A 487,587-nucleotide genomic window follows, 5' to 3' on the forward strand; every position below is an offset into this window, starting at 1 on the left:
CATGTTTTATTTATCAATTATGACATAAGAAAATCAAATTAATGACTGTTTAATAGTCTCACATTTCAGAAGTGCCAACCAAAAAATAAAAAGTGTTGCCATATAATAATAATATCAATGCATGGAAAATTCAGAAAATTAAATATCATTTGCCAGATTTGTAGTTTATTATTTAAAATCTTGTAAATATTAAATTTATACATATATATATATATATATATATATATATATATATATGTTTAACACTTTTTATTTTTTGGTTGGCACTTCTGGGATTCCCCAGCCCTAAATTAGTCTAAATCAAGTTCAATTTCGGTTATTCGAGTGACTCCCATAAACCGAATTTTACCCTTAATTTATATCTTTTGTTACTAAAAAATCATTTTTCCGGTCCTAATATTACAAAAAAAAATTTATCATAAAACTCTTTTTTAAAGCAAGTTAAATGAAGTATATTTTTCAATTTACGACAGCTTTAGAACATGTTCTTCTAAATTCGATTAAATTAATACGTGTTGAAAAACAATAAATAAATGTAATTTTTTATATCTTATTACCTCCATAGCACAGTGGTTTATTACTGCAATGGGCTTGATTTACGTTGAGCTCAAAATTACAGCAAGAAGTATTTTCAAATTTATTTATTAAAAATTAACACTGCCACATCTAGGTACCGTGCTGTTGATGTCGTTGAAGGAATTTGAAAGTTTTTGATCAAATTCACCAATAAAATGGACACACGGACTACATAAGTGTTTTGTGACCACATCTGAATATCCAGATATTTCCCAACCTTCGTCTTCATATCTCCTTCTCTTCCCCAATTGGGGATGTCATAGTCCCACCGGCTCTGGACAGTCGGGGGCAATTGAGACTCTGAGAAAGTTTTTTGAGCGCTGTTAAAATAATGACACATTCTTCTTTGTTTCAGCATCCAAATCATCATCATGTGCGCACTCAAAAGCCAGGGAGTTCTCGAGAAGATCAAGGAGAAGATCGCAGCCGCCGACCCCAACCCTGCCAACAGGAAGGCGCTCATCGTCATCGACATCAAGATCACTCAAGATGGCAAGGTCGTCAAGGAAGTCGGTAAGTTTCTAACCCAATAGCATTCTAATCTTTACAATATCTCTCAGTACCAGACCTTCCAAAGTCCAGCCCTGGCAACTGAAGATTCTGCTCAAGCTTAGACAATAGAAACAATGGGAGATATAGCATATGAATGTCAACGAGCGATGGCCGAAATGCACGGACTATTAGAAAGCGGCGGAGTGAACGATGTTGGCGACACGCGTTGTGCACGCAGTTTCTTACTAATTATGGTTCATGGGCTGTTTCAGATAATTTGAACAATTTGAAGTTCTGTGAAAGTTTGAAGGTTTATGAAATTTGATGAATTGTTCAAATTCTCTGAAACAACCCATCCTTAATAATTATTTTAAAATTTCCTCATCGTAATATTACCAAAAAAATTTCGTGTTTCATGTTCTCACTTCTATTTTTGAAACTAAATTACTAATATATATTTCAGTATTAAAATATTTAAATACATATATGGTTAAGGCCTCCGTGGTCGAGTGTCAGAGATCTCGACTAGCAATCTGAAAGCCGCGGGTTCAAACTATATGATTAAGTTGATTTATTTAACAATTTATGAATTAAAAAATATATTTTATATAAGATACTCCAAGTATAGCCTTGACCATTCAGAATTGAAACGTTATTGAAATGGCTTCAGCCGTGTTTGGTGATCAGATCTGAATAGCCAGGTATTTCCTCACCTTCATCTCTCCCATCTCCTTCCCGTTTCCACTGTCTTCAGCCTCACAACATACCCCAATTGGGCATGCCATAGACTCACTGGCTCCACATGGTTGGTAGCAGTTCAGACTCTTGTACATGTATTCACATAAAAAATGTACCCAATGCCTGAAAATATAAACACCACTGATTCTTAAACTTTACATGGTGTCTAATATGAATAATAACTTGCTGATTAAAAAATAAAAAATACATCTTAATGCTAGTCAAAGAACGAAATTGAAAAAATAATAAAATAAACTCTATTTTATTGAAGACAATATATAGTTTATGTCATCAATAACCGGCATTGCCGAATTCACTCCCAGATTCACTCGCAGATTTGAAGAAAATTTGACAAGAACACAACCACTCTTTTACAAAATTTGCAATGTTTTAGCGCTAGTACACGATGGCCCAATGCATTGGGCCAATATTGGCCCCATATAACCAATGTGTGAACGCCGTCGCCAACGTTGGGGCCAACGCTGGCCGGTTAAAAACGATCATGTCGTTAAGGCGGCAAATCGAAAATGGCACATGAAAATACTGTATTCTGCGTTAGCCATTTAATTTTATTTTTTAATGTGAATACCTCGTTAGAGTCCCAACCATCTGGTGCCAGTGAGCGCATTGCATCCCCAATTGAGGTATGTTGTGAGGCTGAAGGTGGTGGAGAGGGGAAGGAGATAAGGAATGGGAAAGGGAAAGGTTTTGGAGCACCTGCGCCTATTAAGATCTCTATCTTATGTACGCACTGATCTCCAGAATCCTACCCACCCATTTTACGTGTTTCCTTCCCAGAACCTCTCCTTCATTTTCTTAAAAATACCCTCTAATAGCATCCCCAAAGATGACAAAGATCACAAGGCACATCTGCTTCAAGTATTCATAATTCACAACCAAATTGCACAGTGTTTTCGTACTCCTTCTTTCAAACATCATGACTTTAGACTCACTTATATTTATCATTAACTCATCCTTCATACATACTTCGTTAATACAATCCACGAGAGACAATAAATGTAGATCTATGGTCTATCGTGACTTGGACTAACTATTACTTCGTTAATCCAAGACATGAGAGACTATAAATGTAGATCTATGGTCTATCGTGACTTGGACTAACTATTACTTCGTTAATCCAAGACACGAGAGACTACAAATGTAGATCTATGGTCTATCGTAACTTGGACTAACTATTACATCGTTAATCCAAGACACGAGAGACTATAAATGTAGATCTATGGTCTATCGTGACTTGGACTAACTATTACTTCGTTAATCCAAGACACGAGAGACTACAAATGTAGATCTATGTTCTATAGTGACTTGGACTAACTATTACTTCGTTCATCCAAGACACGAGAGACTATAAATGTAGATCTATAGTCTATCGTGTGGATAAATGTAGATCTATAGTTTCTCGTGTCTTAGACTAACTATTACTTCGTTAATCCAAGACACGTGAGACTATAAATATAGATCTATGGTCTATCGTGACTTGGACTAACTATTACTTCGTTCATCCAAGACACGAGAGACTATAAATGTAGATCTATGGTCTATCGTAACTTGGACTAACTATTACTTCGTTAATCCAAGACACGTGAGACTATAAATGTAGATCTATGGTCTATCGTGACTTGGACTAACTATTACTTCGTTAATCCAAGACACGAGAGACTATAAATGTAGATCTACAGTCTATCGTGTCTTGGATTAACGAAGATGGACTATAAGAAATCAGCACCGTAGCATCCGCATACTTCAGTATTAAATTCATAAAGTTACGACTATGACGAACCTATTACGTTGATGATGACACTGTAATGATGTCCGAAACGTTGGCTAAAGAAGGAGGTGTCGCAAAAATGAATCACTTTAATACCTTCAACATCTCAAGTCCTATTAGAATGTTTTCAAGTACTCGAATCTAAATGATTATTTTTATATAACCTGAACTAAAGATAACTGTTATTATCATTTTTATCAATCCACAAGCCACATAAAACTAACCTTACAAAAATAAAAATAAATCGATCAAAAACTTATCTGAAAAGTTATACAATATTGTTTGCTTTACATGCTTGCATCTGATAAGCATTTCAATTTTTTTTTATAGGCTATATTTAGCTTTTTTATTTCACAGTCGAAAAAACGATTGAAGTGTTTGACGCATTTATTTTCAATACTTATTAACTTATAATTATAAGATATTGGTTGGCTTGAAATAAATCCTTTTAGGAGCCAATCTAATGATTAGGTATTTTTTGTTTCCAACGATATTTCTTCAAGAGCTACAGCTAAAAATGTTTATTGAATATTGAATTTGTAAATCTGTGAAATACGGTAATTTTTTAAAACACCAAAATAAATCTTCAAATAGTATAAAATAAATTCGCTATCCGCGTCTGACGCTAAGTCGCCGTGTTTGTGCGCTTAGTGCTTCTAAACTACATAACGGATTTTGATAGGATTTTCACTATCAAGATGTGACCGTATCTTTTTTCCGATATTTCTGTTTCTTTTTTGTTTAAGGCGATGCCATACGTCGTGTGACATTTTGAATCAAGCCGCTAACAATAACACCCCTTATGTAGATGGCGATAAGGTTTAAATTCCCGTTCAACACCATCCGTCTTTTTGAATAAATACAAGAAAAAAACATCGCCAAAAAGTGGCTTTTATTTTATTTTGCGGACGTTCAGGCACAAATATTTAATTGTTTTACGATCATTTTATAAAGAACTTTATTTACCACATAATAAAATAAAACCTTAACCGAGAATGGGTTCGTAAGTAGGATATTTTGAACTTTAAAGCAGTTTTTATAGGACTGATACATTATTTTTTTCTAGGCTTATTAAAAGACTTACCTAAAAAATACTGGATCATTTAGTAGGGCAAGATGTGTTCTACTCGCAGTATTTAATTAAAGCATCTAAAACATTTCTAAGTGATCAAATTTTCAAACCAAAAAACATGAATTTGCATTGCTACGTATGGCATCGCCTTAATTTTATGTTTGGTAATAGCTATTATCTATTGGCTTCTATGATTAAAATAAATAAATAAATATTGACAATATTCTTCTTTTTTAGTCATGGATCTGAAGAAACTCGAGTTCACAGATGGCCCCTTCAAGGGAACCCCCGAGCTTAAGATCGTCGTGGATGACCTTACCCTCGTGCTCCTCGCCAAGAAGGAGGTCACTCTTGAGGATGCTATTAAGGAAGGAAACTTTAAGGTTGAAGGAGACGCCGATAGTATCGAGAAGTTGAAATTCCTGCAATCAAAGCTCGCTTAAGTTGTGTTCATAATGTATTAAGTTAAGGAAATAAAAACTACAAAAACTAAGACTTTTTTATTCTGCTTCTTATTTTGTCAGAGGTCGGGTTTCGTCAGATAGGCATTAAAATCGCTTGACAAACGGAGTCTAGAAACGTTCGATTTCAAGTACAAAACTGTTTTTTATTTATTTTGTAAATAATTTTATAAGACAGCAAAAATTTGTATTCTACTCAAGCCAAACGATAGGAAAACCTTCAATTTATCTAAAGCATATTTTTTTGGTATTCATAATGTACACCAATTCGTAATAAAGATTAATCAAAATAGTGATTTAGCATTAAGGCGATGCCATACGTAGTAATTCAAAATCATGTGTTTTTGGTTTGAAAATTTGGTTGCCTAGTAATTTTTCAGATGCTTTAATTAAATATTGCGAGTAGAATATATCTTGGCCTTTGAAATAATCGAGTATTTTTTATAAAAGTCTTTTTATAAGCCCAGAAAAAAATTATGTAAAGGGCTATAAAGTTCAAAATTTCCTACTTACGAACCCATTTTCGGTTATAATTTTATTATATAATGTGGCAAATTAAATTATTTATAAAATGATCGAAAAAAAAATATTTATGCCTGAACATCTCATGTACAAGCTAGTGAAAGAATTCAAAATAAATTCTTACATTTTCAATGTTTTAAAATTAGTATTACAACAATTTTTTTGAACAAACATTGTTAAATGATTTGAATATTCTTAAATTTTCTGATAGGAGGATTTTTACTGACTTGGTATATCTTCATAAAATCATAAATTATACATTTGAAAGTCTAGAATTATTGCTTGCTTTGATAAACTTTAGGATTCCACTTTGCATTCCTATTTGTTTAGAATACTAATGGAGGCAAATTAATAATTACACCGATTCGGTGGAACATCTTCAATTTATCACAAAATAAATACAAAAGATTGAAATCCCCTTAAAAGTTGGTTAAAAAGGATAAGTCATTGTTTACGACACTTGAAGATGTACAGAAAGTGATGTTTCAAAGTATCCAGAACTGACGTTTCAAGATGGCCGAAATTGAGAATGGAATCTTATAATTTGAACTTGAAGTAATGCCGCCCTTTAGAATTTTCCGCCCTTGGCTGCTGCCTGGTGTGGTCAGGCCTAAATATGGCTCTGGCTGCATTATTTGTACCAGTAAAGAAGACGTGAAGCGTGGAGTCTTCATTTCCAATCTAAAATTCATCCATCATTATTTCCCTGGATTAAAAGCTGTTAATTTTGCCTTTTCCGCCTATTTCCGATGTTAGCGAGATATTGTAGTGTCCTTCTTTCTATACCTTGGACAATTTCACATTTTTGGCGATAGGCGAATAAATAACAATTTATAATCAATAGGCACAGAAATAATAAAAACTGAAAACACATAAAACAGCAGTCAGTTTATGTTCAGCAATAAGAACACTATGCATAAAAAGTACAACAAGGAGGAAACCAAATAATTACTGAAGACTTGAGAATATGGGAGATAAGCTTAATGAACAGTAGGTTTTTAAAGCCCGTTTAAATTCAGCAAAATTCTGGATATTAGTAAGTTTTGTGGGAAGTTGGTTCCAAATGAGCGGGCCAGTTACACGAAATACGAGATCATAGTAGCGATTATAGGCTCGATTTGACCTAGAAATATCGATTAAATTATTAGCAATATACCACAATCTGAAAGAAAGCTGGAACACATAGTATTTCTGTAATACATTAAATCTTGCGACTCAGGACTTCAAAACACATTTGAAAAGTGATATAAAGTCACGAAAAGTGATGAAAAGAAACTAGTTACGTTAGGTTAGGTTTATAGAACTTTTTTATCACTTCTAATGAGTTTGTTGAATTGCTGCTGCCCATAGTTGCCATGGAACCATATCTACGATATTTATGCATGTATTTTTGAAAAATAAATATTGTTTCAAATTTTATCCGGTAGAGGCATCGATCTGTTTATAGTTGCAAGTGATGTTGTTAAATCAGAAAATTCCGACAGATGGTGTCGGAAATCCTGATGACTAGATGATGTTTTTTGAAATAAAATTAAATTATAAATACATGACAATGTATTAAAACGCACAGCCCTCCACGATGAATTAGAATTATTGATTTAGATTTTGTCAACTCATAAAGAAAAAGTGTGTCTCTAAAATATTCATTTATTTATTTTTTCTGAAAACATAATTTTCAAAATAAAAAAAATATATATTTAAGTTTCAATATGCAAACACATAGTTACAAAACGCGAAAGTGAGAAAGCAATAATTGAGAATTATTGTTTGCATAATATATGTCGGTACCTATAATATTCATCTCGAGATTATTTTATTTGACTATTATCCAAATAATAACAAGGCATATTATAACATGAACTGATAAAATTACAGAAGAGAATGGTATCTAGTACCTAACACTTCCTGCACATGAATATAACAATGACAAATTACACAAAAACTACTTCAAGAAGATAATATCTGAAAAAGGTTTTATTTATTAATTTTTGGGAAATCGACAGTTTGCATTTATTTCAGTTTATATATAAGTATTATATAGTCAAAATAAAACCAATTATGGATTTCCTCCTTGTGATTTTAGCTCTACTGAGACAGCATATTAAGGAATAAGTAAATTAAATTTGTAGGAAAGGAATATGAATTCAAAAATTTATACAAACCAAAAGATTATATAAACAAAACATTTATCAATACATTTAAGCCATGGAGAGAAGTTGTAGATTTAAATCAAATCATAATATAAATATAAGCAATAGAGACATAATATTATTCACAAACCTTCACAGAAATATTCTTTTATGGACATCTTGTATTTCGTAAGTTCGCAACTGAAAATATCCACCTTGGATAAGACGCTATTGTAATTATTGCATAGTCTGTTCAGGCAAGAATTCTGCTTAGAGTTCGTTTTGATTGCATTGTAGGCCTGATGATAATAAGGCAACATACAAGAGTAGTAGTAATAAATAATAATATTTGGCTAATTTATATAGCGCTGTTTTCGTGATAAATCACCTCAAGGTATATATTATATATAATATTTTACTTAAATAATTAATACTAGAACTACTGACGTACATCTATGGCTTATATCTAGTGACTTACGAATAAGGCTTATATCTAGAGACTTACGACTAAGGCCTGTAACTACCATCTTAATGACATACATATTTACATATGTAGAAGCTTACAACTAACATTAAAATTAACAATCAATAAGTATACAATATATATAAATTCAATAAAAAGTAAGTTCTATAATGTTATGGTGTTTTTATAATTATTTTTAGAACACGGGTGCAAAATGCGCCCAATTACGTGTTGTGTTCCCGCTGATATTGTCCATTGTCCATTGGTAGGCAAGTCAATAGCTTTTCAACTTTATCATAAGTAGTTGAACAAAATCGCTAGAGAATTTATGTGTGTGAATCAACAATTACGGCAAAACAAAAAGGAAAAAAATGCCATATTTAAAAAGAATGACGGAGTGTCTAAAAAAGTGAGTTTTTAGTTTGGATCTAAATTCTGTTGGGCTGGTTATACACCTCAATTCCATAGGAAGTTTATTCCAAGCTTTAGGGACGGATACTCCGAATGCACGATCACCAAACTTAGTGTTCGGATTTCGCTTAGGCTCTTTTAACCTTCCAATTGCAGATGATGTCGCTGATCTGAGAATTGACAGCCTTAGACCAGTATTTTCCGGAATGCATAGCTTAGTAATATACGGTGGTGCCATTTCGTTGATGGCTTTAAATACCCTTCAGCATAGCTTGTACTGGATCCTTTCAGGACACTTCAGCCAGTGAAGACTTCGGAGGTGTTCCGAAATGTGCAAAAACTTGAGTACTGTAAAGGTTAAACTCCTATTTAATAGTGAGATATTCAGGATCAAGTAAAGGGATTAATACGGCAGAGCAGAGATCTTAAAATCATGATTGTGGGATTAGTTTTCTGTCAAGTAGGTAGAAAATCAAAAATAAAAGAGGATGAACTTTATCAAAACTATAATGTAACCATCAAAAGAACACAACATGGGAGTTCAAAGTATACCAATGTAACATAAAGAATATAAAGTATACACATACCAGATGGACTCCTGAACAAACTATGCTAACTAAACGTGGCCGAGAATCGTAGGAAAAACAACGGATGGCGAACGAAAACTTGATACTGGTAGAGAGGAACAGACCCATGACGGGACCTCGGATCTACCGGGGACGGCGTGGAATCCAGGGAAGCCAGGTCATCCTTCACTTAGGGGAGAAAGGGCGCAACACCTTCAGAGAGCGTCTGTAGCATCTTCATCCGAGTAGCACGAGGAAACCAGGGAAGCAAGGTCAACCTTCACTTAGGGGAGAAAAGGCGCAACACCTTCAAAGAGCGTCTCAAGAATCTTCATCCGAGTAGCACGTGGAATCCAACCAGTCTCCAAGTCTTACGGACTTCGGAAGAACCGACAGCCATCCGTGACTTCGCGATGCGGGGTTAAACAGGCAAAATATTCTAGCCACAGCTAGGACCGATCTCTTTACAATTTCAAGTCCAAAACACAAAATCCACAAAAATGAGCACCGGCCTGATGGCCGAAAAAAGTGGGGTTCCATAACCTCCACTAAAATAAAAACCTATACGAACTATTCGTGTTAGGAAAAACGCCCCGCGCCTTTTTAAAAGACAAAAAACAACTTCTTTTTTTTTTTTTTTTATAGTGAATACCTCACAAGAGTCCCAACTGCTCCCGTCTGGAGCCAGTGAGACTATGGCATCCCCAATTGGGGGATGTTGTGAGGCTGAAGGTAAGTGGGGAAGGGAAAGAGGAAGGTGGGGAAGTACCTGGCTATTCAGATCTAGTCTCTAAACACGGCTAAAGCCATTTGGAGCAACGTTTCAATTCTGAATGGTGGTCTTACACCAGGGCGATACTGGTAGTATCTTCCACTCTGGAACGTGCCGCAAATATACTATATATTATTTTAATTAATTAATTGTGAAATAACACAAATCAATCAAATAAAATTTATTTGCGCACGCCGGGTTCGAACCCGCGACCTTCGGAATGGCAGTCCAATGCGTTACCACTGGACTATGCCGGCCGTCATATGATTAACTTTTTAATTATAATAAATAATTATCACATGATTAACTCACCTTGATCCTGAGTGACCAATTCCGCGTGCAGCTAGCCCAAGCTGACGGGGAGGAAGTGACCATAAACAAAAACTCTCTTTCTTCCTCAAAAAAAATGCCAAACTTAAAAAAAAAACACCATAGACAAAATAACCCAAATAGGCAAGAACTGCACTAGTCACATAATATTTATGTGACAGTACCTCGGCGATTTTATTGTATTAATTAGATTAATTAATACAATATTTATATAACTACTCTTTATAATGTTTATAATTATACACATATTTAACTAAAAGGGCATTATACCTTTTCATAGAAGAGCTCTTGTGCCCTATAAAGCGGCCGCTACACTACTCGCTTCGACGCTTCGACGAAGTCCTCGACGAAGTTAGCCGAAGTTCGAAGTGCGTGCCCACACACTCGTGCAACGTCGCGAGTATCTCAGTCTCTCGCAGGGGCATTTAACTAAGCTTTGGCCTTGAAACTCATTTGAAACCGCCACGCCCACCTCAAAATTCTTATAGAAAACGAATAATATGGCTAAAAGCTCAGATCTCATTGGTGAGAACAGAAGGATTGGTTTGATCTCTCGCTCTCTACCATAATGACTCGTGTAACAGAAAGAGATGACGGAATTTTGGCGTTTGACAGTTTCAAATCATTCAAACAAAATGAGAGTGGTTTATTTATACACGCGGGTTGTCATTTGCTGCCGAAATACTATCATTTCCGTCGAAAATATTGCGTGTTAAAGTTGTTCGTGATAAAAATACAATATAAGCCAGTATAGTGTTAGCGAGTTACAAACATATTATATTCAACCTACCTACGTAAGTTCAAGTTTAAAGTGAATTAACAGTTTTAGGTTATTCGTTCGGTTTTTTGAACAATGCTTCATACTTGACATATGTCTTCCTCCACAACGTATAAATGTTATTTATTATATCGATAAACTTATTCATGTTATTGATTAGTGTTATCCTGTATTATCTTATTGTTTTGGTGAAATTAAAGATTTTTAAACATATGTAACCATGAGTTCATGAGGCTGAAAAATGTCGGAATTTTTCGTCGTACTGTCGGACAATCATGTTTTGGAAATTTTCTTCAGTGTTTTTGCAAATTTCTTGTCATTTTGGGTTTCTTCTTCTCAGATTAACAAGTTTCATCTTAAGGAAATGCACGGTAAAAGTTTATTTTCTTAGTCAGATGAACCTTGCCCTTGGAAAACATTTCGACATTTTTCTGCTTCAAGGACATTTTTATTTTTTTAATAGTTTTTTTGGGCTAGTGAATGAATAGAGTAGGCTGAGAGCAATTATGTTGTCTATGGTCGCATCTTTTTTTAAATGGCCTTGAGTTTCCTCTACCTTGTCTACTGCTCTGCTCCGCACGGTAGGTACTGCTTGTATATCTGTGGTTAAGTACTGTATAATTCTGTTGGATACAAAAAGCCCGAAGATATCGATCTAGAGAGTGGTATATTTATGGTCTCTCGGAGTCCGTGCACTAGGCAACATGGACGTTCAAGTGGCAGCTGCCGTCGCAATGTGCACTCTCGCTTATTATAACTACGTGCAAATTCATCACAAGAAAATAAAAAACAACGAAAAAAAAGAAGATGGTGGATGATTGCAATGCACAGGAACAGAACTAGGTTAGTGGAATAAACAAAGTAAGTACTTACAATGAATTTTTAAATTACTTATTTATTTTAATCATTCAATTATATTTTTGCAGACATACTATGGCGCAACAATTCCTTGAACTCACTCAAGAACGATCTGGGGAATTCGAAAATTTTCACCGAATGTCATTGCGTGATTTTAATCTTCTACTTTCTAAAGTAGAACCTATTATCTCCAAAAAAGATACGCATTTGAAGCCATACCTGCTAAAATTCGTTTAGCAATTACTTTAAGATTTTTAGCAACTGGTGACAGTTATAGAAGCATACACTTTTTATTTAAAATTTCAAGCCAGTTAATTTCAAAAATTGTGGTCGATGTCTGCAAAGCTCTTAACGAGGTTCTCAAGGAGGAAATAAAGGTAACAGTTTAAATTTTAGTATACACATTTATTGAAAATTAAAATAATATTGTAATCCACATGTATTGATTTACAGTAGGCGCCACAGTAAGCTACCCCTCTCTCAACTTTAATCTTTGGTAATAAGAAATATACAACGTACGTGGCGTACATGAAAGTAATGAATGTTTATAACTGTGCTTATTAATAAATAAATTACTTACCGTACTCATTGTTGTTTTACATTTGTACACCCGTCCCAAAAAGCTATCCATATAGTCAAACGCAAACCATACTGGACGATAAACATCGTCCACGCACCAGATTTGATTGAGGCTTCTCTCTTTCTATGGTAGCCCCGGTAAGTCGCGATGAGCGATTCCTTTTTTTTTTCAATTCTCCCACCGAAATTTGTAAAATATCTTGAATGCGCATCCAAGCATCATTAATTTTGTTTTTATCTTTATTTTTTGTTTTTATATTGTTTTTGTTTTTATCTTTATTGAAAGAAGGGTAAATGCAGGTAATTCCGTTAATGAAGGACTGAACGCCGTCGGCGCTAACAAAAAATTGTCCAAAGAAGCGAAGTTAGCAGTCCACAACGGAGTGCTGGTACCTACCTTGATGTATGGAAGTGAGGCATGGAACTGGCAAAGAAAGGATGAAAGTAGATTAAATGCTGTTGAAATGAGATCCCTGAGGCGTATAATAATAATAATAATAATAATAATAATAAAATAATAATAAAAATTATTCACGGATAATTTGTAAAGCGCCGTTTTTGTGAAAAATCACCTCAAGGGCGTATGTGTGGTAAAACCATGTTTGATCGTGTGAGGAATGTGGAGACCCGCAAAGAGTGCAAGGCTGATGTAAGCGTAATGAGTAAGATTAAGAAAGGGACGCTTAGATGGTTTGGGCATGTAGAGCGAATGAGCGAAGATAGGAGTGTAAGGAGGATATATGATGCAAATGTGAATGGTAGCAGAAGTCGGGGACGCCCGAGGAAGACATGGCACGATCAAGTGAATCAGATACTCGAGTCGGGCCATGTCAAGAGTCAGAATAATAGAAGAGTATGTATGAAACGATGTATGAATGTGAATGAGGCAAGGAGTGTGTGCCAAGACCGAGTTGTTTGGCGGTCCGTCCTCTCTGCCTACCCCTGCGGGGAAACGGCGTGATGGTTAGTTAGTTATCTTTATGGTCCCTTTCAATTGGGTCCCAAATAACCGCCTCGGATTGGAGTGTTTCTAGGAACAAAAAAATTAGGTCCTGTGACCACAGTGTAGAAGCCATATTTTATTACGTATAGTCACTATGACTCTGCGCACGCACAACCACCAAACACGACGTCTCGAAGCGAACTGAAGTGAACCGAGTAGTGTGGGCAGACACTTCGTGTTCGAACTTCGAGTCCTTTGACTCGGGCGCATTTACCGACAACAATCGGAAGTCGGGCGACGCGAAGCGAAGATGCCCGAAGCGAAGCGAAGTTCGTGCCCACACTATCGTATTAGGTCAACTTCGATCAACTTCGCGAGTAGTGTAGCTGGGCTATAAGAGAGCCAGGATTCTTAATTGAAATTAATTATTCTAACAAATATTTTGTATGAAATGTTTACATAATTCAGCAAAACAGACAGTGCAGTTTTGAAGGGCCGGTACATCCCTGTGGTGGGGGTAGGAACCTGGGAGGGGTCTTATTGTGTCGGGAGGGTCGTGCCGTTTTCAGTCGTTACCACTCCGGACAACACCGGGGTCCGGACAACACCGGGGTTTCGCCGTCCGCACGTTGTTTGAAAATGGCCGTTCTTTCGTCGCCATCCAGCGGCTCTTCCGGCTGCAATTTGCGACTTCTTCATCAATGTATCGCTACTGGGGGCCATCATGTTTCTGATGTTATCTTCAGGACTTGATGCATAAAATAGAATCATCGAAAAAAAATCTTTTCAGCTACAACAACATCGATAACTCCATTTTATTTTTTTATTTTTTTTTATTTATTTTTTTTATTTATTTAAGGAGAAAACACAGATACAGACAGTAATTAAAAGATAATTTTGTAAAACAATAACTTGAGAATTCGCCTGCATCCTAACTATTTCTCACTGATTGACTGGTAGATAACAATTTTAAATATTTTTTTACATGTAAATAAGGTAAAAATTTTGTTTATAGATAATGCTCAGTATCAAATAAAAGTGTACACATATTTTGTAAACAAGTTTAGAGATAGATCATAAAAAGTACTTAAAGAGTATAGTGAATGAAGTAAGTACACATTTTCTTTTTTTTATAGTAAAACAGACTTCAATTTCCTGCCAAAAGTACTATATGTATCAAAAAATATGTCGGAATCCTTCAGGTTTTGGTTTTTATTATACAATTCGCACATTCTTCTGATTGGATCTCTGACACCAGCATTTGTGCGCGTCCGGCTAATATGGAATAAGTCGTTAAGCCTCGTCGTTCTGAGTGGTATTTTAAAGTTTATTAGATTGAGTAAGCCAGGACAGTCGATAAGTTGTTACAGATTTTGAACAAGGTCATTAGGTCAAGGTAAGTTCGCCGGTTAGTAAGAGTGGAGACGTTATATTTCGAGAGCATATTTGTGTATCCCCGTTTAGGTGCGCTCATTCTGTGGTTGAGGTAACGCAGAAATTTCTTCTGGATACTTTCAATATTTTCTTTATAGATATCGTAAAGTGGAGTCCATATGGAGGTGCAGTATTCAAGTTGAGAACGGACCAGCGTATAGTAAAGCAGAAGGTAGGTTTCAGGCTTTCGAAATACGCGGCTGTTTCTGATAACAAAGCCTAGCATGCAGTAAGCTTTATTCACAATGTTTTTAATGTGCGCATCGAAATGAAGTTTGGAATCAAAAAGTACGCCAAGATCCCTTATACAGTATACACGATCTAGTGAATAGTTGCCTATATAATAATTGTACGGGACGGCACTGTAGTCGCCGGCCGCACAGACGATATAGCGGGAGTGGCCGGCTGGCCGCTTCGACGCCTTGGAAGGGAAGGTCGGGAAAAAGTAGGGAGAATGTTGAAAAAATGGGAAAAAATATGGGGAAAATGAAAAGTGGGGAAAAATGTGGAAAAAATGGGGAAAAATTATGAAAGGGAAAAATGGGGAAAATGTTGGGGGAAAATGGGAAAAAATATAGGGAAGGGAGAAATGGGGAAAATGTGGGAGAAAGGTATAAGGCAGGGGGGAGGAAGGTAGGGGGGAACCTGCGCCCTGACTAGGGACGCTTCGACTATTGTGACAGTTTCTTCTTGATGAACACCAGGGAGCCGGGAGAAAGAAGAAGGCCAGGTTGCAGTGAAGGTCCAGGGCAGAAGAGGCTTGAAGAAGGCAGTCAGGGCAGTCCAGGAGAGATGTTGATCGTTCGATGGTTGCTGGCTCTCTGCCGAATTGCACAAGTTGTCCGCCTTTTAAAGGACCAACGGGCCTAGCTCTCCCTTTGTTAGCGACAAATTCCGAGAATTATTTTTGGGTTCCCGGAATTTGTCACAGGAGAGAGCGCCGTTGTTGCGTAACTTGGAAGGGGATGATTTTGACTAGGTCCCTGACTGTTCTTCAACCCACTTTGCCCGGGTCATTTTTATTTAAATACATTTTTGTGAGTTTGCACAAATTACATATTAAAAGGGGGAATTGACATCCAAAAGGCAGTTTTGCACAATATTCAATTTTGTGCAAACGGCAAGTTTTGTAAAGGAAACTGCGTTTGCACAATTTCAAACCTTGTGCAAATTTACATTATTAAAGGGGGTTGGTATTAAAGGGGAAGATTTGCACAATATTCAATTTTGTGCAAACGGCAAGTTTTGTAAAGGAAACCGCGTCTGCACAATTTCAAATTTCATGCAAATCTTCCATGTTTTGTACAGATTTAATATAAGAAGGTATTTGGGGGGTCAAGCCTTTGTTTTTTGTCTATAATGATGACTGCTTGACCCCGTGGTTTTATTTATTGATCAGTTTTTCATATAAGATTTACAGTTTTACACAAGTGCAGATAAGATTACAGATTTTTATAGAGAGAATTTTGTTGCCTAAATTCGAATATGCGCAGAGGTGAGTTTGTAAAGGAACTGCCTCTGCGTAAATTCAGATTTATTAAAATTAATTTAAGTCGGTGGAGGTACGTCCGGTACAATAATTGTGTATAATAGCGTTATGATTTTTAGTGAAGCTTATTTGTTTACATTTATTGTAACTTAGGTAAATTTTGTTTTCATTGCAAAACGCTTCGAACCTTACTAAGTCTCGTTGGATGAGCAGACAATCATTTAAATTTCTAACAATAGCAAATATTTTTATGTCATCGGCGTACAAGAGAAATAAACAATGCATGAAACATTCAGAAACTGTATTAATAAAAAGTATAAATAAAAGCGGTCCTAGGATTGATCCCTGTGGTACGCCAGAAGTAACTGGTTCCCATACGGAAGTATGTCCTCGTAACGATACAGCTTGCTGTCTTTTTGTTAAATATGAGATGAACCAACGTAATAAGTTTCCCCTAATTCCGTTATACATATTTTTTTGATAAGAATAAGGTGATCAACCTTGTCAAAAGCCTTTTTGAAATCGCAGTAAATTGCATCTACCTGATGGCCTCGATCCATGCTAGTAAACAAAAAATTAGAGTAAATAAGTAGATTACTCACGGTAGATTTGCCTTTGACAAACCCGTGTTGTTGGTCTGTAATTTTGGCAGCAAGCTGAGGATATATATTAGTATGGACAAGTCTTTCCAACAGTTTAGGGATCGCTGAGAGAATGGATATTGGCCTGTAGTTTTCCACTCGTTGACGCGAATCACCCTTGTGAACCGGTATGATGTAGGCCAGCTTCCACCTGCCAGGGAAAACCCCATCACTCAGACATTTATTGAATATTATGGTAAGCGGCACACACAGTGACGACGCAGCAGATCTAAGGAAAAACGCCGGAATTCCATCGTGACCCGCACCTTTGTTTATGTCTAGCGACTTTAAACTTGATTTCACTTCTTGTTTCGTTAGTTTAATCGTGTGAATATGTGCAAGTCCTGAGTCGTGAACCGATTCAAGTTGATCAATGTCTATTGTGTCATTGACGGAGGAGGGTTCAAATGTTGACTTGAAGAATTCAGAGAACATATTACAGATTTCCTGGGCATTATTAGATTCACGTCCGTCAAAGGACATAGCAGCAGGATATCCGTCGGACGACTTTAATGAGGATATGTATGACCAAAAACTTTTGATATTGTTTTGCAATGAACTTTCGACGTTGTCGAAAAATATCTTTCGAGATTCATTAGACAACTTCTTGTATGTTGCACGTAAGAAGGAAAATTCACGATAGTCAGAAAGACCTTTGTATGTCTTCCATTTGAGCCAGACTTTGTCCTTTTTCCGTGATAGCCTAATAAGTTCGGGGGTAAACCATATGGGAAATTTTTCATTTCGTCGTGCCAGTAATGGAATAAACTTCTCAATTACATTGTTTATTATTACATAGAATTGGTCTACTGCTTCTTCTGCTGATAAATTTGCGATTTCAGACTTCCAATCAATACAGTCAATGTCATTATTAATTTGCGTGTAATCAGCTTTCCTGAAATTTCGCCTACGCTCTTTGTTGTTTTTAATTTTTGATTGAATCGCGGAGGATATTTCGAATTTCAGGGCTGGATGGTGTCTATCCTCTGAAAGGAGAGGGTCGTCGCTATGTGTAACTTTTGTTTCGCAACTATAAAATATAAGATCTAAGAATTTATCGTTGTGGTTTGGTATACTATTATATTGGAGTAAGCTCATCAATGCCATTGTTTGAAGCAAGGTATGCGATGTAGCCGTGTTCGAGGAGGCAAGACCATGATTGTAGCCTTCAGAAAATGACCATGTTAGAGTAGGTAGATTCAGATCTCCTAGAACACAAAACATATTATTTGGTTCTGATGAAAAAACGGATTCTAGGTTTTTGGAGAAAATATCATAAAACGTTGTTGGCGAGACAGGAGGTATGTATACAGCACATATGATGAGATTGAGAGACCTTACCGGAATAGATACGAAGATTTGTTCAATTTGATTTTTTTCCCAGTCATCGAGACGAGAAGCTGAGAGCTCCTTGCGCACTGCTACTAGCACACCGCCTCCGTCCATCTTACCAGTAAGTATACGGTCCCTATCTCGTCGGAACACCGTGTACCGTGAATCTATGAATTCGGCCGTATTAACACTTGCTACTAGCCACGTTTCAACTAGAACTATAACATCATAGTTATTCGATGAAATGTTAATATTTTTTGTAATATTAGCCACTGGTTATGAATTCGGTTACATTTCTCTCAAGTTTGTAGTATTCCTGATTTTTATTTTCCATGTTTCTATGCAAATTGAGATTTGAACATACGTTAGGTATGTATCTCCCTATTTTTATTGTTTTGTATCAATGAAATATTCTCTAGTTTCTTTATCTTATACGAATAATTGTTGTTATTTTGCATACTTTTTCAATGTAATTTACTTAAATAATTAATGTGTACGAAACGGGTCGCTTACAGTATGTCCACTGGACCTACATAGTTCAGTGAAACCACGCCACCAGACCACTTCTCTGTATCTTCGTTAATAATTCATCTAAGTTATTGGAGGCAGATTGGATGACTGAATGTGAGTAAACTGTGTGGAAGAGAATTGGATCGGGATGGCAAGCACCGAGGACCAGATTCCTCTAAGAGTCAAAATCCCACCTTGGTCGTGGTGATGATGGCGATGATGAAATGTTAATTAAGGCTCCGCAAAAAGAAGAAGAAGATGGTTTGAAAGGGCGATATGCAAATACGAATTAGCTGGAGTGAGCTAATATTAAAAATATACAATTAATAGGCGTAAGTGAAAATAATTAATAAAGAATAACTTATTTAAAACAGAGCAAAAATCTCTCGACAAATACCAAAAATGTGAATATTCTTTGTTTTTCTTACTTCGTCACGAATAAATAATAATAAATAAACACTAGGTAAAAAAAATCGTTTGGCAAACGGAGTCTACAAACACTTGATTTCAAGCGCAGTGTTTTTTTTATTTATTTTTTAAATAATTTTATAAGAAAGGAAAAAGTTAATCAAATATAATCTTAGCCTTAATACTGTATTTTTTATACTTTGGATGGTTATGAAATGAAAAAAATACATTTTATTAGTTTATTGTAATTCTATTCGGCGGAAACGTTGGGAAAAGCTTCAATTCATCTAAAAAATATTATTTAGTATTCAAAATTGAAACCGATTCATAGTGAAGAATAATCGAAAATAGAGATTTAGCAGTAAGCAGCAAAAACACTGACTTTTTGGCAGCAGAATCTAATATGTTTTTTTCATACTTTACGTTTTTTTCATAAAAAGAGTTTGATGAAGACCGGTCGCTGGCCGAGTTGACATCGCGTTTGGGTACCACCCAGGTGTAGTGTGTTCAATTCCTCGGCTGGCTAAGTCCTCCATCACAACACAAGCAACATTTTCAGCTTGCTGTGGTGGTAGTAGGAGATTTTCAAATATTGTCAGGTTATTCGTAACCCGGGAATGTTTAACTTTCTTTTTAAAAAAATATATATATAAATATTTATAAAACATAAGCTTAAAAACTTCAAGGGAATTGTGCATAATTAATATTTGACTGGAATGGCTGAGTGATTTTGAACTTGTCTCTTATACCGCCAACTAGGGTTCAAGCTCGTGACGTGAATAATCGGTCATACTTTGGTTCTTTATAAAATAAATTAACTGTGGTTTTTTCTGACAAACATCTTTGATGTAGCTAAAACAAAACACAAACAGCACAAATTAAACCATACCGGCTATCACTTGCGACTAATTTTAGGAGATATTATATGTAAATTATTTTGATTATTTAATTAATTATTTTAATTCCGCTTTTTTGTGCCTATCGGAATCACCTATGTTATTACCAACCTTATTATTATTTTTATTACTTATTATGTATATTATTTCAAATATGGAATGTATTGCATTGCACTACCCCTGCATACATTCTGGAATAAATTCTTATTATTATTATTATTATTTATAACAACCTTTAAAAAGTTTGGAGATTTTTTTCAGTCATTTTGGTTGTTCAGCAAAAGATTGTAGGTTGAATTTTTAACCTAAAAAAGTTCCATTAATTTCTGCAGTATTTGCTTTGATATCCTAGAGTTTGCAATGCCATATTACAATAGTTATTCTCAATAAACATGAAGAAAAAAAATAATATCTCTTGATTTTGTTAAACAAATCGTATTTTGCGTACGGCTTGTGAAGGATATTCCTCATAGCTTCTATTTTTTCTGGTAGGTTGAAATTTTTATTGCAACAACAAATACTGTAAAGCTACAAGCCACCCAGTGAGGCCTACATTACTGGAAAACTTAAAATGTAAAAAATATTGTACCAAATAAAATAAAATAAATAAATGATAGATCCCGTTTCGGCTGTTTTGCTTGTACTGGGATATATTATTATTTTTATGTTTTTTGTTATATTTAGCATGTTACGGTGTTCATTTACATTTTTTTAATAAATAATTGTTTGTGTGATAGGTTTTTTTACTTGTTGATAAAAAAATAACCCTTTGAGGCCTAAAAATAATAAAAAAATCAAATTATAAAAAAACCTAAATTAGAAAGAAAAAGGGAAAAAAATGTTCCAAAAATGTTCAAATAATTATTTAAGGTCAATAAGGTATATCAAGCATAAAATCTGGTCTATACGTGTAAACAAAAATGCGATGCTGAAAGGGTTAGCTGAATAACGAAAACAAGCGTTTTAAATTATCCAAAAGATCAAATTCCGATCAATCTTATTGTCTGTAAAGGGTGCAGCAAAACAGACAGTGCATTTTCGAACGAATGTAAACGACTGAAAACAGCACGACCCTCCCGACACAATGAGACTCCTCCCATGTTCTTACCACCACCACACGGGATGTACCGGCCCTTCAAAATTGTACTGTATGTGTTGCTGCACCCTGTATTATATACACTGCACTGTCTGTTTTGCTGCACCCTGTATTTCGCTCAGACCGTCCAAACAACGCAAAACACACATTCTAAACTTGCAAACAAATAATTAAACCGTCAAAAGGGCAAAATAAAGTGTATGAAATCATTTGTGGCCATTAATTATATTTTTGGACATGCGAACATTTATACCATTATGGAATCCTCAATATAATATTTAAATAAAGCGCATTGAAGCAATCCAAAGAAAATTTGTCCATCATTTAAATTTATAAGATAAATATTGGTAACCATGACATAGCTCGATGGACTATTATACACTGAAGCCATTAAAAACGTAAAGAGACTCCGCAGATATAATAATATCTATATAAAATTATCACTGGCTTTATTGATTGTTCGCACCTTTGGTCGGAGATTAATTTTATACAGAAAATAATCACTTTTCATCTTTATCAAGGTTCTACTAATCATAGACAAAATTCTTTCATATTCAGAGCATATAACTTATTTAATAAGAATTTTAATCATATATGGACATATTTTCGTGTAGCTAAGGAACATTTAAAAATATGTCTTAGCTGGCATTTATTCGCGCAATATATATGGGAGTAGATATACATATATGTATTCGTATTTGCAAAGGCATGTTGGATAGAATATCTCAATTTGAAATCCTACAATTGTCTTACCCAATGTACCCATCCTAAAATGTCACCATAACCAGTATAATTGTTGCAAGATGTCAAACCTAACTTTAAAAGTGACAGTATGCATTAAACAGGGCGCGGGTTAAAGTGTAAAATAAAAACCTCAGACAGGGCGGATTGATGTATAATATAACCACAACTGCTGAATACAATATTGTTAAGTTTATATTTTAACTTAACTAACTAATTAACCATCACGCCGTTTCCCCGCAGGGGTAGGCAGAGAGGACGGATCGCCAAACAACTCGGTCTTGGCACACACTTCTTGCCTCATTCACCTTCATACGTACTCTTCTATTATTCTGACTCTTGACGTGGCCCGACTCGAGTATCTGATTCACTTGATCGTGCCATGTCTTCCTCGGGCGTCCCCGACTTCTGCTACCATTCGCATTTGCATCATATATCTTCCTTACACTCATTTGCTCTACATGCCCAAACCATCTAAGCGTCCCTTTCTTAATCTTACTCATGACGCTTACATCAGCCTTGCACTCTTTGCGGATATCCACATTCCTCACACGATCAAACATGGTTTACCACATACACGCCTCAGGGATCTCATTTCAACAGCATTCAATCTACTTTCATCCTTTCTTTGCCAGTTCCATGCCTCACTTCCATACATCAGGGTAGGTATCAGCACTCCATTGTGGACTGCTAACTTCGCTTCTTTGGACAATTTTTTTTAGCTCCAACTACGTTCAGTCCTCCATTAACGGAGTTACCTGCATTTACCCTTCTTTCAATATTTCTGTCAGCCTTCCCATCTCTCGTAAACATCCACCTGCTCCAATAAATATGTTTTTGCCTGAACCTAACAAAATAAAACAGAACACATTTTTTGCGATGTTTTTATCTTGCATAAATCAAAACAGGGGGCAGGTGTTAAGCGGGAATTTAAACCTTATTGCCATCTACACAAGGAGTATTGATGTTTGCGGCCCGATTCCAAATGTTACACTACATAAATGGTAACTTAATTATAAGTTAGTTAGTTACCAAAAGTTAACCAAATGTTACACTAAATGGCCATAAACGACGCATTCCGAATTTTTACCGATTTATAAGATATTTTTCTTTAACACTTGTAATTTTTTAAGATAATATCTATACATTTGTAAAGCCGAAACGGTAATTATATGAAATTCCTTCGATAGAAAAAAATCGCAAAGTAAGCTCATAAAATTATTAAAAACAAGTTTTGTTCTGTTATTTAATGTGTTATAGGTATTAAAAAATGAACAGTGTATCTTTAAATCCCTTTAATAGTATATTAAAGTATAAGTGGATAAACAGGTTTTTAAAACACGCGCGATTTTTCGAGCACGACGGCGTAGCCGAGTGCTCGAAATAAAGCAAGTGTTTTAAAGACCAGTTATCCACGAATACTTTACGCTATTTTTTTATTGGTACACTTTGAAAACATAAATATTGATATTATTATTAAAAATTTGGAAATAAGAACTATTAATGAATTCGTGATGTGACATCACAATATCTTGTTGTCATGGAAATGAAAAACACAAACATTAATTTGCAATCTGTCATGTCAGATTTATAGTTAAAAGTTAATGTCAACCCGTAATGTCTTACGGGTTGTTTCGGAGAATCTGAACAATTCATCATATTTCAACGTTCATTTTCAAGTTCTGTGAAAGATTTTTTCAAGTTCTGTTTTTATTTCAGTTTTGTCAAGCAACAAGCCTACAATGATATAAAAACAAAACTTGAATAAGTCTTTCACAAAACCCGAAAATGAACGTTGAAATTTGATGAATCGTTCAAATTCTCCGAAACAACCCGTCCGACTTCACATTTTGTTGATTTGTTGATGTTGCCATGGTAACTTTAAAAAACGCGCGTTCCATAAAGTGCGATTTAAACACGCTAGAGCGTACTTTAAATGAGTAAAAAAGGGCACCAATAGAAAAAAACATTTGTCGAGAGATTTTTGCTCTGTTTCAAACGAGTCGTGTTTTATTAAATATTTTCGCTTATTCTTTTTTTTATATTAGCGCGCTTCCAAAACCATCAAACCAACCAAACCATCATTGAACGCTTACTACAGGGCCTTAAAAACGAATAGTAAATAATATAACTAGACAATTAATAAATGGGACATAACTAAACAAAAAAAGAATAGGGAAAAACTTAACAAATAGATAATGAATAGTAAATAACTTAATAATTATTAATCAATCAACATATATTATAAAAGTAAGTGTACAATGTGCGTGTCACTAAAACTCAGAAACGAATACCGGTACGATCGAGGGAGTTATATGGTGTGGTAGCCCTCTATCCCCCATCCATAAAGAAGGTTCGCGTTTTTACCTGAAGGGCGTGCTTTTGAAGATATGGGCTGGAAGTTTCGCCCTCTAGATACTAGAACAGTCCAGAACATTCGAGAGCATTCCACAACATTCCAGAACATCACGGAACATTCTGGAATATTGTGGAAATGTTCGGGAATAGTCTAGATTCAGGGGTTCCCAACCCCGTGCCCGCGGGCACCATGGCGCCCGCGGAACGATTCGTATGTGCCCGCCACTATTCGACAGTGAAATATTTTTTTCATAAACATTAATTAAAAATGTGAATTATTTTTATTTATTTGTTAGAGTTTTAATTTTTTGAGTGCCTAGGTTTATTAAATACGTTCGTATGTTTGCGATATTGAATGTATGAGTGGTTCCTTTTATGACAGTACTTGTCGCAACATGTCTAGCGGCGAGCCAGACTGCACTCTTCACGCTAGCCTGGAACGGAGAGTTCTATTTGCACATCACTCCTTGTACACACAGAAAACCCGAAGTGAACGAACGCCACGAACTGAGCTGCCCCGAGTTTGTCGATTAAAAATAGGTGGTGCCCGCCACCCTACCGACATTTTAGAATGTGCTCTAGAGTACAAAAAGGTTGGGAACCCCTGGTCTAGAACATCCCAGATCATAATGAACTAAAAATGGGATTACAGACCGTTTTCAACAATCGTTTTACAATTATTACATAAGCTAATCAATAACTTAAAATGTTACATAAACTCGCATGAGCCAAATTAGTATCGAATCGATGACCACAGATTACGAAAATATATGATTAAAAATATATATCTTTAGGCGTAGATCAAAAGATTGTCAGTTTTCTGACATGGACTGACTGATAACATGTGCGTATCCAATTAAAATCTCACATAAAATCAATAAACTTTTTAAATTATTGACTTATATAAAAACTTATTTCTTTGCAAACGTTATAATTGCGAAATTAGCTCGTGAAATCACAGGAAAAATACTGAACTTTGAAGTTATTATAAATAACCCACTTGAAGAAATCTATATAAATAAAAATATTCGTTTGTTCGAATTTTCTTCACCAATTGCTTAGAAATTTTGACTCAACGTTGCATTCGAATAGGCGTCTGTTTTTTATATGTATCTATCTTATATAGACGTCACTTGTGACAGGTAAAACCATTTTTTTTAAACAGCGCCATCTGTTGGACTTAAAAGCAACAACGCTATTGTTTCTCTATCTGCCTAGAGAGACTGAGCCACAGCAACGCTTGGCGGGATACATCTAGTTATAAAGAATATTCCAGTTGAAATTATTATCGTTTAAGAAGAAGATAATACTGAACATAAACGATAAACGAAACATAAGACACCGAAAAATAAAAAAAGCTAATTGTCTCAACTGGAAAGAGTGCTATATCTTTTTTTCTATGTCTTGTCCTGTTTCATGTTTCATTTAGATTTATTCGTATTATTTTCCTTAATTTCCTTATTTCCTATCACATTGATGGTTATAACCGTCAAAGTTATCAAATGAAAAGTTATCCAAGAAAAATTGAAAATATTATTATTCAGGAATGAAATTAATTTTCGACTTTTCATATATGAATATTAGTAGACCTGCCCTAAGTGATTAAAAGCGTATTATCCCCACTCCCCATACCGGTTCCATTGGAGCCGGCTGTGCTCGCGTATGGCCTCAAGTGAAATTTGAAAACGTGACGTCATCATTCTTGTGCGAACTATGGTCGAGGCATCATCGGTTCATTTTACGAAATAACACGGCAAAATGTTGACTTGTACTATGAAAACTTGTAAAAATAGACGTGAAAAAGAGAATAAACCCAATTGTCGTATTACATTCCATATATAAGCATTATTTTACTTTATTTTAAGCATATTTACATCGTATAATATGAATCAGTTGTTACTATCACATCGAGAAACGTCTGGACGCGAAACACAAAGCTGGTTGGTTGCTGGGAAGTAAATTATGAACATTTATAAAAGTGTCTTAACTAAATACTTAAACGAAATATTCGACTGTGAAAATAGAACCGAATTTTTTTGCCGAATTTGGACTTCGCAAATTTGTTCATAACGTGGCGAGTAATTTGCGCTCCCATGTAAAAATGTCTATTCATTCAAAAGCAGATTTTACTTTTAAGAAGTAAATGGTGATATTATAATGCGAGATGCCTATTTACTGTCAGATTGATTTATTGACGAATCACAGTCAGCTTCACTCCCTTCGTTCTTCAACAGTTGATTTTACCCCTCGCCATTATCTTCTCGTCTATTAATTCCTATGTCTGTGACTTTTCAACTTTTTTTAAGCCCTTATATAAATTTTATAGTGATTTATTTTTGGGGTATTATGCCGTGTTTTGCTACCTCCTTATTTAGCCAACCTTTTGGACAGCATTGCAGTGTCCATCATCAGGGCAGCTGTGTAATTACACGGTGTGTAATAAGATGTATAATATGCGTCAGATTACACATCTGCCCTGGTGATGGACACTGCAATTGCTGTCCGAAACGTCGGCTTAAGAATGAGGTAGCGAAACACGGCATAATACCCCAAAAACAAAACACTATAATACTTTTGTATGAATATATATCACCATCGAAAATATTCATGAATTTCTGCTTAGTGTGAAAAAATAGCTTTTATTTTTACATTATCTCCACACAGGAGGCCATAATTGGCACGTCAACTTTGGCGATGCTGTGTGGATTGCTATTTTTAGTAACGGAATGGGAGGAAGTTCTGGAAAGGAAAAAGGTATGAGGGTTGGGCAGGAATCCGGGGGTCGGTGGGTCCAGGAGTGACGGACGTATTAATCCATCACTCCTACTGCGGTGCAAGACGATGTTCTGAGAGTCCGGCTGGAGAGGTCACAAGGTCTCCCTCGACCAGTATCTCCCGATCCGGCCTGCTACGCAGCAGATGCGCATACATGTCTGTCGCTAAGACACGGACAAATCTCAACTAAACTAGTCACTAAACGTAGCAAACCACTTGGGGTGACCTTTGGCAGAAGTGTTGGTTATGCGTTAAATGGTTCCCGGGGCGACGGTACCTATACCCGCCTCACAAATCAGATATATGTACCTATATAGACATAGACTCGATCATACTATTAATTACTTGTTTTTTTGTTCTAAAAAAAAAAGAAAAAAAAGGTAAATATTATTTAATAAAATAAGTTTTTATTTGTGAATCCTGCGGCGTTGCAATCACGCCGGGCGATGTTGGTGACAGCCGTCTTTCCAGAAAATGACGTTTTCTATGTCATAATTACGCTGTATCCAGTTGTAGCCGTTTCGGAATGTGCGGTTTTAGATCATTTTAAAAACCAATAATTATGATTGAAAAGATTAAAATTACACATTTTAACACAACAATCAGAATCAGAAAAAAAACTTGACTTCCACACATTTTGAACAATAATCATAGTTTGTGATAATACCCTATTGCCTAAGGGCCTCTTGTGTGCGGGTAATAAATATACTAAAAGAGTGTATAATATAATTATTGGCTTAGGTTTTTATTTTGCCCATATAAAATATATACAATACATTGCACATAAGCAATATAACGCATTACCTAGTAATTTAAAACTTCCGGCAACGAACAAAAAAACATTGGCAAAAGTTCTTAAAAGCTATTTCCTCAGCAGTTTTATTAATGACTAACACAATCTTTCTTTGGAACTCCATAATAACATCTGCGTTTATTTATTTTAATGTAATTATGTTGTCTTGTGCATGATCTAATTTTGTCTTTCTCGAAATAAGTTTTGTAAACTCACTGGGAATAATACATTATAACTTTGTTATCATTTTGTAATGTATTGTCTTGTAATTAAAAAAAAAAGGCAAAAAAACGCAAAGCTAATTCAAAAAGTTCTCCATATAAAATCAACAAACCTAATTTTTATTTGCATAATTTCATTCGTGTCCAACTTTTTCTTTGCATTTGTTCCGATACAGGGTGTCTGGGATTTAAGTGCACAAACTTCAGGAGGTGATTCTACATAATGGTAGAAGTACAAAAAATAAATAACAGAATTTTATAAATATTTTTCCATAGAAGAATATTATTTTTATATACAAACAGTTTAACTTTTGTACCTGAAAACTATCTTAAAACGATGAAATTTCGAAAAAAGTGATTCTGCTTTTTTACTTGTACTATGACGTAGAGACACCCTGTTTATTTTAATGATGTAACCAACAATCAACAATACTAATACCTTATTATAGGATGAGCCCATCAATATCTAACTGACAGGTATTGATTCTTCTGTATTTATTTTTTTAATAATCGTGCAGATAATCTGGGATTACTACGATAAGGTACACGATTAAAATAATATTAAACCAACGATTAAAGCGCAGCTTAATCGGTGCAACAATAATTATTATTAATTTAATTTAATTTGACCTTGACAGTCTTTGGTGAACTGATGTTGATTGTCAAGTACATGTGACATGATGACTAACTAAAAGGGATTAAGGGTAAACGTAACGAAAGTGACTTAAGATGAGACAATAGCAATAGGGTTAATTGAGTAACCAATCAACCTTTCACTCCGATAATAGAATAGAATAGAAAATAATTTGAAAAAATGAAAATAAGAGAAAATAACGGAAATACGAAATTCATTGTTTTCCAATAAGAGGTGTTATTTTGAATAGCCCGCTATTTCGGTAGATGTTTCTTTTGAAGCTGTCATTTTTTGACATTTGACAAGTAAAAACTACGTTTTAATAAAAATGGAACGATACACGCTTCGACAACGCATTGAAATTATTAAAATTCACTTGAGTGAATCAAATACAAATCATCTTGAGTGATGAGGCCCATTTCCACCTTGGTGGCTTCGTCAACAAGCAAAATTGTCGCATCTGGGGTTCGGAAAACTCAAGAGTTATTGTTTAAAAGCCTCTTTATCTTCAACGTGTGACTGTTTGGTGCGGTTTATGGTCCGGCGGAGTAATTGGACCTTACTTTTTTGAAAATGAGGCTGGAGCAACAGTTACGGTGAATGGATCGCTATTGAGAGATGATTAATGATTTTTTATGGCCGGAATTGGATGGTATTGATCTGGACAACGTTTACTTTCAACAAGACGGCGCTACGTGCCACACAAGCAACGAAACCATTGATCTTTTACGATTGAATATCAAAATAACACCTTTTATTGGAAGACCCGTTAGAAAGGAAAATAATTGGTGATAATAGGTAATACAAACATTGAGTAATGCACTAATCCTATGTGTAGGTAAGCATTGTATATATGCTTATTATCAGATTACGTTTTTCAACCATCTTTCTAAGTCTGTTATATTATTCCTCAAGGTCCTATCCAAAGGCTCCGTTAAACGGGCAAAATTTTATGCCAATTTCTTGCCGTCGAGATTTCCGTGTTTTCGGACAAGTAAGTGTAGGTATTGCCTATTCTTGTTAACGTATTGCCCTGTCTTGCCTGTGAGTTCGCTCGATTACCGGTACTGCGACAATATTGATGTCAAAAATATACTTCCTTTTTCATTCTGTTACTTATGTGCGTATCTGTTTGCCACCTACCGGCTACCAAAAATTTCATAATTTCGAACGCGATCAATATTAACAAATAATTTCACGATTTTGCAACAAGTTTATACGAGTTTGGTGTAATTATTGCGGGAGATACGTTGTAAGTTTGTCTTATAAGTTATAGCAATCTTGATGGGAAACAGAAAATTGACGGCCAACACCTTTCAAGTCTATTATTAAGGCTGGCCGCATACATACGTTTTTCGTATTCGATTTCCGAATTCGTTTTCCGTATTCGGACATCCGAATGCACGGAATCATTGGAGGGGACCCACCCTTTCCCGACGGCTGTGTGAGGAAACTGATTGTTTAACCTCCTTAGCCGCACACGTCAGGACTCTAATTTTTTTTTTGTAAAAAGAAGCTACATTTATTTTAAAACGAATCTAGACCCTCCAATGTCCCTGCATGCATGATTGTTAGTACGAAATAATGTATGCATACTTACATTAATAGTAACACAAAATAAGAACACATATGAAATGTGTTCGCCTGGTGGTTTGGCATCTAAAATTAAATAATAAATAAGGAGCACAAATTTTATAAGTGGAAGTATGATTGAAACATAAAAATATACAAGCCGCGTATCGAGGGCAGTTTACCCCACTATCACGGGGCGGTCCCGGCAAGAATGAGCGTGGCAAGCGGCCTGGCCACAACGATCCCAAGCACCCGCGTCCCTTAGCCAGTTTTACGAGAGTACCCTAGAAGAAATGTAAATGGGGGGAGGGGGGGGGGAGATACTCCCAAAGACCCTAGGGAATGAAGTGAGCCTCAGGTAACCGGAGGCAGGACGGAAGGGGACCGGGCTCGCGCAAACATTCCCCAGGCCCGCTCATGATGCCGGGGGAGGCACCCGTGGTTCGTGGGACAGCCGCCCCGGATTAATGTCACCTTACTGGATGCAGGAACAGGGTCTATCCGCCCCCGTGGTGGGGAAATGAACAATACAGTACGATAGAGTTCAGTTCGACAACCTATTCATAAACCAATTTGTTAGTAACAAATAAAAAGGCAAATAACAAACGTAGAAAATAAGTTGTGATCAACAACAAATTGACCGTTCATAATAGAAAAAAAAGATTAACATAGTATTAAAGAGCTAAAACACAAAAAGAATCAGTATTATCATTATCAACGCGTTCCTAATAAATAAATAAGGCCCAAATTCAAAAGTAAAAGAAAGAATGTGCATAAAAAAAAAACAGTGTAAAGAATTGGCAAAAACGGTGTAAAAAGCCAGTATACACAATAAATGAATAAGAAATAATAAAACAAACAAATAAAATAATAAATGCATTGCGATCATGCCTTAAGACAAAGAAAGTAAAACCAATGAGTATATAAAAATAAAAATAAAACATAAAGCAATCGCGCATAAACAATATTAAATTTGTTATAAGAGGAGTAACCGTGGAGTGACAGGAACAATACGCTTGGCACCTGAAACAAAGATGATTTTAATCTAAATCAGCAACTCTAAGCACAGGCCATCTCTCTACCCAGGACTTTACAAACTTTTTGAAGCATTCAAAATTTTCTCTGTTCAACACGAGATCGGCATTCCATGCCGGTCTTGTAATCCCTCTCAAGCCATCCAACATTTCCTCTCGGGCATCCTTCATCAACTCGCAGTGCCACAGAATGTGCTCGGCTGTCTGGTTAGTGTCACCACATGAACAGTTCGGATGAGGAGACAAGGCGAGACTATGTAGCCGCCCCCTGAGCTCCCCATGACCGGACACCAATTGCGTCATATAGTGATCCAGTTTTATGTGCGCCCCTTCCATTCTGCTTTTAACTGAAGGGAAGAAAGAGAAAGTCAATCTACCCTTCGTCGACCTATCCCATCGCTCTTGCCATACACTCAGCGTTCTATCTCGCATGGCTTTCAATAAGCCAGGAAGGGACACCGCTCCACCGGGTGTCAGTTCGACTCCCAGGTGGACAGCGGCCTTACCTCTTGTCAATGCCTTTTTTGTCAAAACTTCCCTTATTTCCAAGTCAATCGGCAGTGTACCAGCCAGAACCGGTAATGCATCATTAGCCACAGTCCTATATGCGCCCGAAAGAGCCAACAGGGGAGTCCGTTGGCCCCGCTTGAGGGCCAAGTGGATCAATGCATTATCCAGCCGGTGCTCCCACACAGAAGCTGCATACGAGACATGCGTCACGTAAACACCCCTATATATGAGGCGAAGTGCCGGAGTCCGCAATCCCCACTCAGCCGTTGAGAGCCTTCTCAATTTCAAGAATAGGGCCTGGGCCCTGCTAGAAACGCTCTTGACGTGCGCTAGGAACGAAGAAGATCTATCTAAAGTGACGCCTAAATACCTGGTGCTTTCAACGAAACGAATAGTGGAGCCTCCCATTCTGATGGTAGGGTTTCTGGCACGACTGAGCATACCCTTCATCAAGAGTCCCACGGTCTTATGGGGAGCGAAGTTCAGCCTGTTTCTCTTACCCCATTCAAGAATTTCACGCAGACCCTCTTCTGCTTTACTCTCCACTTCCTTTCTGCTGTCCCCTGAGACCAAAAGAAACTTATCATCTGCGTAGTCCACCGATATGCATCCTTCAGGCAAGGGTAACCTAGAGGAGTCGTCAAAAAGGATGTTCCACAGGTCAGGCCCGAGGACTGACCCTTGTGGACAGCCCATGTTAACGTCACGTATGATGAAAAAATCACCATACATCACAATAACCTTTCTGTTACGTAAATAATCACTAATAATATTGAACAGTAAAGGCGGGCAATTACGACTTTTTTTTTTTTTTTTTTTTATTTTTTTTTATTTTTATTTATGCTTTAATATATTTGTTAAACAATGGTATAGTATATTGTCCTCCACGCTAGGAGTTTACCTGTGTTGTGGAGGACTTTTTCAATTGTAAAGTTATATAATTCTAAAACAATACAGTGGAGTTGGTTACACAGAGAAACATTAAAAATTAAAATATAAAATCGATTTTTCCATAGTTATAACAGTAGTTTTTCCATAGTTATTCCAAAAAAGTGAAATATAAAAAAATAAATATTAACAGGATTGTAGCCAGTTCCATATGTGTTTTTTGTATTCTGTAAGATTAGATGTTTTATATTGTGTTGGAAGTGAATTGAATAGTTTTATAGCCTGGAATCTGTAGTGTTTTTGTCCAAAGGATGTGTTGGTTTTTGGTATTAGTAGTTGGTGTGCATGTCTTGTTCTGGTATTGCGAGAAGTTTGTGAAGTTTTAAATGTGTTTAGGTTCTTGTAAAGGAAAGTAAGTATTTGTTTTGAATATAGTTTTTGAATCTTCAACACTGGGAATTGTTTAAATATGGTTGAAGTGGGTGTTAGTATTGGTACTTTAAGTATTACTTTTATTAAGGTTTTCTGAGCTTTAAATAGTGAGTCTATGTATTTTTTACTGGCATAGCCCCAGGCAATAATGCCGTATTCCATTATAGATTGTGCTATTGCGAGGTATATATTCTTAATATCAAATATGTTCAGTATATTTCTCACGTTTTTGAAAAAGTAAATCAACTTATTTATCTTTCCTTTAACCGATTCAATATGTCTGTCCCATTTTAAATATCGGTCGAAGTATATACCAAGATATTTTATATTTTCGGTTTGTGTGATTGGAGGACAATTGCATGGGATGCTCGCTGAGTGACAGGAATGTATTTTAAGGTAGATGTTTTTGGCGGGTTGGCCTCTCGAGTTTATGCTAAAGGTTATGAATTTAGTCTTATCTATATTTAAAGTTAATAAGTTAGAGTCAAGCCATTTTTTTGTAATATTTAGGCCAACTTCAGCTTTTGTGATTAGTGTGTTCCAGTCAGTGGCCTTAAAAAGTAACACAGTGTCATCAGCAAAGCTTATAATTTCCCCGTCTATTTCGAGGTGACAAAGATCGTTAATATAAATAAGAAATAGGATTGGGCCAAGTACGCTGCCTTGTGGTACTCCGTAGGATACTTGTTCCTTGTCACTACATGTGTTTTCTATTGAGGTATATTGGGTGCGATTTTCCATGTAGCTTTCAATTAATTTGAGTTCTGTTCCCGTGATTCCGAAATATTTAAGTTTATTGAACAGGTTTTGGTGGTGAATTGTGTCAAACGCTTTTGCCAGGTCTAGGAATATTCCAAGGCATTTTTTACCCTGATCTATATTTGTTTTGAGGAAGTCTGTTACTGAGGCTATGGCATGTGAGGTACTCATATTTTCCCTGAATCCAAATTGATTTGGTGATAGTATATTGTTTTTGTTAAGAAAAATTAAAAGGTGGTTTTTGATATGTTTCTCGAGAATTTTTGAGAGCGTGTTTAGAATTGTAATTGGTCTGTAATTATTAATTTCTTCCTTGTTTCCTTTTTTGTGGATTGGAATTACTTTGCCCGTTTTCAAAATAGTTGGGAACACTCCTTCTTTAATGGACCGATTTATAAGTATAGTAAGTGGGATAAGAAGTGCTGACTTTATTATTTTTAGTGTCATCGGTGATATTTTGTCGCTACCCTGAGAGTTTGTGTTTTTTAGTTCGTTTATAAGTTTTAGTGTTTGTATTTGGGTAATGTATGGAATTTTAAAGGAAGAAACACTAGTGTGTGTATAGTGGTTTGAGAATTCTGGGATATCGTCATTTGTAGTGATTCTGTTTGCTAATACCTTGCCGACGTTAGCGAAATAGTTATTCACAAAATTACATACTTTTAGTGGTTGTTCTGATGTCTTAATAATCTCGTTATCTATTTTAATCTCTGTTATGGAATCGCTTTTCTTTGAAGATGTGTGGGATATTTCTTTTAGGATTTGCCAAATTTTTTTGGGGTCCTTGTTGCATTTATCTAATTTATTTTTATAATATATTTCTTTCGATATACGTGCAAGTCGTGTGCATAAGTTTCGATATCGTTTATAGAAATTTATGAGATAGATGTCATATGGGTTAGATTTGCATTGTTTGTGGAGTTTGTCTCTTTTACTGAAACTTGTTATGAGTCCTTTTGATATCCACGGTTTTAGAAGTTTATGTTTAGTTGGAGAACTTTTTTCGGACGTGATGGTATTTTTTTTAAATTCGTCTTGAATACATTCTATAAAAAGTGACCATGCTTCATTAATTTTATTATTTTCTACGAGTTCTTCCCATTTTTTATTAAGTAGTATGTCATTTAATTTTAAAATATCAGTTGTATTGTGGGTTTTTGTGGTTTTGGAGTGTATTTCTTGTGAATTGTTTGTAGTGTTTATTTCCAGGATAAGTGTATAGTGGTCTGTAATTGTCGAGTGATGGATTGTGGATTTGTATGATCTTTTTGTTTTTAACATAATGTGGTCAATACAAGTTTGCGTGGGTAATAGGTTATTTTGTTTAAAGTTGACTCTTGTGGGTTCATTTATGGTGCTAAAGAGTCCATGGAATAACAAAAGGTTTAAGTAATCGTCACTTTGTGGATGTTTTTTATTTTCTAAAATGTTTATATTCATATCTCCTATTAAGCAGATATTTTTTTGTTTTTTCATTTTGATAAGTTGACTGTCTAGGGACCTCAGAAAGGGAAATATGTTTTTTATAGAAGGTGATCGATACATAGCTAAAATACATATGTCATTATTTATGATTATTTCAAAGCCGTTTGCGTCTGTGATATCTACCTCCGTTAAAGTTGAATGTAGATGTTTTTTGCAGTAAATTACAATACCGTCATTTTGATTTTTAATATTTTTGGAGTGAGTGACCGTATAATTAGGTAATTGTATTGGTGTGAAGATTTTATCTAGCCAACATTCTGTGAGAATTATCACGTCAAATTCTGTCTCCAATTGTTGAAGTACGACAGTGAAATTGTCAAAATTTTTTGAGATACTGCGTATGTTTTGGTGTAATATTTTTAATTGTTTAGCCATGGTAAGATTAAAATTATCGGATGGATGTGTACGATTTTGGGATAGTAAATTCAGATCATCTTTATTATATCATCGGAGTGTTTAATATAAATTATTTTATCTTTCTCGGCTTTCCGCGCCATAACCTTTCCATCTTTGGTCCATACAAATGCATAACCCTTTGTGATGGCTTGTTGTTTTGTTTTCCATAGTAGTTCCTTTAGATATGGTGACAGGATTTCACTGATGTAGATTTTTGAGTGTAGCCCTGGGGATGTTTTGTATTTGACTTCTCTTTTCTTAGAGAGCAAAAGCTCACGTAATTTAGGATTATTGAATCTAATTTTGATTTTCGGATGGTCCCTTTGTTTTGTTGACGTTGATGCTGCAGACGGTCCCCCTGGTTGAGCCTTGGCAGTAGTTGGATGTAGTCTGACGGCCTGTAGAATGTCTTCCGGAAGGATCTGAATGTCCGCTGTTTCGGCTATTGACCTTACTATTTCCAATATAGATTCATCCGCTTTAAGAGGTACTCCGGATATTTCTAACGAGTCTGCCAGCATTCTATGGTCGCTTTCGGCAGCCCGTATTTCCAGATTCTTTAGTAGAATACATTTTTCGTTTAATGTTTTTTTTAATGTTTCGATATCTGTCATCATTGTTTTTTCCGAGAGAATGGATTGGTTTATTTTTTCTATTAATTCATCATATTTATTACAAAGAAAGTCTATGGTTTTTTGTCTTTCTGCTGCTTCAAGGTTCATTTTTTTGAAAAGTTCGTTTTTTAGTTCATCTATTTTTGTGTCTATGTGCGACATTAGTCGATGTGTTAGGTCTTCGAGTAATTCGGCTGAATGAGGAGTAGGAGATGCACTGGTGTTTTTACGTGATTTCGACATTTTTAAATTTGTGCTTATGATTTGGTCGATAGATGTCACTTTAATTAAGTTAAATTTAGTTCTATTGCCTTCAGTTCCAATTATTTAAGTAGTCACTGTAATCTATTTTCAAGAAGTTTAGGTTATTTAGCTAATTTATTATTAAAGTAACAGAAAAAAAAACTTTTTGAAACAGTAAGTAGGATTCGAACTCACTTGGTTCAGATATCTCCCCTGTCTAGACTGCCGCTTTCGTGACTGTTCACGCCACTGCACTATTGGCCGCTTATGACGTATCGTGAAATAGGTGCAATATGAAATTTCTTGGTAGAGAAATTTTATGAAATAAGCTGATGGATTTTTTCGACAATAGTCACTGTCACTTTATAGAGATTGTTCACTTGAAATCACTTGAAATCACTTAATGAAATCACTGAGAGTTCACAGTCCGTAGAATTTAACTGTAATTTATCTTCATGTAAACGTTTACTGATATCTTGTTTGCTTTTTTTGAATTATACGCTAAAATTCGGATAATTTTTGTGGAGCAATATTTTTGCGTGCGCTCTATGTGACGGTTGGTAAGTTTTTTTTTTTTTTTTTTTTTTTTTTTTTTTTTTTTTTTTTTTTTTTTTTTCAACTTAGTTAAAATCATCGGCCACCACGCATGATCGAAGGCACCCGAGATGTCCAAAAATATTCCAATTACATACTTCTTGGTACAAACCCTCACCCATTCAAGCGCATACTTAATGGCGTGCTCAGTGGACTTACCGGGGATGAACCCAAATTGGCGGTCGCAGGGTGGAGACAGGGTGAGACGGAGCCTATGTTTGATGATTTTTTCCAGTATTTTACCTAAGATTGGAAGTAAAGTGATGGGTCTGTAGGCTCCGATATCTGTTCTCGGCTTGTTGTTCCCCTTTGGTATAATCCGGAGCACGCCTTTCTTCCATTCTGTAGGGAATACTCCTCTACGCAAGCACGTTTCCAACACTTGATAAAGCTCCTCTTTAGCGTGGATCCAAACATTCTTCGCTATTATGCCGTTCAATCTGTCAAATCCCGGTGCCTTCTTCGGACCCAAACCCTTAATTATGATTTCAACCTCTGCTCGACTTAATGGTGGTACGCCGTCCCCCTGGGCGAGGTCTCTAGGTGGAAGCCGTGACAGGTTTCTTACCTGTTGATTGTGAACACTTTCCCCATTAACTGAGTCTAGAGGAACTAACTTGCCCAGAAGTGTCTCAAGAGTGGAGACTATGTCAACACTCTCTGCGTTCCCTTCGCTATTACCGAGCACAACGCTCGATAAGTATCGTTCTGATCCTTTTCCCGAGTTTTCAAGAGCGCTGTGGATTTCCCACGGGTTGGCGTTACCCACTTCATTTACCCAACTATGCCATGCAGCTCGTTTTGCTGAGAGGACGGCCGAACGATAGGCGCCACGGGAAGCTCTAAAACGGGCCTGAAGTGCAGCCGCTTCTTCAGGCGAGCATATACTCCGCCTAACCACTACCAGGCCCCTATAGGCTCTTTTGTAGGCCCCTTTCAGCAAAGTCAGCTCTTGTGTCCACCACGGCGTCCTAATTAACTTCTTTGGGTTTGATCTGCCCAAAGAAGTTTCAGCGGCTGATACCACCGCCGCGTTGAAGAAATTCCCCAAGTTGTCCGGTTCCCTAGCGGCTACGTCATGAAAACCCCTTAAAGATTGACGCAGCGCATCCCCAAAGCTATCCCAATTCGCCCTAGTGGTTCTGAAGTTCCAAGATGATTGTGGAGCTTCTGTCTTTGTAATTCCCACTGAAAAAGTTATCAATCTATGATCAGAAACTATCGCACACTCATGAACCGTCCACTTTGATATTTTTGACGCAACAGATCCAGAGCAAAGAGTGAGATCAATGTTGCTTTCGCCACCGGTTCCTGAAAATGTTGAAAACGTACCTGGTTCATTGAGGATGAACAGACCTTGCGCTGAGATAAGATCTTCGACGGCATAGGATCTTTCCGTTCGATTTCCGTTAAAGTCAAACCAGAGAGGCGAGCGCGCATTGAAGTCACCTCCAATAATTATGTTTCGGCCTTTTAATTTATGCAAGGCACGCGTGAGGCTCAAAATATGCGGTTCAACTAAATTACCATATTTAAAATATACTGATATCACGATGATCTCAGTATTGCCAAATTTAAAGGAAACACAGGTTTGGTATTCGTTCGACAGTCCCTCGAGAAGGAGGGGGCTAATCAACGAAGTATTGACCAGAACACCCGCCCCGGGAGAGCTGCCTACTTCAAGTACCGCCCCTGGACTAATGATACCAGGTGTTTTCCCTTGCCAAACGTATTGTTCCTGAATGAGCAGAATGTCGATCCCAAGGTCGGTCATGACCCGCTGGGCCTCAAGGGTGGCTATCCGAGACCGCTGCAGGTTGATCTGGCCTATGGAGAGGGGATTAGCGGCGGCCATAATCGGTCATGCGAACTTGAGCCTCGATCGCAGCTCTGTTTGCGGGGCAGGCTCGGTCACCAGTACAATGATCGGCTGGTTTCTGAAACTTGGTACAAGTTGCGCAGATAGCGGCCTGTGCCTTCTTGGGGCACTCCTCGAAATCATGACCGGCTGCGGCGCAGTGGCGGCAAGAAATGAACTCCTGAGTACAAGATTTGCTTACATGGCCGTACATGTGGCATTTGAAGCAACGGGTAGCTCCCAGGTAGTCACGAACCCGACAGGCATTCCACCCAAGGTAGCAAAGACCGCTATCTATTAGTACCTTCCGGCAATCCGGATGACACGTGACAATCATATTCATAGTCCCGCCTTCACGTTTCCCAAAGAGGGATACCCTCCGCATTGTCCTTAAATGGTCTTCCCTGGAGAGAGTTGATTTTTCTGCGACGTTATTATCAAAAATTTCCTTGAAAAGAGCAGTGTCAGCAGCTGCGTCTCCTCTGGGGACGTCATAAATGACTATCTTGGGTAGTCGTCCCTGTGGGTTAACCATTTTCAAACCTTTGAGGGTTAATTTTTCCGCCGCCTTCTGAATGTTTTTGACACCCCCCGGGCTATCAGTTTGCAGAAGAACGCCTCCACCCTTGATCTTACGTGTCCTAACTACTTTAAAACCGTCGGTTTTGGGATCCAGAACCGATGTGCACGGAATCAGTAGAAAATACATTAACTGCCGCACACGTTCGTTTTAGTTCCGAACGGAACAAATTCCTTACGCACGTTCCGAATGCCAGCCGGCGCGTTCGGAGAAAACGAATGGAAAAAACCTAATGACGTCATGTGGAACGCAGCTATTGCATACAGTTTGTTTGTGCCGACGCAAACGTACGGAAATTTCCATTCGTAATTCAGTGTTGCCAACGGATCTTGACCTAATATCGCCGTTTCTCATACATAAGGTAGCGTAAAGTAGCCGAATTTGCTGTTAGGTGGGACATGTTTAAAATTGATGTTTTTACGTGAAAATAAAAAAAAATTCGTGGGGGGGGGTGGCTAGAGAATTTCAAAAAAATAAAATTTGTCCCCAGAAAATAAAAAAAATTCATGGGGAGGGTGGCTAGAGAATTTCAAGAAAATATAAAATTTGTCCCCAGAAAAATAAATTTCATGGGGGGGGGGGTGGCTAGAGAATTTCGGGACATGTTTAAAATTGATGTTTTTGAAGTAGCTTAATTGGCGACCAGTCGCCTTTTGGATTTTTTCGGCACCGATTCTCGCTCTGAGTAGCCTAAATGGCGACATATCGCCCTTGTTGGCAACACTGGTTCTGACGTTTATACATTCCGAATGAAGAAAAACGAACGTTTGCGCTAGTCTCACGGAATTCCGAATACGGAAAACGAATTCGTAAATCGAATACGGAAAACGTATGTATGCGGCCAGCCTAAAGGGCAACACAATAATTGTTCGACAATAGGCAATAATTTATCTAGCTCGTTTACCAACCCTCTTAATAAAAACGAGTATCGAAAAGGACGTTCCTATTTTGAACCTTTTATCTAATTTAGATAATGTGTGGGTTAGGTACCAACGAAATACTCGATAAGTGTATAGTTATTGTGTAGGTACTTTACGGAATTACTGTAAGTGCCAATTACTTTGAGCGATATTATCATTAAGTCTATATTTGCATGGTTAAGTAGGTGTAGGTGCGTATCTCTATTATAATAATGTTTGGTACCTACAGTTAATTGAACATTGTACCCAGATTAGGTAGGTTCATGCAAGCTCACCTTTATTGGGTAGTCCACGAATCTAATAGTACCTATATTATATAAAATCATAATGTAAATGACCGGATTCGACACGTGTCCATAAACGGGAATAATGCCATTCCGAGTGAACTAATTGTTGTTTTAAAGAGGAGTATATATGTTAAGACTCATCCTGGGCTTCAGTGGCGTAGCTAAAGCATTCACATGGGAGGGAGTTTTACGTTGAGTGGGGGGGGGGGGTTTACTCACTGCAACTTATTATTTACATCACATTGATAAAAGAGACAGATGGAAATAGTTAAAAATATTAATTTCGGATGTGGGTCTAACTGTGATTGTAACTCTGGTTCAATGAACTCTGATTTGTTATGATTATATGTAATTTTAAAATTGGAACTGATTGTGTCAAGAATTCAGCCAAGCGATAAAGTACCTAACTGTAGGATAATATTTTAAAAATTATTTTAATACAGCATTTTTTTAAGTTGTTTCTTATACGAGTTCATAGTTAACTCATGAAAAAGAAAAATATTTTGTAGTTTACGCTTATATTTTTTATGACGTAATTAATATTTTTTTTTATTCTGATTATTGGAAACGATAGAACAAGCTTTAATGTATCCATGGTATATATTTTGGTATTTATAAACCATACGGATTCTTAGTAAGGATTAATCTAAATAGTGATTTCACTTATAGCTTCACCTTAAATGTATCAGTGAGTCAGGTAAAGATAAGTTTGGTGGTGAATAAGTTTGACCTTTGAATGATTGGTACCTAGATAATGCATTATATTATATTAATAAAGGCTTGGAAAACAATTCAACTATCAACTAATTTATTTAATGAATAACCGACAGACGCGGATAGTGAGTTTGTTTTATACTATTTTGAGATCTCATTGTTTGTCATTAATAATAAGATATATGTTTTATATTGTGTTACTATGAATGTATCTATGCGAGTAATTAGTCTTAACAGGCTGTTAAGTATTGCTGACCTGTTTCCCACAAAGTTCGCTATGGTGAAATTATTCATTTCGATGTTCTGCACAGCCTTCAATGCTGTTCTGATACCAAAAATCGAATACAAACACTCCTCAAAACTCAAAACCTAACTTAACCTAACCCAACCTTAATGTAAGACTAGCAAGTACATAATTAGTCGTTAAATGACGTTAGTTTAGGGAATGCTTGACTAACTAACTAACTATCACGCCGTTTCTCCGCAGGGTTATGCAGGACCTTGGTCTTGGCACACATTCCTAGCCTCATTCACATTCATACATCGTCTCATACATAATCTTCTATTATTCTGACTCTTTACATGGCCCGACTCAAGTATTTTTATTAATAGAAAGACAAACATTCGCGGGATACGAATAACCTGACAATATTTAAAAATCTCCTACTACGACCGCAGTAAGCAGAAAATGTTGCTTGTGTTGTGATGGAGGACTTAGCCAGCTGAAGAATTGAACACACTCCCCCTGGGTGGGACACAAACGCGATATCAACTAAGCCACCGACCGGTCAATTTGATTCACTTCATCATGCCATGTCTTCCTCGGGCGTACCTGACTTCTACCATTCACATTTGCGTCATTTATTCTCCTTATGCTCCTTTATTCGCTCATTCGCTCTTCATGCCCACACCATCTACGCGTCCCTTTCTTAATCTTACTCATTACGCTTACATCAGCCTTGCACTCTTTGCAGATTTCCACATTTCTCACACGGTCATACATGTTTTTATCATACATATGCCTCAAGGATCTCATTTCTACAGCATTTAGTCTACTTTCATCCTTTCTCTGCAAGTTCCACGCTTCATTTCCAAAAATCAGGGTAGGTACCAGCACTCCATTGTGGACTGCTAGCTTCGCTTCTTTGGACATTTTTTTGCTAGCGCAAACTGCGTTCAGTCCTCCATTAATGGAGTTACCCGTATTTACCCTTCTTTCAATATCTGTTCTTCCCATCTCTCGTAAACATACTTCCTAAATACACAAACTCATCCACCTGCTCCAAGTATTCCTCATTCACAACTATATTGAACACTGTTTTCGTACTCTTCCTTTCAAACACCATTACTTTAGACTTACTTACATTCATCGTTAACTCATTCTTCATACTTCTTTCATTCTAGACACGAGAGACTGTATATCTTCCATCCTGTTAGCAATCAGCACCGCATCATCAGCATACACGGCACAACTATGTGAATCAGATACTTAAACCGGGCCTTGTCAAGAGTCAGAATAATAGAAGAGTATGTATGAGACGATGCACGAATGTGAATGAGGCAAGAAGTGTGTGCCAAGACCGAGTTGTTTGGCGGTCCGTCCTCTCCGCCTACCCCTGCATGATGGTTAGTTAATTAATTAGTTAGTACTAATAAGACAGCTTCAATGATGCTAAAAATTTCGATAATTGAATTGATACTGTTCAACAGCAAGATTCCTCTCCCCACCTGCATGACCATCGGTAAGTTAGTCCTGCAGGCTGGGAGATCGAACAGTCTATGTTGTCGTTGATGTAGATAACCATCGGGAACATAGAGATGAATTCTCTCGAAATGATGAGCGAGTTTTCAAACCATTTACGAATCAGTATGAAGAAATGTGTAGCAATGCGCACATCCCTTCTGACTCGTAGATAGTTCATTCCGAGCATATCCAAGAGAAAGTCAGTGGGATAGAGCCACGGGTAGTAGCCATACTCCCTCATGTAGAGAAATCTCAGATACGAGTAACAATAATCAAATTTTAAATTGAATATTTCATTTTAGCTAACGGAAAAGTATTATTGGTGATTTAACTTAAGGCCCCGTAGTTAGCGTTCGAAGATGGTTTGAAAGGGAGATATGTAAATACGAATGTTAGAGGGAGCGCGCTAATATTAAAAAAATGATAATAATTAAGCGAAAAACACGACTCGTTTGAAATAGAAAACATCCGTCGACAAATTCTTTAGTTGCATTTAAAGATACACTGTGTTTTTTGCATGCCTATAACATATTAAATAATAGAACAAACATGTTTTAAATAATTTTCGGAGCTTACTTTGCGATTTTTTTCTATCGAGGGAATTTCATATAATTAACGTTTCGTCATAACAAATGTATAGATATTATCTTAAAAAATAACTTTTTTTTATTTTGGAACTTAAAAAGTTAGCGAGAAACTTGTTATACATCTGTATAAATTGGGTATACCTAAGTAAGTGGGCTTAAGTAATGTACCAATAAAATTACTATATAGCTGTGATTACTAACAAATTAAAAATGTATTTACACACACACGAAGTCCAGAAAACTCGTAGTACAAACAGGAACCTTGTAAACCTACATCACAGAGAACACAAAAAACGTTTTTTTTTCGATGTGAGCATTTCGAATATTTTTTAAATATTTTTCCATTTATCAGTAACGAAACTTTTATAAGACTTTTTGAGCGGAGTCTAACATCCTGCGACCGAATTTATTCAAAATAAACCTTTAAACTTTCGAATCGATTTATTAGCAAAAAAGTTAAACCACAAAATCGACTCCAAATGTGATTCACTAATTTCCCATTTGATTTTCCGGACATAAATATATAAAGAAGAGTGCCCCAGTGTAGATTTGTTTTTAATTGATATTGATTAAATTTTGGACACTTGCCTTTTAAAACAAGAGGAATTTCAGTGTCTACACGAGATTTCGAAAAACCACCCCATACCTTTGTCCCATCCCTTAAAGCAGATTTTAATACTTTTTGAAGAAAATTTGCACACTTCAAAATAAGAGGAAAATTACGGTCTTCATTGAATTAGAAAAAATCTACATAAAGCCCGGGCGACGCCGGGGATTTCAACTATTAAATTATAAAATACTTTCGACGCTCCTTACCAAAGTAGGCACTTACTTACCTACAACTGAGTTTTTAAATAATGTTCAATTACGTAAAATTTTAGTCATGTATAGTGTTATTTAGACATTATTGTGTTGTTTAGTCATGTATTTTGTTACTATACTGTCATGTATAGTGTTTCATAAGATTATATAACCTCGTTGTCTCAATATTATTATTTTATTATATGCTTTTGTTGTAACATTTAATATTTTTTCTTTTTTCGTTGTATTATGTTTCCTTTATTGTTTTAATTTTGTAGAATCTATAATAACTGTGATACTCTACTATTAAACTTTGTAGTGTGTAAAAGCCCATTAGGGCGTGTAATAATAATCATAAAATAATAATAAAAAATATCAATATCACCTTTAAAAGTAATGCAAAGTCATTAAAAGCCATGAAAAAAAACTAACATATAAACCTAACCTACGTAACCTAGTTTTTGTTTCATCACTTTTCATGACTTATCACTTCTTAAAGCTATGTTGAATTGAAATTTTGATGAGTTAACCGATTACCCATAAATATATTTGAGTGAATCTAGGAAGGAATACCGCACCCAAAAAATTGCATTAAATATTCCATGTTTATCTTATTACGTTTATGTCTGAAGTGGCCCAATACGAATAAATTTACAATCAACATCACCATCTTAACGGTTCCCAATTTTATTAATCTTGATTTTCTCTAAATTGATAACGAAACACCAGACTGATCTGTCTCACGATTAGAACTATTTTTATATTAATTGGTTATCTTCAAAAAAATTCGGAGATAAGGGAGGACTTTAAATTCAATGCGCCCCGAAGGAAAATTATCATTCGAAGTTCAGTGTCCGACCAGTTCACAGGTAAGCGCGCTTTATTCTAGAATTTAGGATTACTAATAATAGGATTAACTCAGTATAATAGTTCTTTCTCTATTTTAAGTAAGAATTTTAACCATTTAACAGACCTAATTTGAACTTCTGAATATCTTACTGATTTAAATTGTTTTGCCCATTCTGTTTTTTTTAATGTTAAACAAGTCATTTTTATTTGGTTTTATTTTTAACTTTGTTGAGATTTATTCAACTTGTAGTTGTATATTATAAAAGTTTTTTTAAAAGTTACTAAAAAATATGAATAATATTTTTCAAATTCTAATTATTTTTGTTCTTGTTTAAATACTTGTATTGAACTAAAATAATTTTAAATATATAAATATGTGTAGTCCCTGATATTTAAAATTAGTTTTCACCTTTATAAGAATATTTATTTTTATTAAAAAAATAATTTGAACTATTTTTTTAAAGATTGTTAAATCGCCAAAAAAATTTGAACCGGATGTTGTATTTCACATATTTGAAAATGTTTTTAATTAAATCAAATATTATCATTTCATAAAAAAATACACGACTATGGCGAAACCGGTTGGCATATTGTTAAAAAAGACAAATAATTACACAAAGTTAATTAAAATTTAATGCATTCAATTTTAATCATCAAAAATATAAAAACATTTTTGCACTTCAAATTTTTTTTATATATCATATGGCAACATTAACATTTGAAATCGGGCCGCTAGCAATAACACTCCTTACGTTAATGGCGATAAGGTTTAAATTCCTGCTTAACACCATCTTCCTACTTTGATAACTTTAATGCAATTTTTATAGGCCTGATACCTTTTTTATGAAAAAAAAAGCTCAATTGTTTCATAGATCAAGAAGGTCCATTTGCAGTATATAATTAAAACATTTAAAAGACATCTAATGTTTCAAATTAAAACACATAATTTTGAATTACTTCTTAGTGCTCCATCCTAAGTAATTTTTCAGAAAAACACTCATTAATGGTAAGAACTAAAGCTAATCCTTCTATCCTTAATCTACAATTTGTTCCTCATCTCATAATGAACATGCTAAGCTAAGTGACTACTTAAGTCCTGTAGAGATAAGATACTTGCACTTTCGCACTAATAAAAGAGTATTTTGATAAGAGTAATCCATACTCTGCTCGATGATAGGCCATTGATCGGGTTAAATACAATTAATCAGTTGATTAATCGATTTGCAGTTTGCACATTGCTACATACATTAAAGGGTAGGTACTCAGGAATATTGAATCGTTCATTAGTTGGATTTGATTCATTTGACATGGGATATAATGGGGACTGTATTATTTTGGACCTAGGGACGAGCTAACAACACACATCTATCGGTATATCTTGTTAGTAGTACTTGTGAAGGAGTTTTGATCAGTGAATAATTTGTTATATTTTTGCAGCAAAAATCAACAATCATGTCCGCCGAAGCTCAAGCCGTTATCGAGAAGATCAAGGCCAAGATCGCCGCAGCAGACCCCAACCCTGCCAACAGGAAGGTGCTCGTCGTGTTCAACGTCAACATCACCTCCGGAGGAAAGACCGTCAAGCAGTACAGTGAGTACCTACCAATCAAGTAGACAACCCCACTAATTCCAGTTCCTGTTCTCACTCCCTCTCAAACCATTTTTATGACTTAATCTGGCGAGTTTTTAGAGACATTTCACTAAACCCAAAACCCAAAACTCTTTGACATTTTGCAATGTACTTCTCATATGTGAAATGCTAGAATGAAGATTGCGTGGAAAATATTTTCACCTTAGATTCAATTCCTGGCAAATTCGCTGTTTTTTTCATTATTTTTCAAAGCAGATGGAAGACTCTTAAAGATTTTAATATTACAAATCGATAGATAAACTTAAACATTTAAACAATTTTAACTAGCTAAATCTAGCTTAAGTTTTAAAATCGCTTATGCCACGTCCGCACAGGCAAGCGGCTTGCTTAGCGCCTAGAGCCTAGTGGCTTGCATTCTGGCTACTTTCTAGGATACACGGTGTCCGCACTGAAGGTGGTTTGCGTGGTGGGTCGCTAGGTATCTTGGTCATTTGCTTGTCGTCTAGTTGACGAGATGTCACTTTCAAAAATAGCTCTAAAACTGCTACTTACAGAAAATTCATCTTTAAAATATACCATTTCACGGCCTTATCCATCATGTTGGGTTCATGACATAAATAAGTCACGGTCAAGTCATGGGCAGTTTAATGTTCTGTATAAACAATTGCGTAATTTAGACGAAACATTTTACCAGTCCAGCCCAGAGAATCATTTGATATACGTCTTAGTATACATAATCCAACGCCATAACCATAATTAACGTCTCATTGTAAAAAAAATTATGACATAATTATTATTTTTTTTTTTAAGACAACTACATTTTTATGTAGTTCATTAGCTGGATCCCACAGAGGTTCTCTTTTAAAAACAGATGCAATTAATATTTCGTCCATTTTTCTCTTTAAAAATGTCTCGCGCCTAGTGACAAAAAACCAACACGTTCGTTCACTTCGATACCCTCAAAGCGACTAGCATAGCGACTAGATAGACGCCAAGCGCGCAGTGCGGCCAGTCGCGAGTGTTCTAGAACGTTTGTTTTACTAAGCTACTCGCTAGGTGACTCGCTAGACTCTAGGCGCTAAGCAAGCCGCCTGCCTGTGCGTACGTGGCCTTACCGATCTTTTTTTATTGTAAACCGTATTTACAACTTTATACAATCATAAATAACACATTTAAATTAAGACAAAAGTTTAAATAAAGTATTTTTTTCACTTCAGTTTTTTCGTTTTATATAAAAATAAAATTACTGTCAAATCTTGACCAGGTGACCTGTTCGACGGTTTTCTGTTTCGCATAGTTATTTCTAAATAAAAAGGACCGTTTATTGTAACGTTTAAATGCAAAGATAAAGCTTGGTGTTCTCTCTTTCTAAATCTGTTAATATTATTTGTCGGATCATAATATGGAAGGAGATATAGCAAGTTTTATGGAGACGAGTCATTATGTGACAGATATGGCACTAAGTGACCCGGGAGCCGGAGAGGTTAAGGGATTATAAAAAAAAACGCTCTTTATAAATAGTACCTAAAATAAATTTTACAAATGATTAATTAAAATGTATATTTTTTACGGCTAGTTCTGGAAATATCTAAGATTATAAATAATAATAAAAATAATCTTAAGCTAAATTATAAAATCGATACGAAATTCATAGATACTTACTGCAATAAAATTTTAATAAAACACTCGAAAATGTCTGATGATTTTCAAAAGTCACCTATTGTAGACATTTTAGGACGGGTTGTTTCAGAGAATTTGAACAATTCTTCAAATTTCAATCAAGTTTTTTTAAATTTCTGTTATTATTTCAGTTATGTCAAGTAACTGGCCTATAATGATATAATACCAGTACTTGAATAAGACATTCAGAGAACTCGCAAATGAACGTTGAAATTTGATGAATTGTTCAAATTCTTTAATTCAACGGTATGTATGTATTTTCTTAACCAACCCATAAATAATTTACATAATCATTTGTAGTATTGCTTTAAATAGAAGAATTGTTCAAAGTGTGGTTTTATTGTTAATTGGGATGAGTACTTAGATATAATTTTGCAAGTAGCAATATTGCTGGCTACAATTAAAATGAATCAAAAAAGAGTTAACATTTACGGTTGCTATAAAATTGTGAAGTGCATTCGATTTAACTGTACTTGGATTTATTTGACATTCGATATGATAAAATCTTTAACCCGTTTAATATGTTAATACAGTCATAATCTTGATTGACAAATTAATCATACTTAAAATGATAAACGTTACAACTTTTAATTAATCAGATTATATAAGTTATTATTACTCGGTTTGGTGTTCAAAACAATACTAATAAGTATTACGCTTTACTGTAAGTTTATAACGTAATTTGTCAAATAGTACGAACATATTTCTATGAATACGTGAAAAAATTGTGGAATAATAATTTTTGTAGATTTCCACTAATAAAATAAGAAAATTTTCAGTTGCACTGTAAGTAGCTTGGCTTTAAGAAAAAGGCGAAGAAATTTCGACGTTGTCATAAAATATATTTCAGAAACAAAACTATATTTGAAATGACTGTAGTCATATTTAGTAGATAGATTTGAACGGCTAGCTGTTAGAAAACTTAGTAATTTCTTCTTCCCATCCCCTTATTTCTTTCCACACTACAACATTTACCATTTATGGAAGTACCAATATTCTACCCTGGCAGTACAAATCAATTTATTATCTAAATAAATATTTGCTAGAAGATCGAACGGTGGTAAATATTATAGTATGATATCTCCATAACCAATCTAATGTAAATATTATCGTCAAAGTTTGTTTCAATGCTCCGTATGTTTACGTATTTTTTAGATAGCAATCTTATCTAAGTATTGATAATCCTTTAGCCCTCTTGGTAAATATAAAAATTCTCTTGAAATTTGATAAATGTTACCACAAAAAACCTGTGATTTTTATATAATTGATGATACATTAACACTATCGTTAGGACCTATCAATCTACGTTCTGCTGATGACCGATAAGCACTTTTTTGATTTATTGATTGTTCTGTATCTCGGACAAGTTTAGATTATTTAAGTATTTTTTTTAAAACATTAATATTACGTAATGTCGGCTAGGCATTAATGTATGACTTTAAGTCTGTCTGACTCCATAATAATTATACAAGTAAAGCCACGCCGCCTTGTACACTCTTCTTTATGCTTATACTGGCTGAAGTCTCCGGCGTTGCACGGGCCGTACACATTTTTTTCAAAATCAGATGCATACATCATTTTTCTTGTTTTGAAAGTCAATTCTGTAAAATTTCATCAATCTTGGAAAAAAAACTCAAATCCACACGGGAAATCTGAGTATTGCTAATTTATTAAGAATTTCTTCAAATGATTGGTAATCCGGTTAAAAAGGCTTCCTGAAAAACTTTTAGTAAATTACAATGTTGGAACCCGTGCTCATAAAAATTCTAATATTTTAGAATTTCATTATTATATATTATCAAGGCAAATGCACGTGCATCAACACGTGTTCCGACATATTAGTTATTTACTAAAAGTTTATGAGGAAACTGTATGCAATCTCGTTTTTAACCGTATTAACACTAATTTTAAGAGATTCTGAATAAATTAGCAATGCTCTTTTTTCCACGTGCACGACGCCAGCCCTGTGTCGCCAAGCTGCCGCCCGCCACAGGCCCTCTTATTGATGTAAATAATTAGATTATACAGATATAGATAGATTATTTGTGGTCATTATTTTAAAATTTATTTTGTTCCTCCAGCCGCTGATCTGAAGAAACTGGAGCTGTACGAGGGTGCATACGCCGGCACCGCTGATGTGACCATTACTGTTGATGATGCCGCCATGGTTGCTATCGCCAAGAAGGAGATGTCTCAGGCCGAGGCCAAGAGCCAAGGCAAGCTGACCATCGAAGGTGATGCTGATGCCATCTCCAAGATCGACCTGCTCGACCTCAAGCTGGGACTTAAGGCATAAGCACTCCATTGATCTTAGAATAACCTTAGGATTATGTACTCTAATACAATAAAAAAAACTTTTTATAACTTTTAATTATGGGATTTTTCTTTTACACACAATCTGCAGTACCCATCTCAACAAAACATTTCTAACTAAGAAGATGCGAGGTTCATCTACACTATGAAAATATGTATATATTTTTTTTATTATTTTAATATACATCATATGGGTTACATTAATACATACATATTTTGCAAGATATAATATTAAGGTTCATAATATTGGTCATGTATACCTTATCAGAAAAGAGGAGCTCTTGTGCCTGATAAGGGAGCCACGATTCTTACTTAGATTCATAATTCATAATGAGATATAATAATAATAATATAATAATATATATTATAATAATAATATATATATATATATTTTTATATTTGTTTAATATAAGTTTTTTTGGAAAAAAAGTTTGATTTTATTTATATTTTATTAATTTATATAGACCAATATTCATTGTACAACTTAATGGAGATCTTGCACGGACCATCGATGACCCAATGTGAATGCGATTTTGACTAAATTCGTCATCTATGGTCAATTAGCGATATTTGCGAGCACGGTCAACGATTGATAAGAAATGATCCAACGCCCCATAAACAAATTTTCGCGCGACCTTCGGTTAACTCTCAATATGCACATTTTATTTAATAATGTCATTCGTTATGCAAAATTAATGGCTTATTAACGAAGAAGCTCTTAGAATTGAAAGAAGTCGCATACGCAGCGAATCGAGCTAGTGACGCTATATTGGTGATGAACTTATGCTCACATAACAAGTTGAGAATAAAGATTTCTTATTTATTGCCATCAATATCGACCTGGTTAGCAACAACATGGCCGTGCTTGAGAAATCAGTATTAAATCATCCTTAGTTACGATTATCGAACCAATATTGTAAAGTTATCGATTTCACTGTGCCAGACCTCCTTTTATTGTATTTTTAAGTACCTAACTACTACCTACTATTAAAAGGGCATGTAAATAATATAAAACATATCTTAAAAGTTGACTAAAAAACCAAGGCGATGTTCTGAATTAGTTGTTCATTAAAATTTTGCTTAGTCAGCGCCATCTAATGACAGCAACAAAGGTTCTAAAAAAACAAACGTAAAAATACGCACGGAACTTTCTTATGAATCTTTGCCTTGGGCTATACTATTATTCTCAGATGTATTTATGTCTGTACCATCAATAATAATTATTATTGTCAACTCACAACATATCTAATATCCGACTCGTGTAATCCTTTGAAGTTTCTATTGTTAATTACAACCAGGTACTATACTCCTTATTTCATTACAAACGTGTAATTAAAGATTCATTTTCAACTTCATAAATTTGAAATCAGAATGATTTTTTTAATGCGGGCAAATATATAGTAGGTACTTATTTAATTAATTACGTTGCTGAGAGAACTAATATTTTTATAAACGCAAATTCACGTTGTGACGTCATTTTAAAATGGAAATAAAAAACTTCGTGTGAAAACCAATATATAGGTAATCGAAATGATCGACATGTTTTGTAATCAATGGTGTCTCCACAGGAGCGATTTTTAGCATATTATGCCATGTGCCATATTTATATACTCCATTTACGCCATAGAAACTAAAAATGTGGGATAAACGGCAAAATCTAGGTGGATTCATTGGTCTTAAACCACAGTAAGCAGTTTCATATATTTCAGTATAAATATTTTGAGGTATGGTAGTAATTGAATAATATGGTTCACTACCAATCGCTCGAGAAGTTCTTTGTCAAGATACTTATATACGTTATCCTGATTATATATAGGTTTTTATGCTTAGTATACGTTTATTCCTTGTATATGCCGCCGAAAACTTTGGATTCGAAACTTGTCGATTATTTCGATTAAATAGTTGTGTATACAAAGTACTTTTTTTCAATCAAAAAAAACATTCGGAACAACGACTTCAGAAATTCAAATGTCGCAAACGGAATATCCAAATCCAAAATAATATGAAAAACTAATTAAAAATCAAATTAGAAGGCATAATATGCCTTTATTATAGCTCAGAGTAAAACACGAGTGAAGCCGGGTACAATAATATCTAGTTTTGTATCAAGGAAGAACAAACTGGGAAGATTGGCAATTTAATGTTAATGGCAAGAATGCAACAATGAAATGAATAGAGGTATTATTTAGAACAAACTGGGAAGATTAGCAATTTAATGTTGATTTCTTGTAACAATGAGATGAACAGAGGTATTATTAAGAAAAAACTGTGAAGATTGGCAATTTAATGTTGATTTCTTGCAACCATGAGATGAACAGAGGTATTATTAAGAACAAAGTGGGAAGATTTGCAATTTAATGTTGATTACCTGCAACAGTGAACTGAACAGGGTATTATTAAGAACAATCTGGGAAGATTGGATATTTAATGTTGATTACCTGCAACAATGAACTGAACAGGGGTATTATTAAGAACGAATTGGGAAGATTGGCAATTTAATGTTGATTTCTTGCAACAATTAACTGAACAGTGGTATTATAAAGAACAAACTGGGAAGATTGGATATTTAATGTTGATTTCTTGTAACAATGAGATGAACAGAGGTATTATTAAGAACAAATTGGGAAGATTGACAATTTAATGTTGATTTCTTGCAACAATAAAATGAACAGGAGTATCATTAAGAACAAACTGGGAAGATTGGCAATTTAATGTTGATTTTTTGCAACAATGAAAGAATAGAGGTATTATTTTCCTGTCGTGTTACCGAACGTACAAAAGAAACAGATATTATCGTACTAATTTACATCAAAATGAGTAGCTCACGCGCTGCTTTTTCCTTGTTAAATATTGTTTGGTACACGGAGAAAAATGATCTTGTGAAAAAAGTGATAGAATGCCAATTTCCTGATAAAATAATGGTTTTCAAAATATATCTAGAATACGTGTTCATTTCCTTATAAATATCACGATGGAATTGTACACTCTTCTTTATGCCTATACTGGCCGAAGTCTCCGGCGTTGCACGGCTTTAAATATTTTTTCAAAATCAGGTGTAGACATCATTTCTCTTAACAAATAATTATAAGCAATAATTAGTCATCCGAAATACTAATACAAATTGAAAACATCTCCCGAGTAAAAATAAATGCCGCCAACGGGAATTGAACCCGTGCCTTCTGATGTCCGGTCAGGTGCTCTGTATCCACTGAGCTATGTCGGCTTATTTCCTATCCGCCAGATGATAATCTCATATAAATGATATTAAAAAAAATTATAATATTTGACATCAAAAGGCACGGGTTCAATTCCCGTGGGCGGCATTTATTTTTACTCGGGAGATGTTTTCAATTTGTATTAGTATTTCGGAAGACTAATTATTGCTTATAATTATTTGTTATCCTTTATGCTATGCATAAAACCTTGTCTTATAAACGTTAGTTTATCATTAAAAAAAATAATCATTTCTCTTCTTTTGAAAGTCAAGTGAGTAAAATTCCATCAATCTTGGAAAAAAAACTCAAATCGACGAAAAATGAGTATTGCTAATTTATCAAGAATTTCTTCAAATGATTGGTAATCTGGTTACAAGCGGGATTGCTGGCAGGCAGGAATGAATTAACAGTTTTCCTGAAAAACTTTTAGTAAATCACAAATATGTCATCACAATGTCGGAACCCGTGTTCATGAAAATTCTAACATTTTCGATATATTAGTTATTTACTAAAAGTTTATCAGAAAACGGTAGGCAATCTTGTTTTTAACCGTATTCCCAACAATTTGAAGAGATTCTGAATAAATTAGCCAAACTCATTTGTCCACGTGCACGACGCCAGCCCGGTGTCGGCGTCGCCAAGCGGCCGCCCGCAATAGACACAGTATGTCAATATCAATCTCAGTATTTGTATGAACACGTGTTCCGCCGTCCTTATAAAACACTAGCTTTTAACTGATAATTTGTTAGGAACTCTGTCAATTCATTCGTTAAAGGCCTTCAGTCCCGTTTTTAACAGAGAAAACGAATAATTTGATTAGATTTTAAATAAATTAACAGTATTTTAAATGAGTAAGTTTTCTTCGTGAATAGCTAAAGTACTTAGGGCCGGTTGTTCAGCAGCCGTTGGAACAGGTCAAGGAATGTTATGAGTCGAGCTTAAGAAGCAACTGAAATACCGGCCCTAACTAAACTCAATGACATATTTATTATTTATTTAATCGAATGGTATGGATACATATAAATATACATAAGTCATACGCTCTACCCTGGAGAGATTTATTTTTGTTTTTAGTTAGTTTTGGTGGCAATCAAGTACACACACACGAATATGTACGCATTTCTCTGAAATCGAACGACATTACAGCAGTTAATTTAGGTAATAGTTATAAAAAAACGAAAAAAAATCAAGATTTAAGTAGTTTCTGAAAAAAAAACTCCATTTGTAAATATATTTATCAAAAATACTAATTACTTCAGTTGTCTGTGGGTGAAATTGTAGTCCTGCTCAAAATTTGGTTAATTTAACTTAAAATTGCTTTGAATTTAAGTGTCGTTTTTAAATTTCCAATGAGTTATATCAAGAATTCAGAAAAGCGATAAAGTAGGTACCTACGTATAATAATAAATTATTCTAATTGGCGTTTTCAAAATTGGAACTGATTTGTCAAGAATTCAGACTATCCTGTGTTTTTTTACGGTTCTGCGCTAGTTTTATATAAAATATAAACGAAAAGATGACAGTTTTATACAGGGGTTTACCGTCATAGTAAAACCACACACAGTTATTCACAGATGCAAAGCTATAATGTCGTTATCGATACAAAGTAATTAAAGACTCGCGTTAAAGTTTTCATATCTCAAAGTCAAAATAGACTTCATTACCATCCTACCAATCCAACCTAATGTTAATTTACCTGAATAACTAGCTTAACTTAATTAACTGAAGCCATTAATCAAAAGTTTTATTATCAGATGAAATCCGTTTTTGATAGTTTAGAACGGGTCTCACTAATGGCTTGTGAATAACTCCGAAACAAGTCAATACAGTACAATTCTAAGAAGTTTTATGAATTTTCAGTGTAGTCTCATTACAAAACTGAACAGCAAATCCCTAGAAGTCAGATGGGGGTCTAGCACAGTGAAATCGATAACTTAGATACCCGATTTTACGAGCACGGTCGCGCTGTTGATAGCCAGACCGAAATTGATAACGCAATAAATAATAGCAATAAGCAGAAATATTAGCCAAATATTATTATTTATTTTTATTATAACTACTCTTGTATGTTGCCTTATTATCATCAGGCCTACAATGCAATCAAAACGAACTCTAAGCAGAATTCTTGCCTGAACAGACTATGCAATAATTACAATAGCGTATTATCCAAGGTGGATATTTTCAGTTGCAAAGTTACCAAATACAAGAGGTCCATAAACTAATATTTCTCTGATGGTTTGTGAATAATGTTATGTCTCTTTTGCTTATATTTCTTTTATGATTCGATTTATATCTACAACCTCTCTTCATGGCTATAAATGTATTGATAAATGTTTTGTTTTGTAAATTTTTCGTTTTATTTAATCTTTTGTTTTGTATAAATTTTTTGAATTCATATTCCTTTCTTACAAATAATTTACAAGGAGCAATTAGTATTAAGTCACAAGGAGGAAATCCACAATTGGTTTTATTTTGGCTACATAATACTTATGTACAAACTGAAATAAATGTAATAAACTATCAGCTAGCAACACTGGAGATATTATCTTTGAATTGACATTCCGAAGCGTCAAACCATTAATTAATTGACAATATTGAATTGAAATACTCACCTAAATATATATTGACAGTCTGCATTTACTTTTTGAAACTAAAAAATTAGCTAATTAAATAATGAGGTCTTTATTCACAACTTTTTATCTGAACAAATTTCATTTCCCAAAGCCCGAACCAACGTAGCGTCATTGGGCAGAACGGATTCAACTCGCCGCGTATACGACTTCTATCAATTCTAAGAGCTTCGTAAGTTCAACTCGGTTCGTTAATAAGCCAGGAATTTTGCATAACCGACGACATTATTAAAAATATGTGTATATTGACAGTTAAGTTAGTTCAACTCGGTTCGTTAATAAGCCAGGAATTTTGCATAACCGACGACATTATTAAAAATATGTGTATATTGACAGTTATCTGAGGCTACGGAGGCCGCGATAAAATTTGTCTATCATCGGTCGGAATATTTCTTGTCACAGAAAGACCAATGAAATTGTAAATCACAGACTTCTCGACTCCCAGACAGACCAATGAAATTATGCATCATCTGTTTAAGAAAGAATTTCGATAATTGAGAATGTTTGATTAATTTCCGCAGAAGTAAGGGAAATTGAGCTTAATTCTGGCACACAGACACGCCCACAGCACTATTCTATCGGTTTTTAACTTCAGTGCATTATAATAGCGCTTATGTATTATTATCATAATTCTCATTCAAAGAAAACGGTAGAAGAATAATAATATATTTTGAAAAATATATTTTTAGATCACCACCGCCATCTTTTACTAATACAGGCCGTGCTGTATAAAAATAACTCACAGTTAATGATACCTGTTTTATACTTTTGCAATGGATAATTAGTTACATAATATAGTAGTATAGTTTTTAATGATAATAATAATGATTTATTGTCTTCTTTTGTTAGTAACATATAGAGATAATGATATCCTCACTGGGATCTCCCGTGCTGAGGATGCCATTTACATATTATAATTTAATTAAAAGAAATTAATATTAGAACAAAGTAACATATGAATTTAATTATAAACATATATCATGTAGTGTATATATATTTTTTTAAATAATTTTAAAATAAGTAAGATAGTGTTTTTTGTATAGTTAAGTTTAGTAGATTCGGTTTTAGTCTGTGTTTTATATCAGTATATTTTCTATTTCAGATCTCCCTATATTAAGTATCCAGCTTTTTATTTGAGATTTAAATGTTATAATGTTGAGGTTTTTGAGTGAGAGTGGTATTTTATTGTAGAGTTTAATACTATGATATAAGAAGCTTTTTTGCCCAAAAGTTGTATTCGTAGTTATTTTTTGGATAAGTTTTTGGCCATGAGATCTAGTATTTCTAGTTAGTAGCAGGGTTTGGTTTAATCCCTGCTAAACCCAGTGTAGTTAGTAGCAGGGATTAGTACCAAACTCTGCTAAACCCAGTATAGTTAGTAGCAGGGATTAGTACCAAACCCTGCTAAACCCAGTATAGTTAGTAGCAGGGATTAGTACTAAACCCTGCTAAACCCAGTATGTTTAGTAGCAAGGATTAGTACCAAACTCTGCTAAACCCAGCGCAAAAGTCTGAAAAGTTCATTAATCCAGCACGGCTTGTATTAACAAAGATATCGGTGCCATCACCCATGCAAGAACACTAAAAACAAGCTAGCCATTTTGATTACCTACTTTCAATTCGATTACAACTTTTTTTTCAATTTCTTATCTAACGGCCCTTCACAGTGTCCACACTAGCGATCAAATTGTTTATGTGTGGAAAATTACGAGACCTAAAATTTACGTTAGCTCAACTTCGAGGAAAAAAATTCCCCCAGGGCCTATGTCATCTTTGGGTACTATGTGGAGGGTCTTTTAAGGGATAGGAAGGTGGATAAGAATCTTGGGTCAATGTGTCCAGGAGTAACGTTTGAATCCATCCCTCCTTAGAATGGGGTACCCCAGTAAGGACACATTATCTTATATGAAAAATTGTTAAATAAATAAAAAATAAAAAAAAAATAATAATTTCATTGTTTTAATCTCTAATCAACATCAGCTATACATTTCCCATTGATTGGATAAATATTCAACTAATGTACCTAATATCAACCAATTTCAAGTTCTAGGCATTCGATAAATTTACACAGAACCATTTTTACTCATTACTTTAAAAACGTAATAAGCATTTTTTACTTAATAAACGGTTTAAAACCAACGAAGTCGTAACAAATACAACATTTGGACAAAGAAATTTAAATTACATTGCGACTAAAGTATACAATAATCTACCTGACAAAATAGGAAAATTTGAAAAATTAAACAAATTTAAAATCTTGGCTAAACGTTGGATCACCAACAAAGGTCGTGCAATAATTAATCAACTTACACAAATCTAAATTAAAAATTATCTTATTAATTTTCTATATTATTGTCACCAAATACCAACACCAAACTGAATTACATAAATCTATCAAACATTTTTTCTTTAATTTAATTTAAAAAATTAACCTTAAAAGCAATATTTGTAAATTAGCCTGTTTCGACCCAGGATATCCCTAGTGAGAGATGTGTAGTAACAAATATGTGTAAACCTTGCTTCTACAGGGTGTTAAGCGACGTACTTGACTTACTTTAAAAGGTGATTCCTGACATTATTGGGAGTAAAAATTTAAATGAAATTTTGATCTCGATAGTGTCATTTTGTTTTTTTTCAGTAGTAATTGGAAAGATATGTCGATGTGAGTGACTTTAAAATAAATGTGTTTTTGAAAAAAAAAAAAAAATATTTTGATAAAGGTAACCAAAACCAAGTGAGACCAAAATTTAATTTGAATTTTTTACTCAAAATGGAATCAGGAATCACCGTCATCAAGTACGTCTCTTAACATCATAATAATAATAATAATATTTGGATAATTTTTATTGCGCCGTTTTTCATGAAAAATCACCTCAAGGGCGCTGTACAAATATATTTCTTAAATAATTAATACAAGAACTTCAAATTAGTGATATATATCTAAGACTTATATCGAGTGACGTACGACTAAGGCCTATAACTACTGTCTTACGATCAAGAATATAGATATGCAATAAACAGAAATCTACCATGAATCTGTAAAAATTGTTATCATGCTTTTTATCAGTATTTTTACCCTGGTGAACTCAACGCATTAAAAATGGTAAAAACCTGAGATAAAAAGATTAAATCTTTAAAAGGTTGTAAATTATTGTAATGCGAACACGATTAAACGCTAAATACGTGAAATGCAATGCGATTAATCATTTCAATCGCATGTTATTAATTGTATGGTTCAGTGGAACACACATCCGCATGGAAAGAATTAATCTACTTCATTGGAATTTTATTCATTTTAATTCAATAATTTTAGTTTCAACATGATAAAGCTGGACACACTCGACTGTGTTAACGAGCCAAATGGAGCCGGGCTGAGCCAAAATCTCAGTGTGTTAAGTAACTTTATGGTTCGGCGTGACTCGACATGTTCCGCTTGATTTTAAGACTCCGTATTCAGAATTTCTACCTATTTATAGCAAATTACTCTTCAACACTTTATTTGAAAGCTCATAAAAAAATATATGTTATTTTTTAAGATAATCTCTACACATTTGAGTCGAAAAATTAATTATGAGAAATTCCCTCGAAAGAAAAAATCGTAAAGTACGATCCGAAAATTATATTTGACACATTTGGTTCTGCTATTTAATATGTTATAGGTATGAAAAATCGGTGTTTCTGATAATGCTTCTTGATTTAATAATATTTGGTCATTTTATATGGGTCATGCTGTATTAAATATTTTCGCTTACGCCTATTAATTATAACCGTTTTTTTGTATTAGCGCGCTCCCTCTAACATTCGTATTTACATATCTCCCTTTCAAACCATTTTCTTCTTCTTTATAAGCACTTACGACGGAGCATTAAGTGAGTCCAAAATCTATTGAGCCGAGCCAAAGAGTAGTCGGCTCGGCTCGGCCGTATGTGACGAATCTCCCCGCCAATGTCTCGCCGGCTCCGCCGTGTGTGTGAGATCCCCGTGTAAAAAACTATTTATTAGTATGAATACAAAGTATTCAGACCTCGAGTAGTAAGTACTGTCAGTTCAAGCGCCCTAAATTTTGTTTAGGATGACAGAAAATATTTACATTTTTTTAATGAATCTACCGATATTATTTCTTACTATTAATTTAAATAAACCTTTGTTGGATATTTGGGAAAGAAATTCTATTTTGTGAACCCGTATACGTTTTTAGTGCATATGTTCGAGTTTTTCACACGATGGAGACGTAGATAAAAATGGCAAGGCTCGTCGTGACTCAGCTCGATCGTGTGTGGCCCCCCTAATTTGGACTGTGTGCAAATGGATTCAGAAAAATGACCGTGTGTATTCAGCTAAATAAGTAATAACTGTATAAGATTTCCTAGTATTCTAATGCGTTCTATTTTCGAATTGTAAAGGTAAGAGGTAAGAGGTATTGAGGGAACACACTTTAGGCGGTAAATGAGTAGGAAAATAATTGAATGTTGGAAATTGGTCGGTCATAATGAGAGGTTTTGGACATTTGTGGACATAATGTGATAAGTTATTAAAGGAAGAATATATTTAAAACAATATTTTAATCATTGTTTTTATGACAGTAGAAGAGGCAGCTAGCTATATGTGTCTACATGGCAATGTCAGAATAATTATTTTAAAATAAAATGTGCACAAATATACGAGTACGTCATTTAGTAAAATATTACGTGTATAGACATCCTGTCGTACTTTTTTTCAAAAATACAACGGACGGATTGTTTCGCAGAATTTGAACAATTCATCAAATTGCACAGTTAAAGTTCAATTTGTATTCAAGTTCTGTTATTATTTCCTCATGGGCCGGTTGTTTCACAGTACTTGGGTAAAAACAGAACAAATTGGACTTTCACAGAACTTGAATATGAACTTCGAAATTTGATCAATTGTTCAAATTCTGTGAGACAACTAGGGTTGCCAGATGTCCGGTTTGGTCCGGTCTAGAAAATTTTGGAAAACCGGACAATAGAATGTCCGGTTTTTTTTTAAATACTCGACATATATACCTCACGAGATAATTTACAGAGCAAAAGCCGTGAGCGATTCTGACGGGTTGTAGCAAGACTTGCTCAAATCTGTTGAAAATGGTACAATATGTGTTCAGTGTTCCCATCTCCAATGCCTTCCTTTTTTAGTGTAAAGGGTAATGTATGGACTGACGAAAAAAATCGACTAGGTGTGAATACCATAAAAAGCGAATTCTGTGTTTTCTTCAATTTAAATATCAATTGCACTGAATTTAAAGATACATTTTCAGGCAATAAACGATTATTTAAAGCAGTAGCATCTCGTGCCAAATATGCCAAAAAGATTTGTTTAATAAATATATGTTTTAAGTGTTTCATTCTGTTCACCCTCAGAAATTTTCGGTAATTTTCTCTGTTTTTTTGGTCAAAATCAAATATCAAAGAACCCTTTGACTTTCGACAAATTGTACCAAAAAAAATCAACGGGGGGACCCTTTGATAAAAAATGTTCGTTTTTTTTATCTGGAGCATCTGGCAACCCTAGAGACAACCAGTCCTATCCTATGTGTATTATAAATAGACATCACGCATAATGTCATGTATCATGTAGTGGGTTTTTTCCACGTGTATAGACGTTCTGTTTTTATTTTCAAAAGTACTATGTGTATTATAAATAGACGTCTTATAGTTAATGGACGACTTTTCTGTTGTACCCACTTCAGGTAGTTCTGTAAAAAAAGAAGTATTTAACTCTGCGAAGAGCAGCAGTTACAGTAAAGTTAATAGATAGTAAGATGAAGTAACCGGTTACATTCTCTGCTAGATTCATTTATTGAAAAAAACGACACACAATAGTTTCTTGCAGCGTCCAACTTCCAACAGATCCAACTCATTTATTATTTTTATTATTACTGGGTTTGGGGTACCGTTATTGAGATCAATCGCCGGTGAAATATATTCCGTTCTCTAACTCGTTTCAACGAATCGAAAAATACTCTCAAATTAATACTTTTTATTTTTTTATTCATACCCCAAACTAGGCAAATGTCCGTATTATGGTGGTAACATAAATAAAAACATATATAAGAAAATGTAAAAACAATAATACAATATTGTATATTTTTGTTATTTGTTTTTGTGGTGTTATGCCGTGTTGTGCTAACTCATTATTTAGCCAATGTTTCTGACAACGTTGGCTAAAGAAGAAGTTAGCGCAACACGGCATAACACCCCAAAAACAAATAACAAAAATACTTTTGGCCGTGAAAATCTTAAATCATATTTAACATTGTAAATATATCGTAATACAAATGAATTCACTTGGTCTTTCTTCAGCCAGACAATAATTTCATTTAGGAAGCTTTTCGATTTCGTTCTGCCACTTTCTATGAGCCACACGGTAATTTGCTTTTGAAGAGGGCCTGTTTTAACCTTACTGCATTGCTGCTTGAACCCATTATATTCATATTAATGAACACACTATTTTCACAGCAGTAGGTATATTATGAAGACATTTTTAGCAACAAATTTACGAAAATATTACATTTTTAAATAAGGGTTTCTGGAAACCCGCTGGGAGATTTCCAGCTATCATTGAATAAGTTGTTAACCCAGTAAATTGTAAAAAAATGCATTATTTTTATTTTAGCAGTTTTGTCGATTGCTATCATATTGACTGCCCTGTGTTGATATTTAGAGGAAATTCTCAAAAAAATCAGAATATAAAAACATAAAACTTTTCTAGCTAATTTTCGAAAAACGAAAGCTTAGATCGAAAAAAAAGTTTTTTGTTTTCTCCATGTTTTTTTAAATGCATAAGAGTCCCAACTGCTCCCAACCGTCTGGACCCAGTGAGACTATGGTATCTCCAATTGGCGTATGTTGTGAGGTTGAAGGTTGTGGGAAGAGTAAGGAGGTGGGGAAGTTCCTGGTTATTCAAATGGCCAAACCCATTTCAAGCAACAATTCAATTCTGAATGGTGGTCTAAATTCTTGGTAAACCAGGGCGATATACTGAGAGTATCTTCCATACTAGAACGGGCCGCAAATATATTACATATTATTATTTTTCGGAATAACTTATTGAGTAAAACCTCAAATTATAATATTTAAATATTGTCTTCAATATTTAAATATTACATATTATTTTAAATGAGTATTTTGTGAAATAACACAAATTAATCTAATAATATTTACTTGCCCACGTCGGGATTTGAACCCGCGACCTTCAGCAGTCGAGAGCCTTACCCCTCGACCACGGATTCCGTTGTGTGATGTAGGATGTAGTTTCAGTAATTTTACCGCTTATACCAATAGTTACTTCAAAAAACATAGTAATTGGAAGATTTTCATTGGAATCTCATTTTACGTGGTTTAGAATGTACAACACCACTGTACCTAGCTAGTCCACTTTTTATTGTGAACACAACATCGTGATATTTACCACAATACATAGTGATTATTATCGCAATACACCGTAATATTTACCACAATACATCACAATTTTTACCAAAATACATAGTGATTTTTACCACAATACAGAGTTTTCCAATAAGAGGTGTTATTTTTAATAGCCCGCTATTTCGGTAGATGATACTTTTGAAGCTGTCATTTTTTGACATTTGACAAGTAAAAAAACTACGTATTAATAAAAATGGAACGATAAACGCTTTAACAACGCATTGAAATTATTAAAATTCACTTGAGTGAATCAAATGCAAATCATCTTGAGTGATGAGGCCCATTTCCACCTCGGTGGCTTCGTCAACAAGCAAAATTGTCGCACCTGGGGCTCGGAAAACCCAAGAGTTATTATTGAAAAGCCTCTCTATCCTCAACGTCTGACTGTTTGTTGCGGTTTATGGTCCGGCGGAGTCATTGGACGTTACTTTTTCGAAAACGAGACTGGAGCGACAGTTACGGTGAATGGATTGCGCTATCGAGAGATGATAAATGATTTTTATGGCCGGAATTGGATGGTATTGATCTGGACAACTTTTACTTTCAACAAGATGGCGCTACGTGCCACACAAGCAACGAAACCATTGATCTTTTTCGATTGAATATCAAAATAACACCTCTTATTGGAAAACCCTGTACATCGTGATTTTTTACCACAATACATCATGACTTCTACCACAAAACATAGTGATTGTTTTCAGTACTGATTGTTTCTTATATGTTGGTAGGTGAACATATATAAATATTTCAGCTTATAAGAACCTTATCGAGGTAGCTAACGCAATCAAGTGTATAGATTTGCACAAAACCAGTCTAACAAACTCTTTGACCCGCAGTTTAACGCTATCATTCCTCTCATCTTCCGCCCAACTCCTCGCAAGAAACCAGTTAAATCTCCCTCCATATACAAAAATATTCACAATTCAACTTAAAGCACCAAAATAACGTTTGAACGAAATACACAAGCGAATCAAGTCATTAGTTTCATTGGTATAATTATATTCGTCAAAATATCGCAATTACAATGTTTTTGCCTATCGGGAGATCACTATGGTATTGTTTTGTGGCGGTCTTCTTCCTTAAAACAGGTGAGATATTAATTTATTATTAAATTAATTTGTTAAATATATGTACCTACACTATTTAATGAACCTCGTATTATTAGAAATAAATATATTGTAAAAGTATTACGCAATCTTAGATTCATTCGAAGATCTTTGTCTTTTTCAGACCAATAAATTAATCAACTTAAAATGAGTTTTTTCACAGAATTTGAACAATCCATCAAAATGTGAAAGTACTATTCAATTTCTGTTATTTTATTATTATAGGCTAGTTGCTGTACAGAACTGAAATAATAACAGATCATGAAAAAATCTTTTAACAGAACTTAAAAATTAACTTTTGAAATTGGAAATATTGTCAAATTCTCTGAAACATTCCGTCATTAGATGCAAATGTTTCAATTTCTACTTTAAATTTGCCGAATTCCTTATAGTAAACAGTCGACTATCCAAGGTACGTTTCGGAAATGTTAAAATGTTAGATAGTTAGCGACTTTAAAGTAAAAAAACTATAATCCATAAATAAAACCCTACTATAATCTGACATTTTTTCATGTCTCAATGCAAAGACTATCTCATCAAAACCGTGGTTTCAACAATTCCCTAATTTTTTCAAAAAAGATATTTGCTCACTTATTCGAATGAGAATTGGACATTTTTCCGTTCCTTCTCACCTTTTTTAAATTCACATGCTTGACTCCCCAGATTGTACATTCTGTGGTGTAGAAGTGGGAACTTTACATCACATATATTTTTGTTGTCCCTCTCCAAACAAATATCATTTCTTCTATCAAGCCTTGTCTAAAATGGCCTGCCCCTCTTTCAACGTCTCATCTCTTCTAAGTCTGAACTCGACTCCAATCTTCCACATAATTTTGAAAATTTCCCATTAACAATGTCATTAAGGCGATGCACTACGTCGTGTAATATTTTGAATCGAGCCGCTATCAATAACAGACCTTACGTAGATGGCGATAAGGATTAAATTCCCGCTTCACACCATCCACCTGTTTTGATTTATGCAAGAAAAAAACATGGCCAAAAAGGGCCTTTTATTTTATTTGGTGGATGTTCAGGCACAAATATTTAAACGTTTTTCGATCATTTTATAAATAACTTAATTTGCCACATTATACAATAAAACCATAACCGAAAATGGGTTCGTAAGTAGGAGATTTTGAACTGTAAAGCAGTTTTCATAGGCTTTATACATTATTTTTTTTTTCTGAGCTTACAAAAAGACTAATCTAAAAAATACTCGATTATTTTAAAGGCCAAGATGTATTCTACTCGCAGTATTTAATTGAAGCATCTGAAACATTTCTAGGCGACCAAATTTTCAAACCAAAAACACATGATTTTGCATTACTATGTATGGCATCGCCTTAATAAATATTTTACATAAAGTTGGGCCAAGATGTGATCCTTGTGGGATACCAGCAGAGATGTGCTTTATTTCAAATAAATCCATTTCAAATGGAAATGCAAAATGCAAAATGGGTATTTTCCATTTTGCATTTTAAATGCTTTTCTAAAAACCATTTTGCATTTTGCATTTTAAATGCTTTTCTCAATGCATTTTCCATTTTAAATGCTTTTTTGCAACATTCTTCCTACTATCTCCACTCATTTATAAGCCCCAAATATCAGTCGGTCCTCAACCTCGCTATGAGAGATAATTTACATTTGTCACGTTGCTCCCTGGTAGGAGCCCTGGCAATTGAGTGATACCATTACAAAAAATACTGATTCAAATACTGAACATGGGGCCATGACGCTGTAATATTAAATGTTGGATAGCAGTTTCTATGTTTTTACGTTGGCAACATTAGTCCCGCGCAAATTTTTTGTGGTTTCATAATCTGTAGTCGTGGTGTTTTTGGATTTACCATCATGTAATATGTTTTTTCTACATTGATGTCCATTATTAAATGACAAAATTGTTTAAAAATATAATTATATAAATAAGTAATCCTATTTTTTTCAATATTCATTAAATGATGAAAATTTAATTTGTGTTAATAAAATTATTGATCTAGGCATTATGTTCGACAGTAAACTCACCTTTGTATGTCATATTAATAATATTATCAACAAGGCCCTAAAGACTCTTGACTTTGTTTTGAGAGCTGCAAAAGATTTCAATAATTTAGGAACATTTATTATGTTATATAGAACCCTTGTCAGATGCCAACTTGAGTATAACTCTACGTTATGGTCTCCATTTTTTAATATTCATTCAGATAACATTGAAAAGATTCAACGGAAGTTTCTAAAGTTTATAAATTATAAATTGCATATTCCTTTACAAAACATAAATTACAATTACCTCTTGGATAAAATGTCTCTATTGAAACTTTCGGAAAGAAGAATAAGCACAGATTTAATACTGTTACAAAGAATACTTAATTTTTAAATTGACTGTCCCGAATTACTTCAATGTATTAATATCCATGTTCCCAAAAAATCATGCCGACATTTCTTACCTTTTTACTTCAATAACACCAGGACACTAGCTTACCAAAATTCTCCGATTCCGAGACTTCACAATCTCGGAAACAAATATTCTGATCTGGGTGATATATTTCATTTGAAAACTAATCAGTATAAATGTTGTATATTCTATCACTTTTATTCTTCTAGACACAAATAGACCTATGTACCCATATAACTTCTCCGCTTCTACTATTTTGTTTTGTTGAATCTTTTAAATTCAATTATATGCGCGAGGATTTATTTTTGCCATTATGTTTACATTCTTCTTTATTGTATTAATTTTTAAGTGTTTACTCTGATACAAAATGCTTATATTTTTTTTAAAGAAAAGCCCACTAGGGCGTGTAATAAATAAATAAATAATTATTTTAATTGTTGACCTGAGAAACCATTTTGCATTTTCAATGCATTTTGAAAATAGGTATTTTGCATTTTGCATTTGAAATGCTTTTCTAAAAACCATTTTGCATTTTGCATTTTCAAATGGAAAATTTTTGACTCATTTCCATTTTGCATTTCAAATGGTTTTTGATACACATTTTGCACATCTCTGGATACCAGTGATAGAACGATTTTTTCAACAAGTTTCCGATGCCGGGGTTATACAAATATTGAAGTTATTAACAAAATTAATATATAAATTCACCTTGTCTCTCTCCGTAATTTGTAATGATGGCCTAGAACACCCTTGAAGAGTGAAAGCCAGAATCATTTGAAAAATAGTAAGTAAAAATAAGAAAAAGCAAAAATCAATAGAAATTTTTGGGCTGCATGGATTCATTTGAGTTTTTTTGCTTAGATCTTCAGTAGAATCTTCTACAATAATTCGATTGCTAGTTTGGAGGGCCGCTAAACAAATGTGCCTATACTGCGTATGGCCTAATGATATTTTTATGAACAATTATCAGAAGGGTTTCGTGCAAACTTCGGCATAGCCTTTCAACTTATTTAACCATCCCAACATCTGCATGAGAAATTGGCATGAGAAATTAAATTATCACCGCGACCGGGGTTTTCCTATCTACATTTTTAAACAATGAAGAGGGATATACAAAAAATGCAATTATCCTTGCGTCAATTTACGACTATTTTATTAAGTGTCGTCAATTGTAAATCGTAATTGACATTTACAACTTACCGTAGGAAATAACAATTAAAAAAATAATTTATTTTTTTTAGTTTTTAATGTTTATTTTGTACAGGGTGTCCGGGAGTGCACAAGTGCACAAATTTCGGGAGGTGATTCTGCATGTATCAAGTAATAAAAGATAAATGAAATTTTTTTAGTGGAACCTAAAGTGTATTAGCCCAAACGATTCTGATTTTGTTTTTCATACATTTTTCGAAGCATTGAGGTCAAAACCGTATCGAAAATTATTCTAAAAAGGATCATTTTAGAATGCTCGCATGTTAAGGCGATGCTATACGTAGTAATGCATAATCGTGTGTTTTTGGTTTGAAAATTTGATCGCCTAGAAATGTTTCAGATGCTTTAATTAAATACTGCGAGTAGAATACATCTTGGCCTTTGAAATAATCGAGTATTTTTTAGATAAGTCTTTTTATAAGCCCAGAAAAAAATAATGTATAGGCCAATGAAAACTGCTTTAAAGTTCAAAATCTCCTACTTGCGAACCCATTTTCGGTTATGATTTTATTGTATTATGTGGCAAATTAAGTTATTCATAAAATAATCGGAAAAAAATGAAATATTTATGCCTGAACATACACAAAATAAAATAAAAGGCATTTTTTGGCCATGTTTTTTTCTTGCATAAATCAAAACAGGCGGATGGTGTTAAGCGGGAATTTAAACAAAATCGCCATCTACGTAAGGGTTATTATTGATAGCGGCTTAATTTAAAATATTACACGACGTAGTGCATCGCCTTTAAGGTACTTTTCAGGTACGAAAGTTGAATTGTTTTCATGGAAAAAATAATATTCAAATAGAAATGGAAAAATATTTTTGTATAGGAAAAGAACGAAGGAATTTCGAAAAGAGTAATTTATCTTTTTTTACTTCTACCATCTTGTAGAATCACCTCTCGAAGTTTAATGATTTCAATAACACTTGAGTGACAATATTTCAATTTCTCCTACTACCATCATAAGCGGAAAATGTTGCTTGTGCCATTAAATAATTTATAAAAATACATTGAATGCATTCTATTCATGTTCTCTATTTTATACTTTTGCATTGCAGCCCATTCCCTGACCATCGGCCCAGCAGTCCGGTACGTGCAGTACGGGGGTAACTACCCCAATGGGGCGCCGCACTACACCGGGGGGGGGCACCGCTACCCCAACGGGGGGAACTTCTACCCCATTCCCGGGGGGCTGGGGGGGTGCCCCGTCTGCGACTCCTCAGTCTACAGCTACTGCTCGCACAGGCTGGTGCACGACTCCTGCTGCTGCGGAGACGGATATTGTAAGATTTAACACATTTTTTAGTTTTGAAAATAACAGTTATACATACCATGACTATTGTTCAGGTGAAACACTACCTATTGAATTAAAATTATACTTGACTTATTATAGTGGTTTATTTTTGGGTTATTATGCTGTGGTAAGTAGCACTATACCCCAAAAATAAACCACTATAATGACTTTAACCATGCTTAATGACCAGATTTGAATAGCCAGGTACCTCCCAACTCCCAACCCTCCTCGACCCCATCTTCTTCACTTCCCACTCCCATATTGTCTGTGAATTTGGAACACCAAGACTTGTGCAAGACACCACATGGCAGAACATATGTTCTAGCACAGCATAGTATGACAAGAGGAATAGTGCTATTAAATAAAATTTCTAAAAATAGATGTATTTAATTACTCATTACTCAGTAAACCTTTTTTGCAGACCTATTTTCAAAAATTTTAAGAATATGAAATAGGATTTGATAATTTTAAAGGGATAAATTAATCTGTTGTATTATAATTTAAATAAAAAATCTAGGAATTTTCCACAAGCATCTTGCGCCCCTTGTTAAAGTACACAGGGTTAAACCATAAAATATAGAAGAACAAAAGAAACGCGATGTGGGCATGTTTCTGGATCTAAAAGTCTGACCATTCTTTGCTCAAATTTAAAATTCAGAAATTCTCTCTCCATAGATTGATAGACTTACCTTAACATGACATTTAGGTATCATTTAGACTAGCTGGAGGTAAACCACGGGACCATACTTTTTGCACCAGGAGGGTTTCAGAAGGCTTTGAATAAATTATAACATCAGTATATGTTAACCACCGAAGAGCGGATATTGAAATAACCAGTCAGAAAAGTAAAGTTCGCTTTATATATATATTTTTTAAAGGGCGGCGACGGCTTACACATAGTTCCCGTGAGCACTTAGGCCATAGGCCCATTGTGCTATCTCCCATTTTACCTCAATCCTTTAACAACAACCCAGTCCCTTTAATAAAGTTCACCAGGGTTGTTATTGGGTATGTGGCCATGTCTTCTGGTTCTACTGTATGTCTCCCCAGGTATCCGAGCCTAGTTCCCACCAGGGCAGGACATTGGCACCAAAGGTGAATTGGAGTCTCTTCATCCTCTTCACATTACCTGCATCTATTGGTGTTTTCCACTCCCAATATCTGCATGTGTCTCCTGAGATGGTAGTGTCCCGTTAGTAGTCCAACAAAGTTCGCTAAAGTAAGGCAAAGGTTTGTAGCGCAGTCGGTTGGTTGTGGAACTTTTCTGTTCTGTTTCTTTTTTAACCGAAGTGCCTAGCGTAGCGACGCTAAAAATGAGTGAGATGGATAAATTACAACACATTTGTAAAAGAGACTAACTAAATAGTATTCAGAAACAAGCCTGAAATTTTGTTTACCCGATTTTATAGTTAAGTTTTTTCTCGCAGTAAACAATTTTCACGCTATTGTAAAAAGAACTAGTAATTCGTAATGGTGACATTAAAAAATCTACATTGAACAGACTATTATAATAAAAAAACATTCATGAACCAATGCTGATATTTTTGCTTAATTTCTTATCTTACCTATAAAACAGAAATATGTTTTCTGAATCGGTAATTTAAAAATATTACAGAGTAAATTATTATCACAGACTTACCCTATTTTACCGTACAACAATCTACAATCTGTTGGCAAAAATATGCATTTTGAATCTATTAAAAATCTGAAAGCGTAATTCCTGTTTTTAGATGGCGGAAATTCATTTGAATGCGAGTTTGCCGACTGCAACTTTATTCATGCCAACTCTTGCCGTGAGTCGAGACTGATCTCCGAGTGCTGCTGCGATGACCTGTCGTACCGTTCCCTCAATACACCCTTCTCCAATAGCTTCTACAAGAAATAGAAGTTCAGACAATGTGTAATAAATTTTATATTTTATCATGGAAGATTTTTACATTATTTTTAAGATAATTTATTGAGCATGAATTGAAATCTGATATTCCTTTATTTGGTTTGTGTGTGTACTGTTAGCATAATTAATTTATAATAAAGAAAAGATATTTATAATTCTGTTTCATTGTAGGAAAACAAAAGTGTTGGTAGTTGGAAGTAAATACCCAAAATATTAATAACATGCCCAACTCCAATAAAATATTGGTTGTATTTACCTGTATTGGCTTGCAACTCTGGCCGCTAGAGGTATGCTAGTGTAGCATGTTGCATTCCTTCAAGACAATGGCATAAATAATTGAATTTAAATAGTACTTGCTGGTGGTGGTACACTTATAACTGTTAATACAAACCTAATAGAAGCTATAATTTTTTTTGTGTATTAGTAAAAAAAACAGTAGATCGTATTTAGGTAACCTAATATATAGTTTATTTATATGTATAAATATATGTTTGGGGATAAAAGAACGAATGACAACGGGAACAGAATACTTGAAGTATGTTTAGAGTGGAACCTGTTTGTATCCAATACTTTTTTCGATCATAAAGGTATCCACCAATATACGTGGGAAAGAGGAAATGAGAGGTCAATTATCGATTTTGTAGTAATTGACTCTAGGTTGAGAGCCGTTACCGAGGACACGAGAGTTTTCAGGGGGGCAGAGGTTGAAACTGACCACTTTTTGGTGGTGTCGAGAGTAAACCTCTTTCGCGGTTGGCGCTCTAAAGTGAAAACGGTACTAACTCCAACAAGAATCAAAATAGAAAAACTACAAAATGATAATGAGAGAAGTAAGTATGTGAATTGTGCAGAGATGAGATTGAATGAGAAGAAAATGGACGGTCTAAGCATAGACGAAACATGGAACCACATAAAAGTGAGTCTTTGTGAATCTGCTAGAGAGGTTTGTGGAATAAGTACGCAAGGTAGGAAGAAAGGTGATGCATGGTGGGATGATGAGATTAAAGCACTGGTCTCAGAGAAGAAGAAAGCATGGTTATGTCTGATTGCGGCTGGCAGTGCTTCCAGCGAAGAGAAGGATCGAGCGAAAGAAGTATATAAGGAATGTAAGAAAAAAGTAAGAGTTGGAGTGAAAGAACGAAAGAAACGCCTGGAAGAGGAAGAAGGAATGAAAATGACAAACCATTTCCAAGAAAATATTAAGTTGTTTTGGAAGGAAGTCAAAAGGTCCCGGTGTGGCCCTGAAACCGGAAGCATGAAAGTGATAAAATCGAAAGATGGAAAAATGTTGACGAATGAGGAAAAAATAAAAGAGAGATGGATGAAGTATTTCGAGGAAATCTTTGAAAGCGAAGTGAGTGACAGTGATTCTAGTGGCGAATCAGATATGAATGATGATGGACTGAATGTTACCGAAATTAGCACGGATGAGATAGAAAGATCAATTAAGTGTATGAAGAATGGTAAGGCTGTCGGTTTCGACAATATTGCTGCTGAATATTTTAAAGGAGGTAGCCGTATAATTCTCACATGGTTGTGCAATCTTTTTAACCAATGTTTAAAGGAAGGTTACACGCCTTTAGATTGGAGAAGGGCAGTGATTATGCCATTATACAAAGGTAAAGGGTCACGTATGGAATGTGGGAATCATAGGGCTATTAGCCTGCTAAGTTCAGTTGGCAAGCTGTATGGTAGAATTTTGATTGAAAGGGTAAGAAAGGAAACAAAGGATAAAATATGGGATGTGCAAGGTGCTTTTATGAGTGGAAGGGGGTGCATGGACCAGATCTTCTCATTGCGTATGCTCACCGAGAAGTTTCTGGCAAAAAACCAGAAACTTTTCTGTGCCTTTGTAGATTTACAAAAAACATACGACCGAGTCGACAGGAAAAAGCTATGGAAGGTGTTGTCCAAGTATGGAGTGAATGCGAATCTGACTCAGGCAATTGCGTCTCTATATGAGGGAAGCGTTGCATGTGTTAGGGTGAACGGTGGTTTTACGGGGTGGTTTGATATCACGAAAGGTGTTAAACAAGGCTGCGTAATGTCACCGTGGTTATTCAATCTATACATGGATAATTGTATGCAAGAATTGAAAGAGGTGGGATTGGGCGCGAATTTGAGTAATCTGAAAGTATGTTGCCTGTTGTATGATGATGATGCGGTGCTGATTGCTAATAGTATGGATGATCTGCAGTCTCTCGTGTCTAGGATGAACGAAGTATGCGTGAAGAATGAGTTAATGATGAATGTAAGTAAGTCTAAAGTAATTGTGTTTGAAAGAAAAAGTACGAAAACAGTGTGCAATCTATATTATTCACAGCTATCTGTGAATGAGGAATACTTGGAGCAGGTGGATGAATTTGTGTATTTAGGAAGCATGTTTACGAGAGATGGGAAGGCTGACAGAGATATTGAAAGAAGAGTAAATGCAGGTAACTCCATTAATGGAGGACTGAACGCAGTTGGCGCTAACAAAAAATTGTCCAAAGAAGCGAAGTTAGCAGTCCACAATGGAGTGCTGGTACCTACCCTGATGTATGGAAGTGAGGCATGGAACTGGCAAAGAAAGGATGAAAGTAGATTGAATGCTGTTGAAATGAGATCCCTGAGGCGTATGTGTGGTAAAACCATGTATGATCGTGTGAGGAATGTGGATATCCGCAAAGAGTGCAAGGCTGATGTAAGCGTAATGAGTAAGATCAAGAAAGAGACGCTTAGATGGTTTGGGCATGTAGAGCGAATGAGCGAAGAAAGGAGTGTAAGGAGAATATACGATGCAAATGTGAATGGTAGCAGAAGTCGGGGACGCCCGAGGAAGACATGGCACGACCAAGTGAATCAGATACTTGAGTCGGGCCATGTCAAGAGTCAGAACAATAGAAGAGTATGTATGAGACGATGTATGAATGTGAATGAGGCAAGGAGTGTGTGCCAAGACCGAGTTGTTTGGCGGTCTGTCCTCTCTGCCTACCCCTGCGGAGAAACGGCGTGATGGTTAGTTAGTTAGTTAGTTAACCTCTCAGAAAAGGACTTTTATTTACTTTGTGTTCCTTTGCGAACTGTCAAAACGCGAAAATTTTTGTGTTATTCACGAGTTTTGTTAAAAGCTTCATAACTCACGTTTTGGGAAACGTAGCCTCATTCTAAAAAATGTTTTGGAAAGATTATGAAATTCACTATCGTATTGTTTTGTTTTACGTAAATATTTGCGTTTCTAAATATACATTTTCTGAAAACGTCAAAAATATGTAAAAATCGCTGACCATTATTTCAAAGCTGTGAAAAATGTACTTTTTTCTGAGTATCATAAAGAAATAACACTTTATTTATTGAAGAAATATAATTAAAAACTATTAGTCACCTCAAAATATTAACCGTCCAAGCTAAAATATTTTTAATAAATTATTTAAAAACGCAATAAATTATGAACGAACAAGATGACAGATTCAATCGACTCAGATAATGCACCTCTACATTCCATAGATATTCTTGAATACAGACGCGTAGCGTTATTCATTATCGATACTATGTTTTTTAAATCATGGAAATCCGTATACTAGTGATGGAAATAAATCGATTTTTGTAAAATCTCGCGCGTTTACGTGAAAAGACGTACTAATGTCTTGACCGCTATTATCATATTTACGTCTTTTGACGTTCTAATGTTCCGAGTGGTTAACTAATGTTTATAAGACAAGGTTTTATGCATAGCATAAAGGATAACAAATAATTATAAGCAATAATTAACAAGACAAGTCAAAAATATTTCACCAATAAATGAAAACATAATATGATTAGACGCCATCTAGTGAGAAATTTAGCACTAACAAAGCCTTTCGTACAAAAATAAAGTTGGTGGTTAACAGGTGGAAAAAATATAATAAGCAGTAATTGTTGATTGAGGTACTAGTACATATTGAATTATTTGGCAGGTTGGAAATAAGCAGACATGGCTCAGTGGTTTCAGAGCACCTGACCGGACATCAGAAGGTACGGGTTCAATTCCTGTTGGCGGCATTTATTTTTACTCGGGAGATATTTTCAGTTTGTATTGATATTTCAGGCGACTAATTAATGCTTATAATGAATCTTTTTCTGTTTCCCATATTTACTATACTGTCTTCAGTGATCAAAAGAGAAAATATAAAATCCATTAAAATGTGTGAGAAAACCATCCAGCAGAACTCATGCAGCTAGGAGACGGTAGTGTAGCATACTGCCAACAGAACAGAACTATCAGAAGTTGAAGTTATAACTATTCTACAGTATTTGGTAGAAGTGACAAAGACGTTTTGAGTATGGTACAGTTGTAAGATTGAGAACTGGCAACACTAAACGTAATTGATAATTATTGCTAGTACTTAGATTATTCTGAACTTATAAACAGATTTTATTGGTCCTCAAATACTTCTGTTAGGATATGACAGCATATTTATACAAGACAAAAACAAATACAACATCAGTGGTAGTTAAGTATTTTTAAATTTAAAAATAAGTTCAAAGCTCAACAAGCTAATAATAGAGGAAGCACAAATAAAATCCATAGCTTATTTTTTAATTTAAAAATATATAACTATTATTTTTTTTTAATGAAGGATAAAATTTCTATGTTTATAATCTGTAATCATTTAGCCTTGCCCTAACGTGATATGGGTATCATTTCGACGAGCTGAAGGCAAACCACGTGACAATATTTTTACCACCAGGAGAGTTCAAGAATACTTTGAATAAAGTACAACATCAGTCTTATATTAAATGCCGAAAAGCACACATAACCAGACCCTGCGCAGAAAAGTAAAGTTCGCTATAAATAATAATAATAATATTTGGATGATTAGTATAGCGCAGTTTTTGTGCAAAATCACGTCAAGGGCGCTAATGTAAGGTAACAGTTTGCAGCGCAGTCCACTGTGGGACTTTTCAGAGCAGAATTTGAATGTCGGTTTTTAACAGAAGACCTTACGTAGCGATGCTAAAAACAAGTGAGGTGGATAAATTATAAAACATTTGTAAAAGTGTCGTAACAAAATATTAATTTTGGGAACAAGCCCATGTTTTTGTTTACCCGATTTGGGATATGTAGTTAAGTTTTTTACGAAGCCAAAAATGTACGCCCTTTGGTAAAAAGGACTAGTAATCCATAAGCAAATTTTATTTTAGAGGACTGAATAGTGATATTACAATGCGAGTTGCCTGTAGACTGTCAGATTCATTTATTGACAAATCACCGAAATCATTGATAGGTCAGGCAGCCTCCTGCGCAAGTTGGTTTGTTCCCCTTTCCCTGATTACCTCGTATATTAATTTGAATGTCTACTATATCTGTAATCAACTTTGAGGTTTTCACAGGTATTATTGATTAATTTTTGGGTGTATAATGCCGTGCTGCACTTTCTCCTTATTTAGCCAACATTTTGGACATTGTTACAGTGTCCATCATCAGGGCAGACTTGATGGATTTCTGCCCTGAAGACACTGTAAAGCTGTCCGAAGTGTAACACGACATAATACCCCAATAATAAATGACAATAATAATATACCATACCAACTTAGAAGAGAAGGAGTCACTACCGAATGTGAGTAATGAACTTGATCCATCTGACTGCTAGCCAAGTGCTTTACCCACCGGACAATCGATGACCTAATTTCTTAAGATTATATATTATAATATTCTACTAGAGCTGGCACTGTGCAGGAGCAATCAGAGCAGTTCGCTCCAGATGCCGACTTGCCGAGGCGCCAGAGCCAAGAAGCTGATAATACCTAACACCTAATACAGAACCCTTGAGGTTTTACAAGCGCCAGGCACCGTTTGGCTCAGGGCCGGCCCTGATTCTAGCGAGATACTTTTAGTACCTATCCGGGTGAAAGGCCACCAAATTGAAATAGCAGTAAACATTTATTTAATCGCAGCACGTTTAAAAGGCACAGGTTATAGAAATTATACTTTGTTTTAACTTAATTACCATAAGAAACATCAATTTTAGTCAGGGGAGATGGAAAAAATGCACTGAGGTTTCATAAGCATGTTTATAATGAAATAAAACAATAGCCGTCAAGCTTCATTAGCTTGTTTCAAGCAACCAGTGGATTCGCACAAATTTCGTTATAACTCCAGATTTCTGCATCTGACAACTCTAAAATAAAAATGTATTATAAAGAACAGACAAAACTGTACATCCCTATCTTAAGTTGTTCATAGAAACAGATAATTACATGCGCATTTAATTGCAAAGTGGAAATAAAACAAAATTTTTTTCAAAATGACTAATTCCTAAAGCACATAAACTACGGAAACAGCAAAAAGACCGAGTGGTTAAGTTCTTCGTTAGTTATATACACATAGCCATGTGATGTGTCAATTTGTTAAAGATATGTATTTAAATTTAGTTATCTAAACTTTAAAAAACTCCCGTGTCTCTTGAATCATGCAGTATATCATGTTAAGTACACATACATACATATACGTAAAACCCCAACAGGGCGTTTATAATAAATAAATATTAAATAAAAACTTTAATTTTATAAGCAATAATTATTAGCCTGAAACACTCATCCACATTGAAAAATCTCCTGATAAAAGATACATGACGCCAACGGGACTTGAACCCGTGTCCCTTCGATTTCCGGTCGACAGCTCTGACCACTGAGCTATGGCGGCTTATCTCTTATCCGCGAAATAATTCAATATATACTAGTGTTTCATTCAACAATTACTGCTTGTTACATTTTTTTCACCTGAAAACAACCAACTTTATTTTATATGAGAAAGGCATTGTAAGTGACACTCTCACTAGATGGCGTCGAGACAAATTGTCTACATTTTTGGTGAAGATACTAGAACTTGTCAAATATTAATTTTTTTTTTTTTTGGTAAACTAATGTTTAAGAAAAGATTTTTTAAGAAAGGACACGGGTTCAAGTCCCGTTGGCGTCATGTATCTTTTATCAGGAAATTTTTCAATGTGGATGAGTGTTTCAGGCTAATAATTATTGCTTATAAAATAATTGTTACCCTTTGTGCTATGCATAACAAAATCTTGTCTTAAACATTAGTTTACCAAAAAAAATAATTATTAAGAACTTTCATATTTATAAAATAGGTTTAAGTAAATATTTATCTGAATGAACCAGGTACTTCCTTACATTTCTTTTCCCCTCCCCGCTACCTTCAGCTTCACAACTTACTCCCAATTGGGAAAAGTCCCACTACCTACGGACAGATAGGATTCTTAAGCGTTATTCACATAAAATAAAATAAAAATAGACAACTATAAAAAGACAAGTAAGTTTGTGTAGTAAATTTATTATAATATAAATGTCAGTTACAAGTCGAGCTGACCAATACAGGTCAAACCTCATCCATTCATACTTCAGATCCACGCATTCATCGCCCTTTTCAGCTATGCGACAAATTAACTAGAAAAAATCTATTCCAAACATCACCTTCACATGTCTACATTTCTTGTACAATATTTTCCACTTAGCTTATGCAAACAATGCTTTGAATATACACCGCTACGTGAACAGAATTTCAACTAACATCATCCACTTGCACTCCCAACATTTGGATGGCTACCCCTTAAAACTCAATGTAGTTATTTTGGATCCGTCCAAAAATTCAACTTGACACATCTTGTTTTGAAAAGCACCACAAAATGTCTTAACTATTTCCAAAGTCTATAGAGAAGTACAAAAATAAAAGAAATTATAGATCGACCTTGACATTATCTTTTTCCTTGAATTCAATTCTCCAGGTATAATACAAAATTAAATCAGGAATTAAAATAATTAATCTCTAATTTTTCATCTTAAGTACCCCACTAGCGGTTAAGAATTATAATTATTTAGAACTGGATATTTTTTCTAGCGCTACTCAAGTATTAAAAACATGCAGTCTTTTATGAATTTTGGAAACGATTTTAATTAGTTTTCCAACGTTAATTATTGGAATGCAGACAAAGCTAAAAAAAGTATCTTACGAAGTAAACATCCTTTACCAACCGGTTGAAATGTAAGTACCGCATTGAAACGGGAAACACGTTACATGTTCAACGAGCTAAGGCTTTATACGTTGAAAATATCAGAAGCTTTGAACACTCTGGCCACTTTAAAACCGTGAATTTACATAAGACACATCAACAAATAATAATGACATTTAGAAGATTTGCATTCACGCCACTTCTAACTCGACTATTACAACATTCCACAGATCTATATTGCAACAATCACATCATTTTATATTTGATAATACTTATTATAGGCTAGAGAAAGACTCATTCCAAACAGATTATTATTAAGAGCTCATTAACATTGCTCATTTAAAACACGCTTGTTGTAAAGGCTATAAACCCAAGCCACGCAGAAAAATTCCTTGTGTGATTTCGGCTTAAATCCGGCTGATTCGAAACGATACAAATATTATGTACGTTGGCTGTTTTTCTTTTGTCTAACTGGTGTCAGTAAGAAGTTAGTATAGGAACGCATTATATTTGTAAATGCCCAAATATAATCGGCAGAATTAATGAACACTATAGTTAAAGCGCTAGAATCGAACCGCGGGTCTCAACGGCACAATGTAAAATTAAAAGAATGTTGTGTACAGAATGAAACTTATGCCAAAAATTAAAAGTTAATATTCTAGAGGTTTTATTATAACTGCCACGCTTATATTATAATTATCACGTCCAAAAACAAAATGTTTGTGTCGTAGATGCAACTAAATAAACTAAAATTATAATAATCATTAATTTTTGTCTTCAAAAAACTGGTATTTTGGCAGGTAGTTCACAGGTCGTGTCTCACACGAAATGGAGTAGGCGAATACTGGAAATGCTACATTAGTATTAAAAAGTTGCTATTATCACTATGAGTTTCGACAGTTTGAAGAGAATTTTGGATTCTCAGACACGAGTGACTAATCGATTGATAATAATACAATGTCGACCCTCAAAGATGTAGACAGTACAGTATTTAATTCAGCCCGCAAATAATTGGCGCTCATAAACGAGCTTTCACGGCGATATATTTGTCGGGCTGTTTTGATTTTTTTTTTTTAAAGGTAATAATACCATTATCAAAGACTATTCGCATAAGATGAGATTACGCAAGTGTTGTATAAAATTAGTCTTCATGCACGTTGCGGCACTCATAAAAGACAAGACGATGTAGATTAATACGCTTAAAGTAGTTATAAGGTAATTCGGTAGCCGGCTGCGTGGGGCGGGTTGGTCGGACGCATTGCGGGCAACGGGGGGCGCGCTCAACGCATCCGGTAGTGGTTGTTCTCCAGCACGGTGCACAACTCTCCCTTGAAGTCTATTTCAATGTTGAAGTCCAAATCGCGGTTGTTTCGCTGGTTTGGCTTCATTGAGAAGCACCCTGTGATTTCTTCTCCCTTCTTTACCTGGAAAGGGAAAGAGAAAAACTTAATACACATATTGTAAGCGTAATGAGTAAGATCAAGAAAGGGACGCTTAGATGGTTTGGGCATGTAGAGCGAATGAGCAAAGAAAGGAGTGTAAGGAGAACATTTGATGTAAATCAAAGATATTAGAAGAACGAGATATGCTATGTTGGCCGCCGGACCGTAGCCGGAGTACTACCTAATTAGGGTACTTTGAACGGTATCGGGACGTGTACGCACAGAAATCTGTTCTATGTATTAGTGCGGATACCTTAGCGCAAGCGAAGGTGTGCAGTAGTATTGGTGAACAAAACCGGCGACACTCGGCAAAACAATTCCACTCAGTACGAACTGCGCATAGCACATCTCGTTCTTCTAATATCTTTGATGTAAATGGTAGCAGAAGTGGGGGATGCCTGAGGAAGACATGGCACGATCAAGTGAATCAGATACTTGAGTCAGGCCATGTCAAGAGTCAGAATAATTGAAGAGAATGTATGAGACGATGTATGATTGTGAATGAGGCAAGTGTGTGCCAAGGCCGAGTTTTTTGCCGGGGAAATGGTATGATGGTTAGTTTACATTAATTTACTTTACACAGGAATAAGTCGTAATATTAGTCAAGCATTTCCTTAAACCAACGTCATTTTAGGTTAGACTTTGCAAAAAAAAAAAAGACTTTAATTATGTACTTGCTAGTCTTACATTAAGGTTGGGTTAGGTTAGGTTAGGTTTTGAGGAGTGTTTGTATTCGATTTTTGGTATCAGAACAGCATTGAAGGCTGTGCAGAACATCGAAATGAATAGTTTCACTATAGCGAGCTTTGTGGGGAACAGGTCAGCAATACTTAACAGCCTGTTAAGACTAATTACTCGCATAAATACATTCAAAGTAAGGGGGCGGTCAAGTATTATGTAAGCACTGTAGGGGGGCAGGGGGGTCTTTGCTTTGCTTATTTTTGATGACATGGGGGGTCGAGATAGTGATTACGTCAGCACTGCTCAGCAGTAGGTACTCACTTAGTTTGTTTAAATGAATATTAAATGCATTAAAGTCCTCTATCCTAAGTCTATTTTATAAGTGCTGCTTATGAATCAATAAAAAAAAAACATAATGCATTAACAGAAAAATGCATATAGGTACCAATTTTTACGTAAGCATGGGAGGGGGGGGTAAGAGCTTTGCTTACTTTTGGTGACAAGGGGGAAGAGGGGGTAAATAATTGTAATAAATCTGCTTACGTAATACTTGAACGACCCCTAACACAATATAAAACATAAAACAAAGTCACTATTCGCGTCTGTCTGTTTGTGCGCTTAGTTCTTCTAAACTATGCAACGGAGTTTGATAGGGTTTTCATTATCATTTACAGAATTTCTTCCGGAAGGTTTATACAGTAGAACCCCGTTAATTCGAACCCCGATAATTCGAAAAAACGCGTAATTCGAAATTTTCGCAAAAAAAATTTCCGCTGAAAAATTTTTTCATACAAAATTTTTTTTAATTCGTAATTCGTTAATTCGTAATTCGAAATTTATTTTTGTCCGCGCACGAAAATTTGTTCGTGTAATTCGAAAAAAATTGATTTTTGCGAAAATAAATCATAATATTTCGTAAATCTGAATCTAAAAGTCAGCCGTGGCGGTAAAACGCCGAAAAATGTATTTTTACGTGGTTATACATCGTCCTAATTAGTATTATTATTTTGTAAATCTGAATCGATTTACACTGGAATGTCGTATTTTTTCAAATTTATTTCGAATATCCGAGTTTAAAGGGCCGAGAAAATACATTTTACGCGGATATATGTCGTAGTTTTACGAGTTTACGCCAAATATCTGAATTTAAAGGGTCGGCCGCGACGAAACTTGGCCGCGTAATTTCGATTTACGCGTAAATATATAGTATTTTTACTAACTTTACTTCGAATATCCGCGTTGAAAAAATACGGCGTGACGGAAATCGGCCGAAAAATTTCGATCCATGCCGAAATATGACATATTTTTACGAATTTACTTCAAATATCTGAACTTAAAAGGCCGGCCGCGACGAAAAACTGCCGACAAAATTCGATTTACGCGGAAATATATCATATTTTTACGAATTTATTTCGAATATCTGAATTTGAAGAGCCGGCCACGACGGAATACGGCCGCGAATTCTCGTTTTACGCGGAAATATATCGTATTTTTACGAATTCAATTTCAGATATTTGAAATAAAGGGCCGGCCGCGACAGAAAATTACCGCGAAATCTCGATTTACGCGGAAATATATGGTATTTTTACGAATATCTCAATTTAAAGGGTAGGCCGCGACCGAAATCGGCAGCGAAATCTCGATTTACGCGTAAATATATAGCATTTTTATGAATTTTTTTCGAATATCTGAATTTGAAGACCGCGAATCCTCGTTTACGCGGAAATATATCGTATTTTTACGAATTCAAATTCAGATATTTGAAATAAAGGGCCGGCCGCGACGGAAAATTACCGCGAAATCTCGATTTACGCGGAAACATATTGTATTTTTACGAATATCTCAATTTAAAGGGTAGGGCGCGACCGAAATCGGCAGCAAAATCTCGATTTACGCGTAAATATATAGCATTTTTACGAATTTATTGCGAATATCTGAATTTACAGGGCCGGCCGCTACGGTAATCGACCGCGGAAATAAAGAAATAATTGGTATTAATACGAATTTACAACTAAAATACCACCCGGATTTGAAGAGGCGGCCGAGAAAATCGATTTTCGGCGTATTTTTTTTTTTTTTTTTTTCATAAAATTTCGAATTACGTGGGAATTCGTTAATTCGAAATTTGATTTTTGATGTCCGCTGGATTTCGAATTAACGAGGTTCTACTGTATATATAATAAATAGATATTATATTTATTGAAAGTAGAGAAAGGTCGAGCACCGCCGGGTACTTATCAGCTAGTTGGAACTAAATCTGTCTTAATTACAGATATAAAATACTTGTAGTTGATTGTGTGGAAAAAAATAACTTTCCATAAAGTTTTAGAACTTTTGTGTTCATAATACTTAGCGAGGAAAAGAGTTTTGTGTTCATAATACTTAGTGAGGAAAAGAGTTTTGTGTTCATAATATTTAGCGAGGAAAAGAGTTTTGTGTTCATAATACTTAGTGAGGAAAAGAGTTTTGTGTTCATAATACTTAGTGAGGAAAAGAGTTTTGTGTTTGTAATACTTAGCGAGGAAAAGAGTTTTGTGTTCGTAATACTTAGCGAGGAAAAGAGTTTTGTGTTCGTAATACTTAGCGAGGAAAGGAGTTTTGTGTTCGTAATACTTAGCGAGGAAAAGAGTTTTGCCTTACCGTCATGAACTCATCGAAGTAGAAGACAGTCTGCTTCCAGTGAGTGTAGGGCGCCTCAGGAGCCGTGCTGAAGCCGAGACGCTTGTGGGATTTGGTGAACTCCACGTTGAAGAAGGTCACCAGGGCTTGGACAAAATCGTTGCGACGGACCTGACAAAGTATAAACATGTTAAAATAGTTAGGGCAAGCAAAAAGGTGCAGACGTATTTCTCTTGCCGTGAACAGAAAGGACGTGGAAATAGAACAGTGGAAAAAAAGAATATGGTGGGGGTTTTGTATTCGATTTTTGGTATCGGAACAGCAATGAAGGCTGTGCAGAACATCGAAATGAATAATTTCACTATAGCGAGCTTTGTGGGGAACAGGTCAGCAATACTTAACAGCCTGTTAAAACTAATTACTCGCATAAATATTATAAGAATTAATGAATAAGCAAAACATACCAATAGGCTGAATCTTGAGGAGAAGTCCAGATCAGCTTTCTGTACTGTATACAGATCAATTTCTTTCAATAGGGAGGAGTTAGTCACAACCTGGAAAACACATTAAAAATATATAAATATATCTTAATAGCTAGCGAGCCAATGGGATTATGCCATACCTTATTGGGGTATGTTATGAGACTGGAGAGAGTTGGAGGGGGGAAGGAGATGGGAGGTGGAAGGTCGAGAAGTAGATGGCTATTCAGATCTGGTCATTAAACTAGGCAAAAGCCGTTTCAAGCGTATCTACCACTCTGTTGTTTACAACCAAAAGTAGTCTTCACATGAAAACACAGATAAATAATATTCAGGATCAAATGGTCGAACTGCTATAAAAAGGGAGGTCTAAAATATACATTATATTTTATACTGTCTGCAAAACTGTAACTAAAATGGCATTGGTATTCAAATGAAATTAGTTTCTGTGGTGGTTTAGTCCAGTGTGATTTTATCCGACTATATATCGTGGACACATGAAACGAAAGATGTATAACTACTTATAAGTATGAGGTAATCACCTGTTTGGGATCCACGACATCCACCAGAGGTTCAGAGATAGCCACCTTGCGGATGGAGCTCATGTCGAAACCGTACACATCATCCCACCAGTTGATCTTCTCGTCCTTGTACTGCCTGTCCTCAATGCCGCATATGAACAGGGTGCATCTAAAAGAAAAAACATCCAAATAATGATATTTATCAGAAAAAAATCAGACAACACTGCGTTTCATAGAATATGTAGTAAAATTATTAATTGTATTCGATTTTTGGTATCGGAACAGCATTGAAGGCTGTGCAGAACATCGAAATGAATAGTTTCACTATAGCGAGCTTTGTGGGGAACAGGTCAGCAATACTTAACAGCCTGTTAAGACTAATTACTCGCATAAATATATTCATGGTAACACAATATAAAACATATATCTTATTATTAATGACAAATAATTACATTGGAACTAAATTGGCCGAAGGTGGCCAGGAGGAGAAGAGGAAGAAGGTGGGGGGAAGCACCTGGATATTCAGATCTAGTCACCAAAGACGGCTAAAGCATTTTCAAGCAACACACGGGGTGATTTTATGGCAACAAAACAAATTATATGTTATAGACTGGGATTTCAGTACAATGAACCCAACGTCGTCGGATGCACAGATGAAACTACTTTGTAGCTAGAATGGACGTTTAGTAAGCCTTAAAAATGCAGGTCTGCCGGTGCGCCTTTTGGAGTTGGAACAACACTCCCAACAGTTGGACGATTGCAAAGACGGGCAATTCGTGCACGCTGGCTCGGGTTTGGCCGAGTTTGCGGTAAACACTACCAGAGTCAAAGGATTTTCGTATGAACAGGCTCACATTAGTGGGCGTTCACGCTTGTCAAGCAATCGAGACAGACACGTCGTACAATTATTTAATTTTTTTCACGCCAACCCGTTGATATTACTATGGGAGTGTGGAATAACGACTCGATACTACTATTTTTGTAGCTTTAAGAAGCGGAACCAATATAATGATACCCGTAGCATCACCTGCACAAAAACAAAGTGTTATTACCCGATGCTTGGTTATGAATTGCCGCCTTCATGAATATGCCAGTGGATAAGTGGAGAGGCACTGATAAGATACAGCATGGCCGCAGCTTTTACTTCGATGTCTGCCACAATAATGTACATTTGGAGTTCGGAGTTGGACGATCGTGTAGTGCCAGCATTAGGGCTAGCCGTCACTGCTAATCACTAAACATAGCTGACGTCACTTGAAGGGATGTGTACAGTGAGTTGGTTGTCAGAGGAAACGTACCTGTCGGGGAACAGCATGCCATCAGGTTTGAGCCACTTGTCTCGTGCGTACAGAACAGTGTCCAGCATGCTCTCGTAGAACAGGCAGTAGCCCATCCACTCCGAGATGATGATGTCCACTCCCTCGATACCGTCGGGAAGGCTCACCTCTTCAACCTGAAAATATCCCCCAATTATTCATAAAATGAAAGTTTCAAACTAGATGATAGATTTCAACCAAGATGAAAGAAACAGTGACAACAAAATAATGTAAGGTAAATATACGAAAAGCGGGACACAGTTAATACCAGTGGTGGCTCGTAACTTTTGGGTGTGATAGAGTGCTAAGTTTGAAAAATTCAACATTATTGATGTTGTTTAGTCCAAAATGATTCAATATATTTTTTTGAAAATTAAGTTTTTTGTGTGAAGGTTTTCAAGAAATTTTAGTTTGGCGGTGCGCTGTATCATTTCCTGAATATTTTTGTACAAAAAACTGAAATTTAAGCATTACTAAATTTTCCCGGACACCCTGTATTAATTCATTTACCATTTTTAATATAGGGTGTCCGGGGGTAAACTGCACTAACTTCGGGAGGCGATTCTACATGATGGCAGAAGTAAAATAGATAATTAATTTTTTCCAAATTCCAACTATCTTTTTTCCATACAAAAATATTTTTCCACGAATATATTTATGTTCCCATCCAAACAATTCAACTTTTTAACCTTAAAACGTTGGAAAAAGTTATATATCTTTTCTACTAATTAAATCATGTAGAATCACCCCCTGAAGCTGGTGCACTTTACGCCCGGACACCCTGTATTAGCACTCTAGTTCACCCAAAAGTCATGAGTCACTAGCCACCATTAGTTAATACTAGAATAGGTTTTTGTTTTTAAAACTCAAACTGAGAACCTATTTTAGGTTCTTGGGTTCATAGTTTAGGTTAAATAATAGAATAAAAATCAAACTTAAAACATTAACGGAATAATTGGCTGCCAAGTGAAAAATCAATTTTACTTTCAAAATGCAATTTTTTCATAGACATATGAATATTAGTAGACCTGCCCTAAGTGATTAAAAGCGTATTATCCCCACTCCCCATACCGGTTCCATTGGAACTGGCTGGGCTGGCGTATGGCCTTAAGTGAAATTTGAAAACGTGACGTCATCATTCTTGTGCGAACTATGGTCGAGGCATCATCGGTTCATTTTACGAAATAACACGGCAAAATGTTGACTTGTACTATGAAAACTTGTAAAAATAGATGTGAAAAAGAGAATAAACCCAATTGTCGTATTACATTCCATATATAAGCATTATTTTACTTTATTTTAAGCATATTCACATCGTATAATATAGATCAGTTTTAGAAACATATTATACTATCATATCGAGAAACGTCTGGACGCGAAACACAAAGCTGGTTGGTTGCTGGGAAGTAAATTATGAACATTTATAAAAGTGTCTTAACTAAATACTTAAACGAAATATTCGACTCTGAAAATACAACCGAATTTTTTTGCCGAATTTGGACTTCGCAAATTTGTTCATAACGTGGCGAGTAATTTGCGCTCCCATGTAAAAATGTCTATTCATTCCAAAGCAGATTTTACTTTTAAGAAGTAAATGGTGATATTATAATGCGAGATGCCTATTTACTGTCAGATTGATTTATTGACGAATCACAGTCAGCCTTACGCCCTTCGTTCTTCAACAGTTGATTTTACCCCTCGCCATTATCTTCTCGTCTATTAATTCCTATGTCTGTGAATTTTTTCCATTTCCGTTTAATGAAATACTCGTTTCTCATTATTATCTAAATGATATAAAGTGGTTTTAAATTTAAATGTGCGTATTAACAGTGTTGCACTTTTCTATATACATATTTACCTAATATAAATTCCCATGTATTTAAGCCAATAAATTAGGCTTTTGAGATTAGTGCAATACCTGTGTGAAAAGCGACTACATCCCTGTGAAAAGTTCTTTACTAAACAATTATAATTATTACTTTTAAAAGTGGTAAATACTCCTTTTCCATAAAATTTGTATCTAAAAGGTTTTGATAACATAATGCGAAATAAAAAACATTTGCGTGTTGTTTATTCTTAAAACACAAAATTATTTTAAGACAAAAAAGACTAGTTCCGTTAGTAGAGTGTGAAATTTCAAATAAGGATAATAGTTATCAACAATAAATATTATCCTTATCTTTAACAAGCATTAAACTGTTATAATTCTGTAATAAGTACCTTTCAAACAGTTCTTATCATAAAGCCATGAATTGCTGAAAAAAACTTAATAAATTTTGAAAGAAAAATAAACATGCAAGTATGTGCCACTTCTTCTTTAGGTGTCCTCTCCTATCGGTGTATTCGAAGTCATGAAGAGCATGTGAAGTATCACGAGGAAAATGATTGTGTCAGCTTTCAGTTATTTAGTTCACCAACATTAGATTACGTAGAAGATTTAGGATTCCATTATTGAAGGTTTTGTTTTATCGAACTCACCTTTCCCTTGACGATGGTGACCACATCATCGAGGTGGTTGGCCTCAACTATCTTCCTGGCGTAGTCTACAATATTGGAGCACTCGATGGCGATGACTTTGGAGGCTCCGGCCTTGGCCGCAAACATGGACAGAATGCCCGTACCACACCCAATATCAAGCACTACCTGGAATTATAAAAATCACATTAATAATACAACTCAAACAATGAAATTTTTTTAGTCTAAAGATTTTATCTAATACTCGCAATGATAATTTTACGGAGGTGGCTTGGATGTATTGTCAGAATGCTAGAGGAAGAACTTCTGCATAAAATACTGGCGGTAATTCCAGAGGGAAGACGTTCAGTTGGCTGTGCCAGACAGAGTCGTGGAAAGCAACTTCAGCTGCTGAGCGAGGAGAGGCTGGACCTGCAATGGATGGAGGCTGATGGAACAGTTAGGCCAGGACAGGGACGTCAGGAGGCACCTTGTGAAAGTGATGGAACTCGACAAATAGGACAAGGAGAAGATGATGAGAATTTTGCATGGCAAATTACATACGTACAAGACAAAATGTATGCAAACTATTTTTCAGACTAAATATCATCAATGTGAATCCATCTCCACGTAGGATAAATTTTGGCAACTTTTAAGGAGACAAAAACCCTCCCATTAAAATTTGACATTATTAGATTATTATTTATTAGAAGAGGGTTAATTGAGGGCACATTAAATTATAAGTAAAGCTATACAATGAGTTTAAGGGGGCATCAGCGCGGGTTAAACACAAAATGAGCACAATAATGTTTTAAAATACCTAAGTAAGCCCGTTGTCCCATGGGCCGGAAAGCAATCGACATAAACGAGTGCTGTAAGACCCCGTGCAGAAAATTAAGTTCGCCATAGTAAGGTAACGGCCTGCAGAACTTTTCTGCACAGGTTCTTACAGCATTTGGTTTATGTCAATTGCTAACCGATCCGTGGGACGACAGGCTGAAGTTATTATAAAAATAAAATAAAAAAGAGCATTAGCGATGTAATGTTCTTGAATTCCACAGCACGCTTCATATGCAAAAAAATTATAAATGGCACTTGGTTTCAACTTAATTACTATGAGAAATAACTATATATTTATATATCGGCGGAGATGATAATGAAAGATGCATAGTTCCATTTTTTCTCAAAGTTAAGCTTGAAGGTTGGGAAATACTCATAAATTATTAAAAATAACCCAAACTAACACCCCAAAATCCTATTTTGAGAATTTTTACTGAACCTCTCAGAAAAGGACTTTTATTTACTTTGTGTTCCTTTGCGAACTGTCAAAACGCGAAAATTTTTGTGTTATTCACGAGTTTTGTTAAAAGCTTCATAACTCACGTTTTGGGAAACGTAGCCTCATTCTAAAAAATGTTTTGGAAAGATTATGAAATTCACTATCGTATTGTTTTGTTATACGTAAATATTTGCGTTTCTAAATATACATTTTCTGAAAACGTCAAAAATATGTAAAAATCGCTGACCATTATTTCAAAGCTGTGAAAAATGTACTTTTTTCTGAGTATCATAAAGAAATAACACTTTATATATTGAAGAAATATAATTAAAAACTATTAGTCACCTCAAAATATTAACCGTCCAAACTAAAATATTTTTAATAAATTATTTAAAAATGCAATAAATTACGAACGAACAAGATGACAGATTCAATCGACTCAGATAATGCTTATCGATACTCTGTTTTTTAAATCATGGTAATCCGTATACTAGTGATGGAAATATAAATCGATTTTTGTAAAATCTCGCGCGTTTACGTGAAAAGACGTACTAATGTCTTGACCGCTATTATCATATTTACGTCTTTTGACGTTCTAATGTTCCGAGTGGTTAAACCCCCGAATTAAATAGTTGTCTCCATTAGATATTTAAGTTGAAATCAAGTGTTGATTATTTAAAAAGCTTTTTACATGACAAGTTTACCAGTGATAAGATGAAGCTATTGCTACTGTAAAATGTTCCAATATATTGTAAATATCTGGTTTTACTAATATGTTAGTTTTTCTAAAAATAATTTCATAAAAGCAAAGGTGGCTTATAAACAGTTAATGTCAATATGGTAAAAATCACTAACATTATTCACTTTTCAACAAAAGTGAATAATGTCAACGACCTTCAGAAAAAGAAGCAAACTCCAGATTCTATACTATATGAATCTCTAAAAAACTAAACAACCATTTTTTTAAAACAATTAAATAATAGACAACTTTAAAATATTTTTGGTTAGGATTGCACAGAACCTTGAAAAGCACATTGCTCATAACCTTGATAGCAATAAGGAAATGCCAGTCAGGCATTGAAACAAACAAAAAAGCGAAATGAGAAAAAAAAATTAAAGTTGTAAGTACAAGTGCAGAAAACATTTAGAACCCATGCTATGCACGGTTTTTGAGGTAGGAAAAGCAATTTATTTCCTGCAAGTGTTCGATATAACAATATTTCGGAAAAGTTTTAATTGATGTTTGGTATTTACCTTTCCCTTGAAAAGATGCTTGTTATGGTACATGGCATTTCTGTATGTGAGGGTTCTGACTTCATCTTTTAGCATCTCTTCGTGGATGCCGAAGTGGGCATAGGAATCAAAATAATAATCCCGCGAAGTCATCTCCTCAGCGGTCACATTCTTATCCGGTCCTAAAAATATAACTCACGATGTTTAGATACCGACATTGCACAAAAACATAAAGCGCAATAATTATTAATAGGTATGTGCATTATAAACGCTAAGAAATTTACCATTTGATTCCGGGACCGGTGTGGACGCCGAAGATCCGGTGATGTTAACATCCATGTTTTCCATTATTTTGATCTAAAATTCAACAAAAAACACGGGTTTAAACAGTGAACTACGTAGCACAACCGAGACCTTAACGAGACTTAAATCAAAGGGGGAAAATGCCGAAAATAAATTAACCCCTAACACAAAGACATTTTGAAAAAGCGGCAAAATTATCACGTGTTGGTAATTTGGTTCCATCACTTTCAAACTTGGACAAATGTCGTGATATATTATTATTAAACATTTAATTACATAAACCATTTGTACTTAAAACGTGTTCTCACCGATAAATTCACAAAATATAGAAATGAAAAACGCACACCAGTCAATCAAACTCCCGGAAAAAAAGAATGATTCAAGGTTGGGGTTAACAGCAACGAAGAACTGAATTTGCTTTATTTAATTCGAAGTAAGAAATCATTACGGGGTAAGTTGGTATAAACTTTAAAAATATATTTATGAAGTTGGCTATCTTCGTAGACGGGTTTCCAACTTTAGTTGTTCAACAAAAAACTTTATCAACTTTGTTGAAAGGAGGTTTACACTTGCCGATAAGTTTTCAAGAGTCCATCAAGAGTCATTCAACAGAGCGTTGATCAACTAAAATCGAAACATCTGAACCGTTACAAATGTTATCAAGGTAATCTTCACCCTGCAGCACCCATCAGGCTGCAGTGAAATAAAACTCAGTGGATTTACATTTGTAAACTCGTACTTGACGGCCTTGACGCATGCATTTTAAAAACCATGAAGAACGGCGGGATCTTTTTTTGTCACATCTTTCATCAATTTTCCGCATTTTTTGACATTTCGACAAAGATTTATCGATTATCGTTACATAAAATATATAATGTATATATATATATATATATATATACAAATGAATATATTTTTAATTTTCTGTAGTTTGGTGAAGTGCATTCCACAGCATTTTCAGTTATTTAGGGGAATATTTATAAGACAATTTATGAGCAGTTATATTAATATAGAAGGAGAAACTATAAAAGAAAGATGATAACCGGATAAAAAGGCTTCATGAAAAGAAATACTGTCAAAAAATGTTATGTTTTACAAATCGTAAAAAAAAGATTTCTTTATTTATTTTGAAGAAGTAAAATGTAAATGCCAATAGGCTATCACGCGCCGCCGGTATACCAGGCCGCCGAGCAGGACTTACTTTCAGACTTTTCTGCGCGGCGGCCTGAAGAGTGGTATATTTATGCCTGGAGTGGTGCGTAGTACCACCGCTCCAAAGTGTACATGCGGCAGAGTCTAACGTTAATGAGGATTAATAAAGAAAATCATTCAACAGATGAAGTGGAAAGTGTTTATTTTATTATAATTTAATCTTCACTGTAAAACAGAAAATCTGTTTCTAAAGGCTCTGGTAAACGAGTAATTTTTGACGAAAATTTCTTGCTGCCAAGATATTTCCGCATTGTAGATCAAGATTGTTGATTGATTATCGTGTATTGCCTATTCTTGTTGAAGTATTGCCCCTTTAGTGGTGAGTTAGATCGGCTACTGCTACCGTTCAAGTTTGGTGGAGTTATAAAGAAGATTGTGTTTGGTGAATTTGTATTTTAAATTACGGCAATCTCGAAGAGATTAAATAATATTGACTGCAAAGACAATTTTTCGGCAACAGGCAATAATACGCAATTTATCTTTTTCCTAAATTTGCATAGATTTGTAACTGGAATTTTTAGGTCGTTGCGACTCTTTTAAGTTCGTTTCGTCATTTCTATCAGGAACTGTGATACTTTGAACTATGAATTTAGCTGCCAAAAATAAGATCACCGTGTTATGCCGTTTTTATCATTTTATATTATAGTAAATTCAATTCTTCGATAAAAAATGTTGATGAAGATTACCCCGCATTTCTTGTGATATTATATTAAATAAATGTGCGGAAACAAAGTTTGACGGTACTGGCAGCATTCAAGTGACATTTCCGCAACCGCCATCTTTAACTAGACTTCCTTTCACGCCGTGCGTTTGCGAAAAACGGTCGCATCATGGGCCACGAAAATATCTGGTTTTCTCACCCCCGCAAGTTTGGTCCAGGATCACGGTCTTGGTAAGTCAATTATTAATTTAGTCCTAAAAAATACCGCAAATCCACACTGCTACCTCATTTGGGACTTCTTTGACAGGCGAACCCCGTGGTAAATTTCTTCAACGTGGTCTTCCATTAGTGATCCTCTGCTGAATATTTACATGTCTAGTGCATCTTGAGTAAACTAAATAGAAACCTACCTACTCGGAAGTTGATTTTTCTTAATTTTTTACATAAAATTTCTGTCTCTAAACTTAATCTTTGTACGGAAATGTTTACAAGAAAACATAACCTCAATTTCGCCTGTCAGTGTGTACTTGCGCATGGCCGGTGTTTAGCTCTTTGACGTCACAATGTCTATAATATTTTTCTATGAAGTAAACTTAACTCGACTCGCTTATAACATTGGCCTTATTGTAGAAACTGCAATTTTTTGTTGGGTAGTTAATAAGAATTATTGAATTGTATTCAGTTGTCGAATACTTTTTTTAATATGCGAGTAATTAGTCTTAACAGGCTGTTAAGTATTGCCGACCTGTTTCCCACAAAGCTCGCTATAGTGAAACTATTCGTTTCGATGTTCTGCACAGTCTTTAATGCTGTTCTGATACCAAAAATTGAATACAAACCTATTATTTTAGCTAAGGATATCTTTATTATTTTTAATATTGTGCTTTTAATCATTTGTTTATTTTTTTGTTCTGTGCTGTAGCCGTGCCTGCTCCAACAAGCATGGACTCATCCGCAAATATGGACTGAACCTTTGCAGACAGTGCTTCAGAGAATACTCCAACAAGATTGGATTTAAGAAAGTAAGTCACCATTTTATTTCAACTGAAGGTCACCCATTTTGTTAACTGCCTTTTCTCCAATGTTATGTTGCTCTCTTTGTCATATGTCTGATAAAATTGGTGATTATTTTTCTAATCGCCACACTTTTATTTACATGCTCATTATAGCGTATTAGTTTGGGTTAAGTAAGTAATTGATGCGTATTTAGATTGAAACAAAGCTTTGGCAAAAATTAAAACCATACAAAAATCGTGGAAAATGTATAGTTTTATAAAGGATATTTTGAACTTTGTTTGAAAAAAAAAAATCTTTTACCATCTCTTCCGACGAAATAATTGTTTCTTGTAGTGATTAAGTTTAAATGAAGTGTAATTTCCTAATAATCTGTACCTATTAAAAGTGCGTTGGTTAGATAAAATTTTACCTAAATAGTGTTTACTTGTTTGTGGTTGAAAATCGAAAAATGATCCGACATGTTTTCAATATCACTGTCATTTTATACCTAAAGCCCCCATTACACACTGGCCGTTGCACGTGTTGGCTGGCTAACCTGATTATTGTCAGTTTTCATGCACACAACAATTTGGCGTCAACACCATTCACACGTTGGGCCAACAAGAATTTTTAGGCAATTGAATTATGAATTGAGATAATATTGTATTTTAAATGTTTTAGATGCCAAGAAGTTAAGTTTTTTTGCATTATGGTACAATACCAATCAGATGCTCTTAGTTTAAAATTTAATTTGTTAAAGTGCGAGTAATTAGTCTTAACAGGCTGTTAAGTATTGCTGACCTGTTTCCCACAAAGCTCGCTATAGTGAATCTATTCATTTCGATGTTCTGCACAGCCTTCAATGCTGTTCCGATACCAAAAATCGAATACAAAAGTTTTTATTTACGTGGAATATTTAAAACTTATCCCTCAACTTATTTCAGTCATATAATGGGCACAAGGTTAGACTATTTATATATAAATGAGTGAGCAGTCCCTTTTCGCATTTGTTTTTTTACTGTAATTTTGTGTACAATATTTGTTTTGTTATTATTAACCTTACTCGATGCCAATCATATAGCAATAATTTAAATTCCAAATATTTATGATATTGCTAATATTGATAAGTTGTTCATGAATAAATTATTACATTAATGTTGTTTTATAATTTTTATTTATCAAATAATGCCATTTTATACAGTGAGCACTCAGTAATACAAAAAGATAAATAGACTAGACTAACAAAATATATTTTAATGGAATGAAAAAATAATAAAAATTTATTTAGGAAAAAGCAAACTTATTTACAATTCAGTCATTCTTGCTTACTCTTACACGTAATAAAGATCTTGCAGAAAAATATTCAGCAAACTTCAAAGTATTTTTTTTTAACGTTATTAACCATTTGTTTCTTTCTTTACAGCTGGATTAAATTTTCTACCTGGGGCTGGTAGCCGCCTTAACATAAATGGGCCATTATCATCTGTACACTTTATGCTTATATTGAAATGTACATTTCCAAAAATGATTGCATATTTATATTAAAGTAGTTGTCAGCTGAATCTGTCTTTCATTCCTCACGTCTCCCTCTTCAGCAGGTTCCGTTGGAATGTGTTGAGACCGGATCCAACTCTCTGAAATCATAAGTAAACAGTGCAGGAGTCATATCAACGGAATATGTAATTACTTTGTTGCATTGATAAGGATTACGAATTTGATAAGCTTTTTATTGTATTTGTTCAAATAGGTTATTGTGGGGTAGATTCTATCGGTATAAATAAAAAATTTCATTTGTTAAAAATCTTAAATCTCCGAAAGTTCATCTTTGAAATTTTTATACAATGTTGCATTCGAATACATGCTTTTCAGAAAAACAGCGCCATCTGTTGGACAATCATGCTTTTGTTGAAAAACAGCTCCATTTGTTGGACGTAAAAGTAACATGCTATTGTTTCTCTATCTGCGCAGATAGACTGCCACAGCGATCCGTGGCTGGGTACAGCTAGTGTTTCGAATAACAATGCTATTCTTTCTTATTTCGTTGTAGACAATCAACTAGCAGCCTTTGTAATGCAATAAATATTCTATATACACAATGGTTCTATCAGGCTCACAAATTTATTTGCACATGTCTGGTTTAGAACCCGACACCTCTGGATTTAAGAATAGTAATAAGAAAGCTATGCTCGAGGATCTACAATTAGATGGAAGGCTGGAGTTACGCCGGAGTGTTTTGATATCTACTAGGAACACATTGCTAAATTGCATCAGTGCTTGGGTGCAAAATCAGTTCACATTAGGGAATGGTCATGTCAGAAGAACGATGTCACCCTCAAAACTAACTAGAAAGCTACTTCCTGAAGAGAATTTAATTTTAAAGTCTCGAACTTGTTTGCTGGATAATGTTGATAATCCATCTATAAGTACTCTTGAAGAGTTTCAACTACTCCGCAAAGAATTTTGGAATAATGAAGAAAAGTTTTTTATTTATGGTTATTTGAGGACGAAGCAGGAAACAACAACTTAAGAAGAACGGTCATGCGGCCCTTTTCATAGAAAACTTAAATTTGGATTTAAGGCAAAAATGTTTGTAAATTAATATTTTAATCAAAAGGTACAGCAAACGTCTAGTACAGATATGTGCTACTTTATTTATTTATGTTCTAAATTATAAGATAGAGACCGTTAGAGAATCTAATTTTTCACGATTTCAGAGTCCGTTATTTGTGAGTTGGTTAAACGTGATACTCGTTATATTCTACGTTACATAAATGACGTTAATTAATTTATTTTATTAAAATATTTTTTGGTCAAGGTATTGCTTCACAATATTACGACAAATTATTTTTTTGCACCTGTACATTTTATGATCTATATTTCATCAAATTTGTTAAAATGGAATACCTCCAAGCTGAACTGCACAATAATTTCATCAGTTGTTTACCCCGGCAATGAATGCGACGATGGACTTCTTGGCTGGTCGGCAAAACTTGTTCCCTCCCTCCTGGCAACATAAGTTGGGGAAGCAGTCCAGGGTGCTGGAACAGGGCCGGGGGAACAGGTCCAGCCCCTTGGGTGGAGGGGGTGAGCACTGGACGTAGCTGGCCATGTTAGTTAAGGCTGCAAATAACAATAAATAGCTAGACGTAATTCATTTATATGAATAATAGGAACAAGGGAGATCGATCATGAACCATTGTTATGAAACCGTGTGCACAAAAGTGTCACCAACATCATTCACCCATACTACTGCAAATCGCACCTATGCACAGTGGTGCCTCGCATTTATTTCTACCAAGACCCAAGCGCATAACTTTCATTGGTTCTGTCGCTTTGACAGGTGTGGTTTAGTTGTAGCTCGGCGACAGTCTGCGCGTTTTCATGCCAAATCTCCATTTAATTCTATTATGTTTGGCTAAATATAACAAATCACTGATGCCACCTCCGGAGGCATACGCACCTGTCGGGAGTGGAAAGCCCCAATAGCTGCTATAGGATATAATATGAACAGGATGAATTGACGCCAATACTCATCTACGGTGCCAATTTCGCACTTTTATGGGAATAAGGCTCAGAAACCTGGGAATCGATGTTGTGCAACAAGGAAACATCAAACACACAATGATAACGATAACTGTGGTTTATACAGATACTTATTATTAACTTAAACAGACTGGGCTGCTGTTAAAGGAATATAGTGAAACATAGGAGACCATAGATATACCACTCACATAGGAGACTATACAATGAGCTGATGGCCTGAGTGCTTAGGGGAACTAAACTGCTGAATTCACAAACGGAATTGCTCGGCGCATCGGCTCGACACACTTGGACATTCGAGGGCAAGCATCTGGTAGAGCGATGTTGTGTCTAGGGAAATTTCCCCAGATCTAGGGGGAAAAGAAATTTCTTAGATTAAGGCGATCCAATACCAAGTAATGCAAAATCAGATGTTTTTGGTTTGAAAATTTGATTGCTTAGAAATACTACAGATGCTTTAATTAAATACTGCAAGTAGAACACATCTTGGGCTTGTCAGCAATCGATCATTTTTTTGATAAGACCTTTTATAAGCCTAGAAAAAAATAAAGTATCAGGCCTAAAAAAAACTGTCCAGTGCAAAATATCCCATTTACAAACCCATTTTCGGATATTTTTTTTATTGTATAATGTGGGAAATTCATTTTTTTATTTGATAATCGAAGGAAATTTTCATATATGTACCAGAACTTCACAAAATAAACAAAATATGCATTTTCGCGTTGTTCATTTTTACACGAATATTGATCGATTTTCGGGGAGGTAAACATTGAATTTGCCATTGTGAAATAAACTCTATGCCGTCTACGTAAGGGTTAGGCGCTTTTGTATTCAGTTAACGCCCAGCGCTGGCGCTATAAGGACGTTCTTTATCTTAGTGCCGCTCTGTTCTCTGAAAATTTTCAACTAAAATCAGTTTACGTGTAATCGTTTTTTTTTTAAATTCCTAGTTTTATACAATGGGGAGGAAAGACATTAAAAAACAGGGTACGCTCAGTGGCCTAAAAAGAAATAAAAAACATGCTGGAATGTTTGGGTAAGTTAAAATATTTTTTTTCATAGCTATACCTAGAAACAATAATATAATATGAAATATTTGTTTATTTTACGTTATGTTTACAAATCAAACAGATATACATAAAGAATAATAACAAATATACATTGCAAATGAACGCACGATAAAATAAGTTACAATCGTTATTTAAATATACAAAAAAATTATTATAAATCGGTCATCATCGATTATCGAACACGATTAGACTATTAGGTAAGATATACTCATGGAATTGGAATTATTTTTTTATTTTTTCAATGTATGCAGGGTCTTTTGTAATGTAATGTATCTAAATTTTTTTACAGGCCTCTACGTAATCTTTCCGTAAAAAAACAATTAAAAAATACTGCTGTTTCCGAGGGTTCTTTATCTGTCAATGAAAATGTACAAGTAAGTATTTTTTTTACACCTTATTCCTAACTATAATTAGGTATTGTAATTTATTAATTTAGTCGATTTATATGATAATACTATTTGGAAAACAACCATGCAATAATGTCTTTGCCAAAAATTTGTAAATAACGCAGCTGAACAAAACAACGAGTGTTTACCAATTTTAAATCTCGCGGGCTTTTGCGTACCAAAGCGACGCACAGTGGTGAAATTTAACGAAATTGTAAATTATTTAGTAATTATTTATTCGTTTCATTTTCCGTATAAATTAAATGAAAACGATTTTCACGTTTTGGAGAAGATTTATGTTTTTAAATAACTTTTATTGCCAAATTCCTACTTTCCGAGGAAATGATCAAATATAAATTCTTATTTAAACCAAAACTACAGCCCAAAGAGTAGGTTTTTACTGCTAAGCTATTGATGAATACTAAATGAAAGTTAAATTTGGTTATTTTCATTTATTTATATATTATATAAATATCGATGTTTGCCTATGTTGTCCCAACGAATTTCAAGCAATCGAAGTTATTATTAGTAAATTTAATTGGGGCACCGTAAATACAATATTATGTATAGAGATGTGAAATATATGCACAAGTATTGAAATTTCTTTCTAATTGCAGATCAAGACACAGAATCTGAATCAAAAGCGAAGCTCGTTATTCGAGGACACAGAATACTTGGATCTCGAAAATCATTCTCTTGTGGTGAGTGAACTATATTAATTATAATACAGAAATAAACGGAATAATGATAAAAAAATTAAAAAAAATCTAGCTTTCGTGTTATTGACTCTATATTTATTTAAGCTTTTATAATTGCCGATTTTCCATATATCATCAATGTTTACTTAAAAAATTACTGGAATAACCTAGAACCATTTAGCAAAGATGCATGCTTACGGTTAAGTGGTTTATTACCTGGGATTTTAATTGCCTTAGCCTATTGTCGGCTTATCGCTCGAGAGGAAAGTACAGAGTGATAAGACTTCTACCATTATTATGAATTAACAGTTAGACTAAATGACCGGTCAGCCATCCCGTGTACAATTCCTCGGCCGGATCAACAAGTCCTCACTCACGACTCGTTTTGGCTCACTGTGGTGGTAGTAGGAGATTTTCAAATATTGTCAGGATATTCGTAACCCGTGAATATTGTATTTCTTTAAAAAAAATCAATTGGTTAAATTAACAGCGTGAGTATAATTTAACAGTTATATCAATAGATTCGTAGAGTTATGTATCGTAACGTTATTTTTTATTAAAGTTTATTTAGGAATTATTTTGAATGTTCATTGATAGTTAATTTAATAGGAACAACATAGTTTAGGGTTCTTTTATATTGATATTATTTAAGTTTTTTTAAAGTGTTTACTATTTAAAGTAGTATGTACATAACTTGTAATATTTTTTTAAATAAAAATATGAAATGCATGCAAAAGTCATAAAATATATTTTTAATTGCAGAACGATTGTGCCAGAGGGAATATGCCACCGCAACGAAAACTCAATCAAAAACGAAGCTCTTGTTTCGAGGAGACAGATGACACGGATTTCGAAAATCATTCGTTTGTGGTGAGATACTAATTGTTTAGATATTTAGCAGCATGTAGAGTAACCAAACCATACATTCAACAGAGAGTTTCCACATTATTGTATAATGTGGTAAATTAAGTTATTTATAAAATGATCAAAAAAAATTTTGATATTTATGCCTGAACATCCACAAAATAAAATAAAGGGCACTTTTTGGCCATGTTTTTTTCTTGCATAAATCAAAACCGGCGGGTGGTGTTAAGCGGGAATTTTAACCTTATCGCCATCTAAGTAAGGGTTGTTATTGATAGCGGCTCAATTTAAAATATTACACGACGTAGTGCATCTCCTTAAAACACGGTTTCGCTACATTCCGTCCATTATTTAACTGTCAACAAAATGTTTGCATTAATGAACACTTCTCTTCCAACCAAAGCGAATGATTCTAATTCTGTATTGTAAAACATTACTGTGATGTTATTGGAATGTTATTTCTATTATGTTGGTATAGATAACCTACCTTATATATTAGGACCCACCTAAAAATTTACTTAATAAAAAAATATTTAAAAATTGTTGCATAATTTTATTACAAAAAACTGTACAAATTTTAAGTACATTTCTTTCTTCAAGACCCGCATTAATAAAACCCTTCCTTGAACCTCTTCCTTAATCCGCCCCGCAACCCTGCCCAACCAGTGGCGATATAAATATATATATACTATACAACATATATATACCATACAACACATATAAATATATCTGTACAGACAGAGGCGCTTTTGTGAGATGTCGCATAAAAAAACGAAGAGTTTAAAAAACAGTTTTTTGTGCCTCCTGTAAAATTTGATAAATGGAAGAGTTATATGCATTACGCCGATATTATATTATACCGAATTTTTGACAAATTTTACCAGTGTGCGTTTATGGGCGTAATTGGGCAAATAAGGGGCAAATATAAGTCTGGGGTTCGGCTTTCTCTTATTGGTTCTTAAGTTTTATATTACCCATGCCAATAGGCCGCGCCCCTTCCGAATTCGAAGGACATCTGGAATATCACATCGCCTTAAAGTGAAAAAGAAAAAAATCTAGGATAATATTAAAATTTTTGTTATGTAGTCAAAATTCTCAAGCCAATCTGGGGAAATTTATGGAAACTTTCCAATTATCTATAACCTAAAACTAAACCGCTCCCCTCCCTCCAAGGATATAATAATATTCAGAGGGAATTTAATACGTGATACAAACTTATTCTGAAATTTGGGGAAAAATATTTTTGGGCGTATCATCACTGAATGAGGTCTCTTGCTCATGGACATACTCGGCGAGCCGATCCGCTGCGTACATTTATACACAGATCGACTTGTGACGGACAGACGGAGCGAGCCGATCTGTCTTTCGCATAATACACGGGCGGATCTGTGTGAATTCTGCACATAAGTGTGTATATTATTCTACATGTTGCAAAATGCCCATGGAGACATGTACCTGTTGGAAGTGGAAATCACCAATAGTAGGAAATATGAAGAGGGTGAAGTAATGCCAATTCTCGTCTACGATGCCTTTGATGGGAACCCACAACATTACTGCCAACAAGAAAAGGTTTGCGCTAGATTTTAACATAAAATAAACTGAGTGATGAATTACTCACGGCCATTAAATCGCTTTGTAGCAGGCACCAGGTCAAGTCTCGCCATGGCCGTCTTGCAGTACCTCTTTTTGCCATCAGGGCAGCATATCCTCGGCCAGCATTCCGCATCAGTCTCGCAGGTCTGGGTCTCAAACAAGAGCTCACCAAACGGCTCCACAGGACAGTCACGAGGAATCACACCGAGAATTGCTGGAATTCAAAAAAATATAGATTAATTATAACTTAATGGAAATTTGGTTTAGCTTTATAAAATTGTTGTTAAGGCCCCGTAGTAAGCGTTCAAAGATGTTTGAAAGGGAGAAATGTAAATACGAAATCCAGCCATTAATTCAATATGGAATTATTGGATGGGGGGTCATACAACAATATTCTAACCCCGATCAAAGCTAATCATAATCGCAATTCTAAAGAAACCCTTCACATTTCCAACAGAAACGCTATTCGCAGATTTCGGGGTGCCTCGAGTAGAGGATATCTTCAAGAAAAAAGCAATTATCCAATTTTACAAATATAATATCATCAAAAACTTTGAAACCCGCCTATCAAAAAGATATCAATATAACATCAAAATACCAAAATTTAATACCAAACTAATGCCAAACAATTATATCATTTTAGGAATAAAGTATTTCAACCAGTCTTTGAAATAAAGAAATTAAAAGAACGATTAAATTTACGATTGAAATAAAGAAATTAAAAGAACATTTAAATTTCCCATTGAAATAAAGAAATTAAATCAACAAACTGAAACTCAAACTGAAGTTATACTTGTCAGGAATAATTTACTAAATAATTGCCTGTTTTTCCCTTTCTTTATATTTATTATCAGTCTATATTCATCTCTACTTTATTTAGATGTTTCTAATTAGTCTCTCAATTGCTCAATATTTAATATGTAACAGAATCCTATATATGTACACCTACACGTATAGATGATCCAGAAGATTCAATTGTTCCTATTATATATGAGGTGTCCGGGGGTAAAGTGCACTAACTTCGGGAGGTGATTCTACATGATGTTAGAAGTAAATAAGATAAATAACTTTTTCGAAATTCCAACTTTTTTTTCAAATACTAAAATATTTTTCCATAGAAGAATATTTATTTTCTCATGCAAACAATTCAACTTTTTTACCTAAAAACTACCTTAAAACGTTTGAATTTCGAAAAAAGTTACTTTTCTTTTCTACTTCTAAAATCATATAGAATCACCCCCTGAAGTTAATGCACTATACCCCCCGGACACCCGTACACTTACCTATTGCATAATGTTATTCTATTTTCCTTATAATTAGTGTAACTTGCTCACCAAGCACAAGAACCAGTTTCTTCTTTGGTGCGTTTGCAATTATAAATATATTTTGTACTATTAATTTATATAACACCACGAATGTTAGAGGGAGCGTGCTAATATTAAAAAAATGATAATAATTAAGCGAAAATGGTGAAAATATTTAATAAATCATAAAACATTTTAAAATAAAGCAAAAATCTGTCGACGAATTCTTTAGTTGCATTTAAAGATTCACTGTGAATTTTTTCATGCCTATAACATATTAAATAACAGAACAAAACGTGTTTTTAGTAATTTTTGGAGTTTACTTTCAGATTTTTTTTCTATCGAGGGAATTTCATATAATTAACGTTTCGGCATATTATCTTCAAAAATAACTTTTTTTTTGGAACTTAAAAACTTAAAGAGTTGACGAGAAACTTGTTATAAATTGGTAGTAAATTGGGTGTGCTGGGGCTTAAGTAACTGGAAGGAGAAAGTGCACTTCCTATAAAAGCAATTTATTACAAAGTTTTAGTAGATGTAATAAAATTTTATTGGTTCATTAAATTCCTATAATATGTTACTTTACATTCAATTTATATTTTTATTCAAAAAAGTAATGTTACGTCATTTACAATAAAAAAATGATTATGTGATATAAAATATAAGATGTACCCCCATGTAAATATATATATTATTACACATAATTTCTTACTTTGACTTAATACTATACTACAGATTGCTACTTATATTTTATTTATATCTCTTTTTTTCATACTTTTAATCTTAGGTACTACTATTTACTGATTATACCGTTATACTTACATTTATATTGTTGCATTCCTTATGTTGCTGTACTATTCTCTGTAATTTAGTATGTGAATGGCACATGTTGTGCCATATATGTGAAAATAAATAAATAAATAACTAAGCTGAGCTTTCGTATGTGACCATGTTATCGTTATTTGTTTATTTATAAAGAGTATTGTTAACATTATTAGTGTTTTTTAAAGCCACGATTATGCTACCATTTTTGTACACTCTTATTTAGAATATTCTAGTCGTTAGTTTAGTTTAGGTTAGGTGTGTTCATCAGCTCAGTGTTTCAGTTCCAGATTAATATATACATACACTAGTTGGCAGGGCCGAATTTAGGTCTAGACAACCTTAGCAGTTGCCCAGGGCGGCTATTTTACTGAAAGTAGTGTAAGATTGTTTTAGCTAGGTACATTATTTTTAATTAATACCTACCTACAACTTTTTTTGATTACCAATATACCTTAACATCCCATTGTGACCTCCACCAACTCTTTTACACCGCACATGAAAGTAAACGAAACATAAAACAGAACAGAACAGACATAAAAATAAAAAGATAAAGGTCACAAACTAGGAATCAAACCCAGAATCTCTTGTCTTACCGGGACAGGCGTCTTAAACCACTCGACCATTGGGACCTATTTATTAAACGTCATATTTGGTTACGGTCTCAACTGGAAATCGAACCCAGGATCTCTGTTTTACCGGAATCACGTCTTTAACCTCCCGACTTTAAAAGAATTTATTTTTTTACAGACAAAACTGTTTATACATACCTATTCATATTGCGTTTGTACGGACGCAAATCATTTGTCTTAATATGTATTTATTCAAATGCCATATAATGGCTTTTACAATACAGTGATAATCGAATTACAAGCGTACAGTGATAAACAGGATAATAATAGCAATAAATTAAAGAACAATTAATGTGTAAACAAAAATACTATTGCAAGTGATGCAGTTATTTATAAGTGCTTTAAGACAATGCATAATTCAAAAGAAATAGGTATATACCAGTGTAACAATAGTTGAATCAGTAGTAAGTCTATTGTTACCCACAAAATTAATTGTACTTGGAATAGCTGAGTAGGCATCGCAACTTGGCATTAACAATTAAGAAATATAAGAAATAATTTTTTTTGTTTTTAATGAGTTTTTATTATTCACAATGTACATTTGTTACGTATAAATTTTTTAATTTTTTTATAAAATTAGCGACCGGTTTCGACACGTCCGTGTCATTAACTAGCTATTTTAAAACTAAATTCTTAAGTGCAGAAATATGGGGTTTTATTTAGTTTGATTCTTTGGTGGGTGGAATTTGAGGGAGGGGGAGGGGGTTGAGAGGGAAACGGAGGGAGGAGTCAACATAACGGGGAACATTGTCAATAGAGGTGATTTGCAAGGTGCTATTATTTTATTTACTATATTAATGCTTGAATTAATTTTTTTGTTGATTTCTAATGTTTCTAATGCGCACAAATTAAAATATTTATTAATGTTAGAATGTTTAAACTTAGTTTTATCCCGGTTGAAGCTATGGCCTGTCTCTATCAAATGATTAACGAACTCGGAGAAATTATTATTTTTTAAACATAGTTCATAGTTTATAGTGGAGATAATAACACTCAATCTAGTAAAAATCTAATATATAAAAAACTTCTTTATACAGGCGACTTATCCTTACAAATATCCCACATGTTACCAGTTAATATTTCGACAGCTTTTTACACTAATTCTAAAATAAAAAACTTAATTAATAACAAGGATGTTTCAAATAAATTAGATAAAAATGGGATATACACTTTAGAGTGTAATGATTGTAACTCGCAGTATGTAGGTATGACTACAAGAAATTTCAAAACCAGAATTAGGGAACACGAACTATGTTTAAAAAATAATAATTTATCCGAGTTCGCTAATCATTTGATAGATACAGGCCATAGCTTCAACCGGGATAAAACTAAGTTTAAACATTCTAACATTAATAAATATTTTAATTTGTGCGCATTTGCGACTCAAAACACCTTTCCACTGTGACAATACTATGACGAACGCAGAACAAAACTCAACCATAAATCGCTTGCATATTTTAGGCAATGAATATGCTAATATTGATCACGCTGCCGGTAATCTGTCTTCATACAAAAGATGCGTTAAACTAAATTTGTTTGCTAGTACCACGTAAATACATCATGTAAACATAATATGCCTACCAGTACTTCTAAAACTATTAATGCACTTGAAATCATAAGTACTTGTAAAATTTATCATATCGGTTAACATAATCCAGGATTTATTACTTTTTATATTTAAATCATTGTCGGTACCTTGAGATAGGTATCTTATTGGTACATTTTATTGTTTTATTTCAATCTTTAAATTTTTATTTTTATTTTTACTTTTTCCTAATAAATTATGGTTTGTACTTTAATACTTTATATTTTAAACTATTCACTTTACAATTTACTTTTATACATTATAGTTTTTATACACTACTTATTACCTTACTTTTTACCTATTTTCTTAAATTTTACTAACATTTATACTGTTATTCTTCATGTTGTTGTACTATTATATGTATGTCAATTATGTTAATGGCACGTGTTGTGCCGTATATGTGTAAATAAATAAATAAATAAATTAGAAACATTAGAAATCAACAAAAAAATTAATTCAAGCATTAATATAGTAAATAAAATAATAGCACCTTGCAAATCACCTCTATTGACAATGTTCCCCGTTATGTTGACTCCTCCCTCCGTTTCCCTCTCAACCCCCTCCCCCTCCCTCAAATCCCACCCACCAAAGAACCAAACTAAATAAAACCCCATATTTCTGCACTTAAAAATTTAGTTTTAAAATAGCTAGTTAATGACACGGACGTGTCGAAACCGGTCGCTAATTTTATAAAAAAAATTATACGTAACAAATGTACATTGTGAATAATAAAAACTCATTAAAAACAAAAAATGTCTAGAAATTGTTATATAGTGAATGCCAAAGAAATATAAACAAAAAAAAAAAATTTAATAAAGTAATACATAATTGTCGCATTAATTCGTAGACTGCGTAACTCCAAACTTTTCGAAAATACGCTTTTAATGCCATCTGGTGTTAAAATTAGACCCGCATCGACTAGTAAAACTCGAAAATTTAAAAAAAATTAACCTTTTAGATAAACACAAATTAGAAAACTGCGTAAAATTATGGTGCCATTTTTACTCGCGAATACTTCGTAACTCCTTAATTCAGTATTGGCCGGTGAGCCGTGCACGCTTGTTGTGTTTTTGACTGAGGAAATTTATTTACGGTGTAATAGTTTTACCGTGAAATTAACTGAGATAAGTTGATTAATCAATTTTGAACATTTTGTAACCTTAATTCTAATTGTGAAGTCACGAATAGTGTTTTGTATCTGTAGTCTAAACTGACGTCTTCTGCACCGTGTGACGCTCTGCCGTAGCTCTCTTGTTTTATGTGCGTCTGCGGTTTCGTAAATACCTAATAGGTCCTTGTTCTGTGATTATCTCTTCTTCAAGGTCACCATCTCTTTGCAAGTGGATCTCCTCCTGATGGATATCCGGATCCGGTTCTTCACTGTCCTCTTCAAACAAACCCAAAATATTTACGGTGGAACGTGCGGCAATTCCATCTCGTCTCTCCTCAGACACAGTCCGTTCTCTGTCAGGCATCTTCCGCGGGTCAAGCACATGTCTTGGTATGTCATCTACTTCGATGTTGTTGACTGAAGTAAGTCCTGTCACCCTTCCATGCACGATGTGCATCTCCCATCTACTGGTTTAACCGCAAGAAGATCGCCCACTTAGAGCTCAGTCAATACTTCCTCTTCTATATTCACTTGCGCAGAAGGGTGTCTCCACGAGTGTGGAAGTGTGAACTATACTAGACAGCGCAATACCTCGATCATCCTGACTTTTTGCAGCCAAAGATTGTACCGAAACACTGCCTGCAGGGGATCGCTTCCACTTCTGGCTTTAGTTCTCTTTATTGTTTGATGATGTCGTTCAACTATACCGTTTCCAGCTGGTCGGTATGCCGCGCAAAATCTTTGACGAACATTCCATCTCTTACACTTATCTGTAACACTGTAGGAACAAAATGAAGTACCATTGTCCATGAGAACTACTTTGGGCGGGCCTCTTTTCCGAAACACTTCTTCCAAATGTCTGATAATCGAAGCTGCATTATCTGACTCGATTTCCCGCCACACGGCAAACCTACTTGGACCGTAATCGATAAATGTGAGTAAACATTTCCTACCGAAATGAGTAACATCAACTGCCAAGCGACTCCAGGTTGTCACAACATTAAGATTACCCGCTTCATGGGATGATGGTGGAGGGTCAATTGTCCTGCATTGTACGCAGGACCGCACGCATCTATCGACGTCCTTTCTTCTCGCCTCGGGATCGACCAGCCGGGCAAGATGAAGCGTTCACTTTACTCCAAAGTGATGCTGAGCATGGAGAGTTTCTACGCTTAAAGCACATGTTTGCTCACAAGTTCCACTTTCAAGTCTCTCCCACCTATCTTCACACTCTGAGGAGTCTCTTTCACAACGTTTCCTGTCATGGCTACTTTTTGCCCGGGTCTTGCAAACCCTAGTAAGTACATCAGTTTTATTTCTACAGGATAACAAGGGTGATCGACAATGTAAGATCAAATTTTTCTACAATCTCCTTCATCAACTCCAAGCGTCACTTAACGATCATCTCTGACACGACTACTCCCGGTCAGTGTAGATCTCACCCAGCACAAAACCGTCGCCGAATCTGTAATGATCTCCAGAGTTTGAAGATTTCACTTGAGAGTCAGATTTAATCAAAGTACCAGCATTTACAAGACTTAAAACAGACATTAGAAAAGGATTACCACTCCTTTAACGATAACCTTCCGCATCATTAAAATCATTAAAATGCATCTAAATAGACTGCCTCGACATACACATACATTGTTGTGTTTTATTTTGTAAATGTAAAATTCATATCTCCCAAATTTTCCGCTAGGTTGTTCATAAAACTGTTCGCAGAAAAGTATGTATCTTTTGTAAAATGCGTATCTCCTTTCTCGGTTTTTACGTAAACTTCCTAACTCCGATTTGAAATAGAAAGCCTTAACTTACAAAAGTTTAATGATTGAAAATAAATTTCCAAATATATTATATGTTCGAAACATAAATAAAAAGAATAAGCCGTCTTTCATTTTTTTTCACTACGAGGTTTTTTGTGCCTCCTGTAAAATTTTACATTTGGGAGTTACGCATTCTACGAATTAATGCGACGTAAAAAAATGTTAGCTAACACTATAAGATATCAAGGAGCCATACAGAAGAATATTATCATTCCTGACATTGATTATTGTGTTTGAGGTATGTTATTATAGTCTTCTTATAACTGTATTCCGTGTTATTGTAAAGCAATACCGTGCAAAAGCGTATTTTAATAAAATAAATTAGTAAACGCCATCTATGAACGCGTAGAATATAACGAGCGTCACGTTTAAACAAAACAATATTATCTTGCAACAATTTTTCTTATATTTTGGCAGCTATCTTTTCGAATGATGATTAAGTTCTAAAGAATTCGTTTTTAACCTAGATAGTGTCTAGGACAAATAAATCCGATTTTTATTTAGTTGATACAACATTTGATTTTTCTGTGTCGTGTTCATGTTTCGTTAATATTTATTAGTAATATTTTCTTCTTCAATGATGTATTGAATTTATGGGTATATCCTTCAAAAGTTGTTCCAATAAAAATTGAATAATTATCAATTACATCAAATAAACAGAGCCGAATCTTACGTTGATGGGTCTGTTCAGTGAGGGGAGCCTCGGTGCCTCTGACGCAGACCTGGTTGCAGCACAAGAAGTCCTGTCCCAGGCTTTTCTTACACTCACTGTGCTTTTTCACGCAGCGGACGGCGAAGAACTGGAAGGGTAGCTGCTTTGGACACACAATGTCGTCAGAGTTGGCTGCTTTCTTTGCTGAAAACAGATAAAAACCAACTAAAATTATCGTATTTTAAAATAGACCAATAAAAAAGTTTCATTTCATAATTGAAGATCTACGATAAAACCGTTTCATATCATCACTGAAGATCCACAGTAAAACAGTTTCATTTCATCATTGAAGATCTACAATAAAACAGCTATGCACAGCAAAAGAAATTTTCATTGAAGATCTACAAATAAACTTAAGCTACAAATCGCAACAAAATCAAAATTGTAGATCTGCTAACTTACTGACCTAACCTAACGCAAAACGAAAATACATCTTTTGATTTGCATGTTTTAACCCCTAGAGCAATTTTGGTAACATTTCCCAGATGTCAAACGCGGGTCGAGTTTTGGGGAGATATTTCTACCAGTCTGACATGGACTCATTTTGTATTACAGTGATATATATTGTTTAAACAGTTTTAGAAAGAGAGAACACCATGCTTTGCTAAATACCTGATCTATCTTAATCCAGTCGGCTCTTCGAGGAAGCTGGGAAAAAATGAGGTGTTCATTATAAAACATTTAGTGAATTTACTTCTAATTATTTATGTTGTGCCTCGTTCTGAGGTTTCAGTTTTAGTTGATCAACTTTTACTGAACGACAAAAATTGAACAAGAAAGATGTTGTTGATTTGTTGAAAGAAGGTTCACACTTTTCAATATGCTTTCAAGTGACGGGATAATCAATTAAAATTGTAAAAATTGAAACGTCTGATCCAGCTATTATGGTAGCAGAGATGCGTTTTCAATTTGCTTGCGATTTAAAGCTAAAATCTGTGTTTCGCTTATATTTCGTAAATTTAAAATGATTTGGTTGCTAGTTGCTAGTAGAGTCGTTAAAGATTAGTTAAATTTACAATTTCGTAACAACGATTGATTATCTTTCTTAAATTTAAGTTTAATTTTTAAATTACGTCTACAGTTGGCTATAATTGGCGATGTGTGAATGCAGCGCGGTGCAGACCACTGAACATGTGGTCCACTGTTCCACTCATTCCCCGGCGGGATTGATGAGGTCCACAGGGCGATTCCTGAGGCGCTTGACTGGCTCGCAGACATAGATGTCCCTCACCACACGATAGATTAAGAAGTTTACCTTTTACCGCTGTAGTAGTTTTGGGACTTTGCTTGGCAGTAGTCGGCCTCTGCGTGGTGGTGGTTGGTTTGGGTGTGGTGGTTGTGGTTGTAGTAGTGGTGGTAGCTTTGGTGGTGGTGGAAGTGCTGGTGGGCGCTGCGGCAGTGGTGACGATGGGCAGCAACTGCAGGAAAGTCTGGCCGGTGTTTTCAAGGTCCTTTTGTTTCTTTCTGGAATATAATATACATTTACGTATACACAACCGTACCACATAATATATGGCCAAATTTCATTACCAAAGGATTATTTATTCGTTATTTTATTTTACTTCGTTTTAATTTAATTTATTTTGTTTTATTTAATTTCATTTATTTATCGTATTTTATATGTAAAATGGGAGCCTGATGCCCGGCTCCCTCACTCAACGCGGGAACATGGAGAAGCCCCTTCAAGTACCTACTTTTGCTTACATAATTCACACCTACAGACGTTTCGCATCTTAATTCCGACAGATGCCAATAAATGTCGTCGTTATGGATAATTATAAAAAAATATTCATAATGCTGTACTGATTAATGAGAGCGAGTTTGAACATGATGAGGTCGCTGTATTTGCCGCCCCACTGAACGTGCCGCCCTAGTGCAATGCACGCCCAGCACAGTCTCTTACGGCGGGCCTGACGGCGCCGTGTCTGATAAGAATGATCTGAAAAAGAACTACAAACTATTGGGTGATTTTTTTTTGTCTATGGCCAAGTGAGGTTATGAAGTACCTAATCTATTTTTATTTATTTTTTTTAGAAGAATTTTTTATCACTTTTTTATTTATTTATTTATTTATTTATCTATATAAAGTTTTTTACAAGTGGTTTTTCGATGCCTGTCTCACTAGGGTAAACCTGTGTCGAGACACAGACTTTGCGATGGCATTACTTGGTTTGCTAAGACAAATAACTTAGTTTACATCACTTTATTTTTATATAATCAATCTACATGTGTCGCGAAAAATGTTCACTTAGTCAGGAGTAAATGTACCAAAGTTAAAGATTACGCTGTTACTAAAAAACGTGGTGAAAATTTTGTTCAAATGATAAACAACAGTGTAGGTATGTATCAACGTTACTAATACATAAACTGAGATAAAAGAGTAAATGGAAAGATATACACATTCTTTACACAGCCAAAGGGGGTTGTCTGTTGTATAAGCTTGAATTTCTCATCGAATTTTGGAGTATTTTCAAATTATTTTAAATGTTGTTGATATTTCTTCTTTTTGAAGATGTCGTAAAAATAAATTCAATTTTAAGAAACTAGATAAAATTACCTTTCAGATTTTTGTATTTGAAATAGACTTTTATTTGAAAAAAATTGGAATATTTTAATTTCAAACGTGAAAAAAGTGGAAAAAACACACTTATTTAATGGTTTTATGTAAAGATGCCGTACTTCGTGGCTTCATGGTCTTCATTACTGGTTTGAGTGCAGTTCCACAGAATTATTCCAGGCTGCAGCATGTATGATATGGGTGATGATCAGAGGCGGATTTGCCCTTAGGCCTATGTAGGCCCGGGCCTAGGGCGGCCAGATATTAGGGGCGGCCAATCGTGACAAAAAAGTCACAGATGATAACAAGAAATTACTTCCTAAGTACCTAAATATTCTACGTACGAAATAGCGATATGCAAGAGCGTGTTCACACACAGCACACAGCGCGCCCCCACGCCCCGCAGCCGCCCTCGCCACACCTATGATGGGTACTGAGAAAGGGGCGGCTACATGCTCTGGGGCCTAGGGCGGCCAAGACTGCAAATCCGCCTCTGGTGATGATTCCCTGTTGATAGCCAATCTCCGATAAGAGAAGGCACAAGAAAAGAGTAGGTAGTATTTTGATAGCGTTTAGCATTAGCCATAAATATACCATGTCTTTGCTAACAATTTTCGAGAATTTTCCTGAATATACGGTTTTCATTTGGTATTTTTATTGCTGAATTTTAATTAACACTTGTCGCAGTAAAAACGCCAAACGAAAACGATTTGTTCTGGAAAATCATAATTTTCGATCTGAAAACGAACGGAAGTCGATTTCAGGTTTTGCGCTTGTCCTATCATCGACATATTATCGCTGCAATAATAATGTTATTTTTATTGTCGAAACAACAGCAATTATTATTATTATTACAGTCAAACATTGACGCGGAAAAAGAATCTTCAAAGAAAATGTACGACTTAGATGTAATCTATCTAAGTGATATGTGATTAAGATTTTTTTTTTTAATTTTCACGACTTAATATTTTAATGTAGTTAATTAACCATCACGACATTTTTCCGTACCGTTAGGCAGAGCGGATAGAACGCCACAAAACTCTATTTTGATACATACTCCTGATTAAATTCCTGAGCGCGCGTCCATCAGCCATTCAAAATGTACAAGCAGTGTTTCTTTCAGGTATCTACCTATATAATATACTAGCAACTAACATGTCATATGACACTCCGTGTTCCCGAAGCTCCCGATTTATCGGGAGATCTCCCAATTTTCCACTATGTTTTCCGATCTCCCGCAAAAGCACCAATATCTCTTTTAGTCGCTACGCCGCTGTCAGCTGTCAAGGTCCCGTGTCAATCCCGTACAATTAAATGATATTCCGCGGCAGCTCTCCAATTGATCTGACCCCCCTACTGCTGTAGAGATAGCTTCGTGTGACACTACAAATATATTATCTGTAAAGAAACACTATTTACAAGGAGATATTATTATTAAGTAGTATTAACTATGCATGTAATAGTGTCTGCACAATTCGTCTTACACGTTCTGTTTCTTGTCTCGCCTGACCCCCTTGGTGCACCGCTTGCCCTGGCTCTCGCTCTTGCAGCAGACGAAGGTGGGCCCCATGAGTCCGCAGTCCTGCGGGGTGGAGCAGGGCAAGGGGAAGAACTCGAAGGGTATGCTGGCGGCGGGAGGGCACCGCAGCTCCGACTTGGCAGCTTTCACGGGGGAATTTACTGGAAAAATAAATGTTTAATATAACTATTAAAAATATATTTATAATATAGGTACCGTGGTTTGCGGCATGGATTTGATTTGCATGCCAATCTATTGTTTTATTTCGAGATTGATGAATTTTTGCACACTTGACATTCAAAACACGAGGAAAGTCTACATGAGATTTAGAAAAACCACCCCAGTAGAATTTTTGATACTTTTTGATAAAATTTTGCACACTTGACTGACGTTCCAAGTAAACTCGGCAAACGCCCGAACCTTCAGCTAGTCTCTAAATACTATGAAATAAAGTCGCTATCCGCGTCTATCTGTCTGTACGCTTAGTTCTTCAAAACTACGCAACGGATTTTGATAAGATTTTCATAATAATTTAGAGAATTTCTTCTGGAAGGCTTACATATATAATACATTCACATTATATTTATAGAAAGTAGAGAAAAGTCGATGTTGTATAATTGTTATATCTCTGCTTTACTTGCAGATTTAGTATTGGGAACTCTTGCGAAAAGTAAAAGGTTCTTTTACTATAATTACGTTTATTTACTTTACAATAAATAAGTCTGGATTTAGCTACACTGTTCATTACCCGAGGGTTGGTAATTCTCTGTTTCTAAAAGTTTGTTGTCTGGCAATAATATCCCACAGGCAATTGCTACACTCTAGCGACATCTGTCGGACTCTGGAGTAAGCTTTGACTGGTGCCATCTATCGCTTGAAAACCCAACTTATTACCAAACATCACAATTAAACTCGTAAAAATATGTTTTCGGGCACTACATTGTTAACGCTGGCTAAACCTTATGAGATACATCAAAAAAATGTATCTACTACGGTATTGTATATCTTAAAAAGGCCTACAGAACAGTTGACGATGGTATATGTACATAAATATATCTTTAAATAAATAAATATATATATATATATATATAAATATAAAAATATATATATAAAAATATAAAAATATAAAAAAAAATATATATATAAAATATAAAAAATATAAAAAAATATATATAAATATATATATATAAAAATATATAAATATATATATATATATATATCATAAATATATCCTTTATCTCCAAAGAATAACTCACAGCAACGCCGGGTACCTACACGTCAGCTAGTTCTCTATAAATTTAACATTTCGTCTGTGCCTATTAATACAGGTGTGCAGGAAGTACCCGACAGACTTTAAGCCCCGCATACCCAATAATTTTTACCGACTTATAACAAGTTTCACGTTAACTCTTTAAGTTTTTAATTTCCAAAAAAAAAGTAATTTTTGAATATCTAAAAATTTGTTAAACCGAAACGTTAATTATATGAAATTCCCTCGATATAAAAAAAATCTGAAACTCCTAAAATTATTAAAAACACGATTTGTTCTGTTAATTAATATGTTATAGGCATGAAAAATTTACAGTGTATCTTTAAATGCAACTAAAGCATTTGTCGAGACATTTTTGCTCTATTTCAAAGGATTCGGGTTTTATTAAATATTTTCACGTTTTAAATAAATTATTATCGTTTTTTTAATATTCGCGCGCTCCCTCTAACAATCGTATTTCAGATCTCTCTTTAAAATCATAATTAAGATCTTTAGAATATAATTGTGCTTGAACTTCGCAAAATAAAATATAACACACTTATTTGGCGATGTTTTTTCTAACGCAAATCAAAACCGGCGGCTGGTGGTAAGGGGAAACTTAAACCTTATCGCCAGCTACATAAGGAGTATTATTGTTAGCGGATCGTTTCCAAATATGGCATAACGTGGTGCATTTGATTGCGAAACACGCGCACATCGCATTTAATATTGTTTATAGTAAAAGCATTCCTTACAAACAAAAACAAACAGAAAATGGTGCATGCGGTCTTCCACGAAATATATACACAAAATGGCGCATGCGGTCTTCTAGGTGAAATAAACATAAAATGGCGAATGCGGTCTTCCACGAGATATAAACACAAAATGGCGCACGCGGTCTTCCACGTGATATAAACACAAAACGGCGCATGCGGTCTTCCGCGTGATTTAACACAAAAGAAAAAGCTTAAATAACATACCAGTTGTAACATAAATAATGGTTTGTTTTTGTGCCAAATCAAGGTAAAAGTTGATAGATTTTATTCGTGATAACTTCAATAATACGAACACTTGACAAGCCGGCATTGTGTTAAATCTATTATTCTCGGTAGCGACTTCAACATTTTAAATTAACCATTTATTCACACCACAAAAAGTAACCTATTTACAAGATAGCAAAAAAGCGACAGTTGACTTGTATACCGAATCATAGGATTTATTTTAAAATTATCTTAATCGCATCAAAACATCTATGTAAAGAAACGCTTATTGATGCAATTTGTTTCCGTTAAATTACTCGATTTAAGACTTTTTTAAATCTACTATTAAATTTATTGATAAAATAAGTGCCTGGCGAATCGATCTGTGTTGCCTCTGAAATAAATTTTCTTATTTCTGAATTAATTTTTAGTGTTGATTTAGTGGTGTCAAATGACTACAAAAAAATTGTAAAATGACAAGCGATTTGAATAGACTTGAATTGAATATTTGATAATCGAAACCATTCGATAACATAATCGGAAACAGTGTCTGAAAATTATTTGACGAAAGTAAGTTTAAGTTTGTAATAATTGCAAAGAGACATATCTAACAATGAATGTGAAATGATGAATGGCAGATGTGGTCTTGGATACTTGGGGCACATTATTAACCAAGACCTATCAGACGATGGCGATATCGAACGACAAAGGAGAAGCCTAAGCATAGTGTCTAATATGATTGCCCGCAGATTTTGCAAATGTAGCAATACTATTCAACGCATTCTGTACCGGCCTGTATACGTGTGAGACATGGTGTCACTACAGAACTTGCTCAATAAAACGACTCCAAATCTAATATAATTACGCATGTAGAATCATATTTGGATACCGAAGATACAGCAGCGCATCGACAATGTTCACGGAACTAGGACTGAATAGATTTTCCGGCCTGATGAGACACCGGGTCACTGGAGCCAGGATGCGGCTAATGGCCTCCGCCAACACGGCGGTGACCGCAGCCTACCAGCACCAAGCGCCACTCCTGAGTGAGCGCTGGGCCCAAGCTCACTCAAGACCACGCCCTACATACTTGTCCTTAATTGCTAATTTATTTTTCTTTATCTTTTTTTCATTTGGGACGTGTTAAAATTTATTATTATAATTTTTATTTACACAAAAAATTGGTAATTTCATTGAAATTTCAATTTCGCTGTAAAAAAGGAAAAGACGACGTTTTTCTGAACGAAGTGTTGTAACTGGGGCTCATCAATAAAGTTGAGGTATGTTATTATAGCCTTCTTTAACTATCTTCCGTACAGTTAATCTAGGTACAAGCGAGTATGTAAATGTCTCAGTCAAGATATTATTATTGCAGTAATTACATATTATCTACGTAATTGTTATAAAAACAAAGGTTAAGCTATTTCGCCGGCTCATTGCAAATTATTATTTTATTATATCACGATGATAACTTGATGATAATCTTGCATAACTTTAAAAAAAGTATTCCTACTTGTAAAATATATACGCCAGTGACGTGCAGTCCATAAGGCTGAAAAGCTGCGCCTAACCTAACAAAAACGAACTGTGTTGTATGCGTTCAAAAAGAAGAAGAAGTTTTCTGAAACTGGTTTGAAAGGGAGATATATAAATGCGAATGATAGAGGGGGCTAGCTAATATGATGAAAAACGATTATAATTATTGGGCGTAAGTGACTGTTGTGAAAATATTTAAAAAAAACACGAATTATTTAAAATAGAGAATCTCAAACATTTGAGTTAAGTACCATTTAATGAAATACTGTGATTTTTTCACACCTATAGCATTTTAAATAACAGGACCAGATGTGCATGGAGAGAAATTGATTTTTACTCTCACGATAAATTAACAGGCTTATTAATAAAACAAAAATTTTAAAATGTTTTATCGATTTGCCTTGATCATCATCATGAAGATACAAAGTATTTTAAAATGTTTTATCGATTTACCTTAATAATCATCATGAAGAAACAAAGAATTTCAAAATGTTTTATCGATTTGCCTTGATCATCATCATCATGAAGAAACAAAGAATTTTAAAATGTTTTATCGATTTACCTTAATAATCATCACGAAGAAACAAAGTATTTAAAAATGTTTTATCGATTTACCTTAATAATCACCATGAAGATACAAAGAATTTTAAAATGTTTTATTGATTTGCCTTGATGTGTTCCGAGCATACTTCACTTTTTTTCCATCGAAGAAATTTCATATAATTACTTTCCAAATCGACAACTGAAAAGAGATTATCTTTTAAAAATAGCATATGTTATTTTAAGAGCCTAAAAACGTGTTCAAGTGAAGTATTTTATATATCGGTGGAAATTAGGATGCGGGGCTGAAAGTAAACAAAACTATTTTTCTTTAAAATGTACTGTTTTCAAAATTTGTGTCTCAAAAGTTCTTCGTTGATAAATTATTTCTATTTTCAAAATTATAATTTTTATTAATATACACACTTGACCATTTACAAATTTCCGATGCCCTTCACACTGCATACTCAAACTTGAAACATACTCTTTGGTCTTAGAGCAATGCACGCCACTGATATAGGTACATGGGTATGTATGCTTTCAATGTTACGTAAGTACACAAATGCACGCCACTGACATACGTAGGTATGTATGTTTTCAATCTTACGTAAGTACACAAATGCACGCTACTGACATACGTAGGTATGTATGTTTTCAATCTTACGTAAGTACACAAATGCACGCCACTGACATACGTAGGTATGTATTTTTTTAATCTTACGTAAGTACACAAATGCACGCCACTGACATACGTAGATATGTATATTTTCAATCTTACGTAGGTACACAAATGCACGCCACTGACATACGTAGGTATGTATATTTTCAATCTTACGCAAGTAAACAAATTTTTGTTCAATTAGCAAATATTTCTAAAATGTTCAATTGAATTTTCACACAATATTAATTTCCCACGCAAAAATGACATCAATGGGCATTGCGTTACCTTCCGTTTATATCTGACACGCTTCAAAGATAAATATAATAATATACTTTTATGTACGATTACAATTTAAAATATTATTTTAAATTTTTACACGAATAAGATAATGCCAGTGTTTTAGCTAAACGGTAAACTTTTGATTTGCAGGTATTTTTTGTGATGTTATGTAATATGAATGCAGAAATGCCAACAAACTTAGCGCTTTATTACAGGTTTGCATTAGGCACAGGTGATTTACTAGCATTATTTATCATTTATGTCTCTTGAATGAGAGATATTGCATATTATGTTATCCCGCATAACCGAATATTACATAATGATTTCGACATAGTTTGCCAAAGTATTATTAACGGTATTATCGGATGGGGCGGTGCAAATGACAACATACTTACTTCACTAATTAAAACCCAAAAAAGCATCAACTTATTTAATATTTTTTTATCATAAATCATTGATATTCCGAGTATTTAAATAATAACAAAATTGATTACGAAAAGCTGCCACAAGGCGGACTGACTGCAGGTTCTACCATTCTTCTCTAATTTAACCCCTCTAGCATTTTAGGGTCAGATTTAACCGGGTGTCCATATTTTATAAAAGTATTTTTCTATATTTTTTCTATCACGCGGAAAACTTTTTTTTTTGACGTTAGAAAGAAAAATAATAATTCTTTCCAGTTTGCATCAAACTTTTATACTGGTCGCCATTAATAAAATCCTAAAAATAGCAAAAATTAATAATTCATATTTCGTTGCTATCGCAACAATTGGTTTAACTTTAAAAAGTATTTCTTATTTTTTATTACATGAACGAGATAAAAGTGAAGAAACAGTTTTCTAAAAAATTCCCCAAAAACCGAATGTGTTTTCGAAATATCAAATTATCTCATTTTTTCTACGTTTGGCGTAAAAAATAAATATAAATGTGGTTGGAATTTCTGACAACATTTTTCACTTTTGATACAATTTTTTTATTATTTAGAAATAGTAATGTTTATTTTAAATGCGTACACCGGAAAGATAATTTTATCTAGTTTCTAAAATAGTATGTGTATGTTTTTACGGAAAATTAAAAAATAAGATGTATATAGCGCATTTGAAATACACATAAAATATCGCACACTGAACAAAGTGTTGAAATTACTGAAGGGTTAATAAACACAACACAATCATTTATTTAGTAAATTTAGTTACATTCAATTTGACGACAATGTCTACGTGTCACTGTTTTTTTTCTTCTGATTGTAGCTGCTTCCTTTATCATATTTCCACTATTCCTCCCTGGATTATTATTAGGGCAAATTTTGAAGATATCTCAAATTTAAACACACTTGGGCGAGTACATTTTTACGAATTTTTAAATTCCTCCGCGTATCAGTTTGGTAAATTTTGTATCTCGAATTCAAATAAAACAATTGGGCGACTCCTTTTTTCAATGGTCAATGACAATGTCATTCAATCTTACGTAAGTACACAAATGCACGCCACTGACATACGTAGGTATGTATGTTTTCAATCTTACGTAAGTACAAAAATGCACGCCACTGACATACATAGGTATGTATGTTTTCAATCTTACATAAGTACACAAAAGCAACTTGATAATTTAGTGAAAAAAAAATTACATGATTTTAAAACTTTTAAAGCACTTCCCGGCAAGATCGAAAAAAAGATGAAAGGGCGTTTGTCCATACAAAAATTATACGTATTTACACAAAAAAAATAAAAACATACACTTTTTGCACATTTATAAATAATTCAATTGAATTAACTATTTAAACACTGTGAAAATTATTATGAATGTTCCTGTCACTGACGAAATGATCAACAATCTTCCCATCATAGCAAATAAATAACTCTGTTCTAATACAATACTCCTTTTCGTAAACACAAAACACAAGAAATAACAACTAACGTATTACAACTAACGTACAACTAACCTACGGAAACTTGAGATCTCAGGGTCAAAAACATATCCAACAAGTAACTACAAATAAAAAAATGTGCAAAAAACTACCTATACGTTGGTACTACACAAAAATTCCACCCTCATTAAAAAATCCAACAATATTTTAACATTTAAATCTCTAATAAAAAGTTGGATACAAAACAAAGGAAGATCAGAAATAGAAAATATACTGACACTAAATATAGACTAAAACCGAAACCACTCAATTGCATTAAAAATACTATTTATTAATAATTATTTCAGAAACAACACTTTATAATATATTTATAATTACTTCATATCATCCATACTACTAAATTTTAATAAAATGTAAATGAAATCCCCAGTATACGGGAGGTCGCAGCGAGGATATAATTATCTCTATTTGTTACAAAAAGGAACATAAAAAACATTTATTATTAAACAACTAACGTGCATAACAACTAGGTAACAAACGAACTAACCATCGCGCCGTTTCCACATAGAGAACGAACCGTCACAGAACTCTTTCTTGGCATAAAACTATTTACTTAATACATCTGGAGGATGTCACTAAACCAGTATCAGTACACGCGCCCTACATGAGGTGCTGTACCTATCATGACATATAATAGAATTCACTGGGTTGACGGATGACGGGTGCATGTCACCCCGGATTGAGGAATTTCCTTAAATCGCTGTTGAGTCGAGTTCAACAGATGGCGACGAAATATGGAATTATTTCTATTTTAGCTGACACAATCTTGGAGTTCATTTGAGGCCATCCCCACCAGCTGTAGTAATAGTTGGACGATGTATTTTTACTCCAATATTGTCTCAGCTAATATGTTCCATATCTTCTCTCTGTTCAGAGCCGGTTCTGTGCAGCCACAATTATAGCAGTCCACTCCGGGCGTGAACTTGCTAAGGCGCCAAGGAGCCGAGAAGCGCTGATAATAACCTAACACAGCATCATTTAGGTTTATACAAGCAACTTGTCAGCTCTCGACATAAACCAAATCAAGTTATAAGTATGGGCAAAGTAGAACTGAATAACTGCTGACCCAGTGCAAATTAAAAGTGTGACACGTTACGTTTGACAGCCACCACTGGTGTGGACACGGTCTGGAGTACGAGTTAAATATCTATGGATTTGTTGCCTGCTAAACTCAGGATACAGAAGCATTCCGATAGACCCTGGCTGTCTTACCAATGGCCGGATTAAAAATATAAACCTAATTGACAAATCCCTCTGATTAACTAATCACTATGGGTTCATTGTAACCGAAACAAATATAAAGCAGATTCTTGCAATGGACACGGGTCATTATAGTATGGGGAAATTACGGTTTAACTAATTAGATGTATTACTAAATGTTTTAAACGATTGTATCAAAAGCGAAAACACGAATGCAAGGCCCTTATACAGGAGCGGGCTTAACAGTACGCTGAATGTTCACAGGAATAGGCCCATCTCTAAATAGTATAAAATAAAGTCGCTATCCGCGTCTGTCTGTTTGTGCGCTTACTTATTCTAAAATACGCAACGGATTTTGATAGGGTTTTCACTATCATTTGGAGAATTTCTTCCTAAAGGTTTATGTATATAATACATGAATATTAAATTCATAGAAAGTAGAGACAAGTCGATGTTTTGTAATCAAGTCGTAAATAAAATATTTTCGGGTGCTTACATATTGCCAACGCTGGCTAAAACCTTACATCGAAATAATGTACTACGGAATTGTATATCTTAAAAAGGCCTTCAGAAAAAAGATGCGTATTGTAGAAATAATCCCCAGCAACGCCGGGTAAACGTCAGCTAGTATTTAAATAATTAACTTAAGAATTTCTAAAAAAAACACGGTTTGTTCTCTTATATAAAACGTTACAGTTATGAAACGTTACAGGTCTTGATAACTAGATTCTTGTACCCGCCTTCAAAGTTGGCGTGGTAAAGCCGGCCTTAAGCCTTGTTTAAGGCCGTTATAATAGTTGTATCTCCGGATTTTCTTTTTTTAACTCGGTATGTTAATATGGATTATTTATTGTAATCATGTTTAATTTGTAGAAATTAATTTTAATTTTTAGTTTTTCTCTTATATTTCTAAATTTTTTTTATAATTAACAACAAAAAAAACAGTTTATTTATAAACAAGTTCTGTTGTTTAGTTTTTATTATTATTATTATTACTATTACGCGTGACAGCTGTTTCGCCTTCACAGTTTGATAATTTTTGTAAATTGAATAATAATATTATTGAAATAAAATTTAAAAAAATAATAATAAAGATTATCTTAATAAATAAATGTCTGTATTTTTTTCGTATGAGGTCTCCTCAAAAGATATAATCAAGTATTTTGGTTAAATCCGTCCCTGCCCCTTTAAAATCATGATCAATCAATCCATCTGTAAATCATTTATAAACCTGATTGAGTCTGTTGAATAGTTGAACTGGAGCAACGTTCACTTCTCCTTTCGTTGCGACATGTTTCATGGGTTTTCTAGCAAGAATTATTATTGCGTTCGTTGACCATGTGCCCCAAATAAACTGCGGCAGGTACTATATCACTTTGGTAAACCAGTTGGTTATATAGTATTATGCATCTTGCATCTGCAGCCCACACAGATACTGCTCTGGTAACACCCAAAACAGGATCCTGTTTATATTTCAAAATCCAATAAACTTATTGTAAAAGTTTGGTCTGTATAAACAGTTGCAAAATTACTCTGTGGCGTCATTTTAAATTAAATGAAAATAACCAAATTTGTTTACACCTCTTAACTCACATATAATTGCCTTAGTTGACTTTAAAATCATGCAAATTTGAATTCTTTAATGGCCTGTATTTTATAATTTAAATCACAAATAAATAAAGTAGCACAGATATTTGATATATCTTTGTATTAAAAACATATTTTTTCAGTTTAGTTGGGTATTTTGGCCTCAACCAAATTAAAGTTATTTTGAAAAGGGCCAAGCAGCCGATCCCTAGGGAACACCTTTGAGTAAAAATAATTATTTTGTATTTGCCAACCAAATTTTGGAAACAAATCATTATTTTGACATAAATAAAGGGTAAACGTTTTTACATACAAATACAATGGGATTAAAATTAGACAACTTGGCAATTTCAGAAAAAAGTGTTAAATATTATTATATATATAAAAATATTTAATTTAAATTAATTAGCCATCTCTTAAATTTATTTGTACATTAATACCCGTATTCATAGATACTTGTACATTAATACCTTTATTCATAGTTATTTGTACATTAATACCTATATTCATAGTTGTTTGAACATTAATACCTATATTCATAGTTATTTCTACATTAATACATATATTCATAATTATTTGTACATTAATACCTATATTCATAGTTATTTGTACATTCATTTATATTTTTTGTTTTGTTATTTAGGTATCTTGGTTGCTCTGAAAATCTGTTATTATTTTTTTTAATTTTCCAAAGTTGTTTTATAAATTATTGTTTTATATTATGATTTTATTTTTTTATATTAGCTGCAAGCAGGAGGCCCTGAGGAAAATAATTCCCCTCAGGGCCTGTGTCATCTTCGTTGATGCTGGGTGGAGGGTCTTTTTAGGAGAGGAAGGGGAGGAAGTTCTGTGAAGGAAAATGATATGAGGGATGGGTAAGAATCTGTAGGTTAGTGTGTCCAGGAGTGACGGATGTATGAATCCATCCCTCCAGGTCCCTCCATCAACCAGTCTCTCCCGATCAGACCTGCCACGCAGTTGGTGGGCAGAGGCATCCGTCGCCAAAACCTGGACAAACCTCAACCCATTAATCCGGGCACCCCTGCTAAGTCACCGAACGTAGCGAAACACTAGGGGTGTCCTATGGCAGAGGTATTGGTTATCCAATAAATGGTTCCCGGAGCAATTTGATAATCGAATAATTTTTATAAAAAATATTTAAGATATTTTTAAGAAATTATTTTTAAAATAACAACCAATTAAACTACCTTTTCTCTGCCCCCCCCCCCATTCATCTTCCACTACATATTTAAGTCTATATTTGTAATTTAGTTTTCAGTAAGCCCTGAAGAAGTGAGCATTGCTTACGAAACATTTTTGTTCACATTAATTATCTCTGAAGAAAGTAATTTCCCTCTGGGGTTTTTTTACGTAGAGGAAGAAGCGAACAAAGGTATTGAAGAGACCCATTTTGTAGGACGGAGGAAACAAATATGCCGAGAAATCGTTCCACAGCCGAGCTGTTGAACTCAAGAACGGGTCGTAACCGTTCTCATGTGGAACTACCGATAGAACAGACAGTAGTCCTACCTGACGCCTATGCTATAAAGATTACAAACCATTTATAAAGATAGATTTCTGCACAGAGTAAAGGATTTTTTAAAAAATAATATTTAGGGGCTTCATCAAAGTTTAGTATTTTTGTTTTACTACGAGTGCCCCCTTCTATCGAAAGCTTGCCACCATCACGGAAATACCACTAGATGACTGATATATGTGTAGTTAGGTATATCGTACAGGGCGACAGCATTATTAATGTATAAATGATTCGTCAAAGTTTTTTTGTAAACTTCGAATGTTCTAGTGTATGGTTCGAATGTTCAACCCATGGGCTGTACGATAACATGATTGGAACGCAAGATGCCGTATTCCTCTACAGAATCGTCCATCAAACTTCCTCTGATTTGGCAACCTTGAATATGCTGCCCCTGATACTAATGCTGATGATGTGGCCGTGATACCAATGTACAAACTATTTGTTATTTCTTTTACAACTTTATTTCAGCTAAGTTTCTTTGCTTTTGTTTTTGTACGTTATGCACTTCTTATGTAAATTTAATTTGTAAACGTTCATTTAGGACATTTTAGCGGTGATAATCCTTTTATAATTTTGCAATTTTCTTCTTTAAAACAATCTCGAAATCTTTGGCCTTCGTCGGAGAACCTCCACATTAGTCACTCTATCTCTTAAATCTATGAAAAAATTGGTAACTAAAAAATGACCTAAAAAAATGGCAATCCGTTTGATTGAGTCCCCAAAATTAAAGCATATTTGAAACGTAGACGGCAGATTGGAATGCTGTGTTTGTTTTACCTGTATTTCATTGAAAGGCGCTCACTGATCGTTGTTGTCTTTGGGACCGACGCGCTGGCATTGGACCTAATTTGAGTATTTTATGTGGCTGAAGGAAGTGGGGAGAAGAAGGAGATGGGAATGGGCAGGATTTGGAAATAGTCAAACATTCCCCATACTTTTTGTTTGTTACTACGGTTCACTTCACTGGCGATCAATTTCTTGGAAATACTGTATCATCGATTGAATCTTAGATTTCGTATAACTTTTTCGCAAAAATTTTGTCGCTAATGAGAAGGACGGTAGAGTAGGCGGTACCTACGTATAAATAAATCCTATTGCTTTGAGAACAAAAATGATTCTGGTCTCTATGGAAATTGTTTATGCCTTGACCGCTTTCAAAGGTGAAAACATTAATTATTGTAATTAATGCGTTGTATTTTTCTTCATCCGCTCTTGCTTACCTTACTGCGATTTAAAATTAGCAGTAAAACAAATATTGATTGCATTGCGTGTTTGTTTTTTAATTACAACGATTAGTATTAGATAATACTGTTCATCACGCTATTATCGACGTCGGATCAAACACCGCGAAACGTGAAAACAGGGCGATAATTGTAAAAAGGCGTAATGAATCGTTTATGATTTTCCCGATTACGAATTGACGCTGAAATGCATTAACTTTCTGTACTTTTTATTGAAAAAATAAACTTGATTTATAATATTATATTTTATCTAATGACTAATATCATAGCGCACCGAGAACATCGACATTATAACATGTCATGTTAACAATCTCCTAAAGGATTTCGGAACACTTTCGAGTGTGTAAACTCGGCCATCCTGACAAATCGGCAATTGCGAAGAATTTTATTGAAAGCGGCCATTATCTTTGATTTGTTCCTGAAGTCCTGGGTAGATCCAAAACGCATCGAGCAGGCCTAATTACGGAGGCAATCGAAATCAACGAAATCGCTCAAAGACGACGGGGCTGAGTTTAATAGTTCTTGGTATCCGATACTTGACGACTAGACCAAAACTAAACGACGAAAACTATTTTACATTAACCAATTAGAGGATTGGAGCACGCAACACGGTATTGCATCTGCATACTTCACGATTTAAAAAAAGACGTTTTTTTGTTCCAAATTGATTTTTTTTTTAAATGTCTTTAAATCGGTAGAAGGGCGTTTTAAGCGTGTCCGTGTGCCAAAACTATGCTAATTTACTCAATACGATCTAACATATTCAAATGTATAATTTATTTCTTGAACATATAATCAACTTCATCCATTCATTGGTATAGAAATCCAGGTATAGAAATATCTTGTGTAAATTGACGACACATTTTTTTTTTCTCATCGGTATAGATCTTACTTCTAGGGATTCTGTACTCAGTGAGTGTATGGGGTTAATATATGATAACTAATTTGAATACCTGGTTTACCGACCGATTTCTAATCGATTCAGATTTTTCAAACCGGTTCGAACCGGCAGAACTGAATTTAGCAGCTTTATTTAAATAGCAACAGCTCTTTACTTTCATGCAATTATAGTGTTTATCTTATATTGCCTTTGCAATGTACTTTCATACTAATTAGTGTAACGTATTATACTAGTATATTAAGTGTCATATTGTATAATTGTATTTATGTATGCAACAATAATAACATGTTATATAATTATTTAAAAACCTATGTTTCGACGAATGTAATATGTAATTATATTATTATTATTATATAGTTTCCCGGCCTTGTGATCTAGGAGGTTTTGGTTTAACTCAGGTCTCAGCCACATTCTGTCAGACGGTCGGAGTAAAAATAAAGTACGTATCCGTATCCGAAAACTAAAAACTGTTTTAAAAAGGGACGAATTACGCTCTCTTATTTTATGACTAAAATTATTAAAATTTTGAATGCCAACAAAAAAAATTTAAATGTCTGATCATACGTTTTTTGTTACTAAAATTACCTGTAACCAAAAAAATATAAAAACACATTTAGTTTATTAGACAAGTATAAAAAACGTTAATTTCACTTCACTTTTTAGTAGTTTCATATTAAATTTTTTTAATATTAAATTCAATTCTCATAAGTTTTTTTCAAACTGTGGTCGTTACTTTTGATTTTAAAATGGTGCACATTTCAATTGTTCTGTGGTTAATTTCTAGATTTGAATATAAAGCGTAGTGCTTATTCTTTCTGTCGCCGTTTAGATCAAATTTCTAACTATAACACTAAGGAAGATACAAAGATTTCTGTGAGACCATTCGAGTTTTTGCCAAAAGCGAACAAATTAACCTGGTGGGTTGATTCCCATTCGTTTCGGACATAATCGTGCCTTCTTCAGTGCAGCGCAACAACTTCATAAATTTCAATATAGAAAAAATATAGCATCGTAAAAGTAAAATTAAAAGTGTTTAAAAATGTCTTATTATTATTATTATTTACGGAAATAATAATAAAATAAAGAGATTAAAAATCCGAAACAACACAAAAAAAAACATAATAATTTAAAAAAATCCAGGTCACAGTTACCAATTTCGTTTACCACAAATTACTTGGATTTGATATTTGATATGTTTAAAATGGATAAAATGATATGTAATACATTATTTAAAAATAATAAATGCAAGTGTGATATTATAAAATACCATTTTTGAATTTTATACAATATGTAAACATAAATGATGACAGAGTATCAATTCAAATGTGCAATATATTTCATTTTCATAATTTCTATGGATCCATATTTTGTTATTTATTTCCTACTTATATTGAAAAGCAGGTAGATACTAATGATTTAAAAAAACCTGACGTTTAATTGTCTTCATTAAATATAACTACGAAAATAATAAAATACATTATGAACTGTTTTTGTATCTGCCCAACTCATTGTTCACAAATATTTCCGAATTATATAGAAACCTCTATTTTGTCAACATTAAACACAAAAACATAATAAAGTACCTATTTTATGATCATTATCAGATAATTCTGTGCCCATTATTATGAAAATTAAATCGATTGCACAGATAAAATAATACGTACCGGTATTGGAGTCGACATTTCCGCCAGCCGAGAAAAGTTGAGCGGGAAACTCGGGCACAAAAAGCGCGAAAACAACTGTCAAACAAATGGCTGAATGCATCATGAAAATGCTTAAAACTTATGTAATAATCTTTAATTGACACTTTATCATTTATTTTCAACGTGTAGAAAAAGAATATCTGCTTTCTTAATACGATAATCACTTTATTTAATTCAATTTAGTTTAGGTTTTAGTTACTTAACCTCAAAATATTATTGGTATAAAAAATGGCACTATTTTTTATTTTTATTAATTATAATTAAGTGCCGTATTAACATGTGCTGTGCTGTTTAAAGTGACTTAAACCATTATTGGATTATTTATCATTACATTTTTTGCGACTTTTCACGATAATTGTTTACGTTTTTTGCTTTATCTTCACGGTGTCAGTTTCGTTTATGTTTTATGTTCCTCGACAATGGACAGTACCACTCTTGACGCGATGTGCACTCGACTGTGGTCTCAAAATGCAAGAGCCCCTTACCACAACTATTACCATGATGGGTTCTACCAGACCCGGGCAAGCCGCTGCTACGATTATTCGTACATTTCATAACATTCTGGTTGAGTTTAAACTTTCCCTTTTAATTTAATCATGAAAAGGCTAAGCAAGATGTAAGATGCATCAGATCACGTAGCACTTCTGGAGATCCTGTTTGGTCCCTGTTGTGAGATGTTGGCCATGTGATGCAAAACAATTTATTGTAATAAGCCATAATGTTTAAGCTTTGGCAAATTGTTATGTTTCGGATCTCTTCTAGAACAAATTTTATAATATTTACTATTTACTTATTAAAGAGTATTTGACTTAGGATCAATTCATTTCAAAAAAGAATGTTAGTAAGCTTATCACATCTACATCTGTAAAACATTTAAACAAAATATATACACATTTAAAATAAAGCGTTTTATATTAATAAAATAATTTTTGTACCTACTTTAGCGCTTGTCTGATGTGATTTATACTTTTCGGTTCCAAATTTGAAAATTAAAAGTTTGTTGAACATGAATAATTTTACGAATTACGCAGGAATACAATTTGAAATCACGCACCCATGCACCGACAGCCAAAATTGGTATATTTAATTAAATAATGCGTTATGGAATCGTGTTCAGTGACTCAATTCAGGCTGGTTTTAACTGAGAGACTTTAACTGAGAGACTTTAACTGTGCATGAAACGGACTTGGAAATCAAATTTTAATCATCAAAATAATTGACAAAACTTAATCATATTAAATAAGATTCATCACAGTCTATTTCTATAGAATTAAATAATATGGAAAGTAACGGTGAACTGAATAACATAATCCAAGTACCTACCGTTAAAAGCTTATTAATGTGTTGCCTAGAATCAAAGTTCATTAAAATTTATAATACGAGAAAATATATTACGTTCTAAGTTTTCACTTTCAATAATGTTTTTGTGTAAGATTCCATAGATAAAGAAAAATTATACTAAACACACGGCATAAGATTTAGTCAAAATGAAGATACGTATGTCCATTCCAAAAATTACTAATAAATACGGACAACGACCATTCACACCATCTCTAATATAAAGTCGCTATCCAAGTCTGTCTGATTGTGCGCTTAGTTCTTCTTGACTACTGAACGGATTTTGATAGAGTTTTCACTATCATTTAGAAAATTTCCTACTTTTATCATTTTAGCAGTCGTAACGTCCATTATGCAGGTTTGCAATGTTCATTTATCTAGAAAGACAGGCGTTTTCAAGTTGAATTCTGTACAAATGATTCCAAAATACTACCTAGTACCTACCAAGGTTACAATTATGTGAAAGGTCACAGATAATCCACGCTCATCATGTGGTGTTTATTGCAGTTTATTATTGTGCTGACCTAAATATGAGCATCGGTACGTAGTTCAATTCACTGTGAACTCTTCTTCGAGTTCACCTGTGTATTTGTAACTTATTATTACTTATTATTGTTGAGGAATGATGAAATTCTTATTAATATAATTTCTAGCTTCAAAAAAATTAATTGAATTCTGGCGTAACTATATAATAATATCCGAATTCATCGTGTGAATTTATTTTTTCTCGAATTTCGTTGCTATGTTTTCTTAATACGTATAATGTGCAAATACACAAAATAATTACTCTTTCCACACGGAGATCTCACTTTTGGCTCGGAGATCTCTTGATTAGCGACTCCCCTTGTGCTGCTTTTTTTCCTAGGTAAATGATTTATCCCGTCCCCTTTCTTAGTGAGTGCAGAAAAAATATACAAAATGCATGACACAATTTAGAAAACGACATAAATAAACCACTCATTAGATCGACATCTTCGGGTTTTTTGTATGAAACAAATTGGTCCTATAAAACCATAGACAATCCAATATACAGGGTGTATCGGCACGTACCCGACAAACTTTAACCAGCTATTCCTTAGCACATTTGGAGTAAAAAATGTTATGGGCACTTTGCTGTCCGGTAACATTTTTTTTAATAAAATTTTTTTCATTCATATTTTCACCACATGTCACCACTGTTTTAACATTTGTCACAGTTTGAAAACCCATCTGGCAATATTTTATTCAAGTTTCGTTGAATAATATACGTACGTACCTACATTGGCGCGCTTTTACAATCACAACGAAATGGCATGGCACCATTCGTCTCATTTTTAACTATTATTATTTAGTGTATATTAAAGAGCGAAGACGCTTTTTGACACACTTGCTAATAACAGCTGTTTAACACGAGAAACAATGCCAATGACAGTAACGGAGTGTGGATTTTTTTATAATTTTTTGTTTTTAATTGAAAAAAAATGTTACCGGACAGCAAAGTGCCCATAACATTTTTTACTCCAAATGTGCTAAGGAAAAGCTGGTTAAAGTTTGTCGGGTACGTGCCGATACACCCTGTATAGACAATAAATTTCTCATTCGGTGCCTACTTATTATACTGTACACCAATGAAAAACTCTGAAAATTTATTCCATAGACTTGAAATTAGTTTTGAAATCATAAGACGTCACAATATGTTGGTTCCAATTTTCGATCGGAGGATAATATCCCCCTTAATATTCAGCATTCAGGACCTCTAGCACATCATTTTACCGAAAATGTCGGTTAGCGAATTTAAAGTCTGGTCCACCGTTAAATTTGGCAGTCACCTCTAGTCTGGAGCCCTAAAATACCAGAAAACCACCAGGTATTAAGAGATCAAGTCCAATGAAGAGAAAGGTTGGGAAGTACTTGGCAATTAACAAGCGCATATACAAGGGGGGGGGGCTTAGGAAGTTCCCCCCACTGGCCTCATTCCTAGCAAATACAACAGTAATATTTGCGCCATCTCTTTAATCAATATGAAGTTAACAATATTTGTACCATACCACCCTTTGGATTAAACCCTCCATGTAAATGCTATAGCTACGCTCTTAACTATTCAGATCTGTTAGCTAAACACAGCTGATTTATTCCAACCGACGCTTCGTTTTTGTATGGTTGTCTTTCCACTAGGGCGATACTAAGAGTATGTTGAAGGCATCATAAGTTATCAATAATTCCAACTTATAATCAATAGGTTTTTTATACAGGTTTGAGTTCTCCATGTATGCGTACTTTCCATTTAGCACTTGGCTACATTGCATAAAATATTCAATTAAAATGTAGAAATAATTACATTTACGAGCAAAGTATTAAAAATGCAATATATTGCCAAATCACATAGCAGCGATACAAAAAAACATTTTATTCTTTTATGACTGATTTATTTCCTAATTAGCTACCTGCCTCGACAAAAGTAAGAATATTTTTTTTTAATTTAGAATGTGCCAAAAAGTTATGAAAAAGCGTGAAAATGAAAACGGACACTGGCTTTCGTTTATGTCCTTGACCAATATTGGTAAATTAACCTACTGCCCGTGAAATTCACCGATTAATTCATTATACATAGACTGGATTGTAATCATTCGAGTATTGGTATGTTGATGATGATGATAAGTGAAATTAATCGAAGTAAAATAAAGTCAAATTAAAATGCAATATCACATCATTATACAGGGTGTTAAAGACGTACCTCGTACCTGACTTAGGCAGTCGTACCACGGGTCGGTAAAGATTCGACAAAAGCCCACCGATCCATCTGTAAATAGTATAAAATAAAGTCGATATCCGCGTATGTCTGTTTGTGCGCTTAGATCTTCTCAACTACGTTACTACGGATTTTGATAGAGTTTTCACTATAATTTAGAGAATTTTTTCTGGAAAATATATTTATAATACTTGCATATTGTATTATTTATCCTAGAATTCACAATGTGTCAGCAGCATATTGGTGCCTGCAAACAGTGCAAACGGGTCAGGCGGCGAAGGGAGCGATTCGATGTACATCGCGTATACAGCTAGCGGTACATGTACGATGCATGTACATGTACATCGCGTATACAGCTAGCGGTACAAGTACGATGCATGTACATCGCGTATACAGCTAGCGGTACAAGTAGGATGCATGTACATCGCGTATACATCTAGCGGTACATATACTGTGCACGTACATCGCGTATACAGCTAGCAGTACATGTACCGTGCGGTACATATACAGCTAGCGGTACATGTACTTCCCGTATATAGCTTGCGGTACCTGGGTATAGCATGGTCGATCGATATAGGTTTTATCGACAATGTCTGTCACTTGTAATCATTCCCAAGCATGACTGCAGATCTCCTATGAAAAAACAACATTTCACAACGACTAAGTATTCTTAATTTGTTCGTCGTAAACTGTCGATTGTTCTTTAACGATCTGCAGTCGTGCTCGGGAACGATAACAATTTATCGGCATTATCGATAAATCCTTTTCCGATCGACCGTGCTAGATACCCAGGTTTCTCATAAAGGGGTGTCATAATTAGGGGGGGGAGGATATCGGAAAAAGTAAAGCTGGTTATTCAGATCTTGTCACTAAACATCTAATGGTCTCTCCGACTGCAGACCATCGATCTATAAATGATGTTTTTTTTAAATTTAAGTGATAATATATTACTAAATAATAATAATTGTTATTTCAGCTACTTGCATTATACCTAGCTCTCTCATTCAAAATTTAGGCGTATTAGATCTGTCAAAGAATTTATACATAAAAATGCAAAAATCAGTCATTTTAAATACATGTAGGATTACGAAATATTTTTTTAAATATTTACATTGAGGGATCAGTAGGACTTATAGGTCAAATTAGAAGTTCTACCGAGCCGAACCCTCTGATATGAAAATATCTGGAGTCGGTGAATTATTTTCCCATTTGATCTCTGGTGAGTTGACGTGTTGTTCCTGTATTTATTATGCTTATATAATGCACTTGCATAATGTGGATTGACTAGATGATCATTTGTGGAAAAGTGTGTGGAAGGGTTTAGTTTTTCCTGAGGGGAAGATTTAACCCGGACATAAAGTCGAAAAAAACATTATTCCCAATGAGTGTAATAAAACCATTTTCGGGAAAGACAACATTATACAGTCATAAGGATATTAGTTTTATATAAAAATACGAATTTAAATGAAGTACAACGAAGAATGAATCAAACAGACCACAGTTAATTGAAAAATATTCCATAAATATATGAAGAAAGATACACAGAAGTTAGAGACTTCGAAAGAAAGATTATGTCACTTGTTAATAAAGCCTCTGACAAAAATCCACAGGAGTGTTTAAAGATGTTTAAATGATAGAAAAAGTAGGGGTGCCTCAGCAATACTTAACTCAATAGATGTAATGTAGTTTTTTTAACAGTAACATTGTGGTATACAGTAATGAATGGTGGAAGAGGCGTTCGATAAAGACATTAGTGATAGCGAAGCATTGTTGGGATCCACTAGTATATTATACATTTTGACAACTTCTTTCTTATAGCTAATTAATTGCATCGTATTAAATAATGTATGTCTATCACCATACACAGAGGCGGAATTGCCCTTAGGCCTATGTAGGCCCGGGCCTAGGGCGGCCAGATATTAGGGGCGGCCAATCGTGACAAAAAAGTCACAGATGATAACAAGAAATTACTTCCTAAGTACCTAAATATTCTACGTACGAAATAGCGATATGCAAGAGCGTGTTCACACACAGCACACAGCGCGCCCCCACGCCCCGCAGCTGCCCTCGCCACACCTATCATGCTCCGTCGCTCGCCCGCTCGCGTATTTCCAATCCCTACCGTGATTCAGTTGCGCTAGTGACTGAACCGCGTTAGGTATTGTTATGCATAATAGCTAAAAGTTGTCAATAAAGTAAATTCATTATGTAGTCTATAGTCTATATCAGGGGTCTCCAAACAACGGCCCGCCAATGTCATCAATCCGGCCTGCGACAATTATACAGTAATTGAACTAGCGAATTTAACAAGCGTATTTTTTTACATTAATTCCACACAGGAGGCTTTGAGGAAAATATTTTCCCTCACGACCTATGTCATCTTAGGTGATGCTGTGTGGAGGGTCTTTTTAAGGAAGGGAAGGATAGGAGGTTCTGAAAAGGAAAATGTATGAGGGGTGGGTAGGAATCTGGGGATTGGTGTGTCCAGGAGTGACATACGTATGAATACATCCCTCCAACTGCGGTGCAAGGCGATAGGTCAAGATAGTCCGGCTGGAAAGGTCAAAAGGCCTCCCTCACCCAGTCTCTCTCGATCCGGCCCGCCACGCAGCAAGCAGGTGGGCAGACGTATCCGCCGCCAAGACCTGGACAAATCTCACCCCATGAACCATGAATGATAATGGCAGGAAAATTAAAACGGTTTTGACCCTAGGAACTTACTGAAAAGTTTGGACACTCCTGGTCAATATGATGGGTACTGAGAAAGGGGCGGCTACATGGTCTGGGGCCTAGGGCGGCCAAGACTGCAAATCCGCCTCTGACCATACAGTTGTCAACCTGTGAAAGAAAAAAAAAATAGATATTTTTTTCTATTGTTTCGGTCATTTACACCCGACAAGAACAATTAAGTATCACCAAAATCATTGTGATAATGAAACAATTATGTGTTTCTCATAAAACTGACAGTAAGCACTTAAAAATGTATAATTGCGAGTACATTTTTGTGAAGTTTTGTTGAATACAGTGAACAAAATAGGTAATCTTGTATAAAATCTGCCAATTACACGCTTACATTAGGAGCGCAATATTTATAAATGATGTGATGAACTTGCACAGCAATTAAATTGAAAATGTATCTAGTTTGTTTGTATTTTCTTTTGAGATTGAGATAAAATGGTGGGAAGCACAGCAATGCACAAACAAATACGATGATAACTATCTTACATTATCAGATAAATATTTTGCAATTTTACGATTGACCTACTCGCGTGAAAGGCATTTTCAAAATGAAGAAATCCATTGTTTTCCTTTTACAGAGACGAGTAGAAACATTTTGTAATGTACTCAGATCTGTTAGAAGATTTTTTTTAAATTTCGTACTGTTGTAGAAAAACAGTACCTACTTAGTAGCCAGTATTTACTTCACAACCATTGAAGATATAAACCGATAGAATGTGCCCGAAGTAAGATCAAATTTTTTTCACTTCTGGTGAAATTGATTAAAAAAACTGAAATCGGGAGGTTTTAATGTCAACTGGCAACATCAGTTTTCTTTCAAACTGCTATGACAGGTTATTATATGTTATGATATGATTATCCGTTTATGAATATATATTTTTAAATGTCTTTTTGAATATCACTTTTGTTTTTGGTAATGAATGAAGGCGAATCCTAAAGCGACAATTTAGCCACTTCCCGACATCCGATCGAGCTAGAACTCGGCAGATGGACTCTATGCAGATGACAATGCAGATGACAATGCAGATGACAATGCAGATGACAATGCAGATGACAATGCAGATGACAATGCAGATGACAATGCAGATGACAATGCAGATGACAATGCAGATGACAATGCATTATATCAAATTTGGTGTAAATCGCATTGACATTCATTTCTCTAAAATTGGAAGATTCTACACCATCGGCATCTGACTCAGATTGACTCCGGTCCTTGGGAAGGAAGGTTCAATGCTGAAAAAACTATTTTTTTTAAGTTTTAAAAGACATTTTAAAATACAGGGTTTTCCAATAAGAGGTGTTATTTTGATATTCAATCGTAAAAGATCAATGGTTTCGTTGCTTGTGTGGCACGTAGCGCCGTATTGTTGAAAGTAAACTACGATACGTATACTATTACAGAGTTTTGCGCGTATTTGGATTTACAATGTGCTATTCTAAATAAATCGTTCGATCTGGTATTTTGCTTGGGGCAACGAAATGCAATCCTTTCTAACCGATATGATGAATCAACAAGGCAGTTCACGATTTTGTGTAAGAATAATGCATCAGAGATTTCTCTGCGTTTATATAAAGTGACAGGGACAAATCGATGGTCACTAAAACGATACGATAGGTTTTTCATAAATTTGTTCTGAATATTTTCCAGATGCGACAATTTTGCTTGTTGACGAAGCCACCGAGGTGGAAATGGGCCTCATCATTCAAGATGATTTGCATTTGATTCACTCAAGTGAATTTTAATAATTTCAATGCATTGCTGAAGCGTGTACCGTTCCATTTTTATTAATGGCGTAGTTTCTACTTTTCAAATGTCATAAAATGACAGCTTCAAAAGTAACATCTACTATTCAAAATAACACCTCTTATTAGAAAACCCTGTACATGTATTATGAAGAAAAAAAAGTTGTTTATTACGGGTTGATTTGTTTAGCGGTGATTCTTATGGCGCTAATACATTTGCGAGTTATGGGAAAGGAACAAAGCAACAGAAAATAGCGCGAAACGCCGCTTGCGGTTGCTTCGTTCCTTTCCCACAATTCGACGCTCGGTTTGCGTTTCGGTTCGCAAATGTATACGCAGCATTAGGTACTTACCCACCGATATTAATTATTCGGACTCGATGATTTTGAAATACCTTTAAATTTTGGATTCGTGGAAAGCATTGCCTTACTATATTTGCCTTGAGATGCTTTCATTATTTCGTAAAAAACAATCTCACGATAAAAGTTTGGGTGTCCAATATGCAATACGCAATTTCCGACCATTGATACAAAATACAAACTAAAGTCCTTTGGCATAAACCATACTAGCTAACTTTTTCCGTTGCTCAAACGATTTTCATAATATATGTAGGATGGTATTTCGTTATCTATGTAGAGTTAGTTTAGTCAAACTGCTCTCCATGCAACTGCAAACGTCGCTAAGTGAGCAACCTTTAATTAGGAATATTATACTTTATTATTAGGAGGTTACAGTAAAATCACCTTAACCAATATATTAATATGAATATTATACTTTGTTATTAAGAGGTTATGGTAAAATCATTTTAACCAATATATTAAAAGGAATATTAGACTTTATTATTAGGTGGTTACAGTAAAATCATCTTAACAAATATAATAAATAGGAATATTATACTTTATTAAAGGCGATGCACTACGTCGTGTAATATTTTGAATCGAGCCGCCATCAATAACACTCCTTACGTAGATGGCGATAAGGCTTAAATTCCCGCTTAACACCATCCAGCCTTTTTGATTTATGCATGAAAAAAACATGGCCAAAAAGTGCCTTTTATTTTATTTTGTGGATGTTCAGGCATAAATATTTAAATATTTTCCGATCATTTTATAAATAACTTAATTTGCCACATTATGCAATAAAAACATAACCGAAAATGGGTTCGTAAGTAGGAAATTTTTAACTTTAAAGCAGTTTTCATAGGCCTTATAAATAATTTTTTTTTGGGCTTATAAAAAGACTTATGTAAAAAATACTCGATTATGTCAAAGGCCAAGATGTATTCTACTCGCAGTATTTAATTAGAGCATCTGAAACATTTCTAGGCGACCAAATTTTCAAACCAAAAACACATGATTTTGCATTACTACGTATGGCATCGCCGAGGTTACTGTAAAATGATCTTAACCAATATATTATACCTTTTTATTTGTAAATTCACTAATTCATTACTTACTCATAAAATGGAAACATACTAACACTGCTCATTGCCTAGTTTAAGTCGCTACGAGAAACTCGTTATAAATCTGTAGAAATTGGCGAAACATGCCCTAGCAATACCGGGTACACTTCAGCTATTCTTCAAATAGTATAAAACTAAGTCGCTATCCGCGTCTGTCTCTTTGTGCGATTAGTTCTTCTAAACTAAGCAACGGATTTTGATAAGGTTTTCACTATCATTTAGAGAATTCCTTCCGGAAGGTAGAAATACATGCGTATTATTTATTTACTTATTCATTTTCGGGAAATCGACAGTTTACATTTAATCAGTTTGTACATAAATATTATATAGTAAAATAAAACCAATTATGGATTTCCTCCTTGTGACTTTAACTGACACAGCATAATATGGAATAAGTTATTTAAATAAATTATACAAAACAAAGATTATATAAAATTTACAAATCAATACATTTATAGCCATGGAGAGAGGTTGTAGGTATAAATCAAATCATAATAGAGATATAAATAGTAGAGACATAAACTTTATTCACAAAACATCAGAGAAATATTATTTTATGGAGCTCTTGTATTTGGCAAGTTCGGAACTGAAAATATCAACCTTGGATAATACGCTATTGTAATTATTGCATACTGTTCAGGCAAGAATTCTGCTTAGAGTTCGTTTTGCTTTGATCAACCCTGAACAGGACACAAGAGCGTGTTGAACGCGCAGGTAAATTGAATTACTACCATTATATTTATAGAAAGTAGAGAAAAGTCGATGTTTTGTAATCGAGTCGTAAAAAAAAATTTCGGACGCTTACATTGCTAACGCTGGCTAAACCTTATGAGATACATCAAAATAATGTACAACCATAGACATATGAATATTAGTAGACCTGCCCTAAGTGATTAAAAGCGTATTATTCCCCACTCCCCATACCGGTTCCATTGGAGCCGGCTGTGCTCGCGTTTGGTTCAAGTGAAATTTGAAAACGTGACGTCATCATTCTTGTGCGAACTATGGTCGAGGCATCATCGGTTCATTTTACGAAATAACACGGCAAAATGTTGACTTGTACTATGAAAACTTGTAAAAATAGATGTGAAAAAGAGAATAAACCCAATTGTCGTATTACATTCCATATATAAGCATTATTTTACTTTATTTTAAGCATATTCACATCGTATAATATGAATCAGTTGTTACTATCACATCGAGAAACGTCTGGACGCGAAACACAAAGCTGGTTGGTTGCTGGGAAGTAAATTATGAACATTTATAAAAGTGTCTTAACTAAATACTTAAACGAAATATTCGACTCTGAAAATAAAACCGAATTTTTTTGCCGAATTTGGACTTCGCAAATTTGTTCATAACGTGGCGAGTAATTTGCGCTCCCATGTAAAAATGTCTATTCATTCAAAAGCAGATTTTACTTTTAAGAAGTAAATGGTGATATTATAATGCGAGATGCCTATTTACTGTCAGATTGATTTATTGACGAATCACAGTCAGCTTCACTCCCTTCGTTCTTCAACAGTTGATTTTACCCCTCGCCATTATCTTCTCGTCTATTAATTCCTATGTCTGTGTGTACAACGGAATTACATATCTTTAAAAGGCCTACAGAAAAGTCTATCATGCTATATGTCTATCTTCTGTGGATAACCCCATTAACGCCGGGTACATATCAGCTTGTATAGTATAAAAGATGTCATTATTTTACCGCACGGACCAATCTCGTGATTTGTGAATGGCTCACACATAATATCATTTTATTGAGCTTGCCGAAATAAAGTTGAATGACCCAATATTCGGTTCGGCCGGTCACTCTTGCGTAAGAATCGGTAACGACTTAAATGACTATTCGAGACATGTTAAACGTTCAGTTTTGGTTTAAAAATAAAGTTACTTTTAGGATAACTGGAGCGAGTAAAATAACTGGATTTATTATTAATTATTATTACGTATCGGCAGCTAAGCGGGCGCGTGAAAGGTACAAGTGTTCTTGCGTATTGAATCAATTATTACTCAACGCTACCAATTATTATTAATGTAACCAATGTGCGGGTAATGTACATATTAAAATACCGATTAGAGTAATCCCTTACATGTCATGTCATTCGAGAGGAATATTCTGTACAATAAATGGAAATACGTCGAGGGCTGATATTTGTTTTATATACAGTATGTCAAGGGGTAAAGTGATTCTAAATGACAATGAAATTCTAACGTTTTATGGTAGTTTTTAGTTTAAAAATGTTTAATTGTTTATATGAGAAAATAAATATTCGTCCATGGAAAAATATTTTTGCAAGGGAAAATAAACATTGGAATTTCGAAAAAAGTTAATAATCTTTTTTACTTCTAGTATCACGTAGAATCACCTCCCGAGGTTAGCGCACTTTACCCCCGGACACCCTTTATGTATTTTATTTGAAACCGCACAAGAGTTCCAACAGCTTCCAACCGTCTGTAGTCAGTGATACAATGATATCCCCAATATTGGGGTATCTTGTGATGCTGAAGGTAACGAGGAGACGAAGGAGAAGGGGAAGATGAAGGTGGGGAAGTATCTGGCTATTCAGATCTGGTCACCAAAAACGGCCAAAGCCAAATCAAGCAAAGTTTCAATTCAGAATGGTGCCATTAAATATTAGATATTGTTTTTAATGAGTAATTTGTTAAATAACAAAAATAAAATTTACTTGCGCACGCCCGGTTTTGAAACCGCGATCTACAGCTTGCTAGTCGAGAACCTTACCCCTTGACCACATAGTGGATTTTTTAAATGTGAATACCGTAGAAAACTCCCATCTGCTCCCCCAATTGGGTATGTTGTGAGGGCAAGGAAATGGAGAAGAGGAAAGTTGGAAAGAATCTGGCTATTCAGATTTAGTCATCAAACATGGCTAAAGCCATTTCAAGCATCAAATTCTGAATAGCGGTCTTACACAAGTGCGAAAGTAATTAATGTATGTGATGATCGTTCAAAGTTGGGAATAGAAAATCTGGGGAACGCTGTTGGTATCGGATATGTTAGGTTGGGTTAGGTTAGGTTAGGTTAGGTATGTAGACAGAGCACGCGCGAACACTATTTTTCTATTGGATATCTTTTTGTATTATTTTGTATATTTTATATTGTATATCATTAACTCCACACAGGAGGCCCAGATGAAAACAATTTCCCTGACGGTTTATGCCTACTTTGGGTATGCTGTGTGGTGGGTGTTTTTGGGGGGATAAAAGAGTGAACTTATTGTAGGATGGAGGAAGCACAGAGCCGTAGAAACCACCAATTCTCATGTTTCCGAATGTTGGGCGTGTGATTCCCGACTATGCACCGGTGCCGAAGGGATCAATGACTATAGTTCCTAGGAGCACCTTCCATTGAAATGCTGGGAAAACAAGGATAGCGTTCTCACGTCCTGGTGCCCAGATAAAGATTGCAATCCAAAGATTGAGGGGAATTTTTCACATAAATATATTTTGTCTCTTGTCAACATTATGTAGGTATATGAAATAGGAATGCGTTCGGAACTCTTAAAATGCCACCGCGCGAGAGAAACTACTAATTATTATATAAGTAACAGTACCTACCTAAGTTTACTATGAGTTCATTAAACAGGTACGACTGGTAAGAGTAGTGACTAAGTTAGGATACTTGGTTAACTGGCTTCATCATCAATACAGTTAGTTATCTGTTTCCGTGTTCTGATTACGGTTATTGGTTGTTTGTGACAACTTCCTTTGTGTTTGTGTTTGAAACGCCAACAGCATCTCTGATCTGAAGTATGGTAAATGATTTAACAACTATATCTTTCTGGGGTCAGTTAGAAACTACATATTTTATGTAAATTTACCGAAATCCGCTGAACGCACATTTCTTAAATAACTGGTTTCAACATAATTACAACAAGAAACAACTATTTTTGTCGGGGATATGATAAAAATGAATTGAAGTTCCATTTTTCTCTTGAAGTTCACAAATTTGTATTTGGTTTTGACAGTTCGACGGCCATTTTTCTTGTTTCTATGATCTAAGTTAAGGCGAAGCTTAATGCTAAATCACTATTTTGATTAATCTTCATAATGAATTGGTGTACATTATGAATACCAAAAAATATGCTTTAGATAAATTGAAGGTTTTCCTATCGTTTTGCTTCAGTAGAATACAAATCAAATAATAAATTACTTCATAAAAAATATAAATGTAAACTACAAAAAATAATATTTTTTCAATAGAAATGTACGAACGCGTAAATGAAACAACTTAAAAAAATACAGTATTATAGCTAAGATTAACTGTGACAGTTTCACACGATCAACTTTTTGCTTTCTTATAAAATTATTTACAAAATAAATATAAACCAGTTTTGTGCTTGAAATCGAACGTTTCTAGACTCCGTCTGTCAAGCAATTGTAATGCCTATTACCTACAATATAAGGCATACCAAGAATATACACATTTTTGGCTTCAAGCTTCCTCAAAAGTTAAAGGTCAAGAAATACGCATAAATTAGTTAAATAACTCAAACTAAGTACCTAATAACCTATTTTGTGCATGATTGTACATCTCCCCCGACTTAAATAGTTGTTACTGTTGAAATAAAGTGTTAATTTTTTTTTAATTACGTAGTAAGCGTGTAGCGGAATTTAGCAACTTTACACAATATTTTTGCTATAGTGATTAATTTTTGGCGTGTTACGCCGTGTTGCGCTACATCCTGAAGAAGGAGGTAGCGAATATTTTTGGCCGCGAAAATCTCAAATCAAAATATGTTTGTCGCCGTTCTAAATTTCTTTTAAACATAATATTAGGTGGGAATTATTTATTTTTCTGTTTGTCAGTTCTGTTGTACCTTTAAGTGTACTTGTAACTGTACCTGTAACTGTACTTGTAACTGTGCCTGTAACTGTACCTACTCGCTTATTTTTAATAATTTAAGTTGTTTCGCCTTCCGAATGCATTTATATAATACAGGGTTTTCCAATAAGAGGTGTTATTTTGAATAGCCCGCTATTTCTGTAGATGTTACTTTTGAACTTACTTTTTGACATTTGAGAAGTAGAAACTACGCCATTAATAAAAATGGAACGATACACGCTTCAACAACGCATTGAAATTATTTAAATTCACTATTATTAATTATTAGAATTCCATTGAAAAATCATCTTGAGTGATGAGGCCCATTTCCACCTCGGTGGCTTCGTCAACAAGCAAAATTGTCGCATCTAGGGCTCAGAAAACCCAAGAGTTATTGTTGAAAAGCCTCTCTATCCTCAACGTGTGACTGTTTGGTGCGGTTTATGGTCCGGCGGAGTCATTGGACCTTACTTTTTCGAAAATGAGGCTAGAGCAACAGTTACGGTGAATGGATTGCGCTATCGAGAGATGATTAATGATTTTTTATGGCCGGAATTGGATGGTGATCTGGACAACGTTTTCTTTCAACAAGACGGCGCTACGTGCCACACAAGCAACGAAACCATTGATCTTTTACGGGAAAAGTTTCTTTGATTATCAAAATAACACCTCTTATTGGAAAACCCTTTAAAATATTCCAATGATTAACTTTGTACCGCGCTGTTTTGTGATAAAAATCATCCCAAGTGCGCTTACAGCGATGTTGCGTATAATTGTTAAACTGAGGTGATTATCGATGGAGCATTATGAGGAGTGGTTTATTTATGATTATGATTATAACTCCGCTTTAGGTAATTAAAATCAACTGAAAATGGTAATAAATCGCAAATTACCTGGGCTAATAGCAGGTAGGTAATAGTTCCAATTCACTTATCAATCCACTCGCAAGAGATAAAATCAATGATTTATAGTAACTCCCTTTACCTCTCGCTGGTGACATAACCAATTAAAAATTATAACTACAGTAAATATATTGATAGTAAATTTCTAATACGCGTTTGAGATCTACACTAATGTCAGTGATGTAGCTATAGTATTCACATGGAAGGGGTTCCACTCTGACGTGGTGTAGGGGAAAGTTGTATAATGGGGGTTAGAACACTTTAAATCACACAAAAAAATTGGCATGTGCAAATAATTGAAAAATCTAATTTCGGCTGTGGGTCTGTCTGTGATTGTAACGCTGGTTCAAAGAACTCGAATAAGTTTTGAATTTATGTTTCATTTTCAAAATTGGAACAGATGTGTCAAAAATTCAGAATCCCGTGTTTTTTCACGGGTCTGCGGTAGTTTTATTACACTTTCCTGTAATGTTATCTACTTGTGGGTAGGTACTATATTGTCTTGTTTCCTACCAAATACTGAGGCGGGGGGGGGGGGTTGAACCTCCTAAACCCCCCTTATATACGACCGTGACTTAATACGAAGCTTAATACTAAATCACTATTTTGATTAATCTTTATAACGAATTGGTGTACATTATGAATACCAAAAATTATGCTTTAGATAAGTTGAAGGTTTTCCTATCGTTTCGCTTGAATAGAATACAAATAAAAATAATATACCTCAATAAAAAAATATAAATGAAAACAACTAAAAAATATTTTTTTCAATAGAAATGTATGAACGCGTAAAGCAAACAACTTTTAAAAATAAATACAGTATTATAGCTAAGATTATCTGTGACAGTTTCACCTGACTAACTTTTTTGCTTTCTTATAAAATTATTTACAAAATAAATAAAAACCAGTTTTGTGCTTGAAATCGAACGTTTCTAGACTCCGTTTGTCAAGCGATTTTAATGCCTATTACCTACAATATTAGAGCCCTTGAGGTGATTTTGCACAAAAGCGGCGCTATACAAGTAATCCAAGTATTATTTATTATTATTAAGGTATACCAAGAATATACACATTTTTGGCTTCTAGCTTCCTCTTAATGTATATGTGATTTTTTATATTCCTGTAAGTGCCTAGTACATTTCCACCTCGTTGCTTTTGCGGTGTTTCCGTGACCAGATCTGAATAGCCAGCTACCTAATCCCATCATCTTTCACTCCTCACTCCCTTCAGTCTCACAACGTACTCCAATTATTGGAGATGGCATTGTCTCACTGGACCGGACGTTCTAGGGAATTTGGGACTCTTGTGCGATACAATATTTGGCTGATTTATATAGTGCCATTTTCGAGAAAAATCACCTCTGGGGCGGTGTACAAAGGGCGCTGTACAAATATATGTATTGAATAATAAAAATATACTTAAAACAGGTTTAGGAGATTGTCTTTATGATAGCCAACCTCTGATAAGAGAGAAGATAAACCTAGTAAAATATTTAATAATTCCACATTCGGGTAAATAACTGTTTTTTTTTCCATCAACTTTCATTCTTCACAGCCATCGCTAAATAATGATAATAATTATATTCCAAATCATATGAAATAATTATATTGTAATCATTATGAAATAATTATTTAGCAAAAATATGAAATAATTTTAATGCAATCATGTGAAATAATTATATTGCATTCATGTGAACTAATTATATTTCAAAAGTATGAAATAATTATATTGCAATTATGTGAAATATAATACATGGTGTCCGGAAACTCGTAGTACAAGCGGGAAACTGGAGAATCTACACCACATGAGGAACCCAAATAAACATAAAGTTTTTTGATTTGAGAATTTTTTTCCAAAAAAAAAAATAAAAAAAAAACAAAAAATATATATTTTCGGCTATTTCAGGGTTAAAATGCTAATAATAATTTCAATCCATTGCATCGCGTCAGCGTCTCAGATCGAATGACGAAAAAATTTTAACCCTGAAATAGCCGAAAATATTTTTTTTTTGTTTTTTTTTTTTTGATAAAAATGCTCAAATCAAAAAACTTTATGTTTATTTGGGTTCCCCATGTGGTGTAGATTCTCCAGTTTCCCGCTTGTACTACGAGTTTCCGGACACCATGTATATTTCAATCATATGAAAGAATTATATTCCAATCATATGAAATAATTATATTGCAAAAGTATGAAATAATTATAATGCAATCATGTGAAATAATTATATTGCAATCATATGAAATAATTATATTGCAATCATATGAAATAATTATATTCCAATCATATGAAATAATTATATTGCAATCCTGTGAAATAATGATATTGGATTCATTGGAAATAATTATATTGCAATCATGTGAAATATGATATATTGCAATCATCTGAAAGAATTATATTCCAATCATATGAAATAAATATATTGCAAACTATATGAAATAATTATAATGCAATCATTTGAAATAATTATATTGCAATCATGTGAAATATAATTTATTTACTTTGTTTTTTTATTCACTTTTATTATTATTGATATATGTAATGGTAGAACAGATATTGTCTAGTGAGTCGGGTAGCGCACATAATTTGTAAACAAATATTGATGTCAATAAACGCCCGGGTTACCGGCATTAAAAAAAAATAATATATTGCAATCATATGGAAGAATTATATTCCAATCATATGAAATAATTATATTGCAAATCACATGAAATAATTATAATGCGATCATATGAAATAATTTAATATTTGAAAGGAGAATATTTCATGGAAATGCTTATTATTCTACTTCAGAATTAAGTTAACTGCTGTAAATAGTATCAAAGGTCTTGTAGATTATTACAGTCTGGTAATAAAATTTTGTCGATGGAAAGTTGGTGGCATAATATGTTATTTAAACAATATGTAGCATAGACATATGAATATTAGTAGACCTGCCCTAAGTGATTAAAAGCGTATTATTCCCCACTCCCCATACCGGTTCCATTGGAGCCGGCTGGGCTCGCGTATGGCCTCAAGTGAATTTAGAAAACGTGACGTCATCATTCTTGTGCGAACTATGGTCGAGGCATCATCGGTTCATTTTACGAAATAACACGGCAAAATGGTGGTTTGTGGTATGAAAACTTGTAAAAATATATGTGAAAAAGAGAATAAACCCAATTGTCGTATTACATTCCATATATAAGCATTATTTTACTTTATTTTAAGCATATTCACATCGTATAATATGGATCAGTTGTAGAAACATATACTATCACATCGAGATAAGTCTGGACGCGAAACACAAAGCTGGTTGGTTGCTGGGAAGTAAATTATGAACATTTATAAAAGTGTCTTAACTAAATACGTAAACGAAATATTCGACTCTGAAAATAGAAGAAGTTTATTTTGCCGAATTTAAACTTCGCAAATTTGTTCATAACGTGGCGAGTAATTTGCTCTCCCATGTAAAAATGTCTATTCATTCAAAAGCAGATTTTACTTTTAAGAACTAAATGGTGATATTATAATGCGAGATGCCTATATACTGTCAGATTGATTTATTGACGAATCGCAGTCAGCTTTACCCCCTTCGTTCTTCAACAGTTGATTTTACCCCTCACCTTTAATTTCTAGTCTATATATTCATATTGTATTCATATGTCTGTGATATGTAGGTAGATATGTGTTGCTTACAAATCATAGGCCATATTATAAAAATGCACTAGGTAGGGATGTTCTAGTAGCGAATGGATTGCCGCGATTTTTTTTAATATTTTTGCCAGGCCACTTAAATATATAATATTTGACTACTACTACCACCACAGTAAGCGGAAAATATTGCTTGTGTTGTGACGGAGGACTTTGCCAGCCGAGGAATTGAACGTGCTACGCTTGGGTTCGACACAAACGCGATGCCAACTCGGCTACTGACCATGACTATGATATGGTATTTCCTTTTGCGGATATTATGAGTTGCGAGGCTCTAGGGAGAAGGGATAGATGAAGGTTTGGAAGCATCCAGCTATACAGATCTGGTCACTGGAGACAGTTAAGGTCATTTCAAGCAACGATTCGTTTCTATACATGGTCTTCTTTCACTAAGGTGATATTTAAAGTAGAAGTAATGTTCCAAAAAGGAAACGAGGTGAAGATATACCTACTTCAAAGTCTATATTATTTTTCTATAAACCTAGTGATGTTAATTCTAAAAAATATTGATTTTCCTACTGGGCCACTTTATTTTCTGTATTTTGATTTTAAAATATGATTTGTTTGTTTCAATGCATGAAAAACATCCTTTCAGATGTAAAAAAACTAAAGTTGTTAAATTTAAATAACAACTGTAGTTTTTAAAAGCAATGGTAAAATAAATCGTCAAAAAGATCCAATCCGAAATTTGAATTTATATTAATACTAGATGTATCCCGCCGCGTTGCAACAGCGAACAACAGCGCATTTTACTTCCAACAGATAGCGCTGTTTTTCAATACAAACAAGTTTTCACCTGTCACAGGTGACATCTATATAATACAGGTATATAAAAACACACGCTTTTTCGAATGCGACGTTTTGTCAAAATTTCAAAGCAATCAGTGTAGAACTTTCAGAGATTTAAGTTTTTGGACAAACGAACAGATAGATAGATACATAGATTGTAATTCAAAGAACTGTCATAGAGAATTATTATAGAAAACAGAAACATTGTTTTCGTTGCATAATTTTATTAGTAGGTATTATTTTCTATTATCACGCTTCGCAGAATTTTAATCCATAATAATTTTCTCCAGCTTTCAAATGTAAATGAGCAAAACACGGAAATGCAGCATATTATACACTATACAAAATTCAAGACAGCCTCCGACAACTTTATTATAATAGCCATCGATCAAACAATCATCATTTACATAATGTCTTTCAATAACAACAAGCACAAACTTTGCAATCGGTGGCTTCGCTAGCATAGAATTTGTAGATACGACAAAATACAGGATTTTCCAAGAAGAGGTGTTATTTTGAATAGCCCGCTATTTCGGTAGGTGTTACTTTCGAAGATGTCATTTTTTGACATTTGACAAGTAGAAACTACGCTATTGATAAAAATGGAACGATACACGCTTCAACAACGCATTGAAATTATTAAAATTCACTTGAGTGAATCAAATGCAAATCATCTTGAGTGATGAGGACCATTTCCACCTCGGTGGCTTCGTCAACAAGCAAAATTGTCGCATCTGGGGCTCGGAAAACCCAAGAGTTATTGTTGAAAAGCCTCTCTATCCTCAACGTGTGACTGTTTGGTGCGGTTTATGGTCCGGCGGAGTCATTGGACCTTACTTTTTCGAAAATGAGGCTGGAGCAACAGTTACGGTGAATGGATTGCGCTATCGAGAGATGACTAATGATTTTTTATGGCCGGAATTGGATGGTATTGATCTGGACAGCGTTTACTTTCAACAAGACGGCGCTACGTGCCACACAAGCAACGAAACCATTGATCTTTTACGATTGAATATCAAAATAACACCTCTTATTGGAAAACCCGTATATGGATTTGCATAGTAAATTGTTAGTTTATAATACATCTATTTGAAATTCATTTTTGTTTTTGGTAATCAATGAACGCAAGCAGAATGGAAGCGGAAATTAACCCACTTATCCGGTCGAGCTGAAACTCGTCACATAGACTCGTTGCCGATGACAATGCATTCAATCAACGTTTTGTGCCAATCACGCATACATACGCACACATACATCACGCATAAATAAAAATACGCATTTATCTGAAATTTTATTACATTACAGCAGTTATACGAAATAAATTTCGGTCCGACCCAATCGGGGTTTGGCGCAGTTGTTAGCGCGGATGACTCTAGTTCCTGGGGAGGAAGGTTCAATCCTCAGTTAAGCAAAAAAGTTACTAACCGGCTCAAGAGATAGCGCAACTATTCAGGTCAAAATTCGGGACAAAATACCCAACCGAACTGAAATTTTTATTTTTTAAGGCGATGCCATACGTAGTAATGCAAAATCATGTGTTTTTGGTTTGAAAATTTGGTCGCCTAGAAATGTTTCAGATGCTTTAATTAAATACCTACTGCGAGTAGAATACATCTTGACCTTTGAAATGATCGAGTATTTTTTATATAAGTCTTTTTATAAGCCCAGAAAAAAATAATGTATAGGCCTATGAAAACTGCTTTAAAGTTCAAAATCTCCTACATACGAACCCATTTTCGGTTATTATTTTATTGTATAATGTGGAAAATTAAGTTATTTATAAAATGATCGAAAAAATTTTTATATTTATGCCTGAACATCCACAAAATAAAATAAAAGTTACTTTTTGGCCATGTTTTTTTCATACATAAATCAAAACAGGCGGTTGGTGTTAAGCGGGAATTTAAACCTTATCGCTTTCTACGTAAGGGTTGTTATTGATAGCGGCTCAATTTAAAATATCACACGACGTAGTGTATCGCCTTAATAAAAATTTAGAACAAATATCTACGGATATGAGTACAGGCCTGGCCCTGAGCTAAACGACTCCTGAAAATTGATGAAAACTGAAATTCTGATGATGTTTGTGTAATGCAGTGTTTTTAAGAATAATTTAGAGTTTAATGTGTCAATACTGTTAGGTGTTAGGTATTATCAGCCAATTTGGCGCTCGGAGCAGACTGCTCCAATTGCACCCGAATAGGGCCGGCCCTTTAAATTTTTTTATTTCTTCCGATTTTATGTCCGGGTTAAATCTTCCCCATAGGAAAAACTAAACCCTTCCACACACTTTTCCACAAATGATCATCTAGTCAATCAACATTATGCAAGTGCATTATATAAGCAAAATAAATACAAAACAATACAAGAACAACACGTCAACTCACCACAGATCAAATGGGAAAATAATTCACCGACTCCAGATATTTTCATATCAGAGGGTTCGGCTCGGTAGAACTTCTAATAGGGCCTATAAATCCTACTGATCCCTCAACATAAACATTTTAAAAATCTGAATATAGAATATACTGTATTTGTGTTTTATTATTAATATAGGCCATTAAATAAAAAGATATGTCACGATTTTAGATTGAACTTTGGCAAATTTTTGTGAGTTAATAGTATTTTTTTTTTTAATCTTGCTAAATCTACTGTCATAATATAATGAAATGTCTTCCTCTTAATAATAATAACCTTTTGTTTGACTGATCTACTAATTATTGTTCTGACATACAGATACATTTATTTATATGAATGCTTTTCAATATGTACATTTTTTTCTTACTATTTTTCATTTGTGTTTTTTTTTACATATTGTGTATTATTGGGGTATTTTATTTCTTATTGTTTTCTTTACTTATTGCTATTTATTTCTACTTAAGTTTTTATTATTATTTGTTTATATTACATTACGTGCTCATGTTAAATTTATAAAATTATATTACATACTTCTCACTTATGTATTGTAAATTCTTCCTTTCCCGGAATGAGTTTTTTTCTCGGGATTGGTATGTAGTAAAAAATAAACAAATAAATAACACAACATTTGTATAGTAATATAAAGTACAAAGTGATGAATGCCGAAAATACAACCTGTTTGTAGTATTTTATACACTAAAGAAAATATATTATACACTATATAAAAAAAAAATACATTTTCAGATCGAGTTTCAAAACCCTTCATTAGAAAATATGTCTTTGTGTTCTTTCAAATTGAACAGACAGACGTTTTTAACTTTTCTCTGTTTTTTTTTAAATAATTTACTATTCGCCATCTAGTCACGCGAAAATCTCTCCTGCGTGAGCTTAGCAAAACAGCTTTGTAAAGATTTAAATGTCAACAAAGAACATAACAGATTTGATTAAACGTTTATATTAGGAAACCAAATTATTATGATGTTTGGGACCTAATTTGGTTTCCTAATAAACTGATAAAACACGCAAACATGATTTGTAATGGTGAAAATATTCATTGCGTGTAAATAAGTACTTATCTAATTTAAAAACTGGCAACTTCTTATTCAGATTCCAGTTCTGCCAACTGCAAAAAAATAACATGTGCTCGTTTGACGTTTGACATTGCTTTGAATGTAAATATTGAAAGTATTTTCAATAATTTATCATATCTAACGTAATGGATCCCAAACCAAGGATTTTCTTAGAAGAATTTCGTCTGAAGGTAACTATATTTTTACTTCTTTCAATGAGTTACAAACTTGATTGTCGCAACTCAAACGTTTTAAAAATAACCTCTAAATACTTTCAGCCGGGTCCTGATGACTTTGGCATGGCAGACGATCCCTGGAGCCGCAAGAAATTCAAGAAGGCATTTAATATAGTGATCGTCCGAAAAGATGAGACTGAAATAGAGTTTGATTTGATTGGAATTCAGCCTGCATTTGCCAATGCCTTCCGTCGACTGATGTTAAGTGAAGTCCCTAGTATGGCCATTGAGAAGGTGTTAATAATTAACAATACATCCCTGCTTCAAGACGAAGTATTAGCACACAGATTGGGCCTTATTCCACTGAAGGCAGATGCTCGTCTCTTTGAATATAAACAAGAAGGTATGTTTGTTATCTGAGTTATAAATTTGTGCAGAAGTTTGTATAAATTTAACGATTATAGTTTTGTAAAACATTACTTTTGTACAGTTTAGTCTGTCATCCCGTTCGGTAAGCAAAGAAAAGTAAAGTTCGCTATGGTTTGCGGCTCAGTCATTATGGGAATTTTCTTTTTTTTTTTTTTTTTTTTTTTTATAGTGAATACCTCACAAGAGTCCCAACTGCTCCCGTCTGGAGCCAGTGAGACTATGGCATCCCCAATTGGGGGATGTTGTGAGGCTGAAGGTAAGTGGGGAAGGGAAAGAGGAAGGTGGGGAAGTACCTGGCTATTCAGATCTAGTCACTAAACACGGCTAGAGCCATTTGGAGCAACGTTTCAATTCTGAATGGTGGTCTTACACCAGGGCGATACTGGTAGTATCTTCCACTCTGTGTAGTTTCTGTGTAGGTTTTTTAGTTTATGTCGACTGCTTACCGATACCGACCCAGTGGGGATGGCTTAGGCGTAGTTTATATTTAAACTATGTTTGTCAGTTTTACGTCAAAGCCGATTTCTACAAATCTTTTTTCTTAACTATACATTTTTATCTTTTCAGAGGGAGCAGATGCCACCGACGAAGATACTCTAGAATTTAATTTGAAAGTAAAATGTACCCACAATACTTCACAACCTAAAGACTCAAGTAGACCGGAAGATATTTATAAGAACCATAATGGTGAGAACATTCATGTTTTTTTTTGTATATTAAAAAGTTAAAATTAGCTTGTCATAATAATATATTGTTTAACCTCTGGAAAACCGTTTATGCACCAGTGAAAAGAATTTTTTCCTGCCGACAAACTGTTCATGCGCTGCTGGCATTGGAATTTCGCCCTAGCTGGAATTTTTTGATCTACAATTGAAACCTGTATGCCATGAGAAAGTGCATAAATTTTTTTAACAGAATCGCTTGCACTTGAAACACTTTAGAGGTCATTTTAGAATCCATTTTTGATTTCCCTCAAAAAGGGTCTGTGTTCAAAGGTTAAGAGATACTTTTCTGTTACTTATTGGTTTATTAAATAACTATGGTACCTGTTTATGAAAGAAAACCATAAACATAAAGGGAACAAACCAAGTTGCACAGAGTGGGGAGGTGGTGTGGGTATCTTTCAGTGATTCGTTAATAAATTAATCTGATTTTACAAGTAACATTGTATTATCGCTATTTAGTCTTTGAAAATAAAATCTGCTAAAGAAGTAATAGTCCTTTTTACAATGGCGAGCCTATTGCCCACTTCTTAATAAACGTACTTGAGAATCCCATATCAGGTGACAAAAGTTTGTCTTGTTTACAAATTCGAATATTTTGTTACAGTATTTAGTAAAATACTTTTACCAATGTGTTATTATTTACTCACTGCACTAATTTTTGCATTGCTATGCAACCTGATTTGATAGTACATACTAGACGGTTTGGTTAACAATGAACATTCAGATCCTGCGCAGAAAAGTTCCACAATGGACTGCGCTGGAAACCATTATCTTACTTTAGCGAACTTTACTTTTCTGCTCAGGTTCTGTTATTCTTATTATAGTGGCGGTCAAACTACAACTGATGTCGTGGTTTATTCAAGAAGTGTTGCAACTCTCCTGGTGCCAAAATTTATATCACATGGTTTGCCTCCAGGTCTTTGAAATTTGTCATTTGCATTATGACATATCTATCTTGGTCTTTGCATGCTGCATTATTTATTTGTAGAGGGGAGAGGGTTTACATATAGTTACCGTGAGCACTTAGACCATAGGCCCGTTGTGCTATCTCCCTTTTTACCTCATTCCTTTAACAGTCACCCGGTCCTTTTATAAAGTTCACCAGGGTTGTCATTGGATATGTGGCTATGTCTTCTGGTTCCACAATGTGTCTTCCCAGGTCTCATCTCTCCTCTCCAATCCCGCTTGGTTCCCTGAAGGCCCCACAAGGGAAGAGTTCACGGAGGTGGCCTTATCTCTCCTCTCCACTCCTTGGTCCCCTAAAGGTCCCATAAGGGAAGAGGGTCTCATCTCTCCTCTCTACTCCTCCTTTGTTCCCCGAAGCCCCCATGGGGGAAGAATCCACTCCCCGTTGGTACCCTCATTAGTTTGATTGTATACAAATTATGTTGCATTTGATTGTGTGCATTTTTATATAAGTTCTTTGTTTTGAATTTCAGTTTATTCCGGACAGATAAAATGGCAGCCCATAGGAAACCAGACTTCGGTGCACAAGGAAGCCTCGGTCGGTTCAGTGCACAGTGACATCCTGATAGCCAAGATGCGGCCGGGACACGAGATGGACCTCACTCTGGTGGCTGTCAAGGGTTTGGGGAAGGATCACGCAAAGTTCTCTCCTGTTGGTAAGTTCTAAAAATGTTGTCGTTTTAAATTCCAATGCAAACAAAAATGTTATAGGAAAATTAACAGAAGCTGTTTAAAACACGTAGTCAATTGCATAAATATTTATTTCTTAAATCATAGAAATTGATGGGAATTTTTTTTTCACATATTACTATTTATTTTTATTTAACCATTCCAATATAATAGCGTGTAAATGTTCGTTATAAATCTTAAATCTCCTAAAATTCTTCACCAATTGCTTTGAACTTTTGATACAACGTTGGATTTGAATAAGCGTGTGTTTTTATATACCTTTATTATATAGATGTCACCTGTAACAGGTAAACATATGCTTTTTAGGTCACTTGAGACAGGTACAAACATACTTTTTTTTAAAACAACGCCATCTGTTGGACGTAAAAGTTGTTATTATTATTAGTGTTTCTCTATATGCACAGACAGACTAAGCCACAGCAACGCTTGGGGGGGTACAGCTAGTATATATATATATATTCATTTTTTTAATTCAACCCTTTTAAACCAGCCTTAGGGCCAGTTGTTTCACAGAACTTGAACAATTTATCAAATTTTAAAGTTATTTCTCAATTACTGTGAAACAACTGACCCATAATGGAATAATAACAGAACTTGAATATTAAGTTTGAATTGTGATGAAGTGTTCAAATTTTATATTAAACAACTGGCCTTTAGTGTTACAGGGGGCACAACTATGGTTGCCTTTTCCTATTTTTTTTTTATTTTTTTTTATAGTGAATACCTCACAAGAGTCCCAACTGCTCCCGTCTGGAGCCAGTGAGACTATGGCATCCCCAATTGGGGGATGTTGTGAGGCTGAAGGTAAGTGGGGAAGGGAAAGAGGAAGGTGGGGAAGTACCTGGCTATTCAGATCTAGTCACTAAACACGGCTAAAGCCATGTGGAGCAACGTTTCAATTCGGAATGGTGATCTTACACCAGGGCGATACTGGTAGTATCTTCCACTCTGGAACGTGCCGCAAATATACTATATATTATTTTTAATTAATTAATTGTGAAATAACACAAATTAATCAAATAAAATTTATTTGCGCACGCCGCGTTCGAACCCGCGACCTTCGGAATGGCAGTCCAATGCGTTACCACTGGACTATGCCGGCCGTCATTTTATGGTGTTTAATTATTGTAATTTGTTCCCTCCCAGCCACCGCATCATACCGCCTCCTGCCCGAGGTGCACCTCACCAGGTCTGTGGTCGGAGAGGAGGCTAAGCTGCTGAAGAGCTGCTTCGCCCCCGGGGTGATCGCCCTCGACCAGGACGGACAAGCCTACGTCAAGGATGCGCGCTATGATACATGCAGCCGGAACGTGCTCCGGCACGACACGCTTAAGGATGCTGTCATCATGAGTCGAGTGCGCGATCACTTTATTTGTAAGTAGATACTGGGTATCTTATCTATTGGACTATGTGGGCATCCACATGTGATAACTATGCATAGAAGCGCTAAATTATAACAATTTTGAAAGAACTCGTTTTCTCCCTCTTGTCCTATTCGGCTCAAGGACCCATCTCAATATGGTGCCTCCAGGGTATACAGGGTGTATCGGCACGTACCCTACAAACTTTAACCAGCTATTCCTTAGCATATTTGGAGTAAAAAATCTTATGTGCAGTTTGCTGTCCGGTAACGTTTTTTTTTAATAAAAAATTTATTATTCATATTTTCACCACATGTCACCACTGTTTTATCCTTTGTCAAAGTTTGAAAACCCATCTGGCAATATTTTATTCGAATTCCGTTGAATAATGCACGTGTGTACCTATATTGGCGCACTTTTACAATCACAACGAAATGGCACGGCACCATTCGTCTCATTTTTAACTATTATTATTTAGTGTGTGCGAAAGAGCGAAGACGCTTTTCGACATACTTGCTTATAACAGCTGTTGAACACGAAAAGCAATGCCAATGACAGTGATGTAGTGTGGAAATTTTAAATTTTTTTGTTTTTAATTGAAAAAAAAAATGCTACCGGACAGCAAAGTGCCCATAACATTTTTTATTCCAAATGTGCTAAGGAATAGCTGGTTAAAGTTTGTCAGGTTAGTGCCGATACACCCTGTATAACTCGTTCGATCTTGACTAAATCCATCAACAATGGTTATTAGGCGGCTGCAATGAGCACGGTCAACAATAATTGATTCCGACAGCCGGTAGACGAAAGCCGCCTAATTAAGCGCGGCGTCTTGGCTGTCACTGAGAACTGTCACAAATACATACACAACTTTTTGAATAACATCATTCTTTAACGGTTTATTTGAATGAATACAGACTGACGAAGCTCGTAGTATTGAAAGACTTCATGAAAGCCATCAATTGAATTTGTTCGAGCTTGGAGAAACAGAAAGTTGTTCAGAATATCACAAGTTATGGCTATAGACCTCACTGACCACTTAAAGATCTTACTGACCACTTAAAGATCTCACTGACCACTTAAAGACCTCACTGACCACTTAAAGACCTCACTGACCACTTAACTCTCTGTTTTGTATCAAAAAGTGCAAGCGAACTGCAAATGTATGTACATATCTGGGCAAAAGGAACAATGGTATGAATCAATATTGTATGCAGAATAGGGTGTATCGATTTTTAACTTTTTTTTTGTTTTCAAATTCCAAGTTGAAAAAAAGTTGCTACTAGGTACCACAACTTACCACAAAAAATTTTTGATTTTTAAAAAAATGTTTAGGTCTCCCGCACAAGGCCTAAAGTTTTAATTTTTTTCAAAAAATATCAAAATTTTATTAAATTTAAAAAAATTAAATCGTTACTTTTGTGTTTATTCCAAGTTAAAAAACAGTAATATTAGGGTATAAAAATAAGTAAGAAACAATTTTTATTTATAAAAAATGGATTTTAGGTGTCCCGCACAAGCCCTAAAGTTTGTTAATTTTGATGAACTTTTGTAATTTTGTGTACATATATGAACCATGTTTTTTTATGTTTAAACCACCGGAATTAATTGTACTTTTCTTACAGAAGGCATAAAATGAGACAATATATAATACATAATTCATATATGCATATAGTTAAAATATATACCACATATATACTATATATTATATAATATGTTTTATACCTGAAAAAAGATAGTTGGACCGTGTAAATTGTATGAGAAAGGTGTTGAAAGTAACTAATGTTATTTGCTATAACTGTTGTTTATTACAAAAGTATAAAAGGTTGTAACATGTCATAAAATGTAGTATAATAACTAAGTACAAAATGTTGCTGATTACTTTCCATACGACATGAGTGGCAGTTTTCTTGTTCTACTGCAAATTTACTGACTTGTTTAAGTATTTGTCCTTTCATCTTGGCTTCAAAACCTCAAATAAAAGTTATGTATAGTATTTACATAGGCCTAGTGAAAATTTTATAAATGTTATTACAGTTCCCATATGAAATTTCAATTTTATATGGAAGACAGTATGATAAAAACGTTATTTATAAATCTTCCAAGTAATTGCTGAAAAGAATCATTTAAAAAAAATTCATGGAAGCTTGCGGGATTTGGGGATAGATGAGCTAAGAAAAGTCGTCCATGCAACGTTACAGAGAAATACTTTCATGGCTCACCCAGGGCATGTTTTGATAGCTATGCTGTTTGATGAACGAAAACTCTTTTTAATCAGATTTTTACAAAAGCTACGATTTAATTTTTTTAAATTTAAAAAAAATTTGATATTTTTTGAAAAAAATTAAAACTTCAGGCCTTGTGCGGGAGACCTAAACATTTTTTTAAAAATCCAAAATTTTTTGTGGTAAGTTGTGGTATATAGTAGCAACTTTTTTTCAACTTGGAATTTGAAAACAAAAAAAAAGTTAAAAATCGATACACCCTAATGCAGAAGGACGGTGCTATATCTAAGGACCAAATATGCGTAAAGTAATTATTGACACATTCCGTTGTTCCTTTCGCCCACAGATAAATAAAATTATAGTATTTCAATTTGACATTGTCAATTTATTCGTATTTTGATGTAGCTAATATCAGCAAGGAAAACCTGTTTAGAAAATATTTTAGAAGCTATAATGAAAAATCAAAACATGCAGTGATTTTGGATCATAATTGTTTTTGAAGTTTCGGTATCTTGTTGTGAACCCAAGTACCAAGGTGCCCGGGTTCTCTCTCCCTCAGAAGATGTGGGCTTCACTAAAGATAAATAGGGAGGTTGAAACACAGATGAACCAACTTAACAAACATTGTAAAATTTCATTTCAATGTCCATTGATAATTTAATATTTCGACTTTATGTCCGGGTTAAATCTTCCCCACAGGAAAAACTAAACCCTTTCACACACTTTTCCACAAATGATCACCTAGTCAATCCACATTATGCAAGTGCATTATATAAGCATAATAAATTCAAGAACAACACGTCAACTCACCAGAGATCAAATGGGAAAATAATTCACCAACTCCAGATATTTTCATATCAGAGGGTTCGGCTCGGTAGAACTCCTAACTGGACCTTTAAATCCTACTGATCCCTCAATATAAATATTTAAAAAATCGTTCGTAATCCTACATGTATTTAAAATGAATGATTTTTGCATTTTTATAAATAAATTCTTTGACTGATCTAACATTTATTACTTTTTGATTTATTGTAATTTTTTAATTTCAGTTAACGTTGAATCTGTTGGTGCGATGCCTCCTGAAGTTATATTTGTTGAGGCGGTAAAAGTCCTAAAACACAAATGTAGAACATTCATTGAAGAACTCACCAAGGCTTGAAAGTTCGGCTTTATTATTTTTATTTAAAGCTTCTGTATTAATTATTATTATCTCTGTTTGTACCATGTGTATGTATCATATATTATAAAAGTAAAATATATTTTCTAAACTTGTCTATTATTATTTATTCACCACTCCTTTCTAGCTGAGATTAGAGTAGAAAAGTCAATGTTTTGTAATCAAGTCGTTAAAAAAATATTTTATGGCGCTTACACTGACAACGCTGGTTAAACCTTATGAGATACATCAAACGTACTACGGAATTGTACATCTTAAAAAGGCCTAAGAAAAGTCCGCGATGGTATATGCCTATCTCCTAAGGATAAAATTCAGCCTGTGTATGTTTGTGTTTGCAAATCTCGAAAAGTAGGCGACCGGTATCGCTGAAAATTTCAAAGTGTTTTCTTATTAGTGCCTGGAGTGTTTACGAGAGTGGTTTGAATGGTATAAGAAGTTGGGGACGCCCGACGAATACTTAACGCAATATCTCTGCCCTGGAATGAGATACTGAGTCGAATTAAAGTCGATGTAATGTAGTTTTTATCAAGAAACATTGTGGTATACAAGAATGAATGGTGGAAGAAGTCGGAGACGCCTGAGAAAGACATGAGCAATAGCGAAACATTGCGGGGTCCAGCAGTTTAGATTAAGATGATCTGCAGATTTTAATTACAATATTTTTTTATGAGTTGCAAAATATTAATTTGATCTGTTCAATTGCCAATATTATGCTTACTTTTCATAATTTTGTAGTTTTGTTTTTTTTTGTGGCGAAGAAAAGGAAAGGCCGATTTGGTTTTACGAGTATAAAAAGTATTTATATTAAATCATAAACTTTAAAGTCCACTAGCATCTAACACTTCATAAGCTGCAAAAGCACCCATCAAATACAAAAAAATTGTATCCATTGGGTCTCAGTATATCTGATGAGTAATCTGAAATCATAATTTTTGTTTTTCTAATTTTGCATCTTAAATATTCATATTTTGCTTTTTTACTTCACATTTCAATTTCAGCAGTCACTTTGACAGCACCTGGTCCTCTATGTAGGGTTGGCTCTGAGTAAAAACCTCAAGGGCGCTGTGTTAGGTGTTAGGTATTATCAGCACCTTGTCTCCTTGGTTCCTTGGAAAGTTGCCACCCGGAGCAGACTACTCCAATTGCACCTGCCTTGGCAAGTCCTGCCTCTATGTAAGATGATTTTAGCACCTGGGTCATTCAGTGTTAATCTACAAGCAAACTATCATTATTGTGATACATGGGACCAGTATTTTTGCAGCTGATTTCATTATATCGATAAACATAACGGATTAATTAAAGACATATTACTTCCACTCGCATTCCCTAAGAAAACGTGGAATGATGACGTAAAGAAGGACGGCGTAAAACACAAATAAAAAGGTAACAAAATATTAAAAAAGATATCAGCCAAAAATATTGCTAAATTTAGTTGAAGATTGTATTTTTGTAATGAGCGTTTATTTTGTGGCTCGTCATAATTTACAATAAAAGATATAAATTTGTTTTAGACCACTTTAATTTTAATTGTACTCTACTGGTTTCGGAAGCACCCTTTCTAAAGCACCCACACAGAATATTAAAAAAGTTTTTAATATTCTCCTGACGAAGGAAGGGTGCTTCCGAAACCGGTAGAGTACAATTAAAATTAAAGTGGTCTAAAACAAATTTATATCTTTTATTGTGAAGATTATATGGTTTTCTGAATTTGATATACGCATTAAATATAGAGGGTATTTTATTTAGTCATTGGAAATACGAGATAGACATTAATTAGGTCCCAGCGGCCGAATTGGTTGCGATAATTTGTCCCACAGAGATTCTGGGTTTAATTTCCAGTTGTTACCGTTACCTTTTTTTCTGTTTCATGATTCATTTAGAGTTATTAATATTATCTTATTTTTCTATTTAATAAAATAAAAAGCTGTTTAACAATAAAAGAATTTTTAGGTGGTGGATTCCGAAACAAACGAAACTCAAGAGAAAATAAATGGGTAAATTACATTCATGCCATCATTACTAATGTAGCCAAAACTGCCCAAATTGCTTGCAGACCTTACAAAACTTTCTAAAAGAATTTCGAAACCTATCCAACAAAGTATTCAATGTTTTAATAGCATTATTAGCAATTTTTCAGATCTTCTACTATTAATTATTTAGTGCAGTATGCGCACAGTCTAGTTTTAACTGAAAACCTGATTTCCTGACCCCCTCTTCTGAAAATACGACTACAATCAATTTTTCACATTTTATTTCACAAGGTGATTATTTTGACTTTCTCTCTTGTTGTGGCAATACCAAAATGCGATATTTTTATAGTCTTGTCTTTTTGACAGTTCTTACAGGTGATTTAAGTTTACCTTTGAATTTTGCTTAGTTTTATGAATTTACATACACAATGGCTTGGGTGACTTGAGAATAAATCAATCTATATCTTCTGTGCGCGTCTCTCTAACAAATAACATCATCAATTCGTAAGTAGGTCGTTCGTAAACAGAATACTTAACCTTGAATCGGAGACTAAACGTATCTGGCTTTTTAATATATTTTTTCTCGGTTACGGCTGGCTAACTTTATAACAGGGAATTGGATTGCTGAATACGCGCCCGGTGAAAAAACCTAGAAGCCGTGTATTTAATATAGAAGGATAACTCTTTGGTTGTAGACGGCTTTACAATTGCTCAAGAAACAAATATGGCTCACAACGTTCCCCTGGTGATGCGAGTTATGGCATCTTCCATAACTGCGGCAAACAGAGCTGGGAAAATCATCAGAGATGTCATGAGCCAAGGGGAACTTGGTATTGTTGAAAAGGTAACTAAATATTTCTCTATTTGTCCACTATTTACTCAGTTGCTGGCAGTTCAGTTTTTCAACATAATTCATTTCCTACCTTCTAAGAGGCCTAAACACCCTGAAAAGTAAACGAGGACTTCTGTCCTCGAGTAAAATTGAACAGACTTACTAATAAACGTGGTGAAAATATATACAATTGATTTTTATAGTCATACAAATGATTTTATAATCATACGATTGTTTTTTATTCATACAATTGATATTTTTTATTTATTTATTAAAGGAAAAAGTACATGTAAGTAATAAGGTTTACAATTTACAATGACAATCTTTAATACTACTCTTCCAGAGAAGCATTCGCTTGTGGTCGGAAGAGGAGTGTACATTATGTTATTGTAGATATACATATAGAATCAAGAGAAGTAGGAAAAAAAATATTTTAAGTAAAATATACTACTAGTAGCCATAATATATAAATAAAAATATGATGTTATTAGTTTCTGGGATAAAGACAATTATTATTATTTTTTTTTATTAATATGTATACTATATTTGGAGAAGAAATTGATTCTTAAGTAGAATATTTTACTTTTCATTTTTTTGATAATTTATCTTTAAAATATTTTTTCAAAATGCTCAAAGCTTAGCTTTTGTCGTTTATGATTCTGATTTCCTCAGGGAGTTGATTGAAAAAGGTTCTTCCTTGGTATGCATAGTAATGTTGTGCAAATGAAGTGTTTAATTTTGGACATGGAAAAATGTATTTAAGTCGAGTGCGGTTTTCAGTTAGAAATTGGTACTTTTCTTTTTCTTTTATGATTTGAATTAATGAATTTTTAATGTACAGATCTTTAAAAGGAGGTACTTGAAATTCTTTGAATAAGCGGTCTGTTGGGTAGTCCGAAGGTTTTTTTAATATGATTTTAATAATTATTCTCTGCACGACTTCTATTGGAAGGAGGTTAGTTTTATATGGGGATCCCCAACTAATGATGGCATATTGTAAAGTTGATTGAACCAAAGCATAGTATATTAAATATAGGTTTTTTATCAACAAAAAATTTCTGATTCCTAAGAATATACATATTAGTTTTCTAATCTTTTTACAACTTGACATATTTGGTCTTTCCATTTCAGATTTTTATCTATAATTATTCCTAGATATTTGATCGTGTTTGTTGTTTTTAATATTGGGCAGTTTGTGATACAATAATTTTTATCGTGTGTTTTGGAATTGTCATGTATGATAATGTCAAAGTGTTTAGGGGTGTCTGTATCTTCCAGAATGCGACTATTACATATTGCTCAGTAAAATTTAACCTTCAAGCCAGTTCCCACAGTTCGTATTTTCAAGTTTAGTGTAGTTTCCCACATTTGCAGATTCGACCCTACAATAAAACAATTCATTGGCCTGGTATTTTTATAAAGATATTGTCTTGTTTGTGTATCATTTATGATTTAAGAATTAGTGACATTTTACTGCAAGCAGCGGCAGTTTTCAAATAGAGCTGTTCGCTTTCTATTTTATGATGACCCTAGTTAAACCATTATGCCTAAAAATATTTGCCAATACCTTTCCCACCCCTGTCCCATAGTAATAAAAACCCCAAATAAAGTTTCATGTCCCTTAAAATAATCCCTTTAAAATATTTGTATTGTTTAAGTCACGTTTGTATCATTAAGAATAGTTTAGTGCATTTTATTTTATGTTAAGAATGTTGTTTGCCAACGAGCGGGTGGAACATCTTTATTTTGGTAAAATGTCCTTCAGAATTTAGTTTAAATACAGATACCTCCCAGAAGAAGGACAGTATTAGAGGACAGTATTAGAGTGTTGCTATAACTGGTAGGTACAGACGTACCTAGGCAGTCAGTCGTGAGATAATTACTAGGTTTATGTAAACCTAGGGAAAACTGAAGAATAGAGGAAACTAGACCTTTATTTCTTTCAGTTTAAGTTTTAGCAGAGGAAAATAAGATCCTCTGCAAATATATTGTGAATTAATAAATTTATATGTTAACAAGAAGAAGTGTTTTCCTGCATTCCATCTGACGGCGTGTTCTCGTACCACGATAGCAGAAACATATGGTCCTTCGAGCCGCATCGGGAACAGCAGCATCATGGAAGCGGGACAACACTCAAAGACGTCATCTGTCTTCGGCAGCAAGGCGGGAACTAGCAGGAGCTGGATGGAGGCTCAAATAAAAGCTTCAGCAACCAAGGTGCACATCACGAGACAAAAGGCCCGCCTACTTACGGAGATGGCTGAAGCAAAGATGGCCGCGGAAGCAAAGGCTTCTGAAGCAAAGATGGCTGCAGCAATGTCAGTCCTGGAAGCAGAGGAGCAACATGCGGCGCTCATTTTAGAAGCTGCATCAAGGACTTCGCAACGGACTCTCGAGGATAGAGTCAATGACTGGGTGGACCAGTCACATCACAGTTCATCATCAGAACTTGGAGATCACGATGAACAGCCTCTTCGAGTTCAAATGGAGCAGCAACAGGAACTGCTCCATGATGGGCGGTTATCACTACAACCGCCCACAAGAACTGCACAGCAACAGCCCTTGACAGGGCAGACTCTCCCGTCGCAAATGGAGCCTCGGGTAGAGCAGGCTCATCCGCTGCAATTGGAACAGCGGTTGGAGCAGCACAAGGGTGGGCGGTACACATTACTCCCACAAAAAGGATCCTCAGAGCAGCAGCCCTTGGCAGGGCAGACTCTCCCGTCGCAAATGGAGCCTCGGGTAGAGCAGGCTCATCCGCTGCAATTGGAACAGCGGTTGGAACAGCACAAGGGTGGGCGGTACGCGTTACTCCCACCAAAAGGATCCTCAGAGCAGCAGCCCTTGGCAGGGCAGACTCTCCCGTCGCAAATGGAACCTCGGGTAGAGCGGGCTCATCCGCTGCAATTGGAACAGCGGTTGGAGCAGCAGCAGCAGGGCGGGCGGTATGAGGTACTCCCACCCAGAGGAACATCACATCAGCAGCCCTTGGTAGGGCAATCTCTTCAGCTGCAGTTGACGCAGCATCAGCAGCCAAGCAGTAGCTGCTGGGAGCTTCCTACATCAGAGCAGCCATTCAACTTAGCAGAGCAACGCGACGGGCAACAGTGGCCAGAGTCGCAGGGCCGATTCCAGGGACCAACACCTGCTATAATTGAAGACCGTCTCGCGGAATCAATTTGTAAGGCAATGTCTTTATATAATACCAGGCCCAAAGTTAATGATCTTCCCACATTTAACGGCAATCCAATTGAATGGATTGCGTTCAAATCAATATTCCATCATACCGCAGACTTCTTAAAAGTATCTAACAGCGAAAATTTATATAGATTACAAAAAACGTTAAAAGGAGAGACGCGTGACGCGGTTTCTTCCCTTCTTATAATTTTTGGCGCAAAATCATCACCTTGTTCGGCGCAATTCGTAAAAAATAAAAACGCGGATCAATTTTTATCTCAGTATCCCCAGGCCTTCGAAGCAATAAAAACAAAACATTACATGAACGACTATTTAGATAGTGTAAATTCAGTAGAAAGTGCGAAGAAATTAATACAAAATATTACATACATACATGCTCAAGGCGGGTTTAAGGGTGGAGGTGAATGCGAAATTACCTACTACAGCCATTTAGTCAGTCAGTAAGATATACATTTTTTACGGAATTTCTAGTTTTAAGACATTACCTACTACACAATTTTTAGTCATAAGATTTACATTTTTTACGGATTTTCTAGTTTTAAGACATTACCTACTACACAATTTTTAGTCATAAGAGTTACATTTTTTACGGGATTTCTAGTTTTAAGACATTACCTACTACACGATATTTAGTCATAAGATTTACATATTCCACGGAATTTCTAGTTTTAAAAGCAGCATAAATATTTGTATTTTAGACATTTTAATAAATTTAACTGGTAATTTTCGTAGACATGCAGTAGGTACCTAATAAAGATAACAGTCGCATTCTTAGCCTATTTTGTGAAGTACTTCACGGGAGGAGGTATGTATCTTCCAGAATGCGACTATTACATATTGCTCAGTAAAATTTAACCTTCAAGCCAGTTCCCACAGTTCGTATTTTCAAGTTTAGTGTAGTTTCCCACATTTGCAGATTCGACCCTACAATAAAACAATTCATTGGCCTGGTATTTTTATAAAGATATTGTCTTGTTTGTGTATCATTTATGATTTAAGAATTAGTGACATTTTACTGCAAGCAGCGGCAGTTTTCAAATAGAGCTGTTCGCTTTCTATTTTATGATGACCCTAGTTAAACCATTATGCCTAAAAATATTTGCCAATACCTTTCCCACCCCTGTCCCATAGTAATAAAAACCCCAAATAAAGTTTCATGTCCCTTAAAATAATCCCTTTAAAATATTTGTATTGTTTAAGTCACGTTTGTATCATTAAGAATAGTTTAGTGCATTTTATTTTATGTTAAGAATGTTGTTTGCCAACGAGCGGGTGGAACATCTTTATTTTGGTAAAATGTCCTTCAGAATTTAGTTTAAATACAGATACCTCCCAGAAGAAGGACAGTATTAGAGGACAGTATTAGAGTGTTGCTATAACTGGTAGGTACAGACGTACCTACGCAGGAGCTAGTATTGATATAACTGGTAGGTACATGCGTACCTAGGCAGTCAGCTGTGAGATAATTACTAGGTTTATGTAAACCTAGGGAAAACTGAAGAATAGAGGAAACTAGACCTTTATTTCTTTCAGTTTAAGTTTTAGCAGAGGAAAATAAGATCCTCTGCAAATATATTGTGAATTAATAAATTTATATGTTAACAAGAAGAAGTGTTTTCCTGCATTCCATCTGACGGCGTGTTCTCGTACCACGATAGCAGAAACATATGGTCCTTCGAGCCGCATCGGGAACAGCAGCATCATGGAAGCGGGACAACACTCAAAGACGTCATCTGTCTTCGGCAGCAAGGCGGGAACTAGCAGGAGCTGGATGGAGGCTGTGTTTTCCTGCATTCCATCTGACGGCGTGTTCTCGTACCACGATAGCAGAAACAGTGTCTTTTGATTGTATTGCAAATGGAATGACAAATGTTTTATCGCTATTTAGTGACAGTAAATTAATGTCGAAGAAATTCTTAAGAGTGTTTATGTCTTCTGTGGCTTTTAGCGTCTTTTCCTTTATTATTAGTACTGTATCGTCGGCATATGAAGTAATATGTCCATGTAATGGTTGAAAGAAAATATCGTTACCGTATATTGTAAAAAGAATTGGTCCAAGCACCGTACCTTGAGGGATTCCAAAGTCTGATATTTCTTTATCATTTTTAACCTGATTAATTTTTACGACTTGTGGACGATTTTTTAAATAGTTGGTAATCCATTTAATCGCATTTTCTTTTATACCTATATTTTCCAATTTTCTCAGTAGAATTTCGTGGGATATGCTATCAAAAGCTTTTCTGAGATCAATAAAAATACCTGCACATTTTTCGCCCTTTTCTAATGATTCGTAAATGTGTGAAGTTACATTAGCAATAGCATCTTGTGTGCTGAGTGATTTTATAAAACCAAATTGGTTTTTGTGTAGGATTTTATTGTTTTCAAGGAAATTATTGACCAACTGTTTTTTCACGATTTTTTCAAAAATCTTTCTTATGTTTGAGATTAGACAGATGGGCGATAATTAGTTATTTGTTGTGGATCTCCAGCTTTATAAATAGGTGAAATTATAGTGTTCTTGTAGTTTGTTGGAAAAATTCCTTTTATTAAACTTAAGTTTATTAAATGAGTAATGGGTTTTATCAAATGAATTTTAGAAAATGTACCGTAATATTATCGAATCCGGGAGACGAACCTCCTTTCATGCCTTCAATTATTTTTAAGATTTCACACTCAGACGTTGTTTCAAACTTTGACAATTTTTTTTGTAAATTTACAATTATTTGCTTTTTTGGGTTAATAGGTTTATTAATATTTTTCGCTAGATTTTTTCCAACATTGGCAAAAAAATCATTAAATATGTTTGCACATTGTTTATGATGAATGTTAGCATCTATGATTTTGTTTTCATGTTCAATGTACTTTATGTTTTGGGTTTTTATAGAATTTTCCATGGCTAAATTAACCGTTTTCCATATTTGTTTATTGTTATTGTCTGCAGATAGTATTTTCTTTTTGAAATAGTCCTCTTTACTTTATAATATACATACAATTTATTTTATGTTCATACAATTGATTTCATATTCTAACACTTGATTTTATATTCATACAGTTGATTTTATATTCATACAATTGATTTTATATTCATACAATTGATTTTATATTCATACAATTGATTTTATATTCATACAATTGATTTTATATTCATACAATTGATTTTATATTCATACAATTGATTTTATATTCATACAATTGATTTTATATTCATACAATTGATTTTTCTATCCATACAATTGATAAACCATGCATGTGAAAATCTTACTAATAGAAATTGACATAAAATGGTATGATTAGAGATTTCCATGGCCAAAATTCACCAGGGAAGATGTGTTCAGACACATCTGCCCTGATGATGGACTCTATCATGCTGTCCAAAATGTTGGCTAAACGAAGGAGGTAACGCAACATGGCATAATTCCCCAAAAATAAATCACTATAATGACATAAAATGGTTCAAGGAAAGATTTATACAGCAAAAGAGGGTTGTTTATCTGTTGTATAAACTGTTAATAATAATATAATTTCTCATTGAATTTCGGAATTTTTCCAAGGCATTTTAATGTCCTATAAGTTTCTTATTTTAGAAGATGTCGTTAAAACAAATACCATTTTAGAAACTATATAAAATTACATGTTAAATCACAATAATATTTTGTTTTCACACATGGGATCATTGCTAGATGCCAAATCTGATGTTGCCGGGTTTAAAAAACAGGGTTAAAGTTTTTTTTTTATTAGTATCAAATCGAATCTGAACTTCTATAGTCTTTATTCAATGTGTAAGTGTTTTTTTTTTTAAATTATTATTATGGCTGTTAGTGTTTAATCCAAGTTCATGAAAATAACCTCTCATCTAAGAATCTAATCAACTTACCTACTGTTTATAAATAATTTAAAAATCTCTTCTGATATTTATTTTTTGCTTGTTTATAAAAACAGTGTCACTTGAAGTTTATACAATATTAAAATTACAAATGAAATTGAATAGTCATACATACATCATTGGTTTTATAGTTTTATTTGTCGTTCTGTGACAACACACATAAAAAATATAATTTAAAGACAAATAAATAACTCCAACATTAGAAATATTTCATAATTTAATTTTTTGCATTTCAGGGAAAAGACGATCTTCAGACAGAAGCCGATAGGTCGGCCCAGCGCTGCATAGTGGCATCCCTTTCCCACCAGTTCCCAAATATCACTATTATTGGGGAAGAGGGAGTAAGTGATATTGAGGTACTAACTTTGTGTTTTCATTGTCCTTACATAGTTATTTACGCACAATAACTTACTAATATTTGTACTCATCAACATGAAACTAATTATGTTATAGCGGCGTGATCATCTCCCTTTCTCTAATAAATTAATCTAACACTGTAATATCACCATTTAGACCAGAGGTTCCCAAACTTTTTTGCCCCGTAGACCACATGCCAAAAAATTTTTTTTCCTGCCTGCCGAATATTTTTCTAAATTTTCCTAAAACTATTAACGTCCCATGTGATAATCATTTATTTTTTTCGTAAAAAGATTCCCTTCCTTGCCTGCCCTACAACTGAGTGGCAATATAGTTCCTCTGTTTTTTGCATTGTGCAGACAGGGGCGCCCTTGTGAGGTATTACACCAAATGAAAATGGAGCAGGATAAGCAACAGGAATTTCTTTCTGTAGCTGGCCCTACAGAACTGCCCCTTAAGTTCTTTGTTAGCGCTTATTCCAATCAGTTCTTCTTGTCATATGATATCCGATTCTTCAAAATTCTATTTCCACAGTCAAAATGTCCTCAAACTTAGTTTTGAAGTCTGTGTGAAGTACATCTAAATGTTGAACCCCATTATTACCCTGGATGTTTTTCAAAAACATGTTCGGGAACTAGGAAAATTCGCGGCTTCCAATGTGCAATGTTTTGGTTCAATATATTAATTCTGACGAGAAAAGGAACATAGACTCTATTTATATACCTCAAAAAAAAACTTTACGATATATAAACATACAAATATCAAATAAGTAATTTCTCAGTCTATTATTAGTATTACGTAAACTGTGTTATTTGTGTTGGGTGTATTGTGTCATTTACGGAACTCCTAAATATTGACTTGAGGTAAATGGGGGTCCGCTCTTATGTACCCCCATTTGAATCTTGTGGACCCCCAAATTTTTTTCTCCCTGACATAGACCCCCAGCAAGCCGATATCGACCCCTGGGGGTCCATATAGACCACTTTGGGAACCTCTGATTTAGACAGTGAAAATAAAATCTACTTACGAATTTGTAGTCCTTTTTACAATTGTTGGCTGCGTAAAAAACTTAACTACAAATCCCAAATCGGATAAAGAAAAGTTCAGGCTTGTTTCCAACACTATTTAGTTAGACACTTTTACAATAGTGTTATAATTTACCCACCTCGCACATTTTTAGCGTCGCTACGCCAGGCGGCTCGGTTTAAAATGAACATTCAGACCATACACAGAAAAATCCCACAATGGACTGCGCTGCAAACCGTTGCCTTGCTTTAGCAAACTTTGCTTTTCTACGTAGGGTCTGGTAATTTCAATGTGTGCTCTTCGGCGGTCTACTTAGACCGATGTCGTAGTTTATTTAAAGCACGCTCGAACCCTCCTGGTACCCAAAATATGATCAAGTCTACCAATTTGGATGTCAATGACATCAACCTAATTTTCGTAATATTTATGGGCACTTAATTTGTTATCATAAATATAAAATTATTAATTTGTTGCAAATCTTTAGTTATTGAAGGTCAGTTGTTCATTGATGCCTGGCTTTAGTCCAAATTTTGTGCCAAGCTGAATGATGGTGGGAATGTATTGCATCGACTTCCAAAATATCATCACCGTGCTGATGTTTTAAGAGGAACGGCTGCATGACCTTTTTCATACAAAACTTAAATTTGGATTTTAGGAAAAATATCCAAGCATACTGAATAATTATTTTTTAAATCAAAGGGTATAGCAAATATCTATTTCATTAGGTTGCGTTTCAAAATCTATATAAATAAAAATGTAAATGTTTGTTTGTTCAAAATCTTAAATCTCTGAAAATTCTTCACCGATTGCTTTGATATTTTGACACAATGTTGCATTTGAATATGCATGTCTTTTTATATATCTATATTATATAGATGTCACATGTGAAAGGTAAAAACAGGATTTGAAAAATAGCGCCATCTTTTGGACATAAAAGCAACATGCTCAATTGTTTCTCTGTCTGTACAGACAGAGTGAGCCACAGCAACGCGTGGCGGGGTACAGCTAGAACAGTATCTTTGGCAATTATTTGTGATAATTATTAACTACTCTGGCCTCGGGTATATTCTGTCAGAAGGTCGAAGTATTTCCGCTTTGCAATAAAATCCAAATAAATGGAATATTTCTAAATTTTTCCGAAAACTAAAAACTAGTTTTGAAAGATGATGAAATGCGCTTTCAAATTTTATTATTAAAAATAAACATATAATTTTTTGAATATTCAAATTCTGAAATCAAACATAAATAGTTTTAAAAATGGCTCACATACGTTTATTCTTTATACACTAAACTAAAATTACTGATTTAAAAAAAAACACATATTTTATTAAACGAATATATTATAAACATTACTGCCACCTCGCTTTTTTGTTTTTAAATAAAAATTTACAAGATTCATAAATTTTTCTCAAATTTCGATTGTAACCTTTGGTTTCATAGAGGTGTTCGTTTTAATTACTCTACATTTGAATATAAAGCTTGGTATTTTCTCTTTCTAACACCTTTTAGTTCATATTTCTAACTATGAAGGTAAGAGAGACATAACGATTTCTATGAGATCATATGAGCTGTTCCGAAAAGCGAAAAAATTTACTCTACGGATAATAGCTGTTTGTCCCCAAAACTGAACAAATTAGCCAAAATAAAATACTCCTATCTTCTGTCAAAATATGGCAGAGGCCTGAGAAGTTCGACTGTCAAATTCTTGAAGTATCCACAAATGAATATACTCATAGATAATATCAGCTTATATCAAATAAAGATTAGTAGCACATATTTAACCTCTCAGACAAAGACTTTTATTTACTGTGTGTTCCTTTGAGAACTGTCAAAACGTGATAATTTTTGTGTTATTTACGAGTTTTGCTAAAAGCTTCATAACTCACGTTTTGGGAAACGTAGCCTCATTCTAAAAAATGTTTTGGAAAGATTATGAAATCCACTATCGCATTGTGTTGTAATACGTAAATATTTGCGTTTCTAAATATACATTTTATGAATACGTCAAAAATATGTAAAAATCGCTGACCATTATTTCAAAGCCGTGAAAAATGTACTTTTTTCTGAGTATCATAGAGAAATAATACTTTATATATTGAAGAAATATAATTAAAAACTATTAGTCACCTCAAAATATTAACCGTCCAAACTAAAATATTTTTAATAAATTATTTAGAAACGCAATAAATTATGAACGAACAAGATGACAGATCCAATCGGCTTAGATAATGCACCTCTACGTTCCATAGATATTCTTGAATACAGACGCGTAGCGTTATTCATTATCGATACTCTGTTTTTTAAATCATGGCAATACGTATACTAGTGATGGAAATAAATCGATTTTTGTAAAATCTCACGCGTTTACGTGAAAAGACGTTCTAATGTCTTGACCGCTATTATCATATTTACGTCTTTTGACGTTCTAATGTTCTGAGTGGTTAAGCCTCTGACACTGCTGTCAGAATGTTTGGGAAATGTCGGATGTTGGAGGTGTTATAACTATAGATAGTATTTGCTTTAAGGTTCCCAGCGATTGGTTGATAACCCACGGAGACCCGGAGACGCTGAAGCAGAAATGCCCCGACATGCTGGAGAACATTACCGAGGAAGATATTGTGGTTTGGGTTGATCCGCTCGATGGAACTTCTGAATATACGCAAGGTACAAGTTCTTTAATTTATCTTATATTGTGATTTACATGTCTTCGATAGTCACTATTAAATGTATTAAATCATTTCTATCCCCCTTAATCCTGCCACATGTGTTTTAATGAAGTTATGAAAAATGGTTTATTTGTCTTTTAACGTAATATTTCTTTACAAATGCATTTCTCAAAGTAATTTTGTAAAAGTTAGAACCAACCCATCCCAACAAAAGTTACTTTGATCGAAACTGATCACTGCAGCTAATTTAATTTTTGAGTGAACTTTTCATGAATTGATTGATGTAGTCAACTTTTTGTTTTTGTATTTATTTAATTTTATAACTTTGTATAAACCACTACTTGACAAAAAAGTGTTGCGAAACCAATGGTTTCTTCGTCAGGTTAAAGTGAAATTTATATTTATTGAAAATTTACAACATAGTATAATTTTTTTTAAATCTGAAAGATGGCAATGCATACTATTATTTATGAAAAATAAATGTTTTGTCGAGTGGTTTAAATTTTTGCCGTCCGGAGGGAAGGTCTTCTAAGATGGTGGCCATAAATTGTGGCATCTTGGAGGGAATGGGTTAATACAAAATTACGTTTACAAAATTACATAGTTTGTCAAAAATTGAGGAAAATAATCTTGCTCTGAGGTTAAGTCAATTTATGAATTGTGTGGCAAAGTGTTGATAGATTTGTTTTACTACGAAGATAAAAAAAAGTCACGTTAAAAACCTCAATATCCAATAATTATTAAAATGTATGACTTTCTAATCCCAATTATTTATTGTTGTCATCGCATGTGTTTGTACGTATTTACTGTATTTACTAAAAAGCTTATTTGTCCTAGTCGCTAGACTCTCGTCACATGGTAAAATATCCCCCCAAAAAAGTGGTTACTTGGCCTGTCGTCCCACGGGTAGGTAAGCAATGCTCATAAACCGAATGCTGCAAGACGCTGCGCAGAAAATTAAGTTCGCTGCGGTAAGGTAACCGTCTGCAGCGCAGTTCAGTGTGGTACTTTTCTGCGCAAGGTTTTGCAGCATTCGGTTTATGTCAATTGCTTACCGACCCGTGGGACGACAGGCTTTAATTCCTAATTAATTTGTAACAGTATTTTCTGCAAAACTTTATTGCTGCAAGTGCATGGCTTTTTGGGGATTTAAAAAAAATATATGTAATTTGGTACGCTTCAACAATTATCTCATTTTACTTTAATAAAAAATTGCTTAATGTTTTGTTATTATTCAATGTTGGATTACATATATATGGACTATGAAAAGGGCGAAATATGCATGCAAATATATGAATACAGGACCGGTTTCTCAAAAAAATCATTTAATGGACAGAGAAATTCAAACACTACTCCTCTACTGCAAATATAATCTTTTTCAAAATTTTCATTAGCAACCGGTTTTAAAAATAACCCGTTTCCTCGGAAAAGACAAAAATATAACAGCGCATATAAAAAAATAAAAGTTGCTTATACAGGGTGGGGCAAAAGTAATCACCCGATGTACTTTTGCTGTAATTTTTTTTTTTACGATAAACTTTGGTACTGCTTGTGAAATTTGTTCAATTGTTTGTAAACCGATTCATGTCTTGTCGATTTGTATTCTGCGTTTGTTTACTTCACAAATGTCAAAACCGAATTGACATTTGGCGCCATTTGCAAAAGTTATAGGGTTTTCCAATAGGGTGATTACTATTGCCCAACTCTGTATATGCATTACTGACGAAAAATGCTCAAATGTGCACTAATGATAAAAAAATTTGCTCAAATATGCACTAACGGCCAAAAAGGCTCAAATTTGCAAATGCACATAATGGAATGTCTAGTTTTAATGTTTGGTATCCTCCCTTTTGACACATTTTTTTAATGATAAAACATGAAAAGATATGGTTAAACGTAATACAATTTACAATCTTCACGTTCAAAGATGGCGCTAGTTAAAATATTATAGAAATAAACAATTTTTGTCCATATAAAACATAAATAAATAGTTTTGTCCTTGTAAAAACTCAATTCTTTCAATAAATTAATACAAATACAATATTGGATTCCATCACCAATAACATATTGTATTTGTATTACTTTCTTGAAATAACAGATTCTTTTATACTATAACGAGGGTAAGTTGGTAATGTTACCCAACCAGTACAAACATGCAAAATATAACTTTCTCCTCAGGGTAGGTGTAGGTACTCATGTCATAAGCCCTAAGAGACGACTATAAACCTATAATGATTTTATTTGTGTTTTTGTTGTTATTTTTTTTATCTCGAAAAGAAACATTGAGGTGTATACTGCTGCGATAATTAAAAACACAGTGTCTTCCTTGAGAGTCTCAAGGGAGACACTGTGTTTTTACTCACCGCGGCAGCATAGTAGTCCCAGAGAAAGGGTGTATGTGACGTCATCATTCTTATATCTTCTGTCTTTTTCGTTTTCATACAAGACGTGTGAGAAGGAAGAGGACGATGTGCAAACTCTCTATGGATTAAGTAGATCTCGCTACCGTCACGTTTGCCCATTTCTGTTCTACACCTTTGTATGTTCTGCGATGATGAACCATGCTAAGTCGCCATTCTATGCGGTTGACTCATTGTGTTGTTTTGTTGTAATTTTAGGTGCTTTAATGCTAAAGGGAAACACGTGGGAACGGTGGAAATCTTATGTAGCGCACCCATTTATCAGTGCAAAGTGGTACCTCAGTTTACTGCATTCAGAATATGGTAATTAGCGATGTTAACACACAGAACTATTTACACTTAACTAACATACATTGCGGTGTTGGTTTACCATCTTTTAACAAATCAACGCGCCAACCGTCGAGTACTCTATCTGCAAATTTGTTTAACATAACATGAGTTATTTTTAGTAATCTTCGACGGTCTGCTTAACGCTCAACTTAAGCGCTCAGGCCTTAAATTAATGGACACAATGGTGCCACCTCCCACTATATATTATACTACCAGGTAACGGAGCCTTCTTGGAATGATCAATTAATGAGATTTTCTTCATTATTTTTACACTTCCTTCAGCTGTTTTCCTCTCTCAACAGCTGCATATGTCTCTTGAGGCGAAAGTGTCATTTTAATTGCCTACTGGTAACGGAGCCTTCTTGGAATGATCAATTAATGAGATTTTCTTCATTATTTTTACACTTCCTTCAGCTGTTTTCCTCTCTCAACAGCTGCATATGTCTCTTGAGGCGAAAGTGTCATTTTAATTGCCTACTTTTGCCTAATTCCCTCAGTGAGTTTTAAATCTATATTGAGTATTTGGGATTTAAAACATCTGTGAGCACTTTTTTACAAGAACTATACAGGGTGTTACGGGACGTACTTCACTTACTTTAACCAGTGATTCCTGACATTATTTGGAGTAAGAAATGTAGAAGAAATTTCTGAATCTAGTGACTTTTTAATTTTTCAAATTATACCAAAAAAAATCGCTCACATGATCCAATATTTACTGATTTTTTTTTTGTTTTAAGTAGAAAAAAAAACATTTTATTTGCATTTTCCACTCCAAAATCAGTCACTGGTTAAAGAATGTCAAGTACGCTCATTAACGCCATGTATATCTCGAAAGTTTCTTTCCCTGGTTTTTTAAATTTTTATTATTTGTATCATTAACTTTTACATAAAATAAATTATAGTAAAGACATGAACTATAACACGAAATTAGAATTGCTTAAATAATAAAGAGTCCTCACGAGCAGTAAATTATCCTAAAAAAATTATATTTTTATCAATGTTCATAATTCTCGATTGCCGACATGCGTCAGCCGATTCTATTTGCGTAATAACTTACTTGTTTTTTGCAAAATTATGTGAGTATATAATCTACCGTAATTAGTTTCCCGAAAATATCTATATATATTCATAGAAATGATTTTTTAATTGTATCCTTAAGTATACGCCGGCGAACAGGAGGTTAAATGAAACGATAGAACTTTGTTTAAACCACAAATTTTTTTAAACAATTATCTCAACTCTTAAATAAAAGCAACCTACATATTTTCAGATAGAGTACATCACGGTGGGTGCATCAGAGTAATTAATGAATTCATTATTTTATTAATGAATTCATTATTCATTTTTATTTCTTTTTGTAGTTCTTCAATCGAAAATTGAAGAACTACAAAAAGAAATAAAAAATCTTAAACAGTCAGTAAACCATATCCAACAGAGCTCACTAGAAACATCCATTGAAATTCAAGGAATCACACTGAAAAAAAATGACGACATCAGAAAACCAGTAGAAATGCTGATGTCGACACTAGACTGTAGTGACCTCCTAAAAAATAACTCATTGGTGAATTACTATAACAACCCGGTGAAACAAATTATTACTATTCAATTTGATACAAAGGAAACGAAGGATAAGGTCATCAAACAAAAAAAAAATAAAGGAATCTTCACTCCCAAGGACATCAGGTACTCAGAATCAACTGAAAAAATATTCATAAATGATAAACTTACCCCAAAGAATAAACAACTTCTTTGGTTAACAAAATCTACCAAATCTTTGGGATATAAATACGTTTGGACGAAGGATGGAAATGTATTACTGAGAAAGAACGAAGAATCCCCTATAATAAGAATAAATGATGTTAACGACATTCCAACCCAATAATCATGTACCTACTAGAGTAAGAAATTTATATAATTAAATTTGAAAATGGATTACTATGACGATTTTTCGGTCCCAGACACTAAGGTTTATGAAAATATGACAGAACTAAATAACTACATAATTGAGGGAAATACAGATTTCAATTTAATAAATTTAAATATAAGAAGCATACGCAAACATTTTGATGATTTCTGTATTTTCCTCAATTCTCTAGATTTTCGTCCAAATGTAATCATACTTACCGAAACGCAAATGCGTGACTCAATACCCTACCACATCTCCGATTATGAGACTTACTCACTACCCTGTAAACATACTTCTCACGATGGTCTCTCAATATTTTACAGTTCAAATAAAATAACTAACGTAATAATTAATATCCCCAAATTTAAGTATTCTAAGGCCATACATTTATCCTTCACACATAACAGTAAAACATACTCTATACTTGCTATATATCGCTCCCCTTCCTTAGACTCTAAATCCTTTATTACAGAACTTAAATATTTTATAAATGAAAATAATTGCAATCAATCCGATTTCTCATTTATTGTAGGTGATATAAACATCAACATTGATAATTCGATCCTAAACCCTATTGCAAACGAATATCTAAATGTAATATATAGCGAGGGTTATCTGTCTTACATAAATAAACCCACTAGATATGGCTATCACGCTGATTCTTGCCTCGATCATATATTACTCAAAACTAATAAAAATTTTATACCCAGATCAGCTGTCCTAAAATTCGATATCACAGACCACTACCCAACCTTTTTCGGTCACAGTAAATTAAATTTTCATCATACAACTAAAGAACAACAAGTGGAAAAAAATAAAATTAACTACCAAACACTAAACAATTCTCTAAAAAAAGAAACTTGGAACCAAGTTTTATCCAATGATGACCCAAATCAATCACTGAATACATTCTATTCGATATTAAATAATAATATCAAAAATAGTCTAGAATTAACACGAACACCTAAAAGAAAACATAAAAAAATTAAACCATGGATCACGCGTGGACTGATAATTGCAAGTCAACACAGGAACAAACTGTACAAAATTTACAAAAACCATGAGAATTACTGTATGGTAAAAGGTGTACCATCTAATGGAAATTTACGTCAGCAATACATAATCTATAGAAATTTTTTTAATATTCTTATGAAGAAATGTAAACAAGAATACTATGCAAACCAATTGCAAAAAGCTGATAATGATTCTAAAAAAACATGGCAAGTCATAAATGAAATAACGAATAGAACACACAAAATAAAAAGATTTCCCGAAAAAATTGTAACAGACGATAAAATAGTCATAACGGATGTAGGAAAAATCGCAAATAAATTCAATGATTTCTTTACAAACGTTGCCGCAGATTTAATAAATAATAATCCCTCATTTCAAAACAGTATACATAAATCAACCCAAATAGACATACCCACCCCCGAATATACTCCTAATTTATCTCAATTTAAACGGATAACTGAATCTGAAATTATAAAACACATTGACAATCTTAAAACAAATACAGCCAATGGTCCAGATGAATTAAGCTGTATCACAATCAAGTCTATTAAACAACACATTTCTATGCCCTTACAACACATTTTTAATTCCTGCCTTGAAAAAAACATTTTCCCAAATGCATTTAAACTCTCAATTATTGTACCCATACATAAATCTGGATCGATCTCTAAACTTGACAACTACAGACCAATATCGCTGATATCCCAACTTGCAAAGATATTAGAAAAAATCATAAAGATACAAGTACTAGAGTTTCTAGAATCTAATGCACTCTTGTCACCACACCAATATGGTTTCAGATCAGGTCTTAGTACTGATGATGCTTTATTTAATCTAACAAAAAAATTATACACCAATCTAGATTCGAATATGAAAAGTTTAACAATATTCTTAGACCTAAAAAAGGCTTTTGATACCGTCAATCATAATAAACTGCTTGGAAAACTTAATAATATGGGAATCAAAAACAATTGTCTGTCACTTTTAACAAATTATTTACTTGATCGCAGACAATCCACAAAAATTGGCGTAAATATTAGTAAACCAGCATCTATGAGACATGGGGTTCCACAAGGAACAGTTATAGGTCCGCTTTTGTTTCTAATTTATATTAATGACCTATGTAATATTAGTATTCCGGGAAAACTTTTCTCGTATGCTGATGATACTGCAATCACAGTTCATGGTAAATCCTGGGACGAGGTCTCTAAAAATGCAAATAAGTGCACAATTATTGTCAAAGAATGGCTCAATCAAAACCTTCTAACTCTGAACTGTGAAAAAACTATATATATTCCTTTTTATAATACCAAAAAAGCGGCACCCTTAACTCATCTAAGTATAAGGTTTCACAAAAATACTTGCAATCCTGTCTTATGCACTAACTGTACAGAAATGAAATCGGGGAATACAGTTAAATATTTAGGAATTATAATAGACAGCCAACTCAAATGGACAAATCATGTAGAAAAGCTTGTAAATAAACTTAGATATTTAACTTATATTTTTAAACGTTTAAATAACATAGTAGATATCAAAAGAATCAAATTGGTGTATCATGCATTGGTGCAATCATCAGTATCTTATGGAATAATTGCATGGGGGGGGATTTATAACACCCATATTAAGCCACTAGAAATAACACAAAAACTAATACTAAAAATAATGTTGCATAAAGATATGACCTACCCCTCCTTGCAATTATTCGAAGAGGCTAAATTGTTAGAGATAAGAAAAATTTACTGTACACAATGTTTAAAATATATATTTGCTCGAAATTTTCTTTTTATAAAAAATGAAAATCGGTCTAGTAATAGGGTAAATAATGTATTTAAAGTTCCACTGTGCAAAACAAGGCTTGCGCAAAGACATGCTTATTTTATTACACCAAAAATTTATAATGCACTCTATACCAATACAGAAATCAAATGTGAAAATATATCATCCTACAGGAAACATAAAAATGTAATAAAGTCTTGGATAAATACCATAGATATTAATATTTACCTGCTGTAACATCTGATCTTAATCTCTATTAACTTTTAACAAATCCTTATTAACTTTTATTTTTCATATTTAATCCCGTAAATACAGTAAATAATGATTTTACTATAAATATTTTCATTCTTTTCTTTTCAATTTTCTACAAAGATAAAATATGTATATTTAGAGTAATTTTAACTGAACTGCCTTAAAGAAACACAAGTATACCCACGAACTGGCGATGCCTATGTGGGATTTTTTTGCTATCATACATTTATGCATATTATTATTTTTATGTATATGCTGTTTATGAACTCGTGTGTGTGTACGTGTATTGTGTGTGTATGTTATGTATGGTGTGTAATACACTATATATGTATACATATGTGCATGTGTACATATACTTTTCTGTAATTCGCATTGTTTCTTTCTTTTTTTAATATGTATGTAAAAAACATAATTTGTATTTTAAAACCATGTATGTAACAAAAAAAAAAAAAATAAATAAAAAAAAAAAAAATTTAAATGCCTTCTCACTTGAGTTTTGATTTCTTTGCTGAAATGATTTTACTTTTGTAGTTAGTGTTATAGTTATCTGAAGCAGTTCTGTAATTCACTAAGCTTTCCACCTTTAACATTAACCACTTGGCATATTATATATTGCTCCATTGTGTGTGTGTTCTCAAAAATATGTTGATGTTTTTGACAATGTAAAATTAATGTGTATCTATCTATATATTTAATTTTATCAATCGATGAATAACTCTTCCATGTAAACAGCAGTAATGGATTCCTGAAAAATACAGTGAAATTCGTTTTCCACTTAAGAAGCCCCCGCATTCCGAAAATCTACAGATTTATAACATTATTTCTCTTGTACACTTTCAGTATTTAAGTTCCTAATAAAATATGTTATTTTTGAAGATAATATCTATACATTTCCATAGACAAAATAGTAATCATATGAAATTCCCTCAATAGAAAAAAAAATTGCATAACAAAAATGTGGGTATGCTCCGAAAATTATTTAAAACATATTTTGTTCTGTTATTTAATATGTTATAGGTACGCAAAAATTCATAGTAAATATATAGAGTATTTTTAAATGCAATTTAGGCATTTGTCGAGTGATTTTTGCTCTATTTTAAAAGAGTCTTGTCATATTAAATATTTTCAGAATTTTCGCTTCATTATTATAATTTTTTTAATATCAGCTCTCCTTCTCCTTCTAACATTCGTATTTACAGATCAAACTTTCAAACCATTTTCTTCTTCTTTTCGAACGCTTACTACGGTCCTTAAGAACTTTGGTTTTTCAGTTTCTTGAAAACTGACTGAAAAATGGCCAATTTATCCCACATCGAAGATTTACCACAATTTTTTCCGGTCCCTTAGAAAACTTCTTAAGAGATTCACTGTATCAAAGGCAGTCTTCACAAGTAATTTCTGGTCCCTCGGAAAACTTCTTGAGAGTTTCACTGTATCAACAAACATGCATGTTTTAGGAGGCAGTCTTCCCAAGTAATTCTGCTTTATAGGGTGGGAAAAGGGGATGGGGTGGTTATTTGAAATCTCATGTATACAGTGACCTTCCTCCTGCTTTGAAGGTCAAGTGTTGTCAAATTTCATCGATCTGGGAATAAAACTGTAGATTTGTATAAAAAAACAAACTACACCGCTTGTTCGCCTGCCCGCCCGCCACAGACACCCTTATTTATATATATATATATATATATGGATAGATTGCACAATATACTCCAGCCTCTGAGAGATTGACCGTGGCGAAATCAGGAACTATAATAATTATTGGATACTAAATATATTTACATTATATATAAACAACAATGTTAGTTTCTATAATTCCTGACTCTATCGCGGTCATTCTTTTATTCTTTTAGTCTATTCTTTCTGTGGTGTTACTATAATATCCTCTTTTGTGTGAAGTGTTAAAAAGAATTCTCATCAATTCAAATCAAAACAGTAAATTGAAGAACAAACATACAACAAACTTAACCTAAACTATATACAAATTCTTACATTGTGTTCTGTTTTGTTATTGTATCATTTTATTCACTTACTGCCAATATTACCTCTTTTGTGTGAAGTGTTATAAGAAAATGTACGCTTTTATCTTCACGGTCATAAAATAAATCTGTATTAATATTGTCTTCGCTTTCAGGATTTCTGGAACACGTCACCGTGTTGATTGGCATATCAGTTCGTGAGCAGGCGGTAGGGGGAGTGATCCACCAGCCCTACTGGGGGGATGGGGCTGGGGGGCGCACCATCTGGGGCCTCGAGGGCCTCGGGGTGCGGGGTCTCAGCCCGCCCAGCCCCTTTGCCTCCCCGCTGGTCATCACCACCTCCAGATCACATTCCAATGCCCTGGTGGAGAGCTGCCTCGAGGCGCTGAAGCCCGATACAGTGCTGAGGGTGGGCGGAGCGGGCTATAAGGTTTGACAACTTTGTATATGTATTGGAAAAATTAATTTATGTTTTAAGTATTAAGTCATTCTTGTATTGAATATGGAATTATAGGATGGGGGATCTGCTGTATCTAAGTATATACATAACCTGAACACAATTCAAAAAGGAATCATAAAGACCGTACTGAAAGTACCCATACGAACGCCTTCAATTGAAATTTTCAATAGTTTTGATGTACCAAATGTACAACAGATATTTTTTTTTTTTTTTTTTTTTTATAGTGAATACCTCACAAGAGTCCCAACTGCTCCCGTCTGGAGCCAGTGAGACTATGGCATCCCCGATTGGGGGATGTTGTGAGGCTGAAGGTAAGTGGGGAAGGGAAAGAGGAAGGTGGGGAAGTACCTGGCTATTCAGATCTAGTCACTAAACACGGCTAAAGCCATTTGGAGCAACGTTTCAATTCTGAATGGTGGTCTTACACCAGGGCGATACTGGTAGTATCTTCCACTCTGGAACGTGCCGCAAATATGCTATATATTATTTTTAATTAATTAATTGTGAAATAACACAAATTAATCAAATAAAATTTATAATTTATATGCTAAAAATATATTATTGAAACTATTACAAAATACTGTATCCTCTACAATACCGCATATTCATCAAACAAGGTCAAATCACAATGACATAAAAAATATTCCAGGTCATAAAACCACATTCGGCCAAAGAAATTATATTTATTAATTATATCCTTCCCCCTGATATAAAGCGAATAGAAAATTTAAATGATTACAAATCAAGAATAAAAATCTGGCTGAAAGAGATTAATGAAAACTCAAAAAAAAAAACATTTAAAACAACATAGAAAACTAATAAAACAGAAATGAATAACTTTAGTCCGCTTCAACACAGGTCACCCTAGTGAGTAATGAGGATGAACAAAAAAAATAAAAATAAAAACAATGTGATATTTTTAAGAACATTTAATGTATTTTTTAGTGATAAGAGTATCATTTTTAAAACAAATTTGAATTTGTATTCGGAACTGATCTATAGACCCTGAGGTAACTTGAGAATTCCCCTTGCATAAGTCAGTATTTGTTCATAAATTTGTCTTTGGTGAGCTTATTTCAAAGATCCGTAGATTGTGATGAAATGGTGTTGCAAGCTGAAAATACTTGCTTTGACTTAAAAATTCTTGACAGAAAAACCTGTTATTTTTCACAACTCCAGACCTCAACTTTCATGAGCTCCTATTAATAGATTTTCTTCTTTATTTTAAAGATTTTAAACCTTTGTGAGTGCGTAAGGGGCCGTTCAAGTATTATGTAAGCACTATAGGGGGGCAGGGGGTCTTTGCTTTGCTTATTTTTGATGACATGGGGGGGGTGGGGGGGTCGAGATAGTGATTACGTCAGCACTGCTCAGCAGTAGTTATTTTTTTTACACATTGGCAACCCACACATTGTCTATGTTTGAAAACCGAATACATATTCGGGGATTCCCACAAATAATTAATACGTTTAGGTACTCGCTTAAAAAACAGAATACATTAATAGAAAAATGCATATAGGTACCAATTTTTACGTAAGCATGGGAGGGGGGGGTAAGAGCTTTGCTTACTTTTGATGACAAGGGGGAAGAGGGGGTAAATAATTGTAATAAATCTGCTGACGTAATACTTGAACGGCCCCTAAGATTAGAATAGTGCTAAACTTGAATTATTACCATGGCATTTGTATGTTTACAACAGCCTTAAACCAGGCTTACGGGCGGCTTCACCATACCAACATGGTGAGCCGATGTGTAAGAATCTAATTAGTAAGACGGTTATACGAATTTTCCCTATTTTTATCTATTTTAGTTTGAAGAAACCCAACTGAAAGTATTTTGACAATCGAATAACAAAAACAGAGAAGATACTCAAAACGAAACATTATTTTAATTTTTCTCAGGTGCTGCAACTGCTGGAGGGGCAAGCCAACGCCTATGTGTTTGCCTCGGCGGGCTGCAAGAAGTGGGACACGTGCGCCCCCGAGGCAGTGCTCCGTGCCGCCGGGGGTCGCCTCACTGACATCCTGGGCCGGGCCTATTCCTACGGCAGCAAGGTTGCCAAGCCCAACTCCTCGGGGGTGCTGGCGGCACTGTCCAGCCCGTTGCACGAGGAACTGGTCACCAAAATACCTGAGAGCGTCAAGAATAAATTGAGCAAATAAAATGTGATAGGTCTATTAGGAGTTGGAACGTTTATTTTGCGGACATAAATCTCATGAACACATGGTCACTTCAATTTTTGTGTTTTCTCTGTTTTGAGAAAAATTAGGGGAATAAGAAATAATTATCTCATTCATATTCTATATAAAATATGGTAAAATTTTGTTATGAAAGTAAAAAAAAACGGTAAAGGTACCTATACATAAGACTGAGATAAAACAAATTGGCAGCTTTTTTTACTATCCCTTTCATGTTTTTCTAAAACAGACCTTGCAAGGTTAGGTTCTTCAAACTCTCGTCACTTTTGATGAACGGTCATGTTGGTATGCTTGCCAGCTGATCACATCTCTATCAAAAACCACACCTAGAACCGACGTTTAACAACGACAGTTCAAATGCCAAAAATTGAAAATTCTATTTGATTAACGTTCATTAAGAATGTGTTGTTTCGGAGAATTTGAACAATTCTTCAAATTTCAAAGTTAATTTTCAAGTTCTATGAAAGATTTTTTCAACTTCTGTTATTATTTCAGTTCTGTCAAGCAGCTAGCCTATAATGATATAATAACAGAACTTTAATGGGACTTTCATAGAACCCGAAAATGAATGTTGAAATTTGAAAAATTGTTCAAATTCTCCGAAACAACCCGTCCTAAAAGTGACAAGAGTTTGAAAAAACCCAACCTTGCAACTTTAATATGACAATATATTTACTACACCAACACATTATTGTCTACTGAAATTTGTTTATGAGATTTTGGTCCATGTTTAAATTTAATTTTTAGTTTCATTTTGTGGATTATTATCTTCCTATAACACAATTATTTTAAATCTCTAGAAACATGATAAATGTATGCATAAAGGGAAATGAAGACAAGAAAAGAAAAACAGAAGAAGGAATATTAATTCTGATAAATTATGTAACAAAAATGTTCATTTCTGCAAAATGATATGAACCTACAATTTTATCTATGAACTTTTGTACCATAGACCACAGGTTTTAATTTACATATTTTTTTTATTATATTAGGCAATTCACCCTAAAAAGAGTGCTTTGTGAATTAACATCTGTTTGCTTTAAATAATTACCTTTGTACATACATAATACATAAATTTGTCACTTTTTATGAGCATTTCTTAAAACAACTGAGAAGTCCATAATTTCCATTTAGCCTATATGTAGGTATTGCAGCGAATGCTGATGTGAACACAGTATTTACACCGAAGCATTTGCTTGGATCCAGCGCCTTTCACACTAGGTATTAAACTTTTAAAAAATCTGAGTTCAAGTTTGATCAACGTTAACATTTGCTGTACCTTTTTGGCTAAGTACCTTAAGTAACGGTAAGTAAATGCAAGCAAGACAAAAGGATGTTTCTCAGTGATGCTTTCAAGGATATCGCTGTCGGAATATACCTACCCAACAATACACACAATCCAAAGTATGTGTTGTTCGCATCAACTTAAACTGCGTGAATTATAAAAGTCAACATCACAACACACAGACCAAAGTAAATATCCTTCCATAGTACATACAAATTATTTTATAAACACTTTGTATCAGTTTAATTACAATGAGGAATAACTATTTCAGTCTACAGATAGCAAAATAATGCATTTTGATTAATGTTTCACAAATTCGTTGTGTTCACTTTGCGCCCATCTTGCTATCGATGTCACATATCGTCATTGAGCTTGCAAGACCGGCTGTGTGAGTTTTAACAAATTTTACAGGGGAAGCATTTCTCAGTTTTCTATTGAAATGCGCCAACAATCAACATTTGAAGGTGTATTCTGCGATAACAGTTAAATTTATACATGCAGCTGAGATTTGACCTGATTTCGTGATTTACAAAACGTGGTGGTCGGTAGCCGAGTTGACATCGCGTTTGGTTCCCACCCAGGCGTAGTGTGTTCAATTCCTCGGCTGGCTAAGTCCTCCGTCACAACACAGGCAACATTTTCAGCTTACTGTGGTGGTAGTAGGAGATTTTAAAATATTTTCAGGTTATTCGTAACCCGGGAATGTTTGTCTTTCTTTTTTAAAAAACTAAATTGCCTCTCCACATGAAATTAAAAACACCATGGAGATAAAAAAAGTTTAAAAACGACATCAAAATGTTGCTAACTAAACATGGAGATGGTGAAATCATTTAAATTATTAAGTAACAACTTAGGATGGGTTGTTTCATAAAATTTGAACAATTCATCAAATTTCAATGTTCATTTGCGAGTTCTGTGAATGTCCTATTCAAGTTCTGTTATTATGTATATCATTATAGGCCAGTTACTTGACAGAACTGAAACAATAACAGAACTTTCACAGATATTGAAAATTAACTTTGAAGAATTGTTCAAATATTGTTTATTATTTATTTATTTTTGTGGAAATCAACATTCATTCAATAACCTACAGTCTGCCTCGGAACAGGAATCCCTAGTGACGAGGACTGTTAATAAACTACTTTACTTTGTATTTTTAAAATAGTCATTAATCCCTAATAAATAGTATAATACAAAGTCGCTATCCGCGTCGGTCTGTTTGTGCGCTTTGTTCTTCTAAACTACGCAACAGATTTTGATAGAGTTTTCACTATCATTTAGAGAATTTCATCCGGAACGTTTATGTGTATAATACATGCATATTATATTTATAGAAAGTAGAAAAAAGTCGATGTTTTGTAATCATGTCGTAAAAAAAAAAATTCTGGCACTTACATTGCTAACGCTGGCTAAACCTTATGAGATACATCAAAATAATGCGCTATTGAATTGTATATCTTAAAAAGGACTACAGAAAAGTACACAACAGTATATGTCTTTCTCCTAAGGATAAATCCCAGCAACACCGGGTACCTGTTAGCTAGTTATAAAATAAATAAAAACAAAACTATCCTAAAAATAAATTTTCCGTGTATTTTAAAAATAATTTGTTGGTATTAGATGAAAATGCGCCTCTCAATATTTTTATCCAGGCCATAGATTAAATCCACCGAAAAAATCTCCTTTTTGTGACCAACCCTTGTAAAGTACTATTGAAAATAACTCGCATTGATACCATGGAAATTATTTTATATTCTACGACAAAGCTATAAGCAACTAGATGAAATCTAGAAAAATATTTACTTATTAAACTATTTTTAATATTTAATTAAAAAAACTTTTTTTTTTCAGTGGGTATTATTTTTGTAGAATTTCATCGATATTTTATATTTAGCTTTTGGCTGTGTCATTTTTTGCATCATTTATATATATACTATTACATTTATACTATTTCAGTCTACAGATAGCAAAATAATGCATTTTGATTAATGTTTCACAAATTCGTTGTGTTCACTTTGCGCCCATCTTGCTATCGATGTCACATATCGTCATTGAGCTTGCAAGACCGGCTGTGTGAGTTTTAACAAATTTTACAGGGGAAGCATTTCTCAGTTTTCTATTGAAATGCGCCAACAATCAACATTTGAAGGTGTATTCTGCGATAACAGTTAAATTTATACATGCAGCTGAGATTTGACCTGATTTCGTGATTTACAAAACGTGGTGGTCGGTAGCCGAGTTGACATCGCGTTTGGTTCCCACCCAGGCGTAGTGTGTTCAATTCCTCGGCTGGCTAAGTCCTCCGTCACAACACAGGCAACATTTTCAGCTTACTGTGGTGGTAGTAGGAGATTTTAAAATATTTTCAGGTTATTCGTAACCCGGGAATGTTTGTCTTTCTTTTTTAAAAAACTAAATTGCCTCTCCACATGAAATTAAAAACACCATGGAGATAAAAAAAGTTTAAAAACGACATCAAAATGTTGCTAACTAAACATGGAGATGGTGAAATCATTTAAATTATTAAGTAACAACTTAGGATGGGTTGTTTCATAAAATTTGAACAATTCATCAAATTTCAATGTTCATTTGCGAGTTCTGTGAATGTCCTATTCAAGTTCTGTTATTATGTATATCATTATAGGCCAGTTACTTGACAGAACTGAAACAATAACAGAACTTTCACAGATATTGAAAATTAACTTTGAAGAATTGTTCAAATATTGTTTATTATTTATTTATTTTTGTGGAAATCAACATTCATTCAATAACCTACAGTCTGCCTCGGAACAGGAATCCCTAGTGACGAGGACTGTTAATAAACTACTTTACTTTGTATTTTTAAAATAGTCATTAATCCCTAATAAATAGTATAATACAAAGTCGCTATCCGCGTCGGTCTGTTTGTGCGCTTTGTTCTTCTAAACTACGCAACAGATTTTGATAGAGTTTTCACTATCATTTAGAGAATTTCATCCGGAACGTTTATGTGTATAATACATGCATATTATATTTATAGAAAGTAGAAAAAAGTCGATGTTTTGTAATCATGTCGTAAAAAAAAAAATTCTGGCACTTACATTGCTAACGCTGGCTAAACCTTATGAGATACATCAAAATAATGCGCTATTGAATTGTATATCTTAAAAAGGACTACAGAAAAGTACACAACAGTATATGTCTTTCTCCTAAGGATAAATCCCAGCAACACCGGGTACCTGTTAGCTAGTTATAAAATAAATAAAAACAAAACTATCCTAAAAATAAATTTTCCGTGTATTTTAAAAATAATTTGTTGGTATTAGATGAAAATGCGCCTCTCAATATTTTTATCCAGGCCATAGATTAAATCCACCGAAAAAATCTCCTTTTTGTGACCAACCCTTGTAAAGTACTATTGAAAATAACTCGCATTGATACCATGGAAATTATTTTATATTCTACGACAAAGCTATAAGCAACTAGATGAAATCTAGAAAAATATTTACTTATTAAACTATTTTTAATATTTAATTAAAAAAACTTTTTTTTTTCAGTGGGTATTATTTTTGTAGAATTTCATCGATATTTTATATTTAGCTTTTGGCTGTGTCATTTTTTGCATCATTTATTTTGTTAGCATTTCGTAGATGTATTATTTTATATTTATTATTATTTTGAATAAAAAGTTATTTTTACATGGTTATTTTTTATTTATGTGATGTGAATATCAAAACACTGTTTTTAATAAAACTATATAGTACAATGATGATGTTATTATACATATATGTATATATATCTGTCTGGTTGACTTGTAGCCACAATTTAGTAATCAAAAAACATAATATATAAACTCGTGTTTCCAATATTATCAATTTGATTTATCGAAGAAAGCAAACACTTTGTGGTGAGATTATACAAATTATTATTTTTTCTTTGTTTTAAACTACTTTATAGAGTTATATAGGATCGGTTATAACTTAGAAGCATTATAAATATCAGAATTAACCAACAGTCCAATTTTAAAGTTGTTCTCTTCCTCCCTACGTAACCACCACCCTTTCCCTCCCCCTCAACCAGCCTGTCTTTGATGCTTTCTCCCTCTTGTATATGCTTTCTATTTTTTGTTTGTTTACCTTGTAATTTTCCTCTGTTTTTTAATTTAGTTTAAATTTTCCATTGTCCCGAAGAAGTTTGAGTCCAACTGAAACCAGTCAACCTATACACGGTGTCCGGAAACTCGTAGTACAAGCGGGAAACTGGAGAATCTACACCACATGGGGAACCCAAATAAACATAAAGTTTTTTGATTTGAGCATTTTCACAAAAAAAAAAAAAAAAACCAAAAAAAAATATTTTTCGGCTATTTTAGGGTTAAAGTTTTTTCTGGTGTTTAGGGTTGAACAACAGATGTTTTAACCCTGCAGAGCAGAAATATTTTATGACTACACCGGATTAAATGAAGGGTGATTTCAAAATAATGCTTCAAATCCGAGTTTCTTCATTTGTTTTACTTTCTTATAGTTTTAATTAGTTGGGTACTTTGATCTTCAGTAATAATTTATAAGAATTTGATTAAAAAAAAAAAAAAAAAAATCAACTTCTAACTCGATTTACTCGATAACGAAAGCTCAAATCAAAAAAAAATATACTACAAAATCGACTCCAAATGTGATGTAGATTCACCAGTTTCCCGCTTGTACTACGAGTTTCCGGACACCCTGTATAACTCAATAAAGGTTTAAAACAAAGAAAAATAATATTATCAATTTGCATTAGAATACATTTGATTAATTATTGACTGAGCGTACTGAAGTCCTGTTTTAACTCAACCGTTTTGCATTCTGTCTGCTTGTAAATTTGTTTGTGCATTCCATCATTCAAAATGGTGGCTACTTTAATGGTTCACTACCTACTTAAAAATCTTATAATTTCAGAGGAAATTTTAGTTTTGATTTTCTATTAAATAAGAAAAAATTAGAAACATACTTTTTTCGATGCAAGAGTTGGGAAGGGAAGGAGATGGGGAAGAAGATGGTTGGAATGTATGTATATGCCTATTCAGATCATGTCACTAAACATGGATTTAGCCATTACTTTTTTTAATTATACTTATCGATCAGATTAAATAGGCAGGTTTTCTCACCTTTCCTTTCTACTTCCCGTTCTACATTTTGTTCCTCCTTTAAACTCTAATGTCTAAATAATTCAGCATTATTTCCATATTGGTACAAAGATTAGCTATAAAGAAACAATATTAACCTATCGATCAAATGAGGAGTGTTTTCACAAAACTAAATATCAACAAAAACTCTTTTTTTTTTCAAACAGTTTTGTAAGCGAATAATTATGTAGTCGGTTTTAATATTTTCTGATGATCTTTAAATGCAAATTTAATTAACTTTTAAACATGATTGATTATAAGAAAACTCGATTCATTTGTGAAATGCCAACTTATTTAAAAAGAAATCGAAAATTGCGAATTTTGACAATAGAGAAATATCAATATGTTTTAGTTCTACAATAAAATTATTTATTTTTGTTAAAATAAAAATGTTTGTTTGCTTTATCTTTCAAAATACATTCTTCAACCGAATAAAAAATTAAAATATAAGACCTTTCATCACATATGAAAACAAACGACGCAAAAAACGCATAAGTAACATTGTGGATTAAATTTTGGTAGGGAATCAGAAATTAATCTTATTTTTATAAATGGTAGCCTACTCAGATATATGTATTGATATAAAATAATATTGGCGCTTTTGTTTTGTATACCTACCTGGTTATTTCACCTTTGTAGATGTTTCACTTTGTGAAGATTTATCATTTTCCATAACACACAAAGCAGGTAATTTCTAGGATAGAGAATAAAAATCCAAAAAAAACTGTTTAAGGTGGATATTTTTCTTTGTAAAAAAACTCTTCAAATCCTATATTAATAAAATAAACATTCCATATTTGTATGTCTCTAAATATAAATTTGTTGTAAACATTTAATGTTGTACTAGATAGATATTTTATTATAATAAAGGGGAGATTGAACTTATTCCTAAGGAAACCAACGCACAAATTGGTATTAAGTGATGTAATACATACATAATATTATAATTATTCTAGTTTATTGTCATATTTCATATTGTTCAATCAATTAAATTGTTGAAAAATTACTCATTGTTTCATTGTTTTGTAGTCCTATTTCATCTAATTCATTTTTATTGATTAATAAATAACTTAGTTTATTATATCTAAATAAATAAAAATATTAATGTTTGTTTGTTCAAAATCTTTAATCTCCGAAAGTTCTTCTACGATTCCTTTGAAATTTTGACACAACTTTGCATTCAATCTATCTGTGAAGAAAGAGAGTAGGGCGAGTCCTCGAAGTCCAACAGAATTGAATGAATGAATGACTTACAATCTTGAATGTGCAAATTAACCTTCTTCGCGACATCCGATCCTGCTGAAACTCGTCAGATTGACTCGTTGTCGATGATAATCCATTCTATCATTTGATGGCAGTCGTGCACTTTCTGAAATTGGAGGACATTATACAAATTTACAGCAGTTATTACACGAATTAAATGTGGGTACCATCCAATTAGGATTTGGCTTGAGTGTTAGAGAGGTTCACTCATTTTAGTCAGTCCTGGGGAGGAAGGTCTAATCCTCAGGCAAACCAAAAAAAAAAGTTGTAAATGTATTTATAAATAAAATAGATATAGTTATAATAGTAAACATCTGGCTAAACATCCAAAGCTTCAATTAGGGTGGCGCGACTTAGCAGGGGTGCCCGGGTTCACGGGTTGAGGTTTGTCTAGGTCTTGGAGACGGAAGCATCTGCTCACCAACTGCGTGGCAGGCCGGATCGGGAGACACTGGTTGAGGGAGACCTTTTGACCTCACCAGCAGGACTCCCTCAAACCATCGCCTTGCACTGTATTGAGAGCAGGGCCGCTCTGGGCCAATTTAGTTACTATCAGCGCCTTGGTTCCTTGGATCCTGGCGCCTTGGCAAGTCGGCGTCCGGAGCGGACTGCTCCAATTGCGCCTGCCCAGGGCCGGCTCTGGGGTGGATTCATACGTCTGTCACTTCTGGACACACTGACCCAGAGTTACCTATCTATAGGTACCCCTCATATCTTTTTTCTTCCTAGAACATGCTTTCCTTAAAAACACCCTCCACACAGCATCCCCAAAGATGTGGAGCTAATGTTAAAAAAGCCATTTCAAGCAATGTTTTTATTCTCAATGGTGGGTTTTTAGCAGAAGAGTATCTTCAACTGTGGAACGTGCCTCAAAAATACTATTATTTTTTTTAATTTTTTTTTTATTTTTTATTTAATATTTGTATGTTTTTTACAATAAATATACAATTATACATATTATACAGTGTTATCAAGGTAAATAATATTAGCTTTTCCTCACCATAAAGAGACGAGGCTCATGTGTTTGGTGAGTGAATCCTAGCTCAATTATTATATATTGTTAATTAATTAACTGTGAAACAGCACAAATTTACTTGCGCACGCCGGGATTCTAACCGGTGACCTCCTAATTCATATTCGAAAGCATTTACCTTCGACCACGGAGCCCACGATTTGTACATCTGTAGTTTCTTTTAGAAGGTGGTGATGTAATGCGAACCTTTATAGACAGGGTGAACGTATTTTCGGACCTTGAATATAATCGATTTTCCAATTTGACCCAGATCAACTAGCCGCCCTAAATATTGACGCAAAGGTCGTGCGGCATATGAAAAGGTTTCAGCAAGCCTGGGCTATTAAAAGAAATCAAACAAAAATCTATAAATTCGGTCAAAATCAGACGTTTTTTTTTTTTTTTTTTTTTTTTATATTTACTCCACACAGGAGGCCCTGAAGAAAATAATTTCCCTCAGGGCCTATGTCATCTTTGGGGATGCTGTGTGGAGGGTCTTTTTGTGGAGAGGAAGGAGTGAACATGGGTCTTGAAGAGTCCCATGTTGTAGGAGGGAGGAAACACAGAGGCCGGCAGTTCGTTCCACAGCCGAGCTGTTGAACTTAAGAACGAATCATAGAAGCGACCCGTTCTCATGTGACAAGTGTCAACTGTGTACAAATGTTGGGCGCGCGTTTGGCGTGTATCCCGACTACGCACCGGTGCCGAAGGGATCAATGACGCTAGTTCCTCAGAGCATCTTCCATTGTAATACCGATAGAACAAGGACAGCATACCTACCTGACGCCTGTGCTCTAAAGATTGCAGTCCGTTTGTTAAGATTGGGGAATCTATCAAACGGACCGCCCGTTTCTGCACAGAGTCAAGGGTTTTTTTCAGGTATTTTGGGGCTCCAGACCAGAGATGGCTGCCAAATTCGACAGTAGGGCGCACTTGCGATTTGTACAGGGTGAGCAGTTGTGTACTATTAAAGTATCTGCGGGCCCTGTACAGTACGCCCAGCTTCTGAGAGGCCAACTTTACTCTAGCTTCGATGGAGCCCCCGTACCTGAGCTGGTCACTTATAGTTACACCAAGCATATCAATGGAAGGCCTGTTCGGAAGATTGCTTCCGTTGAAGGAGACTAGATTATCATTTGGATCCCTTTTAGACGTAATCAGACAGGATTGGGTCTTTGAAACATTAAATTCGACGAGATTATTTTTACCCCAGGAGGAAATACTCTCGAGATAACCGTCCATTCTCTGCTTCAAAGCCCTCCGAGCCGTTGGAGTTTGTGTGCCCTTTGGGGGCTTGTCAAACAAAAAGCTATCATGAACTGTACTGTCATCCGCGTAACAATGAATCGGTGCACATGTCAAAAGGTCATTGATGTGCAACAAAAACAAAGTCGGAGACAGAACCGATCCCTGTGGGACGCCAGCATTTATGGAGTGCGAGGAAGAGGTGAAACCGTCAGCAACCGCCTGAATCGACCTATCCCTTAAAAAGTCAGCAATCCACGTACACAGGGATGCGGGAAGTCCGTAAGAATGCAATTTGTTGACAAGTCCTCGGTGCCAGACCCGGTCAAAGGCCTTGGATATGTCTAGTGCGACAGTTTGGGTCTAACCGTGACGTTCCAGGCACCGCCCCCAAACATGCGTCACATACGCGAGAAGATCACCGCACGAGCGGTTCCGCCGGAATCCGTATTGACGGTCGTTGATAATTTTGTTCTTCTCGAGGTATGTGAGCAGTTTGTCGTTGATCACACGTTCCATCACTTTGGACAGAACTGATGTGATCGCTATGGGGCGGTAGTTGGCCGGGTTGGAGCGGTCACCTTTCTTGGGAATAGGGTGAATTACCGCTTTTTTCCAACCAGAGGGCACAGTGCCACACTTCAGGGACATTTTGAAGAGCTTTGTCAAAACTGGAACTATTTCCGCAGCACACCTCTGCAATACCAGGGCAGGTATTCCATCAGGTCCACTAGCTTTGTTAACATCGAGCCCCCGTATGACGTGGAGTACATCCCGATGCCGGATCCTCAGCTTTTTCATATGGAAGCCGCAGTGAGGAACCGACGGCGGAACAGCACCCCCGTCGTCGAGGGTCGAGTTTTCCGCAAACATTTTCCCTAAAAGGTTTGCCTTTTCGGTGGCGGTGTTTGCTAGTGAGCCGTCAGGTCTGGTAAGAGGTGGCAAACTGGGTTTGCAAAAATTTCGACCTATTGAGCCCGCAAGCGACCAGAATGCTCTGCTGCCATGCGGGCAGGCAGCCAGCTTTTTGCTGATCTGCAGGTCGTGTTCGAATTTCGACCTATTGATGATTCTCTTGCATTCCTTTGCCGATTTGTTGTATGCTGATCTGCTTTCGGGCGTTCGAGATGTGTTGTAGGCTCGGTAAGCCACGTTTTTTCGTCGAACTGCTTCGGAGCATTGTCGACTGAACCACGGCTTTGAGCCCACACCAGTTTCTTTAGTAGTCGATTGTATGAAGCCATCCATCGCCGAATTGATGACTTCACCAATCTCCTGGGCACATCTTGAAGGGTCCGAAGTCCGAAAACAAACAGACGTTTAACTATATCTTCAAATAAATGTAGAAGTAGGTTGATTGCTGGTCCTTATAGTTATTTATACACGGTATCCGGAAACTCGTAGTGCACACGAGAAACTGTGGAATATATTTCACATAATAAAACCAAAAAAACTTTCTTTTCGATCTCAGCATTTGGTTTTATTTTTTACACTTTTTCAGTTGATATTAACCCTCTAATGACCGACTTTTTTACATTCAAAATTTCAAATTGGGACTTTATTTACTAGAAAACAAAAGCTTAAATAAAAATAAGTTATACCCACAGACATAGGAATTAATAGACGAGAAGATAATGGCGAGGGGTAATATCAACTGTTGAAGAACGAAGGGGGTGAAGCTGACTGTGATTCGTCAATAAATCAATCTGACAGTAAATAGGCATCTCGCATTATAATATCACCATTTACTTCTTAAAAGTAAAATCTGCTTTTGAATGAATAGACATTTTTACATGGGAGCGCAAATTACTCGCCACGTTATGAACTAATTTGCGAAGTCCAAATTCGGCAAAGTAAATTTCTTCTGTTTGCAGAGTCGTAGTTAGTTTCAGAGTATTTAGTTAAGACACTTTTACAAATGTTTCATATTTACTTACCCCAGTAAACAACGATGAGCACACTTGAGAATCGCTACATTGTGATGTGATAGTATATGTTTCTAAAACTGATCCATATAATACGGTGTGAATAAGCTTAAAATAGAGTAAAATAATGCTTACTTATGGAATGTAATACGACAATTGGGTTTATTCTCTTTTTCACATCTATTTTTACAAGTTTTCATATCACAAGTCAACATTTTGCCGTGTTATTTCGTAAAATGAACCGATGATGCCTCGACCATAGTTCGCACAAGAATGATGACGTCACGTTTTCAAATTTCACTTGAGGCCATACGCGAGCCCAGCCGGCTCCAATGGAACCGGTATGGGGAGTGGGGATAATACGCTTTTAATCACTTAGGGCAGGTCTACTAATATTCATATGTATTCATATGGTTATACCCAAAGTATAGTATATAAATATAGTATATCTACTAGTATTCATATGGTTATACCCAAAATCGATGTAATGTAGATTCATCCGTTTTCCGCCTGTACTACTAGATTCCGGACACCGTATATACCGAATAAGGGCGGTATAGTAAACCCTCAATTCACGATATTCGAGAAATGTAATGAAGTTTTTTATACAGCACAATTATTGTACTTTCCATGAAAAGTTTAAATATTTTTTTTGAAAGTTGTATTGCGATTGTAGTACCTATCCGCTTTAGGTAGGTACGTGCATAGCCAATTAATCGTTAGGTTACGGTCAGATAAACAGATTTCGCATTTTGAAAAGCCAGTACGTTATGTCCGTTTAACATAATACTAATAATAATTGGATAATTTTTTTAGCACCGTTTTTGAGAAAAATCAGTTCGGGAGGAATTTGAATATTACTTTTTTATTATAAGATTTGAAACAAACTACAAAGCACCGGTCACACAACCTTTAATTTACCGAAAATAAAACGTTACTTTTTTACTTTTGAATGTGGCTAACTTTGTGATTATGCATCTCTAATCTCTAAATTGTATAAAACAAAGTCACTATCCGCGTGTGTCTGTTTGTGCGCTTAGTTCTTCTAAACTATGCAACGGAGTTTGATAGGGTTTTCACTATCATTTAGAGAATTTCTTCCGGAAGGTTTATATACATGGATATTATATTTATTGAAAGTAGTGAAAAGTCGAACAACGCCGGGTAATCGTCAGCTAATATAAAATAAAATCGCTATCCCCGTCTGTCTGCTTGCGCGCTTAGTTCTTCTAAACTACGGAACGGATTTTGATAAGGTTTTCACTATCATTTAGAGAATTTCTTTCGGAAGGTTTATATGTATAATACATGCATATTATATTTATAGAAAGTAGAGAAATGTCGATGTTCGTAATCAAGTCGTAAAAAATATTTTCTGGTGCTTACATTAATAAAGCTGGCTAAACCTTATGAGATACATCAAAATAATGCAGTACCTATTGAATTATATATCTTAAAAAGTATAGGTCTATATCATAAGGTTACCCCTAGCAATGCCAATAGTCTATATATAAAAATTCATCTTTCTTTCTTTGTCCCCTCTTTCTGGTTTCAATCCTGGGATTGGTTTGCAGCAATTTCATCTAATCTCCTCTTCCATTCTTCCCTGTCTTGTGCGGCTCTTTTGACTTCTGCATATGATGAGCAGCGCACGTCCACCAGCAGGTCCTCCAGGTACTCTCGGCGTGGGCGTCCCCTAGAGTTCGTCCCCTCGGTCATACCCTCCATTATAACATGCAAGAGGCCTTCTTGTCGTATAACATGGCCGATCCATCTTGCACGCCTTTCGGACAAGGTCCTGAGCAGGTGCCTTCCTCCTTCGATTCTTTGGAGAACCTCCTCATTTGTAATATGGTCTCTCCAGGAAATTCCTAACAGTCTTCTATAGGACCACATCTCAAAAGCCTCTAGTCTCTGTTTATCTCTTTCGGATAGGCACCATGTTTCGCAGCCGTACATCAAGATACTCCATACATAGGTCTTGATGAGGAGTATTCTCAGTTTTAGGTCTATATTATTCGATTCTATTATTTTCGACCTTTTATTGAATGCAAGCCTAGCCTGATGTATACGGCTGTCGACCTCGCTCTTAGATCGACCGTCCCATGTTATTTTGCTCCCGAGGTAGACAAACTCCTTGGTGTTCTTTAGTGGAACTCCTGCCATCTCTACTCTGATGTTGCGTTCGGCCTACAGTCAGCAGCTTTGTTTTGTCTTTATTTATCTTCATGTTGTAGTTGTTTTGAAAGTTTTTTTGTCCCCTATAGACTCAAAAACTACTGGATCGATTTCGCTCAAAATTTAAGTTTGTTCTTATTAGTATCAGGAGTATTTAGAGAGTGGTTTGAATGATAGAATAAGTCGGGGACGGCCGAGGAAGACATGACACAATCAAGTGGAACAAAAGCTCATTTTGTTTTTCAATTCTTTAGAATAATATTATTTCTACCTTAAAAACAGACCCTGTTTTCAAGTACACTAAAATTCATAACTTCAAAACGACTATATTTTATTATATGAAAGCCAGGTTAATAACCGTTAACTCCTAAAAGCAAAATAAATACTAACATTTATTTAATTCATAAATTTTCGGGAAATCGACAGTTTACATTTATTTCAGTTTGTACATAAGTATTATATAGCCAAAATAAAACCAATTATGGATTTCCTCCTTGTGACTTTACCTCTACTGAGAGAGCATAATAAGGAATAAGTAAATTAAATTTGTAAGAAAGGAATATGAATTCAAAAATTTATACAAAATAAAAGACAATATAAAACGAAAAATTACAAAACAAAACATTTATCAATAAATTTATAGCCATGGAGAGAGGTTGTAGATATACATCAAATCACAATAGAAATATAAACAATAGAGACATAACATTATTCACAGACCATCAGAGACATATTCTTTTATGGACCTCTTGTATTTGGTAAGTTCGCAATTGAAAATATCCACCTTGGATAATATGCTATAACATTACAAGTAATGAATTAAATGTCAAAGAGTAATGGAAAGAAATAGAACAGACGGTGGATGGTAACATATCTAAGATGGGAATATAAGATAATATATTTTATTTTTGGTTATAGGCTCAGTATTATTAATCTTAGTAATAATTTAAAACATTTTTTCTTAGATTTTCACCACCTAGAGTTTTGCGGTACCACCCTGACACACTGTGCAGGGCCGGCCCTGAACTAAATGGCGCATAGCGCAAGTAAAAATTTGACGTTCCTTGTCAAATCCAATAGACGCCATGTCTCTTGAAGCAGTGGTAATCAATTCAATTCGGATGATTTGTACTTTTATAAAAAAATAATTTCAAGGGTGATGTGTTAGGAGGTACTGTTAGGTGTTAGATACAGGGTTTTCCAATAAGAGGTGTTATTTTGATATTCAATCGTAAAAGATCAATGGTTTCGTTGCTTGTGTTGCACGTAGCGCCGTCTTGTTGCAAGTAAACGTTGTCCAGATCAATAACATTCAATTCCGGCCATAAAAAATCATTAATCATCTCTCGATAGCGCAATCCATTCACCATATAAAAAGTAAGGTCCAATGACTCCGCCGGACCACAAATCGCACCAAAAAGTCACACGTTGAGGATAGAAAGGCTTTTCAACAATAACTCTTGGGTTTTCCGAGCCCCAGATGCAACAATTTTGCTTGTTGACGAAGCTACTGAGGTGGAAATGGGCCTCATCACTCAAGATGATTTGCATTTGATTCACTCAAGTGAATTTTAATAATTTCAATGCGTTGTTGAAGCTTGTATCGTTCCATTTTTATTAATGGCGTAGTTTCTACTTGTCAAATGTAAAAAAATGACAGCTTCAAAAGTAACATCTACCGAAATAGCGGGCTATTCAAAATAACACCTCTTATTGGAAAACGCTGTATTATCAGCGCCTTGGCAATTCGGAACCCGGAGCTGACCGCATAAGGCCGGACTTGACACAGTGTGTAATGAAGTAGGGTATTATGTAAGTACCTGAGTACCTGCCCTATCCGATTTTATCTATCAGTAGGTACCTAACTCGAAGCTAAAACACACCACTTCAAATTAATAATTAATAGAATGGCGTTATTACATGCAAACTGCATTAGGTGTATTGTGTTTGTAGGTATTATTAGATTATGCTCACATATGCCAATTAATTAAGACCACCTGTCGCTATGGTTTACGTGAATTCTTGGGTAGTTACATCGTAATAACAAGAATAACGTTGTACTTTAAAATAGGTACCAAATCGAGCAACTATATAGGCAAAATATATTTTCTGCAACAATAATGCCGGGACTGACCACAACATACAAGCACCTATTTTCAGGGCCGGTCCTGTTTTGGCGCAATTAGAGCAGTTCGCTCCAGGCGTTGACTTGCCAAGGTGCTTGATGTGGAGGTCGCGGGTACAAATCCCAGCGTGCGAAAGGAAAATTTATTTGATTCATTTGTATTATTTCACAAATTATTAAAAATAATATATACTATATATATTATGCAGCACGTTTCAGAGTGATATTTACTCTCAGTATTGCCCCGGTGTAAGACCACCATTCAGAGTTCAAACGTTGCTTTAAATGGTTTTGGTCAGGTTTGGTGACCAGATCTGAATAACCAGGTACTTCCCCACCTTCCTCTTTCCCATCACATTCCCCTCCCCACCCCCTTCAGCCTCAGCCAATTGGGGATGCCATGGTCTCACTAAATTCAGACGGTGGGGAACAGTTGGGACATTTGTGCGGTGTTTTGCTGAACACGTGAGCCGAACTGCCGAGCTGAACCATGACTTATAGGAAGGAACGGATCAACCGCGTTTTTTCTCGTGTGTCTAAACGCAGCATAACACAGCGCCCTTGCGATTTTTACTAGCGCCAGGCGCCTTTGGCGACTATTTCTCGCCTTCATACATGTGACAAATTTATTATATGTTGCATAATGTTATTATTTTGAAGCATCGCATTGTATAGGAGCTATTGGATGTATTTTTTTAATATTCTTCTTATTGTTGACTTGTAATTTTATGTATTGCTAGCTGGCATGTAAATTACATGTAATTTTCCTTAGACGATAGACATATAGGTACTGTAATAAACTTTTCTGTAGGCCTTTTTAAGATGTACAATTCAAAAGTGCATTATTTTGATGTGTCTCATATGGTTTAGCCAGTGTTAGCGATCTAGAAAAAAATAATAATTTCGACTTGATTACAAAATATCAACTTTTCTGTTCTTTCTATAAATATAATATGCATATATTATATACGTAAACCTTCCGGAAGAAATTTTCTAAATGAGAGTGAAAACGCTATAAAAATCTGTTGCGTAGTTTAGAAGAACTACGCTCACAAACAGACAGACGCGGATAGCGAATTTATTTTAAACTATTTATAGATGTACCTGTGTTATTATTATTTTAATGCCATCTGCAATTTAAAAACAGGTTTCTGAATTTTTTTCTCTTTTCTCTCTCTTCATATGAGAAGGTATTATGTATGTACATTAAAATGCAACTTTATATCTACCATGTGAAAATATCTACATCTTTATATTAATTAACTAGCTGACGATTACCCAGCGTTTCTCTACTTACAATAAATATACAATCTATGTATTATATATATATATATATTTTTTTTATTTATTTATTTAAACGCCCATAGGGCTTTTACCTATAATAATGTACATCTTTATTTTTTAGTTATACAGATTACATATAAAAATTTTTTAAAAAAAATCAGTGTTAACAAAATACAGGTTACATAAAAAAATATCAGAGTTGACAAAATATGTTACATAAAATATAAGAATTTTATAAATTTAGGTATGGATAGAGTAAGTGAGACGAAAAATAGAAAATCTGCACAAAATCCACAAAATCAACCATAATGATTATAAGAAAGTATAACAATAGTTTACAAATTAGGTAAAAATAGTTCGCACATACTCCGTTTAAAGTTGGCCAAGTTCAAATTATTGTCAAATACATTTATATTATTTAAGTATTTGTTACCAAGACTGTGTAAACGTTGTATTGGAGAGTGAAAACTATAGTTGGAATGAGATGTATGTATGTAAAATGTTGATATTTGCCTAGTTGTTCGTGTAGGTATGTGTAGATTTATTAAATGCAGGAGTTCACAACAATCGAATTTAGGTTAGGTCTTTTATTTTTCTTCTGTTTTCTAATGTCGGAATATTGAAATGATTCAATAATGACTGGTAATTTATGTGTTCTAAAGGGATGTTAAGTTTAAAATTGACGAAGCGTAGAAATTTTTTTTGAATTCTTTCAACATTATGAATATGTACATTGTAGAAGGGCGACCAAACTATGGAGTTATGTTCTATCAGGCTTCTAACAAGGGATATGTACAATAGTTTTATGATTTGTGAAGATTCAAAATTTTTAATTGTTCTTAATATAAAACCTAATGTTTTCATACCCTTATTCACAGTTTGTTGAATGTGGGCCGTAAAGTCTACTTTCTCATCCATTATTATGCCAAGATCTCGCATTTCCTTTACTCTTTCTAAATTTGTTTTATTTATTGAATAGCCATATATATATAATCCTTCAGGAAGAAAGTCTTTAAATGATAGTAAAAACCCCTATCAAACTACGTTGCATAGTTTAGAAGAAGTAAGCGCACAAACAAATTTATGCGGATAATGATTTTATTTTATATTATTTAGAGATTAATTTTTATGTTAATTTATCTACATCTTTCTATCTTTTTAAATATTTATTTTTTGTTATCCACACACTACAAAAAAACTCTTTTTGCTTCTGCATCGTGCAGTAAATCATGAAAAAGGCCGGCATTTTTAATTAATAATAAATATAATTACTACAATGAACAAAATGTATAAATAATATTCATATTACAATTTTTTAAACAAATATAAATATATAAATTACAATTCATTATTTCAGGACGATATCAGAATAATATTAATATTCCAACATTTAATACCAAACATATTAAAAATATTATCTCTATCAAGGTATAATTTACGTTAACAACCTCCCATTTAATCTAAAAATTATCGAAAATGTTCTAGAATTGCAGATTAAATTGAAAAATCATCTTAAAATCTATTATTGATAAATCTTGCGTTTTTCTTACTTATCTTTTATTATTATTTACAATATCAACTATTTATGTACTTACATGATTTTATATAATTGAGCGAGAATTCCTTCAACAAACACGCAAGAGCCTTGTCTCTTTATGGTGAGGAAAGACTATTTTTAGTTTATTTTATGATACTGATTAACATAAAAAAATGTAATTTATCGTAAAAAAATTTAAAATAAAAATAAACCCGGGAAACCAGTTTGGACGCGACGTAAATATAATCATTCTCAATTCCTAATAAATATTTTTTTCGGAATGTAAATACCTATTACATATGTCTCTTTATATTATCTAGTCTTGAAATAATCTCTCCGTAATTTAAAATTAATTTTAACACAAAAAAACTGTTATAAATTGGCGCCCAACGTGGGGCTGTTCTTAATTGATGCACGAGAAACATAAACATTTCCTACGCATAGTCTGGTGATATTTTAATTCCTCCTGCTGTCATTATCATTAGCGGAAAATATTGCTTGTGCAATGATGGAGGACTTAGCTAGCAAAAAAAAACCCGCAACACATGGGTGGGTACCAGTCGTTTTGGACCACTCGTGGATCTTATATGGAGACAGTTCTAGTAGAAGAAACAAAGAATTTTATTGTTTGTTTGATTAGCGATTGTTTGTTTGACTATCGATTGTTTGTTTGACTATAGATTGTTTATTTAATTAGCGACTGTTTGCGTAATTGGCGATTGTTGTTTCTTTGATTAGCGATTTCAAGTGGGTTATTTGTTTGATTATTGATTGTTTGTTTAGTGATAGTGACTTTAAGTTTAATTATCGATTGTTTGATTAGCGAATGTTTGTTTGTTTAGTTATAATAGAAGCGGAACACGCCGAAAATTTACTTTACATTATTTTAAACGAATACATTGATAAATAAAACAAATCAAACAATAAAATTTATTTGCGCACAGAGAGATTTGAACCCGTAATCTCCGGATTTGTATCCGGTATATACTTGACCGTGTATATTGACTGACCGTGGCGAAGTCCTGTTTGGACTCGACCACTTTGCATTTCGTCTGTCTGAAAATTTGTTATAGCCCAGCTACACTACTCGCGAAGTTGATCGAAGTTGACCGAATACGATAGTGTGGGCACGAACTTCGCTTCGCTTCGCCCGACTTCCGATTGCTGTCGGTAAATGCGCCCGAGTCAAAGGACTCGAAGCGTCACGGCATAAATAAACCAATCACTGACTGGTTGGACTGAGTTACTCGCGAAGTTGCACGAGTGTGTGGGCACGACTTCGAACTTCGGCTAACTTCGTCGAGGACTTCGTCGAAGCGTCGAAGCGAGTAGTGTAGCGGCCGCTTATGTTATGCCGAGATGGTGGGTAGTCGTGTTTGATAGTATTTTTTTTATTCCGCCAGAGAGCATGAGTCATGAGTAATCAACATTAGGTACTGTTCACAGAACTATTACTTATTCTCCTGTGTTTTTGTACACAAAATATTCCCGTGGCATAGAAAGCTACTATATCTCTTTACATTATTTGAGACAAAACAAACCTTTTACTGACATACGACTATGTACCTACTAGATCCCCCATGTGAAAATTGGCCCACCCATGTACATTGTACAGGGCTGCCCCAAAAATATAAAAACGATTTTTTTCGAGCATTGATACAGTTATTTTTTACTAGGTCACATCTGATCGACAATCAGCGCCTTTTTTAATTTCTGCCATTTAAAAGCTTCTTTTTAATCGTCGATTCTCGGTCCATTTCATAAAATTGATAAAATTTTAATAGCCTGTCAAACACAACAGTGCTTGCAATACTACCACTGATTGCGTTAAAACTTTGCATTCAAATCCGCGTGTGTTTTATATAACATTATATAAATGTCACCAGTGATAACAATGGTAAAAACATACTTTTTTGGAAAACAGCGCCATCTGTTGGATCTAAAAGCAACACGTGCTATTGTTTTTCTATCTTCACAGACAGACTGAGCCACAGCACCGTGTGGCGGGGTACAGCTAGTAGAATAATACTAGAAACTAAACCTGCTGGGGTGTGTAAACATTCTCAAACAATGCGGGGATTCTACACTTAGAAGTAATAAAAATAATTTATGCACGCAGCGTGTTTTTACCTCAAGGTTTGTGGCAATAAACTGCCTAAATGCCTACAGAAAGATAAACCTAAACTAACCTAAAATAAAAGTGATGCCTTCATGTAAACAGTGGGCGAAAAACATCCATATAGTTGGAAGATCAATTCATCAGAACAATGGGCACTTTTCATAATTATGAACTCTTAACTCAAATTACGAATTATTATTTTCAACTAGACACGACGAAAACCGAATTCACAACGAATCGAAGGTTTTTGAAATTCAAATATATGAACGTGTGACAATCCTGATTTTGAATTTGTTTGTTCATAGGGGCACTGCCACGCCATTTATTGTGCGTATCAGCAAGTAATAAATATTTCAGTGCTCCTTAAATACATAGATGAATGAAACAGTCCTTATATGATCGCAATAGGCGAATCAAGAGTGGACAGAAAAATATTAATTGTGAACTTAGAAGTTGACACAATTATGGTGGGAGATGGTGAACATGGAGTAAGGAAGGAATCCGACTCACCCTTTTGATGTTCTTCAAAGATGACGATGGTTGATTTCTCTCACAGTAGATATGATTTATTTCACGTATAAGCTTCCATAACATCCAGGTTAGATACGACACACACTGAGGGAACCGAATATGTTCACTGCACAGGCCTTCTACCCTGAGTTGATATTAATAACAGCACTGATCACAAATTAAACTGCTTTGACAGTCACTTTTACTGTTGTAAAATGTCACACAAACACGTGGGTAAAGTAAATAATGTTAATCTTTTTTATATGCATCTATTTGAATTTCACTTTAAAGTATTGCATATCTTGGAAGCGGAAATTAACCCACTCCAAGACATCCGATCAAACTGAAACTCGGCAAATACACTCGTTGTCGATGACAGTGCTTTGTCTCAACTTTTGGTGGTAATCACTAATACACACGCGGAAATATACGCATTTCTTTGAAATTGAATGAAATTACTGCAGCTAATATAAGAAATAAATGACGGTCCTATCTGATTTGGTGAGGTCGTCAGCGCGGTTGACTCCAGTCCATGGAAAGGAAGGTAAAATCCTCAGCAAAACTATTTTTTTAATATTAAAAGGGATTTTAAAATAAATATTACATTTAAAAAAATGTTTTATCGGGTTATTTAAAAGAAATCTTGTATAAAATTTCCGGTAATTCTTTTTAACGTTAAGAACGCCTAAAATGTATAAAGCTTAAGGACGGATTGTTTCGGAGAAATTGAACAATTCTTCAAATTTCAAAGTTAATTTTCAAGTTCTGTGAAAGATTTTTTCAAGTTCTGTTATTATTTCAGTTCTGTCAAGCAACTAGCCTATAATGATATAATAACAGAACTTGAATGGGACAACAGAACCCAAAAATGAACGTTGAAATTTGATGAATTGTTCAAATTCTCCGAAATAACCCGTCCTAAGAGTTTTTAAAATTCTCAAATGCATAAACGGTGAAAATCATTTTCAGGAATAGGTAGCCCTGTTGAAAATACACGATGGAAATGATCATCTACTTACGGTCGAATACTATGTCATTGTGTTTGGCTCCTTATCGTAATGTTGTTTGGTGTATGTATCGAATTTCGTTTTGCCACAATGTCTCCGAAATAACACAAGATGCGTAGAGTTACTGTATCATAATATAAATATCTTGGAATTATAATAGATAAAAATGCAAACACGTTTTCTTACACACTAAATAATAAAATATAAACACAAAATGACATATTGCTATTAGGACCAATAACTGTCGTTATGAAGACAAAAAAAATCAAATAAGTGAAGTGGAGAAATTTCACAAAAAAATAAACTTTATAATAAAAAAATAACAAATGCACGAAACATAAACCGAACGGTGACCGGGTATTTCATAAAAATGACAGTTCAACACACTTACAAAAAGTGATATAAAAGTCATGAAAAGTGATGAAACAAAAACTAGGTTACATACATATATTTTTTTATTATATTACTTTACAAATTTAAGGCAAAAAAGTCCCGATAAACTACTTTTTAGCAGTTTGTCTAACGGGTTCTTTAAATTATAAATCTTATTATATTTAGTTTACAGTTTCATTTTTACAATTAAATGTATAAAACAAAAAATTAAAAATTTTACAGGAATATAGCAAAAGAAAATTATGAAAAACATAAATAATAGTATATTAAAGTATAAGTGGATAAACAGGTCTAAAACACGCGCGATTTTTCGAGCACGACGGCGTAGCCGAGTGCTCGAAATAAAGCAAGTGTTTTAAAGACCAGTTATCCACGAATACTTTACGCTATTTTTTTTTATTGGTACACTTTGAAAACATTAATATTGATATTATTATTAAAAATTTGGAAATAAGAACTATTAATGAATTCGTGATGTGACATCACAATATCTTGTTGTCATGGAAATGAAAAACACAAAGTAGACATTAAGACTTCACATTTTGTTGATTTGTTGATGTTGCCATGGTAACTTTAAAAAACGCGCGTTCCATAAAGTGCGATTTAAACACGCTAGAGCGTACTTTAAATGAGTAAAAAAGGGAACCAATAAAAAAATTAAAATTCTTTAGAATAATATATCTTTGTAAGCTAATACAAATTAATTCTTTCAGTAAGCCAAGTCTTCAGTAAGTTCACCAATTGTTCGTTTTGGGCACAGTTTTTAATTTCAGCAGTTTTTAATTTCAGCTCGTATTAAAACAACTGGGAATCATACATTGTCCATATTTATTTGTATGCTTAGGAACAATAAGTCATTCATTAAAGTTAAAACGAGTATTATCATTGAGTTCTAGCCTGTTTATATATAAGGGGTTATTTATGTGCTGAAATATAATTTTGTACCAAAGAATTGCTCTCACTGAAAGAATTTTGAGACTCTGATAAAAGTATGGAATATTATGCCTTTCCTTGTATAATTTTTTTTTAACTAATAATTTAACCAACGAATTTTGCACGGATTGAACATGGTCGATATTAGTTTTACAGGAAAATCCCCAAGCCGTTATTCCATACCTTCTAACAGATTCAGCTGGAGATAAATGAATTATTCGAAGTGTGCAGATTGGCTTATTACTATTTAACCTATTTGTTTCATCACTTTTAATGACTCTATATCACTTTTAAAATGTGTGTTTAATTGTCATTTTGATGAAATATCATGGAACCAAACCCAACACAATTAACAGATACAACACGCTAATATATCCACTTTGTTTATTTTTATATTAAAGATTCAAATCACCACAGTAGAATTATGATGCAATAATAATTTTAAAATGTAGACTTAAGAAAATGTTTAATACCTAGAGAGGTATATAAATATAACAAACAAGAGTGTACAGAAGGGGGGGGGGTTATGGGGTTTAACCCCCCCCCCCCATACAATAGTACTAGTAGATTACATTCCTGGAAAAAATAACAATTTTATTTGCACCATCTCTTTTATCAATGCGATGTAAATAGTAAGTTGTGGTAAGTACAGTACACCCTTGATAAGAAGTATAAATAATTTCAATAAACAGTGCTGTCAGTGGCTGAGTTGGCATCGCGTTTGGGTGCCGGTATTAGGCCGTTCGTACACGGAGATACTCACAAGCAACTTGAATTTTGTGCACGCAATATACGCGTCGCTCGTGAGTATCCGCCATTTGGTAGTGTTCGCACACGACGCAACGCGTCTACTACGGGTTTAACATCAGTTGCATGCAGAGATGTGCAAAATGGGTACCCAAAACCATTTGAAATGCAAAATGGAAATGGGTCAAAACTTTTCCATTTGAAAATGCAAAATGGTTTTTAGAAAAGCATTTCAAATGCAAAATGCAAAATACCTATTTTCAAAATGCATTGAAAATGCAAAATGGTTTCTCGGGTCAGACAATTAAAATAATTATACAATTTTTTCATTTAATAATGGACATCAATGTAGAACAAACATATTACATGATGGTAAATCCAAAAACACCACGACTACAAATTATTAAACCACAAAAAATTTGCGCGGTACTAATGTTGCTAACGTAAAAACATAGAAACTGCTATCTAACATTTAATATTACAGCGTCATGGCCCCATGTTCAGTATTTTTTGTAATGGTATCACTCAATTGCCAGGGCTCCTAACAGGGAGCAACTTGACAAATGTAAATTATCTCTCATAGCGAGGTTGAGGACCGACTATTTGGGGCTTATGAAAAAAAGATGAGTGGAGATAGTAGGAAGAATGTTGCAAATAATAATAATAATATTTTATTCCAGGATGTGGGGAGATTAGTGCAATCCCACACGTCCCATAAAGATATACATTTTTTTTTTTTTTTTGTACAATAGATATAATAAATTATCAAATAAGGAAAACTATGCAGGGTGTGGTCTTGAGTGCGCTTGGGCCCAGCGCTCACTCAGGAGTGGCGCTTGGTGCTGGTAGGCTGCGGTCACCAACGTGTTGGCGGAGGCCATTAGCCGCATCCTGGCTCCAGTAACCCGGTGTCTCATCAGGCCGGCAAATCCATTCAGTCCTAATTCCGTGAACATTGTCGATGCGCTGCTGTATCTTCGGTATCCAAATATTACTCTACAGGCGTCATTATATTGAATTCGGAGTCGTTCCATCGAGCAAGTTCGGTAGTGACACCATGTCTCACACGTATACAGGCCAGTACAGAATGCGTTAAACAGTATTTTTTTAACGGTATTGCTACATTTGAAAAATCTGCGGGCAATCATGTTAGACACTATGCTTAGGCTTCTCCTTTGTCGTTCGATATCGCCATCGTCCGATAGGTCTTGATTAATAATGTGCCCCAAGTATTTCACGTTCGAACACGTATTTATTTTTGCCTCGTTAAGGTATACGGGGAGCATCTTACTTGTATCTTGACTTTTTCCGTGGTGGAACGCAATCAATTCCGTCTTCTTCGGGTTGTACATCATATTATGCTGTTTTCCATATTCTTCACAAATGTTTAGGAGTAGTCTTAATCCCTTGATTGACGGAGCTAGGAGGATCATGTCGTCCGCGTAGCTTATATGATTCATACATATACTGTTAACACGACAGCCCGCTCTGATATCCAGGCGACTTGATAACTCGTCCATGTATACATTAAATAGAATGGGGGACATACACTGTCATACACCCTCCTTGCCTTACTCCTGACCGCAAATATATCGGCTGGGAGTATGTAGGTACTTGCCCACCGTACAACATTTTCCTGCTGGGAGTGCCATCGGGATAGGATGTTTATAAATAAGGTAGGTATATTCCTAGCTTTCAATTTATCCCATAATGTTTTATGACAGACCCTGTCGAAGGCTTTACTTAGGTCTAAGAAGCACCCGTATACGGTAGTTTTTCGTTTCTTGTAGAATTCTATTATTTGCTTTGCAGTATATATTGCCATATTAGTGGATAATCTACGTATAAATCCCATCTGGTTATCTTTAGACATTAGTTTATCATGTATCTCATTTAATATTACTCTTTCAAATAATCTTGCAGTTATAGTTGCTAAAGATATTGGCCGGTAATTGCTGGAGTTAGTCATGTCAGGCTGTCCCGATTTCAGGATTGGAGTTATAATCGTTTTCGTCATTGCACCCGGTATATGGTTGTGTTTAAGTATTGCATTGAACAGTATGTTTAGTAGTTTGGGTATGTATCTACCTCCGTATTTTATGTGTTCAATACTTAGATTATCATGTCCCGGAGACTTACCAGCGTTGGTGCCTGTTATGGCCTTCATTATACTACTTTCAGAGAGGTGAACGTTTTGTCCATCATATTCCATAATATCAGGGACAGACGGTACTTCATCTCCGGAAATATCTGCAAAGGTTCTTCTAAAAGTATTAGCAATTTCCTCCGTGTTTGTGGACCCATCAATTTGGCTGGCGATTCGATTTTTTGGTTTGATCAGGTTGTTGCTTTTCTTCCAGAATTGGGCAAACTGCTTTGTGTCAAGTGATTTTACGATATCATCCATTTTTGTTCGTTCAGAAGAGCTTTGGCAGTGTTTAAGAGCTATTTTGAACTCCTTCCTTTTTCGTTTTCTTTCATCCGCAACGGGACCATGTAATGGTCTCCCATTCTTAATCCACTCCATCAACGCCGATCTGGAATTTTCGTAGTGTTCCTTAACTTGTTGATTCCACCCAGCAATGACACGATGTGTTTTTGGATTGCTTTGATCGTTCTCCCGATGAAATACAGTATTGGCAGCCCTACTTAAGGCTTCAACGATGTCTGTGTATATATTTTCCATCTTTTGTTTATGGTCGCATCTGTCACATATAGAATCCGAATTACAAATGGATTCGGAGTGTCTTTGATAGATCACACTAAGTAATGCTTCTGCTACAGACGTATATTCACTGATTTTCTTATTATTATTCCTTCTCCATATTATGTTATTAGGCTGTTGTGGAATATTAAAAATAGTTGCAGGTAATTTTTCAGCAGCGATTACGCAAGATGTCGGCCTGTGATCGGACCAGTCGGCATCATAGTGTATTTTTATACTATTTATTTTGTTCTAAGACTATTAGTGCATATACAGTGATCGAGCCAGGAAGTGGTATTGTGTGCATCGCTTATATATGTATATGTGTCATTCGGTAGTCTTTCAATATCGATACAATTGTAGTTATTTTCGGTGTAGAAATGAGAGAGTTCTTTCCCGAATATGGAGGATGGGTGAGCGTTGAAATCTCCCATAACAATGGTTTCAGAGTGTTCGTTATCTTGAATGATCGTATGTGTTTTGGAAAGGATTTAAAATGGAAAATGCATTGAGAAAAGCATTTAAAATGCAAAATGCAAAATGGTTTTTAGAAAAGCATTTAAAATGCAAAATGAAAAATACCCATTTTGCATTTTGCATTTCCATTTGAAATGGATTTATTTGAAATAAAGCACATCTCTGGTTGCATGCTACCATAGTGCTGGCAGCACGCTACGCGAGTTGCATCCGCATCTACTGCTCCTTTGACGGAAATGAATTCCGAAAATGATTTGAATGATTCGTTTCAGAGGTGGAAAAATATCCCTGTTTATATAACTATAATTTATCGGAATACGAAAAGAAAGGATTTAGCGGAGAATGCGTGGATTGTGGCTGGAAAAAAAGTCAATTTGACATCAATCTCATGTAGTCATAATTGGCTGCGACGAATGCCCTATGAGAGATTCATGAAAAACAAACTGGAGAATAAAGAATAACATGTACACGAACCATGAACACAATACGATTAACAGAAGCAACAAGCTAAGATCTATTGTCAGTTATTTTTTTAAAAATATTAGTGGTTCAAATCACAATTAACATTTATTTCGTTGTATGGGAGAACCCAAAATTTTTGATTATTTTTTATGTTGGTAAATATAAAGAAGAACAATATTATTGTCTTCGTCGCTAGAGACACTTGACATGGTATTAATTCCCCGCTGCACGGTTCAGTTACACGGGTAGCGCCGTGTACGGCGAAGCTTAATGCTAAATCACTATTTTGATTAATCTTTATAAAAAAATGTTGTACATTATGAATACCAAAAAAAATGTTTAATAAATTGAAGGTTTTCCTATCGTTTCGCTTGAGTAGAATACAAATAAAAAATAAATTACTCAATAAAAAATATAAATGTAAACTGAATATAAGATGTATGAACGCGTAAAGGAAACAACTTTTAAAAATACCGTATTATAGCTAAGATTATCTGTGACAGTTTCACTGGATTAACTTTTTTGTTTTCTTATAAAATTATTAACAAAATAAATAAAAACCAGTTTTGTGTTTGAAATCGAACGTTTCTAGACTACGTTTGTCAAGCGATTTTAATGCCTATTACCTACAATATAAGGTATACCAAGAATATACACATTTTTGGCTTGTAACTTCCTCTTAAAGAGTAGCATATCGGTAAGCTACTTGTGGTTGCTTCACAGTTTAAGTAGCTAAGTAAATCAGTGTACGAAGGGCCTTAGTATCAAAGGATAATGGATCTCTTTATGACTATTATAAAAGGGCAGAGAAAAGTCAAGATTCTTGCGAATTGAACGCACTTAGGACATGTTACAATTGACATTAATTCGTATTTATGGTTTCCGCCTAGACATCACATCTATTACCTTTTTATCTTCTGCTTACGCACTCGATCATCCTTATCACAAGTTCATCTAGGTACCTATGCTTCGAGTAGTGATATAGTTAATACTTAGATAATTACCTACGTTTAAATTATTCAATTATGTAGATAATATCGTTATCAATTTTAACCAGAAAGAGTAACAATCAAGGGAGGTATCAAAGATTAAATATTAAAATAGAGTGGCAAAGCTGTATGTTCAATTTATTTTCATCTTCGATTGAATCCTAGATTTACAATCATTTGGACGCTAGCATTAAAGAAATTAAGAAAGAAAGAAAGAAAGAAAATAAACAATGAATGAAATAAAGAAAGAAAAAAACAATACAGGGTGTATCGGCACGTACCCGACAAACTTTAACCAGCTATTCCTTAGCATATTTGGAGTAAAAAATCTTATGTGCACTTTGCTGTCCGGTAACGTTTTTTTTTAATAAAAAATTTATTATTCATATTTTCACCACATGTCACCACTGTTTTATCCTTTGATAAAGTTTGAAAACCCATCTGGCAAATATTTTATTCGAATTCCGTTGAATAATGCACGTGTGTACCTATATTGGCGCACGTTTACAGTCACAACGAAATAGCACGGCACCATTCGTCTCATTTTTAACTATTATTATTTAGTGTGTGCGAAAGAGCGAAGACGCTTTTTGACACACTTGCTTATAACAGCTGTTTAACACGAAACGCAATGCCAATGACAGTGATGTAGTGTGGAAATTTTAAATTTTTTTGTTTTTAATTGAAAAAAAAATGCTACCGGACAGCAAAGTGCCCATAACATTTTTTACTCCAAATGTGCTAAGGAATAGCTGGTTAAAGTTTGTCGGGTTAGTGCCGATACACCCTGTATAAACAATGAATGAATGAATGATTGAAATAATGAAAGAAACACCGATAAATTATGAATGCTTGAAAATGAAAAAAAAGTGTACGTATTGTAATTTGATATGGCATTACCTACTGCATTATCGACTGAGCATAATGAAGTCCTCTGTCAACACGACCGTTTATCATTTCGTCTGTGTATTTTTTTTTGTACGTTCCGGTTCCGTTTCAAGATGGTGGCTGATTTAATGGTTCAGTAAAGATTCTTGTGAAATCGTCTTGTTTATTTGAACTTTATTATTTGCATTTTTCAATATTATGGTACCTACCTACCTGCCTGAAGAAAGTTTTAAAAATGAATTGTCAGTGATATTTCTTTAAACAAATTGTATTATTCCTTATTAAAATTTAAAAAAATGTTAGGTACTTACATAAAATAATAATGTATATTTAAGCAGGTACCTACTAACAAATCTTATGATTTCAAAAGAAATTTTGGTTTTGATTTAATAAGTAAGAGAAAATTATAAACATATTTTTTTGACGTGACGTCTATTGTGCTCAGAACTACAAGCTTTTTTTCATATTCCTTGTAAGTATAAGGCAATAGGTAATAATACCTGCCGTATTATTGTGACAAAAAATTCTAATTATGTGTCAGTAAAGTTGTCAATGCACGATCTGTCATATATATATTTATGTTGAACTTACAACCAGAGATCACTAATATTTTGCTATCTACAAACATTTGTTTATTAGTAAATACTTCTCATATCGCATCCCTTTCACTGATGTTTTAAATTGACCTGCCAACGTCATATTTATAAGTCAAGCCCTGAGTTAGCCCAGTCGGCTTATATGCGTAAAAGGCGTTCTCTACCAGTCGCATTCGACAATCGACGCACGACGGACGCCGTCGATAGCCCGTATAGCGACCGCGCGCGATATTATTTACAGAATCACCGCGGAATTTGAAATTTGAATTTCGAATTCGCTATCGAAAAAACAATAGAGCTATCGAACAATGTTTAATCAGTTCATAACGCATATATATTAAGTTTTAATCTCGGAGTGTGACATTTAAATTACATGTAGTGTAAAATAGTAATTTATTCTTTGTAAAATCAGCCTACCTACATAAAAAAAAACTGAAAAAAGTATTCACATTAGGTACATTATACACGTGGCTAATGAATTGTAATTGTGGAAATTTAATCAATTAATATTACATAACTTTACTGATAAGTAGAGAAAAATTGCTGCATTCGAACGTATTGTGGTTTTGTGTCAGTGTTATTTTTACAAAACAAACTTGATAAGTTTTCAATTGTGAAGTGATAACTAGATACGCCAATATTCATCAACTTGATTTATTAAAATTAAAGGTAAGTAAGTTATAAAATTAATTAATTAGTTTTAGATACTATCAGTATTGTCGTGGTGTTAGATCACAACTTAGAATCGAAGTATTGATTGAAATAACTTTAGCCACGTTTAGTGACTAGATCTGAATAGCCAGGTGCTTCCCAACCTCCATCTTCCCTTACCTAACCTGAATTTTTGTTTTATTATAGTTATATCAAATTAATACAACCAAAAAATGATAATACGTTTTATCGTAACATGCAAAAACCACACAATTTGATTAACAAGCAATCGCATAAAGATTGTGCTGACATATATTGTCATTGCGTTCGTTTTATTATTTGCACTGTCGCAAAAAACGTTTTTTTATATAAACACTCGCAAAAACGTTGTTTTGTTGATTTAGGTAATTTATGAATACAAAACTTGACTGCGTAAACCTAACACAGTAAGGCCATCAGGTAAACAAGTATATTTAATTTTAATATGAAAAGAGTTATATACCTACATAGGTTAATATATATAAGATTATTCACTGATAACGACGTAAGTGTTGCTTGAATGATTTTGCAACAAGCGTCATATGAATTTGCAACAAGATGAAATGATTCTTACAAAATTGTATAAAACATAATTATACAGAGTGTCCATAAAAGAATGTCCCAGTTTCAATGGTGTATTATAAATGTTTGAAAGTCAAGTGTTTGAGATGACATTCTTGATCGTGTGGTGTTCAGAGTCAAATTTTTATCTAAGTAGGAAGGTAAATACCCATAATGTTCGTATTCGGAGGACCTCATGAACTTGTAGAACGCCAAAGAGATTCCCCACAATTGTGTCCCGATGTCAAGTTTAAATAAAAAATAAAGGATTTTTGTGGTTAAAAAACCATAATTATGATTTTTTTGCTTTGTGTTGTTTTTGTTTGTTTTGGGTTTTTTAGTTTTTTTTTAGTTTTTTTTTTAAATTTTTTATTTTTGTTTTTTTTTTTTTTGTTTAGGTTTTTGTTTTAAAAACTTAGAGTTCACTCTCCTTTCTTTCTAATTGATGTAGCCATGAAGTGGTTAATTTACAAAGAACACCTGTGTTATCCTTTTTCCAAGCATCAGGTTTTGACCCTAAGAATAACAAGTGTCTTTGAGCGAGATGGGATGACCGAAAAGGAGGTTTTGGTTTTGAATGGTACAATTTGATTTCTCCGTGAGTATCAGGTGTCTTGAAAGTGTTCAATAGAAGGGTAAAGATCATCCAGAACTCGTAACTCTTCAAATATTGCAATACTGTGATACCTAAATGGTTTTTTGAGGAAGACCCTTAGTAATGAGTTTTGAGCTTTTGCTAAGTGGTCCAAAACAGGTCGGATATATTGAAAAAAGTGTTCTTTCTCCAATTAGTAGATAGTGAACCTGTAAACTTTATTTGGCTTAAAATGTCCCTCCCCACTGGAATCTCTCTGCACGAGAGTGGTTGAACGTCAATGTCCCCGACCGTTGGATTGGTCGTGATGGTTTTTTTTTTTTTTAAAACATACAACAAACGATGTTGCATTCCCATAAGTTATCAAACTCATTAAGGGATCGCCAATTGGTAGTTTTGAAATAGAAGAGTAAAAAAATAAAAAAAAGTTTTGTACAGAAAAATTAGACCCGACCCAATCCAATGTGCAGACACAATGTATGGAGAAAACATTTAAAAAAACATTACACAGAAGCAACATACAGACACAACATATGAAGAATCACTTTACAGATATATCACAAAAAAATTGTCTTATAAGACTTGAATTATGAATTATTATAATCACTCATTTGATTTATGTACTGTTGGTGTCAAAAATTTAAAAAAGTATCCTCAATGATGGACTATAGAAATGCATAAAAACAAAATCAGGAAAATACATTAAAAAGTACGGGCTCAAAAATAAACAGACCTAATACAAGATGTTTTACAACCAAAATACATGAGAAGATTAAAAAAGCCCATCATCTCTGGATGTACAAAGTTTGGTATTTGGAGATAATTAGGACGGCTATCAGAACAGAGTTTGTACCTACTTATGACTCGTTTTCCAAATAACATTTGAAAAAATAGGATTTCAATATATCGTTTCGAGATTTGTTAGATTTGTTATTTGTTATTTGTTAACCTGTCTTAATTCTTCAGGCAATTTGTTATAGTTAGTGTAGGCAATATATTCTAATGATTTCAGTCCGAACTTTGTTGAGTGTATTTTTGATACATGTAGTTTGTTGTGTTGTCGTGTATTATATTGATGAACATCGTTGTTATAGTTCAGTTTTATATTTGTGTGGGTGTTACACTGAATAATATTTAAAATGGTGTTTGTTATCTCAAAGCTAGGAACCATCTTAAATGGCAAAACAAGTGCGTGACGGTAAATATCTTTAACAGGTATATCCCAAGGCAAGCCAAAAATGTTACGCATGGCTCTATTTTGGATTATTTGCACCTCCGATATCATTTTTTTGGTAGCAACAGATTAGATTGATAGGTTGAGACTACAAATCTCTTTTTCGATGTCCTCCACGTTCACTTGACATAACTCCATGAGATTTTTTTCTTTCGGGGCTTTAAAAAAGATAACGTAATGATTTGCCAGAGTTGAGACACAGAATAGAAGAAGATTTTGCTTCCATTACTCCAGACTTGTTAACCAAAGTGTGGGAAGAATTGGACTTTAGATGGGGTGTGTGCCTTATGGGGCACATTTGTAAGAAAAACTAGGTTAGTTTACCTTCAATTTGATGTATGATTTGTTGTAAATAGTCTAAATCAAACCATTTATATTAATTATTTATACCATTGAAACTTTATGGACACCCTGTATTATGTTCGTAGGAGTATTATAAACGTGTGCAATATGTATCAATAAATTTTGCAACAGCTGTGAAGCTGTCAACAATAATGTAAATACAGTGCAATATTGTTATAATATTTATCAAATATCTAAATAAAAATAAATAACTACTTGACGTGTACCCGGCATTGATCGTGGACTTATAAATGTTTTGGGGGTAAGGTTTGTGAATTCTAGAGTAGCCATTAACGTCAGAAGATTGGATGTGTATGAGAGAACCTGACAATTGGGTGCATTTTTAAGATGTAAATAATATTATTGTAATAAGTGTTTATTTCACTTGATCGTGCCAAGAATTCCTCGGGCGTTGTGGACCTCTTCAACCATTTCTTTCTTCGTTCACCATTTACGTCTGGTTTTAACACAAATAATTATTCGATTCGTGTTTTTCTGGGGCGTCCCCGACTATATATAGTATCATGAAATCCATTTTTTATGGTTAAAAAACTACATAACGTCGACTTTAATTCGACTAAGTTTCTCATTCCTGTGCAAAGATAATGTTTTCAGTCTTTCTCAAGCGTCCCCGAATTCTTCCACCATCCAAACCGTTATGCGCAGAATTCACTCACGATGACGTCGTATTGACGACGAGCAGATCCGTGATGCTCCTCTGACAGATACGACATACGCCCATGTATTCCTGCAACGGACAGGTCGGCTCGCCGAGCATGACCTCATTCGTAGTCGGTTGTATTTTAAAAGGGTTGTGTTTTAAAAAAAAATCCTTGATTGGCTTGAGAATTTTGACTACCACACAACATTTTTAAAATATCCCTAGATATTGTACCTTTTCTCTTTTTCGTATATGTTTTTCCCTGGATGTTCTGGAATTTCCCTATACAATGATATTCTCACCGCTTGAATGTGTGTGTTGCTGTCGGCGGATCGGCTCGGCGGACAGATCTGTTGATCAAATCCGTGTGTGAATTCTGCGCCAAACTCTGCTCCGGATTGCCGCCGAATCTGCACCGGATCTGTTCGGATGTGTGAATTCTGTGTTTTACACAACTTGACAATTAATTTGGGAGAAAATCAGGGCCAAACTTACAGCCTACTCGATGCAAAAATATTGAAATTCTCCCACACGTGAAACTCATTTAAAAGTCTCTATTTTTACGTCAATCAACGCATTTTTAATCGACACAACAGTTATTAGTCCCATAGTTATCTGAATATTTTATTACATGACAACAGCAAAAGTATTAAAATAAAAACATTTTCCCTCACAGCCATATATAATCAGTATAACTTTAAAATAATTTAAAAACGTCAGACAAAGGAAATTATGTAGGTAGTTGAGCATAATACTACAAGATACATTCAGCGTCACAAAAATCGCACCTATTGCAAAATCTTATGAGACAATAAAGCGATCGTATCTTTTGGATGTGCAGCGTCGTCGCCCTGATCCATGCCTCTGGATGAAGCCATTAGTCTCTTGAAACCCTTAACCAAAAACAGCAAAACGGCTTTAGTTGCCGAACAACATCACAATGTCGCATCCCTGATTGCAGTAGTGCCACCACTTGAGTGGCTTCGTCAGCGGCGCTGATTATTCTTGTGAGTTCTCTTCAACGTTCTGATAGAGAATGACTTAAATTTGACTTAAAATGCTCCTTTTATAGCCCAGGAAGGTGATACAAGTTGTGGCACCCGTAAAGATGCGCCATATTTTTTAACGTTCCGTTTAAATTAAACTGTTATAATATACCAATGAAACTGGGACATTATTTTATGGACATCCTGTATTATGTTCGTAGGAGTATTATAAACGTGTGCAATATTTATAAATAAATTTTGCAACAGCTGAGAAGGATTCTCAACAATAATGTAAATAAAGTGCAATATTGTTATAATATGATTGCAGTAGTGCCACCACTTGAGCGGCTTCGTCAGCGGTGGTGTCCATTTTAAGGGGTTATTTTCTAGTGCTAATTATTCTAGTGAGTCCTCTTCAACGTTCTGATAGTGAATGACTTACATTTGACTAAAACTGCTCCTTTTATAGCCCAGGAAGGTGACACAAGTTGTGGCACCCGTAAAGATGCGCCATATTCTTTTAACGTTCCGTACTCAGAAAATTTGTATCATGTATGAAATGAAACTATTGTCGATAAGGGGTCGTTAAATGCAGAGATGTGCTTTATTTCAAATAAATCCATTTCAAATGGAAATGCAAAATGCAAAATGGGTATATTCCATTTTGCATTTTAAATGCTTTTCTAAAAACCATTTTGCATTTTGCATTTTAAATGCTTTTCTCAATGCATTTTCCATTTGAAATGCTTTTTGCAACATTCTTCCTACTATCTCCACTCATCTTTTTTTCATAAGCCCCAAATATCAGTCGGTCCTCAACCTCGCTATGAGAGATAATTTACATTTGTAAAGTTGCTCCCTGGTAGGAGCCCTGGCAATTGAGTGATACCATTACAAAAAATACGGATTCAAATACTGAACATGGGGCCATGACGCTGTAATATTAAATGTTAGATAGCAGTTTCTATGTTTTTACGTTGGCAACATTAGTCCAGCGCAAATTTTTTGTGGTTTCATAATCTGTAGTCGTGGTGTTTTTGGATTCACCATCATGTAATATGTTTGTTCTGCATTGATGTCCATTATTAAATGACAAAATTGTTTAAAAATTCTATAATTATTTTAATTGTTTGACCTGAGAAACCATTTTGCATTTTCAATGCATTTTGAAAATAGGTATTTTGCATTTGAAATGCTTTTCTAAAAACCATTTTGCATTTTCAAATGGAAAAGTTTTGACCCATTTCCATTTTGCATTTCAAATGGTTTTGGGTACCCATTTTGCACATCTCTGGTTAAATGTAATTTCAATTAATATCAATTTTGTTTGGGTTAGAATTGTATTGCCTCGGGGAAACTTACGCTTGAAACTTATTTCAGAAGATGTGCGATTTTTGTGACGCCGAGTTTATAATGATGATGACTTCTTCGTTTATAGATACTTATATGGGAGGATTATTAATCCATTCGTTCCATGTGTTAAAAAAATAAAGCAATCTATCCGAGATTACAATTATTACAAAAAATAATAATCGTTTTAAAGTGTTATAATGACGTTGCGTCCTTATGATTTTCCCTTTAGCCATCTGATGTGTTAAATATAAAATACGTACATAGCTACAATTTTTTTATTTTTTTATTTTTATTTCGGACCTTTGTGGCATTCCCAATACGCCTGAGAAAAGCGAGGAGGGGATGTGGATGAGAAAGGTGGAGGTTGGGAAGTAGGTACCTGGCTTTTCAGATTTAGTCACTGTAACGGCATTTCAAGCAACGTTTCGATTCTGATAAATGGTGTTTCACTAAAGTGATATTTATTTATTTCACGCCTATTAAGGCTTTTACATACATATATATAAAAAATATTTACGAAATTATACACGAAAATAGTGCAGGAAACGATTATTTAAAAAATTGCAGAAAAATAAATAATAAGTCAAAATATCAGTGAAATTGATCTACACAGCATGCAGGCACAAAACATAAAAAATCCAAAATATTTTTTTCTGTTTCAGTTGACAAAATTATTGTGTTAGTCAAATTAAATACCTTTATTAAAATATTCCACTACTTGATGAAAAAAACTTCAATAGGGTATACTTATATATTGAAATTGATGTACTAAATATATCAACAACATCGTAGTATTTGTTTCTTAGCTGTTGAATCCGTCGCATAGGAGTGTGATATTGGGACGTTGATATAGAATTGCTACAATAATATGGTAGGTACTGTCTTGTAACTGATTATATTGACAGTATGACTACTCTGAAACGTACCATATGTAGACTGTATGTATTAATTATGTGATTTTTTAACATCAACCTTGGAAAACATTTCCCTCGAGCCTATATCATCTTTGGGGATGCTGTGTGGAGAATCTTTTGAGGAGAGTAATGAGTTAAAAAGGGTCTTCACTGAGAAAAATGCTGATTTATTAAAAAATCTCTTAACATCTATTGGTAATCCTGTTAAAAACGTGACTGCAAGCCGCTTCCTGATAGAATGTTAGTTAATTAGTAATATTATCCGAACACTTTTCTATACACCTGCGTTTGTCTCAATAATATATCATGACGAAATGCAAAAATGTTTTTTATGAACACGTGTTCGAACATCTTGACAGTTCATTGGTATTTTACTTAAAGTTATCAGGACACCTATCAATTCATGCGTTAATGACCTACAATCCCGTTTTTAACTGGAAAAACGATAAATTTGAAGAGATTCTTAATAAATTTGCAATAATTTTTATCCAGGAAGTTGAAGAGGTAGAAAAAAACACAGGGGCTACAGAAAATCTCCGTGTTCGTAGCCGAGGTTTATAATCATTCAACCACGGAGGCCTTAATTCACAAAAAATGAACGAAATATAGAAATCGGCAGTCCGGGTTTTTTGAGAGTAGATAGCAATTTTACATTACATCTCAATATTGTGATATTGGCATAAGAAAGTAAATCCATTAATCCTAATCACAATCCATTGCAAGATAACAAAGACGTTATTCAATTATCAGGAATAATTTGCTTTCATAATACTAATTTCCTTTGTGGGTCTACTAGGTAACTTTTTTAATTATTCAACTCCATTTCAATGAACTCTAGAACTCGGACCACGTGTTCCGACATCGTGATAATACATTCTTAATTTACTAAAAGTGTATTAGGAAACATGTTAATTCATTCGTTAAAGGCCTACAATCCCATTTTTAACCGGATTACCATTAATTTGAAGAGATTCTTTAAGAAATTTTCACTTATCTCTGTGCATAAGTACTGTAATGCATGAAGAAAACTTACTGATATTGCTAATTTATTTCTTAATATTGGATTCTTATCTCTTCAAATTATTCTTAATCCGGTTAAAAACGGGACTGTAGGCCCTTAACGAAGAAATTGATAGGTTTCATGTTACTTTTAGTAAAAAGGGAATAATTTATCGCGATGTTGGAATACGTGTTCATAAAAATGATTATATTTTCGCATTTCGTCATTATATGTTATCAGGGCGAATGCAGGTGCATGAACACGTGTTACGATATATTAGGAATGTACTAAAAGGTTAACAGGAAAAGGATTGCAATTTTGTTTTTAATCGGATTTTGATAAATCAGCAATACTCATTTTTCTCCAAAATTAAAGCTTTTTCGTAAGTTTTACCTAAATATGTATTACCAATCTGTATTCCCTAAATTAGGCACCTACCTACATTATAGTTTAAGAATTTAAAAATAAATTCAATTTTTTAAACTCGGGTATAGACAGAATGTTCCGGGATGTTCTGGAATACTCTCGAATGTTGTAGAAATTTCTAGAGGATGAAACTTCCAGTCATTATATCTTCAAAAGCACACCCTTCTCCATGGATGGGGGATAGAGGGCTACCACACCATATAACTCCTTTGATCGTACCGGGACTCGTTTCTGAGTTTTAGTTGCACGTACATTGTACACTTACTTTTATAATACATACATTGATGAGCAAAAACCTAATACAAATTTGTATTGCCGCCATTGCTGTTTATTGTTGCGTTTGCAACATATCTTTTCTTCTTATTAAATTATGTGCATAAAATAAAATAAAACAATGACAATAAAGTGGTAAAAGAAAGAAATTAATAAGGTAGGTAGGTACCTTTATAATAATATTATAAAGAAGGCTGTTAAACAAAACAATGCATTACTTAGCATATATTAATATAAATACTTGCAAGATTGTCGACAGTTAAGTATCATAATATCTAGGTAGGTATGTACTTACTCCTTCTCTAAATAGAATAAAACAAAGTAATTATCCGCGTCTGTTTGTTTGTGCCCTTAGTTCTTCTAGACTATGCAACGTTTTTACTATTGTTACCGTGGGATTAAGTGGCAACAAATGAAAGTAAGGATGGGTTTATTATCTAGAAATAAAAAATATGTAAGAATACTAAAAATGTATTACCGCAAAAAAGACATAATAAAAAAGAAATTAATTAGCATCCTACTATATAATCTGTCTGGCGCTGGGCTTGCATAGGTAAAATGAAGGTGTGATACCAGTTCGTTCTTGATGCGAAGTAGTAGATTCCGGTTCTTCAAAGCAACTCCCAGTTTATAATTTATCTAAAAAATAATCTTGTAGTCCAATGCAAAACAGCCTCACGCTGATGGTCTCCAAAAGGGTCCCTCTTAACCAATGAGGATAGGCAGATGCCATCCGATTCCATCAATCCAATGGTCAATGCTCCATATGCAAAGCTGATGCTCATAAAAATTGGCGAATGTGTTCGTCGAACCTCAGCCAAGAGGAATGCCCGCTGCTCTGGGCTGGTGATCAAAGAATGGCCACTGCTTCCAATGCAAATCACAGATCCTTGCTCCCTCAGGTTTGGAAACTCTCCAAGTCAGCATTTCAGGGCTGTCAATTTGACCAATAGCAAAATGACAAGGTGTAAATACTTAAAGGTCCCACACACCAAGACCATAGATGCGATGTAAGTAAAGTGATGCACACACACTTTGTTACAAATCTTATATGTAACAACTTTAGAGGATTTCTTCCGGAATGTTTGTATATGTAATACATGGATTTTATATTTATTGAAAGTAGACGTCAGCCAGTATTTTAATAAATTAATGTTTTTAGAAGAGTCTCTCCGAACCAATCCAATTCTTCACGTGTACAAAATAAAATTTGGTCATTACCGCTAATATGTTATTGTCGAATACGAATTTGGAAATTTTGGAACTCGTTTTACACCAATAATAAATGTCAATGTCAACAAGGGTCAGTTTTAAAAATAATCTAAAATACAAATTATTTGCATCCCGAGTTTTTCATGTCAATACGTTTGATGTTTTGGTTACAGATTCATCAGAATTTGTTCAAAAGCGATTCTTGAGCAAACCCCTCGTTTTTGGAGTAATAATAATAATGAATAAGTAATAATAAATATGCAGTAATATCTGTAAAGAACTCAGAAAACCTTAATAAAAGTAATACTTAAAGTACCTATACTAACACCCACTTCAGCCATATTCAAAAAATTCCCAGTGTTGAAGATTAAAATTTATATTCAAAATAAATACTTACTTTCCTTTACAAGAACCTAAACACATTTAAAACTTCACAAATTTCTCGCAATACTAGAACAAGACATACACACCAACTACTAATACCAAAAACCAACACATCCTTTGGACAAAAACACTACAGATTCCAGGCTATAAAACTATACAATTCACTTCCAACACAATATAAAACATCTAATCTTACAGAATACAAAAAACTCATATGGAACTGGCTACAATCCTTTTAATATTTAATTTTGTTATATTTCACATTTGTTTTTGTTAAAACTATGTTAAAATCGATATTATATTTTAATTTTTATTGTTTTTCTGTGTAACAAACTCTACTGTATTGTTTACTATTATATAACTATACAATTTAAAAAGTCCTCCACAACACTGGTGAACTCCTAGCGTGGAGGACAATGTACTATTCATTTGTAATACTAATATATTTATGAATAAATAAAAAAATGAATAAGTAATAATTATGAATACGTAACTTTGTATATTTAGTTATTAGGTGATATCACTGAGGGTTCGAAGGTTACGCTTTCCTTGCCTATATCTCTATCTCTCGGTAACATTTTTCCAATATCTACCCCTTCTTCAAACATAGCCTTCACCCTCTACAACCTGGCAGTGTTGCCTTATGTACAAAGTACGTACTACATCTGGATCCAGTGTTACGTTTTACGTTATTAGTTTACATTTCAATCCAAGGCGATGGCTATAATGCTATAAAAGATAGGCAAAGGTTACCATCATTAAATAGTAGGTAGGTAAATCTTTACTAGAATCATTGTTTTGGTCATTAGGCAACTAAACACACTAGCATACCTCTTCGAACACAGAATTGTTTTTGATATCGTCCAAAATACTCGTGACACTAAAAAAACTGGCATAACCTCTTATATTAATTCGCTAAAACAACATTTGGCCCAAGACATTGCATATACTTTGCCACAAAGCGAAACAATGCAGTTCCACTGGCCATTAGACAAAACACAAATATTAAAAATATAAATTGGACCCCAAGCTTATCATCAGCAAAGACAGATCAAACATCAACGATTTTATTAAAACCTGTTTAGAAGTATATGTTACTACAAATGGTACGATGTCGGTTGTCTTTTATTTTTAAGGTTGTAAAGTGCGATTGTGTTATTAACATAATTAACTTCTATTTTGTTGTAAACTGATTGTGAAATGATACGATAGACATTATTATGTTATGTTAGTGATACAGGCACTGTACACGACTCATTATAAACTGAATTAAAAAATGTAATTAGTTACCTGTTATGATCATAATTGAGAAGATATTAATAGGAGTGATCATTCTGATATTTTTTATTGAAATATTCATATTATTAGCTGTATTATGTATGTACCATGTGGAATCAAATAAGATTACAAAATTTTACTGCCAAAAGAATTATAGTGATTAATTTTTCTGTTATTATGTTTGTCGTATTTCGCTCTCGTATTTTCGGTCAGCGTTAGAGTGTCCACCATTAGGACAGATGTTGGACTCTGTAACGTTGTTTCTCTATCTGCACAGACAAACGGAGCCACAGCAACTCGTGGCGTGGTACTGCTAGATTTAAATATAAATAACTTACATCCGTAGGGATTCCTCTAAAAACATTTGAGAATTTAGTAATACGTTCTTCAGAAATAATTAAAGAGTGAGTGTCGAGCAAACCCCTGTTATTAGAATCTTACGTCGCTTTATGTATTAGGGATAGATACACAATCGTATGAATGAATGTTTTAAACGTTATTGTGTGTTTTTTTCATCTTAGGACGGGTTGTTTCGGAATATTTGAACAATTCATCAAATTTCAACGTTCATTTCTGGGATCTGTGAAAGTCCAATTCAAGTTCTGTTATTATATCATTATAGGCTTGTTGCTTGACAGAACTGAAATAAAAACAGAACTTGAAAAAATCTTTCACAGAACTTGAAATTTGATGAATTGTTCAAATACTCCGAAACAACCCGTCCTTAGTGTTTTACTAATGACTTTACAAAATCTCAACTCTTCAAAAAGTACATTCAGCTAAAATATTGATGAAATGCTTATCTATATCTTAGTAATGAGAATCAGTAAAGATAGTTGTGGTTATGTTCTGTTAATTAGTATCATTTATAAAACTCTCACAAACTTATAAATCTGGAATTGGACTCTTGCAGTTAGTAAATTTCTTCCATCTATCTTCCCTTGGAATTTAGTTGGGTAATCTTGTACAATTATAGATCCCACTTGTGACTAACCCAAATTAAAAAGAATTTACACTGAGAAACATTGGTTCGTTCTTAATTATTAATTACTCTAATGCTTGTGGTGCTTTTCATATAAAGGTGAACTGCTTATACCCACCAACACTTGGCTCGCCCCTGTTTCGTGCTTAGCAACGATTATGTCAGGCATTGATGTATGTGGATTTAAGTTTTTTTTCAGGAACTCGTATGTACATTAATCTCTTTCTACTTTTTTCCAAGCTTTCTCCACCGTTCTTTCTAGGAAATAACGCTTCCGAGTGGATATGGAGTGTAGAATAGTGGAATCTCTTTCTCACGCTGGGAGGGATAAAAGTAGAGAAATTGCAACAGACCGGAAGATGCTTTGCAGGATAGCTGTAGTGAAATATTTTAAATGCTGCTTTTTTATATGAATACCGCACACGTGACCCACTGCTCCCAACCGTCTGGAGCCAGTGAGACTATGGCATCCCCAATTAATTGGGATATGTTGTAAGACAAGCCCCACCCTGTATAAGGCAATGCTAAAATGTTTAATCAGTACAGTACAGTATTAAAAACATCAGCTAACATTGCATATGAGTTACCAGTGGTTTTAAATCTATTTATAATAGAATTGTAGCCTGAAACCGTAGTATGGTTTTTACAATAATACATACTAGGGAACCTTGAACATGAGACCTAGGAACATGAAAGTGAATCAACAATATTATATCAGCTTAAATAACGGAATCAGATCACGTTCTTTATAATTTTTGGTGCATACTTTTTTTGTCTTTCAACGGAATGATTGCCTTTTAGCTAGGAAAATTTATATAGATTATCTTAAAAAATAACATATGTTTCTAAGGGCTTATCAACAATCAATCATAAAATTCAATCAATCTTAAAATTTATTTATTGTTTTGGTGTTTAATTCGTAGATCTCCATTTATTTTTTTTTAAATATAATTAAAATAAATCAAATTTAATAATGTTATAATAATTATTAAGTTCTGCAAGTATTTCTGTTATTTTTACAGTTTTTTAATGTGACAGCTGTTTCGGCTTTTAGTTCGATAATGGCCTCAAAAGCCGAAACAGCTGTCACATTAAAAAACTGTAAAAATAACAGAAATACTTGCATAACTTAATAATTATTATAACATTATTAAATTTGATTTATTTTAAATTTATATAAAAAAAAAAATTAAAATTGTTCAGGGGAATTGTCTTTATTTTATTTTTATTTTTGTTTATTGCAGAAACAAACAGTACATAATTACATAGATGACAATAATTACAAAATTATAAAAGTAAGTACAATAATTGGTACCAATGACATGTTGCTGACATATATGCATATGATGTATATTATACATTTTACGGTTAAGTTACATTTTTAAGTTAGTTAAATTAGTGTGCTGGGGAAGGAGAGAGGTGTGTGTGAGTGTTTGTGTGTGTGTGTACGTGTGCATGTGTGTGGTTGTATGTGTTATGTGGGCGAATTCAGTGTGCTAAAAAAGTTTTTCTTAAATAGAGGGAGAGAATCAAAAAATATATCGGTATTTGTGCTTGTTTGAATTGAGTTGAATGTTTGAAGGATGCGAGAAATAGGGGAATTGGCTGCAGCGTTTGTATTATTACTAGTTGTGTAAAAAAGGTTAGTGTGTCGAGTTCGTTTAGACGGGGTGTTAAAATTTATTTGGGATAGAAGTTGTGAACAGTCTATTTCGTTGTGTATTATTTTATGGAGAAATGTCATGTCAGCTATCGTTCGCCTGGATTTCAGGGATTGGAGAGTCCAGATATAATTATTGTTGTATTTATAACCTAGGTACTTAATGAATTTGTTTTGTATGCGCTCTATATTATTGACATAGTAAGTGTATATAAAAAAATACATATAAAATACATTAAAAATAATACATAATTATCATTTAATTGCGCTTCTACATAAAGAGGACAATGTCGAAATAGTAATCGTAATTAATGAATGTGTTCCAAAAATGAATTGCACTAATGATTACCTGAACATACATAAGCCGTGACCCGAAGAACTAATTCTTCAGCGTTACGTGATATCTCTTCATCGGAAATAAGAGAACTCAAAAAATACACTGAACACGTACCTAATTATCGTAATGAGTAATGAGTATTACATACCTACGTCGTAAAAAGTATTTCGTAATATTTTAAGGTAGGTAGTTAGGCACCTACTGTATTTTCATGCTGTATTATTATTAGGATTATTTTAGTAAATAAATTTATAACGATTGTAATTTTTTAACATAGGTAAGACTTCTAGAAAATTTAATGAAGAGTTACGGAGTATCTAAGGTGGTTGAATAATAATAATGATAAAATTATTATAAGCAATAATTATTGGCCAAAACACAAATATAAATTGAAAAATCTTAAAATGGATTTATAAATAAAGTTTGTTTTTTTTTTGTTTAATAATAATAAGTAATTAATTACTGCATACATTTTTTTTTTGTCTATTATTTTGTTTATTAACTGGTTTAGAAAGAATTAGATTATTTTTATTAAATTAAAAATTAAGCCACAAAGATCTTTTGCGATTATTGAAGAAGTGTAATATTAATGCAAGTTTTATATCTATTTTTTTGTGAAAACCGCACAACAGTCCAAACTCTCCGGAACCAAAGGGACTATTACTAATGGGGTTGGGTGTTTTTGTTATTTGTTTTTGGGGTATTATGCCGTGTTGCGCTAACTCCTTCTTTAACCAACGTTTCGGACAGCATTGCAGTGTCCATCTGCAATGATGGACACTGCAATGCTGTCCGAAACGTTGGCTAAAGAAGGAGTTAGCGCAACACGGCATAATACCCCAAAAACAAATAACAAAAATACTTTTGGCCGTGAAAATCTTAAATCATGGGTTGGGTGTTGTGCGTACGGAGAAAAATGAGTATCGCTAAGTTATTAAAAACCTCTTCAAATTATTGGTAATCCGGTTAAAACGGGATTGCAGGCCATTTCCTGTTAGTAAATGAATTAGTAAATTCTCAACATATCGAAACACGTGATCATGCACCTGCATTTTCCTTGATTATATACAATAACGAAATGCGGAAATATTAGTTTTTTACTAAAAATTCATTCTTTATATATTCGGATAATAAGGGTCTGCAATCCCGTTTTTAACCGGATTACGAATAATTTTAAGAGATTCTGAATAAATTACCAATATTCAATAATAGTATTTTGTAGTAGTAGATGATGAACTAGAAACGGTAATGAGACGATGAAGAGTTATTATTTTGTACATAATATAATAATCCAGCAATATTATTAATATTGAATATCGAATATAAAAAATAATTAAATTTTGTATTAATTATTTAATTTCATGTTTTTCTGGCAGCCCTAAATATCGATAAAAAGCGCACGTGTGTGATTGTGGTATGATTTGACGACAATAAACGACCAGTTAAGAATCGTTAACTTCTGATCGTAAATCAATTATCATGGGTTCTTCATTGTAATGACCTCTCAGCGACACATTAGTTACACTTCATTGCAGTTATCATCATGTGCATTGCTTAACTTTATTATCTACCTGCAAACGTGGTTTATGACTATATATTTTAAACCTCCACTAAGCAATATAATTTTCATCGTGTGACATGTTCAAAATTGGAACTTATGTATTTGTTAAGAAAACAAACAAGAATATTTTAAATCCAGACAAGCGATCAAGTACCAACCTAAAAAAAAGATGATTGTTTTTATTCTGTATTTCAAATTTTAATATATTTTGATACTGTAGAAATCTGGGAAAATTCTGTGACAGTGAAAAATATGTTAGCCTTAGGGCCTCCTGAACTGTAAGGAATACAGATTACGCAGAAAATATTTTAATATTATATTTGATTCCAGATAAACTTGCTGTTTCTACGTATTTTAACATAAAACTTAAGAGGAAGCGACAAGCCAAACATGTGTATATTCTTGGTATACCTTATATTGTAGGTTATAGGCATTAAAATCGCTTGACAAACGGAGTCTAGAAACGTTCGATTTCAAGCAAAAAACTGTTTTTTATTTATTTTGTAAATAATTTTATAAGAAAGCAAAAAAGTGAATCAAGTGAAACTGTCACAGAAAATCTTAGCTATAATACTGTGTTTTTTTAAAGTTGTTTCATTTACTCGTTCATACATTTCTATTGAAAAAAAAATTTTTTAGTAGTTTACATTTATATTTTTTATTGAGTATTTTTTATTATTATTTGTATTCCACTCAAGCTAAACGATAGGAAAACCTTCAATTTATCGAAAGCATAATATATTGGTATTCATAATGTACACCAATTCGTTATAAAGATTAATCAAAATAGTGACTCTTTCAGATTTTAGTATTACGTATCGAAATATATTATGCGCGGAATTCTCTTATTATAACACTGTTTAAATCATATTTCTCATAATACATAATGATATAACACAACTTTTATGAGGCCTTATCAGGCTGGGGTTGTGTCATCTGTGTATCTCCTCAAAAAAAAAACTCTATGATTGTTTCTTGTCTGTGAAGAATATCTCCCAAAATTGCCCCAGGGGATAATGAAAAAAAACCTACTTTTAGCCTTGGCAACTCGAGTCACATCCCCTAAAGGGTGACCGGATAAATCATCAAAATGATAATTCATCACATCTTTAAAAAGTTATATAAAGTCATGGAAAGTGATGAAACAAAAAAATTATTAACTAAGTTATATAGGTTAGGTTAGGTTAAATTTAAATTTTGTTTTTTTTTTCATCGTTTCTAATCACTTTTTAAAAGTGTGTTGAATTGTCACTGTGTTGAGTTATCATGGAACTTTTCACAGTTGACAACTAATATAGAAATTAGAACACAGAAATATTCTTTCATCCTTATAATATATTATTATGTAATAAAAGCATATGTAAAGGGTGCAGCAAAAGAGACAGTGCGGTTTTGAAGGAACTTGGGAAGGGTCTCATTGTATCGGGGGGTCGTGCCGTTTTCAGTCGTTACCATGGTTTGGTCCGAATAACACTGAGGCCTTGCTGTCCGCACGTTTTTTGATAATGTCAAATTTTTAAAGCAGTAACGAGGTTTATAAACATCGACCTTTGAAGAACTCAAAGTTCGAATTTTGGAACAAATTGCCGCTATACGGCCGAAAAATTCAGAAATCGCCCTCATCAATCTATCGCTACTGGGAGCCATCATCTTCAGAACTTGATGCAGAAAACGGCATGGTGTACCGAATAAAATAAAATATTTATTTATTGAAGACCATATTAGCGATTCTTAAGTGAAAATTTGAAACAGAGAAATGAAGAAAAAACAACATCATATTTACGTAGAAAACGAAAATCTGAGATTTTTTGTTGGACCAAAAAAATAATTACGCATTTCAAATAAAGAATGTCACTTCCATCACGAGCTATGGATCTTTGGAATATTTATTTAATGTCAACAAATAGGACAAGAGTAATCGAGGGTTTTTTCTTATTATTTAAAATTGTATATTAATCAATATTTTTCATTGAAAAATTGTTTATTATTATTATATCGCGTGACAGCTGTTTCGCATTCCGAAGGCATTATCAAACTGTGGGAAGTCACTTAGACAATATATTTATATTATTTCTATAAAGGTGCTTATAATGCAAATTTGAATAATCTTAATCATGCAAAATTTCAAAGCAATCGGTGAAGAACCCTGGGAGATTTAAAAAAAACATTTACAGTTTTATTTATATAGATTAGCAGAATTCCCCGGCGTTACCCGGGATTCACGCAGAGTTTTTTCAAAATGTTATGTATACAGTGGCCTTAATCTTATTTTGAAGGTCAAGTGCGGAAAATTTCATCAACATAGGAATAAAACTATAGATTTGTATACAAATCAAATACACGCCGCCAGCCCCATCTTCTTATACAGGGTGTATCGGTAAGTACCTGACAAACTTTAACCAGCTATTCCTCAGCACATTTGGAGTAAAAAATGTTATGGGCGCTTTGCTGTCCGGTAACATTTTTTTCCATTAAAAACAAAAAATAAATAAAAAATCCACACTCCGTCACTGTCATTTGCATTGTTTCTCGTGTTCAACAGCTGTTATTAGCAAGTGTGTCAAAAAGTGTCCTCGCTCTTTCGTACACACTAAATAATAATAGTTAAAAATGAGACGAATGGTGCCGTGCCATTTCGTTGTGATTGTAAAAGCGCGCCAACGTAGGTACGTACGTACATTATTCAACGAAACTCGAAAAAAATATTGCCAGACGGGTTTTCAAACTTTGACAAAGGATAAAACATTGGTGACATGTGGTGAAAATATGAATAGTAAATTTTTTATTAAAAAAAAATGTGACCGGACAGCAAAGTGCCCATAACATTTTTTACTCCAAATGTGCTAAGGAATAGCTGGTTAAAGTTTGTCGGGCACGTGCCGATACACCCTGTATAGTATTAGAATTAGTAAATTGTCGGTAAATGTCAGTAAATGTCAGTAAATGATTAATGGTTATCCCTGTAAGGTTTCCCTACTTAAGTGTTTAAGTTAACATTATTTTGCAACGGTGTTGAAACCGGGTAGTAACAACCAGTAGGAGTCTAATAAAAAGTAGCAGATCGCGGATAAGATACGTGTGTACATTATCATATTATTTTTTAATCTAATAAATAACCTTGTAAAATACCACATGGCGATAGATTTTCCTGCCAATCATCATTATTTTAATCGGGATCATTCAACCTTGGCACATTGTGAAAATAGATAAATCATTATTGGCGTCTGTCGAGGTGGCAATCTACTATCAATTTACCTAAAGACAATCTAATTTTGATATCTTACTATCGGAAAAGCGTCTTAGAGAACAAGAAAATTATTCGAAAGTTAATCAAAATATTGACAGCATACAGTTCTTATTTTTTTTTACTTAATTTAATTCTAATCCGTGCCGGGGCGGTCCTGGGTTGAAGTACTATATGCGGCCGTATATTTTTCTGTTTTACACCCTGTGATTTTTCACGGGCAATCCTGCAAAAAACATATGATGTTGTTTTAGATAGAATATAGGCACTAAATTTGTAAAATTTATTTTAAGGTAACATTGTACCCCTTATAACTGCATTATTTGAATGAACTTATCTTTTTGAATGGTGCTCAAACAACAAATTAGCATTAAACATAAATAAATGCCAGTTCATTCATTTTTCCAAAATAAGTAATCCTATTTTTTTTCTCAATATTCATTAAATGATGAAAATTTAATTTGTGTTAGTAAAATTATTGATCTAGGCATTATGTTCGACAGTAAACTCACCTTTGTATGTCATATTAATAATATTATCAACAAGGCCCTAAAGACTCTTGGCTTTGTTTTGTTACCTTTTTACTTCAATAACACAAGGACACTAGCTTACCAAAATTCTCCGATTCCGAGACTTCACAATCTCTTCATATTCTGATCTGGGTGATATATTTCATTTGAAAACTAATCAGTATAAATGTTGTATATTCTATCACTTTTATTCTTCTAGACACAAATAGACCTATGTACCCATATAACTTCTCCGCTTCTACTATTTTGTTTTGTTGAATCTTTTAAACTCAATTATATGCGTGAGGATTCATTTTTGCCATTATGTTTACATTCTTCTTTATTGTATTAATTTTTAAGTGTTTACTCTGATACAAAATGCTTGTATTTGTTTTAAGAAAACCTCACTATGCGTGTAATAAATAAATAAATAAATAAATTATTCTGCTGAATGCGGTGAGAATAGAGCTATGGTTAGGTTAGGTTCTAGAATAAATAAATTATTATTATTTGTTTTTCTAACAAGGCTCAATGAATTAGCATCTTGAAGACGTAGACAAAAAAAGATATAACGAAGTGCTAACTAAACAACCAATAATCAAATGTCACGAGAAGCCATACTCGAGCATTTGTATAAGGCAGTAGTAATCGATTAGTGCAATGAATCAGGGTATCGATTCTAATATAATAATCGCGGTGGACGATCTTATTTTTGAGTCCCGTTAAATGTACAAACTTATATACGCCAAACTTCAAAAGTCATTTCACTCGAACAACGAGCTGATCGAACCACTCGTTCGAGTGGAATGACTTCGTCGAGAATCGAGCCCCTGATCTTTATTGGCATTATATTCGCATTTTTCTATTATCTACTCCCTATACCCTGATTCTGGGTGGTACCGCGAAACATGAGGAGGTGGTTGAAAAAAAATATTAACCCCTAGAGCAATTTTCGGAGATATTTCTCTCAGACATCAAACAGTTATAGAGTTTTTTTGGGAGATATTTCTCATTTTATATTAAGGTGAAATATATGATTTAATGTGTTAGAAAGAGAGAATACAAAGCTTTCAATATGCATACAAAAGTTTTCTATAAGCATCTATATGCTCTCGAATTTTTCAAATGCTGAATATATTCAGCATTTGAAAAATCATAACCTGTGGCTGCCGGCGGTTAAAATATTCGGTGGTTCACCAGAGTCATAACATTATGTCAAGACAATAATTTTAATATTAGGTACACAAATATTATGTATAAATAAGCTCTATTATCTGCTCATTTTGTTTAGCGAAAACCTCTTTGACCCTCTTGAAATATGGCCACTGAACTAAATATGTGATTATACCATTACTCAAAATTCGCGAGATCGTACCTTTTTTACGAAAAATTCCTTTTTTCTCCCTTCAAAAATTAAAATCCCCAGATCTGGGGACCTTTCCCCAGATATAGCATCACTGCGAGTAATGCAACAACTACTAATCGCCCATCTCGTAATGACATATATTGTAACTTGCGTCGAAGAAAGCTGTAAGCGGAACATTGGCTGAAAATCAGTAGATGATAAATTGAAGACACAATTTCAACAACAATATCACACATTCGCATTCTCGTTTAACATGCTACTGAACAAACTGTTCCTTCCGATGAGGGGGTAAAATCAAGAACGGCGTCCGCGATAATGCTAAAACTGGGAAAGAATCGTACGTACGATTGTTCACAGATCCAAATCAAACCAGAATCCACATCCAAAAAGTAAGTAGTAAAATTTTGGATCGCAATCGAAAACGAACTACTACGAACACAGGCACAGTCGCAATTCAAGTTACGCACGCTTAGTAGGTACCTATGGTATGAGATCTTTGCGAGATGTTATAACCAAACCGAGTTTCGTATTGTGATTAGCGGTGTCGGATATTTTATTGGTTGTTCGGCGCTCGAGAGCACTTATTAACTGGCCATCATAACATCTTTAAAATATTCCGCCCTAGTCACATACACATCTGCACGGAGGTAATAATTTATTATTCCATTCGCAAATTGAACACTATCCACATAATTATTCCGTTGTCTGCATTTGTAGCATTCCTCTCATCGCAGTGACCCGTTTGACGTACCAAACCTGCCTTGCCGTTATTAGAATGGGTGCAATTACAATGCAAGAAGTGCGCATTATCCTACCATTGAGGCACATCTATAGAAATAATTGAAGACATATTATTATACTAGACAGTGTTATTATATTAACTACCTACTGACAACAATTTCTAAACAATCCGTTTCCGTAAAAAAATTGTAATACCTTCTTTAGTTATTTATTTATTTCTAATTTCACGCCGGCTGGGCTGTTACATGTTATTTTTTTATTTATTAAAAAGAACATCTAAATAAGCACAACAAAATTAAAGCAAGATAAAAAAATAAACAAAATCAAAAAGAAAATAGAAGACAAAATAAAAAACAACCTCTAAAAAAAAAACAAAGTAAAAAACGAAATAAAATCAAAACTAGATAATCGACCATGCAACATGGAAAAATATAACACTAGGAAAATTACAATATATTGGTAAGATAAACAGAGCTACGTCGTTTGTATAGTTAAATTATATTAAAGTAGATGTTCTTCTTTCTGAAATAAATTGGGTAATGACTTGTTTATATTTGGTGAATGATGTGTAGAATATATCAACAACAAATTTATAGTCATTACCCAAATTTTGTATACGGCGAACGGGGGTATAGAATTGTGATTCTGTGTTGGAGTTATCACAATAGAACGGTAGATAATGCCTCGATGTTGGTTTGCGAGGTATATGTAAAGAAATCAAGTATAATAGTTCAGGGCTGTCAATTATTGAATTTATGATTTTATGTAAACATGTTAGGTCATTAACTATTCTACGTTCAGATAATTTTAATAAATTGAGTTGACATAGTTGATAATCATAGTAGATAATCATAGTAGATAATCATAGTAGATAATCATAGTTGAAAGATTCCCTTGTAATACCCATTATGAAATTAATAAAACCTAAGAATTTATGTTGAATTCTTTCTATCGTGAGTGAATGACTAGCATAACTAGGTGCCCACACTGTCGAGTTGCACTCAATTTGACTCCTAACTAATATATATTAAAATATATAATATTTTTAAATTGGCTTCAAATTCTTATTTCAAAACCCATCATTTTCAAAGCATTATTTGATGTAATTTCAATGTGGTTTATAAAATTCGGTTTTTAATCGAAGTTTACACCTAAATCATTCACCTCGTTTACAGCGGTTAGAACTACATCATTGATGGAGTAATCATATTTTTTTTGGATTTTATTCTATGAAATTTCATAATTAGACATTTGCTTATATTTAGTTGTAGATAATTCTCTTGGCACCAAACAAAAAGTTTTAAAAAGTTATTTGACAATGTTTGTCATTAATATTTCTTATTGCTTTGTATATTTTTATACCGTCCGCAAATATTGAAACTTCGACATCGTTGAAGATAGTGAGCACACCGTTCACAAATATCAAAAATAAAATTGGTCCCTAATGTGACCCTTGGGGGACACCGCTGGCAGCAATAAATTTTTATGAAATAAAGCCATAAATTTTAACGGCCAATTGCCCATTACTTAAATAACTGTTAAACCACATGTATAAATACCCTGCTATTCCTAATTTAGGAAGCTTTTTTTAACAACAGATCATGATTAAATTTGTCGAATGCTTTGCTGAAATCAGTATAGACTGAATCAACTTGTAACTTCTTAGACATGGATTCGGATATACAGTTATGGTAAATTAAAGGATTAGACAAAGTAGATTTTTGATGGCATTTATTTTATAATAAAATGATTCTGTATTATAGATCATATCGTTTTCCTTGAGAAATGTCCAATCTACCTTGAGATGATCATTAATATCATTGTAATTGGCATTTTTTAAATTAAAATTAGAACTTAAGAGTTTATTACTTTTTTTTAAATTGTTTGGAATAATTACTGACAGTGGAGGATGGTGATTATCCATGGGAAGGATAGACTGTAATGTTTCACTAACCATTATTATTATGTCATCTATTATGTCCTCTTCATTTGTAAAAACAAGATCTAGGAGGCGATTATTAGAATTATGTACATTATTAAATTGAGTGAGATTTAGAAATATTGACATATCAATGATCTCTTTCGAATCAGTACAGTTGAAATCACAATTTGGAAGGTTGTAATCTCCAAAAATTATGAATTTATGTTTTTTGTGTTCTGATTTTAAAAGTTCGATATCTTCGGAATGATTTTTATATATAGATAAATTATCTGACGGAGGAATGTACACGCAACCGATGATGTAATTTTGATTTTTATCGTTTACCATAGTGAAAATTTGTTCGACATTACAGCAATTGGTTGTTTAACGTTTTTGAGGACATTTTGTTGCTGACAACTATAAGGACTCCTCCACCTCTGGATCTGGAACTGGTGTTGATATTTCTGTCAAGCCGGTAGACCTAATGATAGGGTAGACCAAGCTCCGCTGAGTGGATTGACGGTTTTAGCCAGATTTCCGTAAAAGCGATGACATCGTGTGAAATAATTGGGGCGTTTATCCTAAATTAGTTAAGCTTTGTCCTTAAACCTCTGACGTTCTGGTAGTAAAATCTTCTCGAGGATGGCTTGACGAGTTTTTTGGGAGTGAATAAACTATTTTAGGTGTTGAATTTATGTATTTTATTGTTAAATTTGATTCTCCATTGTTATGTCTGTTTTCCAACTCCTTCCTCAAGCTTGCAATCTGTTAACGCTGTAGTACGGTTAGGTCGTGTATTTTAATGGTATTTTTATCCAGAGGTATAGTTATTTCATTAGTACAAGTTTGGCTTGATTTGAATCTGATAGTACAATCTTAATTAGGCGAGTTTATTCAGCACTTTTTCGTCTTTTACAATCACACACAGAAATTAAATTGCCTGATGTGAAACATTGTAGGTTTCAAAAGCATATTATTATTAATGTCTAGATATTGTTAGAATCCGGCAACCTGTTCTTTTTCAACAGATTATGTTGGAAGGGGATTTTATAAGGTGTAATTAGAAAATACATCTGTATTTGTTAGACTTTGAAGAAATAACTGATGCAGCACACTTGTGAATCAGATGCAAAAGTGGGTGATTAAAAATATAGCCGTTACGAACATCGGCCTCATACTTTGGAAGAACTCAAGAATCGAATTCGGGAGGAAATCGCCGCTATACCCGTCGAGATGTGCCAAAATGCGGCCGAAAACTTTAGAAATCGCCTTCATCAATATATCGCTGCTGGAGGCCATCATCTTTCTGATGTCATACCAAAGATTTGATGCATAAAAAGGCATGACGTACCTATCGAATAAAATAAGATTTGCATTTCTGCACTGTCTGTTTTGCTACACCCTGTTTTACAAATTAAAAAAAAAAAACATTTAGAAAGACCGTTGTTAATTTTAGTGAGAAGCTACCAGAACATTTATTTATTTTAAGGAACATAAACAGTCTTAATATTAATTTAATATACAAAGGAGGATGGAAAAGAAACAGACCAATTATAAATGTTCACAGATACTTTAATTGGTAATATACGAGTAAGTATTTAGTGAATGTAAACTAAAATATAAAAAGCAGGACTAAATTACAAATTTAAAAGCCGAACTAAGTAACAAGTATAAAATGGAAGTAGAACAAATGTTATAAACCCATTAAATGTATTATGCAAGAATACATGAGTTTATAAGTATACAGGACGGATAGAGTGGGAGGCAGACTGAAATAAAAAATAATAAATTAACAATTTAAAGATAAAATAAAGTACAACTAATTACTTTCCAGGGAAGTATGAAGCATGGTAGGGAACACTGATTATCTTTCATTCCTACGTAATTACGTGACCATTTTATATAAGAAATAACCTAAGCCCACAGACATAGGAATTAATAGACGAGAAGATAATGGCGAGGGGTAAAATCAACTGTTGAAGAACGAAGGGAGTAAGGCTGACTGTGATTCGTCAATAAATCAATCTGACAGTAAATAGGCATCTCGCATTATAATATCACCATTTACTTCTTAAAAGTAAAATCTGCTTTTGAATGAATAGACATTTTTACATGGGAGCGCAAATTATTCGCCACGTTATGAACAAATTTGCGAAGTCCAAATTCGGCAAAAAAATTCGGTTCTATTTTCACAGTCGAATATTTCGTTTAAGTATTTAGTTAAGACACTTTTATAAATGTTCATAATTTACTTCCCAGCAACCAACCAGCTTTGTGTTTCGCGTCCAGACGTTTCTCGATGTGATAGTATATGTTTCTAAAACTGATCTATATTATACGATGTGAATATGCTTAAAATAAAGTAAAATAATGCTTATATATGGAATGTAATACGACAATTGGGTTTATTCTCTTTTTCAAATCTATTTTTACAAGTTTTCATAGTACAAGTCAACATTTTGCCGTGTTATTTCGTAAAATGAACCGATGATGCCTCGACCATAGTTCGCACAAGAATGATGACGTCACGTTTTCAAATTTCACTTGAGGCCATACGCGAGCACAGCCGGCTCCAATGGAACCGGTATGGGGAGTGGGGATAATACGCTTTTAATCACTTAGGGCAGGTCTACTAATATTCATATGTCTATGCCTAAGCCTAAAAAGGATCTACACAAATTCACAAATACATTCCTCCATTAAAAATAATAACTAGGCGTGTAATGGCGCACTGGCCTTTATCAGATGGAATCGTATTCTAAAAAATGATCCAAGGCTGAAAATAACTTCTTGGCTAAGTTACTAAGGTACAATGTCCTTGGGTAATGTTTATCTACGAAAGATAGTATAATATCTAGAATTTGGAGATACCTAAACACTAACTGACTAAAGGCTGTATTTAATGTAGGTAAGGCTTCGCACATTACATGAGATATAATTTATTGTGTACACACAAGGAGCCAACAACCTTTACTTCTGAGTTCTATTTCTAATCTATATTGACTGTGACATTACAAAATGTGTCTTCTCCTATTTATTATATGAATGATTTATTTAAGTATTTCCAGCTTCTCTGTCTTTTTAAATACATTCTTTGTTTTTGAATTTCACCTTTGTTTCGGGAACGAATCAGTGTTCCTTGTCATGCTTCGTGATTCCCTTGAAAGTAGAAATAAATATTGAAGTCGATGGAAAATTTACTTACGTTCGCAGAGCAAAACTGCATTTTTCATTTCTTTACGATGTGTAGCTCAGATCTTCGTTTGAGTCTTAGATTGTGTTGATTTAAAACATTATTTGTAAAACCGACTCTTGCATAGCAACCGTGGCATGACGGGATGATGCTCTTTCATGGAACGACGCTAACCTAACCTAACCTAACGTGACTCGTCAGCTCTTTTCCCCGGCCGCCAAAACTCTGTGGTAAATTTTATTTTATTTACTCGGGCGATAGGTGTTGGTTTTTCAATTTGGCCGTTCGATTTAATTAATGTTATTCCTCAAAATATTAATAAAGAAAAATATGAACTTATCCAATAAATCCACCTAGATTCAACAGTTATTTTTTAGGTTCTATGTAAATTTGGTGCATTGTGGCAAGCGTGCAAACTTGCCATAATATACCAAGAATCGTTCGAGTGGCTTCTTGCTAAAATTAACAAAGATCAGACAGTGCAGTTTTGGAGGGATATTAAAAAAAACAGCGTAACTTACAGAAATGGGGTATATTTTATTTTATTCGGTGGGAACATCATGCCGTTTTAAGCATCAAATTCTGAAGATGACATTTCTGAAGTTTTCGGCCGTATTTTGGCACATGTCAACCAGTATAGTGGCGATTTGCTCCCGGTAACTGGCCCATAATCATATAATAACAGAACGTAAACAGAACTCGAAAATTGAGTTGAAATTTGATGGATTGTTCAAATTCTGTAAAACTCTTTATCTCCTTAATTGCTCGATTATTTGAAAGGCCAAGATGTGTTTTACTTTAGGTATTTAATTAAAGCTTCTATAATATTTCTAAGCGATCATATTTTCAAATTAAAAACACGTTATGTATTCTTTGGTAGTGCTTCTTCGCCTTTAACGGTTACAAATTTTTTATTGAATCCCAACTTACAGTTTACCCGCACAAGTGCTTTTCACGGAAAGGCAAAATAATCTAAGCAGATAACAAGAAGTTTAAAAAAAACTCCGTTTTCTAACTGCCAAAGAGCATTACATTTTTCCTTTACCAAACTAAAAGCAAACAAACAGCTTTTCTACAGTTTAAAAATTATACATATACCTTCTAATGATTCTTCTACACTGGAACTTACTGACATGAAATAATTTTGTAAATTTATTAAAAATCTGATCAATTCTGGTTATTTGTTTTCCTGTTAAGTCGGAACACGTGTTTTTCAAAATAATAATATTTTCGAATCTCGTCCATTACATATATTCGGACAATTCGGAACACGTGTTCAGATAAATTCTGAATGTCTCAAATTTATTAGGAAATGGTCAAGCAGTCACACTTTTTATCAATTAAAAACATAGCTAAATATATATGGTTTTGTTTTTTATGCAAATCTACAGTTTTATTTCGAGATAGATGAAAATTTGCACACTTGACTTTGAAAACAAGAGGAAGGTCGCAATTTACAATAAATTTGAAAAATTCACCCCTATCCTATTTTACCACCCCCTTAAAGCAGAATTGATGTAATTTTGCACGCTCGACCTTCAAAATAAGTGGAAAATTACTGTTTAACAGTTTTTTTTTAAATTGCGTAAAGCCTCGGGCACTTCAGCTAGTAAATACATAAACAGACGTGTCCCGGTGTGGGTTTGTTTTTTATAAAAATCTACAGTTGTATTCCAAGATTGATGAAATTTCATTCGTATACGCATGTGTTTTTATATATCTATATTATATAGATGTCACCTGTGACAGGTAAAAACGCGTTTTTTTTAACAACGCCATCTGTTGGACGTAAAAGCAACACTGATGACTGAGCCACGGCACAACAGCTAGTCTTAATAATAGAATACATTTATAATGTACTGAATGTCTCCCTTAGCAGAGTGAAAACGGTTCGGATAAAATTATATCATCAAACGTAAATTATCAAACGAAAATTCAAAATTATGTCATCACTTTTGACATTATATGTGGGTTATTTATCACATTTGAATTTGTATACGCTAATCTTAAGCAGGTGTGACATGCAATTCTCAATTGAACTCTTATCATTCGTCTCTGTTACTGTATTTTTTACTTCTAATCTCTATTTAAATGTGACCAAGTTATCTGTAATGCAGAAAACCGGTTAAATCATATCACTACAGTCTGCAGTAGAGTTCTCTTTACCGCCTCAGTGGCGTAGCAATCAATTACGGAAACAAAGTAAATAACAGTAACAAAAATAGATTATGATCTGTAGGACAAGCTCTCTAGCTAATTTCTTTTTAGAAATGATTAAGGTATTCCAGATCTCTTTTGATGTTGCTATATTTGATAAACTTCTTTAGAATATCGTGAATAATGAATAATGACGTCTAGAAGTATCGCGGTGCCACCCTAAAATATTGTGTACATTGTCAATAATCTATACTTTAGTCTATGATACTAGCAGATATAAACTGTTTGAACACTTTTTGAAAACAACAGAGGGCACCACTTCTGTTTAAAACAATCCTTAACTAGGAACGGTTGCGCTGCCTTTTTCATTCAAAACTTAAATTTGGGTTTAAGGCAAAAATACCCAAACAAACATTTATAGCAACCGAATATTTATTTTTTTTTAATTAACGGAGTAGTTAAAATCTAGTACGGATGTGTGCTACTTTATTTATTTGTGGTTAAAATCATAAAATATGGGCACATAAATTGATCGATTTTAGAGGCAAGTTTGGCAATTATTTGTGAGTAACTTAAAAAATAATCTTGATTTTTTTACAATCCAAATAATAGTGGAAAAAGTTATCACCCGATGTTCTTTTACTGTAATTTTTTTAAAACATTTACAAAAAAATGGAAACAATTATTCCGCGTTCTTGCGGAGTAAACCGATTCATGTCTTGTCAATTTGTATTCTGCGTTAGTTTACTTCATAAATGTCAAAACCGAATTGATATTTGACGCCATTTGCAAAAGTTATAGCGTTTTCCAATAGGGTGATTACTTTTGCCCCATCCTGTATAATGAATATAAAATTTGAAAATTAGGAATTTTTTAAAAAACTATTTTGATGGGTTTAAATTTAATTTTCAAATGACAAATTTAATTTGGAACACAAAAATTCCAACAAAAAACGACTTTTTTACGATGTTTTATTTTTTAATATGTATTTCATTGTATTTACATAGTAGTATGGGAAAGATTATTTAATAATTACCATTGACTCGTAAAAAATTGTCAAAGTCGACCCAAAAATCGTAAAAAAAATGAATTCTTTAATGGTCAATATTTTCTAATTTAAAACACAAATAAATAAAGCAGCACATATATGTACGAGATATTTGCTATACCTTCTGATTTATAAATAATGATTTAGTTTGGTCACGTATCTTGGTCTCAAAACCAAATTTAAATTTTGTATGAAGAAGGCTTCGCAGCCGTTCATCTTAAGGTATTAATACTTAAATAATCAGATATATAAAAATGAATGTTTCTTTGTCACATACACGTTCCTATACAATTCATTTCATTTCGCTGAAAATTTCAATGTTTGACTTTTGGGGGTTAGTATATATACATTTATTCGTATGAATATGTATGCGTCTATGTATATGAGAATATGTGTGTGGATGTGTATTTACGCTCTTATGCATGCATGCACACATACAACTAGATAAAAGAGTTATGTATATGATCGAATCCTGCATAATAGCATATCTTTTTCTTCTTTATTATTTTTTTATTTTTTTTTCGTTTTTCTCTTTTCTATTTTATATTTTCTATTTCCGTTATAAATTTTCTTTTGTAATCCTTCCTATTTTCAACACGTTTATGTATTTAGTTAATATGTTCACACTAGACCTCACATAACTATATTCCATTAGTCACCATGAAACAGGCAGTCCCTAGATTTTATGTATCATATATAAATAAATGTTTTAATGTATTATCATGTATTTTATAAATAAATAAATTATGAAAAACTTCACGTTAAAATCCGCGTTTTATTCTTGTTCCAATCATACAGAATTCATTAAATTCTAACCACATTGTGGTCCATTCAAATTTATGCCTCAGAGCTCATACTCGTACAACTCTAATCTTACCACATCCCATTCTTATCCACAGATAAATACAATTAGTACCTACTTGGTGCAATAGTCCTAGATAAAGAAGTAACGAGCAAAGGAGCAAACGCGTGGTTCATGGTTCATAATTCATAGCCATATTAAAGCTAATCAGAGCTTTACCACGGACATTGACACTTGACCTAGCAATGTCAATGGACCAGTCTGGGTCAATCGGGTTCTAATTCCTCTTTGTGCGGAGCCGCGAGGGTGGACAGATTAGCGTGAGATAACCATTCAATTTGGCATCTCTTGGCTGGTGTTTGTCAAAAATGGACCAGACGTGCTTATTATGAATTAATTACTTAATTAAAATTATTGCATTTATATTCAAATTGGACGGTCCTAATACTTTGAGTTATTTTATAATATTAAACATCGTATAATAATAATATGTTTGTTTATTTCAGCAGAACAGAGCGGTGAGTGCAATACTCTGACTGACATAATATATAAAAGCATACATCTACATAAATTACATGATATTAAACGGAAAATAAAATATAATGGTAAAGATATTTAGCACTTGTACTACGGTGGCTTGAGGGAAATTCTCCATCTATGGTGTATAATTGGGCGACGGCCTGGACAAGAGTTTTTTTTTCTGATCTCCGGTAGCGCTGACTCATCCCAGCTACTCTGGTGTGCATCAAAGCAGCGAACCCATGCACCTTTCCCTCTGCGAATATCTGTGAAGCGCTGCATCGCCAAGGGAGGCCGAACAGCGCCCTGTATGCGTGGTTTTACGGTGCTCGAAGTGTGTCCATGACGCCTTTTGTGTACCTTGTATAGCGTTTTGCATTTATACTTCAATAATATTATTTTTATTTATGGAATAACTTAGCAATTAAAACCTCAAAATTTTAATATTTAATCAATAAAGACAATATTAGAAAATTTGAAATAGAAAAATCAGCAAAAGATTCGGTCGTCTCTAAATAAGTCGCTATCCGCGTCTGTCCGTTTGTGCGCTTAGTTCTCCTAAACAGAGATGTGCTTTATTTCAAATAAATCCATTTCAAATGGAAATGCAAAATGCAAAATGGGTATTTTCCATTTTGCATTTTAAATGCTTTTCTAAAAACCATTTTGCATTTTGCATTTTAAATGCTTTTCTTAATGCATTTTCCATTTGCAACATTCTTCCTACTTTCTCCACTCATCTTTTTTTCATAAGCCCCAAATATCAGTCAGTCCTCAACCTCGCTATGAGAGATAGTTTACATTTGTTAAGTTGCTCCCTGGTAGGAGCCCTGGCAATTGAGTGATACCATTACAAAAAATACTGATTCAAATACTGAACATGGAGCCATGACGCTGTAATATTAAATGTTAGATAGCAGTTTCTATGTTTTTACGTTGGCAACATTAGTCCCGCGCAAATTTTTTGTGATTTCATAATCTGTAGTCGTGGTGTTTTTGGATTTACCATCATGTAATATGTTTGTTCTACATTGATGTCCATTATTAAATGACAAAATTGTTTAAAAATTCTATAATTATTTTAATTGTTTGACCTGAGAAACCATTTTGCATTTTTAAAATGGGTATTTTGAATTTTGCATTTGAAATGCTTTTCTAAAAACCATTTGGCATTTTGCATTTTCAAATGGAAAAGTTTTGACCCATTTCCATTTTGCATTTCAAATGGTTTTGGGTACCCATTTTGCACATCTCTGCTCCTAAACTACTTAACGGATTTTGATAGGATTTTCACTATCATTAAGATAAATTCTTCCGGAAGGAAAGAGAAAGGTCTATTTTTTGTAATCAAGTCGTAAAAAATATTTTTTTCGGGCGCTTACATTACTAACGCTAGCTAAACCTTATGAGATACATCAAAATAATGTACTAATATCGACCGAGAGCGGACGTGTTTTGACCGCTCCGGTTTGTTTAATCCTTTCAGAAGGTTTCCCTTGTTAAGAGATCGCTGAAAAATGTTCAGCATCCGTGTTTTATATAGTGTTTGCCTTCTTATTTCGCGAAATGCGCGTAACTTCTACCGTTTAGCCGGAATTTGCAATTATTATAGCATTTTAAACCGATTAAATTTTGAAAGTGAAGCTAGAACAAAGATTCTCAATGCAGTCGAAGATTTTATACCTGACCCCTCAAGTGTCAAGTGGGGTCGGGATTTACGGGACCTCTCCAATCGAGGATATCTACCTAGAAAACAGATAAGCCATATTTTATTTAAAGTTTTTGTTTTTATTTTCTGTTTTTGTTTATATATTTTGTTACAGATGACAAACATACACTTCACTTTGACTTTGGTTCAAGATTTTGCTTATGATATCCTGCGATAAGCGAGCCCTAAAGGTCTGAGACAGAGGTGTGAAATCGTTGGATCACGACAATTGAAAGAATTGTAATTATTTTTTTGCTGGATTTTATTTAGGTATTGGAGCCAGGAAAGAGTCTAAAAGGGTCGAGAGGATACACTAAGTGGCATGAATGGCTAGGAAGTGACTAGAGAGACTAAAATAGACTAGGATGAGGTGATTTTGCACAGCTGTGCTGCCAAGGTCTGTTATCTATGTGAGGATATTGTGTCAGCGCTCTTTATTAGCAGCAGACACATGTCAGCGCTATGTTAGCAGCAGACACATACCTGCCAGACGGCCGGCATAGTCCAGTGGTAACGCATTGGACTGCCATTCCGAAGGTCGCGGGTTCGAACCCGGCGTGCGCAAATAAATTTTATTTGATTAATTTGTGTTATTTCACAATTAATTAATTAAAATAATATATAGTATATTTGCGGCACGTTCCAGAGTGGAAGATACTACCAGTATCGCCCTGGTGTAAGACCACCATTCAGAATTAAAACGTTGCTCCAAATGGCTTTAGCCGTGTTTAGTGACTAGATCTGAATAGCCAGGTACTTCCCCACCTTCCTCTTTCCCTTCCCTACTTACCTTCAGCCTCACAACATCCCCCAATTGGGGATGCCATAGTCTCACTGGCTCCAGACGGGAGCAGTTGGGACTCTTGTGAGGTATTCACTGTAAAAAAAATACCTGAACGGATGACGAACCTCGTGCTGGCACTGTTGGTGGACGTGGTGGTCTCTCTCGCTGCAGCAGCTGGTACAGTTCCTTCGCCACCTAGGATTCTTGCAGCAGAGTCTCCATCTTCTATCTTCGTCGAGCGTCACAGCGGTGCTGCCAAGGTCTGGTATCTATGTGAGGATATTGTGTCAGCGCTCTTTATTGGCAGCAGACACATGTCAGCGCTATATTAGCAGCGGACACATACCTGGACGGATGACGAATCTCGTGCTGGCACAGTTGGTGGACGGGGTAGTCTCTCTCGCTGCAGCAGCTGGTACAGTTCCTTCGCTACCTAGGATTCTTGCAGCAGAGTCTCCATCTTCTGTCTTCGTCGAACGTCACAGCGGTGCTGCCAAGGTTTGTTATCTATGTGAAGATGTTGTGTCAGCGCTCTTTATTGGCAGCAGACACATGTCAGCGCTATATTGGCCGCGGACACATACCTGAACGGATGACTAAACTTGTGTTGGCACAGTTGGTCTAAATAACAAATTTAGATCCTAGGAAACAAATTGTACAGCGCCCTTGAGGTGATTTTTCACAAAAACGGCGCTCTACAAATTATCCAGTTATTATTATTATTATTATTATTAAAGAATTGTATATTTTTTAAAAACCTACAGAAAAGTTCACAACGGTATATGTCTATATCCTAAGGATGACCCACAACAACTCGGAGTACACGTCAGCTAGTTTAGAAATAATTTTGTCAAGAGCACATTAAATTAATTTGTCAAATAAATTTTATGCTTATTATTTTCGTGTTCAATAAAGTTGGCAATAAAATATTTTAAAAAATACTGACTACGCTTAGCTTTTAAGTTTTGCAAGAATATTGTAATATGTAATGCGACATCGTAACATTTTTTTTGTTTACTGCAAATATTGCTATCTAAAACATTTTGTGGATTTGGAAATACGTTTGTAGATTTAGCATTTTTGCCGAAGTGGTTTATTTTTTACCAAGAATTTACTGCACACTTATCAGTATACAAATATGAAAAAAATACATCAGAAATATTTTAATACATATTATTATAATTTTCTAGCGTGATTGATGTAAAAAATTAAAATAGATATATTCACCGTCAAAAGATTAACAAGTAGAAGCGTAGTAAGCGTTCAAAAGAAGAAGAAGATGGTTTTAAAGGGAAATATATGAATACGAATGTTAGAGGGAGCGCGCCAAAAACGATAATAAATGAGAAAATTGTCAAAATATTTAATAAAAACACAACTTGTTTAAAATAGAGCAAAAAATGACTTTTAAACATTTTAAAGATACACCGTGTTTTTTTTTAATACCTATAACATGTAACATAGCAGAACAACGTGTTTTTAATCATTTTCGGAGAATGATTTGCGATTTTTTTTTCTATCTAAGGAATTTTAAATAATTACCGTTTCGGCTCAGCAAATTTATAGATATTTTATTAAAAAATAACATATATTTTTTTAAAAACTTAAAACTTAAAGTGTTCAATGTAAACGTTCAGGTTAAAGTGTTATAAATTGAGCAAAATTTGCTTTCTTCCTTCTTTAGGTTTGGAACCTATAAAAAGCACTTTAGATTGTCTCGATTCGGACCCTCAAATTAATTCGTTATTCTTTTACAAGTTTCCGTGCAAACCCTTTTGGCGTATTTATTTTCGAGCGTGCTTTATTTACTTTTATTTTTAAATGAAGGTTACCAAAAAGTCCATCACCAACAGCGAAATAAATAGAAACACACTGTTTTATGGAGTCCGCCACTCTTTTTCTTCTTCGTCTTGTATGATGGTTAAGTTGCGAGAAACAGGCTGGATTGTGTACCCGGAATGTTGCCTCTCCACATATATATATATGGGTTTTTTACACGATACTTTTTTTCATACCGATCCCCATATGGAAACTATATCGGAACGCATGTGAAAAATCCTTGCTTTACTCGATCATTATTTTCATACTTACGATTTGATACAGATGGTTGCTATTGAAGAAATACTATTTTGGCGTGATGGGCTCTGATATCTTAATTAACAGACGGTTTAAATAATCTGGACCCCGACCTTGAGGTTACCACCTTATTTATTATCCTCTTATCTCTACAATACTCCACAGCTATCGATCGAGACATTCTAGACATAGGATTAAAATAACCAGTGTTATTGATAAAAATTTCGGTCCAAAATGTGTTAAAGTTTCTAGTGAATTTGGGCCTGACGTTTAACTTGATTTGATGGACTATGTTACTATCTTCTTGATTATTCACAATTTTATAAAGCATTAAGAGGTCATTTAACTTAACTGGTTTATTTTATATTATCATTTAATTTAAATTTAATTCAAATATATATCCTGAATAAGCTAAAATAAAAAATGCATCGTTTCTTCATAGACAGTTTTCAAATAATTTCCACCATCTTATCTGTTCCAAAATAGAACAAGTCATTTTTTTTTCAATGCGAATCCATATGAAAAGACGACTCATCTCGAAAAAAAAGCATCGTGTAAAACGCCCATTAGTGTAGTCTGGAGATCGTAAAAATCTTCGTGGCTCATAAATATTACATGGTGGTATTTCATTAAAAGTCGCTCAAGAAGAACGCACAATTTGTGCACACATATTTTGTATAACTGCGACACACACCAGTGGCGTAGCGACCTGTTGGGTTGCCTGAGAAATTTATGAAAGTCGAAGTGATTGGTTATTCGATTGAATTATTAATTAGACGACGTACATAAATACTCGATCAAAACCATTGAAAAGAATATTGACACCGAGGATATTAAATGTGGGTAGATTCTATTAGGGGTGGTTTATAGATTAATCGAAGAGATTGTCATATCGCTAATGACAAACACCTTGTATTGAGATTGTGTGGTGTCATTCAGCAGCGGGTCTTCAAAGCGCCCGGAAACCCTTTTTTCAAAATTTCTTTGACAGCTATACATTTTTTTTTTACTAGAATTTAATTTAATTTGGTCTTATAGGATGTTATTTATTTATTTATACTGGGTTTTTACAGATGATCTGACTTACGTAAGAACAATCCAGTTATAACTCAGTTAATATACAAATAGGTACAACAATTCGCAAAATCTACTCAGCCATGGGACACATTAATTTTCATATACCTAAATAAAGATTAAAATATAAAACAAATAAAAATTAAAAATATATATGAAACAAAAATATTACAGAAAAGTAAGAGACGCAAGTAATACATAATATATTCAGTGCAACATATTTTTAACATATAAATTATCGACAAACATATCTACTTCAGCACACTCAATCTAATTATACAATACAGTCGACACATTTGGGTCATAGGGCTAAAATAGGCGATATTATTTTTGAAAATAATCAGGTGAAAAATGCTATGTTGTCAAACAATATCTCGGGATAATTAATGAGATATCTCGATTTTGTTTGTTCCCTTGAAATTTTCAAAAATTATAAAAAAAATTGTAGACCCCGCAATTCTTCGCTATTGCTAACATCTTTCTCGGGCGTCTCTGACTTCTCCCACCATTCACTACTGTATACCACAATGTTACTGTTAAAAAACTACATTACATCGACTCTAATTCGACTCCGTATCTCATTGCAGTGCAGAGATATTGAGTTAAGTATTTCTCGGGCGTCCCCGACTTCTTCTATCATTCAAACCACTCTCTAAATACCCCTTGCACAAATTTTCATCGTAATCGGTCGACTACTTTTATATTTCGAACTAAGAGAAATGTAAAGATGTGTATACGTCGTTTTTTCAGGAATGAATGAATCTTGGAATCGGAAATTAACTCGCTTCCCGACATCCGATCGAGCTGAAACTCTGCAGGTAGACTCGATGTCCACGAGAATTCGTTCTATTAACTTTTTGTGGTAATATCATATACCCAGCAGTTAATATACGAAATAAATGTCAGTCCTACTCGATCGGCATTTAGCGAGATTGGTAGAATTAACTACTACAGTTCCTGGGTAGAAAGGATCAATCCTCAGTCAAACCATTTTTTTTAAGATTTAAAATACATTCTATTAATGTAGTCGAATTCCGCTGCATGCTCAATACGCAAAAAAATATAAACAGCACATCATATTTAAAAAGTTACATAAAGTGATGAAACAAAACTTTATTAACTGGGTTAAGTAGGGTTAGGTTAGGTTTAATTTATTTTTCATAGTTTCTAATCACTTTTTAAAAGTGTGTTGAATTGTCGATGTGTTAATTTATCATGGAACCGTGGTGGGAGATGGTGAAAGATCCTTTAAAGTTCCGTTTATTTTCTAAGTTAAGTTTGAAGGTTAGGAAATACGCAAAAAATATTAAAATAACCGAAACTAAACCCTAAAAACCTGTTTTGTGCGACGTAAGGCCCCGTAGTAAGCGTTCAAATAATATTTGAAAGGGAGATATGTAAATACGAATGTTAGAGGGAGCGCGCTAATATTTAAAAAAAAAACACAATAATTATGCGAAAATGGTAAAAATTTAATAAAATAGGACTCGTTTGAAATAGAGCAAAAATCTCTACTGTATCTTTAAATGCAACTAAAGAAAAATGCTTTAGTTGCATTTAAAGAATATTTCATGCCTATATCATATTAAGGTAGGGTTGATTCGGAGAATTTTAACAATTCTTCAAATTTCAAAGTTAATTTTAAAGTTCTGTGAAAGATTTTTTCAAGTTCTGTTATTATTTCAGTTCTGTCAAGCAAAAAGCCTGTAATTATATAATAACACAACTTGAATAGAACTTTCACAGAATCCGAAAATTAACTTTGAAGTTTGATGAATTGTTCAAATTCTCCGAAACCACCCGTCCTAAACAACAGAACAAAACGGGTTTTAAATAATTTGCGATTTTTTCAAATTTGAATTTCATATAATCAACGTTTCGGCATAACAAATGTATAGAAAAAATAACATTTTTTTCTTGTAGCTTAAAAACTTTAAGAGAAATCGGTAGAAACTAAGTATGCGGGGTTTTAAGTAGTTGTCTCTTTATTCGATATTTAAGTTTTTTAACTTTTCTTTTTTGATTTTTCAAGTGTTGTTATTTTAGAACCTTTGCATGCAGCGGAATTCGACAAGTTTACCAGAATTCCATTCAAAGAATATGTATATGAACTTTCCACTAAAGTATGTTCACATGACCTAGTGAACATACTTTGAAACAGTGTTATCTGTCAAGAAATTGAACAAAGCAAATATGCATTTAGAATAAAAAAAATATTATGTCATAATATAATGTTAGTACCTACTTTATCGCTTGTCTAATATGATAACTAGTTCCAATAATTAGTTTTGACAATCAAAAGTAGTTACATTGAACTTAATTATTTAATTTACTGACCCATGCACAAACAACCTAAATTAGTATTATAATTTATATTAGAACAACTTCATCAATGGTGTGAACAAAATGCTTTATTTTTGAACATTCAGAAATGTCAAAAAATACGATTTTCCAAAACTCGTTATAATATATTACATGAATATACATTAAATAATATTAAATTAATACCAGTATCACATATTCGTGACTTGGGTGTAATATTCGATGAAAACTTGTCATTCATTGAACACATCAACTATATAACTAATAAGGCTTTAAAGATGCTTGGCTTCCTTTGCAGAACTTTAACTGTTTTTAAGTCCATAGATTGTATGAGAACCCTCTATATTTCATTAGTCAGAAGTCAATTGGAGTATAATTCACCTATTTGGTCCCCTTTATATAAAGTTCACTCCAATAATATAGAAAGAGTTCAGCACAAATTTCTTAAGTACGTAAATTTTAAGTTCGGAATTCCTATTGATTACATTAATTATGTCAGTTTGATGAATCAATTGCAACTAATAACACTGTCTGACAGGAGAATTATTTCAGACCTGGTTGTGTTACACAGAGTCATTAACAACTTAATTGATAGTCCTGCCATCCTTGCCACTATTAAACTACATGTGCCGACTAGGAATACAAGACAAAATATAACATTCTTCTGTAATACATACTCGACCAACTATCAGACACACTCACTGACCAATAGGATGCATGATCTGGGCAACAAGTATGGGGGTGCTATTGATTTATTTATTGACTCCATTTATAGAATTAAGCATAATCTACACCAACACTTTGTTGAATCCTACAAATTAGAGTAGCGTTGGTAAATTAGTTTTAATGATTTGTCTTATATGTTGTGTTGTTGTAATTTCTACTTTATGTTACTCTTACGTTTTACTAAAATTGCTTCATATTTTTTAATATTTTCTCATTATACTTGTAATCACAATTTAACAAGTGTGTATTTTGTACCTTCTTTAAAATGGATTACATCTATTTACTGTCAATATCTCCTGTATAATACATATTCTCCTATGTACACTGCATCATGTATCACTTCTATGTAAAAGCCTTTTTAGGCGTATATATATAAATAAAAAAATAATTCACGAAATAAAAGGTTCCATCTCGAACCCACTTATTTGCCTGTACAGTGTACGCATTATCCGTTTGTTTTCTCAGCCTTGGATTATTTTGGAAGACCGAACTTTTATAGGTCATGGCCACACCGTCAGGCAGTTTAATAGTACACGTTTTTAATCACTATAGTGAATTAATATTTTGAAAAATACCTTGATGGTATTTGACTTATTTTCAGCTCTGGACAACTCGCGTGTGAAATTATTAATTGGTAATTGAAATACTACGTGGGCTGTCTTCTGTCATGGAAAAAATGTCCTATCTCCTTCTCATTTTAATTTCATAACCTGCACCCGTGTTTCAAATGTCTTTAACCACAGAATAAAGAACAACACTAGAAATGCTTTGTGGGCGTATTTCGTGATCCAAATATTTGTCCAATCGGGCCTTAAATATGCAATTAAAAACTGTGTTACAACACGATTACAAAATTCAAATGGGATGGAGATCTACGATGTCAGGCGGGTGTTAGTGCGACAGAGCGCTAGGATAATGGGCTAAATCGTCTAGAACCAAAAGGTACTAAGTCAGTGGCATAAATAAACCACTCACGTCATTGGCGACATTTTTTCCATTCAAATTTGTACGCAAGGCACGTTTTCTTATTTATTCTATGGCTTTAACTATTTAGTTTCCAGATTTGACTAATCGGGTACCTACTTCAGTCAACCTTTCTCTTTCGCTTCTCTGTTCCCCTTCCATCTTTTAAGGCGAAGCTTAATGCTAAATCACTATTTTGATTAATCTTTATAACGAATTGGTGTACATTTTGAATACCAAAAAATGTGCTTTAGATAAATTGAAGGTTTTTCTATCGTTTCGCTTGAGTAGAATACAAATAAAAAAATTATTACTCGATAAAAAATATAAATGTAAACTACTAAAAAAAAAAGGTTTTCAATAGAAATGTATGAGCGCGTACTGGAAATAACTTTTTTTTAAATACAGTATTGTAGCTAAGATTATCTGTTAAGGTGCGTCCACACCAGTAACAAAACGTGTTACAAAGAGTTATATAACCAATGTTATGTAACTTGTTAGAAATTCAACTGAAAAATGTTGTATAACACGATGTTGTGTAACTTTTTTTCTGTTTTTATAGCAGGTTACATGTTACCCAGAGGTTGTCGGTAAAGATCAAAGGAATTAGATAACTTGGTTGTATAACAAGTTGCAAGCTCGTCCACACACACAACAAAACAAAAAAAAAAAACACAAAAAACAAACAACCCACCTTTCAGTGTCCTCCCATCAGTTGATGGAGAACTATCTGTAAGTGAGTGTGTCTGAGTGCGTGGAGTTTTTTTTAATTTGACTGGCGTTCTTTGTTTTGTGTATTTTGTGAGGTATTTTTTGAGGTCTTTTGGAGATGGAGTGGACGAAGGAGAATACCGAAAGATTGATTGAGCAGTATCGTGAGAAAGCAGTACTTTGGGATCCACAACACAATGAATACAAAAACCGTAATAAAAAGCAAGATGGTTGGGCTGATCTAGCTTCCGATTTTGAAGGAAACGTGGATGAGGTGGAGAAGAAAGTTCGGATGCTAATTGGACAATTCCAGCGCGAATTGAAAAAAGGGAAGAGTGGAGACGGAGCTGATGCCCCTTACAAGACCAAATGGATATATTTCCACTCTCTGCTTTTTCTAAAAGATAAAAACACACCGAGGCACCAACAAGAAGTCGGACAGCAGCTCACGGGTGAACTGCAGCAACCAGATGAGTCCACACAGGCGTCAGATCAGGCACAGGTAAACACACTTCAGTTTTAATTAAACTTTAATTAATTTTAATTACATTTTATACAGTTTAATTTTTCAACTTTAATTTAGTAGTTAACTACCTATTTAGTAGGTACCTACATAATAATTATTTGTCACTAAGAAGAAAGTGGGAGGAGAAAAACAATGTAGGTAGGTACCTACTTAATCCCTCGCATTCAGTATCTGTTTTGCCACGGCACTGATCCCTCTTCAGATTGAAAAAAAGCGCTGATTTCATTACGAACCATTCTGCCGACGTCGGAGGGTTTTCTCGGGATCCTTCTGAGCCGCAGAAAGGTATCTGTTGGTTCACCCACGATTCTCCAATGTCCAGGTGTAACTTCACCGGAGGAGGTATCTTCATCATCGAAGGTCCCAGGGGGGGTGTACGATGATGCTGATTGACTTTTTCGAAGAAAGTTGTGGAGGAGGCAACAAGTTAGGACAACATTTTCTGCAGTTAGGGGCTCAAGAAGCAGGGGTTTTCTGAGGACTCTGAATACAGCTGACATTATACCAAATACATTTTCCACAGTGCGCCTTGCTCTGCTATGTCTGCCATTATATATTCTCTGTGGCGAACCTTTTGCTTGTGCCCCCGGATACGGTTTCATCATGTTTGGCAGTAACTGAAAAGCGTCGTCACACACAAAAACGTAAGGAGTTGGCAGTGTTCTCCCAGGCAGAGGTGTTGCCGCTGGCAAATGTAAATGTGATGTTTCAAGAAGCCTCTTGAACTCTGTACTGCCAAACACGCCACCATCAGATATTCGCCCTTGGCATCCAATGCTGACATAAGTAAAACAGTAGTTTGCGTTGACGATGGCCATAAGTACAATACTGAAATACCCTTTGTAGTTGAAATAATCACTACCGCTGTGTTTGGGAGCTTGCAACGTAATATGTTTCCCATCAATGCTGCCACAGCAGTGAGGATAATTCCATTTTTGGTCAAAGTCAGCAGCTAAATCAAGCCATTCTCCTTGACTGCTTGGGGTCTGCAAAAAAAGAAAATATTTCATCATATACTTATTGTTGACAACCCACTTCATTTCTTTGAATTAATGAAATTTGTTTTTCTTTATAGGGGCCAGAAGAGACACAGACAGAGCAAGAACAGTCTACTTTCCTTCCGCCATCTCAAATGAAAAGACCCAGCAAAAAGAGATCCCACAACGACAGTATGGCCAGGGAAGCATACGATGTAATGAAAAAGCTTAGCGCCAGGACCAGGGACGAGTTTGATGTATTTGGGGAACAAGTAGCTATTGCCCTGAGAAATTTGAAAGATAAAATGTTGGTGGTGGACACGAAACATCAACTTACTAACATTTTGTACCACGCAGAAAGGCAAGATCTACGCGGAAGACCACAAGTCTACGGTCATGGAAGCCCACAAGTCTACGGTCAAGGAAGCCCACAAGTCTACGGTCAAGGAAGCCCACAATTCTACGGTGACGTAAGCCCACAGTTGCACCCTAGTACCCAGCAAGTCTACTCTGCTGTCAGCCCAGATGCTTACTCTGCAGCTAGCACATCTGCCGAACCTAGCCCCGTTGACCAAGCAACGACTGACTCGTTGAATTTACTGGATATGTAATTGGCTTTTTAATTGTTTTTTTTTTCTTCATTTTATTTAGCATTATTGAAAGTAATAGTATATAAGTTTGCATAATATATATTAAAGTTTGCATAATAAAATATTTGTTTGAATATAATTATTGATATACATACCTTGATTACATCCTTCAAGAAGACAATAAGGGCCCTACAGACTTCAGGAACAATCTTGGAAATACTCTGCTTTGAGATCTTGAATAAGTAACTCAAGCTTTGATAGGAATCACCACTCGCCAAAAATCTCAGAGTAACTGCAAGCCTTTCTCTTGCAGGTATAGCCCATCGATAATTGGTGTCCTGCTTTGCAATAGTTGGGGCAACATTGATCAAGAGATATTCAAAGTCAGAACTGCTCATTCGAGCGAAATTCCGAAAACTCCCATCATCCCTGATTTCCCCACTAAGGGGATCTCTACCGTCTTCCATCAGATCCTCCATCAGGTGAGTTCCACTGTAACGATGTCGAGCTTCCAGCGAAGGTCGCACCCACCATCTGCGCTGAGTTGGTTGACGGTGAGTTGATATAATTACACAGGCCGCGGCGGCCAGCAAAACCTCTTCCTCCGAAGCCATGATTACTACTGAATCCTCAAATGATTGAAAGTGTTGCATTTCTTGTTTCATGAGGTGTGGACGCGTTTGCTAGTTGTAACTTGTTATATAACAAAATTATAAAAGTTGTACAACAAAGTTTATACAACATATATACATGTTTTAAAACAATTGTTATACAACTTTGCTATTTCGTTACCGGTGTGGACGTACCTTAACGGTTTCACTTGATTAACTTTTTTACTTTCTTACAAAATTATTTACAAAATAAATTAAAACCAGTTTTGTGCTTGAAATCGAACGTTTCTAGACTCCGTTTGTCAAGAGATTTTGATACCTATTACCTACAATATAAGGTATACCAAGAATATACACATTTTTGGCTGGAAGCTTCCTCTTAAACCTCATTCCCCGAATAGGGATGTAATACTTGTCCTGGCTCCGGGAAAATGGACTTGTTGTAAAAAATCACATTTTTTATTTATTTTCGAGTAAATATGCAAAGCTGGTTTGTTGATACTGCCTAGCTCTGCCTCGAGTAATAAATCATTTTTGTTATATTTTCTTATCTCTTTCTTTTTATCTATACTTGTTTACTTTGCGGCGTTACGTATTTCTGCAATATATTTTTTAAGATTTTAAAATTTGTCTAAAATAGTATTACTTACCTGCTGTGTAATGGTTAATGTCTGTTGTTTACTAATGTACTCCTAATATGTTTACTGTAATCAACATTTATTTACTGCACTTTAATAAATGGACTTGCATCAGCAGAAATCAGTGAAATCAGAAATCAGAAATCATCACATCAGTGCAGAAACTATGAGAAAACAAGGAAACTACTACATTTGTAGTCGATTTTGTGGTTTAGTAGAGTCTGAAGTTTGATTTTTTAGGTCAAAATTTAAAAAAAACAGACGTTAACATGATTATTATTGAGCGTAGACCCTGCAGAAGTTCAAATAAGTGGAATATTTCTGAATGTATCCGAAAACTAAAAACTGTTTTTGAAAGGTGATGTAATACTCTTTCAAAACATATTATTAGAAATAAACATAAAATTTTTGAAATATAATACAAACAAAAAAATTTTAAAAAAAATCTAACTAAAATAACCGATAACGATAAAACACGCATTTTATTTCAAACGTTACTGTCGCTTCAGTTTTTTATCGTTTCATTAAAAATAATTATAAAAAAATATATATTAAAAATAATTTAAAAACACGAAGTTTCATAATTCTTCACATTGCGTTCAGAGCCTTTGGTTTTTTTATAAAGGCACACATTTTAATTTTTCAAAGGTTAATTTATAGATTTGAATATAAAGCGTAGTGTTCTCGTTCTAACACCGTTTATATCATTTTTCTAACCATGACAGTAAGGGAAATCGAACAAAATTACCTGAGGGTACTAATGTTTCCAAAAAAATCTAATTTAACAATTATATTTTTGGGTTCTCTATTCGATGCAGATTCTCGCTGTTTTTGTACACAGTATATATTCATTTCCATTAGCAAAAATACGAGACGCTGCTGTGTAATGCGTTATTTTTTGTAAATTATTTGGACGTTTTATTACTTGCATTATTCAATGTGTAATTTCATACCGTGGTGGAAGATTATACCCCTCTAACCATCCGCTAACAAATAATTAGAGCATCGCTCGAGTTGCATTTAAAACCCAAAACATGTTGAACCTGTTCAATAATTGCCCCCATTGGAATTCGGCCCGGGAACCCATCGGTAGCAAGTAGCAAGTTGCAAGTCCGGCACTGCAAGGCAAGCCACCGAATTGCTCGTAATGGGCCATACAGTTTTGGATTTTCTAATTATTGGTTTCCGTGCTTTTATTTGATTTTTTTTTTTAAATAAATTTAAAATAAATCAAATTTAATAATGTTATAATAATTATTAAGTTCTGCAAGTATTTCTGTGATTTTTACAGTTTTTAATGCGACAGCTGTTTCGGCTTTTGAGGCCATTATCAAACTGTGGATATGTCCACACGGCGACGACTTATTTATATGATTTTATTTATCCCATTTAAATTTCTATAATGTTAAAAAATGATTCATTAGGAATTGGAATAACCAAAATATTTGGGATTCCAGCAGTGTTTGTACACCTGTTAAAATTAATGACCTAAGGGTTTTCTTAATTGTTGGTACGTGGGTGATTATGTTAAGGAATTATATTGTTTGGGTTTTTGGAAAATATTAAGCAGGGGAGAATTGATCATTTTTGTTTGATTATTAATTAGGGTTATGTTTGGATCATTAGTTCTTTTATTTATCTCTAATTGTGCTAGTAAATTTAATCTAAAACCCTTTCTTTCTATGTGTAAAGATTTAGGCTCGTTGTTGTCAAGCGGGACGTGGTTTTTCTTCAAGAGGTGAGCTGCGAATTTTTAATAAATTTTATTATTTTTATAGCAACGCATATGTTCTTTGAATCTAGTTGAAAAGGCTCTCCCAGTCTGTCCAATATAAACTTTTATTTGATAACTAGCGCAAACCAGTGAAAAATCACAGGATATTATAATTACATATAGGATTTATTAAGTTGAAAGTTTGAGACATCTGTTCCAATTTTGAAGATGACACTTAGATTCAAAGCAAATTCGAGTTACCAGAGTTACACAGGCAGATATACAGACACACAACCGAAATAAAAAAATGAGTATTTTTAATATCCCTTTAGTCTTTTTCGCCTGTGCGACTCTTCGTAATATTATGGGATTTTTCACTTGTGTAACTTTTTTTCTTATTTGTGATTCTTCATCCTAAAAACTATCAACTGTTATGATTTATTGATATATGACAGTTTGAAAATGGCCTTGAAAGCCGAAACAGCTGTAACAATAGCAAACACCAAAAAATACTCACAGAACTTAATAATTATATTATTAAATTTGATTTTTATTAAATTTAAAAAAAATTATAAACACGAAAACAATAAATATATTATGATTTAAATGGTTAGGGATTGAAATATGGATTTAATTAAAGAATCTGTTATATTTTCAAATACATATCATATTGAATTTCATTTTTGTTTTCAGTAATAAATTAATGCAAATCTTTAAAGCGAAAATTAACCCACTTTCTGACATCCGATCGAGCTGAATCTCGATAGATATACTTGTTGTCGATGACAATGCATTGTATCAACGTTTGGTGGGAATCGCGTACACACACGCGGACATATAAGCATTTCTCTGAAACGGGTTGACACTATAATATACGAAATGAATGTCAGTGCTACCCGATTAATATTAGGCGAGGTTGTTAGAGATGTCTTCTCCAGTTCTGGGCAGGAAGGTTAAATCCTCTGTCAAATAAAAAAAAGATTATAAATATATATGTTTGTTTATGCAGGTCGATTTTTTTATTTATCCAAAATGTATAAATCATGTATTTTCTAACACATAGTTTACATAGATGCTTGTTTAAATATCTTATTATTCCATGCAAAATAAATATTAATTTTCCGAAATTCGACGACCCCTAAATCTCGGCGCCCTGTGCGATTCCTGGGGTCGCGTGACCCTCGATCCGGTCCTGTATGTTCTTACCTAATATTAACAACAACACCCTTTTGCTTATGATAAGAATCTTATCATCTTGACTGCCTACTCAACTAATAACTGACCCGCATTTAATATTAGGTATCTAACACGAGAAGATAGAAATGTCAATAAATAACATTTGCAATCTTACATATATGTCAAACAAACAACAAATACCTAGTAATTTAAACATACTGATTTCGGTTGTCAGTGAAATTATTAAATTTCAATGATTTTCAAGATTTTCAAAATTGGAACTAACACCTTATAATTATAGTATAACTCATGTCATGCAATCGAAAATCCAAAGACCAAAATCAATTCATGCAAAGAATTCTTTATTTGAAATTTGTTTTGTTTTGTTTAAATTTTTGGCAGATTTACCTGTCAGTTCAGTTCAGATAAACTCAATTTTATTAGAAAGTTTAAGCTGAAAAATACACAAAGTTGGCGCGCAAAGGACATTATATTAAAAACATCGCTTACCACATCATTTATAGTTGCCATTTTATCGTCCATTGCTATTGATATTATTTAATAGATCTCTCTAATTTGTCAACAAATTACATAATTATATTTTTAAGAAAATGGACACTATTTGTTTTAGAAATGCGATGAGATTCACAAATCCTACAATCTACAATAGAAAATACAGTACCTAATTACAATAAAACGCCAACCGTCTGAACTATTATCATATTAAAATAGGGCTGTCCGTACAATCTAAATTGTACCTAAATCTATAATCAATCTGATTTCCACAATGACGTTATTGTTAAGTTATTGGATTTCCGTTTGTTTTCTCAAATAAAGAAGTAACCTCGATGATGATCTTGAAAATACTGTGACAGGTTGGCCACATCATTCCTAGACGGCCGGATTGTTTGTAGAAGGAAATTGCAAATGGCGGTGAAAAACTATGACAAGTATTTGAAAAATGGCGACTATGTAGAAAAATTGTGGAAAGCTGTAGTTGTAAGAGGAACGTAATAAAATATTTAAACAGTGTTACTTTCCAAACGGTTCTCATATTTTTTTCAATATCACGGTACCTACCTGCCCGAAAACGCTTGAAAAAAGAATTGTTGTTTATTTGGACGCATTGTATTATGTTGGTCTGTAAAATATATGTCTTTTAAAAGTAGGTAGGTATTTAAGTACTTACTTATTAATCTTATGATTTTAGAGGAAATTTTGGTTTTTATTTAATAAACAGAGAAAATAGAAACCTACTTTTTGAACGCGAGGCCCACACCTGTTTCCAGAACTAGGTACTAATTATAAAAGGTACCAACGTGGTTTTTTGGGTTAGGACTATCAAACTAGAGTCTTGCCCTTATTATGATTGTCGTCATGATAGCCCGTCGTCCCGCGGGTCGGTAAGCAATCGACATGACACCTATGATCCTTATGATTTAAAAGGTTTTGCATAAACCGAGTAACGATCTGCAGCGCAGTTCAGTCTGGAACTTTTCTGTGCAGGGTTTTACAGCATTTGGTTTATGTCGATCAATTCACGACCAGTGAATCTCCAATATTACGGAGGCAATAATGGAAATTATTTTCCTCGGGGCCTCCCGTGTGGAGTTATTACATAAATAAAAGACGTAGAATGGTTTATTACCTACTTATTTATAAAATATTCCCTGTATTTTTTTTAAATAAAGAAGTGTACAAACAAGCTTACCACAAATATTTATAAATCACTCCAGAGCAGCGGTCGGCAATTAGATTTGGTGGCGAGCCGTATGTACCTATATGTCATTTTTTTCGGGGCATCTACAAAAAGCCGTTACATAACTCAGAAATGATCGAGAAGTCCATGCTAGAAACTTTGGAAGAGATAGGAAGTGACACGAAATTTAAAACTAGCCTTTCCACTTCTTTCAAGCAGATACCGCCATGTGGAACTATTGGGGAGTGCAGTAGGTATACCTACAATTTACTTACTAATCTACTTATGAAGGATTTTGTTATGTCTGCGTTTACTATGCAGACTTCGATCTTGGGAACTCTTTGAAATTAGTAAAAATTTCGTATTATAATTGTGTTTATTTACGTTATAATGAAAAGGTCTGGATTAAACTACATTGTTAATTACCCGAGGGATGGTAATTCTCTGGATCCCGAGGAGCTTGCTCTCTGACAATATAATCTCACAAGTACCTGTTACACCCTAGCAACATCTGACGGACTCCGGAGTAAGCTTTATGACTAGCGCCATCTATCGATTAAATACTCAACCTTATTACCATACATCACAGATTTGAAGAATAAAAAGAACTACTCTGTTGCTATCGACGAATCTACAGACAATGTTGACATAGCTCAGTTCGAGATGTCCTGTGGACAGAACTGGCAGAGAAAGGATGAAAGTAGACTGAATGCTGTAGAAATTAGATCATGTGAGAAATGTGGAGAGAGAGTGCAAGGCAGATATAAGCGCAATGAGTAAGATTAAGAAAAAGATGATTTGGGCATGTGGAGCGAATGAGTGAAAAACGGAGTGTAAGGATAATATATGATTCAAATGTGAATGGTAGCAGAAGTCGGGGTCGCCCGAGGAAGACATGGCACGACCAAGTGAATCAGATACTTTAGTCTGGCCATGTCAAGAGTCAGAATAATAGAAGAGTATGTATGAGCCGATGTATGAATTGAATGAGGCAAGGAGTGTGTGCCAAGACCGAGTTGTTTGGCGGTCCTTCTCTCTGCCGACCCCTGCGGGGAAACGGCGTAATGGTTAGTTAATTAGTTAGTTACTGTAAGTGTGCTGCGTGTATTGACCCAGGGAGTCCTTTGCGGGACGGATCTGGCTCGCGGGCCGCCAATTTGCAATCGCCGCACTTGACTCTATTTAGATAACCGACGTTCTAATGATAAATTGCATTTTTTCTGTGGTATCTAGGTACTATCTTTATCTGTGTTTGTGACTATACATATACTATCGTATTCGAGAGATTAAATATCATTATATATTAATATTGCAGCTACCGAATTATCATTTGCATTGTTTGCAATGTTCTCGACGGTTTTAATGAAATCAGGACAGTTTCTATGGTATTGAGTGATATTGATTACATTGTAGGGAAAATTATCTACAATGCAATCGAAAAGTCATTGTGCGGAATTATATTAAAATTAATAATTTTCATTCATTCTTTATAGTTAGTTTTCTGTTCTGAATTCTAGAAACGCGTGTATCACTATAATTTGTATTCATTAAGGCAATTATGATAGTACCTATCTGCCATTTTTTCAATAAAATTAACATAAAAACCGCATATTTCATATAATTTTAAAATATAATGTATATTTGCGGCACGTTCCAGAGTGGAAAATACTTATTTTAGTATGGTGATGTAAGACCACCATTCAGAATTGAAACGTTGGTTGAAATGGCTTTGCCCATGTTTGGTGACTAGATCTGAATATCCAGGTAGTTCCCCACCTTCGTCTTTCATATCTCCTTCCCCTTCCCCCTACCTTCAGCCTCACAACATACCCCGATTGTATATTATCTCCATATACCTATAGTTAGTAATACTAATAACATAGATCATTGTAGAAATGTATTATACATTTGTATAGCGCCCTTGAGGTGATTTTGCACCAAAATGGCGCTATACAAATTATCTAAATATTATTATTATTAATTGGAGATGCCGTAGTCTCATTGGCTCCAGACGGTGGGGAGAAGTTGAAATTCTTGAGCTGTATGCACATAAAAATATTCACAGTTAAAGCATACCTACTTGTGAAAAATACCAACAGATTATCAATCTAAAATGTGGTTTGTGTTTCAAACAAATTTACTTACTGTTTTATTCAGAGGTTGATGAATTTTTGCACACTTGACCTTCAAAATAGAAAGAAGGTCGCTGTGCACATAATATTTCTAAAAACCACCCCATCCCCTTTTTTGATACTTCTTGATGTAATTTTACACACTTGACATTCAAATCTGGGCAACAAGTATGGGGGTGCTATTGATTTATTTATTGACTCCATTTATAGAATTAAGCATAATCTATACTAACACTTTGTCGAATCCTACAAATTAGAGTAGCGTTGGTAAATTAGTTTTAATGATATGTCTTATACGTAGTGTTGTTGTAATTTCTTTTTTACTTTATGTTACTCTTACGTTTTATTAATATTGCTTCATACTTAGTTTTTCTTTTAATTATTTCTTAATATTTTCTCGCTATACTTGTAATCACAATTTTACAATTGTGTATTTTGTACCTACTTTACAATGGATAACATCTATTTACTGTCAGTATCTCCTGTATAATACATAATCTCTTATTGTACTGCATCATGTATCACTTCTATGTAAAAGCCTTTTTAGGCGAATAAATAAATAAATATGTTGCTCGTTTACCAGAGCCTGGAGTTCAGGCCATGATTTAAGAACGATAAGATAGATGCTAAGCAGACAACACATAACTATACATTCTTATTCATGTATTTAATGATTGACAGTATACAGGCTGAAGGTCGAAGCATCATTAACATTAGATTGAGTAGGTCAATAATAATTTAAACAAAATTATTTGATAGATTTATTGATGCAATTATAGGGTCGATGGCCCAGTGGAAGAATCTGCCAGCCTTACACAAAACTATTCTAGAAATAATTTAATGAAAGACGATTAGCTGGAAAGTGACACCCGACAAGCGGAAGATTCTAAGTTCGATTCTAGGTCGTAACTACTTAAAGCTTTTATCTTTTCATGAACATTGTTTAATCATTAATAAAAATTGTATCATTTTTACAGATATCAAAATGACGACATTCAAAACAAAGGACGGGAAGGAGGTGGAAGCTTTTGAGAAGGGTTCCGTCGGCAGCGTGCGGTTGAAGAGGGAGTTGGGCCTGTTCTCAGCGGTCAACATGATCGTGGGGGTCATGATCGGCTCCGGCATCTTCATCTCCCCCACCTCCGCCCTCTTCCACACTGGCTCCGTGGCCTTCTGCATCATCGTCTGGATACTCTGCGGAATTATCTCTTTGATGGGTAAACTCAATCATTCACTTTTCTAGCATTTAGTCCGTAGAATATTTGCTACATTAAGCGCTTTAAAGAGCGCTATTGCGCTTCATATGCATACCTAGGTATTCCTTTGCACGATGGTGTCGTCTCTCACGTCACGAACCCCCTTTTGGATAGAAGGAGAGAGGCTTCTTCTGAATAACCTTACAGAAGATTTCTGGAAACTTGAATGGCTATCGGCTGACGTGAGAAATACCCATCTCGTACACGTCCCCACTGAAAGATAGCCTGAGTTCTCACTGTCTCATAAACTCTCGTCTTCCATCAGTAGAATAAGGTGCTGTTTATGTGTTTATAAATGATACAGTGTTGCTTCTTAATGTGGTTTTCTACGTTAAGTTTTGTTGTAGCCGTCTAATTCCGGAAACAAGAACCAAGATATAAATTTCCTTTTATCGAACACGAGAAAGTTATTTAATACGGTTAAATGTTGTGGTGTATATAGTCATTGATTTATTATTTGTCAAGATAGCACGCTTTTAGTGGAAAATTCTGAGAAAACCAGTCTTGTTGACGGTTTTTGCAATCTACGCGTGTTTAATATGAACACTTCTGGATAAATAAAAGTATGTTAATATAATACAGCAATACTACTCGATGTCTAAAAATAATAATACTCTTCGAGATGATAATCAAAGTATCAATAACATATTTATAGCTTTATGTACTTATAATGCGGAAATGTAGTAAAATCTAGATGTTTCCATGCGGAAATTAAATGAAGCAAACATTTTTTTCTTTATTTGAATTGTAAATCTTTTTCTGGGATTTTGAGGTGTTTTTTCTTGGTTTTGTATCATGCCTAAACTATTGTTACGTTTCTAGGTTATTAATAGCTTGGCATAGTTAATTGTGGCGGTAATGTGGAATTCTAATGAAAGATTTTTCCATATATATATATTTTTTGTATCCACAAAATCCGTACCACCGATGCCACTTATGTAAAATCAAGATGTGCTAACTCAAGAGAGCAATACATTATAAATTTCTACGTACATGCTACATACTGGTTTTTTATTTGTTTATAGCCTTACTAATAATCGTTTTTTTACATAAACAACTTGTTTATCAGTTGTATAAAAATTAAAACGCGTTTGTTAGTAAGGCTGGAAACAAATAAAAACCTTTTTTGTTGTTTGTTTTTGGGGTGTTATACCGTGTTGCGCTAACTCCTTCTTTAGCCGACGTTTCGGACAGCGTTGCAGTGTCCATCATCAGGGCAGATCCGGTAGATCCGAAGATGTGTAAATGACATTTACACATCTTCGGATCTACCGGATCTGCCCTGATTATGGACACTGCAACGCTGTCCGAAACGTCGGCTAAATGACATTTACACATCTTCGGATCTACCGGATCTGCCCTGATTATGGACACTGCAACGCTGTCCGAAACGTCGGCTAAAGAAGGAGTTAGCGCAACACGGCAAAACACCCCAAAAACAAACAACAAAAATGCTTTTGGCCGTGAGAATCAAAAAACTTACCAAATAAAAACCTATTCGAAGTATGGACCTAAAAAACCTTTATTTTTGAAGTGATGACGAAATAATAATTAAATGAAAAATATGGATTCACTATATGTATATTATAACAACTTTATTTCAGGAGCCCTCGCGTTTGCAGAGTTGGGCACAGTTGTGCCAAGGTCTGGGGCAGAATACGCATATTTCCAAGAAGCTTTTGGCCCCCTTCATCGATTTTGGGGACCACTACCTTCGTTTATCTGTTCTTGGATTTACATAATGATCCTGAAGCCAGCGGAGGTCGCAGTGTTAGTGTTGACGTTTGCGGAATACACGATTGTACCATTAGGAGTTCTGTTTAACTACGCGAACATGAGTCCAGACCATCAGGACATGCTTAAGAAACTTGTTGGCATGCTTACACTAGGTAATTATCATTAAAATTTAAACTAAATAAACATTATTTGTGCTCGATTCAGGTTTGAATTTAAATTTTGACAGGATTCAATTTATTTATATCAATTTAAATGTCGAAAACGTTACCGTCATGAAACCGGTAACTTAATGTCGTTTTCCAAAATTCATTTAAAAATGAACTCAGCAAAATAAATAAGATTCGAAAATACTGTAATATCGATGAAAAATACACATCACTACTTTTCTGCGCGTTGTCTATGGTTTCTGTTACATACCATTTCGCATTATTCAGTTGGCGACCCATTATTTATGTGGCGACCGATGGGCAACCCTGTGTGTCAAATGATTTGAATACAAATAACACTTTTCTGCTGTTTTCAACGGTCGTACGGCTATTTTATTTCGGAAATACATTTTAGATACTTATTTACAACGTAATAAACGGTAAGTTAACATTTATTTTACTTTATAACATATTGATTACTCAAACAACTAAATAAAATTGTTCAAAAATTGTTGTCTTGTAGGTAAACAATATGTTTTCTCAATCTGAGAACATAAACTGTTTTGGGTAAACTTGTCGAATTCCGCTGCATGCAAAGGCTTTTTACAAAACCAACACTTGATTTCAACTTAAATATCTAATGGAGACAACTATTTAAGTCAGGGGTTTAAGTAAACATGTACAAAATAGGTCTCAGGGTGTTAGTTTGGGTTATTTTAATATTTTATGCCTATTTCCCAACCTTCAAACTTAACTTTGATTGAGAAAAAATGGAACTTGAATGCACATTTCAATTTGGGAGGTGGGTGTGGGTTCCGCCGCCCCGGGAACCATTTATTGAATAACCAACACCTCTGCCATAGATCAACCCAAGTGGTTCGCTACATTTGGTGACTTAGCAGGGGTTTCCGGGTTCATGAGGTGATGTTTATGATGCGTCTGTCTACCAACTGCGTGGCAGGCCAGATCGGGAGAGACTGGTTAAGGGAGTCCTTTTGACCTCTCCAACAGGACTCTCTCGGAACATTGCCTTGCACTGCAATGGGACGGATGGATTAACATGCCCGTCACTCCTGGACTCACTGACCCCCAGATTCCTACACACCTCTCGTTCCTTTTTCCTTCCCAAAAATCCCCATCCTTCCTTTCCTAAAAAGACCCTCCACACAGCAGCACCAAAGATGACGTAGGCCCAGAGGGGAATTATTTTCCTCAGGGGCCTCCTGTATAGAGCTAATGTGAAAAAATCTTTTACCATCTCCCATAACATAAATAGTTATTTCTTGTAGTAATGTTGAAACCAAGTGCCATTTATATTTTTTGCGTGCATTATGTCGAACTCCGCTATTCGTCAAGTATATTATCCTGTTTTGTTTTAATTTTCATAGTAAATATACAGAAAATAAAGACACAGTTAATATGTACTTTGTATAGAAAAACCACTGTGTTTCAGTTAGATAAAAAATGTCAGTATGTCAGTTTCCGAAAATGCAAAATAATGCATTTTCGTAGCTATTTTGTAAAAAAAACTTATAATTTGACGTCTTTTCATCATGCCATGTTTTGACATAATAATTTTAAAATGTTTTTTTAAGCTACTTTTTTATTTATGTCGTAATTAAACCCTAACTGACAATCTAAGAACCTATTTTTGGGTCTTAGGTTTATATGTGGGTTTAAATAAGAGAAGAAAAAAAACTAACCTTAAAACTTGAGACATCAACAACAATGGCCGCCATGTAAAAATAAGTTTAAATTTTCACAAAATAACAAAATGCATTTTTTTCCATTTCCGGAAACTGAAATAGTACTTCTCATTATTATGTAACATATTAAGTCCCTATTTTCTGTACACTTACTGTTTTCGTAGGTATTTATGATCGCAATGGCTGAAGAAGCGTTTTCTGACGTTTTTAATAAACTAGAGGAGCAAAAGACCGCCATTGAGGAGAATCTACACGAGGCTTACACCGGATTCGCCAACAATCCTCCTGGCAGAAATGAGGAAGACCAGTTCCAGAATGTATTCAACACGAGAGAGGCCAAACTGGCCCGCGGCATTGAGCACCTGGTCCTGGAAGACTACGATCCTCTAATGTTTGATGAAACTAAGAACTTCTTGGAATACATCGGTATTCTACGCCAGGAAATCATCAACACAGAGAAACTCATTGCTTTTAAAAATGCGAGAAATGAAAAAATTAAAACCGATATAGAATTGTGAGTACAAAAATAATGTTTGGTAAAGTATTACAATGTTTCATTTTAAGGTTAAGTTGCCGAATTCCGCTTCATGTAAAGACTCTTTAATAAAACAACACTTGATTTCGACTTAAATATCTAATGGAGACAACTATTAAAAAATTATTTCTTGCTAGAGCAATCCCGATGAGTTACAAAACTCATTGTAGGACGGGAGGAACTTACAATACATAGGTGGGAGTTAATAGGTACAATTTTACATTGGTATTTTGATATCAAAATTATATGTAAAAAACACATACAAAACAGTATAAAAATAGAAAAAGGGAGGTTAAGTAGAACAAACAAGAAAAAAACAAACAAACATGGATGTACACTTCAGCACAAAGCTAAGGTAGGAATTTACTAAAAGGTACTTACCCACTAATACACTGGTAAAAATAAATTATGCTCGATTACAAATACAGGGAATAGAAAAGGAGAGAAAAAGAAACCAGACAAAACAACACAACAAGACTGTCTGTTTGACTGTCCTAGAACGGGAGACCTTCCTAGTTGGACAGTTAAAATCTAAAAAAAAAATAAAAAGAATTACATATTTTTGTTTTTATATGTTTTTAAAGCATTACTTTGAATTTTTTTATATGCTGACTGTTTTTATACATATCTGGAAGAGAGTTATAGAGTGTGTAGGCAATATAGTTAAGAGATTTTGTAGTGTGTGTTAGAGGAATACGTATTTTGTGGTTGTGGGTGTCTTGATTGTAAAGTAGCTTGATGTTAGTGTGGGTTGATTCTTGGGTAATTTGTAGGATGGTGGTCCTGATTTCATGTTTGGGAAGGACTGTGATTGGAAGGACACCGGAAACTAAATAGATGTTCCTGACATGTGTGTCCCATGGAAGACCAAGAACATTTCCGAGATCCCGGTTTTGGACCATCGCAGGTCAGCTATCAGTTTCTTTGAGGCAAAGCCCCAGACACAGCAGAGAGGATAGGTGTGAATGTAGCTTTTCATAATACATCGAAGTTAGTAAATTAATGGATAGTAATCCTTGAAGCCTATATAATACACCAGTAATTAAGGTTATTTTCTCCTTCACATGATTTATGTGGAGATCCCACAATAGCTGGGAATCTACAATCAGGCCCAAATATTTTGTGTTCATTTTCTTTTCGAGACAGTTGTTACCATTTTTGATATTGAGGCTGCAATTTTTCTTGTTGCCGAAAAGTATGTATTATAAAAGTACGTTTTTTTAACGTTAAGGGTCAGTTTGTTTATTCTCAACCAGCTTGTGAGATGAGAAACATCAACATTCATTTCCATTTCAAGCTCCGCTAGATTCCGTTTATCATAAAAATTACTGTATCGTCTGCATAAAGCTGTAGTTCCTTTAATACCACTACTTTTATAATATCTAAGTCAGGGGTTTAAGTAAACCTACGCAAAATAGGTTTTTAGGTTGTTTTTTTTTTAGTTATTCATTCCTACATAACAATATCAATCATGAATAATAATGGTTGTTAGTTTTGGTTGTTTTTATAGGTTGTTAGTTGAAACGAAGTGTAATTTACATAATCTGTGCCTTTTAAATGTGCGGCGGTTAGTTAAATAATTACCAACAAATTGATTCTTACGTTCTTAGTTTAAATTAAAAAAGATAAAATACATGTACTGTAAACCTATATTATTATTAATAATAGGTTATAGTTCTACCAACACGACAGTTGGCCGCCATACTAATAGCGTTAAATATTAATTTTAATTTGAACAAAATAGCTATTGAATTGCACTACTTTCCATCTCCCACAACTGAAATTGTCAATATGTTAAATAATAGGTTTGATTTAAAAAAAAATACGTATTAAGAACTACAGTAGTAGAATGTAAAATATTATAATGGAATTCCACCATGAATTGTCACTTTCAAAAATAGAAATATTAGAATGTAAAAGTTTACCATTGATTTTTCATATTTGTTCCCAGTTATAAAAGCAATATATCAGGCCTCAAGGCGGCTAAGGATGAGTTTGAGGCCAAAGAAAACACCCCGCAGGAGGTGTCGCACCGCAAGCAGCTGAAGAGGGCGCATGCCAAGTTCTCGGAGCTGAAGAAGCAGATGAAGTACTTCCTGAAGGCGCTCTATCCCAAGCAGCATGCCGGCATCAGTGACCTTATGGCTGTGAGTTCAATACAGTTAAATCTCGCTTAAGAAGTTCCTACTTAACAAGTTTTGATGCTTAAGAAGTTTGGATTTTTTATTCCACTTATAAGGTTTTTCCCTTTAACCCCTTCAGTAATCAAAAAGCTGGAAAAAAAACCTTTTTTTTTATGAATATATTTTATTTACCGAACATATATATCATTCATTAACCGGTTGTGTGCCTTAAGCGCGTTTACGCGCTCTAGGTAGCCATGCTCACATAAAGGCCGGCCATACAAAATGAGCGCGTTAACACGCTGTTCTGTATGACGATTTTGCTTGTCAAACTCAAGTAATTTGAAAAATCTAAAATATGGAACCCACGGTGACATCTATTGGGATGATGAAGAAATAATTATAATATAACAGTTCACAGATTATATCGACTTTAGAGTGATATAAAATGAAGTTTCTTTTAAAGCTAAAAAATTCGCGGCCTTTCGGTACTTCCAAGCAAAATACCTTCCGGCATTTAAAGGGTTAAAAGCCATTATGGGACCAAAATGGGACTGAAAGTTAATATTATGGTGCATAGGGTGGGTCAAGAAATAAAAGAAATTCATTAAAAAATATTAATTTTTATTCATCGTACTTAATATATATAAAAGATTATCGATAAAATCAATCGAAATTGAATTGTGTAATTCAAATGTCACTACTCAAAACACTGTGCAGTACTAACTACGATTTGCGGAGATTGGGAGATAGGGAGATAGAGGCAGTGGTACACCCTTTAAATCACTGCAGCTGTCTTTTGTCTCCACATAGCATAAATCTTATTTATTTTGAGAGTTTCGCTGTAATTTATTTTAAAATCTCAATACATTATTTCACACAGTAAAAAACTCTTCCCTATTCTGCCAGAAGTTAAAATTTGAGTTTTAACCATTTGGCGTTTCGTGAGAACTTAACTCTTAACTCTTGTTTAAGCTTTCTGTGTTTAACTCTGTTGACATTTTGTGGTAGTATGTATGTTGTGTATTTTTGTGGCATTCCCCCCTTACTTCCCTTCAATGCCCCTAATACCTCCCAACACCCCCAGGAGGTAACATCGCCTATTTATCAATGATACCATACTTGAATTATTGTATCTTTTTGTTTCAGAGTATCTGTGCGCAATATTTTGCAGACGATGGAACGGAATATGTCGAAGTAGATGTCAATGTGAATTCCGGAGTCTTAGAAACACTTCTCGCATCAAAAATAATCGCTACTCATCCACATCAAAAGAACTTATTCAAACTATCCTTGTAGCGAATCCGTACCTGTCTTCAATATGTTATTTTATTAAATTATCTTAGTTTTTATTTGTCTCTTTTAACATTTTGTGTGGGGGAAAGAATACAGTCTTTTGCTTTTTTATGCATGTACAGTGGGAGACTGTGATCTCTGATTTGCAGATATGCGGGAACTCCGGGAGATGCATTTTACAGCCTTCGTGTGGTACGGACGGCATTCTGGAAATTTTAGATAAACATATATAATTGATTTCATTTGATTGCGCATGATCAAATTCTCTCGTGAATCGTTAACCTGCCCGCTTTGCATGTATTAAGATCAATATTCTACCAGCATACAAAGTTCCAAGCAATTAGATTTATAGCTGTGAAAATTTATATTAAATTTTTAGCACTTCAGAATATTTTCCTTTTGTTAATGTATATAATCAACTGTACGAGTCACTGAAAAGATAAACCGATACAAGTGTGTTGTGGACATGTCTGTGTGTCCGAAGTAAGGTAAATTTGTCCACACTTCTGATGAAATTGATGGCACATTTTAAAATATTTAAATTCTTTCTTTACCCAGGTTTAGGACCAATCATATGTCATTTTAATTGTTACAAAAGCTCCTGGCAGCGAATGTGTTAACAAAATATCTTTTTTTTTTGCCCGTCTGAAGACTAGGAGTCGAAAGGTGTTAAATAAAACTCTCTTAATTTTTCCTCTTTTCATACTTGGAGAAGCCATGTTAACAGCATTTTAATCTATTCTCAATGAACTAACTCGCCCACTGTCTTTTCTACATGAGATCATCTCTACTCTCCAATATGTTGCTAGGCCGAGTGACTCGGCCAAGCATTCGGTAGGCGTAATTCTGCCTTTAGGATTTTCTGACAGTGAGTCGTCTATGTAGGTTGTAGGTATCTGTGAAAATGTACAAAAATAAAATATATATTCCATAACCAAATATGTTTTATTATATTTCCTTTATGTTAGTTGGATTCACTATAGAGATAAAATATTTTTTAAAAGACTGGAATTGGTTCAATTGTTTAAATCATTAAATTAATTAAATCAAAATTTAAAAAAAAATTATGCCCCTTTTTAAGTATATAGTGTTAGTATGCAGAGGTGTACAATTAACATTGATGATTAAAAAATGTACGTAAACATTATTAGTTCTCGCTTTCACCACAGCCAAGATCTCGTTGGTGGCTAACATAGAATTATAGTTTGTCCCGTGGAATCATACTTCTTAATATAACGTGAGTATTTTCTTTAATTTAAAAATAAGGCTTTTTGTCCGAAGATCTTCGAGATACATCATCAGTGTAAGTCCAAAAGTGAGGAAGAACCATCTGTAAAAATCTTCAGAAGGAAAAAATCTATCTATGTATATATGCGCTCTTGCTTGCTTATGTACTGGGGATGGTTCATTTGTGGTATTGACTTTGACCGACTACAAGCAGTCTTGGCCAATTTTCCAAAATTTGAAAGCACCGATCAATGTGACATAGCGATGAGTCGTTCATGAACGAGCCGCACAATTGAGCTAGCTCTTTTTAATGAGCCATTTCATACGACTCCCGGTAAACCATACCATAGCTCAATTGAACTTACTCTTTTCTGTCTGGGAATATTTTAGAAAATTGTGACATTAAAATTATCCAAGTATTAATTGTTATTACATACTCAGAGACATGACGGCATCTGACAGTCCGACATCTGGACTTGGACATATGTACCTACACCCAGGGCCGGCCCTGAGCTAAACGGCGCCTGGTGCTAAAAACCTCAAGAGCGCTGCATAAGGTTTTTTTTTTTTTTTTTTTTTAAAAGAAAGACAAACATTCCCGGGTTACGAATAACCCAACAATGTTTGAAAATCTCCTACTACCACCACAGAAAGCCGAAAATGTTGCTTGTGTTGTGATGGAGGACTTAGCCAGCCGAGGAATCGAACACGCGACGCTCGGGTGAGACCCAAGCGCTATGCCCACTCAACCACTGACCGGTGTTAGGTATTATCAGCGCCTTGGCTCCTTGACACCTAACTACCTAGCATCTTATTTTTCTCGTGGTTCGAGCGGCGTACCGGTACTAAGAATTGTACGATCATTCACATGCTCACGCTCCGTATCGGTGGAATCGTGTAGCAGGGGAGCCGTGTGGGTGTGTCGTATAGGGTGAGCACAGTATTCTCATTGCTCATACGCTCTGATCTCACGGCTCCCGTTCAATTGAGTCGACTCTTTGAGCCGTACAATAATATTGAGCTGGTACCGTGGCTCCCACTCTTAATAATATGAGTCGTGACCCATCATTAATGCGGCGGGCCTGTAGTGTTAAAAGAAAGCTTAAAACAACATTTTTTTGGCTCATACGCAGCATTAAACTTGCTTAATTTTTAAAGAAACATCTAATAAAACTATTTTTATTTATTTCCAGGTTTGATCACCGTGATAAACATCAGCAGCGTAAAGTTGTATGTGAAACTACAAAACATATTCGCAACCTGCAAAGTGTTTGCTTGTATTGTAGTCATCATCGGAGGAATATATGAACTCTCCATTGGTTAGTACATAATATAACTACATATTAATTTTACTCGCATTCTTCCAAATTAACCTGTCTTTGTCAAACCACATAAAACTGTTTTACAAAAAAATTAGGGAATGTTCACTAAGTTTTCAATAATTAGTATCTATGATATTTGAGATCTTAGTTTCTGTCATTCTGCATAGATGGCTCTGGTGAAAAAGTATGGACCTTAGCCTCCTGGCTCTCCAAAACACTTCTCACCACTATATTCATTCAAGTGATTGGTGTCATATACATATATGCATTTACCATATTATTTAATTAATAGCATCCTTCAAAGTATTAATATGGAAACATATAAAACTGCTTACTGCGGTTTAAAGCCAATGAATCCACCTACATTTCACCGTTAATCCCATATTTTTAAGTTATATAAATTAGGTACATTATCATGTATTGTTTGATAGTGCTTTCACACAAACAAAGTATTGAATTCCATAAGTCTGAACTTAAATTTTAGTTTACATCCGCGCTGTGCAAGCGGGTTCGCTACAGAACATCGGACCATCCCATTATGGCAAGCGATTGCGCAAAACATTTTTGCAAACTTGGCATAATATGCCAAAAATCACTCGAGTGGATAAGGAGTATTTTAGTCTAATAAGAAGACCACATGCTTGTTGTGAATGAGTTTTATTTCAACCAGAATCATCACAAAAGTATTATTTTTTAATGATAAACTAATGTTTATAAGACAAGGTTTTTTATGCATAGCACAAAGGATAACAAATTATTATAAGCAATAATCGGTCGCCTGAAATATCCATACAAATTGAAAATATCTCCTGAGTAAAAATAAATGCCGCCGACGGGAATTGAACCCGCACCTTCTGATAAATAAAGTTGGTTGTTTACAGGTGAAAAAATATAATAAGCAGTAATTGTTGATTTGTACATATTGAATTATTTGGCGGGTTTGGAATAAGCCGACATAGCTCATTGGTCCAGAGCCTGACCGGACATCAGAAGGTGCGGGTTCAATTCCTGTCGGCGGCATTTATTTTTACTCGGGAGATATTTTCAATTTGTAATATTTCATGCGACTAATTGTTGCTTATAATAATTTTTTATCACAAGAGTATATTAACTTCCAATCATCCAATCATTATCCAAAGTTATTTTGACTGAAACGGGCCAAAATAACTTTGGCGTAAAAATAAACATGTTGTTTAGGGTTTAAATTATTCAAAGATATCGTCCACAAATTATGGCCGCTTGGAGGGAATGGGTGGTATGGGGTTATATGTTTTAGTATATTAAATTATAATATTCTAAAAAATTAAGTTTACCGGTGAAATTATGTTTAACATAATTTTAATATTAATTTCAGGTAATATCTCCAACCTGGAAAAGGGTTTCGAAGGCTCTAAGACTGGTGCTGGTAGTATCGCCCTAGCTTTCTACAGCGGCCTGTGGGCCTATGATGGCTGGACAGCTGTTACGACCGTAACTGAAGAAATTCAAAACCCTTCCGTGTAAGTTGATTCAGCTATTTCATTTTTTTACTCATTCCTATGAAATCTTTGGTTTTGAGGATTTCCGAAGACTTTGATGACCTGTGGACACTGGTCATGTATTTAAAAAATGAATGGTTGATGAATGAATTCCTCCTTTATTAATCCGAAAATCAACTTGTTTCTCAGTTGGAATATCTGTAAATTGTGTAAAACAAAGTTGCTATCCGCGTCTGTCTGTTTGTGCGCTTAGTTTTTCTAAACTGCGCAAACGGATTTCGATTGGGTTTTTCACTATCATTTAGAGATTTTCTGAAAAGTTTTTACATGTCCGTTATATTTATAATATATGTCCGTTATATTTATAATATATGTCCGTTATATTTATGGAAAGTAGATAAAAGTCTTTTTTGTTGTTTGTTTTTGGGGTGTTATGCCGTGTTGCGCTAACTCCTTCTTTAGCCGACGTTTCGGACAGCGTTGCAGTGTCCATCATCAGGGCAGATCCGGTAGATCCGAAGATGTGTAAATTTTGGTTGTCGAGTTTGCGCTTATTTGTTTGTGGCCTGGGCTCGTCCAAGTGCGAAATGCCAACGGAAGTGGCGACATCTTGTGGCGAATTCTGAAAGCACAGTATTTATGTTAGCCTGGGGCCCGTCCAAGTGCGAAATGCCAACGGAAGTGGCGACATCTTGTGGCGAATTCTAGAATTAGAAAACCGATTTACAGCGGTTAAAGTAGATGTACCCAGTATCAAGGTATAAATACTATGGTTTTATATTGTATTATTATATGGTATTGGAGTATACTTAGACATGTTATTTGCGTTTAGCTTTGGTGTAGCCGTCAATTACCGGATACCAAGAGCTGTTGAGCTTAGCTCCGTCGTCTCTGTTGATATTAAATGGATTTTTGTAGATTTCAATTGCCTCCATAATCAGGCGTGATCTATAAGTTCCTAAGTATTCCCCAAAAAACAAACAACAAAAATGCTTTTGGCCGTGAGAATCTAAAAAACTTACCTAGATAAAAGTCGAACAACACCGGGTACATGTCAGCTAGTTTTATATAACCCATAAATTTAAGAGATAGAAATTTTATTAAAATTAAAACAAATTTTATGCATATTTCATCAGATGATTAATAGATATAAAAGAGAAAGGGATGTACTAAAATTAAATGAAGAACGTTACTGGATACATTCACGGACTATTTATGAGACTAAATGTGTCCATGGATATCAAAAACCGTTAAGTCCATTGAAAGACAAACTGAGGAAACAATATAATCTGTTATTTGGAAATCTGCACTCTGTTGCACTTTGCTGTGCCAGGAGACACTTTGTGCATCTCTCAACTGCTCTTCACTACGGGAAAATGGCGGCCATGCCAGGACAATTCTTGTCTCTGATAGGCCGAAATGGACTTTCTTGAATTTGATTTGAATCACCATAAGGACCTACGTTTTTTGAAAAAAATAGCAAACATTTTTAAAATTTATTCCTATAAAAATGAAACATTTGAAGATTTGAAAAATATCACAGTATGCAAAATTTAATTCTGCTTAAATCAATACAATATCTATCATTGTAGTTTGTGGACTTTACAACTTTTAATATACATTGACAATCGAAATATACATCGACACAAATGATATAATGAGTAAAGTATTGTTGGTGTATTTTATGAAATGATTGAAGACATAATTTATGATACCCAAATTGAAAATTCGAATTTCTATACTGACTAAACTTTTTATATTTCAACTAAACATTCAACGATTTTTACAAAACTTTCTGTATTTTATTTATTCATTTATTACATTACATGTATAAAGCAAAAATGGCAAGATAATAATATTGCAATAACTGTATAAGTATATTAAAGATAAGTACAAGTATTATTATGAATTGTAGGTCGATATTAGTTCCTAGCTAGGCAGATTGCCCGTTCTAAGTATGTATATCATCCACAAACCTTGTAATAAAGCCAATTTATTTTATTGAACTTAATAGTAACCGGTTAACTCAGGAAATTGGCACTTTTAAGGTACTTTAGCGAAAAATATTATTGCTTAAAAACATATGTTTAAATAGATCAACAAACGCTGATTCTGAATATATTTGTTTTATTTCGTATAATTGTACGTAGAATTAATAAATCGTCATTTAAAAAGGATTAAAACAATGAGAGACATGAATGCGCTTTGATGTACCTTCAACGGCTTACCACAAGTAACTTTCAGTCATTGTTTATTTTTGGTTTTTGGATTTGACAACCGAGTAATAAAGATCGTTGCGATTCCAGTTCCATTTCTAACTGCCTACAAAGCCTATAAGAGTTTGTACATTATTTTGCAATAATATCACCAATATCTATCTTGATAGAGTATCTTAAATAACACATTTTAATTTATTTGTGAACGTCGGGATTCCAATACTCTACATCTGGATTCGTAGTAACTTAACAGACTGCCAAACTCTACCACTGTTTTCCCCAGCTTTGTCTCATTCAATCAGATTGACTTTTACTTCATTATACTTTTATACTTTTAGGCCCTTCTTACGTAGGGATAGACATATATCCGATACTAACGTCGCAAACAACTCTGCACACGTTGCTACTGAAATCACGATACCCGCGTTGCCATTAATCATTGTTATCTGTTATCGAAACGTCAATCTAGAATGCTTTCATAACCTCAATTACAACCAAACAGTGCAATAGCTGCCATTTTTATATTATCCTGTCATTCTTTCTTGACTGTTTTATACTTAGAGCGATCCACCAAAAAACACACGCATTGGTCAAATGATTGGTCATCGGGTTCTGACAGATCTTACACCACTACCTCGTGAGATCGGCCGCATGCATTATAATGAGGACAATTTTGTGCAAAGTTGCGCAGCGTAGACTCACGTACAGGTTGATAGCACATCACTGTGGTATAAAAATGTTTTCAAAAGAATCCATGTTGTTTGAAAATCTTGATAAATATTTAAAAAAAATCACTTCTTCTAACACAGCAAACTTATTTTGTGGCACCATTTTAATTGAAATTAATAAAATACTTAGTTTTTACCACTTTTATTGTTTATAAATACCAACATGTTTCATGAGCAACGCTCACTTGTTCAGGGTTTTAACCCTGATGCATTTTTGTAAATAGATTTAGAAAAATTTGACTGGAATTCCTTATTGCCACTGTCCTGAGTTGCCATGGAACTGAATAAAGATTTTAAACTAATTTTCTTTTTTTACATATTAACAGAAACATCCCGAGAAGCATCATAATTGCAGTGCCGACCATCACTGCGCTCTACGTGTTCATGAACATAGCTTACATGACGGTGCTGAGTGTGCCAGAAATGATGGCATCATCTGCTGTCGCTATGTCCTTCGGTGGGAAGGCGCTGGGTCCCTTCGTATATCTGATACCCTTCGGTGTTGCTATAGCCACGTTCGGATGTGCTCTGAGTCTGCAGTTTGGTGTTACCAGGTAATGAATATGAAATTATTTACTGTTGTATTGTGACTGAAAAGCATGGAAGCATTACTTATTTGATTTGACCACAAATTATACTATTAATCTGCCAGTAGTGATGCGAAATTGAATTATGTACATGGTTGGTGACGCCGGTCTCTGAACTGTGATTTTCAAGTTGATTTTTTTCCGATAATACATAACCTCTGTAAATATAGAAAATTTATTTAGAAAATCATCACTCTTACTTCTCACCGTCACCGCGGAGACTGCGCACAGTGGCGTTCACCAGCCGTAACTGCGCCCACACCTCGAAGGTGCTTAGCCGATTCGGTGATGTATCTGCATCACGTTGTCAGCTGGTTGACGGCGAGGCAATGCTGATCCGAGCTGATATTTGTGCGATAACGAATAATCTTGATTCATGCTTACATATTCCGTATACATAGTGAATATCCATTATCTCAATTAGGCGCATACAGTTGCGGCTGTGCAATATGTATATAGGTGGTTGGAACTTGTTGGGAAGTAAGGGCTTCATAGATGCACGCACAGATGGCAGTGCATAGAGCTTGCGTGGAAGTCTGCAAGATGGAGCCAGTGGCCCGTAGTCGCCAGGGCTAGTGGTAAGGCTCTCAGAGAAACTTACTGTTTCAGATTCCAATTAGCCAGCTACTAGTTAGGTTGACTATCGAGTCACCTTTATGATACGCGGAGTATTGATAAATCCCTGATTAATATAAAAGAACCACTTATTTATTAACTCCTTCCAAGACGAGTTGGAGACCTGTTTGTATCAACACAACAGAACTGTTTTATATAATATTGTTTGGTTTTTGTCAGGTTATGCTATGTTGCTGGTAAAGATGGACACACTATTGAAGTATTCTCGTTTGTTCACATGAGGAGATTCACTCCAGCGGCAGCAGTTGCTTTCCAGGTGTGTAACTTTATCCTCACATATAAATCCACATTTTTAAAACACAGAAAGAGGTCTCAGTAAATGTTTGTGAAAAACAAATATTACACGTTACTAACTGATCGATTGCCATTTCTGATGCACAAACGCAATGTAAGCATGAGACGGTATCCGGATGGTGATATAGTTACACCGTTAAGACAGGGGCGCTCTTGTGAGGTGTCTCATAAAAATAAAATAAAAATGTGATTGTCACGAAAATTTTCACACTTTATAACCCTTATTTCAAAAAGCATGTTTTATTTTATTTTGTGAAGTTGAGACACATATGTTAAAATTTTTTCTGATAATTTTATAAAGAACTTAATTTGCCACATTATACAATAAAACCATATCCGTAAAGGGGTTCAAAAGTAGGAGATTTTACATTTTAGCAGTTTTTATAGGCCTGATACTTTTCTAATTTTTAATGATAAACTAATGTTTATAAGACAAGGTTTTATGCATAATATAATAATTATGAAAAATCTCCCTAGTGGGAAATTTAGCACTAACAAAGCCTTTCCTACAAAAATAAAGTTGGTTGTTTACAGGTGAAAAAAATATAATAAGCAGTAATTGTTGATTGAGGTACTATTACATATACATACATACACAGTGAATTATTTGGCGGGTTGGAAATTAGCCGACATAGCTCAGTGGTTCAGAGCACCTGACCGGACATCAGAAAGTACGGGTTCAATTCCCGTTAGAGGCATTTTATTTTATTTTTTTTATATTGTACAACAGAACATTCATTCCAGTTACAGTACAATTTTACATACAGTACAATTTTACATCATACCAGAATTTGGGTAAGTGACTCTTCAATAATTGTTTTAGGTCATTGAACAGTCATTTACATCCAAATTCTTTGCTAGTTCGTTCAACAGCACCACTCCCCTCGTCATGCTATGCTTTGCCAGGACGTCGGTTTTGCCTTTTGGTACTCTGAATAAGTCATGGTATCGACTTCGGCTGTAGTGGTCTGGTACATATAAATCATAGCATCCCAAGAGGAATGGGCTATCAATAAAATTGTTCCAAATTTTGAAAGATATAATGGCTAGGCTTGCTTTCCGCCTAGTTTCCAGACTCACGGAATTAGTTTCCTCAAGTAAGTCGATATGGTGCATGAACCTGGGATAGGTTCCATGCGTCCGCATATAGACATACCTGAGGAATTTCTTCTGGATTTGTTCTATCATTTCAATGTACTTCTGGTGGTACGGTGCCCAAACATCGCTCGCACACTCCAGCTTGCTTCTCAGTATGCCATCGAACAATGCTAACATAGCATCTTGGTTATTGAACTGCTTGCATGTCCTAATGACGAACCCAAGAAGTTTGTAGCAAGACTGAGTGAGCTGCGATATATGGCCAGAGAATTTCAGTTTGGGATCAAAGACGACACCGAGATTATTTATTATTATTCGGGAGATTTTTCAATTTGTATTGATATTTCACTCGACTAATTATTGCTTATAATTATTTTTGATACTTTTCTTTCTTTCTGGGTTTATAAAAAGAGTTTTTACTTGTAGTATTTAATTACAGCACCTAAAATATTTCTAAGCAATCAAATATTCAAAACAAAATGACCATGATTTTTCATTACTTCTCAGTGCTTCGCCTTAATAATAAATTCTTAAGAATATGTTAGAATGTATGTACATCAATTATCACACTTATAAACATCATTTACATTAAAATATTAACATTTCTTTCAGGGCGTGGTTGCGTTTCTGTTCATCATAGTAGGAAATATTCACCAGCTGATTGATTTTGCATCTTTCTTGATCTGGATATTCTACGGAGGTGCGATGGTAGCCCTGCTGGTCATGAGGAAAACCCACGCTGATCTCCCCCGTCCCTATAAAGTGCCCCTGGTGGTGCCCTACTTTGTGCTGTCGGTGGCCATCTTCCTCTCCGTTGTACCGATCGTGGGTGATCCTTCGGTCAAATACCTGTTTGCGATTGCGTTTATCTTGCTGGGAGTTGCCGTTTACACTTACTTCATCTACTACAAGAAGAGGCCAAGGGTGATGGGTGAGTTTTGTTAATTATTTACTAGTAATTCTGTGAACAGTAGACGTCGCGTGTAAGATTTGTAAGTAGGTACTTAAATAAATACCTAATTAATTATTATACATGACGATTTTACATTTGAAAAACTAATCTTTACTCAACCATTAACCAGTTGAGTTAAAGATTGACATAAAATTAGGAGAGTAAATATATACCGCGCAGATTCAGATGTAAGAAAATGTCGCTGTAGCTCTAGGAAGCTATGCAATAGTCAAGCGAAACAAATACTTGAGCCAGAACCAAGGAGGAGTGGACTCCTCCGTCATGGGGCCTACAGGGAACCAAGGAGGAGTGGAAAGGAGAGACTAAGCCCTCTTCCATCGTGGGGCCTTTAGGAAACCAAGGAGGAATGGAGAGGAGAAATGAAGTCCTCTTCCATCGTGGGTCTTTAAGGACCGAGGAGTGGAGCGGAGAGACAAAGTAGGACCTTCAGGGAACCAAGGAGGAGTGGAGATGAGATCTGAGGCCACCTCCATAAACTCTTCTCTTGTGGGGCCTTCAGGAAACCAAAAGGGAGTGGAGAGGAGAGATGAGGTTCTCTTCCCTCGTGTGACCTTCAGGGAACCAAAGGGTAGTGGACTCTTCCATCGTGGGGCCTTCGGGGAACCAACGAGGACTGGAGAGGAGAGATGAGACCCTCTTCCCTTGTGGGGCTCTCAGGGAACCAAGGGAGAGTAGACTCTTTCGTCGTGGGGCCTTCAGGGAACCAACGGGGAGTGGACTCTTCCCCCATGGGGACTTTAGGGAGCCAAGGAGCAGTTGATAGGAGAGACTTCCCTCGTAGGACCTTCAGGAAACTAAGGAGGAGTGAAGAGGAGAGGTGAGGCCACCTACGTGAACTCTTCCTTTGTGGGGCCTTCAGGGAACCAAAGGGGAGTGGAGAGGAGAGATGAGGCTCTCTTCCCTTGTGGGGCCTTCAGAGAGCCAAGCCAAAAAAATATATATATATAAGAATCGGAACAATAGAAGGCTATGAGCTAATGTATGAATGTAAATGAAGCAAAGAGTGTATGCCAAGAAAGAGTTGCGTGGACATAAATCATCTCCGGCCAACCCCGAAAGAAAAATAATGTGTTGATTAGTTTGTCTAATTATTTCTTTTGTTTGTGCGTGTACCTAACATGTACATATTGCTTGTACCTAGATTGCATACAGTTCGCAATACTTTCGCGGAAATTGTAGATGCATTTAACTGCATGGAATATAGTTTCAAGAAGGCTATAATACATACCTGAATACTATTCTTCTGCATGGGTTCTATATAACACAACACGGGCATTAGCCTAGTATGGTAGTTAAATAAATGTCAAAAAATGTAACATGTAAACATTTATTAAATAATAAAAAAATAAATAAAAATAAAATAATTTATATTTTAAATTTTACTTCATGTTTATCACATGTTTCTAAAAGCCCGTATGGGCGTATAATATAAATAAATATAAAATGAATTTTCTTTTTTTGTTTCAGATTCAATTACCAGAGGAACTCAGGCTCTATTTGAAGTGGTTCCGCCATCCTCACACAGTGAATAAACTAGGAATTACAATTAAACTATTGAAATAAAAAATTAGATGCTCTATAGATAAAACAATCTATCAAACACTAACTTTGATAAACAATAACATAATTATTATAATAACCAGTGGCGGTTTTCTCTAAAGTGCGTTTGTGCGGCGAACCCCCATTAAAAAGATGAGAAAATAAAACAAACTTGTTTTATAATAATATAAGCACATTATAGATAGCACGCTATTAAAATTTCGCCTTCAAAACCCGCGCCACCGAAAAATACGATACATATTCCAACTTTGTGCGAGTTGTAATCCGCGCCAAACTCTTCATACAAAAGAATTTTAGCCGGTACATACCCTATGACGGTGACATATACAAAATTTGGTCTTTCTTTGCAAAAGTAAGACAAATTGTGTGCGCCGAACACGCGTTATGTTATCACGTGACCTCCGAACATTGACGAATGTAACCGAAGAAACCCGAGAACTTCGCGGTCGACGTTTGAACTTTGAACCATAGGGAAGCAAGTGTTATTTTTTATGTTATATTATGGTATTTAACTTTGTAGTCATTTTTGTACATATTTTTGTTTTCTTGTTTCTGCATTTCTCCAACCGTTTGCTTATGGCATTTGCAAATCTACTACCTATTGAAGTAGACTTAGTAAATTTATTTCGTGCCACCTTTATTTGTTTTTTTTTTTATGATTTAAATATCTATTATATATTCTACGAAATTATTCTTCTCGAAAAAACAATAATAATTAGCAACATACATTGAGTGCTATAAAAACATTAAACAATTTAATTCCTATAAAACTTTTCTCATTATCTAATATTTGTGTCTAGTGTAAAGTGATTTAAAAACAATAATATGTAGGTACCCCTCCCACTAACTTTATTTAAGTTGTGTGACTGCTGCCGTATTCGACTATTTGACGAAGGACAACAGTAAGTAAATTTTAATTAGATATGTTTATCTTCTCTTGAATTTCTGAACCCCCTGTTAAAAAGACCACGAACCGCCACTGATAATAACTCTGTTTGAAAAGGAATACTCAAAATATTTTTTCTCCCATATGGTCACATCATAGACATTTAAATTAATAGACTAGCCCATCAGGGAAAGGGGAACAAATCAAGTTGACTGACTATGGAATGATTTGTCGGGCTCTGTGTTTCCTCTCTTCTAAAGTATTTATTATGTTAGTCCTGGCCAATGAGCTTCGTAGACCTCGCGCGAAGAAGGATGTCTCCGCACTCCAATGTAAATTATCTACCCATCCCTACCTGTTTATATCTGCACAAATCAGTTAGGAAAAATATATCCGCATTATCGTCATTACACCTTGGTTACTTTGGAGCTTAGAGTATATTGACTGTCTCCCTTTCTGTAATTTGTCAATAAATGAACCTGATGTATACAGGCAACTCGCATTATAATATCACCATTTAGACCTCAATTTCTAGTCCTTTTTAAAATGGCGCGCAATTCGCTGGATGCGTAAAAAGTTTGTGCTTGTTTTCAAAACTGATAATTTAGTTAAACACTTTTATAAGTGTGTTATAATTTATCCAACTCATTTATTTTTAGCATCGCTACGCATTCCGATTTGAAGGCATTTCAGTTTTTTAAACGTTTTAACGAACATTCCGATCCTGTGTAGAAAAATCCTACAATGGGCTGCGCTGCAAACCGTTGCCTTACTTTAGAAAACTTATCTTTTATTGCGCATGGTCTGGTTATTTCAATTAGAGCTCTATGGCGTTCAACGTACGACTGACGATTATTATTAGATTATTCAAAGCTTTCTCGAAGACTCCTGATTTCAAAAATATGGTCACGTGGTTTGCTTCCAGTTCGTCTAAGTGATATCCCGATTTTATGTTTGGGCAAATCTATCAATACGGATGTCTATGGGCAACATACAATTTTATAAAATTTCTTACTTTAGTGGTATTGTTTGAACTACGCACAAATAATAAAAATTGCTGATTCAGATATAATTCCATAGCCTTATTTTCAATATACACAATACCCAAAGATGATTTTTATTTTTAAGTAGCCAAATTATGTAGATTTTATCTCTGTGAGATAATAAAAAACGAAATTATAGATGTATTGAAGCTTGTACTATTGTATAGATATATTTGTAGCTTATATATTATAAATTTTTTAGTTTTTTGGTCTTTGGGTGTGGTTAGTATTTCAAATTCATTTGGCCAATATCTGAATTATGTATTTGAATCATTTACATTGTAAATATTATGTAACCAATCAACTGAAAAATCGTGTTAGATTACAATCACAAAATCTTGCAGCTAAAAAATGCTATTAATTGTGTATATTCTAGGCGTAAACTTAATAAGTCGATTAAGAAAATACATATTTTGTATAAATCTGTAATATCCGTACAATATACATATTATTTAAGTAAATAATAATTAAGTTGTGTACATCTTAAATGTATGAAGTTTCACTGTACGAAGTTATGAGTTATATCATTGATACTACATATTCTGTAAGGATAATTTAAGAAAATGAAAGCACAATCCTGAAGTGCATTTTCATACAACATCCTGATATTCATATTATGTATAAAAAACTTGAAGACCAAAATATTAATTATGTACATAGATATTACTGTAAAATTAAACATTCCATATATTCCCTAAAACAATACTTTTTTTGCTGTCATTCCATTTTTGCTTTCGAACTATAATCATTTAATTTTTTGCTGTCAAACTAAACATTCAATTTTTGTTTTTGACCTAACCATTCCATTTTACTGTTGAAAATTTTTTTTTTTTCTGTTGAAATAAACATTAAATTTTTGCTGTCGAACTAAACATTCTATTTTTGCTGTCAAACTAAACATTCAATTTTTATTTTCGACCTAATCATTCGATTTTACTGTTAAAAACATTAATTTTTGCTGCTGAACTAAACATTCTATTTTTGCTGTCACACTAAAAATTCTATTTTTGCTGTCGAACTAAAAATTCAATTCTTGTTTTTGACCTAATTTTTCCATTTGTGCTGTCGAACTAAACATTCCATTTTTGCTCTCGAACTAAACATTCCATTTTTATTGTCGAATTAAAAATTTCATTTTTGCTGTCGAATTGAATATTCCTTTACATACAAATAATATAAAATATGTTATTGTATTCTGAAATCCACCAACAAGGTGATACATACAGGGTAAATGAATAGTTTGCGTTTAAAAATGTACATTTAAATAAAATGCATAAATAAATATCTTTTGACGTTTTTACTATTAATACTCGGCATAAAATGTATTACTTTAATGAAGAGTTCTACTGAGATTTCCAAGTTGAGCGAAATATTATAAATATATAAGTATTATAATTTCCAATAAATCCCAGTTATTCTTTCTTTTCGGGGTGTCCTACTCTTCGAAGAAGTTCAGCGATCATCCCGCCAAACTTTTTCTGGCATTCAGCTAATTGAAGAACTCCTCCACATCTTGAACACCAGTGCACTGATGAATGTAACTCAACTCTGAACACTCGTACATCCTACGGTCACTATAGGTTATCCACTCTACCTTCTGTGTCCAATTTCAGTATGCACTTGCACAATTAATGCAATAAACCGGCCAGCAGACCTGATACGAGGACTTCTCATCAAGAGAGCGACTCAACTGCTTAACGATTCTGCATTGACAATCGGCGTTTTCAATGTCACTTAGAGACGGTTCAGCAACTTTCTTTTGATGCATGTCACAAAATAGTAAAACTGCCCCCATGACCTTAAAAAGCTAAAGTTTTACTTGCGAAAGCGCCGTTTTGCTCAGAGCCAACCCTGTATCCGATCATTTTAACCTGATCACCAACCTCCAAAGATCGATTGGGTCACTTTTACAAAGATTCAATAATTTGGGCTGTCGGCTCATGTCAGGGCATGGCGAGCGAAAATAGATGTATAAATTTTAAACTAATTGAAATAAAATATAAGCATTCCCGCAACTGCGAACCGGTAACGAAAGTAAATTTTATAAAGAATAAGTTTTATGTATCAGTCTCCGGTAACTTTAAACTGGAACCACAGTGACGGTCCATTTCAGAATAACCATCTCTATTTCTGTGTCACGAGAACGAGATTTGAGGCCTCCAGTCTACACAATTTAAACATCTATGGTCTACCTACTACCTACCTGAGAGTAGACTGTAAAGATCAGGTAATTTCGAAAGGTTTATCTAACTACATGGGTGGTTTATTTATGCTAACTACGTCAAATGAAATTACCCGATCTCCAGTGGCATTTTTTTTCACGTTTAAAACTATCCGATCACTTTGCCAGTGTATCGAGATCAACCTGGGTTATGTAAAATGATTAATCAACTCAGCTCTACTATGTATGTCTATAGTTTATAGCTAACTTGGATCTTGCTGTTGAAACGATATTTCAAATAAAAAATAAATGGCGGTAATTAGACTATTCATTATTGTTCAACAGCTAAACGAATGAGATTTCATTATTTTGTGAAATTTTATGTTGACTTTCTTCTCTTGGCACATTTATATTTAGACCAGACGTGTGAGTGGTTAGGTAGTGTTTTTACTCCAAAGAATGAATCTGATAATGGTAATTTTTCTTTGTTATTTTTATTGTGGAATCCACTCGATATCATCAAATACCCTATAATATGAATAATACTTCCAACTCCAGTGAAATAGTGGCAATAACAACAACTCTGGCTGCTAGAGGCCCTAGTGTAGCATATTGACTTTGACATTCCTTTCAATTGCGGCAAATTGAATTTATTTAGTACTTGGTGGCAGTTTTTTACGCTTTCTAATTTGTATTTTGATCAATTTTGATAAAAATATATATAAAAATGTCCCAAAAACTACGTTTTGTGTGTGTAGTTTACGAATATAATACATAATTACAAACAACGAAAACATTCCAAGCCGTTTTCAGAATACTAATAAACGTTCTTAGATTAGTTGATGAATAATAATATTAAATCTTTGCCATTAAAATCTTCCTAGTAGCATTCTGTGTTCATGTTGAAGTTATAAATCACCATCAATGTTGATGGTTAAAACACATTTGTTGCAAAATGTGTTTTGAATTATGTTTATGTTTTCATATTATTAAATATTATATTGAAATTTTTGTATAAAAACATATAAGTATTTTAATACCCAAACCATGAAAGACAGAGTTGAGCAAAAAAAAACATTTTTTTTTTTTTTTTTGATGTCTATAATTTATTAACGTAAAATAAATAATAATGTATTACACATAAAAACCAAGGGACATAACTCATGCCGCTAGGAGGCGCTAGTGTAGCATGTTGCCATCAGAATGTATGGGAAATGTCAAGTTGGAAGGATTATTAATATCATAGGGTATTTGCTATCATGTACCTAATGTGTAATATTGTATTTAAAAAGAGAATTTATTAACAAAACAGTCTTCCATTTACTCATGCATTAGTGCATAATTTCTTAAGGTCAAATTCCTACTAAATTACAAAAATGTGGTTAATGTTGAATATTACGTATTATTTACTTTTGTTTTGCATAATAACTAGAGATGGCAAAATTTAGCATTAATTTTCAGATTTTTTAGCATTAACAATTGGTAATTTAGCGTTTTATAGCATTTTGAGGCATAATTTAGCGTTTTGTAGCAAAATAGAAAAAAATGTATTTCCTGAATGTTTTTAGCGCATATTCTAAGTATTTTTGGTAAAATATATGTTTAACCTTCATTTGCAAGTATTTCCATGTGAAAGATTATAAATCATTAATTTTAATATTAAATTAATAAGGAAGGAAACTCTAAGTACGTGTCGAACACAAACACAACAAATGCAGATTGCGATTAACATCAATAGGCGTAATTTATTTCGCACAATTTGTGTATTGTCAAAAAGCAATTTTAGCCTACAGTACAAAAATATTAAATATTTTCACATAAAATAGTAACAAAATTATAAAAAATCGTAATGTAAATATCGATTTTTTTAAATTCTCACATATTATTTTAATACCCGGTATTTTCGGGAAATTCGCGCCTATTTCGCTAAATAGAATAATTTAGCTGAAATAAGGCCAAAATCACGTTTTTCGCGTTAATTCGCGAAATAGAAATCACTGGAAACACTTTCAAATGCATTGAAACGCAAAGAAAACTTATAAATGCCCTATTTTCGAAACATAAAATTTTTTTCGCGTTTTTAGTTAAAACGAAATTTTTTCCATCTCTAATAATAACAGGTGACCTGAGTTGATGTAATGTTCTTTGAATTATTTTTACGTTAAGGTTGCTATTTGATTCTATTCTTAGTTTCAATGATTTCCCGATACTAAGATGTGTTTAATATAATTTTTTTGCTTTTATTGATAAGCCCGCACCACGTTGTTGAAATGTAACTTTGTACAATAACTTAAATTATCAATATGAAAAAAGAGGGTACAAAATATTAATTTATTACTTTTTTATCATATTTCTTTAAATTAGCAATATCATTATCATCCTTCCAAAGGTAGACATTTTTAATAATAAGAAATCATTTATTTTTTATATTAGTTTATTGTTGAAAAAAACAGTTTCAATTTTATATAAATAACTAGTTGTTCCCCGCCACATGTTTCTGTGGCTCAGTCTGTGTGTGCAGATAGAGAAACAATGGTGCATTTTACTTTTACGTCCAACAGATGGCGCTGTTTTAAAAAAACTTGATTTTATGTGTCATAGGTGACATCTATATAATATAGGTATACAAAAACACATGTGTATTCAAATGCAAAGTTGTGTCCTAATTCCAAAGCAATCGGTTAAAAACTTTGGGAGATTGAAGATTTTAAACAAAATAACATTTATATTTTTATTTGTATAGATAGATTACATTTTATATTTTGCATTAACCAGGGAAGTTTCCACATAGAATTCACGTTACATACAGAAAAAACATAAAAACACCTTAAAAGTAATTAACAATTTGATTTAATCTTCTCCAATATGCATTTAGTAAACTGAACTAAGGACAGATGAAAAATATTGGCGTCTGAAAATATATTATTGTATTTTCAAAAATGAATGTTGTGTGTAGTTAGTTTTTGAGAGTGGGATGTGGAATAGTTTGTTTGACCTTGTGTTTCGAACTGGACAATGGAAATTAACATTTTCCAGAAGGTAGTCGTTGTCAACAGCGTTGTGGATAATTTTGAATAAAAATTTTTGGTCGGATATATCTCATATCTTCTATCGTTGATAGTTTGAGGGTAGATTATCATTTTTACAAACATGGACATGGAAATAGTCTATGTTTGAAAAATCTTTTTTTTCTTCTTTAATGTCCAATTTCGTTTACTATTGAAACTAAAAAAAAACTTTATTTTGAAAAAAATTGTGTCTTATTTTTGAACAAGTAAACATTCCAAAAGCAACAAGAATGCTTCCGAGTAATCCTGAAAATAATAATGTATCTTTAAGTACGTAGCTTTAAGAATATATTTTTATAGTTATTTTTATGCCCATTAAAAGAATTGAGTAAAGTGTTTATTTTATTTTATCCCATGTCCCTCTATCTGTCTCTGAGTTTAATATTTTAAAAATAATAATAATGAATATAATATTTCATATTATGCTCGTATTCGAATTAATAGTACTACAATTGAATTGATAGTACTTTTTAATTGTTGTAATGGTATAAGAATAAGTAACAAAAATTTTCTGCTTGGATTCAAGCGGGATTCGTAATTTGCTAATAAATTAATTCTGATCGATTTAAATAGTTAAATTAAAATTCCGCTAGATGGCCGCCACGGCCCATCCATCCCTTTCCTATTGGCCGAGAACGGATTACGTCATACGAATTCTTGTTATCCATTGGCTGGAAGTAGAGTCATGCACCTAAAAATAGAAGGTGAGATCACCCTTCGCTTTGCGTCCGTTGCTCAGAAACAAAACGTCAAATACTTATCCGTTTCCAATAAGGCGCCGGCGCCTACGAAAGTCGCTTGCGTCATTTCGTAATCGGTTTTCGCACATTTTTCTCAGAAGGGTATCCCCGAACTACTTGTTTTCGTCATAGCAGATGACTCATCGCTATAACCTGTCAAACGATTGGATTGTTCCCCGAAAACTTCAAAAGTTTTGTGGAAAACAACTTAGATTCAATGCTGAATTGTCCTTTATCTACTTCTCGCAATTAGACAAATTGTTTTAGTAAGTGGTTTGAGTGTTTTTGTGACTGTGTTCAATTAAATAATATTTATAATAAGGCAAAATGAGGTACGACGCGAATGATAGCCAGTCAAATGACTCTGATATGTCCAGTGATAGTCAATCGTCACATATGTCTTCGGGGACAGACTTCCTGGGATCCCTCAACCACACCAGGATGAACACTTCAACGGTAAGTCGTAATTTCGTCATTCTGGTGCAACTCTTGGATGACATTTCATAACCTTAACTTTTTGTTTTGTTTACAAAACGTCATTGAATGTTTATTTTTCTGTGAGATATCGATATAAATAATAACGTTTCGTATTTATATGATAAGATCTCTTATCTGTCGATAATCTTGCATTACATTGCGCAATATCTAGGAACTAAAGTTATTTGACGTTTCTACAGAACTATCAAAATTCGCAAAGTTCCAAACATTATTTATGCCCACAAATTGTGATTTATTGAATAATATGATCAGTACATAATATATACAAATTATCTTCATTCATTATGCGAATCAACTTGACAGTTGAGTGCTACTTGATAGCTAGGTTATGTTATCTAAGTTATCTGTCAACTTTTTCAATGTGATTCTTGTCTAGTCGTTAAAAGAAAACTGATAAGCACTTGATTACCATTCAAGATTATTTATTTAACGTTGTTTTATGTACTCAAGTAAATACATTTTAAGTTGTTTTGAGAAGCATCACATACAAAAAACATATTTTATAATTTACAGATTTCAAACATTTGATTCCTTGGGAGTTTGTTGATCCCAAACACCAAAATAATTCATCTGCTTATTTCTCTTGGAAAATAGTAATTTACTTACTTCAAAACAATATTTTTTGTTTTAACATCTTTTTGTCATGGCATGTACTAAAGTTGCATGGTTAGAAGCACAAATGATAAACAATTTTATAAACAATTTTTTGGAAACAAAGTATGTACTTCTTTGCCATGTTGAGTGCAAGAGTATGCATAAGCCAAATGATACAGGGTTCACATGTTTTATGTTTTATTTTATAATTAACAAAATCATGGAGATATTAATAAGATCTTCTACTGACATGGAATTAACTTTCACAAATAATTACTAAATTCATTAGGGGGCAATTTAGGTACCTACCTAAGTGACAGAATACTTTCTCCTCTTTTGTTTTGAGAAATTTCAAATTCAGAATCAGAACTCTTTGGCTTGTATTGCAGCATATTTTAATACCTACATTGCCTAAATCCTACATCATGACATGTTGACCATTGACTCAACTAATTTTCCTCTTGCTTTTACTTGAAATCTATTCCAGTAACATTTAGGTTCAAGATGTTCCTAAGTTTTGGCAAGCACCCACGGACAATTGGGGAAATCCTGTATGTTTGAATGACTCATGATATTTTTTTCTAACATAATCTTCCTAACATATTGAAACTTACTTACTTACTCAAATACTATTATCTACTAACGTTTGAATAAGATGTTGAAGTAACGTTCCCTAGTAATTCATTTTGAAGCCAACTGTACTTACATCGAGCTTCAAAAATATATTATAATATATATAGGGAACCACAAATCTTTTCCAAATATGAACTTTTATTTTTTAAACTCAATCTAAAATGATTGTTGGTATATCCCGATAAAATAAAATTCCCGCGATTACAGATTTTTATCAACTTTTATCTTGTTGGCTTCCAAAAAATTGTTATTTCTTTTCTACCTTAGTAAGTATTATAATCATTGATGATTCACCTCTTTATCACAAATAATTATTTTACCGGTGGGTTATTTTAATGTATTGAATAATATTGCCCAGAAAACAAGATTAGAAATTTCTATTAATTGGGAGCTTATCTTGCAAATTTATCTGTGTACTGCTGATCAGCTATATCACAACGGGTTTTTTCTATGACTCGTTCTTGGGCTAACTAACTAACTAACCATCACGCCGTTTCATCGCAGGGGTAGGCAGAGAGGACGGACCGCCAAACAACTCGGTCTTGGCACACAATTCTTGCCTCATTTACATTCATACATCGTCTCATACATTCTATTATTCTGACTCTTGACATGGCCCGACTCGAGTATCTGATTCACTTAATCGTGCTATGTTTTCCTCGGGCGTCCCCGCCTTACACTCCTTTATTCGCTCATTCGCTTACATGCCCAAACCATCTAAGCGTCCCTTTCTTAATCGGCTTAAACAGCTCGGCTGTGGAACGATTTCCCGGCTTTTGTGTTTACTCCGTTCTACAGCATGTTCACTCCTTCAGACTCCTTCACTCAGCATCCCCAAAGATAAAATAGGCTATATGGGGTACTTTGGATTGTCTCATTTCGGGTGCCCTCTACCATTCCTTCCAGTTCTGGGATTTGACCCACCTTTCAATATGTAGTTTTGGTGACTGCCGCTGGCTTGCATCCCCCCGTTGCACTCAATACAGGAAAGAAATACTATCTCTGTATATTGATTAATATTAGTTTTTTCAGCTTAGCAACAGACAAGTAATTGGAAATCTAATTATACAAATGTAATAATATTATTTATGCATCTGTTTTTGTATCGCAGAACTACCAAAGAACATGAAATATTTCTAAAAATGTTAAATTTGTGTGCGGCGTTGTAATGTTTTAATATTTGTCTTGACCATAATCAGAAGGATTTGTTATCTCTCTTGCCTACACCGCATCCTGCATGATAATTATATTTTACAACATTTATTATAAATATAATGATTTTTGCTGTACTTTTTATAATAATGTAATAAAATTTAACAAAAATTGAAAGTAAGTAAATTTAAGTTTGATATCATTTGTAAACAACTCTTAGGACGGTATGTTTCACAGTATTTGAACAATTCATCAAATTTCAAAGTTTATTTTCAAGTTCTGTTTTGTATCATTTTAAGCCAGTTGCTTCACAAAACTGAAAGAATAACAGAATTTTAATTTGAACAGAACTTTAAAACTATGTACGAAGTTTGATGAATTGTTAAAATTCTGTGAAACAACCATTCCTTAGGAAATATATTTCAACAAACAATTTAAATAACTTAGTAAGAGGATATTTGACGTCGTACTAAAAATATATATAATATAAAAACTCAATATTCATATCATATCATATAGATGTCACTTGTTACAGGTAAAAACATGATTTAAAAAAAAAAACAGCGCCATCTGTTGGACGTAAAAACAACACGCGCTATTGCTTCTCTATCTGCACAGATTGAGCCACAGCAACGCGTGGCGGGGTACACCTGTTAATCAAATAAAATTTACTTGCGCACGTCGTAATTTGAACCAAGTATATACACCACGCAAGCCAATTGAAACATCCAAAAATCGTTTCAAATTGTTAGAGTATTGCTAACTTTTATATACTCTGCATGACTTTACACTATACAACCAAAATATTTCATTAGTACCTACTTAAAATTTTACAATGCCAATTTTTCCCAAATTTTTGTTGAAATAAATATCATAATTTTTTGCCACTAAAATTTGTCATCGAAATATCCTTCGATTATTTTAATGTAGAACTGATAAAATAGTTCGATTAACAAAAGTATCGATTGCGCCCATCACTAGGCACGCCTGACTTTTCTCTATGAATGAAATAGTCGGGAAAACCCCACGATGCGTTGTGCTGTAGATATTATGTTGGTGTTAAGTTGATCGGCCTTGCTGGGCCACTTTCTATGGCCAGTTCCGCGAACCACCTCCTCCTCCCTCCCTCACTCACCCAACCTCCTGCCAAACTACTGGGCATTGCTGGTTGAAAGGTGATGGAAAAACCTAACCGCCGTCTGTCGAAATCGACTGCACCACTGTTTAAACACACGGTGTTAGAGAAATTATATGTATTCAATATTTTTATCGTGGAATAACTTCTTGAGTAAAACCTCAAATTTTAATATCTTCTAATTTAGAATACTTGACGCAATGTCTGTTAACCGGAATGCTACAAGCCAAAAATGTATATATTCATGGTATACCTTATATTGTAGGTAATAGGCATTAAAATCGCTTGACAAACGGAGTCTAGAAATGTTCAATTTCAAATGCACAAAACTGGTTTTTATTTATTTTGTAAATAATTTTATAAGAAAGCAAAAAAGTTAATCAAGTGAAAAAACTGTCACAGATAATCTTTCTATTGAAAAAATATTTTTTTTAGTGTTTTACATTTATATTTTTTATTGAGTAATTAATATTTTTATTTCTATTCTACTCAAGCGAAACGATAGAAAAACCTTCAATTTATCTAAAGCATATTTTTTGGTATTCATAATGTACACCAATTCGTTATAAAGATTAATCAAAATAGTGATTTAGCATTAAGCTTCGCCTTAAAGTCGATTTAATGTAGTTTTTTAACAGTAACATTGTGGTATACAGTAGTGAATGGTGGAAGAAGTCAGAGACGCCCGAGAAAGACTTTATTAGCTATAGCGAATCATTGCGGGGTCCGCTAGTTTCTAATAAGTATTGTACTACCTACGGAGGAAAATAATAATACATCATTTTTTTATGTAAACCGACTTCTGCTCCAGGAAAAAGTTATCCTACGTTGCAAAGTAAAAAAACTAGGAATTAAACTAGTAAAAAGTTGCAGAAAAAACTAGGAATTAAACTAGTAAAAAGTTGCAGAAAATACTAGGAATGTTATGTGTGAGACAGCGAATAATTTACAATACCCTAATATTTATATTTAAACCAAAAAATAAGATGCTCCCGAAATACATGTTTAAGAATGTTAATTTTAATTTCGAAATACATGGCTACTCCACGAGAAACTGTGGAGATTTTAGACTTCCAAAAACAAATTTGTTGGGAATCCAAAATAATCTCTATTTTAAAGGATTTAGGATTTTTAATGAATTACCGACAGATGTTAAAGAAGCTAAAAGCCTTGCTGCTTTTCGTGGGTTATGCCTAAATACTATAAAGGATAAGTTTTAGATGTATTGTAAAGTGTCCTTAATGTAATAGAAATAAGTTAAAAGGTTTATACTACATATAAAAATATAAAATTATTTATAACTAAATAAAAACATGAAAAAAAGTTCATAATTAAAAAAAGAAATATTAAAGATTCTTCATCCGAAAAAAGTGTACATTTCATATGAATGGTTTTATATGACCTTTGGTTTCTCCTATCAATCCCACGTATCGCAACACGTACATAATATAAACACGTTCAAATTCAAATGTCTAATCCCAAAATAGTATAAAATAAAGTCGCTTTCCGCGTCGTGTCTGTTTGTGCGCTTAGTTCTTCTAAACTACGCAACGGATTTTGATAAGATTTTCACCATCATTTAGAAAAAAATTTCCGGAAGGCTTACATATATAATAAATGCATATTATATTTATAGAAAGCATAGAAAAGTCGATGTTTTATGATCAAGTCGTAAAAATATGTGTTCGGGAATTACATTGTTAACCCTGGCTAAACCTTATGAGATACATCAAAATAATGTACTACGGAATTGTATGTCTCAAAAAGACCTACAGAAAAGTCAGCCAGTAAATAATAAGTATCTATTCAAATGTTTTTGATTCTAACTGGTTTAAAAGATTCCCGCGAACGAACGCGCTCACTTTTGGCACGTAGCTTTTAATTATTAATTGCTGGTATGTAAAGAAAAAGTATCTGTAATTTTGTGATCAGTCTGTAGCCGCTAATAGTAGGTTGCATAACAAATTGGTGCCACACGGATCTAGTCTACTGTTGAACTCGAATCTTGAGACGGAAATAATACTTTGTTCCTCTTAATTGTGTAACTAGCTAAATTATATAATACTTCTTGCTAAATTATGATTGCACGTTGCATCGACTTCTAAAGTAGTATGCCATACAACATTAATATGCAGGGTGTCCGGGGGTAAAGTGCTCTAACTTCGGGAATGATAACTTTTTTCGAAACTCTAATGTTTTAGGGTTGTTTTTAGATAAAAAAAACGATGAATTGTTTGTATGGGAAAGTAAATATTCTTATATGGAAAATATTTTTGTATAGGAAAATGAACATTGAAATTTCGAAAAAAGTTTTTTTTTTTTTTTATGTAGAATCACCACCCGAAGTTACCGCAATTTACCCCCGGACACCCTGTATAATACTCCCGCAACTACTTATATATGATGTGATTACCGCACAAGAAACCTGAGAGTACCACTTGGTACAAGCGAGCCTTATTCAAGATACACCCTGTATAAATCCAAATACAAAAGCTCTAAGGGCTGATTTGTTAGTTATCTTTATGCTCGCTAAGTGCGTGAATCCTTGCTACAATTTAAGCTATCTAATACGGTCACATAATCCTTAATTTTTGTCACTGCGGCGAAAGTAGTGCCACATATCAAATTAAACATTTAAGTTCGTAAATAATAATAATAGGGATCAGAATGGATAACTTGAAGACACTAGAATTACGGAAAGTCAAAAACATTAATAGCAAAGTCATAAACAACCAAATCAACCTAAATAAAATTCCAATACTTGAGTTGTTCTCTATTTCCAAAGAGCTCTCACTTCCTAATCCTCTGCCTACTCCTACTACCTCTTCCACTGGAGCTCAGCCTAATTTTTGCAACCCTAATTAAGGCGATGCACTACGTCGTGTAATATTTTAAATCGAGCCGCTATCAATAACGCCCCTTACGTAGATGGCGATAAGGTTTCAATTCCCGCTTAACACCATCCGCCTGTTTTGATTTATGCAAGAAAAAAACATGGACAAAAAGTGCCTTTTATTTTATTTTCTGGATGTTCAGGCATAAATATTTAATTTTTTTCCGATCATTTTATAAATAACTTAATTTTCCACATTATGCAATAAAATCATAATCGAAAATGGGTTCGTAAGTAGGAGATTTTGAACTTTAAAGCAGTTTTCATAGGTTTTTTACATTATTTTTTTCTGGGCTTATAAAATGACTTATCTAAAAAATACTAGATTATTTCAAAGGCCAAGATGTATTCTACTTGCAGTATTTAATTAAAGCATCTGAAACATTTCTAGATGACCAAATTTTCAAATCAAAAACACATGATTTTGCATTACTACGTAGTGCTTCGCCTTAACACATGTTACTTCTAGATTTCAGTAATTTTAGTATTGTATTGCCTTGTTAGATGGTACGGTTGTAGCGAATCCCAGTCGGCATAAATTACAATAAAAAATGTGGTGTGTACTGAGTTATTATTTTAAATTGTAATGTCACATCACAAAGTGTCTGATTCTTGTGGACAAATAAATTTTGGCATACTTTCATCTTGCTTAAATTTACGTAAATTGCCTTTTATTTTATCAGTGTAGACTTGATGATTCATCGAGCGATGAGGAATGTTGATTATATTTATTCACGCTATGAAGGCATTTACCTATAAACATTGTTAAAAGCAAGTTTTTCCGGGTTACAATAATAAGTGTATATTACATAATAAGCCAAGTATGAACAATATAAGCAGGTACAATACAAGTTATCATAGATAATTATGTTGTACAAAAGAGTTAAATAACTATATATAATAACAAGAGTACAAGATAAGTACTTAATAAACTGAAAGTAGTTACAGAGCAATATGAAGTAATTTTGTTGATATTAGTAAAAATAAACATGAAATGTTTGTTGTAAACATAGACATATGAATATTAGTAGACCTGCCCTAAGTGATTAAAAGCGTATTATCCCCACTCCCCATACCGGTTCCATTGGAGCCGGCTGGGCTCGCGTATGGCCTCAAGTGAAATTTGAAAAGTGACGTCATCATTCTTGTGCGAACTATGGTCGAGGCATCATCGGTTCATTTTACGAAATAACACGGCAAAATTTTGACTTGTGATATGAAAACTTGTAAAAATAGATGTGAAAAAGAGAATAAACCCAATTGTCGTATTACATTCCATAAGTAAGCATTATTTTACTCTATTTTAAGCTTATTCACACCGTATTATATGGATCAGTTTTAGAAACATATACTATCACATCACAATGTAGCGATTCTCAAGTGTGCTCATCGTTGTTTACTGGGGTAAGTAAATTATGAAACATTTGTAAAAGTGTCTTTAACTAAATACTCTGAAACTAACTACGACTCTGCAAACAGAAGAAATTTACTTTGCCGAATTTGGACTTCGCAAATTAGTTCATAACGTGGCGAGTAATTTGCGCTCCCATGTAAAAATGTCTATTCATTCAAAAGCAGATTTTACTTTTAAGAAGTAAATGGTGATATTATAATTCGAGATGCCTATTTACTGTCAGATTGATTTATTGACGAATCACAGTCAGCTTCACCCCCTTCGTTCTTCAACAGTTGATATTACCCCTCGCCATTATCCTCTCGTCTATTAATTCCTATGTCTGTGGTTGTAAAGCATGTTTGTATTTAGCAAACTTATTACGCCACGGGTGATTTACAGAACATAGCTAAATTAATACAGCGATAAAAGGTGCACATGGAGAACTATAAAATATATAATGACATATCGAAAGTTGAACAATGGAGTTTGAAAAGTGAACTATAAAAATACTAGCTTACGTTTACCCGGAGTTACTGGGGGTTATCTTTAGGACATATACATCTACCATCGCGGAATAACAAAAAAAAAATGTCTAAAGAAGCTAGCAGTCCACAGTGGAGTACTTGTACCTACCCTGATGTATGGCAGTGAGGCATGGAAATGGCAGAGGAATGACGAATGCTCTAGAAATGAGATCCCAGAGGCGTATGTGTGATACAATCATGTATGATCGTGTGAGAAATGTGGAGATCCGCAAAGAATGCAAGGCTGATTTAAGTGTAATAAGGAAGATTAAGAACGAGGAAATGAGTGTTAGGAGAATATTTGACGCGAATGTGAATTGTAGAAGAGACGTAGACGCCCGAGGAAGACATGCCACGATCAAGTGGACCATATACTTGAGTCGGGCCATGTCAAGAGTCGGAATAACAGAAGAGTATGTATGAATGAGGCATGGAATGTGTGCCAAGACAGAGTTATTTGGCGGTTCGTCCTCTCTGCCTACCCCTGCGGGAAACGAAGTGATGGTTGGTTAGTTAACATGAACATTATGTGAAAATATGATCGTACAACATTATAGTATAGATAGAAATTCCGTGAAAAAAAAACGGCAGTCCATAAATTGTGATGAGGTGTAGTCAGAAAAACAGAATAAGAAATTCGGAAGTTGCGGCCCGGAAATTCCGAGAATCTCGGAAGAACAGCGGATGAGGATGACCTCATCTCCTAAAAACTCATCCCGCCGAGAAATCCTGGAATGTTTGGCTCCCGGATCGGAATATTTTATCAAACAACAATCAATCGTGGCAGCTAGAAGCACAACATTAAATAATAAAAAAATACAGTTCGGGGAATTTATTTGGTCGTCTTCCAATCTTCCTCAGTAGCGCCAAGACGTTATAATATAATTAATTATATTTCTTGTTTATGAAAATTGTCTCCGAGTCAATTCTGTGAAATGCGAATTACAAGAGCGTGGGAAATGGTTCAGAAAAACAAAACTTTTCTGGAGTACTGGGAAAAATATGTTTCTGTGAATTCCCGATTATTGTGTTGTCGATTAGGTAACTACCCTAATGCGTTATATACATGGTGTCCGGGGGTAAAGTGCACTAACTTCGGGTGGTGATTCTACGTGATAGAAGTAGAAAATATAATTACCTTTTTATGAAATTCCAACGTTTTAAGGTAGGTAAAAAAGTTGATTTTTTTGTATTTCAAAGCTAACTGCTACCCGAAAATAGATGTGTTGATCCATAAATTGTAATCAGAAAAGCTGTGGAAATTTCACGATACCAGAGCTGACCAGATTTTTGAACAATGTTTTTTATGCTCGTAAAATACCATTGGAAAGCATCGTCATTTATCTTATAAGTGACGCAATGGAAAAAACCTAACACGCGATAATTTTCAATTCATTAATTTCTTTTTAATCGTGGCATATAAATATAAATGAAAATTTCATAGGTTTTTAATATTATTTATGGAATTTACGTAGGTGTTCGGTTTCCTGCAAACGTAATCCATACAAGGCCGGGGTCTATGGGTTGATTCTCTTACTCTTTTAGCTATAATACATATTCTTCACTAACAAAAAAAAGTATTATTCTTATTCTTCGACCTTGGTCATACATTTGATTCGAAATGTTAATTTTTTTAAGTACCCACAACTCAATATGGAAATAACGTTATATCATGAAAATAGTTGCATTAACCTAGACATTATTCCAGACAGAAGGGTTGTGAAAATTTCATGATGCCAGATCTCAAACTTTGTGATTAAGATTTATTTTAATCGTCTTGTTTGATTTTTTTCTTATTATGATAATCGGTTGATAGAAAACAAAGACAATTTTCTGCCCAAAACACTGAAAATAAAATATCTAGAATCACACACTTTTATTTACACAATATACAAATTTAAAATACAACAAATGTCGCAAATTTAGTTATCAATCATATTTCGGCTACTAAATTAAGATAAAATCATCCTGACTTTGGGCACACGGACACGCCCACAACACAATTATATATAGCCTTATCTCGTCAGTGGTCCAAACTGAGCATGAGTCATCTTTATCCTGCTTACTTCCATAGAAATTCAGGGAAACTGTTCCGGTCGCTGCGTTCTTTTTCATACGGTCTACGTACCTAGCGAATACGTTCCAAGTAACAGTTCCGAGAACACAGACGTTACGTCCCTACTTTACCTAATAAGGCCATGCGATGCGTCACCATCCGGCTTCCTTCCGTAATATTCTACGTAGGCACGTTTCTTCGTTGTTCCGTTCCGCGAAACTGTTCCGCCCAGCGCGATCGAATTAAAGTGGTTAGGCGGGATAAAGATTCTAAGAAAATACCTATGCATTCCAACGTAACGTACGCAATATTCTTCGAAACATGTTTCCGTGAAGTTATCTTGTTATTATAAACAGATTACACGTGCTTTTTCGATCACGTAATATAGAGTTTTATCTATTGGATTATTTCATTATTTTCTTTTTTTGATTTTTCCTTCTACGTGTGAAGCATATTTTTCGATAAGAATTTATTAGCATTTTAATGGAAGGTAATATTTGTAAATATAGGGTTTTCCAATAAGAGGTGTTATTTTGAATAGCCCGCTATTTCGGTAGATGTTACTTTTGAAGCTGTCATTTTTTGACATTTGACAACTAGAAACTACTCCATTAATAAAAATGGAACGATACACGCTTCAAAAACGCATTGAAATTATTAAAATTCACAATTATTAATTATGAGAATTCCATCGAAAAATCATCTTGAGTGATGAGGCCCATTTCCACCTCGGTGGCTTCGTCAACAAGCAAAATTGCGCATCTGGGGCTCCGAAAACCCGAGAGTTATTGTTAAAAAGCCTCTCTATCCTCAACGTGTGACTGTTGGGTGCGGTTTATGGTCCGGCGGAGTCATTGGACCTTACTTTTTCGAAAATGAGGCTGGAGCAACAGTTACGGTGAATGGATCGCTATCGAGAGATGATTAATGATTTTTTATGGCCGGAATTCGATGGTATTGATCTGGACAACGTTTACTTTCAACAAGACGGCGCTATGTGCCACACAAGCAACGAAACCATTGATATTTTACTATTGAATATCAAAATAACACCTCTTATTGGAAAACCCTGCACTTACATCCACTTGAATTTCCATTTTTTTGGTAATTAATTCATATCTTGGAAACGGCAATTAAACCATTTTCCTACATCCGACCGAGCTGAAACTCGCCAGATAGACTCGTCGATGACAATGCATTCTGTCAAATATCTACTCTATAAAGGTGATCTCTGCAGCAATTAAACGTGCACATATTTACCTGCCTGGAATATATGCGTCAATGAAACTATCATCATTTCAATCGTGAGATGTGGAGATCTTATTCTCTGATCCATATTTTACAACTGTTCGGTGTGAAAATAAATGTGTCGTTATCTCGGACGAAGCCAGGTAGAAAACAATCTTTTTTTTGTTTTTGTATTTTTATCTTTATTTTGTATTTTATATATCATCACATCATATTAGTAGAGTAAAAAACTAAAATAACTCACAAATAATTGCCAAATGGTCTCTAAAAGCAAGAAAAATGTAATTCTGTAATAGCATATATTTTATAACTAGCTGTAAGCCGCCGCCCTTTGCTGTGGCGCAGTCTCTCTATGCAGATAGATATATAATAGCGTGTCTTGCTTTTACGTCCAACAGATGGCGATATTTTTCAAAAAGCATGTTCTTACATTTGTATCAAAATTTCAAAGTAATCGGTGAAGAACTTTATGAGAATTAAGATTTTGAACAAACGAACATTAACATTTTTATTTATATAGATTTAAAACACATATTAATAAAGAAGTACATATCCGTACTAGATATTTATTATACCTTTGGATTAAAATAATTTCAGTTTTGTCGGGTATTTTGAACTCAAATTCAAATTTAAGCTTTGTATGAAGAGGGCCGTTCCCCTGGAACACTATCAACTATCACACAGCGCCCTTGAGGTGATTTCTCACGAAAACGGCGCTATATAAATTAGCCAAATATTATTACTATCGTATGTTGTTATGGGTTAATCTGTGCCCGCTAGACCAGTGGTCTGCTGGTTGAGCAATCGATATAGTTGGCGCCGAGGGTTCGGTTACAGTATCGTTCAATATAGTCTAGACTTTTCCCACGCAGCGTACTTCTGTTTAAAAACAAGGGAATGAGCACTGAGTATGTTTTGAAAGGGGTTATGTAATTAAACCCTATTGTCACATTACGGTCAGTGATTTTTTTATTACGCTGTAATGAATTTTGATATTATTTTTCAGGAAATAAATTTTTTAAAAGAAGAAAACAAATTATTCAGAAAATTTGCATTAAATTAATTATTTATATGTGCATACGATGCTTTTTTAAATACATTTATTTAAATTTCACTTTTGTTTTCTTGAATAAATTAATCGGAAGCCGAAATTAACCCACTTCCCGACATCCGATTGTGCTGAAACTCATCTGATAGAATCGTTTTGATACACGCACCTAATTGCGCATTTCTCTGAAATCCGATGATATTCCAGCAGTTACTATACGAAATGAATTTCGGTCTTACCCGATCGGAATTTGGCGAGGTTGTTAGCGCGGTTGACTCCAATTCCTGAGAAGGGAGGCACAATCCTCAGTCATACCAACAAAACATTTTTTCTTAAAGAGTTAAAAGACGCTTTGAAAAAGATTTAAAAGAGTTTATTTTTTATGTGAATTTCGCACTAGGAGTCCTAGTGAATGTCCGTAACCAGTGGCATGTCAATTGGGGTATGTTGTAAGACTGATTGGAGAGGGAAGGGGAACGATATAGGGAAGAGGAATCCCTGGTTGTTCAAATCTGGTCACCAAACACAGATAAAGCCATTTCAAGCCATTTTTCGAAATCAGTTCTGCACAACCAGATACTTTCAACCTTCCTCTCCCCCATCGTCTAAATTATTTGGGGATGCCATTATCCCACTGTGGACTGTTGGGGTTTTTGTGCTGTGTTTATGAGTAATTAATTGTGGATGCCATTATCCCACCATGGACTTATGGGGCATTTGAGCTGTATTTATGAGTAATTAATTGTGGATGCCATTATCCCACCATGGACTTATGGGGCATTTGAGCTGTATTTATGAGTAATTAATTGTGGATGCCATTATCCCACCATGGACTTATGGGGCATTTGAGCTGTATTTATGAGTAATTAATTTGGAATGCCATTATCCCACCGTGGACTGGAGGGCTTTTGTATTTTTTGTATTTTGATTTTACGGATTCTTTCGTAATTCTCTAAAAAGTTTGTTTATCCCACCGTGGGCTGTTGGGGCTTTTGTGCTGTATTTACTAGTACCTACATTAATAAATCGGAGGAACTAACGAATTACATTTTTTTTTAAATCCATAGATTTTTGTATCCACTAAATCAAATAATTGCAAAGTTAACCTATCAAGCTGTAGTTGAACTAGTGATGCGATATGATATGTTAACTTAAAAAATATTAAAGTTTCAGTGCCGGCAACCCGGGCGTTTATTTAAGGTTGGTTCTGTACAGATGTTTTTTTTTTCATTACCCTCCTCACTAGACAAAGTCTGTTCTGAGGCTGGTAATCAACAATTTATATATAAACCAAATGTTTAGTAAAAAATAGTAAAATAAAAATAATAAGAAAAAATGGGTAATATAAAAATAGAAAAATAAGTGTAGTACTATATGTGTTGAAAAATTATGTATAAAAATATGAAATGAGTATTTCGTATTAAAATTAATTGTAAAATTTTGTAATTTTGATAGAATTTGTGTGCAGTATGTTTTGTAAAATGCATTAGATGTTTAGAATATGTCTAATATCTGTTCTTTCTTTTACCATCAACCAGTTTACAAATCTTTTTAACACCCAATTCAAATTATTTGGTAAGACGTAAGTTTTAGTTTGGGTTAGAAAACCTATCAGGTCCACGATTCTCGACGAAGTCATTCCACTCGAACGAGTGGTTCGACCCACTCACTGTCGACTGGAATGACTTTTGACGTTTGGCTCAAGAATAAGAACGTTGACCAATGTATGTACTTTCGACGACGATAGCGAGCGGCCTGGATTAGAGAATCGACACCCAGTTGAAAATTTGTTAGTAAGCTTGCCTATAATCAGGAGCTTTCTAAACTGGGAATAATTCACATAAATAATAATAATATGATTTTGAGAAACCTGAAATAGAAAACATATCAGAAAAAATTAAAACCATTACTTGGAATGTGAGTCCGTAAGGTACAGCTCGACACACTTAACTTTGAAGGTGGCCAAAAGGGGATTAGCGAAAGAACGGACTATTTTTAAATCTCTTTTTTCAATTGCATTGATGTACCATCCATATTTTATTTTAAAACTAGGAATATATTTGGTAATGTGGGCCTATATTTTCAAAATTTCAACAAGTATCAACATTCGGTTTAAAGGTGTAGGAAAATGGAGTGTTTTTTTCTTTTAATTTCACCTAGACAGTCACCTTCTTCATATTTTTGAACGTCAAGGGTACAAAAATTTCATCTAGAAATATAAAAATTCTGTTTTAATGAGTGAGAAAGGGAAACGGGGTTGTTTTTCGAAATTTCGTGTAGACAGTCACCTCCCTCTTATAAGATAAATAGAAAATAATTATTAAGAATATCTACCGGTTATCTATCATATTAAATAGGTACCTAGCTACATAATTAATTTTATTTTACAATATTATCTGCCTTGGTTGCAATGCATACACGGAAAAAACTTACTGACATAAAATATTGCTGATTTATTAAGAATCTCTTCAAATTATTCGTAATCCGGTTAAAAACGGGACTGCAGGGCCTTAACGAATGAATTGATAGGTTTAAACGTTTAGTAAAAAGGGAATGTATTATATCCTTGTCGGAACACGTGTTCATAAAAATAATTATTATTTCGTATTTCGTCCTAATACATTATCAAGGCATGGTGCAGGTGCGTGAACACATGTTCAGATATATTTGGAATGTACTAAAAGTTTAACAGGAAACGGCCTGCAATCCCGTTATTAACCGGATTACGAATAATTTTAAGAAATTTTTAATAAATCAGCAATAATCATTTTTCTCCGTGTAATATAAATTTCAAAGTAATGATCTTAATTAAATGAATATTTCAAAGCTCCATAGCTCTTGGCGGAAATGACATTGCAATCTAAATAAAATATATCTAAAAATAGTTGGCGTTGACTTGGAAATCTCCCACAGAAAAATCGGTGCCTATTTCATGACGTCAGAGCTCACTGTCCTAGATTGTTGCTGCTTAAGAAGCATTCAAATAGATTTTCTGCTTTATATTAGTTAAGATAGCGTTTTAACTCAAATTAATCATTACAGCATTATTATTGTTCCCGTCGATAACGCTAATCAGCAATTATCTGTTTACGAATAATGACGTACAAACGCCATTATTAATTAGATTATAACACACCTTAGTTTTTCGGGATTTACCTGCATTATCATATTTACTAAGAACGTCAATAGGATATTTGTAAACGCTTAAAAGGAAATGCTTAAATATTATATTTGAATTAAATTCAACTTCCTAAAAAGAATTTATTTACTAACAATTTTATAAATAATGTTTAAACTATTTGCAATAGTAACATAACATATGTATACAGGATGTATCGGCACGTACCCGACAAACTTTAACCAGCTATTCCTTAGCAAATTTGGAGTAAAAAATGTTATGGGCACTTTCCTGTCCGGTAAAATTTTTTTTAATAAAAAATTTACTATTCATATTTGCACCACATGTCAATGTTTTATCCTTTGTCAAAGTTTGAAAACCCGTCTGGCAATATTTTGTTCGAGTTTTTTCCATTATACAAAGGTAAAGGGTCACGTATGGAATGTGGGAATCATAGGGCTATTAGCCTGCTAAGTTCAGTTGGCAAGCTGTATGGTAGAATTTTGATTGAAAGGGTAAGAAAGGAAACAAAGGATAAAATATGGGATGTGCAAGGTGCCTTTATGAGTGGAAGGGGGTGCATGGACCAGATCTTCTCTTTGCGTATTCTCACCGAGAAGTTTCTGGCAAAAAACCAGAAACTTTTCTGTGCCTTTGTAGATCTACAAAAAGCATACGACCGAGTCGACAGGAAAAAGCTATGGAAGGTGTTGTCCAAGTATGGAGTGAATGCGAATCTGACTCAGACAATTGCGTCTCTATATGAGGGAAGCGTTGCATGTGTTAGGGTGAACGGTGGTTTTACGGGGTGGTTTGATATCACAAAAGGTGTTAAACAAGGTTGCGTAATGTCACCGTGGTTATTCAATCTATACATGGATAATTGTATGCAAGAATTGAAAGAGGTGGGATTGGGCGCGAATTTGAGTAATCTGAAAGTATGTTGCCTGTTGTATGCTGATGATGCGGTGCTGATTGCTAATAGTATGGATGATCTGCAGTCTCTCGTGTCTAGGATGAACGAAGTATGCGTGAAGAATGATTTAATGATGAATGTAAGTAAGTCTAAAGTAATGGTGTTTGAAAGATAAAGTAAGAAAAGAGTGTGCAATATAGCTGTGAATGAGGAATACTTGGAGCAGGTGGATGAATTTGTGTATTTAGGAAGCATGTTTACGAGAGAAGGCTGACAGAGATATTGAAAGAAGAGTAAATGCAGGTAACTCCATTAATGGAGGACTGAACGCAGTTGGCGCTAACAAAAAATTGTCCAAATAAGCGAAGTTAGCAGTCCATAATGGAGTGCTGGTACCTACCCTGATGTATGGAAGTGAGGCATGGAACTGGCAAAGAAAGGATGAAAGTAGATTGAATGCTGTTGAAATGAGATCCCTGAGGCGTATGTGTGGTAAAACCATGTATGATCGTGTGAGGAATGTGGATATCCGCAAAGAGTGCAAGGCTGATGTAAGCATAATGAGTAAGATCAAGAAAGGGACGCTTAGATGGTTTGGGCATGTAGAGCGAATGAGCGAAGAAAGGAGTGTAAGGAGAATATACGATGCAAATGTGAATGGTAGCAGAAGTCGGGGACGCCCGAGGAAGACATGGCATGACCAAGTGAATCAGGTACTTGAGTCGGGCCATGTCAAGAGTCAGAACAATAGAAGAGTATGTATGAGACGATGTATGAATGTGAATGAGGCAAGGAGTGTGTGCCAAGACCGAGTTGTTTGGCGATCCGTCCTCTCTGCCTACCCCTGCGGGGAAACGGCGTGATGGTTTGTTAGTTAATTAGTTCGTTGAATAATGTACTTACGTACCTACGTTGGCGCGCTTTTACAATCACAACGAAATGGCACGGCACCATTCGTCTCATTTTTAACTATTATTATTTAGTGTGTACGAAAGAGCGAGGACACTTTTTGATACACTTGATAATAACAGCTGTTGAACACGAGAAACAATGCAAATGACAATGACGGAGTGTGGATTTTTTATTTATTTTTTGTTTTTAATGGAAAAAAAATGTTACCGGACAGCAAAGCGCCCATAACCTTTTTTACTCCAAATGTGTTGAGGAATAGCTGGTTAAAGTTTGTCGGGTACTTGCCGATACACCCGTACAGGGCGTTAAGGGACGTACTTGACTTGCTTTAACAAATGATTTCTGAAATTATTTAGATTAAAACATGTATACTCTTCCACTTGTTACCACTGGTCAAGGACGAATTGTTTCACAGAATTTGAACAAATCATCAAATTTCAAAGTTGATTTTCAAGTTCTGATAAAGTTCTATCCAAATTCTGTTACTATTTCAGTTTTGTGAAGTAACTGTTCAATATTGATATAATAATATAACATGAATAGACCCTTCACAGAACTTGAAAATCAACTTTAAAATTTGATGAATTATTCAAATTATGTGTTTTCTATATGTCGTTCATGTCATCGGAGACCAAAATTTCATTATCATTTTTTCTACACATAATGTCAGGAATCTCTGGTTAAAGTAACTCAAGTACCCCTTTAACCTCCTGTATAAAGTTTATGATTTGGGAAGTATGTTTACGAGATATGAGAAGAACTCCATTAATGGAGTAGTGAACATGGTTGGCGCTAGCAAAAACTGTCCAAAGAAGCGAAGCTGGCTGTCACAATGGAGTCCAGCACTTACTTCATTTACCCTCCCTGATGAGCCGTGGAACCAAAACCTAAGCCAAAAGCTCCTAGATCACTGAGGTGTGATCTAGCAGCTTTTGGTGGAAGGCACTGGAAGGATGAATGTTGTAGAAATAAGATCCCTGATGCGTATGTGTGGTATGATTGTTAAAATGGGAGATGAACAACTAATAGATTTAGTAAAATCCAATGAATATCGCCATACTATTCAAATGTGCGTTGCGTGTGTAGGGCAAGTGTGCACGTCGACCTGGGAACGTAGCATTGTTTACGTTGCGTACGTGAACACATTGTGTCACTTACTTAATAAATTTTGCTACCTTTATCACAAAAATTCCTTTATATTTACCTCGAAGAGGTTTACCTATCCATTGACGATAATATATTTTTTAAATCTCATTGTGTACAAAAACATTTCATTTAAAGAAACATTATTTTAAACAACTTTTAAAAATGATAACAATTTTAGTTTGCTAAGAACCTGCGGTTTCAAAGAATGAATATAATTTAATGCTCTTTCCTGTACAAACCACAATAATTCTATCTGTTCTAGGGTATTATGGTTTTCTTAATGTCATATTTTTATTTTATTTATTAACGAAAACATTGTTGTTTATTAGCGTGTCTTCAGTGGAGCAAAGCTCATACACGTATCAACACCTATAAATACGTCAGTTTGTACATACACGACTTTGTTTTCAAATACGGCTGTTTCGTATACCCTATAAGTACATCAGTTTGTACATACACGACTTTGTTTTCAATGTGACTGTTTCGTATACCTACCCTATAAGTACGTTAGTTTGTACATACACGACTTTGTTTTCTAATACGGTTGTTTCGTATACCCTAGCTATAATAAATAATTACATTGCTGATAACAGCATAACATAATTATCGCAATTTGTGTGAACCCGACTCAACGCCAAGTTGAATCACAGCTGGGCTTCGCGTGTGAAAAACTGGTGAAAAGAACCTTCTTGAAAATGGCCTGGTATCAATTCTTCGTTTGAGAATCGTAATGGAACGTTCTGGGCTCTTCTACTCGGAGGTTTCTTCTTGGGGGCCAGTCCGGCCAATAGCCAATACGTTTGGAGCAGTTTAACAGTAGACTAGTCTGAATAGGTACTTGATTCGTGGTAGGCAATTCAGTTTATTCAGTAGGTAGGTACTTGTTCGGTTTACATACGGACCGGTCCCCCACCCCGCCCACTTGCCGGGCCGACCTTGCGCGGCTAAAACTTGTACAATTCGCGATCCGTCGCCAGTTGATAAAAATATCCCACCGAAGTCGAACGCATCAGCGATCGCGGAGCTCCTGCTTCTTCTTTACTTTATCAACAATCCCAGTGGTGACTCACTGATAACGTGTGTGATACTGCACTCTACGAGAGCAAATCTCAGTCAATCTCATTCGAGGAAAACGCGCCTACCTGAGAAATTAACATCTAAGTAACTGTTTGCTGCAGTTTTCACGACTGGCAATCTTTTCGTGAAAATTTCGAATTTCAAATTTGTTCTGTAAAGTTTGCTGTGGCGACGCTTATTTCGGAGATTGCTATTATTTTGAAAATTATTGTGGTTTGCTTGTGAACATTTTGAAGTTTTTTTAAAACAACTTCTGTGGATTCTAAGTGCGTTTTGAGGACATTTATGTCGCAACTAGTTCCATTCACCCAGTTCTCGGTTGATCTGGATGATAACCTCATGTTCGCCACAATGTTTGACTGGAAGGCGGAAGACAAGAAGCTGGTGAGTAAATTTTTGTACATATTTAAGATCCTTTCATTATTAAATTCGCCGTATTTATAATCTTAATTTATATTAACTGACTTCTTCCGTAATTAGTCAATTACTGGCCAAGTACACACTTATTTTTAAAATCAAAGAACACACGAATGTATGCACAGATGATAATTTTCTACGACAAAATAGTTAGTGAGAGCACTTGAAATTGACATGTTATATTTACCCAATTCCTTGCATGCCTATTCAAAAATGCGCAACGTTTTTCTCTCTACAATAATTTTCAACTTAGCCGCGTCTGAATTAGGTACGTGTGACTGACATTTTCACCTCTTTCAATCAAATTTATACAATGATTAGTATTCATAAAACCGCCGTCCATTTTTTAAAAATAAATTATTTCGATATTTGATTTTCCATTTGACGTTTTAAAAACGCTGAAAAAATCAGCACCTCTCTTTTATTTCGTAATATTATATTCGTTGAGTACAATCATTTCGGTAAATACTGTATTTTATAAAATTTATATTTTTTATGAACGGCATGAGTAACACATGTATTATGATGACTCATTCCACGTCATACGCGGGAGGCACTAGATTTAAATGCCTACTTTGCAAAGATTATTATTTGTACTAGACAAATAATTGCGTTTTCTTATTTCATGAATATATTTTTTTAAAGCTTTTCACAAGTGTGTACGTAGGCAAGTACCTGCCCTAAGAAAGTACGGTATGGATACGGTAATCCCAAATAAATAATTATATTGTATCTCTGTCCTCAATGCCATGTTTAGAAACCACCAATTTACGTAGTTTGGGTACCTACTTGTATCATTTGATTTTTTTATTATTATGGTAATCTCTTGTGATATTATCTCCTGTCAGAATTGCCGCCAATTTTATTTTAAATTTCACTGGAAGTGGAAACATGTTGTAATCTAATTATTTTACGATATATATATATCGTTTGTTACATAAATAAAATGATCGCGTTTATTTTATTTCGCTCGAATCGACAAAAATCGAAAAAATATTATTTTCTGCAGTACGTGCAAATGATGCGTTGTATGTTGTAGCAAGCATTTTCCTCAATCTTTCCTGTTCCATCGGTATGTACCTACCTGCCTGTGGGCATTGCTTTTGTAGGTAAGTACTTACTGGATAAAGTGTTTGTATACTTACTATGTTTTTACCAGTTGATGGCGTATCACATCACTAGCCATGTGTAGGATTCCACCAGGGTTTTAGGACAGTTAAAAAAATAATCGAACGTTATTTTTTACTGAATGCTGAATACATGAAAATATTAACGGAATTGAATTTATTTCGAAGCATATGTAGGTATATGTGCATCCTACGCGTAGGCATAGCTTTACACAAGTATTTATCGTACTTACTGTTAATTTGGCACGAGGGTTTTTTACCTTTTAATATTCCTACGGAAATAATGCATAATGTATTGTCAAAGTTCAAAGATAAATTGAAAGTGAAACTGTTCCGTTCGGCCTTAAATCGTTCTCGGCTTTGCGATATTCAACAATGCGCCATTATTTATCGACTTTAGTACGCAATTATTATCTACACCAGATCTTCAATGTATACCATTTAAACTTTTAATGTAATTATTATCTACACAAGATCTTCAATGTATACCATTTAAACTTTTAAGTAGGTTCTTATTAAGTACGTAAACAGGAAATCGTATGAAAATATATCTGCGACGCAAATTTTCAATTGCTGAAATTTTATATTCAAGCCAAATAGGCATAGGTTAACGTAGGACTTAACATAGGTTTCAATTTCGTGTTATGCTAACAGTAGCTACGTGTAAAATATAGCATATTTTGTACCGACTGTCTTCTAAAAATATTATGTACATATAAGGTAAAAATAATAGTTCCAGAATGGTAGATTTTCACAGTATAGCCCTGGGTTTGAGACCCCTATTTAGAATCGGTAAGTAAATTATACAAAAAATAGGGACACGCACTTTTTTTACAAAAAAAAACATTCTATAGGAGTAATAATGACAAGTATTTCATTTTCCGGAATAGAATATAATGCATTTTAATTGTTATTTCGTTCAAATTAAAATCGATTATTCACTTGGCACAGCCATTGTTATTGATGCGAAAGTTCAGGGTTAGTTTTTATTCTCTTAACCCAAAATATGAACCTATGAATTCAGTGGCGGCTCGTGACTTTTTGGTGTACTTAGAGTGCTAATATTACAAAAAAATGCATTATTCATGTTGTTGGAGCTGAAACAATTTTTTTATTTTTTTTTCGAAAATTTAAAATCCGTGAAAATGAAATTTCCTGAAAATCTTCATACAAAAAGTTGAATGATCGAAAAAAAAAAACTATTTCATCTACAACAACATCAATAATGCCATTTTTTGTAACAGTAGCACACTAGTACATCCAAAAGTCGGAGCCGTCACTGCCTATGATACTAAAATATGTGTTGTAGATTCTTATTTAGGTTTAATTAAGAAATAAATATTTTTACATTATTATGTCAAAACATGGCGTGAAGAAAAACGTCAATTTATCCATTTTTGTAACAAACTAGCTACTAAAATGTATTATATTCCATTTACGGAAACTGAAATACTTCTCATTATTACCTAACTGATGCAAAGTGGTTTTAAACAACATATTTACCCAGAATCGAAAAGTTGCTTGAAATGACATTAGCCGTGTTAAGTGACCATATTTGAATAGCCAGATATTTTCCAACATTCCGCTTTCCCATCTCTTTCGTTTGTTGAATTTCTACTACTAACGACTTAACCCAATTTGGGCATGTCGTAGACCCTCTGGATCCGAGCGATTGGGGGACCCTTGAGTAGTATTCACATAAAATTTAACAACGTAGCTAGTAGCTAAAGTTATCCAATTATTGTTTGAACATGGTATAATATTGTCTATGGTTATGGCCAGGTTGAGAAATCTTTCTTGTCTCCAATAGTGCACAGTACATATACAGGGTGTATCGGCACTAACCCGACAAACTTTAACCAGCTATTCCTTAGCACATTTGTAAAAATGTTATGGGCACTTTGCTGTCCGGTAGCATTTTTTTTTCAATTAAAAACAAAAAAAATTAAAAAAATTCCACACTCCATCACTGTCATTGGCATTGCTTTTCGTGTTCAACAGCTGTTATAAGCAAGTATGTCGAAAAGCGTCTTCGCTCTTTCGCACACACTAAATAATAATAGTTAAAAATGAGACGAATGGTGCCGTGCCATTTCGTTGTGATTGTAAAAGCGCGCCAATATAGGTACACACGTACATTATTCAACGGAATTCGAATAAAATATTGCCAGATGGGTTTTCAAACTTTGACAAAGGATAAAACAGTGGTGACATGTGGTGAAAATATGAATAATAATTTTTTTATTAAAAAAAAAACGTTACCGGACAGCAAAGTGCACACAAGATTTTTTACTCCAAATATGCTAAGGAATAGCTGGTTAAAGTTTGTCGGGTACGTGCCGATACACCCTGTATAGTTCGCTGCCGTCCTACAACGGAAGGACTTAATGCAATTCGTTGTAACTTTCAAGGAATTGAACACGTGTTCTCTTGCCTAAGGGAAACACCAGGAAACGTGCAATAAATTATAATTAGGTAACTTATTGCTCACTTTCTAGAATCAATTAGGAAACTTGGGTTGCTTGTATTGTTTTCCTTACCTGGAGATTTGACCTAATCGTATGTGTGTACATACATATCTTTGTACGTGTCTATTGCTTAATATTCGTAGAATCTTTATTTTTCTTTAAGAACACATTAAATGCCACGTGGGCGTATTTTGTGATACAAAATTCTTGCAACTTTGGTCTTAAATTTCCAATACAAAACTGTGTTTAATCATCTCATCACGAAATTTGAGAGAGAACAGTAGAGACAGGGCGCGTGCTAATTGGCCTAGAACCAAAATCTTCTATATCAGTGGCCACGTTGATTCCATTCAAATCAACACAGTGTATCATCTATTTCGTGTTAATAATAATTATCAGTCTTTTCTCAACGATTTTATAAACTTTTTTAGATTCTCACGGCCAAAAGCATTTTTGTTGTTTGTTTTTGGGGTGTTATGCCGTGTTGCGCTAACTCCTTCTTTAGCCGACGTTTCGGACAGCGTTGCAGTGTCCATCATCAGGGCAGATCCGGTAGATTTTCGGATCTTCACACATCTTCGGATCTACCGGATCTGCCCTGATGATGGACACTGCAACGCTGTCCGAAACGTCGGCTAAAGAAGGAGTTAGCGCAACACGGCATAACACCCCAAAAACAAACAAAAAAAAAGATTTTATAAACGTTTTTTTCTGTGTTTTTTAACCCATTCCCTGCACCTGGGCCCAAGGGCGCTTGGAGAATAAACATTCGAATTTGGTGCCTATTGAAATCGTATTTTTATATTAACGATGATAGCAGTACCATTCATATTGACCTCCATTAGCATAATGGTCTTTGAAATAACTGCATTATTGACTTTAATCGGGAGGTTTTCTAAAAACTTCCAAAATCTACACTAGTGACGACCAAACTGAAAAATATTACCAAATATGTTTTACGTTGATTCAAAATTGACACTGATAAAATTGATGTTATTGTTTCGTAGTAGCTCTTCTAAACTACGCAACGGATTTTGATAGGGTTTTCACTATCACTTAGAGAATTTTTTCCGGAAGGTTTATATATATAATACATGCATATTTTATTTATATAAAGTAGAGAAAAGTCGATATTTGGTAATCAAGTCTTAAAAAAAGATTTTCGGGCGCGCTTACATTGCTAACGCTTGCTAAAGATTATGAAATATATCAAAATAATGTGCTGCGGAATTGTATATCTTAAAAAGGCCTACATAAAGTCTGCAATGGTATATGTATATCGCAGAAGGATAACCCACCAACCCCGGGTACACGCCAGCTAGTAATAAATAATTGATTTAAATCACTTTAAGTGCTTGATTCATTGGTTTCGCGAATGCAATTTCGCACAGCAAATGCTTCAATAGATAGCGGGTAATACTAGTTTAAAGTTTGCTCATACGAGTAGAACAATTTGGTTTAATTCAATCCATTGCGTCACCATCAAACAATGAAGTCGCCATATTTATTATTTTATCCGGCGCCATATCGTATATAATTTACCCTCACCTGTGTAAATACCTCTCGTCAGTCGTCTCCAAATCGGTTCTCTTATCTCATTCCTCTAATAGTCAGGTTCATATTGACTTATGCATTATTAAGCATTGTACAGTTTCCGTTCGCAGTCACGTGGGCCCGATGAATATGTGTTGTGTTTTTTTTTACTGCACCCGATTAACTAATTCAATATAAATAGACATGATTTCACAAAGGTGTGTTATAAAATAATTTATGCCCGTCGTCTTTGAAAAGGATTTTGAGGCCGAGGCCATATGGTTTGGTAAACTTTCTTTAGCGAACTTCAATTTTTCGCAAATTTGTTTTATGTTCAAATTATTTACTAAACAAATGCCAACGGTTCTCCTTATGATGTCTCTGCCAAAGCGTGAAACCACCATTGTTTTAAAACTTTTTCAAAACATATTTATTTTTATTTACAATTTTATATTTGAATACCGGACAAGAGTCCCAACTGCTCTCAACCGTCTGGGGAAGAGGATGTGGGGGAGTATCGGGCTGTTCAGATCTGGTCACCAAACATGGCTAAAGCCATCTCAAGCAACGTTTCCATTCTGAATGGTGGTCATACAACAGAGCGATATTGAGAGTATCTTCCACTCCGGAACGTGGCCCAAGAATAATATATTATTTTTAATTAATAAATTGTGAAACAACGCAAATTCGTCAAATATAATTTACTTGCGCACTCCGGGATTTGAACCTGCAATTTTCGGCTTGCTAATCGAGATCCTTAGGTACCCCTCTACTCGGTAACCGTCTGGTTATTAGTCTAGTTAATAGTCTATGCTTACGAATTCTGGAGCTTTGATTGCGTTTATAATTATGACGACAGTTAGCTACACCAGATCTTCAGTGTATACCATTTAAACTTTTATTGCAATTATTATCTACACCAGATCTTCAATGTATACCATTTAAACTTATATTTCAATTATTATCTACACCAGATCTTCAATGTATACCATTTAAACTTTTATTGCAATTATTATCTACACCAAATCTTCAATGTATACCATTTAAACTTATATTTCAATTATTATCTACACCAGATCTTCAATGTATACCATTTAAACTTTTATTGCAATTATTATTTACACCAGATATTCGATAAGCCTAAAAATTTAACAATATCGATGCCCTGAGAATATTATTTGCGAAATTTATGTATGACACGAAAAATACAACAGCGATGATTCCAAATCCAGTAGGTAGTTAGTTAAGACCCCGAACTTTTACCGACAAAATACAATAGCAATGATTTCAAATCCAGTGTGTAGTTAAGACCCCGAACTTTTACCGACAAAATACAATAGCAATGATTTCAAATCCAGTGTGTAGTTAAGACCCCGAATTTCTATCTATATTATACATACTTCCCTTGAACACAAGTTTTTAAGCTCTCAAAGAAATATATTATTCCAATTTATGAATGAACATATATTATTCCTGAAAACAATCCCACCGTTTAAAATAAATGGCTCACTAAAAGTAATCAAGCTAACAAGAAAAACATTAATCTCTCTTTCTGAAATATATTTGCACCGTGCTGCCAAAATCTGCCCAACGACCATTCCAATAATTTGTTTACATTTTTATCTTTTCGTTTACAGCATTCCTACGCAGAACTGTGCTAACCTAATTATACAATACATTATGTACTTAGCGTTAGAGCGACCTTCAAAGTCACTAAACAAACTACGAGTAGTGTTTCAACATGAAAAATAAATACCTAACCTCATTAGCATAGTTTGCTTTGTGGCGTGATTGTCAGTTTATGATTGACATTATTGCAAACCCGTATTATTAAATTTTTGTCACCAATCAATTAAGTTTTAATATGTATGTAACTTAATCGATCACTGTCGACGTCTAATTTAGTCTATGCTGTCGACTATTGATGTTTCTCGAAGGTAACCGTCGATATAATAATATGAACACTGCTTGGTCGGTGTGTTCGAACGAAACGATTGTTTTCCTGTATTCTTGTGCCCATTATCTATTTAACCAATCATCATAGTAATTTGCAAACGACTTTCATAGAATGGACCTATTTGTCTATTAAGTGATTTTTGAATTACTCCTGCAGGACTATATCCCAAAGTCGATTGGATCGAGAACAATTTATTTGTTTTATAGCTAAAAATCAATACCTATTTCTACATAGACAACAGTTGCAATGTGTTTAAATATGTTTATTATACACATTGTAACAATATCTACATACTATAACAGCTGATGTAATAATTAAAATCTTCGCGATCCCTTGTCATTATTCAACACATCTAGATTCGTAATATTGTTACGTACGAGTACCTACTATTGTCCATTATTCGTGACCAGAGCAACCGTATAGACTGTGGATGGGATTCCGAAGAAATTTTAAGCTATTATAACCCTTATGTACAAAGGAACCCTATGAAAAATAAGCTCAGAATCGCTTGCGCTAAATATTGCTATAGAAAATATTTTTTATTTGTTGTTCAAATTCCACCTCCTTGGTTGAAAACTTTTATTTATTTTATCTGTTTATTTTTATTTCGCAGTAAAGTACTTACCTATCTGAAAATAATGCACGTGGAATATTTCGTATTTTAACAGGATTACTAAATAAATGCACAATTTTAACGATGAACACAATTAGTATGTATTTTTGATACAATGAATTTGCAAGTACGACACGTATTTATAGCAGTTCAAAAATAGTAAGATTGTGTAATAAACTGTTACAACCAATTTATTGGTTCTCTGAGGAAACAGGTTACACCCTGTATCATTCCCCCCAAAGGAACGTAATTTGTTCCCTTAACCCTTTGTTTTCTCTCTGGATTGGCTGATCTCCGAAGCAGGCGGTTTACGAAGCGTCTCTTGCCGAAGTTAGGTAACATACATTTCAAGAGCAAAACATGAACTTTTATCGGTCATCACAGCTGTGACATCTATTCCAGGGATTTCATCTGTAAGCCAAAGCGGCGAGGTGAAAACTAACCAATAGCATAATCCTCCCCTAATTAATTAATTAATGATTAGTAAGAGTAGGAGCGATGCGGGAATGGGAAAGTATTCGTGAGCGAAGAACTTAGATAGCTAAATAACTAAATAGTTAGTTTATTGTAAATCTTTAGAACATTGTAATCGTATCTATGACCTGGAGTTGTCCATCAAATTTGTGATTAAATTTAACGTGGTTACTTGTGTGATATTCTGTACGCAACGTTTTAGAATTATTTTTATAAGACATTTCAAAACAATTATTTTTGGCTTGGAGGAATAAGATAACTTCAAAACATTTCCAATTTAATATTTTAGTTCTAGTAACAGATATTTAATGTTGTTATTTCCTTCGTGCATCCGCTTTATGAATCGACTTGTTATTGATACAGTAATGTTTGTTTTTCTTCAATGGCGAAAATTCACAATGCCCATGTGTACACATAGCTCATCGCAGCAGTCGTAGGTACAGCATTAATTACTTTAGGTTACTGCGCATGTTTTAAAAAGTAGTAACTAAATTAAACCATTCTAAATAAACAATAACAACCTCTTTAACAGATCCATTCATTCAATAGACAAATATTTTTGGCGCGATGAAATTTTCGCTGTTCTGTTTTTGTATTCGATTTGGCGAGATTCCGACTCCGAGGCCGTAACACAATGCTAGATTTCGTTCAAAAATTGCATCATACTTTAAAAAAACAATCCTTTATCGGGAATTGGGACTTGGTAATCGATAGAAAAACGTATTTAGAAATCTGATCCAGCGTTCAGTGTGCATCTAAAGAAATTGCAATAAATTTATCCATGTCATGGACGAATCAAGTGTCATTCGACTACCGCAGTTTTGACCCTTGACACCAACCAAGTCGTAAGGAGCAATTTCTCTATTCATCGTCTCGGAGCTGCGGATCTTACGTCAACTTCTAATTGAAGTCAATTGATGATCATTAATTGTTGTCCTTTGTCGCCTCGGAGGTCAATCAAGCGGATGCACCAATTGACTCCGCTAAACATTATTATTGAGAACGGTGGATGCAGTAATTATTGTGCCGAGAACCAATTACGCAGGTCTAAGGTGCCCGTTAAGCGAATCTATGGTAAGACGTGGGAGGACAACAACTAAGTTATTTCATTATAGGGTTATATCATGATGCGCTAACATTTTACTAGATGGCGCCACCAAATCCCATATTTTCCATTTTTTCTCTACTTTTACAGGATAGTGCGAACCTGGCGGATGAAAAAATATACTTTCCTGTTTGAAATTCAACAACAAAATATGCTGAAAATATTTTTTGCTTGTTTGTTGCAGCATAGTATGCAGATAATGATTTACGGTAGTGTTGTTTATTACCTGGCAGTAGATAAACAAGTACCTACTTACCTGATAATCTTGTATGTGGTCGACATTCATTCAATTCATTACGTACAGCAAATAGGTTCTTAACACAATGTAAGAAGGTTAAAATACGCCAAAATGCAATCAGAACAAAAAATTATCTGCTAGATAAGAAACGCTTTCCCGAGGCTAGCCTATCCAATGGTATAAAAGAAGTAATTGTCAGCGTGCATATTAAATATTCTTATTTACTTTGTTTTGTTGCCATGATGAATTCTGGCAATTGATGTACGTTATGTCTATTGCACTATGACAAATCCGTAGTAAAACATAACGCCTTACTTTTTACTATCACGCGCCATTACCGCGATGACGCACATTGTTTTCGCTGGAAGAGCCAATAGAAAGTCGCCGTCGCCCGCAATGAGGTGGAAGTGGGGTCGGTATTTCAACGGAATCATGACGTCAGTCATGACGTCACCGACAATGACGTCACCCGCCGCATGGTTACTTCGAGGTTTCGCCGCTAGAGCGCGCCAGTTACTAGATTGCTGAGCATTTCCACCGTTTTTTTTTCAATAGCTTGGATAAGGAAAATCGCGCGGTAAATTCGAGATTGGAATGCCATTTAAAAATGTATTATCGTATTTCGCTTTTAAAACCGGTCGCATTTATTGTATATTATTAATTGACGATATTACCAAAATTATCTTTTAATATTGTGCAATAGTTTTGTTTTATTAATTTATTGCTTAGCTGAACTACAAAAACACGTGAGGTTCAAGCGTAAAATTAAGTAGACTTCCTCTTCGGAGTTTACTTTATTTTATGTTGACTTTTGTCAAAATTTTATGTTGACAAAAGTCAACATAAAATTTTTGGGTCAAAAGTCAACATAAAATTGACGGACATGAACAAAATAATTTTTGTTCATGTCCGTCATTATATATAGGACAGCTGACGTGGTAATTTCGGTTCATTTCCCGACGAGATCTAATTACTTTTAACATTTGTAAACATTTCGGTCTGGGTAATATGGTCGTCTTTTTGGGTATGCATTAAGACAAATGAAGCAGCATGTCTATGGTTATGCTACTTCTAAATACATCTATGGCCTATAGAGACCCTTGTTCAACAATGGATCAATGGCTGATATATATTTGTGCTCAAAGTGCACAAAAGGTTTGTTTTTATCAATTCCGGCTAAAATGCATTCCTCGTTTAATCACTTGCTCCACCGACACGACTTTCAGTCACGCCACGTAAGAAATAAACCATACCCCATAAATCATTAGCAGCCATAATCTTAGATATTTAAATGTCCGTGTCCTATACGATCTCCGGACAATGCCCTCACTTCATGGTACGCCTTTAAAATGGACACACTATCTGTGATAATGGGTTCTGAACCATTAGCATAACCCTGTTAACAGTAACCAATTGACACGACGAAACATAAAAAAACGATTAGGGACGTACAAAGAGATCGAAGCACGTAAGTAGTATACTCCAACGTTGTTGTATTTTTTTAATAACTCTTCAGACAATAATTAAAGTACCTACCTACTTAGAATAAATTGATTGTTTATATGAAAATCTATGGCCTAATTTGTCAATGATCATTTTCCATCTGTCAATTTTCCCGCCAACCGATTAATAACTTTGAGCTCTTCGTCTACAGAGGGCGATGGCTTACTCGGAGCGTTCGTAATTTCCAAGCAATTTTCCTTACATATCAAGCCGATTAACTACAGTGCATTAAAATAAAATAAAAACGTAAACATTTTTAGGTAGGCATCCCAATTTTTTTTTACATTTCTCCAATACTGTTTAAGTACAGACCAATGTTATATGATAAACTTAAACCGTGAACGAAACATTTTACTACAAATATATGTATGCAAGTAGCTACCGCGCCGGACAGTGTGCCCTTTGTTTGCAGCTGACTGATTAGCAAGGAAAACTCCGCATACCGTTGTGCATACATGGTCGCCAAGTGAGGTCATTTTTACGTCTTAAATGCCGGAAAATACACAGTCGATTTATTGTTCCCTTATACGTTTCTTTGTCGTAGTTTTACAGAAGATTTAGCCACAATTGTCGACGAATTTATTTTTCTGTAAGGTATTTGAGGTTAACATAGATAATCTTATCGTAAATTATTACTGCATAATTTTACCATATCTAACGTTCAATGTTTATTAAAATTTAAGCAGTGTTTCATTTCCACAGATGTCGATGGGAGACTCTTCGGACCTTGCCCTATCTTTGTTTGAGTTAGAAAATGTCGCGTGTTTATGAAAATGTTAAACAATAATATAATTAATAATATCTCGTTCAGCTGGGTGACGCGTGTCACGGTCGGTCTTTTGTCTCGCACGCTGTACTCCGATGAAAGGGGAACTGTTTGGCATGTCGCAAACAACACGTGAGTGACCCCAAAACAGAAAGCAACGTGTGAAGTGCCCCTTTGAAATGATTATGATTTTTTAATACTATTTCACACGTTTTTTTTTGATTTATTGACTTCGTGTAAACACTAGAATCTGGTAAATTAGTAGTTAGGTACTTCCTGATTTTGCCGGAGTTTCAAAGCATTTTTTTCTTTGTAGTTGAATAATATGGAAGAAGGCGTTCGTTTCATATCAAATACGTATATCATGTTCGTATATATATATTACACAGGGTGTCCGAAGTGCACAAACTTTTATAGGTGATTCTACATAGAGGTAGAAGTAAAAAAGATAGATTAGTATTTTAGAAATTAAATTTTTTCAAATACAGATTTTTTCTTTCTTATAAACAATTCAACTTCTGAACAAGAAAAAAACCATAATGTTGGAATTACGAAAAGAGTTATTTACATTTTTTACTTGTTTATCATGTAGATTCACCTCTCGGAATTTGTGCGCTTTACCCCCGGACACCTTGTACATTTAAAACCTCCGTATATCTGATGTTTGCGACCCAAAAATACGATACAGTAAATGGATTTTTGAAGAAAAAAAACTGTTCAAATTTCTTGACACCAGTTACATTTTGGGAGTTTTTTATTGACACTGCAAAGAGATCTTCTGATTTACAGTGAAGATTTAATGTATGATCAATTTGCTAGAAATTTTAGTAAATTAATTAATATTTATATTCCTCTTTGGAAATAAATATAATTCATCAATTTTTTTTCAATATTGATGTGCGATGAAAGAACATGCTTTTTTCGCCACTAAAATTGGTTTTCCCATTCCCAATAGAGAAAAACAACGGACATCACCAAAACACAAATAAACGCCTTCAATTTCCGTTGGCTTAGTGATTGTTTTCGCCGATTTTGTAGATATGATGATGATGTATTCTAAGATATAAGGCGGTATCTTCATGTCCTTGCAAGAGAATGTACCTATATCGTTTCCTTCCCAGAAACTGCATTACGGATTACATTCTTGGAAACTCGGTAGCTTGTGGGTACGTACCTGTATATTTAAATGAATATTTTCCTTCCTTTTGGGTTTTCTGTAGTTTTTTTTATCTACAGATCATCGATTCTTAACCTAAAAAAGTACCAGCCCCCTGAACATCGTATTATTATTTCCCCATAATCTAAAATTTTCGAAAATAGTTTGTTCATTAATATTCCTCCTTGTCCGCCTGTCAAACTGTAGATGCTATCTATCAGACCAGTAGAAATCCATACTGCGTCACATTATGACCCGGAAAAAATTATCTCATTCTGTTAATGTCAACGTTCTTGGAGCAAAGTTCACGTCCAGGTAAGTACTATTACGGTTAATAATCTTAATGTAATTATGCGCGTAGCTACTATAAATATACCTCCTACAGTATCTGTACGTGACATAATGGAGCAAAGTGACACACTTTTTTTTTAATATGTTCATACCTAAAAATATTATTTTTCATAGATAAATAAGTACTTATTCGGACAGCATTCAGAAATCCCTGGTATCATATAAAACGTTAAATTATATTTTTATTCTTTGTCGTATTAATATCGCCCCTATGTTCTGTTAATTGCGTTTCGCACGGTAATTTACCCAAATTGGAGAATTATTATTGTATTATAGTCGTAACAAGAAAAACTATTGTGTACAATTATTCGCCCCTATCATGCGAACACTAACAGCTAATATTATTCTCTCTATCCTAATTTTTACATTAAGACAATTTTTAAAAACTTGTAACTCCGATTTGGAAGTTCTAATTGAGTGTTGCCATGGTGTGCCTACTGATTTTTATTTTATTAGGCTGTTCACGAATCTAGAAAGTTCAAGTCGTCTTAATTACAGCTCTTAATTACGTAGTTAATATTAATAGTTAGAAGAGATGGGACTTACTCAATTAGAGTTATTTTTCCATGAAAGTAGCATTTAAACATTATAACTGTCTCGATGGATGAAATAATATCTCTTGCAATTTGACACATTTAACTTTGTTGCGTGTTTTGTCGTTTTCTGGATAACTTTACAATTTGGAAAGTGGTGTGGGTACATCCGCCCCGGGATCCATTCATTGGACAAACAACACGTCTTCCATAGGTCACCCTAAGTGGTTCGCTACGTTTGGTGACTTAGCAGGGGCGTGAATATTGAGTGGGGATTTGTATTGTCTAGGTCTTGCCAGTGGATGCGTCTACCCACCAAGTGTATTGCGAGCCGGATTTTGAAACTGGTTGAGCACACAGTGCAATACAGCATCCCCAAAGATGACATAGGCTCTGAGGGAAATTATTTTCCCTTGGGGCCTCCTATGTGGGAGCTAAGCAAAATAATGTTTTTCCCTCTTTTATCATAAAAAAAATAATTTAGTTTGAAGAAACCCAACTGAAAATAATTTGACAGCCGAATAACAAAAAAAACATGACGTCTTTAGCTCCTCTTCTATCCGCCTGCAAAGTTATCCGTGTCAAGCTGTAATCATCTGCGCACATTTTAATCTGCTTATATTTAATATTTACACAAGCAACGAGACAAAGATAATTTCAAGATAGCTAAATACTTTACCCTACAAAAAAAATATTTATGCGCCATAAAAGCAGTCTATTACAGAGGATTCCCCGTTGGGTAGGTACTGCACCATTTACGTAATGATTAAGTAGGTACCTACTTAGTAAAAATGATCAGTTATCTCCAAAAGTACGTTCCACATCTAAGCCAGTGTTACTATATTATCGATATTGGAATTTCTGAAATTTTACACACTGATAAAAAGCTGCAAAGATAAATAATATATGTACACGTACGAGAGGTTATCGAGTATTTTTGTGCCACCATTGATTTAGAGCACATTGTCCTGTAGACTTCTAAATATTAAAAACGAAAATAAATATGAAAGAATTCTGTTATGTGCATTACAATATGTCCTTCGCAACCTAATGAAACCCTACATATAAAGCGTCTGTGGGGATATTTACATTTGATAATACGAGTACTAGTTGTTCTGGAAAAAATCACGGAATATACATAACATGACATCACAATAATTGACGAGATGAAAACTAATAAAATTCACAAAGTTTAATAAACTTTTCTCTAATTGCGGTCGGGACCTTTGTTTTCATAGAGGTCTACATTTTAATTATTCTGTATTTGAATATAAAGCTTGGTGTTTTCTCTTTCTGACACCTTTTAGTTCATATTTCTAACGACAGTAAGGGAGACAACGATTTCTATGAGAGCGTATGAGCTGTTCCGAAAAGCGAACAAATTGTCTCTACATGTAATACCTAGAAGTTAAGGGTGGGTACTAAGTTATATCTTGTTCAGATATAACTTAGCTATGAAACATACTAATTTCGGTTGTTGTCTGTGTGAAATCTGGTTCAACGAACTCAAATTTGCTTTCAAATTATGTCATTTTCAAAATTGGAACTGATTTGTCGAGAATTTAGACTATCACGTGGTTACTCATGGATCTTTGCTAGTTATTTTTATAATTTTTCAAATCTGTTCAAATTTGGAATATTTTAGGAGTCTTAACTAAATGGGCCCACTTCAAGTAAAATCTAGTTTATGGTATGTCTATGGGTACAAGGTACTTACCTTATTATAGCTAATCACAATCACTAATCGATATTTGGTGAGGTGACGTGACCGGCATTCCGCCGCTGATATCTCTATAGTAACAGCTCTAGAATATTCCAGTCCAGACCGTGCACCGGCGATTGACAGAAAACTGAATTTTGGTAATGGACGGTGCAACGACACCACCGGGGGCGGGGTGCCGATTCTAATAAATCGCCTTTTCCTGTACGAGTTTTATTTTGATTTTTTAATACATCTGAAAAGATAAACCGATAGTCTTGTATTCTGCCGTGCTAAAAACATAGTATTTGCCTTGAGACTCTCAAGGAAGACACTGCGTTTTTAGTTACCACGGCAGTATTGTGGGCGGTCTGGGGATTCCATTTTCCCTTACTTTCGGGTGAAGTTCAACAAACTTTTGCAAATATCAAAATTCTTGAACATCAATCAATTTCATTAACTTATCTTGTAGATATTATTTTAGTTTTTCACGGCCAAAAGTATTAGAGTGATTTATTTCTGGGGCATTATGCCGTTTTGGGCCACCTCCTTCTTTAGCTAACGTTTCTGACGACAGCAAAGTGCCCATCATCTGTCCATGTCATCTTTCCTGATGATGGACACTGTAAGGCTGTCTGAAACGTTGCCTAAGAAAGAAGGGGGTAGCGCAATACGGCATAATACCCCAAAAATAAATCACTATAAAGCGTGTATGTAGCTTACGAGTCTCAAGGCTTTAAGTAAATTCGTAACATTATTTTTGCATTTAATTTAATAATATATATTCCACAAAAGATTTCGATTGTGTATACTTTTACGTACATCTTAGCGAACAGTAATTAGCGAAAGTACAAAGTATGTAGGTATTTTGGAACTTTTTAGCTGTATAACTTAATAGTTATCCGAGTAGAAAATATATAGTTCCATTAAAAAATGGCCGGCGAAATTAATTCCCGCCACAGCTCTATTAATTGGGGACATTATTGTTTGACATAATTCAGTAGATATATTTTTTTCCTTTTTTTATAACTTCGCAGATAGCTCAATTTTAGCTGAATCCGTACACTCGTCCGATACACACACAATCTACTTCACAAGAATATAATAACAGACTTACAAAAATCGACATAATTCCAACGCTTCTTCACCAATACCAACATCCCTGGCTTCTTTGCATGTCCAAAAAGATCAAAGTAGGTATCATCAACTACCAATCCAAAAGGATAACGTTATAAGAACGGACCACACGCGGTATCGCTCAAGGATCGGTGTGTGGACCATTCTGTTCCCATTTTAAACGAAGGTCACAATTCCGCTGCATTTCTCGTGCGGGGGACATTGCTCGGGTCAAAGACTCCAAAAGTTCAAATAATGTCTCGAAAAGAATTATTAAAGCAATAAATAACACGACATAAAATACTTCATTTATTTAACGCCAGCATTGAAATTCAGGCACCGCACTGTGAAGAAAATTGATTGTTCTCGGGTATAAAATAAAAGAGAAAACTAGAAGTAGGTACCTTCATTCCCTTTCAATGGAAACAAATGTACCCACCGACTTTCTATGTTCTCGGGGTTGTAAAATGGTGTTCAAAAAAAGTTTTAAATAATTTACTGTGGGTATATAGATACTATTGTAGAGTAGAAAATTAATTTAGCCGTGTTTAGTGAATTGATCTGAATATTAAATATTTCCCAACCTACCTCTTTTCCACTAGCATAAATCCATTTTCAGCTTCACAGCATAAATATACGAGAAGCCATAACAGTCCCGCCGACTACTGGAAATTTGGACTGTTATGCTGTATTCACATTAAAAAAGAACACTTTCAAGAATATGCAAAATAGTCTCAGAGAGAGATCGTACGTGACGTTATCGTTCTAGTATTCTTCTTTTTCGTTTTCATGCAAGATATGCGTGAAGGAAGCAGTTGATCGTCGATGACATACTTACGTCCTCTCTCTGTGACTTATTACCATACTTGTAATTTTTGCATGTAGGCTTTTATTATTTATGTTTGTAGTTCAGTCCCTCCACACCCTCCATAGCCTTCAATGGTGTTTTTTTGTTATTTTTTTATGTTTAAAAAACATTCAGAAGATCTAAGCTGGGCACCTTTTATTATAGTGGTCGGTATGACCGCTGTGTAGTCCGCTGTCTGCAGTCTGTCCCCCTACCCGTGTCCTTATCAGCTGTGTAGGAAAAACCCATACATCGGCTCCGCTTTTCAACTCCGCACTGGCAATACTAAATACTTGCCAGTAGTCCTCCGCTGAGAACTGACGCGCCAATCCGCTCTCTGTCGCAGTACCTACCGCGTTCGTATTATTTTGAAATCGAGCTGTCAATGTGCTTTGTTCTAAGTTTGAAATAATTATCATTGAATTTAGCGCGGTTCTTTTGTTTATTTTTTGACAGTGTTTCGATTCTCTATAAGAAGTGTTTGAATAATAAAAGTTGCAGAAGTTTATTACCGCCTCTTGTTTTGTTTTGATCGCTCATTGTTTGAGCTTATTACGGAGTGTTGTGTGTATAAGTGCGAATTGTGTATCATCCGTGTTATAAAGGTGTAGTTGATTCGGATTAGCTCGCTATCAGGTACTTTTAAACATTTATTATATTATCTGTTAATTTTATTAGCCACGAAAAAAACCAAATCGAACTGTGTTATTTGAATTCCATGATTGTTTGTAGTTGTTCGGGCCAATTTCTTGATTGTCTGCATTTATTTTAATTATTGTGATTATTCCTCTCGTTTCATTTTGTTCGCATAAATGCTACGTAGTTTTTCAAGGCTTTAACTAAATAATTAATACATACACAGGAACTATTAAAGTCAGTCTTATCAAAACTAAAACATAAGACAATACGTACTGTTTTGAAAAAAAATGAGGGCAATTAAAATCAACAACTAATTCGAATGGCGTATTATTTCGCGATTTTACCTTAACATAGTCTAATCTGTTATCATTATCAATAAATTATCATTTATGGAAAAGTTTATATGAATGTTTTTTCTACAGTTTTACCTTGATGTTGTGAAATAAAACCCACATAGTTGATACTTATTTTTCCATACTTTCAATTTTCACTCAATTGCATCATTGTTTCTTATTGACAGTAGTGCGTAGAAAGTATGTAGGTACTAAAAACCGGCTAGAACATATTCAAATTTTACAGCCTATGAATTTTTTGTTGCTAAAACAATAGCTTGTCAAAAAGATAACCATAGATTTCGTTGTTTTTTAGGCGCCAAACTCAAATCAATTTCGCGCCGTCATCCTTTTTACCGTAATTGCTGTCATTATAATTTGGCTTGACCCGAATTCGAATCTTGCTCTTAAAGAAAACAGCGAGCACCGAACCATTTATGTAAATAATTTAATGATGATTTTTCCTTCGAGCAGGAGGGTGCTCTTTGTAGAAAGGAGTTTCTTTGTTCGGCGACGGCTGCCATTGACACGGGGCGGTGTGTTGACCCTTGCGCGAACCGAAATATAAACTATGCACAAATAATGGAATTTTGTAAGTTATAATATGGAGTCGGGCTTGTCTGGATGTCATTAATTCATTCATGGGTCGTAGAGTCTGTCTGGGTTTCATCATCCTCCCTGAAGGACGCGGAGTTATCGGAAATTTGCATATTAAATGCACGCATTCCAATGCATGTGAATGCCATTAATTTAACTGTTCGTCTCCTCTGGCGAACATTTTTATCTGCTAACTACATAGATAAACCGAAACGAGTGTGTTTAGTCGTATCGAGCTAAATTTTTCCTCACAACTAATATCGAAATTCTTTCTTTATCAAATGAATAATTTTGCTAGCCTGTCTGTGGCGCTTAGGAGTCGAAATATCTTAGTAGATTGGCAAAACTATTTTTAAAAAAATAATTTAAAAAAATATAAATGTTGTATCTTCACCTTTATATTATTTTAACACTTCTTATTATTATTTCTTTTTCACATTGTATAATTTGTATGACTACCATAACACGGGCATTAGCCTAGTATGGTAGTTGAAAATTGTAATGTTTTAAAAATCAAAAAAAAAATTACAATTATTTAATCAAATTGGTGTATTTTATGATGAATCAATTGATGTTCATTCGACGTATGATCTAAATGTGTTGTCATTCATTATTACAACATGAAAAACATCACCCAATTTCAATAAGTCAATATTTTAATTTTGTGCGTCTATTTTATTTACGTTCCTGGCATAGATAAGTTGTTCCACTAACAATTAAGATCAATCGATTAAATCGAAAAGTTTGAATATTACCAGATCCAAAGTAATCGTAGTAAAATCCTATTATGGTAATATACTTAATTTGAGAATATAAAAGCAATATAATATAATCGAAAAGTTTGAATATTACCAGATCCAAAGTAATCGTAGTAAAATCCTATTATGGTAATATACTTAATTTGAGAATATAAAAGCAATATAAATAATTTCAACACAATAATACAGGTGGTAGCTTTCAAAGCTCCATAGCTCTTCGTGGAAATGAATTCAATCAAAGGGTTTCGCCTTTATCTGGCGGTTATTACTCAATTATTCATAAATGTTTTGGAATTAATTAAAGGATTTAAAAAGATTTTATTTTATTATAGGTTTATCCTGACGTTTTTGAAACATGTCGACTATTTTGATTTAAACATTGTTATGTCCACTGACGTGTTTAATTGTTTATTTCATGCTCTTATGAAATCCTCTGAACATCTGATGTGATTTCTATGACGTCAGCGATAAACAGACGGTAAAAACGAAATAGAAATTGCTGACCTTGTTTTTGTATATTGCAGACTCTTGTTTATGACGTATTACTAACCTGTATATACATGTTCAAATATTACCACCTATTTTCAAGGTGGAAACTGTTGAAAATTCATTTTTTCTATTTTTTTATCCATACAAATAGTTGGCATGAAAGAAAATCCCGGTCGTTTTTTACTAATGCAAATGAAAAAAAAAAAAAAACATGTGCAAACAAATTTTTTTAATTATCAGAAGTCCTCCATCGCGATACAATCAACATTTCCGCTTAGTGTGATGGGTAGAAGAATTTCAATTATTGTCAGGTTACTTGTAACGTTTTCCATGATTACTCAACACAATGACAATTCAACACACCTTTTAAAAGTGATATGTTACCTAACATAGTTTTTGTTTCATCACTTTTCATGATTTTATATCACTTTTTAAAGGTATGTTGAACTGTGATTGTGTCTTGAAGTCGTTCAAGTGATAAATAATATTTACATTTCGTTAATTTGGATTGAACATGATTTTTTGTAATTATTCCAATTATTTGATAATATTAGCATTCAGTTTATTGATATTTAAATTCGGGTGAAGGAAAACGATTTGATTTCGCGATCAAGTTATCGTCTACGTTCTACGCTACGTGATTGCCAACACACCTCGTGCTCAATATCACGTTGTCGCTATCAATTATGTGCTATTATTTGACATTCCGGCTTAATTTTTATTTACATTTAATATCATACAAGTAGGTAGAAGATACCCAAGTGTAAATAAAACGGCTTGCAGGTAGGTACCTACTCAATAAAATTAATAATATATAATATAACATCATTTTTTTCTTATTTCCCTTTTGTTGTACAGCATACCCGTAAATATGCCAAGGTCTCCCACAGACTCCCATACAGTTGGGACTCTAGTGCGGTATTCACTTAAAAAATAAAATAGTATCGTAACAATGTATATAATATGAGAATACGTATTAGTATTCAGGTATTACCAATCTATGGGTCGCAATTTATTTAAACAAGGACACGTACGTATTTAAGCCGAAACCAGGTGCGTTCATTGCACAATAACTATTGAAATTAAAGTTCCTCGGAATTCTCCACATTATTTGATGACTCATAGGTTTTTCAAGACCGATTTTTTTAAACCTTGAATTAGTCGAGCTGGGATCCAACCTATATGACCTATTATATTTCATAGAACGAACCTTTTGGAAATGGGACCGGTTTGTGGGGCGCTTACACTTGTTATAATTTTCAATTTCGCTCAAACTTGTTCTATTCTATGATCGATTATATAATATAAGTTGAAGTTGTTCAGTATTGGGTTTCTATTTCTATTGGACGTGGCCTGTTCTCACTGATCTATGAAATAGATCATAAACTGAATGAGGTGGGTACGCACAATTATGTTTGGAACAATATGTTATAGTTAATCATGGAGGACAATATTAACGACCCTTAAACGAAAATTCTCATATTAAAAATCGAACCCAGGACCTCAGCCTTGCCGGGGCTATGCTCTACCACTGAGCTAATTCGATCCTATCCCCTTCGGCCGTATTTAACTGTACCATACTTCGACTAAGAACTAGCAACATCATTTTCATTTTCTTAGAAGCGATCGAACCTTTTTCTGATTTTTCTGTTTATTATCATTATTTTATGTAGGGAATAAATACATATCTGCATCAATTAGGATGTACTAACCCCTAGAAGTAATCATAATTAGTTAACCTCCTTTTATACATGTGGTAGGTGCCTAACCGTAATTGTGGTTTCGGCTTTTGGCTTTCTCTGCCGATTTCCTACGATCGTTAAATAAAGATTATTGTACTTCCTTTAACAATACAATTGTTTAAACAGGTACTGCAACATTAAGCTCAAACAACTTGAAAGTTAATGAAAGCTTTCACTGACAATTAGGAACAACAAAAAAACCTGCCTGAATAAAAGGGACATTTCATTTATTAGGGACATAAAGACCTAAGTTTTCAAATTTCGAATAACAATACAATGAATATATTGGCCTGTCAACACTGAGTAAAATATTGTGGTGAAACTTGAAGTTCATAAGAATTTTTAAAAGATAAACACATTTATTTGGGTACCTAATTATGTACAAACGATAGCCGCTCAGGTAGAAATGACCTGTGTGGACTTGCTCGCATTTTTCATACCATGACAAGAATCTGCTGATCTTTTGCAAATTGAATGCAATATTTACCCCATTTTAGAGGTTCGGCAAAAAAACACTAACTGCATTTTTACTGATTACAACGGATGAGTTTATTTTTGTGATTAACCCTCTTACTAATAAAACACGATTTAAATCACTTGTGTAAAATTTAAAGAACGTAAACGTTCTGAAATTTCTTCTCATTTGAGAAAACATTAATTTATATAACGAAATTATTATTGTATTATAATTTAGGCACATAATCGAAAAGTTTTTTTTTGTTTTAGTTTAAACAAAATGATAAGTTCACGAATATAAATAATTAGAACTGGGAATTGATATAAACATTACGTGTTTATGTGACGGCCTCCGTGGTCGGGGGGTAAGGCTCTCGACTAGCAAGCTGGAAGTCTCGGGCTCAAATCCCGGCGTGCGCAAGTAAATTTTATTTGATTTATTGTATTATTTCACAATTTACGCATTAAAAAAGTATATAGTACATTTGCGGCACGTTCCAGAGTGGAAGATACTCCTAGTATAACCCTGGTGTAAGACCACCATTCAGACTTGAAACGTTGCTTGAAATGGCTTAGGCCGTGTTTGGCGACCTGATCTGAATAGCCAGGTACTCCCTCACCTTCCTTTTCCCCATATCCTTCCCCTCCCCAATACCTACAGCCTCACAACATAAAAATTGGGGATGTCATAGTCTCACTTGCTCCAGATGGTTGGGAGCATTTGGGACTCTTGTGCTGTTTCACATAAAAGGCGGTAGAACTGTATTTTCGATTTGCTTGCTATTTCGTAATTTTTTTTGTTTCAAAAAGTGTTTAAATCAAATTCAAAATGATTAAATATATCTGGAGATTAGTTTGTATGAATGTTACAAAACGTGGAATTCGTTTGTTGAATTATTGCATGTTATTTTTTCTTGGCAATCACCGGATCTGCCGGATTAACTTAACATCTAAATTACATTTAATTGATCAAATCGGTTTATCTATCTTACGATTACTCAACATCAAATCAATTGATTTTTATTCGACGAATGAACTAAATACTTGTCATTTATTATTAACGCGAAAAACATCACCCGTGTTTTTTCCAATAAGTCTATATTTTAATTATTGTTACTCCATATTATTTATGTTCCCAGCAATATAGGTATGCTATTCCAGTAACAATTTAGATCAACCGATTAAATCGATAAGTTGGTTAATAATTATATGGAACCTTGCTTATATAAATCATAATTGGTTAATTATATCGAACCTCGCTTATATTAATCATAATTGGTTACGGAAAAATATCGAATCGTCTTGTTTTGTAGACAAAACAAAATAATATAGAATTGTGCTGTTTTTGCCGTAGATTTATATGAACAAAACCTATTTTTGTTTTACGAAGTCTTATTTTTATACAGGTAAATTAATGTTTCAAGGCTCCATAGATAGGTAAGGTGAAAATGACGTTGTGAGCTGAAGATTCCGAAATGAAAATGCTTTGCAAATTCCATAACGCAAGAGATGAATGTTCAAGAGTTGTTGATTTTTCAGGCAAACAGATTTCTGCTTTGTAATTGAAATTTCCATCAACAATATTTGTGTTTGCGTGATGCCTGAAATGACCGCGACAGAAAAATAAACGTTTTTCACACGCCCAGCAGAGCTAGTCTGCCTGCCATTCAAAAATACAACGTCTCCTCAGCTGTAAACAATATAATAATATTGTAACGGCAAAAACAACTCGCTTCAATTATGAAAATAAACCTATTAGCCATGTTGTGCAGGTTCGTATGTTTGTTTACGTGTTGCGAGTACCTACCTGTACTGCGCCTCTGTCAATACGTGAATTGCGCGTTTTCACGGAACGTTTAGTTTTCGTATTTCCTCACAGTTCGGTCAGAGCACCTGATAACCGCACCGATCCACCCATAGTTTGATAAGATAAGGTTCCAAACACATCCGCCTGGTTGGCGGCTGGTATACCGCAAGGTCCGCATGCAGGGACGCCATTAAATCACTTTACATTTTATAATTACCATCACTAAATCGTTGCAATGCTAACTACTTATTTATTTATTTTAAAATATCCGCTAAATACCTTGTAATTTACGTCTTAGCTTTTCCCGCCAGCTATTTTACAAAGTTGTTTCATTTCATTTGAGTACATGTACTTTATTTTATTGAAGAGATTGTAAGATGTATTGTTGTAGCAAGGTCTGTTCTAACGCAGTTTAAAGGTATGGTTAGGTAGGTCTTGTCTAGTCCAATGCAGTCTATAGGTTAGGTTAGCACAAACAAAAGTTAAACTAATATATTCGTCGCTGTGGCTAAAATGGAATTATAGGCTTTGCAAATACGTTAATACTGTACATTAACATATTTATTATACATTAGCTTTAAAAGTTCGAAATGATTAGGTTGTAAACACTTCAATTTTGGACTTTCACGCATTCATTTAGCTAAATACACATTTACTAATATTCGAACTCTTAAAGGCGATGCCATACGTAATAATGCAAAATCATTTGTTTTTGGTTTGAAAATTTGGTCGCCTAGAAATGTTTCAGATGCTTTAAATAAATACCGCGAGTAAAATACATCTTGGCCTTTGAAATAATCGAGTATTTTTTACCTAAGTCTAAGTTTTATAAGCCCAGAAGAAAAAAATTTATGAGACCTATGAAAACTGCTTTAAAGTTCCAAATTGCCTACTTACTAACCCATTTTCGGTTATGGTTTTACTGTATAATGTGGCAAATTAAGTTATTTATAAAATGATCGGAAAACATTTAAATATTTATGCCTGAACATCCACAAAATAAAATAAAAGCCACTTTTTGGCCATGTTTTTTTTCTTGCCTAAATCAAAACAGCTGGATGGTGTTAAGCGGGAATTTAAGCCTTATCGCCATCTACGTAAGGAGTGTTATTGATGGCGGCTCGATTCAAAATATTACACGACGTATGGCATCGCCTTAAAGTAACATTCGTAGTATTTCAACAGTGAGAAAATGATAAAACGTAGATTAACGTATTATGTAATATACTACGTGTGTGTGTGTAGTGTTTAGGTTCAAGTGAGGATTAAACCGCGACGCAGGCAGGCCGCACCCCGCGGAAGTCGACATCACATGGCAGAACTCTACCGCGAAATAACAAATAACAACACCTCTTTTTTGATCACCATCGTTATAATAAAATTGTCCGTAGTGCCGATACGGTCAGACTCCGGTATATCTCAGTGCCTGGCACCAGTGTCCGGATTTCGTAATCCCGAATCGCGGGCTAGATCACGATCAGCGCTCTGCAGCATTTTCACGCAGATATCCATAAGCCGAACTGTTGTTTATCTATCTATCTATATAAATAAAAATATAAATGTTCGTTTGTTATAAATATTAAATCTCCGAAGTTCGTCACCGATTGCTTTGAAATTTTGACACAACTTTGCATTCGAATAAGCGTGTGTTTTTATAATATAAATGTCACCAGTAATAGGTAAAAACAGCGCCATCTGTTGGACATAAAATCAACACGCGCTTTTTTTCTCCATTTGCACAGACAGATTGAGCCACAACAACGCGTGGCGGGGTACAGGTAGTTATAAATGTAAAGTCCGCTGGCGGGTCTAACACCAAATACCATCAGGTAAAAATGTTATGAAAGGTGCAGACAACGAATAATAGCGTGCATTTGTAATTTGACGATATGCAGAATCGTACAATCAAATGCAACTTTAAATGCGGAAAAAATATATATACGTTTTAATATTGTTAATGGCGTTGAAAAGCATGTCCATAATCCAAACTGTAGTTATTTTTTCATGATAAACTAATGTTTATAAGACGAGGTTTTATGCATAGGTTTAAGTCAGTAGTTCTAGTGTTAACTATTTAAGAAATATATTTGTACAGCGCCCTTGAGGTTATTTCTCACGAAAACGGCGCTATATAAATTAGCCAAATATTATTTTTATTATTATAGCATAAAGGATAACAAACATTTATTTTTACTCGGAGATATTTTCAATTTGTTTTGATATTTCAGGCGACTAATTATTGCTTATAATTATTTACAAACTGTATTTTGTTATAAATAAAGCTGTGATGAAAGGTGCAATCAAATGAAACTTCTAATAAGTACAAGAAAATGTGTTTTTTCCGTTTTAATGTGGTGTTTCGTACTGAAAACTAACAATCTTCGAATAATTCAACCTTTGCAAAGAAACGATAATAACCGTATCTTTATCGTTTGATGTTAAAACTTTTATGGATTCCAAAAACTTAATAAAATGTTCAAAGAAGTTCTTATATTTGTTAGTATATCGTTGTTGTGGGTTTTCCTTATTGTGGGTAAATTTTCTATAATTAAGTCATATTTCTCTAATAAATATTCCGGTCAGTGGCTGATTTGGCATCGCGTTTTCTTCTTACCCAGTTGTTGTCAGTTCAATTCGCCGGATGGCTAAGTCCCCCAACACGACACAAGCAACATTTTCCGCTTACCGTGATGTTGTTAGTAGGAGATTTTCAAATATTGTCAGATTATCGTAACCCGGGATTGTTTATATTTTAAAAAAATAATAATAGAATGGTCAAGTGTGAAAATTTTCATCAAGAAGTATCAACATTCTGCTTTAAGGGATGGGGTGTTTTTCGAAATATTGTGTAGTATTTTGAAGGTCAAGTGTGAATAATTTTATTAATCTCGGAATAAACTGTAGATTTGTATAAAAATCAAATCCAAGCTCTTCTTTATGTAAATATAATATATATTGCGAATAAAGTGAATTGCATAATCCTGCATGTTGAATGCATAAGGGCGTAAGGTGCACTTGTATCATTTCCTATTAGATGGGGGTTTTCCTCGGTTCTTTATGTGATAATAATTGCGGTGAAAGGTTCATCGTTTGACGTCACAAGTCCTTTTTATTGCCGTGATGACCAAGGACATTATTTTGTACCGATTGGACATGTTTATTTTACAACCAACAAATCTAAATTCCTTCGCTTCGAAGTCGATTTGACTATGTCGCCCCCGATTCAGGAAAACTTGGAGGCGAAGTGGAGAACAAGTAATGAAAAAATAACACTCCTTTCTTATTAATTTGTTAAATAAATTTTGAAACTGAGACGTGTACGTGTACTTCAAACAGTATAAAATATGAACCGAGTTTGTTTTATTGTGTTTTATTTTCAGTAGAATAATGCACAACACGCGGAGATATCTCTTCCATACCCGCCCACCTAAATTGAAACGTCTGATAAATAGTACTAATTATCATAATAATAATTACGACACTTTCAACTTATTTCGTACAATTCCACGACAGCCTGTCACACCACCGATTGAGCGTCTGATAACGGCTCTTTGGACTCTTTTCTCCGGCAGATGAGTCAGCCAAGAGATGGTACTTGTATTGGGACAATACTGATTGGAAAACGAGCTTGTGTATGCATAAAGCCATAACGTACTGTTATTATTGCTCTGTGGACAAAGGAACAGTGGCGTAAAAGGAATAAGCCACAAGGATCCATACGCCATGAGTAATCTGAACCAATTCGTTGTACCCGAGGCCGCTTCACAAGTGTGAATCAGAACCGCGGATCGGAGTCCGGATTATTTTATATGATTAAAATTTATTAAATTAAAATGGCCGCTGTTTTTGTTCGAATTAATAATGGATTTCTAGTATTCTTATATGATTACGAAAAAACAAATAAATAATAAAAATACATTTTTCGTGAGAAATTATGCAACAACGTCTATATAATATAAATGTATATTTCTTATTACCTGGCTGACTTGCTCTATTTGCTTTTTACATTATAAATAACTGCTTACGCTAGTCCCAGCGAAAGCTCGTACGTACGTCATCGACGATCCTTCTCTCTTCTCACATGTCTTGTATGATAACGCAAAAGAAAAAAAGGTAGTTCTAACTATTAAAGGTTTTTTTGTTTCCTTGTCTCACAGATTAACTTAAAATGTTTTTTTTAGTTCTATTCAACGGTTCAATCAACAAACCTAATATTTTTTAAACTTCGTTGATTCACATTTTGATCTGTTTTGAGAACAGCGTGCATGATTCACGCATTTGATTGAAAAATAGTTTTCTTATCTAACCATATTCTTCCACTTTTGTTCTGACTCATATCCTGTGTACCGGTCTAACATAATATTTTTATCTATTGACTTAGCCACGAGCTGCAAATGTTTTCAAACACTCATGATTCAACACGCTCCATTATTCCTGTTCATATTATTAAATAGCTTTCATAACACTTGCGAGTGGCAACCGCATGGGATTAACCGACCACGTTTTCCTATTCAATAATGTTTATTATTCACTGTATATATTTTTTATTGCTTTTAAACAACAAATTTAAAGCGTGTATCATCTTCACATGTGCATTAAACCTGTGTAGAAATAAAGAAAGGTTTATGAATTGATTTCTTTAAACTGTACTACAGTATGTTTATGCCAAATTTAAAGCATGACTCTCTAAATTATTTTGTAAGAAACTACCTATGTCAGTTTAGCAGAGTTTTGTGTTATGTACATTCTACATCGTAGTGTACATAACATTATATTGGAAACCGACTATTTATACACGCGATTGTGGTAGACAAGTATCACCTCACAATATTAAATTTTTTTTCAATAATAAAATCAATTTAATTTTCTTAACTAACAAAAATTATCGCTTAATTTGTTAGTATTTCCCAAAAGCTACCCATGTCCAAATGTGACGTTTGTGTTGGCCATTATATTTGTTTACAAATTGAATTCGGTTCTGTTCCGCGGAATGTAGCTTGGCGTGTGACGTGGCCCGCGCCGCTAAGGAATGTTCGGCATTTCCGAGATAGATCGGAAACACTTTTGACAGTTGTTTTGTCTGTTGGTGTTGGTGACCACTACCATCACAGGCCAAGGGGAGAGGTAAGGGGAAAGTGTTGATGGATATAATAATAATAATAATTGAACAGGTACTGTATTGATATTGTAAATAAGCGTCTTCGGGAATTTCCCAAATACTGGCGGTCATATATATATATAATATTTACATTGTCAGTATTCGGAGTATTGGAACATCGTCCCGATATCATCAGCTATTTTGTGTAAACAAGAGGGTCTCTTTTGAGATTTGATTTTTATACAAATCTATACTTTTATTCCGATTTTGATGAAATTTTGCACACTTGACCTTCAAAACAAGAGGAATATCACTGTGTACATCTACATCTACAAAAAACGATAGCTAATAGTAAATCATAATTACTAAATTCTCAAAAACTTAAAAACATACCGTCGTCGTTGCGCTTGCAAGATCGGCTATGTGAGTTTTACCAAATTTTACACAAGAAGCAAAAAACTTCCCAGTTATTTATTAAAATGTTTCATCAAACAACGTCCCAAAAAGTATTGTGCGATGACGGTTAACTTGTGTACATAGTTATCTCAAGCGCAACGACGATCTGTGTACTAGCTTAAAAATATAAGAAATACATATTTCGGATGAACCAAAGATGTAAACATGTTTAAAAAGAAAGCTTCAAATGTAAACATTTAAAGATGAAACTCGGTAAGTATAATAATTATGAATTTTGCTTAAATATAAATATTTTATTTAGCTACAAAATTTTACATTTTATATCTAGTACAACAAACTTATCCTAAAACTGCTATAATAATATTCTATTACTTACGTACTAATTAATATTTGGACTTCACAACATTGAAACATAACACATGAAAAGCTGCAAGAATTTTAGCTTCCTTAACATTTACGGGGAGTTCATTGAACGTTTTAAAACCCTTTAATAAATATTGTTTTGTGTTGCCGATATTTTTTATTTAAAAAAGCCTTAAACTTTGCAGCATGTAAAATATGTATGACATAGATGATATTTTTAACATTTTTTGGTTGATCCTGCAAAATTTATATTATCTTTATTATAAGGCACTTTATCTGTTGTCGCAATACAGATAATAACCTTTTATATTTCAATACTGGAACTAAACTTTTGCATATACCTCGGAACGAGTTATTATTTACCTATCGAGGTAGGTGTAGCCGTATCATACAATATTATTGATACTCTGTGCAATATTAATTTGCATTGTTAAATCCAATTATTATATAAACTTTTAGATGTAATATAATGTATATAGTTTATAAACTTGATTTATCGACAGTGACTCTCGATAACCTTTTTAAGTGCGGGAAATCCCTAAAAACCATACGATTACGGGAGTAAATACAAATACTAATTATATAAATATATTTTCTAATTTTACAAAACACAATGCTACATCGCTCCTTGTTAAGGGACGGTTGGTTGACAGAATTAGAAAAACTCACAAATTTCAACACAGAACTTGAATATTAACTTTGAAATTGAATGAACGGTTCAAATTCTGTGAAAGAACCCCTCCCAAGTGTCTCATCAATAAATAATATTATTACATCTCCACCTAATGATTCCAAACAATCAACAATACCATTTTTGGAAATGTTCAAAAACCTAAATTTGGAACAGTTTCAGAAATCCATGTGTGGAAGAGTTCAAACTTCAATAATCCATATTTGGAACAGTTTCAGAAATCCATGTGTGGAAGAGTTCAAACTTCAACTATCCATATTTGGAACAGTTTCAGAAATCCATTATGTGGAAGAGTCCAAACTTCAATAACCCATATTTGGAAAGGTCAGATTTTTTTCAATACGATTAATATCATTCGTGTAAAACTTCCTTCCGGCTAGGTTCAGGTGGATATTTTTCATAATTTTGTCGCATTTATCGTTTTTTTAATATCTGTCGTTATTTTCTGTATCTTATCGTGAATTCCATAAATAGGTCTTGATTACCGATATCGTTTTTTCTGCGCATATTTCGTTTCATGTGTGTTTACATTGCGCACCTATATTTTACTTTAATATACATGTAGATTACTTTATATAGCCACTCAAAAAAATGCAATATTGTAAATCAAATTAAAGCGTAACAAACATTTATTAAAGCGAATGAAAATTACCTTTTCCAATAGTAGTAGATACAAGAAACAATACTCAATTCTCAATTTCTCCTTGGTGAAAGACGATCCATCGGAATCGAAACATTGGTTTAAATTGGTAACTTTCAATCTTTATTTTTTCTCATCTCCTTTCCCTCCCTCTTTCCTGCAGCCCCACAACATAAATCTCTGAAATTGGGGATGCCATAATCCTACTGGCCCCAGCCAGTTGAAACTCTTAAGCAATAATGACATAAACTCTAAAATTTGATTAGATATGGTAGTACATGTATATCGCCATAGTATCGCGATTTCGAAGAATTGTAACAATGTCTTCGAGTTTCTGCAAATCTTTGTATGTTTTGTGTTGCTTATTTATTATTCTCAGAACACGGCACTTGTAAATTTCACGCTTTATCTCACTCCGCATGGCAAAAGTTTTTTGTTGTCGTTTTTGACACATGCGTCTAATCCGGGTGTATGAAAAAGAAGCATGCGAACCAACTAACTGGCGGCCGGGGCGTCCCAGCGTCGCCGATGTTCGGCGCCGGTCTTCGTGGAAAACTGCTCCCTACTCCCTCTCCCTCTACCGACTGCTACCGGCGCCATCTTCCACTCGCACGGGGCGGTGCGCCGCGCCGGCCGGAAATGCCTACAATGCCTCCTGAGCCGCGAATTCTCAATTATGTTATGCGTTCCATTCCATTTTTAAGATTTGAAGCAATAAAATTACCCAAGTAGGTACCTACCTACACAAGGATTACCTAATCGGCATTCGCAGAATATTGTTCTAAATTTTGAATGAAAAGTCCCAAGGAATCGACGTTCGCAAAAAATATTGTTCTTAATTTTGAATGAAGTAGGCAGGTATGTTAGGTACCCATTCGCGTATCGCTCTTTATTTTTTTGTAAATAAAGTAGGTCCCTATCCGAAACTTAGTATATCCGACATCGATTCAATACTCCATGTGTAGGCGTTTGGAATTTTGAGTAAAAAATCGGTACCTACTCGAAACCTGTTTAGGGTAGGTACACTTACTTACGTTTCGTTATTTATTTTTTCTTTGTACCCTTTACATCTCATGCCCGTATTATTATTTTTTTAATAATTTTATTACCTACCCGTCACTAGGGTACCTACTCGCATAAGATGGCGTAAATTAATACGCAGATATTTTTTAAATATGTGATTGGTATGTCTATTATAAAAATGGGGAAGCTTGGAAGTTTGCTTTATGTCCCGGAACAAAAAACAATAAGACATTTTATTTAAAACATTATGTAGCCTCCACATTGACATTATTATATAGTTGGTGAGAATGCTTAATACATAATAAACTTTGTAATGAATGGTAATAGATAGGTAGTCATTGCAACTGTCAAGTTTAGTCAATAATGATTTTTCCTTAAGTGGAAATCCTCACGACGCAGTTTACCTTGTGCGTGATCTGTTCATTAGTAGGTATGAAGGTATATACATAATAATTATATATTAAGTTATAAATTAAAGGTTTGCAGGTGTCAACCTGAGTGCATGTTGTTTCCAATTGGAATTCAGTAATCGATAGGTAGGTAGGTAATTATTGCACGCGGAAATGTCATGTTATTACGTCAACGCGTCAAATCGAGCAATGTCAAGATCGGGGCTGTATTAATAATTTTCTTATAATAATAATAATCAGGTATTTCCGTAGTTGACACCCTTAAACTGGTTTGGAAACGACTTTAACCGAACCTAAAAACTATGGATATCAAAAAATAGTCGTCAAGCTGTATTTAAACATTGTATAGTGCGTAGAGTTAATTAATTTGTATGCAAAATATTGCCGCAATTTGTGACAGGAAGCCAATAATGCTCAGCCTTGGTTTTCCCGCGCGATACGATGTTTATTATCGCTTTTCCTCAACGGCATGTGACATTAAATATAAATAAAGATTATTCTGCACACATCTGTGCCGATAAACGCCCCGATGAAATAAATAAATATCCGTTCACACACTAGATTACAAAATTGACCTTCTTTTAGATCATTAATTTTAAACAAATATTGCATACGCATAAACTTTGGTTTGGTAGGTACTTACCTAGCATCAAATTATCAACCGTTTAAAAGGTTGAATTCAAATAAATATTGTTTTGGCAAGTACCTAACTAGAAACAATCAACAATTTAGATTGCATTCAAATAAAATTTGTTTTGTAAAGTTCCTACGTAGCATCAAACTATCAACCATTTAAAATGTTGAATTCAAATAAATGTTGTTTTGGGAAGTACCTACCTAGTATCAAACCAGAGTATTTTATCAGCAATCAGTACATGTATATTGAGATGTTCTTAGCATTCTTGAATTCTGGGAGCCAATATAGGCAATGAACTCGATTAGTCTGAAGGTTAGCTGGGTCACTTCACGGCTGCAAATCAATACCCCCTCTCCCCTCCCCCACAGTGAATAAAATGCTCAGTTTGCCGTTAAAGCTATAGATTTTAAGCATGCGAGATTTTATCGCGCTAAGGGGGTGAAAAAAGTATGACATATCTGCAATACTTGACCATATAAACGGGCAACCCACAAAATGATTATTTTTGGGGTTACCTGACTTAATGGCGCAGTTCATTATAATCTAGTACAATGTTCTATGTTTTGTCGTTGTTAAAACTAGTAGAATCTATATCACATTTTGCAGTCGTTTTTGTGGTATAACTTGTCTGATTTGAACTTTCGTTTTCGAGAAAATCGAGTCTGAAGTTGAAATTTTTTAGATTTAATTTAAAAAAAATCGGTCGCTAGGGTGTTAATATTAGTGACTGCTTAATGACTTTTAAGTGTCGAAACTTAGACCAGGCTCCAAAGGTTTTTTAACCTTCTATTTTCCAAAAAATAAAATAAAAAAAAAACGATAATGTGATGTTGGTTCACCAGTTTTCCGCTTGTACTGCGAGTTTCCGGACACCGTGTATAAGTACCGCTAAATCCTTCCGGTCATTATCCCCTCTAAACCAAGGGATAATTTTATCCCCCGGTCATCGGGAGATCCCGCTGAACCAGACTTGTCTCTGCCCATTGGATCATTGCCAAATGTCATTACACAACCCTCCGCAGCATCACTTTGAAGATCATTCATATAAACTTATCCCCTTATCTCCTACTCTTTGCAACGTGTACAAGAAACTTAGCTTTAAAATCGTCTTGCATTTCGACCGTAAGGGCATTTTCCACTGAGTAATTTAGCAGTAAAGGAAACAACTTACGCACATTAATTTGTCTATGGAATTAAACCGTCCATTGGCTTTTCTTTTTTCGCCAGAAGTATATTATTATACATGGTTGTTTTTATCAATTAATTATTCTAATGCATATTGTTTGTATCAGCAGTGTAGGTCGATGTTTAAATAGCAAAAATCCTCGCTATTTTAAGAATCGTACATCACTAGTTATATTATAATAATTGTTTTAACACCGCAAATTTTAGCCATTGGACTCACCGATGAGTCACCGTTTTGTATGCGTTCGCTCAAAAAAGTTATGAACTGTTTGACCTACCATCACGCCGTGTGATGTCACGAACAGGCAGGTCAGACAGAGTAAAAAAACGTACAAATTATGAAAGATGGTTCAGTTTTCGCCGGGTCTTCGGTGCTCATAACATTTATATTTTAATCTGGCTGGAGCTATCCTGAGCACGAGCAATAGTTGTATTATGAATACATTCATTCGTTATGGACCCCTTCATCCCCCTGTCAAAGGGTTAAGGTCCTTCTCCAGATGTGCCTGTTCCGGCTTCTCTTCACGCAATGTTTCCGTACCGACAGCCGAGTTATTAATAATCCCCACTTCTCGTAGATAGATGTGTTATGTGTGTGGTGAGTTCTCTATTATCGTGCATTACCTGGTGTTACCTGTACCCCCCGCACATGGCGGCCCGCCAAAATTCCCGATGCAAAATAACAATCCGCGCAATTAGAATGTGACGCTGCCTAGAGTCCGCAGACAGCGGCGGCCGCCTCCGCCGAGAACGCTCACGCTCTAAGCGCCGCCCGCGCTCCCCGCGGCACTAAAAGCGGACTGTCTCTCAATCCGCGGTCCACCGCCGCATCGAACGAACGAACCAACCAAATCGAACTAACTCTTAATCGAAATTTCGATTATATCGAAACAATTAAAGCCATCGCGCTAAAAACGAAAACGCGACAGCTTTAAAATCACATATCATCAAAAATTCGAACGAAATCGGGGCAAATTGTTAAAAGTTTTAAAATCTGCATTTTCGCGAGTACCTATTTCTGTTTATTGCCCACCGGGAATTTTCCGCGATGATGAATAATTCGGGAAACATGGACGCGTGTGAGATTGCGAGTATTTTGGCTAAAGAGCTGTGGTTCCAGCAGGTATAACAGATAACAGAGTGTCAGTGCCACTAATACCGCCAAAAGCATGCGCCAGGCTTGTGCCAATGTTTTCCTTTTTGGTAATCTAACCCCCCACCCCCGCCCCATTACCCTCCCAACCAAGGTGATGCTTATTGGAACTATTCCTAGGTGGGTTTAATGCATACATCATTATATTGAGTTCTTAATTTCTTCAAAAACGTAAACAACCAAAAAATAATGAAGAACATAGTTTTTTTTGTGTTTGTGTTTCAGTTTCATGAAACATATAATTCCTGCCTTCGATTTATTAACAACAAGTAATAACAAATAACATTAAACAAGTAACACTTTCATTGTTTTTTTTTTATTGCGAGAGCTGTCAATTCTTGTCTTAATTTAAACAGCTCTTAAATGTTTTTTAGTGCCTAGGTAGGCAAATCTACTATGTATGTTGCAAATAGAAATGAGCGTTTGGTGTTGCTTGTTGTTTCTAGTTTCAACCCACTGATTTTATCCTGCTAGCTTCCATGATTGACTTTATATGGACATGCACACAAGTTGAAAATTAAAAGGTTCTTTTTAATAATGTGTTTGTTAATGATGTGTATTTCAAAAATGGCCTACACAGTAATATTGTCTAGATATCATAAATGTTACACAAAAAACCAAAATATTTAAAGCTTGTAAAAAAATGACATACTAGATATGTACCCAGAAAGGAACAGAAAATACTGCAAACATGCTGGTCCATATGAAACTATTTCACAAAACATCAAAGTCAACTACATCAGAACTAATTTATACACTGTAATAATATAACAATATATCTATCTACAGTTATTATATATTTTGTTACCTGCTAAAATAACGCAACGATTACATTGATCTTTCAAAACATATTTTACCTACCAAATAATATCCATGAATCATCCTTCAATAATGTGTTCTTGTTGTTGTTTTAGTTGGCCCAGTTGGACGGTCTGAACTCGGGGGTCCCAACCCGCACCACGGCCACCCTAACCCCCACCACGCTGCGCAGCATTGAACAGACCTTCATCGAGCTGCAGTGCCAGGCCGAGCAACATAGCAGCCAGGCAGGGTTCGTGCCTCCGCCCATAGCGCCAACCTCACAAGGTGAATAGACTTATTAATATTAATCATATTACTTCTCCGTTAGCGCCAAGTTCAATCTCAGACTACGGTCCAATCAAAAACAAATTAATATTCCCTAGCCGTTGTCTGGAGTGGAACCCGATGCGGGAGACGGGAGCGGCATTACAGGCCACCAACAAATAAATGCTAGCAATACAAATACAAGCCTTCTTTACTTGCAGAGTTCCCATAGAATAAGAAGAAGACGAGAAACGCAATGTGGGTTTCGTGATTCAAAAGTTTGACCATTTTGTGCTTAAATTTCATATACAGAACTAACTATGTCAGGCAAGTGTAAGGGAGACGGAGCACGTGCTAAACGGTCTATAACCAAAGGGTACCAACTCAGTTTCCATTGTAATTACCGATCACTGTGCACTTCAAATTCGTCTGTCTTGAGAGTCTTACTCGTCGGGATAGTAAATTAATTATGAATGTATGTTGTATCTAATTTACATTTCCCCTTGTTATCTGTTTATCCTGGAGTTAGTTAGTCCAAAGACATTTCAGAACCAAAAGGTTACATACCAATATAATCAAATTTTAAGAATCAATCGATAAAGAAAGTACCTGGATTAAATTACGTACGAAGAAATACATTAGATCCAGCTTTGCTTGTTGTATATATCAATGTATCTAAATCAGTTTTTATATCAATTCGATTGAAAGATGTGTGGTGTGAAATCGTGGGAAAAATTACTCAACATTTTTTTTGTTTACTTTTCAGGCATTCAACAAACAGTTGGCTTTACTGGCGGCACCCTGAGGGTCTCCCCGGGGCCTACCAGCTCTAGCTGCAGCATAGACAGCCAGGGCTCCCCGTCCCCGTCCCCTAGCCCCTCCCCCTCGCCAGTCCCACACAGCTCCTCATCTTCTTCCTCAGCCCCCCGCCGCAGGGGCATGGGGGGCCGTCGCCCCAACCACAATCAGCCTAATGTCAGCCCTGAAGAAGAAGAACGCCGAAATGTACGCCGTGAGCGCAACAAGATGGCGGCCGCGCGATGCCGCAAACGCCGCCTCGATCACACCAACGAGCTGATCGAAGAAACCGAAGGCCTCGAGCGCAAGAAGCAAAATTTACAATCCGAGATACGCCAGCTACAGCACGATAGGGAAGAGTTGGAGTTTATCCTGGAGACGCATCGTGCTTGTTGTCGGCTGCAGACTAACCGCAGGGCTAAGAGCCCCCCGGACGTGAAGCCGGCCTACCAGACCCTGCTGGCCTCTGAGAATAACAGACCAGATCAAATACAGCAACAAGGGTTCCAGCAGGAAGGAGAGGACACCGTGAGAGTTAAAGTGGAGATGGTGGAACCCCCCATCAACCTGGACGCAGATGTTTTCACGTCACCGCAGATTAATAAAAGGTAAGAATTGACATACATATTTTTTAAATTTATTTTTTTAAGTATACCACTGGAATTTTGTAATGCAGATGTAAATGGATGATAGGAGGAATGGAAGTTACCTGATAGACCCAGATAAATTGAATGGAAATCGCCAGGATTGAACCCATAACCTGAGTGCCCAGTGTCAAAGTCTTGTCCTAAGTTGACAACTTTACCTTGCTTATTAGTATTTGAGGCACACTTACCGCATCATGAAGTTGGTACTTTGTATTCAGAGATTACTCATAAATAATGACTCAGTCCATTTTGCTATCTAATAAGGAAGGAAATTATAACTCGTGAATCACAGTTTGCTTGCTTTTTTAGTTCTCCCTTTATAAAACACTAACTTAAATCCCCGGCGTTGCCAGGGCTTTAGTTTTTTAAATCAAATGTAGACAGTATTCTATTTATATAAATAACAGGGTCTGTGGTATTTGATTGGTGGCGTGGATTTGATTGTTATACAATTGTATTCCAAGATTGATGAAATTTCGGACACAATTTTGCAACCTTCAAAACAAGAGGCATGTCTCAATCTTCATGAGATTTCGAAAAACCACCCCCACCCCCTATTCCCGCCCCTTAAAGCAGATTATCGATACTTCATGATGAAATTAATTTTTCTTCAATAATTGCAAAATCACTTAGTAGCGTAAAAATAGAAATTTTCAATTTATTTTTTGATAGTGGTGTGTGCAAAGTTATTTAAATTTATTTTTTATTTATACAAATCAACCAATTGCCATTTTGCACAAAAGTGAGGAATTACCAACTGGTTTTGGCCACTAGTGTAAGAGATTCATTAAAAATTGTATCCAATATTATATTTTGTAATTAGGTAGTTTAATTTAAATATAACTAACAAATTTTTTGTTTTATTAATTTTCAGAGTAATGCTGTCATCGGCGAACCCACTGGTAGTCTCCTCCGGTCAGGGCCCCTCCATGGGGGGCATGGGCACCCGTCCGAACCGCCCCAACTTTCTCAACGTACCGCTCAGCCTCACACCTGCGCAGGCGCACATCCTCAAGAACAACCCCAACATGAATGAGGTAGCCGGCATCGCCATCACCACCCCCTCAAATGGCATCCCCTTCAACTTCGAGAGTCTCATGGAGGGGGGCACTGGACTTACCCCCGTGCAACCCTGCGCCACCCAGCAACACAAAACCATTCCTGAGATAGGATCCCCCGACACTATGGTCAACAATAAACTCGTCAGCCTTTAAATTTAAAAAAGACTAATAGCCTATAAATAATGAATCTTTTAGCCTTAAAATTGCAACCCAAAAATAATGCTTTGCCTTCATGATTTATTCTAAATTCAAACATTTGTCTGTGGATAATTCTGTATTTCCACAGCTTTCATTTTTTTTTCTCTTGAGCATTATTTGTCTATGTAAAATTCGGTTTTAAAAAAAATGTAATAAATAACATAGAGAGATCTAAATTCTTTTAAAGTTCTTTATTTAAAATCAAAGGAAATGAGATTTCCTTTGCCATGGTGAGATCATTTTGCCTTCATCTTCAAAATTTAAAAAAAATGTTCTAAAAAATTACCAAATTTTACAAGTAACTTGGATTATGAAAAGCAAATCCACAGTACATTTATCAATAAACGTCGTAGATTATAATAATTCATTAAGTTCCAGTTGTTTTTTCAATACATTTGACAGTTTCCTTGGGTTGATTGTCCGCAATAACAATATGTCATTAAATGTCAGAGTTAGAGAAGTGTATTTCTAAGAAATAATAAATTCTGTCTGAAACTGCAAATGCATTATTAAATTTATCAACATAACTAAAAGTAAGTTATCAAGTGAATAAAAAAAACCAAGGAAAATCAGTCCAATCGATACAATTTTATTACAGATCTCTTAATTTTTTGTTTGTTTTTAAAATTTATCTTGTGACCATTCATTGTATATTAAATAAAGTTTTATCCTGGTCAAAAAACCCTTTTATTTTGTCATTTTGAAATGTACGATTTATAACAAATATGGACAATTGTTAGTATCTAATCATATATCCTTCCTGACTTAATGATAAGGTTGGTAATTTATGTTAAAAAATATATTCAGTTAGTTGAATATTATATTTTTTTCTCGATTTTGAATCATCACACAGATTTTAACCATTTTTCAAATGGCATTATAAAACACAGAACTAAATAAAAAAGCAATATTTAGTGAAATAATTACTGAGCCAAATATTATAAATGTTTGAGATTTAGACAAATTTCCGACAGAACAGTATTTTTTTTTTTAATATAAAATAAATTAAAAAAATATGGAGCATTGACTTCATTTATAGAGTTTAAAAACATGCTCATTTTATTAATATTGTAGAAAAATTGTTTCCTCATATTATTCCATGTCAAACATGCAAAATTATCTAACAGTTAATAGTATTTATTTTATTTAAGAGAAAATTTTATCATAAAACGCTCAAATTAGACAATTTGCGGGAGTGAAAATTTAGAATAAATGACTTAACGTGGCATAATTATATAAATATGTTTTTTTAAGGTATGAAGAATCTTAGAGTAATCTTGTGATAATTTCGGCCATGTTTTCTATTCATACACATTATTTATGGTAAGAAATTTATAAAAACGACTTGCTTTAGAAATTTTATTTTATTCGTAAATCAATTCATCGTTTTAGACTAGTTTCGCATTGGTGACTTATCAGTGCGATTCAGCGTACATCGTTTTGAATCGCTAAGTCACTAATGTGTACAGCCCTACAAAACAATGTATGCGGCTTAATCGTTCTAAATTGCACTGCTAAATCGCGCCGCAAGCCGCCAATGTGAAACTATCCTTCGAACTTTTACATTTATGCGTGGAAAGATAATTATTTAAGTATCATAATTTTTGTAATTTTTTACATAGGTGTATTAATGAGAGGAATAGTTTAACTGTAAACATGAAATTGTTATAATTTTTTGTAAACTTTTCTTTCTTATTCAAACCAAATATTTTATTCCTTTCCTTTCTTTATCAGCAATATTTGAATGAGAAAGGATGATTGGTGCTTTTTGTGTGTCCGTAGCGTGTCTTATTCATGCTACATAATATTATGTCATGTGAAATAGCAATAATAATTATAATATAAATAATTTCAGTAATGTAGTAGATTTATGTTGCACCGCACTGTGGCTATGAAAATATTCTTAATACACTATTTTTGTACAAGAATTATGATTTTGTGAATCATGTTTGTGTGTGTGACTTTAATATATTTGAGCTTATGAATTTTTTGAAATACATATTATATTTATGAAATAAATTCTGTTTTTATTTTGTACGAAATTCTCCAGTAAGTAATAATGTAATGGACGGACTAGAGCTGGGTCAATCAGTGGTTTAGCATGACCTGGGCGCGATATTTAATGGGATTTCGGGTCATTCATGACCTGAAACCCGATTACCCGTCATCCAGCTACTCTCACATTTGTTTGACTTAGGTAAGTAGGGGGTATTGTTACTGTTGTTACAAATGTGAAATTGTGTAGACCGGGCGTCTCAAGTCACATTCTTGCAACACAGGAATAGAGATGGTTAATCTGAAACTGAAATGAATTGTCACTGCGGTTTCAATTTTCAGTTGCCAAAGTTACATGCACATGGATTATTATGATAACTGGGATAGTTCAAAATAAATAATATTTGCAATTTTTGAATGATTTTTTTTATGCGACTCTTAGGGGTGTATAACTCCTATCAAAAATTGGAACTGTTGAATATTGTGACATCATATTGTTGCCTAAAAAACTCTGAAAGTCTATGGAATAAACTTTCATAGTTTGTCATTGGTGTATAGTAATAATAAGTAGGTTCCGAATGAGAATTGTACTGTCTATATATTGGCATAACTATGGTTTTTTATGACCAATTTGTTTCATACAAAAAACTTAAAGATATCGACCTAGTGAGTGGTCTGGTCTATTTATGGCGTCACCTCACAAGAGCGCCCCTGACCGTACAGTCAGGGGAGCTATGTCGCCACCCGGTTGGGCAGCGTCGTGAGGTGGGTTAAAATAGAGGCTGTGGGGAGGGATTTATTAATGCAGATCTTAAAGAGGCCCAGATTATATGAAGGAGGAAAACCAGATGCCTATAACTCGTTCCACAAAAGAGCCGTCTTACACAAAAACGAGTCGAAGAAGTGGCCCAATCGGCGGTGATTTAATTTTAATGTTTCATAATTTTTACTGTTAGGTTACATGATTTCAGAGATGTGCTTTATTTCAAATAAATCCATTTCAAATGGAAATGCAAAATGGGTATTTTCCATTTTGCATTTAAATGCTTTTCTCAATGCATTTTCCATTTTAAATCCTTTTTTGCAACATTCTTCCTACTATCTCCACTCATCTTTTTTTCATAAGCCCCAAATATCAGTCAGTTACATTTGTCAAGTTGCTCCCTGGTAGGAGCCCTGGCAATTGAGTGATACCATTACAAAAAATACTGATTCAAATACTGAACATGGGGCCATGACGCTGTAATATTAAATGTTAGATAGCAGTTTCTATGTTTTTACGTTGGCAACATTAGTCCCGCGCAAATTTTTTGTGGTTTCATGATCTGTAGTCGTGGTGTTTTTGGATTTACCATCATGTAATATGTTTGTTTTACATTGATGTCCATTATTAAATGACAAAATTGTTTAAAAATTCTATAATTATTTTGATTGTTTGACCTGAGAAACCATTTTGCATTTTCAATGCATTTTGAAAATAGGTATTTTTCATTTGAAATGCTTTTCTAAAAACCATTTTGCATTTTCAAATGGAAAAGTTTTGACCCATTTCCATTTTGCATTTCAAATGGTTTTGGGTACCCATTTTGCACATCTCTGCATGATTTATTATGAAGGTTACATCTATATTTTCTTGTAAGTGTTCACACATTAGTGAGAACATCTTATCAAATTAAGGAAAAACAATTTACATATATAATACAAAGGAGATTCAAATGAACTTAACGGTTCCCTGATAACTCCTCAAAATGACTCCTCAAAATGATTCAACACACCTATAAAAAGTGCTATAAAGTTATGAAAAGTACTTTTTATAGGTGTGTTGAATTGTCATTTTGCTGAGTTATCCGGTCACCGAAGTTAACAAATCAAATATAAGAAAAGAAAGAAAGAAGACAATAAAAGCAAGATGAGAAGAAAACGGTTAATGTGAAACAACACTATTATTATTAACGTTTTTCCCCAAATAAATAAATAGATTAATTTTGAGAGTAATTACACTAATGACCAAATAATTGAAATTCGGATGTTGCAACAATTGCCCTAGACCCCTAGCGACCTGTTTTAAATTCCACAATACCTGGAAAATAACAGCGCAAACAGAAGACACAACAAATAAAACTGTGTACAGAACACATCAATATAATATTATGTGGTATTTCCCAAATAAATAAATCGTTTAGCAAACCATTATAAATTTACATAGATGCTCGAAAAATTACCAAATAATAAATTGATTGTTGCGGAAACATAACATAACATATGGGAAATTCCAAATAGATAATGCGTCAATATTCACTGACCTCTAACATTTCTACATAAACTCGTTTCAAAATCAACAAAAAATAGTTGATTGTTTACAGGTGAAAAAAATATATTACATAGTAATTTTTGATTGAAGTACTAGTACGTATTGAATTATTTGGCGTGTTTAAAATAAGCCGAAGTAGCTCAGTGGTCCAGAGCACCTGACCGGACATCAGAAGGTACGGGTTTGATTCCCGTCGGCGGCATTTATTTTTACTCGGGAGATATTTTCAATTTGTATTGATATTTCAGGCCACTAATTATTGCTTATTATAATTTGTTATCCTTTGTGCTATGCATAAAAAACCTTGTCGAAGCAGACTGATGAAACCTAAGCGCAAGCCAAATACTAAGTTTGGTGATCACGCTTTCGGAGTATCTGGGCCGAAGGATTGAAATAAACTCCCTCCGGAACTAAGATCCATGACAAGTCCAACAGAATTCAGGTCTAAACTAAAAACTTACCTTTTTAAGCTGTCATACCCTTAAATTAAATATACCATTCCTCAGAGAAAGTCCAGTTATATCCAATTATGTCCTAAATCCTGTATCTAAATTTCGCTAATAAACAATTAGTTAATGTTAATTAATTAATAATTAGTAATAATAAGTGTTTATCTCAAGTGACCTACCAGGTAAATATAGTACTGTATATTATCTCCATATATAGTTAGTAATAACATAAATATATGTATTATATATTTGTACAGCGCCCTTGAGGTGATTTTGCACAAAAACGGCGCTATACAAATCATCCAAATATTATTATTATTAGTTTATCATTATAAAAAAAAAATAACAAGAAAATGCTGTAAAACGAGCACATATGTGCATCAACTCAGGAGGTGGTTATTTGTAGTATTGTTCTCGTTTCTATATTGTTGTATGTTACTGTTACATGTTTTACTAATATTGTTTCATCGTTATTTCATGCTTTAAAAACTTTGTGTATAATTTTCAATAGCTCACTAGGTTTATTCTGTTCTTAAAATCCACGTAAAAGCCCGGCTGGGCGTAAAACCAAATAAAGTCAAATTTGACCGATATCAGTTTTTCAACTTAATATCATCTATTTTACACATTGACTAATTAGTAATTAGACACAGCCTATTCACTAAGAAATAACCCCAAACCAATTTTGACTTGGTTTAAATGAACATTTATGAAAAGGCCCGCGCATAGTGTCGCAATGGGAAATGGGCACTAGAGTTAAGCTATTTTGTTTCCCAGCTATGGCTGGGCAAGTTCATTTTTTCATTCACAAAATTAACCCAGTTCCAAATATTTTAGATTGTACCTATCTCGGAGTTTATTTTATAAAATGTAATCAGCTATCTGAATACAAAAAATATAAGTACCTTACAGATAGCTTAAAGGCAGCGTAATAGCAAATGTCAGTAATTAACGGTGTTATATTTATTTCAAGCAAAGTTTCTGACGTCATCCTTCACATTAATCGAAATCATGACGTCATGCAGTGTGTGATACACTATCAACCAATATATAAACACAATATGGTATGGCATTTGACCGGCACATGATTATTATTGATGTGTTGGTTAAAATCACGCGTTGTTACTTATAAGGGCCCGTTCCCACTTCCGTTTTCAAATCGGAGGCGGGTCCCGTTTTAAAAACGGATGCCCTAGCGGCTGTAGTGGATGTATGGAGCTGTTCACACTTGTCCGACACGATCGCATCCGTTTTCAAATCGTGTCGGAACTCGCTCGCTCATAGTTTTGTATGGAGCTGTTCACACTTGTCGCCTAGTCGTTCCGGCAGAGTCCCCGCCACACCCCGACCCCTCCCCGCCCGCTCCCAGTCGCAAGGAAGCAGGCACGCTGCGTACTTGTATTTGGTTATTTTGTTAAAAAAATAAATTAAAACGTATTTTTATCCTAGCAATCTAACTCACGGACCGCCACTGGAAGACCCAGTAGCCAAGAAACTACAATATTTTATTTTTAATTAAATAAAAACAAAACGCTTGGTGTACACTACTTTTTTATATCAAAATTGTCAACATGTTTCAAAATTTATTTTTTAAACCTTACTTATTTTTCTTTATTTTAAAGCTTAAATGAGCTGCACGATTCACGGAAGAGCGCATTAGTTTAATAAACACCATAATAAAAAAATATTTGAGTTGTATTTGTTTTCTTACCTTAAAAATATCGATAGCCTTTCTTCAGGACAAATGCAATCTCTCAATTTTGTATTTTGATGCGTTAAGCTCTCTGAAATTCGTTTCAGTAGATGGTTAGGAAGTGATAGACATTCTAAAATAATTAAAGAACTTTAGTTAATCACTTCTCAACTCACCAATTAACTCTTGGAAAGTTTCTACAAAAATCTTTCACCCAAAATTTTCTTTTCATTTTTTCCCTTCTTTTTAATAAGTACCACATGACAACAAGAGCTTCATCATCGTCCATTGCGCACGATCGGCTACTGAAAAATGAGCAAATAAAATGTTTTGGTTGAATTGACAATTGTTTGTTTTCGTAGAGTGTGATCCGATTTTAAAACGGATCCGTTTTTAAAACAGAAGTGTGAACAGGGCCGTAGAGCATCCGTTTTTAAAACGGGACCCGCCTCCGATTTGAAAACGGAAGTGGGAACGGGCCCTTAGGCGCGAAGAACTCTTCAAGTATTGGTTATTTATTTGGGCTTGTTTAATGCAGGGTTGTATTACGGCCTCAATTATTTGCGGAATAAATTATATTATAAAAAATCGCGTCGTTCAGTCATTTATTTTGTGTTTACTATGTGGGTATGTTAATTACATTTCCCTTTTTATTGAAAAAAATATATGTAGGTATATTACAAAACTGAAGGGGACATATACCATTTTTGTCATTTTTATTATTATGGCTGTAGAGGTGATGGAGGTGGTGTAGGATATATTACATGAGAAGGTACGTTCATGTAGGCTAAAAATATTAGGTATTGGAATAAATATTTTCTATATACAGTTTTGATAATTATTCTTAAAATTTCTTATTTTCTAAAGGGTTCTAAATTCTCCAGTCTTTTATTATCCGATAAAGGAGCGTGACTATCAAGTTGAACGGCTTTACCGCAAGAACATCCAACCACCCAACTGCCAACCAAATCGAATCGTCTGTAGCGTGGTTGAATCTACTTAGTCTGCCCGAGAGTGGTTAATTTATTATTATTATGGTCTGCCTATGGAGACGTCGTGTCGTAGTTGTCTGTCAGCATACATTTAACGAAAAAACGACAGATATATGAGGATTTAATTTGCTTGTGGGAAACTACAAGCAAGACGTACCCCATAAATAAACCACTCACGTAGCCACTCTGATAGAAATGCCAGGAACAAAGCTTATGTGATCCTTTTGGAGCAGTTCATGTAATGAACAGTACTAGAGCGATCGCAATTTCGTTTTTTTTTTGCAGTAAGAGGCATGATGCTCGTGCTCCCCAGAGGGGCAACGAGAATTTTTCGCTTTTCACGATCATTATTTTCATACTTACGATTTCATATAGATAGTTGTCATTAGAGAAGAAATAATATTTTGAGACGGTACTAAATCATCAAAAAATGGCAGCACCCTGAACATAACCATAGATAACAATCAAGAAATCATCTCTCTCTGTTATGGCCCATCACACAGAGCGATTTTAGTTTATCAAGTGGGTATTGAATGACACTTGAAAGTTAATCGACAAGTGTGATAGCCCATAAATGAATCACTCACCTTTCAACAGAGTTGATCGACGAAAGTTGAAAGGGAGTCGCTATATGCACAGCGACTAGTCGACAAGGGGCGTGGCCAACATATCCGAGCATACCCGAAGTGAAGTGTTTCGGCGCTTTATTTGAAATTGGTTCTCCGCTCAGATTTTTTTTGTGACGTCACGGCCGAGCGTTTCCGAATATTGCCGAGCAGCCGATAGCTAATTTTCATCTTTAGTTTCATACAATTCTTGCACCGTGATTTCATTTGGTTAGATTACATTACTATATGGCCAATATCATAAAGTCGATTCCAAAGCCTCAATAAAGACTGTTTGGTATGGCAACCACATTCTAATTCCTGTAAATATAATTAATTTTGGACAATAAAAGACTTGTGGTAGGCCCTATGTTCAACTTTTGTACAGATTCGTACTAGGCCTATAATATATACTCAAAGTATCTAATCTTTTTACATTACAAAACAGTACACCTATGGGAAAGTAAAATTAGCATTATTTGGAGTCTATGTGAAAATTTGGATGCCATATAGTATGTTGAAGGATAAGTGAGCAATGAAGGAAGTTGGGCAATTCATTGATTCATATACTTAGAAAAATTTAGCATTATAGACCAAAAACAATATGGCTTTCAAAAGAAAAAAAGCACAGAGAATTTATTACAGGATTTTTCAAATTATATTAATAATGAATTAAACCATTAAAGACATGTTTTAGTACTATTTATAGATAACTCCAAAGCGTTTGATACAATTGACCCACAGAAATTATTAAAAATCTTAGAAGCTATTGGAATTAGAGGTAACCTACTTAATTTGTTTAAAAATTATTTATTTAATAGACATATCTGTGTAAAAATATTAGAAAAAATGAGCTGGAGGAAAAAAATCTATGCTGGAGTCCCGCAGGGGTCGATTTTGGGTCCAACCCTTTATATTATATTTGTATCAATAATGAAAAAAATATTTAAATATGTAAGACACTTTGTATATGCTGACGACACTGCTCTTGTCATATCCGATGAACAATTATCCATTGCGATTAAATATATGCAACATGACTTTACGTCCCTGATAAAATGATCACATGACGCAGGTCTAATCATTAATACCAAGAAAACTAAATTGATGCACATACGGTCTCCACATGCTTCATTTCAGATCATGCCTAAAATAATTTCACATAACTTTATATGTATTCATCAAAACATTTTACAGCCCTGTATGTGTGAAAGTATTGAACTGGTAAATGAATACGTTTATTTGGGGGTGACTGTTGATTGTCATTTCAAATGGGATACACAAATAAACAAAACTTGCAAGCGGCTGAGAGCGATAGTGGGTAGGATATACAAACTGAAATGTTTCGTTCCGGTGAATATTTTAAAAATTATTTACCTATCACTCGCAGAAACAACTTTACGGTATGGTGGGGGTCTACTTGGGGTCACTCTTGTAAAACTAATTTAAACCACCTGCAATCAGTACAAAATTCTATGGTTAGGTTATTAGCTCAAAAACATATTTTTTCACAGAGACGAAACATATCATTGTTGTATCGGAATTTAACAATATTACCGGTGCAGGCCTTATTATGGTACAAAATATTGATTCAACATATATATGAGTCTGATTATAAAAAGAAAGTGGAACATGAATATTACAAGGTTTACAAAGAATGAAGGAATGCTTGTTCCAAAATATAATAATAAATACGGACGGCGAACCCTAGAATTTAACGTGCCAAAAATGCTTAACATGTTACCCATTAATATAAAAAATTGCGATTCTACAAATAGATTGAGATATATGCTGAAACAATGGTTACTAAATAGAGATAGTTTATATTAATTTAGGTGTGTTAATTGTATAGTTATAGTCATAATAGTATGTGTGTATGTATGTAATTGATCATTAACATCCTGTTGACAAACTGCTTTATTGCAGTTTAACGGGATTGTAGCTTGAAAACCAATAAAAAAAATAAAAAAACTTGATATTATTTTATTAATGGAAAATAATACATTACACCACACAAAGGAAATATAAACATTGAGGGAACAAACCCCTTTAAAAACATGACAGATAAATCCTGAATTGAGCCGATCAGGTTCTGCCCCATCCTGAAATTTATATTTAATAAATTGCTCCAACAATAGAGACACATCTCGTACTGAGGAAAGTCCAGCTTCAACAAGCCTGTTGATCTCCTGTATCAGGTCAGGATGAATTTGTTGGGTCATCTTGACCGCGTCTCTGCTGTGGTTGTGGCTCGCTTCTCCGGTTGCCGAGACGTAATAACGTAGCACACATTTAGGTGGGCTGGTGGATTGAAGGGCTGCCTTCACTTGTTTCAGAATCTGAAAACAAGCCACAATGTTTTACTATAAATAAAAATAACAGAACCCTACAAAAACAGTAATTATTGGTTTGGTAGGCAGTAAAAAATATAAAATAATATTTTCAACAAAAAAATATCTGATTTCCTGAAGGGCACAGGGAAGTATGCTTTACACCTTCTATTTTGCAGTGTTGAGGCCCTGGGAATCATATTTCCGGCCATGGTACTGTGCTGACATCTACCATGGCAGCACAGTCAAATTCAATAGATAAGAATGTTGAAAATGTGTTTAAGTAAGCGATGGGAAGTTGCGTATTCCCACCACATTTCCTTCTAAACAAATGTGTGTTGTCCAAAACGGTATTTGTATAACCTTGCATCTAACCAGTGTTGTGTAGTATATAGATACATTTTTGTGTATCTGTATCTAGCTATATTTCTATAACTGTATCTAGATACATTTTTACTAGTATCTGACACCTCAGATACTCAGATACTTTATTTTCGAAGTGAACTTCTTTACCGATTTTCTCTAGTTAATTTTAAAGTTTTCCCACAGATTCAGCTAGTGGATACTTTTGTCCATCTAGTGTATAATATTTTATAGCAGTTTATATACATGTATTTTAGGGGTCCTAACCCGACTAACCGAGTACCCGGGTACCCCCGTATATAAAAAAAAATGAATTTAAAAAATAAAATAAAAATAATTACATTTTTTTTTAAATTTTCCATCAGAACCCAAAGTAATCAAGTTGCACATAGTTCACATAATATGTTTTATTTATCCAAGGGGCGTCGGGTACCCGGATAGTAATATGCTACCCGGGTACTCGCGAAGACCCCTAATACATTTATGTTATCACCGCTTGCAGGCCAATTTGCCAATATCTTTTTGGGCAACGAATAAAACAAGGTGTAAATATGTAAAATAATCACAAGCGTTTACGTCTACCGTCTTTAAGAAATTAAAGTAATCGCTGTTTTCGATAATATATTTATTTTTTTAAGTTTTCCCCCAAAAAAGAAGAAAAGTATCCAAGTATCTGTGAGTTACTTTTAAAAAGTATATGTACCTACATACAGATACAATTTTACACTGTATCTTGTATCTGTATCTGGCTACAAATTTTGCCAAGTATCTGTATCTGTATCTAGATACTTTTAAAAAGTATCTGACACAACACTGGATCTAACTATAGTGAAAACATTAAAATAATGTTATAAAGTGATTGCCCGTGTAGGGATAAGCAGAGAAAAGAGAAAAGAAACTATCATACCTTCGTTTTTGCTCTTTCTGCAATTTGAGGTGGAACAGGAAATTCTGGAAAATATTTTATTTGTTTCACACTCATCATTGCGGGACAACCAAGCTTCTTGGAGTCCAAAACCCGGAACCTCTTCTTCTTATGGTTTGGGTGATCAGCCTGAAAGAACAATTCAAGGTATATGGTCTAATAGGCTTATACGCATAAGACGCCTATTATTTATGCGGCAAATAAATTGCCCATGGTTAATTTATTTGACGCAGATGATTAACTTTTACAAAAGTTGTTAGGGCCTATGCAATGTTGACATTAGTATAAAATTACAAGTGTGATTATAATCCAGTGTGATATGAATTAAAATTGTGAAATGAGATATAGCTGCAGGGGCTTTAATTAATTTGGCACTTTGAGCACGGTCTTCTTTAAACTAACACGACATGAGGATGTGTTACGAGCCACGGCACACTTTTAAACACACAAAGATGAATTGTGATTGGTGTGATTGTCGTGTTAATCTAAATGAGACGGAGCTCCAACTGCCATATTAGGAAGGCCCCTGGTGTAATCTAGTCCTAGATTACCTAGGCGCAGGCCCATCGCTTTTTTTTTTTATTTTAAACACATCACCGACGATACGGTGATCATTTTGGGGTTATAGACATTAATCTTGGACCAGAGAGTCCTCGGTGCTCTGTCAATGCTACTATTGAAAGACGAGGGGGAGTAGGCCTAGCTGATGTGGTTCAAGGGTGTATTAACATACCAATTCAACTCTCTTTTCTTCTTTTTATTTGGGCGGTGTAGTCGGGGGCCTTGGGCGCACTCTCTGTACGCATTCATACCGAATGTAAATGGCAGCCCAAAAAAATGGAATCCCAAAGAACTCCACTGAAGGCGGGGAGAACGTGTATACTGCATCTGAAAGATTGGAAATGTTAATTTCGAATAACTCGTAAATATCAGCAGCTGCTTATGAACTGAAGAAATGGGAAGACATACCATAGACCTAGGCCCTAAGGTTTAGAACTTACCTCCCAACTTCTTTTTCATACTGTCTCTCGTTGAAAAAGAGTGCCCCAACGCGTTCACAGAACACAGACATGCTTCATAATTTACTTCATTGTCAATGTATCCACTGATAACACCCGTCTCTGAATTCTTTTTGAAATTACTTAACGAAACTTCTAAAAGACGGTATAAACCGGCACACAAAGACGCCATTTCTGATGATTTCTGACGTTTCGTTTCACTGCCCACCGCCATAAATATACCACTCTCCCCACCGCGTTTCACTGATTTTGCCATAAATAAACCACTCTGATTTTGCATTACAGGAAATCCTACAACCAATTCAAACTCATGTTGAAAGAGAAAGGGGCCTTATTGGCCCGGAGCTCTGTATGCCATTTATTCAAAAAGTCAAAAAGTCAGTGAGAAACAATTTACTCGGAACACACTCGGGTATGCTCGGATATGTTGGCCACGCCCCTGTCGACTAGTCGCTGTGCATATAGCGACTCCCAAGTTGAAAGCCCGTCTACTTTTGTTCTTTCGACATTTCTATGGACTTCTTCAGTAATTTTTCTTCTAAGCATTTTACTGACTGCTTCGGTGACCGGTGTGTTTTCAGCTGTTTCGCTGGAAGTTCGGAGTTTCTGTTTCTGTTCTTGTGAGTTTTATTTTTAAACATTGTTATTATCTCAATTTAGAATTTGTTTATTCTCAAAGAAATCATTTATCTTGACTCCACACTTCGACTAAAATATACCTTTTAATTTTGTATAGTGCTTTATGTCATGCCTATAAGATTTTAAATTTTCGTCTTCGCAATATTTTGTGCAATTTCAGCAAACCTTATTATTTCCAATCGGAATCAGGACAGTTGCTTTTGTCAGGCTGGCACTGACAACTTTAAATGAAATTTTTTATCCTATGTTACCTTGCTTGATTTCTTGAACCCAAGGTTAAATATTTTTCGTTTCCAGTCAGTCCACCAACAAAGAAGTTGTCACAAACATGGAATTCCGTTTATCGGATTTCACGGACGGCACAGGATCCGCAAACGTGGTAAGTATGTTTTAATAAATGATAATTTCAAATTCGCAATTATTTTCAATTCATTGGCCGAAAATACCCAAAGCTATGATTATTTTGTTGACTAAGTAATAATTTTTATGTGCAATGCAAAATACATTTGCCACAATGCATATTACTGATGAAACAAATGTTTTTTGGTATTATTATTTTCACTATTAACATTTTCGATTGCGTTATTATTGCAATATGCTTTGAAAAGTAGGTAGGTAAAAGATATTGACTTATTTTGCCATAATGTGGTGTCATCAATATATTGTACCTTTATATTTTGAGAACAAAAATATGAAGATTGGGATAATATTTCGGAGGTGAGAGAAATGAGATTACTTGCTACAGGGAAGCGAAAAAAAGTGCTGCCGGCTGTGCGAGACGAAATACTATAGATTGTACCCTCTAGTAATGGAAAATACCAAAATAATTATGTTTTCTGTTGGTTTGATGTTTTTGGCGAATTAATCGGTGTATCGCCACAAAATCAACGATGAAAAAAAATGCACGTTTTCCCATCTTTACGCTAAAAAGCCGTAATTCATTCAATATAATTTATTAATATATTAATTCATCAAACCATAATTTATTTCGTACATTCGCATACAAATATTCCCCCAATTTACGATTTTTAAATGTGTGGCCGTTTTACATACAGACCGCTCAATTTGGTTGGTTTAACTGTTTTGTGTCAACTGTTTAGTTTTAACCTTATTGCATACTTTACGTTCATCTCGACCAAATCAATACACCGCTCAACCATATTGAGTCGTCTGTGAGGCCCATAATTGTGCAGTCAATATTCTTTTATCAAATGTGAAATCGTCCTGTTTAATAAATCGGACTTACTCACTTTTTTTTTTTTTCAATATTATGGTAGGTAACTACCCGAAGAAAGTTTTAAAATTTATTGAGATAGAGATGTTTATTTGTACAAATTAAATATTTCGTTATTTGATTTTAAAAAATGTTACTTATATGGTTTCTAATAATTAGTAGGCAGGTATTGAAGTACCTACTTGCTAGGTAGTTGTAAAAAAATCAACTTGTAATGCAATGATGCCTTTAGTATGAGCCCTTTTCTGATGTAACTTTTTTTCTGCAAAAACGGACGTCCTCCCGTTTTGATATTCACTCACTGACTGGAAATTATTCGAGAAGCTCTTTACTAATACGAGGTTTAGACATCGTTGATGTTGTTAAAATGAGTATTTTGTTAATTCTCCTATATTTAGAACTAGCTGACGTGTTGCTCGACTTTTCTCTACTTTCAGTATATTATATATATAAACCTTCCGGAAGAAATTTTCTAAATGATAGTGAAAACCCTATCAAAATCTGTTGTATAGTTTAGAAGAACTAAGCGCACAAACAGAAAGACGCGGATAGTGACTTTGTTTTATACTATTTAGAGATACCATTGTATTGTCATGATTACGAATATACTAAAAGTTTATGATAAAATTTATAACGGCCTGTAATCCCATTTTTAGTTCATTATGATCTGGGATGTTCCCGAACGTTCTAGACTATTCGCGAATATTCCAGAATGTTCCGGAATGTTGTGCAATGCTCTCGAATACCCTTTAATTTTCTGGACTGTTCTAGAAATCACTAGAGGGCGAAACATCTTCCAGTCCTTATATCTTCAAAAGCACGTCCTTCAGGTAAAAACGGGAACCTTCTTCACGGATGGGGGATAGATAGATAGATAATTTTAAACATTGTAACATATTTTCATCAAAATGAAAACAGCTGTTTTGCACAACGAGCGGGGAATTCTGCTCTTAAAGCTTTACCGACTTATTCATATTTGCTGTATAAATATTATACAGTCATATTATGTTGTGATAGTGGAAAATGTTACTCATAATCGTTGCGGATGCGTATTCCGGCCGTAGCTGTCAGATTTATACCGTCTGGCCCCTTACTATAGTGTCAGGATAGCGCCGGCAATATGAAGAATGCATAAATTTACTGACCTAATTTACTGATCACATAATGAAAATGTAAAAAAGCAGTAATACTCATTTGCAGCACTATCGGTGGGATATTTTAAATCGATTTACCAAAGCAAATGGACGCATAATCGAACTGGCCGGATTTCGATTCAAATAAAAATAGACCATGTGAAGTTAGAACGAAATGCGAAAATGACCGTGTTTTTAAGGTTTGGAACAAAAAGTGATTCCAGTCGAAAAAAATCTAGCGAAATATTATTATGTGTAACAATTTTAACCTGAGCTATACGAGTTTGTTTAGCTATACCAACACTGCAACGGCGTATTAGGGAATCTTCACAAGTAAGACTGTTATTTTTCAGAACATTATAAAATTAAATTGAAATGATGGGTTGGTAATTATGCATTGTTTTGAATAGCCCCACGACACGTCATCTTATATGCAGTGCCCGTACAACAGTGACCATACCATTGCAACGGCCAGGATGCAGTTTCACCTGGACAAGTGTCGCAAGGCGCACCCAAATTTACCAAAGGTGAACTGCCCTTTCGACAGGACCCACTGGCTGAATGAGCCGGAACTGAAGGTAAGTTGCTATAATTCATTGTATTATTCTCTTGACTACTGACGGAGGCCGTCAGAATGTTAATAATACTCCCAACTCCAGTAAAATATCAGCAGTATTTACTTTTGGTTGGCAACTTTGGCCGCTAGAGGGGCTAGTGTAGTATGGCATAAAATTCATTCAAATGTATGATTGAAACTCGCACCCCTAGGAGGTGCTAGTGTAGCATACTGCCATCAGAATATATAGGAAATGTGAGAAGTTAAAGGCATTATAAGTATTCTACATTATTTTGTTATTGACTTATTTCAGTTAGGTACTCCTACCTTCCAAGTGTTCCTTTCCAACTGTTTTAATCAAAAAAAGGTCAAGAGGCTTCCGTGATCGAAGAGTTAGGTTCTCGACTAGCAAGCCAGAGGTCACAGGTTCAAATCCCAGCGTGGGCAAGTAAATTTTATTTGATTAATTTATGTTTTTTCACAATTTTCTTATTTAAAATAATATATAGCACTTTGCGGCACATTCCAGAATGGAAGATACTCTCAGTATCGCCCAGATGTAAGACCACCATTCAAAATTGAAACTTGAAATGACTTTAGCCAGGTCAACAGGTCTGAATAGCCAGGTACTTCCCTACCTTCCTCTCCCCCTTCTTCCCCACTACCTTCAGCCTTACAACATACCCCAATTGGGAAAGCCATAGTCTCACTAGCTCCAGACGGTTGGGAGCAGTTGGGACTCTAGTGCGGCTTTACATTTAAAAAAAACAAGTGAAAATAATGTCCTTCCTTAAATGGAAGGAGATTATAAGTTCTCATAGAACTCCAAGATCTCTAGTAACATTTACCCTATTTAAGTTTGTTCTTAATTATGTAGGGATAGAATATTGTATTTTTCTTTCGAGAATAAGATATGATGCTACATTTATCTGTATTCAAAAGAAGGTAATTTTTTTAAACAATACATTGACCAGAAAGTCCAGGTCGTCCTTGAGCTCTATACAATCCGTCTCGGAGTTAATGATGTTGACAATCATACAGGTGAGAATTATTGATAGCTTTGTTAACATCATTCATAAAAATATTTAATAAGAGGGGGCCAAGAAGAGATCCTTGGGGAACTCCCGAGGTAACGGGGACGAAACTAGAGCAGAACCTTTGTAAGGTTGAATGTTTGTTTAACCTTTGCTTTCGTGCGATTGCTGAGATTAGAGGCTAACCGAAGAAGGAGGTCACCGCGTATACCTATTACTTCGACTTTCTCAATTAAGATACTGTGGGGAATTTTATCAAAGGTTTTGGAATATTCTGTGTATACCACATCCACTTGATATCCGTTATCCATAGCAACAAGGACTGTATCAACAAACTCGTACAGATTGGTTTCTGTTGATTTTTTGATATGAGGTCGTTTACAAGGAAAAATGTTATCAAAAACTATTATGTCAAAAAGTTTACCCATTTCATTTAATTTAGAGATTGGTCTATAATTTTCTGACCTTAAGCGCCGCGAAATATTTACACCACGTTTTTTAGTCAGGCTGTTAGTAGAAAAACCTTCATTGTTGAGTCTTCACAAACTATGGGTAAGGAAATGGAGTTTTAAAACAAAAACATTTCAAAGATAATTTTATCTAGTTTCTAAAATAATATATTTTTTTGCGTCAACTCAAAAATAAGAAATATTTAGATCGTTATAGATACCTCGAGAGTATTCTGAAATTCACAATTATAACAATATAAAATAAATATTTTTGACTATGAAAATATCATCTAAAATCTGTTTATGTATTACCTATCTGCCTTATTTTTTTATAGTAGAAGTTCTGGTTTTGAGATGTGTTCAGCCATTTCCAATTTTTCCATTTGATTTTGACATGTTTACTAATATTTATGTATGTACAGCAATTTGTTTGTTAGACTGTATATTACGCCTAAGGATGCTTAGTATTTACTAATGATGGATGTTATTCCAGTACCACGTGACGGTATGCCCGCAGCGCATTGGGTTTGACCAGTTTGCCTACTCCGTGGAGGACCAGAGCCGCCCGGCCGCTGTGGTACCCCCGCCCGCACCCTACGTGCCCCCATCCGACGAGAACTGGGATGACGTAAGCTAACCTAGAAATCTTGTTTTTTTTTTATTTGACATTAAATCAAAAAATCCTTTGAAGGAAACACTAAAGAGATAATATTAGCCAGATTGTATGCATAAAAACAGACATCCTCTCGTGAGGCAGGTGATGTACTTGCATTTGTGCCTATTTTAATCGTCAATAAACGCCGGCAATAAATGCATAATATTTTAACCTTTTGGTCATTAGTGCATATTTGAACCTTTTTTTATCATTTATGCATATAGCACTGCCATCTTTATTAATACAAGCCATGCTGGTGAAACTACACTGACAGATAAAGAGACCTGTTTTCGGACTTCTTGCACTGGGTTTAGCAGGATTTAGTACTAAAATTCACTGAGTGTACGGAGGCATCATAAGGATGCACTATTCCTGTATAAAGTAGTTAACAATAATATTCAATGCCCAGAGTTGCTAAACAAGATTCCATTCAATTTACCTGCGCTCAACACGCTCTTGTGTCCTGTTCAGGGTTGATCAAAGCAAAACGAACTCAAAGCAGAATTCTTACCTGAACAGACTATGCACTAATTACAATAGCGTATTATCCAAGGTTGATATTTTCAGTTTCGAACTTACCAAAAAATACTTCATAAAAGAATATTTCTCTGATGGTTTGTGAATAATGTTTATGTCTCTATTGTTTATATCTCTATTATGATTTGATTTATATCTACAACCTCTCTCCATGGCTATAAATGTATTGTTTTGTAAATTTTTCGTTTTATATTATCTTTTGTTTTGTATAAATTTTTTAATTAATTTTCCTTTCTCACAAATTTCAATAACTTATTCCATATTATGCTGTCTCAGTTAAAGTCACAAGGAGGAAATCCATAATTAGTTTATTTTACTATATAATACTTATGTACAAACTGATTAAATGTAAACTGTCGATTTCCCGAAAATGAATAAATAAAATCTGCTAAATCCAGTGCAAGAAGTCGCTTTAACCAAAACCTCCTAATGGTCGGTGCAGTTTCTACAGCATGGTCTGTCTTAATAAAGATGGCAGTGCATATAGTCATTTAATTGTTCAAAATATGAGCTGTTCAAATTAGGAATGGATATTTGTGTGTTTCTGAGGAAACACACTATTTTTGGAATGAGTTACATTTGGAAATTTGAAAAGACTAATAGTAGAGATTTCGTGGAGATGACCGTGTTTGAATTTAACATCCCACCCCCTTTCCCCCACCCCCTTTCCCCCATCCCCTTTCCCCCACCCCCTTTCCCCCACCCGTCAAGCCTTTTTTTATTGCTTCACTTTGCATATTTTGGACATTTTTAGTGCAAAATTCTTTCTTGAACCAGAAAATCTAGGGCCTAGGAGTCTTATGGTCATTTTTCTTTTTCAGTATTTTTCAAACTTTTTTATTGTATTTTTAAAAGAACGGGACAATTTATTTAAAAAATTTAAATATAAGTTTTTAACACTTGCATTTTTTGTATAACGGACAAGTGATCTTTATTGACTTTTGGACAATCTAATAAAATAAAAATTAATGCTGTCATTTTTGAAGTCGGATGTGACCTGACAAAAGCCATAAATAACATTGAGTTATATTTTTTAAACATATATTAAACGGACTATTATGTTATTAACAAATGTAAGAAGTTAAATAAAAATGCACACAATTTGCTCACTACATATCACCAGTCTAAATTAATACAAAATTTAGAACAGAGAATTGTTTCATTAAACAATATTAAATAGTTCAATTGATAACCTTTAAAATTGAAATACATGTTGATTTATCAAGTCTTGAAAAATAAACAAAGGTTAGAGATAGTGAGTGCATTAGATAAGATGGATGAGCCCACTTCCCAGTCAACACCACCACTTCCATAAATAACAGGTAAAGATAATAATAGATAAATAAAATAAACAGGGCCACCATAGTGACATTTGTGACTCTTTTATGGTGTTCACAATCAGACTGGGGCTTTATATAGATGTTCTGCATATGTGTGTTGAATATAAATAAAGGTAGTTTGTGTGTGTGTGTGTTGCAGTCAGATTGCCCGGCGTATGACCCGCAGCAGAACCTGGATACCCGGACGGATGTGATGCGGAAGCTGCCCGGCGCCCAACCCGCCGAGAGGAGGAAGTTCCGCAGCGTGCAGCGTCAGAGGTACTGCCGGGAGACCCAATAACTGACTCGCAGAAAGCAACCATCCATACTCGTCATCCCAACCAACCTATTGACGCCAATCCAATATTTTCTACTTGCCTTTTAACTTGCAATTGGTCTTTCGACTTGCAGTTTGACTTTCAACTTACATTTAAACTTTCAACTTATGCTACTTACATTGAAACTTACTCGCAATTGAATTTTCAACCGGCAGCTTGAATTTATATTGCAATCTGACAACACTATACATATTGGCAGGTTGCAACTTGCAACACAACTGAAATCTTGTTTCCAATTTTCATTTCCTACGGATGGTAAGCTTAAATGCCACATAATTTACAAAAGTGAACATTACCATAAACAGAACAAATGAACATTTCTCTCTAACTTTCAAGTAACTCTTAGTAAAAGAATGACAATATTTATAGATATCCGATGACAGCGGTGGTCATGTTTCCAAGCTGTAAGATCTGTTTTTTACATCTTCATCACGTTGTGAGCTGCTGTTTCTTTTAGAGGTCTGAAATGAATTGTGGAGTTACAAAACCTGCTCTGAAAATATTTGTTTATTTCGAGATACTCGCAAAAACTGTTTGGAACTACATTTTATGATAAATATTATGTTAACCCCTCAGGCCTCTGGCGAATACTGTCAGAAGGTCGGAGTAATTCCGCTTTGCGATAATATCCAAATAAAATGAATGTATCCGAAAACTAAAAACTGTTTTTGAAAGGTGATAAAATACGCTTTCGAATTTTATGATCAGAAATAGACATTATGAGTATTGAAATATTAAATTTCCATTTTTTACCTAACTTTTTTTTATGACTAAAGTGATAATTAAAAAATATGCAAAACCTCACGGATTTTATTAAATAAATATATTACAAACGTTACTATCACCTCACTTTTTGTTGTTTCATATAAAAATAATTAATGAAAAAACATTTTTTTTTTTTTCAAATTGTGGTTGGAATCATTGATTTCATAAAGGTGCACATTTTAATTCTTCTGTGGTTAACTTCTGGATTTGTATATAAAGCATGGTGTTTTTTCTTTCTAACACTGTTTAGATCATATTTCTCACCATGATAGTAAGGGAGATGCAACGATTGTGAGTTGTTCCCAAAAGCAAACAAGTTAACCTGACGGGTTAACGTTCAATATGTTTCAACGTTTTCGTCTCGAAATCGGCAGAAATTTCCAGAGCCGGCTTTGCAACTCCACGACTCGAATTACCTGGTAATATGGAACACTTGTCTCTTTCTTTCAGGAATAACTCGAGAAACAACGTTACGGATTGAAGTTTTGTCAAGTAGCAAGTAACAAACGGTATTACCCGAGTCTCCTTATATTGTTCCTACCCTGGTTTTCTCTACACACGGATTGATTTGACCATTTGCCCACCAATTTCCGTGCAACTCCAATTCCCGAAATATAAAAATGTATCCAAAACACAAGCATTATTCATTTTTTTTACTTGAAACAAATTACTATGTAATGCTAAGTATTAAGCGTTCAATCGGGATCAAAGAGATTGTAACCTTTATTTTACCAAAAAGAGAACACCTTGAGAGATGTCACTATAATATAACATTTTACAATTTAGAAAATCAAAAATTATTAATATACTTTAAATAAAAAGGAAGCCTCCATATTGCACCAATCGAAATTCCGGCCTAATATTAGAAACGAATGTACTTATTACTTATATTTCTGTCAGCTTTTGTATTGAATCTTTCATTTTTGGTTTATGTTATCCCAGTTAGTGTTAATATTACCTGGAATATTTTCAACAATCATTCTTTGACAAATGAAGATATTATTATTTAACGGTTTACGGTTCACAGATATTAAACCATATTGAGTTAGGCCGGTTGTTTGCTTTCTGATAAAAAAAGCTGATAAGCGGCGCCGTTTCAAGATCATTTTTATAACTTAAATGGATTTTTTATATTTATTACAATTTATCCATTTTTGTTTTAAGATTTAAAGGTGCCAGATAGAAAAGGTGTTACTAAAAAAAAGCTTATCTTTTTATGCTTACCGCCACAAGAAAATTAATCTTCTATTTTTGCTCTCAAAATTATTGCACTTGAATTTTATAAAGTCTTAAACACTTAGATGGTGTCACTATGCGATGGGTATCTATTGACATAGATGGTGTAACTGTGCGATAGGTACCTATTGACATAGATGGTGTAACTGTGCGATAGGTACCTATTGACATAGATGGTGTGACTATTCGATAGGTACCTATTGACATAGATGGTGTGACTATGCGATAGGTACCTATTGACATAGATGGTGTGACTATGCGATAGGTACCTATTGACATAGATGGTGTAACTATGCGATAGGTACCTATCGCATAGATGGTGTGACTATGCGATAGGTACCTATTTTGGCTTCTGTCTGTGTGAATATTTAATGCTGCTTTCAGATCTAGCTAAGTTTTCTGGACTCACAACTAGATGGTAAAAAGTTTTCCAGAGAACTTTAGTGCGCTATCGGCGCGATTGCAACACGTTGCTCGCTTCAGACGCTTGGCGTAACTTGATAGGTGCAGCTTTTAAATTCTGCTGATATCGTCATGTAATAAAACATAATTAAGTTAGCAGTAAAGGCTTAATCTAAGACGCAATTGTATTAGTAAATATTGATAAAAATGATAACAAACCAAAATTCCCTTTGATTTATAATTTAACAAATAAAATGGTCAAATAGACCTAAACTTTGAAACTTTATACGATTTGAAAGCATTTTTTTTTTTAAATTTTACTAGAGGGATCTTCCTTAGGTGTGTATGTTTAACTTTTTATAAAGAGAATTTGATTCCGCAATAATTATGTTTGATTAGTGAATCGATGATTGAATCTAACGTTTGTGATAGGAACTTAATTGAACTGGAGTGATTCCAATTTTGTTATATTTTTTTTATTACTTTTTTGCTGTTGCAATGATTAAAGAATGCGACAGTTGATTTTGTGAAAAAAAGCTTTAAAATTGTGATGTTAATATGAATAGTGCTAAATGAATTGAAAGGGTAAACATATTTATATAAGTCTCTAAACAGGTGAATAAGGCTTGAATCTCGGTGGCATGTTACACTATTGTATGACAAATTGAGGATCATTCTGCAGTATGAGGATATAGCCAACAATAATAAAAATACAACTTTTGTGAAAGTGTTTTTCAATGACATGACTAACTACGTAAATCGTTTCAAATATAATAATAGATGCAAAAAATACTGATATATTTTAATAGTTTCCCCTTAAGATGCATTTTTCATTAACCGGTGCAAAACTGCATTTTATGTGGTGTTACGCATTTTAAGCGGTATTACACATTTTAAGTGGTATTACACATTTTAAGTGGTATTACACATTTTAAGTGGTATTACACATATTAAGTGGTGTTACACATTTTAAATGGTATTACACATTTTGAGTGGTATTACACATTTTGAGTGGTATTACACATATTCAGTGGTATTACACATTTTAAGTGGTATTACACATATTAAGTGGTATTACACATTTTAATTGGTATTACACACTTTAAGTGGTATTACACATATTAAGTGGTGTTACACATTTTAAATGGTATTACACATTTTGAGTGGTATTACACATATTCAGTGGTATTACACATTTTAAGTGGTATTACACATATTAAGTGGTATTACACATTTTAATTGGTATTACACACTTTAAGTGGTATTACACATATTAAGTGGTGTTACACATTTTAAATGGTATTACACATTTTGAGTGGTATTACACATATTCAGTGGTATTACACATTTTAAGTGGTATTACACATATTAAGTGGTATTACACATATTAAGTGGTATTACACATTTTAATTGGTATTACACATTTTAATTGGTATTACACACTTGTGGTATTACACATTTTAAATTCCAAGAGTTTTCTTACATCATCTGCAAAAAAGTTTTTAAAATTTATGGATTCTTTAATAATCTAAAATGCAAATAATAGCCTAATTAACATTTTTAATTTATATAAATAAAGTCATGTGAGTTTATTTAAATTTAACCAATCTTATATCTGTTTTGGCTTACTTATTCTGCAGATTGATACTCAATACATTTCAGTGTTTTACTTAGAATGACACTCTAAAATTATATTCTTCTTTGTAGTTTTAACTTTATGATCAATAATGTCCAAAGTGGTTCGGTTAAAATACTGTTGGAAAATATTTTTTAACAAATTTATTTTCTTGAATAGTATTTTGTAAATATTTAATAGAAACCAGATTATAGTCTGCTTTAAAACTACAGGAAATAGAATAAATGTTGTGAGAGTCCAATGTAGACGTTAAATTAATGTAAAATTTTGTCTTAATATGTATAATTAATCTGAGATTTCTTTAATTTAAAAAAAGTTATATTTACATTCTATCTGTAGTTCATTTTAAAATCTTTACATTGCACTAAGCAGAATAGTAAAATAGTATAAGTAAATGTCTTGTTCTATGAACCATCATCATCCAGCTTCATGGTACTGCGGGGTCTGGGTCGGGTTTAACCACCACTACAAATGTTCTCTGCGGCTGCAGTCCATTTCCGCACCACTCGCCTCCAGTCCCCCGTCCTTCTCGTCCTGCTCCAATCCTCCGCAATCAGTCTCTACCCTCATCCTAGACCCATATCTTCTGTTGTTCAACCAATAAATTACATAAATATTTAATGCAATTTGTTGAAACTGCATCCAAGTATAGTTGTACTGCCTTCATAAGCAAAAAAATAGTTGGGAATCTACAAAATTCACATTCTAATATATACTTATTATTATTATGTGACCTTTGCAAATTTCCAGCTGCCTTTTTGCTTATGATGGCAGAATACTAACTATTCTATTAAAAAATAAGCATAATTATTCTTCTATTCGGCAAAAGAAATTAGAAATAAAAGTGATTAAAGTTGTATTTAGAATCACAGTCGAATTTCTGTTTTCTTCTGCTAGGAAGGAATCAACATGCCATGTTTTTCCTAACTTATCATAGAAACATTAATTTTCTATATTTTTGATACATTTTCATATTTGTTTGTTTTTTTTTTCTGCCTTGTTCACTTATATTCTTGGTAAAAAATAAAATACAGGTGACAATATTAATTTCATTTCTACCTTAGTGTACATGTATAGGAAATGTAGACAGATATCTAAAGAACAATATAAAATAACATATTTTAAAAGAAAGTACTCAAATGAGGATATGCATATATTAAAACAAATTTTCTGCTTGCCAACATCAAAAATTCAGATTGGTGACGGAAATCTTTGTAATAATGGAAATCTATCTTATAACTGTTTCAATTTAACCTTTAACGCTATTTGATCATTAATTAGTCTGTAGAAAAACAAATGACAACAATTTGACATTTACATTAGCGCAGGCCATCATAGATCACTGCATGTATAGAGTAAGACAAGGCAAAAATTCAAATTTGCAATTTATTAGGTTTTTTTTTCTGGACTCCAAACTGATTTAGTTTTTCCCAAAATGTAACAATATTTTCCCACAGCACAATAGTTATGATTGTTCTCAATTGTATATAATAATTCAGACATTCTTCAATAGTTTTGCCGTCAGCTGCGTTACTTAGTTGTTCATAAAAATGTATGTTATTATTTATTTTAGGCATTAATTACATAATATGTGTAAGAATAAGTTTAACATATCAGCATTTCGGAAATATTATTATGCATAGTTCCAACTGTGCACTTACAAATTTTTAAGAATGTCAACTTTAGACTATATGGATCTTAAATGCCTTACACACCTCCCTGCAATCGGAGGCAATATCGGGCAGTGGCGGGGAGCACCCTAGATCGCTTCCTTGATCATCGCGTGAGACAAATCGGCACTAACTCCAAAATCGGGACCGTGTTGAGTCACCCAGTGTGTAGTAAAATCTTGTTGATTTTGTTAGTTTTCTTGCGAGCGATTCACCAATCAATTCTTAACTCAAATCTTCCTTTTTTTTTTACATAATTGCACTCAAGAAAGCGCTGTTGCTTTGCTGCATGATCAGTTTAACACTGGGGCAGGGACGGGTGTGTGGAAAAGATGCCAATTTTACCCCCACCACCACTCCCTAAATCGCATTCGATTACAGGGAGGTGTGTAAGGCCTCTTAGGGTGCCGTCGAAATGTAATTTAAAAGAAGACTTTTCCATGTGTATTTTAGAATATAAAAGCAAATATGCTTTTTTCAAAGTTTTACAAACAATTCATCAAAATTAAATACTACCTACAACCATATTAGCCTGAATATCATGCCCCCATTAATAAATGAAATTAGTTGATTAGAAAATAGCGCAAGTAAATACCAATATAAATGTGCACAGAGAAGCAAATGAGTATACATAACATCATACAGCCTCTCCTTCACAACATATCTCACTGGCTTCAAACGATTGGGACTGTTGCATTTGCAAAAAGTTTTGGTTTTAATGCGACATACTTATTTCTGTACCTATCTAACATTGCATTAAATAATGATTTGTATTTTGGCTAATATGGTGCCATCTACTTGGGAAAATACTGAGAAAAATTCTGTTACTTTATTAACAAACAGAATCATTTTTGAAATATTGTGAAAATAGTTATTCTTGATACATTTCGGAAATTAATTAGAGTAGAGATTTAAAAGATAATATTGGAGAGATATGTATAATATTGACTTGTTATGTTTTGTTACTTGATGTGAGGGGCGATGGTTGAAATGTTACCATTAAAAAAAATAAAAAACACTCAGGGCTATTAACTTCTTGCGACGCTTCCTGCGTTTAAATATTTTCAGTTCCTTTACCAACCAATCACCATTATTCTACATTGTGAAAGATTATTTTAACATTACATTCTCACAACACTGAAATACCAGGATAAGTTTTTTGTTAATACATAGCCTCATTATTTTAGATGATTAATTTACATAATATATTGTTTATGTACCTTTTCAATTTATTTTAAGTATGTAACATTTTGTTTTCCTAGATTAACTTTATTTAATTTTGTCTTCTGTAAATTGAATTAAATTGTCACTTGTTGCACAAATTTCAATTAAATTTAAACTTTTCTAAGTCAATAAATTATTTTTCAATTAATTTGTATTTGGTTTTAAATAGTTTTTGTAATTTTTAAAGCTAGAGTCTTTTTATAGAATTTGATATCTACCATAAATTAAATAGTTATTTTTATGTAAGATAATATCTTTGAATTTAGTTAATTTATTGCTGCACAGATTTCAGAACTGTGTTTAAAAGATTAAGATTAATTGCTATATTTTTGTAATTTTCATTCTATTATGTAATTTTATTATTGTGTTCATTGAATTAAACAATGTAATGGATAACCAAATATTTTTGTTTTATTGTATTTGTCAAATCTTGTATTTTCTGCTATGAGACCTATTTGTATATGATAGTCACTGAAATTCTTTATCGTAGGTTTTCAACAGCCTCGATGTGTGCTTTATTTCTCTCCTCATATGTAATATACAGGACTGAAATTTATTTTGTATATTAACCACTGTAATGTCATCCAATTTCATGGGGGTGGGGTTTTGAAATCTTATGTAGATAGTAACCGTCCTCTTGTTTTGAAGGTCAAGTGTGAAAATATGATCAGTCTCGGGATAAAACAAGATTTGTATAAAAAACATAGTCACAACGGGATACTTCTAGATAGATAATATACAACTGAAGTCCCCGGGATTTATGTAAAGTTTTTCAAAATCGGGTGTAGACAGTAATTTTCTTCTTATTTTGAACGTATCCTGTAAGGGGTGGGGAATGGGGATGGGGTGGTTTTTCGAAATCTAATGTAGACAGTGGCCTCCCAATTGTTTTAAAGGGTTCCATGCTAACTCAACACAGTGACTAGTCAACACACCTTTAAAACGTGATATAAAGTCATTAAAAACGATGAAAAAAAATAAAATTTTAACCTAACCTAACCTACTTAACCTTGTTAATAAAGTTTTTGTTTCATCACTTTCCATGACTTTAAAGATGTGATGAATTATCATTATGATGATTTATCCGGTCACCGTTTTAAAGATCAAGTGTGCTAAATTTCATTAACCTCGGAATAAAACTGCAGATTTGTATAAAAAACAAAACCACGCCACCCGCGCCTGTCCGCCACAAAGAGATACTCTCCTTTATATATTAGAAGATTACATTTTTGTAATATTTTATTGATTTGTCCTACTTGGGCCGTGTTGTAGCAAGTAGTCTATGACTTCATTTTGTTTTTGCATACTACTATAATAATGAATACACACATTAAATTATAATGGCCATAAATGAGAACCTTGAGGTACGCCAAAGGGCACTGAAAAGAAGCTGGACTAAGTTCCTTCAACTGAATCACATTGAATTCTACTCCTAAGGTATGAAGTGATCCACTGGAGTAAGTCACCGTGGATGCCTAATTGATATATGGCTCTCTGATACATTTTTTTAATCTCGTTTCCTTGATAACTTGTCTCTTCTTACTTAAAAGTCTGCCACTAGGGTAGTAAAAAAAGTATCTTATTTCAATCCTACTTACTGTATGAATATTTATGTACACCTGCAAAAACTATGGTCCAAATACAAGAAAATTGAATACACTTTATTTTAGAGAAAGTTACAAATAACCTGGTAATCTCTACTGCACAGAAGCATTGTGGGCATGCTGAGTTTGTTCTACAGGTATTCTAATACAGCCATTGATCCCCGGAGCACTAGTGCGTGAAATTCGACAGGCATGAGCGGAACACAGTTGAAATTGGCTTCATTAGAATGGGCAGTTTCTTCGACTCATTTTTGTGCAGGTCGACTCGTATTTTCTCGTTGTTTTTCCTCCTTCATATAATCCGGGCCTCGTCAAGACCATATTAAGACGCATTAATAAATCCCTTCCTACAGACCTTATCTCAACCCGCATCACAATTGCCCAACCAATATATATTTAAATTCCTCCTACTACCATCATTGTAGACGGAAAATGTTGCAGGACTTAGCTAACAGAGAATTGAACCCGTAAGAATTTTTTTTATATATTCATTTTTGTTTTATTTTAGGCCTTTCTTCCTCAGTAATACTCGAGTATCCGATACTAATGTTGTGTATTCACGTAGCAAACACCTTGACACGCATAGTTCATACACGTCGCTACTGAAATCAAAAGACCCTCAACACCACCATCTCTCGAAACGTCATAACTAGCTTTCGTAACTTCACTCGCTCCTCAGCTGAAGCTGTCATATTTTGTTCCTAGCATATCATCTAAAGCACACGCATTTTTATAAAATATCTGACAAGCAATGAGAACTTGAATGAACTGAAGAAGAGACTATCATATTCATTGCTCCGCTATGTTTAAAGTCTCGATGACACGAGTGGTAACGACTTTAGCCGGCTGGTCTCGAGAGACTGGCATCACCGACGTGTGTCTGTGAACAAATCTCCACACATGTTGTATGGCAGTGGTCGCCAAGATATTTAAATCACTGAGTATCAGATACTTGTGTATCCCTGTAGAAAAAGGGTCTAACACTACATTGTCATTATCAGTATTGCAAGGGAGTGAATATGATATCTCTATTATACTAAAATAAAGTCACTATCCGTGTCTGTTTGTGCGCTTAGTTCTTCTAAATTAGACAACTGATTTTCAGTATCATTTACAGAATTTCTACCAGAAGGTTTATAAATATAATACATGCGTATTATTTTTATAGAAAGTAGAGAAAAGTCAAGCAACGCCGTCGGCTAGCATTAAATTAAATTCACTTTTTGATAAAAATATGTTTTTATTATCCATAAAATATTTACACATGTACATTTAACATTGGAGAAACACTGCATTCCATAAACTACATCTACATATTAGGCTCTCCCACATGTACGCTTCGGAACGAGCGTTCCGCGCGCCGCTTCAGGCGTGTAGAAAAATAAAGCTACATTATTATAACGGTTTACAGCGCTGCCATCGTGGGATCTTTCTGCATGGTGGGCCTGAAGCGGCGCACGGAATGCTCATTATGAAGCGTACGTGTAAATCCTGCTATTCACTTTCTTGTCTTAACAGCTTACAAACGTCATAAGTAGGATTAGTCCATTCAAGGGTTTATTTATTTAAGAAAGTATTTTATAATGTTGTTTCACAGAATTTGAACAATTCATCAAATTTAAAAGTTAATATTCAAGTTCTGTTATTTTCTAAGTACTGTAAAACGACCAGCCCATGATGAAATAATAACTTGAATTTTAACTCGTTTAATTTTGACAAATTGTTCAAATTCTGAGAAACAATCCATCCTTAATAATTTCCTTCACATCAAACCAAAGAAAAATATTATAAACAACTTCCTTCACATCAAACTAAAGAGCGTTAACAAGAGCCTGGTAGTGTGACAATTGATTTGCGGCTGTTTGAGCTTCCGTTTGGGTAACTGTCACTCATTGTGGATCTTCATGGGGTCAGTGAACCTGGACGTGAGGATGTAGAAGGCAGCAGGGGCAGGCACGAGGGTCAGCAGGGCCCCGTGGAAGACGGGGTCCTTGAGGCCGGTGATGGAGACGATGCCGTAGGCGTGCAGCAGCCAGTGGCCCAGCAGGATGACTACGTTGCGCACTTCCGTCACCGAGGACACCAGCATGGCCACGACAGACTGGTCGATCTTTACAGAGAAGTGCGACGCTGACGACATCATGGACAGGATGATGATGATATAGGGGAAAGAGTAATCTGAAAGTAATCATTGCAATTTTACAATATTCATTGTCATTAAGTGACTTTGTGATACAGATTTATTTCCAATTCTCATCTGACAAATGTTAAACCGTGTACAAATGTCAATGCATGTTTGGCGTGTATCCGGTGCCGAAGCCGTCAATGACACTAGGTCCTTGTGGGATCTTCCATTGAGGTACCGGTAGAACAAGGACAGCACTCCCACCTGACGCCTGTTCTCAAAAGATTGCAATCCGTTTGTTAATTACATTAAGCGAGCAGTTCATGCGCTAACGGCAATGTGTAGCGGATGAAATAAAAGGTTATGTACGAAATTATAAATTTAGCTTTAAATAATGTACAAATTTGAATGAAATTTTCTACGTATTACTAACCATACCCAGCTATGAAAGTATAGTTGGGACCTTTCCAAAGAGATTGGTATACAATATTCATATAGAAATATCAGATAGAAATATCTTTTACGCTATTAACCCCTCCAGCGTTTGAGGGTCATAAATGACCGGGCGTTCATATTTTATAAAAGTATTTTTATCTTTTTTTCATGCAAAAATACGTAATTTTTTTAACATTAGTTAGAGAAATAATAATTCTTTCTAGTTTGCTTCAAATATTTATACTGAAATCCATTAATAAAATCCTAAATATTGCCAAAATGAATAATTCATATTTCACACCGCTATCGTAACAATCAGTTTAAAAATTATTTTTTATTATACGAACGAGATAAAAGTGAATTTACAGTTTTCTTACAATTCCCCAAACAAAACGAATGTGTTTGGAGTAAAAAATTAAGTAAAAATCTGGTTAGCGTTTTTGACAACATTTTTCACATTTGATATTAAAATTTAATTATTTAGAAATAGTAATGTTTATTTTAAATATAGATCTACACTTCTCGCTATCAAACACGGTAGAATTACCTTTTCCGCACAGTGTGTTAAGTTATTTTTTATTAAGGATTTTTTCAAGTAATTTGGGGGTCCAGACGAGGTGTACTGAATCCTATTGAAAATTATGAAGCTTTTTATACCATAAATAAAAAGACAATTTCATTGAAAATATGAAACCAACATTGATTGCAATGCTACTCACAGATGAGTCCCGCTCCCACGGCGTGAATGAATATGAGGATAGGCAGGAAGTAGAGACCGCAGTAGACGGCGAGGATGGAGACGGTGGGCAGGAAGGTGGCGAACACCACGCAGCGGTACAGCAACAGCAGCGCTATGCACAGCGCATACATTATCAGCACCAGAGTGTAACTGGAACACACCACATTTGATATATTGTAAGACCCTCCTCCGTGGTCGAGAGATAAGACTCTCGACTAGCAAGCTGGTTCAAATCCCGGCTGCGCTAGTAAATTTTATTTGATTAATTTATGTTATTTCGCAATTTACTCATTTAAAACAACACAAAGTATATATTGCGGCACGTTTCAGAGTTGAAAATACTCTCGTCTCAGTATCGCCCTTGTATAAGACCACCATTCAGAATTGAAACGTTGCTTGAAATGGCTTTGGCTGTGTTTGGTGACCAGATCGGAATAGTCATGTTCCCTTCCACCACCTTCAGCCTCACAACATACCCCAATTGGGAATGCCATAGTCTCACTGGCTACAGACGGTTGGGATCTGTTGGACTCTTGCGCGGTGTGCTCGTCGGAGAACATCAGACAACCAAGATCACTTATATAAAACACTTAATAGAAGTACTCACAGAGGATAGACAGCCTCCTGCGTGCAGTGCAGCGTGGTTTGGTAGTTGGGCGTGGGGTTGTGCAGCAGGGTGTACCAGTCAGCTAGACCGCCCACGCGGCAGGCACGCACGCTCAGCGAGCCCAGCGGGTCGGAGAACAGCAGCGTGATAACACAGGCCATGGCCACCTCAAACAGCGCACACACGTGCATGGCTATCAGGTGGCGATTGAAGCTGGGAGTGGAACTTCATCAAATCAATTAAATTGAATCTCTTGGAATGTGGACATATTTTGCATCAATAGCCCTGTTCACACACTGTGCTCCTAGCTTTCGAGGCAGTTCCCAAGCAACAAAATCAATTGTAACTATGTATAATAATATTTCAAACCATTGCTCAATACTTGTTTGCACTCGTCGTGCGTTGAAGGCTTCGTAGCGAGTTCTGAGCTAACAACTATGTCCTGATACCAAGAAGCTAGTGCATGAGTTGTTCCCAACTTGCTAGAAAGTTAATTACATTGATGGGAGAGTCCATTGTGTTATTAGAGTCACAATTGATTTCATACACTTTATTTTGATTGCTTAATCATTCATTTGCTAGTTGGGAATGAAACATGCGTATTGCGTGGACTATAGAGCTAATGCTGCTACATTTAAATGGCAAGCATTGATGCTGCTTGTTTATCAGTTACATGATTTCATCGCCGTTGGGGCAAAAGTCACCAAACCAAAACACACATTTTTGAGATACATACTACAAATTTGAAAGCTAAAATATAAACATTAAAATTCAATTTTTAGTTTTCGAAGTTTTATTTACCCGCGTAATCTATCTATGAGTGTGTTTTTATATACCTATATTATATAGATGTCACCTGTAATAGGTAAAAACATGCCTTTTGAAAAACAGGGTAATCTGTTGGACGTAAAAGCAACAGGCGCTATTGTACATTTATTTATCAAAACAGCGGAATCATTGTTTTTGTAAAATCTATTCATGAGAATATTTCCGTTAATGAAATCCATATCGATCTTGTAAATTGTCTTCATATTCGAATTATTATAAAACACACGTTTTATGATATAATAGCATTATATAGAACACATAACTCGAGCATTAGTAATTTCACCGAGAATCTGAAATCTATTATAAATACTAATTGTTCTCAAAATGCATTTGTTGTAGGCGATGTTAATATTGATATATCTAACGAATTTGAAAATAATAGAAATAATGAAAAAACTGAATATATCAACACATTAACGGAACTAAATTTTAAACCATGTATAAAAAAATATACGAGAGAATTTCATGGACAAAGGCCATCATGCATAGATCATATCTGGTGTAATTCTAATGAAACTGAAAAAATAAAAACAATTATTTGGAAAAATAACATTACTGATCATCACACATGTATTGTAGCTTTTAAAACTGACAAAATAGATGTGAATAATTACTCCCGCAATAATTTCCCAAAAACTATTATTAATTACGAAAAATTACAACAAAACCTTAATATTGAAAATTGGGAAACTGTTCTATCCTCTAATAACACCGACTTATGTTCACTAAATTTTGAAGCAATCTTGAAAAAGCACATCAAATCTTCCTCTTCCATTATAAAATACTCTCCAAAAACTAAATTTAAAAAATTAAAACCATGGATCACTCAAGGAATCATAATTTCAATTAGACATAAAGAAAAAATTTATAAAGAACATAAAAAGTTTCCAGAAAACTATAAACTATACGAATACTTTAAAAAATTCAGAAATAAACTATGCCACATTATTCGGAAAACCAAAGAAGATTTCTATAAAGAAAAAATCAATATTGCTGGCAACAATAATAAAAAGATATGGCAAACTATAAATGAAATTATCAATAAAAAACCAAAAAAATCTAACATAAACAAAATCACAGATATTGATAACAAACTTTACGATGTAAACACGGATCCAACGAAATGTGCAAATATTTTTAATAGTTATTTTGGGTCAGTTGGTGAAAAATTAGCACTCAAAATAAAAAACACTGATAATAATGAAAAATTAGCACTTAAAATAAATAACACTGATAATAAAGATCTACCGTCACCATCCAATAATTGTAACAACTTGAGTCAATTTCAACGAACTAATGTTGATGAAATTAAACAAATTGTTAATGAATTAAAAGGTAATTCTTCCCCTGGTTTTGACAATATTTCTGTAGAAATACTTAAAAAAAATTCTGACTCACTCTGTAAACCATTGGCTCACATCATAAATACAAGTTTTGAAAATGGCAACTTTCCCTTTACCTACAAAAAAACTATTATTTCCCCAATTTTTAAATCTGGGGACCCCAATCTAAGTAGTAACTATAGGCCAATTTCTCTCACCTCAAACATTGCCAAAATATTTGAAAAAATTGTAAAAAAACAAATATTTAAATTTGTTAAAGAAAATAATATTTTAAATGCACATCAATATGGTTTTAGAGAAAATATGAGCACTCAAGATGCTATCGTTGACTTAACATCTGAAATTTATAAATCTTTAGATAATAAAAAAAAATGCATTGGAACATTTGTCGACTTAAGAAAAGCATTTGATAGTATATCACACTCTAATCTTATCTCGAAACTAGCGAAAATTGGTATAACTAACAATGCTTTAACGTGGATTGAAAATTACCTTTTTAATAGAGAGCAATTTGTAAAGTTAAATGGCTCTCTGAGTGATTCGCAGACCACAAATTTTGGCATCCCGCAGGGAACTGTTCTAGGTCCAATTCTTTTCATCATTTATGTCAACGATATTTTTAATCTCTCAATTATGTCTAAACTTATTTCATACGCTGACGACACAGCAATTTTAACTGAGGGATTAACTTGGAATGAAACCCAAAAAACAGCAGAGTTAGATATAAACATACTAAAAAAATGGTTCGATAATAATTTGTTAACACTTAATACTGAAAAAACTTTTATAATACCTTTCACCATTAATAAAAATTCATTCCCTGATAATTTAAAGATAAGTATACACTCATGTAATTGTAATAGAATTTCAAATTTATGTAAACCTGACTGCTCTGTACTTACTGTTAAAACTAATGTAAAATATCTAGGTGTAATTATAGATAGTAACATAAAGTGGAAATTACAAATCAATGCAATAGTAGAAAGATTAAGAAAATTATTGTACATTTTTCTTAGAATACGAAACATACTAAATTTTAAATTATTAAGAACCATATATTTTTCACTAATTCAATCAGTATTACAATACGGAATTGTTGGTTGGGGTGGAGCATTCAAAACTTCTCTCTTACCTTTAGAAATCATCCAAAGAATATTAGTAAAAATAATTTTGAAAAAACCGTATGATTACCCCACAATTAGATTATTTCAAGAATTTAAAGTCCCTTCACTTCATATTATTTATAAAAAAATAACTCTTTTTCAAATACATAAAGATTGTTTCAACATTGACAACTTAATAACTTTTTCGAACAGCAATAGACAAAGTATTCTTGGCTCTATAACTATCCCGCGCTGTAACACCACCACAGCCCAACAATTTTATAAATATTTTGGTGTCAAATGGTTTAACCAATTACCTCTTAACTTAAGATTGGAAATGAATTATAAAAAATTCAAAAGCTCAATAAAAGCACTATATCAATAGCATATTAAAATCGTTTATACTTAAAAAGACAATATAATCTCTCAATTATTATTATATTGAAATCCTTTTCTCTTATTTCTTATTCTTATCTCTTTCTTTCTTTTACATCCTTTTCTCTTTTCTATTTGATAAAATTTTGTTACATATAAAATTTTTATTTTGTTATATTAAAAAATAAAAATTCTTTTCATTATCATTACACTCTCTGAAAAAATATGTTAAATTACTATTTACACGCGTTTCTCCGCCTTTTTAACACGAGCATTTGCTCTAAAAAAAGGTGTATCACGATGTACTGTAATAAAAAGAAAATAATCTTAATGTAATGTAATAACATGTAATTGTAAATTTAATATTAAATAAAAATTAAATATTATAAAAAAAAAAAAAAAAAAATTTGAATTTCACTCTTGTTTTCTTGAATGATATGGAAACTAACCCACTTTCCGACTTCCAATCGAGCTGAACCTCGGCCGATAAACTCGTTGTGGATGACAATGCATTCTATGATCTTTTAGTGGCAATCACTCACACAATCGGACATATAGGCATTTCTCTGAAATTGACATTACAGCAGTTAATATACTCAATAAATGTCGATCCTACCCAATTGGAATTTGGCTATTGTTAAAAATTTTAAATACATCTATTAATAAAAATAGTATTATTTTCTTTTATACCATACTATGTAAATTTGTATACATTATTTTAATTTTAAAGACGATTTATCTTTCTACTGATAGGTAGATACTTACAATTTGAAAGATATAAATTTATACATCATAATGGAAATTAAAATATATTTATGTTAGGTTAGAAGAGCTACATTTTTAGAATTTTTATTTATTTAGCTAAAATCTGTTGAATCTCCAATTTAGTGAGATTTAGCTTAAATCTATTGAATCTCCGATTATGAAGATTTAGCTTAAATCTATTGAATCTCCAATTATGAAGATTTAGCTTAAATCTATTGAATCTCCGATTTAGTAAGATTTTGCTTAAATCTATTGAATCTCCAATTTAGTAAGATTTAGCTTAAATCTATTGAATCTCCGATTTAGTAAGATTTAGCTTAAATCTATTGAATCTCCGATTTAGTAAGATTTAGCTTAGATCTATTGAATCTACGATTTAGTAAGATTTAGCTTAAATCTATTGAATCTCCGTTTTAGTAAAACTTTTGCAATAATTTGTTGGACAATGGACAATACCTTTCTCTCTTGTAAACGATGTCGATGAAGAACCAGTGCAGCACTAGGGCCAGGAGGGCCATGAATCCGAGGTAGAGCCAGTCGTAGAGCAGCAGTTCCTCCACGCACGGGGTGCAGTGGCCCGAGAAGCTGGCGCGGTAGCCGCGCGGGCAGGCACCGCACTCGCCCCACGTGCCATTCTCCCACTGCGAGCGCCCGCAGTACTGTCCCGGGCACGTCTGGATCAGAGTCATGGCATCTCAAGCCTGGAAAAACAACATTTTATATCTTTACAGTGTGCAATACACCACCCGCCACAGCAAGTACATAATACTAAAAACAAACTAAGATTGGGGTACGTACAATTGGGGTAGTGGGGAGGGGAAGGAGATATGGAAGAGGAAGTTGGGAAAGTACTTGGCTTTTCAGATCTGTTCACCAAAGCCATTTCAAGTAACGTCTCAATTCTGAATTGTGGTCTTACACTAGGGCGACACTGAGAGTATCTTCCATGGAACGTGCTGCAAATATTCTATACATTATGAGGCCGTCAATGTTAATATCTTTTGAATGATATGGCTTAGATAAGTTTGGCATATATTTACATATACAAATTTGTGTTCTCATCGGTATTATTATAGAGTAGTTCATAACTCCTTTTCGCCAAAAAATGATGCCATCGAATTGAGCTTTGAATAATCAAAAATACTAATTTCGGTCCTGCGTACGATGCGATGTTCGAATGCTTGGTAAATAGTCACCTAATCACCTTAATTTTTATAGGCACAGATTATGGAAATTATACTTCATTTCAACTTAATTACTACATGAAACAACTATATACGTCGGGAGAGATGGTAAAAGACGCATTAAAATACCATTTGTATTCAATCAAAGTTCAAAGTTTCCCTTATAAAACTATTCCTTTGCCGCCATCTTGGCCTTTTTTAGTATGGATTAATGTTAGGTGAAAGTATAATTTCAATTTAAATATGCATAAATTATTTAAATAATCCAAACTAAGAACCTATGTTGTGTTCTGTAGTCATTGTTGAAACAAAGTGTAATATCCATAATCTTTACCTAAAAGTGTGACAGCGAGGTAAATAATTATCATTACGTAAAGGTCTGCAAATACACATCCTCAACACTATATTACAAAACCTGGAGAACTTATAACAAAATTCGATAAACTTGTCGAATTCCATTCATGCTAATATGCACAAAAATTATAAATAGCACTTGGTATTCAGCGGAATTCGACAAGTTTACCCACTATTCGAAGGCGGTGTTAGAACCCTGAGACTTGGTCAGTGACCAGCAGACATGTGCAAAATGGGTACCCAAAACCATTTGAAATGCAAAATGGAAATGGGTCAAAATTTTTCCATTTGAAAATGCAAAATGCAAAATGGGTTTTAGAAAAGCATTTTAAATGCAAAATACCTATTTTCAAAATGCATTGAAAATGCAAAATGGTTTCTCAGGTTTCAATTAAAATAATTAAAGAATTTTTAAACAATTTTGTCATTTAATAATGGACATCAATGTAGAACAAACATATTACTTGATGGTAAATCCAAAAACACCACGACTACAGATTATGAAACCACAAAAAATTTGCGCGGGACTAATATTGCCAACGTAAAAACATAGAAACTGCTATCTAACATTTAATATTACAGCGTCATGGCCCCATATTCAGTATTTGAATCAGTATTTTTTGTAATGGTATCACTCAATTGCCAGGGCTCCTACCAGGGAGCAACTTGACAAATGGAAATTATCTCTCATAGCGAGGTTGAGGACCGACTGATATTTCGGGCTTATGAAAAAAATTTAGGATTGTAGGAAGAATGTTGCAAAAGCATTTAAAATGGAAAATGCATTGAGAAAAGCATTTAAAATGCAAAATGGTTTTTAGAAAAGCATTTAAAATGCAAAATGGAAAATACCCATTTTGCATTTCCATTTGAAATGGATTTATTTGAAATAAAGCACATCTCTGGTGACCAGTCACCCTAGTTGTAGTCGTGCACATCGCTCGGGTCCATAAAAAAATGGATAGTGTAAAGGCTTGTTTTAAAATTATCCTTATTGCATCGCTATAAATTATCGTATTTTTTCTTGTTGTTATACAGACCAAATCCGACAAAACGTGTGTTCGAACAATTTTGAACAAAGAATTCAAACTCACCCAAATTCTGTTAGAAATTGTCTATTTTAAAGAAAAATTGTCCAGTAATATTCTCCTAAGCAATATAGCATAAAATTAGTGTATTAAGGAAAAAAGTTTGAGTATTATGACATTTGTCAAATATACAGAAATTGTCTTCTCACATTTTTGACAGTAAATGAAGTATTGCCAGATTGCTAAACACTTTCACAAATTATATTTATGTTTGGAAGTACTAGCGCAATAGCCATATAATTAGAGCTTTGGGCACAAACACACTAGTGTGTGCCATAATCAGAAATAATTGATAAAAATGAGGTTGAATGAAATATTTAAAGAATGTCACCGAAAGGTCTTGGTCGTGGCAGAAGGAAACAAGTCGAAATGGATGGAAAAGGGGATAAGGAAAGGACGGCGGGATGGCAGAGTATTCTAATATATTTCCCTCGGCTTGTCAGATTTAAGAAAATAATTTAATTTCATTTTTACTCCCCACTACTCAACTAATACATCGTGATACCTACCAAATACAATATGGGCATGATATTAGTTGAGAAAATCACAAAAAATTTAATGTGTAAAATTTATAAATAAAAACAAATAAACCTTGTCAGCATTGCAAGCAAGTAGCAATTCTGCCACAAGTTTGAAGAGTTATATAGGTAGACTTTTTTGGGGGACACCTAATATAGAATGTAGTTAATAAAAAAACGTATTACTTTTCCTGAGAACTGTCGGACGAAGAATGCATGCTTGTACCAATAACTTCTCTATTTATTTGGCTTTTTTTAATAGGGGAAAATATTTAAATCAGAAAAAAGTAGCATTTTTGGAATCATCATTCTTACGGGCACAAATGCAGCTTTCTCGGGGACTGCGCCGAACAGACTGAAATGTTAGATTCTTACTAAGAATTATGGTCTGAAGTACAATCAATTACAAAATCAGCAAAAATTAGCATTTTTGGAACAATCATCATACTTACGGGCACAAATGCAACACCTGGGTCCGAACTTTGAAAACGTTTTTCTCACGCTCTACTGCGCCGAACGGACTGAAATTTCGGAATCTTACTAATAATTATGGCATGAACCTGAATCAATAACAAAATGTTACATTTTTGTAAAATCATCATTCTTACAGGCTCAAATACTTTATACCGAATCTAAAACCGCTAGGAGTTCGCGCTCCGTCACGCTGCAGTTTCGCTCATGGGCATTAAAGCACCTAGAAAAGTATGGAACCGGGTGCTCCTCTCCTTCAAAAAATTGTGTGTGTACACCGCCTATACCCACATTACCTGCATCACAGTGAATAGTAAATGGCAGTGAAAAATCAGGGCAATTAAATTAAAGCCTTCTTTCATTTCTTAAAAGAGTTGTCCGCCTCCGGAGACCAAGAAATATTACTCTCTATTTATTTATTTTATTTCTAGAGCCAGTGAGTTTGTTAAGGGTGCGGCTATGGCAGAAAAATCCGTGATAAAGCGCATAGGCCAATAAAAGCTTTTATCTGTTTTGAATTTTTTGGGGAGGAGGAAAGACAGATGCCGGTAGTGAGCAAAATCTACTGTAAACGGGTTTTCCGCTCGTGTTCCTCGAGTCTCACGCCGTGCTGGGGATCAATGCTGCTATCTCTGTCGAGCAGATTCTTGTATTATAACACCGCGTATCTCAAAAAATACAAAATTATTTTTTTCCGACTTTATTTTAAAACTACAAACAATTTTTTATCTATCACCAACCCTTTTGTACGAAGTTTGGTAACAACGCGTATCAAAGAATTAAAAATTAAGAAATATGAAATATAGTCGAAAAAGATAATTTCGTATTTTTTGAGATACGCGGTGTTATAATATAAGCGACACTATGTAAAACAGAGACTAAGATGTCCAAGGTGCAAAAGTATATCAAGGTGCAAATTGAACGCGTTACATGTTTCTGCAATGTACAGTGAGGATTGCATGAATGAAACATAGCAGGCGTATTAAAGATAATATTTGACCTCTTCAAGCCCTTATTTTCCGTTGTTTATTTGAATACATTTATTGAACACCCGTCAGTGCAAAAACAAAATGTATTTCTTACCTACTAATCCAAATCTCAAAACTCCAGGCTTCAGGCCGAAAATTATTGTTCGTTACATCATTCGGCGCCTGTACGGAATGGATTCCGCAATCAACAGAACATTTTTGCGCATATTTCTTCGGCAGGACGTCCGTTTTTTATTTGATATAATTTTTAAAAACAATATTTATAATGTGGGCCTCACTGGGGACTTTATCCGTGCTGAGGTCTCCATTTATTAGGATAACGAAATTATCTCCAGAGTTGTGATTTTACATGAGCCACATTGAGATACCAGATACGAGAAGTGACAAAAAATGAAATCCATGTCCATGAAAATTCTGTTTTTGTAATTAGTCAGTCAATAAATAGGTTTTTCTTACCTCTTCCGACTATTTTTATATTTCCGAGAGAGGTTTTCATAATAATTATTAAAAAATGATGTAATACTTCAGCATTTTTTGTTCCGGTAGCCTGAAAATTCGGAAAACTTAGTCACGATTCGAACGCACGATAAATACGATTCTGCAATTTACATAACTCCAGAGTTGTGAGGATTACGCGAGTGAGAAACGGTAGGCGTGAGTTTAAAAAAAATATATATTTACCTTTTAAAGCTCTTCTTATTGTCAAATACTCACTATTTCGCAAGTTTAGTTTTTAAGAACACCTAATTTAGGTTTTCACCTCTTTAGCATTATGTACTTCTGGGTTATTTTATACAATTTTAGTAAGGTTTTAAGTAATAATTTAGTCCTTAAGCATCTTATGATGCTGGTAGAAAATATAAAAATATACATATGTATTGGAAAATGTTAATAATTTTCATTAGCTCAAAACCCAGAGCTCCAAAGCTCGTTTTCAAAGCAAAAAGTTTAAACATCGAAGCCTAAAATCTTACAAAGGTCTAGACTCAAAGTAGATCGTTGTTCAAAGCTTTGGGAGTGCATGTCCAGATTCTGCAATCAACACAACATTGACAAGGCACGCACGCATACGATTCTGCAATGTACAAAACTTCTGGGTTGTGAAAATTGCTCAAGTGGGGTAGTTTGACCTATTCAAACTCTTCTTCAAAATATGCTTTTCTTAGGACGGGTTGTTTCGGAGAATTTGAACAATTCATCAAATTTCAACGTTAATTTCCGGGTTCTGTAAAAGTCCTATTCAAGTTCTGTTAATATATCATTATAGGCTAGTTGCTTGACAAAACTGAAATTAAAGCAGAACTTGAAATATCTTTCACAGAACTGGAAAATGAACGTTGAAATTTGATGAATTGTTCAAATTCTCCGAAACAACCCGTCCTTAACGTTTTGTTTCAGATAGAAATTTTAATAATAATTTAGTTTTTTTAAGAAAAACCTCTCCAGGTTTTTTCTTTTGGAATATTTTTGTAGTTTGTACCTTTACTAGTAAAAAAACACCAAAAAATTAACACAAAACAAAATTTAGATTTTTTCTCAGAGATTGTAGGCTTTATATGTATATTGTATATTTCCTATATTTTTAAGTGTAAACTATTCCTGTCTAAAAAAATGATTGTTTATTGTCAGAATTCAAAGTTCCTACATTTAAAAACTTTTTATTTGAGAAAAATTCAATTATTCAGATTATAAAAGAAATAGATAAATACTCATTCATAGCTTAAAATCGTACTAGCGTCAAACCCTCAAATAAACACTTCTTTTGCCCAACACCATTGTGAAAATGTATCTTAACCATAGACATATGAATATTATCTTAACAAATTATCAGACGAAATCAGAAACATTTAAAATAAAGTACAAATATTGAACACTATCAAAAATTATTTTAGAGAAATCATTAACAACAAAGACTACTTCCCCCATTTTATTATTGAATGAGCAGGCAGCATTCTGCTGATGCACTCATATATGATTTTACAATAAATTTAACAGTAATTGATTTTTTTATTTAGAATAAGTTTATCCTTTCTTCTCTCCAAATAAGAATCCAATCGAGCTTTAAATTAGCTTATATTAATAGAATTGATATGTAATATGTTGTGGAAGTTTGTTCCATGCATCCACTACTCTATTTGCAATGAAGTGTTTCCTAAGATTGGATGAAAAAGGTATTTTATTATTATGTTGGTCAATCTTAGTTCCTTAAGACTATTTTCATATTGCCGGTCTTTTAAAGTTCTCGGTATTTATGAAATCGTCTCTGTACTTTCTCTTCTATTTATTTCCACCTGAAAGTCATACAAATAATGCTGTAATATTCTATTTATCTTCCACAAAATTTATTTTCTTCTTTGTAAATATGTAAAAATGTTTGTCTTTTAATTTATTAAGATGATTGATTACGATGTAACCATAACTAAAAAATCCTTAACTCAAACTGAAATTTTCACTAAATGTATACTATTTTACAAAATTATGCTTGTACCATAATATATATATATTTTTTTTAAATGTACCCTCCTCTTCCATACAAGCAAATGCTTCTAATGGAAGAGCTGTATAAATAATAAGATACCAAAAACCCCGTGTAACTTAATTATTATGCTGTTTACGAAATTTATTGGTGGTAATCATTTAGATGGCACATAAATATGGCGATTTCATTGTTTGATGGTGATGCAATGGATTGAATTAAACCAAATTTTTCTTCTCGTATGAGCAAACTTTAAACTAGTATTACCCGCTATCTATTGAAGCATTTGCTGTGCGAAATTGCAATCGCGAAACCAATGAATCAAGCACTTAAAAGTGATTTAAATCAATTATTTATTACTAGCTGGAGTGTACCCAGCGTTGGTGGGTTATCCTTCTGATATAGACATATACCATTGCACACTTTTCTGTAGGCCTTTTTAAGACAACATTATTTTGATGTATCTCATAAGGTTTAGCCAGCGTTCTCAATGTAAGCGCCCGAATTTTTTTAATGACTTGATTACAAAACATCGACTTTTCTCTTCTTTCTACAAATATAATACGCATGTATAAAATATATTCAAACCTTCCGGAAGAAATTCTCTAAATGATAGCGAAAACTCAAAATCTGTTGCGTAGTTTAGAAGAACTAAGCACACAAACAGACAGACGCGGATATCGACTTTGTCTGATACTATTTAATTAATTAAAGATGACGTCTATCTTTGAAACACGGGTGATATGTTTTTTTTAACATTTTTGTTAATGGATGTTAATCATTTACACATACTGCTAATATCATGAGATAATATTGAATTGTTATGTCACTTTCTTCTCATCTTGAAAGTCATTTCCTCAACGCATTTAGCTCAATTACACTTGGTTTACTCAAGCATTAGAAGAATGACATCTTTAGAACAAAAGCAGACGTCTTTGAGATAAGAGTATTTAATGTTTTATTTTTGGTTAATCAAGAATGCTACGTTTAATTTATTAAACTATCGCTTTTATGAGGAGATACATTAGCTTCTGAATTCTATCTTTAGCCTGGTCTGATGATTAAAAGACAAAGATAAAATCATATTACATATATTATTTACATAAGTATATTGTACTGCTTTTTGTTCATTCAAATGAGAAGTTACTATAACCCAGCTATTACCTATGCCTGTGACAGTGATAATAATAATATTTTAATGATTTGTATAGCGCTATTTTTGTGAAAAATCACATCAAGGGTTCTGTACAAATACATAATGTATTTATATCGTGCTCTTATTACCAACTACAGACTAGACAAACTATTACAATGATGCTTACCTAGTTATATTATTTCCACTTCAGATAAATTTTTCTCGGTTCTATATTAGTTTTGGTTTATTTTAATAGAATTACTTTTTTATAATTAAATTTTCAATAATATTTAGGGTACTATTCCATTACTGGTGGTATTTTATTTATTAATTTTATTTTTACTTACAAACATACATTATTAAACATTAATCATTTTGTACATTTTCTTTTGATTAATATGGCTCCTACAATTCAGCTTGAATCTATCAATTGGTGTAGACTATCAAATTTTTGGAGCGCATTATAATATTACATTCCTTTGTGTATTGTCTTTGTCCTTTTTTGCTACTATCAAAGATATTAGAAGAACGAGATGTGCTATGTTGGCCGCCGGACCGTAGCCGGAGTACTACCTAATTAGGGTACTTTGAACGGTATCGGGACGTGTACGCACAGAAATCTGTTCTATGTATTAGTGCGGATACCTTAGCGCAAGCGAAGGTGTGCAGTAGTATTGGTAAACAAAACCGGCGACACTCGGCAAAACAATTCCACTCAGTACGAACTGCTCATAGCACATCTCGTTCTTCTAATATCTTTGGCTACTATCATCATTAGCAGCGCTGTCGGTTCATGTAAGCATGTAATGATCAATTTTTACCGAGACCAGTTGGAGAGGTCAAAGGGTCTCCCCAAACCAGCCTCTCCTGATCTGCATCCTAAACACACCTCAATAATATATTAAAGAGTGCTATAATAATTAAATTAATTCTATTAGATTGGTGCTTAGTATATTCAGGACCGCCTTAAAATAATCAATAGCCACTCTCCTTCAAGTAATATTAGTAATAATGTTGAACAATAAAAGTTTCCAGAAAAGAGGTAAACACAAGAGTTTATGTAACTGGATTGTTCACACATAATGGCACTGAAAGAACTTTTAAAAAAAAATTCACCAATTTTTTAAAAATAGTTATTCAAAATGAAACAAACACTTAGTTTTAAACCACTTTATTTCGAGTTATATTCGTCGACCGGTTTCGATTGGACTCAAACTTCTTCAGGACAATAAAATATAATACTGAAAATATAATACTTCAGTGTTTAAGTGTTTGTTTCATTTTGTATAATGTCAAGCCACAAAGTGTTTGCTTTCTTCGATAAAATAGTTATTAGTTGAATTTTTGTTTCCTACAACCGGATTCTAATAATTTAGGATTGGATGTTTTACAGAATTTGAACAATGCATCAAATTTCAAAATTGATTTTTAAGTTCTGCTAAGCTCTGTCATTATGTCAGGTTTGTGAAATAACTGGCTAATATTGAATAGAATCTTCACAGAACTTGAAAATCAACTTTGAAATTTGATGAATTGTAAAAATTCTGTTAAACACCCCGTTTTTAGTAATCATATTAGTATGTTTACACTGTGGGTATAATTGTTTTGTATTCCTTTTTTCGGAAAAAATGTTTTATTCTGTATGGTGTTTCTACCGTACCTTACTAAACAGTTACATATATGACAACGAGATTTGGCTCAAATAAATTTCTTTGTACCAGAATCTCACTCTCGAGGACGAAATCATAACCTCATTTACAGTAGAGCGAGCCGCACCATTTTGTTCATGAGGGCATGTAAATGTCTTAAATTGCAGTTGATCAAAAGATCGATATGTTTTTCATATCCTACAACGCACTTACAAGGTTTTTGTCTCTACAAATACATTGTTCAAACCGTACAATTACAATTACAACGACTTAGACCACAATCTAATGTAATGTTATAAAAAAATTGAATTAAATAAATCTGTAACATCTGCCCAGTATATAAATAAATAAAAATTAACTGCTAAAATTCGGTCCTGCGTTACAACAAATAGTTTTTGTGAGTATATTTCAAGTTAGATAAGAAAATTCTCAATTAATTTTACCAAAAATACAACATATTTATGAGGAGATTATTTGATGGTTGTGCATATATACTTTTCGCATTTGCCTGTGGAAAATTACTATGTGGCAACACAGGGGACCATGAAAATATATTTATTTTCACACTAATTATTTTATTATGTTGATCCTTGATAATTATTTTAATTAAAAACAATACGTTATTATAACAAAAAACTAAAAACAATATATAAATATATATTTTTTTAATGATTAACTAATGTTTATAAGACAAGGTTTTATGCATAGCACAAAGGATAACTAATAATTATAAGCAATAATTAGTCTCCTGAAATATCAATACAAATTGAAAATATCTCCCGAGTAAAAATAAATGCCGCCAACAGGAATTGAACCCGCACCTTCTGATATCCGGTCAGGTGCTCTGAACCACTGAGCTATGTCGGCTTAGTTCGAACACACCAAATAATTCAATATGTACTATTACGTCAATCAACAATTATTCAGGTAATTAATAGGCATTTATTTTTACTCGGGAGATACTTTCAATTTTTATTGATATTTCAGGAGACGAATTATTGCTTATAATTATTTAGAAACAATATGTTCAACAACATTCCATCACTAAATTTATTTATTTATTACTCCTCTTTCACGGGCTTTAACATAATAACAGTTTATAAAATTATAAACAGTTTTTTAAAATTCCCCAGCTATAATGACTCCAAATTACGCTTCTTGAAACACATTAATAGCATTACCAGTAAGGGATTACAAATGCTTGGATTTATTCTCAGAATCGCTAAAGACTTTAATAACATAAAAAACTATAAAATTACTATACACGTCTCTGGTTAGAAGTCAGGTTGAATACAATGCAACCATTTGGTGTCCTCATTTCAACTCTCATTGTTTACAAATTGAAAAAATTCAAAATAAATTTTTACGTTTTATTAATTTCAAAATTGGTATTCCTATTATTGAAATTAATTATGTCAATTTACGCAGTAAACTTAACTTATCGAAATTATAGAAAGGCGAAAAATATTTGATCTTCTTTTATTATATAAAATTGTTCATTCAAGGTTAGACTGCCCTGACACTATAAACTTGCTATCTTTACATATACCTCCAAAATATACTAGACGGAATATTTTATTCTACAACAATAACTTCGCTACGAATTCTGTGTTAGAAAGAATACATAGGTTGGGCAATGAACTAAGTGATGTCGCTGACATATTTAATTTAAACTTCAATACATTTACAGCCAAATTAGTCCACCACTTTTTAAATGTAAATAATGTATGAGAAATCATTATATTTTATTTCGATTTTCTATTGTTTGTTTTATACTGTTGCTAAAAATGAAATTTGTAATTTTTATGTACTTAAAAGCCCAATAGGGCGTCAATAAATAAATAAATAATTTTTTCTATTTATTACGTGAAATAGTATAAAATAATGTCGCTATCAGCGTCTGTCTGTTTGTGCGCTTAGTTCTTTTAAACTACCAAACCGATTTTAATAGGGTTTTTACTATCATGTAGGAAATTTCTTCCGGATGGTTTTTATATATAATCTTTGCTTATTATATTTATGGAAAGCATAGAAAAGTCGATGTTTTGTAATCAAATCGTAAAAAAATATTTTCGGTCATTTACATTGCTAACGCTGGCTAAGCCTTATGATATACTTCAAAAATAATGTACTGGAATCACAGACATAGGAATTAATAGACGAGAAGATAATGGCGAGGGGTAAAATCAACTGTTGAAGAACGAAGGGAGTGAAGCTGACTGTGATTCGTCAATAAATCAATCCGACAGTAAATAGGCATCTCGCATTATAATATCACCATTTACTTCTTAAAAGTAAAATCTGCTTTTGAATGAATAGACATTTTTACATGGGAGCGCAAATTACTCGCCACGTTATGAACAAATTTGCGAAGTCCAAATTCGGCAAAAAAATTCGGTTCCATTTTCAGAGTCGAATATTTCGTTTAAGTATTTAGTTAACACACTTTTATAAATGTTCATAATTTACTTCCCAGCAACCAACCAGCTTTGTGTTTCGCGTCCAGACGTTTCTCGATGTGATAGTAACAACTGATTCATATTATACGATTTGAATATGCTTAAAATAAAGTAAAATAATGCTAAGTTTTTAGATTCTCACGGCCAAAAGCATTTTTGTTGTTTGTTTTTGGGGTGTTATGCCGTGTTGCGCTAACTCCTTCTTTAGCCGACGTTTCGGACAGCGTTGCAGTGTCCATCATCAGGGCAGATCCGGTAGATCCGAAGATGTGTTCATCTTCGGATCTACCGGATCTGCCCTGATGATGGACACTGCAACGCTGTCCGAAACGTCGGCTAAAGAAGGAGTTAGCGCAACACGGCATAACACCCCAAAAACAAACAACAAAAAAGTAAAATAATGCTTACTTATGGAATGTAATACGACAATTGGGTTTATTCTCTTTTTCACATCTATTTTTACAAGTTTTCATAGTACAAGTCAACATTTTGCCGTGTTATTTCGTAAAATGAACCGATGATGCCTCGACCATAGTTCGCACAAGAATGATGACGTCACGTTTTCAAATTTCACTTGAGGCCATACGCGAGCACAGCCGGCTCCAATGGAACCGGTATGGGGAGTGGGGATAATACGCTTTTAATCACTTAGGGCAGGTCTACTAATATTCATATGTCTATGGTTACATATATAACTATTTAACCTTGTTTTTGTTTCATCAATTATAATGACTTTACAGGTGTGTTGAATTGGCATTTTATTGAGTTATCCGGTCACCGGTTGAAGATGGCCTGACTCAGCATAATTATTACCCTCCATTAGTATTCTGGGCAATGAGGACTACATATTACGGTAGTTATTCCCAGAATTTCTGCACTGAAAAAAATATCCCAACTTCTAGTAATCCAGGTGTCGGTGGAAATTTATAAATGAAACGTAAAGGTAATGGAATGGAGTGCATAAAAATTATAAAAACATGCACAAACTGTATTGTTAATGTCCACCTACTTTAGCTAATATCAATAAATAATTAACATAACATTGTTTTTAACGAATTGAAATTTTAATGTAATGAATGCTTGTAAAAGAAAGAATATTTAGAAAAAAATACTAAGTGAGAAACGACGAATGTAGAATACAGACAATAAAGCTCATATTTTGTATTTTTTCCATCCATTGATGTAATTAGTCAATGTTACCACCCTTTCTAAATTGTTTACCTTAATTCTTATTAATAAAATAACCAACTAACTAACCATCACGCTGTTTCCCATAGAGTTGGCAGATAGGACAATAAAAGAAGAAAGTTAAGATAAAAGTTAAATTTATTGAATTATTTTGACAGAGCCTTCTTTTTCATCCACAAAATCAAGTTGAATTACAACGGAACGAAGTGTCAAGAACCTCTTTGGCAAATATTATAAAGGTAAGTAAATTAAAATCATATCTTTAAACTCCAAATAATGTCGGGACAGGGCTGCAGTTGCTAATAATCTACTTACATTGCCTCAACAGCGAAAGTAAATCTACATAATAAGGAAAATATGACATTATGAAAATATAACAGATTCTTGAAGATAAAAAAAATATTAGATAGGATCTTTTGAACACATGGTGGAGTGAGAGAACTATTTTCTTTACATTTGCGTGGAGATATTTACAGTATACAACCTTTGATGGTCTATCCAATACTGGCTCTAGTTTGCAGTGCATATCAAATTATCAAACTCTAACCTTTAATTCTTAGTGACCGACTGAAGTTTTGGTGAAAAATTGGGTGAAACTTCGGTCCAGCCGAAACCTGTATTCTCGATGTGTCCTATCACGTTCGGATTTTCTCGGGCGCTTGCCTCTAGAATAACTTAAAAGAAGCTGTTTTATAAAAGTATGTTATTGTCTAACATAAAGACTAGACTGTTATGATAACATAACAGTCTAGTAACATAACATAAGTTTACTGTAGTTAGTATTTCTAAGATCTGTTGTATTTTTGTAGTTCCTTTAAAGCTAAAGTGCCTATAGCATACAAAAGAACTGTCACATAACAATGAATCAAAAAGCGCTAAAGTAAACCTATTTACTCATTAAATTTTTGTCTTTTATTTCAGTGCACACTTTATTTAACACTAACTTTAATGAACATCAACAACTTTCACAATAAAAATAATTTCGAGTTTTAGAATGTTTTTTAACTTATTTAAATAAGTTTTTGGTTTCGGCCGAAACAAGAAGATAAGACGAAATTCAGTTTCGGTTCCAGCTGAAAATCTAGTTCCAGTCGGTCATTAATAATTATTGAACTAGTCACAAAGCGATAACTCATCATTCTGCCAATCCACAAAGCTACTCAAGAGCTTAACGATTCTGCATTGACCATCAACATTTTCAACGACACTTACACACAATTCAGCAACTATATTATGATGTGCATGAGTAAATAAATAACTCTATTTAATATTATCTAATATCTTGGTTGCTTTGAGTGAGGTCAAATAGAAGAGAAGAGTAAATATTGTTTTAGTCTATTCAGCACAAACCGAGCAATCTATTTATACTATAATACAATCTACAATACATACTATACATTGCATTATAATATTAGTACTTAGCTGTCATACGATGAAGAATCTCTTCCATAGCCTTGCGCTAAAACTAGAATTAAGGCTCAGAAATCTCCATTGTTATGTTTTCTGTGTTATTCAATATGTATACATTATACCTGGACACCAAAAAGGAAATATCCTAACAGATTGGGTTAATTAAACTTACTTAATTATATATCTGTAATATCTCAGTAGGTAATTGACAAAAATTTAGAAAATAATAAAACTTCATTATCTTGGTCTTATCATAAGGAGTGACCAATGGAAGATTGATGGATCAAACTGGTAATTGATGGAAGATGTTGTAGAGACAAGAGTCCCAACTGCTCCTAACCGACTAGAGACAGTGGGACTGTGGCATTTCCAATTGGGGTACGTTGTTAGGCTGAAGGAAGTGGGGAGGGGAAGACGAAGGTGAGAAAGTACCTGGCTATTCAGATTTGGTCACCAAACACGGCTAAAGCCCATTTCAGACAACGTTTAGCTTCAAAATTGTTAATAGTGGCCTTTCTCCAGGCTGATACCACTACTCTTTATCTACCACCCTGGAACATAAACAAGTTTTAATTAATAAATTGTGAAACAACACAAATTAATCAAATAAAATTTTGCTGCACACGCCGAGATTTGAACAGCGACCCCCGGATTCTTAGCCAAGAATAGTAGCACTTATGTTTAATACATAATGGAGTTTTAGGCAGCAAGTTTGGATAAAGATAATGTTATATTTTTTAAATTTATTTAATTAGCAATAAATAATGGAAAACCTGAGTGCTCGTCTGTTGGCAACGTTTTCTTTGTTTGACTTTTGTTTTATCTTTCATTCCAAATCTTGAGCATATAAATGTAATTTTTTAGCCACTAGAGTTAGTTTTATCAATATCAACCAGAAAGTGAGCTAGTAGAATGGAAGTGGAAAAAAAATGGACAATGGCAACGGAGTGGCGTACGATCCAATACAAAAGAAGGTGATAGTTTTTTTTTCTTTATTTAATATTAAATTTACAATTACATGTTACATATTACATTACAATAAGTTTGTTTTCTTTTTAATACATAACAGTACATCGTGATACACCTTTTTTTAGAGCAAATGCTCGTGTTAAAAAGGCAGAGAAACGTTGGTAAATAATAATTTAACATATTTTTTCAGAGAGTGTAAAGATCATGAAAAGAATTTTTGAAAATATGAAAATAAATGGTATGTTTATGTCTAACTCTGCTGTTCTTTGGGTTTCATTCCAAGTTAAACCATCAGTTAAAATTGCTGTGTCGTCAGCGTATGAAATAAGTTTAGATATAATTGTGAGTTTAAAAATATCGTTGACATAAATGATGAAAAGAATTGGACCTAGAACAGTTCCCTGCGGGATGCCAAAATTTGTGGTCTGCGAATCACTCAGAGAGCCATTTAATTTTACAAATTGCTCTCTATTAAGTAGGTAATTTTCGATCCACGTTGAAGCATTGTTAGTTAAACCAATTTTCGCTAGTTTAGAGATAATATTAGAGTGTGATATACTGTCAAATGCTTTTCTAAAGTCGATAAATTTTCCAATGCATTTTTTTTATTATCTATACTGTTGTAAAACGGCAACATACCGTTCAAACCACCTTTAACTCTTTGGTGTATACTTAATGCATGTCGTTTTACAATTATCAAGTTCTTATTAGTTTTGAGAAATTTTTTCAGGTTTTTTATTTTTTTTTTCATACGTAAATTGTTCATATTAATTTTTATTAAATACATGGTGTTGTAAATCTGCAACAATTTTTTTAATCAAATATCATTAAAAAATTACAAAAAAAATAAATTCTTTATATTTCCTTGCATATGCATGTAAATATATACAAAATATATTTTTTTCCAGAAAAATAAATAAATCATGCATTTAAGGGTTAAGTCAACGATAGCATCTTGAGTGCTCATATTTTCTCTAAAACCATATTGATGTGCATTTAAAACATTATTTTCTTTTACAAATTTAAATATTTGTTTTTTCACAATTTTTTCAAATATTTTGGCAATGTTTGAGGTGAGAGAAATTGGCCTATAGTTACTACTTAGATTGATATAAAGAATAAAATAAAAAAAACTACTTAGATTGGGGTCCCCAGATTTAAAAATTGGGGAAATAATAGTTTTTTTGTAGGTAAAGTGAAAGTTGCCATTTTCAAAACTTGTATTTATGATCTGAGCCAATGGTTTACAGAGTGAGTCAGAATTTTTTTAAAGTATTTTTACAGAAATTTTGTCAAAACCAGGGAAAGAATTACCTTTTAATTCATTAATAATTTGTTTAATTTCATCAACATTCGTTCGTTGAAATTGACTCAAGGTGTTACTATTATTGGATGGTGATGGTAAATCTTTATTATCAGTGTTATTTATTTTAAGTGCTAATTTTTCATTATTATCAGTGCTAATTTTTCACCAACTGACCCAAAATAACTGTTAAAAATATTTGCACATTTCGTTGGATCCGTGTTTACATCGTAAATTTTGTTATCAATATCTGTGATTTTGTTTATGTTAGATTTTTTTGGTTTTTTATTGATAATTTCATTTATAGTTTGCCATATCTTTTTATTATTGTTGCCAGCAATATTGATTTTTCTTTATAGAAATCTTCTTTGATTTTCCGAATAATGTGGCATAGTTTATTTCTGAATTTTTTTTAAATATTCGTATAGTTTATAGTTTTCTGGAAACTTTTTATGTTCTTTATCATTTTTTTCTTTATGTCTAATTGAAATTATGATTCCTTGAGTGATTCACGGCTATAATTTTTTTAAATTTAGTTTTTGGAGAGTATTTTATAATGGAAGAGGAAGATTTGATGTGCTTATTCAAGATTGCTTCAAAATTTAGTGAACATAAGTCGGTGTTATTAGAGGATAGAACATAAGTCGGTGTTATTAGAGGATAGAACATAAGTCGGTGTTATTAGAGGATAGAACAGTTTCCCAATTTTTAATATTTAGGTTTTGTTGTAATTTTTCGTAATTAATAATAGTTTTTGGAAAATTATTGCGGAAGTAATTATTATTATAGTATTATTCACATCTATTTTGTCAGTGTTATTTTTCCAAATAATTGTTTTTATTTTTTCAGTTTCATTAGAATTACACCAGATATGATATATGCATGGACAAAGGCCATCGCCTTTGTCCATGACATTCTCTCGTATATTTTTTTACACATGGTTTAAAATTTAGTTCCGTTAATGTGTTGATATATTCAGTTTTTTCTTTATTTCTATTGTTTTCAAATTCATTAGATATATCAATATTAACATCGCCTACAACAAATGCATTTTGAGAACAATTAGTATTTATAATAGATTTCAGATTCTCGGTGAAATTACTAATGCAAGAGTTATGTGTTCTATATAATGCTATTATATCATAAAACGTGTGTTTTATAATAATTTGAATATTAAGACAATTTACAAGATCGATATGAATTTCATTAACGGAAATATTCTCATGAATAGATTTTACAAAAAAAATTATTCCGCTGTTTTGATTTATTTTGTAAGTGTAATAAAGTATTTGTATCCAGGTAAATTATAGGTACCTGAGTAGCAGCTAATTCTGACTTCAGACAACACAATAAAATCCGGTTCATGAGTGAGTTCGTTTAATGCAAGTGTAAAATGATCAAAAAAATTTGAGACTTTTTGAATATTTAGGTGAAGGATCTTTTAGAGGATCTATTTCTAATAATGTGTTATTACATTCGACACTAGATAAACAAATATTTTCCGAAATCTTAAAAGATGAGTCTATCTCTTCAAATAATGAGTCAGACATGGTAGTGTTTTAAGAGTATAGAAAAATAAATTATTGATTTTGACATTATTGTATTGTTGAAATATAATTGTAGGAAAAAAACACAGACATAGGAATTAATAGACGAGAAGATAATGGCGAGGGGTAAAATCAACTGTTGAAGAACGAAGGGGGTGAAGCTGACTGTGATTCGTCAATAAATCAATCTGACAGTAAATAGGCATCTCGCATTATAATATCACCATTTACTTCTTAAAAGTAAAATCTGCTTTTGAATGAATAGACATTTTTACATGGGAGCGCAAATTACTCGCCACGTTATGAACAAATTTGCGAAGTCCAAATTCGGCAAAAAAATTCGGTTGTATTTTCAGAGTCGAATATTTCGTTTAAGTATTTAGTTAAGACACTTTTATAAATGTTCATAATTTACTTCCCAGCAACCAACCAGCTTTGTGTTTCGCGTCCAGACATGTTTCTACAACTGATCCATATTATACAATGTGAATATGCTTAAAATAAAGTAAAATAATGCTTATATATGGAATGTAATACGACAATTGGGTTTATTCTCTTTTTCACATCTATTTTTACAAGTTTTCATAGCATTAGGTCAACATTTTGCCGTGTTATTTCGTAAAATGAACCGATGATGCCTCGACCATAGTTCGCACAAGAATGATGACGTCACGTTTTCAAATTTCACTTGAGGCCATACGCGAGCACAGCCGGTTCCAATGGAACCGGTATGGGGATTGGGGATAATACGCTTTTAATCACTTAGGGCAGGTCTACTAATATTCATATGTCTATGGAAAAAAATGTATTTGAGGAGAAAAAGTGTTCGCCGAGTTAAACATTAGTTTCAGCAAGAAAATAAATATTAACAAAATTATTAGCAAAAACACTTAAATTGGTAACAAAATCTCTTATTATAAAACACTTATTTATCACAGATTTATAGTTAGTGATAAAATTATTGATAAAACGATCTGTATATCGTAGTACCTAATAGTAAGGTATATTTAATGTATGTAGCAATAATATTAATTTAAGTTTGTAATTTAAAATAATTTATGCAGTTAAATATATAATACGAGTAATTAATACGTGAATATTTACTTATGTGTCATACTTCTACTTACTTTAAGAAAAATCGATTTTGTCTTGAGAGATTCTAAGCATTTTAGCACGATATAGACATTTAATGCTAGATGCATTATGGTTAGTGTCGTAACTTAGTTTGAAGTTTTTGTTTTGATATGAACAATTATTACATATTGGATCCGAGTTCTTGTTGTTACATTGTTGAGAGTTGTGGTTTCCACAACAGTGATTTCATGTAGCTGCATTTGTTTTATCCAGGCATCGAAGCGAAGTATGTCCGAATCGAAGGCAATTCTGTTTGTATAATAGTAATTGTCTCATATTTCCACTTGTTTCCAGAATACAGTTTTTTGAATATTTAGTTTCGAACGATTTTAACATTTTAAGGGAGTTTTTGTCACTATTTATTTTATACATTTCTTCCAGGTCAGGGTTCTGTGCAAGTAGATTAGGCACAATATCGTCATCGTGAATATCTTCATGCAGTCCTTTTAGAATGATCCTAGGTTTTCTCTTCTTTATTTCTTCAGCTTGAATGTTACGGAGATTTTCGTCTTCTCTCTTCTGACAGTGTTAAAGAATCATTTTTTTGGGCAGTGAATAATCAGTCTATTCTTGCTTATTTTTTTAACTCCGTTTACTGCAATTTTTAGTTTAGCAACAGAAATTTTTTTCGTGATTATTTTTTCAATGTCTTCTGATGATTTGTTTTTATCATCAGAGGAAATAATGATTGAAAATTTATTTGTATCTTGAGGTAAATTATTTGACGTTTTAGCTTCGTTACTTATTGGATAATTTCGGTTTCTGTTTTCTAATCCTTTGGCGTACCTATTCTTCTGGTTTTGTTAAGAGTAGATCTTTTAATTTGATTATTTCCTGTTGATCTGATATTTTTTGTTTGTTGATTGTATTTTCAAGTTGTAGGAATTGTTTTTCAATCAAGTTTTTGATTTTAACATATTTGATGTTTTTATATACATCACTCTTCAACGTCTCCAAAATTTCGTTTAGCGACATATTGGAGATCTCACTTGCGCGCGCAAAGGGTTAGGACAAGTAGCACCCAACCCGGAGTAACAGATACTAATGACTCGATGAAGCGCGTGCGGCGTGCGTTCTACTCGAGGTTGAAACGTTGATATAAGTCAAATAAACAATTCAAGTCCTTCGAGATGAAATTATTACTTTATGTGTTTTTTGTGCACTTTTCAGGAGCTCAAGAAATTTCCGCGTGCCGTGTTTTTGATTATTTTTAATGAATTCTGTGAGAGGTTTTCATATTCGGGGATGCGGGGTAAGTTTTTTTTATTAAAATCAGTTACTTCAATAAACAACACTAACATTTAAAAAAACTTATATGTATTTATATATATGTTGTCTGAAAACTCATAATTCGCAGGAAACTGGTGAATCTACATCACATAAAGAACCCAAAAAAACTTACAGCGACTTCACAGCAACACATTTTTAAAATTGATTCTGAATTAGTACACAATAGACGGAAAAACTATTATGTAATAAAATATGGATTTATGGCTTTACGTGAAAAACAAACTAAAAATGATGGGAGTAACGAGTTGAAAAATCGTTTAACAGCATTGTTAATACCTGTTGATAATCCATTGTTGTTAATCCATTGTTGGATCCCTGCATTTGCAGTGTTGAAGAATCGTTCCCATACACAGTATCAAACACTGTAAACTGGGAGCTGGAATATTAAGCATTTCAAAAAACTTTTAATGCGTTTTACATAAAATAACAATTTTGATCATAATCAAGTATGATATTGTCTGTGTATTGACTTTAAGGGTACACTTAACTAATGTTGTATTTTACTCATAATTGATTGCGTTAATTTAATTATTTTATGCAAGTTATGCTTTAAATTTTTAAGAAACATTATTTGTTTGCGCTCATACGTACGCAATATGAATATAAATAAATAGTTTTGTCAGTATAAAAACTCAATTCTTTCAAGAAAGGCAAACAAATGCAATATTGGATTGAATCACCGATACTGTATTGTATTTGTATGCCTTTCTTGAAAGAATTGAGTTTGTATGCAAACAAAACTATTTATTCATATTCATATTGCGTATGCACAGGCCAAACTAATAATTGGTCTTAATTTTTTAAAGCATATCTTGCAAAAAGTGTATTTTTATAAAATAATTACATTAACACCATATACAAACACGCAGATTATGACATATGTTAAATTTACCATTAACAATTTTCTTTTTTTATTGAAGTTTCTTATTGATCCCCATGGGTTAGTGGGTTGTCAAATACAAATGGGGGGAATATTGAACTCAGATAATGAAAAATTATAATAACATCAATCAAGCTACAGGTTGGTGAATTGATAATGTTAATAAAATGAATAAATAATACATTTCAGCATTCCTTGCTCTCTACCTCAAACAGAAACTATTGTACTCGGATGATGAGGCGACTGAAGTGTACCACATGTTTTCGACAATGGCCTACTTCTTTGCAATATTTGGCGCTATTCTGGCTGACAGTTTCTTTGGGAAGTTCAGGTTACCATGAAGGTGATCTGAATAGATAAAAACCGATATTTTATTCGCTATTAATTTAATGTATGAATTAACTCGATAATATACTAACTGGGATTGATACTGAGATCACTATTGATTGCAGAACTATTCTTTACTTGATGGTGGTATATGCAGTTGGAAATATCATACTAACAATGGCAGCCGTCCCCACGATAGGCCTACCAGCCAGGTACCTATATATTATTATTATGTATTTTATGTAATTCAAATTTTTGAATAAATGGTTGACAAATCAACTTTTAAAATAAAAATCACTAAATTTGGGTTGCTGCTAATATTATACATGAATTCATAAGCTGCTGGTATGCCAATATCGACGTACACATTGTTGGGAACAAATAAATTTTGTTTTGATTGATCAGAATTCTTATTTATTGATAGATTTTTGCTTATAAACATAAATATGTATTTATAAATAATGATTGTAAGGGGACGATTTTGCACAAGTTCGAATACTTTCTCGCTCTCACCTAATACGGTATTTCTCTCTACAAACGGAGGTCACCGTAGATCTTCTATTGGAGATGCAGCTCACAGTTTAACCAATCAGTGGCTTGCCCTCCCGCTACCTACCGAATGATGTACCACGGAGGCCTATACAGGGTGTATCGGCACTAACCCGACAAACTTTAACCAGCTATTCCTTAGCACATTTGGAGTAAAAAATGTTATGTGCACTTTGCTGTCCGGTAACGTTTTTTTTTAATAAAAAATTAATTAAACATATTTTCACCACATGTCACCACTGTTTTATCCTTTGTCAAAATTTGAAAGCAACATCGCAACTCTCGCGTGTTGCTGCGAACGAAGCCCGTATTACATAATCCAGTACCAGAAAAGAAATATTTTATTTAACAATAATGATTATTCACATTTTTCGTATGCGAATCACTGATTGTCTTCTTGTATTGTACACATCAGTTTTATTTTTGTATCTAAATTGTTTCACCTCTGGAATGCTTTGGTTTCACCTCTTACGCGTTTCACGTATTAAATAGTCTAATTTTGAAACTAAGAAACTAATTAGTAGATTTCCTGAATTTATAATCGAAGTCCAATAATTCTGAGCACTTTTAAAAACAATTTTCCTCACTTAGGTACTTATCAATAATAATAATTGGATTATTTGAACAGCGCCGTTGTTTTTTAAATCACCGTAAGTGCTCTGTCAAAATGTTACTTGCTAGGCTATCCTACAACGTATATTTTTTAATAAATTTAGTTATTTACAACTTCGCGGAATGTGATTTATGAATATTATTGCTTATGTTAAAAGCCTTCCAGAATTACCGGAATATAACGAGCAGCTTGACACACTTAAGTTTATTTCCACTAATTTGAAGGTACAAAGAATGTATAGTTTTAAAAACAATCCCGATGAATCAAAAAACGGTTCATATAAAACTGCTGCGCAACACACTGAGACAAAGGAAAGCACTCACACAAACGTCATGACTGCATTGGATTGACCACCTGCAAATGAATGCTGCCAGATTGCTAATTTATTTAAACAATAATTATTAAATTTTATTTAAAATATCGCAATTTTTTTAAAAAATCGACAATAAATTACAACTATAATTTAAAAAAAATATTCTTAACCCCACGCTTTTTCGTAATTGATTAATTAATTCAGAATTTAAACGTTGCTTGAAATGACTAGCCGTATTTGGTGACCAGATCTGAATATCCAGGTTCAGAATTTAAACGTTGCTTGAAATGACTAGCCGTATTTGGTGACCAGATCTGAATATCCAGGTTTAGAATTTAAACGTTGCTTGAAATGACTAGCCGTATTTGGTGACCAGATCTGAATATCCAGGTTCAGAATTTAAACGTTGCTTGAAATGACTAGCCGTATTTGGTGACCAGATCTGAATATCCAGGTTTAGAATTTAAACGTTGCTTGAAATGACTAGCCGTATTTGGTGACCAGATCTGAATATCCAGGTTCAGAATTTAAACGTTGCTTGAAATGACTAGCCGTATTTGGTGACCAGATCTGAATATCCAGGTTTAGAATTTAAACGTTACTTGAAATGACTAGCCGTATTTGGTGACCAGATCTGAATATCCAGGTTCAGAATTTAAACGTTGCTTGAAATGACTAGCCGTATTTGGTGACCAGATCTGAATATCCAGGTTTAGAATTTAAACGTTGCTTGAAATGACTAGCCGTATTTGGTGACCAGATCTGAATATCCAGGTACTTCCTCACCTTCCACTCCTTCCCTTAGCCATAAAACTTACCCCAATTCAACATAAAAATTGTTTAAATTATCGGATGTAATGAAATGCATAATAATTAGACCCCAAAATACTTAATTATTCAGGGAAATAAACCCCTGAGTCATCAGTTGGAAATACCAACGACATTAAGTGAAATTAACAATGCAATAATCCTATTATTGCATTGTTTAAAATTTCACTTAATTATTAGCATTAGCAAATAATATTAGGATTAGCAAATAATAATTTACGACAATTTACTCGGAAATCAATAAAGCCAGAATAATAAAAAAAGAAAGTTATCACTTACGTCGTCTGTAAGTGGCTTTACCAAAGTTTGATAATGCCGTCAGAAGGTGAAACAGCTGTCACGCGTAATAATAATTACAACTAGCAGAACTTGTTTATAAACACACTGTTTTTATAAATTTTTTAATAAGACTGTTAAAATAAAAAAAATCTCTAAATTGAAATGGAGTTCTACAAACTAAACTTAAAATCAAATAAATTTATTGCGAAGGTTCAAAGTACTGTACTGTAATATTATATTAAATAATTTTTACGTGTTTAATTATTGTTTAAAGTCAGATTAAAGCGATTAAAAAACCCACCTGGCAATTCTTATTCGAGTTTCGTTGTTTTTACGTATTGGCGCGCTTACAAGCATCAGTCGTCTCATTTTTAACCATTAATATTTAGTGTGTAGGAAAGAGAGAAGACGCTTTTCGACACACTTGTCGAAAAACTTGTTGAATGCCGACGGGCATACTCTTCTACAGATTTTATTAAATATTGATATGTAGGTAATATTGATGTGTAAATGAATGACATTGTGAGAATTTTACCAATAAATAATAAATGAAAATGCGGACATGTAGTTTATGTTAATTTTTTTATTGGAGCATTTGTTCGAAGTGACTACCATTATTTTCGATGCAAGCGTGTAGTCTTGTTATATTTTGATTATTTAAGTTTGCAGGATTTGCTTTAATTTCTGCAGCGGCTTCCATCACTCGTTCGAGCAGTTGCTCTCTTGAGGCTATTGGCTTAGCATACACTTTTTCCTTGAGAGCCCCCCACAGGTAGTAATCCAGGGGGGTCAGGTCGGGTGATCTTGGTGGCCAAGCAATGGCCGGACTTCCACGGCCTATCCAACGACCAGGAAACTCGACATCCAAGTAGTTCCGCACGGCAATCGAATAGTGTGGTGGGGCTCCATCGTGCTGGAACCACATTCTCCGTAGTAATTCGAGGTTCACATCTTCCAGAATCTCGCCCAGTTGCACTTGTAAGAACTCCAAATACATCGGTCCATTTAGTCTGGGAGGCAACTCGATTGGACCGAGTATTTGATTTCCCAGGATTCCTGCCCACATGTTGATGGAAAATCTGTCCTGGCTCGACGACTCCCGAACAAGCTTGGGGTTTTGTTCAGCCCAATGGTGCAAGTTGTGCACATTTAGCACTCCTGTTTTAGTGAACTGTGCTTCGTCGGTAAACAATATGTTTTTCATGAAGTCTGCATCTCTTATGACATTATGCAGCATTCTTCTGCAGTACACGACTCTGGAAAAGTGGTCATTCTCCATGAGGCCTTGGCAGCGCCTATAGTGAAAAGGTTTGAGCCCGTGCTTCTTCAGAACTCTCCATACCGCCATGTGTTCCCTGTGTCCTATCATCAGAGCGACCCGACGCACGGACAGCGTGGGGTCTTCGGTAATTAAGTTCAGGATTCTCTCCTCAACTGCCACAGGAACGATGTTGTGTCCTCCGCCGGCGCCTTCAATCCGTCCGATGCCACAGTCACGCAATTGTTGATACATCTGAAACAAAACAACAAATAACAACTGCTTTTATTATTCAGCTCAGTAATAATGTCAAATAAACAATCGCGGGCTTTTTCACTCATTTTATTTTTAAAGAACACTTATTTTAGGCACATATCAGAAAACTTACGTTTTCTCTTCATTTATTTCATTTTTTTATAGTAAAATGTATAACAAAGTGTTTTAAATTATAATTTTCTTAACTAGGTACGGTTGATATCTTGGATTCACAGGGGTGAAATTGAATTCAAGTAATTTAAATAATCCCATGGTGAGAAAGGGAGTGAATTCAATTGCAGTGAATGATGCATTTATTAGAGATTAAAATTAATTAACTTTTTAAAACGCCGTTTAGTGACCACTGAACACAAATCACCTAAAGTACAATTTACATTTTTAAAGTTGGTGGCCCCTTGTTATGTTTTTAATGTTCCCAGTTTAAATTTCAAAAGCGCTTTTTGGCATTATCAATGAATGTAAATAGTTTCAATAAACAATTGATAGGGTACAAACCTGGACAAAGGTAGCATGGTGTGGGACGCGTCTTCCAGGAAACCTCATGCGATACTCCCTTACGGCTGCTCGTGAATTTCCATTGCAAAATCCATAAACAAAAACAATATCTGCTTGCTCGGCAGGTGGATAATTGAGGGGCATATTTCAACAGTAAAAACTTAGATAACAAAACAAAAACGAAACTAGAAACTTGATGACATGCGAACTCCCAAAACAGCACTGACCACTGATACGAGACGGGGTGGCGGGAACCACACGGGACTTGAGACAGAATATGTGTGAAAGAGATGACAGTAGCGCGGCGTTGCCAATTATTTTACCCCTATACTGTGGGCAGTAGCGGAGTGTGGAAATTTTATTTATTTTTTGTTTTTAAAAGAAAAAAAATGTTACCGGACAGCAAAGTGTACATAACATTTTTTACTCCAAATGTGCTAAGGAATAGCTGGTTAAAGTTTGTCGGGTTAGTGCCGATACACCCTGTATAAGCAGACGCATGGCCTTGAACGAGCAGAGATCCCGAGCCGGTTGTAGGCTCAATACCTGATACTGGTAGCGAGATCTGTCATCCCTTCCAGTGGGGTTTTGAAGAAGTCCTAGGCTCAATTCCTGATTACCTTTCAGTGAGGTTTTAAGAGTGCCTAGAGGAATTCTTTATCTTTCACATATAGTCGGATATAATGCGCCACCTTGACTTTCCCACAAGTTTGGTTAGATTGTTTATAACTGTTTATTGTTATTTTCTACTCTTCCTACAATAAAGTCTTTGTTCCAAACTAACTTTAATGTTTACTATTAATGTTCTTTACATGAGACCTTATATGAACCAAAAATATATGAGTAATATTATCACTTTTGGAACAACTGTACTTTATATAAGGGAACAGATTTGTCACAACTGCAACATGCAAAATGTTCACTTTGTGGGTAAGGCCGTAGATTTTGCCACTTGTAACGCAAAAGTAACGAAGGCGTTTTTATGTAACGTTAACGTAAAAGTAAAACAAAAGTAACATAAAAATAAATTATCCATTTTTATAATTAGGTTATAAATCCAAAATAAAAGCAAATTGAATACTCAAACATCTGAAATTAATAGTTGAAATATTAAGATATAAAATAAATGTAAAAATACCAGTACTTACCTAAACCAGATTAAAGTTTTTTTTTCACCGACATACGAGTCGTCGACTTGCAAAAGCCGCTCTGGAACTTTTCAGAAATATGTAGATGTCACGAAAAACTGTTTGAAACACTGAATATAAAAAATAAACTTTTTTGCTAAATAGCAACATGATTACACGTATTTTTTTTTATAAATAGCATATAATATTATTTATTTTCAATTTACTTTAAATTTTAAATTTCCAGAGCACGTTTTTCAAGTCGACGACTCATATGACCCAAGGCTGTTTTTTTTTAAAATAAATTTCAGTGCATCCCAGTGTTTCTAATACAGAAAGTAAAATTCACCATAATTCTCTCTTAATTTTGTACGGCTAAAAGCTTGATGAAAAAATAACTAAATAATGGCGAAATTCTAGATCCAGGTAGTTGAAGTGTATATTTATTCCAGAGAAATTACCATGGTGGGGCTGATTATGGTTGCCTTGGGGACGGGAGGCATCAAGCCCTGCGTCGCCTCATTCGGGGGAGACCAGTTTGTCCTCCCGGAGCAGGAAAAGCAGCTCGCTTCCTTTTTCTCGCTGCTCTACTTCATCTTGTGCGTCGCAGCGCTGATCGCCAAGTCCTGCTCTCCTCTGCTACGCTCCGAGGTGCAGTGCTTCGGGGATAAGGACTGCTTCTCACTGGCCTTTGGAGCACCGGGAATTCTGATCATCATATCTATAAGTAATACCAACAGCCGTTTCTTCAGACCAACTTCTTAAATATTAAATATTCTCTTTCTCTATCTGCCACACAATATTGAGTAGCGTGAGTACCACAGGCTCTGGGCAGCAGAATCCTTGCGTTCTGTGTATACAAATACAAAACAATTCTAAGTGCAGGTTTTCATTTCATACTTAATATTATGTAGTAGATGTTAACCCATTGACCTCCGAATTGTTAAACTAAAAAATTGACTCACCTCCGAATTAACTTTTGACCAAAATTATTAAATCTGCAGTGGTGTACAAGTCTAATATAACCTTTAAACTATATGTTTAAAAGCAATATTTTTTTAAAATTTATTTGTGTTTTCGATCAAGTTATTTAAAAAAAAAGTGGGTGTGTCAAGCCTACGCAAGACAGAAGTGAAACTTCTTTTGTTAAACCGTATGAACCACAATCAATTACGTATTTCACTCGTATTACACTCACGACGCAGTATACTAACCAAGCAGCTGATGCTTGGCGTGGCGCAGTTCGCTGGTGTCTGAGAGAGAGGAAAGAAGAGAAGAGAGAGAACGTTCGTGAGCGGCTCCCCCACCTCAACAAGCGCATATGGTGAGAGAGGGACAGTGAACGGTGAGCGGTGGTGGGGGTACCCGCATTTTCGTGTCGATCCTGACTCGGTTTTACTCCGTCCCCGAATTACGCGCCTAAAGAAGTTTCACTTCAATATAATATATTTTTAAAAATAATGTACAATGTACAGAAATAGAATCCCACACAAGATCGCGTAGTGCGCTCTAGCGAACGGATATTTTATCAGAGGGAGATAGTTTTAATTTTTTTTTCTGTAAATTATTACATATTATCAAAATAAATAAATTAATTAAATAAATGTAATACAATTATCATAATATACGGATTAGATAATAATTTTAATCCAACACAATAACGCAAAGCGCGCTCTAGCGGAGTAATGTTTTATCACAGTGAGATAAGTGTTTTTATTATTTTGCAATATTATTTTCTTTTAAAAAATGTTCTGACCTACTAAAAAATAAGATATTGAATGAAAAAGGCGTTAAAAACAAAAAAATAATGTGCGATGGCCGAGAATCGAACTCGGATCAACTGCTTGGAAGGCAACTATGCTGACCATTACACCACCAACGCCAGTTGTCGGGATGAGCTAAGAAGCATTTATATGTTACTTCAAAACTTTGAAAATTATTACATATTATCAAAATAAATAAATTAATTAAATAAATGTAATACAATTATCATAATATACGGATTAGATAATAATTTTAATCCAACACAATAACGCAAAGCGCGCTCTAGCGGAGTAATGTTTTATCACAGTGAGATAAGTGTTTTTATTATTTTGCAATATTATTTTCTTTTAAAAAATGTTCTGACCTACTAAAAAATAAGATATTGAATGAAAAAGGCGTTAAAAACAAAAAAATAATGTGCGATGGCCGAGAATCGAACTCGGATCAACTGCTTGGAAGGCAACTATGCTGACCATTACACCACCAACGCCAGTTGTCGGGATGAGCTAAGAAGCATTTATATGTTACTTCAAAACTTTGACTAGATCAAATGAACTTTAATCGGTGGTGGGGGTACCCGCATTTTCGTTTCGATCGTGACTCGGTTTTACTCCGTCCCCGAAAATTCATTACGCGCCTAAAGAAGTTTCACTTCAATATATTTTGTGTAAAAAAAATTAATAATATGTAATACATAATATCTACGCCGGAAAAGCAAAAGGACGTAAACGATAATTTAGTCAAAAATGAGTTAATAATACAGTTTGGATTAGAATTTTTGTTTCATCAAACCTTTCCGGCGTCGATATGACTAAATGTGGATACAAAAATAACTTTTTTTCTTATTTAGATACAAAAAAGGTGAGCATTAATCAATCTTATTGGATATAAATGATATGATATTCCTCAAAGCATCTACATGCGTTTTTTGTGCGAGCTTATCGAGCCCAGAACCATCGCCATTTTGAAAAATTACTATGACACCGATTGCTAACAAAACTTCATTTGTAAATCAGGAAAAACTTTACCAACCTTTTATTGCCAACACTACGAAATTAATGCTTCATAATCTACAGAGTGATTGGCATTTAAAATTTGAAATACTTAAATCTTGTGTGTCCGTTATTCATTTTTAAGCTGACATACTTCAGGCTGGTGTTGTTGAAGTTTAAGACAACGATACAACCCCGCCGGCCTGGTTTGAGCTCCAGAGGGTTAAGGCTATTTCGCTGCCTTACCTAAAGGTAAATTACAGACTATAAACTTACTTACACATTACATATAATTTGCTTTCAGTACTTTTTGCCGGGGGAAAAAAGTTGTACGTAATCAACAAACCGACGGGAAATATCATAACAGAAACCACCAAATGCATTTATGTAAGTAAAAAATTTTAGCAATCAACAATTCAACAGTATGCTGGAATTTAAAATGATATTTACAATTCAAAAAAGGACATTAAATCAATAAATTAATATTAAAATGTTTACCTATTTACAAATGTGTTTTAAGTACATTTTAACTTTTAGGAATCAATTAGGTCGCGCAAGGCCTTGAAAAGAGAAGGTAAGAAGTACAATCACTGGCTGGACTATGCACGAGGAAGTTATGACCAAAAGTTTATCAATGATCTCAAGAGAACCTTCAGAGTGTTCCTTCTGTTCACACCGCTGCCTATTTACTGGGCTCTGCTGGACCAAATGGTAAACTATTCCTGTACCTGTAAAAAATTATATAAACTCACCGAGGAATTATAACTCAAAAAGCACATCAAGAGAATTTACTCAACTTCATCATAGGTTTCATTCCTCTCTTCTAGTCCGGTTGGGGCTACATTGCTTTTAACCCTTAGGAGTCAACAAGAATATTCAATAAATAAAAATACATTTATCTTAAGGCCAACATGTAGTACCATACTTGAAAAAGTGACATTTTGATTGTTGCGTTTAACAAACCCAGTAGAAGTAATATTCAAAGGCAGAGTGAATGTACAAGGTCGACACTGTAATTGCAGTGCTTCGTGACGTGCGTGGGCACAATTCTTCAACACTGCAAATGCAGGGCTCCGGCTCCAAGGGGTTAAAAGCAACCACTATATTGTGCTATTCGGGTGGCCACATTCCACTGCAGGGTCAGCTTCACCTCGTGGCATCTACTTTTGTTTTCCATCTCTCGAATTTACAAAGAATTATGTTGGTACAAACAAAAACTAGAATTTAATCACGGCATTTTAACAGTAAGTGCCTCACACAAATTAATTTTCTTAGTAAATCGGTTTTTACTGAAAATAATAATAAATCACTTTAAAAATCTCAGTCTCAATGTAGTATAACAACATAGAGCTACAATTAGAGGCGCTACTGCATACTAATATCTCGTCAAAACTATTAGAATGCGATAAGCGGTGCGCATAGACTGGATTCGGTAGTTTTAGTTGAAGCGTTGGGAGAGTTGGAGGTCAGTTGGAGATAAAAAGCGGTTTACTTTATGTCTTATCTAAATATAATACATCAATTCATAACAATAGTTTAATGACCTTGAACGCTGAAACAGCTGTCACTATAATAAACACTAAAATACTTGCAGAACTAAATAATAACTTTAAATTAGATTTACTTTATAAAAAACGTTAAAGGGAATTCTACAAAATAAAGACACCTCACAAATAAATATGTTTTAAATTTTACGCAACTGACAAACAACTGTTTATCCTACATTAATGGTGGTCTATTCCCTTTTTTAATTAAAAATACCCCAAACTAAGCAAATACCCGTATAATAATAATAAGAGTGTTTTATAATTTTTTTTTTCGTAACATATAGATATAATGATATCCTCACTGGGATCTCCCGTGCTGAGGATTTCATTTACATATTATGTATAATTTAATTATAAGAAAATTAATATTACATCAAAGTTACATATGAATTTAATTATGAACATATATCATGTAGGTAGTATAATTTTTTTTTTAAATAATTTTAAAATAAGTAAGAAAGTGTTTTTTGGTATAGTTCAGTTGATTCTGTTTTAGTCTGTGTTTGATCTCAGTAAATTTTCTATTTCAGGTCTCCCTATGTTAAGTATCCAGCTTTTTATTTGAGATTTAAATGTTAAAGTGTTGAGGTTTTTGAGTGTAAGTGGTATTTTATTGTAGAGTTTAATACTATGATATAAGAAGCTTTTTTGCCCAAAAGTTGTATTAGTAGTTATTTGTCGGATATGTTTTTGACCATAAGATCTAGTGTTTCTATTGTATGTGTTTGTTGTTATTTCTTGGGTTTTGTACTTATGAATGTAAATGAGTATAGTTTTAGAATATAGTTGTTTAATTGACATGATGTTAAGATTGGTGAAGATTTCCTCAGTGCTGGTTCTTACAGGAACTTTCACTATAATTTTCATTATGGCTTTTTGAGTTTTAATTAGTGGATTTAATATATTTTTATTTGCACTGCCCCATCCGATAATACCGTATTCTAACAGTGATTGGCAGAGAGCCATGTAGATTTTGATTAAGTCTTTTTTAATGAGCACATTCCTGATAGTTTTGAAAAAATAACTTAGTTTTTTAATTTTATTATCTAAATGGCTAATGTGATTGGTCCATTTTAAATTTCCATCTATTTTTATACCTAGATACGTTATATGGTCAACGTTTTCTAATGAGAGACAATTACAATGCTCATTTAGGTGATGCGGGCTATGAATTTTCAAGTTAAGGTTTTCTTCGGAGTTTTTTGTAATTTTTTTTTATTTTGAAAGTGATGAATTTGGTTTTATTAGACTAGTGAATGGTAGTCTAGTCATTTTTTAATCCTGTTTAGTGTGTCTTCTGCTTTCTTAAATGTTTCTGTCCAATTATTCCCATTTATATTATGGAGGTAAAATAAAACGAGTAAGATTAATATAATAACAATAATATACATATGAAGTAAAACTAATAATAATATAAAAACTAACATAATTATTCTCTATATCCGTTTCATTATTTGGGCAGCTATTCATTTATTGGTGGCTGACAGATTTGGTGACTCGGTGTTGGAAGGCAAATCCGGAGACGTCATGTTGGATAACAGCAGAGTAAGTGCTTCTAAGTACTCAAGTGCAGCCCTGTCCAGTCCAGTTCTCTTCATATAGTTATATCCTTCACTTCTCAATAACAGGGTTGTCTCAATGTCAGGTTTGATCGATAATATGGATAAATAATAATAATAATGTTTATTTCAGCTGGACAGAGCGGTGTGTGCAATGCTCTGCCTGCCATAAAAGTTTACATTAAAGTTAATACATAAAAATAAAATGAATAAAGAAATAAATAAAAATAAAAATAATCAATACATTGATGAGCTCATTAGAACTTTATGGTGGCTTGAGTGAAGTTCTCCATCTCTTGTGTAGAGGCGCTCCCTGCCACTGGGCAACGGCCTGGACAAGAGTGTTGTCCGACCTCTGGTAGCGCTGACTCGTCCTGGCTATTCTGTGGCGCATCAAAGCAGCGAACCCATGCACCCTTCCTTCGGTGAACATCTGTGAGGCGCTGCATCGCCAGAGGAGGCCAAATAGGGCTCTGTATGCGTGGTTGTACTGTACTCGGAGTGTGTTCATGACGCCTTGTGTGTATGTCGTCCATAGCTCGCTAGTGTAGAAGCTCAATATGTTTGGAAAAGTTGCTTCTTCACCGGAGGACTGCATTTGTTGAATCTTCTGGCAAGCATGTTAGCTCGCACACTCAGTACTCTTCTTTGACGTTCTATGTCTTTTTTATCATTTAGGTCATCGGTGATGACATGCCCCAAATATTTGAATTCGCTGCAAATTGTCAGGTTGGCCCCGCCGAGACGTATGGGTGGAATGACAGTGGGACCAGTATTTGCTTTAAATATCAGCAGGGATGACTTTTTAGCATTGTACATCAGCCCAGATTTATATATTTATTTAGATTGTACAACCCCAGAAGACGGAATGATGGGTCATTATGTTTTTCCCGATTTCCACCGCGATTCACTAAAGTGTATCTTTCTTCCGTCAGACAATGATTTTATTCAGGAAGCTTTCCTATACAAAAGGGTTAAATTCCTTTTAGGCTAGAAAATGTTATGAGCCAAATTTGTGAATGATTTGAACAGGCCTCAGAGATGTAATAATTATTTTATTGTACCCAAGGTAATACATAATATGAAATGCTGCTTATTTTAATGTTTTAGGGCTCCCGTTGGACATTGCAAGCAACAAAAATGGATGGAAGATTTTGGTTCTACACGATAAAACCAGATCAGATGCAGGTTATGTGTCCGATTACACTGTTATTCCTTATCCCAGTGTTTAAAAAGGTAAATACATCGGTAGATCTATTTACATATTTATTGAATGGCACTGCATTTAGTTTTGGTGTAACGTTCAAGTACCTGATACTAAGGATGGGCTGTTTAGAAGAATTTGAACAATTCTTCAAATTTAAAGTAAATTTTCAAGTTTTGTGAAAGATTTTTTCTAGTTCCGTTATTATTTCAGTTTTTTCAAGCAACTAGCCTATAATGATATAATAACAGAACTTGAATAGACTTTCACACAACCCGAAAATAAACTGAAAATGTTGAAATTTGATAAATTGTTCATATTCTGCGGAACAACGCATTCTTAGAACTATTACGCTTAGGCTTGTCGTCCCTCTCTTGTAGGTACTTGACGGTTACATCAAAATGCTGAAAACCACATTAATTATTGTACTGAAATACCGGCCTTAAGAGGATTGACGCTTGTAACACGGTAATACTTCTACATATGCAAACATACACTTCACCACATCTGCCCTGATGATAGACACTGTAACTCTGTCGGAAACGTTGGCTCTTTAGACTGGAGGGAGCGTAACACGGCATAATAACCCAAACACTTATCACGATAATAATTTTGACCGAGAAAATTTCAATTCATATAATCAGTATTGGGATTATTCTTTGGTGGGTGTAACTTTATCGTAATCATTTATAAATTGAATATGGTTGCAGGTTATTTATCCTGTGTGTGCCAGGTTTGGAATCCTGACCAAGTCCCTCACCCGAATCCAGGGAGGATGCGTGCTGGCAGCAATATCTTTCATCGCAGCAGGACTTCTAGAAGTTAAACTTGAAGTAAGTTCACTTCACCTACTGCTTTAATCAGCAGCTCGTCACCTTCTCTTTACCACGGACGTCTTTTAAATACATATAATGTCTATCATGCTAAGCATAAAGAGTACAAGTCAAAAATAACAACTTTTCAGGAGAACGATTTCAAATTTATAAATAATAATAATGAGATTTTTTTATCTTGATACCACGTGAAGATTTTGTCAGACTTATACTCTTTATATCTAGCATGATAGATATATCACCTTCTGTTTCAGCAAACTGTTAAAATTTAAAGCTACATAATATGTAGAAAATGTACATAGTTAGAAACGGAGAAATAGATAATTAAGGAATCAATTCTGTTTTATTCCGATAAAAGTAAAAAATTGTAGCATATGAAAAAAACTAGTTAGAAAAAAGTACACGTACATATTGCGAGTCACTCTTTTGGCCAAACGAGTGATACAGGTTTTCGGGCATTCTGTTTTGGATTCGACCACTTTTATTCCAAAAATCATACCTAGAATATTAATATGGAAACATATAAACGGCTTACTGTGGTTTAAAGCTGAAACATCCCACCTATTTTTCATTGTTTATTTAGTTAATCGTTAAGCATGAATTCTGTATTTCAGTAACCGAAATCGCCCTACCTTGTACTTATGTTGGGCGATATAGAAGATTAATATTTCTGTATGTTGTCTATGGTTTACTGAAAATGTCTATAGTCACAGACATTCAATTTTAAGAAAATAATTTAAAATGATGCAAAAGATAATGCAGAATATTCCATGACATGAACATTAGTGACATCTTCTGATATTCAACAGAAGCTTAATCAAGCTAGCAACTAAACATATTAACCGATCGGAGGAAGTTCAAAATAAATTATATTTAATTCATAAGAGCGGGAGCACACAGAGAGCGGTCAGGAGTTCCGAGTTCCGCGTTCGGCGTTCATTAGAATGTACTGATACTATAAGAGCGGGAGCACACAGAGAGCGGTCAGGAGTTCCGAGTTCCGAGTTCCGCGTTCGGTGTTCATTAGAATGTACTGATACATAGACATATGAATATTAGTAGACCTGCCCTAAGTGATTAAAAGCGTATTATCCCCACTCCCCATACCGGTTCCATTGAGCCGGCTGGGCTCGCGTACGGCCTCAAGTGATATTTGAAAACGTGACGTCATCATTCTTGTGCGAACTATGGTCGAGGCATCATCGGTTCATTTTACGAAATAACACGGCAAAATGTTTACTTGTACTATGAAAACTGGTAAAAATAGATGCGAAAAAAGAGAATAAACCCAATTGTCGTATTACATTCCATATATAAGCATTATTTTATTTTATTTTAAGCATATTCACATCGTATAATATGAATCAGTTGTTACTATCACATCGAGAAACGTCTGGACGCGAAACACAAAGCTGGTTGGTTGCTGGGAAGTAAATTATGAACATTTATAAAAGTGTCTTAACTAAATACTCTGAAACTAACTACGACTCTGAATATAGAAGCTGCCTTACTTTGCCGAATTTGGACTTCGCAAATTTGTTCATAACGTGGCGAGTAATTTGCGCTCCCATGTAAAAATGTCTATTCATTCAAAGCAGATTTTACTTTTAAGAAGTAAATGGTGATATTATAATGCGAGATGCCTATTTACTGTCAGATTGATTTATTGACGAATCACAGTCAGCCTTACTCCCTTCGTTCTTCAACAGTTGATTTTACCCCTCGCCTTTATCTTCTCGTCTATTAATTCCTATGTCTGTGTACTGATACTATAACAACAACGCACACAGCGGGCAGTCAGACCGCGGCGGTCAAAACGGAACGTCGCGTTCTAAGAGTTCTTTTCCCGCCGAGGCAGAGAACGCCAGAACGCCGCGATGTCTGAGGTTACAAACACGGAAAAGTTAATTGAATTGGTTAGGGAAAGGAGTTTATTATACGATTTAAGTGATGTAAATTATTTATTCGTATATTTTGTTATTATTTCTAAATATTCTAATGTCTTTTCTTATCCTTAATAAATAAATACATACCTTAAAAATACAGCCAGCCTTTCTTTTGATGAAACACAGTTCCTCCAGTTAGTATTTTGTTTTTCGATATCGGGTTGGATGATGTTATACAATTCATTAAAACTATTAATCGACATTCGAAAATAAATATAGAATCGTTGTTCATCTTTAAGTAAATCCGGAAAAATACTAGTAAATTCGCCTTGTTCTTCTCGCGTTGTGTTGATTGGGTGCACCCAATACTTCCTTTTCTTTTTAGAAGCTGCTAAGCTCCACAAGAGCAATAATTCTTCATCGGATGATGAACTTTCTAGTGACATGTTGCATATGCAAAGATCCAAACGAAACTAGAACGCGAGAATTTGAACGCCGCTTGTGTGCTTTGGAACTCTTGAGCGGTCAACGGTCACTAGAACGCAAAACTCTGACCGCTCTCTGTGTGCTCCCGCTCTAAATATCACCTACCTAGCACTCGAGTGCTTAGAGCAGCGGTCGGGGAACCGGGGTAAATTACTCCAAATGGGGTAAAAGTGTTTTTTTTGGGGTAATACGGAAATTTGTCTAGTTTGCTATTTTGGAAGACTGTGAAAATATTACTTTTGATGACATCAAGGATACAGTTATAAAACATCTTACCAAACTCAGAGAATGGTTCTCTGACTGCTTTCCAGATCTTGATATACATACTTTCAATTGGGTTGTAGATCATTTTAAATGTGAAATTGCCAACACCAGAAGAACCTCAGGATTTGGCAGAAACAATACTTGAACTTCGATCTAATACTGAAGCACGTATTCAATTTGAGAGCAAAGTCAATCTGTCGTCTTTTTGGATGTCAAAAGCTACGAAGGCTTTCAAAATTGCACATGAGGAGGGGGTAAGAAAGTTGCTGCTATTTGCAACAACCTATCTTTGTGAACAAGGCTTTTCCACTCTAATGAACATAAAAACGAAGAACAGAAATCGATTAAACGCCGAAGACTGTATTCAAATTGCTCTTACACCGAAAAGTCTCAATTTCGAAGTAATTGTATCAAACATGAAGCAACATCATTTCTCCAAAAACTGAAAGGGAAACCTGAAAATCTGAATTTTTGTTTGATCCAATTTAAGAATTTTATTTTGTTTGTCTATTACATACTTACTATTTTCATGTAACTTTTTTTCCGTGTAAATTAATTCCTAAATAATGTTTATTTAAATATACATTGATTGTCTTCTTTTCAAAATGGGGGGAAGGGGTAATATCGACATAGGCAAAAATATTTTGGGGTAATGGTTTAAAAAGTTCCCCGACCGCTGGCTTAGAGCCTTGACATAATCATACAAAATGAATGGATACGTCTATGAGATTATTCATGCATCGGACATTCACAGCGGCTATGGGTTAAACAAAAAAAAAGAGACAACGTTATCAATTTACTAATCTCATGATGTAGTATTTCATCGCCATGATATGTAAAAATAACAGATTTTTATGTTCTAAGCCATAAATAATTGCTGTACCGCCAGTTAGGTTTACTAATATTTACATATATAGTAAAATACAATAGTCCGTTTACTAAGTCATAAAAATTCGTTTTGTTTTTTACAGAAAACATATCCAATTCTACCTTCCGATGGACTGGGACAGTTGAGAATATTCAATGGATACAATTGTGAGCTGCATTTTAAAAACAGATTCACAGGAGAAAGTTTCATGGTGGCACCCCTACAAATGCATGCTGATAAATTAATACAAGTTGAAAGAAATCTAAATGTGCTATATAACAGAACACTTGTATGTCCTGACTACAACCAAACATGGCTGGAGAAGATTCACATAGAAGAAAATAAAGCTATCTCATATTTCTATGGAGATTCAGAGCTTGCGGGGAATTCTACAGTTCTGAGATATCAAGATCATAATGATAAGTCAAGATCAGGACTGCCTTTTGTGAGGTATGTCGAAAATTTTAAAAATATGCATTTTTATTAAAATTATTGTACGTCAGATTAATCACCTATTTACAGTACAAGATTTGTTATTTTAACATTCTTTACATTTGGCAAGATAGGAATACAAAAAAGTTTTAAGATTATAAGAGTAATTAAGAGTTTTAATTTTCCCCCTTTGAGGTGATTTTCTCACGAAAACGGCTCTATATAAATAATCCAATCATTATTAAATATTACATTATCATTTTTTTAATTTGGAAAACTTATCGAGTTGATTATGAATGAGTAAAACCTCAAATTTTAAGATTTAATCATTGAATACAATATGAACGACATTCAAATGAAATTTTGAAACAGAAAAAGATTCGGTCGCATCTAGGTATTGAATCCAGGACTTCAATCTTAGGACAAATAGCTAAAACAAAAAGATTCGGTCGCATCAAGGTATTGAATCCAGGACTTCAATCTTAGGACAAATAGCTAAAACAAAAAGATTCGGTCGCATCTAGGTATTGAATCCAGGACTTCAATCTTAGTACAAATAGCTAAAACAAAAAGTTTCGGTCGCATCTAGGTATTGAATCCAGGACTTCAATCTTAGTACAAATAGCTAAAACAAAAAGATTCGGTCGCATCTAGGTATTGAATCCAGGACTTCAATCTTAGGACGAATAGCTAAAACAAAAAGATTCGGTCGCATCTAGGTATTGAATCCAGGACTTCAATCTTAGGACAAATAGCTAAAACAAAAAGATTCGGTCGCATCTAGGTATTGAATCCAGGACTTCAATCTTAGGACAAAAAGCTAAAACAAAAAGATTCGGTCGCATCTAGGTATTGAATCCAGGACTTCAATCTTAGGACAAATAGCTAAAACAAAAAGATTCGGTCGCATCTAGGTATTGAATCTAGGACTTCAATCTTAGGACAAATAGCTGAAACAAAAAGATTCGGTCGCATCTAGGTATTGAATCCAGGACTTCAATCTTAGGACAAATAGCTAAAACAAAAAGATTCGGTCGCATCTAGGTATTGAATCCAGGACTTCAATCTTAGGACAAATAGCTAAAACAAAAAGATTCGGTCGCATCTAGGTATTGAATCCAGGACTTCAACCTTAGGACAAATAGCTAAAACAAAAAAAAAATTTGAGTCGCTAATATTGTCTTCAAAGAAAAATATACTATCCACTATTTTATATATTTCATTCGATAGCACCATTCACCTCATCATGCTATGCTATGGTAGAATATCTGTTCTGCCGTAAGGTATCTTGAACAAGTCGTGGTGACTAGGTATTCAGGCACGTATTAGCCATAGCATTCTGAGAAGAATGTGCATATCAATAGAGTTAAACACTGTGTATATTTAAACCGAGTATTGCAAGATTTGCATAAAGTCGGGTTTCTAGGATAGATCATTTAATGCCTCAAGTGAATCCATATGGTGCATAAACTTCGGATAAGTTCCATGCTTCAATATATAGATATACCAAAGGATTTTTGTCTCGATTTGTTCCAGAGTATGTACATATTTAGTTTTGTGCGGAATCCATACACCTCTAGCATACTCCAGCTTGCTTCTTCGAAAGCCATCGAACATGTATACAGATTATATAAGCAATATTATCTAGTAGGTACATATGTAGATACATAAATGTGAGTTATTAGTTAGATAAATAAATTTGAAGTAGCGTTGACCTAGATCCACACCAAGTCACTCAGAATTTGAAGTAGCGTTGACCTAGGTCCACACCAAGTCACTCAGAATTTGAAGTAGCGTTGACCTAGGTCCACACCAAGTCACTCAGAATTTGAAGTAGCGTTGACCTAGGTCGACACCAAGTCACTCAGAATTTACTTAAATAACAAAATACGAGTAGTCAGGTAAAATTTCCACTTTTGGCACTATTTTTCTTTGTTAGTGACTAATTAATTTACACACTAGGTGAATATTTTTTATTTCATAATTAATTTGTTGATAAGGAAAAACCGCATTTTTCAAAAAACGCAAACCGACTCCAAAGTTTATATAACGCAGATCTTGAAACCTCAACAAACAATCTAACAAATAATCTGATTGCGATAACTAAAAATAGTTTTTATTTGCTGAATGTAAACTATATATTATGACATAGCCGAATGGGCTTTAAGGGTAAATAAAAAAATAAGGTGGTCGTTGTCTTTGTGGGTAGAATGCTTTTCTGGTAGTGGATGATACATATTATATTACCTTTGAAGAGATCAAATAGAAATGTGCTGCGGGCGTGTCTCTGCCTGAAGAAAGCTAAATATTATCTAACTTGGGATGAAATTGAGCAAAGAATCTAAATTCTTTCATGAATAGATGTTATTAATTTCACCGGCCTGTTTGGGGCCTAGGAGACGAAAACTCTTACACACGTTGTCTAGAAAGTCGTAGTATAAATCTACAACTTATTTTGGAGTCGATTTGAGGTAGGTATGTATTACTTTTTTATTTGAGCTTTCGTTTTCGAGTAAATCGAGCCCAAAGTAGGAATTTTAAGGTCAAATTTGAACAAAATCAGTCACTATAGAGGTTAAGCTGTTATTTGTTATAAGCTGTTTAATGAATTTTAAATGCACGGATTTTTTGTTCAGTGTGTTTCTGAACAATTTGATTATCAAAATAACGTGCTTTTACCTACTTTTTGCCCAGAAAATCATTCAATATTCCATTGTGTTCACATATTTAGTATTGCACAAGATACTAACAAAAACATGCGATCCACACACAGCTCACAAGTAAATTGAAAATACTTTAATGTTTTCAGAGTTCTGGGCAACATCCTGAACCAAACTAATTTGGAGATATTGCTGAGAAATACTGGCAAAAACATCATCGAGCTACAGACTAACACCACATTCACGGAGCTCGTCGAAGTGTTTGCTGGGGACTACCAATTGTATATCAACTCACAGCTCATCCCATTATACATGGACCTTAAAATTGGAGGAGTGTATACAATAATTATCAATGATGTTGATGGATTTGTAAGAAGACGAATTACTAAATTTATTATTATGTACTATGAAATTATTTAAAGTTCATTTGGTATCTATTGGATACATTATGTCCAGCACAGAGGTAAACCTCATTTGAGTGCTGAAGTTTTTTGTTTTTCAATTCATTTCAAATGTAAGAAGTTAGTAAAGAATTGCACGGTACAAAGCACAACAATTGCAGCGTCGTCCTTATACATTCATTTTGCCTCGGATATTACCTCTAAAGACAAAAATAAAAAATGTCACTTAATCGAGTATGGTATTGTCTACGTATTGGCATTAACAAAAATATCTTTTTTATGTAGTGTAGATTCCTACCGGCCCCTATGGATTAACGCCCGTATTATCCCTTAATATTTGGACATTAAGCATTGGTGCTACAGAAAAGGGTACAAACGGGCTGGCCTAGCCAGAGGTTACATGTGGAACAATTATTTTTTAACGTCATCTACCTTAGTGCTCTAAATAAGTTTAGGAAACATTGATTAAGGACTGTTTGTTTAACTAATAATAATTAATTTCAGAATGCCCAACTGGTAACAGTAACAGAGCCTAATTCTGTCTCTATGCTGTGGGTGTTGCCACAAGTCATCATCATTTCAGCAGGGGAGGTAATACAAGCTAAAATTAATAACATAACCATTTTTTAAACATTTATCATATTCATAGATCATAGAAACAAAAGACATGACACGGATGCATGATGGTTCTCGCAAAGTTCCGACCAAATTGCACTCACTATTACGAGCTATGTACACACGTATATTCATGCTCGATCGTATGGCTCAATCGAACATGTTGGCTTGGAACTATGCTCATCGTTGCGTCCACACGCTCGAGCAACTCGACACAAGATTCTCAGGGAAATCGCAAATTTCTTTTTGATTGAGTAAGAGTTACGGTCTTTTAAACTAAAACTTTTTTGGATTGAACAAAAAAATATTGATTTAATCATTCCTTGCTAATAAAGCCGTCCAAGCTCATTGTAATCTAACACTAAATAAAAATCCAAAGTGTTTTGTTGGCACTGGAGTTATTTATTTATTTAAAGAATTTCCTACCCGGGTTTCCACAATTATCAAAGTGGCGGAGTCAATGAAGTTGTGTTTGGTGTGTGGGTAGAAACAAGAGGGTGCTGTGGATGAACAATGTTGGCGCAGTTTCATATTATGAGGTTCATGGCCCATCTCTCCCTTGTTTCCATTATCTATGGCCAAAACTAATGACTTAACAACCTTTTTAATCATTTAAATGGTTAGATAGTTTGGGCATGAAGAGCGAATGAATGAAGAAAGGAGTGTAAGGATAATATATGATACGAATGTGAACGAAAGAAGAAGTCGGCACTTCCCGAAGAACACATAGCATCAGGTAAACCAAATACTTGAGTGGGACCATTTCAAGAGTTAGAATAACAAAAGAGTATGTATGAATGTGAATGAGACAAGGAGTGTCTCCCAAGACCGAGTAGTTCGGCGGTCCGTCTTCTCTTTTCACACAACACACTTGTTGGTTATTTACATGATGTTGTTGTGATGATTTGCAGGTATTATTTGAAATCACAGGGCTAGAGTTCGCCTTCAAGGAAGCACCCGAGAGCATGAAGTCCATTCTTCAGGCGTACTGGCTGCTCAATGAAGCTTTTGGAAACTTTCTCATTATCCTGGTCACGAGGATCGGCTCTGGCTATAAACAAGTAAGTTAACCCCTCAAGCTAATTTGTTTCCTTTTGGGTATATGGTCTCATAAAGATCATTGTATCTCCCTTACTGTCATGGTGAGAAATATGATCTAAATGGTGTTAGAAAGAGAAAACCACGCTTTATTTTCAAATCTAGAAGTTAACTACAGAAGAATTAAAATGTACACCTTTATGTAACCGAAGATTCTGACCATAAAATGAGAAAAAAAAATATAAATGTGAGTTGACAATAATGTTTGTAATACATTTCTATAATAAAATGTGTTTTTTTATTCGTTATCAGTAATTTTAGTGTTTAGACGAAAAAACGTAAGGTTTCAAGGCATTCAAAATTTTAATTTTAATTTCTAAAATTTGAAAGCGTATATTATCACGTTTCAAAATCAGTTTTTAGTTTTCGGATACGTTCAGAAATATTCCATTAATTTGGATTTTATTGCAAAGCTTAAAAACCAACAAATTCTGACAGAAAATACCAGAACTATCAAACAAATTTTATATTATATTTCTTTTGTACCTACGAAAAAACAGTAGGTTGATCTGTGCATCATGATACCAACTCCAACAGGTTCACAGAACATTTTTGAGCGTGTAAACTCGGCCATCCGGACAAATTGGCAATTGCCAAGAACTTAAGACGCTGTTATAAACATTCAAAAATGTAAATGTCATCCTTCAAAGTTTATTTGAAAGGGAGATTTTATGTAAATATAAATAATAGAGGTAACGCGCTAATAATAAAAACGTTTATGTTTCAGTTCTGTGAAGCAACTAGCCCATAACGATATAATAACAGAAATTGAATAGGACTTACACAGAACTTTAAAATAATGTTGAAATTTGATGAATCGTTCAAATTCTGTTAAAACAACCCGTCCTTAGAATTCGTAAATGGCTTACATTTACGAATTGACTGTAGTGAAAATATTTAAAATAGAGTAAAATCTCTCGACATCTGAGTTAAGTAGCATTTAAAAAACACTGATATTTTTCATACCCATAATATGTTAAATAAGAGAACAAGATGTGTTTTTTTTTTAATTTTCAGAGCATACTATTCAATTTTTTTCAATTGATCCCAAATCGCGACAAACAACTTAAGTGCCTAACCTTTTGTCGAAAATAGAATTAAAGTTTATGGACATACGTCTCCTTCTTATGCCATTATTTAAATTAATCATAATGTCGGGCGGACTTATCAAATGATAAGATCTATTTTCAGTGGATTTCAGTTTAAATTAAAGCGCAATAATTGTTTCTCTTTCAGGTGTTTCATTTTTTCTTCTTTTCGTGCCTGATGTTCGTGGCCACGATTGTGTTCTACCTTCTCACCAAGCGCCACGAGAGACATGCGGATCTGCTGGACGAGTGCCAACACCCGGAACGAACCGTAGAGCAGAAGCAATTAGTGATATCCGACAAGAAGTACATGGAAATTATGCAAATCGATGACACTCTAGATCATTAGGTTCATTATCATTTTGAGCAATAGACAATTGATTTAAAATAAATAACTAATGGACCCCGCAATATTTCGCTATTGATAATGTCTTTCTCGGGCGTCTCTGACTTCTTCCATCATCTACTACTGTGTTCTAACGTAAAATCTCTCGTTTGTTGATATAAATTTACGCACATAAAAATGTGTTTTTATAACATCTTTATTTATTTATTGTATATTTAATCATATTGGTAAAAGAAACAGAGCAAAATTATTGTTTTATTTAAAATGTCATTCTTTAATGGCCATATTTTATAATTTAAAACACAAATAAAGTAGCATTATTTATTTTTAAATTTGCTATACCGTTCGATTCAAAAAAATTATTTTCAGATTTGTTGGATATTTTGGCCTCAAAACCAAATTTAAATTTTGTATGAAAAGGGCCACGCAGCTGTACCCTTTAAGAATCTGATGCCAGACATTACAATATAAATTTTTTAAACTACGAAAAATAAATTAGTTGCAATCTTCTAGCAATACGTCGCCAGTCAGTGAGATTAAACAGCAATAACTAATAAATTAATTATTTAAATAGATAATGAAATAGGGTAATTAAATAAGAAAATACGTGTTTTATTTGAATTTTCAGATGGCACATTTTAACAAACTTAATGAAAATGGACAAAATTTTTTAGAAAGAATAATTTAATTAATAAACCATGTTAAAAATGATGTTAGTACTAATGCATAAACTTATGTACAAACAAAAATATGTACAGACAACACAGTAAATGGCAAAACAGTCACGCATAACAAAGATGGTTGCAAATCAACATGAATTAATAAAAACAAATGGATATCATAATAAATTTTATAACAGTGTAAAAAATACTGAACTTTTTTTGTAACAAAGGCACAAAGGAACAAATCTTAGATTGTTTTTATACATTGGAGGGGACCCACCCTTTCCCGACGGCTGTGTGAGGAAACTGATTGTTTAACCTCCTTAGCCGCACACGTCAGGACTCTAATTTTTTTTTGTAAAAAGAAGCTACATTTATTTTAAAACGAATCTAGACCCTCCAATGTCCCTGCATGCATGATTGTTAGTACGAAATAATGTATGCATACTTACATTAATAGTAACACAAAATAAGAACACATATGAAATGTGTTCGCCTGGTGGTTTGGCATCTAAAATTAAATAATAAATAAGGAGCACAAATTTTATAAGTGGAAGTATGATTGAAACATAAAAATATACAAGCCGCGTATCGAGGGCAGTTTACCCCACTATCACGGAGCGGTCCCGGCAAGAATGAGCGTGGCAAGCGGCCTGGCCACAACGATCCCAAGCACCCGCGTCCCTTAGCCAGTTTTCCGAGAGTACCCTCGAAGAAATGTAAATGGGGGGAGGGGGGGGGGAGATACTCCCAAAGACCCTAGGGAATGAAGTGAGCCTCAGGTCACCGGAGGCAGGACGGAAGGGGACCGGGCTCGCGCAAACATTCCCCAGGCCCGCTCATGATGCCGGGGGAGGCACCCGTGGTTCGTGGGACAGCCGCCCCGGATTAATGTCACCTTACTGGATGCAGGAACAGGGTCTATCCGCCCCCGTGGTGGGGAAATGAACAATACAGTACGATAGAGTTTAGTTCGACAACCTATTCATAAACCAATTTGTTAGTAACAAATAAAAAGGCAAATAACAAACGTAGAAAATAAGTTGTGATCAACAACAAATTGACCGTTCATAATAGAAAGAAAAAAAAGAAGGGAAAAAAGATTAACATAGTATTAAAGAGCTAAAACACAAAAAGAAACAGTATTATCATTATCAACGCGTTCCTAATAAATAAATAAGGCCCAAATTCAAAAGTAAAAGGAAGAATGTGCGTAAAAAAAAAAAAAAAAACAGTGTAAAGAATTGGAAAAAACGGTGTAAAAAGCCAGTATACACAATAAATGAATAAGAAATAATAAAACAAACAAATAAAATAATAAATGCATTGCGATCATGCCATAAGACAAAGAAAGTAAAACCAATGAGTATATAAAAATAAAAATAAAACATAAAGCAATCGCGCATAAACAATATTAAATTTGTTATAAGAGGAGTAACCGTGAAGTGACAGGAACAATACGCTTGGCACCTGAAACAAAGATGATTTTAATCTAAATCAGCAACTCTAAGCACAGGCCATCTCTCTACCCAGGACTTTACAAACTTTTTGAAGCATTCAAAATTTTCTCTGTTCAACACGAGATCGGCATTCCATGCCGGTCTTGTAATCCCTCTCAAGCCATCCAACATTTCCTCTCGGGCATCCTTCATCAACTCGCAGTGCCACAGAATGTGCTCGGCTGTCTGGTTAGTGTCACCACATGAACAGTTCGGATGAGGAGACAAGGCGAGACTATGTAGCCGCCCCCTGAGCTCCCCATGACCGGACACCAATTGCGTCATATAGTGATCCAGTTTTATGTGCGCCCCTTCCATTCTGCTTTTAACTGAAGGGAAGAAAGAGAAAGTCAATCTGCCCTTCGTCGACCTATCCCATCGCTCTTGCCATACACTCAGCGTTCTATCTCGCATGGCTTTTAATAAGCCAGGAAGGGACACCGCTCCACCGGGTGTCAGTTCGACTCCCAGGTGGACAGCGGCTTTACCTCTTGTCAATGCCTTTTTTGTCAAAACTTCCCTTATTTCCAAGTCAATCGGCAGTGTACCAGCCAGAACCGGTAATGCATCATTAGCCACAGTCCTATATGCGCCCGAAAGAGCCAACAGGGGAGTCCGTTGGCCCCGCTTGAGGGCCAAGTGGATCAATGCATTATCCAGCCGGTGCTCCCACACAGAAGCTGCATACGAGACATGCGTCACGTAAACACCCCTATATATGAGGCGAAGTGCCGGAGTCCGCAATCCCCACTCAGCCGTTGAGAGCCTTCTCAATTTCAAGAATAGGGCCTGGGCCCTGCTAGAAACGCTCTTTACGTGCGCTAGGAACGAAGAAGATCGATCTAAAGTGACGCCTAAATACCTGGTGCTTTCAACGAAACGAATAGTGGAGCCTCCCATTCTGATGGTAGGGTTTCTGGCACGACTGAGCATACCCTTCATCAAGAGTCCCACGGTCTTATGGGGAGCGAAGTTCAGCCTGTTTCTCTTACCCCATTCAAGAATTTCACGCAGACCCTCTTCTGCTTTACTCTCCACTTCCTTTCTGCTGTCCCCTGAGACCAAAAGAAACTTATCATCTGCGTAGTCGACCGATATGCATCCTTCAGGCAAGGGTAACCTAGAGGAGTCGTCAAAAAGGATGTTCCACAGGTCAGGCCCGAGGACTGACCCTTGTGGACAGCCCATGTTAACGTCACGTATGATGAAAAAATCACTATACATCACAATAACCTTTCTGTTACGTAAATAATCACTAATAATATTGAACAATAAAGGCGGGCAATTACGACTTTTCAACTTAGTTAAAATCATCGGCCACCACGCATGATCGAAGGCACAAAAATATTCCAATTACATACTTCTTGGTACAAACCCTCACCCATTCAAGCGCATACTTAATGGCGTGCTCAGTGGACTTACCGGGGATGAACCCAAATTGGCGGTCGCAGGGTGGAGACAGGGTGAGACGGAGCCTATGTTTGATGATTTTTTCCAGTATTTTACCTAAGATTGGAAGTAAAGTGATGGGTCTGTAGGCTCCGATATCTGTTCTCGGCTTGTTGTTCCCCTTTGGTATAATCCGGAGCACGCCTTTCTTCCATTCTGTAGGGAATACTCCTCTACGCAAGCACGTTTCCAACACTTGATAAAACTCCTCTTTAGCGTGGATCCAAACATTCTTCGCTATTATGCCGTTCAATCTGTCAAATCCCGGTGCCTTCTTCGGACCCAAACCCATAACTATGATTTCAACCTCTGCTCGACTTAATGGTGGTACACCGTCCCCCTGGGCGAGGTCTCTAGGTGGAAGCCGTGACAGGTTTCTTACCTGTTGATGGTGAACACTTTCCCCATTAACTGAGTCTAGAGGAACTAACTTGCCCAGAAGTGTCTCAAGAGTGGAGACTATGTCAACACTCTCTGCGTTCCCTTCGCTATTACCGAGCACAACGCTCGATAAGTATCGTTCTGATCCTTTTCCCGAGTTTTCAAGAGCGCTGTGGATTTCCCACGGGTTGGCGTTACCCACTTCATCTACCCAACTATGCCATGCAGCTCGTTTTGCTGAGAGGACGGCCGAACGATAAGCGCCACGGGAAGCCCTAAAACGGGCCTGAAGTGTAGCCGCTTCTTCAGGCGAGCATATACTCCGCCTAACCACTACCAGGCCCCTATAGGCTCTTTTGTAGGCCCCTTTCAGCAAAGTCAGCTCTTGTGTCCACCACGGCGTCCTAATTAACTTCTTTGGGTTTGATCGGCCCAAAGAAGTTTCAGCGGCTGATACCACCGCCGCGTTGAAGAAATTCCCCAAGTTGTCCGGTTCCCTAGCGGCTACGTCATGAAAACCCCTTAAAGATTGACGCAGCGCATCCCCAAAGCTATCCCAATTCGCCCTAGTGGTTCTGAAGTTCCAAGATGATTGTGGAGCTTCTGTCTTTGTAATTCCCACTGAAAAAGTTATCAATCTATGATCAGAAACTATCGCACACTCATGAACCGTCCACTTTGATATTTTTGACGCAACAGATCCAGAGCAAAGAGTGAGATCAATGTTGCTTTCGCCACCGGTTCCTGAAAATGTTGAAAACGTACCTGGTTCATTGAGGATGAACAGACCTTGCGCTGAGATAAGATCTTCGACGGCATAGGATCTTTCCGTTCGATTTCCGTTAAAGTCAAACCAGAGAGGCGAGCGCGCATTGAAGTCACCTCCAATAATTATGTTTCGGCCTTTTAATTTATGCAAGGCACGCGTGAGGCTCAAAATATGCGGTTCAACTAAATTACCATATTTAAAATATACTGATATCACGATGATCTCAGTATCGCCAAATTTAAAGGAAACACAGGTTTAGTATTCGTTCGACAGTCCCTCGAGAAGGAGGGGGCTAATCAACGAAGTATTGACCAGAACACCCGCCCCGGGAGAGCTGCCTACTTCAAGTACCGCCCCTGGACTAATGATACCAGGTGTTTTCCCTTGCCAAACGTATTGTTCCTGAATGAGCAGAATGTCGATCCCAAGGTCGGTCATGACCCGCTGGGCCTCAAGGGTGGCTATCCGAGACCGCTGCAAGTTGATCTGGCCTATGGAGAGGGGATTAGCGGCGGCCATAATCGGTCATGCGAACTTGAGCCTCGATCGCAGCTCTGTTTGCGGGGCAGGCTCGGTCACCAGTACAATGATCGGCTGGTTTCTGAAACTTGGTACAAGTTGCGCAGATAGCGGCCTGTGCCTTCTTGGGGCACTCCTCCAAATCATGACCGGCTGCGGCGCAGTGGCGGCAAGAAATGAACTCCTGAGTACAAGATTTGCTTACATGGCCGTACATGTGGCATTTGAAGCAACGGGTAGCAAAGACCGCTATCTATTAGTACCTTCCGGCAATCCGGATGACACGTGACAATCATATTCATAGTCCCGCCTTCACGTTTCCCAAAGAGGGATACCCTCCGCATTGTCCTTAAATGGTCTTCCCTGGAGAGAGTTGATTTTTCTGCGACGTTATTATCAAAAATTTCCTTGAAAAGAGCAGTGTCAGCAGCTGCGTCTCCTCTGGGGACGTCATAAATGACTATCTTCGGTAGTCGTCCCTGTGGGTTAACCATTTTCAAACCTTTGAGGGTTAATTTTTCCTCCGCCTTCTGAATGTTTTTGACACCCCCCGGGCTATCAGTTTGCAGAAGAACGCCTCCACCCTTGATCTTACGTGTCCTAACCACTTTAAAACCGTCGGTTTTGGGATCCAGAACCGATGTAAGTACATTCTGGGTCTCCTCAGATGTTTTGCCTTCAGGGGCAGTGGGGTAGAATAGAATAGTGGGCCTCAGAGAAGGCAGCTCACGCTCCTGTCCCTCGAATAAGATGGAACTACTGGGAGGCGCTCCGGAAGCTGCACCCGCATATGTTTTTTTACCTACCACTTTTTCAATAACTGGTGGCACATGGGACGGACGTTTAATGAGTAAATCTAATTTTTCCGATAATCCCTTCTGTGATTTAATAACCTCGGCAAAGGCGCCAGCTCTCGCGTTGGCGGCGGCACAGGTATTTGCCAGGTTCGCGAGCTCATTACGAATTAGATCTATACTTACCTCTATAACTGAGCGGTCCTCCTTTTTCATTTTATTTTTCATCTCATTCACCTTTGCAGAGATCGTCGAAAGAGGGCTCCAAAATGGGGCGAGATAATCCTCCTCGACTGGCATATCGTAGTTGTCACCTGAAATTAACTGTTCCTCAATTCTGCCACGATTCTTTTTTGCTGGGTTAGGCGACGGGTTTTTGGCCACGTCACCAGTACCAGTGGAAATATTTCCAGAAGGAGCGTTCGCTACATCCTTCGGGGCGGCCAAAATTGATGCTGCTCCCTCTTCACGGAGTAAGCTGCCATGGATACTGGTAAACGGTGAAGTGGGCCGTCTAGGACTACCAGGCTCCTTGTGGGCTTGAATACTCTCCATGAGCACATAGGATCTGGGAGAAGGTCGTCTCCTTTGTGAGGATATCTCCTTCCCTCTTGCCTGCGCTATTTTAATAACTTCCTCCTTTGAAAGCTCATGGAGGGCAACTTCCTCCTCGTCGGAGGAGTCCACGGAGGACATATTACATATAATAAAAATAAATTAAAAAGAAATCAACCTAAAAATTAACAAAAATAAAAAATCCAGACAAAATGCTGGAACTTACCGCTGTGGGTAGAATGCAAATACAGATGTTATTTACAAAATCTGCAAAACTCACCAGAATTTCACAAAATCCGAATTTAATTATGTAATTGAAGATTAACACAGTACTGACAATAGTTTCTGCCGTGTTTATACAATTCAGATTAACTCAAAACACATTTAAACGTCACTACAATTTTCGGTAATCCGACCCGAAAATTAACTAAAAAAAAACTATTTTTAACACTTATTATGTACTATTTTATTGCTGAAGAATAGAAATACAGTAAATAACCGCCAGAAATGCGATTAAATGTGATTATAATTAAGATTAACACCGTTTCGTTTCAAAAGTAAACAAACCGGTGGACGAAGGTAGGTACATCAACTGCCCGGTTCGGCCGGGCGAACTGAACTGAACTGATTTTATACAGTGAACAATCTAGTGAAGTTTTTGAACAATCTAGTGAAACTTTGGAAGATATTTTTCCATTGATAATAGTCGGACTGTTTTTCCAACTTCTAGCCGCAGCCTTCACAGGCGTTCCCTTCTTCTTTATCGTCGTGTGAATTGTCACTTCTTCGTCTGAACCATATTCCACCTCCAGCCTCTTGGTGTGTTTCCTTTTGATCGCCGATCGGGGGGGAGGGGTGTCCGTGAAGGAATTATCAATCACGTCGACGCTCGATTGACTCGTGTCCAAGTATTTTTTTCAGCTCCGTTTCGTTTCGGTCGTTGAATGATGTCGCTACTGAATGAATTATCGGGTTCTTTTTTAACCTTACGTGGTGTTAACTTAGGTCTTTCAAGAGAGGTCTGCGTCGCAATTGTAGTTGTTAATTTCTTGTCTGATGTTGATTTTGACTTCAGGTTCTACTTTAAGTTTCTTTGGGACACCATCTTTGGAAGGTGAAGTGGACGCTCTCTTTCCCTTGATGGACCTTCTCTTAGTCACTTTTTTCTTAGGTGCAAGTATGTTCTCAGAGTCAGAATCATTATCATCCTCTATGTCGGCTGCGTGACTTTTTCTCTTTGGTGACTTTGGCTTGGTGGGAGTGAAGTCCAGAACGCAAGTGTTGGAATAGCCCAATGTTTTCAAACCTCCCTCGAACAACTGCCGGAATTTGTTGTAATCTGGAACCTCATCGTATTCCATTTTGCTGACGTATTGTAAAAAGGCAACTAACGCATCTATAAATATTAAATAACCTGATTACTATTGTGTTACCAAGATGCCAGAACCGGGGCAATTCCTTGTCTGTTTATCACACTCGTGTGAGAGATTCTGGCCATTAATTAAGTCTTGAATATTTCAAGATCACTTTGGGCCAGTTTTTTCACAGAATTTGAACAGTTCATCAAATTTCGAAGCTAATTTTCAGGTTCTGTAAAGGTTCTAATCAAATTCCGTTATTATATCATTATTAGCCAATTATTTCACATAACTGAAATAATAACACAACTTGAATAGGACTTTCACAGAACTTGAATTTCAACCTTGAAATATGATAAATTGTTCAAATTCTGTGAAACAACCTTTCCGCAAAATTATAAGATAGATTTAATATGTTTACATTACGTAATTCACAGTCATTGCAATACTGCATTATGCAATATTGAAATAATTGTTCCCAATTCCCATTGTTTAAGAAGCTATAGCATTATTATTTCACCTAAATACATTTAAAAATAATATCTAATGTGTTGACTATATAATAAGATAGAATGTGCAGCACACTGCGTGCTGAAGTAGACATTTTCGTCAATAACGTCGGATTCAGAAAAAATTTCCTGCTATTGCTAAAAATTATGTAACAATGTAATTATATTATGTATTATATGTTATTCTCTTTGTGCCAATTTGTATTATTTTTCATTTGAGTAAATTCTAATATTTTATGTAGGTATGTAGGTATTATATATTATTTGATTGAGCAGTTTATTTTTAATTTTGTGTATCTATTTGTATATTAACATGTTAATTATTAGGAAACTAAATTCATACGATGTTTGGGACAAAATTTGGTTTCCTAATTTTGCTAAGTTTGCTTGTGTTGTGATGGAGGACTTAGCCAGCCGAGGAATTGAACACGCTACGCCTGGGTGAGACCCAAGCGCGATGTCAACTCGGCCACCGACCGGTCATAAAATAAATTAAGTTATCGGAAAACCGCCCTATGAAACCTCTTATGTTTGCGGAATTGAAATAAATACCAATTCTGTAAATTAGTAATACATAAATGCTGCATTTGAACCAAAAACTGTGCTGTTACTTTATTAATTCTCCATTCCTTCAATTAGGTTAGGTTTAATAAATTAATAAAACATAATACATAACAGAAACAGTTATGTAGGAACATAATATTATATTCACAATGAATTGGAATAGGTTTTGTTGGGGACGGACACAAGGTATCATCGCACAGCGGAAGAAAGTGGAAAATCAGGAATGCCGACTTACCGTAATTCTTCTCTCGCTTTTCTTAATTGCGCTGGTTCATTACAGTTCATTTTTCACCACCACAAACTCGCGAGCTCATAATGGCTTTTCAGTTTCGACACGGTCGAACAAGGGGCTCCGTAATCAAACACAATTTAGGTGTTGACAGGATGAGTTATGATTTCAACTGAATAATTAGTGGTAGGTTAAGCCAGTATTCCCGTCCAATATCATAACACATTTGAATCTACTTAAAATTGTTCTAAAATAGATTTTTCTTGGCGTTGCCATAGTAATGAATTTTTTAAATTTAATTTTATTAAATTTCTACACCTTCTTGAGGGACTGTAATTATTTTATTCCGGGCATACTGCGCGGTTGAAATATTAGAAAGTAAATGAAATGCTACTCACGCGGGGGTGCTTGCGTGGGGAATGTTTTCTTCATGAAGGTGGGGATGTCCTTCATGTACTTCTCTTTCTCCTTCTGCACGTGGGGAGGGGAGCCCAGCTGGCCCTCCCAGGGCAGTTCCCCGGCAAGCCACTGCACCAGGTTGTAGCCCAGGATCTCCAGGTCGCCGCGCCTCGTGGCCACTGGACACAAACACATTGAGCAATATTCACCCTACAGACAGAAGTGTGGTACCACTGCTACACTACATTTGTTCATACAACGAACCTTGCTTAATACATCAACCACGACAAGTCTTATTATTTAATTCAGCTGACTACGTCAAGATTAACGAGTTTTTGGAGCAATTTGACTGGTCGAATATTTTTAGTTCAAGGGGTATGGAAGAAGCAACTGATAAATTCTACGAAATTATTAATGTAGCTATTGATCACTACGTACCATCAAAAACCATTTATCTGTTTCCCAAATATCCCCCGTGGTACACTCCCTACCTAATCAAAATTAATTTTGATTCAATTGATATAACCGCACTATTAGTGTTAAAACATCTCAAAAATGTGGACACAAAAGAGAGTGCTGGTTGTGATAAGTTACATCCAATTTTTATTGTTAATTGTGCTGAAACACGAGTTACTCCTGTAACACTACTATTCCAAAAATCTTTTAAAGAAGGTGTATTTCCTACCGTTTGGAAACAAGTTTTTGTTTCACCTGTTTTTAAAAAAGGGGACAAACACAACATTGAAAATTATAGACCTATCTCTAAACTATGTATCTTAAGTAAAATCTTGGAAAAAATCGTGTGTTACCAACTTTTTGACTCATGCAAAAATACTATTACTAGCCCCCATCAACATGGTTTTTTTCAAGGCAGATCTGTTGATTCGAACCTACGACAGTTTACTGATTTTGTTCTTAACTCTATGGATAGTGGGAAACAGGTAGATTCCATCTACACAGATTTTTCTAAGGCTTTTGACAAAGTAAATCACGACATACTGTTAAATAAGCTCTCGAAGATTGGTATATGTGGAAATCTTATGGGATGGTTCTCTTCATATGTTAAAAATAGAAGTCAAGCTGTTGCTTTAAAAGGTTACATGTCAAAAATTATAATTATTCCCTCAGGGGTACCGCAAGGCTCCCATCTAGGGCCTCTCTTGTTTATTTTATACATAAACGACATGAACCGTGTTATTAGTAATTCTTGTTTTCTATTTTAAGCTGATGACATGAAATTATATAAATGTATTAGCTTCATAGATGATTGCGACCAATTACAAGAAGACCTTGGTAAAATTGAGGAATATTGCAAAAACAATCAACTATATCTAAACATAGATAAATGTAATGTTATTACTTTTACACGAAAAAACATTCAATTTATTATACTTACAAACTAAACCATGTACCCCTACAACGAGTAGAAACAATAAGAGATCTTGGAGTAATACTAGATTCTAAAATGTTATTTAGGAATCATATTGAAAATATTCTAAAAAAAGCTTATAAGCAATTGGGTTTCATTATTCGCATTACAAAGCCTTTTAGGGTAGCACACACCCTAATTCTGTTATATATGTCATATGTACGGTCACAACTAGAATTCGCCTCAGTAATTTGGAATCCTCAATATCAAACATATATTGATCGCATTGAAAATATTCAGAACAAATTTATGAAACACCTATCGTATCGTTTTAGTGTCCATCGATTTGTCCCTGTCACTTTATATAAACGTAGAAAAATCTCTGATGCATTATTCTTACACAAAATCGTGAACTGCCTTGTTGATTCATCATATCTGTTAGAAAGGATTGCATTTTGTTGCCCCAAGCAAAACACCAGATCGAATGATTTATTTATAATACCACATTGTAAATCCAAATACGCGCAAAACTCTGTAATAGTACGTATCTGTGAAACTCACAATGCCTTACGAGCAGAGATGTGCAAAATGGGTACCCAAAACCATTTGAAATGCAAAATGGAAATGGGTCAAAACTTTTCCATTTGAAAATGCAAAATGCAAAATGGTGTTTAGAAAAGCATTTCAAATGCAAAATGCAAAATACCTATTTTCAAATTGCATTGAAAATGCAAAATGGTTTCTCAGGTCAAACAATTAAAATAATTATAGAATTTTTAAACAGTTTTGTCATTTAATAATGGACATCAATGTAGAACAAACATATTACATTATAGTATAAACTATTTAAGAAATATATTTGTACAGCGCCCTTGAGGTGATTTCTCACGAAAACGGCGCTATATAAATTAGCCAAATATTCTTTTTTTAACTTCCGATTTAGTTGTCCGGGTTAAGTCTTCCCCAAAGGAAAAACTTAACCCTTCCACTCACTTTTACAAATGATCAGCTAGTCAATCAACACTATGTAAGTGCATTATATAAGTAAAATAAATACAAAACAATACAAGAACAACAACACGTCAAATCACCAGATATCAAATGGGAAAAAAAAAATTCACCGTCTCCAGATATTTTCATATCAGAGGGTTCGGCTCGGTAGAACTTCTAACAGGGCCTATAAATCCTACTGATCCCTCAACATAAATATTTAAAAAATCTTTTGTTATCCTACATGTATTCAAAATGACCGACTTTTGCATCATCATCATCATCATTATTATTATTATTATTATAACATGATGGTAAATCAAAAAATGCCACGACTACGGATTATGAACCACAAAAAATTTGCGCGGGACAAATGTTGCCAACGTAAAAACATAGAAACTGCTATCTAACATTTAATATTACAGCGTCATGGCCCCATGTTCAGTATTTGAATCAGTATTTTTTGTAATGGTATCACTCAATTGCCAGGGCTCCTACCAGGGAGCAACTTGACAAATGTAAATTATCTCTCATAGCGAGGTTGAGGATCGACTGATATTTGGGGCTAAAAAACGATGAGCGGAGATAGTAGGAAGAATGTTGCAAAAAAGCATTTAAAATGGAAAATGCATTGAGAAAAGCATTTAAAATACAAAATGCAAAATGGTTTTTAGAAAAGCATTTAAAATGCAAAATGGAAAATACCCATTTTGCATTTTGAATTTCCATTTCAAATGGATTTATTTGAAATAAAGTACATCTCTGCTTACGAGATGTAGACATTTTCAACCATAACTTGATATCATATAAAATTCAGCTTAATAAATTAAAATAATTTTTTTTTATTCGATTTTTTTGTTGTGAAAATTACATTATTATCACTCGTAGTGAATAGTATACCTACATAATAAATATCATATAAAATTCGAAAAGTTATATTTATTCTATTTGTTTTTAATTTTATGCATTTCTTTATTATGTTTATTTTTTTGCCATTTAATATGTTGTGTAGGTAAAAAATACTAAATCAACATTTAACTCAATGGAACTTAATTGGTCTAGAACATATGAATGTTTATTGTTATAATTTTTTACTGTACGACTGTTTGCTTCCTAAATAAAAATAAATAAATAAAATAAAATACCCAAAGGCAAACTACTACATGAAAGGCAAAAAGCTTACCGCTTTGCCAAGGAGATTCACACAATATGAAGTGAATGAGGGGGGGAATGGTGAATGAAGTATTTACACAATATAGTATTTGGCAATACATAACATTATTAAAATTCATACCTCCATTATGTGCGTCAATGCTGGTGTACTCTATGGTTCCATTGTGCGCTCTCTTGGGATCGAATTTGTAATCTTTTATGGTATAATGCGAAGCAAGTCCAAAGTCAACTAAGTAGGCCTGGTTCTCTGTGCCCTTCTTGGTTCCAAACAGTATGTTGCCTCCCTTTATATCAGCGTGTACGTAAGTTCTGCCGTGAATGTACTCCAGAACATCTAACTGGAAAATAAATACATACAATACGTGAGATTTGAAAATACAAATCAAAAATAGTTAACTGTGAATATACTACACAAGAATCTCAACTGTCTGGAGAGCCAATACTATATTGTGGTAGTAGAGGAAGTACCAGGTTACACAGACCTGGACACCAAATATAGATAACTGTGAATATACTACACAAGAATCTCAACTGTCTGGAGAGCCAATACTATATTGTGGTAGTAGAGGAAGTACCAGGTTACACAGACCTGGACACCAAATATAGATAACTGTGAATATACTACACAAGAATCTCAACTGTCTGGAGAGCCAATGTGACTATATTGTGGTAGTAGAGGAAGTACCAGGTTACACAGACCTGGACACCAAATATAGATAACTGTGAATATACTACACAAGAATCTCAACTGTCTGGAGAGCCAATGTGACTATATTGTGGTAGTAGAGGAAGTACCAGGTTACACAGACCTGGACACCAAATATAGATAACTGTGAATATACTACACAAGAATCTCAACTGTCTGGAGAGCCAATGTGACTATATTGTGGTAGTAGAGGAAGTACCAGGTTACACAGACCTGGACACCAAATATAGATAACTGTGAATATACTACACAAGAATCTCAACTGTGTGGAGAGCCAATGTGACTATATTGTGGTAGTAGAGGAAGTACCAGGTTACACAGACCTGGACACCAAATATAGATAACTGTGAATATACTACACAAGAATCTCAACTGTGTGGAGAGCCAATGTGACTATATTGTGGTAGTAGAGGAAGTACCAGGTTACACAGACCTGGACACCAAATATAGATAACTGTGAATATACTACACAAGAATCTCAACTGTCTGGAGAGCCAATGTGACTATATTGTGGTAGTAGAGGAAGTACCAGGTTACACAGACCTGGACACCAAATATAGTTAACTGTGAATATACTACACAAGAATCTCAACTGTCTGGAGAGCCAATGTGACTATATTGTGGTAGTAGAGGACTGGACACCAAATATAGATAACTGTGAATATACTACACATGAATCTCAACTGTGTGGAGAGCCAATGTGACTATATTGTGGTAGTAGAGGAAGTACCAGGTTACACAGACCTGGACACCAAATATAGATAAAGCCATGTTACAAAACTGTCTTTCACCGGGGCGATACTGAGGGTAGTAGATTGAATATAATATACCGCTGGTTCAGCGTAGGTACAGTTAAGCTGGTATTGAGCCTGTTTTAAGGTAATTTTAACTACATGTACACCGTGGTAATAACTCAACTTTTTCACTATTCCAATCTTACGTGCCTAGTGATGTATTAATTCCCGGGAATTTTTTTCTGGGGAATATTCCCCTGGACGGGGAATTTTGGGAATTTCGATTTTAACAACATAATACCTCAAAAAAAATAATATTTATTAAATAAAAAATAAAATATACACACATATGGTACATATAGAGCAGGATAGATCCATAAAAACTATTCCTATAAAGAGAAAAATAACAAAAAAACACCGATCAAAATTATTTGAAAGTGAGGAGTATCTCTATATAATTGTATACTGTACAGTATTAGTAGCCTATATACACTTCATGCTAGTAAACGGTACATATAAAAAATCAATCGTAAAACTGTAAAAATGACACAACTTCACATATCGTTACTGTTCATCTGATGATACCGATTGGACACTGACACTATCAACTTCGCTTCCACTTTCACCTTCATATTCTTCTTCTTCATCCGACCCGGACGAAGTTGTTGCCCACTCAGGATTATCTACGTTTTCTTCTTCCTCAGCACAGTCAATTGGATGTTTGCGTTTGCGAGTACCAGATAGGTTTGAAACGTTATGATGCGAAGCAATCTGCTCATCCGTGGAAGAAAGGGTTTTCTTGGGAGCAACTTTAGAGCCTCTTTCAGAGGAAAGAAGTTTCCAATTGTGTGCCACAGATGTTATTTTCCCTGCTCTTTGAGTTGTTAGACGATTCCTCCGTGTTGTATGAATGCGACTAAACGTGCTAAAAGATCTCTCAGTGGCTGCTGAAGTAATGGGAGCAGTCAATATTCTTATGGCAACCTGTGACAAATCAGAACATCCGCACATCCCCTTCCACCAAGTCACTGGCGTGATTTTATTGACACACTTCCATAGGAATGCCTTGCTCCATGATTCTTCCTTAGCCCTATAATTGGCTAAATCAACAAGAACATTTGCACTATCAACAGTCTCCATATGACTTGCTACTTGGTCAATGAATTCAAGTGCTTCAAGTTGCTGTACGTGGCTTAGCAGATGTCCTTGGGAACCTGGATCTAGTAGGGCAGCAGCCAGATTTATTGGAGCAATAGCAAATTCTTTGCGCTGCGCCGCCTTTTCCAGTATTTGCTTCTCTTCGGGGGGGGGCATAAGTGGTAGGGAAGTCCCTAGATCAGGGGATGTCGTCTTAAATAATAATAATAAAGTAAAGGGTAATACAAGGGAGAGTAGTACAATTTCGCATTTATTATATATGGATGACATAAAATTATTTTCGAATTCTGAACAAAATTTAGAGAAAATGATCGAGGTAGTTAAAAACTTTTCAGATGATATCAAAATGACTTTTGGTTTAGATAAATGTAGAACGATCCATATAGAGAAAGGCAAAATTGTAGATGGAGACGAGAGTATATTTAGAAATTTCCAAATTACTAGTATGAAAAGGGATGAGGTTTATAAGTATTTAGGATACCCACAATCAAATAGATTAGACCATAGTAGTATTAAAAATGATATTAGGATTAAATTTAAAACTAGGATCAGGAAAATTTTAAAATGCAATCTATCTGCTAAAAATTTAGTAAAAGCAATAAATACTTGGGCAATACCTCTATTAACGTACTCATTTGGCATAATTAAATGGTCTAATACAGATTTAGATAACTTAGAAAGATTAATTAGAACTACGCTAACAAAGTTTAATTGCCATCATCCAAATTCAGCTATAGAACGAGTTAATTTACCTAGAAATTTAGGAGGTAGAGGTATAGTCAAAATAACTTCTTTGAAACATAATCAGGTAGAAATGCTAAGAACTTTTTTCCATAGGAAAGCTCATAGCTCAGAAATGCACAAAATAATTTGCAAGGCAGATAGAAATATTACACCTTTAAATTTATACGATGAGAATGCCAACATTTTTATAAATCCCAACCAGGAATTATTAGATTCCTGGTCAAATAAAATTTTACACGCAAAACACTTCAATTATCTCAACCAAACATATGTTGACAAATTTTCGTCAAACAAATGGTTGAGTATTGGAGAGTTGACCGCAGAAATAGAAGGATTTATGCTTGCCATTCAGGATAGAGTCATTAATACTAAATATTATAGAAAGCATATAATCAAAGATACAAATCAAATTGATGATTTGTGTAGAAAATGTTTGGCTTTTCCGGAAACTATAGAACATATTATATCGGGATGTTCTATATTAGCACCGTCCGAGTATACATTTAGGCACAATCAAGTTTTAAAAATAATTCAACAAAAATTGGTGATTAAGCATAACTTGATTGACTGCCGTAATGTAGTACCATATTATGAATACGAACCAAATTCATTTTTAGAAAACGAATTTTATAAAATATATTATGATAAAACTATACTAACAGACCGTGCGATTAGTCATAATAGACCCGATATAGTTTTACATGACAAAATTAAAAAAATAACTTATATCATTGATGTCGCTATTCCAAATTCCTGTAATATTCAAAAATCTGTTAGTGAAAAAAAAAGAAAATACACAGATTTAGGAAATGAAATAAAAAGAATTTGGCATTCTCAGACTATAAAAATATTACCATTCGTTATTTCGGCTACTGGCATTATACCTAGCTCTCTAATTAAAAATTTAGGCGTATTAGATCTATCAAAAAAATTATATATAAAGATGCAAAAGTCGGTCATTTTGAATACATGTAGGATAACAAAAGATTTTTTAAATATTTATGTTGAGGGATCAGTAGGATTTATAGGCTCTGTTAGAAGTTCTACCGAGCCGAACCCTCTGATATGAAAATATCTGGAGTGAATTATTTTCCCATTTGATCTCTGGTGAGTTGACGTGTTGTTCTTGTATTGTTTTGTATTTATTTTGCTTATATGTATAATGCACTTACATAATGTTGATTGACTAGATGATCATTTGTGGAAAAGTGAGTGGAAGGGTTAAGTTTTTCCTTTGGGGAAGATTTAACTCGGACAACTAAATCGGAAGTTAAAAAAAAAAAAAATAATACTTGGATGACTTGTATAGCGCCGTTTTTGTGCAAAAACACCTCAAGGGCGCTGTACAAACTTATAATACATTTCTACAGTGATCTATGTTATTACTTAACTATTTATGGAGAAAATATACAGTACAATACTTACCTGGTAGGTCACTTGAGATTAACACTTAATTAACATTATCTAATTGTTTATTGACGAAATTTAGATACAGGATTTAGGACTTAATTGAAAAATTGAAAAATAGAAAAATTGAATAATTGATAACTGCTAACACTCAATAAAGCATCCAAGAGAGGTGTAGAAACCATTTTATTAAAAACAAAATAAATTTCCTGTTTTCGGGAATTTATTTCAGGTCGGGGAATATTCCTGCTCCCGGGAATATTCCCCGGGGAATACTCAGTCTATTATAATATAATAGACAGAGAAATTACTTATTTGATATTTGTATTTTTATATTTCGTAAAGTTGTTAATTGCGGTATATAAATAGAGTCTACGTTCCTTTTCTCGTCAGAATTAATATATTCAAGCAAAACATTGCACATTGGAAGCTTCGAATTTTCCTAGTTCCCCAACTTGTTTTTGAAAAACATCTAGAAAAACACAGACTTCAAAACTAAGTTTGAGGACATTTTGACTGTGGAAATGGAACGTTTAAGAATCGGATATCATGTGACAAGAAGAACTGACCGGAATAAGCACTGACAGAGAATTTAAGGGGCAGTTCTGTAGGGCTAGCTACAGAAAGAAATTCCCGTTGCTTATCCTGCTCCATTTTCATTTGGTGTAATACCTCACAAGGGCGCCCCAATCTGCAAAGTGTAAAAACAGAGGAACTATACCGCCACCCGGTTGTTGGACAGGCAAGGAAAGGGAATCTTTTAACGAAAAATATAAATGATTATAATAATAATTGGATGACTTGTATAGCGCCGTTTTTGTGCAAAATCACCTCAAGGGCGCTGTACAAACTTATAATACATTTCTACAGTGATCTATGTTATTACTTAACTATTTATGGAGATAATATACAGTACAATACTTACCTGGTAATTAACATTATCTAATTGTTTATTAGCGAAATTTAGATACAGGATTTAGAACTTAATTGGAAAATTGAATATAACTGGACCTTCTCTAAGGAATGGTATATTTAATTTAAGGGTACGACAGCTTAAAAAGGTAAGTTTTTAGTTTAGACCTAAATTCTGTTGGACTTGTTATGGATCTTAGTTCCGGAGGGAGTTTATTCCAAGCCTTCGGCCCAGATACTCCGAAAGCGCGATCACCAGACTTAGTATTTGGCTTGCGCTTAGGTTCTATCAGTCTGCCTACAGCTGATTATCACATGGGACGTTAATAGTTTTAGGAAAATTCAATATTCGGCAGGCATACGAAAAAAAATATTTTGGCAAGTGGTCTACGGGGCAAAAAAGTTTGGGAACCTCTGATCTAAACAATAGAAAGTGGTTAAAATTATGTGTTTATTAAATATATCAATGATGTAGTTCTAACCGCTGTAAACGAGGTGAATGATTTAGGTGTAAACTTTGATCAAAAACTAAATTTTATAAACTATATTGAAATTACATCAAATAAAGCTTTGAAAACGTTGGATTTCGTAATAAGAATTCGCAGCCAATTTAAATATATTCAAACATATAAAAATTTGTATATGTCATTGGTTAGGAGACAAATTGAGTACAACCCAACAGTGTGGGCACCTAGTTACGCTAGTCATTCACTCACGATAGAAGGAATTCAAAATAAGTTCTTAAGTTAATAAATACTTAATTCTTATTTGGGTAATGACTATAAATATGTTGTTGATATATTCAACACATCATTCACCAAATATAAACAAGTCATTACCCAATTTATTTCAGAAAGAAGAACATCAAATTTAATATAATTTAACTATAGAAACTACTTAGCGCTGTTTATCTTAGCAATGTTTTGTAATTTTCCTAATATTATATTTTTCCATCTTGCATACATATCTAATTTCGACTTTATTTCGTTTTTGACATTGTTTTTTTTTTTATTTTGATTTAATTTTTTTTAGATCTTGCTTTGATTTTGTTGTGCTTATTTAGATGTTCTATGTAATAAATAAAAAATATTTTATTTATTACATAGAACCCAGCCGGGCGTGAAATTAGAAATTAATAAAAATTTTACGATTATAAACAATGTGGGATGCAAAATAATGAACGCACCATCTGCACGGCGCACAGTGGGCTGAAAATCGCCTTTCATAGACATAGAGACTTGAATTTTCAAGTGTATTTTTTTTTGGCTAGAAATGGATTCTGCTGATTATTAATATGCTATAAAAATATCTCTTCTATGTAAAAGCCTTTTTAGGCGTATATATATATAAATAAATTAATTAATTAAAATATTCTTACCATCATCCTTCTTGGCGTTCCTCATGTAAAATGCATTTCCACAAATATGGGACCATTTCCATGAGGTTCCTAAAAATACGTCAAATAATTAATCGTAAATGGACAGGAATTGACGAATGCTAAATATGGACAAATGACTAAAGGGTATGATGATAAATTAATAGTAATTTAGAGTGAAAACTCAAAAAACTAACTCACAATTTTAATGACATACGGATAGAGTGACGTTTTCTTGGGGATGGAATCATGTTCACAGGCAGAATATATTTCGCCAAATCCACCCATTCCAATAGAAGGACCTATTCTCCATTTGTTTTTGCTGATATCCTGTAGGATTTCACCGTTGGGAATGGGGTCTGGGAATTTATATCCTTTTGCTCCCTTCTTCTTGGGAGCTGCCGCCTTTTTGGCCACTTTGGCTTTCGACGAAATTACTCGCAGAATTCGTTTAATATACAAATGAAAATGTTTTTAGGCTAATTGTGGTCGAAATAGTTAAAGTTAATGCACTATAAATGGGTAAACAAAGCCTCAGATTTTTCGTTGCTTTCATTAACGCAAGCCGCAAAACTTGTGTAGTGGTACGCCACTACTTCATTTGAACGGAATTCCAGAAGTTTCGATTTTTTTTCCAAACAAGATTCTTGGATGTTCTTTTATTATTTTTCATTTTTGTTTGGCAAATTCTACATAGTAACCAAATTGTTCTAGAATCTTCTTTAACTTATAAAAGCGGCAGCGTGAAGGAACTAATAATTGTAATTAATAATTAACTACTAATTGGTATTCCCAATTCTGAGTTGAGGATGTTGGATCTCGTTTTGTGTAACATTGAATTAAATGTCATACATAGCAATTCTCCCCTCGTATATGAGGACAAATATCACCCCGCATTAGAGTTCCGGTATTCTTGTAAAAAGCCTCCGAAGACTACCAAATTACCTAAAACTACAGACGGCACTTTGCGGGGATGGATTTTTGGTAGGGGTGATTTTGTCAAACTTTATCAGATGATGAGCCAATTGGATTGGCATGAACTTTCTAAATTCGATACCGTTAATGAGACGCTACACCATTTTTATTCATGTATATATAATGTATTTGACGCTTGCTTCCCTAGGAAACCTCCCAACAGAGGTGGGCGTAGATATCCGAAGTGGTTCACTAGAGATACCATCAGGAGCATTGAGAAAAAACATGCTCACCATAAAAAATGGAAAGCTACTGGTGACCAAAATGAGTATGAAATGTTCAGTAATCTCAGAGCAGTTGTTAGAAGAAATGTTCATATAGCATTCCGAACGTATGTCGACTCAATAGAGAGTGATATCAAGCATGATCCCAAGGCATTTTGGGACTACGTAAAATCACTGCGCAAGGATGGTGGTATAACAGACATCATGATGCATGGTGATCGGGAAGTTAGAGGAGCGGATGTAGCCAATGCATTTGCAACCCATTTCCAATCAGTGTACAGTAATGAGCCTCCATTACTAAATCCCATTTCTGCTTCCAAGTTGAATGTGAAGGGAGCCCAAAACATTGATATAAGTCATATAGACGAATCAGATGTTAAATCTTCAATTAATAACATGAAACATACACATTCACTTGGGCCAGACTTTCTTCCAGTATTTTTTTTAAAAGGATGTGTTGAATTTTTAAAAATGCCACTAAGTTTTATATTCAACCTATCTTTAGATACTGGTATATTTCCTGATTCCTGGAAAGTCTCAAAAATTTGTCCCATTTTCAAAAGTGGATCAAAGACATCTGTCGAAAATTTCAGGCCAGTGGCAATACTTTCCGCCCCGGCTAAGTTATTCGAATCGATAATTCATAAACATGTGCTGTTTCAAGTAGAGCCTTTCTTAATATCGGAACAGCATGGGTTTAGAAAAGGTCGATCAACAGATACTAACCTACTGGTACTCACAGATTATGTTTCCAAATCTTTAGATAAGGGCTACCAAGTAGATTGCTCATATAATGATTTCTCGAAGGCATTTGATACCGTAAACCATGACATATTATTAAATAAATTGTCAACTATAGGTTTTTCTTTACGGTTTCTCATATTCTTTGCAAGCTATTTTACTGGAAGAATGCAATTTGTATCTCATGGAATATTCATGTCAAAATTATTCCTTGTACTCTGAGGCGTTCCACAGGGCTCTAATTTAGGACCGCTCCTTTTTCTAATTTTTATTAACGATATTACAGAAAATATTCTGCATTCCAGGTCACTTCTTTTTGCTGATGACCTAAAACTATTCTTGGAAATTAAAACTTTAGAAGACTGCATTCGACTCCAATCGGACATTAATAGAATTGTTGACTGGAGTAAACGGAATCGGATCGAATTCAATATTTCTAAATGTTTCATTCTTTCTTTCACAAGGGCACGTCATACTTGGTTTTACCGGTATACCATGAATGCCCGAAGTTTAAAACGTGTCTCCACTATGAAAGATCTTGGCATCATGTTTGATAGTAGGCTGACATTTCATGCTCATATCGAAATGACGTGTAGTGCTTCACTGAAAATGCTGGGCTTCGTCCTACGCACTGCGATGAATTTTAGAGACACCCGGGTTCTCCAAGTGCTATACATTGCGTTGGTTAGGAGTAGGCTTGAGAGTGGGTCGGTGGTTTGGAGCCCACATCAGGTGAAGTATTCCCTCATGTTGGAGAGAGTGCAGAAGAAATTTCTGAGATTCCTCTACCTGAGGGAGTATGGCTACTACCCGTGGCTCTATCCTACTGACTTTCTCTTGGGCATGCTCGGTATGAACCATCTACGGGTCAGAAGAGATGTGCATATTGTATCACACTTCTTCAAACTGATTCGTGGATGGTTAGTAAATCCGACTATCATGGAGAGTATTAGTCTCTATGTTCCTGATGGTTATCTCCGTCACCGACAGCATAGACTGTTTTATCTCCCGGCCTGCAGGACTAACTTGCCAATGGTCATGCCGGTGGGGAGAGCAGTCTTGCTGTTGAACAGAATTAATTCGGATATCGACATATTTAGCATCGGTGAAGCTGCCTTTAAAAGGCAAGCTCTATTGATGCTGGTATAGTTTATACACCGCTAACTATTATGTAATACCATTTTACAAATATACTTAAAAACGAAATAAAATGTAATTTTGTAATGTTTTTAAAGGAATAAACAAATTGAATTGAATTGAATTGAAAACTCACCAGTATTCCGTCTCCAAACCGCCAGCCAAGTTGACCTAAATATCGCCAGCATTTTATTGTGAATAATAAACGAGATTTTTATTTTTGTACACTAAGATAACCACAGTGGTGACCTACGACGTGAGTTAATTTTTTTTTAAGTGTTATCGTTTACTTCAGTTATTTTAAAAAATGTCTCTCCTGCCCGGCGCTACGACAACATCAACGACAAGTTACGGAGGTTATGTGCTTAATACTATGGAGAAAATGGTGCTACAGCTACAAGAAGAAATAAACAACCTACGACGGGAGTTAACAACTCTGCGCGCCCAGGAACGCCCATCCAGGACTACCAGTCCTCGTTGGCGGCAACATCGTTCGCGCAGTCGTTCCAGGGGTCGTCATATAGAAGGCAAATGCTGGTACCACTGGAAGTTTGATACCAAGGCGCGCTCCTGCATCAAACCCTGCAATTTTGAGGGAAACGCCCCGGGCTCACACTGATGGCGACCAGCACCAGCAGCCCGGTGCAATTAAGTCGCCTTTTTGTAACGGACCGGGTAACTCGCATCCAGTTTCTCGTGGACACCGGCGCGGACCTCTGTGTTTACCCACGACGCCTAGTCCAAGGCCGTCCGGCCAAGCAGTCCTACGAATTGGCGGCCGCAAATGGAAGCACCATCGCAACGTATGGAAGCCTGACGCTCAACCTGGACCTAGGCCTGCGTCGTGATTTTACTTGGAGTTTCGTCATTGCTGACGTCTCCAGGCCCATCATTGGAGCGGATTTTTTAGCACGATTCGAGCTCCTGGTTGATGTCCATAATAGGCGATTGCTGGATCAGGTGACGAACCTGACAACTACAGGAAGGCGTAGTAACAACATGACCGCTTCCATTAAGACTGTCACAGGGACATCCTCCTACCACAAACTGTTGCAACAATATCCGGACCTTACGCGCCCTGACGGCGCCATGAAGGAAGTTCGCCATACTACCCTTCATCACATTAGGACTACTCCAGGTCCTCCAGTCGCAGAACGTCCCCGCCGCCTCGCCCCTGACAAGCTCAAACGGGCCAAGAAGGAGTTTGAGACCGATGTAAATTGGATTTCCAGCATCTCTTTGATGACCCGCTCTCTACTTTGCAGCTCTGGACCCAGGAGATACTAACTCTAACCTGTACGTGTTTATTTGCCACGAACATTTCATGGTTATATTATGACTAGTGGTTACTACAGAGAGCAGTGCTTTTCGAAATCTATTTTCTTTTGCAGCAAAATAATTTATTTTCAGATAATGTTGATATTATTTTAAGTTTTGTGAAACAACTGGCCAATAATTGTATAGTAATAGAACATGAATAGAACCTAGTAATATGGTAGTTTTAGTTAGAGCGTTGGAAGTCAAAAAGCGGAACCTATTTTTTCGCTTCATGTCTCATCTAAAAATAATACATTAATGGTTAAAATGAAGTTATTTTCTTCAATCTACAAGAGTTTTCAATATTTAGCGTGACGTCCCACGCATGCTATATAATTATAATTTTATTCATAAGTAATTTGCTTGCAACTTTAAAAAAACTAAAGTACTTTCTTCACGGAATTGTAACATGAATCCTCATTAAATTTGAACTTGTGATGACCTTGCGATAAAGTACAGACGATTTTCAAAAGCTCAGACGCTATTGCCTGTGGAAAGAGATTAAAATCAGGAACACCTGAAGTGCAGGTTTGCCCCTCAATTACTGTATGCCATGCACATAGCATTACGTTCCAAAAACTCCCTAATTGTAATATTTTTGCATGAGCCATCCAATTTCCTCGAAGATCTCTGATATGCCGTGGCTGTTCCCTTATCTGAATGTCATGATCATTAAATTGGTTTGAAAATTTCGTGGCAAGTAGTTAGTTACCTTTACCTTGAAAAATAATCATAACTTCTTTTTTATTATTTTTCGACACTGTTTACTAACTCCTTACAAGTTTACAATGTCAGAGTAGCCATTTTGAAAAGAATTCCCAATGATTTTGAATTTACACAATATTATTTGTTTAAGTATTATTTTTAACATATTTTAAATGATAATTGAAAAACCGCTGATGTACCGTGTCCTATTACACGGAAATGAACTGTAAATCTAATCCACAAGATTACGACAGTATAAAGCTCATTCAATTGGGTTTGAAAAATCACGGGAAATGTGGAATGATGGAAACAGCCTACCTTGAATTCCCATGGATCCCGGCAGTGGGGCTCTCAACGAACTTGCACTGTTCACAGGGTGAAATTTCCTCCGAAACGAGATAATCTTTGATATGAATTTGATATTTGCAAACAGAGCACAAAGCATGTGAATATACGACGAGGACATCACGATTACACCTTCTTGCCACACGACACGAATACGAATGTTGATTGCGACAATTTACAGTGCAACAAAATCATCTTATTCTTTCCAGTGTGGGTAAGGCTGTTTTTAAGTAAGGAAATGGATAGTAGTTATATGATGGGAAAAATGGTAGGTATTATCCAAAACTGTTTCAATACTAAAAAGCTGATACTAGGCATGTACCTAACACCATTCAGATATTATACGAACATGTGCATTACGACGCAAAAAACTAAAGTTACGATTACGGCATACAATCTGGATTACATTTAAAAAAAAAAAATTAGTATTTACTATCGTTTAAAATATTTATGGTAATCTTGTCGAATTCCGCTGCATGCAAAGGCTCTTTTAAAAAACAACACCTGATTTCAACTTAAGACGAAGCTTAATGCCAAATCACTATTTTGATTAATCTTTATAACGAATTGGTGTACATTATGAATACCAAAAAATATGCTTTAGATAAATTGAAGGTTTTCCTATCGTTTCGCTTGAGTAGAATACAAATAAGAAAATAAATTACTCAATAAAAAATGTAAATGTAAACTACAAAAAAAAATCAATAGAAATGTATGAACGCATAAAGGAAACAACTTTTAAAAATACAGTATTATAGCTAAGATTATTTGTGACAGTTTCACTTGATAATGTTTTTGTTTCCTTTTATTTACAAAATAAATAAAAAACCAGTTTTGTGCTTGAAATCGAACGTTTCTTGACTCCGTTTGTCAAGCGATTTTAATACATATTACCTACAATATAAGGTATACCAAAAATATACACATTTTTGGCTTATAGCTTCCACTTAAATAACGAATGGAGACAACTATTTAAGTCTGGGGTTTAAGTAAACACGCATGAATTAGGTAAGTGGTTTATTTTAATAATTTATACGTATTTTCTAACCTTCAAAGTTAACTTTGATTGAGAAAAAAATGGACCTTTAATGTATCTTTTACCATATCCCACCACATATATTGTTATTTATTGTAGTAATTCAGTTGAAACCTTGTGCTATTTATATTGTTTGCCTAGATCACTGTAGAAATGTATTATAAGTTTGTACAGCGCCCTTGAGGTGATTTTGCACAAAAACGGCGCTATAAAAGTCATCCAATTATTATTATTATTTTTATTAAGCGTGCAGCGGAATTCTACTAGTTTATCCACGTTATTAATATTTTTATTTTATTTTCGAAACCCCTACGTTTCGCGGTACGAGTCGAAAGACGTCGAGTGTCAAGGCGTATACAGTTTCACTCCTCATAGAAATAATTATTTTCAATCACTGTCCACGTGCAATATATCCATCTATCATGAAATGAGTTCCTCAGATCAGAAGTTTTAAACAGAAAGTTTGGTTTTGTATCTTGCTAAAAGTTCGCGAAGATTACGTTCTGACATCACTACAATTCAATTGTTTTTTTTCCGGCTGACAGTTTTAGGACATAAGAAACAGTGTATCTACCTGGTACATTAGATGCATGATGAGTGGTTACTCGCCTATGCTACTGATCTGCGAAGTGGAAATATTCATTCAGTAACTTGACATAAAAAAAGACTTGACTCCATTTCGTTGGTTCCATGTTCTTCAACGCTTCAATAATAAAATGTGTGTTCAAAACTCAAGCGAAATCTGGTAGTGAAGCATGTTTTTGAAACGTGTGATTTTCTGTGCATATTTTACTATGTTATGCACCACCAGGTCTTGTAAAATCTTCGCTAGAATCCAACGTTCAAATAAAACTTGTGCATCCCTATTTCACACCCGAAACACGAAATACGGAACCTGAAACTCGAAATCGAACACGAAAACCTATATACCGTGAACATTGCGAACACTGAGAACACTAACATCAGGTAATCACTCAAAAGATCCAACTTCCTTTAAGATTTGAGATTAGTCTTTCCTTACTATAATTTGCCAGGTAACCAGGTAGATACTTGTCAGTCCCAGGTACATTCCTGTTAGGGAGCTAGGTAGTTAGGTTAGGTAGGTAGGTAGTTAGTAAGTAAGTAGGTACTATACGTCTCATTGCAAACTTCCTTCACCCCTCATCTCTCCTCCTACCTTCGAACGACAACTTACTAATTATATTAGTCCTGGTTTGAAACAAAGGGTGATAAAACAATACAGGGTGATTTAATCATGTATCTAATTTATTTTAGAGTGAAATATTTCTTTTTTTGAAAATAAATTCTTAGAAAAATTATCTAACCCGAGTGAACTTGTGAACCGATTGAAACCAATCACACTGCCTATTAATAATTACATTGGCTCTATCCTTAACTTAATTGGGAGTATTATTTATTTAATTTAATTTATGTATTCTATTTATTTTATTTATTTATTTTATTTTTTGTTTTTATTTATTTTATTTATTATTCATTAACGCCCTATCGGGCTTTTACAGAGGAAATTGACAATTTATGTGTGTGAGAGTAACATAATACATGGATAATAGCATTACTATGTACAAAAAAAAATTAAATGCCAATACTAAGATTTTACTAATTATTTCTTAGGCTACCTATTAATCGTCTAGTTAGTAAATATTTATTGGTTTCCACCAGCTATTTTACAATACTTGAAGTTAATCCAAAATTATGGAAATGCCAACTATTTTAAAATCAATGAGCTATATTTTTACTACACTATTACATTACTTTGATTTAAAATATCTAGGGTAGCTGTCCACAGTGGTGTTCTGATACCATCACTGGTAGTACTGAGTACTTGACTTACTTTAACCCCTTCATCCCCAGTGTTAATTCAGATTAACGTGAACTTTGTGATTTTTTTTTTACCGTAACGGTAGCAATTTAGAAAAGCCATGTTTTGTTTTCTTATAGCTTGTAATTTTTCTGTGGCATCTATTTTATCCGCTCGGTTTAAATCTTTATTCCGTACAGCGCCCTTGAGGTGATTTCTCACGAAAATGGCGCTATATAAATTAGCCAAATATTATTATTATTATTATTATTATTATGGTCCGATTAGGAATTGCCCGGCCTTCTGAGAGCTGTTGGGCATCCCCACTTCACATGGTCCCTAAGAAAGACGACCAATGGCGACCATGCGGTGATTACCGCGGATTGAACGCCAGGACCATACCTGACCGGTACCCAGTACGACACATTCAAGATTTCGCCCAGTCGCTGAGGGATACCAAGATATTCTCCACAATAGACCTGGTAAGAGCTTACAACCAGATTCCTGTAGCTCCTGAAGACATCCCGAAGACGGCAATATCCACGCCGTTCGGACTCTTCGAATTTCCAGTGATGTCCTTCGGCCTCCGTAACGCAGCCCAGACGTTTCAACATTTTATCGATGAGGTCACCAGAGGATTGGACTTTTGTTACGCATACATCGACGACATCCTCATTGCCTCATCATCAGAAGAGGAACACATGAACCACCTCAAGACCTTGTTCCAGCGCCTGCAGGAATATGGGGTGGTCGTCAACGCCAGCAAATGCCATTTTGGATTGCCTGAAGTAAAATTCTTGGGGTACCTGGTGTCTGGTGAAGGCACTACACCCCTGCCAGAGAAAGTCGACGCAATAAAAAAATACAGTCGGCCTGAAACAGTGAAAGATCTACGACGCTTTTTGGGAGCTCTCAATTTTTATAGGAGGTTCATCCCCAGTGCAGCAGAGACGCAAGCACCGCTCAATGATTTCCTCACCGGAAAACAGAAAGGCAAGCAGCCCATATCCTGGACAGCAGCGACCATGGAAGCCTTTGACAAGTGCAAGGAAGCCCTTGCTCAGGTGACCTTACTAGCTCATCCAAAGTGCGAAGCCCCCCTATCCATAGTCAGCGACGCTTCTGACACCACAGCCGGCGCCGCACTCCAGCAGCTCATCGCAGGTCACTGGGAACCGCTGGGTTTCTTTTCAAAGAAATTTAGTGCGGCTGAACGAAAATACGGCGCTTACGACAGAGAACTCCTGGCCATCTACCTCGCTGTGAAACACTTCAGACATATGGTAGAGCGCAGGACGTTCACCATATTCACGGACCACAAACCCATCACTTTTGCCTTTCAACAGAAGGCTGATAAATGCTCCCCAAGGCAGTTCAGACACCTTGACTTCATTAGCCAGTTTACCACGGACATTCGCCACGTAGCAGGCAAGGACAACATCGTCGCAGATGCCCTCTCCAGGGTCGAGACAGTTGACGCTCCCCTGGACTACGCAGCACTGGCAGCTGATCAGGTGGACGACGCGGAACTAGAGCAATGCTTAAAGGGAAGTTCTAGTCTACAACTCAAGAAAGTGCGCATTCCCGACATAAACACGGAAATATACTGTGATATTTCTTCAAATACAGCGAGACCTTTCGTCACGAAAAAGTTTCGGCTCGCAGCATTCAATGCAGTCCATCAGCTGGCTCACCCAGGCGTCAAGGCAACGGTCAAACTCATAACTGAACGATATGTCTGGCCGGCCATTAAGGCAGACGCAAGGGAATTTGCACGCAACTGCCTACAGTGCCAACGCAGCAAAGTGTCACGCCACGTGTCGGCACCCCTAGGAACGTTTCCCAGACCATCAGCCAGATTCGAGCATGTGCACATAGACATCATCATCATGCCCTCATCTGAAGGATGCCGATACTGCCTCACCTGCGTGGATAGGTTTACAAGATGGCCAGAGGCTTTCCCGATTAGGGATCAGGAAGCAGCAACTGTGGCGCGTGCTTTCTACCAGGGGTGGATTACTAGGTTCGGTACTCCGCTCCGAGTTACTACCGACCAAGGAAGACAGTTTGAGTCGAGGCTGTTCAGGGAGTTAAACTGCCTGGCAGGTACGACTCAGATACGTACCACGGCTTACCATCCTGCGGCTAACGGCATGGTTGAGAGGCTACACCGCCAGCTTAAGGCAGCAATCAAATGCCATCAGAACGACCGCTGGACTGAGGTGCTACCCACAGTGTTAATGGGAATCAGGGCAGCTTGGAGGGATGATCTCGCTGCCACTTCAGCCGAACTGGTGTACGGCGAGCCACTCCGCCTACCTGGAGAATTCCTCGTTGCTCGGCCAGCGAACGACGACAGCACCAGCGATTTCCTCAAATAGCTGAGGCAACATTTTAATAACCTAAGACCGGTTGAAGGTTCCCGACATGGTGAAAGGAAATGCTTCATTTTTAAAGACCTTCCCGCAGCTACCCATGTGTTTCTAAGGGACGACACCGTAAAAAGCCCGCTTCAGAAACCCTACACTGGCCCTCACCAAGTGGTACGCCGGAACGAAAGAACGTTCACCATTTTAAACAAAGGAAAGGAGGTAACGGTGAGCATAGACCGCCTCAAACCTGCTTACATTGCCCAGGAAACTAAGGGAACTACGCAAGGAATAAGATCAACCCTTCCTATGCCCGCTACCAACCCGGATCGCACTCACACGACCACACATTCCGGTAGGCGTGTTCGTTTTCCGGACTACTTTAACGCCTAAAGGCACGTTCAACCGTAATTGCAACATTATGTTTTTTGATGAAAGCGGAGTGATGTAGTGATCAGTTGAGGCATCGTGGAGCTGCGTGCACCAGACCATCTCTGCACAAGCGCGGATAATAGTGCTCACAATAGTTATTTTAGTGTATTCTCAGCCTGTGTCGTGAACAGTGTTTGTAATTTATAATAATTTTGTTTTTTTTCTAACCATTTTATTTTAACGTGAGAGAATACTACAACAACCGTACAGTGGCCCTGAACCCAAGATAAATGCAACAACACCAGGACCAACCCTTCTTAAGACCATCAATAAGCAAGATCTGACTCAGCTTTTCTTTCTATCACGGCCCTCAACCGTGCCGCTGGAAGGGGAGTCCTGTAGTGGTACGCCACTACTTCATTTGAACGGAATTCCAGAAGTTTCGATTTTTTCCAAACAAGATTCTTGGATGTTCTTTTATTATTTTTCATTTTTGTTTGGAAAATTCTACATAGTAACCAAATTGTTCTAGAATCTTCTTTAACTTATAAAAGCGGCAGCGTGAAGGAACTCACCAGTATTCCGTCTCCAAACCGCCAGCCAAGTTGACTTAAATATCGCCAGCATTTTATTGTGAATAATAAACGAGATTTTTTTATTTGTACACTAAGATAACCACACGTTAAGTCGTCAGCATATTGGAGTATGTTGCACATGAAATGAATAGATTTTTCCAGATCGTATGTGTGAATATTATACAGTATCGGGCTTAAGACAGACCCTTAAGGTGCCTGTAAACGATCAAATTTGTTTGTCAAATTTTACGTTTGCTCGTCACGTGTTTGATGAGCAAGGCCTGGCAAGGCCGCAAACGTTCAAATGAAGTTTGTCAAATATTAGTTCATTTATTTACAGCTTTCGCCGGGAATTGTCTTTTGACGTTTATTGTATCCGGTCTGAAGTGGGGTGAATAGCGAAATATTTTGTGTTGTTAAAAATGACGGATGCGGACAAAGCATTTCTTGCGTTGACTTCCGTAATAATGGCGCGAAATACTTTTAATAAATCCGTTATTGTTTTTATTCCTATGTTTCTTTTATTCTTGTCCATATAGTCCCTGCATTTTACTTTCCACAGTTGCGGCAGATCGCGATATATGGATATAAAATGTAATAAAAAGTCTCTTTCACTTATAACATTCGATGACGCAGCACTCTCCGTAGTGATGGCAACACGAAACTGACGTTTGTTTGATAAACACCCCCGCAAACGTTCAAACATGTTGTCAAATATCGTTCAAACTTTCCGTCAATCAGAATTTCTGACAAACACGTCAAACACGTAGTTTGTTTGACAAGCACATCAAACAAGGCCGCAGACGTTCAAATAATTTGACAAACACGTAAATTTGACAAACAAATTTGATCGTTTACAGGCACCTTTTTACATGCACCTTTATGCGGGGAGAGGACTCGGATCCATCTACAAAAATAGTTCTATCGGAGAGCAAATTAATAATGAATTGAACCAATTTAGGAGGAATACCAATCGCCAGTAACTTTTCTTTAAGAATGGGTATATTTACATTGTCGTATGCTCCACAGATGTCTAAAAATACTGCAATACAATATTCGTTTTTAGATAACGATAATTTGACATCTGTAACAAGAGAGGAAAGGTTGTCAAAGGTACTTTAACCCTTTCTAAATCCAAACTGGGAAGGGGGAAGAATATGATTTTTCTCTACAAACCAGTCTAATCTATTCTAAATCATTCTTTCAGCTACTTTGCAAAGTGTTGAATAGAGATCAATCGGTCTGTAACTTGAGCCTAGACTTAGATCTTTGGTACTTTTGCAAATGGGAATAATTTTTTTAATTTTCCAGTCCAGGGGAATAATACCAGAGTCCAGAAAGATATTGATGAGAGAGATAAAGTAGGAAAGGGAATCGTCATCAGTGTGGCGGATGAATATGTTCAAGATTTCGTCATTGCCCGGAGCTGAGTCTTTTAGGTCTTCCGTGGATCTTTTTAACTCGTCTATAGAAAATGGAGCATCTAACCAAGAAGAAGAATTTGGGGAGTAAGATAAAACAGGCACTTCGTCAAGATTAGGTACATAAGGGGGAGCAATTTTGTTAAGAAAATCGGAAATCCAAATACCAGAATTGTGAGATGACTTCGGCAGGGAAAAGGAAGACCTAAACCTGCGAATCATGAACCAAACCTCCATCATGGACCAAATCATGGACCAAACACCTCCTTCGGCACTCGAAGGTATTCTTCATCCCGCCAGGGGAGGGGGGTGGCTTTCGTGCCTACAGGGGATTATTTGGGAATAGACTTGTCTGCAAATTTTAGAATGGAATCAGACCAAGATTTGTAAGATGAGGTGCAGTTATCACTAGAAGGGGTAGGCAGGGAAAGGTTGTGACCCAGGACAGATTCTCTAAAATGGCACCAGTCGGCTTTTTGTGATAAATTTTGGTTTTCTTTTAAAGAGGTTAGTATTTAACCCTTGAGCCAAATTTAGAATAATTGGATAGTGGTCACTGCCACAGGGGTCTGATGAAGTTCTCCAGGAAATTATTGGATATATACTTGGGGAACAAAGAGTTATATCCACCGCACTAGGGCTCTGCCCAGGTAGACTTAACCTTGTTGGGGATCCGCAATTTAGAAGGCACATGTTCAAGGAGTCCATAAGGCCAATTATTTTGATTCCTGAGGGGTCCGTTGATGAAGAACCCCAGAGAGGGGAGTGGGCATTGAAGTCACCCAGAATGACCAGGGGAGAGTATTTTTCTAAACATGTGGATCCATAATGAAATGTCAAATGGGGTAGATGGGGGAATGTAGAGGGATAAAAATGTAATATTAGAGACAGTAGCTGCCACTAATTGGAAAGATGAATCTGGGGGCTTAATGGAAATAGGGGTGAAGGACAGGGAGTTTTTGATTAGAAGGGCTGCACCACTCTTCCCATCAATGCGGTCGTCCCGCAGACATTGGTAGCCACTCACCTTGAAGAGCTGAGACGGTTTAAACCAAGTCTCAGAGATGGCAGCAATAGACATTGTGTGTAATTGTAGAAGGCGGATGAGGTCAGCCTTATTGGAGAAGGCGCTTCTAATATTCTACTGAAGTATCCCTGCTGTCAGGGCAGCCATTGGAAACAAGATAATTTAATGAGGAGAGTAAGGAGGCAGCGTTGGACGGTAGGGAATTATTGTTATTAATTATAGAGATAAGTAACATGATGAAAGTTTGAATAATATTAGAAGTCATTAGAAATGATGTTGTTTAAAGAATTGGGATTTGAATCAGGGATAAAGGAATTGCAGTTCAAAGTATTGCTGTTAGGAAAGATGGCATTTTGTGGAAATGGGGAGCTGATGTTACCATTTGGGAACAAGAGCTGGGAGTTATGGCCAAGATGATCATATCCGGGGGATTTAAGAGGACGAGAAGCAGATTTTGTCATTACAGTCTTCCTGTATGACGAGTTTGGAGGAATAATGTTTTGAGATAACTGGGGTTGAGAGGCGACTTCAGCAAAGGTTTTTTAGAGGGAGCTATTATTTTAGAAGCGTTGAAGTATGATACGCTATTGGAAGCCATATAACTTTTAATGTTTTGAAAGTTCGGGGCAGGATGGATTTATGGCTGTGTGAGAGCCTAGCAGTTGATGCAAGTAGGGGGATTGGAAGGGGAGGGCATTGCTCTGCTAAATGACTTTCTGCAAGCAGCGAGGAGAAGAACGACATGATTGCTTGGAATGGCCGAACCGACAACAGTTAAAGCACTAAATTGTCGGGTATGAATAAATTTCCACTGGGAGAGAGTTGTGGAAAAGGTACACATGAGAGGGAAGAGATTGGCCTTCAAATGTAAGAACTACAGTTTGGGAGGGTTCCCAAACTATAGAATCGTAAGTCCTATCTTTATAATTCAGCCACCTAGTCTTTAAAACTTTCCCTGAAGATGCTGGGATAATAAGTTCCGTGATGAGTTCTTCCTCGGATAGGTCTGTGGGGATACCTCTCACGAGACCCATGCGCAAGACATTAAACGAAGGGATTTAAGCCTTGTATTTTTTTGGCAGAGAGGAAGTCAATGGAATTTATAAATTTGTTGGCATTGAGTGCAGTTGTGAACTCTACACAAATGCGGAATCTTCCCTCCGATCTGATACCACCTGGGGAAATGCCAAGTGGTTTTTTTCCTACAAATTTGTACCGTCGAGAAAAATCTACATTAAATATTTAATAATAAACCGCTCGACCTACTTAGTACCTACTCCCGAATTATGTACCTGCATCGCATCGTAAACAAAGTATGCAGGGACCTACTTGTCTACTCGCGACAATACTATCGCGCACTCAGTCTGGGACATTACGAGAACTCGTGAGAAGGTTCTAGTCTTCTGCCTATGCATTATTGCCACGCTATCGAAGGTTCCCGAAACACACAGTCTGTGCGAGTGCCTAGAATTTAGTTGCCATCCATCTACCTACTGCTACCGTCGGCCGTGTAGTATAAATATGCCCGACGCAGCGAGTCAGTCAGTTATCTATCAGCCGTCAGTCTACGAGGCTCAACGAGTGATCACCCGCGCTCTTCTTACTAGCGCGAAGGACGTATACCCGGCTTCGCCCGTACCATCATGGACTCTATCGGGACACCATCATAGCGCCTCGGCCACGTCCGTGGCCAGCGCTACTCGGATTACAAGCGCCCTGGTTCCAGTGTCTCTGACCAGCGCTTCTTCCACGCTACCATGACCACCACGAGGACACGCAGCATCCTCACTGGTCACGGCGTTCCCGTTCAACCGCCTACAAGGTCTGTCGCACCTTCGGCCGTCTCGTCAGCACTGGAGTGCCTGAAGACCTACGTTCTTCGCCAGTGCCTGACCTCCATCAAGTCCCGGTCACCAGCGCCCGGCGTCGACTCACTGACCCGCGCTTGACCTGCCATCATCAGCCAGCATCCGGTGTATTCTTCTGTCTAGCGTCAACTCTCGTCACGGCTACCTGACTCATCAATAAAACACATGTGACCTTCAACACCTTCTTTCATTTCGTGCCTCTCTCTCGATCCCCAAAAATTTACCGAAATCAAGTGGATGCAGTGGGTGGCGCTAACTTTTCTTTTTTGGGAGTAGAGGAATCAGTCATTATTTCAACCTCGCTAGCAATGTCATTTTCAAAATTAACAGGGTCAGGATCAGGGGGGACGGGATCTGGTGGTTTCTTCCCCATGGCAAAGGGCATTAAGGCAAAAGGAATGTATATTAATATAAAATAACACTTACTGGACTTGGTCAGGGACTTGGTCGTGGACTTGGTCAAAGGCACTCAAAGAGGACAACAGATATAGTTTTAACCGACAAAAGGCAATAAAATTAGATTTTTTCGTATTCGAACGGAAAAAGACAAGAGAGTTCTTCAACTCTCAAAGTTCGAATTAAATGTAGGAGGAAAGACAGATGCCGGTAGTGAACAAAATCAACTGTAAACGGGTTTTCCGCTCGTGTCCCTCGAGTCTCACGCCGTGCAGGGGATCAATGCTGCTATCTCCGTCGAGCAGGTTCTTATACTATAACACCGCGTATCGAAATACGAAATTATTTTTTTCCGACTTTATTTTAAAACTGCGCATGCGCCATGGTTTGAATCAACAATTTTTTTTATCAATCACCAACCCTTTTGTACGAAGTTTGGTAACAACGCGTATCAAAGAATTAAAAATTAAGAAGTATAAAATATAGTCGAAAAAGATAATTTCGTATTTTTTGAGATACGCGGTGTTATAATATAAGCGACATTGTGTAAAACAGAAACTAAGATGGTAGATAGATGGTAGTGGCAAATTGAACGCGTTTTAAATATGTTTCTGCAATGTACAATGAGGATTGCATGAATGAGACACAGCAAGCGTATTAAAGATAATATTTTACCTCTCCAAGCTCTTAATTTCCTGTTGTTTATTTAAATACATTTATTGAACACCCATCAGTGCAAAAATAAAAAGTATTTTTTACCTTCTCATCCAAATCTCAAAACTCCAAGCTTCATTATTCAAGCTTCAAAGGCCGAAAATGATTGTTCGTTACATCATTCGGCGCCTGCACGGAATGGATTCCGCAATCAACACAACATATTTGCGCATATTTCTTCGGCAGGACGCCCGTTTTTTATTTGATATAATTTTTAAAATCAATATACAATGTAGGCCTCACTGGAGACTTTATCCGTGCTGAGGTCTCCATTTATTAGGATCCTGCTGTGTACATAACGAAATTATCTCCAGAGTTGTGATTTTACATGAGCGACATTGAGATACCAGATACGGCAAGTGTCAAAAAATGAAATCCATGTCCATTAAAATTCTTTTTTTTAAATTAGTCAGTAAATAAATAGGTTTTTCTTACCTCTTCCGAATTATGCTCCTGGTACATTTCAGACTATTTTTATATTTCCGAGAGAGGTTTTCATAATAAATATTAAAAAATTATGCAACACTTCAGCATTTTTTGTTCCCGGTAGCCTGGTACAAAATTCGGAAAACTTAGTCACGATTTCAACGCACGATAAATACGATTCTGCAATTTACATAACTCCAGAGTTGTGAGGATTACGCGAGTGATAAAATATTGGCGTAAGTTAAAAAAAAAATAATATATACATAAATTTACCTTTTCAAGCTCTTCTTGTTCTCAAATATTCAGTATTTCGCGAGTTTAGTAAGTTTTTTAAGAATACCTAATTTAGGTTTTCACCTCTTTAGCATTATGTACTCCTGGGTTATTTTGTGCAATTTTAGTGAGGTTTCAATAATAATTTACTTCTTCAGCACTTTGTGCTCCTGGTAGAAAATATAAAAATCTAATTATGTATTGGAAAATGTTAATAATTTTCACTAGCTCAAAACCCAAAGCTCGTTTTCAAAGCTTAAATCGAAGCCTAACATCTTAGAAAGGTCTAGACTCGAAGTAGCTCATTTTTCAAAGCTTTGGGGCGCATGTCCAGATTCTGCAATCAACACAACATTAAATACGTTTCTGCAATGTACAAAACTTCTGGTTTTGCCCAAGTGGGGTACGGCAGACCTATTAGTTTGACCTATTCAAACTCTTCTTCAAAAATATGCTTTTCTTAACGTTTTGTTTCAGGTAGTAATTTTAATAATTATTTATTTTTTTTAGAAATATAAGTATATTTTTGTAGTGTGTACCTTAAAAAAAACAACAACAAAAAAAAAAAAATTCTCCGAGATTGCAGGCTTTTTGTGTATATTATATATTTCCAATATTAAAACTGTGAAACTATTCCTTTCTTTAAAAAAAATGTTTATTGTCAGAATTTAAAGTTCCAACATTTTAAAACTTTTTATTTGAGAATAATTCAATTATTCAAATTATAAACGAAAAATATTTTAAAAAAAATTGTACTAGACGCCAAACCCTCAAATAAACACATCTTTTGCCCAACACCATTAGGAAAATGTTTTTTAACAAATTATCAGACGAAATCAGAAACATTTAAGATAAAGTACAAATATTGAACACTATCAAAAATTATTTTAGAGAAATCATTAAGAACAAAGACTACTTCCCCCATTTTATTATTAAATGAGTAGGCAGCATTCTGTTGATGAACTCATACGATTTTACAATAAATTTAACAGTAATTGAGTTTTATTATTTAGAATAAGTTAATCCTTTCTTCTCTCCAAATAAGAATCCAATCGAGCTTTAAATTAGCTCATATTAATAGAATTGATATATATTTTTTTATATTAACTCCACACAGGAGGCCCTGAAGAAAATAATTTCCCTCAGGGCCTATGTCATCTTTGGGGATGCTGTGTGGAGGGTCTTTTTGTGGAGAGGAAGGAGTGAACATGGGTCTTGAAGAGTCCCATGTTGTAGGAGGGAGGAAACACAGAGGCCGGCAGTTCGTTCCACAGCCGAGCTGTTGAACTTAAGAACGAATCGTAGAAGCGACCCGTTCTCATGTGACAAATGTCAACCGTGGACAAATGTTGGGCGCGCGTTTGGCGTGTATCCCGACTACGCACCGGTGCCGAAGGGAGCAATGACGCTAGTTCCTCAGAGCATCTTCCATTGTAATACCGATAGAACAAAGACAGCATACCTACCTGACGCCTGTGCTCTAAAGATTACAGTCCGCTTGTTAAGATTGGGTAATCTATCAAACGGACCGCCCGTTTCTACACAGAGTTGGGGGTTTTTTTCAGGTATTTAGGGGCTCCGAACCAGATGGCTGCCAAATTCGACAGTAGGGCGCACTTGCGATTTGTACAGGGTCAGCAGTTGTGTACTATTAAAGTATCTGCGGGCCCTCTACAGTGCGCCCAGCTTCTGAGAGGCCAACTTTACTCTGGCTTCGATGGAGCCCCCGTACCTGAGCTGGTCACTTATAGTTACACCAAGCATATCAATGGAAGGCCTGTTCGGAAGATTGCTTCCGTTGAAGGAGACTAGATTAACATTTGGATCCCTTTAAGACGTAATCAGACAGGATTGGGTCTTTGAAACATTAAATTCGACGAGATTATTTTTACCCCAGGAGGAAATACTCTCGAGATAACCGTCCATTCTCTGCTTCAAAGCCCTCCGAGCCGTTGGAGTTTGTGTGCCCTTTGGGGGCTTGTCAAACATAAAGCTATCATGAACTGTACTGTCATCCGCGTAGCAATGAATCGGTGCACATGTCAAAAGGTCATTGATGTGCAACAAAAACAAAGTCGGAGACAGAACCGATCCCTGTGGGACGCCAGCATTTATGGAGTGCGAGGAAGAGGTGAAACCGTCAGCAACCGCCTGAATCGACCTATCCCTTAAAAAGTCAGCAATCCACGTACACAGGGATGCGGGAAGTCCGTAAGAAGGCAATTTTTTGACAAGTCCACGGTGCCAGACCCGGTCAAAGGCCTTGGATATGTCTAGCGCGACCGTTTGGGTCTCACCGTGACGTTCCAGGCACCGCCCCCAAACATGCGTCACATACGCGAGAAGATCACCGCACGAGCGGTTCCGCCGGAATCCGTATTGACGGTCGTTGATAATTTTGTTCTTCTCGAGGTATGTGAGCAGTTCGTCGTTGACCACACGTTCCATCACTTTGGACAGAACTGATGTGATCGCTATGGGGCGGTAGTTGGCCGGGTTGGAGCGGTCACCTTTCTTGGGAATAGGGTGAATGACCGCTTTTTTCCAACCAGAGGGCACAGTGCCACACTTCAGGGACATTTTGAAGAACTTTGTCAAAACTGGAACTATTTCCGCAGCACACCTCTGCAATACCAGGGCAGGTATTCCATCAGTTCCACTAGCTTTGTTAACATCAAGCCCCCGTATGACGTGGAGTACATCCCGGTGCCGGATCCTCAGCTTTTTCATATAGAAGCCGCAGTGAGGAACCGACGGCGGAACAGCACCTCCGTCATCGAGGGTCGAGTTTTCCGCAAACATTTTCCATAATAGGTTAGCCTTTTTGGTGGTGGCGGTGTTTGCTAGTGAGCCGTCAGGTCTGGTAAGAAAGAGGTGGCAAACTGGGTTTGCAAAAATTCCGACCTATTGAGTCCGCAAGCGACCAGAATGCTCTGCTGCCATGCGGGCAGGCAGCCAGCTTTTTGCTGATCTGCAGGTCATGTTCGAATTTCGACCTATTAATGATTCTCTTGCATTCCTTTGCCGATTTGTTGTATGCTGATCTGCATTCGGGCGTTCGAGATGTGTTGTAGGCTCGGTAAGCCGCGTTTTTTCGTTGAACTGCTTCGGAGCATTGTCGACTGATCCACGGCTTTGAACCCACACCAGTTTCTTTAGTAGTCGATTGTATGAAGCCATCCATCCGATTTGATGACTTCACCAATCTCCTGGGCACATCTTGAAGGGTCCGAAGTCCGAAAACAAACAGCTGACCATGGAAAAGCGTTGAAATGGGCCCGCATACCGAACCAATCTGCTGACCTATAGTGCCACACTTTTCTCCTCAGCCTCTCATTGGTTGGTCTGAGGTTAACGGGGATTGATGTCGCCACTAGGCAGTGGTCGGATGATCCCAGAGGCGCTGTGACGTCAATCTTATAACCGTGTGGCACAGTAGTTAAGAATAGATCTAACAGATTGGAGCGGTGAGTCTGGACATTAGGAACCCTTGTAGGCTCCTGAATCAGTTGCTCTAATCCGAAGCAAATGGCAAAGGATTCCGCCTGTCGGCCAGCCGAGTCCGTTGGGTCTGAGAACTTCAACCATGGTTCGTTATGAACATTGAAGTCCCCCAGAACAATAAACTCAGCCGAAGAGTTCGGAAGTGTCTGATTCGCTATGGTTCGGTGAGCGGTATAGACATGCGTAGAATCTCGCCGTGCTTGCAAGATTGACGCGCACTAACATTACGTCGAATCTGGAGTTTTCCAGACTCAATAGTCGTACACAGTTGACGTCAGCTCGACTATAGAGGCAGACTCCTCCTTTGAGTCGGAACTTGCTTGCAAGGGTAAAGCCCGGGCAGTCCAGATAGGAGGAGTCTGGCGGCTTGGCTATCTGAGTTTCGGATAGGAAAAGAAGGTTTGGACGTTGGGACAAAAGATGGTGATGAACGGAATTTAAATTTGTGTGCAGGCCGCGAATGTTGGCAAAATTTACCAACAGTTTTGGCCCGCACCCGGGACGCCTGCTACTCGCCGCTGTAATGATGTTAAATTTGTTTTGTGTTATGTTCATGATTTTAAGTTTTATTTTATGAGGTGAAAGGAAGGTCTGGAAAGGAAAGGTATGAGGGGTGGGTAGGAATCTGGGGTTCAGGCTGTCCAGGAGTGATGAGCGTTTGGTTCCAGCCCACCCACTGCGGTGCTAGGCGATAGGCTGGGAGAGTCCGGCTGGAGAGGGCGTCCAATGCGCCCCAAACGCTGCTGCTGGGTCCCCTCCGGTCACGAACCGGCACAACAGCAGTGGCAGGGTTTTTTCACTCGCTGATGGGGCAGCCCACCCTTAGTCGTGAGCCTGAGGGTCGGGCCCCTGTACTATCGAGCGGCCCGGACAGCGGTAACCGGTTGTAAAGGGTCTCCCTCAACCAGCATCTCCCAACCGGCCCGCCACGCAGAAGGTGGGCCGACGCACCCGCCACCAAGACCTGGGCAAACCTTAACCCATGAACCCGGGCACCCCTGCTAAGTCTCCAAACGTAGCGAACCACTTGGGGTGACCTGTGGCAGAGGTGTTGGTCATTCAATAAATGGTTCCCAGGGCGGCGGTATCCATTCCCGCCTACCAA

At 34.6% G+C, this 487,587-nt stretch overlaps 17 protein-coding genes and 1 long non-coding RNA gene across 27 annotated transcripts in view; 13 read left to right on the forward strand and 5 right to left on the reverse strand.

Moving 5' to 3' along the window:
* Positions 1-5,160, forward strand: part of LOC149416612 (uncharacterized) — a 5,966-nt gene extending 806 nt beyond the window's left edge. The window contains exons 2-3 of the mRNA XM_089641425.1: positions 932-1,089; positions 4,905-5,160. Coding sequence (XP_089497551.1) covers positions 948-1,089; positions 4,905-5,110 — 348 coding nt within the window. The 5' untranslated portion in view covers positions 932-947 and the 3' untranslated portion in view covers positions 5,111-5,160. The remainder of the gene's footprint in view (positions 1-931; positions 1,090-4,904) is intronic.
* Positions 5,161-45,659: 40,499 nt separating this feature from the next.
* LOC149416613 (peroxisomal multifunctional enzyme type 2-like) lies at positions 45,660-51,316 on the forward strand. The gene is made up of 3 exons (XM_089641426.1): positions 45,660-45,694; positions 47,112-47,265; positions 51,027-51,316. The coding sequence occupies exons 2-3, from the start codon at positions 47,127-47,129 to the stop codon at positions 51,239-51,241; spliced, it is 354 nt and encodes a 117-aa protein (XP_089497552.1). The 5' UTR covers positions 45,660-45,694; positions 47,112-47,126; the 3' UTR covers positions 51,242-51,316.
* A 9,107-nt stretch (positions 51,317-60,423) lies between these two features.
* Positions 60,424-73,748, forward strand: LOC149416614 (uncharacterized). The gene is made up of 3 exons (XM_089641286.1): positions 60,424-60,499; positions 70,315-70,539; positions 72,281-73,748. The coding sequence occupies exons 1-3, from the start codon at positions 60,424-60,426 to the stop codon at positions 72,433-72,435; spliced, it is 456 nt and encodes a 151-aa protein (XP_089497412.1). The 3' UTR covers positions 72,436-73,748.
* A 5,989-nt stretch (positions 73,749-79,737) lies between these two features.
* On the reverse strand, positions 79,738-93,152 carry Art1 (arginine methyltransferase 1). Its single transcript, XM_089640833.1, has 9 exons — positions 93,065-93,152; positions 92,738-92,810; positions 92,475-92,635; positions 89,966-90,130; positions 87,470-87,624; positions 86,193-86,340; positions 85,636-85,725; positions 85,193-85,342; positions 79,738-81,853 (listed from the first exon to the last, which is right to left on the reverse strand). Exons 2-9 carry the CDS (start codon positions 92,799-92,801, stop codon positions 81,710-81,712), a joined length of 1,077 nt encoding a protein of 358 aa, XP_089496959.1. The 5' UTR covers positions 92,802-92,810; positions 93,065-93,152; the 3' UTR covers positions 79,738-81,709.
* Positions 93,153-94,700: 1,548 nt separating this feature from the next.
* Positions 94,701-97,187, forward strand: RpS29 (ribosomal protein S29). The gene is made up of 3 exons (XM_089640835.1): positions 94,701-94,860; positions 95,552-95,651; positions 97,049-97,187. The coding sequence occupies exons 1-3, from the start codon at positions 94,799-94,801 to the stop codon at positions 97,055-97,057; spliced, it is 171 nt and encodes a 56-aa protein (XP_089496961.1). The 5' UTR covers positions 94,701-94,798; the 3' UTR covers positions 97,058-97,187.
* Positions 97,175-116,742, reverse strand: LOC149416617 (uncharacterized). The gene is made up of 7 exons (XM_089641287.1): positions 116,736-116,742; positions 115,807-116,002; positions 113,021-113,229; positions 111,727-111,909; positions 103,802-103,990; positions 98,570-98,745; positions 97,175-97,259 (listed from the first exon to the last, which is right to left on the reverse strand). The coding sequence occupies exons 1-7, from the start codon at positions 116,740-116,742 to the stop codon at positions 97,203-97,205; spliced, it is 1,017 nt and encodes a 338-aa protein (XP_089497413.1). The 3' UTR covers positions 97,175-97,202.
* On the forward strand, positions 99,938-102,228 carry LOC149416618 (uncharacterized). The gene is made up of 4 exons (XM_089640834.1): positions 99,938-100,201; positions 100,525-100,609; positions 101,239-101,322; positions 102,082-102,228. The coding sequence occupies exons 1-4, from the start codon at positions 100,125-100,127 to the stop codon at positions 102,199-102,201; spliced, it is 366 nt and encodes a 121-aa protein (XP_089496960.1). The 5' UTR covers positions 99,938-100,124; the 3' UTR covers positions 102,202-102,228.
* A 38,235-nt stretch (positions 116,743-154,977) lies between the features above and the next one.
* Positions 154,978-162,718, forward strand: Polr1C (RNA polymerase I and III subunit C). The gene is made up of 6 exons (XM_089641427.1): positions 154,978-155,107; positions 155,195-155,495; positions 156,089-156,208; positions 157,686-157,868; positions 159,049-159,276; positions 162,535-162,718. The coding sequence occupies exons 1-6, from the start codon at positions 155,063-155,065 to the stop codon at positions 162,642-162,644; spliced, it is 987 nt and encodes a 328-aa protein (XP_089497553.1). The 5' UTR covers positions 154,978-155,062; the 3' UTR covers positions 162,645-162,718.
* A 2,196-nt stretch (positions 162,719-164,914) lies between these two features.
* On the forward strand, positions 164,915-190,946 carry LOC149416620 (3'(2'),5'-bisphosphate nucleotidase 1). 5 transcript variants are annotated; one of them, XM_089640837.1, is made up of 7 exons: positions 164,915-165,007; positions 165,328-165,476; positions 172,782-172,901; positions 176,454-176,592; positions 179,213-179,317; positions 186,427-186,701; positions 188,633-190,946. In XM_089640837.1, exons 1-7 carry the CDS (start codon positions 164,965-164,967, stop codon positions 188,891-188,893), a joined length of 1,092 nt encoding a protein of 363 aa, XP_089496963.1. In that variant the 5' UTR covers positions 164,915-164,964; the 3' UTR covers positions 188,894-190,946. The 5 variants fall into 5 exon arrangements, with proteins under 5 accessions (XP_089496963.1, XP_089496967.1, XP_089496966.1 ...); XM_089640840.1 differs by having other exon boundaries at positions 164,962-165,140; positions 165,245-165,476; XM_089640838.1 differs by having other exon boundaries at positions 164,962-165,136; positions 165,245-165,476.
* A 28,988-nt stretch (positions 190,947-219,934) lies between these two features.
* Positions 219,935-293,119, forward strand: LOC149416621 (b(0,+)-type amino acid transporter 1-like). The gene is made up of 9 exons (XM_089641429.1): positions 219,935-220,420; positions 273,105-273,344; positions 274,988-275,272; positions 283,347-283,472; positions 284,830-284,974; positions 288,224-288,451; positions 289,280-289,376; positions 291,125-291,443; positions 292,953-293,119. The coding sequence occupies exons 2-9, from the start codon at positions 273,113-273,115 to the stop codon at positions 293,015-293,017; spliced, it is 1,497 nt and encodes a 498-aa protein (XP_089497555.1). The 5' UTR covers positions 219,935-220,420; positions 273,105-273,112; the 3' UTR covers positions 293,018-293,119.
* Positions 275,579-281,852, forward strand: LOC149416622 (uncharacterized). The gene is made up of 4 exons (XM_089641430.1): positions 275,579-275,706; positions 277,137-277,486; positions 279,459-279,654; positions 280,780-281,852. Exons 2-4 carry the CDS (start codon positions 277,143-277,145, stop codon positions 280,927-280,929), a joined length of 690 nt encoding a protein of 229 aa, XP_089497556.1. The 5' UTR covers positions 275,579-275,706; positions 277,137-277,142; the 3' UTR covers positions 280,930-281,852.
* A 7,988-nt stretch (positions 293,120-301,107) lies between the features above and the next one.
* kay (transcription factor kayak) lies at positions 301,108-363,417 on the forward strand. 3 transcript variants are annotated; one of them, XM_089640842.1, is made up of 4 exons: positions 301,108-301,399; positions 358,544-358,715; positions 359,461-360,100; positions 361,014-363,417. In XM_089640842.1, the coding sequence occupies exons 1-4, from the start codon at positions 301,271-301,273 to the stop codon at positions 361,351-361,353; spliced, it is 1,281 nt and encodes a 426-aa protein (XP_089496968.1). In that variant the 5' UTR covers positions 301,108-301,270; the 3' UTR covers positions 361,354-363,417. The 3 variants fall into 3 exon arrangements, with proteins under 3 accessions (XP_089496968.1, XP_089496969.1, XP_089496970.1); XM_089640843.1 differs by lacking the exon at positions 301,108-301,399 and adding an exon at positions 321,176-321,673; XM_089640844.1 differs by lacking the exon at positions 301,108-301,399 and adding an exon at positions 357,249-357,599.
* An 8,102-nt stretch (positions 363,418-371,519) lies between these two features.
* On the reverse strand, positions 371,520-374,373 carry LOC149416624 (uncharacterized). Its single transcript, XR_016303435.1, has 4 exons — positions 374,063-374,373; positions 373,795-373,949; positions 373,044-373,190; positions 371,520-371,782 (listed from the first exon to the last, which is right to left on the reverse strand). It is a non-coding gene; the product is annotated as an uncharacterized LOC149416624 (long non-coding RNA).
* Positions 374,374-374,600: 227 nt separating this feature from the next.
* Positions 374,601-385,979, forward strand: LOC149416625 (uncharacterized). 3 transcript variants are annotated; one of them, XR_016303436.1, is made up of 7 exons: positions 374,601-374,700; positions 375,017-375,098; positions 377,497-377,664; positions 379,619-379,753; positions 381,797-381,915; positions 383,190-384,240; positions 384,312-385,979. XR_016303436.1 is itself a non-coding variant. In XM_089641431.1 (6 exons), the coding sequence occupies exons 2-6, from the start codon at positions 375,048-375,050 to the stop codon at positions 383,218-383,220; spliced, it is 504 nt and encodes a 167-aa protein (XP_089497557.1). In that variant the 5' UTR covers positions 374,601-374,700; positions 375,017-375,047; the 3' UTR covers positions 383,221-385,979. The 3 variants fall into 3 exon arrangements, 1 of the variants encoding a protein (XP_089497557.1); XR_016303437.1 differs by having other exon boundaries at positions 383,190-384,204; XM_089641431.1 differs by having other exon boundaries at positions 383,190-385,979.
* Positions 385,980-391,752: 5,773 nt separating this feature from the next.
* Positions 391,753-401,600, reverse strand: LOC149416626 (JNK1/MAPK8-associated membrane protein-like). 2 transcript variants are annotated; one of them, XM_089641433.1, is made up of 5 exons: positions 401,464-401,600; positions 399,288-399,532; positions 394,418-394,630; positions 393,791-393,960; positions 391,753-392,689 (listed from the first exon to the last, which is right to left on the reverse strand). In XM_089641433.1, the coding sequence occupies exons 2-5, from the start codon at positions 399,518-399,520 to the stop codon at positions 392,397-392,399; spliced, it is 909 nt and encodes a 302-aa protein (XP_089497559.1). In that variant the 5' UTR covers positions 399,521-399,532; positions 401,464-401,600; the 3' UTR covers positions 391,753-392,396. The 2 variants fall into 2 exon arrangements, with proteins under 2 accessions (XP_089497559.1, XP_089497558.1); XM_089641432.1 differs by having other exon boundaries at positions 394,418-394,642.
* Positions 401,601-414,681: 13,081 nt separating this feature from the next.
* LOC149416627 (peptide transporter family 1-like) lies at positions 414,682-444,986 on the forward strand. Its single transcript, XM_089641288.1, has 14 exons — positions 414,682-414,726; positions 419,876-419,957; positions 421,065-421,206; positions 421,328-421,414; positions 427,393-427,667; positions 430,001-430,083; positions 430,234-430,407; positions 433,913-434,038; positions 434,717-434,839; positions 438,447-438,793; positions 441,585-441,804; positions 442,341-442,427; positions 443,363-443,512; positions 444,786-444,986. Exons 1-14 carry the CDS (start codon positions 414,682-414,684, stop codon positions 444,984-444,986), a joined length of 2,142 nt encoding a protein of 713 aa, XP_089497414.1.
* A 7,635-nt stretch (positions 444,987-452,621) lies between these two features.
* On the reverse strand, positions 452,622-468,805 carry LOC149416628 (nucleosomal histone kinase 1-like). Its single transcript, XM_089641289.1, is given in 9 exon segments — positions 452,622-453,007; positions 454,670-454,849; positions 458,324-458,539; positions 461,667-461,688; positions 463,629-463,708; positions 465,242-465,271; positions 465,274-465,310; positions 465,440-465,660; positions 468,748-468,805. Coding segments are annotated over 9 exon segments (1,230 nt in total).
* Positions 468,806-468,933: 128 nt separating this feature from the next.
* Positions 468,934-469,602, forward strand: LOC149416629 (uncharacterized). Its single transcript, XM_089641290.1, has one exon. The coding sequence runs from the start codon at positions 468,934-468,936 to the stop codon at positions 469,600-469,602; it is 669 nt and encodes a 222-aa protein (XP_089497416.1).
* Positions 469,603-487,587: the final 17,985 nt, after the last annotated feature.

The sequence above is a fragment of the Hesperophylax consimilis genome, chromosome 16, assembly GCF_061612785.1.
Source record: "Hesperophylax consimilis isolate HC1 chromosome 16, BYU_Hcon_1.0, whole genome shotgun sequence".
Taxonomy (NCBI): domain Eukaryota; kingdom Metazoa; phylum Arthropoda; class Insecta; order Trichoptera; family Limnephilidae; genus Hesperophylax; species Hesperophylax consimilis.

Bases quoted from the DNA above. Each gene is read 5' to 3' on its own strand.
- LOC149416613 (XM_089641426.1), top strand. From the start codon at position 47,127: ATGTCCGCCGAAGCTCAAGCCGTTATCGAGAAGATCAAGGCCAAGATC. The intron at 47,266-51,026 runs GTGAGTACCTAC...TTGTTCCTCCAG, and splicing joins AAAGACCGTCAAGCAGTACA to CCGCTGATCTGAAGAAACTG.
- LOC149416614 (XM_089641286.1), top strand. From the start codon at position 60,424: ATGATAAAGCTGGACACACTCGACTGTGTTAACGAGCCAAATGGAGCC. The intron at 60,500-70,314 runs GTAACTTTATGG...TTTGCATTGCAG, and splicing joins CCAAAATCTCAGTGTGTTAA to CCCATTCCCTGACCATCGGC. The intron at 70,540-72,280 runs GTAAGATTTAAC...TCCTGTTTTTAG, and splicing joins CTGCTGCGGAGACGGATATT to ATGGCGGAAATTCATTTGAA.
- Art1 (XM_089640833.1), bottom strand. From the start codon at position 92,801: ATGGAAAACATGGATGTTAACATCACCGGATCTTCGGCGTCCACACCG. The intron at 90,131-92,474 runs GTAAATACCAAA...TTATAATTCCAG, and splicing joins AGCATCTTTTCAAGGGAAAG to GTAGTGCTTGATATTGGGTG. The intron at 85,726-86,192 runs GTGATTACCTCA...TGTGTTTTCCAG, and splicing joins ATGTCGTGGATCCCAAACAG to GTTGTGACTAACTCCTCCCT.
- RpS29 (XM_089640835.1), top strand. From the start codon at position 94,799: ATGGGCCACGAAAATATCTGGTTTTCTCACCCCCGCAAGTTTGGTCCA. The intron at 94,861-95,551 runs GTAAGTCAATTA...TCTGTGCTGTAG, and splicing joins GGTCCAGGATCACGGTCTTG to CCGTGCCTGCTCCAACAAGC.
- LOC149416618 (XM_089640834.1), top strand. From the start codon at position 100,125: ATGGGGAGGAAAGACATTAAAAAACAGGGTACGCTCAGTGGCCTAAAA. The intron at 100,202-100,524 runs GTAAGTTAAAAT...ATTTTTTTACAG, and splicing joins AAACATGCTGGAATGTTTGG to GCCTCTACGTAATCTTTCCG. The intron at 100,610-101,238 runs GTAAGTATTTTT...TTCTAATTGCAG, and splicing joins CTGTCAATGAAAATGTACAA to ATCAAGACACAGAATCTGAA.
- LOC149416617 (XM_089641287.1), bottom strand. The intron at 111,910-113,020 runs GTAAACTTCTTA...ATCTGTTTTCAG, and splicing joins AACTACTACAGCGGTAAAAG to CAAAGAAAGCAGCCAACTCT. The intron at 103,991-111,726 runs GTAAGATTCGGC...TTTGAATTCCAG, and splicing joins CACTGAACAGACCCATCAAC to CAATTCTCGGTGTGATTCCT.
- Polr1C (XM_089641427.1), top strand. From the start codon at position 155,063: ATGGATCCCAAACCAAGGATTTTCTTAGAAGAATTTCGTCTGAAG. The intron at 155,108-155,194 runs GTAACTATATTT...AAATACTTTCAG, and splicing joins TAGAAGAATTTCGTCTGAAG to CCGGGTCCTGATGACTTTGG. The intron at 156,209-157,685 runs GTGAGAACATTC...TTTGAATTTCAG, and splicing joins TATTTATAAGAACCATAATG to TTTATTCCGGACAGATAAAA.
- LOC149416620 (XM_089640837.1), top strand. From the start codon at position 164,965: ATGCGATATTTTTATAGTCTTGTCTTTTTGACAGTTCTTACAG. The intron at 165,477-172,781 runs GTAACTAAATAT...TTTGCATTTCAG, and splicing joins AACTTGGTATTGTTGAAAAG to GGAAAAGACGATCTTCAGAC. The intron at 176,593-179,212 runs GTACAAGTTCTT...TTGTAATTTTAG, and splicing joins AACTTCTGAATATACGCAAG to GTGCTTTAATGCTAAAGGGA.
- LOC149416621 (XM_089641429.1), top strand. From the start codon at position 273,113: ATGACGACATTCAAAACAAAGGACGGGAAGGAGGTGGAAGCTTTTGAG. The intron at 273,345-274,987 runs GTAAACTCAATC...ACTTTATTTCAG, and splicing joins CGGAATTATCTCTTTGATGG to GAGCCCTCGCGTTTGCAGAG. The intron at 289,377-291,124 runs GTGTGTAACTTT...CATTTCTTTCAG, and splicing joins CGGCAGCAGTTGCTTTCCAG to GGCGTGGTTGCGTTTCTGTT.
- LOC149416622 (XM_089641430.1), top strand. From the start codon at position 277,143: ATGATCGCAATGGCTGAAGAAGCGTTTTCTGACGTTTTTAATAAACTA. The intron at 277,487-279,458 runs GTGAGTACAAAA...ATTTGTTCCCAG, and splicing joins ATTAAAACCGATATAGAATT to TTATAAAAGCAATATATCAG. The intron at 279,655-280,779 runs GTGAGTTCAATA...TTTTTGTTTCAG, and splicing joins GCATCAGTGACCTTATGGCT to AGTATCTGTGCGCAATATTT.
- kay (XM_089640842.1), top strand. From the start codon at position 301,271: ATGAGGTACGACGCGAATGATAGCCAGTCAAATGACTCTGATATGTCC. The intron at 301,400-358,543 runs GTAAGTCGTAAT...TTGTTGTTTTAG, and splicing joins CCAGGATGAACACTTCAACG to TTGGCCCAGTTGGACGGTCT. The intron at 358,716-359,460 runs GTGAATAGACTT...TTTACTTTTCAG, and splicing joins CATAGCGCCAACCTCACAAG to GCATTCAACAAACAGTTGGC.
- LOC149416625 (XM_089641431.1), top strand. From the start codon at position 375,048: ATGGAATTCCGTTTATCGGATTTCACGGACGGCACAGGATCCGCAAAC. The intron at 377,665-379,618 runs GTAAGTTGCTAT...ATGTTATTCCAG, and splicing joins TGAATGAGCCGGAACTGAAG to TACCACGTGACGGTATGCCC. The intron at 379,754-381,796 runs GTAAGCTAACCT...TGTGTGTTGCAG, and splicing joins CCGACGAGAACTGGGATGAC to TCAGATTGCCCGGCGTATGA.
- LOC149416626 (XM_089641432.1), bottom strand. From the start codon at position 399,520: ATGACTCTGATCCAGACGTGCCCGGGACAGTACTGCGGGCGCTCGCAG. The intron at 394,643-399,287 runs GTATTGTCCATT...GATTTGATGAAG, and splicing joins ATCGTTTACAAGAGAGAAAG to TTCCACTCCCAGCTTCAATC. The intron at 393,961-394,417 runs GTGAGTACTTCT...GGTGTGTTCCAG, and splicing joins CAGGAGGCTGTCTATCCTCT to TTACACTCTGGTGCTGATAA.
- LOC149416627 (XM_089641288.1), top strand. From the start codon at position 414,682: ATGGACAATGGCAACGGAGTGGCGTACGATCCAATACAAAAGAAG. The intron at 414,727-419,875 runs GTGATAGTTTTT...TGCACTTTTCAG, and splicing joins ACGATCCAATACAAAAGAAG to GAGCTCAAGAAATTTCCGCG. The intron at 419,958-421,064 runs GTAAGTTTTTTT...AATACATTTCAG, and splicing joins TTCATATTCGGGGATGCGGG to CATTCCTTGCTCTCTACCTC.
- LOC149416629 (XM_089641290.1), top strand. From the start codon at position 468,934: ATGGCGACCAGCACCAGCAGCCCGGTGCAATTAAGTCGCCTTTTTGTA.